The sequence below is a fragment of the Rhinichthys klamathensis genome, unplaced genomic scaffold, assembly GCF_029890125.1.
Source record: "Rhinichthys klamathensis goyatoka isolate OS25496 unplaced genomic scaffold, OSU_Roscu_1.1 h1tg000069l_1, whole genome shotgun sequence".
Taxonomy (NCBI): Eukaryota; Metazoa; Chordata; class Actinopteri; order Cypriniformes; family Leuciscidae; genus Rhinichthys; species Rhinichthys klamathensis.
In genome coordinates, this window is record NW_026606612.1 from 2,250,864 (window position 1) to 2,827,579 (window position 576,716).

General features: G+C 39.9%; 1 protein-coding gene across 1 annotated transcript; it reads left to right on the top strand.

The window, feature by feature from the left end:
• Nucleotides 1-215,665: 215,665 nt before the first annotated feature.
• Nucleotides 215,666-478,896, top strand: ctnna2 (catenin (cadherin-associated protein), alpha 2). The gene is made up of 8 exons (XM_056250514.1): nucleotides 215,666-215,934; nucleotides 254,525-254,633; nucleotides 327,691-327,886; nucleotides 335,251-335,417; nucleotides 336,838-336,957; nucleotides 337,280-337,546; nucleotides 403,495-403,698; nucleotides 478,870-478,896. The coding sequence occupies exons 2-8, from the start codon at nucleotides 254,532-254,534 to the stop codon at nucleotides 478,879-478,881; spliced, it is 1,068 nt and encodes a 355-aa protein (XP_056106489.1). The 5' UTR covers nucleotides 215,666-215,934; nucleotides 254,525-254,531; the 3' UTR covers nucleotides 478,882-478,896.
• The last annotated feature ends 97,820 nt before the right edge of the window (nucleotides 478,897-576,716 follow it).

Below are 576,716 nucleotides of genomic sequence, written 5' to 3' on the forward strand. Positions count from 1 at the left end.
TTCTTGATGATTCACAAATTTATGTCACTGCTAAACCTTTTTGCCACGGTTGTATTAACTGTGTTATATGTTTGTTGAAGCTGTGTTATTAAATTTCCCCTCATGTTGGGGGTCCAACGCTATCTGACATCTGCTTGTCTTAGAGTTGGAGTGTGAGTCTGAGGAGATCTACAAAATAAAGTTTCTGTATATCCTTTTCAGAACATTAAAGAGCCCTACTTTGTGTTTGCTATTGTTTTTGAAGGTCACTTACTATGACAGCGCTCTATAAATCTGACTCATTTTGATATTACTGTGAAAATATCCATTCATTCAGTAGCCGAATCTTCCCAGATCATATATATTAAAAACAACAAACAGAGCATGCAGTGATTCCAGTGATCAAAGCATATGCTTCCCTTCATGTGAAGTTAAGGACGTGCTGTTTGTTTTATTTCCTAATGAGGGATTGTGTGATTTCCTTCGCCATAGAACAGCGATTCTTGTGGTTTGGCGTACTAGATAAATAGTTTCAAACCAACAAACGTAAATGTGGTGTGCTTATTTTGCATGTAAACTGCTGTTTATGTCAGGGAACACACACACTGAAAGACCAGTGAGTTTCAAAATAAACCAAGTACTTTATTTATACACTGAACAAAATTATAAACGCAACACTTTTATTTTTGCCCCCATTTTTCATAAGCTAAACTCAAAGATCGAAGACTTGTTCTATGTACACAAAGGGCCTATTTCTCTCAAATATTGTTCACAAATCTGTCAGGTGTGGTGGCGGTGAAAGGAGCGAGGACTCAAGTGCAGAGTTGATGGGTTTTTAATTAGTGCTGGGCAACGATAAAATTTAATCGCGATTAATCGCATGATTTTCTTGCGATTAATCGCGATTAATCGCATTGTTACGTGCAAAATTGAATAATGAATTATAAAGTAGTGTATTGTGCACTTTTGATTTAAATGTACTGCTACAAAAGTGCAATAACATGTGGTTTGCAAAAACTTTAAACAAATAAGGTGCTTTTATACCAGCAGTATTCCCTTTACACAGTATCAATAAAATATTTCTTGTAAATCTCAACTTAAACATTAACGTAATCAAATCAAATATTTAAACAAAGCTATTTGCCACTGCCAGGGCATTACCTTTTATCTAGCTTGTTAAAACGAGTCCAGTTTTCTTGTTTTCTGAACAGGTATCTTGTATCAGGGAGCAGCAGAAACAGTCTATGTAGTCAAAGGGTCATGATCACTACTACAGATATAAGTCGACCAACATTACTTCTCTGATAGCAGCTTAGGTTTGGTCATGGCATGTCATGGTTTCCCACATAAGATTACATTAAACAGAGGTAAAGCCCAATTTATACTTCTGCATCGAACTCACGCCGTAGCTGTGTTGCGCGCGTACCCTGATGTGCATCTCTCCAAAAATGTAACGTCAATTCTACGCGTACCGCAAGCGCTGTGATTGCTAGAGAACCGCTTCCCAGGTTTCACACTCTCCCTCTACATGTGTAATTGCGCGTCAACGCGGACAACGACGCAGATATAAATGAAAACCAACGCGTAGTCTATAGCGTAGAGGCTTCGGGGTAGGTCCGACGCAGAAGTATAAATCAGCCTAGAGTGAGGTGAAGTGGTCGAGCACAGGTGCAGCGACAAGCGGGTGCGTTCCTGTGAAACTGTTGCGGTCATGCTCGCCTCACGCACGCGCCCGCGCGTTGCTGAAGTTCAATTGTCTAACTTTTTGTACACGACGCGCAGCACAAATCATTGGAAGAGAGACTGATCCTCGGCTCGCTGTTTGTGAGTTTCCAGAATCTAAATAGTTATCAGGACATCAACAGGAGGGAATTCACATGGCAGAGAATCCCCGCTAAACTAAACGCAGGCCTATCAGGTAAAGTTATGTATAATTTTAATTTAAGTTAAAAAGGCTACAGCTGCGTAGCGCACAGAAGCCGTGGCCATGGTTACTATCCATAGAGCGCCTGTCATTCACTCGCGGAGCGCTGTCTCCCTTTCTGTTCACCTGAGAGAACCTGCCAAAGCCTCTCCACTGCTTGTTTGGGTGGGTTATTTGCTGGCTGACCAACATCCCACCCCTCGTGTGATCATGGTTTGACTGCAGGCCTATGTGTATTCAGAGCCAGTGAGCAACGGACTTTCAAAATAATAATAATAAAAATAAAAAACTGCGTTAACGCGCGATAAAAAAATTGTCGGCATTAATTAATAAATGCGTTAACACGATAATAACGCGTGGACCGTGGACCGAGCCATATTCGTCGGAACCTTAGGCACGTAGCCCGGACTCGGGTGCAAAAAGGCTTTAACTCTGCCAGGGGCAAACTCCAAGCAAGCTGGTGTCACTGCCAGGGCTTGGAGATCTCCCACCCTCTTAAGAGAGAATATAGCTAAGAAAAATACCATTTTCAGCGTAAGATCCCTAGGTGAAGCCGACTGCAGAGGTTCAAAGGGAGCCAGGGATAGCCCTTCGAGAACCACCCCCAGGTCCCAGGCCGGAACCCTGGACCTGGTTGTCGGTCTCATCCTCCAAGTACCACGGAGAAAACGTATGACCAACTGGTACCTCCCCAGAGGCCCATCACTTAATGGTGCGTGGAAAGCCGCAATAGCAGCCACGTACACTTTAAGCGTGGAAGGGGAGAGACCCGCAGAGAAACGATCTTGAAGAAATTCCAGAACTGAAGCCACCGGGCAGTTTACTGGATCCAACTCATGTTCTCTACACCAAGTGACAAACACATTCCACTTGAGGCCATATAATCTCCTAGTAGATGGAGCCCTAGAGCTAAGTATGGTTTCAACCACTGCCGCCCATAAACCAGCATTTAGGTACTGAACCCCCTCAGAGGCCAGACCCACAGCTTCCATAGCTCTGGTTGAGGGTGGAAGATTGTGCCCTCCGCCTGAGACAACAGATCCCTCCTCAGAGGAATCTGCCATGGCGGAGCTATCAGGAGTGATATTATGTCTGAAAACCATACTCGGGTCGGCCACATTGGGGCTACCAGAAGTAGACTGATGCCCTCCTGACGGACCCTCTCCAGGACTCCTGGAAGCAGAGCGATCGGGGGAAATGCGTACAGGCGAAGCCTCGGCCAGGCCTGTACCATGGCATCCAACCCCAATGAGGCTGGATGTGAGAGGGAGAACCAAAGTGGACAGTGGGACGTCTCTCGAGACGTAAATAGATCCACTTCCATGGGTCCAAACCTCTCCCATATTAACTTCACCACCTCTGGGTGAAGTCTCCATTCCCCGGGCCTTAGCCCCTGCCTCGACAGGATGTCTGCTCCCTGATTCTGAACCCCCGGAATATACATTGCTCTGATAGACAGTATTTTCCCCTGGGACCAAAGGATAATCTGATGCACCAATCTGCATAGAGGGCGTGATCTGAGTCCCCCTTGCCGGTTCAGATAAGCTACCACTGATGTATTGTCTGATCGTACTAATACATGGTAACCCTTGATGTCTGGAAGGAAGCTCCTCAAAGCCCTGAACACAGCCATCATCTCTAGACAGTTTATGTGCCAAGAATGATGATGGTCCTGCCACAGACCCCTGGCAAAGCGGCCGTCCATGACCGCGCCCCAGCCAGTGAGGGAGGCGTCTGTCGAAATGGTCTTCCGGCGACATGACGCTCCCAACACTGGCCCTTGGGACAGGAACCAAGGTTTCTTCCATATTCATAGAGAACGAAGGCATCTGCGCGTTACTCTGATCATACGAAACTGATTCCCCTTCGGGGAAAACCCCTTGGCTTTTAGCCACCACTGAAGGGGCCTCATATGAAGAAGGCCCATAGGTATAATGTTGGATGCCGCTGCCATGAGGCCCAGCATTCTTTGAAAATGCTTCACAGTGATGGCTTGACCTAGCTTTACTCCTGAAACCATATTTAGGATGGACTGGACACGTGCGGGAGACATGTGTGCCCGCATCGTAACCGAATTCCATACCACACCCAGTAACATTGTCTCCTGAGCTGGTTCCAACACGCTCTTTTTTGTGTTGAGTCTCAACCCCAAATTCTGAATGTGGCCAAGGACGTCATCTCGATGCCGAACCGCCATTTCTCGAGACTGAGCCAGTATAAGCCAGTTGTCTATGTAATTCAGTATACGAATGCCCTGGAGTCTGAGAGGAGCCAGAGCTGCATCCATACACTTCGTGAACGTGCGGGGAGAGAGTGCTAGGCCGAACGGAAGAACCCGATATTGATATGCTTCGCCCCCGAAAGCAAACCTTAGGTACCTCCTGTGACATGGAAGGATGGAGACATGAAAATAGGCGTCTTTTAGGTCTATTGTGACAAACCAGTCCTCGGACCTGATTTGATTCACAATGATGGGAATCGTCAACATCTTGAACCTGAATCTCCTCAGAGACCGATTCAAGTGTCTCATATCCAAAATTGGCATGAGCCCGCCATCCTTCTTTGGAACTATAAAGTATCGGCTGTAAAACCCTGACTCTCTGTCTGGTAGGGGAACACTTTCTATGGCCCCTTTGACCAGAAGAGCCTGTACTTCTTGTTCCATAACCCGCGCCTGTTCTGGAACCACTGTAGTCGGCACCACCGCAAACCTGGGAGGTTGGTGACCGAACTGCAGTCTGTACTCTTTTTCTATTATATTCAGGACCCATATAGAAATATTTGGAAGAAGATGCCACTGTTCCAAAAAATTTACTAAGGGAACCAGCCTCTCGAAGCTGGCCTCAGGTGTTTCTCGAGCATTGTTCTCGACTTTCTGAAGCAGCGAACTGGCAGGAAGCAGACGAGAACGATTTTTTGACCATAGGTGGTGCTCCTTTGCAAGCTCTTGGGACGAACGCCACGGTGTGCGTTCGCTGGAAATTGATGCGACCCGAAGCGTCAATGACGGCGGGACTACATCTTTTTCCAAAGGGCTCCGCTGGGAAAACAACCTCGGTTGCCTCACAGCGGGGGGGACAGCCCTCAGAGGTCCTATTAGTTCGGCTAGGACCTCTTCCCTGAAGCCCTCTTAGCCTGAATGACGGCCCTCAGGTCGCCCTTCTGGCCAGAGGATTTAGAATGGGAACGTTTCCTCTGTTGCCAAGCTCCCGCGGGAGGGGCTCGAGAGGAAACGCTCTCCTTCTGCTCCAGGCGATATGTGGAGCTGGTGGACGGCTGAGACTGGCCACTTGGACCAGCCTTCCCAGATTTAGAATGTCGGGGGAGATATTGCGAAAAAGCTGCTGATTGTTTTTTCGTTTCCTGAAACCTGTCGACGACAGTAGATACTGCATCGCCGAACAGGCCAGAAGGCGAAACTGGGGCATCTAATAAAAAGGAACGGTCTTTATCCTTCATACCCGACAAATTCAACCATAAATGCCTCTCCGTGGCCACCAAAGCTGACATGGAGCGGCCAATTGCACGGGCCGCCTCCTTAGTGGCACGGAGAGACAAATCCTCCACCCGCGGCATCCTGCCATAGCCCGCCTCACTCGCACCCACAACGTTACTATAATCACAAGATGAGCCGTGTGATATACGAGACGAGTGGGGCTTTTCCCAGGATCTCGTTATTTCTCTATGGAGATCTGGGAAAAAAGGCAAACCCCGGCGCTGAGGTTGTGAGCGGTGCTGCAGAAATCTCTCGTCTAGTTTATTCTGACGAGTCTCATCCTGCTTACCTTGTGGCCAACTGATGTTGAGTTTGGCCACCGCACGCGTCACAACCTCCACCAACTCCTCATAAGCGGAAACATGAGCTGGCGAGTGTAACTCATGATCCGCACTCCCGATGCTGAGCACATCCACTTCCTCGGAAGCGGATAGCTCAAGCACCGGGCACTCGTCACGGGCAGAAGAAGCCGCAGCGCGGGCTTCTGCACCGTGAGCGAGCGTTAGAGAATCCGCAGATGATGAACGAGAAAGTGCCTCGGCAGTCTCGTTCTCATCTGCGAGATCCTTTTGCGATCCCCACGATCTAAGCCTCCGCGCCGCCTCAACGGACGCGGGACCTGAACCGCAAGGATCGCGAGCTTGACCATCTTTAGAAAAAATAGCCAAGCGGGAGCGCAGCACTCTTAGTGGGAGTGCTTCACAATGTTCACAGGCAACTCCCTCAAGAGCTGCCTGTGCGTGCTGTGCTCCCAAACAATTTACACACAATGAATGTGTGTCCCCACCCGTAATATATCTGGGGCAGGGGTGCACACATTTAGTAAATTGTTCACTCGCCATAATAACTCTTTCACTCAGGACAAACAACAGTAAATAGGACAGACAGTTTCAACATAGAGCGCTTGCTGAAGAGCGATAGCTGGTATGTGTGTGTGTCAGTGCCACTTTTATACTTCCGGTTATGCCGTCACATGTTACGTCAGGACGCAACGCCAATCAGGATTGGAATAGTTTCATTTTTACTTCAGAGGCGCACGCTAAGGGAGCGTCCCCAAAGTGTCGATTCTAGACGCAGTGTAGAGTTCCCTCGAAAGGGAACTACCCCGAGGGGGAAAACAAGACAGACTTGAACGACTTGATTCGACTGAAGCACACAGCAGGGAAACGCACAGTGTACATACGACGACGAGCAAACACAGGGAGAATAAATAGGTAGAGCAAACAAAGGAGGTAACGAGGGAGGACAGGTGGGGCAAATAATTCAATAATCAGGTAACAAGATGGGAGGGGCTAGACAATCAACAGGAGAGTACACATGGCACAAGGAAACATAACAAGCCATGTGCTCACACCAAACCTGACAAAAAACACAAGCACGTGGCCAGTAAAAAAAAAAATCACAAGCCATGTGCTCTCACAAAACGAGACATTAATACGTAGCCAATGAGAACCCTCATAAGCCACGTGTTCACACAAAACATAACAACATGAACACACAGCAAGTGAAAACACAAGCTGTGCGCTACACAGCACAAGACAAAACATGACATGAAAGTACATGAAACAAGGCACACAGACAAGACAAAACAGGAGTGTTAGGGCTCTGTCACAAAACCAAGAAATAGACTAGACAGAAGTGACGGAACCCTGACAAAATCTGTCTTAGTGTTAGTAAATCTGTGTTAGTGAGCACTTCTCCTTTGCCGAGATAATCCATCCACCTCACAGGTGTGACATATCAAGATGCTGATTAGACTGCATGATTATTGCACAGGTGTGCCTTAGGCTGATCTTTGAGTTCAGCTCATGAAAAATGGGGGTAAAAACAAGTGTTGCGTTTATACTTTTGTTCAGTGTACAAAACAAAAGAGGCAATGCGCGAAAATGCAGGCAGCTGGGATAAGCAGACGATGACAGATGGAGTGGTGAGTTGCCACACACACGTTATGCCTGGCTCACACTACAGGAGTTTTAGGCCGATTTATCCCGATTTTCCTCTCCCGAGAATCGGAGACAAAATCTAGTAGATGACCTCGATCGGTTCCGAAGTTTGGCGCAGATTATCTGTTAATGTGAGGCGTTCATAGATCGAATCTTGCACCTCCCGATCTGCTCTCACACAAATCGGGCATCACCATCAACCATGTTTGATATTTAGGATTTTAAATCGGGATGAGCAAGACTGTGATTACGTCAGTAGGCCTATCAAAATAGCCAAGAAGAAACAAGTAGGGCTGTGGTGAAGGAATTTCCCTTGAGGTAATTTTGAGTGACTCAAGTCAACAGCGCGATATGCATTATTATCTCCATTTATTTATTGCTAAATAAATAAGTGTTACGCTGTGGTCAGCAGGCACAAAGACGAGTACATGTTCAGTAATGAAACCGAAACTAAAAAATGCGTTAAAACGAAGTGGAGTAAACTGAAGATACAATGTCAAAATAAGGGTCGTGTCCACATAATATAATAAACAACATAAATGACAATGAGCTTGTTAGGCTATTGTTATATAACAGTTAGTTCTGATCCTCTAATCTCACTTTACGAGCAGATTCATTTAAAGATAGATGTAATGAAACAAGCTGTTAATTATTTTAATATTTAATTTGAACTTTGAGCTCCACTTTACAAGGCTCAGCTGAGCAGCAATGCGGCGCATGGGCAACGCTGAAGCTGATGCGTCACTTCATGATCAATGGCATTGATTCATTGCATTGACCAGCGCTGACGCCAGTCATTAGAAATATCCTTAAATGTTAAAAGGATGATTTTTGAAATATTTTGCTTTCCTTGGTCATTGCATCTGCTTTTCTGCTTCAGATCTGCATGCGTGATATCACGTGAGGGCGAGGCGCTTCCTCTGACACGACAATCTTAATAACATTTTGTAGTGTGTGATGCGCAGCGATTTTCAAATCTTGTAGTGTGAGCATGTTTAAGATTTGAGGGAAGAAAATCTGCAAAGATTCTCCTTAATGCTGGGTACACACCAAAAGATAATCGGGCTGATTTTGGGCCGATTTCCCCCCTTCCGACAATCCTAGCTATGTCCCGATTATCTTGATGGTTCTACAGATTATCTTATCAGATTCTCCCTTGGTGTGAGATGTGTTAAGAGTGTCCGAACCTGCTCGGAAGAACGTCGGAGGCGCCCCGATCGGAAATCCTGATGTGTGGGGGGAACCCCGAGGACAAACGCGCGCGCGCTCTGGAGATTATCACGTGAAACGAAACAATATCCAATCAGAAAGCGAGATGACGGAAGACGGAAGCATAACAAACGCAGTCATGGCGCAGCACAAAGTGAAATTGATGTGGACAGCAGAGATGGAGGATCAGCTTGTTGATTTGTGGCAACAGCACAAATGTTTGTACAACGTGTGGTGTAAAACCTATAGATTGGACAATGAGAAGAGTTGGTCAGAAATAGCTTCTGTAATATTAGAGAGAGAGAGAGAGACAGAAAATTAACCATGTTTTTATTATAGGCGTATTGAACATTTGTATAACCAAATAAATACTATAGTTAGAATTTTTTTTTGTGCAAAACTATGGTTAATTTGTGGTTATGGTCTGCCTTGATTATTCTGATGTCTCACGAGATTTTGCGAGATTTCCTGTGTTCACAGTCGAGAATCTGGTTGAAAATCTGTTCGTGTGTGGTGTGCTGTCACATCATGGCACACCACACACTATAGGAGCAAAACGGTTAAATTTAGGATTTTTTCTCCTCATGTGTGTGGTCTTTCACATTTTGAAAATCTTGTAAGATGTAAAAAATCTTTTGGTGTGTACCCAGCATAAGTGTGTGCTGCAACCAGATTTTACAATCGGTTAGGATTTTAAAACTCCTGTAGTGTGAGCCAGGCATTAGACAGTCAATGAAAAATTAACGAATAAACTTTCATTTTTTCTTTGTAGGACGAGATCACAGAGATTGGAGGAGGATGAGGAACTGGAGAACGGGAACGAGGAGAGAGACGAAGGAGATAAGTATATCATCAGGTAAGAGGTAAACAAACAGGATGCAGTCCGAGCTCTAGACAAGACAAAATTAGACCGTGTGTGACGATCTGCGGCTGGAGTGCCCGCTTGAGCCTCTGGAGGGCACTCCTTCCTAGTTTATTGTTTCCATTATGTTTCACCCTGGACTGATTATGGTTTATTTGTTGCACCTGTTTTAGATTGAGCGTCCCTGATTTAAGCCTGAGTTTTCCCTTTGTTCAGGGCTCAGTATTGTAAGTGTTTGTATGTGTCTCACTGCATCCTAGCGTTTCCTTGTATTCTAGTGTTTCGGTTCCCTGATTATCTGCCTGTTCCCGGTTTCCCGTTTGCCTTATCCCTGCACGGATTTGATGTTTGTTTGGACTGCTTACCTGGTTTTGACCCCTGCCTGTTTCCTTGTACCTGTCTCTGGATTCTCCTCTTAATAAAGCCTGCGTTTGGATCACCTCTGTCCTTGTTCCACGTGCAGTTCATGACAGAATACTGAGCCAATTCTGATCCAGCGGCTGAGAGGAACACGGACCTCGTTATGGATCCCACAGCGCAGATCGTAAGCCTCCGTCAAGGAGAACGTCCTCTCAAGGTTTTTGTGACAGATTTTTTGAAGCTCGCTCGTCAGTCCTACTTGAATGATTTCTGTTTGATGATGTTCTTTCGGGGAGGACTGTCTGAACCACTCGGCTCTGCTATACCGTTTTTCGAGTTCAAGCTGGACTCTTACTCAATATATTGACCTGGCCTTTTCCATGAGCGGTTCGCTTTTTACTGTGGATTTTTTGGAACTTTTCCTTCACAAAAGATCCGACGATTCGCCATTGTACAAGGTACCCACTGAATCCACGCATCAAGTGTCTCCCGGTGAATCAGCGCTTCACACGTGCTCCGCGGAGTTTGCGCTACATGAAAGCCCAGTTGAACCAGCACTTCGTAAAGGGTCCGCCGTATCCACGCAACATGTGAATCCCGACGTTCTAACACTTCACGTAAGCTCCGTTATATTCCTGCCTCAAGAGTTTTCTACTGAGTCTGAGCGCGTGCCAGTCGAATCAAGTGAGTCTTCCAGTGAGTCAAGTGCATCGTCTTCTGAGTCTTCCAGTGAGTCAAGTGCCGAGTCAAGTGAGTCAACTGCCGAGTCAAGTACCGCCGAATCAAGTGAGTCAAGTGCCGCCGAGTCAAGTGAGTCAAATGCGGCCGAGTCAAGTGAGTCAAGTGCCGCCGAGTCAAGTGAGTCAAGTGCCGCCGAGTCAAGTGAGTCAAGTGCCGCCGAGTCAAGTGAGTCAAGTGCCGCCGAGTCAAGTGAGTCAAGTGCCGCCGAGTCAAGTGAGTCAAGTGCCGCCGAGTCAAGTGAGTCAAGTGCCGCCGAGTCAAGTGAGTCAAGTGCCGCCGAGTCAAGTGAGTCAAGTGCCGCCGAGTCAAGTGAGTCAAGTGCCGCCGAGTCAAGTGAGTCAAGTGCCGCCGAGTCAAGTGAGTCAAGTGCCTCCGAGTCAAGTGAGTCAAGTGCCGCCGAGTCAAGTGAGTCAAGTGAGTCAAGTCCCGAGTCAAGTGAGTCAAGTCCCGAGTCAAGTCCCGAGTCAAGTGAATCAAGTGCCGTGTCAAGTGAATCTAGTGCCGTGTCAAGTGAATCTAGTACCAAGTCGAGTGAATCAAATGAGTCGAGCCAAATGAGTGAATCCAGTCAAGTCAGTGTATCAAGCCCAGTGACTCGCCGTCGCAGGAGGAGAAGGAGGACTCGTTTGGTTCGCCAGGCTCCGGTGGGTGTTCCCAGACTCCTCGCCCTGCCGGCCCCGCCTCCGCGCCTCGCCCCGCCTCCGCGCCTCGCCCTGCCGGCCCCGCCTCCGCGCCTCGCCCTGCCGGCCCCGCCTCTGCGCCTCGCCTTTCCGGTCCCGCCTCTGCGCCTCGCCTTACCTGCGCCTCTCAAGCTTCGGGAGCCTTTTCCAGTAGCTGTTTCCAGCCCGGAGGCTTTAGCTTTAAATTTCCCCAAGAACTTTTTTGGGGGGGGGGCAATAGGTACCCTAAGAGGGCCATGGAGGTGGCATCTACGTGGACCCTTGCACTACCACCTACACCTGAGAGGGTCATGGAGGTGGTGCCTACATGGACCTTTGCACAACCACCTTCGCCTGAGCTTACCATGTCACTGGTCCTGTCCAGCCCTGTGCTCCCCACGTCTTGGTCCCCTGTTAAGTGTACTCTGCCCTGGTCCTGTGTTATGTGTACTCTGTCCTGTTCTCCTGTCACTTATGCTCCAGCCTGTCTTCCTGCCAAGCATGCTCCGCCCTGGCTACTTGCGGAGCGTGCCTCCCCGTGGTCTCTTGCCCTGCTCTGGTCTCCAGGCCCCAGGTCTCTACATGGGCCTGGCCCCCTGCCTCTCCACGGGCCTGGCCCTCCATCCCATCCCCCGTCGACCTCCCTCCGGAGCTCTTAGGAGCGTCTGGAAGCCGCTCCTTAGAGGGGGGGTTATGTGACGATCTGCGGCTGGAGTGCCCGCTTGAGCCTCTGGAGGGCACTCCTTCCTAGTTTATTGTTTCCATTATGTTTCACCCTGGACTGATTATGGTTTATTTGTTGCACCTGTTTTAGATTGAGCGTCCCTGATTTAAGCCTGAGTTTTCCCTTAGTTCAGGGCTCAGTATTGTAAGTGTTTGTATGTGTCTCACTGCATCCTAGCGTTTTCCTAGTTTCCTAGCGTTTCCTTGTATTCTAGTGTTTCGGTTCCCTGATTATCTGCCTGTTCCCGGTTTCCCGTTTGCCTTATCCCTGCACGGATTTGATGTTTGTTTGGACTGCTTACCTGGTTTTGACCCCTGCCTGTTTCCTTGTACCTGTCTCTGGATTCTCCTCTTAATAAAGCCTGCGTTTGGATCACCTCTGTCCTTGTTCCACGTGCAGTTCATGACACCGTGCTTGTGTGTGTGAGGAGTTCTTTTCACTGGTGCTCGGACGGGTGACATCTGGTGATGAATACTGAATACTTGCAGGTGATCGGAAGGAGGGATGCTGGGAAATGTAGTGCACGGTGACTGAACTGGTGACCGTGACAGTTTAGACTATTAATTATCTCAAAAGCAACGAATTAGCTACACAACATTCAAGCGATAGCATATGTAAGCAGATGCATGTAAAATAATTCAATCACCAACATTAAACAGCATATAAATCAAAACTGCCTAATACAGAATGAAATGTCGACCCAGGACGAGCTATAGGACTGTGAAGCTTTGGGGGTGTTGATGGACTCGATCTACTCTATCTATGTTTTGATCATCGTTCTGAATCCGACCCGGGTGAAGTCTTTGAGCAAAATTTCTCAGCTTTTTGCTTTTTTTTTTATGAAACTTACCCACATTCAAGTGTTGATAAAAAAAGGAATGCATGAAGCTAGAATAAAACTGGGTTTTTGTTTAAAAGCAGAGGGTCTGTTCTTTCTTTTGATATATTTCATGTTCAGATATTCATACAAAAAATTATCTGGGGGCCATGAAACTTTTGTGAAAATAATCAAAAATGCTGGCGCTGGCTGGCAACTTTTTTCAAAAACGCTGGCGGGGAAAGAGTTAATTTATAATAAAGAAAAGAGGCTTTGACTGAACTTGAAATTGGCTGTCTCATAAAACAAACAGCAGACAATTATTTGGTTTTAACGGTTAACTCTTTAATTATAGGATTCAATGGTCAACCTCATGTGCACATTATAAATCTCTAACCAGCAAATTATCAATTATCAATTGAATTTATTTCAAATGTTTTTTTTTTTTATAATGACTACAGATAATGATGATTCATAATCTTTATTTTATTTCTGATATTCATTATCAGCCCAAAGATTTTCCCTTTTACTCTTAACTTCACGATCAATCAGGAAAGCTTCAAACAATCAAAAGTGTCTGTATTCCAGACGGAAGAACACCCCCGAGATGAGACAGATTGAATGACTCATGTGTGTAAGGGGGGGGAAAAATAAATAATAAAAACAACATCCAAGAGCAACAGATGCAGCCATCGTCCTGTAAGAAAACACTAGGGACTTTGTGTAAATTTGGCTGGACATATTGTGCCTTTCAAAGTCAAATCACTTTGAACATTGTTTGAGGTGGGAGAAGAAGCTCCCTTACATCCCTAGGATTTTAGAAAACGTACCCTTCCCTCTCTTTTATGCATTTAAAAGTATAAAATACTGTTATTCAAGCTTGTCTGTAGGTGAATAGGTGTGTGACATTTTTTTTTTTTTTTTTGGGTTGCAGGCAAACATCTTGGTAACAATATTTCAATAGTCCACTCGATGCATATGTCAACTATATGTCAACTACCAGCCATTAGATTATTAGTAGACTGTGCTTAATACCATCAAACACTTTATTTTAATGGTCACCGACAGACGTGTAGTTAGTTGACATGCAGTTGCAAATTAATGCGAGTTAGTTTACATGTTGCAAAGTTAGTTATAGTTAGCAGAATGTTTAAAGTGGACTATTGAAAAAGTGAAACCAAAATCTCATTTTGTGTCTCTCTGCATATTTCCTTAATGATCAGCAAAGTCTGTTGACTCCAGATATTTTTCCCTTTTATTAAATAATGCCAAGAGCAGTAATAGAAATGTATCTGTTGTACTCAAGTTAGAAGGGTCAGACTTGTCCCAATCAACCAGAGAGATAAGAATTTCGACCTGAATTCATAATGCATTTTAGAGTGCTAATTTACATTCTGTTCCCATAAGTCTGGAACAAGGATATGTTCTTTGGGACTAATGAGCAATGCTGACCTGGATTCAGTTCTTTATATCAGAAATCTGTTTTTAACACAGTATTTTATTAATCAAACCATGTTTTGCGTAACATAAATATAAGATGCATACGATGCAGGCTTTGCAAAAAGCATAACATTTATTGTTTCATTGCATAATGATAAATCTGTTTTAAATGTTTTTATATGGAACTAATATTTTTTTTTATATCCACATAACCTCTTTTTTATATCAATATTTATATATTTAGCATGTTTATCAAGCAGTTTTCCACAATGCCCTTAAAATGCCTGACTCACAAACACATACCCAAATTCATATATATATATATATATATATATATATATATTCTGCTGAAGTAACCCTAAATCATGCAGAGTTTAATCATTTGCATATCATTTGCATGAGTAATTTTCTGGGTAACTCCAAGTATGTGGGATGTTTTAAATATAAAAGATTCATTAACACATTTTGCATATGCACTTTTTAGATTTATATATTTTTTTTACATATTTACTTTAATATAACACACACAGTAAATATGCAACCATATATAATTGTGTATGTTTTTATTAATTATAAAATATATATTACATAAAATAATATCGTTTGAGCACATTTTAGCCTGATGTAACACAATAAAGACCAATATTTATGGCCTAAACTATTTTCACTTGAAGAGAGTGATACAGGGGGGAAAAAAGATAGATGCAGCACATGCCAGGACTCAGATGGTGTGATATATGAGATGATGCCACAGAAGGGAGTGAGATGGGCTTTTACTGCCGCTGTGCTGCCTAATCCTTTTAACTGTGAGCTGAGGTGTGAAAGCTGAATATGAGCTGCTGGTGATGATACAGACTGCTGCATTCCAGCGTTTATTCACACAGCAGATGGGTGAACACCCTCAGTTAAGCTCTAACTGGCTAGTGAGCATACTACACTAATACATGCTACACCGGACTAAATTCCAGTGGTGCTTTCACACCATTTCACACATTAAAGCTACAATTTGTCTACTGTAAAGAATACTTATTTCTAGTTCTAGGGAAGAAAAGCCTAACATTACTTAAAAAGGTAAAAAAAGGGACAAATTGCTCGACCTAAACCTGAAATGAAAGCACAATCAGACACGCCAGACACCTCTCATGTTGAAATGGAAAACATTAGGTTTGCTATAGTCTGTTTGGTTTCTGTCTGTTCTCAAAGCATGACCCAGTCAGCTAACTTTTATATAATGGCAATCCTTTAGAAATGAGATTTGGATAAGATTACTGTTGTTATTTCAAAGTCAAGTATATTGCATAAAGCCTGGAGAAAAAAATTGGCAGAAACTTTGAGCAATGCAGTTATTTACTTTTTATGGAATGAAATTCAGCTGTCTTGAGAGGCTTTTCCCCTCACAAATATTATATGTGAATGTTTATATCCACTTTAGTTAATCAAGAAATCAAGGCACTAATTATCAGATCTGACCTGACAAATGCATGTGGTCAAATCATGTATCATCAGGCTACAAATTTATATTTAATAACCTGTAGTAGATTTTTATTCAGGGCTCGGACAAATTACATTTAAATGGGCACTGTCAAAATCATCAAATGCGTGCAAAATAGTTTAAAGGTGCCCTAGAATGTTTTTTTTTTTTTTTTTATAATGTTTCCTGGGTTACCCTTATAATGTTAGTATGTTTTTTAGATAAAAAATAATCATAATTTAGAAATAAATGGCATTTTTCCTAGCCTGCTTTTAGCCTCTGATTTGAACACTCTGTTTGAAGGGGCGTGTCTGCTGTGGGATTCAGTGTAACCGCGGCCACTGCTGTGATTGGCTGACATGCTTGCATATGAAATAGCTACGCATTACATGTGAAACTCTCCCCCGAATACTTTTACTACTGCTATTATACGTTTTTACTATAACAGCTATCGAGATTAACGAATCGTGAGATGATGTATTTAGATCTATTCCCATCACATAAAATGTTGCCGTGATGAGCATTGAGCAGATGACAGTCTGTTGATCGCGAGAATGAAGATCTTATCATTGCAAAGCAGTTTCTGCACTCTCTCTGCTTTCACCAATGCAAACACGATGATGTAAATACAGTAAGAGCTTTGTTGTGCAGTAACGTGCGTCATTGATTTCATAACGAGTTTGGCAAGTGTCCAGATAAACTCGCGCTGTGTGGAAAGATTGTTCTTTGATCGCTTTCTGTATATAATTTGTTCACAATTTAAATACGATTATTTTCATCCTACTAAAAGAAACGATGTGAAGCTGATATTTTAGTCACTGGCTTGACTTACTGATGCATAAACAGTATTGAACGATTTTGAGAGAAAGATTACCTGTCTGAACTTGAACAATTACACATCAGAAAGTGTTGCTTGGTAGCTCGATCCGAGGCCAGCTCTGTATTGGCCCAAGTTGAGGAAACACATTCGGTGAAATGTTTGGAAATTTCCAGAGAAAATAAAATTAACCCATTGTTTCTTCAGAGGCTCAGATGAAGGAACTAAAAAATACTTTTGTGTTCATGTGTACATCCACACTGAGCAACTGCCATGCTTCGGCTGCGCAGTTCCGCCTGGCATTGAGGGCTGGCATTATGCAAATATTTGGAGGCGTACATATTAATGATCCCGACTATTGCGTCACAGTCGGTATTGTGTGGAGAACCGACGGTTTTTCAGGGGTGTTTTTCATAAACGTGAATTAAATGAGAACGCGAAAACAGTCCAGTTTGAGATTCACTCTATGTCATGTCCATGCACTGAACTCTTGTTATTTGACTATACCAAGGTAAATTCAATTTTGAATTATAGATCACCTTTAATTAACCTTTTGATATTAATGTGAATGCAGTACATGTCTGCCACTAAAATAATCTTTTGGGAGAGACTTTTCATTAATCCACAGTAAGTTCAGGTGTTTTTCTCACCACTGCATCTATTTCCTATCTACATCCCATATATTTACTGTATCGTTCAATTTCACACTGTCAGTTTCATTCACATCTCGATGTTTCTTTATGCTCCAACACTTTATAAAGTGAAAAATTCACTTTAACAAAATCCCAACAGTTCCAGCTCAATAAGAAATATTTTTAGAAGCATGTGAAATTCGTGCTCTCGCATTTGTTGCTCTCTATTTCGTGTCATTTCACCTTTATATCTTATAAAAACTAAAGTGCTCTTGGGGAAGCGTTCAGAGGGGAATCAAAGCACTTGTTTGTATAAACTCCAGAGACTGTGTCAGTCAGAGAAAGATCTGACTGTGTCAGAAAAAGCACTTTCCTTTCTGCTTTTATTTAAGTTTAGTTCTACATAATGTTGCTTTATGAGTCTTTTTTTTTTTTAAGTTTAGTTAAAAAAGCAAAAAAAGTAAATAAATGGATTTGTTTTTATTATGTAAGCCAATTCAAATTCATTTTCAGAGTGCCTTTTAGAGACATTTTTTTGCATTGTAAATGTACTGAAGCAGGTTTTTAATGTGTATAATGGCCCTTTTGGAGCCTTGTGAAGTATTATCAACACCCTTGACATGATAAAGGGATACTTCACAATCACCCAAAAATGTTTTTACCCTCATGCCGTCCCAGTACATTACTTTTTTTAAATGTACACAAACAAAGATTTTTAGAAACATAATCTATCTCTGAGACAATAGTAGTGTACGTGTATAGGACCTCCAAAGTTGATGCTTCAAAAACCACACAAAGCAAACATGGCGGTAATCCATACGACTTCAGTTGATGAATCAGCTGGCAAAAAGTACCCATATGACCTACTACTTCCGCCGGGATTTTGTGTGCACATCTAAAGGATACTTTATTAGGATTTGTGAATGGCAGTGAAGTGACACAACTGATGCCATAGGTCACATGACAGTGACAACATGGCAGATGTAGTACATCCGAATTTCATTCCTACTGCACACATTCATACTATATAGAATGTACTTTTTTGATGGTCAAGCAAGTTTCAAACCACATTTAGTACCATATACAGCAGGGGTGGCCAATCCTGTTCATGGAGATCTACCCTGCAGAATTCACTTCTAACCTTGATCCAACACAAATGTCTGTAAGTTTGATTAAGGTTGGAGCTGAACTTTGCAGGAAGGTACAGTAGATCTTCAGGAACAGGATTGGCCACCCCTGATATACATTATGTGATTTCAGACACAGCAAATCGCACAAGGTTCAGAATGTGCTTTCGTCAGTATTTCCATTTCACAACATGCTGACGTTTACATCAAGCATGAACTCATAAACCCCTCGTATAACAATTGGCTGGAAGCCATGGTTTATAGTTATAAAACTTTAAGATATTAGTGTTTTTCTCATACACACACCCTGTCATTTCTCCAGGAGACATTAATCAACTGGGGTCGTATGGATTACCGACCTATTCATTTTGCGTGGTTTTTGAAGCGTCAAGTTTGCGGTCTCGTATAATTACATTATATGGACTCATAGAGATGGATTATTTTTCAAAAAAATCTTTGTTTGTGTTTAACTGAAGAGTGTGTGTAAATGAGAAGATTCAAATTTTAATCGGTTGCAGCATTTCTTTAAGCTAAGTGGTAACGATGCTATCATCAAAGGTTTTTGTTGTGAAGAAATACCACATTATACAATGTTATTAGCAATATTAAAAGGTCAACGAGATTGTAGGAAAATAAGGCTCCAATTTGACCACTTAATCAGTGATCAAAGGACGTAATAATTATGTCTTATAATTGGACGAGGTTGTCATACTGGTGTGTCTTGTGGAACAAAATAATTACAGGTTCTGGCCACTTTGAAAACGTTCAGAGTGGGCTTGTGTTTTGGTGAGTGGGTGAGTCATGTCTCCAGTTTTTCGACTCTCAGCTCTTCATTTTCAGGATTTCTCCCTCCTCTCGCTGTTTGAAGGCAGAGATTGTCAGAGTGTTCACTTTATGGTCTTTGCTGCACATCCATTGCCTGTGCTACACATCTCGTAAATCATTTGTACACATGCCTGAGACACAAAGACTGACTCCAGCACCTGATCCAATTCCCTATCGCACACTGAGACGTGCAGATAGCCTCTCTGTAATTGTTGTGTTGAAATGTTTTGCACTTTTGGCTCGGAGATAGATTCAAATGAGTTTCTTTCTCACAAAAAGGTCTTGGACAGCCCCTCACTACTTGTAGTGAATTTCTTTTGTATCACAATTTCCTCCCAGAAGTAGTGATGTCCGCTGAGCGGAATGAGTCATTTAGAAATCTTTCATTCTGGATGAGTGTACACTCAGAATTGAACATTTGAAAGAACTCATTAATGATGATGATCATTCAGACAGTCCCTCTGTGTTTTTACTGTCAAATATGAAGTGTTTCCACTGCCACTTTTCAAAGTGTTTGGATAACAGTCTACAACATCATATGGCAAATATTTTGTAATACATTCTTGGATTTTCTTGGCCGTGACCATGTCTTGAACTTTATTTAAATCCGTATATAATAATAATAATAATAATAATAATATTAAATATAATAATGTTAGATATTGAATAGATAAACAAATATTTATCAAACTTTGACTCCTTTAAAACCTTACATATATCTCCCTTATATATAAAACTCCCTTACATCAGACATCCCCAATTGAATTCCCTTTTACAATAAACCCTAATAATCCAAATATCAAGTCCAGGAATTGTGGCCCTGTGGTGATTGACCTCAAATATTTGTGTACAGGCCAAACATTTATTTATTTATTTATTTATTTTTATAATTGTTGATTTATTACTTTTGGACCACATTGCTGAAATATTCCAGTGTTTACCATCCACATATTTTTTTGAGTCCACACAATGATATCAAGTTGAACTAAAGCTTTCTATTGCATCAAACAGGCTGTAGTCCATTTCAGCATGTTGCACTGATGCCAAATAAAATCTTAAAATTGGACATCACCCACTGACCTTTTCATCACCTTCTTTTATTTTTCTCCACTAAATAAAACTCATGGTTATACCCAGTATTGACTACAGTAACAACAGTATTTATTTTACCTGTAAATGAAACTTTTAGCGTAAGTTCTATCAGGAAGACTCTAATGTCACGTCATTCATTCATACTAATAGGTCTGGCCAATCAACACATTCTCATCCCAAGGCGTCATCTAACTGACACTTTTGACCATGCGTCAACATGCCGACGCACATGGTACCCCTTAAGCGTCAATATGAGACGCTCGTCCTCGGGCGTCATCTAACTGACGCTTTTGACCATGCGTCTAAATCCGACGCACATGGCACCCTTTAGCGTCAGTTAGATGACGCTTCCGTTATGGGTAGGTTTAGGTCTGGGGTAGGGTTAGGGTTAGACCACTAGGAGGCGCGTCTCATATTGACGCTTAAGGGGTACCATGTGCGTTGGCATGCTGAGGCATGGTCAAAAGCGTCAGTTAGATCAGTGATTCCCAAACCTGTCCTCACGGCACCCCAACACTGCACGTTTTCTTTATCTCCCTAATCAAACACACCTGATTCAACTCATCAGCTCATTATTAATTAATGAGCTGATGAGTTGAATCAGGTGTGTTTGATTAGGGAGATAAAGAAAACGTGCAGTGTTGGGGTGCCGTGAGGAAAGGTTTGGGAACCACTGAGTTAGATGACGCCTTGGGATGAGAATGGGCTGGGCCAATCACTGATTGACACCTGGAGTATTTAAGCACTGAACTCTCTGTTTTATGTTCACAGTTGATGACGCTAACGTTCCCCTCCATCCTCCCCACCACCACCAGGGGCCTATACCATGAAGCCGGTTTAGGTGGCTAGCCAGGTATGTTTCAGTTTAGTTTGCACCAACCCTTTAGGCACCATAAAAGTGGTTTGGCTTTTAGCAGTGTTCATCGCCACAGTAACATACGCTCCACGGCTAACCTGGTCCGGGGCAGGTTATGTTCCAGGTAAGAGGTTGCAAACCGAACTTGGACCAATCAGCTGTGAGCAAAGTGACACATGTCTGACGCGATAAAGTCACTCCACCTCTTTCTACTCCAAATTAAAGGTCAATACATAGCAAATGATTTTTAAAGACAAAATCATCTGGCTTTTAGTAATGCTTATTTAGAATAATTAATTTGTATAATTTAGAAATTATTTATGTAATTATTATACACTTAATCGATCACACATGTACAATTTCAGTTCATCAACTATTATTACGCAGATTTTAAATGAATAAATATATAAAGGTAATATAAATACGCTTTAGAATCAATAGATTCTATAGCTATAAAATGACTACATGTGAGCTTAAATGTTCAAATCTCTCTATACCTTTATCAACTGTATAAACTAACTTCACAACTTTTACTTGCACTGATATACAGTAGCGATACTTTTTCTTTTAGTTGTCCTCTTTCATAGACAGCTATTTTCTTCTTGCTGTGTTAATTTGTTTAAATTCTTAATCAGTTCAGTTCAACTTTATTGTCAGGGTCCATTAGAAAACCATACAACATTACAAACACCCAACCATAATATTATATATAATATTTTAATATTTGTATTTAGTAAGTGAATTGCGGTGCTTCTCTCTCGAGAAATGAATTTCAATGAGTTTTGAATGAGTTTCACTCTTTCAGCATGTGATTGGCTGTTCGCTACTGATGTCACACCTAAACTCAGGATCAAAGCCTGAGTTGACAGAGAAAGTTGATGATCAGCATCATGGTACCAACAAAGCCTGGTTGGATTGGTTTGGTGTTGTCAACTCGAAACTAATAATGCAACCCTGAGTTTGTTCAACTACCATCATGGTACAGGCCCCATGTTGGCCCCTGTCCATCCATAGAGGGTAGGCTCCGCCACTCCCTTCGTCTTCAGGCAGGATTAGCCGAATCTGCATCCCCAGGATTCGGACTAAGGACGGCGCCTACGCCAAAGAAATTCTCTATACAACTAAACATGAATCATTGAAGCTCACTACCATCTGTTAATACTTTACGGAATAAATACCATGCAAACGTTCACCTGCCCTCTTTCTGGTCGAATAATGAAACATTAAGACTATTTGAATGAGACCGCAGGTATTAGCCTAAGAAGCAAAGATGACTGGAACCTTTCCACTCCTTCGGGAAATCCTGCTGTATCCTTCCAATAGCGACTCAATTTCAAAAGCTAGTACAATTTTCAATTTTCCTCAATCCCTGCATGATCCTTTAGATGTGTGTCTTGATCCTAATTGACTCAGTTTGTTACACAGGATAAATATACTATCCCATAAATAATGCTATAAAAGAAATCCCACAGTATCAGAAAGAGACTTTGATTTGCTTTTTACATTAACTGCAATAAAAAAGGCGCAGTACATTACAATGATGTGTTTTTGTCATGGAATTTATACATTTATAGAAGGAATGCATGTATATGTGTATAATATCCTTATGTCTCTATTTCTGCTTATCAGCATCTGGAAAAATGCTCCACCGATCCAGAGAAAGTATTCCCACTGTGTAAGTCCAGGTCCTGAACCACTCTGTCTGCATCCTCCGCTCTGGCCAAGAAAAAGGAATGAGCGCTTTTATGAGGAGACATCAAGTCTTAGCCAGTCCTCAGACCATATTTAAGGAAACTCTCTGCACATCTCTTCGAAAGCTATTCATCTAGATTTAGCTGTCTTGCCTTGACTGTTACGTGCAAGACACAGAAATGAATGTGCTAACGCTACTCTAATATGAAATCCTGCTGCTAGTCACCGGTATTCTAATCTATCCTTGCAGATATTTTCCTGTTTCACATGTTTTTATTTATTTATATATTTTAGGCAAAGGAATATTGCTTTTCAAAAGTAATTTTAAAATAAAAAAATATTTTTTCACAAATAAATGTTAGGTCAGTTTTCACATGCTTTACATTTACAATTAATTTTTTATTACAATATCCCCCCCGAAAAATGGATTTGTTTGTTTGTTTATTAATTAATTATTGTATCAATTTATTTTATTGTTTCAAGAATCATGTTTCTGACAAGTAATTTCTGCTGGCAATCTATAAAAAGCTAGATTCTCATATAGTATAACAACATGTTCCTCTATTCGACAAAAAGTTGATGAACTGTATCTTGTTTTGTTTTTGTTTTTTTCTTTCTGTATTAATATTTCATGGAACACGTCATCAGAGCTTGTGCAGCCGCTCTGGAGAAGCTGCGCAGAATGAACGAGCCGGCTGCTTTAGAATCACTTTCACAGTACTTTGCTGCCATACGTCACAGTGACGTGACGTATGGTGACGTTGGCGCTGTCTCAAGTCGGACAAAATTTCTAACCGGCATGAAGTCAAACAAGCCTTATGACAAGACAAACCAATGGAAACATAACACATGAAACAAAGGAACACATGATCAGATCACATGAAGTGAACATAGACTCACATGACACAATAACAGGAAACATGACAATGAGAAACTTCAAACCAAAAGACATGAAAAGATGACCATAATCAAAACCCAGAACAGATGTGACATCTTTTGCAAATTATGTGCCTATTCAGATATTGACCTTCAAAAATGATCCTACCCTGATAATTATTCCCCTATATTCAAATTTAACGTCATGTATGTTCGGGCATGCATAGGTCACAGTTCATTATTGCATTTATTGCATAATACTGTAACTGAGTTCAGTCAGAATGCCCTAGACATTAGTGAACTCATAATAACAGCAAGTATACAAATATTCAAAGATGCAGTTATGAATGTGTTTCATAACATTCATAGGAAACGGTGCTTTTTGTGTGTTGTGAGTGAACTTTAAACCATTGGCACCAGCTGAAAATGCAAACATGTAAAGTCCAGAAAATGTAATTTAAACTTTATTTTAATGGTTCCTTTTGAACATTCTGTTGACTTTGCAACTACATGTCAACTAACTCTAATTAGCATATTACTAGACTGTCTGCGTAATATCTGCTAACTCTTTATTGTGGTGTTCCTCCAACAGACAATCTACTGACTATAAGTAACTTTGCAACTACATGTCAACTTATTCTAACTCTAAACTCTACCAGTCTACTTATAGCCTACTCTACTAACACTCTAATGAGAGTTAGTAGACTGGTAGGTGCAACGTAACTTAGTCAACATAATGTTCAAAAGGGACCATCAAAATAAAGTAACACCGAGTTCTTTAACTAGCACTTGCCATCAAAATTGGGCCTTGACACGTGAACTTTTTCATGCACGGTCTCATAAGAGATTATGTATTTTTCCTCTCTGACAGCCAACGCCATCATTCAAATCCGGAAGAATTCTGCATAATTCTTCGAGATTTTGGCTTTAAAAGAGTAATGTGGAAACTGAAGGGCAAAAGGCAAGACAGGCCACACAAAGACCAGTCTAGAGAGAGATGAGTTAAGGGATGAAGTCACTAGATAGTTTGTCCAGATTTATCTGTGTATTTGTGTATTTATGTGGGAGCGAACAAGCACACGCTAGTGTGTGAACTCGTCTGATGAAACTGCCAGTTTAGACGCAGATTCTTGGTAGTACTGGAGCCCCCCGCAACCCCCTAACCATCCTCAGCTGTGGGAAAATACTTCAGATGTCACTAGTGCACAACCTCCATTTCCCTTCCTTCTCCAGAGAAACCATCGGCCAAGATAATAAACATCCTGAAATTCGGGCCTGCAGAAAACACAACGCCGAACTGGCTTTGGGCTCAACTGCTCAATGATATTGTATAGATGATGAAATCTTGATGAGACCGCTTGGTTCTCTGAGGATCTCCAGACAGACCGAGTTGACAGGGGCATGTTTAATAGTCCTCTCCATATAAGCAATCAATCTTACTGCAATTTCATCTGACCACCTGTGGACATTTTAAATGCATTGCATTTAGTTAGCATTCGGACAGTTTGATGATCTTGATAAATTAGACTTAGTTTTTGTTAGTGGTACGGCCAAAAGAAATACTGTTCATAAATTGAAACGACCTTGCAACTGCTTTTCTGACATTTAGAGAGGGTTGGGATTGTTCAAGAGTTTATATCTTTAAAAAAAAATTATTAAATCAAGCCAGTTAAAGTCCCCCTGTGGTGAAAATCAAGCTTTTAATGTTGTTTATTTGTCTATGTGGCGTTTTTAATATGCTTTAAGACAAACCTTGCTTGGGTTTATGACGTCACAAACTACCTTGTAACCAATCACATCAATGTGTGATCGTCAACGAGTGGATCTCTGAGCTGGTGTGAGTGGAGGCGGGGCTAATTTGCATATTCATAGACCTGCGTATACTAAATGAGGCAAGGGTGCAAAGTTACATTCAAGCTATTTTAAGGCATTAAGAAATTGTTTTCAGGGGGAAAAAAACGGTTTAAATATGTATTTTTGGTGATCAAAGATGAGTTTTAAAGGGATGAAGTTTATGGACAACATGGGGACTTTAAGCAATATAAAACTGATGTAAAGTTTCCACTGACATTTTTGCCAAATAATAGGACAAACATGTTTTATTATTTTGCTTTTGTCAAATTGTATATCAGAAGTGACAGTAAAGACATTTACAATGTTACAAAATATTTCTATTCGTCATGATTTGTCAATTCATCAAAGAATCATAAAAAAAAAATCATGGTTTCCACAAAAAACAACTGTTATTGTAATTGTAATAATATTTCACAATATTACGGTTTTACTGCATTTTGATCAAATGATCAGACTCCTTTCAAGAACATTAAACATTTTAAAAAAATCAAATCGACCTCAAACCTTTAAATGTTAGTTAGTTTGTTTGTTCTTTGCTGATTATGGATTTGTATTATTGTTACTTATTAGTAGTAGTAGTTATATTTACAACAAATAACTTGACTTACTGATTTGAAGGGTCCAACTATTAGGTTTACTGTGGTGTTGATGTAGTTACTTCCCAACCAATACTGTTCTTTTGCCCACATTTTAATCCAAAACAAATGAGTTTAATTAATGCAGTGGTTTTTACCATCAGGTCACAGGAGCTGCCACTGTAATGTATCACATGTCACAACATGCCAAAGCACAGTGTGCAAAGGCAATCCGTCATAATGAACAATGGCCTTCAGCAGAGTCTAGAGCTTAACCAGAAATCCTTTCAGGAGCTTTCTGCATATGTTTAAAGGAAATCCAAGCCATGCCCACGGCCTGATTTAATTAAAGTGGCTTTCTGGCTTGTAAATCCTAGTACAGTGCAGGCGAATCCTCTGAGAATACTATAATTTTACATTCTGATTAAAGAGATAAATGAGATTTTTATGATCCTCTGCTGATGCACTCTATTTACTATTTAGAATATACATGTTTTCTATAAGGTCTTACAGGAGGTCATGTACTGTTTTAGTATTAAGTTCTTTAATGTATAAGTAATTGGCAAGAAGTTACAGGAGTAGTTTAACCAAAAATGAAGATTCTGCCATCACTTACCCTCATGTGGTTCCAAATCCATATGATTAATTTTTTTCAATGAAATACAAAAGGAGCTTGTACTGGTTGCTGTTTTAGCATAATTAGTCCCCAAGGGCACTGAAGCTTTCACATAAAAATAATAATAAAAAAACACCCACAAGAATTATAAAAATCCACCATTTGACTCAGGCTACAGTACATTATTGTAAGAGTAAGTAATTATAATATAAGTTCTCCCCTTCTGTAAGTCAATATCTGTGTCAGAAACCGTGCACTTATAGTGCAATTAGATGAAATAAAATGAGTTTAAGTTTTATTTCAAGTAATGAAAATGTTTTAGTTTAGGTTAGAGCCGATAGCATCAAGGGGACCAATCTAACGTGTAGCGCGATTGTGCTTCGGTTGACCCAAGTTCGAGTGTTGGTGTGGTGCCGAATTCTGTGACCCAATTAGGCGCTGTCATTGCTTACGTTGCACGAGTGCCCACTTAGCACGCCGTTCGTGGTTCGACTGGTCGAGACTGTTTTCCAAGATGGCTCCTGCCTGTATACGCGAAGTGTATTGTCTTTATAAAGTATCTTCTTATTAAACTTTCCGTACACTTACAAAGTTCTCAATGCTTCGATTTGCATGTAGGGACCTTCATTATGCTACCGTGTTAGTGCGGGGCTATTTTGAGGTATTAACTAGCGATTTCTTTTTACTTATTCTATGCCCTATATACTAGCGTTATAAGCTAAACAGTTTTTAGAGATAAAACTCTTCACATTCGATTATCATGAAAACAAATCCCAGAGAACGGTCGACTCGGTACCAATGTGTTATTACACCATAGGTTCATTTTGCGCCGGAGTTGTCCTTTAAGTTTACATATTGAGAAGACTCACTCCCTCTGTCAAAATCGAGCGGTCGAGGGCCTGTTGCTCTCTTGCTCACTTGACAAAGTTGAACGCACTTCAAACTTCCCGGGGGGGAAGTGCTTAGGGAAGTTTGTGAGTGTATGTCTAAAAGTGGAGTTAAACGAAAAAGAAACCAGAAGTGCAATATGGGTTTGAAACAACATGAGGGCACATAATGACTAATAATCAAATAGTCAAAGACAGTGGTTGCCTGGTTAAAACCAGACCATTCTCAGTTGTAACTGAGTTATGGTCTGGCAAAGCGTCATAGACAAATCATTTCCAGAGGGGCGTCACCAACGGACGTCGCGGATAGACCTAAAACCAATCAGAGTGATGAAGGAGATGAAGAGAAACATCTCCGAGTGTTGTTCTTTGCTCGGTTTTTTAACAAAAAGGAAACGTTCAAATCGCTTAAAACAGACGCGATTCGAACGAGTGATGTTCGACGGATGTGGCATCCATCTTTGTAATGTAGGCTACAAAATCTGCTTCAAAATCCCAGCGCTGTCGTCATCGTGTAAAGCCCGCCCCAACGTTTCTGATTGGTGCCTCGATTTCGACGGATTGGAAATGGGCTTGAATGAGCTCTTTGGCAGACTAACTTTCAGAGCAAATCTAAATTTGCCGGAAGTTGTCTGGGTTTTCCCAGGCTAAGACAGTGGTATAACAGTAACATGTTAAGGGGGCTATCCTGAACCAACATACAAATAACAGTGTATATACAATATGTTGTTCTCATTGTGCAGGTTTGGGAAGGATCTGTAATGAGGATGGAAAAGAGGGACCAGGTGGCAATCAATTCTTGATATGACATCCATAAACCTCAACACTTGCCCCAATACACTAGGGAACCCAAACCTGTATTAATGGCAGCACAGACAAGGCAAAATTAGCATCAGGTGTGCCTCCTCATGCACCGCCAGCAACGTTCAGTTTTCATGTCCTGCATCCTGTTATGAGCCTGGGTGATGATGATAAGAGGATTGGTAGATCGTCAGTCACGAAGAGTAATTGTTTGTACACCGGTCTGAGAGGACTGACTTCATATTTATGGTTAAATATTATTAGGAGCAAGTAAAGAGTTGGGGGTTGTTACATTTAATTCACTCTTATAATATTTTGTGATATTTCGGCCTGTGAAATTTCTTGATAAGATGATAAATAATGAGTTTAATTAAGGAGGAAAAGAGAGTGACTAAAATAGAGTGCAAAATGAAAAGGTGGCAGATGGAGATGGTCTCTCAAAGCAGATGGAATGAATCTCAACAGAGGGTAATGATTGAAGAGAGAGACAAAAGGGGATTCACAGAAGCAATTACATAATCTACAATATTTAGTTTTCTTGTTTGTTTGCTATAAAAAAAAAACAGGCAAAATCAGAAAGTACCGAGTTTGTGAACGTTAAAAATCGCAAAATCAATATTTCAGTGTATATACTAAAACATATAGAAGGCATGTCACTGTTTTAGTTATTAACTAAACTAGTGAGTTACCATGATCTTCACTTTAGAGTACTGATTAGTAATTCCTGTAGAATGATGCAGTTAAACTTGATTCATTACTTTCCAAAACCTTACAAAAACCTCAAAGGTTTACAATGACTTCAGTCATTATTAGGTAGTTATCATGCTTTTCACTTGAGAATACTGATCCAAATAATTAGCAATTCATTATAAAGGATTTGGTAATTATTGAGTCATCACTAGTGGGTTACCATGATCTTCACTTTAGACTTAATTATACATTATGCATTATTCACCTTAATTATGAGCCTGTATAGTAGTTCTTAGTAGTCCTCTTGGAGGTATGAAAAAAATTATAGTTACTGATTAGCTAATAGTGAATAGCACTATTGCTTACTAATTTGTTAAGCAGAGTTTATTGTTAGTTAACAGTAGTTACTAGAATGTTAATAGTGTGTTACTCATTTGTCCCTGTGTAGTTACTCATTAATGACGGAACAGTATTCTAAAGTGTTACCCAATTAATTGCTAAATAGATAAAAATAACTTTTTAATTACTTACCTTTTTGAGTTAAAACAAGATATAGATTGAATAGAAGACACTCAGTTTATGTTTAAAAAGGCAGGGTATAAAGCTCAACTATAAATTGCAAGTGAAATCAAAGTGCAAGTGTTTTTCAAAACGTACACTGATTGTATAGACTGAAAGTCATGACGTCCAGAAACACAAAGAGGCTCAAGCCCAACTGAGAAACCCAGAGTACTTGCCAGAAAACAGCTCCTAAAATCAGATCTGGCCTGCAGCTCAATTGTCTAATGGACATATTGCAGGACCTGGCAACAAATGGCTCGTGATTGAAGCAACAATTTGTATCCAATGTGACTCTCCCTCTCCCCTAACCTGGAGTTAAGTGTATTGCTCAATGGTACTGTGCTGGTGATAACCAGGATAACCATCTCAGTGACTCTCCAGGTCAAAGGTCAGCTCCAGTGTGCCCAGAGCCTTGACCACTTAGCTAACAACACCCAATCCCCTGGTTCTGCACCAAGAGATTGCTAAATGAGAAAAAAAGAAGTCTTTCTTGGCCCCTAATGAAATTAGTGACATTGACCAAGTGAAATCCTTCATAAAAAAGGTCAGCCATCCTTTGCTTCTGTTGAACATTATACTGAAATAATGTTCCATGTTTTTCACATTGCTACACATTAAACTTGTTTAATCCATACACTTGTACAATATCTACAGTAAGTTCAACCTATTCAACAGAAAGTTCAACTTATTAGTATGCTGAAGTCTTCAACTTTCCAGAGATAGTTTGAATCTGACAAGAAACGTTCGATTTTAATGTTGCAGAGAAGGGACCACAAGCCCACTAGTGGTGTTGTTCTATTACCTCAGTAGTTACCATGACAACTAGACCTTTTCACAAGCCCAAATACTCAATGACTTGCCCAGAAGCCACTTAATTCTGGAATCAGAACAAATGGCAACAGTACGCCCCATTCTGTGTCTGAAAAGAGCTAGCGCAGGCTTCTTTCCTGTACTTGACCTCTTACGTAGCTGTGGTTTGTGCAGACTCATGTTGTGGCTAGATGAGGCAACAAACATTCAGCTTGAGACTGAGGTATGGTTGGATAACCTGATCTTATATCAACATAAAACATTAGACTAGCTGAGCACTGGCACTGTATAGTGTCATTAAGGGTACGGGAACATGAGGATGAGGCTGCAAATGTAGTTTTGGGGATTAATACACCAACCAGTCATGGTTCTGACATTTGACTGTATAGTAACCCCTCAGGCTGTTTAGTTTCTCTGTGCTGCCCTATTAATTTTTTTTTTTTTTGTTAAGCTACTTGTTTAGGATTTCCAAATTGGCTTGAAACCAGCATGCTGCTACATAATCATGTAATTTAGAGTAATATAGAGGCTTTCATGAAAACAGATGAAATAGGATGTTTTTTTTTGTTTTTTGTTTTTTTCAGTTTTTGTTGTTGTTGCTAATGTTAATACCTGGCATACAATACATGTAAATATTGGGACATGAAATAATTCATCTGAAATAATTTTATATTTGTACCTGTATATTACTTTAAATATGCAGGGGGAAAATAGTCAATTACAATGTACAAAACAATCTGTCTTGCAACAAGATAAACAACAATATACAGTAATATTAATAAGCTATCTGTTCCATACAAAAGCTGCTTGATAGATTTTTTTTTAATTATTATTATTATTTAGAAAGAGGTTTCAAATGCTCACCAAGGATGCATTAATTTGATCAAAATATTGTAAAAACAATATTATTGTGAAAAAATACTATTATTACTGCTTTCTATTTTAATATATTTTAAAATGTAATTTATTCCTGTTGTGGCAAAGCTGAATTTTCAGCATCATTACTCCAGTCTTCAGTGTCACACGATCCTTCAGAAATCATTCTGATATGCTGTTCTGGTAATCAGATTTTATCAAATATTTTTGCTGCTCAATTATTAATAATGTTCTAATGGTTATTATCAATGTTGAGAACAATTTCTGCTACTTAATATTTTTTTGTGGAAACCATTATACATTTAGTCAGGATTCTTTGATGAATAGAAAGTTCAAAAGAACACCATTTATTTGAAATATAAATATTTTGTAACATTATAAATGTCTTTACTGTCACTTTTGATTAATGTAATGTGTCTTTGCTGAATAAAAGCAATAATGTCTTTCATTTTAAACATGTTACTTACCCACACACTTTTGAATGGTAGTCTATCAACTGGAGTAATGGCTTATGCATTGTTTTAATATATTTCATTTTCTGGTTTATCATTAAAATGATTGAACGGAGAATAAATAAATCTAAATAATGTATTCATTCTGCACAGCTGAAAGCTGTATCAAGATATCTGCAGACTTGTCTTGAGCCATCAGTCACCTTAGATCAACATAAGCCAACGCTGTCTGATCAGAATAAAAGTGATGATTTTACCCTTATAATTTCAGCACACAGAAACGTTGATAAATGATGGGTTGGTATAATAATGTGTTGAAAGCCTTGAACTTCTGCCATCACAATCTCCACTTTCATCCCTCCAGTCATTTTACGATGTTTTTCACAGCGTCCTTCTGGATTTCCTTTCATTTCTTAATTTTATGAGCTCAGCATATAAAATATGTTAAATGCTGTGCATAATTTCTGAAGGCCTGTTCTTGACAATCTCCAAAGTTTCAAAAAATGATTACTCCAGCATTTGGGCACCTTTCTATATGGAGTGGTGAATGTTGTCATAATAATGGATAGACCAGTGTATACTATTTCAATAATGAGGTGCCAAAATTTAGATATCCTTTCTTTTCTTTGGCACATAAGGTTGGTGGTGCCATTGGATGTACTTGTACATTGACTGCAAATATTAGATAATATTAGAGTTCTATGCCAAGAATCAATAAGACGCTGAGACCACGACATGATCTAAGCCTCCAGTGTGCCATATTTCCACATGATACCTCCATAATTAAGTATGCTGATGGAAGTCTGGAAAGAGCACAGGGCATCAATTGAAGTGATATTCTGGGATAAATACAACTTTAAACTGAAGTGTTTAATTTCTGGATGTTAAAATATTTTTCTGATCCCATGCAGCTTAATATGCAGAGACAACTGTAAGTAAGCCATTGGGCAGTTAATTTCAGAAATTTATGTAAACATTGTGGCACAGTAAACACTGCTTTGTTTATATGAGCATTTAGACTTGGCCGACAAGCGGACACCGACTGAACCAATGGCGTCGGTTTGAGATGCGACTATTTGTTTGATTGACTAATACCAAATGGAGACCCTTTAAAATCATTATTTTTGTAACTAATGCTATTTGGAACATACATTATAAACCACCTTTAACCCTTGTGTTATGTTGCGGGTCAATTTGACCCGTTTAGATTTTCTAGTTGTTGGAAATACTGGTTAACCTTTGTTTTTTTCTTGATATTTTGTGACTTTTTCTCATTTATCATGATGAACATGCATGCAAAGTTTCAACATGCTGATGTGTTTTGACTTGCATGCATGTTCATGACAAACAAAATTACTATTACTTTCGTGATGTTTGCGGGTCAATTTGATCCTCATAGGCAGCTATCCAAAAGCAACTGTACAGACACAAAATAAAAACATTTATTTTGTGTATGTCAGGGCACTTCAACTCCAGTTCTAAAGTGGAAGTGTATCTAAAAGTGCTCTAACGCCTAACCAAACACACTTGAAATAGCTAAATCACGGTGTTCAGAATTAATTGCAAATTACAGATGAAAATCTTTGTCAGACACAGATTGTAAAATAAGCTCTCTATACTCAAGATATCTGAAATATCTACAGTAGCTTTTAACCAAACCTTTTATGAAAAAAAAATATATGTGCAAAAAGTCAGTATACTGTTTATTTTCAAAATTGGTCAAAACAAAATGGTTTTAAAAAATGTTTTAAAAACATTTTCACCAACCATACAGTATGTTCAGATATATGTTTTATGTAATGTTTGACAAATGTTGATATTAAAAGTTGTCACTTGTTTCATAGTGGGATTTGAGGAATTGTATTGAATCCTATTAGGGTCAATTTGACCCGCTCCATTAAGGGTGTACACAGAAATCAAACAGTGCACTTAAGCTAAGCTCTATAACAAACATCTGTAGCTATGTTTTCATCTACAGTTGCAAATAAAGCCTGGAATATCACATAAAACATTTGCGAATAAAACATTCGCTGCGTCCGAAATAAAATACTTCCCTAGTATGCAAAAAACAGTACATCAACAAAGTATGTTCGAATGCAAAGAATTCGAAAAAGAGTCGGCAAAAGTTCCTGGATGACCTACTTCCACTGTGATTCTGAAGTGCTCATTCGATGGACACTTTACTATCCCATGAGGCCACGGGAGAGGATTTATGAATGGCAGTGAAGTGACGCAACTGACTCCGCTATAGGTCATGTGACAGTAACAACATGGCAGATGTAGTACATCTGAATTTCATTCATACTACCCACATTCATACTTTAAAGAACATAAAAAAACATTCAGTAATAAAATAATAAAAAGTTGAGGTAAAAGTATTTCTATTATAGTTTATGTGCATATTTTCTTACCAAAAAAAAAAACCTGTATCCATCTCAATTGAGCTTATGTTTTGTTTTTGTTTTTTGCGATACCCCAAAATTGGAATCAAAATGTATGACACATAGCTAGTGACATTCTGTCACAGAACATAATTTTTGCTGTGTAAATACCTTGATACTTTGGCAAGATGTCTGTTCAAGCGCTTTAATGCATATTTTTGCCAACCATGCTGTCACTAAAAATGAAAGCATCCTATTTTGGTCATCCAAACAACTTGTGCTCTACCTTTAAATATTCAGAAATATTATTTTTCCGAGGCCAGACTGTAGCTTTGTGTGAAGAACAGAAGGAATTTAAAGTAACTCATATGGAAAAGAGCAGCTTTTCATATGGAAAAGAGCAGTCATTCTGCTATACATTTTGCATTAAATTATTACTTTAAAACCAATTCTTTATTAAAAAGTGATCAAACAAGTTTAAGAATTTTAGTGAAACTACGCAAAGCTTCTAGGTTGTACGTCACACGCATCACACACATGACCAGCGTCGGCCAATAGTGAGCGTACGTGTGACGTGCAACACAGAAGCTTTGCGCAGTTTACTACGTGAAATATCACGCCCCACAGAGAAGGAAATGATTAGTTGAATAAAGTCGTTATTTTTTTTTGGTTTTTTTGCGCACAAAAAGTATTCTCGTCGCTTGATAAACTTAAGATTGAGCCACTGTAGTCACTTGGACTATTTTAACGATGTCTTTCATAACTTTTGGGCCGGTCAGTTTCGATCCCTTAAGAAGCCTATGGAGGAGTGATCCAGCTCTCAGATTTAATAAAACATATCTTAATTTGTGTTCCGAAGATGAACAAAAGTCTTACGGGGTTGGAACAACATTAGGGTGAGTAATTAGAATTTTCATTTTTGGGTGAACTAACCCTTTAAGAATAATAGCATGGACCTTGAAACTAGAAAAAAAACCTAAGGGGTGATATTGAACCAAAAAAACAAAACTACATGAGCAAATTATATCAACCACTTTTTCAGATCTTTGTGATATTTCAACGGCAGGCCTCTAGAGAGTCAAATGCTCAGCCTCCAGGGAGCAAGCAAGTCAAATTACACTGATGGAAAAAAAGAGGGACCGCTTTTGTCGAATAGAATAGAGAACAATCACTAACCAGGAAATGTTAAAGCATGAGTAAACAGACAGGCAGGACAGGCTTTCTTGTCAGAGCTGATTGATATGTTTATTCTTCCAGTCTGTGCACCAATCAATGAATATGACATTCTAGAGAACAGGGTGCACTTTCAGGCATTATACTTGGACGTCCATCAAAAGTGATGGAGCAACATCCCTCACAATGAAACTCATGTATCACTGATGTTTTATGAATATTGAGTAGCAGTTTCAGAGCTCAGGAAATAGACTAATTTTAGCAGCCCAGACTCATTCGAAAAACATTTTTTGTTTTTTGCAAAGCGCAAAATACGTTGCGTCGTGCACGTTTCGCGACAGTTTCGAAGTGAAATGTCCAGTGAGTGCCGCTAAAAGATTGATGCTCAATTACGTTTTAAAATAACGCACACCTACACTATATACCCTGCCCTAAACCTACCCGATAGTGTTAACAAAAGCAAACGCGTCATAAAGACGCAATCGTAACCATGGCATAGCTTGATTTTGAACTTTAAAGGGTTAGTTCACCCAAAAATGAAAATTATGTCATTAATGACTCACCCTCATGTCGTTCCAAGCCCGTAAGACCTCCGTTCATCTTCGGAACACAGTTTAAGATATTTTAGATTTAGTCCGAGAGTTTTCTGTCCCTCCATTGAAAATGTATACACGGTGTCCTTGTCCAGAAAGATTAGAAAAACATCATCAAAGTAGTCCATGTGCCACCAGTGGGTTAGTTAGAATGTTTTGAAGCATCAAAAATACATTTTGGTCCAAAAATAACAAAAACTACGACTTTATTCAGCATTGTATTCTCTTCCGGTTCTGTTGTCAATTCTATTGTCATATATTCCTTTACAAATCATACACTATGGCAAAAAGCGATTTGAGGTCATAACATAATTGTCCAAGGAGCCGCGTGAAAACAAGTCTTTATTAATCCATAATCTTCCACTGTAATCATAATTATGTGTGAAAACGATTAAAAGTGCTTGCTGTTTTACTACCTCTAGTGTTCATTTCTTTTAAATGAAACACGTGTGTTCACAAGAACGTTTTTCCAATGAGCCTGTGTTGAATTTTAGAGAGAGTATTTTTAGTCTGTAAAGTTGGAATGGGGAGGAAGCCTCTAATTGCTCATTTTGCTCAGTAGAAACTGCTGTAACATGATGTTGTTTCACCTATAAGCGAATGCCAAATTGTGTTCAAGCTGTACAAATAACAGTCTTGTGAGCTATAGTCTGCACCGTGTACTTGTTTTTGCTTAATTGCAAAATGTAATTTGGGTGAAAATGTTGCTTGGTGGTCACATATCATATTGTAAATGTAAACGCACTGGTATTGAAGAGAGACATGGTTAAAGAAGGAGGACAAAAATGACATGCACTGAAGAGTTTAGGCCTACTTTTACTAAATTACAAAGACAAATCACACTTTCCTTTCTTCAGAATTAATTTTCATTTAAAATAAAAAAATAAACAAAAAAAAACAAATAATTTATACTATAATCTGTTGTGTTCTAAATAGTTGCATTTTCAGGGCAATTATAAAACTGACTACAAGACTACAAAAACTTCCCATTAATTATTTGAATAGGACACTTTTTTAAAAAGAAATCCATTGATTTTCAATACTGGTCATTTTGACCCCCTTAATGCATTTGTGTAGGTTTTTTGGTTAATTTATTCTAGGATTACATGCAGCGTCAAAGACTCTGTAGTAATGGTACGATAGGAACACTGACATGTGGACAGAATAACTAGGGGCTGTTAGGACCCCATTAAGTTGTATGAATATGGAAGATGGCATGATAAAAAAAAAGTTGGGGTGAATGCCACTTTGATAAGGAACCATGCTTAATCTCCACCTTTGATATTTCCAAGCAGGGACAATTATTCTACAAATTTAGTCGTGGGTAAACATCAAAATGGAAAGGGGTGGTGACAGGTTAATGATTATGGTGGCAGATGCAATGTCAAAAGAGGGCTGAATCCGAGTAGGCGAGATGTAGCAAGTTGAGTAGTTAAGTCCTCCACCCTCCTTTGCCATCCCTATTCTGCTCTAATGAAAGACATTTAACCCACGCTTTTAAGGGAATGGTCACAGTCACAGTATAGAAGGGGAAGGGGGAGGGGGATGCATACTTTAAAAATGTATATAATTTAAAAGTCCTATTTAATACAACTAAGCACATTTCTCATCAAGTTTTCCTCCAATTTTTTTTTTACATTTGTTCTGAAATAATAACTAGAAGAACACATCACATTGCTAGATTTTTTTTTGCAAACACTGCACCCTTATTTCTGGGGTATGATCCAAGAGGACTGATAAGTTACAGTAAGTATAATATTTCTCAACATTTGTTGCATAATCTGCATAACGCACCATAATAAAAGTATATGCATCTGAGTTCTATATTTCTATACAGAATATTTCATTTTGACATGCATATGTTTTTCCTTTACTTTTATATGTAAGTACAGGGGAGTTTCGATTCGAATCATTGCACGATTATTAGAGAGGTTGAAGACAAAAAAAGTGTGGACTAATTAGAATCTACATCCAAAAGAACAAAATAATTGTACCTCCCTCTGTGTAAATGCAGTCATTATCACAGGTAAACCCTTTTTTCAGCCCTACCACCTTTACTGCACCGGTGCAGAAGGAGCAAGCACTCATTCTGTACCCACATCAAGTATAAGTAAGCAAGCAATAAGTATATTGATGATTATCAGGGCCAGTATGTGGAAAAGATGATAACAAAAGCTGTGTCTATGTTTAACTCAACGTCTTCACTGTTGCTTTCCCTGTGCAGCCTGCATGTAAGCAGCTTTCTCTAGCATGAACGAGATTATAGTGTTATTCCCCGATGCTGATGTACAGATCAAACTTGGTAAATTGGTATTCATTATTACAGACTTCTTAACATAATGGATTTTGTTTTTCCAAATAAATTTAAAGAGTATTTTTTCGATTGATCTACATGTTTCAATGTCCAAAACAGAGAGAGTGCTGCGATACGTAAACCTGGAAATGCCCTCAGCCTTAGAAAGCTCAGTACTCTGCTTCTCAAGGTCAAGTCTATCTGCAACCATACATTGAATCTTCTTTGGGCTTTCATTTTAATGGAGTCAGAGTTCAAGGTACATATATTGTCTTGGTTTTTAGTGATAATGGTGCCTAAATATGTAACTTTAGTTTTAACTGGACTGTTAGAGTGGGTGCTGCACAATCTTTGATAGACATTCATTCACATTTACGTATGTTTAGGTTTAGTCCTGAAGCTTTAGAGAACAGTTTATATATAATCAAATGCTAAAGGAATTTGGGAGGCATCTTTTAGAAATAAGGGGGTGTCATCCGCTAATTGACTAACAATAATCTGCAGATCCTCTATACAGATACCCTGAATACAAATGATGTTAGTAACTGCACAGAGAGTAGGAATAAATAGTGAGACATCTAGATAAATTAAACTTTGGTGAAGTGCAATTCTTTAATTGACCAACTGACCAACTTCCATTAGAGGGTTTAAATTACTTTGCAAAACATACAGTATCTCTAAATGTGAATATTTTAATTCTTATGTATGTATATTGTGTGTTGTGTATCGTTTTGTGATTGGCGAGACCAAAGACCAATTTTCAGCCAAGGCTGAACAATAAAGTACGACTAACTAACTAACTAACTAACTAACTAACTAACTAAATGATCAAATGCTTTATAGAAATACAGAGTAAGAAAGATAAGAATGGAGCTGTCCTCATAAATCAATTCCAAATAAACGAATAAACCATGAACCAATCTTATTTTGTTAACAATGTGTATTTTATTCATAAAACCAGATTGTGTCTCTTCTATTTCACCCCCAGTGCAGATTAAAATTTTTAGCAAATATAAGAACTTAGATTTTAAGCAGAGATATAAAACGCCTATTGACCCTTCGCAGGGAGCTTGATTGACAGGTGATCTGGCGGATATACTTCACCATCCGCCATTTAGTAGATATTAGTAGGATTTGAACTTGAAAAACGGAATGTACTGATGCCTTTCTGCGGTTAAAACAACATTCCTTCTTATATTCATTCATGTTTATTTGAAATGAATTAGAAGGAAGAGATGATCGGATCACGGGCAGGTTTAACTGATGCTCTACAGCGATCTTTCACGACACATTAAAGAGCCACAAAACGGTATATATTGTTTAAATTTCTTTTAAACAAATTACCAAATTTGAAAGGTGAGACTTTGTTTAATATGTTTAATATCGAAAGTAACCGAAAAGTAACCTGGTCTGTCCTGTCTGTCAGCGTGTTGTCAGTCCGCGATGTATTTTTCACTGCGTGAGAACATGGTGTGTGTGTGTGAGAGCAGCGTAGCTTGTCGGACATAGCGGCAGTAACTAAGGGGGGCGGGTCTTTGTGAACTGTCAATTGTCAATTAAAAGTAGTTCTTTTTTTGGGGTTTGGGGATTCAAGTAATTTTACCTTAAGTAAGAGTTGAGGGGAAGAGCTTCATTCGGTATGCTTTCTTCAATCACCTTAAGTAAAAAAAGGACACTTTAGAAGACTGTTTGTAGAAATGAAAGCGTAGCGTAAGTTCCGCCAGGAAGACTCAATTGTTACGTCATGTATTACCTTCTCATCTATCCAATCGCGTCTAATACTTACGGTATAAAAGACCGGTACTTACACGTGTTTGAGTTCGCAGATGCTGATGCTTCCATTGATGCTCTCGTTCAGTCGCCAGCCAACATGTTTCAGGACACGCATATTGTTTACAATTATCGACATCCGACGATGTCCCGCCCTACCTCCTGCTGCACGTCGAGGTTCCCGCGTTCAGTCTCACATCTCCCCGTGGGCACAGCGGTCTTCGGAGAGTATTGATTAGCCAAGGCCTTCATGAGAAGTTCTGCTCCTTAGACTGGTGCCATTTATCCCGCAGATCACCGATCCACCGATATAAATGAACAACTATGTAAATCACGAGACTATCTCTCACTGGTTCAAGTTCAAACTCCACTTCCAAGGGTTTCAAGTCCTTTTAAATTTTTGGTAGGCGCTTCCAGCAGCCACTGTTAATGTGTCTCCTCTACAAGATTAAACTTCATTCAGGTAAGTATTTCTCCGTCGCTTCCTACACGGCTGAGTTGAAATTGGCGTCCACGATGACGTGGCATAATCTGATTATTACGGCTGATCTGCACTGCAGACTGCAGAGGGGACTGCAGTCAAGCCAGCCTCCACCTCGAAATGAGCGGTCAAACTAGCCGCCCCTATATTTCTCTATGCGCTTATACACTAGGTATTACGGTAAGACCGTCAACCATTCTGAAACCATTCAGTCAACCATTCTTCCAGCGAAGGCTATTTCATTTAGTCCGTCCGTCCGTCCGTCCGTCCGTCCGTCCGTCCGTCCATCTATCTATCCATCTATCTATCTATCTATCTATCTATCTATCTATCTATCTATCTATCTATCTATCTATCTATCTATCTATCTATCTATCTATCTATCTATCTATCTATCTATCTATCTATCTATCTATCTGATGTTGTTTTACAAAATAAGAGCCCCCAAAACTCATATATTAGGCCTACCTGTTGTCTCCATACATTCAGAAAATCATAAAAATAAAAGTCCTAATTTCCACAGACCAATTCCACCGTCAGATGGAGAGGACACCTTCTCAACGTGTCCCCTGCAAAGTTTCAGGACATTTTGATGTTGTTTTACAAAATAAGAGCCCCCAAAACTCATATATCACCTGTTGTCTGCATACATTCAGAAAATCATAAAAATAAAAGTCCTAATTTCCACAGACCAATTCCACCTCAGATGGAGAGGACACCTTCTCAACGTGTCCCCTGCAAAGTTTCAGGACATTCTGATGTTGTTTTACAAAATAAGAGCCCCCAAAACTCATATATTAGGCCTACCTGTTGTCTCCATACATTCAGAAAATCATAAAAATAAAAGTCCTAATTTCCACAGACCAATTCCACTTCAGATGGAGAGGACACCTTCTCAACGTGTCCCCTGCAAAGTTTCAGGACATTCTGATGTTGTTTTACAAAATAAGAGCCCCCAAAACTCATATATTAGGCCTACCTGTTGTCTCCATACATTCAGAAAATCATAAAAATAAAAGTCCTAATTTGCACAGACCAATTCCACCTCAGATGGAGAGGACACCTTCTCAACGTGTCCCCTGCAAAGTTTCAGGACATTCTGATGTTGTTTTACAAAATAAGAGCCCCCAAAACTCATATATTAGGCCTACCTGTTGTCTCCATACATTCAGAAAATCATAAAAATAAAAGTCCTAATTTGCACAGACCAATTCCACCTCAGATGGAGAGGACACCTTCTCAACGTGTCCCTTGCAAAGTTTCAGGACATTCTGATGTTCTTTTACAAAATAAGAGCCCCCAAAACTCATATATTAGGCCTACCTGTTGTCTCCATACATTCAGAAAATCATAAAAATAAAAGTCCTAATTTCCACAGACCAATTCCACCTCAGATGGAGAGGACACCTTCTCACCGTGCCCCCTGCAAAGTTTCAGGACATTCTGATGTTGTTTTACAAAATAAGAGCCCCCAAAACTCATATATTAGGCCTACCTGTTGTCTCCATACATTCAGAAAATCATAAAAATAAAAGTCCTAATTTGCACAGACCAATTCCACCTCAGATGGAGAGGACACCTTCTCACCGTGCCCCCTGCAAAGTTTCAGGACATTCTGATGTTGTTTTACAAAATAAATGGCCTTTAAATACTTCTTTTTCCTGTCATTGATGATAAAAAAAACATTAATTTGTCTGTTTTTCTTTTTCTGTTACAACAGTGCCTACGCAAGTGCAGATGATGTAAATTACACCGTTGCAGTGTCTTCCATGATCTCAAGTTGAACAATTATATCCTCTCAGTTGTGAACAAGGCCCAGAAGAGACTTTTGTTCATATTCCCTTTGTGCTTGTGTCTATCCATTAAAAATATTAGTTGACACAAATCTCTCAGTGGTGGACATTAATTTCTGCAATATAAATGTCACTGTTTGTCAGTCGAATATTACTTACTTTCCTTACTTTTCCCACTTATGTGGCAAAAATTTCTAAAATCCAAAAGAAGTTCTTACGGATGATTTTTTACTCGTCTAAATATGCTCCTTCAGCACCACTATTTCTTAGATACAAGATTTTACCAATTGAGAATGTCAATGTTTACTTATCATGCTTATTTATTCATAAGTTTATTTACAAGAGAGAAGACTTTCCAACAACTTTACAACACTTTTTCACTTTAATTTCAAATACTCATATCCATCAAACAAGGCATAGTGCAATAAATCTTGTCTTACCGTTTTCTAGAACTTCAGGCTACAGAATAAAACTGACCTCAGCTTTAGAGGTCCTCAATTATGGAGTAAATTAATTTTGTCCCTAAGATCTATGTCTTATTTGTCTGTCTTTAAAAAAAAACAGTTGAAAGACCTTTTGATTTTATTATGACTGCATCTGGTTATAGTTTACTTCACATGTTGCTCTTCCCTTTTGATTTTCTTTTATCATAACTCTTCAACATCAACTTTCAGTTAAAAGGATAATCAGGTTTCTGATAAAATGTTTTTTCCCTTTTTTATTATTCAATTTATCTGTTTGCGGGTCTTTATCTTGTCTTTTTCTTCTTTCTGTAAGTGGAGTGGAGTTACCCATGCCAGAGAGGGTGCACTCTGGCTGGGGAAGTGATTTCAATCTCCACGGTGGTGGAGCTCTCAAAGACATCAAACCTCCAGGAAAAGACGGTCTGATTTTTCTGAAAAGTGCATCCCAGGAAGGGTGCAGGTCTCCTGGGCACAGAAAAAGCCCAATGCCCATGGTGAAATTGACTCTGGGCTTGACTCTGAAGCCTAGATCTCGAAAAATGACAGAGTCCAAAAAGTTGCGGTTGCCTCAAAGCTCCATGCTCTCAGACCTCCCTGGCCAGCCCAGGGAGGGTGTCCCGTCCTGGGCCAGATTCAGATTTGCCCGCCACCCATGGAGGTCCGTCTGGTGCAAAGACGGTCCTAAAACGGACCTTGGGGCTCTTGTAGAGGAGGCGAGAAGCCTTCCCGGGCACAAATAAAGCCCAAAGCCTATGGAGAAATTGACTCTGGGCTTGACTCTGAAGCCAAGCTATAAAAAAATGACAGAGTCCAAAAAGTTGCGGTCGACTCAAAGCTCCATGCCGTCAGACCTCCCTGGCCAGCCCAGGGAAGGTGGCCCGTCCTGGGCCAGAATCAGATTTGCCTTCCACCCATGGAGGTCCGTCTGGAGCGAAGTCGGTCCTAAAACGGCCCTTCGGGGCTGTATGGAAGAGGGGAGTGTGGTGATTGTGGCGGGGGCAAACATACACCTCATCATCAGACCGTCGTGAGTCCCACTCAGAGTCACTCTGGCTGGGTATATAAAATCCAGATTACACCATGCGACGGTGGAGCTCTGGAAGTTTGAAACCTCCAGGAAAAGACGGTATGGTTTTATCTGAAAAGTGCGTCCCAGGCATGGTGCAGCTTTCCTGGGCACGAATCAAGAGCAAGCCCCTTGTGGGGTTGACTCTGGGCTTGGCTCTGGTGTCAAATTTGAAAAATTGACAGAGTCCTAAAATTGGATGTAGGTTCGGAGCTCCATGCTCTCAGACCTCCCTGGCCAGCCCAGGGAGGGTGCCTCGGTCCCGGGCACAGACAGATTGGTTTGCCTACCGGAGCTCCGCCTGGAGCAAAGTCGGTCCTAAAACGGACCTTCGGGGCTGTATGGAAGAGGGGAGTGTGGTGATTGTGGCGGGGGCAAACACACACCTCATCATCAGACCGTCGTGAGTCCCACTCAGGGTCACTCTGGGTGGGTATATAAAATCCAGAATACACCGTGCGACGGTGGAGCTCTGGAAGTTTGAAACCTCCAGGAAAAGACGGTATGATTTTATCTGAAAAGTGCGTCCCAGGCATGGTGCAGCTTTCCTGTGCACGAATCAAGAGCAAGTGCCTTGTGGGGTTGACTCTGGGCTTGGCTCTGGTGTCAAATTTGAAAAATTGACAGAGTCCAAAAATTGGATGTGGGTTCGGAGCTCCATGCTCTCAGACCTCCCTGGCCAGCCCAGGGAGGGTGCCTCGGTCCCGGGTACAGACAGATAGGTTTGCCTACCGGAGCTCCGCCTGGAGCAAAGACGGTCCCAAAACGGACCTTCGGGGCTGTATGGAAGAGGGGAGTGTGGTGGTCAGACCGGGTGGGGAAGCGGCGTGACCCGGCCCAGAAAAAGTGCACTTTGTGCGGGCGCGAGACTTACAGTAAAACGAGGCGCCTCCGGGTTGCCTGGGGCCCGGAGGGGCGCACCCTCTCCTTCGGGCCGTCACTTCGGGGTGCCTGGTCGATTGGAACTTTGGACGCGCCTGGGGATGGCCCCTGCCCGGTCGAAAGACCGCTTTGGGCAGCTTGCTCCTCCCCGCTCTGCGCATCGACTCTAGACACGGCCTGCCTCCGGGGAAAGCAGGCCGCGTCGACCCTCGGGAGACTCAGAAGGCCCGTCTGAAACGGATGTCCGCGAAGCCGGCGGTGTCGGCGGGCGCGTCGGGAGGCTTGGACGGTCGGTGAGGTATGGTGGGTACCCCCTCGTCACGTCTCAGAGCCTAACTTCGCCCTGCGCCTCACTCCGCTTTGAAAGCACCCTTCCCGGTTACGGCCTCGACCCAGAGGCCTCCCACCCCCAGACGGATGGATCCTCGCGCGCCCTATGAGCGGCCGTGCCGTCCTCGAGCCATCCCTCGACCGGGGGCCCGAGCGGAGCGAGACCCGTGTGTAGGAAGCCAGCGCGCCGCGGTTTCGTCTGTCCGGGGCTCTTCGGTTGATCCCGGGGTAAATAAAATCCATATGCTTGTCGAACGGGCCTCGACCCAGAGGCCTCCCAGCCCCAGACGGATGGATCCTCGCGTGCCCCATGAGCGGCCGTGCCGTCCTCGAGCCATCCCTCGACCGGGGGCCCGAGCGGAGCGTGACCCGTGTGTAGGAAGCCAGCGCGCCGCGGTTTCGTCTGTCCGGGCTCCGGGGTAAATAAAAACCATATGCTTGTCGAACGGCCTCGACCCAGAGGCCTCCCAGCCCCAGACGGATGGATCCTCGCGCACCCTATGAGCGGCCGTGCCGTCCTCGAGCCATCCCTCGACCGGGGGCCCGAGCGGAGCGAGACCCATGTGTAGGAAGCTAGCGCTCCGCGGTTTCGTCTGTCCGGGGCTCCTCGGTTGATCCCGGTGTAAAAAATGCTACCATATGCTTGTCGAAGGGTCGGTCTGGGCTTCACTTGGGTATCAAATGGCGAAAAAAATCGACCAAGTCCAAAAATGTGCGATGATTTCAAAGCTCCATGCTGTTAGGCCTCCCTGGGTGGCCCAGGGAGAGTACCTCGGTTCCGGGCACAGATGGATCGGTTTGCCTGACGGAGCTCCGCCTGGAGCTGAGACGGTCCTAGGACGGACCTTTGGGTCTTTGTGGAGGAGGGAGTAACAGCCCTCCGCTCGGACAAGGGAACACGAACCAGAACCAGAGGATCGTGGTGGTCAGACCTGGTGGGGAAGCGGCCTGACCCAGCCCAGATAAAAAGGCACATTGTGCGGGCACGAGACTTACAGTAAACGCGGGTCTGGATTGGACACCCAAGACCCCTAACCGCTGCGCATCCAGGGCGAAGGTTGCAACGCCCCTGGGTGCGTGTGCTCATGGTGAAAGGCCACACTGGAGGGAAATGCCAAGATATGTATATATACACTCAAACAAAGAGCTCCATGCTCTCTCAGACCTTCCTTCTCGTCGCTCCTGCTGGACGACACTCTTCTTGGACAAGGTGACGGTCAACAGGCGCCTCCGGGTTGCCCGGGGCCCGGAGGAGAGCACCCCCTCCTCCGGGCCGTCGCTGCTAGGGGTTGCCTGGTCGATTGGAACTTCGGACGCGCCTGGGGACGGCCCCTGCCCGGTCGAAAGACCGCTTTGGGCAGCTTGCTCCTCCCCGCTCTGCGCGTCGACTCTAGACGCGGCCTCCCTCCGGGGAAAGCAGGCCGCGTCGACCTCGGGAGACTCAGAAGACCCGTCTGAAATGGATGTCCGCAGAGGCAGTGGTGGCGGCGGGCGCGTCGGGAGGCTTGGACGGTCGGGGAGGTAGTAGGGGGCCACCTCTGTCACGTCTTAGAGTCTCACTTCGCCCTGCGGCTCACCCCGCTTTGAAAGCACCCTTCCCGGTTACGGCCTCGACCCAGAGGCCTCCCACCTCCCTCCCCCCCCCAGATGGAGGGTTCCGCACGCGCCCTATGACCGCGCCGTCCTCGAGCCATCCCCCGACCGGGGGCCCGAGCGGAGCGAGACCCGTGTGTAGGAAGCCCGCGCGCTGCGGTTCGCCCCCGTCCGGGGCTCCTCGGTTGATCCCGGGGTAAGTAACATATGCTTGTCACACGCTCAGTTCTGGGTAAACGGCGAAACGACTCCAGGGGCTTGAGACACCCCTGGAGGAGAAGGCAGTGAGAAACAAAAACGGACAGTGTCTGTGAAGTTGCGTACGAACGAGATTCCCATGCTGACTCACCTCCCTGGCTGGCGACCGGGGAGAGTGCATCGGGTTCGGGCACGCGCGAATCCGTCTGCCTGACGGAGCTCCAGATGGAGCAAAGATGGTCCCGAAACGGACCTTCGGGGTTTTGTCGAGGAGGGGACAAGCGCTCCGATCGGACAAGGTTGACGGGCGGGCGGGCGCCCTGGAGGAAGGTGCTCCTCCGAAGCAAATAAAAAACGGACAGAGTCCGGAACGATGCGGTCAAACCAGGTTCCCAAGAACACGCGACTCCCCGGCTGGCGACCGGGGAGAGTGCCTCGGGTTCGGGCACGAGCGAATCCGTCTGCATGACGGAGCACCCGTCGGTGCAAAGACGGTCCTAAAACGGACCTTCGGGGTTTTGTCGAGGAGGGGACAAGCGCCCCGCTCGGACAAGGTGACGGATGAAGCTCGTTCTCGGTCTCGGGTTCCCTACATCCTGGGGAGGATGCGTTATCTGGGGCGGTAAGCGGTGACGAGGGCGCTCTGGAGGAAAAGTCCCCCTCCGAAAAAAGGACAGAGTCCGTAAATGTGCGGTCGAAAAAGTTTCCCAGGACGGCCAGCCTCCACGGCCGGTGACCGAGGAGGGCGCCTCAGACTCGGGCGCGGTCGAATCGGTCGCATCGACGGAGCACCCGCCGGACTTTTATTTTTATGATTTTCTGAATGAATGGAGACAATAGGTAGGCCTAATATATGAGTTTTGGGGGCTCTTATTTTGTAAAACAACATCAGAATGTCCTGAAACTTTGCAGGGGACACGTTGAGAAGGTGTCCTCTCCATCTGAGGTGGAATTGGTCTGTGGAAATTAGGACTTTTATTTTTATGATTTTCTGAATGTATGGAGACAACAGGTAGGCCTAATATATGAGTTTTGGGGGCTCTTATTTTGTAAAACAACATCAGAATGTCCTGAAACTTTGCAGGGGACACGTTGAGAAGGTGTCCTCTCCATCTGAGGTGGAATTGGTCTGTGAAAATTAGGACTTTTATTTTTATGATTTTCTGAATGTATGCAGACAACAGGTGATATATGAGTTTTGGGGGCTCTTATTTCGTAAAACAACATCAGAATGTCCTGAAACTTTGCAGGGGACACGTTGAGAAGGTGTCCTCTCCATCTGAGGTGGAATTGGTCTGTGGAAATTAGGACTTTTATTTTTATGATTTTCTGAATGTATGGAGACAACAGGTAGGCCTAATATATGAGTTTTGGGGGCTCTTATTTTGTAAAACAACATCAGAATGTCCTGAAACTTTGCAGGGGACACGTTGAGAAGGTGTCCTCTCCATCTGAGGTGGAATTGGTCTGTGGAAATTAGGACTTTTATTTTTATGATTTTCTGAATGTATGGAGACAACAGGTAGGCCTAATATATGAGTTTTGGGGGCTCTTATTTTGTAAAACAACATCAGAATGTCCTGAAACTTTGCAGGGGACACGTTGAGAAGGTGTCCTCTCCATCTGAGGTGGAATTGGTCTGTGGAAATTAGGACTTTTATTTTTATGATTTTCTGAATGTATGCAGACAACAGGTGATACATGAGTTTTGGGGGCTCTTATTTTGTAAAACAACATCAGAATGTCCTGAAACTTTGCAGGGGACACGTTGAGAAGGTGTCCTCTCCATCTGAGGTGGAATTGGTCTGTGGAAATTAGGACTTTTATTTTTATGATTTTCTGAATGTATGGAGACAACAGGTAGGCCTAATATATGAGTTTTGGGGGCTCTTATTTTGTAAAACAACATCAGATAGATAGATAGATAGATAGATAGATAGATAGATAGATAGATAGATAGATAGATAGATAGATAGATAGATAGATAGATAGATAGATAGATAGATAGATAGATAGATAGATAGATAGATAGACAGACGGACGGACGGACGGACGGACGGACGGACGGACGGACGGACGGACTAACTAACTGAAATAGCCTTCGCTGGAAGAATGGTTGACTGAATGGTTTCAGAATGGTTGACGGTCTTACCGTAATACCTAGTGTATAAGCGCATAAGAAATATAGGGGCGGCTAGTTTGACCGCTCATTTCGAGGTGGAGGCTGGCTTGACTGCAGTCAGAGGGGCCGGATAGCTTGCCTCATTGCTCGTTGCAAGCATAAGCAAGTTTCGCGTTACCGATATTCCACAGTTCTATGGTTATTTAATTATATCAGCTTGTCAATATTACGCTCAGTTTACAAATACCCACTAACAACTGCATTGATTATAAATCAAATAAGCTTGGAGTGCTTAAGAGCTTTATGCATATGTAATATCACGGGTCGCGCTCTTCATAACATTGCTCACTCACCAGAGTTCGGTTGCGTGTGTATATAAATAAGTAAAAATAAAATAAAGCCCGAGCTAAAGAGCACGTTGTCATTGGCTGTTATGCATACTGCAGTGGACTAGAATGGCAGTAATTTGCATATCACTAGTGTAATAGTAATTTCACAAATAAATATTTCACCTATTAGGCTATTTTAAATTCATAAAGTCACTTTATACTTCAATTTAGATCTATAACATTGGAAATGTGTATAATCGATGTAATACTCAACTTTCTGGTGGCTACTTAATCTACTGATATGTGTTATAGGTGTCATTTATGTGAGGGGTATTTTCACATTAATGTACAGATAAATGCAGACTAAAGGAACAAGGAGTTGTGTGGCGCCGGTCAAAGTTACACATACTTGGCCAAAAACTGCTAACTCAACAGTCATATTAGTATTATATATCAGACTAATCAGGGAAGGAGACTCAAACGACATTGTCTTGCTCAACTGTGTGATTTACATGTCTATGCACCATTTATTCAAGTTCTCAACTGTTGTGGCCAGCGTCTTCCAGCCATGAATGGGGTTATTTCTGCAAAGAGCAACTTGGGAGCCATGGCAGATATTTGCTGCATGCACACCTAAAAAAAAAAAAAAAAAAAAAAAAAATCCACGCTCAAGAGTCAACAGATCAATTATCACTTAGATTCCTATGTCACATCCTGATCATGGCTCGCTGTTCCTTTCTTGTATTCAATCATGAAAATTGAAATTTAATATTCCTTCCATTCATAGTTTGCTATGGCATTCAAATTCAAGTATTTTAATCCTAATTTTTCAAGTCTGTTCCCCGTACCTTCTCTTTGTTTGCTTAAGGCATAATAAACCTCTGGATATGTATGGGTATGCAGGGTTTTGCCCAGAATGCCTCAAAGATAATTGAGTAGTAATGGTCATTTCGAGGGTGAGTAAGCATATTGTTTTGTCTCCACATTTGGATGTGTTAGGGCTGCTGCTTCCGGCACAGGGATCGGAGTTTCAACAGCTCGTTTGCAGCTTTGATTACCTATCACCGACATTTTAACTTTCACTTGTTCAACCGGAATCGCATAAGATGGAGCCTCAAGAAGCGTCGACATAGTCAACATTCCAGATGGTCATTGATGGGTTATGTAGCTCATGCGTAGTTATCTCTAGTCACCGGTTAGGTTATTCTGTTTCGATATTCTATATATCATGTCCATGTCTGGCAGGATCAATTAAATTTAGGCTGTGATGCACTAACCCAGGAGGAATGTCACTAGCTCCTTCCAGCGCTGTTGTATTCTTTAAAAAGCAATTCTCAAATGAATTCTTCCACTGTTTGAACTTTGAGTGTTTAACCTTGCAGATGTTGGTTATGCTTAAAACCGCAGCATTACACTCCAAGTCAGAAAGCAAAATCCACTCAACCCCTTTTGATTACCTCTGTCTGCAGTGGTCTCTTTCTTATTGTTATTCAGATTATAGCTGTCTGTAACAGCGTTCATGGCTCATGCACCCAGAGGATTCACTCCAGGTGCTAAATACTCCCATGGTCTTTTCTAATTACGTTCCTTATCTAATTCCTTCTAAGAATGACTATAAAGGCTTTGCATCACATTATCAATTTATAAATTGGGATTAAAATCTGTCCCTTCTCATCTATGATCAAATTTCTATTTATCATAACTAACGGAGCACTACTCTTTAACCTGGTTCAGGATTCGTCAGTTCTGTCCTCAATAGCTGCAGTCTAACTCCCTCCCAATATACTGGTCATCCCTTCAGGATCTGGGAAGCCACTACAGCAGCTGATCGTGGCTTTCCACTTCAGCTGTTAAGATCCTGGGCAGATTGTCTTCCTCTGCATTAGAGTTTAATAAGATCCGATCTAAAGATCATTCTCGAAGCTCAGCAAGCATTGCAGTAACGATTCAGGTAAATTCCTATGCAATTACTGGTGGTGGTGTATGCTTTATCTATCTGGTGATAGTCTCAGCTTGAATAAATCGCCTTACGCCATCGCCGGCTATACGGTCCTTAGGGGGCCTGCTTTGCGCAGCCTAGTGGCTTGTCTATGCATGTTCAGTTTATGCGCGGCTCTAGCAGCCTAGTGGCTCAGCAAACCTTGTCTATGTGGCTCAGCGTGGCCTCGTTTTATGTAGCTCAGCGTGGCCTCGTCTATGGGGCTCAGCGTGGCCTCATTTTTATGTGGCTCAGTGTGGCCTTGCCTATGTGGCTCAGCGCGGCCTCGTCTCTGTGGTGGGCCTCGTCTCTGTGGGGCTCAGCGCGGCCTCGTCTCTATGTGGCTCAGCGCGGCCTCGTCTCTATGTGGCTCAGCGCGGCCTCGTCTCTGTGGGGCTCAGCGCGGCCTCGTCTCTGTGGGGCTCAGCGCGGCCTCGTCTCTGTGGGGCTCAGCGCGGCCTCGTCTCTGTGGGGCTCAGCGCGGCCTCGTCTCTGTGGGGCTCAGCGCGGCCCCGTCTCGTGACTGTGGGGCTCAGCGCGGCCTCGTCTCTGTGGGGCTCAGCGCGGCCTCGTTTCTGTGGGGCTCAGCGCGGCCTCGTCTCTGTGGGGCTCAGCGTGGCCTCGTCTATGTGGCTCAGCGTGGCCTCGTCTTTATGTGGCTCAGCGCGGCCTTGTCTATGTGGCTCAGCGCGGCCTTGTCTATGTGGCTCAGCACGGCCTCGTCTCTGTGGGGCTCAGCGCGGCCTCATTTCTGTGGGGCTCAGCGCGGCCTCGTGTTTATGTGGCTCAGCGTGGTCTTGTCTATGTGGCTCAGCGTGGCCTCGTTTTTATGTGGCTCAGCGTGGCCTTGTCAATGTGGCTTAGCGTGGCCTCGTCTCTGTGGCTTAGCGTGGCCTCGTTTTTATGTGGCTCATCGTGGCCTTGTCTATGTGGCTCAGTGTGGCCTCGTTTTTATGTGGCTCATCGTGGCCTTGTCTATGTGGCTCAGTGTGGCCTTGTCTATGTGGCTCAGCGTGGCCTCGTCTCTGTGGCTCAGCGTGGCCTCGTTTTTATGTGGCTCATCGTGGCCTTGTCTATGTCGCTCAGTGTGGCCTCATTTGTGTGGCTCAGCGTGGCCTCGTTTTCATGTGGCTCAGCGTGGCCTCGTTTTTATGTGGCTCAGCGTGGCCTTGTCTATGTGGCTCAGCGTGGCCTCGTCTCTGTGGCTCAGCGTGGCCTCGTTTTTATGTGGCTCATCGTGGCCTTGTCTATGTGGCTCAGCGTGGCCTCGTCTGTGTGGCTCAGCGTGGCCTCGTTTTTATGTGGCTCTCGTGGCCTTGTCTATGTGGCTCAGCGTGGCCTCGTTTTTATGTGGCTCAGCGTGGCCTTGTTTTTATGTGGCTCAGCGTGGCCTCGTCTGTCTATGTGGCTCAGCGTGGCCTCGTCTATGTGGCTCAGCGTGGCCTCGTCTCTGTGGCTTAGCGTGGCCTTGTCTATGTGGCTCAGCGTGGCCTTGTCAATATGGCTCAGCGTGGCCTCGTTTTATGTGGCTCAGCGTGGCCTTGTCTCTGTGGCTCAGCGCGGCCTAGTCTATGTGTGGCTCAGCGCGGCCTTGTCTCTCTGGCTCAGCGCGGCCTCGTCTATGTGTGGCTCAGTGTGGCCTTGTCTCTGCGTGGCTCAGCGCAGCCTTGTCTCTGCGTGGCTCATCGCGGCCTCTTCTCAGTGCGGCGCAGCTTTTAAAATAAATCAATAAATAAAGCGTCAGCAAATGCGTAAATGTATCATGTAATTCAGCAGCAGAAAAGTATCTTTCATAGAAAATAAAGCATGCTCCACTTTTAGATTGTAGAGTTACTGTTACCACGACGATATCAATGGAACTCTATAATATCCTACTATCCATGGAATTTGATACATCCATGTCTACCAGCTGTTTGCTAACTCTTTTTCTCTCTTCTATTCTAGGACTACATAATATATGGGTGGTGGGTATACTTTTTCTTTTACGTTCTTTGGGGGTGGGCTTCGTCCAGTGGAATTATCTTCCAACTATTTTTGGGGGTCGGCTGCGCCCCTGCCTTCGTCTTCAGGCAGGAAATGCAGAGTCCGGACCCTCGGATTGCGAGCTATGGACGGGGCCTACGCCAAAGAACTTTATTGCATATATGGCTTGCTGGGCTGTTAATAAAATGCATCATTGCACAGTATCTTATCTCCCGAGTCTTTCTGGTAGAACTCTGCGATAAGGTTCTGGGTGATTTGCCATTTTTTTATGTTCAACAATTGAGTTATTTACCTCTAATAAACTAATTTGGTAACACTTTATATTAACTTACATTAATAAATCACTAACAAACATTATACAGTAATGCTTAACAGATCATTAGTTAATATACATTAGCTATAAATTTGAGATAATGTGCTTGTTAATGTTTACTAATGAACTTATTAAACATTACACAATGATTAACTGCAGAGCCAGAGACTGTTCACGTCACGTCTGCCGAGCCAGAGACTGTTCGCGTCACGTCTGCCGAGCCAGAGACTGTTCACGTCACGTCTGCCGAGCCAGAGACTGTACGCGTCATGCCTGCCGAGCCAGAGACGGTTCGCGTCACGTCTGCCGAGCCTGAGCTTCACGTCAGTCCTGCCGAGCCTGAGCTTCACGTCATGTCTGCAACGCTGGCCATTATGGCCACAGCCATGTGGTGTGTGGGCCGCCGCTGAGCCAGTGTCTCCGGACAAGAGGGCCACCGCCGAGCCAGTGTCTCAGGACAAGATGGCCGCCGCCAAGCCAGTGTCTCCGGACAAGATGGTCGCCACCGAGCCAGTGTCTCCAGACAAGATGGCCGCCGCCGGGCCGGTGTCTGTTACTGAGCCGGTGTCTTTTCCTGGGCCACCTGAGCTGTCTGATCCGCCATGGTCCCCTGAACTGTCTGATCCGTCATGGCCACCTGAACTCTCTGATCCGCCATAGTCCCCTGAAGTATCCGGTCCACCCTGGCCACCTGAACTGTCTGGTCCACCCTGGCCACCTGAACTGTCTGGTCCACCCTGCCCACCTGGACTGTCTGGTCCACCCTGGCCACCTGGACTGTCTGGTCCACCCTGGCCACCTGAACTGTCTGGTCCACCCTGGCCACCTGAACTGTCTGGTCCACCCTGCCCACCTGGACTGTCTGGTCCACCCTGGCCGCCTGCACAGCCTGCTCCGCCCTGGTCGCCAGCACAGCCTGCTCCGCCCTGGTCGCCAGCACAGCCTGCTCCACACTGCACTGCCTGCTCCGCCCTGGTCGTCTGCACAGCCTGCTCTGCACTGGCCTCCTGTCCTGCTGCAGTCTCCAGGCCCTTTTCCTCTCCATGCACCTGGCCCTCCATCCCTCCCCCAAGACCGCCACAGCTCCACCACCCTCCTGGACTGATGTTTACTGAGGAGCGTCTGGAATCCGCTCCTTAAGTGGGGGGCTCTGTTATGATTCCTGCCTTGTGTTCCCCTTGTCTTGTGTGTGGACTTTTATTATTCCCTGCTTTGTGCCATGTTTTTGTAGTCCTTTGTAGTTTTTCCTGTTGATTAGTTCATGATTGTTCCCAGGTGTATCTTGTTTCCTCATTACTTAGTTAAGCTTGTTTGTCCCTGTGTACTTATAGCCCTTGTGTTTCACTTGTTACTTTGTCAGTTGTTGTACGTGTAATGGTTGCCTCTGTGATCCCCCGGTTTTGTTCCTTTGTTCCTCGAGTTCTATGTTATCTGTTTTGTGTTACTTTATTAAATAACCCTGCGTTTAGATCCTCGTCTTCGCCTGCTTTCCTCAGCTCTGTTACAGTAACGCAGTATGTTGTTGTGGGAAGAAAGAGGCGGGAACCGGCTAACTTTCACAAAGTTTAATAAATAAATAAACAAATAGAAAACGAAAGTAAAGAAGGCAGCCCCTCACGGACGACTGCCGCCCAAAATAAAACAGAAACATAAATCCAGGCCTGTCCTCTCTCGTCCTTCGCTGTCGTCACTCCTCCTTTCATGCCTCCGCTCCTCCGTGAGAGATACGAGACCGGTGCGTCTCACAGGTGTCGCTCATCGTCAATCACGCCACCGGCCTCACACCGTTCTCTCATGGCCCTCGGCCTCGTCCTACTCACCACAATGTAATAATCCAGTGAGATTTTTGTATGCACAAGGAGTCTGACAACAGCCGGTATGATCCACACGGAAATCTGATTTTACCATCATCGAGTCCATAGGATTACATGAAGAAACAGAAAAAATCTCAGACAGACTATCTCACTTAAATCACTTTATAGCATTTTTACACAGGTTTCTTCAAGCGTCTTGGACAGTTCTGTCTGGGTATATATATACATTAGGGGTGGAACGGTTCATGTATTCGTATCGAACCGAAACGGTACGGGCGTCACGGTTCGGTGCACGAATTTACACGGAGAATACACGGTATAAAAATAAATAAAACTCGCGTGCAAATTAATTAATGTAATGCGGAACTACTGTTAGATACGCGGGTTCTTTAGGGACACATAATCTGTAGCATCGGCTTAGCTCTGAACGCGCGTTCACTTCAAACGTTGGCTTTATACGCGCGTCCTATTCGCTTTGGACTAGCGTCGAACTAGACGCGAATTTTACGCTCTATTCGCGTTTGGTGTGACCGTGACCGCATAATGAACAGGCTGCGATGTCAAGATTGCAATGCTGGAGAGTGTGTGTGTGTGTGCGAGAGAGAGAGAGAGGCGCGCGGGCGCGATCGAACTGTGTGAGAGAGAGAGAGATCAAATTAATCAAATCAAATCAAACCTACAACTGTCACCCAACCAAAATCACATACACACTGTTTTAAAAGCAAAACATATTTATCCAACTCCATTTCAAAACAGTCTGTCTTTTGGACATTCGTCATATTGCATTGGTTTTCATTTCTTGTCCTCGGAGCACTAATCTTACACATTCAACATTGATTAAAAAAGAAAATCGAATGTGTTTTTAATGGTAGTATTATTTTATACAGAAATCAATTATTTATAATTCAGATGAGAATAATGTTACATTGTCAATTAATAATGTTAATTAAAATTAAGGAAAACAAATATATTGATCTGAAATATAGCAAAATAATTTTAAATTAATTCAGGTACAATTACCAAACATATCGCAAGGTATTTTTGTCTTTTTATTAATTTAATTAATAAACTAATTATATAAAACTATTGTCAGTGCACTACAAATAAACTGGTTCTATGCCTTTATTATCAAAACTTATTTAAAAAATACAATGCCTTCTGCATTTTTGTTTTGCTTTTTCCCTCCATTGTACCGAAATCGTACCGAACCGTGATGTCTGAACCAAGGTATGAACCGAACCGTGACTTCGGTGTACCTTCCACCCCTAATATACATATATACATATATATATATATATATATATATATATGTGTGTGTATATATAGATATGGTGGTTTCAAGGTTGAATGAACAGGAATTCCAGTATTGTCATCACCCTGTCCCTGGCACAAATGACAGCTATAGTTACTATTGCCTGCTCAAAATGAAATGAATATCCTCCAGTCATGGGGCGGAATGCAAGTGTAGCCTGTCTATGAATGTTGTCATTCAATCACATCATCTGTAGAATTTCTGGTGCCATCTTGATTGTTGTTTGTCAGCTGATAAAGTGCCTTAGCCTCCCATGTGAAAGGCCTGCAATTTTAGTTCATTTCCGTCAGCCGCTGAGATTAAATAATGCCAATGCCATTCATGTTCACTGTTGCTGAGGCGTAAGTGGCATTCTGAAACATGTTGAGCCAGATTCAAGAAAACTACAGGCCATCATTTTGATAAATAGAGAAATGCAGCAATTACATAATACAATAATGTTGCACCATCCAACATTAATTGTTGTTTTATAAGTTAGAGAAAACATTTAGGAATTGGGTGTTGTTTTTGAGTGATTAATGAGGTTTTCTCCACTTTGTGAAGCTTGTAAGGTTCAAGACACAGCTCAAATTTAAAGGTTAAGTATGTAATTTCTGCACTTCTAGTACAGTAATTCTTTGATATGTCGCAAGAACTGCTGAACGCATAACTTGAGCCCACTGTTGTAATAATGCTGCAGCTTTGCTGAAATGGGCATTTTGGTCAAGATACAGTAAGTGCTTTAACGACAGCAGTAACTGGAACCTCCTACAAACTGTAATGAGGCTAAAAGCTTTAATGATCTATGCAGCACCTGATATTACTGAGATCATGATGAATAGATCAATAAATGTCTCTCTCTCCAACCATCTCTATGATTAAGTTGCGCTTCAATTACAATCCCACCGCACAAGGTTCTGATGGGGATGATTGCAGCCCATTTGCAGCAAATGACTGTAATTTGAGTCACAAATCATCCTACCTGCTTAAGGCCTTCCTACGATGAACACAAATTGCTCTGATAATGCAGAAGTTCATTTTGAATATGCTCCTCATCTTTACCATGACTGTGTGTGTCGGCTCACTTTGTGTGCTTGTTTATGGTTTTTATATGGACATCATTGTGATTAATAGCTGAAAAATAGCTGAAAAGCCGTCTCTGTGGGCCGTTTTTTTTTTTACTTTAGCACTGCACTGTTTTTATTTTTATTTTTTTTATTGCGTCATTTTGCAGTTACTACTTGCGTTTTTAAATTACAACATTTGAAATCTCCGAAGGTGCATTAGTTGGACATATTGATATGTCGTGATGAGGTTTGTGGCTAACCAGATCTTCTTTGAGGGCTTCCAGATGTTGCAACATGTTCGTCACGTGACACAGGATGTCTAGATCTTTCTCGAATGTAACTCTTCATCTGGTCTCCCAACCAAGGCTGGTTATATGCTGTTGAAACAACCAGCGTCTCTCCGAGTGTCTCCACAAGCCACTGTCTGTGGTAGTGTAATCTCCAGTCATTGCTGTCTACGGTTCATAGCCATCATTCTGGAATTCCCATAATGTTTTGAGCACCACTATGAATGCACTGACTTTTAACTAGTCTTCTCATGCAGTTAATTGGAAACAGCTGGTGTTGAGGTATAGCAACAGCACGACTTGCATGATGCTGCAAAAATGTATTAATCCGCTCTTGGCTCTATGTCACAGTGCATTTATCATAGTTTATTCAGTGACAGTACCGGGAATTACCATTCCAAATGAATTGCTCATTTTGGAGATACTAATCAAAGGTAAAAAGCTTGGGTTTGCCATTGACAAACTAGTGTTCCTTGTTGAGAACAAGTCTAGAGACCCAGTGTTTGAAATCCAATCTAACTACAATTATCTAACTAAAATCAAGGTAAAAAATAAATATTACTAGGTCCCTTTCTGCTCCAGTTCAGGGGCAAACAAATTATTTTGCAAAACCTTTTGTTAATTTCAATTATTTAATTGATGAGTTGGAGCCACTGAGACATTAATCTTGTGACATACAGGTATGAAATATAATTTCATTATAAACATTTCAATAGCTCTCAATCAATGCATGGGTTAAATAAAAATAGCACTTTAAAGGGTTTAAAGACCTAGACCGGTGTTGTTTGATCACTTGAGTGTGAGGTCAAGAATCACACCTTGCTGACTGGAGTGTGCGCCAACTAGTTCACTGCAGCTCAATGAAAAGATTCCTTTAGAAGAGGATTATAAGGTTTTGCAAAGACCACTTCTGTTCACATTACACTCTTTCATGAGCATTGAAATGGAAGTGATTCACAAAAATGTTCTCTCTCTATTATGTCTAACAATTTGGCCAATACACAATAGCAGGTGTTAAGCCCCCAGTTTGACAGTTATGCCCATGGTAGTTTAAAGAGATGTTCTTGTCGAGAGCAGAAAAATGAAGGAGTTGCACAGTTTCCCAGGCTCTATTAATTCCAGAGGCTGACTTGGGGTGTACATTCAAATTCACTGCATTTGAGACTGCAAGTGAAGTATTGACAGGAGCTGGAACAAAGCTCATGATATGACAACACATTCTCATCCCAAGGCGTCATCTAACTGACACTTTTGACCATGCGTCAACATGCCGACGCACATGGTACCCTTTAAGCGTCAATATGAGACGATCATCCTCGGGAGTCATCTAACTGACGCTTTTGACCATGCGTCTAAATCCGACGCACATGGCACCCTTTAGCGTCAGTTAGATGACGCTTCCGTTATGGGTAGGTTTAGGTCTGGGGTAGGGTTAGTGTTAGACCACTAGGAGGCGCGTCTCATATTGACGCTTAAGGGGTGCCATGTGCGTCGGCATGTTGACGCATGGTCAAACATGGTCAAAAGTGTCAGTTAGATGACGCCTTGGGATGCGAACGGGTTGGATATGAGCCAAATTTATTACGAAAACTTGTCTCATCACATATAGTCATTATGCAAATCTGGTAATATAACCAGATGGGGGGGGGGGGGGGGCACACTCAAATTTTTTCGGCACTCAAATTTTTATTTTGTTAACTAATCTTATATTTATTTTCTCTCTAGTTCCCTGCAAGGTTTCTGTCACAGTGTGGTGTGGGTTGAAGAAGACTCAAAGTCCAAAGGCTCCAATACAAACGATTAAATTAATTAATTAATTAATTAATGCAATCGTTAGAAATAAAATAATAATAATAAACTTGGAAGGTCTGCCATTGTTAAATCTTTTTTTTTTTTTTTTAGCAGTCCTACAATAAATACTTTCGGATGGCAATGATAACATTGCAATGTGCCTTTTAACAGGAAGTGATCTTTAAAATGATTCAACCATGCATTTCTTTGTGTGGTCAATGGGCTATATTCATGAAACAGGAGCAGAACGAATTTCTTATGTAAAATGTCACATTCAATAATTCAGTGCAACTATTTACTTTAGAAGGGTTTTTGGCAATGGTTTACACAAATTTGCTCTGCTTGTTGCATAATGAAAGCCTTATATGGCGAGTTGAGCACATTCAGTGGACTGAAGAAAAGAGAAAAGAAAAGATCTGCTTCAGGGTCTTCAGGTGAACCCAGTCCGTTTTGTGCACAAACTTTTTCGAACAATTTAAGGCCCTGATATACTTCAAGCAAAAAAGAAGAACGCAAATGTGGAGTTTGAAACAGCTTGCCTAAGCGAACTTTCCAGAAAAGTTTGCTCTGGCTGGTAAACACCTTCGAACAACCATTGGTGCGTTGCGATAACATAATACGAAGGTGTGCTTTGGGCTCCGCCGCCTTTGACATGGAAATCTTCTCCAGTTAATTTCTTTTGTTCAGTCCATTGAGGTACAAACACTGGAGAGACGCTTTATAGTAGAAACTGAAGTTGTACTTGTAATTGAAAGCGACACTGGCATTTTTTCATTGTTTAAAGTGCTAACTAAATAAACATGACATGACTTGACTTGATCGTAGTGCCGAATTGTATAGCTTGTACAAACACATCCACATAGCTATAATCAGATGCTTTCTTAACTGCTGTTTCCTCACTGTAATCATTTTTCCTCACTGTAATCATTGTAATCAATCGTTTATTTTGTTATTGAGAGGAAACCGTCTGCTCAGGTTCTTCAGTTTTTCATGAGCTTTATGAAAGTGATGAAACATTGTCTCTTGTCTCTTTTCAAATCCCATTATAACGTTTTACAGTGATTTCATGCAAAAAAAAAAATCTTTATCAGTACTCTGCCACTGATTCATTGCAGTACCTGCCTGAAAAATGTCTTTATTTTTATCATTGTTAAACCCCTTAACGCAGACTGTCGCGAATTCGCATCAAACCCCTTCCATTCAGACTGCAGGCGAGACAGCGTGTGTATTCCCCCAATGCCTGTTTGTGCACATTCGATACATACCTAGGAACCTTTTGTATGCACTGGTTTCTCGTAGGACCGTTCGGAGTGGGAACTACATCCGGTTCACGGAAGCTGATATTTTGGTTAGCAAAATCCGCATCTCAAGGCCGCAAATGTTGAGAAATTGCCCAAAAGTTGTGCTAAGATAAAAATATGTACAAGCTTACTGATTGCTTCTATAGCTATGTTATTCAAATAGACTTCACGTGACGAATATTTTTTACGTACTTTGTAGATTTATCTTTTGTAGCGAATTCGCGACATTCTTCCTTAACGGGTGGATTCGGCTATTGGCCTAATGGCTAACTATAATAATGCTGTATTTAGATGGCTTTCAGCACTCACATGCATTTTATTTAGGCAGATTATTTCTATAATCATTACAAAAATAGCATGTTAGGATATAAAATTATGGGTTATGCACTGGAGAAGATATGCATATGCATAAAGAGTTAAACAGAGTGTAACATGGAATGTATAAAAACTACTGTCAATGTTAGGGAGTTGGAGAGTGTTTTGTTTCTTGCTGTTGTCAAGATTCATTAATTTCTCAATTCAAGTTTAGAAGTTCTAAACAATCTCAACTTAATTTAGCATCAGCTTGGAGCCAGAAACACACATAATATTTTTTTTTATATAATTGTAAATAAATTCAGGCGTGAAAGGTCATTGCGTCAGTTGCTCATTGAAGCTGCATTGGAAAGATTGACTGTTTGAATGTGTTCATTTACAATGTGCTTTATTCAAACATATTTTGCTATTGTGAAAACATCACAGGTGTCAAGCGTCTTTGTAAAGCTCTAACTTGATCGCTGCTTCTTTGAGCGGCAATGGTGTCCATTAAAAACAAACACCTCAAGGGCAGGGATGAGTGGGAGGACAGCAATAGTTATTATGATTTCTTGTTCCAGCCTCGAGAGGCCAGAGTCCATTAAGACTAATTGCATTAGGCTCATAATGAAAGGCCCACACCTCAGAAACATAATTGATTCACATCAAATTGTGCTCTTTATTATTGTAATTTTAATAGTTAGTATCTGGGGTCTGGAAAAATTAATCTGTCTTTTACAGAAAGTCATGCCAGTAATACATTTAGACCCAACCTTACGGATAACCCCATTCGATATAATTACATCTCTTAGTCTGCTCTGTCTGTTTAATTGAATGATGCACCTTTTATGCATTCCACATTTTGTAAACGTTAAAGCCTGCAATATTGATTATTCATGCTCAGTCCCAAATATTCTATAACCACAGGGCATCACTTTCAAACATAGATGGGAAATGTTCACCTGCTCTTATCTAAATCAACAGACTGGCTTTGAAAATCCATCTAACCTTGAACAAGTTGTCTGTATAAAAAAATAAAATGCTCTTTGATCTTTTAAGATAAAAGACATTGATGTAATATGAAAACACTCTTTTTTTTCTTTAAAAGTATGATATGAACCCTTTAAATGTGCGACCCATAACAACAAAGACAATAATGGCTTTGAGAATAAAACGTCAAAAACTTAGCACAAAGAACCACAAATGTTTTCAACACTGTTAATAATAAAATGTTTCTTGTTCATCAAATCAACATATTAGAATGATTACATCACAGGCATATATTTAATTTTAAGATATATATATATATATTTATATATATAGTAGAAAATGGTAATTTAAAATATTTCACAATATGTTTTTGCTGCCTTGGTAAGTATAAGAATTCATTAAAAATATTACTGATGCCAAGATTTTGAGTTGTAGTGTAGCTTTTTCCAAACTTAACCTCACTGACTGGCTGTTGAGTCTATAATATGGATGATTCAACATTATAAATGTCAAAGAGATCCTTCAGTCTCATTCTCCTTGCTATCGACTGCCCAGCTTGGATCAATCACAATCTCTTCACATCCTCTTTTCTATTATGTTTAAATGTCGAGGTCACGGCACTCTCACTGGTATGAAAAAGTATGACAGCATAATTCCTCACCATCAATGCAAATCTGTAGAGTTCACATGAATTATTGCTTTAGCCTTCAAAGTGTGTTGAACTCAGTGTGCGTAATAGTTGTGATGCTGTGCGTTTGCCTCTTATTATGTAATCAAACATTTGTTTCAATGTTTCATGTCCCCAATTACAGCTGTTTGTTAATCTTGGCTTTGTGTTATGATTTCATGTTGACCTGTTGAAATTTCAGCATGGCTAATGAGACAGTCCTTAGGAAAGCAGACTTGCTCTTGCTGATTCTGGTGAATTTCTGATACAGTCATAGATGCCAACAATCTGCTGAAACCAAGTCAATATGAAATATTTAGTGTGCCCATGGTCCACCCAACACAATGGGTTTTTTGTTAATGTTTTTGTAGCGCCTCTCTGGCGACTAATGAGAGGTGGCTATCCTGAGTTCTTTAAATATCTATCCAATCAAATAAGTGAGGTTTCACTTATAAACTTATATGTGTGTGTGTGTGTGTGTGTGTGTGTGTGTGTGTGTGTGTGTTTGTTTATGTCCCTTTTGGGTACATTCACCAGGATACACACCAGTAAACTGAGGACCACCTCAAAAATTGAGGACATTTTGTATGTCCTCATTTGTTTGACTATATAATGGCATTCAGCATACTCTAAAATGGTGTCCAGACTTAAAATCTCACTTGTCCCAAAAAATCAGTTTTAAGTGATTTGTGTATGTGAAGTGTGTATGCCCCCCCACTAAAGTGTGTATAACACAGCGCCCTCTAGGAGTACTGCACTTCCGGAAAAGATACACACTTCGGGGATTCTGACCAATCAGAGCGCAGGAAGCCACTATGAGAGCGGGACTTAATGATCTGACCAATCTGAGGCCATCACGTCATCAACAAAAATGGCGGAGCGGAGGCGATATCATTATTATGAATGAATTGACAGATAATCCACATTCAATAATAGATAAATTCGCAATAATTATTATTTAAATAAAAATAGACTAATTTACCCTGAGCAGCAGGAGCTCTCACGATGTATATGGGCATGTTATTAAACTTTAATCCTCGCAGTTTTGCTCTCGCATCGGAGTCTGCTCTGTGTAACGTTATGTGTGTGTGAAGATCGCGCTGCTGCGCGTCACCGAGACTATACAGCTGTACAGTAACTTACATAGGAGTTTATTAATCATGTAGGAACGAGTTTGAAGCGGGGAAGAGACAGAGACATTACGTCATGTGAATTTACAAAGTACATATTTTCTTCCAAAAGCGGAGGAACAGCTGTTTAAATCTGTCAATATGGATGTGATGATTTATTCATCCAAGTTTGTTTAATAAAAACACACAAGCCACCAAAAGATGTGAAAACATGCTAAATCGCTTGCTTTTATGAGTGATTTTATTTGTTTGAAGTGTTTTCTCCTACTTTGCGTTCTGCCGTTTCCTCTCATAATATCAGTGATTTCCCTGAGTGGCCACCGCCCCTCCCCCACCCCCCGCACGAGCAGGACAGGACTCCGTTACCAGTTACCACAGCAACACATTCACTACAGCAAACAAGCTAACTTTTTTCTTTATATATTATATTATATTATATTATATTATATTATATTGAGGAGAGCAGTTACAGCAAACATTATTCTTATTATATTATATTGCATTGTATTATTTTATATTATATAAAGAGGAGAGCAGTTACAGCAAACATTCTCTTTGTAGTATATATTATATTATTTTATATTATATTATATAGAGGAGAGCAGCTGCATGAAACATTCTCATATTATATTATTATATTAATTAAATGTTTACACTAATTACATACGTTTTTTTAAGGCGCTTTGGTGCATTTCTCAAATCACAACTAAAATTCTTGTTCAACCTCCACATCATCTAGTCACTTGTGCACATCATGAAAGCAGTTTATCATTCTTTTGAACAAATTGCAAATGCTTTGGTACATTCATGCAATAAATGTAAGTGTCTGCTGTTTCTTACATTATCAATTGCTTATGTCATGTTGATCAAAATGTATTATACTGGTTCTCTGTTGAATAGTCTTACCCCTCAAAACATATAGGCATTAAATTACTAGTTGTCATAAACTGTCAAACATATTTTCTATACAATTCTATTATACTTTTTTTGTCCTGAATTGCAGATGTGAATTTTGAATTTCACTAATGAAGGGGAATGTAAAGCATTAGATCAATCAATGATCACCAGTTCTCTATAATCGCTCAGAGTGCATCTCATGAAGCTTCCTCTGGAAGCCATATAGACAGAGCACAACACATACACACTCTGAGAATGGAAGAACAACAGGGTAACAGCCGAGAAGAAGAAGAGGAGGAGTAAGGATGTGTGGTGGAAGGATACAGAGGTAAAACAGAGAGATTGTAGGTTTCTGAAGAAATAGGGGCCAATATTGTAGATCATGTTCATGACCTCATGGCCGAGGCGGGTTGAAAGCTGAGCTGAATGTTGGGAGAACAACCGTGTGTGTCCTCAAACATTCAAGTCTTTATAGACAGAACATGCGTGTAATCAGACAGTGTTCACTATACTGTACTGTTCACCATAAGCTGTAGACTTACTGTATTACAGTGGAGTCTACTTGCATTTTACATGAGACAGTAAAAATACGTGATAGAGATCCCTTTCCCACTAATTAGATATCTTAAATGATGTTGTGTGCACTTCTGTATTTGTCTTCATTGTTGTACAGCCTTGATGTTAATATTTTGTTGAAAAATTGTTAAGACCCCAGGAAGAATAGCTGCTGCTTAATGGAGTAGCTAATGGGGATCTAAATAATAAACAATAAACAATAAACTCTACAGATAAAGCGTTGTGAATCTAGTTTCGCGTACCTACCCCGAAGTGATAAAATAAAACAAAATTATGTATCAAATTTATAGACAAGTAATTTGTTCAGGCATGGTTTTCTAGGGAAATACAAACCTACGCACATATATTCAAACGCACATAACTATAGAATCAATTCTTAATGCGCATGTGAACGCCATCAGCGTTAATCACAGGTTCACGTTTAAAGTCTGTTTAGAGACATTCATATACATTTTTACCTTGCAGTTACTGTAAATCCGGCCTCTAGTTCATAAACGCCAGAGGAGAACTGGCCCCCACTGAGCCTGGGTTCTCCCAAGGTTTTTTTCTTCTCCATTGGGTCCCTGATGGAGTTTTAGGACACCATCGGGTCACTTGATGGAGTTTTTCGGTTCCTTGCCACTGTTGCCTTTGGCTTGCTCAGTTGGGGATATTCAAATTAATTAACCAATCATTAATACCATTGATCAGCTCTACCAAACGTGGATGTTTTTCCACTAAGAAACGAACATTGTTATTATGTTTTGATTGATACTGTGAAGCTGCTTTGATGCAATCTATATTGTGAAAAGCGCTATATAAATATACTTGATAGAGACATAATGTAACACACACACATATACAGTATGTGTTTGAATAGTCTGTTCATCGCAATGGCATTGTCATTTTTTAACAGACCAACAGTGTATCTGTGAGTCCAGTCTCATAATGGGTACATGTGTTTATGTGTCATACAGATAATGTGCAGTCTTTTCATTGTCATCAAAATCGTAGCCAGTGTTTACTTCTCAAAATACTGATACAGTTATATTGACAACCATCAAAAGCCTGTAACTTGTTAAAAATCCTTAGTACAATATATATCAATGAACATATCAGTGCCTTGTGTCACAAACAAGAATGTCAAAATGCTGTCATGTAATCCTATTGTGTTCTGCTGTTTGTACGAAATGCACTTTCCTTGTTTGCAAATCTTAAGGATGATTCAAGAAATGTACCAAAGCGACTGATAAGAACTGTTTATAGAGGAGAGCAGTTACAGCATACATTCACTCTCTCTCTCTCTATCTATCTATCTCTCAATATATATATATATAGCCTATATATATATATATATATATATATATATATATATATATATATATATATAAATCGATAGATAGATAGATAGAGAGAGAGAGAGAGAGAGAGAGAGAGAGAGAGAGGGGGGGGGGGGGGGCAGAGCAGTTACATATAGTCATACAAAAGAAAAAAAGTGTTTAAAAGAATCATGAATCAAGCTGACACGTTTAAATGTTTGTTTACATAATTATTTTGTACTTAATTTGATTTTAAAAGCCATTGGATCTGCACTAACCCTAACCCTAACCCTAGCTCTGCCTGTGACTGTCAGTCTGACTGAGATCTGCTCACACTGTGATCAGCCGCCCTTCCCCCACAGCACTGAGACTGATCGCGCGCGCGCCCTTCCCCCACAGCACTGAGAGAGACTGATCGCGCGCGCGCCCTTCCCCCACAGCACTGAGACTGACTGGAGTGACAGAGAGTTGAACTTGTCTCTGGCTGAACTAACAGACTGACAGTTACAGGTAGATAGCTAAGCAGAAGTGCTGCTCAAAAGATCACAAACTGTCGTGGCTATGCGTTTTTAAAGCACTTTTACAAGGTCTATTAGCTTCTCCGCCCTGTAATGTAAAATACCATTAATTTATGAAAGAAATACAAAGAAGATAATGCTGTTAAAGTACTTGTTAAAGTTTAATTTAGAGCCTCGAAATAATCCACACCCATCCCCCATCTTAACTCGAATAAATTGACAACAACACAGACTCCAAAAGTAGAGACATATTATACCAGCTTGAATATCAGCCCTGCTGTGTATTTGCATACATCAGTTTACTATTTTGATTAATAAATGCTATTAGTAGAAAATAAGATGTCTGTTCAAGATATCTAGGTTGCTCATTTTGCATTTTTTGCTCTTTTAAACCTGTGCTTGTTCGGACATGCGCACTGGTTCCTAGTTCGAGTCGGGTGAGTTCGTTTACAAGTGATCATGTGCTCTGTCCACTAGAAAGACTTGATCCACGACAGTTTTTTTTTTTTTGAAGAAGAAGAAGAAACACTACTGCGATTAAAAAAAAAAAGATTCTTGTCATCAGAGAGTTTTCTATTCGGTCAAATAAATAGTCACAATTGCAACGTGAAATCCAAATACGTAACTACGTCATTTACGCACGTCTGCGACAGTGGATGTATTTTCCCGGGAAATGCAGACACGTGACAATGGGACGCGAAACAGTCAGACGACAGCCCTCCACCCTCCACCACGCAGGAAAGGTGAGATGAAGTCTTGTCCTGAAAATGCATGATAACTAAATACATTGTGAAATATGAAAGTTAGTAAGATGTATGTTTATTTTAGTGGTTTAATTATTTTTTGCTTAGGGTTTTATTTACTTCTCGATTGTATTTTATTTGTTTCTCATTTGATAATTTGTTGCAATAAGGAAAAAAGTATATTGCCTACTTGTAGGCATTGACCAGTAAATATAATTTTGTTATTTCTTATATAATAGTACTTTAGATTCTACAAATTAAAAAAAAAACGAGTCAGTGATAGCCTACTATATCATTGTTTTTCTCAAGTGTTGTCAAATTGCAACTGTGATTTAAAATATTAATTATATATTTTTATATCATTATTATTTGATATATTTTTAATTTTATGTAATACAATATTTGCCCAAAAATCTTTTTTTCAGTGGAATGTTTTTTTCTAGATTTATTATTTATCTTTTTTATCTTTTTTTGCCCAATGATGGTACATAGACACTTTATAGTATTTTTATTGTGTGTTTCAATGTCCAAAGCAGACAAAAAGCACATTAGAAATAGTCCATATAAATCTAGCTGGTTATTGACTGAAAATATCCTGTATGCTGTAGCTAATCAATATAGTAGATTCATGTCAATTGTGGTCACAAGACACACAAGAACCAATGTTTTTTGGCATCATTGACATTGCCTTTTTTTAATCTAAATTCCTGTTGTAGACTGGTCACACGTGCTGTCATTGAATAGAGCTCTGTGATATAATATAAATATATACTTAAGTGTTGAACAGAAAAAACACACGTGTTTGGAACAACATGAGGTTCAATTGGAACACTTAACATAATTGTATGTTAATTACGTATGTTTTTGGGTGAACAATTCCAGTAAGATCAACAAGATTTTTTAAATATGCTTGTTTATTTCATTCACATTATATATATATATATATATATATATATATTTTTTTTTTTCCCAGTCATTTCAAGAAAGTAAGTCGCCATGCTGGGAAATAAAAGACGTAAGAAACCTCTGCAGGACGCTGAGCATCACATTACCTGTGAAACCGACAAGCCTGAGCTTCAAGAGCAGTTCATCAGCAAATATAAAGGCAAGTATTTATGAATAAGCAGTAATAACGTTACTCTACAAAACTGATAATTTAATATATAATTTATTTTTATTGTGCAGTCAAGATTTCTGAATAGAGTTCTGCAGGCATTAGCCCGAAAACAAAAACAGTTGCATTTTTGCATTTCTGGTTCCATCAACCCAAAGTCAGTGTTTATTTGCGCATTCTTAGCCCAATTATGCACAATAAGCCCATAGTGCGTGTGGTCATGTAAACGCAGACTAAGGTCATCATAAACGGCATAAGCATAAACCAATCGACACCGCTAGATTTTTGCCCCTTATTCCAGATTTGCCCAGCATGTAAACACATTAACCTGCGTTCTGTGGCTTATTGAAGTGAGCATGTGTGACTGGAAAGTGTCCTTATTGTGGATTTAAGCACATCCAGACAGAGCGAGCGTTTTCTTGACCCAAGAACATCTTAAAAAGTGTTCTCAAAAAGTGTTCTCATCTCATGCAGAAGTGGTACAGTCAAAATCCTACTAAAACTTCTTTGTCATTGTGGAGAGTGCAGTGCATGGTTGCATAGCAACAACAGACGCCACGGGAAAATCAGACTGTTATTTTACTATTAATAATAAAATATAAGCTAATATGCATTAACACTAGGACTCCCAGAATTCTATAACTACTATAATGGCCATAGCAGTCATTCTGACTGCTCATACATTATTTGCATATCATTTCAAAAAGCTATATCAAATCTAAGAATAAATGGATCTGTTATGTTAGGATAGGTAATAATAAACATCAGAACACTACATTTTAATTATGATGTATGTAAAATTGTATTAGTTAACCAACAACCACTCAGCCTCATCAAGGCTCTGAAGCATGGCTAAAGCCTCTGTGGCAGTCATTCTTCTTGCTGACATTGTTCTGATATTCTCTTTTCAATATTTCAATTTGGTTTTAGCTCGAAGCTAAAGCTAGATTTCAGCTTTGCAATAGACTAAACAAACAACAAGAGAAATTGTTGCTAGTCAACGGTGATGCATCTTCAAGAGCAGGAAAAAGGAGCAACCGACACACGGTCTGTAATGCATACGGTCAGTATGACTGTTATGACCATTCAAGGTAGAAATACTCAAAACTCAGTCTTTTGTGTCTTGTAATTTTAATAAAATAACAATGATAGAATAAAATATAGACACATTTAGGAAAAGTCAGGGTCCTATAGTTACATGGGTTTTATTTCAACAAAGTTATTACATTGCAAAATTTTAAAACAGTCAAAATGACTGCCTTGGGAGTTCTAGTGTTAATGTACATGTCAAGTAATTTGTCTTTTTTTACTCGTATATTTCAGCCTTTAAATCATTTTTATAAAAAGAATGAGGTTTATCTTTTTATAAAACCTTTTTTGTCAACTTTATTCGAATTTAATTTTACTATATGTGCCTATAGGGGTGGGCCGGGGATGGCAGGGGTTGGTGGCAATGTAAGTTTCTGGATATTTTCTATAAGAAAATTTGCGGGGCGAGGGCTTCGATTACCTCTCTCTTTTTGGACCATACATGTGTTTGCATCCCTGCATATGCGCGAGGGAGGGAGAGAGAGAGCAAGACAGTTTGAAGGCGCGCGCGCGGCCGGGGCTCTGCTCGTTCTTTCAGTAACATGCGCCCTGTCACACTCATCTACATCACTCACCGATCAAATAAGGCTTTGGCGGCAGGGGCGTGTCTAGAAGGGGGGCACGGGGTGGCACTGGCCCCCCTGGAATATGATTGACCCCCCCCTGGTGCCCCCCCAACATCATTGGGCTAGATTTACTGTCAACCTGACAATGCCCAACGCCATTGGATCAGAGCGCTGTCAATCACTGCTTGATTTGCGATTCGCAAAGCGAAATCACAGGTCCGCGTTTTTAAAACAGTAGGAGAGAGAGAGAGAGATACCTCGACACGTCATTGTAAATATTGCACCGTATGTTAGTCTGATTACTTTCATGTGTGACTGATCAAGCCAGTACCGTTAGATCAGCTAACGTAATTTCGGCAGACTGAATAGAGATTCCGTGGCAGCGCACGACCACATAAATATAAAATAGATAATTTTTATAGATTTTTAATAGATTACTCTATCTGTTGTTTTAAATACTAAAGGCACAATAATCTTTTTCCAAAAAAGTCGTGCCGTGGTGAACATTAAAATGTGAGAATGTTAACTAACACCATAGCTACATGCAACTGTGTAATTTAGATACTTAATGGGTTTTTGTTTATTTATACACCGCAACAGGACATCCAAGATTTCTTTAAGAAATCATTTTAGAGACCGATTTCATGCAGAGAACGTTCACCGACACTCACACACACATTCAATGTTTGTGTTGAGAATAATGCATGTTAGATGACTAATTAATGCCTAGGTGATGTTTTTTTTATTTATAAGAACAAAACTGTGTGGTCCAATCCATGTTAAATACAAAATGATTTTCAGGCTCTTGTTCAGTGCCACATTTAATACCATCTATATTAGGGCACTGGGCATTGCAAAGATTTTTTAATTCGTGTTTAATATTTTCTAAACAAGTATTTATTTCTAGTTGAATTTTCTAGCTGATTTCCCATGGGCCCCCCTGACTGGTCCTTGGTCCACCCTGTGGCCCCCCCATTTATAAAATCCTAGAATCACCCCTGTTTGGCGGGGCAAATAAACTGCATCCAACTGCTTTCCCTGACGCCTGGATCGTTCGGTGGCGTATTCAAACATGTTGTTTGTCCGCAGCCAGGAACAGCACGTCTGCGTGGCATCGCAATCTTCTTGTAAACAGACCCACTCGCTGCATGACAACGCATGCGATGATGCGAAATGAGGCATAGTTGTCTTGTGCTGGAGGCGGTCATATGCAAACGACTGGTACGTCACTTCGTACCGTGACGTCACCTCGTACCATGGATCCACAACGAGCTGTATTTAGAGCTTGATTAAATAAATGCTTCGTTTATAATGGGGGGGGGGGGGGCATCTTAAGCTATTAAACTTGCAGGAAGTTTTAATAATACATAGATCTCTTATATACCAAAAGATCAAGGCAAATTTGGTCTCATGTCATGACCCCTTTAAAAGTATAATGTAAAGTATAAAAAGCAAAGCATACTTTGAGATTAGCCTGGCTATTGACTATTTTCCTACAGTAATTTCCCTTTTACATCATATAATGTACATCATATGGTTAAGAACTTTTAGTAATAATCAAAATAATAGTTGACATTAAAGAAACTGCTGCTAATGAATTTCTCCTCTTCAGGGCGTGGAGTTTTCACCACTGGAGCTTTCTTCAGAGGGGATTTTGTTCTTGAATACAGAGGTGAACTTCTGAGTTCAGAGGAGAGTCTTGCTCGAACTGAACACTACACTGAAGCTGAGAACACGTTCCTGTTTGATTTTCAGTGGCATGGCAGAAATTGGTGGTGAGTAAAGAACTGTTGGATTGATGTAGTAGTGATGATAAAATATCTGGAACTGTAAAATACTCAGGGTGTGTTCATGCCTGTAGTTCTGTTCGCTTGGTTCGTTTGGTCCGGGTCTGCTTAGTGTTCAGATTGGCATTTCTATCGTCAAACCTGTTATGCTTGACCAGTTTGTCCTTTTTAGGGTCACATCTTCCTGTTTTTGGTTCGTTTATATGTCTCTGGTCCATGTTATGCTCATATTTCATTCAAACCGCACCAGAGTTTTTCTCTGTATTCCCTAAAGAGAACAAAATGGTTAAAGGGATAGTTCAGGATTTAGCATTAAGCTTTGTATTAGTAGAAAACCTGTAGTATTTTCGAATTACCATGCTTTCCACCCTCATATCCCCCTGAGACGAGAGATTTATGTATTTTTTGTCTGGAAAAAATCCTCCGATGAAGCAAAATTCGTCATTTTGCGTCATCGGAGGATTTTTTGGCCAGAGGCTAAAGACTACAGCCAGTAGTAGGGGCTGTCCCGCATGTTCTCAACCCGCCCATAGAGGGTGGGATCTCACTCACACAATGTACACATAGTGTCAGACATCTTTTTCTGGAAGCTAAGCTAGCAGGTTCTTGTTCTGTGGCGAAAGCTGAGTAGTAGGGGTTACCATCCTCTTTTTCCCGGACATGTCCGGCCGTCGATGTCCGGGATTCAGCTTTTGCTTTCTGCAGTCGCCATTCATTGTTTACATGCACACCTTTTGTTTCAATCTAACTGAATTCATTCCGATTGGTGAATCTGAATGTAGTGTTTACATGAAAGCTAAACAAGTGATCGGTTGATGTGCATTTTAACATTGCTAAGAAAATTTCGTCTCACAGGTGTCGCTCATCAGTAATCACGCCACCGGCCTCGCGCCGTTCTCCCGCGGCCCTCACTCGTCCTGCTCGCCACAGTAAACATGACTCGTGTCGTTCTCCCGCGGCCCTCACTCGTCCTGCTCGCCACAGTAAACATGACTCGTGTCGTTCTCCCGCGGCCCTCACTCGTCCTGCTCGCCACAGTAAACATGACTCGTGTCGTTCTCCCGCGGCCCTCACTCGTCCTGCTCGCCACAGTAAACATGACTCGTGTCGTTCTCCCGCGGCCCTCACTCGTCCTGCTCGCCACAGTAAACATGACTCGTGTCGTTCTCCCGCGGCCCTCACTCGTCCTGCTCGCCACAGTAAACATGACTCACACCGTTCTCCCGCTGCCCTCACTCGTCCTGCTCGCCACAGTAAACATGACTCGTGTCGTTCTCCCGCGGCCCTCACTCGTCCTGCTCGCCACAGTAAACATGACTCGTGTCGTTCTCCCGCGGCCCTCACTCGTCCTGCTCGCCACAGTAAACATGACTCGAGCCGTTCTCCCTCTGCCCTCACTCGTCCTGCTCGCCACAGTAAACATGACTCGTGCCGTTCTCCCGCGGCCCTCACTTGTCCTGCTCGCCACAGTAAACATGACTCGCGCCGTTCTCCCGCGGCCCTCACTCGTCCTGCTCGCCACATTAAACATGACTCGCGTCGTTCTCCCGCGGCCCTCACTCGTCCTGCTCGCCACAGTAAACATGACTCGCGCCGTTCTCCCGCGGCCCTCACTCGTCCTGATCGCCACAGTAAACATGACTCGTGCCGTTCTCCCGCGGCCCTCACTCGTCCTGCTCGCCACAGTAAACATGACTCGCGCGTTCTCCCGCGGCCCTCACTCGTCCTGCTCGCCACAGTAAACATGACTCGTGCCGTTCTCCCGCGGCCCTCACTCGTCCTGATCGCCACAGTAAACATGACTCGTGCCGTTCTCCCGCGGCCCTCACTCGTCCTGCTCGCCACAGTAAACATGACTCGTGCCGTTCTCCCGCGGCCCTCACTCGTCCTGCTCGCCACAGTAAACATGACTCGCGCCGTTCTCCCGCGGCCCTCACTCGTCCTGCTCGCCACAGTAAACATGACTCGTGCCGTTCTCCCGCGGCCCTCACTCGTCCTGCTCGCCACAGTAAACATGACTCGTGCCGTTCTCCCGCGGCCCTCACTCGTCCTGCTCGCCACAGTAAACATGACTCGAGCCGTTCTCCCTCTGCCCTCACTCGTCCTGCTCGCCACAGTAAACATGACTCGTGCCGTTCTCCCGCGGCCCTCACTTGTCCTGCTCGCCACAGTAAACATGACTCGCGCCGTTCTCCCGCGGCCCTCACTCGTCCTGCTCGCCACATTAAACATGACTCGCGTCGTTCTCCCGCGGCCCTCACTCGTCCTGCTCGCCACAGTAAACATGACTCGCGCCGTTCTCCCGCGGCCCTCACTCGTCCTGATCGCCACAGTAAACATGACTCGTGCCGTTCTCCCGCGGCCCTCACTCGTCCTGCTCGCCACAGTAAACATGACTCGCGCGTTCTCCCGCGGCCCTCACTCGTCCTGCTCGCCACAGTAAACATGACTCGTGCCGTTCTCCCGCGGCCCTCACTCGTCCTGATCGCCACAGTAAACATGACTCGTGCCGTTCTCCCGCGGCCCTCACTCGTCCTGCTCGCCACAGTAAACATGACTCGTGCCGTTCTCCCGCGGCCCTCACTCGTCCTGCTCGCCACAGTAAACATGACTCGCGCCGTTCTCCCGCGGCCCTCACTCGTCCTGCTCGCCACAGTAAACATGACTCGTGCCGTTCTCCCGCGGCCCTCACTCGTCCTGCTCGCCACAGTAAACATGACTCGTGCCGTTCTCCCGCGGCCCTCACTCGTCCTGCTCGCCACAGTAAACATGACTCGTGCGTTCTCCCGCGGCCCTCACTCGTCCTGCTCGCCACAGTAAACATGACTCGTGCCGTTCTCCCGCGGCCCTCACTCGTCCTGCTCGCCACAGTAAACATGACTCGCGCGTTCTCCCGCGGCCCTCACTCGTCCTGCTCGCCACAGTAAACATGACTCGTGTCGTTCTCCCGCGGCCCTCACTCGTCCTGCTCGCCACAGTAAACATGACTCGCGTCGTTCTCCCGCGGCCCTCACTCGTCCTGCTCGCCACAGTAAACATGACTCGTGCCGTTCTCCCGCGGCCCTCACTCGTCCTGCTCGCCACAGTAAACATGACTCGCGCGTTCTCCCGCGGCCCTCACTCGTCCTGCTCGCCACAGTAAACATGACTCGTGTCGTTCTCCCGCGGCCCTCACTCGTCCTGCTCGCCACAGTAAACATGACTCGCGTCGTTCTCCCGCGGCCCTCACTCGTCCTGCTCGCCACAGTAAACATGACTCGCGCCGTTCTCCCGCGGCCCTCACTCGTCCTGCTCGCCACAGTAAACATGACTCGCGTCGTTCTCCCGCGGCTCTCACTCGTCCTGCTCGCCACAGTAAACATGACTCGCGCCGTTCTCCCGCGGCCCTCACTCGTCCTGCTTGCCACAGTAAACATGACTCGCGCCGTTCTCCCGCGGCCCTCACTCGTCCTGATCGCCACAGTAAACATGACTCGTGCCGTTCTCCCGCGGCCCTCACTCGTCCTGCTCGCCACAGTAAACATGACTCGTGCCGTTCTCCCGCGGCCCTCACTCGTCCTGATCGCCACAGTAAACATGACTCGTGCCGTTCTCCCGCGGCCCTCACTCGTCCTGCTCGCCACAGTAAACATGACTCGTGCCGTTCTCCCGCGGCCCTCACTCGTCCTGCTCGCCACAGTAAACATGACTCGTGCCGTTCTCCCGCGGCCCTCACTCGTCCTGCTCGCCACAGTAAACATGACTCGCGCGTTCTCCCGCGGCCCTCACTCGTCCTGCTCGCCACAGTAAACATGACTCGTGTCGTTCTCCCGCGGCCCTCACTCGTCCTGCTCGCCACAGTAAACATGACTCGCGTCGTTCTCCCGCGGCTCTCACTCGTCCTGCTCGCCACAGTAAACATAATGAATGGTGACTGTAGAACGCAAAAGCCGAATCCCGAACATTTTGGGCGATCTCAAAACACATTTTCGAACTCACTAGTAGCCTATACTTGTTGTTTAACTACTGCGCTCTGTTACCGGTAGGCGTGGCCTCCTAGGGCAGCGAAGCAAGTGCATTCTGGGAGTTGTTGTCTTTCATCCACATAAGCCAAAAATACATTTTCTGGCTTTTCTCAGTCTACAGTAGAAAGCTCCAAATTCAAAAATAATTTCACATTTCTTCTACATAAATGACCCATTTTAAATACATATTCATCTTCGCAGAGGTGAAGTATCCCTTTAATTTGAGATGGCTTTATCTGAGAGCTGAGAGGATGTTGCAGTACACTATCATATATATCAGTGGTTTTCAGACCCTCTCTGCAGATTCTGTATGTCTCCTTCACCAGACACACTCAGTTGAGTTCATAGAGCCGTGTTCTGATGATAAACTCCTCATCTGAATCAGCTGGATTAAAACACGAGACATACAGCATATGCAGAGCGGTGGGTTCCCAGGACTGGGGTTCAGAACCACTTATAGAAAATAACTGTACATTTCTATCATGTATACTAAGATTACAAGTATTGAGTGATAATTGGATGTCTTTATAGCATGGATGCATCTAAAGAAGACGGGTTGTCCTTGGGAAGACTTGTAAACGATCAGACCAGAAATCCTACTTGCAAAATGAGAACCGTTGAAGTGAGCAGAAAACCTCACCTGTGTCTCTTTGCTGTACGAGACATTCTACCAGGAGAAGAAATCACTTACAATTATGGAGACTCAGATTGGCCATGGCGAGTCAAGGTACTATCAAGAAAATGCTAAAGAGATTGATCAGTAATTCATGATAATCTTTTACTGTCATTCTGATTAGTTACCATGTGATTGTGGTCTCATATTTCTGAAGCCTTTAAATCAAGCATCAGCAGAATCCACTGATAAAAAGCCAGCCAGCAGTTTGGGCCCGCAGAAATCGGTAGGTCCACTTTAAAACATCTGTATCATTATATTATTGACTATTTCAGCTTAGAGATGTGTGTGAAAGAAATGATAGTTAAAGTGTAGGACAGCTAGAGAAATGAACATAAACAAGTTTTTCTGTCCTTCACAAATATTTCCTGCTTTCTTAGCCCCATTGTGCAGCTTCTCTTCCCTTTCCTGAATTGGACAAGGTGAACAGCAAGGGTCCACATAAGCTGTCAGGCAAAGCAAGAACATCAAGGAATAAAACGGTAACCATCTCATACATGCAGCAGCGATCTACTGATGTTTACTGCCAGCTAGTTAAAAGTGCAGTCAGTGATTTCTGATAAACACTGTTGATATTTAAAATCGACAGCCAAACAAACACACACCTCCCTTCATTGCTCCGCCCCCAAAATAATGAACAACACAGGCAACCAGTTGACTACAGGTGCATATCCACTTCATCCAGCACACGTGTGTAATAGTTGTGGCACGTTCGGATCATTTTACTGACTTGGATCTTTGAATCTCGTTCATCAAAATTAACAAATCTTTTTTCGAAAACCTTTTGTTCATTTCAGTAGAATGTATTTAAAATGGTAGCCAAATTCCCCAAACACATCAAATGTTGATCGCATTTAGAATAAGAAAAAAAGTGCGATGCAAGGAAAAGGCCAAATTATGAGAGACGGAAATGATTCATTAATTTATTTGGGTCTTCAGGCTATGCAGTCTGTTAGTTACCTCACCTCCCGATCTAAGCCGTTCGTTCATCCTGTGACATCCTCATAAACTTAACTTTGCAGTCTGTAGTACCGGATACGTACACGTTTCGAGTCTATCGACTTCGGGTTCAAGTCATTCGTTCATCACGTGGCAGCCCCATTGAGCTATGCAGTCTGTAGTACCGGATACGTACACGTTTCGAGTCTATCGACTTCGGGTTCAAGTCATTCGTTCATCACGTGGCAGCCCCATTGAGCTATGCAGTCAATACTGGATGCAGAATTGATTAGTTCATATTTTGAGTCTTCGAGGACTTGAGAGGTGAACTAATCATTTATCTTTCCAGTACTGACAGCATAGCCTCAATGGGACTGATGGGAAGAACGAAGGACCCAAAGACTCGAGTGATTTAACTAATCATTTCTGTTTCCAGTACAGAACCTATAGGATGTTGTGTGTGCGCAGTCAACACAAAATTAAAGAATCACTCTCTGAGACAACTCAGTAGTCACGAGTCATTAAAGATTGTTCAAAATGTCTATCACACAAACAAGCCCCCCCGTTGGACCCCATTGAAGTCACTATATGGAGAAACACCTGGAGTGTGTTCCTCAAAAACCTTCATTTCTTTTACACTGAAGAAAGAAAGACATGAACATCTTAGATGGTGTGATGATGGCGAGTAAATTATCAGGAAATTTTAATTCTGAAGTGAACTAATCATTTAAGTAGTTATTGGTTCAGAGTTTTAATGTCTGAACCAGTGTAACTATTAATTTGACTATTGTCACAATTTTGTTGTTTTTTATTTTATTAATGATCTTTGCTTTGAAGTGTGCAAAACACGTTTCTTTATTTTTTGTTTACCCCTACAGTGTGTTTGTTTTGTTTTATATGGGTGCCACAGTTTTCAATATTTTTAATGTCATTTTATTCTTGTTTAAGCTAAATATCTCTTTATATATCTGCAGAAGCGGTTTCAATCAAGACTGTTACAGTCATCCTCAGTCGCATCCATATCTGGTGCACCCTCTTCATCAGCACCCTGTGCTGTGTCCACCTCTATAATGGCCTCATCAACCTCATGCCCTCCTGCCCTGTCCTCATCAACATCAACACCTCCCACGTCACCTTCATCATCCTCGCCTGTGCAGCCTTCATCATCCTCGCCTGTGCAGCCTTCATCATCCTCGCCTGTGCAGCCTTCATCATCCTCGCCTGTGCAGCCTTCATCATCCTCGCCTGTGCAGCCTTCATCATCCTCGCCTGGGCAGCCTTCATCAGCCTCGCCTGGGCAGCCTTCATCATCCTCGCCTGTGCAGCCTTCATCAGCCTCGCCTGGGCAGCCTTCATCAGCCTTGCCTGGGCAGCCTTCATCATCCTCGCCTGGGCAGCCTTCATCAGCCTCGCCTGGGCAGCCTTCATCAGCCTCGCCTGGGCAGCCTTCATCATCCTCGCCTGGGCAGCCTTCATCAGCCTCGCCTGGGCAGCCTTCATCAGCCTCGCCTGGGCAGCCTTCATCAGCCTCGCCTGGGCAGCCTTCATCATCCTCGCCTGTGCAGCCTTCATCAGCCTCGCCTGGGCAGCCTTCATCAGCCTGGCCTGGGCAGCCTTCATCATCCTCGCCTGGGCAGCCTTCATCAGCCTCGCCTGTGCAGCCTTCATCATCCTCGCCTGTGCAGCCTTCATCAGCCTCGCCTGGGCAGCCTTCATCATCCTCGCCTGTGAAGCCTTCATCAGCCTCGTCTGTGCAGCCTTCATCAGCCTCGCCTGGGCAGCCTTCATCATCCTCGCCTAGGCAGCCTTCATCAGCCTCGCCTGTGCAGCCTTCATCAGCCTCACCTGGGCAGCCTTCATCAGCCTCGCCTGGGCAGCCTTCATCAGCCTCGCCTGGGCAGCCTTCATCAGCCTCGCCTGGGCAGCCTTCATCATCCTCGCCTGTGCAGCCTTCATCAGCCTCGCCTGGGCAGCCTTCATCAGCCTCGCCTGGGCAGCCTTCATCAGCCTCGCCTGGGCAGCCTTCATCATCCTCGCCTGTGCAGCCTTCATCAGCCTCGCCTGGGCAGCCTTCATCATCCTCGCCTGGGCAGCCTTCATCAGCCTCGTCTGTGCAGCCTTCATCAGCCTCGCCTGGGCAGCCTTCATCAGCCTCGCCTGTGCAGCCTTCATCAGCCTCGCCTGTGCAGCCTTCATCAGCCTCGCCTGGGCAGCCTTCATCATCCTCGCCTGTGCAGCCTTCATCAGCCTCGTCTGTGCAGCCTTCATCAGCCTCGCCTGGGCAGCCTTCATCAGCCTCGCCTGGGCAGCCTTCATCAGCCTCGCCTGGGCAGCCTTCATCAGCCTGGCCTGGGCAGCCTTCATCAGCCTCGCCTGTGCAGCCTTCATCAGCCTCGCCTGTGCAGCCTTCATCAGCCTCGCCTGGGCAGCCTTCATCATCCTCGCCTGGGCAGCCTTCATCAGCCTCGCCTGGGCAGCCTTCATCAGCCTCGTCTGTGCAGCCTTCATCATCCTCGCCTGGGCAGCCTTCATCATCCTCGCCTGGGCAGCCTTCATCATCCTCGCCTGGGCAGCCTTCATCATCCTCGCCTGGGCAGCCTTCATCATCCTCGCCTGTGCAGCCTTCATCAGCCTCGCCTGGGCAGCCTTCATCATCCTCGCCTGGGCAGCCTTCATCAGCCTGGCCTGGGCAGCCTTCATCAGCCTGGCCTGGGCAGCCTTCATCATCCTCGCCTGTGCAGCCTTCATCATCCTCACCTGGGCAGCCTTCATCAGCCTCGCCTGGGCAGCCTTCATCAGCCTCGCCTGGGCAGCCTTCATCAGCCTGGCCTGTGCAGCCTTCATCAGCCTCGCCTGTGCAGCCTTCATCAGCCTCGCCTGTGCAGCCTTCATCAGCCTCGCCTGTGCAGCCTTCATCATCCTCGCCTGTGAAGCCCTCATCGCCTTATGCGCAGCATTCATCATCCTCATCCTCGCCTGCTCCACCCTTATCTTCACCTTGTGCTGTGTCAACACCAGTGGTTCACTCATCACAGGTGTCTGAGACACTCTCATGGGAGGTGGGTAGATTCATTTGCTGAATTATTGGGATGGTCGGGGTGTATTGCACTGGTAGAACTAACAATAGATTATATGAAATTATATATCATTTATATTGGTTTGTATTCATCCTCTTCCAGATATCCTCTTTAAGGCCATCAAGAAAAAGACAGGTATGTGACTTGCCATGTGATACTTTATATGCAATTTTTTTTTGCATAATTATGAATTGGCTTGCATAATAGTATCCGCAATATGATGAAACGTAATGTTACAGCAACCACTGCCTTGAGTAAGTGTTAAATTCTCTCATTCAGTATTCCGGAAGTTCCGTCTGTGACACAGACTACAGCGATGTCACAGACTACAGCGATGTTGACTACATACCAAAAATCAGCTCCGATGAATCGGATGGTAGTTCTTCTGGACATGACATGGTCAAAAGTGCTTTGATACATCCAACATCTCCCAACGAGGCAGGTAGTTCATCTGATCAATTTATGACCGCACCATCACCAAAAAAGATGAAATGCCAATCTAAAGAGACAAACACTTTGTCTGGTGAAAAGACTTTTATTCAGTCAATGCCATCACCAAAGCAGGAACGCAAGGCGTACAACAAGAAGCAGTATTGCCTTTATTGCTCTAAGCCATATTCAAAAATGGCAAGACACCTTGAATTTGTCCAGTGAGGTTTTATCCCGGATGCTTTTGTCAGCTTTTAAAAGTAGGGATTCTTCTGAGCTACACAAAGACATTGCCATCTGTCTGTCTGAGTTTGAGAGGAAGCTGTGTCTGCACTTCACAAGAGTTGAGATCCGGGGTAAACGAGGCAGAAAGGTTCCTGTGCTCCTCAAGCCTTCCATGGTTTCTGCCATGGAGCTGCTCGTTGAAACGCGGGAGCTTTGTGGTGTTCCAGCAGAGAATCCCTTTATGTTTGCCAGATGTGGAGCAATGTCAGCCTACAGAGGTGGAGAGTGCATCAACAAAGCTGCTTGCGAATGTGGCATAAAGAACCCTGAAGCACTGTCATCAACTAGGCTCAGGAAACACATAGCAACCATGTCTAAAATTCTTAACCTTGATGAGAATGAAGCAGACCAACTGGCTGATTTCCTTGGTCACGATATCAGAATCCACAGACAGTATTACCGGTTACCAGAGGGAACACTGCAGCTGGCAAAAATGAGTAAAGTCCTAATGGCCATGGAGAAAGGAACACTGTCTGACTACAAAGGAAAGAAACTTGATGACATTGAAATTGACCCAAATGGTATGAGTATATTTAGTCTGTGTGTATCTGTGCTGTACTTATTTGCAAAACACATCATGTCACAGATACTAAGTATAAGCAATATAGTGTTAATTTTATTGTCATTTAATTATTTAGAGCAACTTGAGGCCCAAGGTGATTCCATGTCAAGTGATGAGGAGGACTACAGTGACCTATCTCAGACAACAGCACCAGCAGAGACTGATCGACCTGTTCAACCTGTTCAATCTGATCAACCTGTTCAACCTGTTCAATCTGATCAATCTGTTTCACAGGTGGATCAATGTAAGAAAAATCTCTAAACTGCACAAACAACAATAATCAAATAAACATGAATTAGCTCCAAGCAGCAATATCCAGCCAAATTCAAATAATCAACACATGAGGACACAATCTTGATTTGGTCTTTACTCACCGATTTAGTTGTAATGAGAATTTACTTTTTAACTATTTCATAGGTTCTTCACACGCTCCAAAAAAGAAATGGGAGGACAGTGAGGTAAAAGCAGTAGAGAGACACATGATGAAGTTCATCAAGACATGCAAAGTTCCTGGTAAGCAAGACTGTGAAAGATGCATTCACGCAGAGCCAGAAGCTTTGAAGCAGCGAACATGGACTGGTGTGAAAAATTATGTGCGGAACAGGATCACGACTCTTAAAAGAAAGGGTGGTTTGTAGGGAGCCATCAACACTTCAACACTTTGCATATTATGCTCTTTTTGTAAGAAATTGAGCTTAATTAAAAGAAATGAGGATAAAGGTGTAGAAATATTCTGAGGATGGAATGAAACAGAATATAAAGTGAAAAGTTAGAGTATAAGAAAGCTAATGAAGAAGTAGAGGATAGTAATATAGTCTAATTTCATTTATTCAGTTTTCTTTGTTCAGTTGCAATGAAGTTGGATGGAATGTCATGTTAAACTTTTTGATATTTCTGTTATAGAGGGAGGAGAGAATGTAAAGATGATAAAGTGAAGAGTGATTAGCTGTGTTGGACATGGGCTGTGGCTGGATGTAACCGATCGGTGAGAGTTGCCGTGTGGAGGCGGGAGGAGCTGAAAACTGAGACGTGAGTTTGACACTTTCTGCTTCCCGTAGTGACGCTTGCGCTGTGTTTGCATACTTTACCACAGCTGAAGTGGAATAAATGCATTATTTGCCAAATACACCGATATTTCAGAGACATTTTGATTCAATACATGTACTGCTTAATACAGCGTCTGTTTGTACAAGAATATAGTTCAACATAAGCCTAAATCCCAATGAAGTGGGGTCTACATTGTATCAGTTTTATTTTGATAACCATGACAATATAACATCGCGACTACATGAAAAGAGCTTTCACTGTTATAAAAAACAGATTTGTGCGGTGGATTCGGCAAATCGTGGATCAGTTGTGTCGTCATCAGAGCTCGTGAGTCGCTCTGGAGAAAGTGCTCTGGCTGAGTCCTGCTCTCGAATCGCTCTCGCCGTACTCTGAGACCATACGTCACAGTCACGGGGCGTCGCTGTCTGAAGCCGTACACAAGCTCTAACCGTCATGCACTGCTCAAGTCAGCCGTCTGTGCAGCGCTGTCCAACAAGTTCAACAAGCATAAAGCTCTCCTCCCTCTTTACATCATCTTTATATTCTCCTCCCTCTTTACATCCCCTTTACATTCTCCTCCCTCTTTACATCTGTAAAGTAAAGGGGATGTAAAGAGAAGGAGTGAATGTAAAGAGGAGAGAATGTAAAGAGGATGTAAAGAGGGAGGAGAGAATGTAAAGAGGATGTAAAGAGGGAGGAGAGAATGTAAAGAGGATGTAAAGAGGGAGGAGAGAATGTAAAGGGGATGTAAAGAGGGAGGAGAGAATGTAAAGGGGGTGTAAAGAGGGAGGAGAGAATGTAAAGAGGAGAGAATGTAAAGAGGATGTAAAGAGGGAGGAGAGAATGTAAAGAGGGAGGAGAGAATGTAAAGGGGATGTAAAGAGGAGGAGTGAATGTAAAGAGAGAATGTAAAGAGGATGTAAAGAGGGAGGAGAGAATGTAAAGAGGATGTAAAGAGGGAGGAGAGAATGTAAAGAGGATGTAAAGAGGGAGGAGAGAATGTAAAGGGGGTGTAAAGAGGAGGAGTGAATGTAAAGAGGAGAGAATGTAAAGAGGATGTAAAGAGGGAGGAGAGAATGTAAAGAGGATGTAAAGAGGGAGGAGAGAATGTAAAGAGGATGTAAAGAGGGAGGAGAGAATGTAAAGGGGATGTAAAGAGGGAGGAGAGAATGTAAAGGGGGTGTAAAGAGGGAGGAGAGAATGTAAAGAGGGAGGAGAGAATGTAAAGGGAATGTAAAGAGGGAGGAGATAATGTAAAGGATGTAAAGAGGGAGGAGAGAATGTAAAGGGAATGTAAAGAGGGAGGAGATAATGTAAAGGATGTAAAGAGGGAGGAGAGAATGTAAAGGGAATGTAAAGAGGGAGGAGATAATGTAAAGGATGTAAAGAGGGAGGAGAGAATGTAAAGGGAATGTAAAGAGGGAGGAGAGAATGTAATGGATGTAAAGAGGGAGGAGAGAATGTAAAGAGGAAGGAGAGAATGTAAAGAGGGAGGAGATAATGTAAAGGATGTAAAGAGGGAGGAGAGAATGTAAAGAGGGAGGAGAGAATGTAAAGAGGGAGGAGATAATGTAAAGGATGTAAAGAGGGAGGAGAGACTGTAAAGAGGGAGGAGAGAATGTAAAGAGCATGTAAAGAGGGAGGAGAGAATGTAAAGGGGATGTAAAGAGGGAGGAGAGAATGTAAAGAGGGAGGAGAGAAGAGAATGTAAAGAGGGAGGAGAGAATGTAAAGGGGATGTAAAGAGGGAGGAGAGAATGTAAAGAGGGAGGAGAGAATGTAAAGGGGATGTAAAGAGGGAGGAGAGAATGTAAAGAGGGAGGAGAGAATGTAAAGGATGTAAAGAGGGAGGAGAGAATGTAAAGGATGTAAAGAGGGAGGAGAGAATGTAAAGGATGTAAAGAGGGAGGAGAGAATGTAAAGGGGATGTAAAGAGGGAGGAGAGAATGTAAAGAGGGAGAAGAGAATGTAAAGAGGGAGGAGAGAATGTAAAGAGGGAGGAGATAATGTAAAGGGGATGTAAAGAGGGAGGAGAGAATGTAAAGGGGATGTAAAGAGGGAGGAGAGAATGTAAAGAGGGAGGAGAGATTGTAAAGAGGGAGGAGAGAATGTAAAGGATGTAAAGAGGGAGGAGAGAATGTAAAGAGGGAGGAGAGAATGTAAAGAGGATGTAAAGAGGGAGGAGAGAATGTAAAGAGGATGTAAAGAGGGAGGAGAGGATGTGAAGAGGGAGGAGAGAATGTAAAGAGGGAGAAGAGAATGTAAAGAGGGAGGAGAGAATGTAAAGGGGATGTAAAGAGGGAGGAGAGAATGTAAAGAGGGAGAAGAGGATGTAAAGAGGGATGAGAATGTAAAGGGGATGTAAAGAGGGAGGAGAGAATGTAAAGAGGGAGGAGAGAATGTAAAGAGGGAGGAGAGAATGTAAAGAGGGAGAAGAGAATGTAAAGCGGGAGGAGAGAATGTAAAGAGGGAGGAGATAATATAAAGAGGATGTAAAGAGGGAGGAGAGAATGTAAAGAGGGAGGAGGGAACGTAAAGAGGGAGGAGAGAATGTAAAGAGGATGTAAAGAGGGAGGAGAGAATGTAAAGAGGATGTAAAGAGGGAGGAGAGAATGTAAAGAGGGAGGAGAGAATGTAAAGAGGGAGAAGAGAATGTAAAGAGGGAGGAGAGAATGTAAAGGGGATGTAAAGAGGGAGGAGAGAATGTAAAGAGGGAGGAGAGAATGTAAAGAGGGAGGAGAGAATGTAAAGAGGGAGGAGAGAATGTAAAGAGGGGGGAGAGAATGTAAAGAGGGAGAAGAGAATGTAAAGAGGGAGGAGAGAATGTAAAGAGGGAGGAGATAATGTAAAGAGGATGTAAAGAGGGAGGAGAGAATGAATGTAAAGAGGGAGGAGAGAATGTAAAGAGGGAGGAGAGAATGTAAAGGGGGATGAGAATGTAAAGGGGATGTAAAGAGGGAGGAGAGAATGTAAAGAGGGAGGAGAGAATGTAAAGAGGGAGGAGAGAATGTAAAGAGGGAGGAGAGAATGTAAAGAGGGAGGAGAGAATGTAAAGAGGGAGAAGAGAATGTAAAGAGGGAGGAGAGAATGTAAAGAGGGAGGAGATAATATAAAGAGAATGTAAAGAGGGAGGAGAGAATGTAAAGAGGGAGGAGAGAATATAAAGAGAATGTAAAGAGGGAGGAGAGGATGTAAAGAGGGAGGAGAGAATGTAAAGGGGATGTAAAGAGGGAGGAGAGAATGTAAAGAGGGAGAAGAGGATGTAAAGAGGGATGAGAATGTAAAGGGGATGTAAAGAGGGAGGAGAGAATGTAAAGAGGGAGGAGAGAATGTAAAGAGGGAGGAGAGAATGTAAAGAGGGAGGAGAGAATGTAAAGAGGGAGAAGAGAATGTAAAGAGGGAGGAGAGAATATAAAGAGGATGTAAAGAGGGAGGAGAGAATGTAAAGAGGGAGGAGAGAATGTAAAGAGGATGTAAAGAGGGAGGAGAGAATGAATGTAAAGAGGGAGGAGAGAATGTAAAGAGGGAGGAGAGAATGTAAAGAGGGAGGAGAGAATGTAAAGAGGGAGGAGAGAATGTAAAGAGGGAGGAGAGAATGTAAAGAGGGAGAAGAGAATGTAAAGAGGGAGGAGAGAATGTAAAGAGGGAGGAGATAATATAAAGAGGATGTAAAGAGGGAGGAGAGAATTTAAAGAGGGAGGAGAGAATGTAAAGAGGATGTAAAGAGGGAGGAGAGAATGTAAAGAGGGGGGAAAGAATGTAAAGAGGGAGGAGAGAATGTAAAGGGGATGTGAAGAGGGAGGAGAGAATGTAAAGGGGATGTAAAGAGGGAGGAGAGAATGTAAAGGGGATGTGAAGAGGGAGGAGAGAATGTAAAGGGGATGTAAAGAGGGAGGAGAGAATGTAAAAGATGTAAAGAGGGAGGAGAATGTAAAGGGGATGTAAAGAGGGAGGAGAATATAAAGATGATGTAAAGAGGGAGGAGAGCTTTATGCTTGTTGAACTTGTTGGACAGCGCTGCACAGACGGCTGACTTGAGCAGTGCATGACGGTTAGAGCTTGTGTACGGCTTCAGACAGCGACGCCCCGTGACTGTGACGTATGGTCTCAGAGTACGGCGAGAGCGATTCGAGAGCAGGACTCAGCCAGAGCAGTTTCTCCAGAGCGACTCACGAGCTCTGATGACGACACAACTGATCCACGATTTGCCGAATCCACCGCACAAATCTGTTTTTTATAACAGTGAAAGCTCTTTTCATGTAGTCGCGATGTTATATTGTCATGGTTATCAAAATAAAACTGATACAATGTAGACCCCACTTCATTGGGATTTAGGCTTATGTTGAACTATATTCTTGTACAAACAGACGCTGTATTAAGCAGTACATGTATTGAATCAAAATGTCTCTGAAATATCGGTGTATTTGGCAAATAATGCATTTATTCCACTTCAGCTGTGGTAAAGTATGCAAACACAGCGCAAGCGTCACTACGGGAAGCAGAAAGAGTCAAACTCACGTCTCAGTTTTCAGCTCCTCCCGCCTCCACACGGCAACTCTCACCGATCGGTTACATCCAGCCACAGCCCATGTCCAACACAGCTAATGTAAAGGATGAAAGAGGGAGGAGTGAAGGTAAAGAGGGAGAAAATGGGGAGGAGTGAAGGTAAAGAGGATGGAAAAGAGGGAGGAGTGAAGGTAAACAGGTTGAAAAGAGGGAGGAGTGAAGGTAAACAGGTTGAAAAGAGGGAGGAGTAAAGGTAAAGAGGATGGAAAAGAGGGAGGATTGAAGGTAAAGAGGGAGAAAATGGGGGAGGAGTGAAGGTAAAGAGGATGGAAAAGAGGGAGGAGTGAAGGTAAAGAGGGAGAAAAGAGGGAGGAGTGAAGGTAAAGAGGATGGAAAAGAGGGAGGAGTGAAGGTAAAGAGGGAGAAAATGGGGGAGGAGTGAAGGTAAAGAGGATGGAAAAGAGGGAGGAGTGAAGGTAAAGAGGGAGAAAAGAGGGAGGAGTGAAGGTAAAGAGGATGGAAAAGAGGGAGGAGTGAAGGTAAAGAGGGAGAAAATGGGGGAGGAGTGAAGGTAAAGAGGATGGAAAAGAGGGAGGAGTGAAGGTAAAGAGGGAGAAAATGGGGAGGAGTGAAGGTAAAGAGGATGGAAAAGAGGGAGGAGTGAAGGTAAAGAGGTTGAAAAGAGGGAGGAGTGAAGGTAAAGAGGGAGGAGTGAAGGTAAAGGAGGAGGTAGAGATTTTGATGGGTGGATGGAGGAAATATCGAGGATGGTTGTGCACTGAGAATCATTCCCACCTCCAAGTTAATTGATTTTTCATTGTTCTTTTTTTTTTTTTTTATGTTTTTGAATTTCTGTCATTAACTGCAATGTGTACTTTCAACACAATGTGTTCAAGACTGTTAATATTAAAGAGTCATTTAATTGGAGTGTGTGTCACTCGAGTCCCCAAAGAGTCATTTAATCGGAGTGTGTGTGTCTCTCAAGTCCCCAAAGAGTCATTTACTTGGAGTGTGTGTCTCTCAAGTCCCGAAAGAGTCATTTAATCGGAGTGTGTGTGTCTCTCAAGTCCCCAAAGAGTCATTTAATCGGAGTGTGTGTGTCTCTCAAGTCCCCAAAGAGTCATTTAATCGGAGTGTGTGTGTGTGTGTGTGTGTCTCTCAAGTCCCCAAAGAGTCATTTAATCGGAGTGTGTGTGTCTCTCAAGTCCCCAAAGAATCATTTAATCAGAGTGTGTGTGTGTGTCTCTCAAGTCCCCAAAGAGTCATTTAATCGGAGTGTGTGTGTGTGTCTCTCAAGTCCCCAAAGAGTCATTTAATCGGAGTGTGTGTGTCTCTCAAGTCCCCAAAGAGTCATTTAATCGGAGTGTGTGTGTGTCTCTCAAGTCCCCAAAGAGTCATTTAATCGGAGTGTGTGTGTCTCTCAAGTCCCCAAAGAGTCATTTAATCGGAGTGTGTGTGTGTCTCTCAAGTCCCCAAAGAATCATTTAATCGGAGTGTGTGTGTCTCTCAAGTCCCCAAAGAGTCATTTAATCGGAGTGTGTGTGTCTCTCAAGTCCCCAAAGAGTCATTTAATCGGAGTGTGTGTGTCTCTCAAGTCCCCAAAGAGTCATTTAATCGGAGTGTGTGTGTGTCTATCAAGTCCCCAAAGAGTCATTTAATTGAAGTGTGTGTTTTTTTTGTTTGTTTTTTGGACAATTACTACACTTTACAGAAGAACATGACTAATGTGTTAAAGCCCCAGTGAGTTAGCCTGGCTCCGCCCTCCTACGCACTTCCGCTCAATTTTATTTTCCTTCAGTACTACGTCTGGGATTGTGCTGTAGACTTTGGTTTCCAGAAATAATTTTTTTACCGGTCCAATCAGCGAACAGAGGGAGTGGCTGAGAACGATGACGTTGATGTAGCGCGTCAGTTTGAGTTGGAGTTCAGTAATGGCAGCGGAGAAAGACGTGAGAAAATCTATTCGGTCCGTTGTTGCAAAACTGCCGAATATCCAGAAGTTAAAGCCGGAGCAAGATCAATGTTTGCTAAGTGTTGTTGGTGGCCATGATGTTGTGGCCCTCCTCCCCAAGGGGTTCGGGAAAAGTTTAATTTTCCAGCTCACTCCGCTAGTGGTGAATGAGTTAGCTAAGGCGAACGATAGGATGCAAAGCCGATAGTTGTTGTCGTCTCCTCTTGTTGCACTAATGGAGGACCAAGTGAGGGAGGCAGAAAGGTTAGGAGTTGGTGCTGGGCAGCTCGGCGTGCACGATGATCACTGTACAGCATTTGCGGCAGATCCGAAACGACCGCAGCGGCGTATTGTTAATGATTACACCCAGCTTCGACAGTTGACTGAATACATCACTGTCCTTAGTGTCAAATAAACATTTAGAATTTAGAATTGTTCCTTGAACTCTTAAATTCGATGAACAAAACATGCAGCTCTCGTTGACAGACATCTTATTCTAAACATAATCCTCTGATCATTCGGACTTGTTTTTTTATTGCTTAAAACAATACACAAGTAATAACAGAAAACATAATACAAAAACAAACAAAAAATAATAATAAAAACAAAACAAAAATAAAACAGTAGGAGGATAATATAAAATAAACATGAACAAGTTAAGAGAATTACATGACACTGAAAAAGGAAAATAATTACAAACAGTTAATGTTTTTAAGGCTTTTTTTGTTCTCAGACAACTTAATTGAAAAGAGGTATTTTTAAAATTCTTTCACAAATATAAGAAAGAGAGGTTTAGCATTTAGATATTTAGATTTATGAATATGGAATTCGGACTTGTTGTTTCCAGCCGGTTACGGCGCATGACATACGTCACGACCACACGTTAGCGATTGGCTATGGCAGATCCTGAGTGACGCTGGGCAGATCCAATAGTTTTGAACTTTATCAGAGAACCCGCCTACAAGGAAGTAAACGTTTCTCAATGGAGCGAGGCCAGACTCTCTGTACAAATGAAATGTACGAGAGTCTGGTAGAACCAGGCTACCAGTGAGTAGCCAAAGACTCAAGATGTTTTTGTGATAATGATTATTTTGCAGTCGATGCTAAATTAACTAGAGGGATGCAGGCCGTGGTCTTAGAAAAACTATTTAGGCTATATATATATATATTAGTTTGCGTGCCGTGTGCTCGGCTGCTTGCTGTGTTGTGATCGTAATTATACGATCACGCGAGAGAGAAAGTAGATGTGTGCAGTTTCAGCCGTCCTCCTCTGATTGTGATGTGATCGAAATAACAAACAAAACAATTTTGTAAAATGATATATGAATCATTTTTATTTTATCATATATCATTTTACAAAACTTTTTTGTGCATGTGCTCCCGCACACACAATTTCAGTCACAACACGCAGTCAGAGGATGCGCTGAAACATCAGCTCGCGATGCTGTTCCCTTCATTCATAACTCGGACTGAGAAGGATAGGCTATATTTGTGTAAATAGTTGTGCAACTGCGCAAACTTTATGAAGTTTAATGTTTGGGTTCCAGGGGAATTTATGACTGTTTCACCTTTTCAACCTCATCAAAGTTTCGTAATTAGTAAGTTCTGTGCTTTTTCTCTTTTTTTTCTTGTGTGCTGACTGATGAGGGGCCGATGTGCCTTGGTGAAACGGTGTTTGTACATGTAGCTTATTTTTTTAATTATCGTGGCAAGCAATCATAAAATACAGCATATTGCACAAAAAAAAAGCAATTTACTGAGAAACGGACCTCGGGTTTGGGTCGGGCTCAGGCTTAAAATATAACCGTAATGTTCGGGTCAGGTTAAATGATTTCGGGTACGGGCCGGGTTTGGGCTTAAGTTTAAAGCCTGTGCTGACCTCTACTTCAGGCACATAACTTGTAAAATTTCAGCAATTATTAAATGACTTCTGTAGAGCTGTTTTACAGTTGAAATAGAATTGAGCTGAATAATGACACTATTGTCTTCAGTTCCATCTTTGGTTCTCTCTGATAGTCAATCAATCAAATACAGTCAAATGAATAATATTTCTGAATGTTAATTGTCATTCCCCAACTGAGCAGTGAAGGACACTTCATCTCAAGCTACAAATCAGACAAAAATGTTGGCTACCCATTTTCTGTGATCTTGACGAAATAAAAATAAAAATAAAAAACTGTTTACTCACTAAATATATACCATCTCAACAAAGTCCTGATATTATACCTTTACCAGAATCTGTGTATCACCATGGTCCTCAAAGTATGACTTAACCAGAGTCTGTGTATCACCATGGTCCTCAAAGTATGACTTGATCAGAGTTTGTGTTTAATGTCCCCAAAATGGACATAAAAAATACTGTCCCTAAAGTGAAGGCAAAATGTCAGGTCTTTAAGGAAGACTTTTATTAATAAAATCAAGTGATAAGTGTGATGACAGCTTCTCCAGAAGTGCAGTCATGTCTTTCTTTTGTCTCTAGACCCTTCAGAAAGGGGTGTCCCTAAAGGTAGGGTTCCCAGTCATACGTCCTCACATTGTGGTTAAGTAGGTATGTGTGTGTGTGTGTGTGTGTGTGTGTGTGTGTGTGTGTGTGTGTGTGTGTGTGTGTGTGTGTGTGTGTGTGTGTGTGTGTGTCATGAATTGCGTGGAAGCAAAGGCGGTAGTCGGATCTAAATGCAGCAGTAGACTTTAATAATGCAGACTAAACTCAGAACAGACAAGACACTCGTGGTACGTAAATACATTCATTCAATAACTGACAAAGACAGGGCAGAAACACAGGGCTTAAATAATCAGAGACAAACGAGCAGACAGGATAACAAGGGGGCGTGGATAACAAGAAACACCTGGGACAACTAATGACAAGACACTAATGACACTAAACATGACAGGACACAAAACCCACATTATGACATAACCCCCCCCCCCCCTTAAGGGCGGCTCCTGACGCCCAACAAAACCCCCCAAAAAAACCAAAAAGTTCAGGAGGGCGGTGAAGCACAGGCGGTCTTGGGGGAGGGATGGAGGGCCAGGCCCGTGCAGGGGAACGGGACCAGGACCAAGGCAAGGCGGGCCTGGGCCGCAGAGCGTGGGCGGACCAGACTGGGCCGGTGACCAGGGCGGAGCCGGACGAGGCGAAGGCCAGGGCGGAGCAGGACGAGGTTGAAGGCCAGGGCGGTGAAGCCCCTGCAGACGACCATGGCGGCGCATCCTTCATGGTCTCTTCACCGGACCCTTGCCCCCCCCCCCAAAAAAATACTTGGGAAAACCTAGGGGGACAACCTCCGGGCTGGCAACGGGCTCTGGGACAGTCTCATGGAGCTTCATAGACATTGGCCGAGCGAAGAGCAGAGACGGGGCCGGCAGGGCGAGGCGCAGAGGCGGGGCCGGCAGGGCGAGGCGTCTGGGAACACCCACCGGAGCCTGGCGAACCAAACGAGTCCTCCTTCTCCTCCTGCGACGGCGAGTCACTGGGCTAGATACTCTCACTTGGCTAGATACAGCACTTGACTCACTTGATTCACTTGACACGGCACTTGATTCACTTGACTCGGCACTCGACTCACTTGATTCGGCACTCGGCTCACTTGATTCGGCGGCACTCGGCTCACTTGACTCGGCACTCGGCTCACTTGACTCGGCACTCGGCTCACTTGACTCGGCACTCGGCTCACTTGACTCGGCACTCGGCTCACTTGACTCGGCACTCGGCTCACTTGACTCGGCACTCGGCTCACTTGACTCGGCACTCGGCTCACTTGACTCGGGACTCGACTCACTTGACTCGGGACTTGACTCACTTGACTCGGGACTTGACTCACTTGACTCGGGACTTGACTCACTTGACTCACTTGACTCGGTGGCACTTGACTCACTTGACTCGGGACTTGACTCACTTGACTCGGGTTCGTCGAGGCAGAAGCGACGTGCGGGTTCGGCTGAGCGGGCGAGAAGCGCGGGTTTGCGGAGCGCGGTCTCGGCAGGGCTGGGGTGAAGCGCGGGTTCGACATGGTGGGACCCTGGAATGATGGTCTTCCTGGCAGCACGCGCAGACCTCATAGGAGGATCAGCCACACTGGAGATCGGTCCCGTACGGCCATAGACCGATCCGGTGGCTGGCTTGATTGCTGGCAAGACGTGGAGCGTGGTCTGAGGGGATACTGCAGGTTCAGGGTGCTTCTCCTCCTCGCCCACGGTAAACGAAGAGCCGCTCCACAACAGGGCCAGGTCGATATACCACTCTAAAGACCCGTGCGGATCAGGTTCGGGCATCTGAGTGGTTCCGATAATCCCCCGCGGAAGAAGATTTTCAAGCCCTGGGTGCTCATTTGCGCGAGATGCGCCAGTTCAATGAAATCCGCGACGTACCGTTCTATGGAGCGATTCTCTTGACGGAGACGGAGAATCTGGACATCAGGACTCCAGGTTGGCATGGCTGCTGGATCACGATGCGGTGAGTTCTTCTCCTAACTGCTAGATCCTGGGAGGTCAGTTATTCTGTCATGAATTGCGTGGAAGCAAAGGCGGTAGTCGGATCTAAATGCAGCAGTAGACTTTAATAATGCAGACTAAACTCAGAACAGACAAGTCACTCGTGGTACGTAAATACATTCATTCAATAACTGACAAAGACAGGGCAGAAACACAGGGCTTAAATAATCAGAGACAAACGAGCAGACAGGATAACAAGGGGGCGTGGATAACAAGAAACACCTGGGACAACTAATGACAAGACACTAATGACACTAAACATGACAGGACACAAGACCCACATTATGACAGTGTGTAATTACTAACTTATTATATGAAATACTTTTCCCCTTTAAATCACTATTTAAGAAGTAATGTTTACACTTTAACAGGAAAAGAAATGTCCTGGAATTAATTTTATCTTATAAACACATTTAAATAAAAAAAATACTATTTTTCTTAATTAACTTAAAATATCAAACGAGTCAGTAACCACAACTGTTTTATAAAAAAAGTTGAACAGATTTACTTAGAAAAAGTAGGTCAGAAATGAAAGATGTCTTGTCAAAATCACTTTTCAGATCACAAATGCATTCAAATTCAAATTCAAAACATAAGGGCTCAAGAAAATAAAATAGCCGGCAAAAACCTAGCTTAATTTGAAATACCCTTCAAATGATGCAGGCCTGGATGTAGCTCGGGTACGTTGTAGCCTTAAAACCAAATGGCTGCTTCACCACACAGGCCAAACAAAAAAAAGGTATCTTTACTCAATGTGAATGTAACCTCACGCGCACATGATCAAAGGCGTCAGCAGCAGAAGACAGGACGAGAGGATTCATGATGAAGAGAAGACGGTTGAAGAAGAGAAGAGTCACATGGTTGACGATCACGGCAAAGGCCACCACTCGGTAACGCTATCCGGCTCCGTCAGGGTCATTGATCATCGTCGGTCTCACAGTTCCACACAGGCTTAACTAATCGAGGTCGCTGGCCACTAGCTTGTTAGCAAAGTCCATGCAAAAACACTAGCCACTAAATCAGCGGCTAACTTAAACGTATGTCTTCGTGTGATGAGTATACCACTCACACAGACAGAACAATCACCATTAACGTTTCGAATAAGAGTCCTTGTTGAACACTTTCACTAAACTGGTGCATTACCGTGTTTCTCTTTCAGCAAACCACACGCGTCTCCCTCTCACTTCTTCGACTCTCCCTTTTTTCCCTTGTCCTTTTCCCTCAACTGTGATTGACTCATACGCAAAACTTTCAGAAATAAAATAAATTCACAAAACATTTGTGTAACAGTAACTCTTCCTTCCCATTCTTACAGGCATCTTTAAAGCATTTTCACATATATTATTACCCAACAAATATTTAACATTTGAAGTGCTGTATTCAGTAAACCATGAACATTACCCAATATGCATTTCTCTCATTGAGCAAAATCATAACTTCATTGCTGGTCAATGAATCTTAACTTTTTAACCTTAAATTATATTTATTAACCCTTTATAGGGCACTCATTGAAATACTTGGAAATTCTAAATTTCAACCATAGAGTGTTATTGGAGGATATTATATGACTTCTAAACATTTGTGAGTTTTAAAAAAATAATATTTTTTTAGGTTGGAAATCAAGGGCAATGAAGTTACCATATATGGTTCCTCGCCAATCTAGGGTAATTTTTTTTTTCCCTTAAAAAGTGTATATATAAAAATATAATAAAAACACAAACTTGTTACAAACATAAAAATATTTATTTAGGAACATTTTAAATTATTATTAGGTACATTTTAAATTAAATTACACCTCTTGGCAGAGGGGCCTATATCACTCTGGCCTGGAGTGTCTAGGTTGTGGGTGGGTGGGAGAAAGTCAGGGTCTGCCACATCATCATCTTCCTCCTCACAGCCCTCATCATCACTGATGCTGGGGTGGGCTGGCACAACTGTCTCCCTCTTTCCGTAAAAGATTTGCGTAGATAGCTGCAAAGAACAGAGAGTACATTTTTGAGTCAATATCAAGCCCAGTTTTAGTTATTTGTTGAGTAACAGTGAAGTGCAGATCTACTGAAATATAAATAATAAGAAAAATAAGTGAGTCACATTGGACTGGTCTGTCATAATATATGTAAATATATAATAAGAAGTGCAAAATATCATTATAAGTATTAAAAATTGTTATAAAGGTCATAAAAACTGACCAAAACCACACATATTTCAATATCTAATATGGCTTGAAAATGTCTATAAATGTGTTTCGTTTCCCACTGGATCACTTTATAATGTTATTCAAACCTGTGATAACATCCAATGCACTAGTAAATACTGTTGTCCTACATAATAATCATAGACTGTGGTTATAATGCATTATTTGTAGAAAAAATACCCTAGTACAGCTTTTCTAAACGCATAGGGCGTATGTCTAAATATGGTCTTCCTATCACTTGCGCTAATCTTACGTGAACAGGGCGTATGATCAAATATGGTCTCACCATTTTTCATGCCACAAATGTCACTACTTTCAAGAAATCTATGCAAACAACACCTATCTCAACATGTTGCACAACTATTCAACCATAGAATGTGTGAGTTTCATCAACTTACCATTTTTTGTTTTGAAGTTATTAGCGCTGATGTGGGAGTAGGTAGTAGCGCATAACCTCACTTTCCAATAACCGGAACGACACTGAAGTTTGAAATGCTCCGCGCAACTTCTGATTGGTCAGATGCCATGGTGTGACTATCAGTGACGTAGCCTGATCTTCGCTGATTGGCTAGGAGAAATATATGCGCTCATACGACAATGCAAACAGGCAGGGGAGAGTCAGTTTGAATGCGCGATTAAGTTACCAAATATGGTTCCTCGCCCGATAAAGGGTTTTAAACTATGAAATTATTTATTCAAACTCGTATATCTTATATTGATGAATATATGTCAACAGGGTTACATTTTGATGGTTGATTGATGGCTAATTTTTTATCACTTTGTACAATCCCATTTGTAAATTCCATAATACCTGCTTACACCCCATTGGCAGTGAGGTTTAGCCTGGGGTGGGGTTAATTTAGGCAACACATTTAAAAAATAAAGTTTATGTAATAATCATGTAATCAAACTTATTTAATAATCAAAAAAACTTGGTACAGAGAGTTCTAAAAATTGCACATATGGCACTAAAGGCAGTTTTTATATCAACATTTCAATTATAGAATACATTTTTTACTCCTATTTGTTGTTGATATATATTTAAATGGTGGCATAATAATTAGTTTTCATACATTTATTCAAACAGTAATTAATAAAGACATCACTAACAGGTTAAGTAAAAATTTAACGAATACGTTGTACAGTTAATTTAGCAAAATGCTCTTCTCTTCTCTTTTAGCTAACTAACGAGCTATTGACATTGAATAGTCGATAACACTTTATAATAACTGCACACTTTTAATCATTAGTTAAGCATTAGTAAACAGTTAATTCATCATTTATAAAGCATTAATAGACATTAGTAAACAGTTCATAAATACAGTAATACATGCTTTATTCTTGCTTTATAAGCATATCTATAATGTGTTTAATAATTGTATTTTCATACTTTATTAATGATCAATTGATCATTTCCAAAAGAAGTATTGCATTATTTACAAACCAGTTATTTAGGAGTTGTCAGTGGTTCATAAGATCACTTAAAAATATAAGTAAATTACTAATAATCTATTTAAATGTACATTCATCTTATTATTCAGACATATGGTAATAGTTACTTAGTGTGTTAATAAATGCTTTATTAACATGTATTTCTACTGTAATTAATGGTTAATTCAGGTAGTTACAAAGCATTTAGTAGTGGTCAGTTAACTATTTTTTGTGAGCTCATCTAAAGTGAGGACTAGTTATGCCTCTTAAAGCATTTACAAAGGAGATTTAAAGGCTCAGTTATCTTCTAAACAGAAAAAGGAAACAAACACAACACAGTGATACAGAACATAGAAATATTTAAGATGTATGAATGTACATTTAAATAGTTTACTAATGCTTAACTAATGATTAGTTATTATAAAGTGTTACCGACTAGTCTTCCTAGACTGGAATAAAAAAAATGTGTAGAACCCAAACCAACTTCACCCAAATATTGCTAATTTTCACAAACAATCACAAAATGAGTAAACCTGAAATTTTGAAGTAGAAAAACTGAAACAGTAATTTGTATTCCAGTAAAATGTACTCCAGTGATCTGTTTTATTTAATTTAAAACATAGAAAAATCTTTTTTAGTGTAGTTTGTCTAGCATTACGTGACATTGTTTATTAACATCTTTTCATGGTTGAAACACTTATGACTAATAGCTAATAGGGAGAGATCGTTTCATGTTGGCTGCAAATTATCGTTTTCTGCGGAAAAAAATTCCAGTTGTCGAACTTTCAGTTTAAAATTGAGGATGTAGTGCATCGTAATGCATCGTGATATCGAATTGAACTGAATCGATGACATGATAATCATAATCGAGCCGAACCGTGAGACCAGTGTAGGTTCACACCCCTAACCCTTATTATACAGTGAAAAACTGTAATAGCTCTCACGGGACATTTCAATGCTATCTCACGACCAATTCGTCCGAATTTGACGAGTGATTAAAAGATGGCTAATTCGTACGAATTCGTACGACCTCACTCGTACGAATTTGTACGATTTGTCTAAACCCACGTGATGGGTATGTTTAGGGGCGGGGTCAGGGGTAGGTCATTCGTACGAATTCATACGAATTGGGCAACTCGTCAAATATGTACGATTTAGCAAAAATCGTACTAATTCGTACGAGTGAGGTCGTACGAATTGTTACGAATTAGCCATCTTTTAATCACTCGTCAAATTCGGACGAATTGGTCGTGAGATCGGGTTGGACATTTCATGTAATTTTACAGTAAACTACGGTAAAATACTGGCAACCACAGCTGCCTTTTTTTTTTTACCGTAAATTTTACCGTAAATTCTGTTTGTTTTTTTACAGTGTGCGAACACTGTTACTTTTTCTCATGACATCGGGCTGGTTTCTCGATCTGGTCAGCTTTGAACTGATTGGCCTGCAATCCATACAGACGAAACCTTCCCCTTTTTGCACAACTACAGATGGAAGCGTCACAGGGTGTTGAGGTGACTTTGAACTGAGGTGACGTGGGTGAAGGCTGGCCGATGACAGGCTGCATGACTTGCGTTGGGTTTAGTGGGTCAGAGTGGGTTAATTGTTATTAGCATTCTGAGCGCAGTAAAGAGACGTAAGTGAGAGTAGAGGCAGTGCTTTATTTTTAGGATTTATGAGCACAAAGAGTATGCAAACAATTACATCTACATGGATTTAAACTTAAGATATGCACTGATGTACATAAAACGATAAGACTTACACAAAAGTGTACATTTTACATAGACATAGACTGTTCGCTCCAAGCCACCCACCCACACATACTTGCAGTGAATTGGCTTCCCGACTGAGCAAGAACAGATGACAGAATCTGAATAATGAGCTCTCTACATGAGCAAATTGCAGTTCGAAATTAACTCGGAGTACCCACAAAATCAGTACCTCTGTGGAGACAGATACCAGAACTAATGTCCATGTTGGCGTGTGGGCTGCTTTATCATCGTTCAGAAGGAGCAACACAGGCTTAAGCACTCTTTGTATGGTGCTCTCTGAAGACATTTACAACTCTTCAGAATGGTCAAATGTAGGATTCGTGTCTGTCTGTCTGTCTTTCTGCCTGCTATCCTTCCATCCGTCCATCAATCCATCCGTCCGTCCATCCATCCATCCACCTGATCAGCACGGAAAACGCATTCAAACACTGTTATACATGTTGCAAGTGAGCTTAAGCACTCTATGGTGCTCTCAGAAGACATGGGCCCATTTACAACTCTTCAAAATGGTCAAATGTAGGATATCTGTCTGTCTGTCTATCTGATCAACACGTAAAACGCATTCAAACACTGTTATACATGTTAGCTAATGGTTGCCAGTGAGGATGTGCTTTTATGAGGTGTGCCAATATTGTTTATAATAAAAACGATGAAGGTTTACCTTCTAAAGTTCAATCTAGCAGTCAGGTTCACAAATCGGACCTGAGATGTTAGTCTCGAGCTAAAAAAAGAACCCTCCATTAACAGCACTTGACAGACAGATGGCATCTGTCCCCATGTGTCATCTTGATCTGCCCTCTCGCTGATTAAAACTCTGATTTACATATGGTTCAGAGCATGAAAAAATCCTCTCATGCTTCATATTCAGCCGAAGGGTTATTTATAAATCATATAGCATGTATAATAGAGTTTTATAGAGAATTTAGGTATGAAGTGGAGTTTTTTGCCTTCCATTAGACAAGACTGGAAGCAGCAGGAATTTTAATAGACAGGCATGGCCGAGTGATGGGAGAATTTTGGGTTGACATCGCAGTAACCCTGGCACACATGCAAGTGATTCGGTAATGTTTGTCAAATTCCCTCTTAACATACTGGAGCTTAACTTGCCTGTCAGGCTGTGAATGAATCATAAAAGCAATCGGGATTGTCATGAATCTTTATAAAATGGCTTCCCTGGCATTTCCTGTCAGTGTAAGGCTGCTTTTAAAAATTCTAACAAATCTAAATGTCTACTATTTGTTCTCATATTAAGTTCTGACATAACCCCTGTCAGTTTTTCTTAACCCATAATGTAAAACAGGTGTACTGTGTTCTGTTCAATCCTAAATCCTGTATTTAACGTCTCGGAAAATACAGTACTAAAATGCTGAGACTGTAAGATAAGGAGTAAACAGGAGGTGTGCTAAATGTTAATTTGTGTATCTTTACAGTGACAACAAGCCTCACTTCTCTGTGCTGTTGTTGACAGACAGATGCCACACATGTGCGTCAGATAAAGACGGTGAAGTGCTACAGGCCAACAGGCACAGCTGTACTGAGCTGATTCAACCCTGCTGAAACACTTCATTCATTTCTATTGCTAAGCTATTCTTATTACATCTCCTTTGTGGCTGGGGACAACAGCACCGTGTTAAAAGACTCAGTGTCCTAATTTGACACATTATTTTTTTTTTTTTGTTCGCCCAGTTAGGAGCGTTCAGCAGCCGCAGTGGTGTGAAATGCATACAAAAAGGAAAATTTATGGAACAAGCAACATTCGTCCAAAATTTAACAATCGCATAAGTAATGAAGGAACAGTAAATAAGGGTAGCAGGTTCTTGAGTCATGACCGGAGGCTTTGTGTTGTTAATGTGAAGGAAATTGTTATGTTAAAGGATTAGTTCCCCCAAGAATGAAAATATACTCACCCTCATATAGCATACTTGTTTAAAAGCTGTACACACACACACACACACACACACAAAGAATATAGCAAACAAGTTATTTGGATCCTTAGTTTTTTTTTATGCTACTTTTCAGTCATTTTTATAGTTTTTTTGCTTGTTTTATTGACCGTTCAGCATGACAGTTGCCATTAAAAACACTGCATTATTTTGCTGTTACAACGAAACATCAGTATAGAGACTAACAATTTAAAATAGACAACATTTTAAAATATACAAATCTGTACATGCAGAGCTCATTGTCTGTCAGGCATATTTTATTGAATTATAATATTTCTTCTACTCTGAGAATTTTTTTTTTTTTTTTTTACATCCAAGTTTAAGTTAATAACAATTTAGTTTTAGAATTTGTAGTAAAAATGTATATAAAATATATATTAATTTCTATTTAAATATTGTATAATATCTTATTTAGTTTCTGTTTTAACCTAACGCTAACGTTTTCGCCATGAAAATAGCCAAAGAAGCTGGCATGGCATTAAAACAAACAAGCAAGCAAATAAAAATGAACCAAAATCTATAATATAGTAATGATTCATCTAAAATCTAATATCCCATATTGCAAGCAAATTTATTAAATCGTTGAAGCTTGAATTGTAATTGCATAGGAAAGAGCTATTCTTCTTGCTAACATTCTTTCAGTTTTTTTGTCATTCAGTATGAAATATATGAAAATCGGTCATGGCAGACTTTCATTTACCAATAGGGTAACACTTTACTTGAAGGGGTGTGCATAAGACTAACATGACACCTTCATAATCATGACATGACACATGTTATGAATATGAAGGAAGTTTTATGCATGTTTGTGACAAGTGTCATTAAGTGTCATTCGCTCAATTGTGAAATTTGTAATGCAAATATGACATTGTTTGAGATGTCTTTGTTATGACACCTTGACATAAACCAATACATCATAACCTGTCAGTGTTTTTGTCATTACAACTTAACATTACTAAGACAACACAACCTGTCATAAACATGACATAGCAGATTAATTATCAAACTTAAGAAACCACTTAGCTTTATTGGTTAACATTACATTAAACTGTCAGGTGGTTGGTTTTGACATTGGCTGTCATGAGGCCATTATAACTTTTTAATGACAAATTCAATTTGTACCACTGTAGTTGAGGTCACGAAAAATATTCATGACACAGTTATAATGGCCTTATGACAGCCAATGTCAAAACCAACCACATGACAGTTTAACTTAATTTAATGTCAAGTTGTCATGACAAAGACACTGACAGGTTATGATGTATTGGTTTATGTCAAGATGTCATAACAAAGACATCTTAAACAATGTCATATTTGCATTCAAAATGTCATTATTAAGCGAAAGACACTTAATGACAGTTGTCATAAACATGCATAAACCCTACTTTATGTTCATGACATATGTCATGTCATGGTTATGAAGGTGTCATGTCAGTCTTATGTACACCCCTTCAAGTAAAGTGTTACCAAAAATAGTTTTACTAACTGTTACTGCATCTTGTAATTCGGCATAATGCATGTCTGGCAGCATAGGTAGATTTAACTTAAATAGAATATCACATGACATGAGCATGTCAAAACAGACTCCCCACTCTATCTGCTTGAATCCTCATTCATGACAATTACTGAAATTGCTTACTCATGGGTATTCTTTGAACTGAATAACTAAATTTAATTCCACCTTTGCACCAGCATGTTTTTTTATTTTTATTTTACACCTCAGAAGATTATAAGTAACAGTCTGGGAATGCTTGAAATCGGATTTCAAGTATACGCAGGAATGTACCTCTTGATGTTTTGTGCCTGTGAAATATCATGTTCTGACCCTGAGATTTTGGTCAAGTCAGCCAGATTGGACATTAGTTTCTCAGGTTCTGAAAAAAAATCTTTAGCTTGATAAACACTCTTCTTCTCTAATTCAATCAATACTGAACACTATTGATTTAAGTGCAATCTATGAACTATTTTACCCAATAGTTTATGTATTTGTAATATTTCTTTTTATGCTTTATTATTTAGATTAGTTGTTAGGGCATTTTGCTATTCCAATTTATCCTTGACAGGATGATCATTATAGCAACATGCTAATAACATTAAAGTTGGATATAGTTGTGAGTCATATTTGTGAGATAGGGAAGAAAAGACGATCACAATTTCAGTTTCTTGTAGACTTTCACTAATGAGACCTTATTTAAAAGTGTAACTAAAATAAGGTGGATAGAAATCACATATTTACCCATCTTTCATATTTAAGCATCTGTTCTTTCAACCAGACTGGAAGTCTTTTTTTAAATCTTCAACAACTTTCCAAAGTTCTGTAATTCATAGTGCTCCAGCTGTCTGCCAACCTCTCACGATGATTTGTCTCCCTATCATAATACTTGTTTGGAATCCATTCTCTCAGATCTTCATGAGTACACAGTCAAGAAGGGTCTCCCAAGCTGGAGGCAAAATGATAAACGACGGCTTGAAACGTCTTGAATATAATCATGAAGGTTTGCCCAAAGTTCTGGTATTTTAGGGACAGGACCATAAAGCATGAACAAAAATATCATTCCTCAAATCTACATTGCCAGTATTCTGCTGAATCTTGTAATTTATTGATTTTACTCTAGAATTTTGTATTGTAGCCATTTTGTCCCTCCGCAAGTTGTAATATACTGAATGCTTTGCGACAGAGTTATTTTTTGAGGCTCATTCTTCAGCACTCAGTGATGGAAATCTCAGCACTGCTTTGCCGAGAGGAGGTGGTGAACAGCGTTGGCTGTATTATTCTGTGCTACAGCGGCGTCTAGCACTGAGACATGTTTAGTTTACAGCTGCCAGGCCTGTTGCCTCGCTTGTCACGATAGGCTTGTTGATTGTGAAGTTTTCGCCTGCTTACATTCACACTGCGCTCATGAACGCCACTTCCTAAAGCCTCTGGGAGCTAAGGTTGGTAGGTTATGTCAAAGTGTGTGGGAACTATGTTGGACAAAGCATTTCCTTCTCCTTCCGATCACACACATTTACTCTCAACTGAGTGTTCTACACTAAGGCCTGTTGATAAAGAGATTAATATTCCTATTATTAGGGTAGATTACTAAGGTACAATGTAACTGATAGGAAAGTTGTTAAAGAAAAATTCAGCCAATGGGATTCTAGGATTCTGGGAAATAACAGCAAACATACTGTAACGTTTAAATGTTTGGGGTGGGGGAGATATACATATTTATTTAATTAATAAATGCTTATATTCAGGAAAGTATATTAGTTTTAATGTACCCCGATAAGGGGTTGGGTATTCTCAGGACTGAGGTGAAAATGTCATGTTATTGATGTTTTGGTGGTTCGGAATAATTGTCACTACAGCTTAGTTTCTTTTATGTGGCTAATTTGATTGACCTTGCAGAGCTGGGATTATACAAATATATGCAGCAGTTCCATCATGCAAAGTGAAATGGGGTTTCCTGCCTACTCTACTTTGATTCAGTAAAACTACACATCATTTTGAAAATGGTGATGAAGACAGAAAATCCAATTAGCAAGAGAAACTCTTATTCAGATCCCATTTCACCTCTTCACCCATCAGCTTTTTTTAATCATTTTAATTACAGCACAACATTAATCGTCTGATTCGTCTCTATTCATTTAGAGATTAAATTTGTTAAGTTTTAAGTTAAGTTTTCATGCAAACTCTTTTTATATCTCTTCAAATGTTCCTTCTAAATGTCTTGGATCATTGTGAAGATTTGAACAACCCAATCACAATTTATATCACATGCAATCAAAAAGCTAAATAATCAAACTACAGACACATTCATGCAAATTTAAAAGTTTCTCACTTAATATCTGTCGTATTGACCATATGTATATTGATTAACAATAATTGTTCTATATTTGCACTCATCAAGTATTCTCCACAGCAGACCATTTTCAATCAGACACAGTTGCGCCCGTAAAGGATTTTTATCCCCTAATCAACAAATCAGCCTGTGCTTGGCAGCTCTTTTTGCCTGAAATTAGATACAAGCTGTAGTGGAAAAGTCTGAGATGCAACATCTGCATGTTTAGATTGAGGAGGAATTAACTATGAACAAATTGCACCTGATGGTATCACAGTTTATTTATCCGAGTTTCAGGGTTGAGAAACAATATTATATGTACAGTATGTGCTATCATTGTTCTACATTACAGAGAAGTACTAAACCATAATAATGAGCCTTTTAAAATAGACATTATACGCTCAAGCACATGCATACAGCTTTCCGAAGCACACCGGCAGAAATAATGATTATGAATGTGTTTTGAGTCAGTGTCAGCTGCAAAGATGAAGTTGATAATATTGACTCGTCATTTCCCCCATATAGTGGATGTGCCTATAGAGAGAAATGGACGTTAAGTTAAATGTCATGCAGTAAACACTGTACTAATTTAGCTTTCACACTCCGCACGAACACTTGGATTATGCGCCTGATAATAGAGCACATTTACCTAGTTTAAAGGGGGCCTATATTATGCAAAATTCCCTTTTACATGGCGTTTGAACATAAAAGTGTATTGGCAGTGTGTGTACACAACCACCCTATAATGGTAAAAATTCCCCCACTTCTCTTTTTTTTTATCCTCATAAATCATAAGCAGTGTCTCAGAATGAGCGTTTGCAGTTTCTATGCAATGTGACGTCACATTGCACAGGCCCCGCCCACGACTGCTGACAGACTCTGCCCTATTGGCATAAACCCCGCCCTGAGTGAGCTGTACACAGTCCGCCATGTTTATCTCCTCGCCAGAGCATTTAACAGCAGCATTCAAGTAAGAAATGTATTCTTATTAAAGATCCTGGTTATTCAATCAAGAGCAGTGAGTGATTTTCTGTTTTTCTTTTGTTGTTTGATTCATATCAACAACATATATAGCAGTTGGTACTGTATATTATGCTGCTTTCAATTTAATACACAGAAATACTATACACTTTTTTTACTTGCGTTACATAACCGACAGTGTGTTAAGTGAGCTTTGTGTGTTTTTGATATAACCTTGTGTGCAGTGTTGTGCCTGAACGCGTTCAATGAACGATAGTTCATGAACTCGTTCACATTTTGGGCGAACGTGAACTGAACGTACTGAATTACTACCTGATGAACGTTACTGTGAACTTGTTCATTCTGGTGTCTGTGAACGCACGCTCTCTCAGTTTAACTTCGTTCAATAGGGTGCCAGATTTCTATAGAGCCTTCCAGGCGAAAACCCGGCTAAAACACACCGTAAACAGGCCTTAATATGTAGCGAAAAAAACACCCAATCTGGCAACACCAGTGTCGCACCGCCGCATGCGTCATCAAAACAAAAAGCAGCAAAGCAGCAAAGCAGCGAGCGAGTAAGGCGTCGTCGTACGATCATTTTAACGAGTTTTATGACAAGGTCGGTGAGGATGGGAAAAATCGTACATTTCTGTGCAAACTTTGCCCGTCGATAAAATAATTTCTGTCTGGTTGTATATGGGCTGTGGCAATAATAAAAAAAAAAAAAGAAGCTCGCAGCAACATATGGACAAAAAGAACTATGAACTAGTTAATTTTTTGAAGTATGAACTATGAACTGAACTAGTTCATTTTAAAATTTGTAAACTGAACTTTGAACTATTCATGTAGAAAATGAACTTTCCCAACACTGCTTGTGTGTATTTGACAGTTTAAGCGCAATAAGACGTGAAAGAGAATTTAATTTAATAATCACGGGACACGCCGTCTGACAGCCAGCTTTCTGTGCATGTGATTCAGGTTTGTGCGTTCAGAAAACCATATATCAGAAGTTCAGACTGATATGGCTTTAAAACGCATGCAGATAATAAACTTTCATGATGAGGAAGAACTGCAATGTAACTTGAGCGTGACCGCGATAGAGATGATTATCAAAACCAAACAAATGTTTTGTTAGTTTTTGGCAGAGTATCAGAGGCACAAGCTTTAGGCTCTGCCCTCTTCTGGAAAGTGTGATGGGGAGCAGCAGCTCATTTGCATTTGACGATATGCACGAAAACAGCATGTTATAACCCAAAAAATGGCTATAATAACTGTGGGGTATTTTAAGCTGAAACTTCACAGACACATTCTGGGGACACCCGAGACTTACAAAATGGGGCATATAGGTCTTTTTTTTTATTTTAGGTTTTATTTTCTGCGACCAACCGACTTATTAAAGTTTGGTCAACCAAGCCTCTTTTCATCGACTAATGTGTAATTGACTAAAATTATTAAAATCAGGTAAATAATTTACAATTTATGGTAGTTAGCAGAGGATGCAGCAGACTACCACAGTCTGCCGTACTTTGACTTTTTGCGCTGAAATACTGAATGTGCGTGCAGCTGTTGGATGAATTTAACCTAATAATCTGTGGAGAATTTTGCAATGTTTAATGTTTTGGAAAACTAAAGCAACTCTGCTTTTTTTTATTAGTTCTTTTTTAGAAAAGCGCATTGAAACTCTCAGTATTGTAATCAGCATCAGCAACACTTTATCAAGTTCTTCGTTGATTTCATTAAGCACTTCATTATGGATGAGCTGTAGATAAGTACTCTTGGCATTAGATAGAATCAATTAGCCTTGTTTTCAGCAAATAAACCATTCTGAGCTTAAAAGCACCAGAGTGTTAGTTCAAATAATGGAATGACTGTGTTGAATCTGTTTGTGAAACACACTTTTAAAAGTTACATTTAATTAGAATTGACTTTAGAGAAGTTCATGCTTTCACTTGAAACTCACAAGGGTTTCTGCTGCTATCGAGTGACATTTTCTTACCTCCTTGACTAGTGGGTTTTTATTTATCAAGGGTATTTTGAAGGACTTTCTTAAAAGCTCTACTTTTGTGCTTATCAAAGAAACGGTCAGCATCTGTTACAGGTTTACTTTTTATTTAGTTTCAACTGTGCAGGAAAAACTTTGCTTTACCTTTGACCTAAAAAAAAGTGATGGCTGTTTGTTTTGTCTTAAAATGGAACTTGGACATTCCACTGGGCATTTTAAATGTACATTTCTGACCAGTAGAAACCTAGTATCACATTTCCTTGAAATGGAAACTTGGAAGTACACTTTTTATAAAAGTGCCTATAAGAACTTTAAACTGAAATTTTATTTACAGGTAAAAAAAATAAAATAATAAGTGCACTCATAGATTGTAATCAGTGCTTAGAATTTAACACTAAACTTCACATTATCCACATGATTACAGTAGACAATCATTTTGCATCCTTGTGCCACAGATGGCATTGCTTTAAACACACCTGGGGTCATCTATCTGATTTTATCAATAATTACAGCCATGTGTTTTACATCTAAATTACATGGAATCAAATTGGTATGGACATTACAAAATAACCGCATTTTCCAAATTATTTGTAAAAGCTTTAACAGGAGAACAGGGTTAGGCGTGGCTGTTAAATATATGAGAAAACGATTCAGAAGGAACCTACCCAGCTAACAGGGAATTTTCTCAGAACTTTGGCTAATATTCTCACAAGGTTCTCTCAAAGTTTTAATCAAGAAGCCTTCCAGTAACATTAATAGAATGTTTGTTCAAAGTTATCTGGTATTTAATAATGTTCTCAAAACGTTATTTCTATAATGATAACTCTCTGAAGATGACAATGTTAATGTATTTGGTCTTGGTGGAATAGATCTGCTGTTTACTACTGTTGCTGTAAAATAATGGCACTGCTGCTGCTGTTGCAGAGTAAGTACAGGAGCTTGCTACTGCCAATACATATGTAGCAAAACGTGGAGTAACGAGGAAAACAACCCAAATAAAAAAGGGACACACAAGTACGTTCCACTTAGAAACAGCAAAAGGCGTGAGTTTCCGTACAAAAATAGTAGGTTTTATTAAAGTAACAAAATTTGGCCAATAGTCATTTAAGACCCGAAATCAGCACCATTGCCAGTGGTTGAATAAAACAACAACAAAACAAATTAACAATAATAATTGCAGAAGACTGAGGCTTCCTATTTGAAGAACCGGCTAGTATGACAGCACCAGGTACACAGAAGAGACACCACGCCAATCAGAATCACACCCACCAGATTCACTGCAAATATGACACAATAATGACAACCTTTGGTGAAGTAAAGCCTGTGCAGCAAAGAACCAGCCTGCTTCAGGAAGCACTCAGCTCCTAGAAAGGAGGAACAAAAAGAAACAGAAAATCAAGAAAAACACAAATTACAATATACAAAGGATAAATATTACAGAACCCTACACATTAAAGACAAAACGTCTCGGTTACGTATGTAACCCTCGTTCCCTGAGTAGGGAACGGAGACATTACGTCGGATGACGACGAATGGGGTTTCGCTTAGAAAGCCTATCAACTTCGAGTATTACAAAACGAGCCAATGGCAAAGAAATGCCATGTGTCTGTGGAATTTGCATGGCGCAACTCCGCCCCACCTCATGGGTATAAAAGGAGGAAGCCGGCAATATGCAGATATGTTTCTTTGCTGAGGAGCCAAGACTGAGCTCAGGCGATCCCCACGGTACAGCGGAAGTGGCAGGCAGACGTAACCGAGACGTTCCCTTTCGTTGTCACTCCGAGTTACGTCGGATGACGACGAATGGGGTTACCAGTCTAATCACGTCACCTTCACAGCTGTCTTCCAAGTGCCCTGCGTAAATCTGAGATCCCTGTCGTGAGACTAGCACGGACGAAGGACTCCTATTTAGCACAGGAATACCAAGGTACACTGGGGAGCATATATCATATCTCAGAGAAATATGCAATTAATGCCAACCCCGGGGGGGGGGGGGGGGGGGGCGGGGGGGGATATGGCTTAGAGAATACACATATGACCCAAAGGAATGCATATGGAGAATACTGGGGTGTCCAGCCGCTGGTGGAATATTTTAACCCCAGGGGTGGCAAGGTGGCTTGCCAAGGGAAAGACACGTGCTCAGAGAGGCTTACAGTGGAAATACACATGTGGGGGTCGCTCAGGGGAGGGACCATGCACACAGGAGGCCCCTAGCCGACACACAGGCAATAGACACTGGCGCCGACGTCAGGAGTGCTGGAGGAACTCAGGGCTTTCGGGGAAGCTCACCTGAGGAGAATATCGCACGTATCCAGTCCGTGGAGTGGAATGGCGAGCAAGCGAAGACACCTGAGCGGGTCCAGTACTAGCTGGTTGAAGCGAGTACATGAGAGGACACAGGCTCCACTCGGAGATTGTAGAATCTGGCGAATGTGTTAGGTGTCGCCCAGCCTGCAGCTCTGCAGATGTCTGTTAGCGAGGCGCCATGCGCTAGAGCCCAAGAGGACGCCACACTCCGGGTGGAGTGGACAGTCACACCAAGGGGGCACGGTCGACCTTGCTGCTGGTATGCCAAAGCAATGGCGTCCACTATCCAGTGAGACAGCCTTTGCTTGGAGAGAGCCTTTCCCTTCAGCTTCCCACCATAACAGACAAAGAGCTGGTCTGAGGTCCTGAAACACTGCGTTCTGTCTACATAGGCGCGGAGGGCACGTACTGGACAGAGCAGTGCCAAGGCTGGGTCTGCCTCCTCCAGGGGCAGCACTTGCAGGTTCACCACCTGGTCCCGGAAGGGAGTGGTGGGAACCTTGGGCACATATCCAGGCCGGGGTCTCAGGATCACGTGAGAGTAAGCCGGCCCAAATTCCAGGCACGCTTCGTCAACGGAGAATGCGTGCAGGTCCCCTACCCTCTTGATGGAGGCCAGTGCAACCAGCAGAGCTGTCTTCATAGACAGGAACTTAATCTCCACTGATTACAGAGGCTCAAAGGGAGCATTCTGCAGGGCAGTTAGAACCACTGAGAGGTCCCAAGAGGGAACAAGAGGAGGACGAGGAGGATTCAGTCTCCTCGCTCCTCTCAGGAACCTGACGATCAGGTCGTGCTTCCCTACGGACTTACCTTCCACTGTATCATGGTGTGCAGCAAAAGCGGCAACGTATACTTTGAGGGTGGAGGGAGACAGCCTTCGCTCCAACCCATCTTGAAGGAAGGAAAGCATGACACCGATCGAACATCACCGGGGGTCTTCTCGGCGAGAAGAGCACCAGCTGACGAAGAGGTTCCACTTTAACGCGTAGGCGTGTCTTGTGGACGACGCTCTAGCGGAAGTGATGGTAGCCACCACCGCTGGTGGTAGGGTACTCAAACCTGCCTCGTCCTGTCCAGGAGCCAGACATGGAGGTTCCAAATATCGGGACGAGGGTGCCATAGGGTGCCCCGTCCCTGAGAAAGGAGGTCCTTCCTTAGAGAAATTGGCCAGGGAGGTGCTTTCGCGAGAAGTACGAGTTCGGAGAACCAGGTCCCGGTGAGCCACTGTGGCGCGACCAAAATGACCTGCTCCTCGTCCTCCCTGACTTTGCGGAGGGTCTGCGCAAGAAGGCTGACTGGGGGAAACGCATATTTGCGGCCCCGCGGCCAGCTGTGCGCCAGTGCATCTGTGCCGAGCGTGCCCTCGGTCAGGGAATAATACAGGTCGCAATGGGTCGAGTCGTGAGAGGCAAACAGATCTATCTGTGCGTCCCCGAACTGGTCCCAAATCAGCTGAACCGACTGGGGATGGAGTCGCCATTCTCCGGGGAGGGGCTGAAGCCGTGAGAGCTCGTCGGTTGCACAGTTCAGGGCTCCGGGAATAAAAATGGCTCGAAGTGACCTCAGATGCTTCTGACTCCATATGAGGAGGTGGCGGGTGAGTTGCGACATACGGCGGGAGCGTAGACCACCTTGATGGTTGATGTACGCTACAGTGGCGGTATTGTCTGATCGGACTAGTACGTGTAGACCCTTGAGCAACGCCCGTAAGCGGTGCAGAGATAGACGTACTGCCAGCAACTCGAGGCAATTGACATGCCATAGGCGCTGGGGTCCTGTCCAGGAGCCCGCGGCAGCATGTCCATTGCACATGACGCCCCAACCCGTGGTGGAGGCATCTGTTGAGACAACAACATGCCGGGAAGCTCGTTCCAGGGGCACTCCCGCCCGTAGAAAACTGAGGTTTGACCACAGGGAGAAGGTCTGACGGCAGGTCGGAGCAACTGGTACTCGGAGGGTGCCGTGTTGCCATGCCCACCTCGGGACTCGGTCGCGAAGCCAAAGCTGAAGCGGTCTCATATGAAGCAATCCGAGTGGCTTTGCCACGGCTGCAGATGCCATATGCCAGGAGCCTCTGAAATAATTTCAGTGGAACCGCACTCTTGCCCTCGAATTGTCTCAGGCAAGTCAGCAGTGACTGCGCATGCGCGCTCGCTCGTAAGCCGCGCGGACATGGCGACCGAGTCGATGTCCACACCAAAAAGAGAGATCCTCGGCACGGGGCAAAGTTTGCCTCTTCTCCCAGTTGACCCGAAAGCCCAGACGGGCTAAGTGCCGGAGCACTAGGTCCCTGTGTTCACAAACCTGGTCTCGAGAGTGAGCTAGTATCAGCTAGTCGTCGAGATAGTTCAGGATGTGAACCCCGTGTTCCCGAAGGTGAAAAAGGGCTGCCTCAATGACCTTCGTGAAGACGCGAGGAGACAGGGCTAGCCCGAAAGTGAGAACCGCGGACTGATATGCCTGCCCCTCGAAAGCAAACCGTAGGAACGGTCTGTGTCGAGGGAGAATGGAGACATGGAACTAGACGTCCTTCAGGTCATTCGCTGCAAACCAATCCTGTGGCCGCACACATTCGAAAATGCGTTTGGCAGTGAGCATCTTGAACGGCATCCTGTGAAGGGAGCGGTTCAGCACGCGCAGGTCCAGGATTGGCCGTAACCCACCGGATTTCTTCGGGACAATTAAGTAGGGGCTGTAGAAGCCGGACCTCATTTCGGCTGGAGGGACAGTCTCGATCGCACCCTTCGCCAGTAGGGTAACAACCTCCGCTCTCATGACAGGGGCATTGCCACCGACCATAGTGAAGCAGACTCCCCTGATGCCCGGCGTTTAGCGGGGGGCGGGGCTGGAGAGGGCTGGGGCGCCTTCTTGCGGCTTCCTCCACGACCGGGCCCGGGTGAAGGCTGCTGCTTGGGCCGGGCGGGAGGGGTGGGAGCCGCAGGATGGGGCAGGATGTGCTTTATGGCCTCAGTCTGCTTCTGAGCAGTCGAGAAATGTTGGGCAAAGTCCTCGACTGCACCGCCGAAAAGGCCGGCCTGGGACATGGGGGTGTCGAGCAGCCGGGACCGCTCGGCATCCTTCATGTCGGCCAGGTTCACCCAGAGATGTCTCTCCTGGACCACGGCTGTGGACATCACCAAACCCAGGGAGCGTGCGGTCACCTTCGTCGCCCGGAGAGCGAGGTCGGTGGCGGCGCGCAGCTCATCAAAGAGCCCTGGGTCTGTCCTACCCTCATGCATGTCTCTGAGCATCTGGGCCTGGTAGACCTGCAGAGTGGCCATAGCATGCAGAGAAGCAGCTGCCTGTTACGCCGCTCTGTAAGACTTCACCACTAACGTAGACGAAAACCTACAGGCTTTGGATGGGTGCTTAGGCTCGCCGCGAGAAGAAGCACTCTGAGGACACAGTTGCATCGCAACAGAGCGTTCAACCGGGGGGAGCCCAGTGAACCCACGGGCAGCTGCCCCATCGAGGGGAGGAAAGGCGGATGAAATCAATGAGCGGTCACGGGAAGACATGGGGGTCTTCCAGGACTTTGATATCTCATCATGCACATCCGGGAAGAAAGGTATTGGGGTTGGTCGCGTACGGGGGTCCACTCTAACCCAATGCTCGCGGCCGCCCGGGAAAGCATGGCAAAGCATGACGACTGCACACCCAAAGGTGGCAGCGCTGCCGAGTCATCACTCGATGAATCCTGCCCACCTTGTGATACAGCGACAGACATTGCATCCTCCTCTGCAGCGCCAAACGAAACCCGTGGGGCATCCGAAGATGTACCCGCGGAAATCCCCTGAACACTAACGGCACCATCACTGGAGGGAGAGGTGCAGGGCACGGACAAATAGTTGGCGCCTTGTTCCACACCGTCACCCTCAGGTCACCCTGGCCACCAGCCGAAGTACTAGCTATAGGTCTAGAGGAAGTAGATCGGGGTGTGGATGAGGGGACTCTCACTCTTGCGAGCTCATTGAGTCTCGACCGTAGTGACGCGATGGTCATGTTCCCACAGAGAGAACATGAGTCATCCACGAGTGCTGCTCTAGCGTGATCAATGCCCAAACACACTAGACAGCGCTCATGCCCATCAGAGTCAGACACGAGTCTGCCGCAACCAGAAGTGCACGGGCGAGGCACCTTTAAAAAGACGTGCCGCGTGCAAGCTCTTTTAAGAGAGGTGTTCAGTGTTGAAGCGCCCAGAGAGAAACACACTCACTGGCAAACCACTGCACAGATAAGCAGGAAGTGTGCACTCGCTGGGAGATCGCCATCACACCAACACTGGAGAATCTCGCTCGTCTTGTAAAGCTGACAGTTCAGAGATGGCTTGTGGAGAGAAGAATAAACTTGGCTCCTCAGCGAAAACATATCTGCATATTGCTGGCTTCCTCCTTTTATACCCACGAGGTGGGGCGGAGTTGCGCCATGCAAATTCCGCAGACCCATGGCATTTCTTTGCCATTGGCTCGTTTTTTAATACTCGAAGTTGATAGGCTTTCTAAGCGAAACCCCATTCGTCGTCATCCGACGTAACTCGGAGTGACAACGAAAGGGAACAAGGACTTATACTGTCACCGAAGTATAGAGATCAAACCAAACTCAGAGGTAACTACAGGTCATAGGTTAGCAAAAACGACTGAAACATCTAAAACCACACGCTGGTAATCGCTAAAATTGATGGAGACTGTTGCTGTAGGAGCCATTTATGGGGTCATGTAATTTTCTTTCACACCACAAGAGGGCACATACTGTATTTATATTGTCAAATCGACACAGAAGTGTGCGCGAAGAAGGTCAAACTAACTTTTTTGATAGACTTGAATGGATTGTTGTTTGATAAGGTGCATGACATTTTTTTTGTTTAATTTTGAAAGAAACGGACAATAAATGGATTGGAATATCCAACTTTATTTCCAAAAGGTATGGACATTGCATCTTACTTTTAATCTGTTCAACAACATACACGTCAAAACCAAGGATCTAAAAATAGGACAAAGCACGCCTACAGTTGCAAAACAGTCATAATCATTAAACAATTCGGTGACAGTAACACAAAAAAAATCTACAAACACACATAACTATCCAAACAAAACCAAAAAAGGAACTTTCAACCCCACTTGGGCATTGGACGAGGAGGTGACTTGACCCCAAAAGCAACAGCGTGGCCCAGAGCAAGGAATAGGAAGAGAGCTACGTTAAGGTGACTGCTCTCAGCCTGCCCTAACGCATGCACAGAGGACCTTAAAAAACACAACAAACATTTATTCAAATCTCAATTTAAAAAGCATACAAGTTTATTTAGCGCACAAACAATTTACCTACCGTGATTTAATGACGTAACCCCTAAAATCCACTGGATCCATCTACGGCGCGGAACGTCAGCGCCACATTTTGATGCGTCCCTAGCTCGGCGTCAAAGTCCACTGAAAGCGTTGCTGACTTCTTCAATCGGAGCGTTGTTTATTTGTCGTTCATTTGTCCTCTTTTGACGCGGCAAGCGGCGAAAATAGACCTGCTACCTATTCTCTGCGGAGCGGAGCGGAGCGGAGAGACGCTTCTGGGACGCTTCTGAGACGCGCTGCGTCCGCAGCTGGTGGACTTAAGAGCATTGACTATAATGGCCGCGATTAGCTCCGGCATCCGCGACGCTGACGTTCCGCGCCGTAGACAGATCCAGTGGATTTTAGGGGTAATACTCACAACGGTACATACAGAGATCATAGAGTAGCTTCTTTAGTGGCTATAACAGCAACAGCGGGTGCTCCGACCTGGCTATGTTACACTGTGGTACCACTCAGATGGGGGCCCTGAAGGCACACCACACTGAGACCTTGGCCTTGGTAGCCCAACGTCACACTACACAAGTAAAATCGCATAATGTCACAAAATAACACAGAGATAAAACAGCTAAGCTACACAGCTAAAAATATATATATCCATAGTACGAAGCCACGAAAGGAAGGGGCGGGCTTTCAAACATGACACACCCCAAGAGGCATAAACAACAGGTACTGTAGCAGAGCGATAGCTCATTTACAGATTGTGATGTTTTACACATCACAAACATCACTACACATACACCAATTTACTGCCGTGGCATGTAAGCAATACTGCTGCTGCACAAATGGCATATAAAATGACCTGTAACAGATCTCTACAGGTGGAGCTGGGGAAGGGGGAAGGTTTGAGAGAAATTCTGAAAGTGCACTGCAAACTGCTGCTGCTTCTTCTTCTTCTTCTTCTTCTTTTAGTTTCTTGACAGATTGCATCGTTCATTTGTTGCATACCGCCACCTACTGTACAGGAGTGTGTAGAGTTTTGCAGTAATCTTTTGGCTATTCAATCAAAAAGGGCCAAACTAAATCTAAAAATTAAAAATAAAATTGTTTTAAATTCTTCTCATTAAATCACTATCTTAAGGAAAATAAGTAAGGCTCTAATTCTGTCGCTTTGAATTCCTTGTTCCCAAAGAATATCCTCAATGTTATTGTCCATTTCTTGCCATCTCTGTCTCTGCTCACTGTATCTCCTACATCTAAATAAAACATGTTTCACATCTTCCTGTGTTTGACATTCTGTGCATAAGCCATTTCCTTTTCCTACCAGCTTCAGTGTTGCATTCAATACTGTATGTCCCATTCTTAATCTTGAGTATACTATTTCTACCTTCCTATTTTTTATATGAATTATTTTTCCTCCAACCTGTTTATGAATATTGCCCAGCTTTAGGCTCTGCTTCCCATTCTTGTTGCTAAAGTATTTTTAGTGCCTTTTTAGCTAAATCATCTGCCTTTTCATTACCTCTAATTCCAATGTATGCTGGAACCAACAGAACCGAACTGTTATTCCCAGGCTTTGCATATTTAACAGTATATTTCTAATCTCTAGTAGCTCATCTCTGACTGAAACTCCACTTTCTAAGCTCTGTAATACAGCCATTGAATCTGAACATATTAGTGATTTTAATGGTTTTATGTCTTCTACCCACCTCAATGCTGTTATTATACCAGTCATTTCAATTGAACATACTGAAAGGTAATCATTTAGTCTATACTTCATACTTTTTTTTTTATTCAGGAATGCAAATTCCTATACCACAATGACCATTTTGGTCTTTTGATCCATCTGTGTAAATGTTAATAAAACCATAAAATGAAGAATACATATCTTTTACTATACCATGCAAAACTGTGATCATCTGAGTGTTCTCTCTTTTCCTTCAATAGTTCTATATTGACTTCTGGAAATGGAAGCATCCAGGATGGAACTTCACTCATAACTATTGAAGGACTAAACTCTAACTCTTTAATGCCATAAATTATGTATGCCCCATCCAAACCCTTTATCCTTTGTTTGATATTCCCAACAATCATTCAGTACTGACACTGCTGGATTATTACTACTTCCTAGCAACCTAACTCTGTTAATGCCAGCTTAATGAATCTTAATGTAAGTGGGGCTTCCTTTTTCTCTACAGTATAGCACTTGTTGGAGTCGTTTTAATAGCACCTATGGCCATTTTCAGTGCTCTAAACTGAATTATATCTATCTTTTTTAAATTTGTTTGGCATGCTGTGCTATATACTATACAACCATAATCTATAACTGACCTGATTAATGCTATATATATATATATATACATTAAAGATTGTTTATCTGCTCCCAGTTATGTCCAGTAATCATTCTCATCATATTTATGACTTTTTTACATTTATTTTCAACGTGATTTATATGATATTTCCATGGAAGTTTTTAATCCATCCAAACTCCTAGATATTTAAATTTCATGACTACCTCTAGTCTAGAGTTTGGTTGTAAATAAACAATTTGTGGTTATCAGCAACTTTCTTTCTTGTAAAGAACATAACATTTGATTTTTGTGTGGAAAATTTAAATCCCCAGTCAATTCCCCATTGTTCTAATGACTTAATTCTCTTTTGCATTATGTATGGAATATTTCTACCTCTTTTCCATATTACAGCATTATCTGCATACAGTAATCCTTCACTTTCTTGTCATAGTTTTACAAATATATCATGAATCATCAAATTAAATTAAATGGGACTGATTACACTTCCTTGAGGAATTCCACTCTCTACTGTAAATTCATCTGAATTTTCTGAGCCTATTCTAACTCTAAAAGTATGCTGTGAAAGGAAGTCCAGTATAAAATTGTACATTTTCCCACCAATTCCCATTCTATCCAGTTTGATCAATATTCCTTCTCTCCACATAGTATCGTATGCTTTTTAACACACCCTCCTTCATAATCAATGTTTTCTGCACTTCATTACACAACTTTACCAAAGCATCTACTGTAGATCTACCTTTTCTGAAACCAGATTGGTAATATTTAAAGAAACTTTTCTTCTCCAAAAAATAATTTAGTATGGCCACTATTATTTTCTCCATTAATTTCCCTAAGTGTGATGTCAGCGCTATAGGCCTGTAGTTCCGTGGATTACTTGGATCTTTTCATGGCTTAGAAAATGGATCTGGCTTTGGCATTTTTCCCTTATTCCATACTTCGTTAAAGGCACACTGTAGAAATTGTGCTTTTGTCAAACAGCGAACCCTATAGTCGCTGTGGAATACTTGCACTGTCGTAAATAGGGCTTGGGCGTCGTGACGTCATTACTTGGCGTGGCCGCCATGTTGGTAGCCTCGCGAATGTAAACATACAGCAAGTCGAACGAGGAGAAGCAGAGTTGGGAGAAAGAAAAAATATGTTAAAATCCCTAAAAGGATGTGGGATTTACCGGGATACGTTACATAGGGAAGCCAGGGAACGGTATGTGGACAAAATCTGCACTATTACGGTTTGGATCCATATGAGAGCAGCTGTCCACCCTCCCGTTCTTTTCCGGGTTTCTCACGTATTTGAGCTCTCGCTGTCTTCCCGTTTTAGTATTGTCCTGTAAAATATCCCGTATTTTAATACTCTAATAACATTAAGGTTAGCCCTTCCATCTGACCTGTCAGTCTCTGTACTGTTGTCCTGTTGCCCTTCCAGCGAAACAGATATGTTTTCAAAGCATGGTTTTGCTTACTACCTTAAGTGTTTTGCTTAAAACAGCTACTTACTACACTTTTGAAACACTATAGTTAAAAGTACATGTGTGAATGGTTGTTAGCACTAACGGTTACTAAACTAGCATCTAGGTGGAGCGCAGCTTAAAGTTACCGTTGTCCGGATTACTGTGTTCCCAACACCTGTTCTTTGTTGGAAATTTCATATGGATCCAAACCGTTAATAGTGCAGATTTTGTCCACATACCGTTGCCTGCTTCCCTATTTAACGTATCCCGGTAAATCCCACATCCTTTTAGGGATTTTAACATCTTTTTTCTTTCTCCCAACTCTGCTTCTCCTCGTTCGACTTGCTGTATGTTTACATTCCCGAGGCTATCAACATGGCCGCCACGTTCCAGAATGCAACGCGGCACCCAAGCCCTATAGCTAGCTAGACATAATGTGGAAATTGTTGGACTGGTCTAATTATCAACAATGGATGAATGAACAGCATCGTAAAAAAATGACATACTACAAGCAAGCGCAACAACATACAACATAGAACGCAAACAAATGTAGAAATAAGACATTTACTAACTAGTCCATCAACAAGATCGCCAGGTCAGCATCACTGTTGCATCCAGTGCTGCTTTTTAGCTTGCGCCAACTAATGAAAGGCCGACCGAGTGGGACTCTTGTCCGGTTCCTCACGCGGTCAGATTCTCTTTTCCTTTTCCTAGTCTCTTCCGACCGCGTTTTCTTTAAATTTTCCATCGTTGAGTATCACGTCTGAAATGCGCGCAGGTGTCTTCGTGCTTCTTATGATGTTGTTCATGTGTGTGACGTCGTTGCCGTAAAGCATGTTGTGATTCTCGCGAGATTTGTCGGGGGCGCTCCTCTCAAACTTGCATTGCTGGTTTTTCCAGCGGCGTCCTCCCCAAGCTTTACTACCAGGATGATTCGCCCTACTATGAGTTTGTTTACCACCGAAATTACTTTAAAGCTGTTATATTAAGGTACAATTCTTGCATAGTGTGCCTTTAAATAATTCTAGAATCGTATCCAATATGCCATCTGGTAATTTCCTAAGCATAGCATAACATTAAATTGTCTATTCCTGGTGAGGTGTATCCAGTGTTATTTAAGGCCATTTTAAGTTCTGACATAGTTAATTCAGCTTCTAGTATTTGTCTCTTGTTTAGTATTTAATATATCTTTATGTTCCTTCAAGGTTTCATCTTTTCTTTGAAAACTTCTTCTAGGTGGTTACCTTTATGAATTTCAGGAAACCTTTCACCTAACATATTTGCCTTATCAGCATCTGATATAGCTTGATTTCTTCCATCTATTAACACTTCCCCATCATCCACATCTTATCCAAAGTTGTTTCTCTTCCAATTGTTGGACAAAATTGTCTCCAAGTTTCTTTCTTGGCTTCTTTAATTACCTTCCTTGCTATAGCTTTTTTCCTTTTGATAATCTACCAGATTATCCATTGTTAATGTTTTGCGTAATTTCTTAAGTGCTTTATTTCGATCTGTTTACTTCTGTGCATGTTTCATTCCACAGTGGAACATTTGTTCTTTTGATTTGGCTTTTACTGATTGGAATACTCTGACTTGCTACATTTAGAATGATGATATTCAAATAATCACTCCTTTTATCTATAGACTCATCCAAACTACAAGATGAGGTATTTTGTCATTACAACATTTCAGATATTTTTCCCAGTTGGCTTTTTGAAAGCACCATTTGTGATGTACATATTTTTGTTGTATACATTTGTCTCTAACTTGCAGTAAATTGGAAATGATCGCTACCAATACTTGTATATTGATCCACTTCCCATTCACATCTATTAGCTATTCTCCTATCCACTAGTGTTAAATCTATACAGGATGTTTCATTTCTATATATATATTTGTGCATGTACCAGTGCCATTGTTTAAACATACCAGCATTCAATCATCCATCATTTCTTCTCCATTTAAATCTGTAACTCTACTTCCCCATAGAGTATTATGGGCATTAAAATCCACACACCATATTTCTTTATGGCCTTTTTTATTAATATTCTTCATTAACTCATTTGATAATGCTTTACATGGGTTATAGTAATTGATCATTATCATATTACCTTTGTCCTCATTATTAAATATCTCAGTCACAGCACATTCATATTCTTCAGCTACCTTGATTGGCTGTATGATATTCCTTCTTTAATAAATGTCATATCCCCCTCCTCTATCTATTTCTCTGTCACATCTTATACTGTTGTATCCATTTAATTTAAAATCTAGTTGTGGCTTTAATCATGTCTCTTGAATGCATATCACATCTGGTTTACTTGATAATTCATATCTTTTGAATTCTTGTCCATTTGCAATTAAACTTTGTGCATTCCACTGAAGAATAAACAACACCATATACCATTTAACTATTTTGTGTTCCTTCATGATTAATATTTAGTATTTCATGCACTTCATCACCCTTTGCAATGATCCCCAAGTAATTTTTAGCTGCTTCTACTACTGACTTTATCCTATCTCTTTTCTTAGCGTGCTGTATTGTGACATTAACTGAACAGACACTGTAAATGCAACAAAATTGTTCTTATTGACCAGCAATGTCTATCCTGATATTTTTTCTTTGTATTCATTTACTTCTGGGATAGTCTTTATGTTTGCCTGTTGTGTTTGTTCCCTGACATGTCTTCTGTCATTCCCTCTACCTTTGTCTGAAATGTCAGCATTATCACTCCTTCCGCCCTGTTCTTGAGGATATAGGCATCTGACTGTTTCTGTCATTATCATTCACTTTCTTAAGCGCCTCTGCATATGCAACGCTATCTCACGACCTCACTCGTACGAATTTGTACGATTTGTCTAAACCCACGTGATGGGTAGGTTTAGGGGCGGGGTCAGGGGCATATGATACTTGATGTGTAATCTTATACTTCTGGACTTTTCTTGCCTCCTTTTGCTTTTCACAACCCCCATAAGCTGCAATATGTTGGCCTCCACAATTACAACATTTTAATTCAATTTTTTTCCCCCACAGTTCCCATACTCATGTTCCCCGCCACATTTAGCACATCTAATCTTGCCTCTGCATTGAGCTGCAATATATCCAAATCTTTGACATTTAAAACATCTTAATGGGGCTGGGATGTATTCTCTCACTGGATAGCTTACATATCCCAGATGAACTTTAGGAGGCATTTCTGTTTTAAAATATAGCAGGATTGATAAACTATCAACTTTCTCTTTTCCTTTAGTCAGTCTTTTTGCATCCATTAACTCACCCCCTTTCAAACTATTCTTGATTTCTTCAATGGAAACCGATATTGGCATTCCTGTTATCACTCCTCTTGCTTTTGCTGTTGTACCTGGTATGTGTGACGTAATCTTGGCCCCATTTAGTGTTTCTTTGTTTAAGACTTGTGCACGTTGTTTTTCTGATTCTGCAAATATAAGTAATCTACCGTTTCCCATGAACCCAGCATGATTGATTTTGCCTATTTTTTTCACTATTGCTTTAGTCACATGTCTGCAAACTGCTATAGGCTAACCAGCTATTTAAATGATGAGCTGCAAGCTTGGCTGCAGATGAAACATGAACCAATCAGCTAGTGGAATGTAGTTAACCACGTGTGGACCCATCAGCCTGTGCCGTCTAGAGTTTCATGACAGAATATAGTATTTATAAATAATTCATGGAACTCTCTATTCTGAAAAGTTTTGAAGTTTTTTTTAATGTTATTACTTGTTTCAGAATGTTCAGAGAACATTCAAAAGTAATGGCCATGTTCCCATAAAGTTTGCATAACTAATATTTTTTTTTCTGTTAGCTATTATATATATATATGTGTGTGTGTGTGCGTGTGTGTGTGTATGTGTTAGCTGGTTAAGCATTTGATGCATATGGTTATCTACAGACTTCATTTTCAGTCAATCTTCATTATTACATCAAATAGCTAATAAAAAGTGATTGTACTTCAAACAGTAACTTTTTGTTTAAAGTTCTTTTTTGACACATCATAGAAGTGATGAACGCGATTGTGCCAGGCTAATTGCATGATGCTAAGTAAAAATGCATGATGTCACAATGTAGTAGCCTTTAAATTAAAGATTTCACCATCAAATGAAATAAAGCAAAATGTCTATCTTTGAATAACAATGTGCATATACGATAATGCGTCTTCTGCCGTCACTCCCCACATGCTTTATGCTTTTGTCTGAAATGAAAATGCCTTGGAAATGAGCACCAGACATTAATTCTTGTCAGCAAAATAGCCTTGTAGAGTAAAAATTTAAATATGTTTTATAATTGTGGTATGTTTGAGAGTTAAGAACATTTAATGAAGTGGACATGGTCTTATCTGTTCATTCGCTGGACAGCACACGAGGCCCACTCAGCTCTATGAACAATATATCTTCACAGACAAGCTTCTCATTACATTTCCAGCTAACGGTTCATGCAAATCAATTTCAATATTTGAGTGTTAGGACCTTCAGATAAGATAGCCTTGCGCTTCGCACATTATGCAGATTATATAGCATAATATAGAGCTCAGCTGAATCACGGCCACAGAAGGCAACCAATGAATCAGTTATTCTATTGTGCAGAAAAAACTGTTTATGTAATAGTACACATAATTAAGCATTTCCCCCCGTCTTATAGTAACCATGTTTTGCAGAATAATTTGTAAGACTATAGGTTGACTTTTAACACTTGACAGCATTCCTTCATTCTTCACTCACCCTTATGTTGTTTTAAACCTGTATTAAATCCAGAGAAATAGAGATGTTCGATTTGTGAACTTATCATTCTTTTGAGCCAGATCTTCACAAGTGAATAAGTTGATAAAAGTAAAAAAAAAAAAAAAACGGTTAGAATATTTGTTCATGAAATAGACTGCTGTGGTCAAGCTTTATAATATGAGTTCAGAATACTTCAATATAGCTCACAAGTTGTAGGGGTGTAACAATCGTAACAATATATCCATATGGACCGATACATCCAGCCCAGGCTCATTAGAAAAACGGACATGTGGCAACATTTTTGCAAAACGCAAAATACGTTGCGTCGTGCACGTTTCGCGGCAGTTTCAAAGTGAAATGTCCAGTAAGCGGCGCTAAAAGCGTGTTTATTTTTTTCCCCCGAACAGATGAACGTGAATATGGCAACGTTTTATTACGTTGGAGTTTCTAAGTATCACCACAGTTCTGAATTTAAATCCGTTGAGTGGCGCTAAAAGCTTATGCTCCATTTTAAAATAACGTACTCCGCACTAAACCCTAAACCTACCCGATAGCAGAGATGGGACCAAGTCACACATGTGCAAGTCTCAAGTAAGTCTCAAGTCTTAACCTTCAAGTCTCAAGTAAGTCCCAAGTATTTTTTTCCTGGGCAAGTCAAGTCAAGTCAAGTCACAGGCTATGTCAAGTCAAGTCAAGTCAAGTCTTGTAGTAGGTCAAGTCAAGTCCAAGTCAAGTCACCTTATTATTGTAATTTTACCTGCAGAGTTTGATCTATGGGCGTCAGTTTGGTTTGAAATGAACAGAGGCGCATTCGGAAGTGCATTTGGGAACAATGACGCATTCATTCACTTTTTTCTTTCACGCAGGTCATGTTTTGAAAGATGGTGTCCTGTAGCTTACTAATTTAAAGAAATAAAAATGTATACAAAAATGTGATGTCCGACTTCTTTTATGAAGAAGAAAGCCTTAAAGGGGTCATATAATGGTACATGCACTTTTACAAGTTGATTGTACTGAAATGTGTGTTGGCAGTGCCTGTACACAACCATCATATAATGATAAAAATCCATACAGTGGTTTTGTTTTAATCTCCTTATATGTTTTCCCCTGCCTCAAATCGAGCCGTTCGAGCCTGTGACGTCACAGGCTCGGAAGCCCCTCCCACGATTGTTGAATGACAGCCGCGTTTCAACACAGACCCGCCCTCGCTCGTGAGAGCGAGCTGTCAATCATAGTCTGCGCGGACCGGCGCGGTCATTGTTGATATGCTGGAGCACTGTCTATGAGCAGAATGGCATCTAAGCGATTGTGGTGTTCTGTTCTTGGGTGTAATAACGAACACAGTCATTTTAATGTTCCTAAATCCGAACCGCTGAAGACGCAGTGGTTGAGTTTGTTTTCGAAGGGAATATTCCCCACGAGCAACGTCAATGCTCTCATGTTTGCGCGAATCATTTCTCACACCAGACTGCTTTATAAACGAGGGTGAGTATAAAGCTGGATTTGCTAAGTAGCTGCTCATGAAAAAAGATCGGTACCAGATATTCGTGTTCCTGCTGAATCTCCAGAAGAACTGAAGTGAGTGTAACGTTTTATTCAACTTTATATTAATATTTATATCTTTGCAAATCGCTAGCTGCACACTTCACAATGAATGCGTCTAAGGTTTACACTCAGGGTACATTACGGCATGTTTTCTATGTATGACGTTATCAATATAATTCATAATTCCACGTTTATACTGAACAACGCGTTATGGTTATTGTGTTATTGTGTTACAAACGGTGTACGCACAGAACAGAGAGGCGGGGTGAGCAAATTATCATTTAAAGTCATATGCACTGAAACGGCGTGCTGAAAACAGAGCTGTTTTTGACCAAGTAAAATAAGTGTTTTCTTACAATACTAATGAGAATTTTTAATTAAAGTATATTACAAACTTTTAATTTAGACCCCAAAGAATCATATTAGCTTGTACAAAAATGACATTATATGCCCCTTTTAAGTTTTCAAAAAGCATTAGACATATGACCCACTATTCTGCTTCGTGTAAGTTATTTATCAATGAATTCAAACGCGTTGGCTGGCGCTGAGCCAGAGACATACGCTCTCAGTGCTGTCATATATCACAACTGTTCAGTGTTTTCAACCACATCATTTTTATTTTAGGTTTCAGACATTTAAATACACATAACTACTAGCAAAAAATATATTTGTAGTTTGTAAAATATACACTGATGTCTATGGAAGCGTCAATAATAATCATTTCCATTATAATAAGACGCACGTTTTATTCATATCAGATACACATTGTGTAAGTAGCTTTACATTTTACCCTATTCTTCTCCCAGTTCACCGGTCACTTACTTTCATGTATTTCGTGAGAAGTTGAGAAATTAACGTGTTGTAAACTAACGTTAACATGGCACTGCCCATTCGCACATACAGCTCAACTAACGCGATCATTATAAAGGTGTTTAAACAACAAAACACATCCACTTACACATATTTGACAATCGGAATATCAGTGTTGCATGTTATAGCTAATACATTTGTGAACATTTTGAATAAAACAGGAAAAATGACATAAAAGCAGATCATCATTCATTCAGCGATGTGTTGTGGTTGCGCTGTGTCACTTGACAAGCAATGACGCGTCACCATGAAACATTAAAGTGAGTGACAGGTTCTAAATAACGGTCGCCTAGAAAAACTCACGCTGGGGGATCAGTTAGAATAGTTTAAACTTACTTGTGAAAGGGTTAATGGCTACTTTAGCTATTACATTAGCTAACTACCAACTAACATTAACAAATTGACAAGCACTTACTGGGCAGAATGGCTCTTCAAATGACGGACGAAATTGGAGGTTGTCGTCTGGCTGTCCGCAATGTTAATGTTGTAGCCTATGTCTTGCAAAGCGCTGTTCGTCTTTTGCCATCGTGTGAATAATTCTTGAAGCCGAAAGCAATGACCCTCGGTACCCCTCCGGCTGACATTTTGATGTGATATCTGATCTAAGTGGGCGTGGTGTGCGTAAGGTACGAGGTATGACTGATGATAGTGTCGTGATCAACTTTAAAACATTTTTTTATATATATTTTATATTCAAACTGAAAACATGATGTGATTAACACTCAAGTCATTCAAGTCATCGTGTCTCAAGTCAAGTCAAGTCCCGAGTCTTTAACTTCCAAGTCCGAGTCAAGTCTCAAGTATTTCATTTTATGTCAAGTCAAGTCACAAGTCATAAAAATAGCGACTCGAGTCGACTCGAGTCCAAGTCACCAAGTCACAAGTCCCCATGTCTGCCCGATAGAGTTAATAAAAGCAAATGTGACTTAAAAATTAAATCGTAACCATGGCATTTTAGCTTGTTTTTGAACTCTTGTCTTCGAGCTCTTTTTTGTCGTGACTTTCGGGATTCGTAGCTCTCCGCATCACAAGTAGCCTACAGTTCTGTATCGAACAAGCTTTATGTCAGTAAAACCGATCATATAAAGCTGGTTAAGAGATGCAAACTCCAAAATATATTCGTTTACAAATCATTCACTATGGTAATTAGTGTTTTGAGGTCATAACATAATTGTGCAAGGAGCCGTGTGAAAACAAGTCTTAATCTATAATCTGCCCTATAATCATAATTGTGTATGAAAACGATTAAAAGAGCTTGCTGGTTTACTGCTTCTAGTGTTCATTAGTACTTGTACCCTACGGTGGCCCAGTAGTGCACAACACAACGAAATTTAAAAAGCAAACATAAGTTCACAACACAACGAAATTAAGCCACAACACAACGAAATTAAGCCACAACACAACGGAAATAAGCCACAACACAACGGAAAATGTACAACACAACGGAAATAAGCCACAACACAACGGAAAATGTACAACACAACGGAAATAAGCCACAACACAACGGAAAATGTACAACACAACGGAAATAAGCCACAACACAACGGAAAATGTACAACACAACGGAAATAAGCCACAACACAACGGAAAATGTACAACACAACGAAATAAAGCCGCAACACAACTGAAATGCTCCCAACCTGACTGGGCTCTCGGAGCGCGATAAAGTTAGTTTTCCTTGCCACTGTTCTAGAGTCAGCACTCAGTCAGCAGTCTAAAAAATATCAACACCACGATTAGTTTTAACAGTATAGGTAAACATTGTAACTACATTTATTAATTCAAAATCACCTACGTGCATTATAGCTGCATATTTACAATCTAACGCCGGTTTCACACTGCACGCGTTAGCAGAGCGTAAGCAGCGCAGGAGCAGTGCGTACGGTGAGCGGAAGCAGGACACGCGCGTTTTGCTTTCATACTGGCAGCGTTTGACGCGCGCGGCGTGTTTACAGACAAAGTACTCTATAATGGGTAAGTTGGCATTGCTTTATTTTGTTTTCAAATACATTTAAGAGAAAAGACTTGTCAAGAAGCTTATTTCATTAATTAATAGGCTATATTATAAAACTTTTGGTTCATATTTGTTTTTGTTGACTTTGTTTTATGTTTAAATTGATGAAGGTCATTTGATTGACTGTTTAAAACATAATAGATATCACCAATGCGCTTTTGGGTCAAACTGCTGTGTTTTTGGCCATGATCGATGCATTGCCACTTTAATTCAGCGTAAGCCGCGCGGCAAAAATAGACAGGACGCCGAAACGATCACGGCACTGCTGCTCCTGCTCTGCTCCTGCTACGCGCTGCCGCGCCGCCTCTGCGTGCGGTGTGAATGCTCTAATCTGTTAACATGGGCGCCGAAAAAAATACGCGCTGCTTACGCTCTGCTAACCCGTGCAGTGTGAAACCGGCGTAACCCCCAATTTCCACCAACTGCGGAACGGCTGCGGATCCGCTCAGGAACGGCGGCGGAGTGAATAGGTTTCCATTAAAGTCAATGTGTGCATTTTCACTGACTGCGGAACGGCTGCGTTCCGACTCCGTCCCAGCTCCGGTGACCGCAGCCCTCCGGAGAAGATACGCAGAGTTTCTATTTTTGCCGGATGCCGGAGAGCGCCGCAGGAAGTCGAGCACAGAAACTAAATAAAACATCCGGTAATTTCCAAAATAAAAATATACTTCTCCTTTTCCAACAAGAACAATAGTTAACTTATTTACACAATTCATTCAAAAAGGAACCCAAAATAAACATTTAGCATTTTATAAGTTGATTATATAATTATAAATATTGTACTAGAATCACAATAATCTCCACAAAAAAAAGGAGATCAGCAGGTCAGCACAGAGTTGTTTCCCCTGTACTCCTCTGGATGGAAACAAACTGTTGCTGGTTTTGTGGTTCCGTTTATAGAAACTAAATCCTGTTATATCGCGCGATCAAACGTAAATTCGCGAGATATCGTATGTCCTCGTGACTTCAGCTGTCAGTCATGGCCGCAGCCGTTCTGCAACAAATCCGGATCTGGTAGGTACTGAAGGACGGCGGAGCACGGATCCGACACGCAGCGGAGCCGATCCGCAGCCCTTCTGCAGTTGGTGGAAATCCGGGGTAATGCTTTGACGCGCTACCACAGCGTAACCCTAAGGGAACATCTGCCAATTCCTTCAAGTTGTTTAAACGTATAATTTGTATTAATTAAAATTACTTTTAACATTCAAAAACATACATGTTCAAAATCCAAAGCTTGATTGTATTGGTAGTAGACTGACTTACTACTGCTGACTGTTTGTCCAATACCTCCCTTCATGTATATAGCCTACAGTAAACAAATATTTTTTTAGGAAATTTCTGTAAAAGTTTTTTTTTCTTTTATCAGGTTTCAAAGGTTGTAGTTCCTATTAACCTTAAAACAGGTGAAATTTTGTCAATAGCTCCCTGCATGCACAGTACACAATTTGTTTTTTATAGAAACATTAGGCCTACTGTAATGTCCCAAAGCTTGTGTTAGGTTCCTAGTGACCTGACTGACTTATTACTGGTGAAATTGTGCCAATGCCTTCCTGTAATTCTGCAATTCACCAAATGTTTTATATTTTTATTCATCAAATTATATTATAATAAATTATACGTTTTAACCACTTGGTGGAATTGCCAGACGTTCTAGGGATCATGCGCTGTGGTAGCGCGTCAAAGCATTCTCTGAGTATAAATACGCTTGTGTAGGTGATTTTGAAGTATATTTTATGTCGATTTACAATGGTTACATACTGTTAAAACTAATCATGGTATTGATATATTAAGACTGCTAACTCTATAACAATGGCAAAGAAAACTAACTTTATCGCGCTCCGAGAGCCCTCTGGTGAGGAGCGTTTCCGTTGTGTTGCGGCTTTATTTCGTTGTGTTGCGGCTTTATTTCGTTGTGTTGTACATTTTCCGTTGTGTTGTGGCTTATTTCCGCTGTGTTGTACATTTTTCGTTGTGTTGTGGCTAATTTCTGTTGTGTTGCGGCTTTATTTCGTTGTGTTGTGGCTAATTTCCGTTGTGTTGCGGCTTTATTTCGTTGTGTTGGACATTTTCCGTTGTGTTGTGACTTATTTCCGTTGTGTTGTGGCTCATTTCCGTTGTGTTGTGGATTCATTTCGTTGTGTTGTGGCTTCATTTCGTTGTGTTGTGAACTTATGTTTGCTTTTTAAATTTCGTTGTGTTGTGCACTACTGGGCCACCGTAGTGATGGCATACTTTACAAATACATATTACACTAAAATGTATAAAAAAAAAAAATTATATAGCACCCTTCTTGACGGAAAGTTTCTTAGCAGCGTAGGCCTACTTCTCCGTAGTCATCCTAACTCCTTATTCTCTATTAACTGATTTGAAATTGCTGCAGATGAAGAAGGTATTGAGGAACACAGAGAAGACTGCAGTTGTTATTTGTTGCTGGGACATAGACTCTATAATATATCTCTCCATTATATAGAAAATACATTTTATATTTAGTGCAGTGAATCCAGCAGCAGCAGACCTTGAACTTAACAGCCATTTTAATTCACACAAAATAGAAACTGAAGACTGTACACTACCAATCATGCTTCAGTAAATTATTCAGGGCATCGCTAAGATATAGCTCTGGAAATAAACAATGTAATGGGGCTTTACCCATCCATGTCTAAAAATGTGAATCATTTGCTGTGGCCTGTTGTTAGTTTCATTATTTTGCTAATAACAAGCATTGCTTTCCCATCCAAATGTACAAGGAAATGAAAATTGTTGATCACCGGGGTGTCATTTCCATGCCTAGTTTGAATAATCAACAGCATATTCAGCTTTGCATATGCAATCGATGTTATATGAGTAACAGTCCTAAAAATAACAACCGTCCCATCAGCATAATATTACAACGGCTTGCATTTAACTGTTGTCTCTCTATGAGTCTTTTAAATGGAGGTAATATGCAATTGTAAATACAATACCAAGTTATCAGTGATCATTTTAATTTAATGGAATTGTTTTTGCCATCATTTCTAACCACTTGATCATGTGGAAATATTCAATTGATTGTTGACCAGCTGTACACAATAACAGCTTTATTCAGTATGGCATTCAGTCAATGAAAAAAGGTAAAGCACATACTACTTTTCCTATCTGGTACAATTTTTCATTATCTGATACAATTTATCTATATTATATGCTATGTTATATTTATCAACTTAAATGATAGACACACTGTACCTGCAATTGCAAAAGTTAATCAATTTCTCTTCACCAACAATGCACTTTTCTCATGGTCCTTTACATCTTTATGCATCCAATATTTTTTAAATTATAAGGGAAGAAAGGTGGCAATTGATGATAAATATACAGGATTAGTTGTGTCAGGGTGGAACTGCAGTCAGTGGTATTTTTCTCAATTCATATCGTTCTGGACCGAGGCCACATTGTTCTTTCTCCAATCACGTACTTCCTCCGTGTAATGAGGTGTGAAGAGACTGTACATATTTGACGGTTGCAAAATGTGCTGTTCAGATGAGAAGATTTCCAATAATATTAATGTAATCAACATAAATATATTCCTGCAGTTATTAAGTACATCTGGTACTTCTTGAATAAATTGGAGGAGTATTTTTTTTTGCATAAACTGCTTCGAAATTAATATAACTTATTTAACTTCATGAAGGCTAAAACAACTTTTAACAGTGACTAGTACCAAGTCATATCCTCACAGATGTTTGAATGTTAGATTCTCTATTGAGATGAATGAAAATGCAAATGGATAGTTTCTCCAGGTAGATTATAGACCTCCTTGATTGCATTTTTGTCATTGAAAAGGCTTGACAAATGCAGACTGAAATGAAATCGGTTTAATTAAATGTGTTAAAATAATATACTTCCTGCAAAACATACAACTAACTCTGTCCAATTTTTGTCCATCTCTTATTTTCAGCTTCTCTTGCCATGAAGGCTTTTACCACAAAAGCATTATAATAGATGCAGCATTTGAGTTAAAGACCCAGTTGTTAAGATCTGAGCGAGAGATATAACCCGTCCGAAATTTAAGTTTTAATTTGACTTGCTGTTCACCAATCCTGCCTGACATCTTTTATTACAAACCTGTCCTTCTGACAAAAAATATATATTTCTTTGACATTATGATTCGAGTAATCTTTTAAAGGCATTTTTAGTCAAGTTTCAAATATGACCAGACTAATTCATACTTATGCTGCAGACTTGCTCACATTGCTGAACATGTGAAAATTAGATGTACTCCACAGCATCATGTGGGTGATTTATCTATTGTGGTCTATGGAGAAGCAATTACAGTGATTTACCACAGACACTGATTAAGCCTAATTGAGCATTATGACACGCTATCAGGGGAGTGTTAATTAGAGGTTGTCATCATGGCATAATGTGAAATCAACCATTGAGCTCTTGTAACTGGTGCAGTGACTAAAACATGCAGAGTTGATTTAAAACCATAACATTTTCAAACTGGGATTCCACATTTTAAATGTGGGTATTTTTGTATATACATTTATGTATTTAAAATGTGCTTACATTTTTTTGTATTGATTGTAACAGGGTTCGTTGTTATGGGAAGAAGGAGGCGGGAACCGGCGAACATTCAACAATATTTAATAACATAAAATAAAACAAATACAATACGAAACGAAAGTAAAAGACAGCAGCCCCTCACGGACGACTGCTGTTACATATAATAAAACAAAACACAACATAAAATCAGGCCTGTTCCTCTCTCGATCTCCACTGTCGTCGCTCCTCCTTTTATGCTTCCGGTCCTCCGTGAGAGATACGAGACCGGTGCGTCGCGCAGGTGTCGCTCATTAGTAATCACGCCACCGGCCTCGTGCCGTCCTCCCACGGCCCTCGACCTCGCCACATAGATTTTTACATTTAAATGTGTATTTTATATTTACAGTAGCTAAGTAAATTGACAGTTTACCACTTTGATTGAAAAAACTAGTTTATGCCCGCACAAATTTTAAAGGGCTGTTCACAACAAGAATGATAAGATAACTATAGCTATAACTGTAATATAGCTGCAAGCAGCAATCACGGGGCCAAGCCCTTCCAAGGGTTCCTTGGAAAAATACTAAGCTAAAAATACTTAGTTACTTTATTTTTTATTTTATTTTATAGTTTTCATAAATGATTTCAGATTTCTGAAAGTCAAAAAGGTCATTACTGATACCCATCCTAAGATGTTGATATCTGTAAATTCTTAAAAATGGGTTTTGAAAAAACATATCTAAAATTATTCCGGTAAAAATGGTTCAGCTGCCAAGGTTCAGTATAGTTCAAGAGTAAATTAACTCAAAATTAACACAAGGTCTGGAACAAAAGCATATTTTTCACCATTTCTTGCCACAGTACCTCTTGCAGTCTGGGCATGTTCTACACAGGACTCAAACCCACGACCTGAAAGGTTCGGGCTTGTTGCTTATACCAGTGTGCCACAGAGGTCACATATTATGCCTTATTATGGAAGAGAGGTTTCAAGGCAAGAATGAGCACACAAATACATCAGTCAGCATGTTAACTGTTTAGCATGCTAAGCCAACTTAACCACTAACGCGGCTCATGGTCACAGAAAGAATTGACAAAATTTGATATAATAGCCAATTAGTATGCTAAGCTAAGTAGCACAAGACATGAAACACATGCACAGTCAACTTTGTAGAGATTTTCCTCGGGAATGGTATATCAAAAATCCGCTCTGTTATTTTTGTGCAGCTCGGTCCAAAGTTCATCTGATCAGATTGAGAAGAAAAAATTGGAAAGAATTTGTAGGAGTAGCGAAAAAATTTGTTTTCATTTACTTCAATTTGGTGGACACCAAGGTCATGATTTTCCAAAAAAACGTTTTGAGCAAAAATAGCCATTTTCAGGTTTCATGACCTGTAGGTGGCACTGTTCCCAAATTTGGCATGGACCCTCAGACTATGTTGTAGATGAAGCCTACCGAGTTTCATTTCAATTCTATTCATTACCATCACTACAAGTGTTCCAATTTTCATAATTTCCCTACTTATGGTCCATAGGGCTGCCATAGTCTCCCATTTAGAGGGAATAATAATAAAGAAAACCAACAATTACAATAGGGGCTATAGCCCCTTCGAGGCTTGTCCACTAATTAAAGTACACACCAGCGGAATATATCTGTCATGATTTCCCAAGTGTCTTGTGTGTTTTGTGTTCAAGGACTTTTATGTCATATTTCTAGTTTAGTTCGTATTTCCTTTCTTTTCTTTTGCTGCATTGTTTGTTCCTATAGTTACCCTTGTTAGTTTCCATACGTACCCTAGTTATTCACCATGCCAACTTATTACTTACACCTGTTCCTTATTCGCCTCTTGTTAGCCTGTATACCCCTGCTTTTCAGTCATCAGCTGGAAAAAAATTGTCCTGAAAGTGATTCCAATTATATATATATTTTCTGTGGCCTGTTATTATTATAGTTGTGGACTCTTTTTTATATTTAGAATGATAAGAACTATTTTTTTATCGTTATAGTTATCATCCTTGAGGCCATTCATAATGATAGTGGAACAGCGTGGTTTGTTAAACTTGTTGACTCTCAATAATGCCATTGTTTTGTGTAATACATACATTATGTAACTTTTTATTATTTGTAATTATATATTTTTTATTTATTTGAACATTTTCTGACACAACTTTTTATTAAATAATTTAAAAGTTTCACATACTTTTTTCTTTTGACAAGAATGGCTTGTTAGCCTATTACTCTCAGTAATGCCATTGTTTCACCATATAAATACATGCTACATTGTATAATGTTTTATGGTTTATTTTATCATATCCAACATGCCCCTTTTGGTTGATTTCTAAACTATTTTTTCAGTGTTCTCTGACATAACTTTTTATTAAAACCTATAAAAGATTTAGATAAAGTCTCTAAACGTTAGTCCAAAAATAATCCTGCTAGGTTCCTACTCAAATATTTTGCACTGAAATGAGAGCTTTGATTAATGATGCATGAGTTTCAAGCAGTACAGCCACCTTCACTGGACCATCATAGGAGAAATCTAATATTGAACACATGGTAACAAACTTAAGGTATTGGGCAGTAAACAATGACTGTGCCTCTAGCACCTCCATATTAGTAAGGAACTGTCAAAATGCACATCAATTATTGATTCATGTTACTTTTTGACATTGCTCCAACTAAAGAAAAGGCTTGTTTGGTAATTTATCACGTTTCTTGATGATTTATTTCTGGGGAGTACATTCTGGTTTGTATGGTCTGTGAGTGGTGAACAGAAGATGCTATTTTGGCAACTGTATCCAACTATGTATAACTGTTTCATTTTGTAGGAGTCCTGTCAATGAGCCATAGAAGATCAACATATGCGTCTTGCAAATTTACAGACATAACAGCAGTAGTTAGTAGCAACAGTGTTGATTCAGATGTTCAAAGCTCTCTGTTGTTTATTCATGCCCTATGAGTCATGTCTCAAAAAAACAAACCTACTTATTTAAATATGATGATTGTGTTTCATCTTTGATCGATTTATAGATGGATGACTGTTCTATGTCCGCATAAAAATGTTGGAACACTCGTTCTTTCGGCTACTGAGAGGACCCTGAAGCACAATGTTGTTACTGGATGGGTCAGGCCATCAGTACGTCAGCTCCTTAAAATAAACTGCAGGTAATGGTGGCTGCACGAACATCACGTACACCTGCTCAGATCAATACCCATGAACCTCTGCAGAGCTACCCATACAGGCTCAATGACTTGGGGTATTTTTTTTGCCTCCATCTAAAAATACATTTTAAAATGATTTTCATACAAAAATAACATACTCTATGATGTTTTCAAATGATGAATTTAAATAAATTTTCATTTTTAATTAATTTTGAATTTGTGGAGATTAAACTCAGAGCTGTATGGTGATGGTACTGTCCAGATATTGTTTAAAGAAACAGCTATCAGCTATAAACTTTTTCTAATTTCAGTAAAAACTTTACTTTTTTTTTTCTTTTTCTTTTTTACTTGGTTATGCTACTTTTATTATTCGGTTATGCTACAGTCATTTAGTCATGTAAATGTTTTTTTTACAAACAAAAATGTAAAAAAAATTCTTCACATATCCTTTTTTTAAAAGGTTTTTGAAAGATTTCTCCACTTTATGATCATATTATTGCAGCGTTGGGGGCAATGCATTACAAGTAATGTAATCAGATTACTTTTTAAAGTAACTAGTACATTTTCTTCTTCTTTTTTATTTCTGAAGATTGTAAGATTGTTGATCTTTCTTCTCATGTGTCTTATTCTTCTGCGGTCCAGAATGGCAGCACAGCTGAAAGGTTTGTTTGAGCTGCGTCCTCTACTGTACATTTCCTTCGGCCTGAGGCTTATTCATTTCACTTTTGGTGTGAAAGGACCTTTACATTTTTGCCAAAAACAGAACTTTTTTATTGTTGTTGTAAAAAACAGACAAACAATAAGCCCAGCCCAGATCTAAAAAGGAACTAAGAAATGCAATTAGCTACTTATTTAGGGAGTAACACAATTGTAATGCATTACTTTTAACAGTAACTTTCCCCAACGCAGCATACTTGAGTATTTTTCATTGACACTTTTAGAGATGCAATGACTAAAAAAAAAATACATTTGTTGTCAGGAATCCATACATTTCCCGTTTAGAAACCCCTACATACACTCCACAAAAGAGCCCAAATAGTTGGTTTTTTTATTTATGAGAGTGTACTACCAGAGCTCTAGTATGATTGAATCTTGTTTGAAATCTTTTCCTCAATGGATTCCACTTGAGCGTGGTAAAACAAGATGCTCATGAAGTGTCTACTCTAGAGTTAAAAATGTATTTTACATTTGTAATTAGCTTTTCGCACATCCTAACCTTCTCTATGAGGGCTTTCCTCACAAATGCATCCTTAAGGTCTATTCAGTAACGTGTCAGAATGCATGGTTGGTGAAGGAGACATATTGTCTTTTTTTTCAGGCATGACTATCATTGAGCTCTGTCTCTATGATTGGTTTATCAATTCTCCTCACTGCATTGTTAGCTCTATGCTAGATCTCATTCAGTAATCTCATGATTTGGCCTCTCAAAGATTATCCTCGTATCACTGTCTGCTCTTCACGCCACTCCTCCATTCACCTCTGCTGAGCCATCTACACATACCATAAATTTAGTCTTAAGTCTGCTCTTTTCATCTCTTCGGTGATGGGTGGACTGTGTTGTGGAATAATTGCGTGCTGGTACTGGTCCAAAGCACACATACTTTTTCATCTTATAAGGATTGGACTGCATTTTCCCTCCTTGTTCGTGACCCTGTAGTGGATGATTGGAAGGCAGTGAACTCCTCTAGAATAACAGCAGCAATCAGGAAGCCCCTGTTAACCCTTGCCCTGGCAACAGAAACCCACTTGATGGATGATAGCCTACCTGCTTTTGAAATGACATGTGAGGGGAGATCCGAAATATCTGAAAAACAAGTTTTGATTGTTTCAAGCTGCGCATTAAGCGGATGCCAAATATTGACTGAAAGCGAAAAGCAAAAAGCCACATACAACATCCATTATTGAGGTAAAATACACTAAGAAACATTGTTGTAGAACTGCCTAAAAGATTAACTTTCAAATAGCTTATATTCGCTGTCGTTTATTACACACTTTTTCACTTAAGACATTTAAGTTATACTTTTTGTCCCCATAATGCACTTTGAATTCCCCAGTCAGCCAGAGAAAAAAAGATAGGCCTACCTAAAGGCGAGCCTGTTTAAACTCCTTAAGCAACCGCCGCTATCAAGCTTTATAACACGCCAACATGATGATGGTATGTAACGTTCCTCGTGATTAATGATTGAACGATTACAAGCACTAATGATTAGCACTTTAATTATTGCTGTGAAATTGTTCCTGCTGATGATGATTTGATGAAGCCTCCCATGTTCTTACAGACAAGAGTGAATTTCACTGTTGGTAAACTTTGCCACATTTTTCCCTCATATTTTTTTCGAGCACAAGTTGTAATTGCTGCCTAACGCATTCGTTGTGTTAGCTTAACTGAATACATGTAGTTAACTAACCACATGTACTATATTATAGCTGTATATTGCTGCCATTTGTTTGATACACTCATCTCTTGCTGATAAGAGAATACTTCCTGAATTGTAACGTTGAAACAAACTTTTTCTGTAAAACTGCTGATCTGATTCTAAATTCCATTGATTTCATCCTGTGTCAAAATAAGGAATAATTGTGGTTTATAAAGGCAAAAACAGACATGGAAATGTCAAATGTCAACTGAAGAGCGAGCCCGTTCTCATCGGCTTCATAAACTGACGCTTTTGACATTTCGTCTAAATCCAACACACATGGCACCCTTTAGCGTCAATATGAGACGCAGATATATATGGGCCAGAAGGCGGCTCCTAGTGGTCTAATCCTAACTCTACCCCAGACCTAAACCTACCCATAACTATATTGACGCTAAAGGGTGCCATGTGCGTTGGATTTAGACGAAATGTCAAAAGCGTCAGTTTATGACGCCTTGGGATGAGAATGCGTTGGAAGAGCATGCTTATGAACTTATACCAGTATTTATACTTCTGAACCAAAAACGGATATTTGTGGCCATTCTGTAGATGGAGTTGATGCTCTTCTTCACATTGCACTTGAATTTAATATTAACTGTGATTTATAAAGTGTGATGCATTTAGATTTTTTTTCTTTTTGTGTAGACACTTTGTTAAACATTCACACTTAGGATCATTCTCTGCACGTCTTTATGAATGAGGCCTCTGGACTGGTCACAGGCTGTCGGTTTGTGTTGTGCAAGGAGTGATGTGTGTATCTTTTTTCCCTTTAGAGGCACTTTAGCACACTACTCTATAAGGGCGTCTCTGTTATTTGCTTTGCATAAAAAGATGTCTGGACAAAATCAATATGTTGGTGTCAATATTTTGTTTCATCCTGTTGTTGTTGCATCACAGTTGATTGCATGCTTTTGTCCACTATATCCTTCTTCATCTCATTTCAAATTAGCCCAGCATTAAAACAATAATTGAGTCCCACACCAGAAGGTCTTCTATTAGTACTGCATCTCATCAAGGAAATGGTAATTTCTTTAAAATAAAAATAACCTAGAAGTTATTATTGTATGTGCTTCTGAAGGTTCATGGAAATGCTGTTGGCTTGAAGATTAATCATAGTATTTGTGTCTGCCGACTAAAATTATCAAAGAAAAACACTCAGAGTGAAAAGAACAACATGAAGTCAGTGCCAAATAAATCCAAGTTCTATTTTGGTGTAGTGTTATCGCACTGAGTGGAATAGAAGGTTACTCAGTTTGAGTATACCTTAATTCTCTTCAGTATTAATGTATAGTATTAACGGGTGACTGATTTAAAAAGGCCTTTGTTGGTTATTTAGAGTGTTAGCTGATGTTTCTTATCCAAGTGATTTACAGAACATTAATTACAGTGACAGTTCCTTTACACCATCCTGGAGTTAAGTGTCTTGTTCAGGAAAGTGATGGCTAATGGCTTCTACAACCTCCAATTAAGAGCTTTGGATTGTTTGGTAATGTCATAGATTAGGATCTTCACACTTTACTTTTCTTCTTGTATCCCTTCTATTCAGTTTGTGTTCTTTCTCTTCTCATCCTTTGCTCTCTTCCAGCAAATGTACTATGTCCTTTCCTCTCGCACTATTTCCATTATTTCCTCTTGGACCCTTTGCTTTTCCTTTCTTCTTACACCATTTCCATTCTGATCTTAATGTTTCTTCTTGTAACATTTCCATTCTTTTTTTTTTTTGGATTTTCTCTTGCACCCTTACCTTTTCCTTTCCTCTTACACCAGGGGTAGGCAAGTTCGGTCCTAGAGAGCCGCTGTCCTGCAGAGTTTAGCTCCAACACTGTAAAAAACCTCTCCTGCCTATAGCCTTAGTAATCCTGAAGACATTGATTAGCTTGTTCAGGTGTGTTTGATTAGGGTTGGAACTAAATTCTGCAGGACAGTGGCTCTCTAGGACCGAACTTGCCTACCCCTGTCTTACACCATTTCCATTCAATTCTGTTCATTTCCTTTCCTCTTGTATACCCTTTCCTTTTCCTCTTGCACCATTTCCATTCTTTTTTTCCTTTTCTATTGCACCCCTTCCTTTTTCTCTCTCTCGCCACATTTCTATTCTTTTTTCTGTAATTTATTTCCTCTCGCACAATTTCCATTTTTTCCTTTCTTTTCTTTTTCCTTTTTATTTCCTCTTGCACCCTTACCTTTTCCTTTCCTCTCGCACCATTTCCATTTAGTTATTTACCTTTCCTCTTGCACGCTTCCCTCTTCTTTTTCATTTCCTCTCACACCATTTCCTTTTCCGTTCCTCTCACACCATTTCTATTCTGTCCTTTTCCTTTCCTCTTTCAGCCTTTGCTTTTCCTTTCCATCTTGCAACATTTCCATTGTTCTATTTTCCCTGTCCTTGTTCGTTGTCCTTTCCATTTTCATTTTCATCGCACATCCTTTTCTTTTCCTCCTACAATATTTTTTCTTTTCTTACTACATCATTTTCTTTCACAGAGGTAGAGTTGAGATTTTCAATTTCTGAGAATCAAAGACTTCTACTGCACTATAGCAATTATATTGATGTGTCAAGGTGTACCAAATTAAGAGGAAGTTCCCATACATTGGTCTGAAGATGCAACAGAATCAAATGTACCACAGGAGTGGTTAAAAGGGATTGTTTGATCCACATAAAGTGGTGAAGCATCCTGTTTATTCCCCTTCCAGAAATCGGAGTGGTGACGTGATATTCTTGGGTCTTGATTGCTCTTCACCATCCCATTATGATGTGCTGTCATCATCGCCTTTCATCACTCAAGATGTTTCAGAGAGATTGATGTTCTTTTATTTTGTTAAAACAAAATACATAAATAACATTGTTTATGTCTGTGTGTCAGTACACTTAGTAACTATATTAAATGTTTGTGCAGGGATGGCACAAAACGTTCCTTTTATGATGGCAATCTACTTTATTGCTATACTTTATTTAACCCCTTAACGTACAGAGATCGCCGATGGCCCCAGATTATCCAGTCATGGCGCTGTGCATGGCGGCACGCACCAGCAGTTGGGTAGCCTACAGTGTCTTAGTTTGTTTGTCGTTTTGTTTTTTGTCATTTATTTGTCTAATAACAATGACTTCTTTTGAGGCTTTTGCCCATTTTTTGAGTGTTTTTTGCAATCTCCATGAACCTCTACAGTATAGCCGCGAGTTTCTCCTACTATACGTAACTTTGGAGATGGCATTGTGGACCCTCTGGCGGCGTTTCCAGCAGAGGTTATCCAGTGACGTGTGTCAGAGGTTGAAGAGGCAAGGCCAGCGTTGTATACCTCTCCCTACAGTTATGTTGGCTAATGTTCAGTCATTCCGTAACCAACTGGATGAGCTTTGGGCAAATGTTAAGTTCCTGAAGGAGTATAATAGACAACGCATTCTCACCCCAAGGCGTCACTAAAATGACAATTTTGACCATGCTTCAATATTCGACGCTTTAGGCACCCTTTAGCGTCAGTTACATGACGCGATCCTAGGGCGTCATCTTACTGACGCTTTACCTAAGCGTCAGTTAGATGACGCGGGTAGGTTTAGGTCTGGGGTAGGGTTAGGATTAGATAGCGTCATCTAACTGACGTTAAAGGTAAAGCGTCAGCAAGATGACGCCCTAGGATCGCGTCATGTAACTGACGCTAAAGGGTGCCTAAAGCGTTGAATATTGAAGCATGGTCAAAATGATTCCCAAGGCGTCAGTTTCATGACGCCTAGGGATGAGAATGGGCTGTAATAGAGCATGTCTTCTTTTTCTTTATGGAAACAAGGCTCAAGGAACAAGACTCTTATTCCGATCTTGACATTTATGGTTTTGGGGAATCCTATCGTTTGGACAGAGATCCAACAGTGACGGGTAAACCACTTGGTGGTGGATTATGTCTTTGTTAACAACAATTGGTGTAATACAGTAGTCGTTAGAGAGACATTATGTACACCTGACATTGAACTTTTATCTGTACTTACCAAGGGAGTTCCCACTAGGGCTGGATATCGTTCAAAATTTTTCGATATTGATACCGATACCTTGACTTCTATACCGGTTCCTGAACGATACTTTTTTCGATACCAATTTTATTAAATCCATTTTAACAAGATTAAATTACATATTACATAAAAAAAAAAACCTTTGGTTTTATTTTTTAACCTTTAAGAACCGGATGTGACGTGGGTGAACACTAATGATCATCGGAAAAGGTTTTTTAAAACGATTATACCTCACTTTCAACCCAGGAACTCCCTAAGGGACATAATAAGGAACATCCAGGTTCAGTCATGTGACAATGTGTGCATTTTTGTTGCCATGGTAACATTTCCAAAATGGTGGCCTGTCTGGTGTGCACATGTTGCAGTGTCAGCACTTTTTAAAGACGCTTATTTTTGTTACTAAAGGTACGTTTCAACCCATGCAACAATTCTAATGTTTTAATAACATATCCTAGATTACACTTGACCTGATTTTAAAACGTTTCTTGTACAAATTGATATAAAACAAGTTTTGAAAATGTTGTTGTGACATATGTGTCACATCGGGCTTTTAACAGTAAAACAGGAGGTGGAATTTTGATGTGACGTATGTGTCACATTAAGAAAAATGCTAATGAGCTGCTCAAATAATTTAGCTGAATCAATTATTTTAGTATTATATATAATCTGCTGCTCAATTCAAAGCATATTTTAAACAAAAAAATGTCAAATTAATAACATTGTTAAAGGGTAACTAAACCCCTGGTCAGAGCCTGACTCCACCCACTGGCAATATTTGAAAAATGCTGGAAAAGTGGGCAGAGGCCAGCGGAGGGGGGGGCGTGCACCTGAGACAGGTCTCTCTGTGGGCAGGGGTGTGGTTAGCTTTTAGCCTGCTTACGTCACAGGGCACCACAAATTGAAAATTGAACTGCAGTAGCCACCGTTCAACCTGAAGAGGGCAGCACTCAGATGTTTTTACACCATATATTGTAGAATTAAAACACTTTATACCCAAATGTCCAAAAAATTACTTGAATCAATGAACAGCAATAATAAAGCCCCAGTCATTAACTAAAGAAAGTTGGTTTAGGGTTTACCCTTTTATGAAATGTATTTTGAAAATATGTTGCATATCTGTAACTAAAACAGCTATGCAACATATGGTACAAAACACCATATTTATTTTTGTTCAGTTTGCACATTTTCGAGTTGTGAAAAAATAATAAAAAAAGGTATTACTGGTTAAACCGTATACCTGAAAAGGTAGAATTTGGCAATGTTATTGCACTACATGCATGTTCAACATGTTGACCTCCAGTGTGAGGTAGTTATTTATTTTTATTCATTTTGCACATTTTCGAGTTGTGAAAAAATAATCAAAAAATGTATTTTTGATTAAACCGTATACCTGAGAAGGTTGACTTTTGATGTTACAAAACAGTTGTTGTAAAATGTAATGGTCACAGTTGTGTGGTTTTGAAATATGTGGCAAAGCAAATAAAATGCAAAAACTATTACATCTGAAAAAGTTTTTTTTTTTTTTTTATCTTCCCAGAAAAGTAATCATTTAGAAAATGTTGTGGAAAAGAAAATAAACAGACAAAAACTGTTATTTAGCAAGAAAACTGACCAAATTAATTTTTTTTTCAAATGCATCATAAAAGCCCAATGTGACATATGTAACATTAAACATGCATCATAAACGCCCAATGTGACATATATGTAACATTACAGATCTTTGACAAGGAGTGGTTGTATTTAAAAAACAACAGCAGAAACATGTTTTAAGTGGTCCATTTAGTCTGTTTTATATGCCCCATAATTTTCCTATAAGGGGAAATTGGTCCGGGTTCTTATGGGTTAAGTTAGTTTACTTTTTTTACAGACTTAATGCCTTGTGCTCAAGTGCACGCATCAAGCTTAGGAGATATTTTAATTGTTTATTATTAAACTAATGTTTTCAGAGTAAATGTTGGCTACATAGATGAAGTTGCCGTTGCTGACTCGTCATCTCCGCAGTATAGTGAACGCGCACACGCCTATAGAGAGATTATATACATAATCAGAACGTATTTGTTTTCGATTAGATTTGGTTAGACATTTTAAGCTTTCTATATGCCTATTTCTCATGTCGGTGAGGCAAGTAGAATATACGCTGAGTTTCGGTTCATTTGTGACGCGCTCCAGTTCATCTTGCAGTCGAAGACGGAGCAACTTTCTGCTCCTAAGTTTATTAGGTGCACTCATAAGTTTGCAACGCCCCCTACCTGTCGTTCTTGACTAAATAGGGAACGCCCCAAAGTCCTCAACTATATGCCTACAGATGTTGTAGTTAGGCCCCTCTATAGTCACTACATGAAAATAGAATAATAATCTATACTTTCATATTATGAAGTTACTCAGAATTAACTCTTGACGTCCCTTCAGAGATGCTCACAAGTCTCTGAGCTAGAGTCCAAGTCAAGTCTCAAGTCTCTGAGCTAGAGTCTAAGTCAAGTCTCAAGTCTCTGAGCTAGAGTCCAAGTCAAGTCTCAAGTCTTTGAGCTAGAGTCCAAGTCAAGTCTCAAGTCTCTGAGCTAGAGTCCAAGTCAAGTCTCAAGTCTCTTGTGGTTATAAGTGTTGCATCACGTACAGCGACCCATCCAGGTTGCTTAGAACACTGCATAGCTTTATATATGGAATTCAAAGCATGTAATATGTTAGGTTACACTTTATTTCGATAGTCCACTTTAGACATTCAACTAACCATGTACATTTTCAACTACATGTCAACTAACTGACTCTCATTAGAGTATTAGTAGACTGTGGTAGACTGTCAGGTTATGATGTGGGTTCGGGTTTGGAGAACAAGTTGACTTGTAGTTGCCAAGTTACTTATAGTCAGTAGAATATCTGTTGGGGAACCAACAAAATTAGAAATTATAATATATAATTAGCAGATATTAAGCCTACTAATACTCTAATGAGATTTAGTTGACATGCAGCTGCAAAGTTACTTATAGTTAGTAGAATGTATAAAGTGGACTATCAAAATAAAGTGGTACGGTATGTTATTATGACTCCTTTATCTATTAGCATACAGTATCAGCTTTGATTTTGGTATATAATCAGTATAAACAGGCTATTGCAACATGACAAAAACACCAAGAATGCTTTACCTTTAGTTAATTTCTTTATTTTGCCTTGTAGCTGGAACATACCAAGACATAAGACCAAATATAGAAAATGATATAACTCACAACACTAAAATTGACACACTCCTATTTAGTGCAAAACATCAGTGTAGCTAAATGCAAATAAACTAACTTCCAAAACATTAAAATGCTCAAAATCTTTAGTGTAAATGTGAAGCAACTGACCAACTTATGGCATGTAACTTGTTAAGAACAAAATGTTTAGAAATAAAAAAAATCCAAAGGGTGAGAACAGACTGGTTAACCTTCTCTTCTCTTAACACACTAGGTATGGGCCACAAAACATTTCTTCTGGCTGCACTGCCTATGCAACTAATCATAGCTTATATACTGTAAGTCAACACATCCCAGACTCTCAAACCAGTGTAACGTTATAACTAAATGAAACTGTAACGTTACATAAACAACAATAATCCTGTAACCTGTTTGTAGACAACGGGCAGCCAGCGGCACGTAAATGATTAACGTTACGTTAATCGACCACCACAAGTTTGGCAATTAAAAAAACGCTCATTCATATTTCATAAGGAAGACAATCGGAGTTAACCTCCCGTAACGTTAGGTAGCTAAAGCAATAAGCAAGCTAACGGTAGATGGTCAATGCTGAGCTAAACATGTTTACTCACCTATCAGGGTGCGTTTTCAGATGCCTGATAAAATTAGATGTAGTTGAGCCAGAATCTTTTATCGTGATACTGCATATTTTGCATTGAGCGCTTCTTGTTTGAAGTTTTTGAACCCAAAGCTAACGATGAATGGCACAGCAGCGGCCGGTGCAGTCGAACTTTTTGTTTGTTTTCCTCTCATGTGTGGTCGCGCGCGCGCTGCCAGCAATAGGCCACGTAGTACGTGGTTACGTAGGCAGGCTGTAACGGAGGGAGGGGGATAACAGCGAGCTCATCAGACATTTCCTAAAAATAAACATTGTTCACGAGTCCCGCAGCTCGAGTCCGAGTCGAGTCTGAAGTCTTTCGAGGACGAGTCTCAAGTCGAGTCTGAAGTCACTGTGTGTGGGACTTAAGTCGCACTCGAGTCCGAGTCTCAAACTCGAGTCCCCATCTCTGCGTCCCTTAACTGATAAAGAAAGAAAAACCCTCCTGAAAAAACCCTAACACTCAGGTAAGAATACAAGAAAAATAAATGGTTTAATGAAAATGAATGATAAATGTTAATTGGCTCAATAAATGAATTTAAACATGTAACTGGTTCACAAGATCACATTCACAGAAAAACAAAACACAGTTTAAGCCCCGAAAGGCAATCTCTCAGATACCAGTACTAATAAAACCAGTTAAATACACGTATGAAATACCTCTCAAATTATAACGAACACACACTGAGCGTAAAAGTTACCTTTTAGTGCACCGAGTAAAGCTGTATGCAACAATATTTACTGCAGTGGGCCCACACACACACACACACCAGTCATTGTTGCCACCTGTCCCGGTTTTACCGGGATTGTCCTTCTTTTTAATAACCTGTCCCGCAGAGCCGGCCGAGCCACTAATGGCGCTTTTCCACTGCATAGGACGGTACGGTTCGGTTCGGTACGGCACGCTTTGGCGCTTTTCCACTGCATAGTACGGTACGGTTCGGTTCGGTACGGCTCACTTGTGGTGCTTTTCCACTGCATGGTACAGTACGGTACGGCTCGCTTCGGCTCGCTTTAAATGGTACCTGGTCTGTTGAGGTTCCAAGCGTACCGTACCGGTACTAAAATGTGACGTAAAAACACTGCAGATCACTGATTGGTTAGACAGAATCGTCACTACCAGCGTCATTGGACACTAAACCCGCTAGATTTAAATAACCAGTAGACAACAGCCAACGCGGTAGCATCTGTTTTTTAAACTTTAAAAAGAAATGCCTGAATCGTGGTCAGTGGACGAGGTGCAGACGTTCCTCTCGTTGGTTGCCGAGGAGCGGATCCAGCGAGAGCTGGATGGGGCAAAACGGAATGAAAAAGTGTTCCAAGAAGTAGCTCAGCTCTTAGCCGCACACGGCTATCACCGGACCTACAAACAGTGTAGGGACAAAATAACGATCAGTCCCACCCACTTTGAAGGGGTACTAACTGCGGTGGAAAAGCAACCGAGCTAAAGCGAACCGAGTCGAGTCGTACCACGCAGTGGAAAAGCGAAGCGAGCCGAACCGTTCCGCGCCGAGTCGAACCGTACCGAGCCGAACCGAGCCGTACCAGCAGTGGAAAAGCGCCATAAGCGACCGTTGCAATTGCAAAGGGCCCCGTGGCCAGCAGAGGGCCCCCTAGAGTCACTGCTAGCTAGTGGGGGGGGGGGGAAATCGCACAACGAAAGTAACATAAAATAAATAAATAAAAAGAAATGGACCTACAGCGCTCTTTATCAGGCATCATGATAAGCACAGAGTTGTTATTTATTTAGTTCTGTATTATGGCAAATCAACCGGGAGCTCCCCGCGAAGGCGCGCGCGCGTCTTGATCCCGACTGCCCCTATGATGATGTCACTCGTTGTCACTTGGTCAGTCAGTTAGCGACTCCGACGAATCGACGATGTCTGACAAGAAACGAAAACATCTTTCTGGCCAAGAAAAACGACAAAAAAGAGCCTGGAAGAAGAGAAGAAGCAAGAAGATAAAGGTACGTAAGCCTGTAGGCTTAATTTTCCGATTTCTGTAATATGGATAATCTGCACTAAAAGTCTTAACATTAGCCTAAATCGTGCTTGTATTAATTTTCTACAGTTTTTTAACTTACATGCTAATAACATGCTGCATAAAATTGGTTTAGTATTAGGCCTATACCATTTGCTGTGGTGTTACTGTTAAAGTAGCCTATTTAACAGAACAATATAAACCCAGTTTGGATTCTACACTAAAGGGGTAACATTAGTTTACTCCTTATGTCCCCTTAGGAGCACTATTAAAGTAACGTTATATGCTGCCATTAAGCAAAGCTCCAGCTGTTGGTGAGTATAAAGGGGCTGTAAAATGATAACCTTCTGCATTTAAAAAATTAAGTCTAACTTTATGTATAATTATTTTCTTTATTTGGATTGCATTTTAATAGTTATATTGAAATGTTACCTTATTCTTAATATTGTTACTATTGATCTTCTTTGTGGTGTTTTAGATATTATTGTTAATTTTGTTTATTTAAAAAATCTATTTATTATTTTATATAATATTATATTTAAATGTTATTCTATTTGCTCTATTTAATTTAAATTATATATATATATATATATATATATATATGTGTGTGTGTGCTGTAGTTTGTGACTCTTAAACTCTGGTGTCAATAAAAATGTATCTTTGTTCAGTGATAATCACTTTATCTGTCTTTTTATTCAGCAAGTTAATCAGTGTGTGTGTGTGTCTTGCACTGCCATTCAGATCAGTGGTATCATAATTTTCCTGTTAGACATCAAACATAGTATAGACAGTATAATATAGTATGGTATAGTTATAAGGTAGTCATTGCGTTTCTTTAGGCCTTAAAACGGTCAAAGGGGCCTCCAACCAAATTTTGCTTAGGGCCCCCAAAGGTCTAGGGCCGGCTCTGCTGTCCCGGGAAATTTATGCACTCTGAAATACCTCTCTATGTCCCGGTTTTCGAAAGGCTACGTGAATGTGTATGTTCAAACTGTGTAGCGCGCGCAACGGCAGAGAGGGAGAGAGCGAGAGACCTTGCGTGTGTGTGCTAGTGTGCGTCTGTGAGTCTGCCAAGAAGCGCATAAGAAGCGCATGTAATCGGAGTGTGGAGCGCGCTTGCTGCACGAGGCGCGGGCGCGAGCACTTCCGTTTTTCTATCAACAGTGGAACAACTTAAAATAGGCCTACTACTCTATCATTTCTGGTCATAGAAAATAAACATCATTCGCAACAATACATCATTCGCAACTACTTTTATTTGTGTAAACTCACAATAACAAGAAAACGTTGTGCTTTTGTAAAATAAAATAAAACAATCAGTCGCGCTCTTTTATGGTCTCCGTGAACTGGATCGCGTCTCAAAATAAACAAGCCCATGTAGGCTAAAGCTTGAAATGTCCACTTTTAAACGAACAAATTCGAATCGAAAGAAAATACAGTCTGATTATGTAATCCATATGAATTTCTTATCTAAAGGCGCATCTGCTTTACAGCGGAGATGGAGATATGTTGCAGCCGATTTAGAAAATACTAGTTTATTAATAAACAATTAAAATGCCTCGTTACTTTTTCAGAAACATTTATAATAGCCTATAAATCATCTATAGCCTTAGAAATATAGTGTTTGGCCTTAGAAAACCATTTTATCCATATAATTTGTGAATATTTTAAATGTTTAATAAAGGGGCAAAAAAATCATGAACAAAAATCTGAAAATACGCGAATATAGGCTATATTTTTGTATTCGGTGTATAGGCCTACAGTTCAAATTTAAATTTTGGTGTTCAACCGTTCATTTTTGGTCTTCAAACACGGGATTCGAGACTCGACTCGGACTTGAACTCCGGTAATGGTGACTCGACTTGGACTCGACTCGGACTTTTTTTTGGTGACTCGGACTTGGACTCGGACTCGAACACTGGGACTCGAGACTCGACTCGGACTCGACAGTTGGTGACTCGACTACAATACTGACTGAACGTGATAGCATTAACGTTCAGAGGCACTGCTATCCACAGTGAATGTTATGTTACACTAAACACAGTCTGTATCCGACCAGACGGCCGATTAACCACACGGTAAACTGACCGTAAAACACTGGCAGCGAACTAAAACAAGCACACAAAAGCGATTACCTCTGTGTCAGTCCTTCACATCAGATCTACATTCGATTTAAAGATATTTTAAACCTGTAAATACGTCAATATAAAAACTCTAATACCGCAAGCGCGTCTCTCTCATCTCCGTCCCTCTCGCGCTTGTCAACAAAAACTCTCATCTCCCGAACAACCACTCACATTACACAAAACACCAGTGAGGGCGGGACTTAATTCACATACACCAATAAAATAATCAAACACCTAACTGGACACCTGTACACCTACATCAAACTTGTATCTCATGCACGCGCGCTCTTAAAGGCACAAATACACGTATAATCACAAACAAAGATGAATGGTTAATTCACATTTTATCTCTTAATTAAACATAAATACAAGCTAATAAATTGAGGTAACTTATTAACAACATAGTTATAACCTACTGGGTTACAAGTTCTTCATCAGATTTGTCATGTTCCCGGTCTTGGCAGCAATGGTCTTGTTGCAAATATTGCATTGTGCGCTGTTGGCATCGAGGCTGGTGAAATGTAGCCACACTTTTGATCTTTTCCACATCTTTTCCATCTATTTGGGTTGGGACGCTTACACTGTCTCACGTGTGAGCCACGACTCTTTGGGTGTAACCGGCAGAAACTAGTGTTTTTTTTCTTGATGCCTCGCCCCAGCCAATCATGCTTCATGCTTATTGGCTCACTGCCGTTGACGAGATTAACCCCTTAGGTATCGAAATTTGGTACTGAACGACAGGAAATTTTTTGATACTCGATAGTATCGAGGCAATTCGATCGTTGCCTAAAAATATTTGAACTCGATACCCAGCCCTATAGTTACTTACCACAGCTATTTGTTAAGCTTTTGAATATTTACCTGAAAGCTAAACAGTGAAAAGGCTTCAATGGATGACGCCATATGCACTGAACTTAGTTTTTGGGTGATTTTAAAGGGTTAGTTCACCCAAAAATGAAAATGATGTCATTAATGACTCACCCTCATGTCGTTCCAAGCCCGTAAGACCTCCGTTCATCTTCGGAACACAGTTTTTTAGATATTTTAGATTTAGTCCGAGAGTTTTCTGTCCCTCCATTGAAAATGTATACACGGTATACTGTCCTTGTCCAGAAAGATTAGAAAAACATCATCAAAGTAGTCCATGTGACATCTGTGGATTAGTTAGAATGTTTTGAAGCATTGAAAAAACATTTTGGTCCAAAAATAACAAAAACTACGACTTTATTCAGCATTGTATTGTTTTCCGGTTCTGTTGTCAATCCGCGTTCAGTGATGCTGGCGACGTAAGACGCTGCTGACGTGTTAACAGTGCGCCCAAGCTTCGTTTACAGTCTGAGGGAGACGCACGCTGTAAACAAAACAATCTTCGCAAACATGTCTAAGGATTTTGACAGAGGAAATCTTGCATTTTTTTGCCCAGCCATATTTATTTGAACCCGAATACACGGACACACCAGATACACGTCAGCAGGGTCTTACGTCATCAGCATCACTGAACGCGGATTGACAACAGAACCGGAAGGGACTTAATTTATTACAATGTTGCATTTTCTTCATGGTTCACTTTCAAGGCAACCTTTCAAAGCGTACTAAAATGTGTTTTTGCAAGTCAAATTCGAGGACAACTGTCCTCTTATTGGTTTCTTCTGCGTCATCCATCAAGATGATTGACAAGTTCGCTCCATGGACTTATTGTGGCTTTATTTGAAACTGTCGAGACACACTGTGTCCCGCTGTTAAATTATATACTACATTCGTATTAATACTACAGCAAATTCAAACACGCTCTCTCTGGATCTCTCAGCAGTGTCAAGACACATGCAAACACTATACAAATGTTATAATCCAGCTAAAGCAGGCAAGGAATCAAGGCTTCATCGGGACAGCATTCTCACGCGGAGAACCGCAATCACACAACAATTTTAAGATGAAGAGGTGTTCTTTTGGTTTTCAACTGTGATAACTAATGTGCTCACTAACAGAATCAGACACTACTGCTATTTATATAGCACATTTCCCGTTATGAATTATAATAACATTCGGTTTGTTGGTCGTTTGGGACGGATTGCTTTTACACTTCAAGTGAACTGCCCCAGAGAGAGTTCATTTGCAATAGGGCCGAGACCACCTCGTTCAGGTGATCCCAGAGCGATTGGGCCCAGTTGCATATTCACTGTCACAAAAAAAAAAAAAAAAAAGGCTGGGGGCATGCACAGTTTGGCAGGAGCTGTGCGCTCTCTTCTAAAACCACCCGACTAATGCAACCATCTGAACGCCTTTTACAAAGCTGGATAATAATATTTTAGATTGTGACACTATCAATTGTGTCTGTCAAGCATTGTTGCCTGCAAGAGAACCAAAACTGCTTGTACACACAAGACAAGAGCCATCACCTTCTATATTCCAAATTCTTCAACAATGAACTTCCTAAAATACCATCTAAGGCGCATGAGAGATCTTCATTGAACAACATTAGTGTGATTTCTACTCAATTGGTGATTGTGCTACTTCTGGCTGGAGACATTTAAGTTAATCCAGGCCCAACACCAGCAGTTAACATCACGGCATGGCACTACAGAAGAAACTAAAGTGCCAACAAATTGTGGCGCTCAATATACCACCCTCCGGTCATTGCCAAATCACCCATTTTAACCCACCTCTGGGGGCCCTGTGGAGTTCCCACGTCTTGTGCTGTGGCCATGTGGGGCTTCCGCATCCTGGGGTTGGGCCTGTGGGGTCTCCGTGTCTTGGGCTGCTGCGTGCTCGTGGCCCGGTTGGCTTGCGCGCAGAGTCTGCACTGCTGTGGTCGGGACCTGTGTCGTGGACGCTGCCGAGTTTTGGTCCTGGCGGCCTGCGTGTGGTAGGTCTGGAGGGGGCTTTGGGGCGTCCCACTGGCTCAGGTGTGTCGGTTCCTGCCAGTGCCTCTTCCTGGTTCGGTGCGGCTGTGTCGATGGCTGGTGGCGAATTATTTAAATTATCGCCCCATCAGCATCCTCCCTGTTGTATCTAAGGTTGCAGAAAAGTGGATGCCCAGCTGCCAAATAAACACCTCAGCCACGGCCATCCTCTTCTGCACCCCATGCAATTTGGGTTTCGCCAGTACCACTCCACAGAGATGGCAAACTGTGTCTTCATAGAAACAGTGAAATCCTTGCTTGATAAAACCACCTGTGTTGGTGCAGTCTTTTTGGATTTAAAGAAGGCGTTCAATACAGTAGAATCGAGCCCTTCTGTCTAAACTGACTCACTTAAATTTAGCTCTAGCTTGGTTTCAATCTTAATTGTCCAATAGAAGACAATCTGTGAGTGTTGGTGGCACTATGTCGTCTTACCTCTATCTTGGTACCAGTATTGTTTTCTGTATATATAAATGATCTGCCAAACGTTTGTCAAAGTCCATTTCCAAATGTATGTTGATGATGCGGTTATTTTTACACCAGCTAAAAGCACAGAGGACGCATCATCCATCCTCACATTAGCACTGGAGAATATACAGTACTCCTTAAATCCTGCCTATTATTGAACAAAAAAAAACTGTTGCTATGATGTTCACAAAAAAAAATCCATAAAACTGGAGTGGTTGTCACGAAGACTGCTGCGTGAGGAAACTTCAGGAGACGAAAAGCAGGTTAACAGTCTTTAATAAAAAACAAGGCAGAGCCGAAACGGCCGATCAACAGAAATGTCTCAAAATATTCGTGAAGAAACAGAGAAGCGCTCGCAGCAGGTCACGTGGACTGGAGAAGGGTGAGCAAAGGAGAACTGGAGAAGCGCAGATCCCTCACACCTCTTCTGGACTCAACACAGGTAACCGCTGATCTGGTAAAGTAGCAGGTGGATAACTGACAACTGGACTAGACAGGACATAACAAATAACAGGAGATCAACTGCGGTAACAAACGTGACGGTCAACAATAATCCGACAAACTAGAGTGGAACACAAGAGACTAGAAATAGAGAGAAGCTAATGATATGATAGAGAACAGGTGCGATAATGAGAAGATGAGAAACAGCTGGGGAAGATAAGTAGATGAAGAGTGAGAGCGAACAAAAGGGAACAGATACAGAGAATGACCAGAAGAGGGAGACAGAGACCAATAAAACAAGAGAAGGGAACCAGGATCATGACAGTACCCCCTCCTCAAAGTGCGCCCCCTGGCGCACTCAAAGAGGAAGACTGACGAGAGCGAAAGAAATCGTCGATGAGCGAGCGGTCCAGGACATCCCGGGCGGGAATCCAGCTTCTCTCCTCAATACCATAACCCTCCCAGTCGACCAAAAACTGATGGCCACGACCACGAGGACGGACATCAAGGATCTTACGGACCCGGTAGACTGGGGAGCCCTCGACACGAACCGGAGGGTTAACAGGGCGGGGGGGTGGGCGAACAACGGGCTTGAGAGAAGAGACATGAAACACGGGGTGAACACGGCGGAGATTGGATGGCAATCTGAGCCTCACAGAGACAGGGCTAAGGACCTGAATTATGCGATAGGGCCCAATAAATTTGGGAGCCAGTTTACGAGACGGATACTGGAGAGGAAGATTGGCGGTGGAAAGCCACACTCTTTGACCAATGACATAACGGGGACTCTTGATACGACGTCTGTTAGCGGACCGACGGGTGATGGAGCGAGACTTTAAAAGAGCGGATCTCACCGTCCTCCAGGTTCGTTTGCAGCGTTGGATAAACGCATTTACAGATGGAACATTAGATTCCGGACTCGAGGAAGGAAAGAGAGAGGGTTGGTACCCTAAACAGCTCTGAAAAGGAGACAGGCCGGTGGCGGACGAGGGAGCGGAATTGAACGCGTACTCTGCCCATGGAAGTTGCTCAGACCAGGAGGCAGGGTTGCGGTACGCGAGGCTTCGCAGAATACGGCCAATGGTCTGATTCGCGCGTTCAGCTTGTCCATTGGTCTGGGGGTGAAAACCCGAGGAAAGGCTGACCGTGGCTCCGATGAGGCGACAGAACTCTTTCCAAAACAGGGAAGCGAACTGTGGCCCTCTATCGGATACGATATTCTCAGGGAGACCGTGGATCTTAAAAATGTGATCGACAACAATTTGGGCGGTCTCCTTGGCGGAGGGAAGCTTTGGAAGAGGGACAAAGCGAGCCGCTTTCGAAAATCGATCGACGACAGTAAGAATTACAGTCTTTCCACCCGAAGGAGGAAGTCCTGTAATAAAATCAAGGCCAATCTGAGCCCACGGACGTGACGGAACAGGCAACGGTCTAAGGAGACCAGCGGGAGGTCTATTACTAACCTTAGTCTGAGCACAGACAGGACATGCCGCAATGAAACGACGGATATCACGTTCCCGAGTGGGCCACCAAAATTTCTGAGACACAGACGCAATAGTACCCCTAACCCCAGGATGAGCGAAAAGCTTGGAGGAGTGGCCCCACTGAAGAACGGCACGACGAGCGGAGGGGGGAACAAATAAAGAACCCTTAGGGCAGCCACGGGGAGTTATTGCGTGAGAAAGCGCGCGCTTGACGGTTCGTTCTATTCCCCAAGTAACAGCCCCTACCACTCGTTCCTGAGGAAGGATAGACTCGATGGGTGACGACTCGGGGGAGGAGAATTGACGAGACAGCGCGTCAGGCTTTAAATTCTTAGAACCAGGGCGGTAGGAGAGGGAGAAATCGAAACGAGCAAAGAATAGAGACCAACGAGCCTGACGAGCGTTGAGTCTCTTAGCGGATCGGATGTACTCAAGATTTCGGTGGTCTGTCCAGACCACGAACGGAAAGGAAGACCCCTCTAGCCAGTGACGCCATTCTCCCAGGGCTAAACGGACGGCGAGAAGTTCGCGATTACCCACGTCATAGTTTCGTTCAGACGGAGAGAGACGATGCGAAAAGAAAGCGCAAGGATGGATCCTCTCGTCAGTAGAAGACTGCTGCGAGAGGATGGCTCCTACTCCTACCTCTGAGGCATCAACCTCGACAATGAAAGGCTTAGAAGTGTCAGGGGTGACGAGAACCGGCGCGGTCGTAAACAATGTCTTAAGATGATCAAAGGCGGTCTGAGCCGCGTTGCTCCAGACAAAACGAGACTTGACAGAAGTTAAAGTGGTTAGTGGAGCGGCCACCTGACTAAAGTTCTTTATAAACTTACGGTAAAAGTTAGCGAACCCTAAAAAACGTTGGAGCGCAATACGAGAGTCGGGTGTTGGCCAATCGGTGACCGCGCGAACTTTAGCTGGGTCCATACTGATGCCCTGTGCCGAGATGACGGAGCCGAGAAATGTAACAGACTGAGCATGAAACGTGCATTTCTCGGCTTTGACGAACAATTTGTTCTCTATAAGTCGTTGGAGGACTCGACGTACATGCTGCACATGAACCTGTAAAGACGGAGAGAAAATCAAAATGTCATCAAGGTAGACGAAGACAAAAACGTTTAGCATGTCTCGCAGAACGTCATTGACCAAAGCTTGAAATACGGCAGGAGCGTTCACCAGGCCGAACGGTAAAACCCGGTACTCAAAGTGGCCCAGTGGGGTATTAAAAGCGGTCTTCCATTCATCACCCTCCTTGATGCGGACTAGGTGATACGCGTTGCGAAGATCCAGTTTTGTGAAGAAGTTAGCTCCCTGCAAGATTTCAAAGGCTGATGACATAAGTGGCAAGGGGTAGCGGTTCTTGATAGTTATGTCATTCAAACCTCTGTAATCGATGCAGGGACGTAACGAGCCGTCCTTTTTCTTCACAAAAAAGAAACCTGCACCAGCCGGAGAGGAAGAGGAAACTATGGTGCCAGCGTCTAAGGATTCAGAGAGATACTTCTCTAACGCCTGACGCTCCGGGACAGAGAGAGAATAAAGCCTTCCCCGAGGAGGAGTAGTTCCAGGAAGAAGCTCAATGCTGCAGTCATACGGGCGATGAGGTGGAAGGGATGCCGCCCGGGATCGACTGAAAACCGCTCGCAAATCGTGATACTCCTCGGGAACTCCTGACAAATCACCTGGCTCCTCCTGAAAAACAGAGACAGAAGACACAGGAAACACAGCAGACACCAAACACTTAGCATGACACGAGAGATTCCATGACAAGATTGTGTTCTTGGACCAGTTAATCTGAGGGTTATGTTCTACCAGCCACGGATGACCCAGCACCACAGGTATATTAGGGGAATGAAACACCAGAAAAGAAATGGTCTCGCGGTGGTTACCGGACACGGTGAGACTCAAGGGGGCAGTAGAGTGGTGAACCCTGGCGAGAACCCGTCTATCCAAGGTGTAAATAGTGGTGGGCTCCTGAAGATCAATGAGGGGAACGCCATGCCTAAGAGCCCAGGCCTCGTCCACAAAATTTCCCTCGGAACCAGAGTCAATAAGAGCCTGACAGTCTATAGAAGAGTCGGACCAGCGGAGATGAACAGAAAAAATAGTCCGAGAAGGAGGCGGAGGGCTTAGAGAAGATGCGCTCACCAGTAACCCTCGCTTTACTGGGGAGCTTTGTCTTTTAAAGGACAGGAGGTGACGAAATGGTTGTTAGCTGCGCAATAAAGACACAGACGGTTCATAATTCGACGCTGGCGTTCTGAAGCAGAGATCCGGATTCCACCCAGCTGCATGGGTTCCTGGTCCGCCGCAGGTGCAGTAGAAGGGAAGCCGATAGACGATGAGAGAGAAGGCGGGGCCGCTGGACGTGCTCGTCGACGCAACTCAAAACGTTCCTCCACACGTAGAGCCAAATCAATGAGGGGGTTGAGGGAAGATGGTATCTCACGATCCCTGATCTCGGCGTTTAACCCTTCGACAAAGCGCGCTACCAGCGCGGGCTCATTCCAGCCACAAGAGGTAGAGAGCGTGCGGAATTCCACCGAGAAGTCGGCGACAGAGCGTCTTCCCTGACGCAGAGTGGATAACTGACGAGAAGCCTCCGGTCCCCGCACCGAACGGTCGAACACTCGTAACATCTCGTCCTTAAAAAGGGAATAACTGTCGAGGCAGATGGCTTCGGAATTCCAGACCGCTGTTCCCCACTCACGAGCCCGTCCCTTGAGAAGTGAGATGATGTAGGCTATGCGAGTCCGTTGTTCAGAATAAGTGTGTGGCTGAAGCGAAAACACAACTTCACATTGGGTTAGAAAAGACATGCACTCGGTAGGCTCACCCGCATAGCAGGGGGGATTATTCACACGTGGCTCGGAAGCGGAGGAATCAGAGGACCGGACCGGATCTGTTCGAAGACGATGAAACTGCCCAGACAAGTCAGACATCTGGGAAGCCAGCGTCTCAACAGCCTGGCGAGCGGCGGCGAGTTCCTCTTCGTGTCTCCCCAGCATGGCTTCCTGGATCTCAAGCACGTTCTGAATGGGTTGCCCATCAGCTGGATTCATGGTGGTCGGATTATTCTGTCACGAAGACTGCTGCGTGAGGAAACTTCAGGAGACGAAAAGCAGGTTAACAGTCTTTAATAAAAAACAAGGCAGAGCCGAAACGGCCGATCAACAGAAATGTCTCAAAATATTCGTGAAGAAACAGAGAAGCGCTCGCAGCAGGTCACGTGGACTGGAGAAGGGTGAGCAAAGGAGAACTGGAGAAGCGCAGATCCCTCACACCTCTTCTGGACTCAACACAGGTAACCGCTGATCTGGTAAAGTAGCAGGTGGATAACTGACAACTGGACTAGACAGGACATAACAAATAACAGGAGATCAACTGCGGTAACAAACGTGACGGTCAACAATAATCCGACAAACTAGAGTGGAACACAAGAGACTAGAAATCGAGAGAAGCTAATGATATGATAGAGAACAGGTGCGATAATGAGAAGATGAGAAACAGCTGGGGAAGATAAGTAGATGAAGAGTGAGAGCGAACAAAAGGGAACAGATACAGAGAATGACCAGAAGAGGGAGACAGAGACCAATAAAACAAGAGAAGGGAACCAGGATCATGACAGTGGTCCAATGTGTGGGGGGCGTGGAACTTGACATTGTAGAAGAGTTCAAGTACCTCGGGGTCACACTGGACCCAACACTCTCATTTAAAAAACACATCAAACTCTCAGCGAACACAATAAAATTCAATCTACATATCTTTAAACAAATCAGACCATCATTGACAATTACTTCTGCTAAAATGTTCCTACATTCAATGATATTTCACACATAGATTACTGCACCTAAACCTGGTCACTCACTGGAGATACAATTTTAAAACCCATAGAAATGTTATTCAAAAAATCTATAAAAATAGTTGATCAAAAGCCACTGTCATTCCATCACTGTAATATTTAGGAAAAATACAATATGCTCAATTTAGAAAATTTTATTCATTTTAAAAATAGCTGTTTAATTTATAAAGTTTTTTTCACGGACTAGCCCCACGTCCACTTTCTACATACATTAAACCAAGGACTGACAGAGGTTTTTGCACAGAGCCTCATTCAGAGGAGACCTAGAGACAGGCCCGGATTAACACAGTGTAGTGCCCTAGGGTGACCACATTTTAAGTGCCCCCCACCCCCACCCCATTCAACTCACATGCTAGTGCAACATGAACATGTCATACTAAATATCTTTATTTCCATAATAAATGGCATGTATGAGGACTACATGCAAAACCTTATGTCAAAAAAAAAATCATATACCAAATAAGCAAGCCCAAGAATCAGCTAAATTCAGCACCACAGAGACGCACAGCAGCAAAACATTTAAATGCAACCAAATCATATTAAATTAGTAATCGGATTGACGGCTCAATAGAACTGAAAAGCTTTTATTCAACCTTTATTGATCCGATTGAGCTCGATCGGAATCAAATTTCGATCGGATTGAAAGGGGTGTTTTTTTTTTTTTCTAATCCGATCGAGAGAACATGTAAACACTTGATCGGATTAAAAACCGAAACTGAAAGGACTGCGTACATGTGCAATGACGTTGAAATAGCGTAATGACATATGACGCTCGGAATGTTCTTCCTGTTGAATAAAGTGTCATATAAATAAGTGTCCCGTCATTTTAAAATTCTCCTTTCACTCAGCGTCTGTGAAGTGGAGCAGGACCAACCAGTCATTTTTCGGAGAGACGACTGGTTTTGGACGCGAGAAGGGAGGGGGACTGAATTCAGTCCGATTGAAAAAAAATTATGCATGTAATAAGCATCTCTAAGCAACCAGCTAAAAGAGAAAACCGTTCCAAATTTCAAATCGACAACAGCGTCACATACAAGGCCTAGCCTATTTGCCCAGAAATAATCGTAAATAAGCCTTACCTTTAGCAGAACAACTTTTTCTAGACTTTGTGTTAGGCTACCGCCTTTGCTCACAACATTAGCAGCTGCTTGAGTATCGGTTGAGGCATTTTTCGCTGCTAGTGGCTGTTGATGCCGATCGATGTCTTCTTCTCTTCTTCGTTTTCTTCATTTCAAAGAAATACGCTACACTGTGACCTGACCCAATCGCAATTCTTTATATGCATATTTTATATTCTCTCTGTATAAATGTTATGATTAATTGTTAATTTTATATCTGCATCTCTTCCAGCAAAATAATATATATATACAAAACATGAAAACTATTTTAAAGGTTTAGTCATTCTCTTAATCATTTGGTGCCCCCCTATTGGCTGGTGCCCTAGGGCACTCGCCCAATCCCGTCTATGGATAATCCGGCCCTGCCTAGAGATCCCACACAGAAAATCAACCTTTGGACAAACTGTTCTGTCTATCAGAGGAAGTCACTTTTAGAACAGCCTCCCAACAAACATTAGAGAATGTCACACTTATTGCACATTTAAAAAGCATCTTAAACAGTTTCTTAAAAGTTCCCAGTTGTCCTCATTTTGACTAATTTTATTGTTGTAATGCAATTCGTGTCATTGTGTTTCTTGACTGATATATTGTCATATTATCCTATTGTGTTGTTGTCTTCCTGCCTCTGGACTACAGATGAAAATTAGCATGTATGCTATAATCTGGCTCATTTACAGTCTCTACACGAGTGTAAGATTGTTCATTAATGTGCACTGTCCTGAATAAATAAATAAATAGTTTAGATGCGGATCCGAGCGCGATTGTCGTGTTCACGTATGCCTAAACAAACCGAACCGAACCAAGGGGTAAAACGCACCAGGTTTCGAAGAAACGCTCAGGAGTGAAAACACTCTAAATGTTAATAAGGATTTGATTTTAAAACTTTTCCAGGGTGTAAGTGAGAGGAAAAGTCCTGGCCCGGATGGTATTGGAGGCCGTATTCGTAAAAATTGTCCGGAACAACTGACAGATATTTTTTGTTTCATTTTTAGAATGTCATTGTGTCTTCATAAGGTTCCTCATCTTTGGAAGGAATCAATTATTGTACCTGTGCCTAAGAATAATGTACCAAAATCTTTAAATGAATACAGACCAGTAGCACTTACCTCTCTGATTATGAAAACATTTGAGAGTATTGTTAAGGATGCGCTTTGGACCATGGTACAGGCAAATCTAGAGCCACTTCAGTTTGCCAACAGGTCAAGCAGGGGTGTTGATGGAGCAATAAGTACTCTATTAAACATCAAGCGTAGTGTCAGTTCTGACAGGTCACGTTAGTCAAGCTCGCATCAGCTGACTCTCAGCTGATCCACGTCTACCTATAGGAATACGACGCCTATCACTATACATATATAAGCTCATTCAGTATTATCAGCAGCTATCACATTTATCAGGAGCTGATTACCCTCCTCCATCCCCAGCTCCTCCTCTCTTCAGTCAGTATTTGGCATTCTGATTCCCCTTGAATCAGAATAAATTCTCGAATTATGTTGTACTTTAAAATCTTGAATTAATGATATCTGCATACATTCATGTTGGTTCTGTTCTGTTTACCCTAAGGGGGGTTATTGCTGCTCTCCCTGCTCTTATCCATGCTATGCTGCATGGATGCGCAGGGAGTTCTTGCCCTGAACAGAACCATACCGCCAATCCAAACTGTACGCTAATTGTCAATTGTATTTGACAATAGTGGTCCTGACATAAATGATTTTAGCACATCTAGATGGGTGCAACGACTTTTGTGTGATTAGTTTTTATTGATTTTTCATCAGCTTTTAATTGTATCCAGCCTCATATCCTAGCAGAAAGGTTAAAGAGGGTTCATAATATTGATTCTGGGTTGATATGTTGGCTTATGGATTTTTTAACTGATAGGTCACACTGTATGAGGGTAAACAGAGTTTTATCTGATGTACTTTTTTCTTACTGGGTCACCGCAAGGATGTGTTCTTTCACCTCTTTTATTTGTGCTATACCAATGAGTGTCAGACGCAACTAGAGAGGTGTCATATCATTAAGTTTACGGATGATTCAGTGATTGTTTCCCTCCTTATAATGCGGACCCTGATCATGGTTCCCGACTGGCAGATTGTATTGAGTATTGATGGGTGTAATTTGTCCTTTTTGGACTTATTTTTGGACAATATTTAAAACTGAAGAGATGATTATAGATTTTAGGAAGAATCCTAGTCATCTCTCCTGCTGTTATTAATGATCATGCTGTTGAGGTTGTACATCAATTTAAATACCTTGGTACTGTAATAGATGAAAAGTTGACTTGTGAGGCTCATGTGGATGCTCTGTGTAAGAAAGCCCTACCGGCGTATGTATTTTTACGGACGTTTTGTAGTTTTAATGTGGACAGTACTTTTATGAAAATGTTTTATTCTTGTTTTATTGAATCTGTCATTTTTCTTTTTTTTTTCTTTTTTGTGCTGGTATGAGTCACTTAATCTTAAAGGGGTCATATAATGCCATTTTTGTACAAGTTAATATGAATGGGGTGGCAGTGGCTCAGTGGTTCGTGTAGAATTGTCTACAAAGCGGAAGGTTGGTGGTTCAATCCCCGGTTCCACCTGACCAAGTGTCGAGGTGTCCATGAGCAAGACACCTAACCCCAGCTGCTCCCGACGAGCTGGATGGCGCTTTGCATGGCTGACACCGCCGTCGGTGTGTGAATGGGTGAATGCGAGGCAATATGTAAAGCGCTTTGGTGGCCATTGCGTCTGTGAAAGCGCTATATAAATGCAGTCCATTTACCATTTATACTTTTATTAAAAATTCTCATTAGTATTTTAATAAAACACTAATTTTACCTGGTCAAAAACAACTCTGTTTTCAGCACGCCATTTCAGTGCATATGCCTTTAAATGATAATGAGCTTCGCTGACTCCGCCTCTCTGTTCTGCGGCATTTAGAAACAACGCACGTGGAGTGTTCCCTTGACAACAGTTGAGGGTATATTCAACGCATTCTCATCCCAAGGCGTCACTAAATGACAATTTTGACCATGCTTCAATATTCGACGCTTTAGGCACCCTTTAGCGTCAGTTACATGACGCGATCCTAGGGCGTCATCTTACTGAGGCTTTACCTTTAGCGTCAGTTAGATGACGCGGGTAGGTTTAGGTCTGGGGTAGGAAGCGTCAGTTACATGACGCTAAAGGTAAAGCGTCTGTAAGATGATGCCCTAGGATCGTGTCATGTAACTGACGCCAAAGGGTGCCTAAAGCGTCGAATATTGAAGCATGGTCAAAATGATTCCCAAGGCGTCAGTTTGATGACGCCTTGGGATGAGAATGGGCTGTTATATTTTGGAGAAAGAATGGCAGCGGGAGTCTCTAAAGACACATCTGTGCAATCGTATCAGTTTGAACCGGAGTCGGACCGGAACAAGATTACGGTCGCAAAGAAGTTCGACAATTAAGGCTCGAACAGGACGTTTCTGAATGGTTGGTTAACGTAGTGTCACTTTGATCTATTTTTGTATGTACTGGCAGGGTAGAGTAGTGAGATACGAACGCTATGTGTTTACTGATGTATACGTTAACGTTAGTTCATTGACAGATTGACGTTACAACTAATGGTCATGAAAAACTTTTTTTCACGATTTGCAAAGATTAATATAAAGGTTAATAAAACTTTACACTTACTTCTTCTGGAGGTGCAGAGGGAACATGAATAGCTGCTACCGATTCTTTTTTCAGGAGCAGCTTCTTAGCAAAACCAGCTTTATACTGATCCTCATTTATAAAGCAGTCTGGTGAGAAAAGATTCGCGCAAACATGAAAGCATTGACGTTGATCGTTGGGAATATTCCCTTCGAAAACAAAACTCAGCCACTGCGTCTTCAGCGGTTCGGATTTAGGAACATCAAAATGACTGCTGTGTTCGTTATTACACCCAAGAACAGAACACCACAATCGCTTAGACGCCATTCTGCTCCAGCGTATCAACAATGACGGACTTTGATGACAGCTCGCTCAGTGCGGGTCTGTGTCGAAACGCGGCTGTCAATCAACAATCACAACCTTTGGCGTCATACATGTGACGCTTTGTACATTTCGTTGAAATCTTACGCACATGGCATCCTTTAGCATCAATATGAGACGCAGAACCCAAGGCGTCATACAAGTGACGCTCGTCTAAATCCAACGCACATGGCATCGTTTAGCGTGAATATGAGACGCAGATCCCAAGGCGTCATAACCGTACCCTACCCCAGACCTAAACCTACCCATAACAGTGCGTGTTATATTGACGCTAAAGGATGCCATGTACGTAAGATTTCGACGAAATGTCATATGGCATCACCTATATGACGCCAAAGGATGAGAATGCGTTAGAATGTGGGGTATTGCTAAAGTGTGTGATAGTTGGCACCACTTTGAATGATTTGAATAGTTTGTATAAAGCCAGGACTCTGAGGAAGGCCAAGTTAATTATGAGAGATCCCAGCCAACCCTTGCAGAATGCTTTTAAGTTGCTTCCTTCTATTCATAGATATTATCTGCCATTTTGTCAGACTAATAGATTTAAAAAACCTTTTGTACCAGCTTCCTTTTTTTTTTTTGAAGTCTTTTTTTTTTCCTTTTTTTTTCTGTGTGTTGGTCTTGTGTGCTTGCAGAGGTGGAAAGAGTAATAAAATATTCTACTCAAGTAAAAGTACTACTACTTCAATTAAATTTTACTTAAGTACAAGTAAAAGTACTGGTCTAAAAATCTACTCAAGTAAAAGTAAAAAGTAGCTCATTTAAAATTTACTCAGAGTAAAAGTTACTGAGTAACTTTTTTAACAGCGGGGGTGGGGGACTCTCCCTTGTAGGCTTGTAATGGTATGAGATTTTCACAGTATGATAACGTCTCAGAAAATATCACGGTTAATCAATGAAAATACAGTATTAATCAATTAATAAATAAATAAACTGTATTATTAAATTATGGGTATTATTATTTATCATCATCAGTTAAAATGACAGTTAAATTAAAGGGTCACTTCAGGATTTAGCATTAAGCTTTGTATCAGTAGAAAACCTGTAGTATTTTCGAATTACCATGCTGATTTCTTCTACATAAATGACCCAGACCCATTTTAAATACACATTCATCTTTCCAGAGGTGAAGTGCCCCTTTAATGAAAACAGGATTTTTTTTTTTGGTTGAACAAATGCTTTTATTATAACAAACTTGAAACCATTTGTTTGTTTTGTTTATTAAAATTTCAATAAAACATGTCTAATCAATTAAATTTGATAATTGATAATGAATTAGATTAACAACTTATTTTTAACATTAATAATTTATGAAAATGTTTAAGAAAAATATTGTCCTATGAAATGTATTTTATTCAGAAAATGAATGTTTCTTTTTATGATTTAATCCAAATATATGATCAAAAACGGTTGTAATCAAATGTAAATTTCAAATTGTGTCTTTTTATTTTTTGGGGAAGCGCTGCAAAAACAGATTTACTAAATTAAACCATGGACAAAAAATATATTCCTTTAAATAATGTTTAAATAAAATGCATTATTATTGTTCATATCCTCAAATTGTTTGTGAGACTCTAAATGTCACGCGTACTTGAGTATGTAGTAGACAAAGCGGCGCAGCTCAGCAGAACAAATAGGGTTATATTTACATGCAGTATTTTTGTGCTAATCTTAAATATTCACAGACCATGTCGGGATTGGATTTATTGCACAGTTCTACTTTCCATGTATTCATCCATCCATTATTTTGCGTGTTTTACGTGACATCTGCGTTATGTAAATTTCATTTTCATGACTGGATTCCGGGGTTCCCTCTGCATCAGGTAAATCGGGACATACCTTTATCTGCAGGAGGGATGGTGTCCTATATCCTCCTTTTGCAGCCACTTTGCGTCCACATTTTTTGCAAATTGGATATCTATCCTCGAGGACTACCACGCTTTTTTTCTACAAAGTATTTTCATACTGGCCATAATTCGCTTGGCACTTTGGTTTCAGCTTCAGCTGCGTCTGCGTCACCTTTTTTGCGCGTTTGTTCTCCCGCCCTTCAATCAATGCTGTAGTTTCCGGAGTGTGGTTTTTTTTTTTTTACTCAGTAACGGATATGATTTCAAATGTAGCGAAGTACAATACTTCAAAGAAAACATACTTAAGTAAAAGTAAAAGTACAGATTTTAAAAACTACTTAAAAAAGTAGAAGTACACAAAAAAACTACTCAATTATGTAACGCGAGTAAATGTAATTCGTTACTTTCCACCTCTGTGTGCTTGTTTTGTTGATTGTATGGTTTGCTGCTGGCTGTGAAACAAATGGCCCCTTTGGGATAATAAAGTTGAACTTCTTTTACCTTACCTTATTGTTGTTCAACATTCACTGCACTTTAAAACATCACACTCTTTCTTGTTCGGGACAAACTAAGTATCATTAGAAAGATTAAAGGCTCCAGCTTTAGCCTGGTTAAAACCAGACCATTCTCAGTTGTAACTGAGTTATGGTCTGGCAAAGCGTCATAGACAAATCATTTCCAGAGGGGCGTCACCAATGGACGTCGCGGATAGACCTAAAAAACAATCAGAGCGATGAAGGAGATGACATATGCAGAGCGGCGGAGAAACATTTCCGAGTGTTGTTCTTTGCTCGGTTTTTAACAAAAAGGAAACGTTCAAATCGCTTAAAACAGACGCGATAGCTGATTCGAACGAGTGATGTTCGATGGTGGCATCCATCTTTGTAATGTAGGCTACAAAATCTGCTTCAAAATCCCAGCGCTGTCGTCATCGTGTAAAGCCCGCCCCAACGTTTCTGATTGGTGCCGCGATTTCGACGGATTGGAAATGAGCTTGAATGAGGTCTTTGCCAGACTAACTTTCAGAGCAAATCTAAATTTGCCGGAAGTTGTCTGGGTTTTCCCAGGCTACTCCAGCTTCGATATTTGACCACATTTCTACAAGTGAAATAAGAAGCTAATAAACACACGGTTATGTTAGTATATGGTTTGTGTGTGATTTTCTTGCGATTCGGGGGATATTCATATAAATACAGAATATTTACAGTATACTGTACATGCTAAGCAAGTGTAGCGATTAGCTGCATATAAAATGGTAAACATAACATATTTCAACATCATTATATGATGTTGAAATAAAATCAACATTAGATCACAATCAGAAGTTAATAAAAACAGTCAATGGTGGTTTGAAATGAGTTTTGAGTAAATGTGTAATATTAATCTTTTAAATTGTGTTACGTAGCTTGATGCTAATTGTAGCTCTAATGCGCCTGCAACGCCAGGAGCTATTCTATTCCATAAGCTAATTTGTTAAAAGAATTCAAGGTTCCAAGAAAATGTTTTTTTTTTTTTTTAGATAATAGGTGGATTGAGTTAAGTCTCACACCAGCAGAGGTGTGAAAGGTTCGTCGAGTGAGACATAAATGGAGCAGTTCACCTCACCTGACATTAGATAGAAGACTGTAAGTAGGTGTTTACAGGACTAAAAACTTACATGACATGGTCTTAGAAAATGCTTAATAAAGTTAATAGTTTTAGAGATATAATCATCAGATTTGAAATGAAGCATGAACAGACTTGTGGCTTTACGTTAATTGTGGTTATAAGTTGTTATACTACATCCACATACTATTTTTATACATTTAAAAAATATATTCTTAATAGTTTTTTAAAGGTTGCCGACCCCTGCTGCTGAGTTGAAAATATTGATTGATGAGATTATTCTCGATTTTAATAAATTTTCATTTTGATTGACCTAAATTGATTCTTAAATGGCAAGAATTTATCTTTTATACTAAACAATATTTGTATTGCCTGCCATCTAGAAATCACACCAAGCTTTGTGCTTTGTTACTTTAGATATGGAGCAAAATCTCAGCTTTCAAATTTAGTAAATTCTTTAGTCCCTTTATAATCACTAAAAAGCTGTCACTCATTTTAGTTCATCACGTTCTTACAAAGTTCCATTATAATCAATGAAGCTACACTTTGTTTGTTATAATGAGAGGATCCGTGGGTCCAAAGAAGTGGGCACGAACAAAAACTCTAGCGTACTAACTTAAACATCTCTGATTGGCCATTGCATTCAAGAAATCAACAGATATGTTTGTGATTTCGCACTACTCTGCTCAACGCTGCAAAAACTCACAGAAAATAGAAACATTTGATGCTCCCCAGAGCGCAAACACAGACATGAACTATTATTACACAGAAAACTGATCCTAGTTCCGCATTTATGAGCAGCATGTCATTCTAAAAGCAATCAGAAGCAGCATCAGACATTGGTTTGAGTGAGAAAATTCAGTGCTATCTCAAATCTATTTCCAGGGGAAAGCTAAGCCTTGCCAAGCCTTACATGCTCCACCAATGGATGTTGATGTTTGTGGTGGTAATTTATTTACTTATATTAGGCATGAATATTAAACGCTGTGCCAGAAATCACTTATTCACAATTTGGTCAGTCTAATGAAGTCGCATGTTCTGCAGGTCATTTTTCCCCCATTGGAAAGTAAAAGAGGTTATTATGAAAATGTCAAAGCTGTTCTATACATTTATGTTTCAGGTTTTTGCTTCATTAAAAAGAAAAAAAATATATATATAATAAGACAGTATCTTGAATGCTAGGTTATTTCTAGACTATAGCACAATTTACACTTTTTTAAAAATAAATTAACCAAATATTTTCAATGGTTATGTCTTGGCCCTCGATGAAAAAAAATAACAAAAATAAAGTAAGTTAAATTAAGTTTCTCGGACTGGTTTGGAGATACCCCTGTGTGCATGTTTTTTTCGTTTTTTTTTTTTCTTCTTCTTGGGTTTCCACAGTAATCAACATGCGTGAGTTGTAGCTATGGTGATAGCCTGAACCGGTCATGTGTGCACTGAAAGAGGTATACTTTAATTTGATGCTCTCAGGTCTCAAGAAGTATTGATTTTCTTGGTTTCTGCATGAATTATTCCACATTGACAATTTTCTCCATTTGAATTCAAGTTGAATAGGTTTTGTTATTTTATCTGCATGCTTTTTTGAATAAATATGAAATATTTCCATCTCACTCATAAGTCAAAGTTTTACTAATGAGGAAAAGCTAATGCTACAGAACACATTTACATAATATCCATTTTGATCTGGGTTTCGAAATCACAGCATTTGCTTTGCAAAATCTGTGTTCAACATTTATTTAGTTAATGCTTCTCCAAGGATTTTGTATGCTGTTATGTTCTGGCTGAACATGTATCATGTTATTCGGTTTTGTTTGATTTAGCTTTATTTCATCATTACATCATTGTTTTTTTGGCAGCATTAGAAACATTTGCATTTCCATTGCTCATCTTGTTATTCTCTTTTTCCCACACTAAAAAGCTTGTCACGTTGCTTTTATATTCCAAACTTTATAACATATTCACTCATATCTCAGGGAGAATACTGTACAACCAGCTGGTCATCATCGCAAAATAAACTCTGACAAGGAGCACATGGGACTTGTATTTCCCCTTAAGGGTTTATTTTGCGATAATGACTAGCTGAATTGTCCTACTTATTATCTGCATTATCCTGACTTCTCACCAAATAAAAAAAAAATGTAGGCATGGAATTAGAACTTGAGTTGAGATTATATTAGAATTTACCTGTATATTATTTTACTTGTATATTAATCAATAGTCCATTACAATATAATGTTGTCTTGCAAAAACATAACATCACTAGTATTAATATTAATGTAATATTACTGCAAAGACCTCTGAGGTTATTTCCCCTATGCAGTCGATAACTGAAAAGAAAGATAGTGCCAGTTTAATTTGTCTGAAATAATAGCCAGAGTCCAAAATGTGATATGAGATACATAAAAGTTTCAGTTAAACAGAAAAGTGGTTTGATATCGTTTTGACATTGACAAAGGTGAAGAAATATCTGACTGTCAGATGGTGCAATTGACCAATCAGAATCAAGTGTTTGCAGGCATTTTTCAGTGTAGTCACTTACAAACAGTATCCATTCATAAACTCTTATATCCATATCCAGTAAACATCTGTAAGATCTCATGAGGCACAGTCATGATATTTTCCTGGCCCCTGTCTTCATCAATATTGCCTCTGCCAGTGGCTAACCTCCATAAAAGTTTCAGGCTGACTCATCACAGCTGCCTTCGCAGTTTTATCACCTCATGAACTCAACTCCTTGATCAATCCCCCGGTGGGCATTGAGACTTCGGACTATACTGAAAATAGTGCAGGGAATAACAAAAACTCCATTTGCTCCCAAAGCCAAACATTTACTCTGTTATCTTACTTTTGTTAGGTGTTTAAAAGTGTGGATGAGTTTTGCCAACCGCCATGAAGCCTCACGCGAAGAGGGACTTACATTTGTGAGTTTGTGAGTGATCTAGAAAATGTAAGCTAATACAACACCTTTTTTGTGTTGATTCCTTTTGATGTTTTAAACAGACGTTTACCTAATTTATCTGAAAACTACATTTGTAATTTTTGTTGGTGTTAAGGACCAAGCATGCTTTGAGATTGTTTTGAATTTAAGTGCTATTTTATATTTTTTGAGCAAGATTAAAAAGGACTTGTAAATTATTAATAATCTGTTGTGTTGGGATTTCCTGAACGTAGATTTTCCATCACAGATGTGCAAATGTATTCCCGCTCCACAAGGTGTTGAGTACACAGTTGAACATAATGTTATGAAAACCCATTTCCTATGTGAGCAATTGAATTAGCCAAAGAATGACATGTTTGCTGTTGTTGAGTGTACTCATTTGTCTGCCAAGTGCCAAAAGGAGACCTATATGCACAAGTGCATCACTGTCCAATTTCTTTGTCACGGTCGATAACAACATCCAGTTACACCTTTAACTGAGGCTGCATATCACACTTCCTGAGCTCTGTTCTTTTAATAGATCAGCATCTCGGGGGGAGATATGATGCTTGATGTGATGCTGTCATCCACCCATCTTCCCGGCTGTCACACAATTTCAACTTGAATCATGATGGTCAGGAGAGTTTTGAGAGTTTTGAAGTGGTGGCATATGTTTTGTTTTGACACTTGATTTTGGGAACAGTGCATTTAGAGTTCAGGCCACCAGCAGAATCACTAGAAACTCCATATTCTCCAGAGAGATGCAACTGAAGCCTTCTGGTGAGGTTTTCTTTTCTTTTTTTGCTGAAGAACCTGGGAATCTCTCACATGAGATCACACCAATAGCAAACGACAACGATTCAATCAAGTCCAACCTACATTTTTTTTCTACAACACCATATTTGAGCATTTGACCATAATTTTGATTCCATTTGCTGTCGGCTCCATTTGTGAAGCGGAAGGATGAAACGATAATTAACTCTTCTTTGTAGCCATTTGTTTGCCTCTTGTATACATGAAACACCAGTAAATTCCTATAAAGATTAGAAAAAAGAAGTTACTAATTCCATACTAGGTTTAGCATGATTAAAAATGATCCTGCTCAATCTGATGTTATAATGCTTAAAAGCACAGGTCAAGCATCAATCCACATGTTTAGATTGAGAAAATGCAGTATTGCATGACATGTTTTACACTTTTGAAGCCACACATCATGAAAAGATGTATTCAGTCAGAGACAGCCTTGATAGAATACCCCATATTTTTAATGCAACTGAGCCAAAATAAAAATACAGATTGAATGAGCATCTCTGGAAGTAGTCTATTTATTTATTTATTTATTTATTTATTTAGCATAAACCTATTAAATATAATGTTTTGAGCCAGCCCGACAGAGACAGAGGCTTGAACTTTATAAAATAGTGTCACCTAGAGGTGTGTTCGTGAAATAGCTCTTGTTCCACACTGAATAATGTCTCCATCTGCTGGTGACTTGTGGTAGTATGATTTCAGGATGTTTGGCCACCTGCTTATATTATATTACATCATATTATATCACATCAAGTGTTTGCATTGACTAAGGCCAAAAACCATTTAGCTGACGTTTAGCTTCTTTAGCATTGGTTGAAGGTAATTTATATAGGCTAGATCATTTACATAATATACAGAAAACATATGTGGGTTTTGTATTGCGAGATATGAACTAACAATTCTTGCAATTGCAACTTAACTCCTTGCAATTTTTACTTGATTTATTGCGACCTAAACTCAGAAGTACGAGATATAAACTTACAATTGCAAGAAAAAAGTCAGAATTGAGAGATATAAACAGCCATCAGTTTTAGTTTTTTATTTCCTGGCTGAAACAAGCTTCCCATCCGTACCTCTCCATGCATGGACCGAAATATTGTAGGTGGGCCTCATCACAGGGCCTGGGACAATATAGTTGCCCATCTGCATGTACTGTCTGACGTCTCCTACTTCAAACGCATGCTTCAAGCCTGATTATAATTATCTGCTGCTTTGCACCTCTGTGCATTAGTGGCTGAGATGCAATCAGATAATTGCACACTTGTAAATGTCAAAATGTCTCATCATGAATTCATGCTATTTTTATATACTATAGTAAACTAAGCCAATACAGCGCGTTGCTTTTACCAGTAAAATTAATATTGCCAACTGAAATAATGTGTAGTTAGAAAAAAACATTTAAAGGGTCACTTCACCCATTTCAACATTAATCTTTATTGAAAGTGGGTCATATATGTAGTCGAAATGTAAAAGAAATTTTGAATTTGATGCCCTCTTGACCGAGAAAAGACAGAAAATAACTTTAGTGCGCATTTGTATGCAAGACGACAACTCCCACAATGCACCACATTGCACAGCTCCGCAAGCCACTCCCACTAATCCAGAACAGCGCAAACATCAGAAAAATCACTTTTCCGTCTACAAGGCTAACGTTAGCTGCCACCAGAGTTAGAAATTCATTTCACACAAAATTTATAGTTAGTTGGCTGTGGCGAGCAGGACGAGGGCGAGGGATGTGATAGGACAGCGCGAGGCCGGTGGCGTGAGTGATAATGAACGACAGCTGTGAGACGCACCGGTCTCTCTCGCGTCTCTCACCGAGGAGCGGACGCATAAAACGAGGAGCGACAGGGCAGATCGAGAGAGGAACAGGCCTGATTTTATGTTGTGTTTTGTTTCTGTTGTGTGTGGCCAGCAGTGAGGGGCTGCTCGCTTATATTTTTGTTTTGTATTTGTTTATTTTACTATTAAAATGTTTAAATGTTTGCCGGTTCCCGCCTCATTCTTCCCACAACAACGAACCCCGTTACATTGGCAAACTCATTAGTGAATTACTCCTCGTTTGTATTTCTTTCTATATGGTGAATTATTGCATGATGATGATAAAGTTACCTGGATGTTCAGTCAGAACATATGCGGTGCGAAACTTGGATGGATCACAACACAAACGTCCGTGTGCTCGTCTGATTCAGAGATTTCGTCCAGGAGATATTGCGATCGTTGAAATTCAAATTCTCTGCAGCAGACGCGGACTCTATCTGTGTCCGTAGCGCACAGCGAGAGCCGAGAGCACGACATGTAGGCACCAGCAGTCCGCCCAGCTCGAGCCAGTCCGGGCTTCTCGTCTGCGCCGGGCTGGTCTCCTGCGGCGGCCGACGCCGCCGCCTCTTGTTCCTCCATCAGCCTCAGCTGCTCTTCGCTATATTGTGGCTCGTATAAATAGCCACGAACATCAGTTTCGAGCAAAAGATTGTCAAAATCCTCGTCTTCCATATCGTGTGTCGTAAATTCAGGCATTATGGTAAATCTAACTCCTTGAGCGCTTGTTAGCTTAGCTTGCTGTCTTCCAAGCAAGATGGCGGATTAATAGTTTAGTTTCTTCAGGTTTAGTCCCACCCACTGATCTGTAATAGGCCGGTGGGGTGAGTGGGTCCCACGCCCTTGAATAATAATGAGCTAAAGGCTGTAGTTTTCTTAATATGCAATGAAATTTATCTTCCGTCCTATCGTGACGCAAAATGACGATATTTACGTCACGATAGGACGGAAGTAAAACACTTAAATCCTTTTTTCTCCCATCTCAGAAAAAAAACAAGCAAAATTCCACCATCATTATAATATATGACTGGGTTTCTAACAATACAAACCTTAATGCAAATGGGTGAAGTGACCCTTTAAACAATTCCAAGCTCTCTAACCACACAACAGATCACATCTAATCAAATAAAGTTTATAGCAGTTCTACCAGAAAGACTCGGGAGATAAAATTATGTAACAAAGCATTCATTTATTGGCAGCCCAGCAAGCAATTATTTGTAAAGTTCTTTGGCGTAGGCCCCGTCCATAAGCAGATTTTTCTTCAGGCCCGAAGGTGCAGTTCTCCAGGTACTGACTCAGCAAGAGCAGATTGGATTATGTCCTGTCACCCACCAACGTCCCCACGGGGCAGTGCTGTGGCTCAGCAAGACTTTCCACCTGTGGTTCACTGGAAAATAGGATAAGTGCTCAGTGATTTCCATACATTCATAGTCAGTAGTCGCCCATGGAAACTGTTTACTGTGCTGGTCTCAAACGATATTGTTTATCTACATGCCAGAGCTTGACTGAAGTCATTAAAGGGAGGTCAGTTGACTCAGTGGCCATATTGGTATCTAATGCTTGGCATTGCCAAGTCGCTCTCTCATTCTTTTATACTGATGTGAAGATGGCAACTTGCTATTTGGAATTGTATTTTCTTCTTGTGTCAATAAACTATAAACTAAATGTTTATAGTTTATTGTCGGGATGTTCACTAACAGTATATCGCTGGTCTTGTATTTCAAACTTATTTTTACTCCTAAGCGAGGAACAAAAAATAACTTTGCTATGAGTATAACGGGCTCTTTAGGCTTTTAAAGGCATAATTCACTCAAAAATAAAAATTCTGTCATCTACTGACCTTCATGTCGGTCCAAACACAAAATATGTTATGCTTTGAGAGAAAAATAATGTTCTCTTACGAGAGGTTCTCTCGTACTGCGTAATATCTTACGCTAGGGGAAAACCTCTTTTCCACGAGATATTGAAGCGAAAAATTATCCTTAATTTTGAATTAATGTAAAACGCGTTGCGGCAGCATACAGACATAGGCAAGACGGCTCTCGTACATATTGGCTGTCCTGCGGCAACTGCAGCAGCCTATCGAGAGAGGCCCTTGGTGACGTCAGATCCAATGGGGGCGCTTCGCGCCCACTACATCACGTCCCGCCGAGACAGGTGTGGCCTGGGCCTATAAATACAGCTCTATAGGCTGATATAATCAGATTTTTCATCTCTTCATGGGAGATGAAAAGATCCGGAGTGAAGAAGCCGCGCCGTCTGAGAAAAGCCTTCTGTGGGACGAGCCTTTGCATCTGAAGCCGCTGGCCTTCATCTCGCTTCCTTCAGTAGCCATACCTGCTACGATTTCCAGCGTATATATCCTTTTAATATCTAAAAGAGCAAGCGTCTTTTTAAAGATGCCTCGTTCCTGTGGCTCGCGCCGAGCCGCACTCAGCGACGGGGACCGCCATGTCATCTGCGTTTCCTGCCTGGGTAAGGATCATGCAGCTCTCGCGCTCGCTGACGGCGGCTGCCATCATTGCGAGCTATTGCCCATGGTGACTCTGAGGACTCGCCTGGCATTTTTCTCAGAGTCTGCACTTCTGCCCGCTATACTGCCCTACAAAGGCAAAGTGCAGTAACTACATAATTGGTCAAAATTGAGTTTAGACTGAAAATGGGCTTCATAACACCTCCTTTGTCTTGGGACAAAAGCTCTTGGTCCAACTGGGTCCCGTTTTAGAGAAATCACTATGTCAAATTTGCAGTAACTACGAAATCCAACCTAATACCGAGGCTAACCGCAGTAAGTGTAGATACTACGTTCTGCCTGTGTTTACCTGGCTTTGACGCAGATACTGCGGTCTGCCTAGTAGCCCCATCCAAAACATTCCATCACACACACCACAAACACGATAGCTGCTAGAAATATATGGTAAAACTGACACAAATATCATGGCACAATCCCGAGGAAAAACCATGGTGGAACTTGCTTTGAAACGCAAGTATCCAAACAACGGTAGGAAGATGGATAACATATGAACAACTAACCAGTCAAATAACATCTAAATCTATTAATTATCATAAGCCGGTTTAATAGCGAGCCGCTAGCATATTAAACCATTTTAGCCTACCTGCTCCCTTGAAGACTGTAACATCTATCCAGTCTGGAAATGCTGTCATAATCCAAATACGATCCCGTCACTGTTCTGTTTCTTGCCTTCATTTCTTCTTAAGCTATTTTCGTTTCAGGCAGCTAGTCCAATTGTTGTGAAGTTAACAAGATTACATTTAGTTAGTCGACTGGAGCAAAGTCACTGTTAGTTTAGCATTCTAGTGCTAGCCGATCTCCTGAGGAGAGCCGTGTAGCACCTGCAGCCGCAAGGACGGTCTTGAATTAAATGTCACTTTATCTTGGTTGTTTACTTCTCATTACACACGCTACATCACATGGTTTAGGTAAAATATCGCGTTGTTTAATTGATAGCCAATGAAGTTCAAGCTGAAAGTCATGGGTTGCGAAATAACCATCGAGATCAGTCGACTTTTTCCGTTCATATCTTCTACTCTCAATGATTACATTGGCAGTCACTTATTTTGACGTTAATAATTAACGGTTAGATCTAGGCTGTTCTGTTTATTGTTCTGTTTATTGTTCTGTTTTGGTATTTAATTAATGAATTTTCTATTAAAATGAAAATCCACAAACCAAAATACCATTGATTGTGTGTAAAATGTTAAGGATGTTTGGAAAAATGACAATGTTGATGACAAAAAATTTTTTAGGACTGCGATGTGACAGGGACATTAGGACAAAAAATTATTATTGAAGGTTACAAGCAATTTCAATACTCTCAACCTATTATAAACATCTATAAGCAAACCACAAAACAGATTAAAAGACATAAGGAATACAAAAATGTGGAAGTCTGAACACATCTAAATTGTAGATACTGCACTTTGCTTTTGTAATAGTGCTCTAGTTGATCAAGGTAATTCAAAGGCAGAGTGCAGTATCTACATTTTTGGGGTCAAAGGTCATATCATTGGTCTTTTTTTATATATATATAATTTTCCTTCCTAAAAAGGTATTAATTGAAAGTATCAACACTATTGGACCTGCTACATGTTGGACTGGCCAGTATGAAAACTTTAGAGGCATTTTTCTCAGTTTCAATGGTGGCGTAGTTACTGCACTTAGCCTTTGTAGGGCAGTATAGTGCCGCGCCGTAAAAAGCGCCGTACTCAGCGGGTCCCCGAGCCTTCTCCAGCTTTCTCCAGCCAGGCATATCAATACACAGTCCTACCGTTCGGCCTGTCCCTAGCACCCTGTACATTTACAATGTGCATGGACGTGGCTCTCGCACCCCTGAAACTTCGGGGCATGCGAGATTTGAACTACTTGGACGATTGGCTGATTCCAGCTCGATCACACTCAGAGCTCATAGAACATAGGACCATATTACTCAAACATCTCGAGAATCTAGGTCTCAAAGTCAATTGGGCGAAGAGTTCGCTGTCTCCCAGTCAGAGAATATCTTTTCTGGGCACAGAACTGAACTCGCTGTCTATGACAGCGCGACTGTCGCCAGAGCGCAGACTGAACATTCAGCGCATCACGAAATCCTTCCACTGCGGCACTATAGTCCCGCTCAAAAGGTTTCAGAAAATGCTGGGTCTCATGGCCTCGGCATCATCAGTACTCCAGTTAGGTCTGCTTCGCATGCGCCCGCTGCAGTTATGCCTAAAAGCGAGAGTACCACCTCGCGCATGGGCCTCCGGTCTGTTTCGCCTCAAGGTCGATCAGAAATGCGTCACAGCTCTGAAACCTTGGAGAGCAATTAACACAGTCTCATCCCAAGAAGTCATATAACTGACGTCTTGGGACGTCTTTTGACCATACGTCAATATCCGCCTTTTTAGGGTACCCTTAAACGTCGGTTTATGACGATCCTGGGACGTCATACAACTGACGCTTTACCTTTAACGTCAGTTAGGTGACGGGGTAGGTTTAGGGGTAGGTTTAGGTCTGGGGTAGAGTTAGGATCCGATAACGTCATCTAACCGACGTTTAAGGGTACCCTAAAAAGGCGGATATTGACGTATGGTCAAAAGACGTCCCAAGACGTCAGTTATATGACGTCTTGGGATGAGACTGCGCTGGAGCAATCGACTGGTACCAGTCAGGTGTAAACCTGGGGACTTCCTCGAGTGTGAGAGTGGTGTCCACGGACGCCTCCACCTCGGGATGGGGAGCGCTGCTCGAGGGCAGACCGTTCTTTGGCCAGTGGTCAGAACGGGAGAAGCTTCTACACATAAACTGGAAATGATGGCAGTCGACAACGCGCTGAGGCGTACTCGGCTGAGGCGTACTCGTACTCGGTTACTAACGTAAGCCTGCTTCTCTCTAGAAGAGGGAACGAGTACTGTGTATCTTTGCCGTGCCTGCAACACGCTCTGGTTCGCTTCGGCGATGAAAAACCAGATTATATCAGCCCATCAAGCTGTATTTATAGGCCCAGGCCACACCTGTCTCGGCGGGACGTGACGTAGTGGGCGCGAAGCGCCCCCATTGGATCTGACGTCACCAAGGGCCTCTCTCGATAGGCTGCTGCAGTTGCCACAGGACAGCCAAAAGGGCACGCGAGCCTTTGAAAATATTGTTGTTTTCGACCCCACTGACTCATTGTATGGGCAAAAAAACAACCTTCAAAATATATTCATTTATGATCCACAGAACAAAGGATGTCATGCAGGTTTGGAACATATAATAGGCTACTACAACAACATGTCAATAAAGTATTAAATGTGTTATTTGATTATGTTGTACTTTGAAATATTAGCAGAATGTAGAGTTGCTTATAGCCACTTGGAGGCATTTGTATACTTTTAAAAATGGAAACAATGAACAGACATTTTGGAGTGCAGGTGTTTGCAAATGCACCGTGTCTCACCTGACTGAGCTCAGAATATAATGTGCCGTCTGCATTGATCTGCCTCCTCTCATGACAGTGTAGCAGGAGCCGCCAGACTCATCCAATTTGCATAATCCTAATGAATATAAGTGAACCTTGTCCTCAAATGCATTTTAAATAGACAACTTTTGTCTTTTTTTTCCCCTGAAAGAGTGAACAGCAACCGCAGTCTGTCCAGATGTCTGATGAGTTGCTTCAGTGGGAATGTCACTGACGTGAGCCTGATTAAACCTGTGATAGTCCCTTTGATCGCCCTGACAAAACTTGCTGAAAGAGTCTCATGTTTGAGGAGATGAAATCTGGCCACGTTAGATAAATGCATTAGTGCGACAATCTCATCTCCAAATATAACGAATATAATGAGAGGCCAAACCGCAGGGAAATATCTGCGTCTTCCCTTCGTGTAAACGGGGCAAAAATGGACATTTTTTTTATGGAATATTACGATAGTTATTATAATGATTTATCTGTGCCCATCATTCTTTTTCTTTTTTTATTCATGCATGCCCTCATAATAAAAATAACTTCCTCTTCCCTCATGAAATGTTGATACAAGGCAGGATGGATCCATGCTTCCATGTTGTTTACGTAAAATTCTGACCCTACCATCTGAATGTCGCAGAAGAAATCGAGATTCATCAGACCATACAATGTTGTTTTTTTTCAAACTTCTATTGTCCAATTTTGATGGGCCCATGCAAAATGCATCCTCAGTTTCCTGTTTTTAGCTGACAGGAGTGGCACCCGGTGTGTTCTTCTGTTGCAAATCTGCTTCAATGTTTGACGTGCTGTGCATTCAGAGATGCTTTTCTGCATATAGTTGTTGTTATTTGAGTTACTGTTGCCTTTCTATCAGCTCAAACCATTCTGGCCATTCTCTGACATCTGGCATCAACAGGCATTTCCCCCCACAGAGCTGCCACTCACTGGATATTTTCTCTTTTTCGGACCATTCTCTGTAAGTCCTAGAGATGGTTGTGCGTGAAAATCCCAGTAGATCAGCAGTTTCTGAAATATTCAGACCAGCCCGTCTGGCACCAACAACCATGCCACATTCAAAGTCACTTAAAAGAACCCGGACCAATTTCCCCTTATAGAAAAATTATGGGGCACATAAAACAGACTAAATGGACCACTTAAAACATGTTTCTGCAGTTTTTTTTTTTAAATACAACCACTCCTTGTCAAAGATCTGTAATGTGACATATATGTCACATTGGGCGTTTATGATACATTTTTAATGTTACATATATGTCACATTGGGCTTTTATTTCTCATTTGTAAACAAAATAAATTGTGTCAGTTTTCTTGCTAAATAACATTTTTTTTCTGTTTATTTTCTTTTCCACAACATTTTCAAAATTATAACTTTTCTGGGAAGATAAATAAAATAAAATAAACTTTTTCAGAAGTAATAGTTTTTGCATTTTATTTGCTTTGCCACATATTTCAAAACCACATAACTGTGACCATAACTGTGACCTTTTCAGGTATACGGTTTAATCAGAAATAATTTTTTAGATTATTTTTTCACAACTCGAAAATGTGCAAACTGAATAAAAATAAATAACTACCTCACACTGGAGGTCAACATGTTGAACATGCATGTAGTGCAATAACATTGCAAAATTCTACCTTTTCAGGTATACGGTTTAACCAGAAATACATTTTTCGATTGTTTTTTCACAACTCGAAATTGTGCAAACTGAATAAAAATAAATATGGTGTTTTATACCATATGTTGCATACTTGTTTTAGTTACAAACAGGTAAATTAGATTACAATTAGGTAAATATTTTCAAAATACATTTCATTAAAGGGTAAACCCTAAACCAACTTTTTTTAGTTAATGATCTGTAAGACTGGGGCTTTATTATTGCTGTTCATTGAATTTTTTGGACATTTGAGTATAAAGTGTTTTAATTCTACATATATGGTGTAAAAACAATATACCATATATGTAGATATGGTATATTGTTTCCTCCCCCCCCCCCCCCCCCCCCCCCACTCCGCCCTCCGCTGGCCTCTGCCCACTTTTACAGCATTTTTCAAATATTGCCAGTGGGTGGAGTCTGGCTCTGACCAGGGGCCCGTTCTTCGTACGTCGCTAACTCAGCTGGATTTGATTGTTGGCGATTTGGCATGATCTTGGATTGTTTGGTTCTTCGAAGCTCATCCTAGACTTGCTGTCATAGCAACAGGTGCGCAAGCTTGAACCTGCTCGGGAGCAGGCTTACTTCATGTAAACAGGATTAGATCGCGGCTTTATAAACGGAGGTGATACGGGAAGTCTTTTAGCGCAGCGGGAATGTGTACTTTTTAATTATATTTAGATATATCATTTTTCTCATGACTCGTGAGGATGTCGTTTACATCATTAATTTGTTGGAAACGCATAAATGTTCGACTCGTCGTAGTCAGGCTTTAATAACAGTGCAGGCATAAGTTACTATTGCGATTCTTAATATTCCAGATTAGTAATATTATATCAAAATTTACAAAAAAGGGCATTACAAAGTGTTGTACTTTCTTTCCCTTTTGATGTAACATTAGAAAAAGTCTTCCTGCACATGCTTCAGCCAACACTTTCTTGGGAACAGGTAAAAGTGATGGTGTATTGTTTAAAACTGCACAAAAGAGGAAAACACAATTTCATTACAATGAAGTACACTGGGGGGAAATGTGATCAATAACTCATGGCAACATATTTTTTTTACATTAACTACATGTAGTTTCACACATGTAGACTTTCACAAGTCAAAGCAATTCATTACTACTCAAGGTTTAACAGTTGATATGACTGGACAGCCATTTGGATTATAGGCCTACTTAATTTAATGCAGCAACAAATTATTTTACAGTGTACTAGGATCATTTAAAGTTGATTTCCCAGCAGTGAAGGTGTTGCTGCTCCTGGCCTCTGGCTGTGTGTCTGAGGAAGAGCTGAACCCAGCGATGCCCTCCACAACGGGTCGGTTCACATTCAACCCATGGCCAGCTCTTCTGCCGGGGTATACTGTGGGGGTGCAGGACCACCACCTGTTTGTTTTTCTTTTCTTTTTTTATCAGCCTTTTTCTTGGTTGCTTTTATAAACAGGCAAACATTTATTAACAGTGCCTTTTTAAAAAAGATTAGTATAAGTAGTACAAATTATCAACCATTATGTAGAATATTCTTGTACTTCACTTTTACTTGTTCCCATGTTCTAGTAGTGGGTGGTGACTCTGACATTACAATGAACAAAGTTATTAATTATTTAGAAATGTTTAAAATCTAAAAATATATATAGTAATAAGTGATAAAAACATCTAACATGGTCACTACAAACTTAATTTGTCTGCTACTTTTTGCCAGCCCTCTCTCCTGGCTTTTGCACACTTTGAGGTGTTCCCTGGTGTTTTAATTATGTTTTCAAATTCTGCATATCCTTCAAGCAATAACTCTTGCTCTGCTGCGGTGAAAAAATGAGCGCGCTCTTTGGCCACGGTGAACAGCCAATAGCAGCGTTGCTGATCAATGTTTCTACTATCGATACATATCCCCTTTTAAACCAGCGCATGAACGCGCAATTATCTCAGATAACTCAATCCAGCGATACTAATCATAAACAACAGGAGTGTTCGAAGAACCCAATTAGCCGGATCATGATTAGCACGATGATATCATCTTGGATGTCTCGTTTGATCTCGGATGTTTTAAGCAACGTACGAAGAACGGGCCCCAGGGGTTTAGTTACCCTTTAACAATGTTATTGATTTGACTTTTTTTTATTTTTTTTTACATATGTTAAAATATGCTTTGAATTGAGCAGCAGAATATATATAACACTAAAATAATTGAATCAGCTAAATTATTTGAGCAGCTCATTACCATTTTTCTTAATGTGACACATACGTCACATCAAAATTCCACCTACTGTTTTAACCCCCATGTGGTGTTCAAAACCCTATAACACCTGTGGTGTTCCCGGTCAAAAATGACCGGGCCATAAAAAAAACCTTATAAATCACTCATTATACCATATTTTCACCCAATCTTGGATTCAATCTTTTTGTCAACATGTTCTCTTTCAATTAGGACTGGTTTTATATTTTGATTTGCATCTGAATAATCATAGGCCTCATTTATTTGAGAGTAGGCATTTCATTTTTTGAGTAATTGTTTTTAAAAATGTGAATAATTTTGGAAATATTAAATAAAATCTGAAGAAAATTGGTATTGTTGATCACACTAGTCAACTTAACATTTTCACCAGGAATTTTGTTTTGATACTTTTGTTTTGTAAAAAATATGGCACATAGTCACACTTGTGGTGTTCCCGGTCAAAAATGACCGGCCTATAAAAAATAGCTTATAAGTCACTCATTATACCATATTTTCCCCCAATCTTGGATTCAATCTTTTTGTCAACTTGTTCTCTTTCAATTAGGACTGGTTTTATATTTCTGTTTGCATCTGATTAATCGGGGGCCTCATTTGTCTGAGAGTAGGCATCTCATTTTTTGAGTAAAAAACAAATAATTTATGAGTAAATTTGGAAATATGAAAAAAAAATATGAAAAAAAATGGCTACTGTTGATCACACTAGTCTACTCTAATGTTTCACCAGGAATTTTGTTTTGAAACTTTTGTTTTGTAAAAAATATGGCTCATAGTCACACTTGTGGTGTTCCCGGTCAAAAATGACCGGCCTATAAAAAATAGCTTATAAATCACTCATTATACCATATGTTCACCCAATCTTGGATTCAATCTTTTTGTCAACTTGTTCTCTTTCAATTAGGACTGGTTTTATACTTCTGTTTGCATCTGATTAATCATGGGCCTCATTTATCTGAGAGTAGGCATGGTCAAAAATGGTCACAATGGCCGACCATTGAAAGTGAATGGGAGAGACTGAAAATAACAGAACAATTTAGTTTTCAGGAGCATGTTCATTATTTTCATGTACACATATGAGCATGTGTGCTTGCAAACATCGAGCCCTTGGACCTGTGCATGTATCGATACATTTATACACACGCTACCCAGACACACACACGTTAAAACACACAAACTTTTTAAAATATTACACACATTCTTTTCCACAGAGAGAAATTTGATCCTACCCTAACCTGCATCTAATATACATTTATCCATCTGACATTACCACACACACACACACAGGCCGTGATCAGATTTTTGACTCAGAAACTAGTGAGGAGGAGGAAATTCAGGATGCATCTTGCAGTAAAGATGTTTCTGAAGAGGAAGGCACCACTGAATCGGCTACGGAGCTTGAAACAACTGATGAGGAGCAGTCTTCCAGTGATGAGGGCCCAGCTGAGGTTACCGTTTCATTCTGGTCAAAAGATGGAACTTTGTCCTGGCCTTCATCCCCACCTATGAGGCAAGGCAGGTTTTCTTCTGAAGCCCTTCCTCTTCAGAAACATCTTCACTGCAAGATGCATCCTGCATTTCCTCCTCCTCACTAGTTTCTGAGTCAAAAATCTGATGAATAACATCATGTGCAGAGCTGTTTTGCCATTGTGCTGCCACAAATGAATGACAAGCAAGGTGCTGTGAGGCATTTTATGTATGCCTGTGCTATCACATGATGTATATTTGTAAATATTGTCTAGTTCTGTGTGAGAACCTCACAGTTCCAAAACAAAATGTCATAATATTTTGTCTGGAAGCTGTGATGAAACAAGACCATGATTCTTTTGAAGCCGGGTCACTGCAGTCACGGCCAGTTTGTGTGTGTGTGTGTGTGTGTGTGTGTGTGCGCGTGCGCGTGTGTGTGTGTGTGTGTGTGTGGTAATGTCAGATGGATAAATGTATATTAGATGCAGGTTAGGGTAGAATCAAATTTCTCTCTGTGGAAAAGAATGTGTGTAATACTCAAAAAAGTTTGTGTGTTTTAACGTGTGTGTGTCTGGGTAGCGTGTGTATAAATGTATCGATACATGCACAGGTCCAAGGGCTCGATGTTTGCAAGCACACATGCTCATATGTGTACATGAAAATAATGAACATGCTCCTGAAAACTAAATTGTTCTGTTATTTTCAGTCTCTCCCATTCACTTTCAATGGTCGGCCATTGTGACCATTTTTGACCATGCCTACTCTCAGATAAATGAGGCCCACAATTAATCAGATGCAAACAGAAATATAAAACCAGTCCTAATTGAAAGAGAACAAGTTGACAAAAAGATTGAATCCAAGATTGGGTGAAAATATGGTATTATAAGTGATTTATAAGCTATTTTTTATAGGCCGGTCATTTTTGACCGGGAACACCTCAAGTGTGACTATGTGCCATATTTTTTACAAAACAAAAGTTTCAAAACAAAATTCCTGGTGAAAAATTAGAGTAGACTAGTGTGATTAACAGTAGCTATTTTTTCATTTTTTTTTTCATATTTCCAAATTTACTCATAAATTATTTGTTTTTTACTAAAAAAATGAGATGCCCACTCTCAGATAAATGAGGCCCACGATTAATCAGATGCAAACAGAAATATAAAACCAGTCCTAATTGAAAGAGAACAAGTTGACAAAAAGATTGAATCCAAGATTGGGTGAAAATATGGTATAATGAGTGACTTATAAGCTATTTTTTATAGGCCGGTCATTTTTGACCGGGAACACCACAAGTGTAACAAGGTAACAAAACTCCCACAAAAAAAAATAAGAAAATTTTCAAAAAAAACCTGAGATTTAGTTAAACCGTTTGGGAACAAAGTCACTAAGTTTCAGTCCAAAGCGATAACATTAACTAGTATTTTCGGGAAAAAGAAAATCTTCTCCGGGTCAAATTGACCCGAACACCACATGAGGGTTAAATCACCTTTCCTTCCTATTCTGATGCTCAGTTTGAACTTCAGCAGATCTTCTTGACCTTGTCTACATGCCTAAATGCATTGAGTTGCTGCTGTGATTGGCTGATTAGATTTGTGTGTTAACGAGCAGTTGAACAGCTGTATCTAATAAAGTGGCCGGTGAGTATGTCACAATCATAGACAGTAAAAGAAATGGACACAGCGACCCCATAGACTTCAACGAAGAAAAGTGAAGTCAATTAGAAGGACTCACTTCCTGATAGCCAAGCGCACTGCGCAGGCTCAAATTAAGCTTGACGATGTAGATGTGACATAAGCAACCTGTCTGACAGTTGTAAGTCTTCTAGTAGCTGTGCCAAGAGGAATCTGAATCATTCCCTTCCGAATCTTGCAGAGCAGGAGAGCGTGAGCGTGAGCGGGCTTGTACCTTGACTTTATGCCTCCACATCCCCCGATCGCCTGCGAGCTTCTCCTCCTGTCTATACGGTAATTTCTCTACTGTGCAACAGAGAGTCGCGTGGTATGACGCAATCGTTAGCCTATTTTTACAAAAACTGCTTCTACGGAGCCATAACGTAAGATACATGGTAATTGAGCCTTTTATACATTGTCGTGTTTCTTTAGAAATAAACAATGGACAAATTGAGTCTTTAAACGCCTCAGATGTAAAGTTATTCGCTGTCAAAGTGATGACAAAATGAATGGGAGTCGATGGAATGCTAACAGCAGGTGAAGGCTTGCTAGCCAATGGCGGCCCCCAGGGAGACTTCAGTTTCCGGCTGGTGGATTACCCCCTTGGTCACAATAGGGAAGAAAAGACTATCGCTTCCATGCCATGCTGACTTTAAGCTTCAAAAAGAATTCAAACACACCATACAATTATTTTAATTGTGGTCTATATGACTGACTATATGCCAAGTCTTTTTAAGTTTAAGTCAAAATAATGATTCATTTAGCAATGTAGTCCACATTTGTGTTTGTGTGTGTTTTTTAAAGCTTGAAAGCTACAGTCCTCATTCATTGTAATTTAATGGAAAAGAGCAAAAAGTGCTTTAGTATTTTTCAGAATTGCTCCTTTTGTGATTCATGGAAAGATGAAAGCCATGCTAGTTTGAGACTAAATGAGGGTGAGTAAATTATGACAGAATTTATTTTTGCAACTATTGCTTCAGCACTATTCCTTTAACATACAGCAGCAGAAGAAAGGAGAAAATCAAAAGTAATAAACATTTCCAGAGAGCATACTTTACTTGTATTGCCCAATTCAGTCTTTTTCCTTTATCATTTTTCTTTCTGATTTTTGCTTTTATTCTCTCAAGCTTTCTTTGTTGTGCTCAAGTGCGTTTGCAGTGAGAGAGAGGACACATGCCGCTCTGCATTGATTGATGTTGTAGTTGCAGACATTGTCCAGTCAACCAGAAATGTCTAGAGGAGAACTTCAAGCTCTCTTCCTTTATCAAAATCAATTCGGCTCTCTTTGTTCTTTTGAATTTTAGCAATTCGCTCCTGTCTCACAAAACTCTCTTGCAAAATTCTTATAAAAACCTTTAAATAGTGTGCTGTTTACACTAATTGATGTAATTCAAGTCGGCATGAAATATAAGTTGTGATATGCTTTTCCTCCTTATTGTGATGTATATCAGAAGCCAAGTTTCCATCCACTTGTCAATCGAATTATCTGAAGTTCGGTAAATAACTCATGCGAATAAAGCTGGTGAAAGTGTGTTTCCATCCAACGGCTTTAAAGCGAATAAAAACCTGTGCGTAATGACGTCACATGCTGTTTTGCGATCAAATTGGTATATCGAATTGATTTGAGACATTTTAAGGTGTTTCCATTCATTTTCGCACTGAATCGCACAACATTCAAGCAAACATTTGCGAACAAAATTTTGCTAGACAAAATGGATCGCGCCATCTACCAACAAATGATCAATATTGCACAAGTTGTAGCCTAATAGTGCTTATGTGCCAGCTGAAAGCAACATGTAAGGGATAATGTATAGCGAGGCGGTTGTTAGCCTGAAGGGGTTGCGTTCGTTCGCTATAACAACCGCCTCGCTATACGTTATTCCGCTTATTACATGGCTACCTACCAAATAAATCAATAATTTGACACAAAATATTGATTTAAAAAGGAGTTTATTGATTTAAAAACGATTGTATTGGTTCCGCTAAAGAAAATAGTCCGTTCCGTCTCTGCACTGTGTCCATGGCAACGCTCTGTTTTTCATGGCAACGGTGTGTTATACTTAGCAGCGTCTGTTATCAAGAAATAACAGACCACATTCTACATTAGAATTCAACCAAGCCATGTAATAACAAGCTATAATAAGAAAACAACGACGCTATCAACACATTGCTATGATGATGCAGATGCACGTAAATGCCCGACGACAACGGAGGCGGCCTGTGGTGTGGGAACGACAGCGCTCCAAACAGTTCTGGGAGATCGTGGTTCAGAGACACTTCACGGAAACCCTTTGGTTGAAGCGTTTTTTTGCTTTGTCCACTTACATCTGTCTTTGTTGACACCCGCCATGTGTGCGCAAACAGAGCGGAAATACTGGGCGGAAATGAACTAAAACTTATTCTTCTATGTTTTGTGGCGTGTTGCAACCATAAAATGACCTAAAACTTAATCGCAATTCATTATTTATTCGGCAAATAACGTTTACATCAGCGTTTATCGCATAAGCCGCATATCGATCAAGATAAAATCCGATGAGACCGAACGTATTTCATTTGAGTCGATTTTTATGAAATTCAATCGAATTTTACTGTTTCCATAAGGCATTTTTCATTCGATATCACTTAATTCGGATAAAAACGTGTGGATGGAAACATAGCTAGAGTGAAATGGAATTTTGAGCAAGAAAAAAATTTAGGGTGGGACATGATTTTGTCCATCAGGAATTGATTAGATGGTTGTGGTTTGCCAATTGCTGTGACCTCATATGAGTGAAAGGTTTGTCCTGCCATCGCGCCAGTAAAAACATCATCACAGAAGAGAAGAAATGTCACCGCAAGAGGGGGGGGGGGGGGGGGGGGGGGGAAGTTACTTTGATTAAATATTATGTGGGCACGTGGATTTAAAAAAAATACGATGAGCACGGATAAATCATTTATAATAAATACTGCGAAATTCCATAAAAAAAATTAAGAATTGTCATTTTGATTTCATGGTGACATAACACAGCCCTATTGTTTTTGACAACTAATGAACACTGGGGTGAGAGAGATATCTCTTGGTGAGAATGAGAAGTACAGAACATAATGACAAAACAGAAGTCAGTGACTCTTCGGCCACAGGGGACCCACACATGGATGACTGTTTTCCATAATCCATCATGAGTGAGTTCAAACCGTGGAGTATCTGTGGATCAGAGGTTGTGAGGCCCCCACAGGATCCCCGTTCTCTGAAGGTCAGACTGTTGCTCGCTCCCCCTCCCATTGCCATACATTAGTGTTCCTGAGGTCAGAGGTTAAGTGAGCTCAAAACAACAGTGGCTCGGCTTCCATGTGAGTCAGCAGATGTCTGGAATTGACTAGATTGTTTTTATAGAGGGGCAGAACAGCTGTGAAAGCTTGATAGAACACCTGCTGCAGTTAGACATTAAACTATTTTCTTGTTTTACCATATATAGAAATATATATATTTATACAACAGTTCTGTCCGGTTCTCGACTCTGATTGGCTGAGAGCCTTTTCCAGTCATGTTTAATTTGACGGTCGCGCAAATCCACCATTTTTGTTAATAATTTTGTTTACAAATACTACTGTTATTGTGTCACGAAATGTAGTTTTAAGAGTTTTTTAGGTGAGAGTGTAGTTATTTAGACCTCAAATATGTGACCCATATATAAACATAGCGCCTGTTTTACAATTTGTTTAAAAACTTTCGCAGATGCGAGCTCCAGGCCATCAGCAGCTGTTCAGCGCTCATGTACCCGCCGAAAACAACTTCATCTCTGCCAGTTCTTTGGGAATGTGCTGTTGCCCTCTAGAGAGTGGTTAAACATGAGATATAATTCATTTGGGGGATATCAAACAGACAATCTACGGCTGAATCACATCCGTGCTGATATACAGCCATATCACACTGTGATATTGCTCATATATGTCTTAAAATACTAATTAGGAACTCTGTGATTAGTGGAAGCTAATGTCCGTCTTTCCTGCTGTGTACAGGAAAAGATTTGGGATCATGTTTTTCGAACAGAACAGCTTTGATTTTACTGTGATATTGCTCATATATGTCTTAAAATAGTAATTGGAAACTCTGTGATTAGTGGAAGCTGATGTCTTTCCTGCTGTGTACAGGAAAAGATATGGGATCATGTTTTTCGAACAGAACAGCTTTGATTTTACTCCTTAAAACTATGTCATTCATTTGATTGCTTTCAGCTAAACCGCTTTAAAATCAGCCGAACCATTCATCGTCTCGCTCTTCAGAACAATTCATTTTGTATGGGTCCGATGAAGGCATGATGAGTTTTTCATGAAACGCTCTCGACTTCCATTATTAGTGCGGTCATGCTGAGCGGAAACTGAGTGATTGAACAGTTGTCTTTATCCGTTCTGAACTCAAATGCAAATAGCCTTGATGGAATATTCAGAAATGTTTTGTAATACGTTTTCCTTTTCTAAAAGATTTTGATTTCTCTTTCTTTAATTCTCAGAGACAAATTACCATAGATGCATTGTCATATATGCATATTTCTTTTTTTGACCACTGTGATGTAATTAATAGATTTTCCACACAAGTAAGAAAAAAAAAAGAATGTGGTTTATAACTAAAAACTGTGAAATACAGTTGAAATACAGTTGAAGTTATAAACATTGTTATATTTAGAAAGTGTATGTATTGTTCTGTAAAGGCCTGTGTTTATGTTGGAGATGTAATTTCTTCTATTTTAATGAAGGACATAATAACTTTGAACTTTGTGTCACAAACTGATAAAAATGACCTAGATAAATTATTGCAGGCATGAGTTGGTCAATATGCACTACAGAATTAGAAACTTTTTAATTTTTCAATTGATTAATTGCTCTAGAATGTAATTGAGCTCACATTCTGTAGATTCTCTCTCACCCATAATAGCATTTCTTTTGAAAATCAATAGTTTTAAAATGGACTTTAATGGACTTGAACTTGTGTTTTGGCCTGCATTTCAATGAACGGAGGACGTGCCAATAGGGCTGCAGATGAAGTTTACCCCTCCAGTTTGAATTAGATTATTGGAATTTACTTAATAAAAATATCATAATTTTGCAAAGGGAGAAAGTCTGCAAAAGGCTTCTAGTTACAATGCAATAAAAGTGTCATGCTTCATGCTTATTGTAATTATCTCTGCAAACTTGGTTTCTCAGTTTAATTAATGTGCTCTTTCACAGTCGCTATTTTTGTAGCATTTCGTAATGTCACTATTCAAACTCTGGGTCAATATGTCTTTGTGCTCTGTCTCTTCTCGATAATTGCATGTGCACTGGACTGAGAGGAACATCAGACTTCACCAGAACGATCTTTCTAAAGATACTGAAGGCAAGTCAGACCTATAGGCTATGTGTGATCAGTATCTGAAATTCCAATCATTCAGAATAGATGTTGCATTGAGTGGATTGATCCAAACAAAAAAATTGATTCTAATATTTTTTACTGTTTACCCATGCCAATTAATTGGCAAAATACCGGAAGTGGCACATTCAATAACGAGAATCAATGAATCACATTATTAGACCATTTCATAAGGCTGCTTGATATATTTAATCCATTTAAAAATCATAATATATTGTTGTGGCGAGCAGGACGAGGTCGAGGGCCGTGAGAGAGCAGCGCGAGGCCGGTGCCGCCATAGATTACTGATGAGCGACACCTGCACGACGCACCGGCCTCGTATCTCTCACGGAGGAGCGGAAGCATAAAAGGAGGAGCGACGGCAGTGGAGAGCGAGAGAGGAACAGGCCTGAACTTATGTTGTGTTTTGTTTCTGTTTTGTGTGGCCAGCAGTCGTCCGCGAGGGGCTGCTGGCTTATACTTTCATTTTTGTATTTGTTTATTTATTATTAAAATGGTTGAATGTTCGCCGGTTCCCGCGCCTCCTTCTTCCCATAACATTTGAACCTCGTTACAATTGTGAAATCACAAAGTCTGTGATTCAATTAAACAACACTGTAGGTTTCAGAGTGAAGCGCAAGAGTGAAGCTCTTTAAAAAGAAACCATGTCAGAGACAGATTTCATGCAGAGAACGTGCGCCGACACACACACACTCACACACACACTCAATGTTTGTGTTGAGAATAAAGCATGTTAAATGACTAATTAATGCCTATGTGATGTTTTTTTATTTATTAGAACAAAACTGTGTGGTCCAATCCATGTAAGATACAAAAGGATTTTCAGGCTCTTGTTTAGTGCCACATTTAATATCATTTATATTAGGGCACTAGGCGTTGCAAAAGATTTTTTAAATCATGCTTAATATTTTCTAAACAAGTATTTATTTCCAGTTGAATTTTCTGATTTTCCATGGGCCCCCCTTGACTGGTTCTTGGTCCCCCCTGTGAAGCCTGTGAATTTCTCCAATTCCCCAGATTTGTTACATAAATCAGTAATAACCCTATGCCAACACAGGAGAGTACATAAATATGTTTCTAAATAAAACGTTGTTCATCGCAATTTCAAAATAAAAGTTTAAACCTTTGAAATGCTTCTGTCTTAAAGAAGTGGTAAAATATTAAGGATTAAGTGGACATTTGATTAAATATTCTTTGGCCAATCCCAACAATGATTGATTATGTTGTAAAGTGTAACAAAAACAGTGGCAGCATTTGTTATACTACGTAATATACATAAGTTGATTGTTTATATTATGCATATACACTATGTATTTGCACTGTTGCTTTTGATACTTTTTTGAACTATTTATTATTGTCTTGTTATATGCATTTTAAGTCATTTTAAACGCTATTGTTTACTTAGTTATTTTTTTGTGGTCATAAAAATAGACCTGATTACTCGATTAATCGTCAAAATAATCATAAGCGGCAGCCCTACTACCATTCAAAGGTTTGGGGTCAGTAGATTTAAATGTTTTTGAAAGAAGTATGCTCATCAAGGCTACTTATATTTGATCAAATACACTAAAAGAGTAATATTGTAAAATAGTATTTAAAATAACAGATTTTTATATAAAATTAATTAGATTGATCTAACTGATTGATTTAATTGATTGACATGATTGATCATGTCAAGAAGGATAAGTAATCTGCAGTTAACACTGAGTTTTAATGTTAAATGGCTATAATTATATATTTTATCTGTAGAAGCAACTTTCCATTTAATAGAAGTAATAAAATGAAGATCAATATGAGCATAGTATTCATGTCTCCACATACTCACATATTATGTTAGGCCATAGTGTGAGTTGTTTTCTGCTCCTTTACCAATTGCACGTACTACTTGAGCTGTATTTTACTGGCATATTTTAAGTTGAATACTGCTGTCATATGTTATATACATGTAGTGTGCTTGGAAAAGCTGCCAACACAACAATAATGTGATTAGCGAAAAATGTGAATGCTATAATTGATGTTTGTATGTGGGTGCGTCACAATTGTTGAGTGTGACATATGGTGTATTGAGTGGAAAGGCCTCCTAGGGAGAAGACTGAGAAAGAAAATAGAGATAGAGAGAGATGGACAAAGAGTGTGGAGGTGGATGAGGGAGGGCATGAATATGTCAATAGTCAGCAGGATATTGTCGGTGAATCAATGAATTATATTTGTTCGTGTAAGATATACTGTATGTCCACACATGTGCTCTGGGGCTTTATATAGCCCAATAGGAAGTGGCGATATGATACATTTTCTGCACCATTTAATCCCAAAGAGAGATAGCACAGGAAACGGCTCCAGCTGAGTGCCTTAAGTTGTATTACAGACACTTTGGACAGTATCACAGGTAGATTACCCTTGTAGCAACCTGGGGTTAAGAGTCTTGCTCAAAGGAATTTGAACTTCGACCTTTTTGTTGACCAGCTCTGAGAAGTACTGAACTAAATCTGTGATGGCAAGAGTTAAATCACAAATGAATTAATTGTACAGACGTATAGAATATCGTGTTCCAGCTTGCTGCCTTTGAGTCGTTTTAATGAGTTTTAATAAAGTATATTTTGACATAGAGAATAGTTTTACTTTAAAGAGCAAAAACCGAATCACTGATAAACAAATCATGGATGAAAACATGACGCAGAAGCTAAAGTGAACATAGACCGATGGAGCACAGTTCTTCTCAGGTCACCCAACAGATTAAATCAAAGACAGGAAAGTATTTCGACGGAATATGACCGTGAGTCATCTAGAAATCATATTTTATTCTAATAACAGGTGCTTGAGAGCTCTAGTGTATTGAAGGTCATCTTGTTTTAGAGACTAAGGCCCCATCCACACTACTGCGTTTTAGTTTAGAAACGGAGAATTAAAACGAATACGATCTCCGTCCACACCAGCGTTTTAGCTGCGTATTATTGAATTGATCTCCTTCCACATTAAAACGACTGAAAACGCGGATCACGTGACCATTCACCAACACTGGGCATGCGCGTGCCGGTGTAAACACAACTTCATTGATAAAATTATCCCACCATGCTCTGGGTTAACCCCAAACCGACGCTCCATGTACGGTCAACGCCGCCGCTGCACACGGGAATTGTCACAAATCGCTCGAATAATAGCTTGACTCCGGCACATGTAGGCAATTATAGCGTTGTAAAATGCAGAATTTACTTGTACAACAGCTGCTAGCAAAGATATACGCCATGACTGATGACACCCAATCATAGAGCCGAGCGTGAGCCTCTACTACGTCATCGTTTCTAAAGTCCTCCGTCTTGACCCGTCTACACTGAAACGCCCGTTTTAGCGTTTCTAAACTTCTCCGTTTTGGGTCTCCGTTTTTGCCGTTTTAGTGTGGACGGGAGGTGCAAACGTTGCAAAAGGTCTCCGTTTTTAAACGAAAACGCAGTAGTGTGGACGGGGCCTAAGAAAGACACAGTCACATATGATGTGTCTTTTCCAGACTCCATACCAACAGAACCCCTGGACACTGCCTGTCTGTCCACCTGACCCAAACATCACTTGCAGAAAATCCTTTCCTGTTATCCATCATTGTTAACTAAAGTTGATTCATATGTCAGCCAAAAATGTAGGCGAAGCTCTCAGACTTTAGATAATTTTCATTTGGCAGAAAGTTTTTCCAGGTAAGGAACAATCTGGGACATTCTTGATTGATTGACTTTGTGCTTTGTTGCACATTGTGTTGGTGCTTTGTTGTGTTTTTGTTGTGGTGGTGTTTTTGTGCTTGTTGTGTTGTGTTTTGTTGTGCATTGTGTTGATGTTTTTACCCCCTTGTTTTGTGTGGTGTTTTGCTTTTTGTTTTGTTGTGATATGTTGTGTGTTGTGCGTTGTTTTTGTGTTGTTGTGCTTTATTGTGTGCTGTTTTACTGATTTGTTTGGGGTTTTTTTTTTCGTTTTGTTTTGTTGTGCGCTGTATTATTGTATTGTTTTGTGGTGGTGTTTCATTGTTTTGTTGTGGTTTGTAATGTTCTTTGGTTTTGTGTTGTTTTTGTTGTTTTGATTTTTGTTTTGTGTCTTGTGCATTGTGTTGTTGTTGTTTTGTTATGTTGTTGTGTTGCTGTGCGTTGTATGTTGACGTTTTGTGTTTGTTTCGTTAGGCATTTGGGGTTTTTTTTGTGTGTGTTTTAGTTTTAAGTTTTTTTGTTTCTAAAAAAATAACCACATGTATTTGAAGCGTCTCTTAATTTTTAACAGAAATACATTTGTTTTGATTGGTTTTCCTTTACATTAAACCATGGCCCCTCAGGCTGACTTTTGCACTAGGGGGCTATGGCTGTTAGAAGGGTCTTGCGCCCTTCTAGCCCATATCTATTTGAACTATGCTCCAGTTGACTCAAAAGGGACGTGTAGCTTATAGTCCCTTCTATTGTCACACTCGGCCTATTCAGTTTGTCATAGTTTTTATTTTTGGAGATCTCATACGAGGACTGACTCGGCTGTCAGTCAACAGTATAAAGTGCACTCGATGCACCCAAGTACATAAGTTGGGATTCAGACTCAGCATTATTCCTTCAGCTTGCTATTACTTATATAGCTCTAATAGGACATCCTGATGCACAATCCTCACCTTTCTGCCATAACATTAAATCACACTGGCAGTTCAGTTCCACACTCCTCTGATCCAGTAGTGCGGAATAGCATGGAGCACATTCTGATTTACCGTCCTTTGATACAGTGTGTCCTGCCGGTAATAGACTGCTGCCTTGAGGTGGGTACGTAATGGAAGTCAGTGCTTTAATGCGTCGGATATAGCAGATTTTAAACTTGTGGTTTTTAGCAGGGTGCATTGCTCTAGCTCTCTAAATGTGGCCAACAACTGAAAAAGGTTACGTTATAATGATTTATTATATTGTCTATGATCACTATTAGTTTTTCAAACAATTGTTGTGATACAAGCTTGAGCTGTAATTGTGTCTCTAAAAACTGAACTTCACCTGTTCAGCTCTCACTAACTGAAGCTGACAGAATGTCAGCCGATTTGCATAACAGTAATCAGAGAAAAGTGAAAAGGAAATGATTTCTTTGGCCCAGGCTATGCATACAGATGTTTCCATATAACAGAGTGATGGAATTGCTGGTCAGCTGAGGTCAGATGATCATTTTCTGTCACTGCACTCTGGAACCTCCATTAGTTCATTGAGTGACAGGCGATAGATAAACTGCTGCAGACCCACAGGGATAATGAATCCTCTGACAACAGGTGCCATTGTCAGAATAGCAGGTAAGAGCATCCAGAGGCAGCGGGAATGTCTCTTGTCATTACACAAAGTGCCTGTGCCCAATCTAGGGGTTTTCAGAGTTTTTTTTTTTTTCAATTGTAACTTCAACACACACACACACAAACAATTATCCGTGCTGTGCGTGCATGTGAGAGAGAGAGAGAGAGAGAGAGAGAGAGAGAGAGAGAGAGAGAGAGAGAGAGAGAGAGAGAGAGAGAGAGAGAGAGAGAGAGAGAGAGAGAGAGAGAGAGAGAGAGAGAGAGAGAGAGAGAGAGAGAGAGAGAGAGAGAGAGAGAGAGAGAGAGAGAGAGAGAGAGAGAGAGAGAGAGAGAGATAGTTTTCAGATATTTCTGGGCATGACATCCAGTTTTTTTATTGTTGTTGTGGTGGCAGATATGGTAGCCATATTATATTTACTGTATCAGACATGTACTAGCTTGGGTACAAAATGCAAAGCTTTCAATCCTATTGTAGAAACACACTATCGACAGTAACCCACACTATAATAAATGTCATAATTTTAATGGTAAAAAAAAAAACTGGTTAATGGTACCTTCCCTTACACTATACAATGAAAAACTGTAAGGAACGTTGAACGTTGAAGTGAAAAGAACAAGTCATATTATAATTTACGGTGAAAAAAACATATACTGACATTAAATCTCTGTGTGACAGCTCATAATCATTGATATAAGTATACTTCTGGTCATTTATGTGCATTTAAGTTTTTTGTTACATTTTATGTTGTTAAATTGAATGTTTATTGCTTTATTTTAGTGTCCTGTGTTATGATGGTGTTTTGTATATGTGTGTATGACACTGTGTATCTTATATGTATAAGTATTTATTTCAGCTTGTGGAAAAAAAAACTACTTGTGATTTCACTTTGTGACTTTAATTCATCACGTGTCTTTCTCTTTACCACCTGTGTTTTTAGGGTGGTTGTCAGTATATTGTAAAGTGAAAACAGATTTGAGTAAATTGGGAAATTATCATTATTTGATTGTTTTTACTGTAAATTTAAGTTTGATCTGTAAAGCTTAAATACAGTCTAAAAAAAATGTTTGCACGGTAAAATGCTGGTAACCAAAGCTGCTGTTTGTTTTTGTTTTTTTGTTGTTGTTTTTTTTGCTGCAAATTTCACAGATATTTCTTTTCACAGCATAATTGGTTTACTTTTTGACCAAACATGTCCAATGATAGAGGTCCATGAGATCCCCATGGGCTGATAAACAGCTTATTAGGACTTGAGTCTTCTTGTGTGAGTGGATATGATTTAAAAAAATCTTCTTCTTTTTTTAAGATGTATATATATTTATATATATATATTATTATTTTTTAAACTCGACTGGAAAAGTGCACATTTTAGGGGTTATTTTAAAGGGAATATGTAACATTCATATGGAAAAGGTTTTAATGTAATGAAAGCTCCCCGTTATATGGTGGACTTCTAGATGTGGGCATTTGAGTCTACAGTATAATGGCTGATTTTATTTCAGCTTTATTTTACAGTACAAAATGACATAAGGAAAATGTAAACGGGTCTCGGAAGATTTTTTTGCCTCACGAAACAAGTTTTTCAAGTTTAGAATCAAGTTTTTCCACCTTTAATATAACTTATTTTGTAGTTGACTGTGTAATACTGTACTGTACATAACATAAAAGTGCAGATTTTTTAAAAGTGGGGCATAAAGCCAAAATATTATATCTGAAGGATGCAGTGAAGTTATACCGTAGAAGGCCAAGTGAGCAAAGATTGACCCTCAGCGTTGCATGAATAAATCACAGCACAAAGCAGACCAAGTGCTGCATTATCTCATCACTGTAACATAACTAATGCACAAACACATAACAGACAAGTCAGATAGGCAGTGATAAATAATGGATGCAGTACTGCAATGCCAAATTAAACTAGCAGCCTTTTGTAAACTCCACCTGAGGGCTCAAGCATTGGCAGGTTAGCGTGGTCCAGTTAGCCAGCGTCAAGGTTAAGAATTCACTAGCAGAGCCACTACCATTGAGTTGAATAGGAAATCCAATGTGTTACAGACCCCAGGCCACAGCAAATCATTTTGAGATGCATCAACATTCTGAGGACTCATTCAGAATGCTCTGAAGACCTAAAAACTTTTGGTTCATTTTTGGATCATTTGCCTAGTTTGTTTTTTGGAGGCTTGTCAGTAACTTAGATGTTAATTTCAGATGCTTTAGGTTAAATAAATCTCATTTAATGATTCGATACACGTCTTGACAAATAAGTCAAGCAAACAATTCACTCCTTTCTGTGAAAGTGGGTCGTTTTCTGTATTATTTTTGAAGTGGCAGACAAAAGTAGAACCGAGAGCGAGTTACTGGCCTGATATTATCAACTTGCAACTATCTTAGAATGTAAACTTTTTACATCAGTGTGCCATAAGACTTTGTGAGAGATCTTTCTCATAAAGATTGTATAAGGTATGCTGTATGTTAAAATGGCAATTTCTTCTGTTTGATGCATTTGTTTGTGTAGGGGATGCAAATATATTAATACAATTCTGAGGTGTTATTTTTGTTATGACATGAAATTGAAACAAGCAGCGAGAACCCACATATAAATGTACAACATTTCAACAAGAAAGGCTCCAGTGATATTACTGTAGAGGAAGGCAGATTTTAATAAAGTGTTTTAATTAATTTTCAGATTTAGTTGAAATTAGAAAATGAGACATTTTGATTAGAAAATTTAATTGGAAACTTATTTTCAGAGTCCAATGCAAAGATTTAACTAAATACTAAAGAGGAATTGGCATGAAGTGCATCAATGCTACATGAACATGCCCCCTGTGTCAGATATCAGTGTAAGGGGAGGGAACCTAGATTTGTATTGCTCTGAATAAGGTATGATGAAATGATGGGAAATAATAAGACAGTTCTTTCAATATTGCTGTGTGAAAAATAAATGATAAGCTTTCGATTCCAGCTGTTATACAATTTTCATGGCAAACATCTGAATACATGGACAACGTAAAACACATGATCATGCATTTTTTGTTAATTATTTAATACATTTTACTTTTAGATATGGTTTGGAATTGGATACTTAAGGTCAGGAATCTGACACTTGTTATAAATAAAAATTTTGATTCCTCATCGATTCCTGTGTGCGCATTTAATGTGGTTTTAAACTATTCAAGCGCAAGAAGACGCGCAAGAGAATTAATTTCTGCACTAGCGCACTGTTTTCTGATCAATCCACAGCGCGCACTCAAAAAGCTAGAGTGCACGAATACTGAATTGAGTTCTCTTTCACGTATTGCGCTTGTACGGACAAATGCAAACAAAATGATGTCAAAATATCCTTGTGAACACAATCGATTATGTCCTAAGTGAACTTAAACAGTTGAGAAAGAAAACACATGTGTAACAGTAAATTGGAAACGTGCATTAGATCTTAAAGTTTGTGACATTACTGTTAATAGAAAAACAAACAAATAAGAAAATCACTCACTTGCGATTAATCTATATTTTATTTATAAAAAGAAAACTATGCAGTATTTTACATTTGATTTAAATTTCTGAACTTTGTTCAGCTGTATTTATTGGTGCTATTTCAAATTTGCAAATGTGTTCTTATTGTATTACTGACTGTATACTTATATTTAATAATGATTGAAATTTGTATTAGTTAGTGTAGTTTATTAGTTAGTTTTTTCTATAGGCTGCTGATTTTTGTTCATGCTATTCAGCGGCAACAAAATGTTTTGCAAAAAGACACAGAATAAATATGTTTGATATATAAATGTTTGTCTTAATTTTTTTTCCCCAGTCAAAACTGGGAATCAATAAGAACCGTAATCGATAATCGGAACCGGAATCGCTAAAATATAAATACCCAACCCTTTTAAATTATTGATAAACTTAAAATAAGTTTGATTTCAATTCATTAGGCATGCTTTTTTGATTGCTAACATTTAATTCAACGATTAAAACAGAATCCAGAAAAACTAGAAAAACAAACAACAACATTTCATAGGGCCCTATAGGCCAAGTTGCAGCGCAGTCTGTAAAATGTAATCTTGTGTAAAACTGCACTTTTCTAGGAAGCCCTCCACACATCAATCAGATGTGCTACAGCTTGTGCCGTTCAGTGAATTTATAGAGAGGAAATGCTACGACAGCATAGTCTCCATCTTTCGCTTGGGAAGGAGCTTAGGGAGAATATCCGTCAAACATCACAAGACGTTTTTTAGAGCACTTTTTTTGTGTGTCACAGGGACTGGGCAGGAAAGGTCCAAATGTGTGATCATGAGCCGTCACTACCAGCCTGTACACCGCTGTATGGTCATAGCTCACTGTGACTCTCCTCTAAATGATTCATTCTTCTCATGTTATTAAATCATGAATGCTGTTTAATTCATGACCCAGGTGCCAGGAGTCCATGGCCAGAATTATGCAGTGCCTTGAGTTTTTACCCTCGGGATGTTCTTGCACTGCACTGAAAATGTGTTATCAAGTCATAGTCCTCTCTCTCTTTCTCTCTCTCTGTGACATCACACACGTCGTTAAAGATGGCAAGCGATGATTGGTTGGGAAGCAATGTGTAGTCTGACATATTTCTTGTCCACGACCACGCATAATCTGACACAGTGAATATCGTAACAGACAAAAATATTGTGTAGTCTGAACCCGGCAGCTATCCAACAGTTCAGTTGCATTTTCAGAGCTTGTTTTAAAGGATTAGTTCACACACAAAAATTCTTTCATTTACAATACACACCCTCATATTGTTGCAAACACGTATGATTGGAACACAGAAGGAGAAATTTTTAATGATATACTGGTCGCATTTTTTCATGCGATTACTAGTCTATACGATCACTATTAGTGTTTTGAGGTCATTCAGAAGCTTTGTGTGATGAACACTGCAAAGACGTTATTCACATTTATGTGAACTGAATCAAATGACTAATTGAAATGCAGGGTAAGCGTTAACTAAAACTAAAACCCATTATCATTTGAAATATAGTAAACATTACCTTAAATAAAATACAATACAAAAATCTCTTAAACTTAAATGAAAATGAGAAATGTTGTTTTGGCAATTAGTTGAAATAAAGTAAGTTGAAGTACTAAAAGAACTAAAACAAAAAAATCTAAAACTTAATAAAATCTATAGAGATATAAAGACAAAAACACAACAAATTAATAAAGCTTTATAGTTAAAAGAAAACCGAAAACAAAAAAGGAATTAAAAATATGAAACTATAATAATATCAAATAAAAAAACAAAGATCTGACTAAAAGAGGAAGTTATTTATGACACTTTCATCACATATTCATCTTTTTATTTATTTTAATATATTTGTGTTGTTTGTTTTGTTAAACATTTTTTTTTTTACTTTTTCAAATTAAGTTTTACATGTCTATTCATTCTTTTGTTTTCTTTCTTTCTTTCTTTCTTTCTTTTTTTCTTTCTTTCTTTCTTTCTTTCTTTCTTTCTTTCTTTCTTTCTTTCTTTCTTTCTCTCTTTAAAGGGACACTATGCAGCTTTTTTAGCTTAACTGAACAGCTTCAGAGTTATTGAAATGTTTATATAACTTCTTTCGGGTTGAATGGTGGGCGTCTCGACCCCCCCTGGTGCCTGTGAGCGAAAAAATCCCACTTGCAACTTCGGTGCGGCGGGCCGCGTCAGGAAGTATCGCGTGATATCAGCTCTCGCGATGTAACATATTCCTTTACGGCAACTGCACACATACACACAGGAACAAGGTATAGATGGATGGAGTTTGTCACACTATCGTCATGGCTGAGCCGGCATATAAGATGCAGAAAGCTAGGAAAGCATTGTCGGAGGAACAGAGAAAGAGGCAACGGCAGACTGACCGAGCGAGGAGTCGGACACGAGCATAGGCATAATTTGCAGGGGTGTTATGTCCCCATTGAAACTTCTCGCGGCACGGATGTAACGTTACCATTACAAACAAATAAAACATCTCCAGGTAACTCTAGTAGAGCATTCATTTCGTCCGTTTGTTAAATAAGAGGCGATCTGAAATGTGTTATTTTTTAAATCAAGTGACCAAAGTGCTCGTTGCCTCTGCGATCAGTGGTGCAGATAAGTTACAGTGTTCTGTTGTGACGCGCGCCTGAATCCGTTGCGGGGACTGAGAGACTCTCTATATTTTGTTATGGTAAAATCACTAAACCTAATGCACAAAAAACATGTCCCTGCTTGAAATACAACCACTAATAAACAATCGGTTTTGATGAGGAAAATAAACTATACTACTAGTACCGACTAGAACCCAGAACCTCTGACACACTTGGCAAAAGTTCTGCCTCTGGACCATTAAAATTGTCGGATCTATGTATTTAATCACGTGAAAATTCTCACCACTAACAACATATATTATATCTCATTAAACGACAAATTAAACACAATGTACTATTGTATACTATCTATGTAACAGGCCATGTCACGCTCTGAGTGAGTGGTATTTACGACAGTAATGTTAAATTCAAGCACTCCACAGTAACTCTAGGGGTCGCTGTTTGACAAAAACGGGATTTCTGCATAATGCCCCTTTAAATCTGAAAGTGCACCGTATATAAAGTTATTGTCTTTCAAAAGTAAGAGTCGACTCTGAGTCGATGAAATGAATCGTTTTTCAAACGAGTCATACGCCGTTTCGTTGTGACGTCAAGACGAAACATTAGCATATTGCCCGCTCACTTATTGCGCTCGCAGAGACCAGGGAAAACTTGAACCTCAAACACTGCAGCTGATTCCTGTGGACACTGGACAGCATCATGTCCAGAAGACGCTGTGCTCTACAATGTGAAGGTAAAGACAATTTTTTTCCACTGCCCAAGGACGAGCTTGGATGTTAATGCTGATAGTGAGGAATTACAGTTGCAACATCTCATAATGTACCTCAAACTGAGTAGTGTTTCACTGAGAAACGTCCTGCTTGAGTCGTCCTTGCGATGGAGGTTCGGGTTGAATGAATAGTTCTATCAATGTTTCATCATCAGACTCGCGCTCGGATTGATGGTAAAATCGACGTCATTGTTCGTTACTGTGTTTAGTTTACGGTGTAGGAAGCCTCAGGACACGCAGAGCTGACGTTGTTATAGCAATGGCCGTTTTTGTTTTCGACATGCGCGCTGTACGCGGTAGACCAATCACAACAGACTGAGCTGTCTGGCCAATCAGAGCAGAGTAGCTCGCGGAAAGGAGGGATTTAGAGAGATTGAGGATTTAGAGTCGTTTGAGAATCATTGAAAATGTGGTGATGTGCAAATGTATATTATGAGAAAATGAAACAGTTATTTGACCTTTGATGCATGTAAAACTGTTGTAGGAGACTCCAAAACAACATTAGGAAACTTTAAAATAGCATAATAGGGGCACTTTAAATCTTTGCCTTCAAGGAGTCTCCATTTGTGAAAATGTTTATCCTGGAATAGCTGTGAAGCAGAAGTGGCTGCTGTAATGTCATCAGCACTTTGATGAGCACTATGGACCTGAGAGCTCTGCTCACGGATGTGGAAGATAACACACAGCTAGTGCTGGCAATGATGAATGCCTGTATGGTGGTGTGCTCTCTTATGAGTTGATATACAGCGAAAGAGCACTTGGTCAGGTGTGATTGAAGTGGAACAATTATCCTGTCATTGCACAAACACACGTCATTGGTTGAGTTTGGTTAGACCACGCAAACAGTATGGATCACACTTAGGGTATGAAAAAGGATTTACTTACTCTACAGGGGGGTGTTCCAGAAAGAATGTTATATGACTTAGCTGTGCAAGTGGAAAACTTCAACTTTACTTTTAGGGTATGTAAGTAGCCATAGCAACTTATTCCCTGAACATAACCTGCTCTGAATTTATTTTATTCCCAACTCACAGATCATAGATCTGAACTCAAAAGGTATATTTTATGTAAACTAAAGTGAATTACAACACAATTATGTGTATACATGTAAAAGCCTGAAAAAAAAATCCTGTTGTCACCGGCACGCAATAACTGCAAAGTTTCCACTCATTCTATCCTTCACAGCCCGTGGAAAGAAGCAAACATTTGTAGGCCACATTCGAATGAGACTGCGAATTGGGAGAGCCTTCGTCACGCCGCTGTGGCGCAGTCGGTCTTCGAATGCGGCCTTCTAAGGATGCAACCTCCGAATTGCGTTATTCCAAAATATATAGGCTCATATAAGATGTCTGGTAATGTTAATTGACATTAGAAAGCTGTTCATCATTAAAAGCTATCCTCATTGATTCAATTAAGCCGATTACTGAGTGATTAAACTGAATGAACTTTTCTTTATGTTTCATATGGGACACATAATGATGGCAGTTGATTGGCCATTACGCCGGTCAAGTTTAGGTCGGAGAGCCTACTGCCAATGTTATTCCTTAGTTTGTTGCTGTGTGCTTTTTTTCTCTCTCTCCATTTTTTGGGGCGGGGAGAGGGTTGCAAATATGCTTTCGTTTGATTTCATACAGCCATGTGAAATAATCAAGGGGTTTGTCACAGCAGGCAGCATCTTCTCCCACACAATAACAATATTCCCTCTTTTTGTATCCACAGGTGTGTGCTGCGACAGAACCAAAACCACACATTGCTGGAAGCCGAAATTACAGTCAACACGCCCAGTATTGCATCACTAGATTCACTATTATTATTATTATTATTTATTGTCATAAATAAATAATAAGCTGCCGCTGCCCCCGCAGTACTGTGCTTCCAACTAAATCAAATTGAATTAATGAATCTATTCATTCTTTTGGAGTCCACCAGAATACTAAAGGTAATTCAACCTAACGTATTGGCAAAGCTCCTTGTTTTAGTTTCAGCAGTACTACGGATTTCCCTATACTGTCTCTCTGTTTTATTTTAAACCTATTATCCCTCTTCTTGATTTGCTATTTGAAAACTGATAAAGACTCAGTAGAAGGCTAGTTGGTAGAGCAGGGTGATGATGCAACAATCTCATAGTATGGCTCCACCGTTTTGGTGTCAAACTGGACGACATGGTGACTTTAAACTTGTGTACTCAACAGATGGGCAGGGTATTGGCACCCCCATGCATGGTCATGTCTGCACACCGTATATTACCTGCATTACAGAAAACAAGTTACACATGATTATTGTCACGGTGTGGGTTTTGGATTTTGTTCCTTGTTGTTGTCTGTCATGTGTTTCCCTGTCTTTTCATGTTCAGCTGTTCCCCGTTAGGTTTATTAGTCTCCCCAGGTGTCTCTTATTAACCACGCCCCCTTGTTATCTTGTTTAGCTTGTTTGTCTGTGTGTATTTAAACCCCTGTGTTTTTTAGTTGTTTGCTGTCGGTTGTTGTTTAATGTTGCTTGAAGTCCGAGTTCCTTGTTCCTAGTTCTGAGTTCTGAGTTTTGAGTTTACCCTGGATTACCTGTTTGTTGGATTATTAAAGTGCTTGCATTTGGATCCACTCTCTGCTTCATTCCTGCCTACATCGTAACAATTATATCCTACTGACTACGTGACTGGAACTATAAAATATAGTTGAAATGGTTCAATTTGTTATGTTAGTGCATGAACATAGTAAGATTTTAACATTTTACTAACATTTTTAGTTTAATCCTAATTTCTACTGTACATACATAACTGTTAAAAAATCTTTGCAAAATGTCTCTTATGCTCAACAAGGCTGCATTGATTTGAAGGAAAAATGCTGTAAAACAGTAATATTGAGAAATATTCATTAATTTTAAAATAACTTTTTTATTTGAATATATTTTACAATGTAATTTATTCCTGTGATGGCAAAGCTTAATTTTCAGCAGCCATCACTCCAGTCTTCAGTGTCACATGATATAAATTATTCTAATTTGCGGATGTTGTGCTCAAGAAATATATTTGTTATTATTATTCTCAATGATGAAAACAGTTGTGCTGGTTAATGTCCTAAAATGGAAAAGTTTTTCAAGTTGTTTATATCCCTATATATGTCGTGTTTTAAATATGGTTTAAAGGTGCATTGCGCAACTTTTCATGTTAAAAATACCTGTTTTTCTTCCTATACATGCTTAAAGAACTGCCTGATGGGCTGAATGAGCCCTTCTGTGCTTACTGAGATTGCCTCTATAATCCTGTACAGTAAAATATATAAGAGGGATTTGGGGCTCGAATTTGAGACTGGGCGTGACGTCATGCGCGTTCACGCTCACCAGGCTGTCTCGCAAGTTTGTGTATTCGCCGGCGCCGCCATTCTCCGCATCAGCGGACAACTCGTGCGTCAGAAGTAGAAGATGGATTCAAAGAGACCGGCTTGTAGTCCATTCCAAACCCCAACGCAAACTCCACGTAAAGTAAAAAAAAGAAACATTTTGTCTAGTGCCACCAAAAGGGCCAAATTGGAGTCAGACAGGCGTCGGAGTAAGACGAGAGTCAACCTCGGGAAATGGAGAGATCTCCGGTCTGCTCTTGGTCTCAAACGGGATCCTCAGTTGTTTTTTTTCTTGATAAAACGGTAAGATATAGCCCAGTCTCTAATGTTTGATACGGCCAATCTATGTATGACAACAAATGACGATGCGTAAAATGTGTAATGCTTTAGCGTAAGCTAGATACATATACAATCAGAATTGATTTTATACCATTGTCAGTGAACAGTTTCATAAATTGTGTTCGGACCAACAAGGAAGAACGCCGTTGCATTGGCTATATTGTCTTTTTCGGTAAAAATAGTAAATTGTAAATCCTTTCACTGCTGTCACTGCTATCCTCAGTGCTTCTCTCCACAGTAGCATCAAATTGGTCAGAGCTCGTATTCTATCAAAACGAGGAAAACGTAAAATATTTTGGTATTGTGGTAAAATACATGTTAATGTGTCAATACAAGTATTGACACATTTCACATTAATGTTTGTCAGTGTGTATTGTCCCTGTCAAAATATCTACTAAATAAATCAGCGCTACATGTAGTTTAGTGATTAGCAAAACAGTTCAAGATTCTTGAGTGTGATAACATGCTGAAAAATATGACCGATAATTAGACACAAATTTTGAGTAAATTCTAACAGAAAAAGGATGTATTGTTATTGGAATATTCTCAGATCAATACAACAGGCTGAACCCCGCAAGTCTTCGGCAGCTTAGCCTGTTTTGGCTTTTATGAAAACGTCATGGTGACATTTGATTGTTTATTACCTTGAGACATTTGAGTGAACGTTGTTGACCAACCGTGTACGGTATGATTATTATTTTGAACTATTGCGAAGTAATCAATTATGTTGTTCATGAACGTGTTTTCATAACAATACAATCATAGGTGGATACAGTAAACACATAAACAAAGTTTTCTACTACCCCCGTTTTCCCCTCACACATAAGAGTAATTTACTCAAATGTCTTTCCTTTCATATATTTGAAATGACTTGCAGATTTATAACTTTATTACCTCTGAAGACATTTTGGCTGTACTGTACACCAAAGATCTGTACAGCAGATGCTCCTTTAGTTATGAACAGCTCGTGCATGCGTGCGTGTGGTCTATGAGCGTGCACAACTCTGGTTGCAGTTTCGCTTGTCGCCAGAGGGGGCGTAGTTCTGCAAAAACTCAGAAACCTGCGTTTTGCACCTTTAAGACAAACCTTGTGCAAATTTATAAGTCAACACCATTGCTGAGTATTTTCTCCTCAAAACTGCAGTGAACCAAAAACAGTCTCAAAAATGTGGTTTGAAATCGCTGGTGTTTCTGACGTCACAAACTGTAACCAATCACGTCAACGTGTGATCGTCAATAAGTGGATCTCTGAGCTGCTGTGAGTGAGTGGAGGCGGGGCTAATTGCATATTCATAGAACCGCATGTACTAAATGAGGCAAGGGTGCAGAGTTACATTCAAGCTATTTTAAGCCATGAAGAAAGGGTGAAAAAATGCTTAAATGTATCATTTTGGTGATCAAAGATACATTTTAAGGGATACAATTATGGACTACAGGGGGACTTTAACTAATGTTAATGGCTCGAATCTTATTGTTTCCCCCCCAGACTGCATGTTAAATGCAAGAAATGTGTATTTTGAGCAAAGAGCTTAAACCAATTACTAACTGCAATTGTAAATGAAAAATTAAACGGAATTATATTATCTTTACATCATGGGCGACTTATATGCAAATGTACATACTGAACAAACAAACACAATCAGGTTTGGCTCTGACCGTTGTCTTCTCAATAGATGATTTGTTCCAGATGAAGAGAGTGGAAAGCAGCAGATGGTGAGGTTTGAGAGGGGTTGGGCAAGACTAAGACTCTCCCTCAGACAGCCATAATCCCCACCAAAACAGCCCTGGATGCTGCCCGCTGACATCCAAACTCTCAGACAGTCTGAGCTGTGCTGCTGTCATACAGACAGCGGTGTGTGACCACATATTTTACCATAGTAAGACAGAAGGCAAAGGGTAATTGTGCAGGATCTTTATATTATTTATTACTGAACCTCCTAACCTCCATCGGTTAATATTCACTGACTTCAGCAACCATGTTTACGTTTATTGCTTCCCAAAGGGTGTATTAAAATCACTCACAACTGACTTAACAATTTTGACTGGAACTCAAGTTCAATCCTGTTTCAAATGCAAGGCACAACCTTAGCTTTTTGTAATTGCCTACTTACTCTGGGCTGTGAGATTTGTCTTCGAATTCAGCAAACGTACAGTGCTCAAGTGGAAGCCTCTGTGGTATTGATGAGCATGTGTCTGTCTGTAAACATAATCATTCTGAAATGTGATGCAACTGACGCAGAACATTACTCATGACCTTCGGAATTTGCGGTGAAGTAGTTACTTAGTCATTTAGAAGGAATTTACAGCATTAATTCTAATAAACAAAACAGGATAGCTGAAAGGCAACTGTTGATTTGCATCTGTCTGCTGTGAACAGATGTTATGTAGTGTTCAGAACTCCATGTGACATTCTGCTAATTGCTATTTGAAAAATGATGTGCACACGTTAGAGTCCATTTTTAATCTGAAATTGGTTAAGTTTTAGGTCAGATGCTCTGGAATGCTTTTAGAACCAAAAAAAGCTGAACAGGGTTTGAAACATCAATTGATTTTATGCATTCAAGAATTAGTTCTACTAAAAATAAAATAAAAAATTGGTCATCATTTATTCAATTCCATATCAGTCAAAACCTGTGTGATGGACTTTTATTCTGTAGAAGAAAAAAAAAGAAGAAAAGAAATTTCCCCTCCAGCGAGATTAACTGAAGAATCGTTTGACGTCGATAACCAAATCTATGGAAGAAACGGAGCCCCTAAAGGGACATGGTGATGAGAAAAATATGAGATGGGAGGAAAATTATATGTATCCCTTAAAACTCACATTTGATCACAAAAATTACATGTTTAAATGCTTTTTCCATGAAAAGAAATTCTTCATGCCTTGTAATAGCTTGAATGTAACTCTACACCCTTGCCTCATTTAGTATACGCAGTTCTATGAATTTGCAAATTAGCCCCGCCTCCACTCACTCAAACCAGCTCAGAGATCCACTCGTTGATGATCACACGTTGACGTGATTGGTTACAGTTTGTGACGTCAGAAACACCAGCGTTTTCAAACCGCATTTTTGAGACTGTCTTTTGTTCACTGCAGTTTTAAGGAGAAAATACTCAGCAATGGTGTTGACTTATGAATGTGCTCATGGTTTGTCTTAAAGCATATTAAAAACACTAGGGGAGAGCGGGGCACAACGGATTTTGGTTTTGGCTCAATTATTAAAAAAATTATTAAGTTAGATTCACCTTTTTTTTTACACAAGCAACATACACATCTCTGCTACAAATGAACACTTAAAGTTTTTTTTCTAGGACCTACCATTTTCGTACTGTTGCACTGAAAGTGACAGAAATGCAAATGTTACAACTTACCCCATTTGCGGGGTTAATTGTAACAGACAGAGGGGTTAGTTGTAACACTTGTGTGTAACACACATAATGCAGTACTATTTTATTTGTATAGTTTGATATTGTTTGTGCATCTGTATAGATAGATATCCATACATCCATCCCTCATCCAATCATCCTTCTATTATGGATCAATATCATGGATAGAGACATAGAAAAGGGCAGCACAGTTTTGCAATAAATAAATAAATAAATAAATAAAATCATCAAATATTGTAATTGCAATTGAATTAGATTTGTGTGTGGCAGTTGCATGTAAAATTATTATTATTACCGTAATACTAATAACAGTAATAATAATACAAATGAGCTTAAAATCTAAATTTAAAGGGTTTATTGCATTAAAAACAGGCCATATTTTTAATAAATAAAGTGATCAATGCATAGTAAACTGAATTTTAAACATTTTAAATTCCAACATTGTTTGTGAAAGTCCAACAAAGTTAAATATATAAATAAATACTCAAACCTGAAAAGTTGTGTGGCTCCCTGTTTTCATTTGTTTATCATTGTACACTTGGCGGCTTAGTTGTAACACTGTGCTACAACTAACCCTGCTGTGTAAAGCATATTTTAAGCTTTAGCAAACAAGACAGTGGTTAAGGCAATATAAAGTTAGATTTGAAAACGTACACACCCAACTCAGAAACCGAAAAAAACCTATGATGAAAAAATTGACTTGCATGGTGTCAAAACACTCTTTGTACAGTATCTTCATGAAATATTATCAAAACTTTCCACAAATTCACGGGAGACCATCTTCTGGCAGCGAGAGAAAAAGAGCGGAAACACAACCTGCTTGATCCTGACTAACTATGTAAAAGGTCCGTGTTACATTTAACCCCGCGTTAGGTTGTGCCCCGCGCTCCCCTACTTAGACATATAAAACACATTAAAAACTTGATTTTCACCACATGGGTACTTTCGCAAAACGCAAAGATTCACGGATTGGAACGCAACAATTTTGCGAAGAATGCAAAGTTTCTCTGGGGAACGCTGTCACAGACTGTCTGTTATTTTTGTCTTAGTGTCATTTTCATGGACTTTCAGATTATATTCTTTAGTTTCCTTTGTTTAGTTTTCCTGCCACTCGTTAGTTGTCATGGCTACTGATATGATTAGTCATTAGTTCAGCTGTGTATCATTAATTTACCTTGTTTGTATAGTAGATAAATTCCGGTGTCGTCAGTATTCAGTGTCCGGTCTTGTCTGTTGCGTTCTAAACTATGCCTTCTGTTTATTTATCCTGTGAAATAGAATTAAAGACTCTGTTGGAACTTTATCTTCATCATCGTGTCTTCATGCAACGAGAGGACGCAAAAGCATTGAAAAATATTTTTTCCTCCCATCCCATTTTTTTTTTCTACCACCATGTCATTTTAGTTTATTTCTCAGAATTTCAATTTAAAAAAGTCAGAATTGTGAGGAATAAGATCACAATTGCTAGCCTGGTTAAAACCAGACCATTCTCAGTTGTAACTGAGTTATGGTCTGGCAAAGCGGCACAAATCATTTCCAGAGGGGCGTCACCAACGGACGTCGCAGATAGACCCAAAACCAATCAGAGCGATGAAGGAGATGACGTATGCAGAGCAGCAGAAACATCTCCGAGTGTTGTTCTTTGCTCGGTTTTTAACAAAAAGGAAACGTTCAAATCGCTTAAAAGAGACACGATAGCTGATTCGAACGAGTGATGTTCGACGGCGGCATCCATCTTTGTAATGTAGGCTACAAAATCTGCTTCAAAATCCCAGCGCTGTCGTCATCGTGTAAAGCCCGCCCCAACGTTTCTGATTGGTGCCTCGATTTCGGCGGATTGGAAATGAGCTTGAATGAGTTCTTTGCCAGACTAACTTTCAGAGCAAATCTAAATTTGCCGGAAGTTGTCTGGGTTTTTCCAGGCTACACAATTGCGAGAAAAATCCCACAGTTGCAAGGTTATTATCCTGATGATGAATTGTGAAATGTGAAATCACGATTGCGAGTTATGAAGTCAGAATTGCAAGATATAAACACAATTATGAAAAAAAAGTCTCACTTACTTAGTCATTTACTTTTTACATTTTGTAATGCCGTGGCGAAAACAAGTTTCCATATACGAATCGATCCGAATCATGAACAAATCATTTAGATGAGTTTTGCAATAGATCAACTAATTCATTGAAAAGATCTGACTTATTAGAGCAATTCATTATTGATCTTGAACAATTTCTTTAATTGATTTTCCAATGTTGCCAAAGCATAGTCCAAAAGTGCATACAGTATATCATGATCATTTAATCATGATTTTTAGAATGGATTTAACCTTCCAAAATGTCTGTCTTTTCCAACAGGCAGAAGGTCTTTCTGCTATACTGGTATACTTGCTACAGCTTTATGAATATGTAAACCTCTCACTTATTCAGCACATGTATTATGCATACTGCCAATCTCTGGCAGAGGTGGAAGTGTGCGTATCAGCAAAAAAAAAAAAAAAAAAAAAAACAGCCTGTTGTTACACTAGAAAGGCTGTATAAAAGGCTTTAGACCATTCACTGTAAAAAAATAATAATTACAAAACCCTATCTGTCCGGTGAAATCACATTTAAGTGGACTAATTGATATAATCAAATTGCAATACTGCTTTTATACTCTATATATAAAAAAATCTGCTTGTCGAGAGCTGGTCAGGATTTGTGTGGAATTGAGTGTATTTGTCCCTGTGATCCTGACAGCCTTCTGATGTAACTGGCACAGCATTGCGAACATACGCCTGAAAGAACAACAATGTTCACAACCCTGGGTTCACTGGGGATAGACAGTGGCCTATTTTTCAAACAATATATAGTTCTCCCAGAAATTAAAATGTAATTTACTTACTCCCATGTTGCTGTAACCTATATGTTTTTTATATTTAACAAAAGTAGATTTTTTGGCAGAATCTTCACTCAGCTCTTTTCTATGCAACTTCAGTTTCTAGAACCATAAAACAACTTTGAGCAACACATCAATCATGTTTTAAAATCTGAACGTGGGGTTTTCAGAGGAAGATTGTTAGTAGTAAAAGACTTTTCTTTGATTTTGAGATCAGCTTTTGCAAAAAAAAATTGGGCAATCAGCCGATTAAGAAAAGTGTTCATTTTGATTAGTCTACGAGTTCCAAAATCAACCAGTGGACATTTTGTGTTTTTGTTGGTATAATTATGAGTGAATAACATTTTGCTCTTTTTGTTGCACTTTTATTTATATGCAATAATAATTCAAAAGAAATATTGATCAATATTATTAATCAAGATTGGCGTTTATAAAATGTGCTTTCCATAAACACAGTAGGCCTGTTTCCCAATAAAACGGAAAAAAAAATACACAATTCCAAACAGTGGTGAACTCCTATTAAGCATACGTTTGTGAGCACGCGCTCCATCCTCCAGCTCAGCATCACTATTTAACAAGGATGCGCAGCACCATCTTCGCCCCGCCTATCCCAGGCTGCGCTCTTTCTCGCCGCGTTCACAGCGCAGGCGCATTGGAGAGCCTCCGCGCGGCTCACTATTTAGCAAGGAGGGAGCGCGCATACTCAGCACCTGTCGTGTTTGTGGCTGGGGATTCAGTGGGAGGGGTCATTATTTGGCAGGGAGCGGCAGAGAGACGAGCATTTCCTAGATACCCACAGCAACGCGTGGATTCATTCTGCTTCCATCACTTCAGAGGCGAGCCGGCGGATTTTTTTTAGGTGTTGTTTCAACTTACTGGCCAGGTTTGGAAAGCCGCCCATTTGGAAATAAATCACACCATCGTATTTTCCTCGGAAGTGTTTTGTTCCTGCACCGGGGCTGTCACCACTGAAGGTAAGATCAATGGAAGCCACTTTGGAACAAGAACCCGTTATTAGATGTGTCAGAAAGGCGAGGCTTGTGCGTTTTAGCCTTATTGTGCTGATTATCAGAAGTCAAAAGGAAAAAAAACTATCAGATTTCAGAGGAAAGATACATAGGTAAATTCCTCAAGCGATTGTCTAATGCATCCCTCCGCTGTATGAATACAGTTATTCCAGCACCGAGGTGATGGCCAGTGCCTCCCATCTGCAGCCTGCTAGCATACCGGCTAACCAGCTCATTTTATGTTAATTAATGGTTTTCTTTTAACAGAATAATAGCAGAATAATGTCCGCGTGATGACGGGCATGGTGTATTGCAATAATATAAAACCATTGGCTCGTCTAACTGCGGTCTGTAGACACCTCTCCTTATTGCCGGAGCGCCTCCCGTCTTATGTCCCGTTATTCTTTGTCTGCTATTACTATTGGGCTCTATTTTACATTTGAATGGTAGGTTGAAGAGGCTTTTAGGATCTGTACGTTTATAAGAAGTAAATAGTAAAGTTGTGTAAAAACATACAACTTTAGGCTTCATGACATTGAGATATTTTGCCGGTTCCAGCTGGATGAAGCCCAGTGTTGGAAAATGAACTTTCTATTTATTATAGAATGATAGCTTCTTGCGTCCTGGAATCGATTTTCAGGGGATTTATTTATTTATTTTTTACCTTTTATGAGGCCCCCTCCTCCCACCATAAAAAACAGTACACAGTGTCATCAATTTATGTTTTGTCAAATAGCCTACTCCAATTGCAGGGTGCGAGTTGTCTGGGTGTTTGAGGGAGTTGTGTCAGACTCCGCTTATTTAGCATCGATCCCCAATAGGTAGTCAAAAAAAGGTAGGGTTTATTTTTCATAAAGTTTAGTTTTAGGTTTCAACATGATATTAATTTTCATTAGTAATGAGAAAAGTAGCCTATATCAAAGAGCATATTTTCACGTTTTGCCAAATAGACTAATGGACAGAGGTTGCGCGTTCGCTAAGTCAACAACAGTTTTAGTCACACTCTTTTCGTTGCGTTTTGGGCGGTTTGTCGATGCAGGACAACTACCATCATAGGGATCACTTTATTATAGGTTTACATATAACCAATATAAACTTTTTTCATTGTTATTTTTTTAAAGTAGGCCTATTTGGTTTTTAGTATTTTTTTATAAGTATTTCAGGTCATTGTTGTTTAGCTAACTGTGCTGGTGGTGTAAATGACAATCAATATAAAGGCTGGTAAGTTACATTTACATTTAAATGAAACCTACAGACATTGAAATGCAATGTTAAAAGACGGCATTTCTTTAAAATAGTCGAATCACTGAAAGTCGTTGAATAATTCACACGATGTTATCACAATTTGCTGACCTGAATCAGTTAGGCCAACTTAAAAATGTAAACCTATGACTACATTTTATAAAATATAACACAAAAAGAGGAATTTGCATTAAACATTTTATCACATATTGGCATTATTTATTTGAGACCTGTTCAATTTCAGACCCTAACCTAACCATAAACTATTTAGCGTATTGTTGCTATCATACAATAATTCCTGTCTTATCTAAGCTATGTGGTGAAACTGTAAAATCAGCCAGGTGCAATAATGTAGTTGTAAATTTGTACACTTTATGTCAGGGTATATATATATATATATATATATATATATACTGTACATATATAGTGATTTTGTATTGCAGTTTATTTATCGGTTTATTTAACATAGAATGTGCAAGCAATGAATGTTCCAAGTTCCTTGTCTATCTATCTATCTATCTATCTATCTATCTATCTATCTATCTATCTATCTATCTATCTATCTATCTATCTATCTATCTATCTATCTATCTATCTATCTACAGTTCAACAGATATACCTGATTGTGTTTGTAACTTGTAAACATAATTTCCCCTCAATTTCCCCAAAGTGTAACAAGAAAACATTTTAAATTTCCTCACAGTCAGTGCCGCATTGTAACACCCTATATTGTTGGCGACGCCACAAACTTGAATGTTCCTATTCTAATCAATGAAGCTGACTACTTCCTTGATCGTGAGGGCAGTTTTTATTTGCTCACTTGCAGTGTAGATGTAAGTTTCCATGCCGTAACAGTAGCCGTAAGCAGAAACCAAATGGGTGTGAAAGGGCAACAGTGAGGCTGCATTTAGAAGTAGAGCATTTGATTGACAGGGAGGTGTGCAACACTATTACAGTCTTCACAATCTTGTCAGGGTTTTTTTCTCAGCTCTGTAAGTCAACCTGTTAGCCAAAGAGTGCTTTTAAAGGGTCACTTGCTCTCTGTTTTCATGAAATATGACACTATGTGAAATAATTTTATACGCACAGTATTTATGATGTTTCATATACAGTAGCCCATTTAAAAGCAATTTCCTGAATCCTGAAAAACAAATACATTCTAAATGGACTGACATTGCACAGAAATAATGCGCTTTATAGTGAGTACCGGGAGAGCTGATTTGCACCCTGTCAGCTCTTTGGGACGCCCTGTGTGCGTGATCTGTGAATCTGGTCGCTATGGTGTCTCCAGGCTGAGGTGAGGGGCTCTGTTTGCAAGACAAACAAGCAGTAATAAAGCACCCAGCTAGACGGTGAGACTTTCCTATGTGAAGGCATGCCTGCTGCACTGACTGGCAGGAAGAATCATAGAATAAATTGTTCAGACTATTGATTTTAATGTTTGCGAACATCTGTACTGATCTTGTCTTCTTGTGAAACCACACTAGACGATTACATGCATGCCTGTACATCTATCCATATATCTGATTCTGCAGTATTTAAATCAGTGGTCCTAAAAAGTATAATTGTGCATTAGATTATTTTGAACAAAGTACAAAACCAATAGTTTTATTGTTAAAGAAATATGGCAGACTTTTCAATCATTTTACACAAACGAAGTTATTTGAAATGAATCAATAGGTTTGTTGTTCAAAATTATTTTTTAAGCATCCCAAATGTTTCTTGAACACATTCAGCATATTAGAATAGTTTCTGAAGGATCATCATTCAGCCTTAGTGAGCATAAGATAATTCTTTCATAAAGATTACAATTCTTACCAACGCCAAACTTTTGAAATAAATACCCCAAATACCTTTTGGGGTTACTTGACAGTATACACTCACCTAAAGGATTATTAGGAACACCTGTTCAATTTCTCATTAATGCAATTATAATCAACCAATCACATGGCAGTTGCTTCAATGCATTTAGGGGTGTGGTCCTGGTCAAGACAATCTCCTGAACTCCAAACTGAATGTCAGAATGGGAAAGAAAGGTGATTTAAGCAATTTTGAGCGTGCCATGGTTGTTGGTGGCAGACGGGCCGGTCTAAGTATTTCACAATCTGCTCAGTTACTGGGATTTTCACGCACAACCATTTCTAGGGTTTACAAAGAATGGTGTGAAAAGGGAAAAACATCCAGCATGCGGCAGTCCTGTGGGCGAAAATGCCTTGTTGATGCTAGAGGTCAGAGGAGAATGGGCCGACTGATTCAAGCTGATAGAAGAGCAATTTTGACTGAAATAACCACTCGTTACAACCGAGGTATGCAGCAAAGCATTTGTGAAGCCACAACACGCACAACCTTGAGGCGGATGGGCTACACCAGCAGAAGACCCCACCGGGTACCAGTCATCTCCACTACAAATAGGAAAAAGAGGCTACAATTTGCAAGAGCTCACCAAAATTGGACAGTTGAAGACTGGAAAAATGTTGCCTGGTCTGATGAGTCTCGATTTCTGTTGAGACATTCAGATGGTAGAGTCAGAAAGTCATTTGGCGTAAACAGAATGAGAACATGGTTCCATCATGCCTTGTTACCACTGTGCAGGCTGGTGGTGGTGGTGTAATGGTGTGGGGGATGTTTTCTTGGCACACTTTAGGCCCCTTAGTGCCAATTGGGCATCGTTTAAATGCCACGGCCTACCTGAGCATTGTTTCTGACCATGTCCATCCCTTTATGGCCACCATGTACCCATTCTCTGATGGCTACTTCCAGCAGGATAATGCACCATGTCACAAAGCTCGAATCATTTCAAATTGGTTTCTTGAACATGACAATGAGTTCACTGTACTAAAATGGCCCCCACAGTCACCAGATCTCAACCCAATAGAGCATCTTTGGGATGTGGTGGAACGGGAGCTTCGTGCCCTGGATGTGCATCCCACAAATCTCCATCAACTGCAAGATGCTATCCTATCAATATGGGCCAACATTTCTAAAGAATGCTTTCAGCACCTTGTTGAATCAATGCCACGTAGAATTAAGGCAGTTCTGAAGCAAAAGGTTGGTCAAACACAGTATTAGTATGGTGTTCCTAATAATCCTTTAGGTGAGTGTATATCCTCCACACATTTTCAGGAGAAAAACCTTTCCAGACCTGTTTTTTTTCTCTCGTTTATTTTAAACAGATTTGAAAGAGTAAACATTTGTTTAGATTTAATCATAAGCATTTCTTTGCAGTTTCAGAATAATTCATTAAGTTAATTGCTTTTCTGTTTGTGAATCTGCTTATAAATGTGCCAATAAAGTGGTTTTCAGACTGAGATAAGCCATTAAATAAAGAGGTATAATTACCTTTGAAACTTTCATTGTCACAGTTAAAAGTGATTTTCCAATGATGCATAAATAAAGACTGAAGGAACAAGTAGCTGTGAAGTTAAATATGTATAAAGTATAATAAAAATAGAAATGAGGCTTGTTTTTTTCATCTAATGCTATGTTTTTATTTAATTAAGAGGAATTTATATTGTATTGGTTTGGGCATACGCCACAGAGCTAATGCAAGTTTCATGAATACTCCCACTTATTCTTTGCTGACATGCTGAACTCATGAGCTTACGCATTGTAATCTGGCTAATGTGAGTAATTTGGTAAGACTTGAAACATCCATTTACATCAATGTTAATGTGCCTAAGTATATTTTGATATGCCTACTGGGATAAAGATGAAGTTCACCATCAGGTCCTGTGTAGAAGTTGTTCTGTGTGCTGATCTTGATTAATTTCTCATTGATTTATAAAAGAGGAAGCATTAAACTGGCGTCAGGTGACTCACGTCCTGATTTTGCAGTTAGACACCTTCCTAGGTCAACCTAAACCTAAACCTAACTCTACCCATAAGTTATCCCTAAAATCAGAGTAGGTGAATAACTGATGTAGAAGCACCTAACCCTGGTTGTTAGCTTAAACTTGACATTAACTGTAAACTTGTCCTTCAAATCTGATTGGTTGATTGGAATATTGTTCCTGTATCAACAAAGATGTTGATCCAGGAACATGTTGCACTTGGTAACATTTAGAGGTCGACCGATATGTTTTTTTTCAGGCCGATGCCAATCTTTTGAAATCCGGGTCGGCCGATGGCCGATTAATGCTGCCGATTTATTTTGGCCGATATTTGGCCGATATGTGCTTGTTTTTAACCTCTATTTGAAAGATAAAATGTAACAGAAATAATAATTACTTAACATAGACAAAATTTCTCAAAAACATTTATTGAACACTTGAACAATGAACAATCTGCACTTGTACACTTAAATTTAAAAATGTATAATGTCAGTGCATTGTAAGTAATACAAGGCTAAAAACATTTCTATCCTCTTCCCAAAAACTGTCCTGAAACATGGGCTGTATTTTTGGTTTGTTTTGTTTGTTGACGGACAAAGCCAAATGAACATAACCTAATTATCACAAAAAGGGGAAAAAAACTTTTAATTATTTAATATTTTTTTATATATATAAGGTTTATTACATTTTATTTTATTTAACTTATAACAATAACGTATTTCACTAGTAAATTACTGTTGAACGACAAAAACAACCACCAGATGGGAAAATGATATTTTACAAAAACTTTGAATGCCCACAACGCACCGTCCGTCTGTTGTTCTTCAGACAACGGCATCCCGCTGTTGGACCTTTTAGTCTACAGTGAAATACAGTCACACTTTACACTGTTTGGCCAGCATTTTAATCATGTTTAATCCAGCTACTAACTAACGGTATGATCAAATTCGCTGCTGACTAGCGTCACGTGCAGCAAAGCGATGTTTCTGTTATTCTAACGTCCGTTTTCTGAGCATCCAAGAGAAGCACTGGCAGTCCCGGCGCCATGGGCGGGCATTGGGGGGCCTGGCCCGCCCTGTGAGTCACTAGTGCCCGCCCTGAGCGAGTCTCTCCCTTCACCAACTCCACTTCAAGTCCCACCAGTCCTTGCTTGTTTGCACAATATATTTTTTATCAATAGGCTACTGTTATCAAAAGTTATCCTTTTGAATATACATAACTCCTGAATAAAAATAAAAATGTGTTTGGTCGGATTTTTTTCTAATTGTAAACGGATTGATTGGTTTGTCGATAGAGAGCGCGGAAATGCATGTGATAGCGGTCTTATTAAGCGAGTCATTCATTCAAACGTTTCGTTCAAACGCCATAGAGAAATGCACATTTCATACGGATTACATGAGCAGGGAGCAGTCTGTAGTCTGTTTTCTTTCGTTTTGAACTGTTCTGTTTAAAAGTAGACATGTCTGTGAGGCGGGCTACCTTAGGCCCCGTCCACACTACTGCGTTTTCGTTTAAAAACGGAGACCTTTTGCTACGTTTGCACCTCCCGTCCACACTAAAACGGAAAAAACGGAGACCCAAAACGGAGAAGTTTAGAAACGCTGCCGACCCGTTTTTCGTTTTGATTCTCCGGAGGGCGTTTTAGTGTAGACGGGTCAAAACGGAGGACTTTAGAAACGATGACGTAGTAGAGGCTCACGCTCGGCTCTATGATTGGGTGTCATCAGTCATGGCGTAGCCTATATCTTTGCTAGCAGCTGTTGTACAAGTAAATTCTGCATTTTACAACGCTATAACTGCCTACATGCGCCGGAGTGAAGCTATTATTCGAGCGATCTGTGACAATTCCCCGTGTGCAGCGGCGGCGTTGACCGTACGGAGCGTCGGTTTGTGGTTAACCCAGAGCATGGTGGGATAATTTTATCAATGAAGTTGTGTTTACACCGGCACGCGCATACGCCTACACGAGTTTCGGTTCAATTGCGACGAACTCCAGTTCACGCGCTGGCACCTCCGGTTCGTCATTATCGTCTGCTATATTTACTTCTTATTTATTAAATCCATCCAGGCAATTGGTTGATGAAATATTGATTAAAATTAAGATACAATTAATACAAAACGAAATTCACTTTAAAGAAAGGTTTTGCTTGCTGTTTGATGTCTCTGTGAAAGTTTTAAATCATCTTTTAGTGCCGCTTTCAGAGCGCTCACGTCCGTAACATTGTTTTTTCCTCATAAATGCGAACACGAAAAATAAAATGAAATGAATATTTTATGCTCTGTGGAGACTACTGTTAGCCTACTCATAATTTGTATTATGAATACGTAATACGTTGTATTACTTTGAATGAGTGTTTATGCTTTCGAGGTTTTTAAATAAGCTTGATATGTGTTTGGGAAGATGTTTATGTTTTGTTGACATGTCGAGTTTTTTCGGTATTATATTTTGGCTAAACAGCACAAGACTTTAATTAAGTAGGCTAACGTTAGCCATTCTGTTTGTGCTGCGTGATTTAAAGAAAAGTGCGCTCTTGCTCACACGATCAGCATGGTGATCTTGTGTTTTCTCCTAAATAAAAGCTCAAAGGTTTATTTCTTACAAGTGAAGAAATTAGGACAAAAGTAGTGTAATTTTCCTATTCTATAGCTTAATATAAAATAGGATGTAATGTAGACTGAGACTATAATTAACAAGATGTTTGAGCCCTCTTTAGGTACAAGTCAATGCTTTTTCTTTGTTCAATGTGCAGTTCATGGGTCGAAGCCGGTTGAAGCTCTTAATTTTGAGCTCTCAATGTGCACCAGATTGATGCATTTAAACTTAAAATGTACAAAATTTTCTTGCGGGGGAGAATGCCCCCGAACCCCCCTAGGGACAGAGGTCCACACAACATGCCCATTTTTTTTTCCAATAATAATTCACAGCACCCACTGATTACCTGAAAACACCTCTCAAACCTACTTAAAAAATTAAATCGAAATTTGCGGAGGCAGTGTGTAAACGTACCTTTAGCGTCAGTAGCCTATTATATAATTATTATGCTCTATCGATCATTGCATAGTATCATAATCGATTCTGTTATGATGCAATGAGGTTGTTTTCATTTGTGCCCCCCTGAAAAAAATGAATGCCCGTCCGTGAATTTGTGTCTGGCGCCGGGTCTGAGCACTGGCATAACAGTAGCACCGAACTGAAGCACAGAAATCCGCGTTGATATTCGGTGCGGTAGATAACGATCGTTAAGGTTCCAGTGCCGTATTAGCACCGGGTCTGTCTGTAGCTACCCGCTAGCAAAGCAAAGCCAGTCTGTCACTAGCCTATAGTGCGTTGGTCTCTTTTTTTTATTAACGTTACTTATTTCTCTGCATTGAGTGACAACCCTCTCAAATATAAGCCACACAAACAGAACAAATAAAAGTCTCAGATTCACTCTGTAATTGCAAAATTATTGCTTACTTATTGTGACATGATCGCAACTCTTCTACTGTGATAATGCAACTTCAACTACGATCCAAAGTAGCCGAATGTCGTGTCGCTTATTCAGGTTTTTTCTCGAAGTTGGCAGTAACATATCAAAAGTTTTTAATTAAATATAAAGGAGTTATAAGAATTGAATCCTTATCGGTTTCTCCAAAGCACTTAGTTACCTCCTGCCTTAGGCACTGTATGAGGTCTGCTCACTCGGCTGGAAAATGACTCAAGCGGCAGCGCACGTCAAACACATGTTCCACGACAACACTAGGCTGCCCACAGATGCGCCTGCCTAATAATCGGCTTGATATACTTGGATATTGGCCGATGCCGATTATGTAAAAAAATGCAAAAAAATCGGTCGACCTCTAGTAACATTGTTCTTGATTTCCACTTTATAACAAGTAATTTTGAGCATTGTCATCCAGCATTGCATTTTGCATCATTTTACATCCTTAAAGGCTATTATTTATATCAGTATTCCAAGTTTAGATTTATTGTTTTTTCTATGTGGTCCAATGCCCACATCTTGATATTTGCAAAAGTTTTAAATGGAAAATGTCAGGTTACTTGGCTTTGCGACACAAATGCATTACATGAGCAGCTCGTGTTGTTGTCAGTTGAGATTAGTCTTCCGAGAGTCATATGGTTAGAGAATTTGAGAAAAGCATGGATCAGTGCAAAAGGGCAGCGTCTACCTGGAGACACAGTTGGTTTTTAAAAGTCTGCATTGCAAGTAGTGATTAGCATTTTCTGGGAGGAAGATTGCAAAAACTGTCTGTATTTTTCTGAGATGCTGAGCAAAAAGCCACATCTGATCTTCTCGTTTGCAAACAGCGGCGCCTTTGAGTTTGGAGACGGTGCGAGACACTGCCTGCAGCGCTCCAGAAGTAACTGAACCAGTGATGCTGCAAGAAATAACTTAAGCAAAACAAACAATTCACAATTTATGAGAGATTGCAAGCAGCACTAGATAACACAAACAAAGTGTTTAAGAACTTTTTATTTGAACTTTTTTGACACTTTTATTTAGCTTATCTTCTTCAGAATTCAGTATGTGAAAAGAGTTATTTCTCCAAGCACTTTACCATTCAAAGAATCTGCTGTTTTTTTTTATCTGTCCAGTTTTGCTGTAGAGTCTCCCTGGAGACTTTTAAAGGGCACTGGTAAACCTTGTCTGATTTTCTTTCTGTATATGCATGACTGTGATAAGTCAGCAGAATCTCTCTGAGACGGCATCAGTTCATCCTCCTCTTTTTTCTTACAACTATTCTTCCTTTTTTCCCCAGTTCCCTTCTTCCTCTAACCCAACATGAGAACAGCATTCCACTATAGGATATGGAGGATTCATTGAAGTCATCTCCTTCCTCACCTTGCAATCTCCCTCTCTTCTCTTCAAAAAGTGTCTGACTTGATGGTTAATTTTTCGGTAACACTTTATTTTAAGGTGCTTGTAATAAGCAGTAATTAACAGTTAATAAGACACTTATAAGACCTTATAAGATGCATATAAGATGCATATAAGCATTAACTAATTATAATAAATAAATTAAATAATAAATTTCTCAAGTATCAATACATTGCACTTTTAGAACAGCCGAACAAACATAAATGGTAACACAAACTCCCAGTCCCTTAAAAATGTACCTTCCCAAGAGGGAGTAGTTTCCCTGATCTCTTCAGGGCCTGGACCTTTAATTAACCCTTATATGAAGTAGTTAATGCTTATATGCATCTTATAAGGTCTTATAAGTGTCTTATTAACTGTTAATTACTGCTTATTACAAGCACCTTAAAATAAAGTGTTACCAATTTTTCTATTCTGCCCCGACTGCAAGTAGAAAATCTTGCCGATCTCAAACGAAGTCAAACACACCTATTTACTAAAGTATTAACTTCAGATCACATGGATAATGGCTTTTTTAGGGACTAGCTGATTAGTTCGGGCACTAGTTAATGTATTTGGAAAACATTGTCGGCACTGAAAAATGAAAAACCAGTGTTGCTTGCTTCCATGTTTTTCTGCTACACTGTGGGCATTCATTTCCTTTCATGATTCCATTCATTTCCATTCATGATTACCAGACTTTTTGCTTCCAGTCAGAAAAAAAAAAAAAAGTCTGGCTACTTAAGATGATGCTAGCCCTAGTTTCCCTTCTCTCTCCCCATTTTTCTTTACCTTACTTTCTCTTCATTTTCTCCCCATGCTTTCAACACCCCTGCGGGAAATTCTACAGCACAAATACTTCCACAGTGTGTGAATGAACACAGTACATTATACTGAGCTGGCCTCCATTGTCTTTTAGATTTGTCCTCTTCCTCCAGATCTCATTTTTCTTCTTCTTCTTCTAATGCTTCCCTGACCTTCTATCTTTGAGATTTCCAACATTAATTAACTTTCTTAATTAACTTTGGTTACCTAAGCCAAAATCTATCAGGGGGTCAATAAATGTTTTAGCTCTACCATTAGCATTTGAAGCGCTCAGGTACAGACCAAGTGAAGTGACCAGTATTCAGGGTGTTTTAGGCAAGCTGTGCCCATTTACCTCCTTTTGAGGTGTCATCAGTCGCAGCATTGGACAGATGGTCACTCCTCCTCCTGTCTGGCTTGAGTTCTATTACTGAGGGAAATCAATAGGACAGAAGTCACCGTGACCTGTAATTTAAAAACATCTATAAAACTGCACGCTTTAAACTTTGCTTAATTATTACAGAGGGTTCCTCTCGGATGGGCAGTTGTCATTTTGACCATAAACACAATTGATTTCCGGCCGTGAAATCAAGTTGTGGCATTCAAACAATATCAGCAACTCCCAAATCAAATTTTTAGACGTGTGCTTTTTATGCTCAGTATGCTGGGAAATTCAGCACTGTGAATGAAATCAACAATCCTATTTCATGTCTGAACATTAATCTTCAAAATAGACCATTTTCTCTTTGGTATTTTCATGCAATATGTCTGTAATCAAAACCAAGGACAGATCTCATTTGCCTGTGTGTTAAAGAGATTCACTGAACAGCACAGGAATATGGCGTCAATATTTTCATCCCAACATATAACAAAATTTAAATTGCGAAAATGTTATACTTTTGCATACTGTAACGTTTACCCTATTTGTCAGTTCTCCTGTCATACAACAGCTTTGTGTAAGGAACAGAGCGATAGTAAAGCCGTTATTCACTGAAGATTTTGACATCTGCCCTAGCTTTTATTGGTGCATTTGAGAGATTTTTGCATATCTGATTCATGACCAATTTGTTCTTTTGAATCGGATCTTTTAAATGAATAATTTCTCCAGTTTACAAAGCCTCTCAGAATAATTTGTTTATGAGTCAGAATCAATTTCTTAATTTAGTTCAATGAGTCAGTGACTCAGAATCAATTCAATGATTCACCGATCTGGTCTCTTTTACTTGAGAGGAGATTACAGTTTTTCTGAATTGCTAAAACACTAAACCCCATTCTCTGAACCAAATTCTCAATAGTCGAAACCAATTTGTCGAATAAATCACTCTTTCCGTAAAACATTCAACAAGTTCAGGTATAAACACTGTTTGCAAATCTCATGCACTATTTTTTCAAAACTCTAAACACATTCTCACTCACTAAAACACATTTTGCACTGTGACTTATGTTTCAAAATGTTAAACACAGGTAGGCGAAAGTTAAACACAACTGCAACACAGTTGTCATCGTTTACACACAACGACTCAAAATCGTTCACACTTATTTCTAATGATGTACATAATACAAGTTAGTTCATATTCCCAAAATTTACTCAAAATGTTGCACTGAATGTTGATTACCAACAATGGATGGAAACAATATAAGAGGGAGAGAAGGAAGAGGATGAGTAAGAGGAGGTGAACAAGCAGGAAGAAGATGAGGACGAGGAAGAGCAAGGTGTGGAGAATGTTGCTAAGGCTGGATCTGCTTTAGGGTTTTTCCCTTTGCCTGCAGAGATGACATTGTCTGAGAAGTGGAGAAACTCCTCTGGCCAGACCAACATGAAGACATGATGCTGAAGCAGAATCAAATCTCTCTGACTGACCTTGATTTTGCAGTTGCACAACTCTGAGTGTACTTTACTGTAACATGCTTTTCATTTAGAGCTTTTACTGTAACCTTTTTGGCTTTTGCAGTTGGGTCACTGTATTTTCACAGTATGCAAGTGGTGAATATATAGACATTCGATAGGCCTACTATTCAATATTCAGTACAATATACTTGCAGTGGATACAGTATACAATTTATTCACCTTACTACTGTAAGTTGTCATTACTATACTTTTTTACGTAATTGCAAAATTTGTTTACTTTGTTACAATATACATTTTTTCTGTAACTGCATGATTTGGATTCTGTGTTCTTCATTTTTTGATGTAGTGTCTAATGAACAGGGCCGTAGCTAGAGGATTCGGGGCCCCCTGAAAAAATATTGATGTGGGCCCCCACCACCCTCCACCAATATCATATACTGTACAATAGATGAACATGGAGGCCCACATAACAGAAGATGGTGATGTTGTTGTAAAACCTTTATTTTAAAAGTTAAATGTTTATATAAAAATTACAACTAATAAAAACTAACAAAAAAGCAAGAAATTGTTAAATAATAATAAAACCAATTTTTAAAAAGTAGCCTAATAATTTTTTTCCCCATCAGTCTGTTATAATTCAGAAATCAAAAAGTAAACATTTAAAAAATTGACAAGAATGCAGTCTAATTAAAAAAATAAAAGCATTCATTGTCTTATTTTTTAATAAAGATAATATGGAACTGGTAATATTATTAAATAAAGCGAATACATTTATTCATCCAAGTGCAGTGTGTTGTATTCATGTTTTCTCGATGTTTTAAATATCATCAGCCGGCAGGTCAGATGCATAATGCAATGCGTCGTGACTCGTGTATTTTTTTTTAAACTCTAGTTACAATACTGTAAAAAGACAGGAATTTAGACCACGTAATCATTCGGTCGATTGGGGCGCGCACCGATAATAAAAAATGACTGTACACGGCAGACTGTAGACGGAAGTTTTCTAATTCCCAGCGAAATAACAATATATAACCGGTCTTTAAGAACGTCTTGATCGACTGGGATACAACCACTCTCCTTGCCTCCCTCTCCGTCTTTTCCTGGCATTTCTGGTTCCCTGATTTGTTTTCTTTTCCCCGACATTTTTCAGTCAGTTCACGAGTTCACACTTACATCAATTAAACAGAGTAAAGATTATGCGTATTTGGCGTGCTGTCCGGGGGGAGGGCTCCGAGCTCGGAATTTTGCCCGAACCCAGAGTACTCCCCCCGTTGTTGTAAGAGTATTAGGACTATAAGTGAGGAGATGGGGTGGTGGAGGGATGCTGTTAAACTGTCAATGAACGGAGGTAAGTTTGCTGTATATATACACAGCGCTTAACTCGTTGATTAAGCACCACTCGTGTCTAATTAGGTTTGATTATCTGAATGTGCTCCACGTGTGTTTAATTAGGTTTAATTATCTGAACGTGCTCCTCCCGAACTTTGTTAATAAAACATCATTTAGTCTCCTGCTCTTCCACCAACTTCATCGTTAACTTCAGTTCAGGCTGCCGCCTCAACTCTGATTGGTTCTGTTCACGAGCTGGGGCGGGACTTACAACTTTATTGGGTCCATCTGATGTTTGTCACTGACTCTGACTGAATAATTAATACATACTTTAGGTCGGACTAAACCATTTTTATGGAGGTAAGAGAAGCAGATATTTGGAAAAATATTTACCCAAATTGCACGTTTTTGTGGTTTTCATTTAAATCTCAGGCATACAACTAATATAAATATTAGAATTATTCATACTACAGGGGCCTAAATAGTATAACTGCTGGATTTTGTGGGGCCCCCTGGGCAGCGGGGGCCCCTATAATTGTCACCACCTTTCACCCCACTAGCGACGGCCCTGCTAATGAATGATCTGTGGTGTTTGTAATTTTGACTCGCTGTGTGTATGATCTGAGAGCATTGTTTGATTTTGAGCACAGATAAAATGGTTTTGAGGCAATTGTTTGATTTTGCCAAAAGAGCCAGAGGTTCTGTGAATGTGGTTTGAAAATGTGTTTTTGTGTTTAAGGTTTTGAGAAAGTGAGTGATGGTTTCAAGAAATGTGTTTTAGCAATTCAGAATAAACTGTATTAGTGAATAATGAAATTGATTCTGAGTCACTGACTCATTGAACTGATTTAAGAAATTGATTCTGAGTCACTGACTCAGAATCAATTCAATGATTCACTGATCTGGTCTACTTGAGAGGAGATTATTAGTGAATAATTAAAAATTTTAGCTTGTTCACTCAAAGCTATCTTATGAGTTCAGAAGACAAGGAATATGGTGCAGTGTTCAATGCTGACCTCTTTTATGGTGCCTTTCAGACCATTTTGAAGTTGAAAGCTCCAGGCCCAATAATAAAAATTATAATATCATAATAATATAATAATAAAAATGAACTATTTCATGGAAAAGAGCTACCAGTACAAAATTCATACTTTCGTGTTTCACTGACGAAAGAAAGTCAATCAGGCTTGGAAGTAAATTAAAGATTTGTCATTTTTGTGTGAACTAATCCTTGAACAGTTTTCCTCACGGATACTGAAATTAGCTGTCAGTGCTCATTTACCTTTCCCACAAATATTTGGCTGAAATGTTATTAGCTTCAGCTCCAAAGGCAATTGCTGCTGAGAGTAATTTGACTCTTGCTGTTTTTGTCAGATTGTTTTGCAATAAAACTCTATAAAAAGTTGAAATTATTGTGCACGTCATTTGTCACCGGAGAGCAAAAAAGCGAGAAATTCCCTCATCCATTTAGCTCAAACCTGTTTGTTATCTCTCTGCCTCCTCAAGACACGACACAATAGCCACTATTTGGAGCGCTAGCTAATAACAGAGATCTAAAATGGAATATGCTTTTCCAGCTCTTTAATAACGAGTCTTAAAGGAATAGTTTACCTAAAGTCTGTGCAGCATAGAACGTACTGGAATGGAACACCGTGAGTGTAAATAATGACAATTTCCATTTGTTGGGGTTCTGTTCTTTTTTAAGATTATTTGCAAGCACATATTTCATAGCTCATTTGAAAGTATGTATGTGTTTGAGGAGTAGTTTTAATTGTCAAATTTCACATGTTTGGAGCTACTTAGCAGTTAGTGCTCATGCTAACATGTTGAAGCCTTGGAGCTCATTTGGGTGACACAAATTTGAGGTTTTTGGACGTTTAAGTAGTTTTCCCTTGTGTTTGGTATGATGTGTGATTTATGAAGTAAAATTGATCACTTTTTGACTATATGACCATATATAGTAAGAACTGAGTGGAAAGCCCAAATATACATAAATGTTGTCATCAGCATAATATGAGTGTAGCCAGATTTTTCCTAATGTATGTTTGAAGTGTGAACTGTCCAAAGCTTGTTAAAACATCAGGTCTGAACTGGCTGATCTTCATTGCCGTAGTCCCATAATGAGGGCTTTTCATATCATTCCATGATCCTGATAATTGGTTATTATGTAAAGCAGAATACTTGATTTGCATACCATAAGGTAAATATCAGTGCTTGCAAGGCAGCAAGAGAATAGCTGACAGTCAAAGCAGATAGGTGAGATCTCCAAAGGCCATTATGACATCATCAGATTGCTCCCATTGTAATTATTGGAGCTGTCTGTCAGGCAAGTGCCTGATTGCATTATGTATTATTAACTTTATTTAATGAATGCCTCACTTCTATTTTTGATGCATTGCACAAATACTTCAGCTACTTTCTGTTACATCAATGCAAGCTTGTGAAGTTTCTGGTTTCTGGTCTATTATTTTAAACATCCATGTATACTGGGTGTGTATGCACATGTAATGTTAAATTTTACATCACTGTATTTCCTTGGAAATTTACCCCATTATACTTTTGCTCAAGCTCACAGAGCACTGGTTCGTGGTTAGATCGTGGTTCTGATGTTGTAGAGCTGAAACTGTTGTAATTGGATGGAAAACAGCGACCTAAAGCAGGGTATGCAGGGTATTTAAATAGGCTTTTTTATGTTTTTGAATTTCTTATAGGGTCATTCCACCCATTTCAACATTAATCTTTATTGAAAGTGGGTTATAGTTGAACGAAATGTAAAATAAATTTTGAATTTGGTGCCCTCTTGAGCGAGAAAAGAAAATAACTCCCACAATGCACCACATTGCACAGCTCCGCAATCCACTCCCACTAATCCAGAACAGCGCAAACAGAGAAATCACTCTTCCGTCTACAAGGCTAGCTGCCAAAAGAGTTTGAAATTCATTTCACACAAAATGTCTAGTTAGTTGGTTGTGGCGAGCAGGACGAGGGGCGTGAGAGGACGGCGCGAGTGATAATGAATGACACCTGTGAGACGCAGCGGTCTCATATCTCTCACGGAGGAGCGGAAGCACAAAAGGAACAGGCTTGATTTTATGTTTTGTTTCTGTTGTGTGTGGCCAGCTGGCTTATACTTTTGTTTTGTATGCGTTTATCTTGCTATTAAAATGTTTAAATGTTCAACGTTTAAATGTTCCCGCCTCCTTCTTCCCACAACAACGAACCCCATTACATTGGCAAACTCATTAGTGAATTACTCCTCGTTTGTATTTCTTTCTATATGGTGAATTATTGCATGATACATGGATGTTCAGTCAGAACATATGCGGTGCGACACTAGGATGGTTTACATCACAACACAAACGTCCGTGTGCTCGTCTGATTCAGAGATTTCGTCCAGGAGAAATTGCTATCGTTGAAATTCTCTGCAGCAGACGGACTCTATCTGTGTCCGTAGCGCACAGCGAGAGCACAGGCATCAGCAGTCCGCCCAGCTCGAGCCAGTCCGGGCTTCTTGTCCGCGAAAGGCAGCCGCCTCCTGTTCCTCCATCAGCCTCAGCTGCTCTTCACTATATTGCGGCTCGTAAAGATAGCCACGAACAGCGGATTCGAGCAGCAGAATTTCAAAATTCTCTACTTCCATATCATGTTTAGTTTCTTCCATATCATGTTTAGTTTCTTCCGTCATTGTCATAACTTCCTATCTCCACAGCGCTTGTTAGCTTAGCTTATAAACAAGATGGCTGATATTAATTTCAGTATCTACAAGTGAAGTCCCACCCACTGATCTGTGATAGCTCTGTCAGCGCATTAGGTCCAACCTCCTATGGGCGGGTTTGAAAGGGTGGGATCTAGTGCTTGTAGTCTTTAGAGAAATCCCCCCCTCTTACATTTCCTCCTACAATGACGTAAAATGACGATTTTTGCATCATTGTAGGAGGAAGTGAAAAAGGTAAATAACGGAATTCTCTCGTCTCAGGGGAAAATGAGAGAGTGTTGCACGACCATTCAATAGTATGACTGGGTTTCTAACAATGGAAAGCTTAATGCAAATGGGTGAAGTGTCCCTTTAAAGTTGATCCAAAAATAAAAAGCACACTGATAATTGAAATTACTTCAAAAGTTAAATGGAATTTTTGTATGTAAATAAGTTTTTTACACTGCTGTTAAAAAGTGTGGGGTCGTTATGTTTTTTTTATTGGTTTTTGATAGAATTTCTTTATTTTCATTGCTCACCAAGACTGGATTAATTTAATAAATAAAAAAAATCAGTAAAACAGCAATATTGCAAAATAATATTATTGCTATTTTCTATTAAAATAAGAGTTAAGATATTTTAAATTGTAATTTATTCCTGTTATGGCAAAGCGTCTCAGGTTACGACTGTAACCATAGTTCCCTGAGAAAGGGAACGAGACGATGCATCATCGACGCTTTGGGAACGCCCCCAGCGTGAATGCGTCTGAGCATCAATGTCAACTAGTCCAATGGAAAGAATGAGCGTCACGGGCGGGTGACGTCATGACCAGGAAGGGATAAAGCACATCCGGTGCAAACCGGCATTAGCTTCAAAAATGTCGAAGCAAGCCGATCACAGGGATGCAGGAAGTATGGCAGGGTGACGCATCGTCTCGTTCCCTTTCTCAGGGAACTATGGTTACAGTCGTAACCTGAGACGTTCCCTTTCGAGGGAACTCGCGATGCGTCATCGACGCTTTGGGAACGAGAAAACCCAAAACGCCAGAATTCCAAGTACCTGAGTGTCAGTCTGTTGAAACTAAGCACTAAGCACCTGAGAACCTGGGGCAGCATCCAGGTCCAAGCTGTAAAACCTCACGAATGTGAGCGGTGAGGACCAGCCTGCCGCATCACAAACGTCTTGAAGAGAAACTCCAAATAGTAAGGCTTCAGAGGCCGCCATACCCCTCGTATAGTGAGCTCTGACTGCCAAAGGACACGGCTGGTCAGAGTACTCGTATGCAAGTGAAATAGCCTCAACTATCCACTTACTAACCGTCTGTTTAAAAGCAGGAAGATCCTTCTTAGGTGATCCAAAGCAAATAAATAGCTGGTCGGACTTCCTCATTGAAGATGTCCGATGAACATAAGTATCCAGTGCTCGCACTGGACACAAGAGGTTCAGCCTTTCCTGGTCTGCAGATGTAAAAGGAGGAGGACAGAAACCTGCAGCACAATAGGCCTCGGAATAATGGTAGGCACCTTTGGAACATATCCATGTTTCGGGTAAGATTGCCTTGGCCATCTTCGGTGCACTCAAGGCAGGTGGGGACCGAAAGGGCCTGAAGGTCTGACTCTAATAGGGACGAAATAGCTAGCAGAAAATAGTCTTAAAAGAAAGGAACTTCTCTGAGACCAAATCTAAGGGCTCGAAGGGAGCCCCAGATAGGCCTTCTAGAACTATTGCAAGGTCCCAAGCCAGCACCCTAGTGCAAGTTGCAGGCCTCAGCCTCAAAGTGCCACGAAGGAAACGAGTGATCAGGGGGTCTCTACCCAAAAATGTACTACCCACCAGGGCGTGGAAAGCCGCAATGGCCGCCACGTATACCTTAAGCATGGAAGGACATAGACCTGATACAAAGCGTTCTTGCAGAAACTCGAATACTGTGTTTACTGAACAGTTAACCGGATCCCACTGACGCTGGTAACACCAAGAAGTGAAAAACTCTCGAAATAGTGAATATAGTTTCCTCGTAGCGGAAGCTCTGGAGCTTAGAATGGTCTCAACAACCTCGGTTGAGAGACCACTCTCTATGAGTTGGGCCCCCTCAGAGGCCAAAACCACAGTTTCCAAATCCCCTGCCGGGGGTGCAATATTGCATCCCCTGCCTGAGACAGAAGGTCTCTCCTGATCGGGACCTCCAAGGGAGGTCCGTCGAGGAGAAAAATGAGGTCCGCAAACCAAATTCAGCTCGGCCAGGGTGGTGCTACTCAATAGGCTTATTCCATCCTGGCGGAATCACTCCAGAGCTCTTGGGAGCTGAGCAACAGGGGGAAATGCGTACAGACGTAGCCTCGGCCACGTCTGCACCATAGCAACCAGCCCCAAGGGGACTGGTTGAGTGAGGGATAACCAGAGTGGACAGTGCGTCATATGCTGAGACGAGAACAAATCCACTTCTGCCTGGCCATAAAACTCCCATATTTGCTCCACCGCCTCGGGGTGGAGTCCCCTGGCCTCAGCCCCTGCCTCGGCAGGGTGTCTGCTCCAATATTCTGGCCCCCCTGGAATATACACTGCCCTCAGACAGCGTAATTTCCTGAGGGACCAAAATAATAGGCCACCAACGTGTTGTTTGTTGGTTAAAGAACCAGAGTTTCCTCCATATAACCAAGGCGCGGGGATACTGCCGCGTGATCTTGATCGTACGGAGTGGGTTTCCCCTCAGGGAGAACCCTCTGGTCCTGAGCCACCACTGTAAAGGTCTCACGTACAGCAGGTCAAAGGGTATCACATTGAACGCTGCTGCCCTGAGGCCTAACAGTCACTGTTTCAGAACAACACATGATGGCCCCTCAGGTCTGGGAGGAGATGTCCCACTGGGGGCGGAGATGAGCCACTGGGGGCGGCAGTGGCTCAGTGGTTCATGTTGGTTGTCTACAAACCGGAAGGTTGGTGGTTCAATCCTCGGTTCCACCTGACCAAGTGTCGAGGTGTCCATGAGCAAGACACCTAACCCCAGCTGCTCCCGACGAGCTGGATGGCGCCTTGCATGGCTGCCGTCGCCCGTCGGTGTATGAATGAGTGAGTGAATGGGTGAATGTGAGGCAAATTGTAAAGCGCTTTGGTGGCCATTGGGTCTGTGAAAGCGCTATATTAAGCAATAAGGTACGAGAGGCTGTGCTGTATCGTGAATAAGTAACGGCTGGAGGGCGTTGTTAGGCACGACGCGAAGCGGAGTGCCTGCAACCCCTTCAGCCGTTACTTATTCACGATACAGCACTTGCCTCGAGTACCTTATTGCTTTTATAAAACGGTTGCCACACAATAAAAATATTAAAGCCGAAAAATATGTATCTATGCAACTTTCATGAACTAAAATCACTAAAAGCCTGCCTTCCGCTGGAAAAAATAGTCCCGGAACGTGAACAGCAACAGAAGTTACATATATTATTTCGCCAATAGATGGCGGCAAAGACTGTCTTTATGAGTGAGTGAGTGAGTGAGTCTGTAGAGAAGGCTTTTGAAAGGACTCGAACTTGTGATCACGGAGAAGACAGACGCAACTGACAGATGACTAACGTTATGCACGGAAAACCCCATGACTGTTAAAAGGACAAAATATGCAGCGGACATTCAAACGCATTTTTTTATTATGAATATAGGACTGACCTGAAGGAAAATGCTACGTCTACTGTAAATGCAGGTACACTCGCTTACTCGATCTCTCACAATGCTCTGCTCTAGCTTTAAATGAACAATATCAATGAGATGAAACATCTGTTTAAGTTGCTAAGAGTGGTTGCTAGGGGTGTTGTGTAGTGATACATAGAACCGTTGGGTGAAGCGGTCATAGCCGTGTTTTATCGTGAATAAAGCACAGCTATTGACCAATCAGAATCAAGGATTGGAACTAACCGTTTTATAAAAATGCAGTCCATTTACCATTTACCATGTCTCAACGCATTGAAGACGACCATCATCTCTAGGCAATTCATGTGCCAAGCGAGATGATGACTCCTCCCAAGCCCTGAGCTGAGCGGCCTTCCAATACCGCTCCCCAGCCGGTGAGGGAAGCATCTGTCGAGATCACAACTCGATGGCAAAGAGCTCCCAACACCGGACCCTGGGCTAAGAACCAGTGTTTCCTCCATATAACCAAGGCGCGGAGACACCGCCGCGTGATCTTGATCATACGAAGTGGGTTTCCCCTCGGGGAGAACCCTCTGGTCCTGAGCCACCACTGTAAAGGTCTCATGTACAGCAGGCCAAAAGGTATCCCGTTGGACGCTGCTGCCACAAGACCCAACAGTCTCTCGAACTGTTTTACAGTGCGTGACTGGCCTAGCCACTCAGCTCTTTTGTGGCTGTTAGGATAGCAGCTACACGAACGGGCGACAGAGTGGCCCGCATCGTCACTGAATCCCATACCACATCAAGGAAAGTGGTTCTCTGTACTGGAGAAAGCACACTCTTCTTGGCATTGAGCCTCAACCCCAACATCTGCATATGAGCGAGAACGACACCTCGGTGCCGAACCGCTAACTGTTCTGATTCCGCTAGAATCAGCCAGTCATCTATGCAATTCAGAATGCGTATACACTGCAGCCTGGCGGGGCCAGAGCTGCGTCTACACACTTTGTGAATGTGCGGGGTGATAGAGCTAGACCGAAAGGAAGTGCCTGATACTGGTGTTCTTTGCCCCAAAGAAAACGTCAGGAACCTCCTGTGCTGAGGGAGGATGGAGATATGGAAGTATACGTCTTTCAGATCTATCGTGACAAACCAGTCCTCGGATCTGATTTGAGTCACGATCTGTTTGAGTGTCAGCATCTTGGACTTGAGTTCCAACACCAAACACTCCAACAGACGAAGATCTAGTATGTGACGCAGCTCTCCATCCTTTTTTGGAACAATGAGATAACGACTGTAAATACCCGACGCAATGTCGGGTGAGTACACCTGCTCTATAGCTTTCTTTGCTAACAGGGGCTTTACCTCTTGCTCCATTACCAGAGAGATTACCATTACCCATAGAGATATATTTGGCAGTAGCTTCCGCGCTGCCAGAAAATCTACCAAGGGAACCAGCCCCTCGAGGCTGGCCTCTGGTGTAATAAAGACAGCCAGTTCGGGGACCTGAAGCATACTGGCAGGAACCACCCGAACTGACTGTTTTCGAACCCCCCTCAGAGGGCGCGAGTCCGACGCAATGTCGAGTTCACGCTGCGCCAGAAGCTCGCTGGAGAACGCTGCACCCCGAAGCACCAAGGGTGGCGGGATTGGCAGAACGGTCCCCTGAGGGCACCGAGATGGAAAGGGCACCGTATAATGATGTGTACACCATTCCACCCCGGTTGGGGCTGCCCTCACCGGTCTGACGCCGGTGGCGCCAGACCTTTTCTTTTGAGCCGCAGCCTTCTCAGCATGAAGAACGGTCCTCGGATCCGGCTTCTGCTTTGAAGGCTTTGGCTGCTGTGTTGTGTATGAGAAACTAGCCGGCTGGAGCTGCTCACGCCCAGCAGCCCCAGGGGGTTGGACATAGCGAGGGAGAGATTATCTTGCTCCATGATTCCCATCAAATTGAGCCAGAGGTGTCTCTCAGTGACCACAAGGGCTGCCATCCCTGAGAGATAAATCTGAGGCCCGACGGAGTTCTCAAACCCCATCGGGCCAAACTCCCTCACTTCTGTCCAAATACCACAGCAGGTCAGCCTGATATGCTTGCAGCACTGCTATAGTGTGCAAGCAGGCTCATGCTAGACCCACTGCCATATATGCTTTTCCCACTAGATTAAAAAATAGTTTTCTTTAATGGTTTAGTGAGAGAAGCCGACGCCTTCAGGGACGATACTGAACCGGGAGACAGATAGCTCGCAAGTGTCTGTTCTACCCAGGGTATTGCCCCATAGCCATACTCTCTTAACCCCCAAATATCTGAATATACATGAATGTGGGGCTAAAAAATGAGTAAGGCTTTTTCCATGATCTAGACAGCTCGCTGTGCAGATCGGAAAAAATGGAAGGCCCCGTGATGGAGGTGGAAAAATAGAGGAAAGGAAACTCGTTCAATTTATTTTAAGGACGAGTGCCCCCTTATTTCTGCTGGCCATTAAATATTTAATTTATCTACAGCCTTAGTTAACACCTCCACCAGCTTATTATTATTTTTTATATATACATTCTTTATATATATATTCACTTTATTTTATATACTGTATAATATATAAACTATCATATATATATATATATATATATATATATATAGGCTATATATATTTCTCATACGCTGGGGAAGAGATGGCAAATCCACTTCCCCCATGATTGTGTCACTTTCAATGCCCAGCACATCTACCTCCTCGGAGGTAGAGCACTGAAGCATTGATTTCTCTCCCCGGGCGGAAGAGACCGCAGCGCGGGCTTCCGAGACCGGAGAGAGAGCACTGGATCCCTCGTGGAAAGGGAGGAGATAAGATCCGCGGACCTGTCTCCAACCCCGTAAAGAGATCCTATTCGCGATCCACAGGAATGCATTCTCCACGCTGCCTCGGCAGACGCGGGTCCTGCACCCTGAGGATCGCGAGCCTGGCCACTTTCCTCGAAAAGCGCAAGGCGAGAGCGGAGCATGCGGAGCGGAAGCATCTCGCAATGCCGCAATCAGCCCCCTCGAAGGCTGACACCGCATGCTCCACTCCTAAACAAACTACACAAAGCTCGTGTGTGTCCCCACCCGTTAAATAACGCGGGCAGGGAGAAGCACAGAGTTTGTAAAGTTGTTTCGCCATAACTCTTCCCAATAATATCGAACAGACAACAATAAATAGACAGAGACAGAGTAACACAGATCGCTTGCTGAGACACAGAAGCTAATGCCGGTTTGCACCGGATGTGCTTTATCCCTTCCTGGTCATGACGTCACCCGCCCGTGACGCTCATTCTTTCCATTGGACTAGTTGACATTGATGCTCAGACGCATTCACGCTGGGGGCGTTCCCAAAGCGTCGATGACGCATCGCGAGTTCCCTTTCTCAGGGAACTACATTTTCAGCATCATTACTCCAGTCTTCGGTGTCACATGATCCTTCAGAAATCTTTGCTGCTCAAGCTACTTTTTATTAAGGTTGTGCATCCTACTAGTTTTTGTGGAAACTGATCAAATAAATTCAGAATTCTTTGCTGAATAGAAAGTTCTAAAGAACAGCATTTATTTAAAAATTGTAATCTTTTAAAACATTATAAATGTCTTTACTGTCCCTTTTGATCAATTTAATGCATTCTTTCAAAATAAAAGTATTAATTTCTGTTAAAAAAATCTTACTGACCCCAAACTTTTAAACAGTAGTGTATTAATGTAACAAAAAAAATGTGTAGGATAAATCAAAGTACCTCAGTTCAAACACTGCAGGACTACTGTAGATTGCTATGTTGAATTTTGGATTGTCCCTAACATGCTTCTTTACCTAACCAGCACCACTTTCCTTGGTCAATCAGCTTCACCGGATAGACCAAGCTGGCCTACTGTACCAGTTAAGCTTGTTTTCCCCCTGTGAAATCAGGAAAGAAGCATTTCTGTCCAGGGCTGTGGTTACACACTTTGTTTCCGAACTGAGACGATCAGAAAGGAATCATTTCTAGATCAGTATAACGACTGTCTTGCGGCAGAGCAAACAAGACCGGTCGAATGGTACCAGTCATTATTCCCTCCAGCATCTCATCTGAAGTTAGACAATGCTCTGTTGATAATAGCGGTGGTTACCTCAGGCATTGGGAGCATCTGTGCGTCTGCTCGGCCTGAAATAAAACAGAGCCCAGAGCTCATTCTCTGTCTGAATGAGGATTAGTGAATCAGATGGACGGTTTTGCTCACAATCCTCTTTTGAAAGGAAATCTGTGCGTTAGTTTGGTCTGTGGGCTTGTTAGTCTGACTGGCCTGCTACATGTTTATCCAGCTGACTTTGGCCTTTATCACATTTAGAGGATTCAGTATGCCCTTTTTCCCATGTATTTATTCATACAATTTAAGTTAAATAGCATACATTTGTATTTTATTTTATTTATTACAAAGCAAATATACATCTTTATCTACACACTGTCAAATGATCAGTCAATCAATAATGCAATTGATTTAAGTTTCAATGACCTTAAAGTATACATATATATATATATTATACATATAAAGTATAACATTCAAAATGGACATTACCTGAATGTAAGGATAATTTACAGTTAATTGAGTCAGATTCAGGATTACTGCGTAATTAAAGCGATTTTACAGTGTAACCTTCGGTAATTGTAGTGTACCTATAACGTACTTACAATATAAGTATAAGGGAACAATATTTTAAGTTTGGGGAATAAAGGGGTAACATAAAAATATTTATACTGTAAGTATTATAGAACTAGGGGTACTTATTCTACTATTATGATATAACAATCTTACATTTGGGAGCAATTTAGCAAGAACATACCTTTTTGAAATAATGGTGAACCAGTACATACTGTATAGGCTTTTTAAAAATGACAGGGTACATATCTATGCATTTATAAAGTAATATTTTTAACAAAAGTGCACTGAAAACGAAAACTATTGCAACTTTTGCTTAAATATTGGGGAAAGATACAATTGTTTCATGTAGTGGTGCTTGTTACCCTCTTGTTCCATGTAGTTACAGGGTAAGTACAATAAAAATGCATACACAATCATATATCACTGACTCGGAAACCTTTATTTATTATACAAGCACCACTTACCCTGTAACCACATGAAACCATATATATTTACCAGTATATCTAAAAAAATTGCAATAGTCTTAGCTTTTCTTGCCTTGAAACATGTTAGCCCAAACTTAAACATCTGCACTTTTTTTTATTATAAATGCATAGATATGTACCCTGTCATTTAAAAAAAAAAGCCTATACAGTATGTATTGCCTTGGTACATAATGATTACAAAAAGGTACGCAGTGTATGTTCTCACTAAATTGCTCCCAAATGTAAGATTGCTGTATCATAATAGTAGAATAAGTACCCCTTAGTTCTATAATACTTACAGTATAAATATTTTTTTATTTCTCCTGGTTGTTTACCCCTTTATTCCCCAAACTTTACATATTGTTCCCTTATACTTACATGTAAGTACTTTATAGGTACACTATAATTACAGAAAGTTACACTTTAAATTCCTCTTAATTACACATTACTTTCCGGACTGTAATCTAAAGCGTTACCGACATTTTCAATCTGGTAACTGCTGATTTTGTGAATCTTTCTGAATGATTCATTAAAGAACTGGTTCGTAAGAGCCATTTATTTGTTCAGTTCAGTTCAGTTTACTAATAAAGACAGAATGACACAGAATTTTGTTTTCCATATTAGTCCGTACTAAAATTTAGAGATAGTGTATCAGTGTGAGAGAGTCTGCTAGCTGTGTTTCTGAATACTAGAAAGACAAATTGCATTTCAAACAATGACCTCATGGTGACATAGTTTTGAAATGTTGCCGTTCCAGTTGGAATTTCGCGAGGGTTTGCTAGAATGTGGGCTGATAAGGAATGTCATTTGTTGTTATGGCGGACTAGTCTGTCTCTGTGGTGACACATTCAAACACAGGTTAGGAATCTCATTGCTAGTTCTAGTGTGAGTAACAGAACAAGAATAGAATGTATTTTCCTTGAATGTCCAGCTTACCTCTTACATGTAAACACACATTCAGCAGTAGAAAGGCAATGCAGTTTTTTTTTTTTTTTTTTTTTTTTTTTTGCTTCTGTGTCGGTAATGACTGTATTGCATGTATGCCAGTTGTTTCTCTGTGGTCAGGACTATTTTAAGAGAGCTGCTCTCAGCAAAAGCAAGCCACCCGTACCATTAATGAGTAATCTCTTCAGTAGAGATCAGCCAAATAGAGATGTATATACTCCATAGGTCTATCGTTCGTAAGATGTAGGGTAACAGTCTGGAGAAACACATTTGGGGTTGTAAATCTGAGAAGAACTGTGAAGTTGCTACCCTTACAGAGTGTGCAAATGTAATGATGGCTAAAAGTTTGAGCTAGTATCGGGTCAGTCCTTTTCACAAATTAATAACTCTGGTTAATTTAAAGGTGCGGTTGATTATGATTTCACTTTTTTAACTTTAGTTAGTGTGTAATGTATTGGTTTGAATAGAAACAACATCTGCAAAATCTCGACGCTCAAAGTTCAAAGTAAAGGGATATATTTTCTTTTACAGAAATCGCTTTTTAAGGACAACAAACGGCTGGTAGGGACTACAATGAGCTTCTTCACGGGTTAGTGACATCACTAACCCTTAAATTTACATAAACCCCGCCCCCGGTCGCGATTTATAGATTATCATTACAGAATATGCTAATCAATGACTTGAAGATAGTTAACTCCACATCAGCTATATAAATTCATCAACTAACCATTCAGAAATGTCATGTTGCATTCTACATGTTGTCACTTCTTCTTGAGTCTCTCCATCTTTGTCTGACTCCGGTTTGAACATAAAAGGCTTAACGGTTTTTGAAATTTTCAGTGCGTGTCTGTGTGAATGCTAACACTCATGAGCACTTGAAGCTCCGCCCTCTGTGCCGGGAGCAGCAGCTCATTTGCATTTAATGGGACACACACAAAAACACCACATTTTTGCTCACCCTCAAAAAGAGACAATTTTAACATGCTATAAAAAATATCTGTGGGGTATTTTGAGCTAAAACTTTACATACACACTCTTGGGCCATGAGACTTATTTTACATCTTGTGAAAAGGGCATTATATGACCCATTTAATAAATCATTCAACGATAATCACAAACACAGTCTGAAGAATACTTCCCTCAACCAGACCACAATAGTGTTGTGGCTATAACTCACTTTCTTTTGAATAAATAAAGGAAAAATAGGGCTTAATTAAAAATATGCATTTTCAACATATTTTTAATTGAGGTAAAAATCAAGCAAAATCTGTATCTTTGAGTGCTGCGTAGCCTTTTGTCCTTGTGGTCATCTCACCATCAGCCACTGACATGTTCCAGAGACTTGTATCCGCCGTATTGTGACTGTCACCCTTTATCTGCTCTGTGTGCTTTCATTATTCTTGGCCATTTCTCTCTCTTTCTCTTATACTTCACCCCCCTCGTCTTCCTATTGCATCCGCTATTCTCCCTTTCTCTTTATTTGTTTCCTCTGCTGCATTTCCTCTTGTCCTCTACTTTGTCATTTTATCCTCCTCACTCTCTCGCTCCATCTTTCTCATTCCCCTCTAACTCTCCTCTGCCCCTGTGGCAAGATGAAAAAAACTGTTTGTGGAGGAAGGAAACAACAAAAAACGAAATGACTGGAGATATTCCTGATGGTTGGAAAGGTAGAAAGAAAAATGTACTGTGAAATGGTACAGTGGGTTTAAGTTGCTTCCTGTCAAACGCAGCTACGCCCTCTTGTCCTCCTCCTCCTCAACATGTAACAAAGTTATTGGGAGAACATTCTTGGTTTGACACCAGTTTCACTGCTACCAGCTACTGCAGTGCAGGCCAGACTTCAGACGGTTTTAGCGTTCTGACAGAGTCCTGTGCTTCAGCTAACAGCCTAACAGTTATCAGACTGTCAGCAGCAAGCTAAAACCCTCTCAGAGAAGTTCTGTCTCTAACTTCATCCTCTTTAATGCTCCGCCAACTAGTTGATTAGTCATTCAGACAACCCACCGGGTAGTCGGTTTTGAAAATATTGGGCTTTGCATATCCCTAATAAAAACCTGCACATCAATGAGTTCTGGAAGTTGCGCAGCTGTGGCAGAATTGGGGATTTCAGCACCTCTAAGAGCCTGATATACTTTAAGCAAAATCCAAGAAAGTACTGGTGTGACACCATTTCAACCAAAATCAGGCCAAAACAAAGTTTATTTTAAGGGAGTTTCGGGAGTCCCACACATGACATATGGGCAAACATGTATTCAATAAGAATTCATGAATATGTATTCATATGAAAACATATGTATTTAACTATTAATTCCCACATCTTGCTATACAGTACGTCTGTGTCACAGTTATCTGGACTTATTCATCTTTAGTTTCAGGCCCCGTTTACACGAGAACGATTCCGGGTGAAAACGTAAAAATATTTTATCGGATGTACCTTTCGTTTACACGGCAACGGCGTTTTGGGGGCTTAAAAACGCAAAAAAAGTGAAACCACCCTCCAGAGTGGAAATCTTAAAAACGCTCCACCGTCGCGTTCCCGCCTAAACGGTAAAAACGCAAATCTGCTCACGGTGGCTCTCGTCGCGTACGCGTTTACATCACATGCATGCGCCAGTACAGGAAAATAACAACCAACATGTCAGATTATTTCCATACGTCGGACCTTCAAGTTGCCCTAGCAGCTCTGAAAAACAATACAAGAGTCTTTTCAGCAGTTGTACAAAATATTCTAAGATATTGGTGTTGTTGTGTGGCAGTGCTTCACATTGCCACCTAGCCGCCTGGAGTGCATACTACATCGAATTTCACACATTTTTGCGTCACCATATGGACGCGGATTTCCCAACCATAACGCTCGTCTAAACGCAGAATAAAAAGTGATAACACAACGCCACTTTTGCGTTTTCTCTTCAGATCGTTTCCGTGTAAACATAGCCTCACTTTCATGGACTTTCAGTTTGTTTTCATTCATCACGTGTTCCTTTGTTTGATTTTCCCGCCACTCATCAGTTATCATGGACACTCAGATTAGATCATCACACCTGTTCGTCGTCTCCTTATTATCACTTTGTATTTAAGCTCCTCACCTTCACTCTGTGTTTGTCGGTTGTTGTTTGTGTGTGCATGTTACACATGCTGTTACTTTCTCTTCGTCGTTGTGGATTACCTGAGTTTGTTTTCGTTAACCAGAACCATTTTGTTTATAGAAACCATTTTGTTTATATTTGAACTCTCCTTCATCTTCATCCTTGTGACAGTCTGCATGATTTTACTAATTCGTTCCCTCGTTTTACTAAATCTTATGCACGGTATAGCTTAATTAATTCCCTCATTTTACTATATCTGGGCCTTGTTTTAAATCAAAATGAGGGAATAAATGAGTACAATGTTTTTCCCCTGCATGTCATGTGTGGGGCTCTGTACAAAACCGCTTGCCAAAGTGAACTTTCCAAAAAAGTTTGCTCTTGCTGGTAAACATCTTTGAACTACCATTGAGTCCCTGGTGATAGGTGTGCTCTGGGGCTCTGCTTTCTTTGACGAGGACATTTTCTCCAGTTCATTTCTTCTGTTTTAAGGAAAGCGTACTGCACACCTCTATGGAGAGAAGGTTACAGTATACCACTGAAAAAACACTTTTTACCCCTAAACGAGGATTAAAAAAGAAGTTTGCTGTGAGTATATTGGGGCCTTAAATGTACCGACAGCACTGCAAGAGCTAGTGGTGCCATTTAGCTGCTGTGTGCGGGACATATTTAGCATTTTAGCAATAAGAACACTCGGCAAGCACCGAATGCGAGTAAAAATTATTATTGGCTAGTATATGAATTTGTCAGTTGTTGCATTTTAATTACGGAAATATATTGTCTGATGTTTTGCGTGTTTCAGATTGAAGCATGCCACTGTGTTACAAGCAAGCAGCCCATGATAATGGGTGTTTTAAGTGACATGGAGCGACTCGTTTGCAGTAAATGCTGCTCAACATCTTCCCAAATTTTAAAATGAGAATCATTTGTAAATCTATTGGCAACAAATGAAAGCTTCTCACTGCAGTTTTCACCAAAATAATAGCTATGGATAGCAAAGAAATTAAGACAACCATAAATATTAGTATTGCAGATTTACTGTTCTGTAAAATAAATGGATGTTAATGTTTTTCTTCTACTTGTAAAATTTCACTATCTAAGAAAAGCTGACCTGAAACTATAGACTGTCTGACAATGAGAACTTCAGTCAATATACTTTGAGTTGTGGGAGAGAAGCTGGCACCAGATCAGTAAAAAAAAAAGGCTAAATTGTATTCTTTTTTCTTCTTTGCATTAGAAATACAGAAGATTTATTTGGGGAGGTTTAATGGCTGGAACACTGGAGGGGTGTGTGTTTGTGGGCAATGGATGTTTTGCTTGTCTGATATTTAGTGTGGGTTAATCTAAGCTTTAATCTTCACCACTCTAGGGCAGGATCTCTGGGAACGGGCTGCAAAGAAGTTTAGGCTCAGGGTTTAAATTTAGGATGCGAGGCAGGAATATGCAAAACAGAATCAGCCTCCCGTTGATATTTTCAGTGATCCAGTGTCCTCGTTTTCTCAAATGCACACAAAGTTGGTAACGTCATAGTTTCATTCAATTTCATATCTTACACATTTCTCAAAAGATATTAGCATCGGCATATTGAGGTCAGCGTAAGGAGTTGGAGTGAATAAAAGAGGTCAAAAATGGCTGTGCTGGCTTTAGTCTGCTATGTGTGTGATGGGGTCACGATGAGCCTGATTGAGCTGTCTCTAATCCTCTCTACTGTTTAAGTGTCACACGGCATCACAGGTTTACATCCCAGACGATTATTACTATTTATGTGAGGGTTGTTAATTTGATCCGTTAATCTAGTGTGATTTAAATTTTTTTTAATAAATGCAAATGCAATTAATCATGCCCCCTAACCCATACGTAAAATCCGCGAAAAGGATATTTTCCGATTCAAGCCATATTGATTTGATTTCTAAACGGATTGCTGTGAACTTATTATAAGTTATTATGTGAAGTTATTATAAATGGCTTATATTTAATGATACAAAAAACACAACAACCAATATATTGGCTTCTTAAGCCTTTTTTTTGTAATGTCTGTGTCTATGTAATATTTTACTCATCTGTCACAATAGAATATCTTTATATGACTTCATTCTTTATTTCTGATAATACAGTTAACACATTTTTTTCTTGAAATAACAACATCAAAAGCATGTGTTGTCACATCAGCGGTAAAGATTTCCTTGTCTTTGTGGCAGTCTCTCAGTTAACACGGCTCTTCCTCCATATGAAAGCTTGCTGACCCGTCCTGACTCCACTGTGTAGAAATTGCATGTGTGAAAGTGTAGCATTTCTGCCATTATGCTCTCCTCGTTATGACTGCTGTTATTATCATCCTGGCAACCAGGCACAAATAGTGTAATTATTCCTGTTACCATTTCCGCAGGATAATTGAAGCATTATTCGGTGATAATGGAACTGAAATAGATCTTGCACAGCTTCCTTCCGGCGTGCTTTTCTGGAGATGGCTGTGTGATATACTGGTCAGCTCACTGTGAAAATAGACCTTTTTCTTTCCTACAAATAAATGTGAAGTCCTTTTCGGTTTTCTTAGAGTGAACTGCTAAACCTGATGGTATAAGAGAAAGTTTATTTTATTTTATTTTATCTAGTTCTAGAAAACCAATCTAGGGCATTAAAGCGGTGATACTTAAGTAGTTTTGTTGTTTACCCACATTTTCCATTGAACATCAGATGGTGACCAAAACAGTACCTGAATTGTTTAACCAAAAACTGAAATCGATTAATATTACCATGAACTGCACAGGACCAACGTTATTTACATAACATGCAGTGTTTTATATTTTACAGTTTTGTTTTTGTTTTTGATTATGTATTACTCAAGTCAATGAAAGTAACATTTTAGTCAGCAAAAATAAAAATCATGTGCAAAATGACCATGTTGTGAAATCATGCTTTAGAGACTTTTTTATGTTTTCGATACTGTTTAGGATATTACATGACGTGTAGTGCATATTTAAAGGGATAGTTCACCCCGTAATGAAAATTATGTCATTAATTACTCACCCTCATGTCGTTCCAAACCCGTGAGAACTTCGTTCATCTTCGGAACACAAGTAAAGACATTTTTGATGAAATCCGAGAGCTTTCTGACCCGTCAGACAGCAAGGCAACAACCACTTTCAAGGCTCAGAAAGGTAGTAAAGACATTGTTAAATTAGTCCATGTGACTACAGTGGTTCAATTGAAGTAATGTTATGAAGCGACGAGAATCATTTTTGTGCCTGAAAAACAAAGAAAAAAATAACACTATTTTTTTTGTTTTTGGTGCACAAAAAGTATTCTCGTCGCTTCATTACATTGAACTACTGGAGTCACATGGACTACTTTAACGATGTCTTTTTTACCTTTCTGGGCCTTGAAAGTTGTTGTCTATGGAGGGGTCTGAAAGCTCTCGGATTTCATAAAAAATATTTTCATTTGTGTTCCGAAGATGAAACACATTCTGAAGATGTCTTATGGGTTTGGAACGACATGAGTAGTGTAACTCGAGATTTCACGTAGTGTAACTGCGCAAAGCTTCTAGGTTGTACGTCACACGCATCACACACATGACCAGCGTCGGCCAATAGTGAGCCTACGTGTGACGTGCAACACAGAAGCTTTGCGCAGTTTCACTACGTGAAATTTCACGGCCCACAGGAAATGAATAGTTGAATAAAGTCGTTATTTTTGTTTGATTCTGCGCACAAAAAGTATTCTCGTCGCTTGATAAACTGTAGGCACTGTAGTCACTTGGACTATTTTAACGATGTCTTTAACTTTTCTGGGCCGGCCAGTTTCAATCCCTTAAGAAGCCTATGGAGGAGTGATCCAGCTCTCAGATTTAATCAAAAATATCTTAATTTGTGTTCTGAAGATGAACAAAAGTCTTACGGGGTTAGAACAACATGAGGGTGCGTAATTACTGACAGAATTTTCATTTTGGGGTGAACTATCCCTTTAAGATGTTTTTTCCCTCATCATTTTGTTCACCAGTGTGCAACACAAAATATGGGAAGTGATTTATCCCTTTAAAAAGCTTCTTTCTTTTTTTTTGCCATTTAGCATAGTTTTCATCTCTACTGTCTGTGACCTTATCAGAACAGACCTGCGATTCATTTTTGGTTCGCAACTCGCCAAAGGACCCAGAAACCAAGTCATCATTATGTCTATAAACATCAAATACTTTTTCATCTCCAAGGAACTGCATAGAACCCTGCATAGTGAAATATGGTTCTTGATAAGAAGAGGGTTTTTGTTGCTGCAAAGACCCACTGACCCACTTTATTTTTAAGTGGTGAAGTGTGAATGGTTACACCAATTTCAAGGTGTAAAATCGGTGTAAAACTGAGCAGGAGAGGTATCAAACGTGTGGTTTAATCGCTGTTAAGTCTGTTGTGTAGGACTCTGGAGTGTGTGTTTGACACTTTAGGGGGTGTTTGACACAGCGACTGAGACTGTCGGGATCCTCTCTTGAGGATTCACTGACAGCTACATCAGAAAAGAGGAAATACGAAACAGTTTGAGCACAAAAGAATGGTGATGCTCACTGACAAGTGAGGAACTGTGACTGGAGCATACAGTGGATGATGGTTTGATCTCATGCTGATTCTTCTCACACCAGACTGTTCAATTGTGTCATTTTTATCCCTTGTGTTCTGTTCGATTTCTGTGTACACCCCTTATGGACCGGGTCAAATTGACCCTAATTGGATTCAATACAATTCCTCAAAAATCACACTATGAAAAACAACAAAGATTTAGATACAAACTGTAAACTTTTAATATCAACATTTGTCAAACATTACAAAAACATTATATCTGAAAATATGATTTATGAAAATGTTTTTAAAACATTTTTTTAAAACAGTTTTGTTTTGACAAAATTGGAAAATAAACAGTATACTGATTTTTTTTGCATATATATTTTTTTACTTTTTTTTTTTTTTTTTTTACATTTTATGCTTTGAACATCGTAACTGAACAAAAAAAAAAAATCTGTATAATGAAATTTTTTCATTTTCCTAAATTAACTTTCCCTAGTTTCCTAAGACCTATTTTCCTAGTTTCATTATTCACTCACCGGGAAGTGAGAAACCAAACATAACAAAAACATAATCAAATAAATGTTTTTTATTTATTTTTTGGCTCTGTGAAGCTGCCTTTGAAAATCCTACATAAAAGTTTTGGTTAAAAGCTGCTAGGTATTTTAGATATTTTGAATATTGAAATGAGAGCTTATTTTACTATCTGTGTCTGACAAAGATTTTCATCTGTAATTTGCAAATAATTCTGAACACTGTAATTTTAGCTTTTTCAAGTGTGTTTGGTTAGGGTTAGAGCACTTTTAGATGCACTTGCACGTTAGAACTGGAGTTGAAGTGTCCTTACATACAGAAGATAAATGTTTTTATTTTGTGTCTGTACAGTTGCTTTTGAATGGCTGTCTATGAGGGTCAAATTGACCCGCGAACATCACGAACGTAACAGTAATTTTGTTTGTATATGTCAAAACACATCAGCATGTTGAAACTTTGCATGCATGTTCATCATGATAAATGAGAAAAAGTCACAAAATATCAAGACAAAAAACAAAGGTTAACCAGTATTTCCAACAACTTGAAAATCGAAACGGGTCAAATTGACCCGCAACATAACACAAGGGTTAATGAAAACAGTTCAAGCCAACTTGCTTGTTGCCAGTATTGGGAAAATAATACATGCTTATCTGTTCTTAATCATGTGACACTATTCTGGCACGTAGTTGAACACAATCTTTATGAAACCCCTAAAGAGAAAAAGGAAAGAAAGAAAAGAATTCCTAAATTGTCCCTTGTTCAGCACATCATTATATCTGTCATATTTTCACTTTAAAGTACTTTTCAAATGACGTAAGGCGATCCTTTTGTGTAATTTCATATCTTGCTTTATCACAATATTTCATGTTCTTCCATCTGAACTGACTCCAGAACTGAAATAAAGCTGAAATAATAGAATAAAATTACATAAAATATTTGAAATGTTGCTTTGGCAACTAACTGGAAAATAAATAAGTTTGTTGAAGTACTAAAATTACATAAACTAAAACTAGAATACATATAAATGAAAGATAAATAGAAATAAAAAACAAACTAATGATATTGCTAACAATTAAAATATTAATAAAAAAAATGTAAATGAAAACTGAAATTCTAAAAATAAAATCTAATTATTAATAATAATAATAATATATAAATATATAACACTGCTCATGCAATGTTCATTCAGTAAGTCATGCATTGAAATGGTCCTTCATAATTGGCATTCGAATGCTGTTTTACGTAAGTATAATTATCTACGAAGCCATGAAAGCAGGACACAATCTTAAAAAAAAGTACACTTACAGAAGTGATCAAGAATTATTCATTCACTCTAAAGATTACTTCAAACATACCGATTTATGAACGTTGGTATGCATTGGTATTCAGAACAATTCTGTAACGGAGGCGAAATGGAACTCTCAAATATAAAGAACATAAAGAACAACTATGTGTAAAAGTTGCTTCTGGGGAAATCGCAAACTGTCTCACACTCTTTCTTCCACATTCCCTCGCAGCTTGAAGGCTTTTTTTCTCTTAAGTTTCCCCTCAGTCAGGTAAACTTTTCTCCCTCCTGCTACACAGGCCTGATCCTGTACCTCAGATGTCTACCTTAATCAGGAACCACCTGCTTACATTACCAGTGTTCAAAGGGCCTGGAGCTGGGCTTCCTACGTGCATATGTTTTTTGTAATGAGTATCTGTTTGCAGGATCTAAAGATGCAGGAGGGAATCTAGGCCAGTGCTCTCATGAATGACAATATGATTGAAAATGCCTACGTTACAGGATCCCCACTACCAAATGAAAGTCAATACTCTCTAACCTAAGATGTCATGGTTGGTGGGATTCTAGTTTTTGAGTAGTGGTTCTCTAAAATCGTTTTTTTTTCAGTAGCTGATTCTAGCAGGGTGGCTGATGGCCACACTTAAATAAGTTATCATGAAGAGTGCAATCTCGCTCTTCACAGAAACACTGTGGCAATCTCAAAATGCCTGTCTTGGCAAGATACTATAAATGTGAACAGTAGCCTATGTAAACGGAACGTTAGCTCTTTTAAATACGTTACCCTTTTCAGTGCTGCAGTATTTTCTGCTCATGTTGCTATATTTCTGTTGTTTTGAAAGTGTAAAGTTTGGTGGGCGACAGCAATTCCTTAAATTAAACATTATTCAATAAAAACGGGATGTGTACATCTTCAAGTATTATACCAAAGGTTATGTAATTTTTTAGTAAACTCAGATACCAAATTAAAGGTAAAGTTTGTGAAGTTTGAGAACTTTGCAACTATATTTTAGGTTCATGATTAATATTTGAGAAATTTAGATCACTTCATGGTTAATATATAATTTGATCACTTTAGTCTCTCTGTGTGTTTTTTCAACACATTCTCATCCCAAGGCGTCATCTAACTGACACTTTTGACCATGCGTCAACATGCCGACGCACATGGTACCCCTTAAGCGTCAATATGAGACGCTCATCCTCGGGCGTCATCTAACTGACGCTTTTGACCATGCGTCTAAATCCGACGCACATGGCACCCTTTAGCGTCAGTTAGATGACGCTTCCGTTATGGGTAGGTTTAGGTCTGGGGTAGGGTTAGGGTTAGACCACTAGGAGGCGCGTCTCACATTGACGCTTAAGGGGTACCATGTGCGTCGGCATGTTGACGCATGGTCAAAAGCGTCAGTTAGATGACGCCTTGGGATGAGAACGGGCTGGTTTTTTCCATTAAAAGTGAGATAATGCAGTCTGACTTGCAAAACAATGTCTGGATCCCACATTAAGACTCATTCTGAAGTCATTAGCCTCTGATATAATGTGTCATCTGAATCTTTTATAGTCTCAATTTTAGCGTGATGGATGTGCAACATTTAAAGTCTTTTCAACGGAGAAGCGTTTCTGTTTTAATAATAGATGTGCGGCAGACTCACCGGCCTTTGATTTTGTTAAGAAAGTCATGAAGCATGAAACTGATAACCGAGTCTGTGATGTCTGCACCTTTTCCTTTTATCGTCCTATTAATCTGTCATTCTCTGTTTTTAACATCTCTTTCATCCTTTCAAAAATTCACTACTCTCTTTTTCTCTAATCTCCTTTCTTTCCACAGTAAACATGACGAGTGCTACGTCCCCAGTCTTGCTAAAATGGGACCCCAAGAGTCTTGAGATTCGCACACTGACTGTGGAGAGGTTGTTGGAGCCACTGGTCACACAGGTAATGTCCTGTTAGATTTACAATGCTGGCCGTTTCTTATTTTCAGGTCCGGTTGATTAACCTACAAATTCTATTGAGAAACTTGGTTATTGTTGATAATGTTAGCCTTAGCTGTGCCATGTCTTTTGGGTTGTGTTAAAGCCTGTTCACACCAAGAATGATAACTATATTGGTGTCCACACCAACACACATTATAGTTCTGTTTATGATAAGCATGCTGCGGTTTTTTCGTCTGCTTTAAATGCTCGAGCTCTTTAAAGCAGGATGGATTCTGATTGGCTGTAAATGTTTTTATTATTCATCAGCTGTAAATACATAATTCTGAGATTCCTACGATATTGTTTCTCTGTGCCATTATCATTATAGTTCTAAACTGGCTTTAAACATTAGTTCCAACTGATATGGAAGTGAGTAAGTGTTAATTGTCCAAGTGGGCATGGTTTTTTGGTTGCTAATCTCAAAACATTAAGCAATTTATTGGTCTGTCACTAGATAGCTTTATAATTGTCAAAATGTCCTGATGAGCCTCATTAAACCAATATTTAGGGCTCTATCTAAGCGCATGGTCTAAAGGGTCTAAAGCGCACGGGGCAAGTGCTCTTATGGCGTGTCCGAATCCACTTTTGCTAGTTTACCGATGGGAAAAATGGTTGGCGGGTGTTCTAAAATGGGCTAAAAGGGTTGTCTTAATGAGTAATGGGTGTGTTTTGGGCGTAATGTGCAATAAACCAATCAGAGTCTCCCATTCCCTTTAAAAGCCAGTTGCGCTCTCGACATGGCGGATTCGCTATTTACATGGTGGAATTTGCAAGCGGAAAAACTGAACGCCTCTCTAGTAAGGAAACGGATCTGCTCGTGCACGAGGTTAAAGCGCACGAGCAGACCATCTACGGGACAAAGTGTACACGCGCAAAATAGCAACGCGCAACAATGTGCCTGAAGACACCTCATTTTCAGACCATGGGCACACAAATGAGGCAAATGCATTTGCTATTTAAACAAGGTGGCGCAGGACGAGAAAATTATAACTGCGCCTGGTACTGCATTGCGCCAGGTGTATGCTAGGGCCCTTAGTATTCAAAATTAACTTACTGTACATCAGTGATGATCATAATGTCATTAATGGCGTGTTTGAAGTCTTCCTTGTATTGGCTGATTGCTGGACAGTGTAGACAACTGTTCTAAGGCTTTGTCAGAGCAGTGAAGGCTGAATATAGGTTGATGATGCTGGATATTACATCGTTCAGTTTCCTGAAGTCCAGAGCTCACACCAGGAATCTCATTTTAGACTTGGTTTTTCTTTGTTTACTCGTGTCTAGGGTATATCTAGGGTTTGTTTGGCTTAAAATACTAAGCAAAGTTTGCAAATGAACAAACAAGCAAACTTCTTGGACTTTCATACCATCAGTCAAATGTTTGAACACAACTTATTTGCCTCATTTAAATAATAGTAAAGTCATTAAAAACACAACTGGAACTATGGGAATTATGCAGTGAGCAAAATGATAAACGAACCAGAGCTATCTCAAATTAGAATCTCTTCAAAGCCGCCTTGTTTTGTCATTGGATATATCATGAGAAACAAATTCAGTCAAGTTTTACTGGTAGCTTAGTCACCATGTACTAAGAAGGTCAACTTAAACAACCGCTCAAAGGTTTTGGACTAGCAATATAGCTATAGGTATAATACATTAATACTTTTATTCAATAAGGAGGCATTCAAGTGATCAAAAGTTACAGTAAGGACTTTTAAATTGTTACAGAACATTTCTGTTTCAAGTAAATGCTTTTCTTTTGAACTTTCTGTTCATCAAAAAATGGTTCTTGAGTATAAAATCAGCCAATCAAAATGATTTCTGATGACACTGAAGACTGGAGTAATGGCTGCTGAAAACTCAGCTTTGCCATCACAGGAATAAATAAAATTTACAATAATAAAAATAGAAATCAGCTATTTAAATTTTAATAATATTTCACAATATTACTGTTTTTACTGCATTTTTAATCTAATGCATTCACCCTTGGTGAGCATAAGAGGCTCAAACAAAACAAAACTATCTTACTAAATAAGTAAGCAAACAAACAGTCAAATTAATTAATAAAACTTATCAACCCCAAACTTTTGAAAGGTGGTGTACAGACTTTTTCCCTTCAAAAAAGCAGAGATTGTTAATGTCTGATGGAAAATTACATTTCCCCTTAAGTAGTATTTGCTATATTCTGAGCAATTATTTGTTTTTAAACCACTGTTTTATGGTTTTTATGTTTTTCTCAGGGAATAAGTTGCCTGAATGAAGTGTTAGATCTCATAAACCAAAATCATGTCTTCCCATAAAAACTTCCCATTAAAAGCAGACCTGGAGCATTTTTCTTTTCGCAGCTTTTATGGCTGAGTGCAGATGCCGGGCATGACCTCTCTATACATTAAATTATAGACAGCTCCCCTTTGCTTATTCTGTGAGAGAAAATGGGGGGTGGGGGAAGGCTCTAGTTCATACACACACTGTAATATTTGGGGATTTACAATCATGTCCTGTACTAAACACCTTGTGACGGTAAACTTGGATGCCAACTTGTTTGGTGTAAAATGATTTAGACCAAATAAATTCAGCCCGATCTCACGGCAATTCGTACGAATTTTACGAGGTGGCTAATTCGTACTAATTCATATGACCTCACTCATACAAATTCGTACGATTTTTGCTAATTCGTACATATTTTACGAGTTACCAAATTCGTATGAATTCGTACGAATGACCGGCTACCCCTGACTCCGCCCCTAAACCTACCCATCACGTGGGTTTAGACAAATCGTACGAATTCGTACGAGTGAGGTCGTATGACTTAGTACGAATTAGCCACCTTTTAATCACTCGTACGAATTGGTCGTGAGATAGCGTTGAATAAATTAGCATCCATAGACGTTGTAATAAAAATCCAGGTATGTCCTTTTTCTCTTCTGCATTCACTCACACATGCTTTGATCTAATGATGTACCTTGACCTCTCACAGAGATGCCATTTACCATGCACAGCTCTGAGGACAGACAGTCCAGTTGTCTGGATCTAAATGCCCCGAAGCTGAATTTTCAAAGCTAGGTTGGAAAAATGTTAGAATATGAGGCCAACAGTCTGTCTGACTATTATGTGAATTGCCTGCTTTGATGTGGAAGGGGGTGATTGCAGAAATACCATTGCCCTGGGGGTTTCTGAACATTCTGTGCTAACTCATAATCATGGTATTAATAGCCAATAATAAGAGGGATCATAAAGGAATAGTCAATTGGTAATAGGTGGAATCATGAAGGTTGACTAACAAGTGCCCTTGTGGTCTGTAAAACGCAGCAAAGTTTAAAAACACAGATTGCAGAACACAGATGTAATATATGGTTAAATGGCCAGAAAAATCCTGTTGCTGTTCACTTCAATCTATTTAAACACAGTTTGTCTAAATAGTTTGCTATTTAGGAATTAAACAGGTAAAAATACATATAAGGTGTGGTAACTCCTTTTACAGAGGGAAGCATTTTATATATACACATTGAGTACCCTTTATCCTAAAGGACTTAATTTGGATTTTGATTATTTGGGATATTTGTTTTTATTACGTTTGTGCCGTTTTAGATTTATTTTTGCTTAATGGATAATTGGCTAGTCAAGATTGTCAGGAAGTGCTGGTGTAATTGGATATCTAGGGCCTCATGAAATCCTTTTATTTTTCCAAAATTATTTTGTAACAACGTTCAAGGCTTAGTGAAGAAGGTGGAAGCGGGGAACGTTTAGCATAACTTTATTCAACTTTAAAACATTAGTATATTTGATCCAAAATTTAAGTTAAACCAAATTATTTTGGTAGGTTTATATTTTATATTTTATTAATTTATTTGACAGGGACAGTGTACATTAATTAGCATTACTGCAAATGTACCAGAGTTAGCCAAAAGGCTATTTTTCATCCATTGTCCCTGGACAGATCTTATTGTCTACCTTAAAAAGAAACAGCAGTTAAAACATTACAAGGAAAAAGGTTTTAGTGAAGACCTTTGCGATTCTGTGTGGTTCATGTTCATACACTACAAGCGTCATGTGTGCTTGAATATGTGTAGTGCACGAAACTGCGCCATTCATTCAGACAGAGACACACATAACATGCAGACTTAAATAGTATTTTTTGTAGTTTAATGTTCACTAGTCGTGATTTTGTTAAGTGTTCACCCCTACTTTTGATTTATTCAGCAAAATTTTGCCAAATTCTGTGACATTCCACGCTATACAATAAATTCAGTTTTTAAGACGAGAATACTCAATTTCATCTGCGTTTTAGACATTGTGGAAATCATAGAGCCCTAGATATCACTCAACTCACTACAATGACAAATATAGGTTGTTCAGTCATTCCTTGCAATATGTTGTACAGGAAGCATGTAATAGCTCAGAACATAAGATGCAGCCGGAGAAAAAAGAGTTTGATTTCAGATAAACAAGCGGATAAAAACATTTGCTCTCTGGGTGAGAGACTGATTGATACTGCCAATTTACAGCTTTTGTGGAATTTAGAGCTCAGCTTTCATCTCCCGACCCTTGCTATACACTCCCTTTCTTTTCCTCGTTGTTTCTCTCTCTCTCTCTCTCTCTCTCTCTCTCTCGCACACTCCTCAGCACAATATGACAACTCCCCAAAGTTGTTTGCCTAAGGCTTTCCCATTGTTCTGTCACATAATGGCATGAGCAATCATGGAAATGCTAATGGATTCTTAACATGGCGTTAATACTTTATTTGGAATTGGCATCCCAGCTAAAAATTAGGCTTCGTTTCTCCACTCACTTACTCTATTAGGATCTCAGGAGGATATCTGTAAATAAACCAGCTACTTAGTCAAGCCAAGTCACCTTCATTTATATAGCGCTTTTTACAATACAGATTGTATCAAAGCAGCTTCACAGTGATAACATGGAAATAATACAACAAAGTTTGTTTCTAGAAGAAAATTGAGTCATCGTCCACCTGAAGTAAGGCAGATCAATAATATTGTTGAATATTAAATGTCCCCAACTAAGCAAGCCAAAAGCCAAGGCAACAGTGGCAAGGAACCAAAACTCCGTCAGGTGACAGAATGGAGAAAGAAACCTTGGAAGAAACCAGGCTCAGTCGGGGGCCAGATCTCCTCTGGCCAACGAAGGAACAGTGTATGATTATGCTTCAGGCAACATTACAGGTCAGAAGTCAGATTGGATCAGAACATTCTCAATATTTATCCAGTTTCATCTGGTTGGAGGTCGGAGTCATCACGCCGGTATGGAGACGAGTTTGTTGAGGTGTCCATGAGGCCTTCACATGGCTTCATCCCAGAGGAAAGAAAATCAAAAATGAGATCTCTTTAACATCTCAAATGTTTCTCCTAGACAAAAATTAGGTTACTTTAACATCAAATGAAGACTTTGGCTAAAGTCTCCTGCTTCTAACACTTGTCTCCTGAGACAAAAACTCTAACACTCTCACAATGGTCTCCTTTAAAGTTTTAGAAGAGATCTCAACAACATCACACACTGTACTCAGGTTTTTCTCCTTAGCTAGAGACTCTGGTGGTCTCATATTTGTCTCATTTTTTGTCGCCCATAAGTTTAGAAGAGATCTTAACAACTTTACAAATCAAATGTCACCGTATGAACACATTTCAACCATACAATATGTATTAATAATCAAATTAGTCAAGGGTTAAGTCTTAAGCCATTTAATGTACCTTTCAGCAAAGAAAGCTCCAGGGTTAAGACTTCTGTAAGTCAGTTTTGATAAATGCATCGGGTACATTACTATTTCAAAGAACAAATGATGTCTCCTATGCACATAAACTGTAGAGCTCTAATCTCTATTGTGTGTCAGTAATATATAATGTTAACCTTCTGCATAACTTCACTCTTAATATAGGCTTAAACTCTGTATGTATGGGTTGTTTTTTTACTGTAGTCCCTTTTAAGTATTTGACCTAAGTTGTTGAGGTTTTTTATATATATATATTTGCAAGTGCTTCTAATGCAAGACTCCTTTATTAACTTTATAAATGGACTTAGGAGACAAAAAAAGCTACTAAAGTGTAGAATTGTCCCATTTAAGGGGCTCATCTTTGTCTGGGATTCAGCAACCCAAATGGAGAAACTCTAGCTGAGTGTGTTCGTGTTCATGAGCTCAGTGTACAAAAACGGTGCCTTGACAGCCTTTTGGTGAATTTTGCACCCTGGTCTCAATGTATTCCACTTTTATTTAAGGAAACTGCTTAGAAGAGGCCAGAGGACTAAGAGGCTTGTTGTAGTACTTGATTTCTGGTGTTTGTGCAGTTTTTTCTGGCTCTTCTTTCCCCTCATTTCACTACAGTATCTCTGTCCTGAGGTAAATGTATCCAGGCATTTTGATTTATGGCTGTCTCTAATTCAAACAATAGTTCAGCATATTCAGCTGAGGTGCCGCTTAAATCATGTTGCAGAAAGCAGAAGCTTAACGTCAGACGATGAGCTCGGGCTGTTGAAATGCTGAATTTTTAAAGTCATTTAAAATGCGACCATTTGGTGTAGACTGGCAACGAGTCAAGGTCGTGACTCCATTGACGGATGAGGAGAAACTGGCCCATCAGGGTGTGGACTGGACTGGACACCAGGGATTTGTGACTCACTGATTGAGCAATGCCCTATGGATTTAAGATTCCAATGTAAGCGCAGTTATACTGCGCCTTCGTGGGATGGCCACATGGATTATAAATGTGCACTAAATCTTTTTATCAAAAAATATGATTTGATTCCGCTAAAGTCAACATATTTATTAATAACGGGGGGCATTCAATGCTTAACAGATAATGCATTTAAGATTCATTTAAGGTTACTAATCTAATGGTAATTTTTCATTTTCAGTTTAAGTACGTTTGATGCAAGAAACCCAAACTAACATTACAGTCTATATAGAATTGGCTCATTTAAGAGATTCATCTTGTTCAACAATGCAAATGGTGAAACATAATAGATTTTTAAAATGTTATCACAGCCTTGTCATGTTTAGTTTCCTTGTCTTCTGTTTAATTTCTTGTCATGGTTTTCTTTGTCAATGTTCTGGTTATTTATTAGTTTACCTTCCTTGTTTTCATATGTTGCAGATTATGTTACACACCTGGTTCTTGTTGAGTTGCTCATTACCGCTTGTATTTAAGCCCTCAATTTGTTCAGTTCTTTGTTCGGTGTTGTCTTACCCTATCCATGTAAGCTGTTGCATTTCTGCTTCTTTTTTCCTTTCTTTCGTTTCCTCGTTTAGATTAGCCTTCTTTGTTTTATTGTGTTAAATTAAATAAGTATCTTTAAGTGGTAAGCTATCTGTTTCCTCACCTCCTTCATCTTCCTTCTCAACTTTACGTGACAGATGTCTTCTAAAAACTTCAATTCTTGTCAATGACTACAATTGACCGTTCGCAGGCCCCTCCCACAAAACGGCCATTGTCCGTCAAACATTGACTCCAAGCAAGATGGTGAAGTGGTGCGCCCACGGCGTTTGTAAATCGGACACTAGATACCCCGAGAGATTGTCTGGAGGAGTTGTGTTCTTTCCGTTTCCAACGCCGAAAACACAACGTGAGCGGTGCCTACAATGGATAAAGACTGGTTGCCCACTGAAGCTAAGCAGGGCTGAGCCTGGTTAGTACCTGGATGGGAGACCTTCTGAGAAAACCAGGTTGCTGCTGGAAGAGGTGTTAGTGAGGCCAGCAGGGGGCGCTCACCCTGTGGTCTGTGTGGGTCCTAAAGCCCCAGTGACGGGGACACTATACTGTCAAAGAGCACCGTCCTTCGGATGAGACGTTAAACCGAGGTCCTGACTCTCTGTGGTCATTAAAAATCCCAGGATGTCTTTCGAAAGAGTAGGGGTGTAACCCCGGCATCCTGGCCAAATTTGCCCAGTGGCCTCTGTCCATCATGGCCTCCTAATCATCCCCATATATATATATACACTGATTGGCTTCATCACTCTGTCTCCTCTCCACCAGTAAGCTGGTGTGTGGTGGGCGTTCTGGCGCACTATGGCTGCCGTCGCATCATCCAGGTGGATGCTGCACATTGGTGGTGGTTGAGGAGATTCCCCCTTCCATGTGAAGCGCTTTGAGTGCCTAGAAAAGCGCTATATAAATGTAATGAATTATTATTATTATTATTATTATAAAACAGTGTGGACGGCCCCACTCCCAGTTAAATGTGTCGAACATGGTTAACTCGCGAGACACTGAGATTAGTCAAAGAAACATGGAGAAAGCAGATCAAGAGGATCCACAAAGGAATTACGTTTTCTAAAGGGTTGTTGTTAACATGATATTCTCGGGGAAAATGAGCAGCAGTCAACAGTGCAGCACCCGTAGCTACAGTTTACAGGAGTGCACGCTCGCAACGGGGAAAGCATGAAGCTTAACGTTACTTGACAACATCAGTTCATATATCAATATCGTAACGAATAGAAATAACCTTAATAATGTATGGTTATCTGCATCTTTCCGTCTCATATGTATAGTTACTTTTTAAACACGAAAATCACATTCAGCATGACATGCAAGCGGTTGCCGTGGTAATGAACAACCTGCTTGTTAAAGTGAATGTATCTGAGGCAAAATTACTAAATATGCAGCGCGAGTTATTTATTTCTAACTCCAAACAATTAGCCACTGAACCAGCTTATAAAATCTTCTTCAAGACTGTGCTGGTTGCATTTGAGGTACAGGTCATGTGGTTTCTCAGATTTCGCTTGAGACCGGTATGTAAGCATTCGCCTCGATAGTAGTCGTGTCTCTTTCATTGTGTATTTTTATATTTTGAATATATCCCTCCACTGCATAATGTAACCCCTTTTGCCTCGATCTGGAGGATATCGCTGAGTATTGCTCCAAAAAAAGGTCACTGACACGCACGGGTATACCTCTTTCCGTCATGGGAATCTTTCGCGCTGGTCGTGTTTGACCATTTGTTTGACGGGCGTAGTAACAATAACTAGGGGGCGTGGCTTTTGCGAACGGTCAATTACACTAGCATATAGATAACCTTAAAAAGCTGAAAGACAATGACCATAAGAAACAAAACTTGATTTCATGGACTCTTTAACAGGCCAGACCAAAAGATCATAGGTTCAACCAACCTGTCACTCATGCCCTCAAACCAAAGTCTTTCCATCAGTGTTTTTCCCTCTTAGAGTTTGTAATTCATCACATTAACTCTGGCTGGCAAAATAGTCTCAGTGCTATAAAAAAAAAAAACTGCAAAAAATCTCTTAATGATTCATGAATCTCTTTTGGTAAGAAATACACAGAAATTGTACTCCAAAATGTTCCTCACACTCATAGATCTGTTCTTTCTATGTAAAATATGTCTACGATCAAGACTAAATTAGGGCCCTGAGCTCAGCTTCACTCTTTTGTGAATTTTGATTGTTTTTTTTTTTAAAATCCTCTAAAGAACCATTAAAAAAGTCACTATTTTTTGATGCCGAGACAGTACTACTCTAGAGCTGTTTGATAGTCTTGCCTTGCTTGATTATACCAGTTAAATGTGTTGTTCAATGAACTAAAAAACTAAAAACTACAATTAAATATATGCTTTAAAGGTGAAGTGTATTAACAGATAGAAGAGAAAAACAATTTTTTTGTTGTTGTTTTTTTTCCAGTTAATTGCGTGTGTAGATGATGTTTGCCTTGTTCATGTTGTTAGTGCAAGTAATTTTCTGAAGCATCTTGGTTTTAATGAGTAGTTCCTCAGAAATGTGATAGAGTTCATTGACCCTGTTCTAAAGAAGGAATGCTTTATTGAAACATCTAGAACTTTATGGTTTGTTAGCAAGTGTCATTCCTTCCCTGCAGTTCAAGGTTTGTTAAATATTACTGCACAAAAAAAAAAACTCTCTCTCTCTCTCTCCATAGATTATGTGAGGAAGTGAACGAACAGAGTGGAAACGAAAGCTTTTTATCTTTCCAAATCCCCTCGTGTGACCGTGTTTGTGGTGAGGGAAGTGGGATTGTTTCTCCAGTTGATTTGGAGGATATTTTTTCTGAGAGGATTGATGATGTCTGTGGAAAAGGGCTTGTGTTGGTCTGTACAGAGAACAGCATTTTTCTTAAACAATGTCAATGCATTTAAACTAAATAAGGCTTATATAACCTTCAAACTGGCAAGAATTTGTCCACAGTCTATGAAGTGCTACCAAAGTAAAAGGAAATGGAAGAAAATCACCAACCAAAACTCTTTTCTAGCTGCACTGTCACTCATTTTTCCTTACATGCTGTAAGTGCTCCCTGACAGGCTTCAAGTGCTTTATTAGAGATGCATATTTCCTACTTGATTCCATTATTTCAGCGTCAACTTAGATGTGGTCAGGCCTCGCTCTCCAGCTCACACTGTATCAAGTGTACAAAGGCAGACGAAAAAATATGCAGTGCAGTTTAGATTCGCATGGCATTGAATTAGGCCTAGTGTCCTGACATTTTTTTTACATCTGAAAGGTTTCCAGCTGGTGATTGTGAAAGTGCATTTTGATTATGTTAAATCGTAAGGAGTTTTGGAGCAGCTGTGCCACAGTTGCGAGTCTGAGCTTTTGCAAGTGTTATTATGTGGTTGACAGTGGAATAGAGCTCACAGCTTCTGATAGAATCACATAAGACAAGTGTGTGCACATGCCGCAGGTACTGCATGTAACACACAGGATATAGTTCATGGAACACATTCATGGTCACACATTCTGGCATTGCTCCAAGCAGAAAGGATCTGTTGAAGTCTCCATTTTGACACAATCTTTATCACCAGTTTTGTTATATTTCACCCGTCTGGCTTTAGACACCCCTTACTTTAGACACTACTCCACTAAATCCTACATGTTATGTGATATGTTCTTGTGTTTTCCTAACAGAACATTCTGTGTGGCATCAAATACATTGTATGCCTTTTACAGTCCTTGATGTTTATTATAGATAATCAGTGTCTGGAACTATTTTATTTTAACAGGTTTGTTTATATAGTATTTGATTAAATCAGTTCACTAAAATGAATTGATCTTGATTGATTATTTATTTACGCTATTTTTGTATTTTTACTTTTTTATTAAAAAAGTAAAAAAAATAATATATATTTTTACTTAATTTTTATTAACTCTCTAAATATTTTATTTTATTTTATTTTATTTTATTTTATTTTATTTTATTTTTATTTTATTTTTATTTTATTTTATTTATTTTAGGTTCATTTTTATTAACTCTCCAATTTAATCATTTTACTAAAACGAATCAGACTTAATTTTGTTCGTCCATAACTGTAATACACAAATAAATTATTATTCAGGTCCAAGGTGAGCTGGTGAATTTTTGTATGGAATCTCAGGGAGTATTTTTTAAGCATGTAATGAATTAGGGAAAACATGATTCATACTACAATATGAGAAGCCCAGAGTTGCTTTTAGGAGAAATCGGCCTTGCCGTTCAAACGCACTTTTGAAATATGATTGACAGTCAATGAGATTCCATATGTGCAGTACCATTTCCAGAAGGTACACCATTTTTTTTTTTTTGGTCACCGGCCTCAAGTGCTTGTTTGATGTTTGCTTGATTGGATTTTCTACGTGAATCCTTTGCATTGAATGATGTTAGCTGTTCTCCAAAGTCCATGATGTAAATTACAGTGAAATTGTGAAAGCAAAGAAATTTTGAATAATGTATTTTTTTTCAAGTCTGAATGCTATTCTGAAGTTAGATCTGAGCATTCCGAGAACAAGCTCTTGATGAAAACTGCAACATGTTTTATGTATTTCATTATATCTCTGCTTGTACATTATTGGGTTTGAGTAACATCGGGTGATATTTTTGCATATCCTTTCTTGTGAAGAGACACATATTGAAAGTCATTGGTGAAAAATCTGGACAGCTTCCCAGGGGAAATGGAATGAGGCAAGCAGGTGGCTTTAAAAGATGAGATGTAGCTCAAAAGCAGTAGCATTATTTAAAACTCACACTTGAAGATATTAATGGCTGTGGATCTTGTTTACATATTAATGCATCAAATTATGTGGATTAATGTGGATACCCAATAGCTCAGATAATTTGACTTGCAAGAATTTGATGAGAAGTGTTTGATATCATACTAGAATCTCTGACTTTAAATTGCTGACTTTGGTATCTTGGCAATTCCGAATGCCATTTGAGATGTTAAGATTATCTCTTTCTCGGACCTTTACCATGACTGTTCCCTGCTGGTGGAATGATCTGCCTAACTCAACCAGAGCTGCTGAGTCCGTAGCCACTTTCAAGAAACGGCTAAAGACGCATCTTTTTCGGCAGCACTTGATCCAGTGATACTAACACTTTCTCTTCTATTCTATTTTTTTATTTAAAAAATGTCAAATTTTTTACATGTACTACGTTAGATTAAACTGAGAGCGGTCATAGCACTTGCATACTGTTGTTCTACTGTTAGTTTAACTGCTTCTATTGTTCTCATTTGTAAATCTCTTTGGATAAAAGCGTCTGCTAAATGAATAAATGTAAATGTAAGATCCACTCTGAAACTCTAGAAGATGAGATGGGATTATTTTTCTTGGGATACAAATCTGAGAAGCACAAATAAAAGTCTCAATTTGCTCTCACATTTATCTCATAGCTGTTTGGGAAACATTTTTGAGACCTGCACAATTAAAGGAATAGCTCACTTCAAAATACAAATTCTGTCATCATTTACTTACCCTCAAGTTGTTCCAAACCTGTGTGAATTTCTTTCTTCTGCTGAACACAAAGGAAGATATTTTGAAGAATGTTGGTAGAAAGTTGGAAGAAAAGAAATTCACTGAACTGTTGATCTTCATTGAACTGTTCCTTGAACCTTAAGCTCAATCATTAGTATAATATATTAGTAAATTTGCTAGTTTAGCTTGGTATCAATTGCCAGTGGGCAATAAATAGCATAGGTTGCACGTTTTACTCCCAACAATACCAGCAACTTTTCTAATTTTCACAGATCCAATTCTAACTGGAGTGGTTTACACCCTCTCAACACCTCCACCCACCAGGCATATTTAAAGCTTATGGAGACAGCCTTCTGTGACAATCCAATTGTAAAACAATACCTTCTTGCTTTGCTGCAGAAAAAAAGTTGTCATCCTGAATTGTAGATATAGGACCTCAACCTCTCTCCAAAGAGACATTCTTTAGCATCAGGCTTTAAAAGTCACAATGAAATCAAAATAGACAAGTATTATTATTTTTTTAATTATATGGCAGTGATTATTTTAAATGATTTATCTGTGCACATTATTAGTTTTTAATTAATGTGCCCTCATAATCATTCATCAAAATACATTTCTTGTTCAAGAAGCCATTTCACTCAAATATATTTCACAGAAGGAAAGAAAAATTAGACCAACTCAATGGAGGAGCGGACACCTGAGTTACTTTCTTGTCATGATCATACAGGAGCGTAGCGTGGCATTGACCTCTACCTCAACGAACTCTAACCCAGGAACTTTTCTTGCACTCTCTCCAAATAACACAGCACACGCTTTGTATCCAGGGAACAGTGGGTGGATGTTTATCCGTTTCGTTCTCCTCCGTTTGACAATCTTTTTGATGAAATGTAAATTCATTCACTTCAGATATGCTGAGCTGATTCCATCGAGCGTTAGATTCCATCAGCGCTAACAGTCTCACTCACGGTTGGTCTTTAATGCGGAAAACTAGCAGCGTGACATGTACATGTATTCGCCGATTGAGAATTGTGTATCTTATTAATCTTATCTTAAGGCTTAGAATTACATTTGTTTAATTGAAGTGTGTTTATCTGCCCTGCTAGTTTCACTCCTCTGTGCTTGCTTTAATGCTCTGTTTATTGACATGGTCGACATTTGTCCCTTAGAACAGGTATTTGATTGGAGTTTGGAGACTCTTTTCTGTGGCCTTTATAACATTGATTGAAACCAAGCAGAGGTGGTTTTAAAGCTACTGTACCTTGTAACCATAGCATTTCTATCGCTCTCTCTCATACATCTTTCATTTTTGATCTGTTTATCCTTATAACTCTCTTTTTATACTTTATACATTCCTCTTCCTCTCTCATAAATTCTTTGCTCTCTTCCAAGCCATCCCTTCCTGTCTATATGATACTTAACTGTTGTTTCTACTTTTCCTTTCGCTTCCAACAGCTGATTTATGATCTCTGTCTTGATAATTTCTCTCTGGAATTGACTGGCAGGGTCTTCTGATTGCTTTTTCCTGGTGATAGCGGAGTTTAACTAAACAATTTGTTGCCGTCCTTCATCGGTTTTTACGGAGATTTGCTTCCTACTGCTAACCTGAAAGCTGCATGCACATTGATCTTGCAGCTGATCCCCCTCTTCAGCTGTGTTGTTGTCAGATAGTTCACTTGGGAAAGGCTGGATATAGATGATGGTGGTTGCGTACGCTCGATATAGGGCTTGTCGACATGAGCGTATATACCAGTGGTATTCAAAATGTTCAGAGGTCCAGTCTTTGTATTTCCCAATCACAAGTTACACTGTTTCAGTAGAATAGGGCTTGATTTAATAGTTGAGTAAGAAGTTAAATGCCATAAGTCTCAACAGAACTTTTGTTTTGTCTAACATACTCTGTAAAAAGCAAAAATGGTATATTTCTGAATAATTCTGTATCTATGTTATTTTCAGCACTCATCCATTGGTATTAAAATTTCATTTGCATTGTCTGTTTTAGAGTAGCAGAATTTTGCACACAATTATTGATGCAGCTGTTGTTTATGATGTAAATGTGACCTGAAATAAGAAGGCAAAAAACATTACAAACTTGATTTGATGTTCTGAATAATTATGATATCAATCCAAAATCTGTCTTGTGATGCAGCCTGGAATCATAAACACATTTTTTTGTTAGTTTCTGTCCCCTGATGGAGTTTGGGTTCCTTGCCACTGTCACATTTGGCTTCCTTAGTTGGGGGACACTTAATATTCAGCAATATTGACTTGAATATAAAACTTGACTGCACTGACACTATTGGATGAGAACTGAACTGAGCTGGATGATGACATCACTGTTTTCTTCAGAGCTGCTTTATAGCTGAATTGATGACCTTTACACAGTTATTGAACTGAACCAACACTGAACTGACTTCAGGTGAACAATGACACTATTGTCATTGATGTCAATAATGTTTTTTTTAGAGCTGCTTTAAAGCAGAACTGAATTCTGTTTGCATCATTCATAATTATTTTCCTGTTCATTATTCTAAAGCTGCTTCTGTATTAAATCTGTAGTGTATAAAGCACTATATAGTATAAATAAAGGTGATTTGACTTGGCATGTAACAAAAGCGATTATAGCAAATACAATCCTTAGCCAATCCAAACATCACATTTATGATGTTTGTAAATTAACAATAATGGGATATTTTTCACGTGACCTCTAATGTAGGCTATAGAATGTGATAGTTTTGATGTGTCAACCAACCATTTAAATTGTAATTGTGACAAAAAAAAGTTGTGAAGTGTCAAGAAATGACTATGACATAAGTTATAGAAAATGTGATATAGAAACCTTTTCAGGGTTTCCAGGGATAATATAAAACAATGTCATATGAAACTTCATATAGTGTTAAGATTTAGTTCCTACCCACCCCTATAGCATAATGATTGTCTGGATCATATTCAGGTAATGAGTTTTCTTCATAGAGTTGCTTGGCAGTCTTTCCTCTTAGTGAAAGAACATGTGGGTTGAACAGAAAGAAAGAAAGAGGCAAAGAAAACCTGATGCTTGATTAGTGAGCATATTCATAGATATGTTTGTTTCGTATTCCATGCAGGATAGCTTTAATCTGTATGCAGGATGCTAACATTAAACGCTCAGGTTACAAAGTCAGAGATGAAGAGAGCAGAGAGCAGATCATGTGTCAGATGAAACATCAAGACCTCACTTTGCTTTGTAGGAATCTCAGATCAAAAGACAAGCGTCCTTTAAATGTCTGCATGAGAGGATGGCATCTCTGTATGGGCAGCATATTAGACGGGTCTAGTGTTCTTACTCTTCTGCCTTCAAAATGTACTATGGCTCTGCTCCAGAAGCTAGCTAACTAGATAGCTGTCTTCTAAGTCTACTTTTATAGGTAGCTACCTTATCTTCATTCTGATAGAAATGAGATACTATAGGTTTTACATGGATCCACTGCATTTTACATGCAAATCTTAACCTGATTATGCTTTAAGATGAAAGTGTAGTCACGTGTACCTTAAAGTGCATTTAAGAGCCTTAAAATGTGTTTCACGAGTTCACACATGAAATCAAATGTAATATTAATGCGTATTTGGCTTGCTGTCCGGGGGAGGGCTCCGAGCCCGGAATTTTGCCCAAACCCAGAGTACTCCCCCTATACTGGGGTAGACCCAGCCGAGTGTGAGGTGATGGGGTGGTGGAGCGATGCTGAGAGACTTGTCGTGAGACAAGAGGTGAGGAAAAGCTTTATTTATACCGGCTTCCTCTTGAGTTGATTGGTTGATTACCTGAACATGCTCCTCCCGAACTTTGTTACATAAAACTTCATTTAATAAAACAGGTTGAAATTATACATGGTTTATTTAAAACCAAATCGACACACTTAGAATGCTGCCCACTTGTATCTCTTTTTGTATGTAACGTCTATATCTCTAACTGATTAGAGGATGGTTTTTTGTCAATCCATGCTAATGAAAAATATTCCTGTGGTGACATTTTTGCTAAAATTATATTACATTGCTTCTTGCTCATTTCCCGGCAGTGACAAAGTTAAATGTCCAGTGAGTGGTGCTAAAAAGCATGTTCAGTTTTCTCCAAAACTAAGAAATGTGACTGTGTTTTATTACATTGGTTCATGCACGTATCATTGCAATTCGGAAATGAAATGTCTGGTAAGTGCTGAAATGTTAATGCTTTATAGTGTTTAAAAATGACATACCCCCTATACTAAACCCAAACTTAAACCCAGTTGATAGTGTTAAAGAATGAAAATGTGAAATAAAGACGCATATGCTGAAGCAACCAGGCCATTTTACCTTCTTTTTACACAGATTTGTGCTCTTTTGTCGAACTGTTTCACAGAATCTATATCCTAACACTATACCAGGTGAGCTACAAAGCAAGTTTACTATTGAAAAAAACCAACATGTAGGCTAATGGAGTTGGATATGAAATGCAAACATTAAAATGTTTTAGTTTATAAATATGTTGTTTTGATTTTTGGAACCGTGTGGAACTGAGCCTTCATTAAAACAATCTTCCCCTGTAATCACATTTTGCATGAAAAGGAATACCAGTTGTTGGTGTTTTACTGCCTCTATAGTGTTCATTTTAGCTGGAATCTATGGGAATTTCATGTATATGTATGGTTTGAGTTGTGGAACAGTGTAGGAATAGAGGCACATTTTTCCAATGAGCCTCTTTTTTTTGCAAAGAAAGGGAGATTGTTAAAATGAAAGATGTCTGATGGAAGTTGCAATTGGAGTGGCAATTGTGATTTTGAATGCATATTTCTTTCCTGCTGTCTTGGATGCTGTTATTTGATTACACATGGCAAGTGGGGGTTTTTTTCTTACTATGTGGGCAATAAATGCTATATTTTTAGACAAAAATGACTTTGTTTATCTGTCCTGCTGTCCATATCTTTCTGTACAGTTTGTTCCCATTATTTGCTGGCACATTTTAGAGAACAATCAGTTTCATTAAATCTAATTCATTTTTTTCAGAGTCTTGCCTAATTGCCATTTTGGTTTGCACTGACTGGACTGATCACCATCTGTACTTTGTTCGGTTTTCGCTCATGCCCTTGACTCTGGAATCCCAATAAGGAAGGAGCTGATTCTCCATGCATTCTCATGGAGTTATCAAGGACAGAGAAGGGATTTTCGCAATCTCTCTCCTTCCTGCCTATAATCCTGCCCTTTAGATGTATTTGAGCCACCGTGATGGGGACGTTGAGGACTTTGACTTCCTCTTCCCACAGTATTGCACACTTTTCTTCACTTTTTGCAGCCATGCACTTAGCTGTAGGATTAAGAGTGTGTGCTCCCTCTTTCAGGCGGGCTATCTGAGTTTTTTTGTATCCATCTTTGAGGTGAAAGAACAGCCTAATACCCTAAACACATGCAGTCACATTGTTCTTGGTCCATCCTTTTTTTTTTTTTTACCTGTATCCTAAATAACTGACTGTAAGAAGGGCTATTATGTGTACATTGTTAAACCTGAATGCACATTGCACTGCCCTTTTCATTTAGCCTATTAGTACCACATGGATGACACTGAACTTTAGGTTGAAAGATGGGAGCTTATTAGCCAGGACAAGGACATTTAGAAGATGTGGCCCTGATAACTGCTTGGAGATCTGATTTTAGCAAATCTGTTTAAAACTAGAATGCATTAACCAAAAAACCTACATTACTGCATAAAGGGGGGCAAAATTACGTGTTTTAGAATTAATGGTTTTCTTCCAAAAAAGGTGTTCTATTAATGTACTAATTAATTTAGTTGATGATACACAAATGTTGTAATATATCAAACATGTGTATTTGTTCACTTTCCTTTTATATAAGCATTACAAAAGAAAACAAATGCTACATTTCCCTGAGTTGCTATATATGAGCTTGGTTTAAACATAGAAATCTAGCAGAACAGGAGTTGTTAGTTTGTTATATGGCACGTCAAGAAAGTGTGCTTGTTAGTACAAGGTAGATTTACAGATTGACTATTTAAATCGTCAAAGTACTATTTCCCTCTTAGGTAAATAAAAGTCTTGTCTTATTTCAGCTTCTACTCAAAAGTCAAACTTTTCCCCTGCTCTGAATTATGCACCTAATTCATTTCATGCAGAACGAATGAACAAATCCACAATGAAACTGCAAATGTTTTAAATCCGAATACAATCTCTTCGAAACGTCACGCGTGCAATTTATACCACAGAGCAGACAACATGTTCTCCTTTTGAACAACCAGCTAGACGTCGAGAAGTTCACCGGAGTGAAAACTAGTGGAGGTCCCTCATAACGGATCTTCAGCGAAGTCATTAATTTAAAGGTATTCGGGTCATAACTTCTAGCCCGCTATTAAGCTCTCTTTTATGGATCTTCACGAAATGAGTTCCGATCGCTGTACCGATCATCCATGAAATGTATTTCTCTTCATAGTTTAAACTTTCATGCGACATTGATGCTCACAATCCATTAAAGCAAGCAAATACTGTTTCCTGTCCCCTAAGGGAGGATGCTGTATTTAAATGCACTTTTGGGGGCATTTTGAAAGCGTAAGCTCAGTGTCCCGTTCTGCCTTTTCCTTCGAGCCAGGTGTACTTTTGAACTGAAGTTGAAGAGCTTTGCAGTTTAATGAAGACAGAAAGGCAAGGAAGAGGGGAAACCTGCACAAAATTTAATACAGATATCTGCTTTGCTCACTATCTTTCATCCTGACCTCAAACGCGGCATGACTCTGAACCGTTTGAAGGATTAATGCAAACACACCCTAGAGACAATCGTATAGAAACAATACTACAAATAAAAGAGAAAGAAGGTGAATAAAGAGTCAGGAATGCGTTTAGGAAGTCCATAAAGGTTCAAAACAAGAGGTCAAGGTTTAGTCACCAAAAAGGCCTATAGTACCTAGAGAAAGTTTTCTGTTAGCATTTCCATTCACATAGCAGTTGCTTGGCTGACACAGGATAACCCGGAAGTTCTGGAGCCAATTTATCACCTGAGATGTGAATGCTGTGTGAAATCGCAAATATATTATAGTGCTTTTTGTTTGTCAGTGACTGATTTCTTTTGGTGTAGAGATTCACTTCAGTGATTCTATCCTGACACGAGTTGATAAATAAACTTCCCTGTTAAAACAATACATAGGATATGAATAACCGCATCTATTTGAGTTCACCTCGGAAAAGTTGGACCTGTGAGTCACACTCTCACCAGTACTTCATTTACGCCTGCATAGATTTTTGCTCATGTCCAGCCGTGAAAGGTCAGTAAGATTCTCTGACACTGAAAAACAGAAAGCAAATTCTTGATACTTGATAGAAATTCCTAAGAACTTTATTCTATACTTTTATGATTGATTGTTTGATTGATTGATTGATTGATTGATTGATTGATTGATTGATTGATGGTGCTTAAATGCAGGCAATAAAATGATACAATATGCTTAGCAGATGCCTGTGGTCAAAGGAATAGTTCACCCCAAAGAAATACAGCTGTGCAAAGATTCTTCAAATACTCTTTGGTGTTCCATGAGGAAATTAACATAAAATGGGTTCAGAATGTCATGAGGGTTAGAGAATAACAGCAGAACTTTCATTTTTCAATAGCATGCAGACTGTCCACAAAAGCTTCTTTTTCTCTTTTTTTTTGTTGCTCTTTTTCCTGGAAAAAAAAACATTGTAATGCAGCTTTTCCATTTAAAAAAGCATGAAGGTAGCAAATGTTTATCTCCATTAAAATGAGGCATTTTTGTTTGAAGAGCACTAAGATATTTCTAATGAAAAGCCACACATGCTTCATAAAGAGTGACTGTGTATACGTAAAGTCTTTTTTTGGAGGGCAAAGATTGGGCAGATTGCTCTCTATTCAGTTGTTTTTATTGCTGTATTTTCCACTATACCCTCCGCCTTCAAATGCTGGATGCAGAAACCAGGGTCAGGGTGTTTCAGAGAACTAAGCAAAGCTCTTAAATTAGCTTCTGTGGGAGTTCAACCCGATTGTGCTTTTGAGCGATTGAAAAGTGGAGATGCATTTTTTTCCAGGGTGGGTTTTTGTAAGGCATTGATTTGGAAAGGAATGGATTGGCACAAATACAAATCAGTGTTAAGAAATTGGCCATTCATCTTTGCATGTCTGATTCTTAGAAGCTGATGCACTTCTACAAGTTTCCTTCATTCAGTGCATAGCTGCTGTCATTGGCTTTTGTTTTCTCTCATGAGCAATGCGATTTCACCAAAAACAAATTTCTTTTTGATCTAAAGTTGACTTATTTAGATGGAATAGTTTGGTGTGACAATGCCCTCGAAGTGTGCAAACCCTCATTTATCTGCAGACAACAGGAACAAGAACAAAAGACAAAGGTGAATTGATCCAAAGCCCCAGCTGTGTGTGGTGGAGATTGCAGGCGCTGTATATGCAGTTCTCTTGGAGATTGTTCAATCTTTCTGGCTGACCTTTCTGCAATTCAAAGCAGTCCCTTTGGTCTCGCGCTGTGAAGAAGGCAGAACGTAGTTCAAGAGCACATACGCAGACTGCCTCTTTGGCTGGCTTGGTCTCAAACTCCCGCTGCATCCTCTTGCGCTCTCTTTTTATTGCTTGTGCTGATGCGACATGTATGTAGATTCCAATGTTTGTACTGCATACAATAGATTCCTTGTGTACTGCATACATAGTGTATAAGGCAATATCCTAAACATCATGGACCTTCGTAAGTAACCATCTCCAGTTTAACATTATAATGTTACTAATATAGATTCTTAGAGGCAAAAAACTACATAGCATGTATTTGATAAATAATACATTTTAATGGCAACTTATTCCTGCAATTCAGCTCCAGTTTTGCGTGACCATGTTAATATAGATTCGTACAAGCATAAACTACTGTACATAGCATATGAAAGTATACAATAATCCATTTCTAGTTAAACCAGACAAATTCAGCTTCAGTTTAAAGGTACACTTTGCAATAATTGTACCTTAATATAACAGCTTCAAAGTCATTTCGGTGGTAAACAAACTCATGGTAGGGCGAATCATCCTGGTAATAAAGCACGTCAGACCCAAGTCTCATTGAGACTTGGGTCTGGGAACTACGTTCATTTTCTCGTATTTGAGGCGTGGTTTACGAATGCCCAGAGCCGTTTATTGGGTGCTACGAATTTCTATCAAATGCGCCTGTACGTAGCTCATAGCCAATCGTTTCAATTATACCAGATGACGTATGTGGAGCGACAGAAATTAGACGAGGAAGAAGTCGATAGGTCAGAGATTTATGTGTACACGATGGCGTGTATCTAACGGCCGTTTCACACCGCATGCGTAAGCGGCGCGTATTTTTTCCGGCGTGCATGTTAATCAATGAGTGCATTCACACCGGGAGCAGGAGCAGCGCGTGAGCGTCGAGCAGGAGCGATGCGTGAGCAGCAGTGAAGCGGGGTTTTGGCGTCAAATCTGTTTTTGCTACACTTCTCCACGCTAAATTAAAGTGAAAGCACACTTTTGATGGACAAAAATAAATATTATTTCACACAAAAAGTGGCCAAAATGCACAGAATAAGCATGTCTAGTAAGTTTTAACAAGAACTTGAGTAGGCAAATAAAAAATAAAGACTCAAAAATATTTATAGAAGATTTAGGCTACCCGGTAAAAACTTGTTTTTAATTATTCAGTTTGGGTGAAAGTTGTGTATTATATAAAAAAAAATAAAGTAAACTAGCCAGAAAATATTATATATAAACGTTCTTTTAGTTTATGTAACACACAGACAGCTACATAGGCTGTCATCTGGGTTGTTTTGTTGTTTAACATTTATATGTGAATGTGTTGTACACCTCCCCATTACAAACTTTCAAGACTATCGATGTTATAATTGACAAACTTCTAAAAACAAATGTATAGTTGTCTTTGTAAAGAATTGCTTGCTTATGTAGCGTTGGAGCCACTGCTGTGACACTGTACAAACGCTTCCAGTGTGAATACTCTCGCGCGTCTGCAGCTGCAGTGACGATGTCGCTCATGCTTGCGGTGTGAAACCTATGTGTGAAACGGCCGTAAGGCTGCATCGAAAGGTAACTTCGCGTCTGCTGCCATGTTGGATCCATAGGTATAAACAAACTGCTTCGGTGTGTCGCATAGACGTCGTCATCGTCTTGCTGCTCCCTCCCCGTTCTGTGATTGGTTCCCTAGATGAGGCGAAAATTTGCAGTAGCACCTCATTGCAGTACACGAGATCCAGGGGGCGGAGTTGGATCCACATCTAAGGGGTGGAGATGGGTAGGATTAGGGGTGGGGTTAGAGATCAGGGGGTGGAGATGGGTAGGATTAGGGTTGGGGTTAGAGATCAGGGGGCGGAGATGGGTAGGTTTAGGTATATGTAAGGTGAGAGGAGTTGGATCTGGATCCAACTCCTCCCCCTGGATTTCGTGTTCTGCAGTGAGGACCATCTCAAAATTTGGTCCATGGTATCCAGACCATAGATATCCATAATAAAGGCTAGATGTCTCGTCCGCGCTGCTGGCCAATGGAGGTCGACGTCTGCACCTAACAAATCCAGTTCCAATTTAGAGTTAGTTTATTGCTAATCTAGATTCTAATCTAGATGTTAAATGAAACAATGCCCGTACTTTTTAAGTTTTGAACAAAATATAAGTTTATTTATTGATAACATTTTCTAGGTTTGTTTGCCATCTTGGGTTTACTTTTATGCTTGTCTGTGGTTGCACTTGTATCAACTGTTGTATTAGTTTAAAAGGGTAATTTTATTTTTATTTTTCAGTGTACTTAAAATGCTAAATGCCCCCAAAATGGTCATTGTAGTTTTACATGACAATAGCTGGTAGATGAGACTAAATTACCTACTATTTTGGAAATAAAGAGAAAAAAAAGTTGCTGCATTTAGCTGGTGTGGATGTTAATTTCCCACCTTTATTGTTAAGACTAAGATTTGCCAGTTTAGTTCCATCTGGGAGTGATCCAGGAACTGGGAGGTTACAGAGATCCCAATTCTGTCTAATCACCATTGTTCCCTTAAGCAAGGCACTTCATCCTGGGCTGTCCCAGAACGACTGACTCTGCAGTTACTGTACTATAAATTGTACTGTAAATTGCTTTAGATAAAAAGTGTCTGCTGAATGGCAAGTAACTGAGTTTAAAGTCTTATAATCGGCAAAGCTCAGAGCCTCGATTGCAAACTTTGGCTCTCCAGTGTTCCTTATCTTATTTGCTCTCTCTTTCTCTATGTCTATTCCTCCTTCCAGTAGTGTTACTCACAGTGCTGTGTTGTTTTGCTATTTTGCGAGGACCAACCATGCTGTTTCTCTTCATAGCTATGCTTTGCTGCAATCTAATCAACTTAAGTCTGACTGAAGATGCTACTTGAAGTGCATGTGCATAAACGTTTAGCCTATCTGTGTTTCAGTGAAATATAGTGTGGTATTAGAATAGATGCATCAGCATAAACTTTAGACACTGATGATGTGTCAATGGGCTACATTTAATTCTAGCTAAGTCTGAAAGTTTTTTTTAAAGCATTCATTTCTGTTGAATGAGGAAGTAAATGCATTTCCTTGTGTTATTGTAAATGAATCCTGAATGTAGAAAAATTAACAGCTAGTGTTGTGCTGATGCCGTAATTAGATTTAGAAATAGATTCTAGGTCCTGACTTTTTTATTAATGACTTAATACTTTTTTTTAATTACTCATTATACTTTTAAATGATGTTGTTATTCAAAATACAATACACTTTTCCCAGTTTCAATCGCCGTGGAGTAACTGGGTTTAACCGTCGTAGATTAGATTTAGATTTATCCATTTGGCAGATGTGTTTATTCAAAGGAATTTTCATTGCATTGAAGGTCTTGCTCAAACATGGTTGGGTGGCATGACCAAAAATTGCCATGATATAAGGTTTCTGCCGCTGTAAATATGATATAGTATTTATTTATTTTTTGCTGGAAAGGTAACCCACATTTTTTTTAAGTACTACACTTTAATCTTTTTCATTCATTAAATTAATTCATGTTAAATGTTTATAAATTACTATTACATGTGGGTATATGTATGTAACACGCCAGAAGTGTCATTGTAAAAAGGGCATATAGCATCAATATTATGTTAAAGCTTCAAGTGAATTTTCCAACATTTTTCTCTCCCCTTTTATCGATTCCTGTAGCTTCAGGGTACTTTTCTGTTTGCTGCCTAATATAATAATAATAATACAAGAGTGAATGTTAAAACTTGGTAGGGAGCGCTCAATGCACAACACCAAATGCTGGCAGCACACAGAAGGAAACAGCATCTGACTCCGTGTCTCAGACTTGAGGGCGATGCGAAGACAACATAATCACAATTTTTGGCAAAGCTGAGTCTGGCTGAATGGGTTTTTGTGCTGTTTGGCTTGGTGTCCCACAAGGCTGTGCCATTCAAGGAAGAGTGCAGAGAATATTGAAAGGCACTGATATTGGCTTCTGTTGTTGGACTCGGGGAATACAGCAGCATTTAAATGCTAATACATAGCTTAAAAGAATAGCTCGCCCTAAAGTCAAAATTCTGTCATCATTTACTCACCCTCATCTGAGTCCAAACCTATATGGAACACAAAATAACCCCTGCATTCTTTTAAATTTGAACTTTTAATGTTCCACAGATAAAACAGTTGCGGTTTTATATGAACTTTTTATCAATCATTCAATGAAAGTTCAGTGTAAATTTATCAAGGATGAGTCAGAGATCTCGTTGAGGTCGTGACTTCCGAAATAATTCTCTGTTCATGTAGTGACATGCCACAAGTCTCACTTCATATTTTTTTGGTAACGCTTCCTTTTACAGTCCTGTTACCCATGTACTTACTATGTACTTATTATAGTAATTATAATTACTGGGTAATAACTAGGTACTAACCCTGAACCTACCCCTAAACCTACCCCTAACCCATGTACTTACCTTATATTAGCCAGTACTTTCTAGGTAAGTACACTGTAAGTACACGTAAGTACTGTACTGTAAAAGGAAGCGTTACCCTTTTTTTCTGTTCTAATTATTGTTTTTCAGGCTTTACTGAGATATATTTCATTCATTTATTTAGTGTAACTCTTATTTGCATTTGCATTTGCATTTGTTTGCAGGAGAGATGATCTATGATTCATGTTTACTGCAGAGAAACTTCCAGATGCAGTGGAAAAGAGTAATTGAGAGGAATTTGAGAAACAGTTGAGCCCTAGTAATAGATTCCAAACACAAGGACTCTATTAATTAAGAACTTTATTAATGACCCGTATGACTACAGTAGGTGCCCAGGTACCACAGAGAATGGCACATTTGAGTGCAGTGAAGAAAGGCAAGATCATTTTGTTACTTGTCTGTTTGTGGTCTCAATCATGCTCTTTCTTGGTAAGTTACTTTCAAGCTTTCTTTCCAAGGCTCTACTGTGTGAGTATTAACATTTTTCACAATCACACACAGTAACTTATGTGGGCGCACAGGTGCATATGATATTTGATAGCAGATCAAAACTCCATTAGGTGAAAAATTAACGCACACTTAGCAATGCAAGCCTATCAGTTCAGTAAGTAACTACTGATTGAATGTAATATAATTTAATCAATATTCATCTAAGCATTCATTCAATTGGACGTATGAAAGCCCGTAACTGCGTTTAAATAAATAATAAAATGGATAATTGTGCAAAATAATAAACAAAGTCACAGTGTGACTTTCATAGTCATAATTATGAGGAATTCAATGAAAATTCTGAAAGTTACAAGTAATTTGCCATTTCATGCTTACGTCCTTGCTAAAGTTTCAAACATCAGCGTAATATCATCTGCACAAATTATTAAGAAGTTATCCTCCAGACTGCAATTATAGGAACCTGCTTGCCCATACTTATGGAAACACTTTTTGTTGGCTGAATTGTGTTAGTTTTGCAATTTTGGTAATGCATGCTGAAAAAAATAAAGCTGTTAATACATGAAAGAGTTTGGGAAAGAAGTATTAAACTTGTCAAAACATGGTCTGTGAATTTAATTTATCTGTCTATTTTCTCAGCTCATACTATCATGGTGCCGTTGCGCTTATGAAAGAATCAGTATAAGACAGTAAAAAAGCCAGTAATTTTTGTTGCACTGCAGGTATGAATTTCTTTGTATGCTACATTGCAATACAGCATTGAATGTGTGTGTGTGTGTGCGCACTCAGACATTAATGTTAAATTGATCCTCTACAATTGTTATGGCTGTACAGTGGTATTTGTAACCTTGATAATAATAGTGCAGTGTCTCTCTTTTTCTCTCTTGGTAGTACCCTATATGTGTAGATCATTAATAAATTGCGTGATTAAGAGGGATTACATCACACACTATGCGCATCGTATTAGACAGCCCTTTGAATATGGTGCTTCATTATAAAATGTCACAATTTGAGAATGTGGATGTTTTCTGTAGGGTGTCTTTGAAAACGCACACTAGACATTCACATGCTTATACAGCACAACACAGAACCAACATGTCCATTTCCCTTCCCCTCAGATGTTATGCCATGTTCCAGTGCTTTCCACCCCAACCCTCCTGCTCCATTATGAGAGCTCATAAATAAAACACACACAAAAGCAGTGCGCGCACAGCATTATCTGCTCATGAACCCCTCCAGACGTCACTCCATCGCCAACACTCATGCTCAGTGCCCACCCTCCAGATTTGAGGTGGATGCATCAATATTTGAGTCACTGAAGAGAGAGGGGGTTACGTCTGTGTAAATATTAAACTTAGGGCTGAGAGACTGAGATCATCATAACCATGTGAAGATGATGAAAGTGATCTTTTGAAAAGGTATCAGAGATTGATTAGCTGAGAGTATATTAGCAGTATCAAACAGACTAATGAGACTGGCCCGGGGCGATACGAACTGTTCTTGTCATTGATTGCTCATTATTGACTTGCCTAGTTCCACCCCAACATTTGGCTTTCTCATAAAAGCAATTAAAGTTCTTAAAGAACTGGTTATAAAGAGAGTATGGCTGGCATTTAGTAGAACTAGGGGCTATGTTGTGGAAATGTAAGTTTTTTTGTTTTTTTGTTTTTTTCTCAAAGTTGTGGGTATTTGATGAAGGATTCTGTTTGTGCACAGACACTTTTTTGTCTTGAGAGACTGGACAGATGTGATAAGACTATATGAAGCTTATCCACAGCTGTTGGGTCAAGCCTTCTGACCAATCATTTTCTATGATTTTCCAAGTTTTATTTTCACAAATATTGGAAAAGTAATTTAATAGAGGTGATCGCTATAACATATATACTATATTAGGGGTGAAACGGTACACAAACATGACGGTTTGTTACAAACCTCGGTATTGAAGTCACGGTTCGGTACAGGTCACTAAATGACTTGCCAGAGGTAAATGTGAGATATTATTCGTGAGATATTATTCTCTCAAGCTGTTTTATTGATGTCTTTATACGTTTGAAATACTGATTGAGAGATTACACATAAACATCTACTCATAGATTGTCTGTTCTGTTGTACTGTGACAGTTCGGTACGAATACACTCCTAATATATAGAGTAGACTTTACAGAGTGCTTGACTCTTGCATTGTCAATACAAGATCTTGACCAAAAATTGATGCACCTCTTTATTGAAATAAAGGTTGTGATGTTATTTCCATTAAGAGGTGCATTTTTGGTCACGATCTTGTATTGGCAATGCAAGAGTCAAGCACTCTGTAAAGTCTCCTCCAGCACAACCCAAAGACTTTTAATGAATTTAATGTCTAAACACAGAGGTGGCAATTCAAATGTGAAAATGATTCTTCAAGCTCCGTCCCAACCGTTCTTTCACAATTTGAGCCTGATGAATCTTGACATAGTCAGCCTGAAATATGGCCATGATGTGTTTTCCTACATGGTTGTTTAAGAAATGAAAAGCTACACACTCCAATACATCAATTAGGGTTAGAAAAACTGTTGCCAAACATAAACAGTAACATGCTAGAAACATAATAATCACTGCACTAATGATCCAGTCATAGACTCTTAAGCATTTGCCTATTTAAATACAAACAGTGACCCCCTTTTTTGGGGGCCGGAGTGTATATATATAAAGACATTGTAGCCCAGAGTAAACTCTTGCACTCTTTTAATTTTAGCTTAATGCACTCATTTATATTTTAGCTTAGCTGATCATGACTAAGCCTAAACCCTGAACCCCAATGTGTCTCATTCTGGTTTATTTTTTCTCTTCGTACTCTCGCCTAGCTTCAAAGCTTTGAAAACTTAACCTTGTGTCTCCTCCCCTTCAGCAAAGAAATGACACAAGACACCACAAAAGATCTTGTCCTTTCCGCTAATGTAGTGTGGCACTTGAGCCACATGCTTCCCAACCCTGTGAGGGTTTTTTCCCCGACCCATTTACTTTGTCAATTCATTTTATTTCCGAATTTTTTAGGTTTTCTCTGGTCTTTTTATTTATTGATACGGTGTATATTGCAAGCTTTAAAATGCTGCCCTGTCCGAGCACTCTTGCTATGCTAATACACCGCCTTTGAGTCAATTTCATACAGATCTACTTGCTTTAGTGTCAGTCAACAACTTACAATCTGCCACTGAACTTTTATTTATATCTATATATAATATTTTTGACAAACTTACACGTTCTCACTTTATCTTATTAGTGTATATCTTATTAGTGTAGATTGCCACAATAGCAATGTTTGGAATAAAGACTCTGGATGACCTACCACATTAGCCAAAATGTGCTGAGCATGCTGCAGCCTGGATGCCAGCCGAACTTAGCCCCGCCCACAACATTTGAGGATGGGAAGTTTGGTCTGGACTTGATCCGTTGTGAAGGCAGAATGCCCGAACCAAAGCTGTTTGGACCAATCAAATTGTCAGGGCGGGCTTTATACGATGATGGACAGATGATCAACAGTAACGCAATCACCCACGTCACCAAAGAGCGCTTGGGTTGAATTCGTTTACAACAAAGAATGGCTGCCGCTGGAGAATTTAGATGTGTAGATTCAGCCATCGAGGCTGTTATAGAAGATGTAGACAGCGTATTCATTTTAAAAGAGGAACAGAGAACCACGATCAAGGCATTTGTCAATCAGAAAAAGATGTTTTTGCCGTCCTTCCTACGGGATTCAGTCTATCCAATTGAGTTCAGAGGCATTTTTTTTCCTGGTTCAGTTGTAACACGCCCCATAATCACAGCCCAATGGAGCAATATCAGACTCACATTCTGACTAGAATCTGACTATGACGACGTCAGGCTAGCACTGCTGTATTCCGAAATGCACTGTCCATTACTTGACCTTCCATTTCCATGGAGGAATCAGCTGAAAGTAAAACCAGCCATGCTTTTTGAAATATCTTCCTGGATGCCACTCACTGAATGGGTCATGTGACAAACATAAAGAGGTCATGTGATGACAATGTGTTGGCATACTGTTTAAAGTGTTTATGTTTCACTTAGGCTACTATTTTTTTAAATAGTAAGTAATATACAGTATTTACTGCGCACTATTCTGTAAGTAGCACGTCAGTATTCTAAACTGAATGTTTCATTCTTCAAGGATATTTGTATGACTTTAATTTATGCAACTGTCATTTGGAATAGTTTATTGCGTTTGTGCTACAATGGCCTTTGTCAGTGTGATATGTTTACTGTTTCATTATTTCAAGAGTATCACTTTACATAACTTTAACACTTGCAAGCTCTTAAAACTTTCTAAAGACAATATGGTGAAGCATGCATGTGTTAATAAAATTAGGTTTATGTTATATAAATGTGACAAAACATACAGTAGATGCTCATTATTTTCTATTTATCACAATGGACACCATCCATTTTACAATAAAACACAAAGCTTTTCTTTTATTATATACTATGTTATATACTGTCTCACTATTAACATAAACTTCTATTTTGGACTTTTTATCTAAGTTTCCCCCATGCATAAATGCAATATGTGATGTTAATACACAGTATACTTCGATGAATGTTTATCAATGTACACTTTACAACATGTAGCGATCTCCACAAATAAACCTGCCAGACCTTTTTTTCTCTTGATCACTGTACATAAAGAGTTAATTTATGCGCTTGTCTGACCATTTGTGTGACTCTTTGATTCCTTGTGTTTCCATATCCATTTTCTGTGCACTTAGTGCATTTACTGGAGCAGCGCGTGGCATGTTAATTTTGGGTTGACAGTGGCGTTAAATTTTCTGAAAGCTTGCGTGTCACACGGCCTTGTAGACACGCCAGTTTCAATAAACAGATTAACTTGAGCCTGTTCATGGTTTTTGTGCTCATCTGAGTTCATTCCACCAGTCGCTGCCTTATGTAAGCATCATTTTAACTCTTCCTGTGGAATTATATGGACAGGAATGTTCTCTCTGATTGTATCCTCTTGCCTTTTGTTCACTCTTCTTTAGAATAGCTTGTTGGCTCATTTGCAGCACAGAAGAGACATGATTTTTATTTAATAGATATGAGTATGACTTTCCCAAGGCAAGGTTGTTTAAACAAACAGATCATCTGTAAAAGGTCATCCATCATTCTGTCTGCTGATGCAAAATATAAGCATGTTGACGTGTGTCTTGCCCTGTCATCGAACCTTGACACACTGAATACGTTCCCTCAGACGCACTGACTGCAGGTGTATTCTGCGTCTGTCTCTCACTGTGTGAGCTTAGACATCTGTTCACATCTGTTCACTTCCTTCAGATAGCTCAATACACCAAACAAAGTTCTCGCTAGCTCAGTGGCTCATCGGGAATGTTTTGTGGGAAGCAACAGCTCATAAATTCATTGTTCTCTATCAAAGATTTCATTGTTTGAAAAATATCCTTGCTGAACTGTATGGAGAATCTGCAGAACATCCTACTGAACTTATGTTTGTGCCAAATTGAAGAACTAGAGCAACTCAGAGAAATCATTTCATTGAAATTACTTGCATAATGTTTTTTTTTTCTCCAGGTGATAAAGTGACAGTCAGCAGCAGGCAACATACTGTAACGGCTTGTAATAAACAGAACGTCTGTCCGTTGGCATTGTTGACGATAATATAGTTATCATTATACTTTTTGGTCTAAATGGGCCGTAGGGTGTGGTCATATTAACATGTTTTAAAATTACATTTTAGAGAGAGTAATTAGTACAGTAATCGTATTACATTGTTGAAGATGTAATTAGTTGCTAGTAATTAATTACTTTTTTTACAGTAACTTACCCAACAATGCTGGATACTACTGCTAGATCTTACTTTGTTTGTAACTTTGTTATATTGCAGTTATCTATGTTTGTAATTTGTGTATTTGTTCTTATTTTATTACTGACTGTTCACTTGTCTTTAATAATGTTTGAATTTCTTTATTAGTTTGGCTGGTAGTTTTTGCTGTGGTATCAAAGTTCTTGAAGTGTTCTTTCAGTAATAAACGAAAAAGCCCCCCAAATAAATGACTAAAATAAATAGAAGAAAATCTATTATTTTTTATTTATTATTTTTGAATTTGTTCCCCTTAATTTTTTTTTTTTCTTAGATTTGTTTGATGATTTAATTAAAAAAATCTTTCACCAGGTTGCAGGTTTGCAGTGTTTTGGGGTTTAACTAGTTTTGCATGCTTAAAGCCTAATGTTAATGCAGGTTTGAGCTTTATCCGTTTTGTTATTGAACTTTTGGTGAACTACTTTATTTATGTTTGGTTAAAAAATGGAACAAAGCTGCTTTTGTTTTTCTGTTGTTTTTCCTTGTCTGCCTGTAGATATCTACAGTAAATGTATTTCCTGCCTTCTCACTCACTGCCCAGTTATATTTGGTATATTTGGAGTTTGGTATATGAAATGCGAACATAATTTTGAGTATCATCACTGCAGCCTCTTAAATGAACATTTCACCTAAAACTAAAAATTGTCATAATTTCAAATCACTTCACATTAAATACAATTATTCATTTGTTTTTAGAAATATTCAATCCAACTGACATGCACACTAAATTACAGCTATACATTCATGTGATAACTTTGTATGAGCAACATATTTAATTTATTGAACTTTAACTTCAACTTTGACCTCATTAGAATTGCTGCATCTGGTTTGATGCTGCTAATGTTTGGCCATGAGATAATATCAATAATCAAGGGAGGCAAGAGAAACTTTATCAGCTGGTGTCACTGTGTGGTACAACACTTTAGGGAGGAAATGTTGTTTACACTCTATTGCATCAGTTTATTGTTGTACTATCAATTATATTTTCATCCATACACTACTTTATTACAAATCTTAATAAAGTTTTTTTTTTAAAGAAGTCTTTTATGCTCACCAAAGACTGCATTTATTTGATAAAAAATCAGTAAAACATTCAAATTGTCAAATATTATTACAATTTAAAGAACCGTTTTCTATTTTAATATATTTTAAAATGTAATTCATTCCTGTGATGACAAAGTGTCACATGATCCTTCAGACATCTTTCTTATTTGGTGCTTAATTGTTGATAATGGTTATACAATTATCATTGTTCTTATTATCATTATATAACATGTCATATAACATTCATCCTAGTTTAATATGTTTCTTATGTCAAAAACATTTTGTATTTCAACATATTTCAGTCGATGTACATGTTTATGTAAAAAAACGAAACAAAAAAAAAACATATTTTCTAATGTAAGTAAAAGTAAATAACTCGTCAGAAATTATATCCTCGGCTGGATCAAGTCACTCCTCAAATTCTTCCAGGATTATTCCTCACCACGTCCCAAACTGATGTAAAGTAAATGGATCTGATGTTTTATCGAGTTGATGTGGGTGTTGTCTCTGCTTGCATGGATCACCTCAGATCATTACCTATGTATTACGCGCGCTGTCTGTAGGTGTGTTCACATTATCTGTAATGGGCTCACACAGGAAGGACTGTACATCTTTCTATTTTCATACAGATTACATAATCAGAGAATATTTGTTTTCATTTTGAATTAGATAATTTATATAGACATATTGCTGGTGTCAAGTATTCGCTGAGTTTTGTTTCATTTTTGTGACATGCTCCAGAAAAACACCAAAATTCATCTTTCATCACAGGAATAAATCATATTTTAAAATATACAAAAATAGAAACACAACATGATTGTGCATATAGTATTTTTGATCAAATAAAAAAAGGCTTCTTTCAAAAACAAAAACAAAAAAATCTTCCGAACTTTTGAATAGTAATGTATATTTATGTGGAAGTGCTGCCTCCATTGCCTCCTCAGAGAAAACACCCTTGATGTAATTAAACTGTTATTTTTACCTTATCCTAATCATTTTGTTCATTTAGATTAAGGCAGACTAATCTGGGTTGAGCAAGTATGTGAAAAGGAGGAGTTGGGCTGTTTGGTTTTCTTTAATCATTTTAGAGCAAATTTATTTAAAGTCCTTTTTTAGAGCAAATCTTGCAGCATGTTGCGTAATCTTGCCTGTTTAACAGTAAATAAATACAATTTGTCTTTTTCCACAATAAAATACTTTTTGCCTCTGATCTCAGCTGTGATAGATCCCGCTCTAATCACAGTTTGCAAAAAAAACAATTCTCAAATCGCTGCACAATCACAGTTACAACAGCTCTGGGTGTTTGGGATGAGAAAAGTGTTGGTGCAATCTTGAAGAACTTCCCTCACCGACTCGCTATAGTGATCAAACTGATCAGGGAAATTAAACGGATCAATGCGTTCTCTCGCTCTGCCACGTGCCCGCCTCTATGTATCAGTTTGCTCTTCGTGTTTTAAAACCGTTGCTTTTGGCTTATTGAATATGAATTAATCAACTCCGGGCCCCTGTCGGCAAACACAGAGTGAGAAAACATGAAGGGGGGAGGACGAGAAAGCAGAAATCTCGCTTCACCATGCCGCAAAACATGAAAGAAGGACAGGCGACAGGGGTAAGAGGCTTCCGAGTGCCTTGCTCTTTTAGAGTCCTTGACTGTGACTAACACAGAATTGGCGTATGGCCACGCCATCGCCGCCTCATAATTCCGTCGAGGCCCGTGTGACAAGCTGAGTCATCTGCCAGCCAGCGCTTCTTATGTAGTCTAAGCTCAAAGCACTCGCTAATACTGCTGCAGTTGCAGAGTCTGTCTGGTCATCTTTACATCAACCAGAAATGCTCAAGGAACCTGTCTGTTTGAGAAAGGCTTTGTCAAAGAATGTGGGCGCAAACACGCAGGATGAAAATGTCATCCGAGGATCGACAAGACCGTCTGGCTACGTCCTCAGTTTCTTTTTTTTCTTTCTTAGATAATCAAAATTGTCTTGCACACTATTCTAAAAAAATACAATGTTTTTCTGCTGATGTAAACAAGGGCACATTGACAAGGCAAAATGAGAACAATATCATAGCGCGCATTTCACTGTCCAATCATGTATAGTCCAAATATACTTAGACCTTTCTGTCAATACGTCAAGTATACTTAGGTGCAATTTCAAGGATAATTCTAAGTACATAAAAAGTAGACTGAAAGTACTGTATACTTTTTTATTTTTTATTTAAAAGGGGTCATATGATGTATTTTTTTATGTATACGATCTGCAAAGTTACAAAGCTCATAGTCTCCCAAAAAGGGGCTTATTCTATCTAATAGAGAAATGGACTGCATTTATATAGCGTTTTCACAGACCCAATGGCCACCAAAGCGCTTTACATTTTGTCTCACATTCACCCATTCACTCACTCATTCATACACCGACGGCGGTGTCAGCCATGCAAGGCGCCATCCAGCTCGTCGGGAGCAGCTGGGGTTAGGTGTCTTGCTCATGGACACCTCGACACTCGGTCAGGTGGAACCATGGATTGAACCACCAACCTTCTGGTTTGTAGACAACCATGAACCACTGAGCCACTGCCGCCCCATGAACACAGAATACTGATGCAGACCTGCCCACCTCGATCCAAGGCTAGATATTACTTCTGCAAACGTCTAGGTCACAATGAGAAATATTAGCATAATGGCCGCACAAAGTGATGCGCAAAGAGAGAAGATCAGTGGTTAACCCTCTGGGGTTCTTCGGACCAAATGGACCCGAAGAATTTAAATAAAAAAATGTGTAAAATCATAGCTTCATCGGAATGGTCCGAAATTTGGTGACTTTGTTGGTACTTGGTATATGAACACCCAAAAAAAATTGGGGACAGGATTTGAATAGTCTAAGTGGTTGTAAAAAAAATGGTCACACTCAGGGTCTTCGGGTCCAAATGGACCCGCCATAGGAAATGAATGGGAAATTGACAAAAATGTGACAATACAGAGTTGTTTTGTGCGTACAATCAACAAATCAGCCACGATCCAGAAAAAAAGCACACAACAGTGAAGGGGTGAATCTATAAAACATCAAGAGTGCAAAACAGACACATCCACACACACTGGTATTAGGTATGTGAACAAACAAAAAATATTGAGGTCATGATCCAAGCATGCTAAGTGGTCGTCACACTTCTGCTCTTTGGTCAAAAATGACCCCCATAGGAAATGAATGGGAAATTGTCAGAGTTTTTTTTTTTGCATACAATCTACAAATCAGCCAGGATGCAGAAAAAAGGACTCAACAGTGAAGGGGTGAATCTCTAAAACATCAAGAGTGCAAAACAGACACACACACATACACACACACACACACACACACACACACTGTATTATATATTTATAATAATCTGTATTATAAAGTAAAACTGGCACTTCAAATTACCATTTAAACCAAACAAACAAACAAAAAACAAGACAAAAATAGTCTTTGAGAATCTGTTATTATATTTTAAAATCAACAACCTGAAAAAAATTGTCAAAGATGTGCAAAACTCACAAGAATTCTGAACCCTTTCTACAGAGAGCTGTAAATCCACTAGTGGTAAAAATGTGCTATTGCGTGATAAAAATGCTCAGTGTGTCCAGCAGATGGCATCCATTTAATTTCAAAAATTGTTTTCATGAGGCCTAGGCTTGACTCTAAAATGAAATACAGCTTTAAAAAAAAAAAAAAAAAAAAATACATATTTATAAAAAAAATTATATTATATTCAATGGGAAAAAATGGGTCATAATTATTGCATAAATATTAATTATAAATCATAACATTTTCTCAAAACACCAAAAAATAAAAGAATTTTTTTTATAAAAAATAAGTAAAAAATATATATGATTTTCTTTTAATAAATATGAATCAAACCCTTCCGGACCATTTGGTCCCGAAGACCCTGAGTGTGACCCTGAAATGAAGGACCCCAGAGGGTTAAGATTTATTTATGATGCTGTCCCAGAACAGTACAACCCAAAGTTTACTTGTGCACATCGCATTTTACTCACATATAGCTTCCTGAACCTGGGAGAGTACAATGCTGGCTATATACAAAGACTACTTACCACTGTGAAAAGTTCTGCTCAAGTTGTGTTTTCAAAGTTGGGTCCGAATCAGCTTGATCGTCCACATTTCCTGGCACAAACTGATATGCACAAACTGATATCATTATTAACTGTGTTTACAATTGCCTTGGGAGCTGATGCTCGCGATTATGGTAAGGGGTGTTACATTTCCGACACACTTGAGGTGTTTGGCCAATCACAACACAGAGTCTACTGAGTCTGCTGGCCACTGCTGGTCAGCTGAGCACTGTGAGCTTTTCGGAAGAAAAGCAGAAAAATAGACTTAAAATACTCTGTTGATTTTGATCGTACATATAAGTGTTATACATCAATCGATCCTGTTAATTGTCTATTATTTTTCTGTATACTCACAATAAAAACAAAGTTTTGTGCTTTTTGTCAAATAAAGAAAAATAAACATGATGCGAGTTTTGCCTTCTCTCTGTCAGTGCAGTCCATTCTGAAACACGTCCGAAAAATTAACTCTAACTCTGCAAATACTTGTCATACAGGCACGAGAGATTTTTCTTTATGAAGCTTGAATTCTCTTCTTTTCAATGAAGTAATTTATATAAAAAACAAATATTCTCAGTTTATGTAATCTGTATGAAAAGAGAGTGCTGTCAGAATTTTTTCCCCCAGCTCATTACACTTCATTACGCGTTAATCTGACACGCCCACGGAGGACGCGCGCTATTCAAACGCAAATGTTGAGGCAAGCCATGACAATGCCCACATCAGCCGTTCCACCGCGGCGGTAAAATGTGGGGTGTATTTTCTGCCTTTTACCGCTAAGAGGCGCTACAATCATAGACTCTGAAAAGTGTTCGTTTATTCTTTCTAATGCGTAATCTGCCGCCGCACCGCGGCTCATTCAGAGCGATTAAAAGCTGGTAGCAGATGAATTCAACAAGTGAAACGTAGTTAAAATAATTCATAATCACAATACTGAAATTAGGCTACTGTAATGAAATTGAATAAATAATGAAAACATAAAATACGCAACACAACACGAGCTTCGAGGAGCTTCAAACGACCCGAGATCGAATCTCAATGTAGCATACATGTTGTTAACCGATGTTGGCCAACAGCGTTTATATTTTACCTTCTTGATGCTTAAATAGCTAACTGTTTATAACTGTTTACTTATTTAAAGTCAAGAGTTTTGTTTAATTATCATAACATAAATTTGCTACATTCCTGTAGAACCGCAGCCGCTGCACAAACGACAAAAACTGATGAAGGAAGATTGTCAGCCGATTGCATCAGAAAATGAAAATGAAGAAGCACGTCTTTAGTCTGCTAAATTATTGTGTAATGTAAAAGAACACTAAAATTACTTAAGTTTGAAACCAAGTTCGAACATTTCAAGGTTTAAATAAAGTGTCGGGACAGTTTTTTTTATTATTTAAAACAGGGTTGCATCGGGTTTAGAGTTTATTTCTTTTGCGATGCAAAATAAGAAACACTATAGGCTAATCTTATTCTTGCGACATTTTAAATTTGTATTGCCAAAGAAATGACAGCTATATTAAAGGTTCTCTAAGCGATCCTGGGTGACGTCACTTCTTGTTGACATTCGAACTATTGTCAAACAAAACGGAGGCTAGCTAGACCCTCCCTCCTCCTCATCCGCACACTAACCCCCCCAAACCACCCCCCCAAACCCTTCTTGTCGGTCATTGGCTGGAACAGTTTGTTATGTTTCGGGGAGCGGGTCGCCGCAGTTTGTTTTTGTTGCCGTTTGTGGAGCCTGGGCTGTCTACAGAGATCGCGTTTCTTTACAGTGTGTTCAGGGGACAGGCAGCCAGCGGATAGTGAGGAGATGTTTGCTGTATGTGACAAAAAATGTTTTGGCCTAAAAAACGCGTGACATCGCTTAGAGCACCTTTAAACAATTAAAACAGTAGGCCTACAAAACGAAAATTGTCCAAAGCAACATAATTAAATTAAAACATGCGTTTTTCTTTGCCTCTCTCGCGCTGAATCTCTTTTTTAACAAGTTTATTTAGTCTCCCTCGCTCTCCATATGAAAGAGGAACATTAACACCTAGGCCTATTGTCCTGCGCGCTGGATACAGCACTGAACTGTCCCTCCAACCCCCCACCGGCTATCGGAGTCTGAGGCTGATTTAACACAAAGAGAAGTCGCAATTTACACTTAAATCGCTATTCTAGACAGTGTTGATAATGAAGGAATTAAATTATTTAAGTTACATGTAGCCTAGTGATATTTCTGTCATAAAAGTTTATTACTAAATATTTCATTATTTCAATAATTGATGAAATAAAACTGGTTTGGGCCAGCTTTTTCCAAGCAAACTAAATATAATCTGAAAAAACGCATGTTAATTTGTTGTCATGAACAAAATGTTCAACTCAATATTAAAGTCTACAGGGATCTTTGGATCCTTTCAACCAGGCATGCAATTTGTGAATTAAGTTTTTATTTTTTGTATTATTCAAATAAATATCGAAACACGGTGCTTCGTGGTAATGCTGCTAAATTAAATAACATGTAGCCTATAGAATAATTATGAACTTAAATGAAACAATATCGCAACATTTCGACAAATACATTATTTGATCTGTTTTTACATTTTAATTCAGGGCGATTTAGCCTGCTACATTTAATTAGAGCGAGATTTTCACCCTTGTCTTGTCATTTTCTCATTGGGAAGCGCTTAGGCTACATGTTTGAGTAGATCCTCTGTACCTCTCGTTTTCATATGGATTACATAATCAGATAACATTTATTAGCCTGAATATTTAGACATTTAAAGGCTTTAGACATAGCCGATTTCTTATAGTGACAGCTGAAGTGGCTTTCGGTTCATTTTTGTGACGCGCAGTTCCTGGAGACAGAGACGACAGATAAACTTTTGTCGTTAGCAAAAGTTCGAATAAAACCCGACTTTAGAAAAATGCATAGGGCCACTCGGCGTGATCTGCCAAAACACTTAATTATAAACTTCAATATTTCATTCAAAATAATCTCAAAACGCTTTGTGAAATTTTGAAAAGCCGTGCATGCATTAAGGCCACTTGAACTAATGAACAACTGAAACGCTGGTTTTGATTTTATTGTTTGTCGTTGTTTAAACGTGCTTGTTGCATATCTCTATTTTATATTTGATATGGTCTATTGGTGAAGTAGCCTATAGCATTGATTACTGTGGAGGGAGGGGTGTGGGGATTCAAATAATTCAGCAGAAGCAGGGATGTTTAGACCAGAAGGAAATCCCCGTCCCCCCTGGCAAATCACACTTTAGGCTACTTAAAACCATGTTTTTTAAAAACTCTAGGTTGTAGGGAATCAAAATAATAATAATAATAATAGGCCTAATAAAAAAAAAATATATATATATATAGGCTATATATATAAAATTACTTTTTTTACAGAACTGCTTTTGAAATTACGATTGGTAGCCTCGTACGATTGGTACAGATGCAACGTCGTTCTGTTGGATACTATTGTTCCTTAGTGTAAAATGGAAATGCATGGTAATTTTATTTTATAAATATAAGCAAAAAACTGTATGGTGTAACAGAGTTTTAGAGCTAGACAAATCTCTCTGCATTAATAAATATAAAATTTTCAGTAGACCATGATTGATCGGGATTTGAACCCGTGTCATCTTGATGAACGAACCGTAAGTTCTACTGCTCGGCTATGAATTTTCTCACTGAGATATGCCCAAACGTTTGTTTCTCAAATGAGCGAGAAAACGTACTCGGTTACTAACGTAACCTCGGTTCTCTCTAGAGAGGGAACGAGTACTGCGTACGCTAGGGGGAAAAACTCTTTTCCGCGAGATATTGAAGCCAAAAATTATCCTTAATTTTGTATTAATGTAAAACGCTTTGCAGCAGCAAGCAGACATAGGCGAAACAGCTCGCGCGCCTATTGGTTGCTCTGCAGCAAATGCAGCAGCCTATCGAGAGAGACTCTGCGTGACGTAATGACCAATGGGGGCAATTCGCGCCCATATCGTCACGTCCCGCCAGAAGGGGCGTGGTCTCACCCTATAAATATGCTCGTTAGGCTGATACAAGCTGGTTTTTATCACTGAAGCGAACCAGAGCGTATTCCAAGCACGGCAAGATACGCAGTACTCGTTCCCTCTCTAGAGAGAACCGAGGTTACGTTAGTAACCGAGTACGTTCTCTTACGAGAGTATCTCTCGTACTGCGTAATAGCTTACGCTAGGGGAACACAATGCAACACGCCGTGCGTACAGGGATCCAACACCAAAGTCCCGGGGGCCGAAGCCCAGGGCTCATGTAGTGCATAATCACCATAAACTCACATAGAGTGGAGGAAGAGAGGCTGGAAGCGTCATTCCCTATAAAAAAGCACCCAGCGGGGCTATTATATGACAATAAAACGCGCAGCCTGGGTGAAAGCTTTCAGCCTGATCTGGGTGGCCATACGTGTGTCAACACTCATGGGGCTGCAGTAAACTCAGCATCTGGGCCGCACAGCGGGGCAGATAGCACTGAATTTTAGACCGCCAAAAGCTTAGCTTGTAAGGCGGGTACCTCCAGGTTATAGTATTTTATAAATGTAGACGGCGAGGCCCAGCCCGCGGCCGTACAGATATCTTGCAGGGAAACCCCGCTCGACCATGCCCACGAAGAGGCCACGCCTCTCGTGGAGTGCGCCCTGACACCCAAGGGGCACTGTAGGCCCTTCGCAGAGTAAGCGAGCGCAATGGCATCCACTATCCATCTGGATAGGCTCTGTTTTGAGGCGGCGAGTCCCTTGGAACGCCCGCCAAACAAAACAAAAAGCTGCTCCGTCTGTCTGAAAACAGACGAGCGTGACACATAAGCTCTCAATGCCCTGACGGGGCAAAGGAGACTCGCATCCTCCTCCTCACTGAGAACCGGAAGGGCGGACAGGGAAATTACCTGGGCCCTGAACGGTGTATTGAGGGATTTCGGGACATACCCGTGCTTTGGTTTGAGAATGACCTTCGAGTCATTAGGCCCAAACTCCATACACGACGCGCTTACTGAAAGCGCCTGTAAGTCCCCTATGCGCTTCACTGAAGCGAGAGCCATGAGAAACACTGTTTTGAACGACAGGTGTTTCATGTCCACCAGCTGGATTGGCTCGAACGGGGCGCCTTTCATGGCCTCCAGGACCGTGGAAAGGTCCCACGTCGGGACTGAAGGGGGCCTGGGAGGGTTCAGCCTCCGAGCTCCCCTAAGGAAACGCACGACTAAGTCGTTTTTCCCCAGCGACTGGCCAGACACCGGTTTTGCAAACGTTGCTATGGCCGCCACATATACTTTGAGCGTGGATGGGGTCCTGCCCTTATCCAGTAGCTCTTGAAGGAAGGAAAGCACTTCCGAAACCCCGCATTCCACAGGTGAAAAGCTCTGGGCTTGACACCATGCAGAGAAAACAGACCATTTCGAGGAGTAGAACCGTCTGGTAGACGGAGCTCTAGCCTGCGCGATCGTGTTTAACACTCCTTCTGGGAGACTAGCGGGTACCCGTTGATGGCCCATGCGTGCAGGGACCACAACTCCGGGCGAGGGTGCCAAATCGAGCCCTCCGCCTGAGAGAGGAGGTCTCTCCTCAATGGTACAGGCCATGGGGCAGTGCTGGTCAGCTGCATCAGGGCAGGGAACCACGTCTGGTTTGTCCAGAGCGGAGCTACGAGCAGCACTGGGCATCCGTTCTCCCTGATTCGTTCCAACACCTGAGGCAGGAGCGAGACAGGAGGAAAAGCATATAGGGGGCAGCGGGGCCAAACATGAGCCAGCGCGTCCTTGCTTTTCGAGAAAAACTCCGGGCAATGAGCGTTTTCGTGGGACGCGAATAGGTCCACCTGTGCTCTGCCGAACGTTTTCCACAGCAGCTGGACCGTCTGCGGGTGCAGCGACCATTCCCCTGCTGGAACATTGTTCCTGGACAGTCTGTCTGGTCCCACATTCAGGTGACCAGGCACGTGCGCTGCTCTCAGTGAGAGCAGGTTGTGCTGAGCCCAGACCAGGAGGCGTTCCGTCAGCCTGTGAAGGTTTCGTGACCTGACGCCGCCCTGGCGATTTATGTATGCCACCACTGACATGTTGTCCGACCGGACCAAGACGTGGTGGCCTGTTACCTGGGGACAAAAACGCCGTAGCGCTTTGTCGACTGCTATCATCTCCAAGCAGTTTATGTGAAGGAGCTTTTCCCGTTCTGACCACAGGCCAGCTAGCGGTCTGCCCTCGAGCAGCGCTCCCCACCCCGAGGTGGAGGCGTCCGTAGACACCACCTTCACACTCGAAGCGGTCCCCAGACTCACACCTGACTGATACCAGTCGGTTATTTTCCAAGGTTCCAGAGCTGAAACACACTGAAGGTCGACCCTGAGGCGAAACAGACCCGCTGTCCATGCCCTGGGTGGAACCCGCGCTTTCAGCCACATCTGCAGTGGGCGCATGCGCAGCAAGCCCAACTGGAGTACAGAGGCCGCTTAGGCCATCAGCCCCAGCATTTTCTGAAACCTTTTGAGCGGAACTATCGCGCCGTGGCGGAAGGATTTCGCGCCGCGCTGAATATTTAGCCCGCGCTCTGGTGACAGGCGTGCTGTCATGGACAGCGAGTCCAACACGGTTCCCAGAAAGGAAATTTTCTGACTGGGAGACAGTGAGCTCTTCGCCCAATTGACTGTGAGGCCCAGCTCCTCGAGGTGCTCGAGTAATGCGGCCCTGTGTTCTATGAGCTCCGATCGTGATCGAGCTAGAATCAGCCAATCGTCCAAGTAGTTCAGGACTCGCATGCCCTGAAGTCTCAGGGGTGCGAGCGCCGCGTCCATGCACTTCGTAAATGTACGAGGTGCTAGGGACAGGCCGAACGGCAGGACTGTGTATTGATATGCCTGGCCCTTGAAAGCGAATCTCAAGAATCGCCTGTGATGGGACGCCATTTGTATTTGGAAATAGGCGTCTTTCAGATCTATTGACATAAACCAGTCCCCGTGGCGCACTTGCGCGAGGATTTTCCTGGTCGTAAGCATTCTGAACTGGCGCTTCACAAGCGCTCTGTTCAGCTGTCGCAGATCTAAAATGGGTCTGAGACCTCCATCTTTTTTCGGTACCAGAAAATATCTGCTGTGTAGGCCCCCTTTGCTCTGAGCTTGAGATAAAGGTTCTATAGCACCTTTGCTCAGTAGTTTCGCTATCTCGGCTCGAAGTAGATGAGATACTTCGTTTTCCACCGTCGTCTCGACGCGCGCCGTATAACGGCGGGGACGTCGAGCGAACTGTAGCGAATAGCCTCTATTTATAGTGTTCAGCACCCATTCTGATACCCCAGGAAGCTGTGCCCACACTTTCGCGTGAATAGCTAGGGGTAGAATGAGATCTGGGCTCTGGCCGAGACATAGTGACGGCAAGAGAGCTCCGGCGTGCTGTAACGCAGACACTGTGTTTTTACAGTGTGTGAGGCGGGGGGCGCGCCGATCGCGGCGGGCAGCCTGGCCGCGCTCAAAACCCTTATAGCAGTTTGCTGAGGGAGAGAGAGCGGGGCGAGCCCCGTGGGGCTTAACATGTCTGTGAGTGAATGTGGGCGCAGGACAGCGGGCACATTTACTGCACTGAAAAACACCGTCGGCCTGAGCTGACTGAATGCGTGTTGGTTTCGTTTTCACAGAACCCGTGGGACATGTGGTGTGTAGTGTTGGTGGGCACTGAGACGTAGGCACATTCACTACATTTAGTGCACAATCGACATGAGGCGATTTTGTTTGTGCGAGCCCTGCATTTTTGCGGGCTGTGTTTGTGTGTAGAAATGAGCCCTGGGTTGTAGGCATTTTCAATACACTCATAACACCATCGGCTGTGGCCGGAATACCAGAAAATACACCATTTATGTGATTTATCTGGGTCGCCGTGGGAACAGCATTTGTGTGCAGGCAAGCGGGCATGGTACTGGCTTGCTTACTGCAAAATACACTGGAACAGTCACATTTTCTGGAACTGAACGAGCGAAAATTTCAGTGGAAGTCTGGCCACGGCGAGACTGAAACACCGTCGATTTCCTAGGAGGCTAGGAAGACTTGTGTTGGTTTCGTTTTACAGAAACCGTGGTAGTGTTTGTGGGCACTGGGTTGTGGGCACATTTACTACATTTAATGCACAATTGACATGCGTCGATTTCATTTGTGCGAGCCCTGTACCGTGGCGGGCTGTGTTTGTGTGTAGAAATGAACACTGGGCTGTGAGCATTTTATTACACTTATAACACCATCGGCTGTGGCCGGAAAACCAGAAATACAATGATTACATGATTTTTCTGGGTCGCCGTGGAAACGGCCTTTATGTGCAGGCAAGCGGGCCGTGGTACCAGCTTGTTTATTGCAAAATACACTGGAACAGTCGCATTTTCTGGAACTGAACGAGCGAAAAGTTTTTGGTGGAAGTCTGGCCGCGGCGAGACTAAATTTTTATCTGCTGCGAGAGCCGGGATCGAACACGGGTCTCTCGCGTGAAAGCTTCGGGTTCCGCCACTGGGCCACAGGGAGAACTACACTAGCGCAAGTAGATAAGAGAGCGTCATCACAGTTTTGTGTGTGTCGGCGTTTGTATGCAGGTGTGCGTGTTATACAACAGGCTCATTGCTGCAATAATGACATTTTCAGCCGCTCAAACTAGGAGCCGAGAAATGTTTAAGAAATGGAGATTAGTCCGGCCTCGGCGGGGACTAAAACACACTCTTTTCTCATTTGCCGGTGACGCACGCCCATGGGGGGCGGGGTAGATTTCTTATAACGTAAAGAAAGCTAGCCGCGGTTTTAGGGCTCTCGGTCTTGATGCTGGCCCGTTTCCTTGACGACTCGCGGACAGAAGGCGGAGGTCCACAGAGCTCGCCTGTTGCGCGGCGGTTGCGCGGGCGCTTCCCAATCGGGGCCGATGCTTTCCACGGCCTGAGAGAGCAGACGCATCAGCTCAGTCTCAATGCCGGCTCTCTTACCAGTGGTCTGGCGGGAAACGCTAGCGGAGGGGAGGTCCACGGAGCTCGCCCAATCCTCGCTATCGGATGCCAGAAGAGAACACGCCTCGGTGGGTTCGTCAAACTCGTGGATGGACGCGGCAGCAGGCGGCGGCCGTTGTCCGTCAGTGAGCGACTCGAGCGAAGCCGGCGGGCGAACCGGCGAGCTTTGGCGGGCTGGAGAAAGCTCGGGAGCGCGCTGGGTGCGGCGCTTCTTGCGGCGCGGCACCACGGCGGGCTGCGGTGAAGGCTCGGAGAATGATGCCAGGCGAGTCCTCAGAGTCACCATGGGCAAAAACTCGCAATGAGGGCATCCGCCGTCAGCGAGCGCGAGAGCCGCGTGATCCTCACCCAGGCAGGAAACACAGATGACGTGCCGGTCTCCATCGCTGAGCGGGGCGCGGCACGAGCCACAGGAAGGCATCTTTAAAAAGACGCAGCTCTTTTTGTGAGAGAAGTGTGAGTCGCGTCAAGTAAGCGAGCAAACACTCTCAACAGAGTAAATACACACAGAGTATGAAAGGATATAGAACGCCGGAAAGCGCAGCAGGTACGGCAGTTGAAGGCGGCGAGGCCAGCGACTCCAGAGCTCGTCCCGCTGAAAGGCTTGCTTCGACGGCGCGGCTTTTCACTCCGGATCCAGCGATGCGTGTGCTTCGCTGAAGAGGTAAAAATCAGCTTGTATCAGCCTAACGAGCATATTTATAGGGTGAGACCACGCCCCTTCTGGCGGGACGTGACGATATGGGCGCGAATTGCCCCCATTGGTCATTACGTCACGCAGAGTCTCTCTCGATAGGCTGCTGCATTTGCTGCAGAGCAACCAATAGGCGCGCGAGCTGTTTCGCCTATGTCTGCTTGCTGCTGCAAAGCGTTTTACATTAATAAAAAATTAAGGATAATTTTTGGCTTCAATATCTCGCGGAAAAGAGTTTTTCCCCCTAGCGTAAGCTATTACGCAGTACGAGAGATACTCTCGTAAGAGAACGTTTTGTCGTTAGCCTGTGAGTGTAGGCCTACTTTAGCCTACATGAAAAAAAGTAGACCTTTTACAGTTTTAAAAGATGATATCTTATCTGTATGACCAACAATTACGCAGTAAGTTCTTTTAGCTGTTATGAGAAAAATAAATCCAAATGAACGCGCCGCCGCGTTTGTCAAACTCTAATTCAACATGCCAGAATAAAGCCAGATTTTAGAATAATGCATAGCCACTCGGCGTGGTGTGCCAAAATACCCTAATTATAAACTTCAATATTTCATTCAAAACCATCTCAAAACGTTTTGTGACATTTTAAAAAGCTGTGAATGTATTAAGGCCACTGGAACCAGGATCGTAATTGAAACGCGCTGCATGTCTCAATACAGGAAGCGCTGGTTCAGATTGTATTGTTTGTTGTTTAAACGTGCATGTTGCATATTTAAAAATATTTGTTTAAAAATAAATGTTTGTTGTAGGCTTATTTGTAAATTACCATAACTTGTAGAATTTCATCCTTACTGTTAATTGACATTAGCCCCACTTACGTTTTGATAAATGTCCCTTTGCGCCACCTGGCGGTCATTTCGCGAGCGACTTTGAAATGCGACTGGTTTATTTTTATTGTATTGGTCTACTTTAAAAAATAATACTTTATAAGACATTTATGGGAAAAGACTATTTTCTTTTCAAGATGTTTCCAACTGTAACTTTGAACCAATTCTGTAGACTGGCCCATATAGCATTTGACCAGGATTTGTTTCCAGGTATGACTAAAAATGTGCTTCTGGCTTTCATTTATATTTTGATTGTTTGTATATATATATATATATGTGTGTGTGTGTATATATATATATATATATATATATATATATATATATATATATATATATATACATGTAGGCTATATATATACAAGAAAGAATGCAATGACAATATATATATATATATATATATATATATATATTGTCCTTACATTCTTTCTTGTGTGACACCCCTGAATGAAAGGCTCATTATTATGCAGGGTCACTGTCTGAGAACCACTTAATTATTCATGATAGGGGTTGGGCCGTTCCGCCCATCCGCATATTGCCTTGGCAAACAAAAAAATGTTTTTCACAATTTAAAACAATCTATTGTTTTATGTGAATGATTAGGAAGGATAATTTTCAGATCATTTTGAAGCAAAAACTCTAGGCGACAACGTACATTAGTCAAAAGTCTTGTGGACTCATATTTAGTATGTTTTTTGTGTCCTTATTTCAAAAACTTTATTTTTTAGTTTTTTCAATAACCACGCATAAACAATATTCTCTCAAAAATACAAACATGTACATACATGTTGCTCACACATTATGGTAGTCCTGTTTATGCTAAATAGAGTGTAATTTCACCTGTGCCATTAATATGTTTATAAGCAACTGAAAAAAGCACAAATGTCAGAGCATGTCAAAACATCTCAAGGACCCCAAAAACACCTTGGTCCCCAGAGGGTTAATATATTAATATAAAGTTTAATAAAACGTTACACTCACTTCCGTTCTTCTGGAGATTCAGCAGGAACACGAATATCTGGTACCGATCCTTTTTTCATGAGCAGCTTCTTAGCAAATCCAGCTTTATACTGATCCTCGTTTATAAAGCAGTCTGGTGTGTGAAATGATTTGCGCAAACATGAGAGCATTGACGTTGCTCGTGGGGAATATTCCCTTCGAAAACAAACACAGCCACTGCGTCTTCAGCGGTTCGAATTTAGGAACATTAAAATGACTGCTGTGTTCGTTATTACACCCAAGAACAGAACACCACAATCGCTTAGACGCCATTCTGCTCATAGACAGTGCTCCAGCATATCAACAATGACCGCGCCGGTCCGCGCAGACTATGATTGACAGCTCCCTCATGAGCGAGGGCGGGTCTGTGTTGAAACGCTCCTGTCAATCAACAATCGTGGGAGGGGCGTGCGAGCTTGTGACGTCACAGGCTCGAACGGCTCGATTTGAGGCAGGGGAAAACATATAAGGAGATTAAAACAAAACCACTGGATGGATTTTTATCATTATATGATGGTTGTGTACAGACACTGCCAACACACATTTCAGTACAATCAACTTGTAAAAGTGCATGTACCATTATATGACCCCTTTAAAAATATTACCATATGACCCCTTTAAAATGTAGTTTATTCCTGTGATTCTATTACTCCAGTGTTCAGTGTCACATGATCCTTCAGAAATCCTTCTAATTAGCTGATTTGGTGCTCTAGAAACATTTCTTATTATTATCATTTTTTTCCCGCAGATTCTTTGATGAATAGAAAGTACATCATTTACCGGTATTTGAAATATAAGTAAAAGTCTTTACTGTCACTTTTGAGCAATTTATCACGTTCATGCTAAGGTATTCATTTCTTTCAAAAAAGTCTTACAAAAAGAACGAAATGCTCTACCCTTCAAAAGTGTACGGTCGGTACACTTTTGAAGGGTAGAGCATTTCGTTCTTTTTGTAAATTGTTTCAATTCTTTGTGTTGGTTTATTCGGAACTTGGACTCTGACAGTGTACTTGAATGTGATTGAAGGAGGTAAAATGTGTGACTCTATATCAGAAGGTTCTCCATGTCTTAATTTGACTGCAGTTTTGGTACATGCATGGCATGAGTGCGCTTTTGCCTGGCATCTGCTTTTTCTGCCTCTCCCTGAAGAGATAACTAAATCTATTCTGACTAAATCCAGTGGGTGAGGAGAAACAAAGGATTTTCTCTCTCTTTTGGCAGGTTACCCGTCTCTCTGTGAGAGCATCTTTGACCTTCACCTCAGGTCAGAGCTTCTCAGGGAGGCCGTATTGTTTTAGCGGTGGTACGCTCGCTCACACTGCTTTTCAATCAGGAATGATATTTATGGTCGTCCACATGCTAGTGATTCAGGCAATGCTATTTTCACTCTCTCTGAATGGAATTCTGGAATGGAAATCTGAATGGATTCTCAACACACAGGAGCAAGGATAAGGTGGAAAGGAGAGGGACCGGTGAGATCCTGCTGATAAGATAATGTATGAAATCTCACTCCTCCCCTTTCACCTGTAAACCTGATGGTCTTTACTTAGAATTGGCGGCTCCCTCATTCATAAGTTGCAGATATCCCAAGGCGTAATATACTGACTCTTTTGCCAAAGCGTCTATATCCCACGCACATGGCACCCTTTAGCGTCTTATGAGACGCAGATATATGGCGCCTCCTACAGGGGCGCCGCTAAGGGGGGAAAAGTTAGGACGATTCTAAGGGCCCACACACTTTTAGGGGCCCCAGAAATCGATTTTATTAATTGAACGGGTGCAGCAGTACCTATTTTTTCATGGGGCCCAAAATCCCTGGCCGCACCCCTGCCTCCTAGTGGTCTAACCCTAACACTACCCCAGACCTAAACCTACCCAAAACCGAAGCGTGTTATATTGACGCTAAAGGGTGCCATATGCGTTGGATATAGACGCTTTGGCAAAAGAGTCAATATATTACGCTTTGGGATGAGAATGCGTTGTATATTCTCACTGTGGGTAACCCAGAGGCCAGTGCGGTATTTGAAGTTGATTTGCTGACACCCAAGACCTGAGTAGTAGGCTTAGAAAACAGCCAGCAGAAATCTGAGCAGTATTGTGTTGTCCTTTGAATTATGTAATTATTTAATTAATGTGGCTGGATTCACTGGTGGGCTCTCTGAGCCAAGTAGATCACTTGTGGAACATTTAGGATTATTGATTACTGATTAAACAGAACTGTAGAGGTCTATGGACCGTGGGGAAAGGACAGCAATGGCAGCTAGTGATGTTTTCGAGATGGTCTGTGACTTTTATTGGACCTCATTTAAAGTTTTCAGGTCACTTACCACACTTGGGCCCTTCAATATGCCATTAACAGTTTTATCACGCTCAGACCCTCAGCCAGCGGTTCTTCGTTCCACTACACTAAGTAGTTGTTTTAAATAAACTGATATTTATTTCTTTGGTTTACTGAAGTGAAATAACTCATAATGTCTCTTGTCTGGCTGTGAGCATGGTTTCGCAGGTTAAAGTGACTAAGCCTGACTAAGCGTTAGATCTCATCGCATGGATAGGTAGGTGCTGTTACACCGAGCTGTCAGTCTATTCTCCAGGCCACCTGCTACATCTCGCCATGATGTGTTCCTTCAAATTGGGCCTCGGGACAGCTCAAGCATACTTGTCCTCATTCTTTCCTTCTGACTTTTCATCCCATAGGGCTTCCCCCTCCCTTTCCTCTGTCAGCATTTTTCCTTTTTCTCCTTTTCACTTTTGGAGAAAGTCCCTGTCATGTATGGCAGGACGTCGCACGTCTATTGAGATCTATAATTAGTAACTGAATTCTCACAATGCTGAAACACTCTGTGGGCAGTTGTCTATTCTGTCAAAGCACAATTCAAATGTGCTAAATATAAGTTTAATCCAGTAAATGAAGTGGAACGCTCACATCTCAAGACAGTGGCTATGATGATGCTGAATACATACATATTGAATGTTTTCTGACTGCTGCATGTTTACTTTATGTTCAGCTAATAATCTCCCTAAATTATGTGATTATTTGAATTTCTATAATAGTGGTCGGCCGACATATCACCAGGGCCGATGTATCGGTCGATATTTGCCATTTTTTAATTATCAGCATCGGCCTGTGAGTTGTTCTCTTTGGCCAATGTGTGGGAATTGGGACTTTTATTTTGACAGCACCTGAGTGTCTTAGCTCTCATTCTCCATCTTCATTAGTGTATTTTCTCTCTTTAATAGTTCTGCCTATTTGAAATACTAGAGAGAACAGTTAAACAAAAAAAAAGTAAACCGTATACGAAAATTTGGTAACACTTTACAATAAGGATCATTCGTTAGCATTAGTTAACTACCTTAGTTAACATGAACTAAGAATGAACAATAATTTTTCAGCATTTATTAATCTTAGTTAATATTGATTTCAACATTTACTAATACATTATTAAAATCAAAGGTTGTATTTGTTAACATTAGTTAATGCACTGTGAACTAACATGAACAAACAATGAAGAGCTGCATTTTTATTAAGTAACGTTAACAAAGATTAATAAATACTGTAACATGCTGTAATTGCTCATTGCTAATTCATGTTAGTTAATACATTAACTAATGTTAACTAATGAACCTTATTGTAAAGTGTTACCGAAAAAGTAGAAAGGTGTTTACTTCTCTGTTATTAGTAATAGTAGCACTTTATTTTACAGTCCTGTTCCCCATGGACATACTATGTAGGCTACTTATTATAGTAATTGCAATAACTGGGTAATAACTAGGTAATAACCCTGAACCTACCCTAAACCTAACCTTAACCCATGTAGTTACCTTATATTACCCAGTATTCTTAGGTAACACTGTAAGTACACATAAGTGCACGTAATGTAAAATAAAGTGCAATAAAGAAAGGCAAACACTATATTACTTGGGTCTAATCACCTACCATCAGCCTTTATATAATTTATTATATTTGGATATCCAATAAACATGGATTTCACAAACTTTGCAAACTTTGGAAAATCCATATCATTCATTGTGTACTGTATATAAAATCAGAGTTACATTTACTTGAGAAAATATGATTTCCAGTTTGCACAGACTTACCAGATTACTGAGTGCACTAGTGTTTACTTCCGTTATATTAATATTTTTCACAAATAAAGAAATAGTTTAAAAAAATACTATAGCAGGATTACAAAATCAAGAACTTGCCATATAAAGTATAAATCTGTTTATTTTACTGATTTATTTTTTATCAAGTTCAAATTATTTTGTTAATATCATTCATTTTCAAAGAATTGTTTTCTAATTTAGTAAATATTACATTCAAATGTAATTTCAGCAATTGTTATGCATGTGTTTTACATAGTATGATATCATATAAATTGGCTTTATATCAGTCATTGGCAACCCATGCTCTCTAATATCGGTCGACTAAGTCTATAACATAGAATAATTGCTATTTGAGACGTATAAATAACAACCACATGACCAGTTACTCTCTCCGGGTCAGCGGCAGTGACACAGAGCATGGAATTGCACAAATGCAGATTTGAATTTAGTAGTTTGATTACATCACACAACTAAATGTTTTAATCACACCAGTTTGATTGTACTTGTCAAATATTTAAGGCCACTTTTAAAGAGACTGTTTCACATGACTTGCTTCAGTGTTGCAGGTCAAACATTGTAATGTGACACTGAGTTCAAACTGTTTCAACTGTGACCGTGTTTGCCGTTGAGCTTTTAAAAGGCAGCCATTAATTACCAAACTGTTTGCATGATTTACGATTATGAGACCTTTTGTGACATTCAAAGAATAATGATCATATGATATTCAGTGTGAATTAATAAATAGTGAAATAGCATAACAGAGAGGCTATCCAACACGTTTCGTGTGAAATTCTAAGAAGCTTTTTGGTGCTTGGCACAGCATTGTACAGGAAAAAATATGTGATGTATAAACACTCCCCATTACCGTTTTATTCTTTCTTCTATCCTGTTATTTTCTTCTTTCACTATAGCTTTTTTGTGTCATTTTCTGTTCTGTTTCAGGAAAATGGACTGACTGAAATGTTATACTTTTCTTTCATTGTTGTCATGCATGAATATTAAGAGCACTTCATCGCCACCAGCACTGTCTTGAAATCAGAAGTAGGTGGAGTGGCTGTGCCGCTTCATTTGTCATTTTAGGTTGACGTTTTCAATTAGGTTTTCCAACTCAAGCAGACTCCCCTTCTTTTAGGCCCCCCCTTGCTATTGCCACCCTCGGTTTTTGTGACACCATGAAAGCATTGTGGGCTGGCTGGTAGAAACGGAGATTTCATTCTAAGTTTCAGCACAGGGGGCTTTCACACTTTTGTCTGTTAGATGGTGTCTTTTCTTCCTCTTGACATCCTCTGCTGTTAGCAACCGTGATCATTTTGGCATGGACACCTGAAACACAGTCCTAGGAATCTTAGTGGGGAAATAATGAGCTTTCCCAGCACTTCCAGCCAAATCATCCATCTTGGTGAAGTTGTCTGTAGTCTGTAGAGAATATCAAAAAATTATGTTGCAGAGGGAATGCTTTTTATTAAGGCTCAAATTATTTGTTCAAAAACAATCTAATAATGTTATTATATTACAATATAATAATTAATGAAATATTATTACATTTTAAAATGTTAAAATTATTCCTGTAGTAGAAACTAAAGTCTTCAGTATCACATGCTCCTTCAGAAATTATTCTAATATGCTGAATTGTGCTGCTTAATATTTTGTGGAAAGTGATGCATATATATATATATATATATATATATATATATAGACATAAGACACAGTTAAACATTTATAAATGTCTTTGCATTTTATACAAGTACACTTTTCGGTCAAAACTTTTCACAAGAAGCTTCTTAATTTTTTTTAGGTGTTTTAGTTTTGGTTTGTTTGTTTGGTCACTGTATAATTCCCACACTCTCAGTTGTTTTATTTCATAGTTTTGTTGACTTTTGCCACATCAGCCATGCAATACAATGTGGCAGTGCAACTTTTATTTTCACCTGGACCTTTTGTTGATGGCTTTGACAGGACTGTGGGCGTCGCCATGGAAACCCAGCCATGGAGTGTGTCTCCAATTAGACCAGAGATGTCAGGTGGACTTGGATGACTTTTCATGAGTTGTGGAGTTGTGGTAACTTTTGGATCAATATGCGAATCTGTCTTTCTGACTCTTAGGGCCTATTTTGTTTTAAGATTCGGTAATAAAATAAATAAAAATAAAATAAAATAAAGGAAACCTTCTCATTAATGATAATAATTTAATTCCTTACAGGCAGCTCATGACAACTTTTTTATTTGACCTCAATCGTTAAAACATTTTTTATCCTGTGATGAGAGAATCGTTTTGATGTCAGATTTAATGAAGTCAAATATCAAGCAAAAATAAATGAAGAAAAAAAGTAATTATCTTCTGTTAGAAGATACAAGCCGGCAAAGCAGTTTTTATGTCATTTTCACTCTATATCCTTTCATGTTGACCCAGCTGGTTCAGATGAAACAGTTAACAGCCTTAGACAGTTTAAATATACGTACAGTAAGGGCTTTTCACATTATGCTTAACACCATGTGTCTCGTTCCCCTTCTCAGGGAACCATGGTTGCATGCATAACTTTCTAATGAGAACTCGCACTGCGTCCTCTCTAGAGCAGTGGTTCCCAACCACATTCCTCCACCCAATTTTTTTTTAAAACAGGTTACATGCTGTGTTTGCCTAATCAATGACACTGGCACCCCTATATGCAAATGATTAAATAATGATGTTAACCCAAGGTTTAGGAATGTGTGTGAAACGTTAATAAATACCCAGGACTTATTGTTATCCCTATAAATAATGAGCAATTTAAAACATGATTATGTTTACCCTGGGTTTAGAATGACCCAGGATTAACTATTTCAAGTGTAAAAAGCCCTCTATAATGTTACTTACATCATACAAGTGATCGGATTTCATGGTCAGGGCTAATCAGATCATGATAATGATGAAAGCCAGCTCAGCAAGCATCTGGAAGGTTAGCCTCTAGCTCTGGATAAATCAATGCTCTGTGCACAGGAGGATAGACTTCATCTCTGTGTGTTACACAGAACAAGGGAGAAGGATGTGTTTGGATCCATTCGTGACTGTCTTTCTATTGCTACCGTTTATTTACACTTTTGTTGTCATAATACTATTGAAAACTTCCCCACAGTTTTATTGTTCCCACATTATTATAGAACAGAGAATTCCAGAACTGGGGTTTATTTATGAATGTTAGTGCTTCATTTGTCTTGCTGATGCTGCTATTGGCACTGACAGTGTTATCCAAGAGAAGGTAAGCCTCAGTTGGGATTGATTGTGTGGTGATGAGTGATAGTAGTGTCAGGGAATTCCCTTCAGGAGCACTGAACTCACAGTGAAACAGGATATTTTAAGTATGTTCTGAATTGGATGTAGTATATTAAAGGGGTTAACCCAATAATAACAACCATGTTACCCTCATATACATCAGCTCCGTACATGTAGGCCTATGACTTTTTTGGTGAATTTTCAAAGAATATTATGACTTCTCTTTTCAATATGATGCACATGAATGATGCATAAGGCTGTCAAGATTTTCTAAAGGGATACAAAATACCATAGAAGCATCATAAAAGTGGTCTAAATGACTTCCGTCATACAATTTGGTTTGTGACTAATATTTAGGTTGTTTTTTTAGCTGTACACTGTAAAAACTAAAGGTGCCTCAAAGCTCTTCCTCCAGTAGGTTTACTGGTGGAGCACTGACAATCTTTGCGGTTCTTGCTGGAACTTATGGGATCCTTTAAAGGAACACGCCGACTTTTTGGGACCGTATCCCCCAGAGTTAGATAAGTCCATACATACCTTTTTCATCTCCGTGCGTGCTGTAACTATCTGACGCACCCACCGCTAGCCTAGCTTAGCACAAAGACTGGATGTAAATGGCTCCAGCTAGCATACTAATCCCAATAAGTGACAAAATAACGCAAACATTTTCCTATTTACATGTTGTGATTTGTATAGTCACAGAGTGTACAAAATAACAAGGTCATATGAGACACAGCCATCTTTTAACCGTATAAATATTGGGAACTATATTCTCAGAAGGTGAAGCACTGCTAATTGGGCGGAGTGATTACCGCAGCACCTGAGACGCACCGTGGTGAGGAGCAGAAAGTTCGTTCAGAGTTGGAGTAATAGAGTCAGCAATTACTAGAACATAAATGCATAGTTTACAATCATGGGTGTTCACTGTATTGTAAAGAGCTGCGACAATAAACAGGGGAGACCAGGTAATACCATGAAGTTTCATAGAATTCCAACCAAAAACGCTGACCTAATGAATCAATGGCAGGAATTTTTGAGGGGTGGCAACATGGCAGACGTATATATACTGAATTTAATCACAGTTAACACAGTTTGATGATAAATCGTATGTATACACACTACAAAAGGGCATTTTTTGTATCTGTTTGGGGGGGGGGGGGTTTCATCTGTTCACAGTGATGAATCCTAAAACAAGCTATAAGCTGCATTGGGATAGCAATACCGGTTTTTCCCATAGGATTTTGGGAAATCTGTGGTGAGTGTCCTACGGGGGTTCCGGGGCATGCTCCCCCGTAAGAAAATTTTGTGCTTTTTAATGTTAAATTCATCAATCTGGTGCACTTTGAGAGTTCAAAATAAAGAGCTCCAACCCATATTCAGTGTGCAAATTGAACAAAGAAAAACTCAAAACTCTTTTTAGTTGTGATATAGTGTCTGTCTACATTACACTACTATATAATAATAGTTATAATATTATGGCCAGTCCAGCCCTGTGTGAGTATAAAGGCAGGGGTGCGTTTAACTTTTGGAGCCAAGGTGTGCTGACCTTTTTTCCCTTTTTTATATATATTATTTTGTTGAGCACCCAACAAGAATCAATTATATAATTTAAATACTACTAAGATCCATATTACTATCACACGAGCCAATGGCAATTAAATGCACGGATGCATAACGTTAGTCAGATTAATGAATGAAATACAACTGTTCACGAACAGAAGATTGTATTGGACTCATGCTGCATACATACGCAATGACAATTATGCCTACTGTAAATATAGAGTTACAACTACGATTAGAGTTGTTAAATAAAATACCCTGTGAACATTCACACGTTTGCTTTATGATAGGCTAAAATTTATCTCCATAAATATTAAATAATATTTTCTTAATTCTGCGCATGTATTTACATCAATTGCTCGATCAATATTATTATCACATATTTTACATTTATATTTTTAACTGTACACAAACAACTTAATATAGCTAAGTTTGTGTATATTTTACACGTAGTGAAATACTGTAGGCTACTGCTTATAAACACCAGACAGATAATGATATATGAAACAGATGTTCTTTACTCATCTCACTTGCACAAAATAAACGCAGTAATATAAAGCATAGAAACGCACAGGTGAAATACACTGAAAATGATATGCATTTAAAAATTTAGTCGGGTTGAAAACTTATCTCTCTGGTAATGGAACTCGGTCGCTGTTGTCTCTTGCTCTCGCTGTCTTCCGCTCTCGCGGTCAGATCACCGGAAGTTTTCGCCGGAAGTATTTGCCCACACAATAAAGTACGAACGTCAACGGTCGTCATATTATGCACGGAGCGAATTCACTGCAGTCGGACATTGGAGATTCGCGTTCGTAAATTGTCAAATTGGCCATAACTTTTAATTCGTTGCTCTGTAATAATAATTCTTTATTCGTGTTCTGTGATATTTATCAATCAGGATGCGTTTTAGGTTGGAATTCTATGAAACTTCATGGTATTACCTGGTCTCCCCTGTTTATTGTTGCAGCTCTTTACAATACAGCGAACACCCATGATTGTAACCTATGCTTTTACTATCTAGTAATTGCTGACTCTATTACTCCAACTCTGAACAAACTATCTGCTCCTCACCACGGTGCGTCTCGGGTGCTGCGGTTATTCCTCCGCCCAAGTAGCAGTGCTTCGCCTTCTGATAATATAGTTCCCAATATTTATACGGTTAAAAGATGGCTGTGTCTCTCATATGACCTTGTTATTTGTACACTCTGTGACTATACAAATCACAACATGTAAATAGGAAAATGTTTGCGTTATTTTGTCACTTATTGGGATTAGTATGCTAGCTGGAGCCATTTACATCCAGTCTTTGTGCTAAAGCTAGCGGTGGGTGCGTCAGATAGAGTTACAGCACGCACGGAGATGAAAAAGGTATGTATGGACTTATACAACTCTGGGGTATACGGTGAATAAGCTAAAGTCCCCAAAAGTCGGCATGTTCCTTTAAGCACTTTGTATTCAGTTCAGAGGTTCTGGAGTCACCCTTTCACTACCATGAGACCTCGAAGTGCTTTGGGGGAAAATAGAGGAACTTGAATGCTATAAGAGGGTTATTGTAAGATCTTTTAACATTTAAGTGGTTCCTGGAAGATCTCTTATGGTAAAGCCAGCATCTGGAGGAACCCAATGGTTCTGTGAGGCCAGAATACGATTATTATTATTATCCTATTATTGTTATAGGCTACTTAAGTTAAAAAACAAAAACAATAAATAGATTTCATAAATTATACTTCTGATTCAGTATACTTACATTTATTTAGTATAGGCCTATTTTATTGATTAATTTAAAACTTAAACAACTACCATAAATAGTAGCCTAATAATAATGATAATATGAAGAAGAAGAAGAAGAAGAAGAAGAAGAAGAAGAAGAAGAAGAAGAAGAAGAAGCAGGAGGAGAAGAAGAAAAAGAAGAAGCAGGAGGAGAAAAGTTTTATTCTGTCACGAAACTGCTGCTATTCCTCTGCTGTCATCGCTTCAGTGAACCTCGCGCGCAACACAGATCAGCTGATCGTCATCGGATTTGAAAGTAACGGCTCCTCTCCTCTCACCAAAGCTTCAGCTGTTTGTTCGGCTCTCCGTTACAAGGTTTGTAAACTCGCTAAATAAATATAAATACAGAGTCTACTCACTATATATTCAAACACAAACTAAATTAAATTAATTTGTATTTATTTATCGTTTTTACAGTGTTTACCACTCGTTTTTTATGGTATGAATGTTTTAGCCGCGATGCTAACTAATCTAATGAACTAACGTTAACGTTAAAGAATAAATGGAAATCATTGACTTATTGTCTTAACTTAGATTGTTTTAGTCATTCACTTCAATGTATTCTGTACAACTGTGTCTTCAAATCGCTGATATAACTAACTTAATTTTAATAGTTGATTCCTGCTGTCGTCATTGGCTTTTGTTATGAATAACACAAGTGGATAGGCCTAGTTAACGTTAGTTTGGTCTGTTTTTGTTTTATTTACTACAGGTGCCCTGATTCTTTCAAATACCATTTTAAAGCCCTTTACTGGCCACTAAATATTATGTTGTGAATGGATATAATCAGCTTTGTTCTTTTGTTTCCCCAGAACAACAACTGCATTTCTAAAATCATCTGAACATTTCAGAGGAGACATTGAATTACAGTAAGTTACCTGCACCACATGCAAGTTCCTTATTACTATGAACTTTTCTGTGTGAATGTTTTGTTTGACAGTGTACTTGTGTTTTTAATCCGTTATTCTCTGAAAATCTTCCTTGATGCTCTCAAATCTCATTCATGTTTCTCAGAAAACTTTTCTGGGACATTTTTGGAGCTTAACAGAATATTTAACCATTTTTACATAAATTGTTGCATTGAATTGAACTAGACAAGTGTACATAAGAATGGTTTCATGAATGATTTACACAATTTTTTTCTGCTTGTCTCATGCAGTGAAATTGAATGATGACTGGGGTTGCATTATGCCCGAGATCTGCTTTTGGGTTCCACCAAGCGTGCAGCACAAGCCCTGAAAAGTGAAGCCAAAACGTCTCGATCGCCCCGGTAGCCGGTCCTAGTATAGGTCATAAACCCCACCTCCCCATGTTATTCAACGGCACGTGAGACCAACTAAACAATTAAATTACACTTCAAATATCGTTTTTACAAATATGGTTTCTGTCATTTACTGTAGTTTTATCACGCTGATGTAATTTCAAGTGTTCGTTTTTAAAATAAGTTAGTTTAGTTATTTAAATTATTTATTTAATGCGGTGGTGGTGACGTCATGATTGACAGCTGTGATTGACTGGTTCTCTGAGCGAAGTAGTCACTGAAGCACCAACAGACTTTTTTTCGGGATCTTCGGAGGACTGAGGAGATTGCAGCTTTAAATTTAATATCTAATTAATTTAAAAAAAGTGCGTGTTCTTGCGATGGGCGGGGCCTTGATTTCGCGGTTTTACTTCCTGCTCACTACTGTGCATGTCTGGTCCTGAAATCGCTTCTGCGCAGACTCAAGTTCCAAGATGTCAGCGCCATATTGGGATACTGGCGGCTTCACTTCTGACCAATGGAAGAGAGCGAAGGGGCGTCGTTCATCTTTTTTCTACAGTCTATGGGTTCCACAGACAGAAAGTCAAACAGGTTAGGAATGTCACAAGGCTAAGGAAATTATTTTAGGTTCACAACTATCACTTTAATAACATTGCTTATAGTAATTTTGGTTCTTTGCAGGGACCTCGGTAAGCTGAAATACAAGTTTGAACAATAATAAAAATCCTCTTGTAGACCTGAAAATCATTGAAGGAAAATTAAGTTGCACCTGCTGCACAGGGATTAAAGTTCTCCGTCGCTACGACGGATTTCCGTTAATTGCAGCGAGTCTATGACGGATATCCGTCAATTGCAGGGTTCCCGTCTGTCCTTATGTCTTAAATTAACTTTTCATAATTTTAAGGCCGTAAATAGGCTTTCATTTCGCAAACAGTGTGATAAATGTCTTAATTTTAGTTTGAATAGGTCTTAAATTAAGGAAAGATGATGCGTATTCACCCTGCTGAGGGGGGATGTGATAAAGCCTGGAGTGGAGCAAAAGCACGTTCCTCTCTCCACTCTAAGCATTCTGTAATCACTTTGCTCATGGTCCACTCCGGTTTTTCAATTCCCGCTCACGGAAAAACTGCTCCCTGGACCCTGTTCACTCAATCTTGTCAGGCGAGGCTACAGCTCGTTTGCTGCGGTCACATGATAGAAAACAGAACGCGGGTCAATATTGGTCGTTTCTCAATACCAAGTACGCAAACTTCGGACTTGCGTCCTTGGTAGTTCGGACTTGCCAAGTTCGACTCAGGAGAACAAACTCCCGAGGACGAGAGGACGCTGCTAACAGCGCGTTCTTGATCGCGTCACTCAGCACGCGGCTACTCCGGTTATCAACTCTGCCTTTTTTCATCAACACCACTGTGCCTCTTTTCTTTTATAAATGAACATAATTATTATCATAAACATATAAATGGCCACACAAATGTGGTTCAGGCAACGCACATTGATTTATCATATAGTTATAACAACACGAAATATAGCTAAAACACAAACCTGCTTCTTTTTGTTTTCATTTTAAAAATATGAAACATTATTTATCATTAAAACTGACATTTAACAAACAGACAGGGTTGTATCGTTTTATTGTATTATGCGTACACATACAGTGAAGAGAATGCATAGTAATATAATATTTTATATATTTTAGAATATATAAAATTACACAACCATGTCTCTTTTTTGTTAAATGTCAGTTTTAATGCTAATATCCCGTTCAAAAGTAGTAGCCTAAAGGCCCGTACACACCGGGACGAATATCGGCGCGCGTTATTCGTCAGCGTTTTTCAACGCGTTTTTTGTGTTCACACCCAAGCGATTTTCGCTGACGATGAGCCGAGTGAACATGCAAATTCATTCCCTGACACTAGATGGCGCGTAATGCAAAACAGAAATACCCCGGTACACAAGGTGGCGCTGCGCAACTTTTACGCTTCTGATACTCGCTTTCACCTCCGATGAAGAGAGCAAGTTTTTACGCGCATGTTTACGCGCTTTTCTAAATCAGACAAAGAAAACATGGAAATTTCAAGCACCAGTAGCTCCAGCTCAAGCTCCAGTGATGAGGAACTTATTATTCTTCTTCTTCCGGCAGTATAGACGGTGGCGTATATCTTCTTCGCCGTTACGTTTGTAACCGTTTTGTGTTTGAGCGCCCCCAAGTTGTGTTTTACTGTAACTTCAGAAGCACCAGACACGTGAGCAAAAGCGCCAGTCTCATTGGTCGGAAAGTTTTTGACGCGGCGCGTCAAACTAAAAAAACGAACCCGAGGCGTTTTTTTTAAAATGACGCTTTTACGCGTGGCGTTTTACGCGTCGGTGTGAACACTCACATTGGCGCCCTTTGTTTAGTCACGAGGCGTTAAACGTCGGCGAATAACGCGCGCGAAATTCGTCCCGGTGTGAACAGGCCTTGATAGGTAGGCTATAATAAGCTATACAATGAGAAATAAAGCAAACAATTCAATTAAACATAAGTCAGCTCTGTAATAGGCTACAAAGTTAAAGTTAAATATAGCCTACATAATAAAGTTATAAAACTTCACTTTGCCCTCAGCCAAAACAATTTGCATTGTTTGGTCTCATAAGATAAATAAAAACATGCACTGAAAAGTTATGTAGATGGTTGATTATTTGTCAAGATAAGTAATTGTTTTTCATAGATTAAAATAGCTTTTAAATTACTCAATATTAGATCGGTTTTAAACATCTTCCCTTAAAACGCTATTGGTCTCGACTATTTAAATAAAGTTACAGGAATATGACTTGGCCTGAAAAAAATTTCAGTCAGAAGAATTTTTTTCACTTTAATCCCTGTGCTGCACCTTTTTACTTTATTTACTCGTTAAGTATTGATTGCATTTTATGTTGCAGCGAGTAAAGGTGCGGTCACATTTGTGAAATTCGCGAAATTACACTGGCAAAAAAGTCCATTGACCATTGTCAGCAGTAGGGGTGGGCGATATGAGCAAAAATTCATATCACGATATTTTTCACTGTCCGGACGATATCGATATTATATCGCGATATGAGAAAAAAAATTGGAATCACATTTTAGTACACCTTAGTTAAATTACAGGCAAAATATGTATTTTTACAGTAGATAACTAGAAACAGGTGAGGCATTTCATTGGACATAGACCTGAAATGTATTTTTTTTTTTTTGTGCCATTTTTTTTCTCAAAAAGTGCAAACGTGCAACATGAGGTAGGCCTGAATGCACTTGTTATGTCTTTCCACTTTTTGCTCGTCTTGTCATAATGAGAACCGGCAGCGAATGAAGACTTTATTGATTTCTGAGTGAGAGCCGTCTTCGGGTGTGCTCTGTCTCCGCCGGGAATATCTGTTATTATAGTTTTGCTTTTTTAAATTAGTTTTTATTTTAATATCGTTTTCAATTTTGCTTTAAATTTCAGTTTAGTTTTAGCTAGTTTCATTAATGGTTTTGTTAGTTTTTATTTAGTTTTATTTTACAAACACATTTCTATATTGTTTTTTTTTATTTAGTTTCAGTTTTAGTAATTATAGTTTAGCTTTAGCAGAGCGAGCAGAACACTTCCAGTGTAGACCAAAGCGAGACGTTTAATTTAAGTTTAATGTTTGCACAGATTACAGTTAACTCTTATGCAGACATCTTAATAATAAAAATAAAATAATGGTTTGAGATTGAACAAAGCACCAAATAAATAGAACTTAAAAGTATACAAGAAAAAAAACAATGAAAATTTTCATACAAACTAATTCATTAGTGTAAGGAGACAGAATAAAGGCCTACAGTTTGTACAGTATAAAACCCATTACGTCTATGGAGAGTCCCCACAAAGATAGTGGACCAGTGTGTGAATGCGCGCGCTTATGTGTGTGTCATGTGTATGAGGGCGCTTGTGTGTGTCGTGTCCTGTTATTCATTAGGGGTGTAACGATACACAAACCTGACGGTTCGGTTCGTCCCACGGTTTTGAGGTCTCGGTTCGGTTCGATTCGGTTCGGTTCATTTCGGTGGGGTGGGGGGGTTTAGAAAGCTAAAATTGCTTTTATTTTTTATTAAACAGTGCTTTAATGAACAAATTGTGTCCTTGTCTTTAAATTAATTCAATTACAAGTAAACGTTTCTCAAGGATAACAAAATTATCTGTTAATGCTGTAAACTACAGCCCTTACTTGCACATTACTATAACATTAAAGCTTAACAATATAGCCTAGACTTTCAGCCTAAATGATATAATAATAATCAACACTCAAATAACAAATTGTATGAAAACATGTAAACTGCACATAAGGCAATTTTTGCATTAACATGTTTTTACTCTAATTTGTTATTGTTATATAATAATTTACACAGTTGCTGTTATTTTCATGACAACTATTTTAAACATACATTAAATAATCAAGATATCATAAACAGGTTAAGTAAAATATAATATATAGGCTAATATATAGCATTTATTTAGTGAAAGAGTTAGCAAACCAGCAAGCTGTGGACACTGAATGACTTGCCTGAGGTAAATATAAAGCTATGTGAAAAACTAAGCGTTTTATTGACGTATTTCCGCTGTTGAAACACTGATTGAGTGTTTACACGAGTTAATGATGCCTTTCAGTAATAGGGGTGGTTAATCTGTCTGATTTCCCGATTCGATTCGATTACGATTATTGAAGTCCCGATTCGATTACAGTCGATTTTCGATTATTAACGATTCTCGGTTAGTGATTATTGATTTTCCATTTCACAACAGTAAATGAAAATACACTACAAAGTGATTGCAGTATTAAAAAAAGTCAGCTGCTGAATTACTTAACTCTTTTATTGAGTAACAACAACTCAAAGCACTTTCTGTGTCATGTATGTAGCTTATGTTCTGTAGAACATGAATACATCACATTGTGTTGTGACCATAGACAGTATAAGAAATGGACAGAGCCATCTCATTGGAACTCAGTTGAGACAGTTGAAGCCCATTTTTAGCGATTTTTGAGCACTTCCGTTCCTGATGCGCAGACTCAAACCGACTCAAACTAAGCTTGATGACGTGAGTAACCTGTCTGACAGACGTTACTCTTCTAGTAGCTGTGCGTGAATATTGCCAACGTTAATCTTGCAGAGACGGGGAACTTGAGCAAAGAGTTCTTTGGCGTGAGTGAGCAGGAGTAAGTATCCCGTTGCTTTTATGGACTCATTATCTATGGGCTTCTCCCTTGACGGGACGTCCCCCCGTTGGCCTGCGAGCTTCTCCTCCTGTCTGTACGGTCATTTCTGTACAGCGCGACAGAGAGTCGAGTGGTTATGACGCAATCGTTAGCCTATTTTTACTAAAACTGTTTCTACGGGGCCATAATGTAACATAGAAGGTAATGGAGCCCTTTATACATTGTCGTGTTTCTTTAGAAATAAATAATGGACAAATGGAGTCTTTTAACGCCTCAGATGTAAAGTTATTCGCTGTCAAAGTGACGCCAAAATGAATGGTAGTCAATGGAAATGCTAACGCAAGTGAAGTTCTGCTACAAGATGGCGGCACCCGGCCGGCTTCAACTTCCGGTCGATGGATTACCCCCTTGGTTGTGACTCATCAAGTTGAACTAAACAATAACAAATAAATGATGGCTTATTTCCTTTAGGAAGTAGATCAGAACCAACATACTGTAGAAATTGGACAATTTTCTTCTAGAAAGACAAGGTGTTGTTCAGGTGGAGGAAGACTGCAGGTTGCAGTCGAAACATGTCAAAGTAAAGAAAACGTTTTTTCTCCACCTGAACACCTTGTCTTTCTAGAAGAAAATTGTCCAATTTAATCATTAAGAAGACAAAATGAACATTTTTGAACAGCTTACTGTAGCTTCAGCTTATATACTGTACTGTAGAACACAGTGACAAAATGCAACACACTAACTAGACAGGCCTTTATAATTGAGTGATATGTTGTTCTTTGAGTGTAGGCCTAGAGTCTCTAATCTCTAAAAATCTCCAAATGCTCGACGTGAAACTGCGGTCTTCCGTCCGACCTTTTACTATCGTGTCAATTGATTTTGATATGCGCGAGGGAGAGAGAGACCAACAAGACAGCGCTCGTGTTGTTTGAAGACGTGAGAGTGCGCGCGCGCGGCCGGGGCTCTCTCTCTCTCTCTCTCTCTGCTCGCGGCTGTCAAGCGCAGCAGTCATTTTTTTCTACATCACTCACCGATCAAAAAAGGCTTTGGCGGGACAAAAATGTGCTTCGGTGGCTATATGAAACGTGTCATATGGCTTCTCATATTTGTCGTGTTTTCCGAAATATTTTAGTTTTATTCCACAAAGCTTACAAATAGTGTGGCTCTTGTCCAGCTCCTTTCCCCCCTTCAATTTCACAGAAGCCAAAATATTTCCACACGTCAACAAAGGGATATCGCGTTTGGATATCGCGCTCAGTCATCGCCATAGACAAGTCATCGCGTCTCTGTTATGTGCACAACACAGACGGTCCGGGCACTGCACTTCCGCGCTTCAGAGTTCCGTCAATACATTACGTTATTATTAGGGCTGTAACGATACGCGATATAAAATCGAAATCGCGATTCTCAGGTTCACGATCCGCGATCACACCCCTTCCAACTCCCAGATTTATCCTTCCTGTCCAGAACCAGGGCTCGAATTTCGGGCGCGGGATTGCGGGTATTGCGCATAATTCTAATCATTCCCGCAGGTCTCCCATTTATAATGCGGGAAATTCCCGCAATCGTAATCCACACAGATAATAAAATCAAATCATTCTTTTAACAACTATCTTCCAGACGCAATTTCACAAACAGCGTGAGTGTTCAGCGGTGCCGCGCGCGTCTTCGATCTCTTCTCATAATGTGTTGTGCAAGGCAGACATCGAGCGCTGCGGCGATAATACACACTCGCGTTTTGGAGTCGGGACCATAGACTGTAAGGTCGGGACATGACGGAATATTCACTTGCACAATCGGGCCAGCAGTGCATCGTGACTGAAGTCTTTTTAAGTCTTACCAGTTTAAACAATCAAGCGATTTTAAACTAATCAGTGCTCGCGCGCTCTCTGAGATTATTTTCTATGCGCACATTCATAGAAAATCCGCCTAAAAAACAGCTGGCCAGTAACTATTTTTCGCGGACTATATTGCTTTTCCTATATTGCAAAATTGTCAATTTCGGTCTTTGTGAGTAGGCTATACTCTAAATATAGTCGGTTTTGTCTTTAATAAGCATAAAACGCATGCAGTATAATGAACACAGGATCCGTGCACTAGCTCTTAAAGTGACGGCAGCCATATGTGTCTGTCATTAATTTTGTTGTCAAAACAACAAAAGATGGCTTTAAGTTAAAGGAATCAGGATTAATAGCCTATGAATTTTTTTTTTCAGGACTAAAATACTACCCAGTGTTATTTTCCATTTGATTACTTTATTCAGTATCTGTATATGAATACTAGTGTTAGACCTATTCAAAAACTTTTCTCTTTAATTGTCTTTATTTGTATCTTTATTCTATTGTATTTATTTGTGCTACTTTTTTCAATTTAATTAAACAATTTAAATCAAGCTTCCTTGTGATGTGTAAATTCTTAACAACAATATTACCCCATTGTAAAAATGCAATGAGCACAAACATTTAGGCAAGATAAATGTAATAATTTTGTTTGGAAAAATTTCAGCATTATGGACGTGAAATTTGCAGCCAAAACTTGAAATATAAATTCTCAGAAAGTGCATTAAATTAATCCTCAATTGACCGGCAACACGTTTAACATGCAGATGCATATCCTACGGCACCATCCCGAAATCAATTTAGTTGGAGTACAGAACACAACCCAAAAGTAGCAGCCTACACTGCCTAGTATAGTTTAATAATTTGCATAGTTATTATTGTTCTTTGGTGTTTAGATTATACAGGTTTTTCCTAATGTTATTTAATAAAAATACCGGTATTTTTTTTCTTCTCTCAAAATCTCTTTTTTTCACCACAAGCCCCGCCCCCTCAAGCCCCGCCCCCGTGATAGAATCGCGATACGAATCGAATCGTGGGTCAAAAATCGTGATACGAATCGAATCGTGGGTTTGGTGTATCGTTACAGCCCTAGTTATTATATATATATATATATATATATATATATATTTTTTTTTTGAAAATCGATTTTTGACATTTGCGAATCGATTCAGAATCGCCCACGTCCGCATCGCGATGCATCTAAGAATCGATTTTTTCCCCCACCCCTATTCAGTAAGTATACTGTATCTTTCAACATACCTTCGGGTGTCCATTCATGTTTATTCTGTAACTGAGGAAGAGATGATCGCGCTCCGCGCATACAGTGATATCTGTCACGCCACATCTAAGAGCGCCAAAACGGCATTTATTGTTTGCATTTCGTGATCAAATAGACATAATTTGAAAGATTACACCTTGCTTATTATCAAAAGTAACAAAACACTGAGCTTATTGCGATTATATGTGGTTAATGGTGGTTAGGCAACAGCCCTGTATTCGTTGTGTACACATAACGCATGAGGTGCAATGAGCCGGGGCTGGGCGGGGCAGCAGGGGGCGGGGCGTGTTCGGTTCGCCATGAGAGTATCGCGATACGTATCGTGGGTGGTGTATCGCGGTTTTTCGGTTCGGTTCAAATATCGTTACACCCCTATTATTCATAGCCTAACGTTACATTGCGGGGAAATGTCTCCACGTGGATAATATTATTAGCAGTAAATGTTTTGTAAAAACAAAGATAATAACAGCAGCTTTCAACCTTCATGAAAACATGAAATCTCAAACATACAGTAGCCTAGAACTTTAACGTTTGTTTGTGCTTGACGAACTTGTTTTGGTGTTGCACCCGCGTCTCGCAAATGAAACGGCATTCTAAAAATGCTGCGCTCCAGTTAAAAGTCAAACTTGCGTCTCATTACCTTGTTATTTCCCATTCCACCGCAAAAGATGCATCCTTTATGAACAGCCGCTTAGCACTAGCGATGTGTTCTACGTTACGGTCCTTCATTGAACGCGTCACAGAACAGCGGTTAATCGCCTCAGCAACTTCACGCATGAAGCGCCAAATCAGCCATTTCCTTAAACAGCGTATTCGATTCTGTATCGTCATTAGTGTTAACAGTTGTAAGGAGTAGGCTACCAAATTGAACAAAACAATATAACTGCAAAATGTGAATTTATGAATACGGTATCCTCGGTATCGCAAAATCTATATCATGGCACAACATAATACCGGTATTCACGTTCATACCGGTATAGCGCCCACCCCTAGTCAGCAGTGTAGCGACGTAATGTATGAAGCACAGCTCACACAGGAGTCACTTTCAAGCAGCTTTCTGTGGGTCAAATCCAGTTAATTCCACTGACCAACTTGGTCCCAGAGTGACATTTTTGACCACGCACAAAATTGCTGATTGTGTGGATTCTTATTGAAATGACTGGAATTCACCAGTGAAAATTCAATGAACAACAGATAATTTTACTGCACCTTAACTATCTATCTTGTTTCTAGTGAGAATACTCAACAACCATTTATTAGTCCTGTTGATTCAAGTCACACATTTAAGCTTTTCAAAAGCCATAGTGTTCATTAGTCTCCAGTCTCACGGCATCCCAGGCTTCAATATTTTATGATTCAAAATAGCTGAATAACTAACCATCTGAGATTTCGGTATAGAGATAAAAGTTAGGATCATCATTTTCAGTAATTTTACAGCACAATGAGTGTATATTAGCACCGTTTGTTGTTTGTTTATGGCATCTGATAGAGCTTTTGGATTTGGAAACAGTGACATCAGACTTAACAAGCTTAACACAACTTAACTTAAATGAAGATGCACTTTTTTTTTTTTTTTACATTGATTTATTACATGAAACATATGTTTCCATGCATTTTGTTGAGATGTCTTTTCTTGTATATCCTATTGTATATACATGGTTGATTTTTCATGTTGCATATGTATTATACTATTTGTTTGTGTATTCTATTCATTGATATTAATTTATTATTAGCTTCTTTTCCCAAGTGCATGGAAGTGTATGTATTAAAATGGATCTAAAATATGTAATAAACAATTCTTATTTGGTTCAGTTTGTTTATTATAATAGAAGTTAATGGTAACCATAGTAACAACATGACATAATAATAAATAAATTAAAATTGGTTCCTGGAGGCACCCAAAACGGTTCCACACAGTGCCTAATATAAGAGTTCCTCAGGAAACCTGTGTGGTTCCTCAGAGAACCGCCCCTTTTTAAAGGGTTCCAAGAGGATCTACATACGGTTCCGCCGGTGTGGCAAAGTGAAGAACCCCAAAAGGTTCCTTCAGGCACCTTTTCTTTTTACAGTGTAGTTTTAGTTGAATTTGAGAATTGATTCACTTAGATTCATGTTTGTGAACTGGACTAACCAATTGATTGTAAAGATCTGACTCAAAATAACTATTCCTCCTTTATAAACTCTGAAATACTTGATTCTGATTGGTCAATAGCAGAATTCTGCAGTCATATATTTTTGTAGTCTGAGGCAACCGATTCCCAGCAGAGCTGTCATAGTTTCATACCTGCATCTTTCATCTTTTCTTCATGCCTTAACCTTGCCGGGGTTTGTTTTTTGACTGTACAATTATCTCTAATGTATGTCTTCTGTAGTTTCTGAACTCTGTTTAGTGGAGAGTGTTAGATTGAAAACCATTTCTCCAATTCCTGTAATGAAGCTTAATGCAACATTTGCTGGCAATATTAACTGATATTCCTTACATAAGCTTTGCCTTGCAAAGTCATTTAAATCTTTTGTCCAAATTTAATGTTTTTTTCATTATCATTAACCCAGTCTAAGCTGGATTTACTTAAGATCACTTGCAATGTTCTCCTTTAAAAGTCAACTATGCTTTGTTTTGATTAAACCTCTCTTAATGTAATCCAGTGTTATTCTGTGCATCGCCTTTGAGAATAACTGCGATTAAATGTCAGACAGAGGGGGTCTTAAGTTTTTATCAGCTGTATAGGCTGAGTTTGCAGGTGTGACTTGGCCTGCAAATCTCACTGGCCAATGTCCATTGGCTCATTTTGTTACCCCTTGAGGTGATTGGGCTCCCAGGTGAGATCCCATGACATCAGTCCGACATAACGTCAAATGTGACTGACTTAAAGGGAACTCAAGTTAGTTCTTTGTTGTACTATGGCAATTGCTTATCGTGGGTGTCCTTGAAAATACATTACCCTGGGAGAACGGTCCCAGCAGAGACCTGCAGCAGAAAGTGAAAAACAGCACTGTTTTATAGGCCCTTTGAGAGCTTAATGGCTGACTATGGAATGAGTCACTATACATCACATAAAATGTGTAGACAAATATGGCAAATTGCCAGAAATGTCTGCAATGCAAATAATCTCTTTTGTCAAAGCAAATACATTTTTTGTTTTTTTTTACCCTGTCCAAATTCATACGTCTGCTTAATATGGGAAATTTGAGGATTTTGATTGCGATGCAGTTGTTAAATCAATAAATCAAGCTCTTTTCACAATTCAGACCTGAGACATTTTGGTACTTCTCTTATTTATTTATTTTTACCTTTTACATTAGTGTTGTTAAATGGTTTATTCAACAACATTGATGTAAAAGGTAAACAAAAAAAACAACTTGTCAATGTTGTACTATGATGGTATTTGATGGTAATAGATTTCTGAATTTATATAAATACCCTGAATGCTGTTTTTTTCAATTGTGTTAATCAAAGAATCATGGAACAATCACTATCATAGTTTCCAAAGCTAAAATAGATTACTAGATGTAAATATAGAAATAAATAATTCACACCAAACTTTTGTTTAAGGTAACAAAACCTTTTTTTTTTCTTAACATATATATTTTTAAAACACACACACACACACACATACACAAACAAAGATTTATTGAAAAAATGTATTATTATATATAATTGGAAATAAACTCAGGTCTTGACACACAGTTATTTAACTAAACTAAAAAAATTATTGAAATGCCTGCATTATTACTATTCAAGGTTTCGAATTGACATTTGACTTCTAATGGTGACATTAACTTATGTTTGAAGGGGACACTTGGGTTCTGTTCACACTGGGCACGTCCTTGCACTTGACTGCGTCTTTTTAATTGTTGGTCTATGCTAGATGTATATCTTTGACTGTTGCGACTGCAAGCGTCCCCTTACTTGTACATAATTCTGAAAGCACACAAATCCAGCAGTTTTTCTGACCCATTGGTTTAGAAATAAACAAACTTATGCTCAATCATCCTTGTGTACATAGCGTTTTACTTTAAATGTGCCATATGGGTTATGTTGCTAGACCTACTTTATGCAGTTCAGTCGAAATGTGAGTCAAAGGAGTCTTTTTACACTACAATCTTTATATGCATCTTCATCTTTGACTCTTCTCGTCCACAGGTGACCACCCTGGTCAACACCAGTAACAAAGGCCCATCCAGTAAGAAAAAGGGCCGCTCTAAGAAGGCGCATGTGTTGGCTGTGTCCGTGGAGCAGGCGACCCAGAACTTTTTAGAAAAGGGCGAGCAGATTGCTAAGGACAGCCAGGACCTAAAGGAGGAGCTTATCGCAGCTGTAGAGGACGTCCGCAAGCAAGGTGAGCAGCCTGTTATCATATGAACGAACTGTCCCAAACAAAATCGTACTAAAAAATATGAATATGCTCTTACAACATTTTGCTTATGTTCCCATTACGTTATGAAAATGCTATTTTTAGGGCTGTCAAGCGATTAAAATTTGTAATCTAATTAATTACACGATGATGTGGTGATTAATCTAATTAATCGCAAATTAATCACGTCAAATTTGGCTGAGAAATTAGCCCCAAACGATAATTTAAAGTCCAAATTTGCCTTGGTCTTTTGGTATATAATAGGTCTTTGTACCATTAAAACTTCTGCAAGTTTCATAGCTTAACCCTTTGACGCGTACGATCACACCGGTGTGATCAGTCTTGGCTGGTCCCTGGAGCGTACGATCACACCGGTGTGATTAGAACGGTCAGTGCATCACGTGATCAACTGCTAAATTCAAACGTGCTTTCGCGCGTTGGCTGGCGCTGAGCCAGAGACAGACGCACTCAGTGCTGTCATATATCACAACTATTGAGTATTTTAAACCACATAATGTTTATTTTAGGTTTCAGACATTTAAATACACATAAGTACTAGCAAAACAGTGATTTTGAATTAGTAAAATAGACACTGATGTCTATGGAAACGGCAACAATAATCATTTCCATTATAATAAGACAAAACGTTTTATTCATATCAGATACACATTGTGTAAGTAGCTTTACATTTTACCCTATTCTTCTCCTAGTTCACCGGCCACTTACTTTCATGTATTTCGTGAGAAACAACAGATCCGATTCTCTGAACTGTGAAACAAACTAACATGGCGCCGCCCATCGTGCATACAGCTCAACTAATGCGATCGTTATAAATATGTTTAAACAACAAAACACATCTACTTGCACATATTTGACAATCGGAATATCAGTGTTTCATGCTGTAGCTAATACATTTGTGAATATTTTGAATAGAAAAGGAAAAAAGACATAAAAGCAGATCATCACTCATTCAGCTCTGTGTTGTGATTGCGCTGTGTCACGTGACAAGAAATGACGCGTCACCATGGAAACATTAAAGTGACAGGTTCTAAATAACGGTCGCCTTGAAAAACTCACGCTGGGGGGTCAGTTAGAATATTTTAAACTTACGTGTGAAAGGGTTAAGACGTCCTCCCCATTATAAACGAACAATTTATTTAATCAAGCTCTAAATACAGCTCGTTGTTCATCCATGGTATGAAGTGACGTCACGGTACGAAGTGACGTACCAGTCGTTTGCATATGACCGCCTCCAGGGCAAGACAACTACGCCTCATTTCGCATCATCGCATCGTTGTCACGCGCACAGGTGTTCAGTCGACGTGCAGCGAGTGGGTCTGTTTACAAGAAGATTGCGATGCCACGCAGATGTGCTGTTCCTGCTGTGGACAAACAACATGTTTGAATACGCTGCCGAAAGATAAATTTATGCATTTTAATATTTGCGGACGTCCCAGTCACGACAGTGTTAATTTAAGTGTGTGTTCTCTGCATTTCAAAGATGACTGTTTTGAGAACAAATCACAGTATGATGCTGGCTTTGCCAGAAAACCTTTTCTTAAAGATCAGGCTGTGCTGACTATTCTGGGCCTAACAACGACGCCGCAAACTGTAAGTAATGTAGAATCTTAAAACTACTTTTTAAAACGTTAATTGCAGTTTCATTCATTGTGAATAATCACAGTGCTTTTACTTAGTTTACTTGCATATTGTCCGTCATGTTCAGGCCCACGTAATAAAAGATGTAGGATGTCAAACTGACCGACCCACTCAGACATCTGTGGGCACACAGCTGTCGTTTCAAACTATAAGATCTAACTAAGTACCGTAGCAAAGGTATTATTTATATAATCATAACTTGTCATCATAATTCTATTCATAAGAATCTTAAAAGCTTATTGCCTAAAAAATGAAGTATTTATAGTCCATATTTTTGTAGTACTGCAATTACAATTGATAGAATACAACTTTACATTGTATTTTCTAACTTTATAGAAACACAAACAGAGCAGTCATCAAATCTTTCAATTGTTGATGTCGCCATACCCTGGACTAATTCACAGCCTTTTACTTCAACAGATTTAAAAGATGCATCTTCAAATATGGCCTGTGCGTGCATTTTGTCCGTGGTAGACCCTAATTTATGCATAAGCACTGACGTTAGCCAATCATAACAGTGGGCGTTAACACTGAACTCTTAAAGGGGAAACACCCCCAAAACAGACTGTTTGAATCAGAGGATGAGAAACATGGTGGGAAAAGGTCATACATTTTTTAAAAACTTTTAAAGTTTTTTGTTACAAAAACTATAGTAATACTATAATTGCACCTAAGGTAACATAATAAAACAAACAAAAAAACATGTCATGACCCCTTTAAACGGCTGATTCATTCAGGAATTAAATAAATGGCTTACTTTATGAATTTGGCCATTGAATCATTGGTTCACCCGATTGATTCGCTCAAAACGCGGATTCATTTAGAAACGAAGCACAGCTGCGTGTTGCTCGGAGACGCACAACAATTCTGCTCTGGCTCTACAGGTAATATTTTTGTTGGCAAAATTGAGCAAAAGCAGACAATACTGTGTATAAAATATAACACAATATTAACTTATTTTTTATTGAACGGTTGTATTAAATCAATAACACATTTGCACTCATGCTATCAGGACAAAAACAGCACTCGTGGGATATTGTATATCATGATATAAATATGAGCCAAAAACTCATACAGGGGCATTTTTGCCCTGATATCTTGAATTTTAGGAGTATTCTAACTACATTCTATAGGCTCCATTACGCAGTGAGTTGTTGCCCTGCATCATATTTGTCACCAAGCAACTATATAAAATGTATCATTATTCTCTGCAGCACCATCTTTAATTTTAGCGGGAATGAAAACGAGGCTGTGAGGGATAGACATACATCTCTTCAGAGGGTCGTGCTGTTATTTAATGTGTTTTTGGATTGTTCTGCTGACGAAACACTGCAAAAAATATCTTTACAAGAAATTTCAGTAAACAAAACACTCCCGACAATAGCTGTGGAAAATTCTGATCTAGGAGCTTATAAAGGTTTTTTTTTTTTTTGGTGTTTTTTTTTTACAGCATAGGCCATTGAAAACTCGGAATAAGGTCTATAACTTTCAATGAAACTTGCCAGAATATAAGCCAAAGTTCTGAGAACATTGCTTGTTTTAGCTTCTTATTTGTTCCAGAATCCCACCAAGCAGCCAGCTCTAAAGGTTTAATAACTGAAGATGGTGTGGCATAGTGGCTAAAATGCTCTCTCTTGACTCGTTGCCTGTCCATTAGTCATTCTGGTTTCCCGAGAGAGTAGAAACGACTTTTAGGGTCATGTGGCAACCATTCACACTCATTATCTGTCATATTATCTCACCATTAAAGTCATTAATGTGGTAATTTGCTGTGGTCTTTAGTGTTTTTTTTTTTTTTTTTTGCCTATGTGTGGCAGTTTGCAGACAGCTAAGGTATAGCTTTTTTCTCCTCCGTCACCTATAAGTTCTGCCTATTATTTACAGCCCTTATCTGGCAGCACATTACACACACACACTGTCTCTTACTAAGTTTTCTCTACGTCCTTTTTTCTTTTATGATTGTTCCCATACACACTGAGTCCCTTACCAAACCTTGCATACTCATTGTTCTGGACTGAAGTTAGTGTTTGCTCAGCCAAATTACCTCTATGAAAATGGCAAACAGTTATTGATGGTGTTTCACAGACCATTCATCATCCCATAAACACAGTCGAAGAGCAATTATGAGGTTGTGGAGAAAAGAAAAAAAGCCAATTTTAAATTCCAAAAGCTAAAATATATTTTCTATCATCTGTTTTCTCTTTTTTCTGGTTTGTTTTAAGGACTGTATGATGAGGTAATGAATTATTAATTTGTTTAGTTTAAATGTCTTGCTAATATACTATTAATGGATTTTGGGGTGATTATTTGTCTATGTTCAGGACTTTAAACATTAACTAATCCGTGAGTAAAACAAAGAATAAAATACAGCTTGGCGAAATATGTATTCAAATGAATACTGTTCAACACAAGAGCACAACTGTTTTCAATATGAAATATATAACAATAAGACATTTTTGAGAAGCAAATCAGCATGATTTCTGAAGGATCATGTGACACTGAAGACTGGAGTAATGATGCTAAAAATTCAGCTTTGCCATCACAGGAATACATTATTTATTTTTTTTATTCATAAATAAATTATCCTTGGTGAGCATAAAAAAGTTCTTTCAAAAATATAAAAAAAATCTTACCAACCCTAAACTTTTTGATGGTAGTGTATATTTTTCCACAAGACCAGAGTCACAGAGTTTGTAATAGTCATTTGTGGTGAACATGCACAAACGTTCTCAGATCTGCAGTGAATTGACTGCTGTACTGACAGATGGAGACTGAGCCAAGCCTGGCTGCAGGGACAGAATGAAGTGTGTTAAAATACTCCGTGTGGACCATTAGCAAGCCGACCTTTAGCTGGGGTGAGGTTAATAAACAGGTTGGGCATAATGGTCCAAGTGACATACCGCTCCCAAGGCTGACCGTCTGTTAGCCTACTCTGTGTGAAACAGGGATCAAAGGACAAAGAAAATACTTAAAAAGAAACGAGAAGCCGTTCTTTTTCGATCTAATTGTTGCTTGTGTCCCATCCCACAGTTATTGATTTATTCACTTACCGACAATGAAAAATGACTTTGTGAAACTTTCAACCAAAAGATAATTAAGCTACTAATCAATTATATAAGACTTAACAAGACAGTGGATAAAAAGACAATGCAGAAGATCCATTGAAAAATTAAAGAGACTTCAGTGGTTTTTCAACAAGGTTTCAGTAATGGGACCTGAGGGTCATCTCAGGGATCGATATGCTATCCAGCTAATGCTAGCCGAAATGCTCTGCACCAAGGTCTGTAATACCTGGATAAATCCGTTACCATCTCAATAGCAGTTGTCCGGCTTTTTTCAGGGCCTCCCTGTAAGTGTGCAACCTCTCATTTCTGGACCTGTGCCATAAATGCAATGGAACCTGTCAGCAGCAGCTAACTAAATTATGCTAACCAGCTAAACCTTAACCTATTGGTTGCAGGAAGTATTAGCAGGGACTATAAATTATACATATTTATATCCGATTTCTGTTTTATGTATTCATTTAGAGGTTCCTACAAAGTCAAATTGATTCCCCATGCTCCCAAGTGTTCCTCAAAGAAATGATTCCTCAAATTCTTCAAATAAATGATTTCATTCAATTCCAAATTTATCTGGGGCGGCAAACGACCTAGTCCTATCTTAATGTTTTCCTGTCACACTTTCCAGATTACAGCCATGTGTATCTTGGAGGAGTATTGAATCTGACCGAGTTCGCCCTAATAGTTTTTAAGACCTAGCCTTTACTGGTATAGGCTCAAGAAGACGTCATCCGAAATTCGGAAGCATTCAACTATAAAAGCTTGGTTTAATGCTGTAGCAAATTAGCTCCAAAGACAATTATGATTAATTAATCATAACTCATTATAATTAATTATAAATATTTGGATCAGTTAATCAAAATATCTTTATGTAGCTGAATAAATATTACCGTCAATTAATCTGTTCGTCCAGCGAACACTCAGTATTGATCGTCTATCATATTTTCGGGACCGAATGAAATGATTTAACGGACATTTTATGGTCATACGCCTTCCACAGATGTTATATATTTATAAAAATACATTTAGACCGCTTAACATAGTGATTGCTATCAGGATGTGAGAAGACTTTCAACCAGTATAAGAAAAAACAAACCTGTAGAGAATCACCTATTGCACATTTAATGATATGCTAAAGCCTGCACGCACTTTGACGTGATTGGCTACAATGTAGTTTGTGACATAAGAAACACCAGCGATTTCAAACCGCTTCTTTTTTCTTTCACCGCTGGTTTAAGGAGAAAAAACTATGGTGTTGACACATGAATTTGCACATGGTTTGTCTTAAAGCATATTAAAAACAACACATAGACATTAAAAAAACAACATTAAAAACTAGATTTTCACCAATTTTTTTTTACTTTTTTTTTTTAAATCAGCATAGATGAATTCACTGCCCTCGATACGATACGTTCCTGGTTCGTAAAAAAAGAATAAATGGTTTCTGACAAAGTGAGGTAAAAGACAATATTGCAAAAATATTGATTGTTTCAAACGGATTGGATGAAAATGAAAGAGCAATATGTCTGTCCTATAATGTCCTATATGCCCAGCTATAATGGAAATTATATAATAACCTCCTCTGGTAATCCATGAAGGTAGAGCTGCCACAAAAATACACAGAGCCAGAGGACAGTGCTGACATTTCAGCAGCAAGACACTGTTAAGAATAGCTGGCATTCTGTCGTTTCAGTTCAGTGTGCGAGAAGAACAGCAGAATGCACACATACGCTAAAGTACAGCCTTATTTATGGTGTACATGCAAGTGTTCACCCACACAGAGCCAGTACGGGGTTAAAAACAAATATTCCCGTTCTCTCTTTCCCTAGACTCTGTGAAGTCACAAGCTTTCATATCTGTATATCATTCTCAGATCCAATGACATTTGCTAATGTCTCAGCCGGGCTTTTTGTAAGCTTTCATTAATCAAGTCTGTCCCACCTGTGGCTCCTGTTCGGATGGAAGGTGGGGGGTCCACTTACTGTAGGGTCATTAATAGATTCTGTCAATGAATCTGAGACAAATTGCTCATTTCGACTTTAGCTACCATGCCACAGTACCGTACTGATGTAGTCTGAATCATTTAGGCACAACAAAATATGTGTACACATAAATAAATGAAAATGCTACCTTTGACAAATGGAGTGCTAAATAAATGTTCAGAAAGTGCATGGTCATCTAATACTGTCAATCAAAATGAAAGGGTATTAAACAGCTGCTTACATAACTGTTATGACAACTTAAAAATGGCTTTCTTTATTTTGGTTTTATTATTCTCGGCATATTGATCTCATCTATTGTGTTTAAAGTTTTGAAATGTTTATTGAAAGTTCGAAAGGCACTGCATTTCATGGACAATATAGTTGGACACAATAATGGCACATTGTGTTCCAGCAAGTTTCTGCATAGTTTATTTATTTTCTGAAGTGTGCCGTTTCTCTAATGAACACTCTTGGAAATCTTGCCTGTGCTCACAGTTTATTTCACTGGTAAACAGATGCACAGCTATTAATAAACCATTGACATGTCCAGGCAGCTTTATTTGGTTCCGAGTTAAAATTCCTAGAAATGCACAAGGGATTTGCTTTGTGGTATAACATTAAACATATGTTGTTTTGTGCCTATGTGCAGGTGAGACGATGCACGTGGCCTCCTCAGAGTTCGCGGATGACCCCTGCTCCTCTGTGAAGCGTGGGACCATGGTCCGTGCCGCCCGCGCCCTCCTGTCTGCTGTCACTCGCCTTCTCATCCTGGCGGACATGGCTGATGTCATGAGGCTCCTGGCTCACCTCAAGATCGTACGTTCTCTTCTCGTTCATCTCTGACTGGTCATTTCTTTCCCCCACAGTTGCAGTTAATTTGTGAAATTAATCACTATTTATTTATCATTAATAATTTATTGTGTTTATAATTTCAAAATCTTTCTTTTAAAAAAAAAAACATAAAACAAAACAAACAAAAAAGTTATACAAATTATTAATTTGTATAACTTTTTTTGTTTGTTTTGTTTTATGGTTTTTTTTTTTTTTTTTTTTTTTTTTTTTTTTTTTTGCTTTGCTTTGCTTTTCGTTTTTTCGTTTCGTTTTTTCGTTTTTTTTGTTTACCAGATTTTTGCTTTTGTTTTGGCATTTGTTTTGTTTTGTGTTTTATTTGTTGTTTGCTTTTTTCTTTTCTTTTTGTTTTTAGTTTTTCAGATCATACAGCCTTACTCTCTACCCTCCTTACACACTTTTACACACATATGTATTAACCTACATTTTGTTGCCAGTGAGAGTCGTCTCCTGGAAAATTCATTGTCATCTTTCTGTTCCTTTTTGGTTCTGACTGAGTGACTGAGTGCGGCTGGTCTTCGCAGCTGGTCACTTTCCACTGGGTCAGAACAAGCCGGACCATCCTCTTAATTGTTTTGATATCCAAGTAAACACATCTGCCTTTATTTCAAGGGCACAGGAGTTATATTTATTGTAGAAAAAAAGAAACTCTTTATTTCCACTCCTGCTCTCTATTTGCATAGCACATACAGTATTGCCAAAGCAACAACCTCATGGCATAACTTTGTAACAGAGAATTTAAAATGCATAAATAACACTCTCAAATACCACTTATCTTGCCTCTGGTCATCAAATAGGCTTCATGTTTTGCATTTGTAATTTTGGTGTAGATAATTATATTTCAGAGCGGCTGAATTTAGGCTTTTTGCTCTTATACCTTAATTTTCATACAGTTTTGCCCTTAATCCTATTTCTTCTAGTTGCATCGTTCTGTTTTCTTTAGAATTTTGGTCCCCACTGGCACGAAGGAAACAGACACAATTCTTCTCACTCTAAACCAACAATTATAGAGTTTAGAGTGTTTTTTTTGTTGTTGTTTTTTTACCCAGTGGCCTCTCTGTTATATAATCAGTAAGCACATTTGAGAACTAAGATCTGTCAAACTCAATGGTTGCGAAAAAAATAACTTTTATAGTGTAGGATATGACTGAGAAACTTTTATATGTCCCTCAAGGGACAAAGCACCTACTTGTTCTTCTGCTAGTCTCATTACGGAGAGTGAAAACTGTCAGAAATCACATTACATGGAGTCCCAGGAGAACCAATAATAAGCACTAGAAAAGTTAACCGTGTGCTTTATGGAACTTTTATTCTACCATTCATTTTATGGATGATGTCTAAACAGCTGGATGTGTGTGTGTGTGTGCGTTGATGCGTGTGTTTCCAGGTGGAAGAAGCTCTAGAAGCTGTCAAGAACGCCACCAACGAGCAGGACTTGGCCAATCGCTTTAAGGAGTTTGGGAAAGAGATGGTCAAACTGAACTATGTTGCTGCTCGTAGACAGCAGGTATTTATTAATATCACTTGTGTTTTGAATTTAAGAATATCATGAATTGTATGTAGTGTATATTTTTAGTTTTTTTTTATAACAAAAGGCTATTCTAATGATTTGTTTTAATTCTTGGAAGTTTTAATTCTATCCATTCTATCACAAATCGTTGTATGCATGAAGGGTCTTTGACTAATTGCGTTTTGTACAATTATAGGATGGATGGCTAGCAGTTAAATTTGAAAATGTATTAATCTTCAAACTTTACTCATTTCATTTGCTGCTTTACAGTGGCTTTCGATAGCTAGCATGTGTGTGTATTTGTGTATGTGTGTTGCAGGAGCTGAAGGACCCTCAGTGCAGGGATGAGATGGCGGCAGCTCGAGGAGCTCTTAAGAAGAACGCCACCATGCTCTACACTGCCTCCCAGGCCTTCCTGCGCCACCCCGACGTGGCTGCTACACGTGCCAACCGTGACTACGTCTTCAAACAGGTCCAAGAGGCCATCGGTGGCATCTCCAGCGCTGCCCAGGCCTCCTCGCCCACCGACGAGAAGCACGGACACGCTGGCATCGGCGAGCTGGCAGCCGCTCTCAATGAGTTTGACGTGAGTAAACAGCATATTTATGCAGTCACACAAACTGTAACATGATGCAGTTTTTTCATTGTTTTTAATGTTTCAAGCTATCACATTTTGAAGATTAATGTGTAAGCTTTTTAAAAATCTTTGTAATCCCCATAAGGTGCTTGGCACTTTGTTTCGATCAATTTGACATATTTTACATATATTTAGTGCTAAGGTGTGTCATTTCCACACCACTAATAGCACCGGCATTGCTTATCTTCCATTGTTTACTCAAACAGGAAGTCCTGGACAAAACTCATGACATTGGCACAAAACAAAACAAAAGCAAATATAATATTCTAACCACCAGAATCTCCAACATTTTTGAAAGTAACCGTATTGTACGAAACATGTGGTCTAAAATAACAAAAGCAATGGGCCCTTCATTTTCTTTCTTTCTTAATTTTTTCTTTAAAACAAGAAGTCAATATGATTCTAATATTGACATTAATGGGAAACCATCACAGAAGTTTTAACTTCCTGTGAGCGACTACTTGGAATATAAGGTCAGGCTGCCATCTAGTGGTCATGAAGGACGTTTAAGGTGATCATAAACACTAATGTTTACAAGTGTTAAAATTAATGTAGTGAATTTTTTTAATGTAGTGCAGGTTGTATTGAGACTATATAAAGCTTGGAATATGATCTGCCCTTTTTTATCTTCACCAAGACTTTTGTCAAAATGATGTCTGCAAAATGATAATGATTGGCATAAGGTTCAAGGCATTTCAGGGGTGTACTTGGCACACAAAATGGTCAAAAGTGTGTGGATAAATGGTACCAAATCGGTTTGAAATTATGTACACTCTAATGAGATAGTTTAGATTAAGATGTTTAGCTGTTTAAGTATGTTGCCTGGAGGCACCAAAAAGTCTTTGCCGCCGTCTAATGGCGAAATAATGTAACTACTGTTGCTGTTCACGGTCAGGGACTATTTTTTCAAGCGGAAGGAAGGCTATTAGTGATTTTACTTCATTAAAAAGTTGCATTGATACATATTTTTTTGGATTTAATATTTGTTTTGTGTTGTAACCGTTTTACAAAAGCAATAAGGTATTCGAGGCTAGTGCTGTATCATGAATAAGTCACGGCTGAAGGGGTTGCAGGCACTCGACTTATTCACGATACAGCACAGCCTCTCGCACCTTATTGCTTATAGTATTTTTTTATATTTTGACTGAGCTTTTATTTTTATATTTTGACTTTTCAATTTTAGTAATCTAAACTCTAACTAAAGACAATTTCAGCTGTGAAGTATCTTGCAGCTACAGGTCAGAAATAATTGTTTTTTAGAATGGATGATTTTAATGGTTAAGACTTTCTTCTATTTTAGTGTAGACAGCTACAGTATACTGCAGCTCTGTCTGAAACCTGCTCTGTTTATGTGGATTAAACATAGAAGTGCATTTTAGTCACTGCAGCAATATGCTAACATCTAAGTCTGTGGAAATCAAGTTGAGAACTTGCAGCCTGGAATATAAAAATTACTGCGTTGGACAAAATGGCTTTTGGATATTTGTATGGGGAGATTAGATTTAGTGTGCAGAGAAAATTACTCATTGGTTGAAAATATGTGACTTCTGGCTGGACCAGTGGCATTTTGTTTGACAAAGGAAGACGGGACAGTGGAAGAAGGTGAAGTGTTTTGGAAGCCGGTTTAATCTTTTTTGTTCGTTTGATCCACAGAATTACGGAATTACTTAGAATTTACACTTTTAACAACTCAGTTTCCTGTCTCTGTCTCCTCTGTGTCTCAACATTTCGTCTATGCGCTTCATTGAGGGCACACTTTCTTGATAGTCAGTGTAAATGGAGGTTTTCTCACACCTGCTGGATAGTATTAAATCGTGTGTGGCAGTGATGCATATGATTTCTGAAAGAGGAATCGCAGCTGGAGGTGCGAGACGTGTGTGAAGTGTGGAGAAGTCCCGTTAATGAGTCTCTTTCTCCCCGACCTCCTGCATTCCTCATGAAGCTCAGACGCACAGCTCACCCAGATTCCACACTCTTATTTATCAGAGTGAATATGCATGCGGGTAGATAGTAATGGCATGACAGAAATTGCACATCTCTTTGAAAATTCTCTGTGAAAATTTGTCATCTACTAGGGAATGTTCTGCTTTGATATTCTATGTTTTGAAGTAAGGTCTGCGTATGAGATTTTGCCTGTGTTATGAGGACAAAATATATGCGGGTCACCAACATTTTGACATGAAATGCCATTTTTAAAACAATTATAATAATATTTAATTTTTCATAATTTGAATCATACTTTATTTCACAGTAATATTGTGAAATATTACAATTTACAATGTATTTATTTATTTTTTAATACTGCAGTTTTCAGTGTCACATGATCGTTCAGAAATCATTCTAATATGCTGATTCGGTGCTCAAGAAACATTTCTTATTATTAGCAATCTTGAAAATAGTTGTGCTGCTAAATATTTTAGAGGAAACCGCGTTTTCCTCCCCCAGAATTCTTTGATGAATAGAAAATTCAAAAGGACAACATTTTGTTGAAATATATTTTTTGTAACATTATGTATGCTTTACTGTCACTTTTGATCAAGTTTATGCATGTTTGCTTTACAAAAATTATGTTACAAATAAATCTTGTTCTTTTGAGCTTTTATATTCATCATTGGATCCGATGTATCATGGTTTCTACGTAAAATATTTAAATATTACTTATTAATATTATTATTGAAAATGATTTTTAAATACTTAAAACATGATATATTATTAAAATTAGCAGTACTTTTCTGGTGTCTTTGCACATATTGTGTTAAAGTTACTGGGTTTACCAGCTTTACATGGACATAACAAGAGTTCTGTATTTCTTTTTACAGCCAAGGTTTTATCAGTGCAGTTCAATGTCAAAACACTGTTATTTTAATGCTTCCTCCCAGTGCAAAGCCTTGTCCCATAAGCTTTCTTTGTGAGTGTATTACTGTTAACACGATTTTTACTTGATTTGACAAACTGAGGGATGAGACCAAATGACTTTCTGTGGTAATCGACGCACCGCTCAGATGCTGTCGATAGAGCTTAACTGGTATTGAACCCAAGACATTGCTTTAAAATCTTACAGAAAACACAAAACAGCTGAGTAAATGGAAGATAAAGAATGCGTAAGCCCTGTTTGTTGATCCAGAGCTCAATATGCTGTGATCTTATTGGGTTTCTAAACGGAGTGATACAAAATTTGTCTTGAAACTCACTAGAGGGCAAGTTGGCAAGGTTTGCAGTTTATACAGCATTTTCCGCTTCTGTGGAAATGACTTTTGGCGTTTTAGGGATGTTTACCGCATCTGTCGTGCGGAAGTTTACAGGGACAACAAGAGATATGTGCCAAAACCTAGTGATTTAGGGCCTTATTGCCACTCCTGATGTGAAGACTGTTCCAAAAAGTAGGCCTCTTAATTATGTTGCCTCTCAAGGTAACTTGTTTTGACCAGATTGTAAGACAGCATTCGATGTATCTTTCAGAGAAGGCAATCCCAGAATGCATTTCAACAAGCTCAGTGAAAACAACAAATCCAAGATTGCAGACAAAGCTAGAGTCATGGTATACTATGGTATTATTATTATTATTATTATATGCATTACTGTTCAAAAGTATTTGTTTTAATGTTTTTGAAAAAAGTCTCTTATGCTCACCAAGGCTGCATTTATTTGACCAGAAATGCAGTAAAAACAGTAATATTGTTAAATATTATTACAATTTAAAGTAACTGTTTTCGATTGGAATATCTTTTAAAATTAAATCTATGTAATAATGAAATGTAATTTTTAGTTAATAATGTAATTGATTCCTGTGATGGCAAAGTTGAATTTTCAGCATAATTACTCCAGTTTTCAGAGTCCTTCAGAAATTATTTTTATATGCTTTTATTAGGTGCTAAAAGTAAAATTATTATAATTTTTCACAACATTTGTTTTGTTTAATATTTCTGTGGAAACATAATCTTTATTTGATGATTGAACAAACATCAAAATAATAGTATTTATTAAAATTAGATTTTTTTAACATCATAAATGTCTTTACTGTAATTTTTGATCAATTGAATGTGTCCTTGCGTGAGGTTAATACAATTATTATTTTTTATTATATTATATTATATTATATTATATTATATTATATTATATTACATTATATTATATTATATTATAGGCAGCTCCCATAGGTTTTGGAACAGAGCAATGCATGATCCCTGCAAAGTGCACACTTAAGGCCAATTTATACTTCTGCGTCGGGTGCGCGCAGTAGGTACGGCGTAGCATACGCACAGGCGCGTACCATACGCCGTACCCTTCGCCGTAACCTGACGCGCACCTCCTCAAAAATGTAACTACACGTCGCGACGACGCGGACCGCAAGATCTGTGATTGGTCGGCTTGGTAGCATCGCGTTTCCTCCTATGCATTTCCGGCGTGTTCTTCTGCACCGCCCGCCATTTTTAAATTCTAAGTACAGCGAAACTGTTAAAAAAACTAAAAATGTACCTTTTCCACCTCGATAAGCTCCAACTCCAACATGATCTGCTCTCTTTCAGTCGCCATTGCTTGTAATAACCTAAACTCAAAACAGCCGCGAGGAATCTTCTTCTTCTTGCCGCGAGGAATCTAAACACAGTGGAACATTAAAACCCTCCGCCGCTAACTAGCGTTTCGGCGCTGTACTGCAGAGCAAGGCAGACCTAAACGCAGAAGTATAAATGCTCATGACGGCGTCGCCTACGTGCGTAGCCTACGCCGTACACTACGGCGTACACTCGACGCAGAAGTATAAATTGGCCTATACTCTCTTACAAACACGATCACACACATATCGTGTCTTCTTAGTGCACATTGGGACTTAACATCAGGATCATGGAGAAACATTGAAAATTTGATTAATGCAGCAGCCTTTGTAGTGTACCACACACACACACACACACATTCATGCCTGTTGTTTTCCTCAGAGTGCTCCTTTTTTTCTGTTTTGACCTGCAGGATGCCGTCTCTGAGCAAATTGAACAGATCATCAAAGAAACTGTTTATACCCCACACAGCCATTTGTTTACCCAGCGTGCTTCACTCTTAAAAACAAATCAGTGTCTTGAGCATGCATGTTCTCTCCACTAAAGTGCCTGTTTTGTTTTCTCATTAGTGCAGAAGATGGACTGCAGTTTTGACTGCTATTGCTGATATTATTTTTTTTTACTTTTAAGATGATTGCAAATTCAATAATTTTCCATTCAAAAGCCTAGTACTATGATGTTATGTCATCATGCTGAGGTTAAGTATTGGAGTATGTTTATTTATAGAGCATTACTGGTTTCGCTGTGTGTCCTGTGGAGTGACGCGGTTGTGTCTGGGCAGCACACACCATTGGTCAGACTGTGCACATCTCAAAGTAAACTGTAGGGGGCAGTGTTGCGCCACACCAGAATCCCCTCTCAGTATGAAAGCAAGCATGATTCATGTCGTTTCTTTCGCATCTTCTCTGGTTTGGTAGTTACAGGCCAGACTTCCTCTTGTCTTTCATCGCACTCAAAGCTCTGTATTGATACTGTATCTCAGTAAGGCTTGGTAGCTTCAGACAGAGTATATAGTGTGTGTGTGTGTGTGTGTGTGTGTGTGTGTGTTTGTGTAGTGACTAGTGGCCATCTTATCTACTGCTATGAAAATAACCATCACCAGCACTCATGTCTTCTGCAATATCCTTCCTTCCTTTCTTGCTTCCTTCCCTCATTTCTTTCCACATTTCCTTCCTTCCCTAATTTTTCCACATTTCCTTCCTTCCTTATTTAATTTTCCCTGTTTCTTCCTATCTTCCTTCATTTCTTACCTTCCTTGATTATTCCCCTCTATTATTTCTTTCCACATTTCTTTCTTTCTTTCTTTCCTTCCTTCCTTCCTTCCTTCCTTCCTTCCTTCCTTCCTTCCTTCCTTCCTAATTTTCTTTAATTCCCTATTTCCTTCCCTGTTTCCTTCCTTCTTTCTTTCCCTTCCAACCTCTCTTTTTTCTTCTTTTGTCATTTCTTTCTTTTCATCTTCTCTTCATGTTTTTCTGTTTCTTTATTCATTTCTTTATTTATATCCCTTACCCTTACCCTTTCCTTTCCTTCTTTCCTTTGTTTCTATGCTTCCTTCCTTCATTTCACCAATTCTGTCTACCTCTTTTCTTTCTTGCTTCATTCTTTTCATTCATTCCTTCCTTTCTTTTTCTGCTCTTGTTTCCTTCATGCATAGTTTTTCTGCTCTTCATAATTCATATGTTCCTTTCTTTACACATATTGCTGTCTTCCCTCCTACTGCCTCACCCTTTTCTTTCATTCTTCTATTCTCTGTTCCTTTCTTTATGTCCTCCACCCCACCCTTCAATCATCCCTTTGTTTTTGTGCTTTCTTCATTTTACCATTCCTTTCCTCGTTTCCTCCGTACCTCACATCCTCATCCTTTCTCAATTCTTTTCTTTACTCATTTTGCTTCCTTGCCTCCTCCTATTTCCTTTTCTTCCTTCATTTTTTCTTTCCTTGCTATTTTGAAAATTCCCCTCTCATACCTGCCCACAATCATTTCAGTTGCTGATGGAAGTGTTCTGGGAAAAGACCCCCCTCTGGCTTAAACACTCATATTACACACACACACACACACACACACACACACACACACACACACACACACACACACACACACACACACACACACACACACACACACACACACACACACACACACACACACACACACACACACACACACACACACACACACACACACACACACACACACACACACACAAACAACGAGCTGTGTCTGTAGCAAATAATCCTGCCATCCTTTATTATTTTTTTACTATGTGTCTCTGCCTCTGTGGATTTTATAATTGTGATTAGGTGTGTACGCATATGTGTGACCTTTCCTCGCACTCTCATATAAGTAGATATTGTAGCTCAGGGCTGCCGGGAAGTAATCTCTTTGTCAGAGTTGTCTCATTCATGACCCCATCATATCCCCTGCTATGTCATTTCCTGTGTCAAAATGATGGAGAATCCAAAAAGGACCCCCTGCTGTTAGATTAATCTGTAGTACAAAAGCACCTGTCAAATTAGTGCTCACACCTGACAGACCACCAATGGGGCATGTCAGATGAGCTTCCTGTGCTCCTTAAATCATTTTATGTCAGCACAGTGACATGGAATAAATAATCTGTTCTTAAAGGCCAGAACACAACACAACTACAAGTCCTAAACACAATCACACACACACTGTAGCTTCAGACATACTCTGAACCAATACCAATCCTTACTGAAAATGGATGTCGGCTGATGAGCATAAAGAGAAAGTAGTGTTTTATATACAGTATGTTTATATGTTTATATAATCTTTGAATGAGTACAAATATTTGGTTCCCAGCTAATAAAAAGTAACTTATAGGGCTGCAGAAAAATGAGAAATTGTACATTGCAAGATGTATTAAATCATGTTTATACATGCTTATGCTTGAGAACCCCAGTGCCATGATATGGCACACACACACATACACACACACAGGCGCACAAGCAGCCCACACAGGCGCACAAGAAGCCCACACAGGCGCACAAGAAGCCCACACAGGCGCACAAGAAGCCGGGAAGGCTAATATATAGATATGTATTCGTTGCAGATGAATAAGGTTCGGCGTAATTGCTATATCAGTCTATTCTCTACATTCCTGGCTGTCTTTGCAGGCACACCCTCCCTTTATCTCACCCAGCCTCTGCTTTTCCTTTCCTTTATTTTTTATTAATTTCTTCTCTTTTTGGATCTTAAGAGAGGATTCATAATGATGACTTAACATCACTAGGGAGCGTTTTTATGGCTTAGACTGAACATAGCTTCATTGCACATTGAAAGTGTCTGGAGTCTGAAATGGATGGACAATACATGGACACCCACACAACACCCACATGTTAAATCAAAATCCCATTTTTTGATCTCTGAAAGTTTCAAATGTATGCCTGTTTTGGGCCTGAGTATGTAGACTTTAGGATTAGAGTGGATTAAACAGCAGTGAGTTTACCAGTGCATGCCTAGTTCCTCAGACCTGGAATTTCGGTCCTCTTATTCCTGCAGAGGAGCCAAACCCCTTCACAGAGGTTACCCAAAATCAATATCGGTCTCTCTTCTGTGTGTTGAACATATTTAGTTATTTATCGGCCAAAGAGCAGCTCCCCTTCATCTCGGCTACATTACGGTTATCCGAATAACATTTTCACTGATGCTGTGGTTTTATAGGTTTTGTTTTGTTTTCGTTTTTTTTCCCCCTAGCCTACTAATACTGAGTGTTTTCATATTATTGAAACATCTCAGCTTCAGACGATATGCCTACAGACCACTCACAGTGCTACAGGTTTTTTTACCTTGAAATATCAGTTTAAAAATCATTCTGATGGTAAACTGGCTTCAAATAAGGCAAAAGGTTTCTGTTTCTTTTCCATGCTGTGACGCTGTGATTGTCTGTATAACCCGCTTGTAACTGCTTGTTTGGTGTTGTATGCACCAGTACACTTGTTGCTTCATTATGTTGTAGGCTATGCAACAATACACTTGTTGCTTCATTATTATGACTCCCTGTGACATATTAGTCTCGCGTCGGCTCGACCGTGTTCAGGGCGGTGGCAGTGCTGAAGGCGGCGGCGCAGTTTTGGCACTCTGCCAGCTAGATGCATGCGTGTTTCAACCAGGTCCGGTACCCGACCTGGGTTAGGCTGGGCGCTAGATCTTTGTTGTATTCACCTGCTACGGCATGAGTAACATTTTTCTGTCAACTCTGCATATCCTTTGCGATCGATATCGCACGTTTGTTGATGGAGCGGGTACAGACCATACTAAATGTTCTGACCACGTTTGTGCAGGACAAAGCTGTCCCTCTGAGGACATTTCAGAGGTTACAGGGACTGATGGCAGCAGTACACAGGCTCAACCGTAATTTAAATGCGGCAAATTTGAATGGACAGTAAAACAAAGGCAGAACACCGTACAATCTGGTAGGTAGCATTATTTGACAGAACACCGGCACAGTAACTTTATATTGATGCACGGCTAAAAAAAGGCAAAGTACCGTAACCCAAGTTGAGCGTTCCAAAACAAAGCCAAAGAGCGGCATCTGGTGTAAAGGTGTTCTGCCTTGGTTTCTCATGGGCTTTTGGAAGTTACTGTTAAGAAAAACCCATTATTTTCTTGAAAAAACAACGAAATTGACTCAAAATTATTATCCACATGATATAGGAGGTCTTGAATGTGCCAAAAATATCAATAACTCATTTTCAAACTCAAAAACGAAGTTACAACCTTTTGCCTTTGCACGGCAGCGTACGTCACACAATACATCAAACCAACAATGCTTTAGCAAAGCAGTATTATCAGTATGGACATCATGGCAAAGGCTTACACCATTCTACTCTGAGTGCGACAAAGCGCCCTTCTGTAAATCCATTTGTTCTTCATGTCAGAAGTAGCGTGAGCACTTGAAGCACATCAAGGCATCTAATGGGGGGGAGGGAACGTACAAATGACTCTCCTGCCAGTGTTATTTATGAAAGATGGCAATGTAGGCTGTAACCTTATTGGTGTCGTCTTAACATCACAGAGTTTGTAGTCACTTTGTAGATAAGCTTTAAAAGTTTGCAGCCTTGCAGATGCATCTCTTATAGCTTGTAAGAGTCTATACTGTCAAATTTATGTGGGCTATTGTGTCGCCAACATTTGATTACACACATACACATTCAGACGTTTAGCACACAATATGGAGTGGTGTAAAGTATTTGAGTAAAGGAGTTACTGTACATAAATAACTGTTTGGCGACTTTGTACTTTGACTGGGTATCAAATATATTAGCAACTTTTACTCTCTACACTGTACAAAAAATCTATGGTCAATAAATTACGACAACATGTGTTTTTACATTGCTTTACAAGATTCAACTCATTTTTAAAGTAATTTTAATGTCATTTAAGTTGAAATTACTTTAACATCCAAATTGGTTGTACTTAAAAATTCAAGGCAGCAACTTTTTTTATAGTGTACTTCATTTTTAAATAAGTATATTTACTCCAATACATTTGCAATGAGTAATGCAATAATTACTTGTTACATTTTGCAAGGTACCAATTATGAGATGAGGAGTAATTTTGTTATTCCTGCTGTATGTTATTATTTTTGTTATGGTTGTAATATGGCTCACCTTATCAGTCGACATGGTTCTTCTTTGCTTTTGAAATCAATTAGCAATTATCTATCCAAATCAGCTATCCACTATATTTATGACAGTGGAATATTTACAACAGTGAATTCCACTCACTAACTGTAGGGGGCTCCAAAATCGCAGAACTACACAAACATTTTTTTTAAAGTTGATTTAATTTGGGAATTAATTTTGGCAAGTTTAGTCTGTAGAAGTGCCTGCACAACTTGGCTGTTGATTTTCCATATATCTCGCGTGAGTATTTTATTTTTGTTTTTAATAAAATTGATATATTTATTCAGCAAGGGTGCATTAATTTGATCAAATGTGACAACACAGTAAATATGTTTACATTGTTACCATTTCAGTAACACTTAAAACCTTTAAAGCCTATATTGAATTTTAAAGGTATTCACAATGTATGATATGAGGCAATATACACTCAACTAAAGGATTATTAGGAACACCTGTTCAATTTCTCATTAATGCAATTATCTAATCAACCAATCACATGGCAGTTGCTTCAATGCATTTAGGGGTGTGGTCCTGGTCAAGACAATCTCCTGAACTCCAAACTGAATGTCAAAATGGGAAAGAAAGGTGATGTAAGCAATTTTGAGCGTGGCATGGTTGTTGGTGCCAGACGGGGCGGTCTGAGTATTTCACAATCTGCTCAGTTACTGGGATTTTCACGCACAACCATTTCTAGGGCTTTCAAAGAATGGTGTGAAAAGGGAAAAACATCCAGTATGCGGCAGTCCTGTGGGCGAAAATGCCTTGTTGATGCTAGAGGTCAGAGGAGAATGGGCCGACTGATTCAAGCTGATAGAAGAGCAACTTAAGACTGAAATAACCACTCGTTACAACCGAGGTATGCAGCAAAGCATTTGTGAAGCCACAACACGCACAACCTTGAGGTGGATGGGCTACAACAGCAGAAGACCCCACCGGGTACCACTCATCTCCACTACAAATAGGAAAAAGAGGCTACAATTTGCAAGAGCTCACCAAAATTGGACAGTTGAAGACTGGAAAAATGTTGCCTGGTCTGATGAGTCTCGATTTCTGTTGAGACATTCAGATGGTAGAGTCAGAATTTGGCGTAAACAGAATGAGAACATGGATCCATCATGCCTTGTTACCACTGTGCAGGCTGATGGTGGTGGTGTAATGGTGTGGGGGATGTTTTCTTGGCACACTTTAGGCCCCTTAGTGCCAATTGGGCATCGTTTAAATGCCACGGCCTACCTGAGCATTGTTTCTGACCATGTCCATCCCTTTATGGCCACCATGTACCCATCCTCTGATGGCTACTTCCAGCAGGATAATGCACCATGTCACAAAGCTTGAATCATTTCAAATAGGTTTCTTGAACATGACAATGAGTTCACTGTACTAAAATGGCCCCCACAGTCACCAGATCTCAACCCAATAGAGCATCTTTGGGATGTGGTGGAACGGGAGCTTCGTGCCCTGGATGTGCATCCCACAAATCTCCATGTACTGTAAGATGCTATCCTATCAATATGGGCCAACATTTCTAAAGAATGCTTTCAGCACCTTGTTGAATCAATGCCACGTATAATTAAGGCAGTTCTGAAGGCGAAATGGGGTCAAACACAGTATTAGTATGGTGTTCCTAATAATCCTTTAGGTGAGTGTATCTGGTCATAATAATTGTAACCAAAGTGAAAATGCAGTATACTATTTGCAGATTCCTTTTTATTCAGCAATTTGTTTTTGTTATGTGTTTTAAAGCATTATACTTTTTAAAGGTGTGTTCAATTAAGTATTACAATTTATTATAACAGTGGTTACAATTATCCAAGAGATCACAAAAGGTGCATTGCAAGAAATAATTAATTTAGTCACACTTAAAAATGGCTGAGGATGAATTTTGGCTGACCTCACAGTGGCTCTTGTGTAAAATCAGCACAACTGGTTCTGTATGTAATTCTTTTCAGAGTGGGCATTGTAACCTTCAGTGAATGGCACACTCATTAGCATTCAATGGATACCTCTACATTCTTAAGGCCTTCATGTGATGGGTTGGCTTTCACATATTCCCCTTCACACTGCTTTGCCTTAAAGTCAAGGTCATTTGTTCAACGATTACAGAAAACCAGTGTACCCACTCATATGTTTCTGGAACAATCATTGAGCTGAGATCAGTACGAGCGTGGAGTCTAAGCCAATGCTAAACCTTCGTGAACCGAGTGAGAAGGAGAGATTGGGCAAGGGATATTGAGCTGACTGCTTGGTTCTTGCCAAATGCAAATGCAGCTTCTTTTCCTGGCAGTGTGTCCAAGGCTTCTTTGTGAAAGTTTTCCATGTCTCTTCACCAACCCTGGTAAAGAAACTTTGTTCGGGAATATGTGCGCAGCCCCCCTGGGATGCTAGACAAAACCTGGAATAGAGATTACGAGCACCGCAGACCAATTTAATCTCCTTTTTGCAAAGCTTTTTTTCTTCAATGACTACAGTAATGCAAAATATCATGCACCCTGCGGTCAGAACGCAAATCTATAAACCTCTAGTTAAGGCTTTTTTATTTAAAATGTATGTTGTGGAATACTTAACAGGGAGATATAGAAGGCAAAGTCTTTTTTGAGTTCCATATTGAACGAAATAAGAAAATGATTTACGCTTTTTAGGAGAAATGGCGGTGGCCTTCTTTATAGTAACAGGAGGACACATATTATTGCATTCTGCAGTAAATATGTCATTGACTACACTTCTTAAGCGTTATATATGACATGTCATGGTGTAGCGTAACATGAAATGACCTCATCTCCTTTTGAATTATTTCAGTTGTATAAATCTGTGGCCTTCCATATCTCTTTTCAGAAGGAACATCAATCACATTTATTGAGGTATGCCCAGCGTGTTGATTGCTATTGATTCCGTTGACATGTTCCAACTGTCTACATGTTTGATATAAGTCCAGGCCATCGGTTGGTTCTAACCCTGAATGAAGATATTCTCGAAGTCTTGTGAGACTGAAGATTCCAGCACTCTTGTTTGTAGTGAAGGTGTGAAACCAATATTCTCCCAGACTATATCTGTCGACCTACCTATCTGTCTGCCTGTGTCTAGGTGACACATTTTAACTTGTAAGTTGTTTTTTTGTGTGTGTGTGTGTCCGAATGTGGGCATTATCTTTGGGCCAACACTAGTTTTATTGCTTTTCCTGCACAATGTCAGCGAGCAAGGCCACATCATCAAGTTGTCATTCCCCAAGCAACACTCATCTCTTGAGTTCACAAACAACACATCCTCCTTTTCCACATTGCTGATAAACTCACCTCAATACACAAAGGAACCCATGTTGGATGCTGTTCTTCTTTCTTCTTATGACACAGATTTTATTTGATTTAATTGACATTTTTAACATTATTAAATCCATCCATCCTTTCTTCCTTTCTTCCTTCCTTTCTTTCAAATTTATGTTCAGTTTCATTTTCATGGACTTTTAGTTTGTTTGTCTTCAGTCACATGTTTCCTTTGTTCTAGTTTCCTGCCACTCATCAGTTTCCAAATGACACTCATCAATTATCACAGCTGTTTGTCATTATGTTCATTACCATTGTGTATTTAAGTTCCTCACCATCTCCCCCTCATTGTCTGGTATTGTTTGTGTTTTTGTTATACACACGTTTCGCTTGTTTGTCTCTTGGATTAATAAAGAACATTTATATTGGAATTACCTCATCTACCATCTTCTTCCCTTCAACAAAGCACTACAGGTTCAGAATCAGAACTTCTTTTTTAAATCCTCAAACTTTATTTCCAATAAACTCTCTATTTTCAGTCTGGTCTCAGACTTCTAGACACCTCTGTGTTTGTCTTGCATTCCATTCATTTTGCACTCTGCATTTAGCATTATGTTCACATAATAGTATTGCTGGCACTTTGCTAAACCCTCAGTGGACTGGTGTATTATCTAAGCAAGTCTAATAAAGCTCTGCTGTGGGTGTTAGCATTTTGTTACTTCTGGCTGTTCTCTCGGGGGTCTCTGCCATAGGTTTCACTCTCTAAACGCTTCTTGGCTCCATTTCTGAGAGTTTTGCAGACTGTTGTTGCCCCAACAGTTCAATTAGAACTTATGGAAATAATCTAGGCAACTGCCAAGACGATTGGCAGGCTTCTGGTCATGTTCCTCAGATGTGTTTTTCCAAAACACGGTGGTGATCTTGAGGGTTAGCGTGAAAACGCCGTTTCGAGATGTTGCTCTCTGGGCTTACGTGTGCCTCAAAGTCTAGGGTTGAGGGGGCGTAAAACTTTCCATAGTGAGTGACCTCTTCACTTTATCTGGAGGACAGAATGTTTTCCTGACCTCAGTGGCTTTGATATTGTAAATACACTCACAGGCTAGACTAGCACTTGGCTACAAATGTGATTTTTATAAAAGCTTGTGCTTTTATTGGGAAAATCTCCTCTTTCTCTCTCTCAAGCACCCACTGGGGTCTATCAGTATATGGCAGAAGTCCATGTGCTGGGTTTTATAGATGTTACATTATTAGAGACCACGTCTATCACCAGCCCAGCCGACAGATGAGTGCCGGTGTGTGATCCAATAGATCTGTTGTGTTTTACTGGCTCGGTCTCTCTTTTCCCCCCAGGCCTTGTGCTGCAGGATCAAAGTCAATATTTAACAGAGAACAGGCTAATGTGGTTCAATACCTTCTGACTGTGGCATCCTTGAGATCAAAGCAGGACTACAGGACTCCGTTGTGTCTCTAGTGGTGAACACTCTGAACGCGTTCTGGTTATGGGAACTATATGCCTTAGGGGAAACAATGTAGTTAAGTTTTACTTAACTTGCCTAATCTTTTACTCACATTTGTATTATGTTAAAAGTAACACATTTGCACATCAAAAAAACTGTACAAAGAAAACCGAGCCATAAAATGATAGACAGCCACAGATTGTTTCTAATAGAAAAGTGCAGGCCACTCTCCTGACAGTTTTTTCCCTAGCATCTAGAACTGTCACAGAGACAGGTGCGATTACACTTGACACCTATTTCAGTGAGACTGTCATGTTCTAGGGACATTTTACGTGCATATACCGTTTGTACCATATGTATATATAATTTTTTTAAATATTTGTTATGTTTTTAAAAATATTTATGTTACCTCAAGTTTTCATTCAAGGAAGAAATAATTAATGGCATTTCAATAACTCGCGAGAGGATGTTTTTGAGTACGAAGAGATTCTGCACTCAGTATTCAGTTCTGTATTCAGGTGCTTTGACAATGAGCAACAGGTGTGGGAGTTGCAATGGACAGCTGCAAATCTGTATTCATTTGTGCTGTCATTGTGCAAATCTGCTGTCGGGTCTTTGAGTGATAGAGATTAAGAGAGGGTTTTATGCCTATTGTTCATGTCCATTGTTGTTCTGTATTGCCTCGGACACAGCAGTCAGTATCAGGGTCGGAGATGGGTAGGTTTTTCACCGGCCCATAGAATGAATAATAAAAAAAAGCTTATTTTTTAAGTCTATTCATATTCAAATTATCTCAGTCTCCCCTGCTGGGTTTTCAATTATTGTGATGAATCTATTATCACATCATCACTCAAGAATGCATTTACTGAACACAGTATCATGGAGTTCAGCCTTTTAGTCACTGAGGGATTGTAGGATGTTCTTGCCTGTGTTTGTCATTTTTCTGATAGTGTGATGGTGTTATTTGTAATTACAACATGTTTTCTATTTTAAAATGTAATGTCTTCCTGTGATGGCAAAGCTGAATTGTCAACAACCATTATTCCAGTCTTCAATGTCACATGATCCTTCAAAATCTTTAGAAGCAATACGTTAGTTTTATTTGAGGAACAGACCAAAGTTTAAGTTGTTAATCTCCCGAAAGCTATCATATTGCTTCAGAAGACTTAGTGTGCAGGTAATATGGACCATCTTTATGAATATTTAAAAGTGCTTTTGCTTCCTTTATGAAGCTTCCAAGTCTCAGTCCCTTTTTAATGTAATTGGACCAACATTATTTGAAATTACTTCTTTTGTATACCTTAGATGTCATGCTTGTTAATAATGAGCAAATTATGACAGAATTTTCATTTTTGGGTGAACTAATCCTTTAAGTGAGACAAATTAGAATCACTGAAGCGACACTGTAATCTAGCTGTATTGCACGCTTTGCATAATTGTATTTTAGTCCATCACTCATGTAGCCTGATGAGACAGGTTTTTTTTTTTTGTTCTTTCTTTTCTCCTCTGATTATTTGTTTTTCTCCTTCTCCAATTTCAACACTAACCTTCACACTATTTTATGTCCCCTGCCCCTTGAACTGTATCTAAACCAGGCATGACAGGGAAATTTTCCAGCGAGAAGAAATGTATAGACTACCGGTCAAAAGTTTGGAGTACTTAAAAAAAAAAAAAAAAAGTTTTTGAAAGAATCTTATGCTCGCCAAGGCTGCATTTATTTGATAAAAAAAAATAAAAAAATTGTAAAATATTATTACAATTTAAAATAACTTATAATTATAAGTCAATTTAAAATGTAATTTATAGTTGTGATGGCTGGATTTTCAACAGCCAATAGTGTCATTATGACATGATCCTTCAGAAATCAATCATCGGACCAATGAGATTTTACAGTGAGCTGCGCTTGCCAGAATAACAAGACACATACTGTATAAAGCAACTGAGTAGATGTTTTGTAAATTGCCACAGGTTTGCAGAAAAAAACCCCAGATCACGATGGAAAAAAAGGCTTTTATAGTCTGATTTGGTCGCTGCACTTTTGTGCTTCTGTAGCTTGTATGCTCTTCACATTTGCATTATGGACCTGCCACAGTCTACTGGTCATTCCTTTGCCATGAGAGACACGTCCTAGAGTCTTACTGCTCTTAATCCTCATTAGGAGCTGAGCAGACACAGCTTGTCAGTTGTCGTACCACTGGGCTCTTAGAGGAAGTTGTTCTGAATTATTAATAAGGCTTCTCTGGCCTCTGCCGTGGAGACATGTATTCGAATGGTAATTGCGTGTTTGTATCCCTGTGATTTCTAATTATATTCTCCCTCTTCTGATGGATAATAAATAAATTCTAATGACCGGGGTGAGCCGGACTGGTAATTACTCCAACTCCCAGCAGGCGAGTTAGACGCTACTGAAAAGTAAACACAGAGAAACACACACTCATCCGTAAATATAAAAGTGTTGATGGGTAGGGGAGATCCGTTTTTCTCCCTGCAGCAGCTGCCGCAGTGGCCACACAGGTGAGCGGGACTCCCGCTGGGCCGCGCCAACACCTGCAGGGCCCCCCCGCGCTTGAGCCCAGAGACTCGTTTGGTTATCTGGCCGGGCGAACGATCATCACATCACTCTGTTGCTGCAGAGAATATGGTGTCATAAGGGGGCATTCGAACTCTTCAGTGACTCCATTAGCTCCTCTGCTCATGTATGAATGCCCTCCGACGCTGCAGATGTGCACAAACCGAGCCAGAATGGTGACTCCGTTTGAGCCAAAATGACAGCCTAATGTCCCACTTATTGTGTTGGAGCTGAGCATGATTTCCCATATCTGCCAGGTCCCCTTCATTTGTCTTTTTCTCACGCTTTGCCCCACGGATGCGTAATTCCAGAGCATTATGGACTGGACATGTGGTTTCAGCTGGTGCTATAGCTCCCACTTGACCTTATCTCCAGCTAACAGACAAAAAAGCAGACCCACCTCTGATGACACTCAAAAACAAAGCTGCGATCGTCCCGGGTAGATGAGATTTTTTTTAATTTTTTTATAAAGGTTTTGTTTAATAGCCACACAGAGGTTAGCAAAAATATATGAACATACTGTAATGATGCAAATTTTTAAATCTATAGCCATTTGATACTTTTACGAATATTTGTTTCATATCTACAGTATACTGTCCTTTTGGCCCAAGGAATTCTATAATACCTGGAGAAAGATCCCTTATCATTCCCATTCATCTCACTGGTGAAGAAAATGGAAGTCCATTTCACACTTTTAAGATGCATCCAAAATTAATTTTGGGAACTGTGAAATTGTCTACTCTAATATAATGAAATGTTTAATGAATACTTATTCATATGCTTTATATACATATATATATATATATATACACTCACCTAAATGATTATTAGGAACACCTGTTCAATTTCTCATTAATGCAATTATCTAATCAACCAATCACATGGCAGTTGCTTCAATGCATTTAGGGGTGTGGTCCTGGTCAAGACAATCTCCTGAACTCTAAACTGAATGTCAAAATGGGAAAGAAAGGTGATATAAGCAATTTTGAGCGTGGCATGGTTGTTGGTGCCAGACGGGGCGGTCTGAGTATTTCAAAATCTGCTCAGTTACTGGGATTTTCACGCACAACTATTTCTAGGGCTTTCAAAGAATGGTGTGAAAAGGAAAAAAAACATCCAGTATGCGGCAGTCCTGTGGGCGAAAATGCCTTGTTGATGCTGACTGAAATAACCACTCGTTACAACCGAGGTATGCAGCAAAGCATTTGTGAAGCCACAACACGCACAACCTTGAGGCGGATGGGCTACATCAGCAGAAGACCCCACCGGGTACCACTCATCTCCAATACAAATAGGAAAAAGAGGCTACAATTTGCAAGAGCTCACCAAAATTGGACAGTTGAAGACTGGAAAAATGTTGCCTGGTCTGATGAGTCTCGATTTCTGTTGAGACATTCAGATGGTAGAGTCAGAATTTGGCGTAAACAGAATGAGAACATGGATCCATCATGCCTTGTTACCACTGTGCAGGCTGGTGGTGGTGGTGTAATGGTGTGGGGGATGTTTTCTTGGCACACTTTAGGCCCCTTAGTGTCAATTGGGCATCGTTTAAATGCCACGGCCTTCCTGAGCATTGTTTCTGACCATGTCCATCCCTTTATGGCCACCATGTACCCATCTTCTGATGGCTACTTCCAGCAGGATAATGCACCATGTCACAAAGCTCGAATCATTTCAAATTGGTTTTGTGAACATGACAATGAGTTCACTGTACTAAAATGGCCCCCACAGTCACCAGATCTCAACCCAATAGAGCATCTTTGGGATGTGGTGGAACGGGAGCTTCGTGCCCTGGATGCATCCCACAAATCTCCATCAACTGCAAGATGCTATCCTATCAATATGGGCCAACATTTCTAAAGAATGCTTTCAGCACCTTGTTGAATCAATGCCACGTAGAATTAAGGAAGTTCTGAAGGCGAAAGGGGGTCAAACACAGTATTAGTATGGTGTTCCTAATAATCCTTTAGGTGAGTGTATATGTGTTATGTGATCTTGGAAAACCCGTCAGATGTCGCGCTGTGGCGTTTTCAGAAAGATAAAAAAATAGTTTGAATGTCAGTTTTTTGTCAATTTTTTTAAAATAAATAATTTTTCTATGACATCTTGTCTCTTATCTCTGAAAATATCTGGGCAAAATTCCCTTGTTCAGTGCAGAAAAATAGCGATTTATAGTGGCAAGCTGAAAATACTCTTTCTCTAATACGACCATTTCTCTAACGCCCGGCTGAGGTGCAAAAAATGGCCCATACCTGTCCGTCTCTTAACACTACAAAGATAGTTTACCTATCAAAATAAACCACATAACATGTACAGTAGGGGTGGAACGGTACATGTATTCGTATTGAACCGAAACGGTACGGGCGTCACGGTTCGGTGCACGAATTTACACGGAGAATACACGGTATAAAAATAAATAAAACTCGCGTGCAAATGAATAAATGTAATGCGGAACTATTGTTAGATACGCGGGTTCTTTAGGGACACATTATCTGTACCATCGGTTTAGCTCTGAACGCGCGTTCACTTCAAACGTTGGCTTAATTTAGACGCGCGTCCTGTATTCGCTTTGGACTAGCGTCGAACTAGATGCGAATTTGACGCTCTATTCGCGTTTGGTGTGACCGCATAATGAACAGGCTGCGATGTCAAGATTGCAATGCTGGAGTGTGTGAGAGAGAGAGAGGCGCGGGCGCGCGATCGAACTGTGTGTGTGTGTGTATGAGTGAGTGAGAGAGAGAGAGAGAGAGGGAGAGGCGCGGGCGCGATCGAACAGTGGAAACATAAAAAAAACATACTCCGTCATTTTGTTCATACAGATCATTAAACCTGCAAAGTGTTTACTTATATTTGTGTACACACTCGCAATAAAACACAACATTGTGCTTTTATCACACTGTAAACTCTTGTCAAACTGTAACCTACAACTGTCACCCAACCAAAATCACACACACACACACACACACACACACACACACACACACACACACACACACACACACACACACACACACACACACACTGTTTTAAAAGCAAAACATATTTATCCAACTCCATTTCAAAACAGTCTGTGGGTCCCATCTTTTGGACATTCATCATATTGCATTGGTTTTCATTTCTTGTCCTCGGAGCACTAATCTTACACATTCTACATTGATTAAAAAAGAAAATCGAATGTGTTTTTAATGGTAGTATTATTTTACAGAACTCAATTATTTATAATTCAGATGAGAATAATGTTACATGGTTAATTAATAATGTTAATTACAATTAAGGAAAAGAAATATATTGATCTGAAATATAGCAAATTAATTTTAAATTAATTCAGGTACAATTACCAAACATATCGCAAGGTCTTTTTGTCTTTTTATTAATTTAATTAATAAACTATGTAATTATATAAAACTATTGTCAGTGCACTACAAATAAACTGGTTCTATGCCTTTATTAATAAAACTTATTTAAAAAATACAATGCCTTCTGCATTTTTGTTTTGCTTTTCCCTCCATTGTACCGAAATCGTACCGAACCGTGATGTCTGAACCGAGGTATGAACCGAACCGTGAGTTCTGTGTACCGTTCCACCCCTAATGTACAGTGAAGGTGTATCAGTGTGCATTTCGCACCAATCCTGTTTAAACTGTAACGATTTATAACGTTATCTCGAGATGGAGGAGAACAAGAGAACAACGGAGTCTGAAATAGCTGCTCACTTATATGATCTTAAAGCTCGCCTCAATCTGCTAATTCCTGGGGATGTCAGTGCCCTTAATGATGTCATAATGGACTCACAGGATGAAATTTGAGTTTGTAAGCTTTCAAATGATATTTAATTTATGATCATTACTAAAATATGTGATATGAAAAAAATGGCAATAAAAAAAAGAGTGGCAAGCGTCCCGTTAGCGGGACGGTGACAGTTAATTAAACCTGTTTTTCTCAAAATTCCATTCCTGAAAATCATAGCGATCAGATAACTTTTGCTACCAACAAGCTATGAAAAAAATAAAAACAGATTTGGAAAGGGCTTGTAATATGTCAAATTTCACCATGTGGTGGGTTTTCCCAGATCGCATCAACATATATATATATATATATATATATATATATATATATATATATATATATATATATATATATATATATATATATATATAAATTCTGAAAAATGCTTTTTGCTTGCAGAAGTTGTATTTACAGCATCCACCAGCAGGGGTTAACAGGAGCAACACAGTGAACCTTTGTTTTGGCCTTTTTAAGTGGGCACCAGACTGAAGGTTCAAGATGTTCTGGTAACTGTCGCCAGGTCACAAAAAACTGGCACCGTGGATGTGGCCATGTCCCCTCGTTCCCACACGTATCCCTTACCTCTGAGTGATTTTTCCAGTATACAGTCATGTAGTCCTGATACCGAGAGAGATAGCCTTCAGCTCTGCTGAGATTTATACCTCCTTAAAGGCAGCTTTATAGGGAACAGAAGACCACTAAACCGAGCCTAGAAGCCTGTTAATAATCTGTCCATGTGCCCGTCTATAGCCTTTTTGCTTTTTTACACCAACAACAGCTTTTGTCACCTTTCTGTATAAATCCACTGTTGTTGGCTCTTTTTGAAGCATTTAAAAAGGGCGCTAAGCAATATAGTAACATATTGACCCCCCCCCCCCCATAGGTAGACTTTTAAGGAAGCAGGGGTCGATTTGGAATGATTGAGCATGAGTTACTGCAGTTTCCTTAGAAGTCTACCTATATATATATATATATATATATATATATATATATAAATATATGCTCCAGGAGATACAACTCTGAGCCGAGACAAATAAATATAGATGTTGAATGTTCCTGGCTTTTCTGAGAATATATAATTTTCTTTCAGAAAACTATTTTTCCCTTCTGTTTTGAACAAAATAGTCCATCCAACATTACAACTATTTTTTTTTTCTATAAGTATTGTGTAACTTTATATTAAATTATATAGGTAAGTGGCCACACACACACAAGCTGCCTTTACAATCATGTAAGATTCCCCTAAGGAACTGCTAAATTAAGCTTACAATTCGGTTCCTCTGGAAAGTACATTGACGTTTCCTTCTGGTAAATAATGGATGGAGTGCTATAATGAGTTACCAGAATGCTATGCTATATTCTCTGCCATTTTTATCCCTACCATAGACTGTATTTCTCGATTCCGTCTTTTTAACCTATCTTTTCCATTCTCTTTTATATATTTTTGAGATCAGACACATGCATGCTTTTCATCAAATTTTTTTTTTTTACCTTATTCTTGTTAACATTTAGGAGTTGCTTCCCATATCCTTCAATGAAAACATTTCATAAAAGTACTTTTCTTAAATGTCAGTCCAGTTATGGGTCAGCATGTGTTCCTCAGTCTGAGCTTAACCCAGTATGGGCCGTGTTGTCGGAAGAAGGGCCTGACTTCCCTTTCTGCCACATTAATTACCCACCATGTTAGTAGTATGTTGACAGATTTGCCGCTACACCTCTCGGAATTCCCTGCGGTGCCCATCTGCCTCCGTGGCCAATGGGTGCCATGCTTTAGCGGCCCTGTGCTCGGAACAGGCTCCCTTGACACCGGGAGGTTGTGGGGTCTGTTCCCTTAACGCTCAGCTCACAAAAAGACATCCAAACAGGCCAGTGCCAGAGAGAGGCCGGGCCGGGCTCCAGCATCGTTAAGAAGCCGCGAGTGCTCTCTGCTGGCCCATTAGAAGAAGCCATGATTAATGAAGCTGCTCCACCAACCTCACAAGAACAAAACATTTCGCCATATGTTCATCAGGCCAAATATGGATATGAGATTGACGCCTCATCGATTTCCAAACTCTGCCAAGAACAGGTCAATGAGATAGTCTATCAATAACGAAGCGCACGGACTCCGTTTCGACGAGCAAAGTTCTTGATGAATGTTTTGTTTGGCTAATTAGCATATTTTTCCACCATCGAGAGATTCTTTATTCCTTTATTATCATGTGTAAGCTGCAGCGCCGCATATTTTATGAGGCTAAAGCTTTCATAATATATTCCATACTGCCGTTTGTCAAGCGAGAACTGTTTTGATAAGATGTGAGATGAGAGGCTTTTTGCTGATTTGTGCGTCCACTGAGGGAGACTAGGTGATTGCATTCCAGTGTTTGAAACGAGGAGACATATTAGGAAGCAGAGGAGGGGCGATGTGGGACATGAAAGTGCCGAAACGCTAGGAGACTCCAGAGTACCGACAAAGCTGATAGCTTATGGAAATAATCGGAGTCATGTAAGCAAATCGGTTAGAATAAGGAAATAAAACCACATTTCGGCAGTGTGGAGAGGATTTTAAAAGAGGCTATTTCCAGGAGGAATTCCCACATTGCAAGATATTTCAACATATTGATGGGCAGACTATTTTGAAGGCGAATCTGAAAGTTATCTGAATGATTTTTTACGGATGATACTTAATACTTAGAAAAAAAAAAATAGTAATAACACAAACCTGGATCGATCTGTTCGATTTTTTATGTACCATTTATAATAGGATTCTCGCCCGCAGCTGCCAGATAAAAAAATAAAAAAATAAATCGAGTCCAACATTTTAGTTTAGTCCACATTTTCTGAACAGACACGGTCACTTTATATAATTAACATATTTAATTTAGGCTTTTATTCACATATAATCAACGCACACATCAGATATGGGGCACACATCAGATATGGTTAACAGAAGCTCAAGCATGCTTGCTTGACGTGCTAGAACCAATGAGGTTCATTCTCATGTGTTACGCAACCAGTGTTGTGCCTGAACGCGTTCATTGAACGATAGTTCATGAACTCGTTCATATTTTGGGCGAACGTGAACTGAACGTACTGTATTACTGCCTGATGAACGTTACTGTGAACTCAATCATTCTGGTGTCTGTGAACGCAGTTTAACTTCGTTCAATAGGGTGCCAGATTTCTATAGAACCTTCCAGGCGAAAACCCGGCTAAAACACACCGTAAACAGGCCTTATATGTTGGAAAAAAACACCCAATCTGGCAACACCAGCCACCAGTGTCGCACCGCCGCATGCGTCATCAAAACAAAAAGCAGCATGTAGCCGACAAAGCATCGAGGAGGCGTCGTATGATCATTTAAACGAGTTTTATGACAAGGTTAGTGAGGATGGGAAAAATCTTACATTTCTGTGCAAACTTGCGATAAAATAATTGCTGTTTGTATATGGGCTGTGGCAATAATAATAATAATCAAAAAAAAAAATAGCTCGCAGCAACATATGGAAAAAAAGAACTATGAACTAGTTCATTTTTAGAACTGTGAACTTAGTTCAAAATTGTGAAGTATGAACTATGAACTGAACTAGTTCATTTTAATATTTGTGAACTGAACTTTGAACTAGTTCATGTAGAAAGCGAACTTTCCCAACAATGTACGCAACACATTTGAGCTTCTACAAGAACCATTGAGGTTCATTCTCATGTGTTACACAGCACATTTGAGCTTCTGCAAGAACCACTGAGGTTTGTACTCACGTGTCAAGCAAGTACAGTTAAGCTATTCCGAAGATGAACAAAAGTCTTATGGGTTTGGAATGACATGAGGGTGAGTAATTGATGACATGATTATTAATCTTTTTTTCATTTTTGGGTGAACTATCCCTTTAATGTTTTTGAAACCATAGGGAAACACAAATGCTGTTGAACACAGTATTTATCAAAACTGTTTATCTAAATGTAATAAATTAAACACAAAGATTAAATCGAGACCTAAACTGTATAAAAGCAAATATTTCTTCAAGTTTATTAGGATTTTATAAAAAAAATAGTAAACAGAAATATTACAAGCAATATAACACAAAAAATAACAGACCAGAAATAAAAATTATGTAAACAATGTTTGAAATAAATCTGCTTAAGTAATTGATACAGGCCTGTTTTCACAGACAGGGCTTAGATTAAGCCAGGATTAGGCCTTAATTCAATTAGGACATTTAAGTAGCTTTTATAAACATGTCCTGAAAAAAAAAAAATACTGGTCTGCATATTAAGACAAGTGCAAGTTGCTTTCAGTTAAAACAGCTCAAACATGTATTTTAGTCTGGGACTAGGTTAAGCCATATCTGGGAAACATAGTCTTCATTGAATTATATTTACATTAATCCACTTTCGATGATGTCTGAGTTTGCTGAGAAGGTTAAATGTGCCGTTATACTTACATTTCATGTTTGATTGTTGTTTTTAAGACATATCTGTCTGCATTTATTTTTCTTTGTCCCCCTCCATTTTAGTGTTGACTTTGTATCAAAGCATTGGTAGTTGTGACATACCTAGTTTTCAGAATTTCAGTCATTAGTGAGTATGGGTGGCCATATTGCCCTGTGTTGACTGCTCAAAGGCACAAAGCTGTGCTGAGCTTTCCCCCAAACCCACACACAAACAAACTCCTGTGTTCTCTAAAGGATTGATTGAATTCTGTTCCGTTACACTGAATCAAGCACGCGTGTTCTCACGGCGTTGAGTGTTTGTTGTTAATTACCTGATGATTTACGGATTCCAAATTCTGATTCAAACGCCTTGTTCTCAGTATGAGTCGGCAGAGGAAAAACGCTTCAGAAAACAGCGAGGACGTAAAAAAGTCCATCGATCTTTTGTTCGAAGAAGTAACTACTGTCCGGAGGCAGCAGGAAAACCTCTTGGCCCTAGTGGAGGAGGTGAAAATGCTACGGCTCCAAATAGAAGTCAAAGACAAACGGATTGTGGATTTGGAGTGGAGGGTGAACGAGCTCGAGCAGGACTCCCGGATGAACGACCTGGTCATCACTGGTCTACCGATCAAACCACGCTCGTATGCACGCGCTGTGGTTGGGGACAATAGGGATGAGCCAGAGCTGGAGTCGCGCTCGGTGGAGCAACAGGTGGAAAGCTTTCTCCAGAGTAAAGGAGTGGAGCTAAACCTGGATCACATCGAAGCATGCCACCCTCTACCCAGGAAGAGCAACAGCAAGCCCGTTGTCATCGTTCGATTTGTCAATAGGAAGAATAAGATAGCATTGTTGAAGCAAGGACGCAAACTCAAAGGAACAAATGTTTACTTGAACGAACACTTGACAAAGAAGAATGCCGAAATAGCCTGGAAAGCAAGAGACCTCAAGAAACATCATAAAATCCAACATACATGGGTTACCAATTGCAAAATCTTTATTAAGTTGAATGGCTCAGCAGAGGAAGCCAAGATCCTCACCGTGAGACATTTGGAGGAATTGGACAAGTATCAGTGAATGCAAAGAGTCAACGCTTATGCCGACGTGAATACATCAAGGTAATTTTTGACGTACAGTTGAACTATGATAACTATACAGTATGTCCAATCCAAAAGACATTAATACTGAACTATTGAGGAGAATCCATGAACTCCAACTGTTGGACCTGAATATGTTTAGTTATACAGATTTCAATAATCATGACACCGAAACAGACATTGACCCAGACAATAATTTTTTTTCTTCTGCTAATATTAATTGTAAGTATTATACTAATGCACAGTATAACACTAACTTGATTACAAAGGGTAAATTGTCTATTATCCATTTCAACAGTCGAAGTATGTACTCCAATTACAGTGAAATACCTGATTACTTAGAGTCATTTATTCATCCTTTTAGTGTCATAGCAATATCTGAAACTTGGTTTAAAGATGACAAAGGAATCAACTTTGAAATAAATGACTATGCCCTCAACTACATCAACAGACAAAACAAGACGGGAGGTGGCGTTGCACTGTATGTCCATAAAACAATACATTTTTCAATAGTAAATAGCCTGTCAATAGCACTTGATAATGTCCTGGAGTGTGTAACTATTGAACTAAAAAATGAAAAGCAAAAGAATATTATTATAAGCTGTGTCTATAGGTCTCCTGGATCAAGTGTAGACTTATTCAATGAATGGATGGTGAAATTGTTTTCTGAAGTTATAAATAAGCCCTTATTTGTATGTGGGGACTTCAATATTGACCTTCTGAACTCAAACAACCACAAACCTACCTGTGAATTTGTTGATAGGATGTATAGTATGTCCTTATTTCCATCCATCACAAAGCCTAGTAGGATTACCTCTCACAGTGCAACTTTAATTGATAACATCTTTACTAACAACCTTTTAAACAAAACAGTTAATGGTCTATTGATTTGTGATATCACTGACCACTTACCAGTCTTTACTATATATGACTGTAATGTTTCTAAACATATTAAAACTTGCAATGTGAACTATAGACGAGTACGAACTGAGGAAGCTATTAATTTATTTAATGATGAATTAAGGTTACAAGATTGGAATACTATTTATGGAGAGATGCAGACTGATGTGGCTTACAATAATTTTATAGAAATATTTACTTCCCTGTACAACAAGCACTGTCCCATCAGAATATTTAGTAAACCGAAAAATAATCTAAAATGCCCTTGGATTTCAAAAGGCCTGCAGAATGCATGTAAGAAAAAAAATAACCTTTATAAATTGTTTGTTAAATCGAAAACCAAAGAAGCTGAGGACAGATACAAGCTGTACAAAAATAAATTGACAACTATAATGAGAATGGCGAAAAAACATTATTATGAAAAACTATTAATTACTAATAAACCTAACATAAAAAGAACCTGGGCAGTATTAAATAGTGTTATTAAGCAAGGATCGAATATAACGGATTATCCAGAATATTTTGTTGACTCTAATGGAGAAAACATTGATATGAATAAATTAGTAAATGATTTCAATAATTTCTTTGTAAATGTTGGTCCTGATTTAGCAGCTAAAATTCCTAACCAAGAATTGAAGTTGAACACTGAAAGAAATGACTGTACTATTTTCCTCTCTCCTGTCAGTGAGTGTGAAATAATGAATATTGTTCAAAAATCCAAAAACAAGTTATCTAAAGACTGTCACTCCATCGATATGGTACTAATAAAAAAGACAATTAATAGTATCATAAAGCCTCTAACACATATCTGTAACATGTCGCTTAAAAACGGCTGTGTGCCAAGAAAAATGAAAATTGCTAAGGTTATACCATTGTTCAAAAATGGAAATAGGAATCACTTTACTAATTACAGACCCATTTCTCTCCTTCCCCAGTTTTCAAAAAACCTTTGAAAAGGTTTTTGACAAACGGTTGGAAATTTTTACATATAAGCATAAGCTAATTAATGAAGGACAATATGGGTTCAGACCCAACAGATCTACTTCGATGGCCATAATTGACGCCACAGAAGAAATATCGAAGGCTCTAACAAACAAAAAACATGCAATAGGAATTTTTATAGATTTCAAAAAAGCTTTTGATACCATTAATCATGATATATTACTTAAGAAATTAGAACGATATGGAATACGGGGAGTTGCTGGGAAATGGGTGAAAAGTTATCTGAGCGACAGAGTACAGTTTGTTCAAATGGGTGAGTTTTCTTCTGGATGTCTTGACATTGCTTGTGGTGTCCCGCAGGGGTCAGTATTGGGCCCCAAATTATTTAATTTATATATTGATGATATTTTCAATGTTTCTCAATTGGTTAAATGTGTATTGTACGCTGATGATACAAATATTTTCTATAGTAACGATAGTTTGGAGCGACTGATTAGCGTTATAAACAAAGAACTAAGTAAATTTAAAAAATGGATGGAAAGTAATAAATTATCATTAAACCTAGATAAATCCAAAGTGATGTTTTTTGGAAAGTATCAAGCTGATTCGCAGAAAATGGTTGAGATAGATGGAGTACACATTGAAAATGTTCAGGAATTTAAATTTTTAGGTGTAACGATAGACAACAAGCTAAGTTGGAACGCCCACATCAGACATATAACAACTAAAGTCTCCAAAAGCCTTGCCATAATAAGTAGAGTTAAGCATATCCTTGATTATAATGCACTCCATACCCTGTATTGTGCTTTAATACAGCCATATCTAACCTACTGTGTAGAGGTATGGGGCAATAATTACAAAAATGTAATACAGTCACTTTTTTTGCTACAGAAAAGAGCGATACGAATTATACACAAGGCCGCCTATTTCGAACACACAAATCCTCTCTTTCTCAAATCTAAGCTATTAAAAATGAAGGATCTTGTAAAATTATATAATGCACAGTTCATGTTCAAAGCGTATCACTATTTATTACCTGTGAACATTCAAAATATGTTTTCTCATAAGGAGCAGTCGTACAGTTTGAGAGGATTTGGAAACTTTGTGGTCCCAATGGCGGGTTCCACCAGGAGGAGTTTTTCTATGTCTGTTTGTGGGGTTACTTTGTGGAATAATCTGGGGCTTGAATTAAAGCAGTGTCAAGGCATTCACAATTTCAAACGTCTTTACAAACGAAAGGTCTGGTTCCATTACAATGACAATGAGGTTTGATTGTTTCATGTTGTGTGGATTGTTGGATTAGTTGTTATTTATTTACCCTTGTGGTATTCCGTCTACCATTGTTGGTAGCTGTTTATGTCATTATGTACTCTTGTAGTATTCCATCTACCATTGTTGGTATTTGATAATCATTGTTATGTACCCTTGTGTATTTCGTCTACCATTGTTGGTATTTGATAATCTTTGTTACCTGTGGATAATCATTGTTACATGTGGAAATATCTGTATATTATTAATATGTATGGTATGAATGTATGGTTTTGACCCGTTCAACCACTGTTTCTAAATGAGGTATTATTATTACTATTATTATTATTCTTTTTTATTTTTATTATATTATTTTCTCTTTGAGATTATTGCTGAAGGAAGCAGCCTTTATTTGTTTGTATAAATTCTTTTATAGATTGGGGTGGGGTTTAATAAGTTTTACTTCTTCCCACTCCATTTTCAAGCATACGTGTATAATTTGTTATTATTGTGTATCTTTTCTGTTGTCACACTATTTTGCTTGAAATAAATAAAACAAATAAATAAAAATGTTTACTGAATTCTTGTCCCCAGTCAGCCACTGCCTTTGTACCAGCATTTCCAAGTATCTCTCATTGACATAATCAACACAAGTTTCTTGTCTTATTTGAATACAGTTTTTCTGTGAGATACCAAATGTCCTTGTTACTGTGCTGTTTTTGTTTTGAATGCTCGGTTTGATGCGAGAAGCACAATTCTTCTTCTCAAGGAGAGGCAAAACCTGAGGAAGGGAATAATTTAGCATTGTCCTACTGAGTGCACATCCTTTAATGCATGTACCTCAACATTATTCTCTTTCTGAAGCATGAAGGATAAAGCTGTGAGGTGACGAATAAGCACTCCACAGTGCAGCTAAAAAGCGATGCTTGTTAGTTACCTGTACTCTCAAAAAAAAAACATGTGTCTTAATGTGTTTGTTCATTTTACTGGAGAGAGACTGAGAGGGAGAGTGGTCAGCTATTAAATATCAATATGTGGTGAGTTTTATCATTACTCACACACTAAACTTGAAAGAGGTTTTATTAGCTTGTGCCGTTTATCATCACTTGTTTTATTTATTTGGTTTTCCTTCCACCAGTACAGATGTCTGAAAATGATACATTTCTTATAAAGCATGGGAGATGCATTATTTACAGATAGCTTACAGATACCTCTAAAAATGTTTTGTCTTCTGTTTAATCTTTCATTTAATGCATGTTCAGCCTAACGTACAGTGTCAGTATCTATGAGGTTGCAACAGCTGATTGAAATATTTCAAGTGTACGTCACACGCCTCATGTTCTTTTAATATCTATCTATCTATCTATCTATCTATCTATCTATCTATCTATCTATCTATCTATCTATCTATCTATCTATCTTACTCTATCTATCTATCTATCTATCTATCTATCTATCTATCTATCTATCTATCTATCTATCTATCTATCTATCTATCTATCTATCTATCTATCTATCTATCTATCTATCTATCTATCTATCTATCTATCTATCTATCTATCTATCTATCTCTACTCTACTCTACTCTACTCTACTCTACTCTACTCTACCTAGAGCATGAGCGAGACCTGACAGCAATGAACTGAAACAGAGGAACTTAAGTACACATGCAAACAAGGATAATTAATGACACATCTGAACTGAATGACAAATTAAACGAATAACCACGACAACAACCTCACCAAGGGAAAAGTGCAGGCAGAAAACTATATTTTTGTTTATTGTTTTTATTTAGCAATTTTTTTTATTAATCAGTTTTTATATTATTCATTAGCTTCCTATGATAAAAAGTCCTTAAACTAATAATTCAGCCTGGTCTTGGTAGATGGACTGTGTGCAGTTCAGAACATAACATTTAAAATTCAATAATTCCAATAAAAAATGAATGCAATGCTATATAAGCTTATAATATAATATAATATAATATAATATCATAAAATATAATAGCCTGAAATCATCAATTGAAAACTACAGGTCCTTCTAAAAAAATTAGCATATTGTGATAAAGTTCATTATTTTCCATAATGTAATGATAAAAATTAAACTTTCATATATTTTAGATTCATTGCACACCAACTGAAATATTTCAGGTCTTTTATTGTTTTAATACTGATGATTTTGGCATAAAGCTCATGAAAACCCAAAATTCCTGTCTCAAAAAATTAGCATATCACGAAAAGGGTCTCTAAACGAGCTATTAACCTAATCATCTGAATCAACTAATTAACTCTAAACACCTGCAAAAGATTCCTGAGGCTTTTAAAACCTCCCAGCCTGTTTCATTACTCAAAACCGCAATCATGGGTAAGACTGCTGACCTGACTGCTGTCCAGAAGGCCATCATTGACACCCTCAAGCAAGAGGGTAAGACAGAAAGAAATTTCTGAACAAATAGGCTGTTCCCAGAGTGCTGTATCAAGGCACCTCAGTGGGAAGTCTGTGGGAAGGAAAAAGTGTGGCAAAAAACGCTGCACAACGAGAAGAGGTGACCGGACCCTGAGGAAGATTGTGGAGAAGGACCGATTCCAGACCTTGGGGGACCTGCGGAAGCAGTGGACTGAGTCTGGAGTAGAAACATCCAGAGCCACCGTGCACAGGCGTGTGCAGGAAATGGGCTACAGGTGCCGCATTCCCCAGGTCAAGCCACTTTTGAACCAGAAACAGCGGCAGAAGTGCCTGACCTGGGCTACAGAGAAGCAGCACTGGACTGTTGCTCAGTTTTGCATGTCATTCGGAAATCAAGGTGCCAGAGTCTAGAGGAAGACTGGGGAGAAGGAAATGCCAAAATGCCTGAAGTCCAGTGTCAAGTACCCACAGTCAGTGATGGTCTGGGGTGCCATGTCAGCTGCTGGTGTTGGTGCACTGTGTTTTATCAAGGGCAGGGTCAATGCAGCTAGCTATCAGGAGATTTTGGAGCACTTCATGCTTCCATCTGCTGAAAAGCTTTATGGAGATGAAGATTTCATTTTTCAGCACGACCTGGCACCTGCTCACAGTGCCAAAACCACTGGTAAATGGTTTACTGACCATGGTATTACTGTGCTCAATTGGCCTGCCAACTCTCCTGACCTGAACCCCATAGAGAATCTGTGGGATATTGTGAAGAGAAAGTTGAGAGACGCAAGACCCAACACTCTGGATGAGCTTAAGGCCGCTATCGAAGCATCCTGGGCCTCCATAACACCTCAGCAGTGCCACAGGCTGATTGCCTCCATGCCACGTCGCATTGAAGCAGTCATTTCTGCAAAAGGATTCCCGACCAAGTATTGACTATTGAGTGCATAACTGAACATAATTATTTGAAGGTTGACTTTTTTTTTTTGTATTAAAGCTGCTGTCCGTAACTTTTTTGGGTTAAAAATTACCCAAAATAATAATAATAAAAAAAAACATAACCAGCCAGTGTTCAAAAATATCTGCTTGCTTTTGCCCGATTCAAAACGGTTAGCTTGTAATAATGATTTTAATTCCAGTGGTACTGGTGGATTTCCGCGGGAAATTCGAGCATGTCTTTGCGTCATTACGTCACATCTGTACACATAAAGAAGGCGTCCCGGCTAGTCGGCTATACTGCGTGAGGATGTTGGAGGTGGACATTTTTAGCCTTTTCTCACAGCATTAAATAATTAAACTTATGGCGGATCCAGAAAGGTTCAAACGACAATCACCAGTGACAACTGGACATTCACCACTTGCAAAACCCCAAATAATTCGGACTTCGGAGTGGGTAACGTTAGAGAAAAAAAGAGACTGCAACTGGCCCACGCGAAAACAAGGATAAACATCGGTTCAAAACGGACGCAGAGACGGCTTTTTTTCTTTTAGGACAGGTAAGACATTTCAATAGTTCAATCGTGTAACAGTAGCACACTTGTTCGCTTATTCACACAGTTACGGAGTTTCCTGTCTTTATTCGTTTATGTGCTAGCTATGAGAGGGAGCAATTCACCTCTACTCCAAGCAAACCAAACCGGCCTCCTCCGAAATTATATATAGTTTTAAATATGCATCGGATTACAGATACGTGTTTTTTTTTCTTTTCTTTTTTCTCAAAGAAAACCAGTAAAGAAACATTAATTTATTGGTATGACAATTAGAAATTAGACTGCACAGAAATAGAAACTGAACTACAGGGTAATCATAATACACATTAAATGTAGTCACAATGCTGATGTTGATAATTTGAGAACAAAGTATAATTTGAAAGGTTTGACGCGATCGTTATATTTAATCAGCACGATTTACTGCAAGGCTTTCCCCCCTTAGTTGATGTGGATGTTACTTACTTGTTCAGATGACATTTTCCGATGAAAATTCGTATGTTGTCATGGTCATACTGTAGGCCTACTTCCAAAAGTAGAATGTGTGATTCTGAATGCCAGTTTCCACATCGGCGCGGTGACTGACTGACTCGCAGTCTCAAAACATTGTGTTCATCCGCGCTGTTTCATGCCGATGTGCAACTCACGCAAAGTTAATAATTCCGCGAACAACTGCAATTACAGATTTCAAACAGAGATGGCGACAAAGAGGAAAAATGCCGGACTGCAGCTTTAAAAACACTTCTTTTATTGGTCGGATGAAATATGCTAATTTTTTTAGACAGGAATTTTGGGTTTTCATGAGCTGTATGCCAAAGTCATCAGTATTAAAACAATAAAAGACCTGAAATATTTCAGTTGGTGTGCAATGAATCTAAAATATATGAAAGTTTAATTTTTATCATTACATTATGGAAAATAATTAACTTTATCACAATATGCTAATTTTTTGAGAAGGACCTGTACACTGACAGCATTTACATGAATTTATTTTCCTTTTATTTTAACTTTAACTTCAATATGACGTTTTGCATATTTTTTGCTACAGCAATTCAAATTTAGACACTTTAATAAGCATTCTCAATTACATACGTAGAATGGTGCACAACCCTTCTTTGCGGTGACCTCAGTGTTGGGTCAGAACAAGTGACCCCCCTTTGACACTTCTTCATCTCATTCTTGATTCTTTATCCTTCACACTAATACAATATGATGCAAAAGCCTCTAAGTCCGTCTAAAGTTTTTGTTTAATATTAACATTTTTATCAGGCTCCTATGTATAGGTTTCTAAGTATACCGGCATTTCTGAATGGGCTGAGGCTGGCATTTAGTGAGTTTGAAGTGAAAGTATTTGATGAACATATACTATGTGCGGTGAGCATTCACTCAATATTATAATCTCATTTTTGACATAGGTTGCTTTTAGAGGCTATTTTTAGAGGTCTTCTTATATAACAGTGTCCACAGCATTACCTCACAGTGCCTGGGGAAGCCCCCTTTGAAATATTTACACAGCCCACAGGTGGCCTGGAATTACCGGCCTGCAAATTTGATGCAACGCTCCAGTCAGCTCTCTCTATCTGTTGTACTGCCTAATGAAAAGTGACAGCCAAGAAATAAGTTGCTCTCACGTGGGACCCCCGGCCACCTTCTCACTCGGTTTGGCTCCACATCTGTGATTTTAACCTCAAACGTTTTACAGTATAGTTTGTTGGATCCATAAATTGCAGTGCATGTGTCCCTTATTAATTAAATACCGCAGAGACTTCTTTCATTACTTTATCAAGTCACCTATGTTTATGTAAGCCATAAGTCTAGACTCTACACAGTATGGCTGTTCTTGGAGTTTCAAACAGTCACTTTCTCCAATTAGCCTGTGATTTGTCTTTACATATTACATTTGATATTTTGTCTGTTTATGCTTGGAAAGTAAAACATTTGCGATGTTTTTGCGAATTCTTTTTTCATTTAACCAAGCCACCAAGGAAGGTAACATTATCTAGCTAGCTAACATAGTTTTGATCAAAACTAGGGATGCACCGATATGAACATTTTGGCCGATACCGATAACCGATAATTCTTTACATTTGAAAGCCGATAACCGATATATTGGCCGATAAATCTCAATTAAAATTTTGATATATACTTTGATAGCCTGTATACATAAACAAAAGGCTCACCATTAAAAGCCTTGTCTCAAACACTTTTAACATAAATCAAACATATACAATACAGTATAGCCTAGTTTGAAGCAGTGTAAGATTCCTTAACTTTTAAAATTAATTTTACACTGGGCAACTTCCTTTATTAAAAAATGGTAACACTTTATAATAAGGTTTAATTTTGTTAGCAGCCATTAGTTAGCATGAACTTATAAGACATTTTTAATAAAGTTGTATCCGTTAACATTAGTCAATGCACTGTGAACTAACATGAACACATATTTTATTGTAACAATAACAAAAGCTATTGCCTCTCTGTTAGTTAATGCATTAACAAATTAGACCTTATTGTAGTGTTATCAAAAAATCTATTGCCTAACAAAAAATAAAATACCTAAATAATGCAAACAAGTCATTGGATAACATTGGGCTGCTGCATAAAAAGAAACAAAATGCATGTGCCATGGATCAATAAAATGGAATCGCCTCCGCACGGACAATAAGGAAATTATTTTAATCAAACCATATCGTTGATGATAATAAAACGAGAAGAAAATAATGTTAGTTATTAATTATAACGCAATGTTTTTGAAAAAAATTTAATATTTTTAATATTACAGTGATAGTAAACATCTTTAATAGCTTAGTTACTGTTTCAAATGACATTGCTGTGTGAGCGCGCGCGCTGAAGCTGAAGAGAACGAAACTGAATCGCTTTGCTAGAAGGTTAATCAACTCAATGGTTGCTGAATTTACAAATTTATTACAATAGTGGATACAATTATAATTATATGACAGTCCCAATCATAGCTTTTAATGTTTTGCATTGTTGTTTAATCTGCGCGCGCTGAAGCTGAAGAGAACGAGCACCGGGAAATTGAAGAACTTTTCTAGCAGGTTGTTTAAACGAAACGCATCATATGTGAGGTAAGGTTAATCAGATATTTATATTACATCAACTTTATATTACGATTTATCTGCACAAAATGACGTGAATGCACAATCGAACTTGTGCAGGATCATAATGTGTCAGCTAATCCCTGTTCTGGACGCGCTATTCCCACAACAACGCGCTGAAACGGCAACTAAACCCAGAGAATTCACAACGTTTTATTACAATAGTGTTCTCATTATAATGGCATGTATATGACAGTCCTATAATGTAGTTATAAATGTGCATTGCTGTTTGAGCTGCGCACGCTAAAGATAAAGATGATCACCGGTAGGCCTACAATGAAGCGCTATGCATCGTTCATTAACTCAACCAAACGCATCCTATATTAGATTAATCAGAAATATATATATATATAAATACACAAAATAAACATATTACAACTTACAATGGCACAGAATGCTGCGAATGCTCAAGAGAACTTGACTGTGCTTGTCATGAAGGCTTAACTCCACAGACGCGCTCTTTCCGCCACAACGCGCTTGTCGCGCTGAAACACTGGCGAACAAGAATTCACAACATTCTTTTGCAGGCTGCTCTTATTATAATGTTATGAAGCCTATGTGACAGATTTGTGCTGCACATGTTGCACTGAACTGTATCTTCCTTTTCGAAGTGATTCCAATCATTCAAAACCGTCATGGCGAACCGCGCGCATCTCTCAACTGAAGTAAATAATCTATTATTTATCGGCTTTGACATATCGGCCCAATTTTCTTTTCGGACCGATAACGATAACATCAAAAAAGACCATTTATCGGCCGATATCGATATGTGGTCGATGTATCGTGCATCCCTAATCAAAACTGTGAGAATGACTTTGAAACACCAGTAAGTGTGGGCAGAAAATTATAAAAAAACAAAACAAAAAAACAATCAGGAATGTTTTGCACCATGTTCCAGAACAAAATGTGGATTTGACAGTTTAATATACATTTGTAGTTGTATAATTATCAGCTATTTGCGCAAATTAAAAACCTATTATTAATTATTATTATAATTTATTTTTGTTAAGATACATTTGTATTTATTTTTATTTAAAAATGATTTGCGGACCACATGCAATGTCTCTGTGGGCCCCTAGGGGTCGTGGGGGCCCCTGTTAAAGACCCCTGCTGTAAGGCACTGTTATGCAGTTTTATAGGTCACTGTAAGAGACTCCGAATAAGTGTCCCAGTAAAGCATAGACTTGCGGGGAGTGAGATGACGACACGGGAGGATGGGACGTACAGAAGAGGCCCGAAACTGTGCCGTGAGTGCTGACTCACTGTCTGTTTTGCATAGAGCCTTAATATGTTATGACTGAATGGTGGTGAGTAACCCGGCTTCCTCTTCATCTGACTCCAGGCAAGAGAATCACAATAGCAAGCGTGCCCGTTGGAGACATACTCATACGTACACACATATATGAGCATACATGAGTGGATGGCTGTACCCAAGGCCTAGCCCTTTGTGATGTCATGGACGTCAGCAGGCAGACCTGGCTTCCTCATTGTTTTTCCTACATCACCCATCAAAGCAGGCCCCTGGTCTCGACTTCATTGTTTGATCATGCCTGATAATAACTCAATTTATCCGCTCGCTCAACTGGTCTCAACCCAGCCGCTAGCTACTTGGAGCAGAGGATGGTCTTGTCTCTGTAGAGTTTAGCCTGTGGTTTGCTCAAAGAGGTTTTTTAGAGGAAATTATGGCCTGCATGGCATTTGTGTTGTGATGTCCACTTTAAGAATGCAAAATGTAAGTTTTGTAACTATGACTGTTTGTTTATACTATGTTATTTATGCTATGTTACTATCGTCCATGATACAGTTTGACTGTCCCTTGTGTATGTATAGTAATTATATAGTAATTAAAATAAAAAAAATTAAATAAAAACTTCTTTATCTCTATCATCATCCTTTACACTGGTCAAATACATGGCAGAGTTAACATCATTACTCACTCTACCTTGCAAGTTAAAAGTATACTGACTGAAAATCTTTATATTTAAATTTTTCTTCTTTAAATTCAAAGTTTTGCCCTGTTTTTACTGCCTCAAATGCAATTCAAATGTAGACACTTGAATTCTCAATTAAATTTGGAATGGTGCACAACCCTTCTTGGCAGTGACATCAGTGTAGGGTTAGATCAAGTGGCCTCCTCCCAGAGATGCTCACAAGTCTCTGAGCTAGAGTCCAAGTCAAGTCTCAAGTCTCTGAGCTAGAGTCCAAGTCAAGTCTCAAGTCTTTGAGCTAGAGTCCAAGTCAAGTCTCAAGTCTCTGAGCTAGAGTCCAAGTCAAGTCTCAAGTCTCTTGTGGTTATAAGTGTTGCATCACGTACAGCGACCCATCCAGGTTGCTTAGAACACTGCATAGCTTTATATAAGGAATTCAAAGCTTGTAATATGTTAGGTTACACTTTATTTCGATAGTTTACTTTAGACATTCTACTAACCATGTACATTTTCAACTACATGTCAACTAACTCTCATTAGAGTATTAGTAGACTGTAGTAGACTGTCAGGTTATGATGTGGGTTCGGGTTTGGAGAACAAGTTGACTTGTAGTTGCCAAGTTACTTATAGTCAGTAGAATATCTGTTGGGGAACCAACAAAATAAGATATTATAATATATAATTAGCAGATATTAAGCAGACAGCCTACTAATACTCTCATTAGAGTTAGTTGACATATAGCTGCAAAGTTACTTATAGTTAGTAGAATGTATAAAGTGGACTATCAAAATAAAGTGGTACCATATGTTATAATGACTCCTTTATCTATTAGCATACAGTATCAGCTTTGATTTTGGTATATAATCAGTGTAAACAGGCTATTGCAACATGACAAAAACACCAAGAATGCTTTACTTTTAGTTAATTTTTTTATTTTGCCTTGTAGCTTGAACATACCAAGACATAAGACCAAATATAGAAAATGATATAACTCGCAACACTAAAATTGACACACTCCTATTTAGTGCAAAACATCAGTGTAGCTAAATGCCAATAAACTATTGCATCCAAATGAAATTTTTAACACTACAGTGCACTTCCAAAACATTAAAATGCTCAAAATCTTTAGTGTAAATGTGAAGCAACTGACCAACTTATGGCATGTAACTTGTTAAGAACAAAATGTTTAGAAATAAAAAAATCAAAAGGGTGAGATCAGACTGGTTAACCTTCTCTTCTCTCAACACACTAGGTATGGGCCACAAAACATTTCTGGCTTCTTCTGGCTGCACTGCCTATGCAACTAATCATAGCTTATATACTGTGTCTGTAAGTCAACACATCCCAGACTCTCAAACCAGTGTAACGTTATAACTAAATGAAACAGTAACGTTACATGATCAACAATAAACCTGTTTGTAGACAACGGGCAGCCAGCGGCACGTAAATGATTAACGTTACGTTAATCGACCACCACAAGTTTGGCAATTAAAGAAACGCTCATTCATATTTCATAAGGAAGACAGTCGGAGTTAACCTCTCGTAACGTTAGGTAGCTAAAGCAATAAGCAAGCTAACGGTAGATGGTCAATGCTGAGCTAAACATGTTTACTCACCTATCAGGGTGCGTTTTCAGATGCCTGATAAAATTAGATGTGGTTGAGCCAGAATCTTTTATCGTGATACTGCATATTTTGCATTGAGCGCTTCTTTTGAGCGCGTCTTGTTTGAAGTTTTTGAACCCAAAGCTAACGATGAATGGCACAGCAACGGCCGGTGCTGTCAAACTTTTTGTTTGTTATCCTCTCATGTGCGGTCGCGCGTGCGCTGCCAGCAATAGGCCACGTAGTACGTGGTTACGTAGGCAGGTTACAGGTAACGGAGGGAGGGGGATAACAGCGAGCTCATCAGACGTTTCCTAAAAATAAACATTGTTCACGAGTCCCGCAGCTCGAGTCCGAGTCGAGTCTGAAGTCTTTCGAGGACGAGTCTCAAGTCGAGTCTGAAGTCACTGTGTGTGGGACTTAAGTCGCACTCGAGTCCGAGTCTCAAACTCGAGTCCCCATCTCTGCCTCCTCCTAACACTTCTTCATCTCTATTTGCATCCTTCACACAGAGACCATACATGGCAGTGACCACAGTATTACCTCACACTACCTTTCTGTAACTGTGACCATTTGTTTGTAAACAGTATGCCGTCTATTTAAATCAGCGATTAGATATAACAGTCGTTGGAATTCTATAGAGTCTTTTGGAAAATGTAAAACCCAGATACTCAAATGGAGGGATATAAGAGATGTAGAATCCAGGTTTTACAGTGTTGCCCGGATCTAGCCGTTCTCTTGGGCCGTTGGAGTGATGAATGGGGCACTTAGTGTGTGAGCACATGTGACTTAGATATCTGTGCTGCTGAAGGGTATTCACAATCTCAATTCTGCCTGTGGAGGTTAGGAACATTACCAGAAACCAGCTGCTGCTCTGCGAGTTTGGGAAACAACATGTGTCTCTTCTACCTTAGCAGGGTCATATTTAACTGGATTTGGCTATTTTTGAGTATGTACAAGTGGCCTAAAACATATTTGGACACTTATTTGCAGCTGCACGAGGTAAATTACCTTCAAAGCTTTTTTAATGGTCCATGGTCTTTAATTCATATAACTGAATAAATCAATATTATGAAGACTTAATACTGGTTTTGAAATGTGGCCTTTTTGCACAAAAGCATCCCCGAAGATGATGATGGAGATGTGACAGTTTGAAGCTGGCAAGGTGTTTGCTGCGGTTACCGCTACAAAGGGAGAGGGAGAGAGATTGGTCAGTATATAGTTTGTTTTTTGCTGGCAGGAGGATTACAGGTGTGGCTAACAGTGAGGAATTGATCGAGGAAGCAGTCAGATGGAAGACTGTGTTTCATTCAGTCTATCACAGAGGAGCACAGACACAAAATTGAAAATGAGAACAGGAGTTGAGTCGAGTGCCAGAACCACCTTTTGAATTTAAAGGCATAGTTCAACCAGCAATATCATTATTTACTCGTAATTCTAAATTTGTATGACTTTAATTTGTAAAACAAAAATAGACATTTTGAAGCATCTTCAAATTTCCATTTGTTTCAGTTCATGACATTTATAGTGACAATAGCTTTTAACATCCAACAAACTAACTAAACAAAACAAAGAAACATGCAAATAAACTAGAGGTGGGCATAGATTAATTTTTTTAATCTAGATTAATCTAGATTAATATTGAAATTAATCTAGATTAATCTAGATTAAAATGGCTCATTTGAATTCTCTCGAAGGCATTCAGAATATGTGTGCTACCCAAATAATGACTAAAAGTAAGTCTTCGAGAATAGTTTGCCTCGCGTAGGGATGTGCATTTCTGCCAAAAATGCCATTCGACAATCGAGGAGCAAAAGTCGAATATCAAAAAAAAAAAAAAAAATTGACAGAAAGGGAGGCCAATGTCATCTTTAGCGATTTGTCATCAAACAAACTGTTTATTAATTGGAACAAGTAACATGTTTTCGTTCTTTTTTTTTAACATAGTAGGCTAATTGGAAGAAAAAAACCAATACGCACAACAGTCTGTTTTTGCATCGCCAATGCTCGTTAGATCAAAAAATAATGTCATCATATGTCATAAGAATTTTATGCGAACCTGCCTTGTTACTGCAATAGCCTCATTTTTAAACAAATTAGTTTCAATCAATGTAAACTATTTGTGTGATTATGCCACTGCGCAATACACGTGCAATACACACACAATGTATTACCTGAATGAAATGAAATCGAATGTATCGTCCTGTGGAATCATTAATTCACAGACAGCTTACGAAGATGTTCAACTAATAAAGATCTTCATCGCTGGCAAAAATATGATGCATTTGCAGATTTGCATTCACTAGACTAGACTGTAGATCGGCCACTTCATCCAACGCTCTTGATGCTCTTAAATCTTCCTGTTTCGACTCCGAGTGTGAATTGAAAGCGCTTCAGACGACTCAGTGCGCGAGGAACTGAACAGATCAACTGATTCGCGAACCGATTTAGACAGATCATCTGACAACTTGTTTGATGAAGTCTTTGAACAGAATCGACTCAAAAGAGTGATTCATTTGTAAATGAGCATCGCTCATGCCCATACAAAGGACACAGCGCGCTTGGAATAAACTCATTTAACAACGTATTGCATTAAAATAAAGTAACGAGAGGAACGTCGCCCAACGTAACAAAGTAAAAGTACACCTTGTGTCCCTGACAGGAAAATACCCTACTGCGCGATCTGTGACAGTAGGCGCGGCGTCATACTACACATTAGAATTGCGCGAAAATATAACGATATTCGAAAAAGCTATTTATGATCCCAACCCAACTTTGATTAACGGCGATATTTTTTTTATCGCCCGATAAGAGTCTCACGTTAACGCAGCACGTTAACGCCGATAACGGCCCAGCACTAAAATAAACATAAACGTAGTACGAGCACTTCTAGAAACTCTTATGAGTAAAATATCTCTGAAGTACTTTCCATTTTTATTTACATGTTTTAGCACGCCAAGGTGACTAGGAACATGTCCTGCCATGACTTACTAAAATTTCCTACATTTCCAAATTTCATTCATCACAATGGGTAAAGCCAAAGAATATAGTTCTGATCTGCAGCAAAAGATTGTTGTGCTTCACAAAATACAAAATGGCTGTAAGAAAAAAGCTGAAGCATTGGAAATTCCCATTTCCACCATCAGGGCAATAATTAAGTCCCAATCAACTAAAAATGTTGAAAATAGAATCTGCCTTGAAGAGGATGAACAAACGAACAAACAGCACCTACATCACCACAAGTTGTTTGGGAAGGTTTGAAGAGAAAAACAAATCATCTGCTCTTATCCAAAAACAAAACTCCAGCGTATTCAGTTGTCAGACACTACTGGAACCTCAAACGGGACCGGGTTCTAGAGTCGGATGAAACTACCTTCAATGAGCTTTTAATTTGAAAACCACTCCAGTCAAATCAACCATTTCATTGAAAAGAATTAGCAACAAGCAGGCAAGCAAATATTATCTGATTTATTATTTTTTTTGTTTGTTTGTGTGTTTTGTTTGTTTTTTGGATGAGCTATTTCTAGGTGTTTTTTTCCCCCTTCCATTTCATTGTATCAAAATCGTTACATCTGGGGCCAGTTGCATAAACATAGCCATTATGTTAAGACAGTGTCTTAAGAACTACTATGACCAACTAGCAGTTAGTTAAGGGTAATCAGTCTTACTGTTTGGTATCAAATTAGACCAATGTACATTTTTATGTAACTAACTTTAAAAAGTTATGAACAGTCTTGAAGAAAAAAAATGGATGACTAACTTGTAAGACTAGTCTTAGCAGTTTTTGCAACTCGCCCCTGTTCTTTTTATTGACTTGGAGCACAACTAGTGCACATGATCCATATGCTGACCCTTATTGGCAATGGTGCCTGCAGTCATCTCCCTAACCACAATCTGTCACAGAAATCCCTGTTTTTCAATGTCAGCTATTCGTGTTCCTGCGGCACCTCCAGAAGAACTGAAGTGAGTGTAACGTGTTATTAACCTTTATATTAATATTTATATTAATCTTTGCAAATCGCTAGCTGCACGCTTCACAATGAATGCGTCTAAGGTTTACACTCAGGGTACATTACGGCATGTTTTCTATGTACGACGTTCTCAATATAATTCATAATCCCACGTCTATAATGAACAACGCGTTATGGTTATTGTGTTATTGTGTTACAAACGGTGTACGCATAGAACAGAGAGGCGGGGTGAGCAAAGCTCATTATCATTTAAAGGCATATGCACTGAAACGGCGTGCTGAAAACAGAGCTGTTTTTGACCAGGTAAAATAAGTGTGTTCTTACAATACTAATGAGAATTTGTAATTAAAGTATATTACAAACTTTTAATTTAGACCCTAAAGAATCATATTAGCTTGTACAAAAATTGCATTATATGACCCCTTTAAACTAATATCCAGATCAGCTCTTATAGCTAGTAACTTTGTGAGGCGAAGCTCAGCTGTCAACCTCAGTCTCGTGGAGGGATCCCACTATAGTCAGGCCTGACCTAAACATCATACTTGCTTCCAAGATACAACCTCATTGCTGAATGTTAATACATACGGAAGACAGGCTAATGCTGTGAGCGATGAAGACATACTGTATCAGTCTTTTGTGTACAAGAAAAATCCTCAAAGCTCCCATTTTGTCTTCTAACAATGCAGCCCAAAGACACACTTGAAAAACATGTGTGCAGATGACCTTTAAGGACACCACGTGTGCTGCTGTTCTTGAGAATGTCCATCTTGGCAGCACTTATTTAAAGGCACACTATGCAATAATTGTACCTTAATATAACAGCTTCAAAGTCATTTCAGTGGTAAACAAACTCATAGTAGGGTGAATCATCCAGGTAGTAAAGCTTGGGGGGGGGGGCTTGGGATGCCGCTGGAAAAACCAGCAATGCAAGTTTTAGAGGAGCACCCCCGACAAATCTTGCGAGAATCACAACATGCTTTACGGCAACGACGTCACACACATCAACAACAACATATGAAGCACGAAGACACTTGCGCGCATTTCAGACGTGATACTCGACGATGGAAAAAGCAAAGAAAACGCGGTCCATGACACTGATAGCAGCGGACACGAGCGCTCAGCTTGAGTTCAAAAACACATTTTAGCGCTAGATCTCTTATTTAATGCAAAAAAAGCACACTATGCAAGATTTGTACCTTAATATAACAGCTTTAAAGGGGTATCAGGCCGTGAGTGCAGAGACCAGTCTATGGCAGAGACGCTCTGCGTGAGTGGTATTTACGACAGGAACGTTAAATACAAGTACTCCACGGCGACTCTAGGGGTCGCTGTTTGACAAAAACGGAATTCCTGCATAGTGTGCCTTTAAACCTTATTTTGTTCCTGATAATAACAGCTAAAATGCAACGTCCACCCCAGGTGTTAGACTGTAAACCAGTTCTCTTTCGAAAGGGAACTCACACTGCGTCGATGACGCTTTGGGGAACGCCTCCGCGTGAACCGGTGTCTGAAATCTAATCACGGCAATCCTATTGGCCGGCGACAGCCTTTGACATCACTACTAGTGCGACCCGGAAGTATATAAGGGGAGCCTGGAGAACATGTCAACATCTTTTCGTCTTCAGGGACTGTTTTGTTTGTACGCTTCAACCTGAAAACTCCAAAAGGTAATCATGGCTTGTGAAAAACGCTTCAGGAAGTGTGTGCATCCGTGTCTAAGATATTTGATACTTGATGACACACAACTTGTGTGTTTATTGTTTGGGCTCAGAGCATGCAGGATGAGTTCCTGAGGGATCTGCTTGTGCCACTGTGAGTTTTTTCCCTTGAGAAACTTGAAGTCTTTTCCCACTCTCGTCTGCCCTCTTCTCGAGGGAAGAGGAACAGACATCTGTACCAGACGGTTTGGGTCCCGCTCGCGGAGCCGGGCAGAGAGGAGACTGGAATCGTGGGGTTTTTCAGAGGGAGTTCGCTGAGGAGGATGAGAGATTTGTTAATCTCTCACGCCCCTCGGAGACACGCGAGAGTGAGCTACAGGATGACGATGTGTTGTCACTAAAATCCTCTGATCCAGTAGTAAATGCTCTGCTGGATATAAAAACAACCAGCCCAAGAGAGCAGGAGATGGCTGATGAGGGTGTAGAGGATATACAACCCGAACCCTCACAGGCATCCTGCCCCGCGTATGTTAAGCTGTTGAGTGTTATGGCACTCGCTTCAGCGAGGCTCCTGCTGTCGTTGGAGCGCGTGAGGGAAGAGACCGCTCATGGCAGACGTAACGAACAGTTTACAGTCATAAAGCTCCAGCTCTCGTGAGCCTTCCGTTCCTGCCCGATCTACACAATGAGATCTAAAAAGCATGGAAGAATCCGTATTCAGCTCGCATTCATCTCCATCAGCAACACTGATGTTGAGGGGATGTGCAAACACGGGTATGTGTCAATACCCCAAAAAGTCTCAACTTTCAAATTTGGTCATTTTTAAAAGAAATTTAAACAATAAATACCATTTTGTGGCTCTTTAATGTGACGTGAAAAATCGCTGTAGAGCCTCTTAAAGGGACACTCCACCCATTTGCATTAAGCTTTCCATTGTTAGAAACCCAGTCATACTATTGAATGGTCGTGCAACACTCTCTCATTTTCCCCTGAGACGAGAGAAATCTGCTATTTACCTTTTTCACTTCCTCCTACAATGACGCAAAAATCGTCATTTTACGCCATTGTAGGAGGAAGTGTAAGAGGGGGGGATTTCTGTAAAGACTACAAGCACTAGTTACCACCCTTTCAAACCCGCCCATAGGGGGTTAGACCTAATGCGCTAACAGAGCTATCACAGATCAGTGGGTGGGACTTCACTTGTAGATACTGAAATCAATATCAGCCATCTTGTTTATAAGCTAAGCTAACAAGCGCTGTGGAGATAGGAAGTTACGACAATGACGGAAGAAACTAAACATGATATGGAAGTAGAGGATTTTGAAATTCTGCTGCTCGAATCCGCTGTTCGTGGCTATCTTTACGAGCCGCAATATAGTGAAGAGCAGCTGAGGCTGATGGAGGAACAGGAGGCGGCCGCCTGTCGTGGACGAGGAGCCCGGACTGGCTCGAGCTGGGCGGACTGCTGGTGCCTGTGCTCTCGCTGTGCGCTACGGACACAGATAGAGTCCGTCTGCTGCAGAGAATTTCAACGATAGCAATTTCTCCTGGACGAAATCTCTGAATCAGACGAGCACACGGACGTTTGTGTTGTGATGTGAACCATCCTAGTGTAGCAACGCATATGTTCTGACGGAACATCCAGGTATCATGCAATAATTCACCATATAGAAAGAAATACAAACGAGGAGTAATTCGCTAATGAGTTTGCCAATGTAACGGGGTTCGTTGTTGTGGGAAGAAGGAGGCGGGAACCGGCGCACATTTAAACATTTTAATAGTAAAATAAACAAATACAAAACAAAAGTATAAGCCAGCTGGCCACACACAACAGAAACAAAACATAAAATCAGGCCTGTTCCTTTTGTGCTTCCGCTCCTCCGTGAGAGATATGAGACCGCTGCGTCTCACAGGTGTCATTCATTATCACTCGCGCCGTCCTCTCACGTCCCTCGCCCTCGTCCTGCTCGCCACAGCCAACTAACTAGACATTTTGTGTGAAATGAATTTAAAAACTCTTTTGGCAGCTAGCCTTGTAGACGGATTTCTAGTTTCGGATTTTCAAACAGAGAGTGATTTCTCTGTTTGCGCTGTTCTGGATTAGTGGGAGTGGCTTGCGGAGCTGTGCAATGTGGTGCATTGTGGGAGTTGTTGTCTTACATACAAATGTGCCCTAAAGTTATTTTGTGTCTTTTCTCGGTCAAGAGGGCACCAAATTCAAAATTTCTTTTACATTTCGACTACATATATAACCCACTTTCAATAAAGATTAATGTTGAAATGGGTGGAGTGACCCTTTAAAGCTGCTCGTGAACCGATCATCTTTTCTTTCTAGTTAATTTATAGCATCAAATAAATATGAAAGAACATAAGAAGGAATGTTTTAACTGCGGAAAGACATCAGTACACTCCGTTTTTCAAGTTCAAATCCTCAAACGTTAGTCTACTAACTCTCCTGACTGCTTTGTCGGACAAAAATGGCGGATTCGGCGGAATCCGCCATTATGATTGCGGATTATGATTGCTCAGACCGCCTGTCAATCAAACTCTCTGCGAAGGGTCAATTGACGAGATGTTCGCAAACTATCTCACGGCTGGAGAGGCATCGACACTAAGTGCTCCGGCACTGCCTTTAAAGCCACTAAAATATGACAGAACGCTGAAATGGCAGGGCTTACGCTGCGGCGGGTCTGGCTGGTGATGCCTTGCACACAATGCAGATTTGCAAACATACCAGACTGATCTGCTGACAGATTTGAAGCATTTAAATCTCTCACCCCAAGCGCATCTTGCATCAGCCCTGAGGCTGGACCTATTATGAGTTATTCCTTCAATATGGAACCCTTCTGTAGGTCTGGCATCGGGTTTGGAAATAAGTGCGCTCTTTCACGCTCTTATGGTGATAGGCCTCCATTTTATGAATGTTGTTTAGGCCATCACTCTATGGACAGCAGGTTGAGCTCTGTAGGTCTTCTCCCTTTACGAGAGTTTTTTTTTTAGTAAGATTTGAGTACTAGACCACGGTTCCCTGTTAGAAAATATTAAGGGGGTGTTAAATAGGGTTTTCATAGGATGGTGAAATTAGGGCCCTGAAGTTCTCATATATAGGTAGGCTATGCATACCCTTCCCATAGGCCTCCTCTTATGTTAGAGTTGTCAGGCTTATATAACGGTTAGTGCCAATCTGTAGTAGTGAACAGGTTGGCTGTATGGAAAATTCTCTAGTGAGGCCACCGTTCATCCGAGCATCTAATAGACATGTTTTATGTGAGATGGCTTCCTCACTATCGGGAGTTATTCTACTGAGGCCACCACTCTGTCAAGCTCCAGATAGAACTACAAAGTCAAGCACTGGCCCTCTTCGGGCCACCTTGATAGCCACCTTATACTAAAGCAAAAGTTCTCCTCTCACTTTAGAGAGTCGTTGAGATTATAACTCTGAACTTCAGTCACTTATATTCGTGAGGGCCGCCTTGATTTCTGGCTTAGGCTTAGTAACTAGGAAATTGGTGGCGGTTTGCTAAGCATTCTCGACTCGAGCCTCTCAGTATCTGAGTGTAGGCTCCTCAGAGCTAGAGCCCATCAGAATAATTTATTCCTGTTAATCTAGTTGTTCCTAGTACTGGCCTCCTTTTACTACAAGAGTCGTCTAGCCAAGGCCCTTCTTTTGCACTAGGTGTAAAAATGCTAGTGGTGTTACAGGGTAGATAGCAGCATAGGTAGCAGGTTATCTTCAAAAAGCTTCCCATGCAGATATCTCATGGGCGTTTTCAGGCGTTTTCTCTCTAGAAAGTAAGAAGCAGTATGCTCAGGCCTCCACCCTTTAGAATATTGTAGCTAGTTTTTCCAGCTAGGCCTTAAAATTGAAAACTGATTTTTTTTTCCCGCTGAGCTCCTTGAATAAAACAATTCAAGTCATAAGGTTGAATGTCGTTGGCCGCTTATTGTGGCCTCCATTTCCTTGGGTTTAGTAGAGAATGTAAAATCTGTCTTGTAAAAAATACAAGATAATAGGCCTCGACCCTGATACATTCCTCGGGGGTCATGCTGATAGTTCTCCCCTTGTTAGGATCTTTATTTAGAGTACTTTGCTACCCATAGCTCGTATGATATCACCCTTCACCACCCAGGCTCAGGTAGAGACAGATTCGTTACTCCCTCCCACTTGGGGTGGTTGTGTATGCTTCCTTAGAGCCGAAGCACTCCCTGGGGACTCTCAAGAGGCCACCCTGTTAGATCAGCCCTAGAGCTGGAGGTGCTCCCCAATTAGGGTCCCTTTCAGAGTGCCCAGCCTCCACATGGCTCTGAAGCACTGTGTAGATCCAGGATTGGGTAGAGTTACTCCTCTCGTTCGCAAGGGTTAGAAAGCACTATGCTGAGTTCTACTCTCCAGGATGCCCGTCTCTATGATCCGGCCTGTGAGCGATCACTGTCACTATCTGCAGTCGTCCCTATCGGATGCCTCCACAAGTGAGGCAAACTATGTTAGAGACTCTGTTTAGGATACAGACAGGTTGTTGGCAAGACTAGGTCATTAAATTAGACCAGGTCAGCCACACTGGTGGCATGTGGGGTTGACTTCATGTCCCCCTCAGAAAGTGACTGGACGGGACTCCTTTGGACTCCTTGGCCATATTCCCTTAAAGGAACCCCTTCCATGAAAGTTGTTGGTTCCAAAGTCTTTGAGCAGCCTTGGTAGGCCTTCATTGTATCGGAGGCCTCTTTGAGGGTTATAGCTTGGGCAGTGGCCGGCCGTAAGGAATACTGTCACTGACAGCCTGTATGTGACCCGAAGGGGGAGTGTTTTGGCATTTCAGTGAAACTGCCATCTTTGACGTATTTGTCACAGCCATAATTTGGCATGCACTCCCCTCAGCATGGTGGCGTTGGTATATCGTTCCCCAAAGCGTCATCGAAACGCTTTCGAAAGGGAACGTTTAGGTTTTGACACTGCGTCTTTTCGCCATGCCTCGGGGATGCTTGCTGAACAGTCCCTTCAGACGATAAGTTGTTGACATGTTCTCCAGGCTCCCCCTACTTCCGGGTCACACTAGTAGAGATGTCATAGGCTGTCGCCGGCCAATAGGATTGCCATGATTAGATGAGCATTTCAGACACCGGTTCACTCGGAGGCGTTCCCTAAAGCATCATCAATGCAGTGCCTCGTTCTCTGTTCTCAGGGAACAGAGGTTACAGTCGTAACCTAGACATTTCCAGTATGTCCTTACGAAACCTGTGATTACTCAATTTAGGTGCTTTTGTCCAGATGGTTCGACCTCACGGAACTGTCAGCTGAAGTTGTTTTCCTATGCACTATGCGCGCAGCAAGGATACAAGCCCATTCAAAGTTTGGGATAGTCAAGTCAAGTCACCTTTATTTATATAGCACTTTTTACAATACAGATTTTATCAAAGCGGCTTCACAGTGATAACATGAAAATATGTTATAACATGCTTCACAGTGATAACATGAAAATAATACATGACATTCATATATCTACTCACAGAAATAGTCACATTATGTGAAATTTGTTCTTTTTCTTTTTTCAACAAGTAGTCACTTGTTTGTGGCCTAGTCTCAAGTGGCTGGACCCAAACAAAATTATGTGGCCTAGTCCAAAGTGGCTGGACCCAGACACAATTAGTCTGTCTGACACAAAATGTATATATATATATATATATATATATATATATTTTTTAAATTAATTAATCAATATATATATATATATATATATATATATTTAATTTAATTAATTAATTTATTTTATTTTATGTATTAATTTTTGCTTCATGCTTTTTAAGTGCAAAATATGTAGTGGTGCAGTTTTTTTTAATCCACACTATACATACTGAATTTGACAGCACATATTATTATACATTTTTCTATTTTTGAATCCCGTTTCAATGTACATCCTTTTTTCTCACTACTGCGTCTAACCCTTGTCACAGCAATCAGTGCACATTTTGTATTCTTTCACTTATACTTAAGAATGAGTAATCAACTTGGTTTCCTAAGATGGAGATTCTAGTTTAAGTGCAATTATTCAGCACATGTGCATTCAAAAATGTATGCAAATCTACTTTTTCATGATATACATAAATTATATCTCAGATGCATCTTCTTGGCCTCCCCAAAGCACACAAGTAAAATGTGAAATGACTATTTGCTAGTTCTATACTACTTCTCTTCATTTTTAAGTCGCTTTGGATAAAAGCACCATTGCTGAATGTGTAAATTTATTTATTTCACCCAGAGCAATAAGGGTGGGCTTCCAAATCTTAAGCCCCAAATATTCTTTTTTTTAGTGAAGCACAACATGTTTTTATTTTAACATAGTGGCAAAAATTTTATGCATGTCAATTTTTATCACCATTAAATCCATTTAGAACAGCAATTATGTTCTAATTTAGGCTTAAATTAAAGTATCATTATTACAGTATTGGCATATTGTAGCTTATTTTGCGAGTGAAGTGAATGCATGCGTAAATAGCATAAATTTTTAAACAATTTTAGAACTTAAAAAAACATACACAGCGTTAATAGAGCATTTTTAACATTTTACATTTATATTAATGTGGGCCTTAAAACATTTTGATTTTATTTATTATGCTTAAAATCTTAGTTGGATTTTTTGCTAGACTTGTTTATTTGAAATATGTGCATTTCTTTTATTATTTATCCTGTATTTTATCCCTCTTTAGTTTAGTTTTAGTTTTCAGCACTTTGCATTATGAATTGTGTAAAATATAAGCTATAAATACGAATAGCACTGTGACAATGTGATAATCTGACATAGCCAGACACTGTCTATAAGCTAGTTTTTGCTTCGACACACGTATCGTCTTATTTGGTTTTATTAGGGTTTTTTCACACTTGGTTTGATCGCCTGGTCCGAACCAGAGTCCGATTGCTCCCCCCTCCCCCTTCCCCTGCTGGACTGTGTTCACATTACATTATTTGAGTCCAAACCTTAGTGCATTTTCATCATCAAAGCAGCAGCCGTTTACCCCTGTTGCTTCAATGATGCAGGAGAAGGTGGCAAAATGCAAATGTATATTTTGGTGTGTGAACCTTTGGTTTTGTTTTCAAAGCGTCGGCACAAAACGACAGTTGCATATCTGCTGTGAATGCACTACAAATGTTCTAAAGAGCGCGGGAGTCCATTTCTGCTGAAGGCAAGGAGAAATGAGATATACATTCTCTCTGCCTGCAGTGTGTCAGTCACACTTGTCTGGAAAGTGAGAACACACAAAAACAGCAGTTCAGTAGCCAACCATGCCAGAGTTCACATGAACCGTATCCTAGACCACCCTTTTAATGTGGACTCATATAATGTTGCGAGGTTCACATCATCTAAATGAACCGAACTCTGAGGTCAATCGGACCCGGGTGCGCACCAAAAGTACTAGTGTGAAAGCTCCCTTACAAATTTGTTCTTGGTTCAGTAAGTCGGTGAGTTGTTGACTCATGAACAATTCATGAACTTATTGTTCAGTTTTGCAAACCGGTTCAATCGAGTCATTAAAAAGATTCGTCTCGAATGAACGATTTGTTCATCAATCAGTATCTGCTCCTTCACGGGCAAGTTGGACTCAGTCCTTCTATCTTTTCTTCACCGTCGTTTCAGATTGTCACTCAGACCCTGTGCCTGCAATAAGCACCAAATGGAATAACAATAGGGGCTATTCCCCAGGCACTCTTTCCTCTGTGTTTTCTGTCTTGTATTCAAACAAGCTGTTTTCCAGAGGCTCCCATGGCTCTTTGTGCCCTTCCAAACCCGCTTTTAAAGTCTCTGTCTCATTGTCTCTGTCTCTGTGATTGGAGGTTGCATTTTTTCCCTGTTTCATCCTCTACCCATTTCAAATGACACACGTTGATTAAAATCAGCCTGCCATTTGGAGTGAAAGTTAATGAAATGTATTATGAATGCAGAATTATAGCTTTTTCCTTCTGTGCTGACCACTGACTCTATGTATGGGTTCTTTTAGAAATAAATTATGTATTATATTATATAATTAATTTATATATTACTACCAGTAAATTATAAATTATGATATATATAACAGTATATTTAACTTCCCATCAGACAATTTTTTTTACTTCTCAGTGTTACTTGTGTTGACTTTCCAGCAAACTTCTATCGCTTCTTAGGACAAAGACAAAGCAACGATTCATGAACCACAGTGGAACTGATTAACGAACGACTCTTTTTGTCTCTGAATCACTGATGCAGTGGTGATCTTTGTACGGTCATTCCTTATTCTTACAACACCAAATTAATCTAAAACAGTTTTAGCTCTGTACTTATATTCATTGTCATTTCTGGCTTTTATTTGCCTGCATGTTATGAATCCAACCAATTTCTTTATTTTTTGGTTATAATAATAATCATAAGTGCTGTCAAATCCATTAATTGTGATTAATCACATCACATCATACAAACATAAAAGTTTGTAAATATAATCTAACTAATTATTTTGTAAATATAATTTTTCCAATAAACCTGATTTGGAATGGGGGGTTGAATCATTTTGATTACAACTGTACACAAGCATATATTATATATTTCCTAGGGGTGGGGAAAAAAAATAGATATTGCAATATATTGTTGTGCTCTCTGTCGCAATAAATAATCGATACACTAACGCCCAATATCGATATTTTATTACAACACAAAATGATTAATTTACCCGTTGTCAGTGTCACTGTCACTACCCAATATCTACCATTCTGTTTGCGGGGGGCGCTGTTCGAGTAAATAGGGGTAAAGTGGCGCAAACAGCGGCCGGTGAAGAACACAAGTTAACTAACAACAACAGAGAATTGCAGAAAAAAAAGAGAAGCAAGAAGAATTCGGAAAACAATAAAAAACTAATCAAAGACCCACCCGCTAGTTTCCACTCTAAAGTGTGGAGACACTTCGGGTTTTACGAGACAGTCGACGGAAAGGCACTGGATAAAGACTGCAATCTGCAAGAACTGCTTTGCAAAGATAAAATATAACAGCAACACTACGAATCTGCAAATGCACCTCGTTCGCTATCACGGTGAACTACTCTCAGGTGATAATGAGGGCAAACCAAGTCAGCCGACAATCACTACTGCGTTCAAAAGCAAAGCTCCCCTTTGGGTCGCCGAGGGCACAGAGTATCACTAAGTCCATCGCCGAATTTATTTGCAAGGACCTTCGCCCTTACAGCGTGGTCGAGAATGATGGATTTTGCAGAATGTTGACAACACTGGAACCGAGATATGAGATACCGAGTCGTCTGCACTTTACAGACAAAGTCATCCCTGCATTGTATGCAGATACCAGAGCCAAAGTGGAGGGTGCGCTCCGGTCTGCTAAATGTTCATGCACTTTTATCTGTCTAGATGTACAGTGTTTACATTTAAGTCCAGGAGGCAGTGAGTTATTATGCAAATGCATATTTCTTTGCACAATGTTGGAAATGTTGGAATTAATAAATGCATAACATTTCCTTATTTCCTTATTCCTTCTTTTTCTTTTCAGTCACATATATCGTGATATATCGTTGATGAAATTTCTTGCAATATATTGAATATCGTAGATATCGCGAATCGTGATATCATATCGTGGACCACATATCGCCACAGAATTGAATCGTGAGGTACCTGTATCGTCCCACCCCTAATGTTTACAAACGTTTTTGTTAGATGTGATTAATCGCGATTAATCGATTTCACAGCCCTAATAATAATAATTTAAGCCAAGGGCTTATTTTTTTCTTGTGTGTTTGGAGATGCATTTATGTATTTTATTGTTTTGAGGTTTTTAAACATATCCTTGAACCTCAGGTTTTGGTAGTTTTGAGAGAAAAAAGCTGGAAATTTGTACTCTCAGATGATTGACAGCAGGGACGGACCAATCAGCACGTCACCTGCAAAAGTGAAAGTATAAATGGAGAACGGAGAGAAAAAAAAGCAAAGAACACCCAAACCACACATCCAAACGTCACATAATGGCAATTGTAAATTATTTTAAAACCAACAACAACATAATATTATAAATGCAAATAAGAAAAACAAAAGTGACATGACCTCTTTAAGGGGCAGATTGTTAACTTTTTTTTGGCCATTGTGTGATATATGAGATTTCCTTGACAAGTCATAAAACCATTTTAACACATGATTTGTCATTCTTCCTTTGCATCTGTCACCAAAATGTGTTTACTAAGGCTTTCTCAGTTTCAGAACTCTTTTACCCTACAGACTGTGAGAACTCAGAATTACAGTTGGTGTATGTAAACCATTGTGGACAGAAGGCTCGCCAACACACAACAGAAACACATGAGACAGACTTCTGATGTGGGCAGTCGCTTTACAGTGATGGCAGAAACTTTTTAATAGTGTATCAAAGGGTGAAGTGTTGGTGGCACTGCGATGGAGCAGGTGGTGTTTGTATGACTCAATCAGATGGAGCACCAGCCCTCTTAACCTTGCTGTACAGTATGTCCACACACACACACACACACACACATTGAATGTAGGACAACAGTTTGCTGGATTTCGTCCAAAATTAGAGACACCCCACATAGACAGTAGTCATTAATAACCTGCACAGACTAGTCACCAGGCTAGCCAACTTTGTTGTTCGTCACACACTTTCTGTCCTTTTCGCTCTTTCTCTCACCCATGTTTTCCACTTTTCCGTCCTCTCACTCCAAAGCTCTTTAGTCACTGTGTAAAAGTAGGTTACGTTCAATGCACCGCTCTCCTGTACGCTCTCTCATTATATCGTCCTTGACGAACAACCTGTCACATTCTGTGAGTGGAGTAAGTGGCAATCCCACCCACTTCTAAAACATACACGCTCATGCATACAGTATGCTACATAACTGATTGCGTCTGGCCCATCATGATCCATTTTTACAGATGAGTTTGTGTACTCCTCAGCAATCAATCTGGACTAATTATGTTTGTTCTGACAAATTGATGGCACCCTTTCAGAATGGTGTTTTACATTTCACTTCATATGTCTTTTTAGTGCATATTGCATTTATGTGTCTTTTCTTTAGGTATGTGTGGTCTTACAGATTTTATGTATTAGATATTCTTATTGAATATAGACTTTATCTCCAGAGAAACTTTGTGAGATATTTATTTTTCTATATAATTGTATTATTCTCAGTTATATACTACCGTTCAAATGTTTGGGGTTGGTAAATTGTTTTAAATATTTTTCTGCAATGATTATTTGAAAAACAAAATCAGTAATATTGTGATTTTTTATTTTATTTTAAAGAACTGTTTTCTATTTATATATTATAAGATGCAATTTATTTCAGTGATGGCAATGCTGAATTTTCAGGCTAATTACTCTATCCTACAGTGTCACATAAGCCTTCAGAAATAATTCTAAAATACTGATTATTTTAATATGTAATATATATTTTTGTAACTTTTGTTCCCCCCCCAACCTAGATATTAACCATATACAGTATACATGTCATATATAAGATTTTTCTCTTGATAAAATAGCACATCACACACATGAACAGCCGACCCCCCCCCCCCCCCAAATCATAATTGGAATATGTAGTCAGCATATGAGTCACACAAGATCTAAGTAATCTGTACAAATTGTTTCACAATGGCTTTTCTCCAGCCTGCCAGCATCTGAATGTCCTGCCTGTCGCTTTCCAATCAGACATTTCACATGAGTCTTTGTTTTAGTCCCTCATTCAGACAAAAGCGGGTGGACCGGAATAGACCTGAAAACTTGACGCAGACAGATTTCAAACAAACCAATAAATGTCCACATACTTATCATCGAGTCATTGAGATGGCCAAGACTGCTGTTACAGCTTTTACTTAAGAGTTGATCACCATGGCAACATGCTATAATGGAAAAGCTTTCTCTCTCTCTCCAATTGTGCTGTTGTTAGTTTGCATTACTGCCACTGGATTAGCACATGCGGAAGACGCAAACCTCATTCCCTGCCTGTGGACATGCCAAATAACAGGAAGTGCATGCTGAGATATAAATGATGAAAGACCTGTGAAAGATCTAACTTATTATTAACCGCTTGGTGAAGTGCCTTTCTGAATATTAGTCTCAAAAGTAAAGGGCACTAGCCACTTCTGGTTCCTCTAAATGCCACCTACACCTCATCTGCACTGGCAAAGTCCACAAAATGCAAACTGCTGCCGAAGCCGTATTCATATATAGCCGTAAAACATAATATCGCCACTATCAATATGGTAATTTCCCCAGCCCAGCCCTAGAGATCATAAAACCTGTATTTGGTAGCAACTTTTCAATAATAAAAAGGGAGGGTGTTCTTGAGTCTGCATCCTGTGTTTAAAAGCCCCATTAAATCACAATGTGGTTGTAACCGAGGCCCTGGATCTCGTCTTGAAGGTCACCTTATAAAACCCTCTGGATATAGGCTCCAACAGAATGTCTTCAGTGGATCGCTAATGGAAACTATCACAAACATCTCACAGGGCTTGTTATCCTTCTATCTGCTACACAAAACCTCTACCATCTGGGGGATATATATAGTACAGTACATCAATAGTTCATGACTGACTATAGGGTTTAAATATTTTATCCAGCATAGTATGATTGGGAAGTTTGTGTGTGAAACAGCCAGGTGTTACTATGGCACTTAAGATTATGGGCCAGATTTACTAAATAGGACAAATTAGCGTGAGAGCACAATTCCATAAAAGGGCTGATGGGAGTGGAAAGTTCTGCATTTGATCTACTGACGACGTGCAAAATAAAGAACACAGACACAGACGGATCATTTCCATAATGACCAATGCAATCTACCAAGAATAGCACAAATTAACGTAGGGTCGCAAACAAGCAGAGCCGTTGTTAATCTGGTGCGATTGATCTACTAACAACACAGGCGCAAAATGGTTTAATACATGCTTTTTTTGGGCGTTAAATAATGGTGCAAATACCAGTAAATTGACTAGTGCAAACCTTAGTAAATCACATTTCATGATTCAATAAATACTCTGCTCCCATAAATTTTGCGTCTCAAAGGGAAACTCCTACAAATGCATATGCAATAAGGTCAGCCGCAAAAATAACGGTGTGCCCAAACCTTTTCAGTGCTATTTTATCACTGTGTTTCTTTAGTAAATCCCGACAGTATGTTAGTAAATAATCCTTATATCTCTAATTCAGTCATGAAACTCTAGATGGCGCAGGATGATATGTTCTTTACATGCAATATGTAAACAATCCTATCATTACTAATTGGCACAAGCTGATTAAGCTCTTCTTATTCTGCAGCCAATGAGATTGCTTGCACAACATTTAACCCTCTGGGGACCAAGTTTTTTTTCAGGCCCTTGGGATGTTTTGACATGCACTGACATTTGTGCTTTTTTCAGTTATTTAAAAACATGTTAATGGCAACGGTGTAAATTCACTCTATATAGCACAAACGGGGCTACCATAATCTGTGAGCAACATGTATATACATGTTTGTATTTTTGAGAGAATATTATTTATGCATGGTTATTGAAAAACTTAAAAATAAAAGTTTCTGAAATAAGGCCACAAAACACATATTGATTATTTCTTCACAAGACTTTTGAAAATTGTATCACATAGCCTAGAATATTTGCTCCAAAACTATGTGAGAATCATCCTGACTACTCATTCAGATAAGTCAATAAATTATTTTAGAATGTGTATGACGTGTTTAGTGTGAGAAAGCTTTATGCGAGGAGGCATGCTCTCTCATTAATATGTATGGCATTTCACACCTGAGAAAGACAAAGACCCTTCCATAATGGCCCTATTAGGTGCTATCAGGCCCCATTATGAGGAGCCTTGCACAAAGAATGAGGAGATTTAAAAAAGAATGGCTTTTAGATTGTTTGGATTTATTTACAAAACAACATAATCCAAAGATACACAACAAAGGACTGGTTTCTGGTTAAAATTGCTTTTTAATTATATATATATATACACACACACTGCTTAGAATGAGTGAAAACACCCATGCTAAAGTTGACTAAAAAGAGGAATAAAAAATCTTAATGCCTTAATTTAAAAAATGAGGAAAACTCCAACCTTTAGGGAAATGAATAATGTCCCTGAATTCTTTGTGAATGAATAATGTATCACAAATAATTAAATGTTCTTCTTTAAAATACAGGGTGCATACGTCTGGACACTTCTATCACACACCCTTCACCATATAGACATGGTTTTATTTCAGTTCAAAGTTAGAGTTGGAAACATCTTGAAAAGAAAATAGTCTTTTTCCATAAATGTCTTAGTTTGATCATACATATTTCAAAGTTGAGGATTCATTATTTTGAAATAGCTTGCATTGGAACAAACATCTTAGTTGATTAGTTTATTGACAAAACATAAGCTTATTTGATGTCTTTATTTTGAAGCTTATTTGAAGCTTATTTGATGCTTATTTGATTTGAAAAACTGTATCCAAAACTATAAAGAAATGTTCTTTTTTTCCGTCTGTAACTGTATCTGTGCGTTCATTCATTCATTCATTCACACACACACACACACACACACACACACACACACACACACACACACACACACACACACACACACACACACACACACGCACACACACACACACACACACACACACACACACACACACACACACACACACACACACACACACACACACACACACACACACACACACACACACACACAGAGAAACATGATTCACATTTAAACAGTATGCTATTTTTCCGTTTACAGACACTAACGTTATTCTATCTCGCCATTAGAACAAAGCACAAGCATAAAACACTTACAGTTCTCAGCTGAATCTGTCGCTCCTCCTCGAAGTGAAAATAAACCAGCACTTCTGTGGTAAATGTCCCAGGATTATTCCTCATAGCCGCACAAGACGAATCTTAATCTAACTAAAAAATATTGTGTGTTTACAGCATTTGCCTGGGGGCGTTTATCTATTTTGCAAATGGCCTCAACACATTATCTTATGAATAGCGCGCTCTGCGAGTGGGTGTGAACAAATTAACGATAATGAGCTGAGACAGGAGAAACTGTACTTTGCAGGAGAATATTTGTTTTAAATGTGAATTGTTTTATTTAAAAGTAGAAATTTAAAGCGTTCTTTAGACGTATGTTTCATGTTTGTGTGATAAGTATTAGCGGAGTTTCCGTTCATTTTCCAGACATGTTTCAGAAAGATTTTTTGCGGAGACAGAGTGAGAAGAAAGCGCACCCTGTTTATTTTATTTATTTAAAAAAAAACACAAGGTTTTGATGTTAATGTGAGTGTACACAAAAAAAGAAGACCCTCTATAGTTTATAATCATGTATTGATTTTATTTATATGACCATAAATGACGGAGTATTTTAAGTCTATGTTGCTGCTATGTGAAAAAAAACAGGCTAGGTTTTCAACGTGCTATTATAGTTCCCTCTCAGTTCGGTCACGTTCGACGTAGTCGGACGTACCGTACTGATTGGGATCACGCTTAGGGAGCCTTTCATCTTCGAGTATTGAAAAAACGAACCAATGCACATTGGCGTGCGAGATTTGCATCTCGTTCTCTGCCCCGCAGCGCGGGTATAAACACGGAAGCGGATGCATTCACCACTTGTCTTTCGCTTCGGAGCCGATCGGATGTCAATGTCTCTGAAGAGTGTTGGAGTGTTTTTCAACGAGCGTGTGTGTCGGTGCTTCTTCTGGAAGTCTCTCCTGGTGCTGGTGTGTTACAGCACGAGTTCAGCTGTGATCGCGAGCCCTCTGAGCTCTCAACTGCTGTTTTAACAGCATTTTTTTTGTTTGTTTGTTCTGACGGTTGGTTAGAGGGAGAAGAGGGTGAGTGCTTCACTGGTACAGGCTGCACCATCTCCTGTCAGTGTTGCCGCAGTCATTCTCTTTGTGCTCCGGCATTGGTTGAGAGCACTATTTCCTAAAAAGAGCAACACGAGTGTGTCTGCGTCTTTTTCAAGATGCCATTCCACCCGTGCGTTTCTGGATGTGGTCGTTCCCTGTCCCCAGCTGACGGTCACAATAGATGCATCAAATGTTTGGGCTTACAGCACACTGAAGCAGCTTTTGTGGATGGTTCATGTTCCCATTGCGGAAACATGACTATCTCGGTGTTGAGATCGAGACTTGCCTTCATTCGTTAAGGTGGAGTCCCCATTCCCATTCCCCGCCCTAGCGTCCCGTCTGGCCAATCCCAGAGAAGAACTACTGCGCCGTGTGGGATGGGGGATCTGAGGATCACAGTGAGGGCTTCCCCACCCGGTAACCAGTCCCCGTGGGCCCCTCACTCCTCTATCACACCGCAGCTGGTGTAGCTCCCTGTGGAACGTGCTGGTCCCTCTGTAGTGGACCAAACATTCGTTTCATTCGGGGCTCCTCCTGAGGACAGGATGTCGATCGCTGCATCGGATGGGGAGCTGGACTCTAGAGATAAGGATTCGGCTGCGCTGCCTCCTTCTGGGAGAGCAGCGTTGCCCGAGTTGGATTCAGAAATGTCAGCTATGCTGAAACGGGCCGCCGAGATGGTCGGGCTCGTGTGGAACCCTCCACTGTGTCCCGAACCGTCTCGGTTGTATGATTGGTTTCTCAGGGCGGGCCAGGCTGGTCCTCAGCCCACCACCCAAGTGCCATTCTTTCCCGAAGTGCATGAGGAGGTTACTAGGTCGTGGACGGCACCTTTTTCTGCCAGAAACCGGGTTAGTACCTCCTCCCCCCTCACTACCCTTGACGGAGGAACAGTGAAGGGTTACGAGCCTATCTCTCCAGTGGAGCGGTCTGTCACGATGCAGCTGTGTCCGGCGACCCTCTCGGGCCTGTAAGTTCTCGTCCGTTTTCACGGGCAAGGCTTACAAAGCCTCTGGGAAAGCCACTTCCTCCCTGCATGCCATGGCGTTGCCAGTCATTCGAGTGTTCGGGTCAACTGGGAAAAGAGCAAACTCGCCTCCATGCAGAGGATCTCTTTTCTCGGTATGAAGCTGGACTCGGTCCACCAGACGGCACGCCTCACAGAGGATCATATCCGGTCGGTGCTGAACTGCTTGAATACTGTCAAGAGAAGAACAGTGGTCCCACTGAAACTTTTTCAGAGGCTCCTGGGGCATATGGCATCCTCAGCCGCAGTAACGCCGCTCGGACTGCTTCATATGAGACCGCTTCAGCACTGGCTTCATGGCCGAGTCCCGAGATGGGTGTGGCAGAGCGGCACGCTCCGTGTGACAATCACCCTGGCCTGCCGCCAAACCCTCAGCTCGTGGTCAGACCCTTCTTTTCTTCAGGTCAGAGTGCCCCAAGAACAAGTGTCCAGGTATGCTGTGGTCTCCACAGATGCCTCCAACACCGGCTGGGGGGCCACGTACAAAGGACACACAGTAGCGGGTGTCTCAACTGCATTGACACATCAACTGCCTCGAGTTGCTAGCAGTACACCTTGCTCTGCGACACCTCAAAACGGCGCTGCTCGACAAGCATGTACTGGTCCTTATGGACAACACTGCGATCGTTGCGTACATCAACCATCAAGGTGGTCTACACTCCCATCGCATGTCGCAACTCGCCCGCTATCTTCTCCTATGGATTCAGAAGCATCTGAGGTCGCTTCGTGCCACTTATATCCCCGGCCTGCTCAATCGTGCCGCCAAACAAACTCTCACGACAGCCTGTGGCCCAGGGAGAGTGGAGACTCCATCCCCAGGCGGTCCAGCTGATTTGGGACCACTTCGGGGCCGCACAGATAGATCTGTTTGCCTCTCCGGACTCGTCCCATTTCCAGTTGTTTTACTCCCTGACCAATGGGACCCTCTGCTCGGATGCACTGGCACTGGGTTCTCCACAGGGCCAGCTCTATGTGTAGTATGTGTTTCCCCCAGTGAGCCTTCTTGCATAGACACTGTGCAAAGTCAGGGAGGAAGAGGAGAAGGTCTTGCCCCTTATTGGCCCAACCGGACCTGGTTCCCCAAACTGATGCTCCTCTCGACAGCCCCTCCCTGGCCCATTCCTCTGAGGGAGGATCTTCTCTCTCAGGGATGGGGCACCGTATGGCACACTCATCCCTGGACGGGACGCGGAGGTTCTAGGTGATCTATCGCAAGCTGCCGAGTCTCACGTAATCCTGAGACCCCGGCCTGGATATGTGCCCAAGGTTCCTACCACTACCTTTTGGGTCCAGATGGTGAACTTTCAAGCGCTGTCCCCGGAGGAGGCAGCCGTCCGCGCTCTGCGCCTGTACTTGGACAGAACGCAAAGCCTCAGGACCTCAGACCAGCTCTTCGTCTGTTACGAAGGCCAGCAGAAGGGAAAGGCTGTCTCCAAGCAGAGGTTGGCTCACTGGATAGTGGATGCCATCGTCTTGGCGTATCAATCCCAAGACGCACCATGCCCCTTTGGTTGCGAGCCCACTCCACATGGAGTGTAGCTTCTTCCTGGGCGTTGGCACAGGGTGCCTCCCTGACAGATTTTTGTAGAGCTGCGGGCTGGGCGACACCAAACACGTTCGCTAGATTCTATAGCCTACGTGTCGAGCTGGTAGCTTCCCGTGTGCTCTCTTTGCATAGAAGCCAGTCAACACCGTAAGCCCCACTCAAAGTGTCGGCTTGCTGCGCCATTCCCCTCCTATGGACTGGATACGTGCGCCATTCTTACTTCAGTAGAGTTCCTCATTAGCCAAACCCTGTTGAGTTCCTCCACATCCCTCGGCAACGGACATGGCGGAGCGTCCGATGCCAAGCCTAACTCTCGTATGCATTGGTGGAACCTGTGCTAGGCTGGGTCCCATATGTTGTGATCCCTACGGCGATCCCATATGTGTATTCTTCCACGGTACGGCTCCCTATGGCTAGCCTGTGGCTTTCCCTTGGCAGAGCCAGTTCTGCTGTCTCTGACCGGTGTTGTCTCCCCCCTGCTATACGCCAGAGCCTCCTAAGTGACAATCCATATGTTGTACTGCCCGGAAACGCCCAGTCCATATGTGTAACATCCACATTATACCTCCCTACGGGCATGATGTGTCTTCCGCAGCGTCTCCCTTTCCACCGAAAGGGCACGCTTTCCCAGTGTTATCCAAGTCTGTCTGAGTGGGTCATGCGGAACAGCAGTGAACTTCCCACCCTGTCCTATCTCCACCTCAATTAATGCGGGGGGATCAGGAGGCTTTCCGCTAGGCACTGGAATGTGGCAATACTAGGTGGCGTTTTAATTGGGATCCTAATCAATACGGCAACTGAAAGGGAACGTCTCGGTTACGTATGTAACCCTTGTTCCCTGAAGAAGGGAACGGAGACGTAGTCCCCTCGCCACTAGTGCTGGATCACCGCTGACCCCTTGCTCCGCTCGGCCCCTTAGCGAAAAACAAGTAGATGTAAATATTGCAAGCCAATGTGCATTGGCTCGTTTTTTAAATACTCGAAGATGACAGGCTCCCTAAGCGTGATCCCAATCAGTATGGTACGTCCGACCACGCCTCCGTTCCCTCCTTCAGGGAACGAGGGTTACATACGTAACCGAGACATTCCTCTGAAACCCTAACACCTCCCCCAGCTCCACCTGTCTATAACTGTGTGCCTATTCATGTATAGCAGTATATCTTACATGCTCACAGCAGCATGCCTGTGTATCTATTGACAGTAGCAATCCACACTTGCTCTGCAAAAACATGCATAGCAGATCTTGTCCGCCAAGACCAAATACATAAAAAAAAAAAAAAAAGACAAAACAAATGCAATTGATGATATGACTCGCAATGCTCATACTAACAATTCTGGAAAGCAACCTATTAGTTACTTACTTATAGTTACTCTTAAAGGTGTTTATGGATTTTAGTGTTTTCAACAGAAACTTTCATAACCCTGTCCCTGGCCATCTTTTCTTCTGTTTCAGAATAAGATTATTCTGGATCCGCTAACATTTAGTGAGGCTCGCTTCAGGCCATCACTGGAGGAACGTCTGGAGAGCATCATTAGTGGCGCCGCCCTCATGGCTGACTCCTCCTGCACACGCGACGATCGCCGTGAACGCATCGTAGCCGAGTGCAACGCCGTGCGCCAAGCCCTGCAAGACCTGCTGAGCGAGTACATGAACAATGTAAGTCCTGAACATCCTTTTCCACTATGTAGGTAGCTTGATTATTAGTTTTTCAAGTGACCTTTTTTTGAACACTTTGTTAGTTTGGTTTAGGTTTTCTGATTTTTTTCCTTTTCTTTTTTTAATATTTTTGTATTGTCCTTAGGTTTAGTGACTCACAGCAAGGCTTACTTGATGTTTGAATACTTTTTGTGGCTAATTGTGGCATGGTACTTTTCCTTAATTCACACACATCCTGCATTGATTGTGATTCATACCTAAGGCTGTATGGCTAGAAAACATTTTCCTCAAACAACCATGGTTATAGTAGTCATACTTTTCAGGGAATTGACACATACCATATACATACACATAATATGTCTTAGTGAGTATTTATGTAATTATCAGTGCTGACATGGAACATGAAGAGCTTTCTGCATAGACAGCCTCAGCATCATCACATATAGTGCACTATCTTAAGCTGTTTGAGGCTATTTCAGGTTAAGTACATTTCTGAAGTTTTAAGTGGTTAAAAACATGTTCAATTTCATATGTCCTTGAAAATTAAATTATTAATTTCTTTAAATAGTTATGGTACTGGTACAGTGGTGTGTATGTTCAAGCAATACTATATATATATATATATATATATCCCCTTTCCATCAGTCCCTATTGGATAGATACTGACTGTTCATCTGGGAAAGTTCACCAGTTAAAAGGGTCTTAATATTCTTTGATAAATCAATACTCTGACCTTTAGTCTTTCACAAACCCTTCTTTTATGTGTCTCTCTGTGTTTGTTATCCTTTGCTTAAATGAAAGACTTTAAGGCATATAATCCTATAGAATTATCATGATGGTGTGTATGCATGTGCCTATGTGTCTTTCTTGTTGTGTGTATCTGTCAATTACGTTGAAACAGGTGTCACAAAGCCATTGGCAAGTGTTCTGTAATATTGATCGCTATGGTATCAATGGGCCTGTCTGGCTCTGACGCTATGCAGTAATCAATGGCTTCTACCCAGCTATAATCTAATGCATTTTTCCTAGTGCTGGTGTGCTCAAGCACCATACGGGAACAGAGGGATATTAAATACAACCTCTCATTCGATTAGCGATGCCCCTTTAGTCAAAACACAACGCCAGTGGAGATGAATATCACATCATCACTCAAATTACAAGCTCCTGCTCTGGGAGGAAATGTGTTTGTGTTGCTAGGACGCTTGTTTTATATGAGTTTTAGTCTCTCAACGGATTCATTTTGTTATGCTTTTTTTTCTTATGTTTGCATATGCATCTTTGTATGGGTTTGTTCATGTGAATATTTTCATTAGCACAAATACGTTTTCCTCGTGCACTTGTTATATATATATATATATATAACATACAAACCCGATTCCAAAAAAGTTGGTACACTGTACAAATTGTGAATAAAAACAGAATGCAATGATGTGGAAGTTTCAAATTTCAATATTTTATTTAGAATACAACATAGATGACATATCAAATGTTTAAACTGAGAAAACGCATAATTTTAAGGGAAAAATAATTTGATTTTAAATTTCATGGCATCAACACATCTCAAAAAAGTTGGGACAAGGCCATTTTTACCACTGTGTGGCATCCCCTCTTCTTTTTATAACAGTCTGCAAACATCTGGGGACTGAGGAGACAAGTTGCTCAAGTTTAGGAATAGGAATGTTGTCCCATTCTTGTCTAATACAGGCTTCTAACTGCTCAACTGTCTTAGGTCTTCTTTGTTGCATCTTCCTCTTTATGATGCGCCAAATGTTTTCTATGGGTGAAAGATCTGGACTGCAGGCTGGCCATTTCAGTACCCGGATCCTTCTTCTACGCAGCCATGATGTTGTAATTGATGCAGTATGTGGTTTGGCATTGTCTTGTTGGAAAATGCAAGGTCTTCCCTGAAAGAGACGACGTCTGGATGTGAGCATATGTTGTTCTAGAACTTGGATATACCTTTCAGCATTGATGGTGCCTTTCCAGATGTGTAAGCTGCCCATGCCACACGCACTCATGCAACCCCATACCATCAGAGATGCAGGCTTCTGAACTGAGCGCTGATAACAACTTGGGTTGTCCTTGTCCTCTTTAGTCCGGATGACATGGCGTCCCAGTTTTCCAAAAAGAACTTCAAATTTTGATTCGTCTGACCACAGAACAGTTTTCCACTTTGCCACAGTCCATTTTAAATTAGCCTTGGCCCAGAGAAAACGCCTGCGCTTCTGGTACCCGTTTAGATATGGCTTCTTTTTTGACCTATAGAGTTTTAGCCGGCAACGGCGAATGGCACGGTGGATTGTGTTCACTGACAATGTTTTCTGGAAGTATTCTTGAGCCCACGTTGTGATTTCCATTACAGTAGCATTCCTGTATGTGATGCAATGCCGTCTAAGGGCCCGAAGATCACGGGCATTCAGTATGGTTTTCCGGCCTTGACCCTTACGCACAGAGATTGTTCCAGATTCTCTGAATCTTTGTATGATATTATGCACTGTAGATGATGATAACTTCAAACTCTTTGCAATTTTTCTCTGAGAAACTCCTTTCTGATATTGCTCCACTATTTTTTCGCCGCAGCATTGGGGGAATTGGTGATCCTCTGCCCATCTTGACTTCTGAGAGACAGTGCCACTCTGAGAGGCTCTTTTTATACCCAATCATGTTGCCAATTGACCTAATAAGTTGCAAATTGGTCCTCCAGCTGTTCCTTATATGTACATTTAACTTTTCTGTCCTCTTATTGCTACCTGTCCCAACTTTTTTGGAATTTGTAGCTCTCATGAAATCCAAAAGGAGCCAATATTTGGCATGACTTTTCAAAATATCTCACTTTCAACATTTGATATGTCATCTATATTCTATTGTGAATAAAATATACGTTTATGAGATTTCTAAATTATTCCATTCCTTTTTTACTCACAATTTGTACAGTGTCCCAACTTTTTTGGAATCAGGTTTGTATATTAATGTATTTTGCATCCGAATAGTCTCTGGATATTCTTTAGCTGCGTTTACAGACTGATGCTGTACAAAACATTTTTGTCTCAACAGACCAATGATCTGTTTTACAGGTAGTACAGGATACCGCAAGTTTACAAGTCAGCATTGTTGACTTCTAGCTTCTGGGAATTAAGGGTACAGTAGGTATCTAGAAGGGGTGTCTGATTTTTCCATTGCTTCAGTTTTCCTCTAACACCTCTTCAACTTCTGCCACCTTCTTTCCACCTTTTGCTCTAATTGTTCTTCAAGCTCAAGCCTGAACGACTTGTGGAACGGCATGAGCTTGATCAATGTGCTGGTTTGCAATAAATTAAGTTCAAGTGACAAGAGATGTCTATACTTGTCCTGGCCGGTGGTGATCGTTGATTGGTGACACCCGCCCAGGCTCCCAAGACTGCTGAATCATCAGAATTGGCTGATTTAGTTACGGCAGCCTGGACAGGCCAATCTATCAATTGATCGGTTGGAGTAATGCATTGCTGACCTGGGTCAAGGGAGCTCGGTTTGTGGCTAGAGGTTGATAGGGTCCAGGGTTTTGTGGGTGTGGTGGTTCACCTCGCTAGCCTGGCCTGCAGTGCACTAAAGAGGATTTAGGGAGTTGGTTAGTAGAGCTTAATCTTACACTTAGCGGGACGTGGCACTCTGGCGGTCACACTGCGTTTAAAGAAGATGGATGCCTGTTCTTTGGGCCTCCAGGGGGCTACACAGAAAGGCTTGATCAAGAGGAAGGTTCTTCAAACACTCCATCAGCCTAACAGTGTTGCAACCAGCCGCATAAGCACAGAGCCTGTGCGACCCAGAAGATTACTTTAGAAGAACAGCAGATCATCGAGTTATAGAGAAATAAATAGAAACAATGGGATGTATAGATCAAAAGAACATGAGATCTGGTGTTACCACATACTCCATACTGCAGTTCTAGGGTAGGATTCTGTTTTGTGACTTAATATTAAAAGTTGGGTCACCAGCACTTTATGTGCATCTAACACCCCAATTAGTTGTTCGGCTAGGGCATTTTCATTCCTAGGTTGAAGCATTTCCATTTGAAATGTATTGTATTACTATTATGACCAATTTGCTTTAGTGTTATATCAGCCATTAACCATCATTTGTTACTTACAAGTCAGTTGCATGTGGTGGAAGGCCATTCTAAGAGACCATTTGATTGGACAAAAATGGGTTGTAAAATATTGTAACCCATAATCCTAGAAGAAATTATTATATACACATAGTAGTAGTTCAAATTCAGCTAGCTTTCAAATTCAGTCCAAGTGACTTGTTTCGTTCCTGAATGAATCGGCATTTTGAAATGAATAATTTGAGTGAGTGATTCAGTGACTCAGTGACTCACTCAAAAGAAAGAATCACTGGGAAATATCTAAGAGTAATGCACCTGTTGTATTATATTATATGATATCATATATTATATTATATTATATTATTACATTTTTGCATTATTGGAACGTTTAGTAGAGGAATAAGGAATACAAACACTGGATAACACTTCAAAATAGACTTTACTGGAGCCGCAGAAGTAGAACTGGACATTACACGAAACAATAACTGACAAAAAAATTTACAGAACAGGGAGTATATACATATAGTAAATGAGGGAACTAAACAGGAACAGCTGGACAAAGATTAACTAATCAGTAACCATAGAAACTAACGAGAACTCATACAGACATGACATTAACAACTAAACAAAATATACCGTATTGTTCCGAATATAAGAATATACGTTTTTTTTTCTTGGAAATACATCTGAAGAAATGGGGTCGTCTTACATTCGGGGTCTAAACTTTTACATGTCAATAATACACCCGCAACAAAGGGGAGCGCCAAATATGTGTAAAATGTATGTGTTTACCAGGACTGAGTCATCAAACAACTCTCATTAAGCAGCCAAGAAATACGGTGTGTAATGTTAAAAGATGGCGAGCCCAAAAAGAAGATGGCGAGCAGTCAAATAAAAGCTTACTGCTGTCCTAAAAGTGTCCACTTCGAAGAAACTGACAGGCCAGTATGTCAGTACGTAGCCGGAAATAGAAATGTGGGGTTGCCCATAACCAGAGCCGTCATCCAGCTGAAGGCATTGGAATTCGCCCAAAAGATTAACTTACCCACCATTAAGGCCCATTTCTTATTTCGGCTACGTACTGACGCACTTGCCTGTCAATATCCTCGAAGCACGCCTCTTGACCTTCGACTTCAGGGAGAAACTGCTGTCTTTTCAGCGCTATGTGAATCACCCTAAGGAAAAAAACATTCATATCCCCTGGATCAGATAGATAAAGGTGAGAAATCAGTCATTGTGAAATCTACTAAATGAGAACTTAAGGTTATTTTTATGGTAGCAAAAATGTATTTATTTATAAAATATTTTCCTTAAAAGACTAAATTTACATCTACAAAAGGTAGGGGGGCGCTTGTCTGAAGTATAAAATCATTGGTTACCCGTAAGCCAATCACATAACGCAATCACCTCTCTCTCCAACTTAAACATCACCTCCATTCAAATTTTTTAACAAACACTCTTCTTGTTCGGGCTTCAGTTTGCAAATGCCGGGAATATTCTCCACAACAGAGCGAATTGCATCCCGTATCTCCATATCCACGGTCGTTTTCGATTTCCCTAACCTAAAATACAATCTTAAACTCGGCACTTAGCGTCTACGTCACGGCTCTCAGCCCGCCCTCTGTTCGTTGATTGGCCGGCTGTTTTCAGGCCGGAGGAAAACTGAGAGATAGGTCGCTATCTCAGACTGAGTACAGAAGCAAACTGAAATTGAGCGGAAGTACGAAGTCTGACGTAGTCAGGCTATTATTTTATTACATTACATTACATTAAATTACATTACATTACATTACATCAATCTGATTTGTTTTGGGCTCTTAAAAATAGAAAGTTGATATTTTAGCTCATTGTAGGTCTATTGAATCCATAGTTCAGAATGTTCTAGAACTTGGAGTTTTTTTTTTCTTTTAATAAAAGGTCTGAGTTCTAGAAAAAGTTACAGAATGTTGTGACTTTCTGCCCATCTCCCTAGGATAGCTAATAACAAGCTGTCGTGACATGACACAGTAATGTCATGTGACTGCTGGTACCTCTGCACAGTGTCCTCCCAGCCGCACAAGCGCTTTGATGCCTCGATTTGGCAAGTGCTAGACACCGTCTCACTGGACAAGACCAGTCATTTCAGAGAAAATAACCCACAGCATGCACAAGAAAAAGGCCTTTCTTTCGCTCTCACCATCCATCTCACTCCGTCTGCATTGGTCCAAAACATGCCCCCAAAGACACAAACAAAAATACACATGCATATCACACATTTCCCTTCAAGCTTTTAAGCAAAGTCTCCTGCAAACATCTCCTGTGATTTGCTCTCTCTCTCTCTCTCTCTCTCTCTCTCTCTCTCTCTCTCTCTCTCTCTCTCTCTCTCTCTCTCTCTCTCTCTCTCTCTCTCTCTCTCTCTCTCTCTCTCTCTCTCTCTCTCTCTCTCTCTCTCTCTCTCTCTCTCTCTCTCTCTCTACTTTTATCTTCTGCTAGCACAAATTTAGCTATTCTATGAACCTGGCTACAAGGATGTTGAGTCCTCTTAGTTCTCAAGTAGCCTGGCTGAAGATTGAGGACTCTTTTATAGCTGTTGGCTACAACTGGTATTTGTTACATTTTGAAGTACACTGAACAAAATTAACGCAGCACTTTAGTTTTTGCCCCCATTTTTCATGAGCTGAACTCAAAGATCTAAGACTTTTTCTAAGTACACAAAAGGCCTATTTCTCTCAAATATTGTTCACAATTCTGTCTAAATTTGTGTTAGTGAGCACTTCTCCTTTGTCAAGATAATCCATCCACCTCACAGGTGTGGCATATCAAGATGCTGATTAGACAGCATGATTATTGTTAGGGTTAGGTGTTATACTGTAGGTTCGGGTTAGTAGAAAAAGTTGAGGGACCATCAAAATAAAGTGTTGGCTGATATTAAGCAGACTGTCTACTTATACTCTAATGACAATTAGTTGACATGTAGTTGCAAAGTTACTTAGAGTTAGTAGAATGTCTAAAGTGGATCATCAAAATAAAATGTTACCTAATGTTTGAAAAAGTATTAACAAGTATTCAAACCCCTTAATTTGTTTCACATTTTGTTATGTTGCAGCCTTATGTTAAACTACTTCAAATTACTTTTTTTCACATCAATCTACACTCCATACACCATAATGATAAAGCAACAACAACAAAAGTATTTTTGCATAAGTATTCAAACCCTTAACACAGTGCTTTGTTAAAGCACCTGAACAGCCTTAAGTCTTTTTGGGTATGATGCGACAAGCTTTGCAGATCTGCATTTGGCGATTTTTGCTGCATTGAGAATTCCTTCTACTCTGACAAGTCCCCCAGTTCCTGTCATTTTGAGCAGTGTTGAGCGGATTCTGACTGACTTAAACACATCTGATTGGTCATTGCATTCACACGCAGATATGTCTGTGATTGACCACAAAGCTCAACGCAGAAAAAACACAAATAAAAACATTTCCCAAATCCCAAAATTAATATCCACTCTTTTATACTGCACTTTATAATATTGTCATGCCTAAATTCACTTGTAGCGATAGATTTTTTTATTTATTTTTAATTCTATATTTATTTATTATACATATATTTAGTTTTTAGTGTTGTATATATATATATATATATATATATATATATATATATATATATATATATATATAAATGATAAGCTATTGGTATCAGGCAGAAATTTAATATCCTTACTTTCTTACTCAAAAGTGCTGTGACTGGGGACAAAAGGAACTTTTGACTTTTGTAGATCCTCTGCACCTTCACAAAGGCATCTGAAACTGTAATGAGAAAAAGTAGGAGGACGCATAGTTGCAAACTCTCAAGGAGGGACCTTTTATCTTCCAATTTCCTTTACAAGGACTCCTGCCTGCTTGCTGGCCCTTGGCCTTGCTCCGGTAACACAAGGAGAGAAGCATTTCTTTTGAATTATCTTCTCCCTCACGTTCCCCCCTCCCCCAAAGCTCTGGCTCTATTGGTGTTAATCTGGACTTGCACTGCGACTCCTGTCCCACCCTCCAAAAAAAAAGGTTTTCAGGTTATAAAACAAAATTAGTCCCCATATATATTTAAAGGGCTTAATTTGGCAACGCTATGCAAGTTAATTCAGGCAAGGTAGGAGCAAAGTGGAGTTTATAATTCCCCAACATTTTCATTAATTTGCTCCTCATGTTTTCTGCCTGCAGTAATCGGGGAATGAAATAGGACTCAGAATGATGATAAATCACTCGGTCACTGTGTTTTCTGCGGTGCTGCTTCATTACTGAACGCTGATGAGAGTGAAAGTAGTTTTTGCATTGCTTTGTGAGTCAGGGAAGGGTGGAATGTGTGTGTGTGTGTGGGGGGGATATGTGTCATTTTCTACCCTCTTACCAGCTGGCATTTTCTATGTTTTTTAATTTTTTTATGTCTGTGTGTTTTGGTCAAATATGTACTAATGCCTACTTAAAATGTGTGAGTTTAACTCTTTGCATTGAAAATGTTTTTTTGTGTGGGTGAGTATGTGAAGGGCTTCACATTATGTCTCTTTTGTTGCATCTTTTTTTCTGTTATATTTGTTTGCTCCAGGCTAGCGAGCACCTCACTCATTTCATTTCGGGGGGTTTGTGTCTGGTTGTAAATCAGTCTTGGGGTTAGCAGGGTTTAAAGGGCTGAATGTGATCCAAACAGGCCGAAATCAATCTTGCTGTGGTGATTTTCTTTCGCTCTTTTCTTCCTCTGAATGTCTTGCTGGTCATTCAGCTGTATTGTTGGTGCAAGTATCAGTATGCTGAGAATGTGATGTCTGTATGCCTTGAATTCCTGCATGTCAAGAACTGAAGATTATAATTTCCTGTAAAACCATGTTGAAAATATAGCTGTAGTATAAGAAACAGCTATTGAATTCCCTCAGAACTAAAAACACAAAGTCACTTTCTGACTTTGTTTGAAGTTTGTACCTGTGGTGTGGAAAGTTTATTTTGTGTGGTCAGTTTTGTTTTTAAAGGGATAGTTCACCCAAAATGTCATTAATTGCTCACTTTCAAATTGTTCAAACCTGTATGTTGTGTTTCCTTTCGTTGTCACTACGAGTTCCGTCGTGACGACGAATGGGATTTCCCTTAGAAAGCCTATCGACTTCGAGTATACAAAACGAGCCAATGGCAAAGAAATGCCATGGGTCTGCGGAATTTGCATGGCGCAACGCCGCCCCACCTCGTGGGTATAAAAGGAGGACGCCGGCAATATGCAGGTATGTTTTCGCTTCGGAGCCAAGAGTTTTTCTTCACTCCACAAGCCATTTCTGATCGACTGTCAGCTACGAGACGAGCGACTCTCCGGTGTTGGTGTGATGGGGTTCTCCAGCGAGTGCAAACTACCTGCTGATCTGTGCAGTGGTCTGCCAGTGAGTGTGTTTCTCCCTGGGCACTTCAACATCCGCGGAGTTTTCCTCTCACAAAAGAGCTTTGCACGCAGCACGTCTTTTTAAAGATGCCTCACCCGTGCACTTCTGGTAGACTCATTTCTGACTCTGATGGGTACGATCGCTGTTCTGCGTGTTTGGGCATTGATCACGCTAGAGCAGCGCTCGTGGATGACTCATGTTCTCTCTGTGGGAACATGACCATCGTGTCATTACGGTCGATACTCAATGATCTCGCAAGAGTGAGAGTCCCCTCATCCACATCCCGATCTACTTCCTTCTCGAGCTAGTACTTCGGCTTGTGGCCAGGGTGACTAGAGGGTGATGGTGTGGAACAAGGCGCCGACTATTAAACCGTGCCCCGCACCCTCCCCTCCTGTGATGCTACCCGTTAGTGCTCAAGGGATTCCCGCGGGTCCATCTTTGGATGCCCCGCGAGTTTCCTTTGGCGCTACAGAGGAAGATCAGATGCCAATCACAGCATCACAAGGTGGGCAGGATTCTTCAGGAAGTGAAGACTCGGCAGCGCTGCCACCTTCGGGTGTGCATACGGCGTTTGCCGAGCCGGATCCTGAGATGACGGCCATGCTTTCCCGGGCAGCCGCGAGCATCGGTTTAGAGTGGAACCCTTAGAGTGGGTTTTTGGGTGTGGCCGCCGATCCCCGTCGGCGTCCAACCACAATACCTTTCTTCCGTGTGCATGGTCCCCCCTCTGGGCTTCTCCACGGACTCCAGCTCTAACTGCACCGAATGCAGCTCAAATGTGTCCTCACCTGCACTCAGAGGTAATGTTAGACACACATCCGATATATTCGCCATTATAACAGATGAACAGTAAATTAGTAGTGATACTACATATATCACTATTAATTTAGGACTGAAATCCTGGATAGAACCCGTATCCTTTCAGTGATATGGGTGTAAATAAGACGATCGATAGGCGAGAGGCCACGCGTGCAATGCTAGCGGGCTTAAGGCTAGTAGCGGAAATTCGGAAAGTTGGAAATAAGTAGCGATATCAAAGCAATCTGATTGTTTTTTATAAGGAATAGTATCGAAGATATGTTCACATACTGTAAAAATAGAAAATGCTTGTTTATAAATTAGTGTAAAAAAGAAAATCAAGGATTATGAATCAATTCAACGGAGCTCCAAAACACAAACCGCCTAAATTAAATGCGATTCAATTGTCGTGATGTGGGTTTTGTGTCTTGTCTTGTCTTTTCATGTTCAGTGGTTCCCTGACCTGTCTATTAGTTATCCCAGGTGTTTCTTATTATCCACGCCCCCTTGTTATCCTGTTAGCTCGTTTGTCTATGATTATTTAAGCCCTGTGTTTTTGCCCTGTCCTTGTGAGTTGTTGAATGTTTGATGTCGACATTGGTCGCTTCTGATTCTGAGTCCCACAAGAGTTAGAGGACCCACCGGCCTCTTTAAGATCGCAAGTTTGGGAAAACTTTGGTTTCCCAGTCAGTTACGCGTGCGTGCTCTCTCTCTCTTTCTCTGGTTAATTCATAAAAAAATTATTACAGCGCTACTTTATTTCACTTCAGAATTCTAGATCTGAGCTGTAGATAAACGGGAGGAGAACAAATCAGAACTATATATATTTTCCTTTTGACCAGCAAAACATTCATGAGTCATGATGACAGCTGTTATATATTTATCCAACCCATTAAAAACATTCTGTGGGTGCCATCTTGTGGACATTCATCATATTGCATTGGTTTTCATTTCGTGTCCTCAAACAGAGCACTAATCTGTTTATTTTTAAGTTACACATTCTACATTGATTAAAAAAATAAAATCAAATGTGTTTTTTAATGGTAGTATTATTGTAGACAGAAATAAATTATTTATAATTTAAATTATAAATAAATTATTATAAAGTTAGTGTTAATTAAAATTTTAAGGAAAAAAAAAATATTGATCTGAAATATAGCAAATTAATTTTAAATTCATTCAGGTACAATTTACCAAACATATCTCAAGGTATTTTTGTCTTTTTATTAATTTAATTAATAAACTAATTATATAAAAATATTGCCAATGCATTGAACTGGTTCTATGCCTTTACTTTATTAATAAAACTTATTTAAAAAATACAAGGTTTAAGACATTTATTTTCCTTTAATCCAGCCCCCCACACCCACACAGAGAGAGAGAGAGAGAGAGAGAGAGAGAGAGAGAGAGAGAGAGAGAGAGAGAGAGAGAGAGAGAGAGAGAGAGAGAGAGAGAGAGAGAGAGAGAGAGAGAGAGAGAGAGAGAGAGAGAGAGAGAAAAAGCTCCAATAGTAATACGTTAATTACATGAATTACTCAAATGTAGTTATACACTAGGTCAGGGGTCTCAAACTCAACTTAACTGGGGGCCGCTGGAGGTAGAGTCGGAGTCAGGCTGGGCCGCATCAAGTATTCCAAAAAAGGAGCACAACTGATCCAATCTTCTCAATATTTATTATTAACGTTTCTTCTGAACTGTTCCTCTGAATTTGAACATTCCTTTCTGTACATGATTGGTTCTTCATGAGCTGTCCTTCTGACAGTTGAAGTTCATTTTACAAACTTTCTTTGTCTATAACACATATTTGTGATATTTATATTTGCTTATGTCCTTTTTATTTTCTTTATACAACACATTAATGATATTGAATGTTTTTTTTTGGAAGGCACATTTCCTTTTATTATACTTAGAAAAACAATTATTGCTTTCGAAATACAAATATTTGCAGTCATGTCTGCCCGTCTTATTGAATTCTTTCTACACATGTATAGTGTCTCAAATTACTGACTACACAAATCAAAGCAAACCTTCTTATCAACCTGTTGGACACATATTACAAGCTCAAAGTGATTATTCTCACATTGTTTTAGAGCAGGGTCTCTCTCCAACACGTCGCTCGCGAGCTACCAGTAGCTCGTGGTCTGATTGGTGGTAGCTCGCCAAGGGGCCGTTCACATATCGCGCTCACATATTTTGCGCGCTCAAGTTCGTTATTTCAAATGTAGGCGCGCGGTAAGCGCGCTCATAATTGAAGCGACGCGCTCATTTTTTCCAGGCGCAGTATGTTTGTACTTCGCAGTTGTCTATGACAACTATTGACAACAAACCCACCGTAAGCTGTCACGAGACTATCTATGGTAGCTCATAAGGGATAAAAAAAAAAAAAAAAAAAACGCGGCACACGCAACGACGGGCCGCACTAACATAAAAATTTAATGTCAAGTAGGGGGCCACAAAATCGGCCCGCGGGCCGCGAGTTTGAGACCACTGCACTAGGTGGTACAGCCTGAGACATGCATAATAAAAAAAATAAAAAAAATTGCCTTCTGCATTTTTTTTTTGCTTTTGCCTCCATTGTACCAAACTCGTACCGAACCGTGATGTCTGAACCGAGGTATGAACCAAATCGTGACCTCTGTGTACAGTTTCACCCCTAATATATATATATATATATATATATATATATATATATATATATATATATTAGTGTTGTCAAAATTACTTTTTGTTAAACTTAAAGGGGGGGTGAAATGCTATTTCATGCATAGTGAGTTTTTTACACTGTTAAAGAGTTGGATTCCCATGCTAAACATGGACAAAGTTTCAAAAATTAAGTTGTACGTTTGATTGAGTATTTCTGTTCTCAAAATACTCCTTCCTGGTTGTCACAAGTTTCGGAAAGTTTTTTTGCAAGTATGGGCGCGTATGACGTCAGATGCGCCGGAATTTCCTTATACGGTCCTAAGGGCACTTCTCTCGGAAGGGCGCGCGCGCAGCTGTAGAGCGATAGCCGTAACCTATGCCCATCAAAGCGTTGTGCATCGGCTGCGCTGCAATATTTCACCAAAGAAGTGTGTTTTCGGTTGCCAAGGTAAGACAACACTGCACAGATTCCCAAAGAATCAAGCGTTAAGGGACCAGTGGATGGAGTTTGTTTTTCCAGAACATCAACACAGTTGTGCAAGTGTTCTTGTTTGTTCCATGCATTTCGAGGATGATTTTTTTATAAACAAGGCCCAGTTCGAAGCCGGATTTGCTAATCGTTTAGTTCTCAAGGATGGAGCAGTCCCAACACTAAAGGTTAACGGTCTTGCATTGGAACCGCAGGTGGTGAGTAGAACTGCTTCAAATATCTGTGTGTTTATCGGCGTGTAACTTAAGCACAGCAAGTAGGCTAAACAACATGATCACGAATAGTTAATGTATCTATGGAGCATGCGATGTATGTTGTGTGTTTGTTTAAATACATTTGTTTAGGTGGCTACTGTAGGTGTCTGTTTGTTTATTGTAAAACCAAATCATGTCTTCATAAACCACGAGTAGACACACACAAATGTTCTAAAACTTTACGCGCTCGTGATTGTTTAGCTCTGCCCACACTGCACGCCTCCACCCGCTCGGCTTTTTCTGGAAAGACTCGGTACAGCCTATCTTTCTTTTATAAATATAATAAAACTAAAGACTTTTTGGAGATATGATGGATGCAATATTACTCTATAGGTACTCAAGATTAACATGAGATTGACTGAAACTGAGTGTTTCACCCCCCCTTTAATGCAATTAACGCAGCATCTGTTTTTTTCCTGTCATCCTTTGGCTAGCGCTACATTATATGACCACGATCGTATTCATTCAAATGCTTTTAAACCATTCAAGCGCAATAAGACACAAAAGAGAACGCAGTGCGCTATTGGCACGCATCTATGAATCTCCTGTCTATGTGACACAAACACGACTCGTGAGCACAGAAAGCCGCTTCAGACAGTGCTTGAATGGACAAAAAGACAAAAATATGAAAAAAGGCCTGTTTTGTAGAGTATCCTCGCAAGCACAGTTAAATTAGTTAAATGAAGTCTTAAATTAACATACAGAGTTGTGAGAAAATGTGTTAGTTCCGCGGCATGTGCGACAGGCTAAAGTGCCAGAAGCCTAATAAACCCTGTTATATTGTCTGTCATTAAGGATAATTAAAGAACAAAAGAAAAGAGAAAATCACTCACTGCTCTTGACTGAATAATATTTGCAGCTTTGATTCATCTATATTTAATTTATAATGTACGCTGTGAAGGATGTGAAGTGTTCCTTTATCAGAAAAGTTGGATCAGAAAAGTTCATCAAAGTTGTCCTACGACAAGAACGGGTATCGTTCAAAATATGACTTTGATCCACTTCAAATGTTGACTACTGTATATTGTGTAGCCAAACATAATGTGGCAGATGGAATAGGGAATACGTTTAGAGAGCGGATGCAATGTTTCAGTAAAAAAAACAACAACAAAAAAAACTTAATGCAATATTACAAAACTGTTTCTTTAAGTAGTTTTTATATAAATATGCTGAGTGACATATTATATAAAGTCTAAATCCTTCAGAACTTTCAAAAAGTTTTTTTTTTTTTTTTTTTTTTTTTTTGATATGTTTACTTTTCAGAATTTGACTGTTTGTCAGATCGGTCGTTATGCCTCTGCCATTTTAACAGGTAGTTCCGCAGATGATGCATGACAGGCCAACGTGTCTGGTTCACTCTTAGTCATGCACATGTTGCTCTTCCAAATAATCACTTGGGTGAAAAACATCAGCCTCTCCAGAAAAGTCTCCGGGTCCATCTGGTGAATTAGCTTTCTGCTCTGGCTTGACGTCAACATTCCCTCTGCATCCTCATTGCATGCTTTCTTTAATAAAGTCAGGAAACTGCTGTCTGCCAACAGTCATGCTCGCTTTCAATTAAGGACGTTTCGGAGGCATCGTGCCGTGAATCGGAACACCCGCCGTGCAAGCGAGGCCTGAGATGCTGACGCCAATGCATGCGAATGGGCGTCCGTGCCGCAAGGCCACGCCATTCTCCGCCGAGGTGATGCAGGCAACCGAGATTTAATTGTGTTTTTAGGCTATCTCATATTAAGGGGATGAGATGGAATTAACTAGAAACAAATTAATGTAATAAAATCTCTCAGAGCTACATGCCCACTTCTCCACTCCCCCCTATTGAGTTTCAACTTGACCACACCCCCTCCCCCCACCACTTGAGAGCGGCTAACGCGATTGACATTGATAGGTGGATGGAGCTGTGGAATCGAGTGTAATTGCGTTAATCGGGCAGACATGGATCTGAGGAGCAGGGCTCTAACTGTGTTAGCGCGCTACATATGTTAGCGTTATGAATGCAGGGGGTGAACTTGGTTGGGTGATGGAGCATGCAGTTCATCCCGCAGCCCGAGCGGAAGGGGGCGGGTGGAGAAATGCATGCTGGGCTGTAGGGGTAAACCATGTGGAACCGTTCAATCAGAAATCGGAGGCAAAGAACGAGAGAGATATGTGGAGAGTGAATGCTGGAGGATAAAGGAAATGCTTAGAAGAACGCTGTATTATGGGCCTGCTCTTTGCCTTTAAACAAGAATCAAATCGTTTGGTTTTATTGCTGATGTTATTGTTCTCCTTGTTGTTGGTTTGTTGTTTTTTCCCCCCTTAATAGGTTAGTAATGATAATGCACTCATATTCTGAGTTGACATGTCATTTGACTTAATTACAGTCACTTATATGCTTTTACTCGCCCACATGTGTGCTTTTGTATTGTCAAACTAAGATCAGTTGTCTATCAGTAATTGCCAATCTGGGGTTTGTGTTCCACTGGGGTGACATATAGACATTCAGACATTTCTAATTAAAATATCTCAATATTTTATTTCTTATTAGGTAATATTTAATTATATGTTTTATTCAATATTTAATTAAAATGATATACACAATAGGGATCGACCGATATGGATTTTTTAGTGCCGATACCGATTTTTTTCCCATCAGCCTTAGCCGATGACCGATACGGGCTGCCGATTTTCTTGAGCCGATATTTGGAGCCGATACATTTTGTTCCCTCAATTTACATCATAAAAATGACATGATGTTAACAAATGTTACAGGTCTCAATTTAATTAAAGTAACATTTATTTAACGTAAAAAAATCAATATTTAACAAATAGTAAAAACATGTGAGGTAGAACAAGAACAAGTAGATAAACAATATTTAACAAATATTAAAAACATGAGGTAGAACAAAAAAAAGTTCACTGCTGAAAATAAATATTTAAGCATAAATAAAATAATTACACTATTGCACACAGTAGCAACCAGCATAATAAAGTGCACAGTGCACACTGTACTTCATTTTAAAAGTAACGAACTATTTACTGCCATGGTTTAAATTTTTCTACATAAAATAAAATGAGCATGTCTAGTCTCTAATATCACTGCGATGGCGAGGGAGACACACACCACACGCGTCCAAACCTCAGCCAGGTGGTCGCTGAATAAATCTCCCACAAAAAGCACGGAACAACGTTGGTATTACTTAATCCTATGACCAGTGTTCGTAACAGCTACCGTACGCATACTAGGGCTGTCAAAATTGCTCAAATGGCGTTTGTATATTCCCTCTAAAAAACATATTTGAACACATCGTCGTGCATTTGGTCAATGACGCGCATTACGTCAATAACAGGACAAATTAATACAAAGAGACATAACTACTAGTATTAAGTAGCTTATTTGAGTTTAAACATATTTGACAACGTATTACAAAAAAAAAAAAAAAAAGTAAATCAACTAATGGCCAAGACCGCAGAGCTCACTCTGGCTCGCCCGGACTCGCAGGCGCACTCTGTCTCTCTCTCTCTCGCACTCACCCTCACGCTCTCCGCGCAAACCGGTTTAAATGAACAACAACAAACAAATGTTGAGTGCTGATCAAGAGTTTTGTGCAAGCAATTTAAGGTATATAGCAGGCTTCATTCAGTGATTGAAACAAATACATTAATTGAAGTTTCACAGTACATAGAACCGACACTGAGCGCTCCGAGCGAGCTGTGCTGTGGTAACGTTAGTCTGCTACCGCGGGCGTGTTTTTCCACATTCGAATATTAATTTTCACCTTCAAAATTCAGTTTTTTAAAACTATTCGAATATATATTCGTATTTAGAATATTCATTGACAGCCCTAATGCATACTGAACGGATAGCCTACAGCTATTTGCAGCTCCCTAAATACAATGGCAAGCAAGCAGTTTTATAGACGAGTCATTCGCGTTTTCCATTTGGACCCACAAACTTGCTTAGCTATATAGTTGCAACCACATAACAGTTATAGAGCAACGTTTCCATTTTCAAAGTGTTTGACAATATTTCAGCAGTCAAACAGTTAAAAGATGCTTTGAAAGTTTAAAAGTTACCGTTATCTTGAAGCGCAGGTTGCACTCTGCTAGTGGGGGAGGGACAGTGCAGGGTCTGCACGTGAACTGCACTGCAGCGTCTCCAGCAGCACAGAGCTGCCTGTGGACGCCTGTCTATAAATAATGCCGGGAAAAAACTATCGGCGAACGCAGCAGCCGCGTATCGGCCGATTCCGATACACGTAAAAACCGCAAATATCGGCCCGATATATCGGCTGGCCGATATATCGGTCGATCACTAATACACAATATATTTTATTATTTTATAAATGACTATTTTATCTATTAAATCATCCATTTATTTATTTTCCTCAGTTTTCTTTTCTTTTTTTTCCTTTTTCTTTTACAAAATTCAGCAGTTTGTGTGGATAATACTCCTATTTTCATCACTTCAAATCTTTCAGCCAATCAAACCATTTTCAAACTAAATGAACTTAAAAATAAAAGCTTCTATATTTCTCAAACAGCTTCATTTTGAATGAAAGCTATTTGGTGAGTCTGTTATTTTTTTGACAGTATTGATTGTTTTTATTTTTATTTTATATTTTTGTGGGGGGGGGGGGTATAGAAGTGAGTCATTGTACTGATGACAATTTTAATTATATTAAAGAGACAGCTAAGTGATATCTAGTATAATAAACAATAAAATAAACATATTTCTTGTTTGGAGTTGATATTTCCTTTATTGATCTTGACTTGCATATTTATTACAGTGGCACCTGCAGCTGTATGGCTCTACGCACTGTGCGTACCATGAGCACTCCGACTGACCTAACAAACATTTTCCATGGGAATATTTTAGCAGTTATTATGTCCTGTATTTCTGTCGACTGAACCAGTGATTCCAATCATTCTTGAGTTAATCATTCTTTTGAGTCGATTCTTTCTTTTCGGCGAATTGGCCAAACACGTTTGCAAAAACGGTCTTAATCGATTCGGATTCATTTGGACCGCTCTCCCAATGAACCATCTGATGCGATTTCTCAGGCAGTAAAACAGACAGACAGCATCAAGAGAACAAACAGCACTGTTTTTCAGTTTTCATATGTGAACATGCTCTGCCATTGTTGGGTCCTTTCTCATTCCCCCACGCATGACACATGAGAATCTTTCACCAGTCTTTGTTAGCATTTCTCTGCAAGTCTTTATCTCATGAGCAGCGCCAAATGTGACGTTTTAATCGCTTTTCTGCTTGGAGCTCAGAGCTCCATAAATATGTTCTGTCAACATGCAAACATTTATAAATAAGTCATACCGCCCCAATGTTTCAGCCTGGTTGCTTGCACACCCTTTCTATGAGTGAAAACGAATGTCTGTCTCACCCCAGTTTATTGTGCCTCCTTGTTTACTACATGAAAACATGAAATATAAATGCAGGTGTGAAGACAAAGGCATTAAGGTCATGTATGATGCATGAGCTTATCCACCCTGATTCCACTTTTTTTGCACTTTATATTTCACACAGTACATACAGATGTGAGGGTGGAGTGACTCAACTGTCAGTCTCAACTGTTTTTTTTATGATTTTTATTATCATCACGGACTGTGTGTTGGTGTCTCTGAGACCGAAGCAGTATGTTTAACACAGTCGCATACTGTGTGATTCAGTAAACAAGGGATTTGATTTGCTATATGACATTCACAATTACAAAACATAGCAAGAATCCTGCATGAGTTTCTATGAACTTAGACAGTGTCTTCTTAGGTAAGCAGTGCACATTTTTTGCCATTTTGTAAAAAAAAAAAAAAAAAAAAAAAAAAAAAATTCTCTATTTATTTACACAAAAACATTTTATAAGCATCACATTCAAATTAAATGACTTAATACTTCCTGTCTGTAAGCCCACTTTGTAGTAAGAGTTACATAAAACTAGATTTTATTCTTGTCTGTCTGGAATTATGTTAACATGACCTCCATTAAACACACAATTTCAACAAATGGCAAGTGCTTAAGTCCATTCTTCAGTTATGCAATTAAATCTGTATAATTCAAATACCTTGGAAGTATTTGAAGAATAAATGTGTAATTTCAGAAATTATAAAATTGCAAAAACAAACTAAAAAACTTCATCTTCTAAATTCATAGATCTTTATTTATTTATTTGTTGTTGAATTTATTGGATGGGTGGATGGATGAATGAAGACTCACCCTTAGTAAAAATTCACCAGGACATTCTTCAAATATTCACATTTTGTGGATGGATGGATTGATGGATGGGGATTCACTCTTAGTAAAAATTCACCAGACATTCTTAAAATATTCACATTGTGTGAATTTATATTTTAGGATGCTCTTAAGTAAACCTCAGCAAGACCAGACCAGATCAGTCACCTCTGCACTTACTGGAGAAATCAAGCCGACAGAAGACATAGATGTGTGGCCAGATTATGGTCAGGGTGGTTGTAAATCTGATCAGTGTTGTTTCTAACCTGCAATGGTGCCACAAATGGCATTAATTGTCCTTATCGGACCCATAAGACCCTCCTCTCCTCCTCAACCCACAGACCAGAGTGACCACTCATCAATTTATCTGATACGAGCTGTTGCTATTAGTCTGACTGGGTTTTATGTTCCTATCCTGTAAACACGGGGGTAACTGGGGTCGCTGAGTCCAATTTATAGAAGCTTGACAGGCTATTTACAAAAGCCAGACAGAAAAATGGTTCTGATAGTAGATCTTGTGATTAGAAGAGCAGAACTCATGTGAGGTGGTATATAGTTGGATGCATTTTAACCTGGACAATTGTGAAACTTCTTTGCTGATGGTTACTATTAAAACAATAATATAGGCAGAGGAGGTCACTAGAGGTTTTATTGAAAATAAAAACAAAGTACACAGTTTTAACATACCCCCCCCCCACACCTCGTCCCTGTTTCCAGTCTCCAGTCTTTTCGTGAGCATCCTACAAGAGAAAAGGAAAGTTTTTTGACATCTCTCTCTCTGTGACTGTTCAAAGTGTGTGTTTGTGTGTGTTGTGTGCTACTCACCATTCGTCATTCATTATCATCATTTTCACTGCTGTGCTGCTTCACTCAGTTTCCTGTTTCCTCATTTATGAAAATAAAGTGTTTTGGATATTATTTTGAATACTTACCGGTCAGTCCAGTGTGCGTTTCCTGACAGCCTAATATGTGTGTATTATGATTTTTTGTTTGTTTTTAGTTTATTCGTACTATTACACAAATCTTGCCTATTTTATGTATGACTGACAAATGAATTGTGTAGGCTACTTGGACGGAAATTTTAAATGCAATTCAAATACACAATCTTAAATTTGGCCTATATATATATAATATCTCTCTCTCTCTATATATTTTTTTTGATTGCCATATTTATTAGTTTTTTTTACTAATAGCAGTAGCGCACTTTGCAGCCCAAGAAATCGACTTCTCTCCTTCTCCTCCGCTGCTTCTCTCCTCCTACGCTATCAGATAGGTGAGGCTTTGACCTTAATTCTTCACGGTCTGTCAGCCGCTCCCGGGCTGGCACAGCGGGTCATCAATAATGTCTGGCCCAGCATTGCCCACTGTTGGCACGGCGAACCCGCGGCTGCACTGCACCCTGCCAAGCCCTGGGAGAGTTTATTAATGAGAATAGCTTGAGTGTGGCAGGCATAGGTGAGAAAGTGTGTGTGTGTGTGTATGAGAAGAAGGCCTTATTTTCTGTCTTGCTGCTGGGGTTCCAAACTGTAGTTCTAGGGTCTGTCTCCAAGACACCCATTTATTAGAGGAACCGTTTCTCCAGCCATCTCTAAAACACTGGTAAGAGTGAGGAAATGCCCTCCGGGTCAGTTCTCCATTGAACAACATTCGATCACCTTCACACTCTTTCATAGGAAATGTGAACTTCTAGCTGTGTCTCATTGCACTCCTTAGGTGCACTGTCCACTAAAAGTAATTGTTAGTGGAATTGTAAAGAAGAATTGGAACCACATTTGTTATTTTTGCATGATTCTCAACCCTGTTCCCTGCACAGTGTACTTAGTACTAAACAAGGGAGCATATTGAGACAGTATTCCAAAACCAACTAGTGTGCCGTTTATAAAAAAATAAAAAATAAATAAAAATCCTTTTACTTTAGGTTCCTGTTTTAGTGCACAGCACAATCTGGAGTGCCATGCATCATTTCAGCAGGGTTCAGTAGCCTTGCTTTCTCTGTGTCGCTGTGGTTTTCACTAAAGAAGCAGTGTCATCTCATCTTCCCACTTCTATCCACCTCCACTCCTGTAATTACCTGAAAGCATTTGAATACGGTGCTCATAATGGTGGCTTTCGAGTGTCTAAATGAGCTGGGCTGTTACATGAAGACTGCTGTTGTGTTTGCTTGAGTGAAAGTTTGTTGGTATGCTTTTACTCTTGACATCTGACATATCAGACTTTTTAAGTAAACATTTGAGTCACAACAATTGATTATATACTTCCTCCACAAACTTTCCCGTATATTTGTTTAAAATTATTATTAAATAACTGTATTTTTGGTAGAACAAATATACAGTATTTACTCTGCTCTTCATGACCTGTGCTTTTATTTTATTAAAAGTAAATTGTTTAAATATTTAACTGCTCAATGAAATGGATCTCTCTGTAGGTATTTGGAAAGTTATGGCACACTTTAGCTACTCACTTTTGTCTGTACACATGATCAATTATTTATTTATTGTCTTTTCTGTCATTATCATTTGCCACAGATGTGTCCTTTAATGAGATGTCCATACCTGGTGAATGGACATATTCTAGATTTTTCAGCATGCTAATATGTGTACTATTTTAATGACCTGAATTATTTAAATATATTTGAATAGTTTGATTTTAGCATGTTGACAATGCTAATGGCATGATGGTTACATAGCACACATGAATAATAAATAATATAATTATTATTAATATTATTGTTGGGTTAACAACATTTATTTATTTGCTTTTTTAATAGGGTGTTCAATATTGACTGCATTAATAATTAGCAATCAACGGTAATCACATTTTATTTTTAATCCCAACTGAGCTGGTTGCTGTGCATTCTGGAATATCCTTATCTCTGAATGATACATGAATGATGCAATGATTTTGGCCAAAAAGAAGGTATCTAAGAATGTGAACATTAAAAGGACTTAAGTATGTCCGGAAGTGCTTCGGAAGTGTGCCTTGAAATCCTGTCTAGGTAGGGAGCCCGTTACATTTCCACTGAACTTCTATCTTTATTATTATTATTAGCAGACTGACATCACTGTCTTCTAAGGGGACCAGGGAGTGTGTGTGTAAGAGTATGTGTGTGTGTGTGTTTTGCTTTAGCATCAGCAGAGGGCCTTTTTGTGTGTGCACAGCAGGATGGCACAGCCATAATTAAGACAATTAATTCAAACGGGGAAGAGCGTTGCACATTAGCCAAAACATTTGCACACTGCTGATTTCAGCCGCTGGCTTTAAGAAATGTCATTGGCATCAGGGCTAATCTGATTAAGTGTTTGTTGTCTGTTAATGCACAATTAAAGGAATGGGGGGGGGGTGGGGGGTGGGGAAGATACTCACATCTCACACTCTTCCCTCCCTCTTTCTTTTTTCCATTTTCCTGCAGGGAAAAATATAGCTAAGATTATCAAACCCCTATGGGGTATTACACTTGTCTCCCAATCAGGCCAAGCTTGGGATTGTTTGGTATTTACCTGGGTTAAGATGGTCTAGCTGGTCTCCTTGCCTGACAAAGCTAGTTGTTCACTGGTTAGGCTGATCGGCCTAAAAAAATATCCCAGTATAACCAAATTTACCAGTTTTTTTGAGACATATAAATGAATTCACATTAGAGACAATTCAGCTAAATTTTTTTGTGTAAAAGGTCCATTATCCATTGTCAATAGCGTAGAGTTGTATGAAGCACAGCTCACACAGATGTTACTTTAAAACCAAGCAGCTTTCTGTTGTTCAGCGTGGAAAATCACGACTAACTTGATCATGAGCGAGATAGGCATGGTGAACTTTTTCACCCTCACGCAAAACTCCCGATTACGAAGATTCCCATTGGAATCACCGAATTTCGCTTGCAAAATTCCACTGAGCAATGGTAAATATGACCACACCTTTAGGTACAAGTAGTGAACATAACACAATGGCTATCTCATTTGTAATGTTGACATCAATAGCTAAATGGCATGACCTTGGAGACCGTCAGCCTATCAGAACACCCTCTTCCCTTTCAAATCTCAAGAAAATTGGTGTATCTCTCCGTCTCGCTGTCTTTCTTTCAATTTGTGTCTCTTTGTCTACCTTTCTCTCGCTCTCTGACCTTGGCCTTATCATATCAAAGCTCCTCTATTTCCTGTAAGAGCTGCTCAATGGCTTTGTCTCCAGATTGGGCTGTTAGAGAAGAGTTCACCAGGTGCCTATCGGGCACATTTATCCCAGACTGTTCCAGAAATGAGTCAAGCAAATAAGCAGGGGAGGAGGCGCTTGCCGTGCAGATGGCTGTCTCTGACACAGAGAACAAATTATTCACCCCGCAGAGGCTAATGTACATTAGTGAGGCGACGTCTGCTGCCGGGAGGAGACGACAGGGACAGGTATCCCCACAACTCTTCTGCTGGAAGCCTCACAACTTGCTTTACAAAATGCTCATTAATCCACCGCCAATCGTTTGGTTTCGCTACAGTCGTATGCCAGGGGAGCTGGAAGAACAGGTAGAAGAATAGAGCTGGAGTTGACTTATAATGCCAAGAGATAAAGAAAGAGAGTCAACAACAGATAGTGGAGCAGGGAAATAATAATTATTGACTCATTCAGAGAGACTAGTTTAAAAAAGTTTCAAACTCAGATAACCTTGGGGCTGCTAGCCAAATTGTTTTTAGATTTTTTTTTCAGCTGTACTGTATGTATTTTTTTTTTCAAAAACAATAATTATCCATGCGCTGTTAGTGTTCACTGATATACAAGATTTCATATAAATTTATTTGATTTAATATATGAAACAAAATAACAAATGTCATAGATTTCTATGATATAGTGATCGCCCAGAAAATTGTAAAAAAAAAAATAAAGAAAAGGATTACAAATTGATATTGGTGCATGGACAAACTGTTGAGGGACTCATCTCACCTATAATTCTGCTCAGTTTTTTGGACTAATGATGCCTGAGATTGTTTTACTTGAGGACTGCATTTTCTCCTAGCATGACAGGCAGTCAACAGTCCCATTAATAGAGCATCATAATCTGCTTTTGATGGTATGGTAATAAGTAATTTAAGTATAGAAGGACTAAAGCACAAAGCAGTCAATTAATACGAATAATTTTTGATTTTTATTCATAAAATCATTTTATTTCTGACAAACAAGCAACATAATCCATGTAAAACTTTGAGGGGTCGTGTGTAACTACCAAATGCCACTAGTTTGAGACGGCTGATTTAAAGATGGTTCAAGTGTCAAGCCATTTTAGGAAAGTGCTTGTTCTGCTCTGACAATCCTAAACACTCTTCAAAACCACCAGACCCCCTGCCTACGCAATACTACTTACAATACTAGCTTTTATCCCTCTGTCTCTATCCCTGCTGAGCAACTGTTCACCTCTTTCCTCCCCCCTCGCTGATTTTCACGAATTGCACATTTTATGTACAGCTCAGGGTTATGTATAATTGTCTAAATCACAGATTCTACTATAGGCTCGAAAAATTTGTTTGTTTCTTTCAAAAGTGAGTTGCCTAATGCACACATAAGCTGAGAGCTTTGCTTTCATCCACTTCATTAGGGGCCAAGCACTGAACGTGCTTAAAATCGTTGGCGTTCTTATTATTCTTCTTCTTCCATTCCCTTTCAGTCGCTCACGTTCGACGCAACGTGGACGTGACAACAAAATTGGGATCACTTCAGGGAGCCCTATCATCTTTGAGTGTCTACAGAACGAGCGAATGAACTTTGGTGTGCGTGCGCCCGCTTCCTGTTTATACCCGTGCTGCGGGATTCACGCACACCAAAGGAAGCGGGCGCACGCACACATTGTCTTTCACTTCAGAGCCGAGCTTCTGTTTGACTTCACGAGTGCTGCAGGAAGAGACTTTGGTGTGCGTGAATCAAGAGAAGAACTCGGTCTTGTGTTGGTGTGACGGCGCAATCAGCGGTAGCCGCGAGCATTACAGCTCACAAACTGCTGTTTTTACAGCATTACACTTCTCGTGTGTGTGTGTGTGTCGGTTTCAGTGGGCGTTTCCCCTGAGTGTGTATACATTACACCGCGGCTATCCCTGGGTGCCTCAGCATGGAAAGAGTTTTTTATTTTCTCTTTTAAAAAAAAAAAAATTCTGACTAAAAAAGCAACACAAGCGTGACCCTGCGTCCTTTTTTAGGATGTCATTCCGCTCGTGCGTTTCAAGATGCGGTCGTTCCCTGGTGCCAGCAGATGGTCACAATAGCTTCCTCTCGTGTTTGGGCATTCAGCACGCTGAGGCAGCCTTTGTGAATAGTTCATGTTCCTATTGCGGGAATATGACTATGGCAGCGTTAAGATCGAGACTTGATCGAGGTGCAGTCCCCTCGCCTATGCCCCGAAATAGCGTCTATTCTGGACCTCAGAATAGACCTACTTCTGTGCATGGCCAGGGGGATCTGAGGATCACCGTGAGGGCTTCCCCGCCGAGACAATCTCCGTGGGTCCCTCACGCCTCACAAGCGCTGCCGCAGTTGGATCCTTCAAAGGAGCGTGCTGGTCCTTCTCATGGAAGACCAGCCGTCTCCTTTGGGGCTCCGCCTGACGATCAGATGTCGATCGCAGAATCGGAGGGGGAGCTTCAGTCCTCTGGAGATGAGGATTCGACTGCGTTACCCCCTTCGGGGAGTGTAGCATTGCCCGAGTCCGATCCAGAATGGGCGGCTATGTTTTCCCGGGCCGCCGAGAAGGTCGGGCTTGTGTGGAACCCTCCACCACGTCCCGAAGCTTCCCGGTTGGATGATTGGTTTCTTGGGGCAGTCCGTGCTGGTTCTCAGCGCACAGCCCCGGTACCATTCTTTCCGAAAGTGCATGTGGAGCTCACTAGGATGTGGGCGTCACAGTATAGTGCCAGAAGTCGTCCTGGCAGCTGGCCTCAGCTTGGAGTAAGCCACAGGAAGTCGACCACGCCCATCCAGGCCGCTGCCAGACCAGGAGGCAAGCGGAGGTGCAAACTACCCTGAGACGGGCGACCCAGAGGTGGATCAAGTTGCCCCGGTGGAGGGCCGGGCGGAAAATCTTTTGTTTCCTTTTGTTTTTGTACCGCCACTGGCCCCCGTTCCCAAGAGGGTGCGCTTGGCACTCAACGACGCTATGCCTTGTCACCCTCAAGCCCCTCTTTCATCGCCAGCGAGCAGCAGTGGCTGTGTCCCGGATGCACTGATGCCTCCGCACACTCACTCTGCCCTTAAACGGAAGCAGGTACATGTTGCACCACACACTCAGACACCACTCCGGGCCGCTATGCCAACGTTCATTGGCTCGTTCTGTAGACACTTGAAGATGATAGGGCTCCCTGAAGTAATCCCAATTACTACGTCATGTCGACGTTACGTCTCCCGTTCCCTCCTTCAGGGAACGAGGGTTACATTAGTAACCGAGATGTTTCTTCTTCTTCTTCTTCCCATAGAACCGCTTGCGGGAAAGTTATGAAATTTGGCACACTGATAGAGGACAGTCGAAACAGTCACCACAGAAAATTTGGAGTCTCTAACTCAATCCCTCTAGCGCCACCAACTGTCCAAATTTGCACTTGTGTTTATGCTAATAACTTTTGAACCTTAACGGCTAGAAACAAAATTATGTTTCCCTCTGATTCCTTAGCTCAAGCCTATCCGATTGCACCATATGACGTCATTTTCCGTCATGTAGATCTTTCCGCCATTTTGCATTTTTTTAAAGTAAAAGGATAAAAACCTTTTTTGTTTTAAGTAGGATAAAACCAATTTTTTTCATTTATTTGCTAGTTTGTTTGATATGATTTGCAATATTATAGTTTGAAAATCTGATATTTGTAGAACATTTATTGGCTCTTTTAATCTTTGCAGTAAATTGCATTTCTGAGTTGGAAACTCATTTCGAAGGTTTGCCATCTGAGTGCCATCTGTGTCGGCTCTTGCGGTTATAACTTTAGCTTAAATCTGATGTATCTTTGAAAGCCAATATGGAAGCTGACATCTGTTGAATCTTTCTAAATGCTTCTTGCCATCTTATCTGTAGTAGACCTTTCGGATTGGTATGTGGTCAATCTCTGCGGTGGACAACAACCTGCTGTGGCAGCAACAGCAATTATGTGTATGATTTGCTTTTACATGCTGATTCAATGTGAGCTTATCCAAGCAGCAGATATTTTGATCATAATAGCTCTCTCTAAGCAAACACATTGATGTTTTTGTATCTACATAGCCTTTTTATTGAGTTAGGCAAATTCTTTCTCTCTCTAATAACCATCCACGTGGTAAAACCATAAACGTTTGGTAATAAAGACAATATTTCTGCTGGAAATAGGGCTTAACACTGTTTATCACAAAGATGACAATGTGTGGAACTGAAAAACATGCCTTATGGGTGGATAAGTCTTTTAGAAAAATAGAGAGACATTTAGCTATATGTCACCTGAATGTAGCTAATTAGACAATGACCTTTTCCAGAAATATATTGCATTTAGTCAAACTACAATGACCCATGCCAAGTAATGATTTATGGATTGAGCTCCACCTCTTATGATTAAAACAAACAAACAAACAAACAAATAAAAAAGTAAGTAAGTTGGTATGTTCTGGAGTTAATACCTGCACACAAATCTTTTTTTCTCACCTCTAGCATGTCACTTTTTTTCTTTTGTTTCTCCCCCGTTTCCAATAAATAGACTGTCTGTGCCATTTTGAGCTCACTTGTGGAAGTACTGCCAGGCCATGGAAGGGTCAGATCGAAATTGTTATTGATTGTTGAGTTACAGAAGTGAACCCACGCATAAACAACATCTTGAAGGTGCTGTAAACAATTCCAGTCATTCTAACTTCCAACATTTTGTTAGCTTGTATGGCCACTCAACAAAACCTCATCCACTGCAAATTCAGGATGTCAGGAAACCCAAATGTGCAAAATTATTTACAGTCAGAGAGTTTCTGATTGGTACAAAAAAGAAGAAAAAAAAGACCTTTCAAAATATATATTTTTTCCTCTCACCTAGGTTTGATACCTCTGTTGGACAAAAAAAAACCCTTCTAACTGTAGAATCTTAATTAATATATTTGCTGTCAGATTTGATTTGGAGTTGCAGAGCCTACAGCAGCTGTCTAATTGTGGTAATAGTGGACATGTTTGTGCTATCGTGCTGGTACATAATGTTCATGATGTTGTCTTGTTCATGTTACCATGCTTTTCAGGACAGTTTAGCCTGATTTGAATTCCCCTTCTCTATTTTTCATAACCTTTAATATATTAGAACAGAGGGCCAGATGTACTAATGCTTTTGCGCCCACTTCAGGCGTATTTGTTTCGCAAAGTGCACATAAAACCATGGCGAGGTATGTACGAACGGGACGCACGAGATGCAATCGCAGACTGCCTGTCGCGGGAACTGAAAATGGCAAAATGCGCTATTCGTGTCATGCATATGCATTCATGGGATGGTCAAGGGGAAAGTGGGAGTGTCACATAAAGAGATGGGAGGGGAAACGTAAACTAGGCCTAATTATGTATTGCGTGTTATATACAGAAAAAGCCGGTGAAAGCGAGCCTCTATTTTACCCATTCAATTGCGCGTTTAAATACGCGCAATTTACGGTATAGTGGGTGGGGACAGGCGCTGATTACCTGATGAACTACAGGTTTGGTACATAACACGCACACTGCGGTTTCACATCAATCGCTTTCTGCGTCTTGGCCATGGCGCTATTAACGCTGCGTTCAACAAGTTTATCAAGTATATTATTCATATACTCGGCACATGGACCACTCGCTTAGTCCGTTGATTCTCACTGTGTGAATACGCTACTAGTACTGCTTATACTAAATGGTGCAGAATAGTGAAGAAATATACAAAATGTGTCTTCTTGTTTTCCAGTTTAGACTGTTTGAAAAAATCCAACTACAAACGGGTAGTTTCTTAAAAGCGTATAGCTTGAGAAAACAAAACTATTCTACTTAAGCTTAACACCCAAAGGACTTTCTCCGTTATTAGCCAAAATGTCGACGCCATGGACCCAGAAATGCAATGACAATGTTAATTTGGTTATGTCTGAATTATTCTATCTCCTGCTGCCAGATGGGACAATCTGTAATTAGCCCAGTGAAGGAATCGCTTTTCCGTTTTGGCAAGACTTAATGAATATGAGTCTCTTTCAATATGAGATTCAAAAGCCCACGTGGGTTTTGCTAAGGCACCTGGGCCAGTCTCTCTAGCGCTAATGAAATCCTACTGGAAACAAACTGGCTGGTGTAGAAAGTCTTCAATAAAGCAACAGATTCTACCATTTATCCTTCTTGATTGTGCCAGAAATTAGACCTTGCGGTTTTTAATATCCTTTCTCTACCGCTTCATCTTATTCTCATCCTCTCCGAGTCCCTGGCCTTGCCCTGGCACATCTGTTTTGACAGATGTTTGACTAAAGAGATTTGGCTGGCTGTTCTCTCATTAGTAACTTAAGTTTTCCCGATCCCTGTTTGATATTGTTCCACTAGAAGACAGTTACAGAGAACACCTGCTAATGTTAACTCGACTTACCGCTTCCCACTTGGAGAGTCATTCAGGTTCACTGCGTGTTCCGCATCTCTGTTCTCGCATGCAACCTAGCAGGTACCAGCTGCTCATCGAGACTCAATTATCATCAGGGATCATTGAGGGGGACGATTTGTGGTATTTTAGCGAACTTATTTAATTGTACAGAGCTTGATTAGCCGTTTCAGTGAGTGGTCCCTGTGTATCTTAATGGGACTAAAGAGTGACTAAAGACTTGATTTTGAACAGTGCAGTTTGTCTCACTGTGTTTTGTGCGCATTAGCTGTCTATGAACTCCAGCAGGCTTGCTTCAGGGAAATTGCGTTTTATGCTATAGGTAAAAGACACTGTGTCAACTATGATGAAATGTACTATAAGATTATACGTATGTAGAGACCAGTTTATTTTTAAGGACATTCATTCATTCATAAAAAAAAATAGTGTCATATATCTGTTTAATTGTTTAGTTAAGTATATCCTTAACTCTTTCTCCGCCAAACACATACTTTTCCGTTATTTGTGAGAAAACGCTTCCCCGCCAAACACAGAATTTTCTGGCTTTCCGTTTTTTTCACACTGTTATACTGTAGGGGGCGCTATGACACATTTTCTGAAAGAGTACTGAATCTCTGGATCAAAACACAGGCGAAGAAGAAGCAGAATTAAGCGATAGCATATGTAATCACATGCATATGTAAAATAATGCGATAATCAACATTAAACAGCAAATAAATCCAAACCTGCCTTATGTTACTAAATGAAATGTTGACCCAATACAAGCTATAGGACTGTGCAAGCTTTGGGGGTGTTGATGGACTCAATTTACTCTATCTATGTTTTGATTATCGTTCTGAATCCGATCCGGATGTAGTCTTTGACAAAAACATGATTTTCTCAGCATTTTGCTCAAAATGTTGCTTTTTTTATTAAACTTACCCACATTCAAGTGTTGATAAAAATAAAACAATAAAAAAATGCTTGAAGCTAGAATAAAGCTGTTTTTATTTTATTTTTTAAGCAGAGGGTCTGTTCTTTCTTTTGATATATTATTGCATGTTCAGATATTCATACATCAAAATATTCTGGGGGCCATGACATTTTTGTGAAAATTATAAGAAATGTGGGCGGTGGCTGGCAACTTTGAAAAAAGAAAAAAAAAAAACACTGCGGGAAAGAGTTAATATGAATGTTTATTAATTTATTTATTTGTATATATAATTCATTAATTCAGTAATTTATCTATTTATTCCATTCATTCATATGAATGTTCATTCATTCATTCATTCATTCATTCATTCATTCATTCATTCATTCATTCATTCATTCATTCAAATAAATGTTCACTCACTCACTCACTTACTCACTCTTTCATAAGTCCATTCATCCATTCATTCATAAAAAAATATAGTGTCAAATGTCTATGGCTTTTTATAAATTTAGTTAAATATATTCTTAACATGAATGTTTGTTCATTCATTCATTCATTCATTCATTCATTCATTTATGAATGAACGGACAAACATACAAACGAATGAACAAGTGTCAAGACTGAAGTGTGCACCGATTTTTTTCTGATCATGGAATTTTTTTTCCACAGACCTTTTGTCCATACCTTTTTTTTTTTTTAGCTATAGGACATGGTTGCAGTGACCCAAACATTAAACTACAGAGAGGGACAGAGACCACAAGGTTTTATAATACACACCTGTTGCTCCATTTCCATTAGACGCCTAATTGTAATGTCTACATTTTTCATTGCTGGTGGCCTACATTATAAGTGTATACAGTGGCTGCTACAATTACAGTATTTGTCATTTAAAAATAAATAACAGAAAAGATGCAATGAATTGACCAGGTTTCCATTATGTAATCCACTTAAATTAAATTTCAAAGTCTGTCTGCCTCTGTCTATCTATCATTCCGTCCATCTTGTGCATATTTAATTGATTTAATGACCACAGTAATCCAACACTAATAGTCCCTGTGTGTGATAAAGTAATTGCCCCCCAGTTAGAGAAGAATAATTAAAGGGGTTATTAGAATCAGGCGACTGCACACAGCCAAGCCTTATTTCAGTCACACAGCACAGTCAGTACAATTCTCTTCTTTAGATGTTCTAGCACTAAACAACTTGAAAATTGTGTCGTGATCACTGCAACTATCTGATACATTAATGGAATCTTTGGTTTGTCTTCTATAGATTTAAAAACATCTTAAGCTGAAAATAGCATTAAGGAAATCAAGAATGCTCTTATGGAGCTTTGTCCACCTGTTAATATGCTTCTTTTCTATCTCGGGTTGTGTGGAGTTACACTTACAGTATTCTTCCACATGTCGGCTCTGAACCGAATCCTCACACACATTGACCTGTAAAAAGCCATCGTCATAGCAACAGACCATCATTCTTTCTACGACCATCACTCACACCTTTATATCTCCCAGGATTTTCATTTGTTTTGCTCTATCCCTCTCTCAACATACATTTTCAGTAAGTGACATCTGGAATTGAACGTCATCTGTTTTAATGAGTAATCTAAGTTCATCTCAGAAAATCTATTAAAAACATGTTAGTTGCCTGTGCACATTTCAGCTTGAGCAAATATCTCAGATTTAGAACAAGTTAAAGAACAAGTTAAATTGACTGAAATCCTTGAGTTTCAACCTAGCTATCCTTAGCGAGTTTAAGAGCATTTATCAGAGAAGAAGCAACATCTGATTTGTGAATGAATCATTCCTGTGAGTTGCAGTCTTTTGAATAAATTGGTAGATTTGGTTCCCAAAATAAAATATGTATGATCATTAAATCAGACTGACTTGATTCTCAATTTCAACTCATTGACTCTGTTGCAGCAGTTAAAAGCTCACTGGAGGGAATGATTATCAATAAATGACTTACATTTTGGTATGTTCAAAAACAAAACAAAAAAATGCTGTTGTATGAATTCAGGTTTGTGTAGACCAGTTTTATGGTTTTCTTTTTCGAAGTTTAAAATCTCCAGTTTCTGTCCACTGTATTGGTATTAAATTTTTTTTTTAAAAAAGACAAAAAGTGGAACATATGTATTGAAATAAAATCAAACAAATATTAATGAAAAACTTAAATTTTAAAACAAAATTTTATTAGAAATGTTATCTTGGCAACTAACTGAAATAAAATAGTACTAGTACTTAAATTATTAAAACTAAAACGAATAATAAAATTAAATAACAATAAAATGAAATAATACAATATATATATATATATATATTAAATAAAATAAATTAAAGCGTAATGGAAATGTACACAAATAATAAAAATGACAAAAGGTTTTTAACAAAATTACTAAACCTAAAAGTAAACTGAAAATAGGATCAAATATAAATAAATGCAATAATAATTTATAAATTATACTAAAATGCATTCTAAAAAATAAAGGTTCCAAAATGTGTGTTTTTCTCCTCGGCAATGTCATTAAGGAATCCTTCTAGTTTCCCCAAAGAGCCTTTCTTGGAACAATTCTTAAAATAACCTCTTTTTTTTCTTAGTGTGAATAACTTTTTAATAATCTTAAGTGCCTTTTCTTTACTATGATTAACCTATTTGTGGAATTGAAAGGTTCCACGGATGTTTAAGGTTCTTCATTGGACTATATATGTTAATGAATAACATTTATTTATAGGAGTGTACCACTGTTTTGGAATGACACAAGTGTAAATAACCAAATTTTCCTTTTTAGACAAACTAGTCCGTAAAAGTGAATACAGTCTCCATCCGACCATCTCACACATAAATAAGAATTTCACTGTAACTATGACGCCCGGCTCACAAAGTGCTCCACTTTCTCTACTACACATTTTCTTACTTTTCTCTCTGTACATGATTAATGGCGTAATCAAGCATCCCTGCACGTAAGACTAGGGGGGATGTGAGAATAAGCATTTTTCATGCTCGGCTAGATAAGATTATAGCTTATAGGATCAGATAAAATGTCTCTCTCTCCCTTTGCTGTATTTTTGAAAGTGGCCTAGTTTTAAAAAAGTTCAACACATAGCGGGGCGGCATCAGAGAGCCGAGTGTGTGATGTGAGGGACGGAGAAAGAGAAGGCTAGTGTGAAGCCAGAGGATGCTGCAAGGTGTGTGGACGTGGCGGTTTCATTTTTGAAAGAGCAATGCAACAAATAATAATAAAAAAAAACTTTGTGAACTCTGTGGTATTGTACTCCCAGAAGCTCTGTGCACATTGTGGTGGATAAAAAAAGTGTAGCGACACATAGTCTGTGAGTATGGGAAAAAAAGTTCAAAGCAAAAAAAAAAAGAAAAGCGATGACTCATATTTTATCTTCTCTTTCTTTTGAAAGAAGACGTCCCTCAGGCTTGAGGGCCAGAGTGGTGTTTAATGGCAAAGTTTTATTTGTGTGTGTGTCTGTTTGTGTGTCTGTACAGGAAGTCAAGCAGGCACAGACAAATAGTGCCATCACCGTGTGTGACATTGACTGATGAAACACATTTCATGTAGCACACACACACACACACACACACACACACACACACACACACACACACACACACACACACACACACACACGCACACACACACACACACACACACACGCACGCACACAAGCACGCAAGCGTACACACACACACATACACACACTATGAAGCTGCATCATTCCATGACAACACTACAGCGTGTCTCACTCACACTGTGCATGTTGAATTTAAAGTCATCTGGAATTCCTATGGGTCAAACAAACCTACGTTCCATGCTCCCAAATTATAAATTATTCAATTATTTTAAATATAGCCCATTTGGAGTAGGGTTCTTCAGGCCATGTTGAATTACACAGTGTTTCATGAACACAGTTGACACAGTGTGTGGGGTCGGATGATATGTTAAATATATATATATATATATATTATATGATTTTATAATATATTGTGTGATATATTACTATATTGACAGTGAGTGTGCTTCAGGCCTGCTTTCACAGTACAGCGGGTTTTGTTGGATTTTGTACGCAGAGTTAGAGCTGGAGCCGAGCCTGTTTTGCTGGCAATATAAAATTAAGGAACATTGTGATTGATGTTAATGTGCTTTTTATTTGGCCATTACATTTCCTAAAGAGCATGCCATTAGACTGTTTCCACCATTAGACTAGAAAATGCTCATTAGACCAGTTTCGCAATTCCTCTTTGTCTTGTGACATGATTATGAGAGCGTTAGGACAGAAATGTTGTTTCAGCATCTCTGATTTAAAATTAAGCAAGTAGGGGTGTGCCGGTTTCAGAATTGGTGATGACCGTTATGACGTGAGTCAAATGTGACGGTTCATAACATAACCGTCGTGGGGGGGGGGTTGAATAACTGTTCGTCTGTTATAGGACAACTTAGTTTGAATAAACAAGCAGACACTGATTAGCTACTGGCTCTACGTTTATTTAACATGAACAGCAAGACAACTAGAAGTGAATGTGCTTTCCATTAAATGTATCACACAGTAAACAAATCCTTAACTAACAAAACAAACAAACGTTGCAATGAACGTGCTTTTTTTTTTAATAAGTCACACACAGTAACAAAACCTTAACGAAAAAACTTTGGAATGAACTTTGCCATTTAGACGCGCAAACTGCGTGCCGGTGCGGTGAGACGTGCATGCTCGGCAGATTCGGCTTGAAGTCTATGATTCGGACGCGGCGCCGCGCGCGCTGTTACAAAAAAAAGCCGTGCACACAGCCCATAGATATAAACACACAGCCAAGCCAAATGGGGTCTTGCCGGTCTTGCGCACCGAACGCGTCATTTTTGCCGCGCACCTTCGCGATCGTGCGGACGCATCGAGTATAAACAAGGCTTTACTCCGTGTCAGCGCGCGCTCTGATCGGTAAAGGTGCACAGACCTCTCCCGAATCATCTCCAGCAGTAGCAGCCTCCATTTCCCTCTTAAGCTGATATTAGTATTTAAACATTCTCTATGATAAAATTTTTTTTGTAAAAAATATTTTAATAGCACGGTTTTGGCGGTTATAGAGTTCTAATGACGGTGTTCAACTATAACCGTCGGTCTCACGGTTATATAATAACCGTCACACCCCTATAAGCAAGAAAATGTTTGAGTTTATAACTCTGATTAATGTGTAAGTGCATATATAGAGGGGTTTCACCAACGTCACGTTCTGGGCGGTAACCCGGATGCGCGGCCATTATGGAGGCACTCGGATGTAAACAACAGCATGGATTGCACTGTTTATGTACTACTGAACACATTGTTACACTAATAAACCACGGAAAAAACACGTGGTAGGTGCGAAATCATATAGAGAAGGACTTGGGAAGCAGGAGAGAGCGCAACATTTTGACAAACTAAAGTTAATATGTGGTAAAGATCCGAACGAGTTAGCTTCTCTAGCACGTAACATTACTGCAATTCTTCCATCTATTTATTATCCCGACATAGGATACGTTCAGATTGTCAGTCCAAAAAAGCACATAAAATCCGTTTCAAGTTACATCCATATGTGGTTTGAAATCCTATTCAAATCACATATCAGGACATCAGCCTCAGTCTGAACGATCGGATTTCGCGTGGTATGTCTTAAAATGCAAACGTCATTTATAGGAAACATGCTGAAAGTCACTGCCGAAACAATGCTGTGTTGTTGCAAATTGCCGGACGAGCAGAAAAGTATTATTTCTGAAACCGGCGCAGACGAGCGTGGGGAAAAAGCAGTAGGCTACATACCAGCCTCCAGTAGTCCAGCGCGCCGGCTACACATTTCCATGTTGTAACATTTAAATAAGACAACATCTAACATTATATTGCAAATGCAACCCCCTCCATCAACGCAAAGTCATTGCCATATTACCAAATAACATGCATGGACACACACACGTCGGATCTGAACAGTTGCGATACACAGTGTGGACATCATTTTAGATCAGATTTCAATTTGATACAAAGATCATCGGATTTGGTCTGACAGTGTGAATGTAGCCATAGTTAATACGTCAACATTTTAGCCATAGTCAACGCTTCATTTACACATGTAGCTGATGCTGTACCTCTCTCAACCACAAACGCCTTCTTTCATCAGTTTTTGCACTCTTTTCTTTAACTTTTGACTGTCTATAGCACTCAACATGTTTTTTCCCGATGTGACTGATTGGTACAGACCAAAACTCGACCATTTTTAGCAGCAATAATCAGCCAAATTTGCGAGTCCATTCAGTTCAGTGGCATTATTTACATTCTGTGCCTCCAAAATGGCCGACTTCCGGATTGATGACGCGTCGTGAAACCCCTCTATATGACCGCTCTGAAGCAGAAGAATTTACTTTTTAGATTTGTACTGTCAATTTAACACATTCCTTTTAGCATAAATAATTGCACTATAGCGTTCAAAGGTTTTGGGTAAGTAAGATATTTTTTTTTTGTTTTTGAATCAAAAATACAGTAAAAAATTTAATATTGTGAAATATTATTACAATTTAAAATAGCTATTCTCTATTTTAATATACTTTAATGTATTCCTTCACATGATCCTTCAGAAACATTTAGGGAAAAAAAACTGGATTCTTTAAAGAATAGAAAGTAAAACAAATAAACAATATTTTAACATTCATACTGTCGCTTTTGATCAATTTAATGTATTTAATGTGTCTTTATGGAATATTAGTTTATTTATTATTGAAAAAAATATATCTTACTGACCCCCAAACAATTTTATTTTTACAAATGCAATTGAAATCATAAAAAACAATTCAAATATAAATACATGAGTTAATTTACATAATCACACAATGATGTCGCATATACACAATTCTATTGTTAAATAAACCAATAATGATGTGAAACACGGATGTTGTACATGTCTAAAGCATATAAAATGAATAAACTAGTGTTAATAAACTCACCTTTTTACCATGAGAAACCATCAAAAATCTTGCAAAAATTTCACATCCTCATTAATCAGTATTGAATATTGCACACATGTATTTGTTTGTTCGTTTGCTTGTAAAAGTATCAGCCTTGGAGCAAATTCACTTCAGATCTCTACAAGGGATTGAGAAAAATCCTTGACCACAACAACCTCTAATAGCAGGGTTTCCGCGGGGTCTTAAAAAGTCTTAAAAAGTCTAAAATTCTGGACTTTAAATTTAAGGCCTTAAAAAGTCTTAAAAACGGCCAGAGTTTCATCCTAGGCCTTAAATTTCATTTAGTCAGGTCTAAAAAAGTGTTTACCCTCGTTCATTTCCATAAACGCTGGCTGCAGAAAGTTATTACAAAGTAGCAAATAAGCATCGAGTTGTAGCCGACAAAGCGGAGCCCTAGAGCAGGGGTCTCCAACACGTCGCTCGCGTGCTCCAGTAGCTCGTGGCTTGATATGAGCTAGCTCGCCAGAGGGCGTTCACATATCGCGACTGTTACGCGCTTAAGTTTGTTCAAATGTAGTCGCACGGCAAGCGCGCACATAAATGAAGTGACGCGTTCATTTTTTTACCAGGCGCAACGAGATGACAAAAATCGAAAGTTTTCAGAATGCCGCAAAAGCACCGCAGGTCATGTGACAGGAACCAACCAATCACCCCTTTCCATAACAACATTGAAAGCTCCGTCAACATGAAGGATGGGGGGTGCCCCCAAACACTACTAATAAACATAAGCTAATTTGTAAATGTCAGTAATTTGATCTTTTTTGACTCATTCTTTTTATAAAAATATTTAAAGGCTGAAATATGAGGTTCCCTTTCGAGGGAACTCTACACTGCGTCGAGAATCGACACTTTGGGGACGCTCCCTAAGCGTGCGCCTCTGAAGTATGAATGAAACTAATCCAATCCTGATTGGTGTTGCGTCGTGACGTAACATGTGACGGCATACCCGGAAGTATAAAAGTGACACTGTCACAACACACACTAGCTTTCGTTCTTCAGCAAGCGCTCTGTGTTGAAACTGTCTGTCTTATTTGGTGTTGTTTGTCAATCAGTTGATCAGAATGGCCAGCGAACAATTTAAAAGATGTGTGCATCCTTGCCCTCGTTTTATTACGGGTGGGGACACACATGCTTTGTGTGTGAATTGTTTGGGAGCACAGCATGCACAAGCAGCTCTTGAGGGAGCTGTTTGTGCAGACTGTGAAGCACTTCCTATTAGAGTGCTGCGCTCCCGGCTGGCGTGCTTTGATGAGCACGGTCAGGCTCGCGTTCCCCACGGTTCTGGTCCCGCGTCCGTTGAGGCGGCGCGACGATTGAGATCGCGGGGTTCGCAGCGGGATCTTACAGATGAGAATGAGACTGCTGCGGCACTTTCTCATTCTTCGTCTGAGGATCCCGTAGCCCCTGAGAGTGGTACAGGAGCCCGCATCGCGGCTTCTCCTGCCCACGATCAGGTCCCAATGCTTGAGCTCTCTGCTTCCGAGGAAGTGGATGTGCTCAGTATTGATGCGGATGACCGTGATTTGAGCGCGCCAGTTCACGGCCAAAGCTATGAGGAGCTGGTAGAGGTTGTGACTCGTGCTGTGGCCAGACTTAACATTAGCTGGCCACATGATGAGCAAGGAACGCAAGTGAAAGCAAGCTTGATGATTCCTGCAGCACAGGTCACAACCTCAGTGCCGGGCTAACTGTTTTTCCCCAATCTTACAAATAAAGAGATAAGAACTCTCCGGGAAAAAAACAAACAAACAAACAAAAAACACTCTTTTTCACCTGTACTCTAAGACGATTTTACAGGCGTATAATGGCACTAAACGTACCATAGCTTATTGTAGCAGTTATGATGGTTGAGAGACATCAGTGGCTTAATTTGTCTGGTATAAAAAAGGGAAGACAAATATTTTCTGCTGAACGCTCCGCTATCACATTCTGGCCTGTTCTCCGACGCTGTAACTTCTATCGTCGACAGGTTTATGAATAAATAAATAAAATAAATATATATATATATATATATAAATAAATATATATATATATAAAACTATATATGTTGTCCCGCCGTTTTTGAACGTTTCGGGCTACATCGATTTCCAGCGAACGCACACCGTGGCGTTCACCCCAAGAGCTTGCAACCGGGCACCGACTATGATCACAAAATTTTTCTAGACTTTTTCCTGCCGGTCATCTGCTTCAGGAAGTCGAGAATAGTGCTCGAGAAACACCCGAGGCCGGTCCCAAGGGGCTGGTTCCCTTAGTAGATTTTGTAGAATGGCAACGCCTTCCAATTATCTCTATGGGTCCTGAATATTTTTAAATATGGGTACGGACTGCAGTTCGGTTACCGACCTCCCAGCTTTGTTGGGGTCGTACCGACCGCAGGGGTTCCAGAACAGGCTCGGGTTATGGAACAAGAGGTACAGACTCTACTGGAGTTAAGGGGCCATAGAGAGTGTTCCCCTACCAGATAGAAAGTCCAGGTGTTACAGCCGGTACTTTTTAGTTCCAAAGGAGGATGTTGGACTGAGGCCAATTTTAGATCTAGGGCTATTGACTTGTTCTTTGAGGAGATCCAGGTTCAAAAGGCTTACAATTTCCATTATCGGAAACCAAATCAGATCCGAGGACTGGTTTGGCATGGTAGATCTAAATGTTGGGGCTGTCCACTCAGTTGCAGGGCAACCGATGTTGTTCTTGCAGCGGGGCCCGGAAACGATGCGTATTGCCCGCCGTCTATGACGCTTTGGGCCGCATCATTTTCCAGGGAACGCACTCTGCGTCGTCTGTCCTCGAAAAATAAAAGACGAGCATCAGTTATGGTCACGAAAACCGTATCGACTACAGCCTGCCGGTCTTCCGCTTCAGGCAGTCGAGAAGGGTGCTCGGAAACCACCAGAGACCAGTCTCGAGAGGCTGGATCGGATGTGGTTCTTGCAGCGGGGCCCGGAAACGATGTGTACTGCCCGCCGTCTATGACGCTTCGGGCCGCATCATTTTCCAGCGAATGCACTATGCGTCGTTTTTCCTCAAAAAAAAAAAAAAAACGAGCATCAGTTATGGTTACGAAAACCGCATCGACTACAGCCTGCCGGTCTTCCGCTTCAGGCAGTTGAGAAGGGTGCTCGGAAACCACCAGAGACCAGTCTGGAGAGGCTGGATCGGATGTGGTTCTTGCAGCGTGGCCCGGAAACGATGTGTACTGCCCGCCGTCTATGACGCTTCGGGCCGCATCATTTTCCAGCGAACGCACTATGCGTCGTTTTTCCTAAAAAAAAAAAAAAAAAAAAAACGAGCATCAGTTATGGTTACGAAAACCGTATCGACTACAGCCTGCCGGTCTTCCGCTTCAGGCAGTCGAGAAGGGTGCTCGGAAACCACCAGAGGCCAGTCTCGAGAGGCTGGTTCTCTTAGATCGGGTTCTTCCGTTCGGCCTAGCACTCTCTCCCCGCATGTTCATGTGTAGGTTTATGGATGCGACTCTGGCTCCACTGAGGCTTCAGGGCATCCGTACACTGAATTACTTCGACGACTGGCTCTTATTGGCCCAGTCTCGAGGAATGGCAGTTCGGCATTGAGATGTCGTCCTTGGTCAAGATTAGAATCGGGGGTTGAGACTCAACACTATGTGTTGGAACCAGCTCAGAAGACTGCTCTTCTGGGCATGAAATGGAATTCGGTTACAATGCAGGCACGTATGTCTCCTGCTCGTATCGAATCCATCCTGGCCATGGTGTCCGGGATAAAGCTAGGCCAGGCCATCACTGTAAAGCAGTTTCAAAACTGCTGGGCCTCATGATAGCGGCATCCAACATTATACATTTGGGCCTTCTACACATGAGGCCCCTTCAGTGGTGGCTGAGAGCCAAGGGTTTTTTCCCTCAAGGGGAATCTGTTCCGGATAGTCAGAGTTACGCGCAGATGCCTTCGTTCTCTGGTAATTTGGAAGAAACCTTGGTTCCTATCCCACAGGCCAGTGCTGGGAGCGTCATGTCGCCGGAAAACCGTTTCGACAGTCGCCTCCCTCACTGGTTGGGGCGCGGTCATGGACGGCCGCTTTGGCCAGGGGTCTGTGGCAGGACCATCATCATTCTTGGCACATAAACTGTCTAGAGATGATGGCTGTGTTCAGGGCTTTGAGGAGCTTCCTCCCAGACATTAATGGTTACCATGTCTTAGTACGATCAGACAATACGTCTGTGGTAGCTTATCTGAACCAACAAGGGGGACTCAGATCGCGCCCTCTGTGCAGACTGGCGCATCAGATCATTCTTTGGTCCCAGGGGAAAATACTCTCTATCAGAGCAATGTATATTCCGGGGGTTCAGAATCAGGGAGCAGACATCCTGTCGAGGCAGGGGCTGAGGCCCGGGGAATTTAGACTTCATCCAGATGTGGTGAAGTCAGTATGGGAGAGGTTTGGACCATTGGAAGTGGATCTGTTTGCGTCTCGAGAGACGTCCCACTGTCCACTTTGGTTCTCCCTCACACATCCAACCCCACTGGGGTTGGATGCCATGGTACAGGCCTGGCCGAGGCTTCGCCTGTACGCATTTCCCCCGATCGCTCTGCTCCCGGGAGTCCTGGAGAGGGTCCGTCAAGAGGGCATCAGTCTACATTCTGGTTGCCCCGAGGTGGCCGACCCGAGTATGGTTTTCAGACATAATATCACTCCTGATAGCTTCGCCATGGCAGATTCCTCTGAGGAGGGATCTGTTGTCTCAGGCAGAGGGCACAGTCTTCCACCCTCACCCAGAGCTGTGGAAGCTGTGGGTCTGGCCTCTGAGGGGGTTCAGTACCTAAATGCTGGTCTATCAGCTGGAGTAGTTGAAACCATACTTAGCTCTAGGGCTCCATCTACTAGGAGATTATATGGCCTCAAGTGGAATGTGTTTTCACTTGGTGTAGAGAACATGAGTTGGACCCAGTTAACTGCCCGGTGGCTTCAGTTCTGGAGTTTCTTCAAGATCGTTTCTCTGCGGGTCTCTCCCCTTCCACGCTTAAGGTGTACGTGGCTGCCATTGCGGTTTTCCACTCACCTTTAAGTGATGGGCCTCTGGGGAGGCACCAGTTGGTCATTTGTTTTCTCCGTGGTACTTGGAGGATGAGACTGGCAACCAGGTCCAGGGTTCCTGCCTGGGACCTGGCAATAGTTCTGGAAGGGTTGTCCATGGCCCCCTTCGAACCTCTACAGTCGGCTTCGCCTAAGGACTTAACGCTGAAAATGGTTTTTCTCTTAGCTATTACCTCACTTAAGAGGGTGGGAGATCTCCAAGCCCTGGTACACCAGCTTGCTTGGAGTTTGCCCCTGGCAGAGTAAAGCTTTTTTGCACCCGAGTCCGGGCTACGTGCCTAAAGTATCGAATACGGCTCGGTCTACAGTTCTTCAGGCATTCCATCCTCCACCTCATGTGTCGGCAGAAGAAGAGAAGCTTAATTTGCTCTGCCCCGTCAGAGCTTTAAGGGTGTACCTTGAGAGGTCCTCTTCTTGGAGAAGGTCGGACCAATTATTAGTATGTTTTGGGTCACCTAAGAAGGGGCTCCCGGCATCCAAGCAAACTATTAGTTTTTGGATTGTTCAGGCTATTACTGAGGCTTATAAGGTGCGCGATTTGCCTTCACCTTTAGCCGTGCGGGCTCACTCAACTAGAAGCATGGCTTCTTCTAGGGCCCTTCTTTCGGGAGTTCCTCTACAGGAGATCTGTGAGGCAGCCGGTTGGGCTACTCCACATACTTTTATTAGGTTCCACCTTCCTAGTACGCCTGGCACACACGTGCTCAGTCCTTGCTGAGTGCCTAAACAGTTTCACTCCGGGACAGGCCTATTCGGTGCGTGGCCTAGTGGGCACTCGTTCCCCAAAGTGTCGATTCTCGACGCAGTGTAGAGTTCCCTCGAAAGGGAACGTCTCGGGTTATGACTATAACCCTTGTTCCCTGAGAAGGGAACGAGACACTGCGTCGTTCTGCCACGCCCCTTGAGGCCTTGGAGCGTCTTGCTTCATCGCGAGGCTAGTGTGTGTTGTGACAGTGTCACTTTTATACTTCCGGGTATGCCGTCACATGTTACGTCACGACGCAACACCAATCAGGATTGGATTAGTTTCATTCATACTTCAGAGGCGCACGCTTAGGGAGCGTCCCCAAAGTGTCGATTCTCGACGCAGTGTCTCGTTCCCTTCTCAGGGAACAAGGGTTATAGTCATAACCCGAGACGTTTTTCTTTGTATAAAACCTTTTTTGTCAAAACTTAATTTGAACTTGTACATGTTAGTAGATAACATGTTGCAAGACACTCTTTTAAAATCTGGCCATCATTTTTAAAAAGTGCATATTGATGCTAATCAATTTGTTATTTGCTGTTTTTCGACATACAACTTGTTGAATTGACTTCATTCTGTAGTATTAGTACTTTTTGAACAGGATTCTGTGATAACCGTCATAATTTTGGTCACTTTAATCATCTCATAATTTCCTCTCTAGTTATGATCAACTATGATCAACTAAAATCAACAATAATTGTGTTTTTACAGTATAATATGCAAAAGTACAATTTTCTAATAAAACAATATCAACCTCTCCCTCTCTCTCTCTCACACACACACACACACACATCAGATAATCCTAGATAGATAGATAGATAGATAGATAGATAGATAGATAGAGATAGATAGATAGATAGATAGATAGATAGATAGATAGATAGATAGATAGATAGATAGATAGATGATTCCGAGGTAACCATCTATCTAACTTGGATAATGCGTCGTGTAGGTCTTAAATTTCAATCTTAATGGTTTTAAAATGTCTTAAAAAGGTCTTAAATTTGACTTACTGAAACCTGCAGAAACCCTGTAATAGGAAGAAGAGAGAGAGAGAGAGAGAGAGAGAGAGAGAGAGAGAGAGAGAGAGAGAGAGAGAGAGAGAGAGAGAGAATGCATGAATAACAAATATGATTGTTATCTGGCAGGAGGAAATAGGAGTATGAAAACAGAGGAGTGAGGTAGACGGTCGTAATGCTGGACATGTGTTTGAGGGGACGTTTTGATGGGCTCTTCATCTGCTGTGCAAATCAAGTCGTTTGAACAGAGTGGGACGTTTTAGGTGTCTCAAAGGACAAACATTTTTTTTGCTTTAATTTCACACATACACATACAAATGGATCCTGTTATCAGCCACTTAAACCTGTGAAAACTAGATAGGCTCAAGGCTAAATCGCTACACATTGTTCTCTAGAGAACTGACCTTAACCGACCTAATTATTCCGCAGCTTGTGAGATCTATTAAATCGTCTTTAGCCTCAAGAAAGCCCTGTTAGTGTCCCTTTCTTTCTTTCTTTCTTTCTTTCTTTCTTTCTTTCTTTCTTTCTTTCTTTCTTTCTTTCTTTCTTTCTTTCTTTCTTTCTTTCTTTCTTTCTTTCTTTCTCAGCCTCCCCACTCTGAGCCCTAGTGGCACTTTTCACATCACCCCTTTGATTGATCTCATTAATTGTTTGTTAGATGTGTAATTAAACAGTAGAGATGGAAACATCTTGGTGGCAGCTGGGGTCTTTATGTGCTTTTTGGACTCCAGTCTTAGTTAAGCTACAGTGAGAAATTAGGAAGCCGTCGCTAAGCCCAGTGGGAACATCTGCGGGAGACTGGAGCCCCAGTTTGGGAGCTTTTAATAGCTGATTGTGTAAACGGCTTCATTAGACTGTATTCGGTGATACGCTGGAATAATATGTTTAATGCCAGGCTAATGGGCGTCTTTCACATACTGTCAGCAGAGGATTTTATAGCATAGGAGTCTAAGCATTAAGACATGAGAATAAGATGTTTAACTAATGACAGACACATCCAAACTTTAGACTGTAGATATATCTATTACAAATATGTACACTACAATTCAATTCAATTCCATTCAAATGTATTTTTATAGCGCTTTTCACAATACATATTGTTTCAAAGCAGCTTTACAGAAAGTGCATTTCAGAAATGTACTTAGAAAAATACAGTTAGTTAATCATGTATTAATTTAGGGTATAACATATCGCCGGCGCTGACTCGTCTCTTCACAGGCGTCGAGTCGTCTCTTCACAGGCGTTTAGTCATCTCATCGCAGGTGTTGGGGCATCTGAAGTCTCCGTGAGAGGCTGGATACAAACTGGAGCTGACGAACGCTATAGATAACAGCAGAAAAGCAGATGGGAAATAATTAGCATAGCTGCTGTTCATAATATTAATGCATTCGATCTTCACTAACTGTAGCTTGTTTATTGAGGATGCAGGACAACCAGCTAATAAAGCATTACAGTAATCTAGTCTCGAGGTCATGAATGCATGAACTAACTTTTCCGCATCAGAAACAGATAGCATGTTACGTAGCTTAGCAGTGTTTCTAAGGTGGAAAAAGGCTGTGTTCTTGTAACATATGAAATATGATTTTCGAAAGACAAGTTGCGGTCTAGTATAACACCCAGGTCTTTTACTGTAGTGGATAAAGTAACAGGACATCCTTCTAAATTAAAGTTGTATTGTAAGAGGTTTTGTGGGTAGTTTTTTGGACCAATAAGTAATACCTCAGTACACTACAGTTATAGTCAGTGTTCCATGTTGTTAATAATAAGAAATGTTTCTTGAGAACTAAATCAGCATATACGAATGATTTCTGAAGGATCATGTAACATTGAAGAGTTGAAATTTAGCTTTGCATCACATGAATAAATTACATAAAAAAAAAAAATATATATATATATAGGCTATATAATTTATTTTAAATTGTAATAATATAACACAATTCGGCTGTTTTTACTTTATTTTTGAACACATAAATGTTGCTTTGGTGAGCATAGAAGACATTCAGAAATATATTTGAAAAACTCATCGACCCTAAACTTTTGAACAGTATTGTATGAATATTTTAAAGGCTTCACACACGCCGTGAAGGGTTGTGGAGGTGTGTGACGGGCTGAACTAGGAAGGTATGGTAATTGTGTCAATTGGTGGACTGCATTTTATTATTATCCTACTGACTGCGGCAAATTACTTTTCTGCACTGTTCAACTAGCCTGCCTGTTTGACAAACTACATCAATACTGGCAACTGCCATGCAGAATACAATTTATATCTCTTCTCTTCCCTTCTCCGTTCTTCCTTCTCCCTGTGTTTGCCATTTGTTTATGGGGAGCATGACTGTCTCTCGGTTCTTTTAATTGATCACATGGTTTTTTATGTGGTTTCTTTTGCGTGTTCAATGAATTTTTGATCATCACAGAAAGAGCAACTGCCTTGTGAAATAATCTGTGTTGTGAGCATTGTAAATGTAAAACAAGTAAAAGCTGATGTATGGAACACACACACACACACACACACACACACACACACACACACACACACACACACACACACACACACACACACACACACACACACACACACACACACACACACACACATGAACTGTATGAAATTGTAATTATAACTGTATTTAACCCTTGTTAAAAATTTAAAAAACACTACAGTTCATATTTTTGTTATTCAGCCAGTGTTTGTGGGTCTGGTGGACCCGCTGCATTTTTGGGGTTTTAAATTCAACACAATCAAACTTTTATGTTAAAATACTCAACAGATGTTTACTTCATCCAAATTACAAGCAATATAAACCACATATATGGTTAATATTTTATCTTTACCTTTGTTAGATCACATTTAAGAATTAAAGTGCTACTCATTTTTTGTTTGTTTTTTAATAAAATATAATTAAAAAAAAGATCAAGATATGAGTCTAAAAATTCAACAAATTTACAAATGAAGCAAGGTTTTTCATGACTATGTATTTATTATTTATTTGAACTCCATTAGAAATTTAACCCATTCAGGTTAGTTTACACAACACAAGCTGAACACATACAGTAATCTAGATTCTAGACGACACATCAGCCCTGTTGAACACATTCCCTTTACATACCAGCCTGTACAACACATGTGGGGCAGAGTTTTACTGTGTGTATGTTGCATACAGTATCTACTTCTTGCACTTGATCCATGTATATTGTGTTTTACTGTCCATCTTGGGTCCACACACTTCGCAGCACTTCATTTTGTTGCTGCTGGCCGCAACCTAGAATATTGAAAAGATCAGGAATTTTACTAACACCCTCTCTCTCTCTTGCAAGGCATGAGTGTCAGACATATGCTGTAACAGCATAACACACTTACTTCAGGCTCTGCAGATGGTGGTTCTGTAGGTCGGGTGGATGTGGGACCAGCATCCTCCTCCTGAATCCTCCTCATGATGGCTGCATCATCATTCCTCTATTCTTCTACATCATCAAAATATTCTCTCTCTTCCTAAATCAATTGCAAGGCCCTCTAAGCAGCGAATCTTTTGGCCATCTTGATCAGTTGTGATAAGCAACCACACTGTCAAAGCTAAATTTATTGTGTCCTGCCCCCAATTTAGAGAAAATAAATATTGGTTCCCACAAGACAGAGGGTAAAATGTGCTGGAATGTGAGAGCAGACGGTACAGTGTTCTGATATATGTTCTTTACAGAAAATGAGCCAAGGCCAATGAGTCTGAGTTTGAAAAAATAATTAATCATATCATTTTCTTTTGATAAAAAAATGAAAATGGGTCCTACAGACCCGAACTCCATACAAGGGTTAAGTATATAATACTACTAATAATAATTATTAAAGGATATCAGTAGTAGTAGTAGTAGTATACACTAAAGACAGTACCATATTAATGTATGTGCATACTTTATAATGCCTGCATTGAAATGCATTTTGTATACTTGAAAAAGACCTGTGTTTGCTCCCCTGCACAACAGGATTAAAAAAAAAAAGAAAAAAAAGGGAATATGTAAAGGAGGGTATTAGTTCACTATCTTGTTTTCTTCCAGCCACCAGATTCCGAACCTTTCGGTTCAGTACAGCAGTAAGTAACTGATATTAATGCCTCTGAAAGAAAGAAAGACGGAAGTGGGAGCTTGATAATGGCATTAAGCGGGGAAAATGGATTTTAAAAGTACGGTAAATCCTCCTTGGTCTTTGGTTTCTATAAATATTAATGTTATCCCCAGCTGTTCAACAGGTATGCACGGAATAAAAAGCTAGTGATAAGTTTCACTCGCTCTGCGTGTGCTGCATTCTCCCCCCTCTCGTTCGATTGTTCACCCGCAGAAGTTAAAACGCCTTGAAAAATGAATAGATCCCCATCCACTCATCCCCTTCTGCCTAATTCTTTAGCTTTTTTTACGCCCTAATACCCACTGTAAACAGCGCGGCAGCCCGTCTCGTTGTGTTTTTCCACTTGAAATCACGCTCATCTTTGAGCCAGTGGAGCAAAAGGCAGAATGCCTTTCGGAAGCAAAGTACTTCTGTTAAGTTCTCTCTCAGATGAGTCGCCGCCTTCCTTGCGCTTGTGAATCATTACACTTAGCAAAACATGAACTTGAAGTGCAATGTCTCAATGTAAAAGTGCTAAAAGCAGGGCATTATGGGTCATATAACTCAGTACTCCATGGGAATTGTCGAAGTCTTCGTGAGTGGAACAGAATTGGGTCCCAAGATGCATTTATTTATTTATGAATGAATGAATTAAAACTGTTATGATAATCGTGAGATATATTATAATAATGTCACCAAAAGAGGCGTTGTGTACAGAGCTGAAATATATTTACAACATTTTGAATTGAATCTGTATGTTGAGTGGTTTGGGCTGAATTAATTGTAAGCATGGTCATGTCATTAAAGCACCCGGAGTCTTGGTTCCCAGACTCAGTTCATGAACATAAAGGGATCATGACCGTTTACTGTGGCCCTAATCTCTGCCATAGAAGGGCCACTGCAGGGGTAATTGTCTTTTAAGAAGCACTAATGAATCCAAGAAGCTTCTACAGTGACCGATCGATGGCCTCCTGCTGTGTTGTTTAATTGTCTGTGCTTTATGGCAGCGTTCACTGTGTGTGACAGTGCAGGGGGCTTAAGTGCATATGCGTTATCTAAATAGAAAGAGGCCTTTGCTGCTTTTTGCACCATTACACTCAACCTGGCAACCGCAATGTGCATATTTCTTTTCTGAGAAGCTCTTTGAGGAGTGAACTGAGATGAAGAATAGAAAGAGATCATGAGGAATGAGAGTGAGAAAGACAGACATGGTTTTAGTTTTCAAATAATATTAATGGTCAGGTAGGACACATTAAGGAGAAGTCCAACATTCAGACAATGAATATAGCCTAATCAAACACAACAAAAAATTGTCCCTATAGTCTAATTCTGCATACACACATAAATACTAGGGGTGGGGGAAAAAATCAATTCTTAGATGCATCGCGATGCGGACGTGGACGATTCTGAATCGATTCGCAAATGTCAAAAATCGATTTTCAAAAAAAAAAAAAAAAAAAAAAAAAAAATATATATATATATATATATATATATATATATATATATATATATATATATATATATATATATATTTATAATAACGTAATATATTGACGGAACTCTGAAGCGCGGAAGTGCAGTGCCCGGACCGTCTGTGTTGTGCACATAACAGACGCGATGACTGAGCGCGATATCCAAACACCCCCCTCGTTAAAAGCTGACGTGTGGAAATATTTTGGTTTCTGTGAAGTTGAAGGGGGAAAATTAGCTGGACAAGAGCCACACTATTTGTAAGCTTTGTGGAATAAAACTAAAATATTTCGGAAAACACGACAAATATGAGAAGCCATATGACACGTTTCATATAGCCACCGAAGCACATTTTTGTCCCGCCAAAGCCTTTTTTGATCGGTGAGTGATGTAGAAAAAAATGACTGCTGCGCTTGACAGCCGCGAGCAGAGAGAGAGAGAGAGAGAGCCCCGGCCGCGCGCGCGCACTCTCACGTCTTCAAACAACACGAGCGCTGTCTTGGTCTCTCCCTCCCTCGCGCATATCAAAATCAATTGACACGATAGTAAAAGGTCGGACGGAAGACCGCAGTTTCACGTCGAGCATTTGGAGATTTTTAGAGATTAGAGACTCTAGGCCTACACTCAAAGAACAACATATCACTAAATTATAAAGGCCTGTCTAGTTAGTGTGTTGCATTTTGTCACTGTGTTCTACAGTACAGTATATAAGCTGAAGCTACAGTAAGCTGTTCAAAAATGTTCATTTTGTCTTCTTAATGATTCAATTGGACAATTTTCTTCTAGAAAGACAAGGTGTTCAGGTAGAGAAAACTTTTTCTTTACCTTGACATGTTTCGACTGCAACCTGCAGTCTTCCTCCACCTGAACAACACCTTGTCTTTCTAGAAGAAAATTGTCCAATTTCTACAGTATGTTGGTTCTGATCTACTTCCTAAAGGAAATAAGCCTTTCATTTATTTGTTATTGTTTAGTTCAACTTGATGAGTCACAACACAATGTGATGTATTCATGTTCTACAGAACATAAGCTACATACACAACACAGAAAGTGCTTTGAGTTGTTGTTACTCAATAAAAGAGTTAAGTAATTCAGCAGCTGACTTTTTTTAATACTGCAATCACTTTGTAGTGTATTTTCATTTACTGTTGTGAAATGGAAAATCAATAATCATTAACCGAGCATCGTTAATAATCGAAAATCGACTGTAATCGAATCGGGACTTCAATAATCGTAATCGAATCGAATCGGGAAATCAGACAGATTAACCACCCCTAATAAATACCCGTATGGTCAGAGAAAAGTAATATACTCACTTAGAATGTCTAATGTGGACTAAATAAAGTGTAACCAAAATAGTATCATCCATCCATCATTCCATCCATCCATCCATCCATCCATCCTTTAACGCTTGCGAGTTACTCATCCTGCTCTAAGCAAGATGGCTGAATTTTTGTATATTTAGGGCTGTCAAACGATTAATCACGATTAATCGCATCCAAAATAAAAGTTTGTGTTTACATGATATATGTGTGTTTACTGTGTATAATTATTTTGTATATAAATGCACACATGTATATATTTAAGAAAAATATGTTATTTATATATAAAATGTTTATATTTATATAAAATATACATTATATATAGGCTACATTCAGTCTATATACATGCAAATATTTCTTAAATACACATGCATGTGTGGGTATTTATGTATTAAAATAATTATACACAGTACACACACATATATTATGTAAACACAAACTTTTATTTTGGATGCGATTAATCGCGATTAATCGTTTGACAGCCCTAATATATATATATATATATTTTTTTTTGGTATTTTTTTTTGTACATGGCCTATTTTGGGGCGAGTTCTACGTACTTCCTAAATGTTAAGATAACTTTGTTTTCAGTTCAAGTCAATTGGACAAATCAATTGGATAAACAGAGCAAATTAAGTACTAAAATCATTGTGATTATTAATTAGTTATTAGATATTAAGTAAACCTAATCCTAATGAATAAAATTAATCTTAACGGTCCCGCCAGTGCTTGGAGTAAAAAGTGTAAGAGCAATGATTTGGCAGACACCTGGTGCTGTGTCATGGGATCTTCAGCTATCCTCAGCTAACCAATTTCAGAGGCCCTAACCTGCAATATCACTCCATATCCTCCCTGTACAACTCTGTCTGTCTCATCTGGACTTGTTGATGCAAGAATAAGACAAGTAAGTAAAATAACCCCCATTATGTGCTATTGTTCTGAGAGTGGCAGGGAGGGGCAACCTAACGCCCCTGTGGTTGATTGCCTTAATTAGCACTGTAGCTTCAATAGTGCTATTACGCAATAATCCCAGGCAACTGGGAAATGAAGCATGTCTTTTCTCCTCTTCATTTTTTTAAATTAAATTATTTATTTTCTCAAAATTAATCACAGAATTCTGCCATCTTGCTTAGAGCAGGATGAGTAACTCGCACGCTTTAAAGCACACAGCGTTTAATGATAATCTATTATTAAATGTGACCTTTAATCATACACAACCACATCAGCCCATTTCATTTCAAACATTTCATTTTTGAGCTGTCCTCTTAAGTTGTTTTTGTTGGAGGGGGTGTGGTACATCTGGGACTAATGGCCTTGTGTTTTGTTGATGAACCATTGAGGGTCAAGTACAGAATTAGTGGAACTACTTTCTAAAAATGAGCAGATACTGTCATTTGTCTTCACATCTACCTCTGAAAGCTCACTGGCAGAGTTTAGCAAACAAATATGACACTAATAGTGGTTTGAATACACCGCCAAACAAGGGCATGAGGGAATTTATTAAAGTTTTTTTCTTCCCACCCTCCACGGGCCTTGCGGCAGCCAATTTGCAATCTCAGTGTCTGATTGTTAAATCATTGAGACAGGATTGAGTGAGAGAAGATGGGGAAAGAATGTTTTTGTTTGAGGGAGTTCAAGGTGATGAAATTCAAGCTAAATGTGGGGAGCAGATAGCAAGGATGGATGCTCATTACTGGAAAATAAATCACGCCCCGATCTCCCTCGTTAGCAATTACTAGCGCACATTAGCGTGTAGCACCTCAGGCTCTTTGTCATTCGCCGTCAGAAGGCAGGCGGCGCGGGTTTCGGCACGTTGTACATCATCTCCCAGGATGCATCAGTGCCGCCAGCTAACATCCTGACAGAAACGTTACGGTATCTGCTCCTATCATCAAGGTGAAATGTGTGCTTGCTTAGGTCATAAGAAGATAAAACATGCTTTCTGATCCACATTAGTGGTGTGTGGGAGGTTATGTTTATTTATGTGGGAGTGTGTGCACGTGAGATGAGTGTTTTGTTATGTTAATAGGGAGTGGACATTTTTACATGCACAAATTCTGTTTGCAAAAACAGCATGAGAATGAAAGACTGACGGAATCAGTCTGGGTGAATCTCAGGGCTCGAATTTCGGCGCGGGATTGCGGGTATTGCGCATAATTCTAAGCATTCCCGCAGGTCTCCCATTTATAATGCGGGAAATTCCCGCAATCGTAATCCACACAGATAATCAAATCAAATCATTATTTTAACAACAATCTTCCAGACGCTATTTCACAAACAGCGTGAGTGTTCAGCGGTGCCGCGCGCGTCTTCTATCTCTTCTCTCATAATGTGTTGTGCAAGGCAAGCATCAAGCGCTGCGGCGATAATACACACTCGCGTTTTGGAGTCGGGACCATAGACTGTAAGGTCGGGACATGACGGAATATTCACTTGCACAATCGGGCCAGCAGTGCATCGTGACTGAAGTCTTTTTAAGTCTTACCAGTTTGAACATTCAAGCGATTTTAAACTAATCAGTGCTCGCGCGCTCTCTGAGAGATTATTATTTACAAAAACAGCTGGCCAGTAACTATTTTTCGCGGATTATATTGCTTTAACGCGCAAAATTGTCAATTTTGTATTTGTGAGTAGGCTATAGGCCTACTCTAAACATAGTCGGTTTTGTCTTTAATAGGCCTAAGCATAAAACATAAAACATATTATACAACGCAAGTATAATAAACACAGGATCCGTGCACTAGCTCTTAAAGTCACGGCAGCCATATGTGTCTGTCATTAATTTTGTTGTCAAAACAACAAAAGATAGCTTTAAATGAAAGGAATCAGGATTAATAGCCTATGCATTTAATTTATTCAGGACTAAAATACTACCCAGTGTTATTTTCCATTTGATAACTTTATTCAGTTTCTGTATATGAATACTAGCCTAGTGTTAGACCCATTGAAAAACTTTTCTCTTTAATTATCTTTATTTGTATCTTTATTCTATTGTATTTATTTGTGCTACTTAAACATTTCTGCAAGATAAATGTAATAATTTTATTTGGAAATAATGCCCCGCCCCCCCCCCCCCCCTTCTCCCCCTCAAAAAAAAAAATCCCCCCCATGAGAATCATCTATGGGGGGATTTCCCCCCCATTTTCCAAAACGAAATTCAGGCCCTGGAATCTTATGAAAGCTGTCAAGAACATTCCCTGGTCATGTTTCACACTTAAATCTAAAGGAAGTAATTATATATATATTTTTTGCTTGAAGACAGTGAAGCCCTTTCTGGACAATGACATTCTTTGCATTTTGACTTTTATTTTCTTGAAAATTAATCAATATTGCACTAAGAAAGAAAGATAGAAAGAAAGTATACATAAATTCATAAATACATACATTTAAAATAGTATCTAGTTTGTATATACATATATATAGTATAGTAAAATAACAATAAAATAAAATATAACAATAATAATAATGAATAATAATGGTGATTAATTTTTATATATTTAGAGTATATATTCAGAGTCGTTTCACTCAAAATGTGCTTAAATGTTGTGAAAATGTATCCATCCATCCATCCGTCCGTCCATCCATCCATCCATCCATCCATCCATCCATCCATCCATCCATCCATCCATCCATAATCTACATAAACTTACATAAGCACACTTATTTTCCTCTTGTTTTGATCTAAAAGTCATTCGGAATCGGCCTGTCCTTCAAAATGCATATTATAGAGAGAGAAGATAGAAAATGTGGGCATTGGCATGGCGAAATGTATAAAGCAATTTATGATTATGGCAAACAGCTGGCTAGATCTTGGTCTGAAATATCTTATAAACATTATGCTCCTTTTGACAGTATTGCTAAAACACTCTTTAGAAACAGCTGCTGGAAGGAGCGCTATATGACATTATCCATTAAACACGGACGTGTAATAAAAGGTGGTACATAAAATTGTGCTGCGAAGAAATTGGAGATGGCTATAGCTGAGGAATGCTTTGAGGTGCTAAGTACTTCTCAGAATTTGCAGTCTTATGCTGGAACCTCTTCCTTGTTTTTCATGCTCTGCTCACTCACATTCACATGACTTGAACCGAATGGATTCTGCTTTTGTTTGCTGCAGGCGTCTCAGGAAAGGCCAGTAATAGGTTTCTCAGGGACAAGCGGATAAGACACGAAACCAAGGGGATAGAGAAAGTGTAAATGGGGGGAATTGCATTCAACACACTTAGTGCCGTCTTCTAAATATAGCTAAACATAGTCTTGTGCCTGCAAAGGTATTCAAGCCTAAAGCTTTTTTTTTTTTTCTCCTCTGGTTGTTTAGCACTGCATTTTGCCACAAACATTGACCTGAAGTTTCCCTTTCGGATAACTTAGTTATTGATAACCTTGCGGTCTACTTCTGTTGCTGATTAGGTTTTCATTCCAATTTAGAATTAATTTGCAAAATTAGAATGAGGCTTATTAGTTGTATTATGTTATCTTGATAATTGTATTGAATCTGAGGTTGACGCAAATTCAATTTGGCTGGGATGCCCAGTTGTCAAATAAATTTAACCAATTAGTAACTCATTTTGGGGGATTAGATTTGCTATGGCACAACTAATTATTTTAAAACATTTATCATCTTAACTCCAATCAAAGAGAAGAGAATAAAATAAAATCCCCCCCCCCCCCCAATGCAATTAATATAATATAATATAATACAATAATAGCTTTGTTCAGATATTTAGTTTAGCCGTTTCATCAGTTTTGTTATAGGATATTCAGATGAAAGGGATCTCAGTGAGCAGCACCGGTCATCCATCCGTCAAAAGAATCTATGATAAGGGAAAGAATGCTGAGGTTTCACGATGTCAGCAGGTCATGTCAAATGTGTTCAGAGGTCAGGTTATGTTATTAACCTCCAGTCAACACAAGTAATTGGTCAAGAGTAAATAATCGCCGGTAGTGCGTACCGTATGTCATCTGACCTCAGGTTGTGCTGACTCCATTGAAAACTGAAGGTTTTGAAAGTACAGACACATGCATAATATGAAAGATGTAGTTGAGAAGTGCGAACAGGGGTGTGATTCAGAGATGTGGAGTGCTGCACATGTCTCATGAGACGTTTGTGGCAGTCACTTGTTTTCTATTACCACTGTCAGCTCTCTGTGGTCTGTCAGCCTCTGATGCAATTGTTTATACACAAACACAAATATCTCTGAATAACTCACATCTCTGAATATGGTAATATAACCAGATAGACAGACAGACAGACAGACAGATAGATAGATAGATAGATAGATAGATAGATAGATAGATAGATAGATAGATAGATAGATAGATAGATAGATAGATAGATAGATAGATAGATAGATAATAGATAGATAGATAGATAATAGATAGATAGATAGATACAGAGATAGATAGTTTACAGTAAGATAGATAGATATTTTACAGAATAGTAAATGTCAAAGTTAACAATAACTAACATTAATATTTGTTATCTTATATGATTAACTGTTAACACATTTTTTTTAAATTATTTTATTATGTTATGTTATTTTTTATTATTATTGTTTTATTATTATATATATATATTCATTTTTTATCATATTTTATTTCATTATTATTATTATTGTTTTTATATATATATATATTTTTTTATTGGTATTATTATTGTATATTTCATTTTACTTGATTTAGACTCTACATTGGACATGTGAGCATGTCTGCTGTGTTATACAGCCCCAAAATTACAAATACAATACAGTGACAACACAAATCACCTTTGCATTTCCACAGCCACTAATGTCCATTTTCTGTTATTTATTTTTTTTAACTTTATTTTTTATTTTTTTTCATGAGCAAACAGGCATCAGTTGTCAAGTTTAGCAGTCCATTAGAACACAGGGCGCACTAATCAAACATCACACTTTGTGCCAGTGGATATAAGCGGAACTGATGTCATCCAACTGTGTTGGTGCCACTGGTCTTTATGTCCTCTGAATAGGATCAGTCATTTAGAAGCTGAGAGCTCTATGAGCTTGTTGGCTGCAGCGAGTGGTCATTATCCAGTGTGGTCTTGTTTGAAGCTCTAACTGGCATGGTTGTGTAAATCCTGTTGCTCAGGGTGTTGATTTAAACAATTAATCCTGTGGTACAGGATTATTATAACATTTTAATGACAAATTCAATTTGTACCACTGTAGTTGAGGTCAAGAAAAATATTCATGACACAGTTATAATGGCCTCATGACAGCCAATGTCAAAACCAACCACATGACAGTTTAATGTAATGTTAACCCATAAAGCTAAGTGGTTTCTTAAGTTTGATAATTAATCTGCTATGTCAAGTTTATGACATATTTATGACAGGTTGTGTTGTCTTAGTAATGTCAAGTTGTCATGACAAAGACACTGACAGGTTATGATGTATTGGTTTCTGTCAAGTTGTCATAACAAAGACACTGACAGGTTATGATGTATTGGTTTCTGTCAAGTTGTCATAACAAAGACACTGTCAGGTTATGATTTATTGGTTTATGTCAAGGTGTCATAAGAAAGACATCTCAAACAATGTCATATTTGCATTAAAAATGTCATAATTGAGCAAATGACACTTAATGTCAGTTGTCATAAACATGCATACAACCTCCTTCATATTCATGACACGTGTCATGTCATGATTATGAAGGTGTCATGTCAGTCTTATTCACACCCCTTCAAGTAAAGTGTTACCGTTTAAAAAAAAACCTGCAACTGTCCATGGTGCTGAAATACTGTTTTGTTTTATATGACTTTATTTCACTTTTCAACTATGGCAATGTTGGCTTTTATTGATTGTACTTGTTTTTATGTTCAAGTCTTGTATTTTTTAGGGCTGTCAGTTAAACGCGTTATTAACGGCGTTAACGCAAACCCATTTTAACGGCGTTATTTTTTTATCGCGCGATTAACGGTCTTTTTGGCCTAGCAAACTTTGTCGTTTTTTTCACATGCTTTTGCAACAGGACGCGGCATGCACTATGAAACCCATTCATTTCAATGGCTTGCGCCGCGCGAGGACGTTCTGTTGCTTCGTCGCACGACGCACACACTCGTTTGGGCTTGCGAGCCGGCCAAATAGTAGGTTAACGTTACGTTTTGAGTGGATGACGAGCGCAAGACGCCGAAATGGATGCCAATAAGATTCTGAATGGAAAGTTTACTTTTAAAAAGTTGCCAAATGGTCCCATTGACAAGACCAAAGTGATCTGTGTGTTTTGTCGTTGTGAACTGAGCTATCGTTATCGCAGCACGTCCAGTCTGAAATACCACTTCAGCTCACACACACACACACACACACACACACAGCTGATGCGAATTCTCCGCCCCCTCGTCAATATCAGGACCTGTCAGTATTTCTTTCACCCTTTTATTGATGGACAGTGTTACATTGTGTGAGAGATTATTTGCTCCAAGTGAGAATGTTAGTGTGAAATTGAACACAGTATATGCCACTGTTGTTTTCAATAAAAAACATTTGCACAAAGCAAGCCGATCCACTTTTCCATGTTGATAAGAGCATTAAAATGAATAAAAATAATGGGACAAAAAGAAATCAAGAGACATTTAGAATAGATAAAAATGTGCGATTAATCGCGAGTTAACTATGACATTAATGCGATTAATCGCGATTAAATATTTTAATCGTTTGACAGCACTAGTATTTTTCCCTTCAGCCTTCAGATACTACAGCATATTTATTCTTCTGCTAAACATTTTTTTGATATTATCATTACATAATGCCCCTATACTTCCCAAAGCTGTATAGTTTGCACCTATTTAAAGTGATGGTGATATGGCCCAGGTATTTGTCTGTTTATTTTTTACTGAAACACATACACATTTGAATTGCCAGCACAGTACATCCTTTCAGTGCACAGTATAAGTGAACTGGGACTTCCTCCAAAGCATTATAAACACCCCTCAAGGTATGTAAGATGTTGTTTACTTATGGTTGAAAGGTTATTCCATTGATTTGAATGGAATAACCTTTCAAACATTACTTATATGTACTAATATACTTATGTATATATACATATACACTACCGTTCAAAAGTTTGGGGTCAGTGAGAATTTTATTTTTATTTTTTGGAGGAAAGAAATCAATACTTTTATTTATCAAGGACAGTAAAGACATTTATAATGTTACAAAAGATTCTATTTCAAACAAATGCTGTTCTTTTGAACTTCCTATTCATCAAAGAATCCAAAAAAAAACAAAAAACTGTACAACTGACAGACCAACAACTGTTTCAACATTGATAATAATAATAAATGTTTCTTGAGCATCAAATCCTCATATTATACTGATTTGTGAAGGATCATTTGACACTGAAGACACTGACACTGGTGATGCTGAAAATTCAGCTTTGATCACAGGAATAAATTACACTTTACTATATATTCACACAGAAAACAGCTGATTTACACTGGAATAATATTTAAAACTATAACTGATTTTTGTTGTATTTTTAATCAAATAAGCGCAGCCATGGTTAGCAGAAGAGAATTCTTTTAAAAGTATTTAAAATCGTACCGACCCCAAACTTTTGAACGGTAGTGTATATATATATATATATTTATATATATAAGATATGACCATGCCACAGCTGATCGCTCTTGCAGTGGTAAACCACATGCAACCATATAGACCCCTTGACATGTTTAAGAACTTGCAAGTGTCTTGGTGGAAGAGTGGAGTGACATCTCACAGCAAGAACTGGCAAATCATATGCAGTCCATGATGAGATGCACTGTAGTACTTAAAGCAGCTGGTGCCACACCACATACTGACTGCTACTTTTGACCTTTTCTGTTCATCAAATGTCTGTGAAATTTGTTATCTGTATGCGCACACAAATATTTACAGGTTTTAATCATTTGCTGGATAAAAAGCAGTTAAAAGTGAAAGGATGTTTCTCATTAAAAGTTCAAATAAAATTCATTAAAAGTCATTAAACCCACCCTTATACCCACCCAAGGACCACAAATGTTTTGGTCAACAAGTCCAACCAGACACTAGCAGGGTTCTCTTCATCCCCCCCCCCCCCCCCCCCCAAAAAAAAAATGAAAGAAGAAAATAATAATAATAATAATACTGCAGTCCAATAGTAAGTGAGGTCCGAGTATCCTGGAGATAGGGAATAGTGGGCTTACCAAGACTCCCTCACCACATGACAACATGGTCCAAACATATATATATAAACAAACAAAAACAAGCCAACAGTAGTTTTGATTGGGAGCTACTCACACAGCAAGACTTATCGATTCACCCAATATAACCTTCAGGGCTAGGCTACAATGATGGATTTGTAGAGGGTGGAGAGAGGTATGTGTGTTGTTGTTGTTGTTGTTTGTGTGTGTGTGTGTGTGTGTGTGTGTGTATGGTGTGTGTTTTGATTTTGGGCGGTGAGAGAATTACAGACAATGCCATGTTTTGTTGAAACCCGATTGATTGATTGACTTAAAGCTTCTGTGTTCAGAATATCTTACTATCACTTGTGTTTATCTAGTGTGCAGTATGTATAACATGCACTTTATGCAAATGCTCTGCATGCATATAATCCCTAGATGACCTGCTGTATTTTTCAGAATGTGTGTTATACAGCAGACCTTGCATATAACATGCAACATAATCAGGACAAGTCCCTTTCCCTATAGTCTTCCTACAGCCTTTCCTTCATGAAATTTTAATGTTGATTTTTTTGTAAATAATGGAAAATGGAATAGTCATGTATTCTTATGTAGCACTGTGCTTTATCACTGTGACAACACTACTGTTTGTTTATTGATTTATTTTATTTATTACAAGCAGGTCAGAGTGTGTGAGTGTGATATTTCTCCAAACTCCACTTTGGACAATCGCTTGGGTAACAGACCTGCTTGCAGATTGCATTGGGTCCAATTGAAACAACCACACAAGCTGCCCTCAAAAAAAAGCCTCCATTCACACAGAATGGCACACACAAACATGTTGCATGGTGAATTGGGTGTTTGCTGCACAAATTGGCATTCTGACTGACATGTGTCCCATGTTACATTAAAAGACAGTATTTAATGGTGCCTACTGTTTTCCATATTAAGTAAAACAGTTAGTGGTATACAATGAGTATGCCAAAGTGGTATTCCACGCATTTCCTCATGTTGGTCATGGGAAAGAAAAGCTCTGCAGCATTCTCAATCTGCTGTAAAATCGGAAGAGCTGCATGCAGCACAGTTCACACCGCAGTCGTTCCCGCTCTGCTAGCTCCACACAGCTTGACTCAGTTGATTAGCTCCCTCGTGTCAGACGTGGTGCACAGTTGAATTCATTTGCTCTCACGGTAACTTTCAAAAACCAAACACGTTGGAAACCCAAGCTGTATGTGTATACCTTACCAACACTGGCTGCATTTTTCTGAACCGTTGTCATGGTAATGGCCTGTGGCTCCGCTGCGATACACCAGACATGAAGCGAAAAATGCTAATGTGCGCATTACTCAACAGAGAGAAAAACAAATACAGACAACTACATCGAATCTGAGCTTGGCGGTCTATCACATCTTACACCGCATTGGTGTCACGTGTTCTTCGTTCCCTTGTTCATAGACAAATATATATTACACTTGGCAGACAGGTGAAGCAAACAAATCACCTGACCGAACGACAGTCAGTTAAGTCATACTGAATCGGTTGAGATAATTTGCACATACAATTTTCTGAAAACCTCTTGTTTAATGAAATTTACACTCTTGTTTGGAGTTTTTTGGGGGTTTTTTTTCACCTGCATGCGACTTTGCCAGCATGGCAGGATCACGTTGAAACAGCAGTGTCTGTCTGGTAAAAGTTTATTAACCTTGAAATGAAACCCAGGCCGTGGAGGCCACGGCCCCAGACACGTCATGTGTAGCAGAAAATGAAAAAGCACTTGATATACAGTCCGGGGGTAATAGACTCCTCTGGCCCTGACTGATAAGTCATTACAAGTCTTTACCTATTTATAAATCAGTTTTTGTACTGGTTTTTCATGAAATACTTATAACTGATTAAGTTGTAGTCAATGTATGTTTTTTTTTTTCTGTGATTTTTGGAATGCTGGACGATACACCTTATATATTTCTCATTAGGGTCTAAGTGTATGTCCATTGGTATGTCCATTAATGTTCCTCTTTTTGCATCTACTATACACATTTTATTTACTTTTAGTTCAGATGAGCGGAAGTTATATTTAATCGTAATCAAACATGGACGTCTTTATTCATGACTGCCTACCTTACATTTCCTATAAACTCATTTAAACTTAGCTAGAACTTGTGTTTTCAGGAAATGCATTCACATGCCAGGAACAAGTTGTTCAGAAGTCTTGGAATCTGATTTTGGGCCAAATTTACTTGGATGCTAGAAATATATGCCATTAAATGATATTTTATTTAGGAACATGTTCAAATGATCTATCCAATCAGCATGAGAGGAGGCTTGCATATATAAACCTACCTCCAAAGCTACAATACTGTGAAAAGTTTTAGGCACTGTGTAAAAATGCTGTAAATTGAGGATGCTTTTCAAAAATAATATCATAAATAGATTGTATTCATCAAATAACTTTAAAACAGCTTTTGTCCTAGGTACAGTTGCAGGTAGCTTTGCAGGTCGGTTTCTTCAAGCGTCTTGGAGACGTTGCCGCAGTTTTTCTGGATTTCGTCTGTCTCCGTTTTTTTTCTGTTTCTTCATCTAATCCTATGGATTCGATGATGGTGAGATCAGATTTCCATGTGGATCATACCGCCTGTTGTCAGACTCCTTGTGCATAAAAAAATCTCACTGTATTATTACAATTAATGGCAAAATGAATGTTTGGAGTTGTGAACTGATATTTCCTACTGACAGACTACTGCAAAAGATATAAATATCTGGCTTAAAACCATTGTTATTTTTGTGTGTGAAAAAACTAACATGCCTAGGACTTTTGCACAGTACTGTACATAGCCAACTCCCCTGTTACTCAACAGTATTCTACATCTCTCCATCACCTCGACTCCTCCGTCTCGGCTGGATACTATCCCAGCCAGAGGGGGGGGGGGGGGTACTCTTGGTTCGGGTCAAAATCCGAGATCAGAGCCCTCCCCTTGGACAACATGCCAAATAAGCATACTCTTTACTCTATATGATTATTTGTAAGTGTGAACTCATGAAAACTATATTAAAAGCCACATTTATAGTGCATATATCTTATTAGTGTCTGATGTGCTTTCTTGGATATACAGCAACCTAAAGCGCAGTTAGAGATTGTATAGTACCTCCCCCCGGTTGCACATTTTATTTAATGCAGGGGACATTCACATATACTAATGTAGCTTATATGTCAAAATAATTCTTGCTTTGATTTAATTATTCATACTACCCAAAACATTATATCATATATTCATACACTATTCATCATAGCTCGTTATAAATTATTCAGCCATTTTATTTATCACCATATATTGTGGTGTGAAACACACCACCTGCAGGTGATGTTGAACGCAGTTCATTTCAGTTTTTGATATTCAGTGTTGATTAAAAGGCTTGAAATTAATACTGTCTTTTAGTGTAACATGGGACACATAATAGTGGTCAGTCCGAATGTCAGTATCTGCAGCAAACACCCAATTCAGTGTACAACGTGTTTGTGTGTGCCATTCTGTCAAGGTTTTCGAGAGCTGCTAGTGTGGTTGTTACATTTGGACCAAATGCAATCTGCAGGCAGGTGTGTGCTGTACTGAATGAATTTTACCCAAGTGATTGTCCAAAGTGGAATTTGGAGAAATATCACACTCGCACACTCTGACCTGCTTGTAATGACCTCATAAGGGAGCCCAACAGCTTTGAGTTGGTCTGACCTTTATTAGGAGCTGATGTGGGTTCCAAGAGAGCTCAAAGAGACTCAACCCATCTTCCCAAATGGACATGGTGTGTTAAAGTAGGCCACAGTAATGCCTGTACCAAGTATCACTCCAAATAAGACTTTATTTCCGGTCTGGTACTTCAGGGCAGCACAAGTCATTTCTTCCACAATACAGGGAGACAGGAGGACCACAGGGAGGGAAGGAAAGAAAGAAAGAAAGAAAGAAAGAAAGAAAGAAAGAAAGAAAGAAAGAAAGAAAGAAAGAAAGAATGGAAGAAAGTGAGAATGAAAGAAAGAAAGAATGAAAGAAAGTGAGAATTAAAGAAAGTGAGAATGAAAGAAAGAGAGTAACGAAAGAAAGAGTGTATGACAACAAAAGAAAGAGAACAGAAAAATGAAATACAACTAACTAAATAAAAAAATGAACAATCCAACACGAGGAGTATAGAACAAGAACAAAAACAAAGCAAAGAAAGACCGCAAATAAATGACAAACAATATAGAACTAAAAAACAAAAACAAAAAGAGACAAAATAACTACAAATGAGAGAGAACAAACTAATTAAAATTTGAACAAAAGCAGACAAATTAACAGAAGAAAAGAACAAACAGAACAAAAGAAAGTATACACAGAAAAAAATAACATGGAACAAAGAAACAAATTAATAAACAAGCTAATTCAATTCAATTCACATTTATTTGTATAGAGTCCACATTACAATTTAGAGTGATCTGTTCTCAGATATAACTGTCTAAGTTATGTATTTCAGAAATGTACACATACAAAATCACAGTTAGCTAAAAATGTATTAATTTAAACAGTGTAATAATTTAAGGATGAAACATTGAGCTCATTGAAGTAATGAATACTTGAATGAATACATAATGAATAAATACATAAAAAAAAGAAAAACAGAGAAGTGACAACAAGGAATGAAAGAGAACAAATAAAAAAAAATGAAACAAATAAAATGACAGTCAAACCAAACAGGAACAAAAATGAAGGGAGAGAGAGAGGGGGAGAGTCAAAGAAAGCAGATTCCCAGGTCTGGCTGATATCATTTCCTCTTGTATTAGCCCTCTGGCTGAGTGGCATCTCCTGAGATTGGCAGGGTCTGATAGGGAGCAGTTCACACTTGTCACAGGCTCAATAACACCAAAACAAAAGCAAGTGCAGTGGAGAGCAATGCGGCCGTATGCCCCTCTTATTCTCCTGTCTTTCTCATTCTCTCACCCTCTCATCCCCTCTAAGATTTAAACTTCATTTTAAGACACAGGGAGATTGCAGCTGCGGCCCGTCTCTGTCTGCGTGCGCCGAGGAAAAGAATCACCACCTTGACCTTTCCCGACGTTCTCTGAAATTCACAGCGGCCTGTCAACATGCGCTGCCGATTTCTGTTTGACACATCTTTAATGACGCCTTCTTTAACAAGCCCGAGCCGCAAAGTTCAAAAGCAACATCTTGCTTTTGTTTATGTAAATAGCACGGTTGCTCGCGGAAAGTCATTTGACGCACTGCTTATCCTAATTAGCAGGACGACCCGTGCGACCGCTTTTCTGTTTGAGTCAGCTCCCGCACGACAACACTGGCATTTACAAGGACGACTTTCAAGAGCGCTTCTGCTTTTTTGGCAAAATAAATCCATGGTGCATCGTCGTATTTTGCGAGGTGGAGAGTCAAGGAGAATTGTGTAGCATTCATCACACGCTCTGAACTAGATCTTCAAAGCCACATCTGAATATCCTTGTAGTGCTAGTATATATATCAGAATTAAAAGATTTCTAAAACTACATTTGGTTTCAATCATGTCAGTCTGGAGTGCATGTACACGGCTGCTTGTATAGTCTTGCCAACATTGCAAAATTCCTCATTCATTTTTAAGAGGGACCATGAGCTTCTTCTAAAAGAAATTCTACTTTGGGGCCATTGTTGCTTTTTTGTTGATATGGAATCCGCTTAAATATGTGTGTATAATACCAGATGATAGTGAGTAGACCGCAAGGGAGTCCATGCTGTTTGTTTGCCGACGGTGCCTTGCGACTCCCTCCGTGTGTGTTTTAGGTGGCTGGCAGCCTGTGGGTGGATCTTATCATATGTAAATAAGCATCCCCTCAGGCTCCGCCTTTTCATTTGAGAGCATGAGGGAAACCCAAACGTTTGCTGCTTTTCAAGTCTCAATGAATTCAATAATAGTATTTGGTATTATTTCCGCTGAAAGTAAAAATGTAACACCCTCGGCTAATTTTTTTTTTTTTTTATGTTCAATTTTTGTCCTCCCAAAATCACTGGAGAAAATTCTCTCCTCCCCAAATTTTACATTCCATCTAGGTTTGGTTATATCATGAATCATGCACATATTCACTATTTATATGTTTCCATTCCCATTTTGTCTTCAATGCTAGATGGCTCTCCAATGGGACAAGTATTGGTCTTGCTTTGTTCTCTGCAAGTATTTGCTTTGTTCAGCGAAGAGTTGATAATGTTAGACCAAGACTTCCTGTGTCAGGGGAAAGTTTGGGGTCTGTTCTTTTTTCTGGGGTCTGTTATTTTTTTTCTGGAGGTTACGGTTGGCTCCTCTCACTTTTCAGTTCTCGGTGCACACACTTACACCTGAGCCAGTTTGACCTGGGGCCAGTCAATTCCAACCTCAAACTCTGGATAGATGACAGAGCAGGGTCTTTGTCTACGCTCCTATGCTCTTTTTAAAGCAGCCGCCTGTAACCTCTGACCCATGACTCTGCCAGTTGCTGATGTGCTCTCCTTTTTCCCCAAGTGTGTCTTCAAGATAAGGAAAGGGATTAGGTTAGATATTCGGCTCATGCAGGGAGAGACTAGAAGCACTTACACACACACACACACTTTGTAACTTTTAATTCCTGTCTGCAGACCTTCGGAATCGGCAAAGTAAGTTCATAATGTTCTTTAGGCCATATTAGCCAGCCTTGACTTTTAACTCGCACCTCAGGATAGGTTCAGAAAGATAAGAAACCATAGAAACTCAAAATTGCCAAAAACACCTAATAGAGGCAATGAGAAATACAGGATGACGGATTCAAACAACCTCAGATGCGTGACTTATAAAAGAGACCTGTGTGCTGAGGTAATTAGCCTCCTGATGGCAAACATCCCCTCTTATCCCTGCTTCATTAGGGCTGTAAACTCTCTCTCTCTCTCTCTCTCTCTCTCTCTCTCTCTCTCTCTCTCTCTCTCTCTCTCTCTCTCTCTCTCTCTCTCTCTCTCTCTCTCTCTCTCTCTCTCTCTCTCTCTCTCTCTCTCTCTCTCTCTCTCTCTCTCTCTCTCTCTCTCTCTCTCTCTCTGAGTAACCACAACCTTAATTGGCATTGTATACTAAGGTTTATGACCCGAAGCAAATCTGCCTAGACTCTGCATTCATTTGGCCAGTAAGATTGTCAGTGAGCTTGTGTGTGCACTACCTTGTTAAGCATCTCCCGCATAATTTGTGGACGAAGGCCATGGAAGTAAAGGTATCAGATTTGAAGCAGCTTGTAATCTAATGAAGATTTCAGTAATGCATGGAGAAAGACATTGGGTTTCCTGGACCCATTTCCTGTGCAATTTAGTATCTCTTACCGTAGCGAAACATGAAAGCAAGTAAAGGCAAAAACATGGAGATAGAATGAAAATGTTCCCTTGTTGGATAAATCGGTGAGAAGTAGGGATGGGAACCGAGTGAACCAATTCCTTGGAACCGTTAACATGCCTGCTTAACGATTCGCTTATCGGTTCCGCTTGTTGCAAATGTGTCATGACGTCACACACGCGCTGCGTTGTTTTAGTTCAGAACGCAGCAAACAACGGCATCGAGGCAGAAGCGCTCTACAGTTTGGTTATATTTCATGCGAAAAGACGACAATATATGAGGCGCCGTCTAGGGCTTAAATCAAACTTCATTCACGCACACATATATAAAACACTTGCATACACATATACTAAGTAGTCAAAACATACATGTATACTGCTGAATGCTTAAACAAATAAATATGAAATGCACAACGACACACCTAATGTCGCTCACGCACATCCATGCAAACTCTACACACACAAGATGTGCGGAATTCTCCAGGCACATACTCATATGAAACGCGCACGCTCACACATAAACTCTCCATGCGCATGCTCATATGAGACGCGAGCACACACACAAACTCGCGCAAATACTCAATGAGAAACGTCACCCGAATCCGCAGCCAAAAACAAATCATCCACTTGCCCTAATAATGTTCTCTGATTTAAGTATCCGCACCCGATGGTCAAATTACAATTGTTCTGTGTTGTTACGCGTGATATAAATGGATGATCGTCACCTTCAACTGCGGACTCGGCGACGGTTGATGCGGGCATCTCTAGGTTAACATTATACTCTGATGAATGAGCGCTGCTTTTAAATGAACATTTCTTTAAAACAAAATTGATTTGACAGAATTTAATTTTCTTAATGGCATAAACAGACTTTAGTCTCATGAAACTTAAACTGGAATGTCACTGTTTTTGTCACTGTGACTTCCCGAACAGGCGAACACGCACACACGCGCGCAAGCACACATCACTTTTAAAGTAAAAGTGAAAATTGAGGATGCAGTGCATCGTAATGCATCGAGATATCGAATTGAACTGAATCGATGACATAATCGTAATCGAACCGTGAAACCAGTGTAAGTTCACACCCCTAATACCCTTATAACACCCCTGTACTTATTCCCTCACCCAATGAGAATCGATAAGGAATCGAATCGATAAGCAATATCGATAATGGAATCGGAATCGTTAAATTCTTATCAATTCCCATCCCTAGTGAGAAGTCAAATTTCTATGTGTATTTGGACATTTAAACCGTTAAAATGGAGATCAAAGAGTTAGTTCATTTTGATTAGGTCCAAGAGTGTCGCTCAGGTAAAGTGGCTCAGATGTGACTGTTTGTGGTGCAGTGCTGAGACCATACAAAGTAGCTTACTAATGCATCACCACTGCATAAAAGGACAAACTTTAGATTTGCCACAGTACAATAAATGGTAGTACTTTACATGTAAGTGCCCTGGTACATTTCTATTTAACCATATTTTGGAGACAAATTTGTATGCAGGAGTGGAATAAACCTGACAAAACCTCTCAAAACCAAATTTTTGTCACGGTTATGGTCTCTTATTTTGATAATCTTTAGTTCCTGTTTCCCTGCTCTGTTTAGTTTCAGTTTCCTAGGTTTCTGATTATGTCCCTGTTTGTTTCTGTGATTAATTATCATCAGCTATTGAGAATGAGAATGTGACGTCACGCGCTTCACTCCGCGTTGCATTGTGGGAACGCGTCGCCATCTTGGAAGGATACGCTATCCGTTGTCATTGTAAGACTGGAAAACTGGTTATAGGGAACGACCACTTCTTGAGAAGACAAAGAACCCACTGCATAGTAGCATTTGGGCTCACTCTTGTGAAGCCCCCATCCTAGACTAGAGGTCTCACCTCTGAATCATCCTAATCTACATTTCTTTCCCTCATCCCCCACTCCTTCCCCTTCATTCAGATCACCTGAAACTCACATAAGAATATATGTATGGTTTGATGTGAATGATTATCATTGAGTATTATGTTTGGTATCATTTGAAATGTCTCAAGAATGAGTGGTACAAATGTCTCATTCCCAAAGTATAAAACAAAAGGAAATAAGGTTTTTAAGAGTTTAGGAATAACTGGCACACAAAGGAATGTGGTCTCTAGGCACTCCCAAAGGTGTATGAATTTACTAATTTCCACTGTTCTTCGCAGATGGTCAAACTTCTACCCCCAGTAATGGTGGGGGAATACAGTAAATTTCCACTAAACTCTAGTTTTACATATCAAATAAGGTTTGGCTATATAAGGAAAATGCAACGAGAGCTCAGGGCTCTTTCTGTATCTCAGATCAGCCCGTGAGGTTAGCTCATGTAGTTCTTAAATGTTGGGTTTGCATCTATTTCTCTTATCCTAAAGCATTTGATGTTTTGTATTGATGATCTTTGAACTGATTATGAAATTGGCATAATACTTTTACCTGACATAATAAATTGTTATATTTGATTATTCTAACAGACTTTGACCTAATTTCCATTGGAGTTAAAAGGAATAGTCAAACATTAACGTATATTTAATGATGCACAGATATCATTGAAAAACTTTTTCATTTTATGGAGTCAGATGAAACGAGTTAATACATAAGATAAAATGTATTGTATTTAATTAAAAATCTCTTTACCATGATGGGAAAAGACGGAACACGCGTTGAGACCTTCACCGCTAATTTGAATGCCGCCATTGGATCAAATTAGACGGACTTACATCATGGTTACTTCAACAGTGAGACCGAGAGAAATAGCGACAGAGAGAGAGAGCAGCTTGATATTTGTTTGCATTTTTGCGATAAGGCACAGTTTTTTGGGAATAAATGAAGAAGGGGGAAGCAAAATGAAGGGGCTCTATCGGGAGAGACTACCAAGCAGCAACACCAAGCAGCGTTATTTAGAGAAACTACTTGACATCAACATGGACCCGTACAACCTGCTACAGAATGGACGAAAGACCCAAAGCACTACCATCTTTCACATACCCTGACATAGTCAATTACCTGGTTTATGGTATCAGTGCCTAACGTTACTGCCTACACAATGCAAGAGTTCAGAAGCTTTAAGTCATTAGAAGCTTATGAACAATTCTGCTGCGGCTGGGTGCAAGACTTAGAAACCCCCAAACCTGTAACGTTAAATTGCGAGAGTTCAGTCATACTTGATGTTTCAGTTCTCATTCATATGTGGAAATAAATCTGATATGAATAAGCGGACAGATCGGACAATCCCCTGTCATTGCGAGTCCTATGTCATTAAAAAAAGTGTCTTTTTAAAACATTTTGCGGTACAGATATATCTATAACAAATTAAACAACTCTAGTTGAATAACAGATTATTTATTTCGTTCGTTTGTGTTAAATAAAAGGCGAACTGTGCTGAAATGTGTTGCTTTTGAAATCATGCTTTGCTCGCTGTTGCTGCTGTCAGTTTATTGACAAGCAGTTTCTCTAAATAAAGCTGGCTAGCATTGTTATTTAGTCTCTCCCGATAGAACCCCTTTCATTTCTCTTCCTTCTCCATATCTTCCAAAGAAACTGTGGCGTATAGCTAAAATGTAAACAAATACTAAGCTGCGCTGTCTCTCTTTCGCTAATTCTGGAATATTTAGTCGCGCCTCTTTGAAGTTCTGAAGGCGTTGCCCTCTGGCAACCGATAGCGTCTCCTACCATCATGGCCGACCGGCTCAGACCCCGCCCAAATCGACACGTGACTCCTCATTCTCAATAACTTATTTAGTTCCTGATTATCCCCTGCATACTTCCTGTTCAGGGGTGTGTTTCTAGTACAACGACGCAACTCGCTGCTTAACTACCATAGTAAGATGCATCGTTGAATAAATTAACTAGCTAGCTGTATTGTCGCAAATTGGTCGTTCAACCACATTGGTTAATGATGCCACGTACGTGGTGGAGTAATAACTTATTTTAATGAATCTGTTTGAGATCGAAATAATGCTAGATGTTTTTCTATAAATTACGGACATGGCATTTGAGGACTATTTCAAATTTTCTCAGTTATTACAAAAACTGTGCTTTAAATCTCTTGACAAACTAAAAGACGTAAATAACATTTGTATATAATATAAATAAAAGATACAGATTGTACTGGATGTCAGCTTGCTTATTTTGCTCAAGACAAAGTTTTATTAAGTCCACATGTCATGCAAACTAGAAACTATGCTTCTAACCACAGATCGAGAGCTGTCGTTCCAACCACACCACTTTGCGATGGTGTTTGCGAATGTTCGTTAGAACGATGGTTTCGGGAAACTTGCTTAACTACGCTAATAACGACGGAACTATGTAATGTGGTTATTACTCCCGTGTTCAGCATTAACCCTTGTGTTATGTTGCGGGTCAATTTGACCCGTTTCGATTTTCAAGTTGTTGGAAATACTGGTTAACTTTTTTTTTTTTTTTTGATATTTCGTGACTTTTTCTCATTTATCATGATGAACATGCATGCAAAGTTTCAACATGCTGATGTGTTTTGACATATACAAACAAAATCACTGTTACGTTCGTGATGTTCACGGGTCAGTTTGACCCTCATAGACAGCCATTCAAAAGCAACTGTACAGACACAAAATAAAAACATTTATTTTCTGTATGTCAGGGCACTTCAACTCCAGTTCTAACGTGCAAGTGCATCTAAAAGTGCTCTAACCCTAACCAAACACACTTGAAAAAGCTAAAATTACAGTGTTCAGAATTATTTGCAAATTACAGATGAAAATCTTTGTCCGACACAGATAGTAAAATAAACTCTCATTTCAATATTCAAAATATCTAAAATACCTAGCTTTTAACCAAAACTTTTATGTAGGATTTTCAAAGGCAGCTTCACAGAGCCAAAAAATAAATAAAAAACATTTATTTGATGTATGTTTTTGTTATGTTTGGTTTCTCACTTCCCAGTGAGTGAATAATGAAACTAGGAAAATAGGTCTTAGGAAACTAGGGAAAGTTAACTTAGGAAAATGAAAAAAAATCATTATACAGCATTTTTTTTTTGTTCAGTTACGATGTTCAAAGCATAAAATGTAAAAAAAAAAAAGTTTTTTTTTTTTTTTAAATATATGCAAAAAAAATCAGTATACTGTTTATTTTCCAATTTTGTCAAAATAAAACTGTTTTAAAAAATGTTTTAAAAACATTTTCATAAATCATATTTTCAGATATAATGTTTTTGTAATGTTTGACAAATGTTGATATTAAATGTTTACAGTTTGTATCTAAATCTTTGTTGTTTTTCATAGTGTGATTTTTGAGGAATTGTATTGAATCCAATTAGGGTCAATTTGACCCGGTCCATAAGGGGTGTACACAGAAATCGAACAGAACACAAGGGTTAAAGTCTGTTCAATGAGAATTATTAGTATGTATTGCCTACTACCCCAGAGTGTTATAATTTTAAGGGATGACCTCATTTACAGTATAAAATGGAATAAAAACGATTAATTATTTCTTTAACTTAGAAACACTTTACAGACTGAATTGGGTATAAGTCTCACATTTTTACAGCAACTCAGCAGGCCCTTGTGACCTTCAATTTTGTGTGTTTCAAAAAGGGCATACCTCATTTTGTTCCAGCTTTAAAGTATGAATGCAAAAAGAAAGAAAACCAGGTGCAAATGAAGGGGACTGGGGTTAGGTGTGTGGGAAGCAGAAAAAAGAAAGACAAACAGCAAAGAATAAAAGCAACCTGGACCCACACATGTTACCCACTCAAGGTGAACAGCTCGCTTCTGCCCAGAAACAATGGCCATTACTCACCATGCAGCAGACACACAAAATTAGACGGTGGAGGGAAAATTAAGTTGAGGAAGGGAGGAGAACGAGAGAGCGTTTCGTAGGTGATATATTTCAAGCTCAGCTGCTTATGCTAAGCAGGAACAAAATGGCTAAAAGCAGTGGTTAAATATTAATGTGGAATGAGGGCCCTCTAGGAACCTATAAACACTCATTGCTCAAGCTGTGGATTAAAACGTCCATTAGCGAGGAGGCCATGGGTTCATCATTCACAGCTTACAGGAAGCCAACACATGCGCTAATCATGTTACTACTGTATGCCCACCAGTTGTCTTGGGAGTTTGGCATGGTATGTTTAATGGTGGCCGTCACACAATGTTGCACATGTAAATACAAGAGAGAGTGCGATGGCTCCTTCTTAACTTAAAGTCAAGCACAGGTGATAATTGAACAGGTGACCAATTCTTGCAGTATACTCACAGGTTTTGTCATTCGAAACCTTACAAACAGGCCAATTGGCTTTCAGTTCAGAGAAAAGCGGCTCACACTTCACTGTGTGCTGAATCCAGACAAGTTTGGGCAGATGATTATATCGATTTGTCTGCATGAAGTCGCCACAGTGATTTCTAAGTTCTCATATGATTGGTCAAGGATACACACACTGCTCTCGCAGAGTGTGTAATGGATGTATGAGTGTGTTTACCCATAAGAGCTGTTATTGTCTTTTGTATTGATTGGCACTGATGCACAGTTGTCTTGCTATGAAGGTGATGCTTTCTTCACTTAGGTTGTTGGTGTTCTGTGAAATCTGTTGCCATCAATTGTAATATATTTTTCTCTCTCTCTGTTTTTTTCCCCTTCCTGCAATCACAAACCAGGTAAGTGCCTAAATATGTCATTATTTATTCATTAATGTATTTCCTTATCTACCATTCTACCCATTTGTTATCATCATATATTTAAGCCATATCACCTGTAGGCATGTAGCAATTTAGTATTGTATCCTTTTTTTTCTTTCTGCCAACAAAAGTAGTTCCAAAATAACTACTTCTGTGACTTCACAATTTGTGTTAACTTGCCAAACAGTCAACTCTATGCTAATGGATTTATTGCATGAGGGATTAATTCTTTATTCGTATAACTAAAGATGCACAATACACATAATATTTTTTTTAGTTTAAAGTGAACAAAATTGGGAAGGAAACAGCCATGCCACATACAGAATTTAATTAAGAATACATTTTAAATTGAAACTAATTTTAATTTGAATTGAGGTAGCAAAGAGAATGTAGCTCTACATTTAGAATTTGAATGTAATGATGTAGAATTATAATTCATTTAAATTCCAAGCAATTTTATCGAAGCAAAATTTATCAAAACAAACTTTGAATCAATGCCTGCTTGACTGCCTTTTTTAAATAATAAAAGATAAAGAGTATAAAGTAATACAAAAGAGTATAAAAGTGTGATGATATACATATAGATAGATAGATAGATAGATAGATAGATAGATAGATAAGATAGATAGATAGATAGATAGATAGATAGATAGATAGATAGATAGATAGATAGATAGATAGATAGATAGATAGATAGATAGATAGATAGATAGATAGATAGATAGATAGATAGACAGATAGATAGATAGATAGATACATATTATATAAAAATCTTCTAAATGTGGGTATAATGAGGCTATTTGAATGAAGGTGTTTTTTTGTAAGCCACATTCCCTTTTGTTGCTTACCAAAAGTCAATTGAGCTGTCACCTACCCACAGCGCTTATTTAAAAAAAACATAAAAGACATAAAAGGTCTTCCGTCAAGTCCTGTGCCTTTTCTTTTTCTGTTATCCCAGTCTAAAGGTCAGAACTGCTGTTTTTTTGTTTTGTTTTTTTTGTTTTTTAGATGAAATTGCAGTCATGGTTGCAGGTGTTTACACTTGGCACATTCTACACCTCATTACTGTCCTTTTTTATTTTTGTTGTAGAACATAAATTAGGCTCATTATAAAACTGTTGACATTTCATGAGTTAGGATAATTAATTTGGCCTCAACAGGTGGCCTGTAACACAGAGAAGCAGGTTGTGTGAGAGAAACTTTCCCAACTTGAGATCACCTCTCTTAGCATCTGTATTTTTTTTATGCCAGAGGGTGTTAGATATATACAATATGTGAGTACATACTCTAAGCCATTAACCCTCTGGGGACCAGAGTGTTTTTGGGGCCCTTGGGATGTTTTGACATGCACTGACATTTGTGCTTTTTTCAGTTATTTATAAACATGTTAATGGCAAAGGTGTAAATTCACTCTATATAGCACAGACGGGACTACCATGATAAGTGAGCAACATGTATGTACATGTTTGTATTTTTAAGAGAATAATGTTTATGCGTGGTTATTGAAAAAAAAATAAAACTGAAAGTTGCTGAAATAAGACCACAAAACACATATTGATTATTTCTTCACAATACTTTTGAAAATTGTATCACATAGTCTAGAATATTTGCTCCAAAACTATGTGAGAATCATCCAGACTACTCATTCAGATAAGTCAATAAAGTATTTTACATTTTTAATGACGTGTTTTGTTTGAGAAAGCTTTATGCAGGAGGCGTGATCTCTCATTAATATGTGTGGCATTTCACACCTGAGAAAGACAAAGACCCTCCCCATAATGGCCCTATTAGGTGCTATCAGGCCATATCATTACAGGAGCCTTGCACAAAGAATGAGGAGATTTAAAAAAAAGAATGGCTTTTAGATTGTTTGGATTTATATAAGGAAAATACAGGGTGCATACGTCTGGACACTTCTATCACACACCCTTCACCATATAGACATGGTTTTATTTCAGTTCAAAGTTCAAAGTTAGAGTTGGAAACATCTTGAAAAGAAAATAGTCTTTTTCCATAAATGTCTTAGTTTGATCATACATATTTCAAAGTTGAGGATTCATTATTTTGATATAGCTTGAACAAACACTATAACATCTTAGTTGATTAGTTTATTGACAAAACATACTATATATTTAACATATGAGCAGAAACTCCTAACAAAAGCTTATTTGATGTCTATTTTAGAGTAAAAACTGTATCCAAAACTAGTCGAAATGTTGTCTTTTATTTAGTCTGTAACAGTACGTATCTGTGCGTTCATTCATTCATTCATTCATTCACACACACACACAAACATGATTCACAAAAACAGTATGCTATTTTTCCGTTTACAGACACTAACGTTATTCTATATCGCGATTAGAACAAAGCACTTGCATAAAACACTTACTTCTCAGCTGAATCTGTTGCTCCTCCTCGAAGTGAAAATAAACCAGCACTTGTTCTGTGGTAAATTGTCCCAGGATTGTTCCTCATATAGCCGCGCAAGACGACAGTAGATTAATCTGACTAAAAAATAATGTGTGTTTTCAGAGTTTATGGGCGTTAACGCGTTTCAATGTGTTGCTTCACATATTTGCGTTTGAATAGCGCGTGCTCTCCGTGGGCGTGTCACATTACCAGAGATAATCAGCTGAGAGAACGATAATGAGACGGGCTGACACGTCTCTCTTTTTATATAGATGACATAAACGGAGAATATTAATTTTAGTTTTGAATCGGATCATTTAAAAGTACAAACTCAAATGATTTAAAAGATATTTTGCTTATGGCTGGGTGAATAGTATTAGCTGAGTTGTGTTGAAGATTAGAGACGTGCTCCAGAAAAAAAGTTCACGGTGACCGAGAGGCAGAACGCACACCCTGTTTATTTTCTTTATTTTACAAAAGCACAATATTTTATTTCGATTGTATGTGGGCACATAAAAAAGTAGACATTTAACAGATTATTTTCTCATATTTCTTAACTCTATATGAACAGAAATGATGGTAGTACTTTAAGTCTATTTTTCTGCTATGTGAAAAAAAACGAGCAAAACACGCCGACGCGTTTCTGGTCCCCAGAGGGTTAAAGATGAATTATCAGTTGTAATAAAAATCTTTCTTGAAATTTGTTGGGTGCCACATCTTGAGTGGTAGCCCCAGGGCTCGACATAAGCAATGGCCCGATGGCCCGGGGCCAGTAAAAGAGTATGTCGGGCTAGTTGGTTGGCCAGTCACTGGCCCGCGCGGGCCAGTGAATGGCCATCAGCAAAACAAACAGCAAACGTCATGATACACAGTGGCGCGAAGAGTGTCAATGTTACTTCAGGTTATTTATAACGTGTTAAAATGTCGAAGAACTACGAGGCTGATACGAGAAAGAGGACATTCCTAGTAGGGCTGGGCAGTAGGCCATATATCGAGTTTGTACAATATATCGATTTTTTTAAACGATATGGAATGAGGCAATACCGTTTATCGATACAGTAGTTTGATACGAGCACATCTGAAAAATATAGCGGAGGGCAGTGTGAGCTCCTGCAGTGAAAGAACATAGATAGTACAATTGTCCTAAACATGACACAAGCTAGTATTAAGCGCTTCAAAATAACTAGTAAGATATAGTTAACAAGTTTAAAGCAGCCCTGTCAGATGCTCTGACAGATACTGTTGCTGACTGACAGATAAATACTTGGGCTGTTTAATGCGTTTGAGATGTGGTGCTTTCCTCAGTGCTTAACTTACATTTCACGGGTATATTCTCCATCTGTAAATGTTAGAAAGTCAAACAAATATGTCCATTTCACTGTCAGGAGAGGACGAGCTTCTGCAAGTGAATCTCCGCTAAAATTCAAGCTTCCGTTAATGAGCGCCGCCGCGAGCACGCGCGCCTCTAACAGACGAGCACAATAAAGAGTAGCGCAAAAAATTCTGACTAAAATATACATGTTGCTAAAATATTTGTTGTTGGAGACAATAAATGTGCCATATGTGGAATTTTAAACCTACAAGTATATTCTTTATGAAAGTGACCATTATAATGGGGTAATCAAATGCAGGCTAAAATAATTAGTGTTTGCTTTTGTTTTTAGTTTAGCCTTTAGTCATTTTAAAAACAAAGTTTTTAGATTGTAATGTTACAATTTTAGAATGTAATGTGATTTGAACCACCTTTTTGCACATAATATAGCCTATTGCATAGCCTACATTACATTCCCTATATTTGTTTCCATATCCTTCAATTTCAACATTGTTTTGTTCTTCTTTTTTTCCATTGACAGCTTTTTTTAGGTCATAAATGTTAAACGAATGACAAAAATAATCAGGCAAACTAATATACTTTTGTTTAATTTCACCATTTTGAAGTGAAAATAGGCCTATGTAACGTTACTCATCACTCATGTAATGTAATAATTAGTTTACTGTCATTGTGAGGGGACAAGAAAAATTAATTCTAATGTATACAATAAATACAGTTTAATGGAAAAGTGCTTTTCCTTATATTTCTTTCAGGGCCAGTAAAAATAAAGAAGGGGCCAGCAAAACTCTGATCTACTGGCCCTGGGGGCCAGTGGAGATTTTTTTTTATGTTGAGCCCTGGGTAGCCCATTACATATTTGATGTATGTAATATTTTGAAATCAATACTGCAGCAAACTCTTCCCAGTTCAAACACAGTTTGAGACGAGTGTCTTGCTGAGATGGTCTGGAGAACCAATTTACAACTCCAATTTTGTTAGACCAAGGGAACATACAGCACAAATAGATCAAACATTACACAAATGCTGGAAGCACTCTGTCTTGTTTAGAAATCAACTCAGGTTAGGCATAAATCCAATCTGGGCTACATTTTTAAAATTGTTCTGTGTCTTTGTGCACACTATAAAGAGAGAGTTTGATATGCCTAAATATGACATTCTTTACACAAAATCAAGTAATGACTCGTATTGCATTTGAGGATTAGAGCTTTGCAAAAAAATAAAAAAGAGTCCTCTATGTGTGGTTACTTTGTTGGCATAGATACAGACCTTTTGGACGGTCATCAGGCAAGTAGACTGAGTTGTGCTGCTGTAATGTTGGTTCATGGCCTAGGTGTTGTTAATGCATTGTATGGCCTGTGTTAATGGAGGCAGAGTGAAGGCCTGGCTGCACCTTCTATTGTCACTTAATAAGATTGCTCTTGACCCCTGACTGCCAAACACAAAGCTACAGAGCTCAAAATAGCCTGAGTTTCTTTTCTTTTCTTTTCTTTTCTTTTCTTTTCTTTTCTTTTCTTTTCTTTTCTTTTCTTTTCTTTTCTTTTCTTTTCTTTTCACACCCCATCCCACCATTAATCCACAATGCATGCACCATTTTGGCTGTCATTATACACCAATACATTTTTCCAGGGGTTCAAATGTTCTTTTTTTTATCCTTCCCTCTCTCCCTCTACTTTCCTGTCTTGCCTTACTTTCCAGTTCATTAAAGGCATAGAAAAGCACACAGCATTCAGACACATGCAGACATGCTCCTTTGGTGGCTTAATAACTCTGTGTTTAACATGCATTATGTAAAGATTAGTTAGACTCTGAAAGACTTCAGTACATTTTATCTAGTTCCAGGAGTCTAGTGAATAAGAACACTTTAGCATTATAATGATTATGGCCTCTCTCGTTTTACCCATGTCTTGGTGTTCGCATGCACTTTTAATACTGCAACAGCAAGGCTCTTTTGTAAAAGGTAATCTCCTTAATCTGGGGACAATTAACCAGCTTTCCTCCAACCTGATATTAAAGTACTTTTCCTTTACTTTTTAAGGTTATTTTTTCTTCTTCTTCAAATTAAGCCCTGTCGGGACCCCCTGTTTTCGATTCTAAAAAAAAAAAAAAATCAGTGCTCTGAAGAATTTCCTGCACTCTCTGTAACAGGATTTCAGAGCATAAAATGGAATGACACTAGTTGCACACACATTCTGGATTTGGTGCAGCTTCTCCACATGTGCCAGTGGAAGGGGGTCTTCTCAGAAACAAACATTTTCACTTTTGGCTAATGGCAGTAAATAGCTGCGAATCTGTGATTTTCCTCCCTGTTGGTTTTTACTGAGTCTCATTAATAGCAGCATTAAGCTGAGTCTATAGATCCCTGGCTGTGAACGAAAGACAAAAGGGAATGCTTCATTGTTACACACGACCATAATGTCTGCATTAACAAGTATTAGGTTAAGCTGCTATATTATACCTGGAAAATAAGCCTCATATTTAGTCGTGCTCAACAGGGGCATTTGCCCATACCTTTCTCGATGTGAATGGACTGCTGATTTGTAGAGAGGACTGACACACTTGTCCTTTACATAAAAAATAAATAAAAAAAGTTCAGAAAAAACAAAACAAAATTATCATTTCCACAATGCCATGTCATTCCAAACCTGCATGGACTCAAAAAGAGACCTACTGAAAAATGCTGTGTACGTAAATGGTAAATGGACTGCATTTATATAGCGCTTTCACAGACCCAATGGCTACCAAAGCGCTTTACAATTACGTAGTGAAAGGGGCCTGAAGCCTTCATATATCAATGGGTAATGGGAGAAAATCAACCTCAAAGTATCATGGTTTATGATTTCTTAATTTAAATGATAGCTTTGTGTCCAGTTTACCAAAAACCTCTAGCTAGCACTCATTGATGTTCATGGGAGTTGAGTAGTAATGTCTTGTTGTCTAATATTATGTTGAAGACTGGCAAATGGAGTATCACTTGGGAGCCCCAATCACCTCTGAGTTGTAGAAAAACAGCCAATGGAATTGGCAAGTGGAATTTGTCTTCCAAGCCACTCTCCCGTACATATGGGTATATAAGATATGTACGGCACGCATACACTCATTCAGGTTTATGCTGAGGAGCCGAGACAGGGCGAATTTAGCAGGGTGGTTCAGGGTTGTGGCAGGAGGAACATAACGTCTCCATTTCCTCCATCAGGGAAGGGTGACATCAGTAGGGCTGTAATCTCCCAGTCGACTAGTCGGTTTATTGGTCGATACGTTCTGGCTCCACCAAAATTCTGTTTGGTCGATTTTTTGCCGTGTTAATTTCATCAGGTGGAAAGCACTAATTGCTAATGGGGGTGTTTTCAGAGCACCCCTGTTTCACAGGTAACAGTCTGTGTTCAGAACACCCCCCTTGTTTTCACTTTTTTTGGATTAGCCCAACCCAATGTCTAAACCTAATGCGCAATTGCGCTGTGCCCACTGTTTGTATTTGTTTTGAGCCTATGCTTTATATTTCAGTTATGCACTTTATTTCGTTTCTGCTCTCGTCTTGATCTGGTTTGTTTAATAAATATATTTGTTTTATTAAAGTGGACGTGCCTTTTGTGTTTAAGAGTAAAAGCTTTAAGTTAGTAGTCTTTTTTGTCTCTCAGCCGCCAAGCTGAGCTCCTGAAATGATAGTGTCTGTCAGTTATTATAACATATGACAAAAACAATTGTCTAAATTATATTGCATATTCCTCAACAGTTCTTGTGCTGATATCAATAGTTGACATAGTACTATTTTTGGAAATCATAGGCTATGATATTGCGGCGTTTCACGTGATGCAACGCTGTCAGAGACAGACTCGAGTGTGTCATTTCAGTGCAAAATAATTAGGTCAAAACCGATTTAATATACTGCAAATATAGCCTACTAGATTTTGTGTTTATTTATAATTCATTTAGGCGGACAAGGCTACCAAGTACTGCGCAGCTAATTAATCTAACGTTTTTTTAATTCAATTTCTAGTGAAATTTCAGGACTTCAGTCGACCAAGATTTTCTTTGGTTGATTACTGCCCTAGACATCAGTAACCAAGACATTCCATATCTGTCAGTCACGTTCGACATTATGTCGAAGACTGACAAATCGGGTCCCTATAGAAAGCGCCACAGCCACTGAACTGTGTTACAAGTGTTGGAGACGCATATGCTGGCAAGCTGTTACGTGCCCTTTTGGGAACTGCCTTCATAAAGTTATAACCTTTCCAATGCCCCATGTAAGCCCCCAAAATAATAGTCCTCCATGTCAACGGGATGGAAGGGACAAGCCTTAAAATGGAGACGGTCGTTGCTGCTGTTCCTTTTGTATGTTATTTCACGGGAAGAGTGATTTGGTGGTTTGGTTTTATTTCACGGGAAGAGTGACTTTTCTCTTTTTTTTTTGTCATCCATGACCTGTGTTGTTACCGCCGGGGAAGCATACCTAGTCCAAAGGAGAGGGACGCTACAGAGGCCACATCCTACCTGTAGAGAGGACCATGTGAAAATACTCAAATGGACTGACCCGTGGGGCAGTGCTATATATGGAACATCTCTGCGGTAGGTCCTTCCTAGACAGAGATGGGACCACTACAGACACAGCGACGGGGCAGAGCGGAATCTGGCCAGGGAAAGACACAGGTTTACCGAGAGGTAAACCGTACTGTGGAAAAATACACACATGAGATTACCAAGAGGGAATGACAACATATGGGGCATCTAGCCCAGTACATGAGCTGACCAAATGGGCTTGAGTATTGGGCCTGGCATCGGACGTCTCCACAGCATCTGACTGCCGATGGATTTTCGGAGGAAACTCAATCCAGGGTTCGGCAAGTGGGGACCTCACCTGAAGAAAAAAAAAAGGCACTCGTATCCTCCCTTAGAAGGGAATGGCGCTTCAAACTAGACACCGAGGAGATGGAGTCTTCATTCTCTCAGAAGCGTGAGCTGTCGTGAAAGCGTGTCGGCCGTACGATTGAGTTTGTCCGGAATGTGAATGGCGCTCTGGGCAATTGGTATGCCACTGCAGCCGAGGTCCCTTCCAGGAGCCCCCAAAGCTGCATGCCAGTTGCACACAGTGCCCCAACCCATTCTATAGTCATCTGTTTTAACAAGGACACTTGTTCTAAGGGCAATCCGGCCTGTAGAAAGGCAAGGTCTGACCAAGGGCTGAATGTTCGGCGCTAAATCTGTGCGATGGTCTCATGGAGTGTGTCGCGGCGCCATGCCCATCTTGGGACTCGGCCATGTGTAGCGTGACTCTTACCTGGTTTTGTGGTTCCCGCGAGGAACTAGCTAAGGAGGCGTGAGGAAGCAGCGCATCCTCAAAACACAAACTCCTGGCTTGTGGCTCTCACTGTCAAACCAACCCCGGTATGGCGCAGAGGCTGAGGAAACTGTTCTTTTATTTAAATAAGTGGGAACCGCTGGCAGAAATAAACTTTTTCAAATGAAACTGAAGATTCTTCACTTGGCCCTCCTGCAGTGAATGGTGCGATCACCACCTCCTGGTTCAGAGAAGCTCCCTCCATCTCTGGACCACCCGTATCAAGGCCACTTTGATGGATGCTTAGAGGGTTTAGCAGCGGCCTGAGGGACGTGTCGCCTTCCTGAGGGGGCTCAACGGGGCGGCCGGGTTGATGTCTCTGCTCATGCCAGACCAGGTGTAGACGCCGCAGGGGGACACCCTACACACTATTCGCTTGTGACTGTTCTCTACAGCTGATATGCAGGGTGCAATCTTGATCTAACAATGAATGTAGCTATCTAAAATATTTATACTCTTTTAATGGGGTTTCATTTCTTTTTCAGCAACAAGACGAAATAACACTTATACAAACTCCCTCTGTTATTACCCTGCAGGCTCTGACCATTAAAAACACTAATTCTAGTCTATTAGACACAAAACAAGTACAATAGATGGTGATATTCCTTGCTATTAGTAGGGCAGGTTTCTCTGTTTTGCAAATGGGTTTGCGTGCTAGTCTATTGAGGCAACAGTTCATATATTGATCAGATGGGGATTCTGTTTAATAGATTTTCATACAGTAGTCATTGTGCCATGCACTATGTACTTATGTTATCAATTGGTAGATTATTCATCAGTATTGTTCCGACAACAAAACTTGTACATGGATGGATGGATTTAATTTATATACACTTTATTCATTGACATCATTCTTCATTGTGTTCCTCACAGTACATCTGCTACAACCTTCACTGAAGGCTATTTTTGTAAAATTGTAATGCCTAATTCCCTCTCTCTGCTGTACACATGTTCTCTACACACTGTTATATTACCAAAGCTTCCAACATTCTGTCCTTGTTTGAGCTTCTAATCAACCAGCACGTCTTGCACTAATGCAAAGGGGAGTAAACACATTAATAAACATTACGCCCTAATCACACATTCAAAAGGTGCTTATTGCTCTGAGGTGCTTGTTAATTAAAGGCACTTTTGCGCAAGTGTTTTAGCATGCAGCACTCTAGCACCAGCCGACCACCTCCCCAAAATTTTCCCTGATCAATCGACAGGAGTCCCTCGTCTCACAGGTTTTATTTGTTTGGCTCTCTTATTAATTTATTGTCTGTGTATTGATGTACAGTGGGTGAGTAATGGATTTGCTGCACAGGAGAAGGGTGGGTTGGAGTCTCAGAGGGCCCTTTGCCCATCAAGCAGTGCTGAACGCTGCAGTACTCCAATAGCAAGTCAATTTGCACCCTTAAATTGGTTGATTATGCTGAATGGGGGTGGCTGAATGGAGGCTCATAACTCAAATAGATTTCATATTATGTAGAATGGCCAACGCTATGCTAATCTCATCTGCTCATTGATGGAGGGAAACAAAGCAAAGCAGCATGGGAGACTTTTGGTAGTAGGAATGAACTGAGGGGACTGAGCAGAAAGTGTAGGGCAAAGTGTTTAGACATTTCTCTTTCTTTGCAATTCTTCCTCACTCTCTATCTTTTTCATTTCATATCATTTATCTCCAGGGCTCAACAATAAGATGTTTTTTTTTTTGTTTTTTTTTGCTGTCTCAGTTGGCCCAGAAGTTCAGTTTAGTACATACAAATACAAAAATATGGATTTTATTTTTATAAAAAAGATATTAGGTGTCAGAAGGAAATATTTTTGACATTTTTCATAGTTTTCTAGACTAAATGTTTCATAGTTTTCTTGACCAAAAAAAAAAAAAAAGTTACGACTATGCATGTTTTGAAAATTGCAAAAGGGTAATAAAAGGAAATTGTGCAACTTTAATGCAACTCAGTGATAGCTATACATGTACAGTACACTTATGCGTACATTGATGTATTAAGACTAGAGACCAGTTCACTATAAAGATAACTATAACGATAACCATATTAGCATCCACACCAGCAGACGGTATTGTTCTGTTTATTCTAAGCAGGTGCTGCAATGTTGATTTCTGCCGCTATAAATACTTGAACTCTTTAGAGCGGAATGGGTTGATTGGCTGTCAATGTTTTTATCATTCATCATCTGGATTTTAATGATATCGTTTATCTGTGCTGTTATCTTTATAGTTGTGGTGTGGACTCTGCAATTCTTTTATATTTAGAACGATTTCTAGAACTATATCTTTATCATTTTAGTTATCGTTCTTGGTATGAACGAAACAGCTAAGTTAATGTGACCATTTTTTTTTACTTTGCAGCATAACAAATCATACAAAGCTAAACATATACTGTATAATAGCTAGCAACTCCAGATAATCGCTTCTACTTTTAATACATATGATTCATGTATTGTGCAAGAATAGTAAAATTCTTCTGTCTGTCTTGTAATACAATAGATGGATTTGCATTTCAATGCATTCAATAGTATAAATAAATGTATATTATATATTTTTGTACATAGTCTAAGTGACATCTTTTGTATATTTTATTTATTTATATATTTTATTGCATTTTTATTTGTAATGCAACTAAGTGACATATATAAATGTATATGCTGGAAAAATGACATACAGTGGTATATCATAACAGCTAGATAAGTTTTGGTAACTAACTAACTAACTAACTAACTAACTAACTAACTAACTAACTAACTAACTAACTAACTTATTTATTTTAGCTATTAATTACATCACACAAAATGCATGTTACAAATGTAACAAAACATAAAACACAGCTTGCACAGAAGTATCTCTCACTGTCCCGATGTCTTCGGGCTATTCTTATGGTTGAGCCCTTTTATCTCTATGTCCTTATCTTTATTCAGCTCTCTTTCATGGGAACACACACACACATACACACACATTAGCACATTCAAAGTATGAATCATAAACCCTGTTCTTAGACTGTAACTCAGCTCAGAGATAAAACAGAGGCCTCCTCCCCCCTCCATCTTTACAAGTGAAGGCCACAGCTGTAAATTTGGGCTGTTCTGAGTCAGCGAGAAGTCAAAGCTGTGACACAAAATTAGAGTGTTCTCCTCCACCAAAGTGCTCCTCCTAAAGATCTTTAAAGTGCTCAAAGATTTTCCCTCCATCAGATGTCTGTAATAGGCCCAATCAAATAATAAATGAACAACATAAATTCCAGTCATGGCTGGAAGGGGGAACTTTCAGAAAATCTAGATCAAACTAAAAGAGTTTTGTGCTTGCATTGCCAGTCTTGGCTGGTGTCCCCACAATAAACTTGAGCTATTTTTTTTTCTCAGTGGAAATTTTATTTAGTTTTTGTCTTTTCCTAAGTTGCAAAACTTCCCAAGGACTGAGATCTCTTTATTGTCCCAAACCAGCATTATAACAGTAGTCTTGTTGACGTACATTTCAGTTGAACCGCCGTGCTCTTCATGACCTTTCACTCGCATCTCTCTCTATTACATTGTATGAGACAGAGAAGTAATTGCTTTTGACAAGGTCTGAGCCATGGGGTGACCTTTAGTCTGCTGATGGTCAGATCATCCATGTGAACTGCTTCTAGGGCCTCAAATAATCTAAAAAAAAGTATGGCTAACTCAGGACTGCTCAGTGTCTCTACCTAGAAAATTCCACTATGGGCTGCTCTGCAAGGGAACCCAAATCACTGAAAACAACTCTAGCATTAACTTGTGTCCTCATTTGATCTGGTTGCTATATTCAAACTGAAGGTTCAGAAAGGCTAGATACAAATAATAGTAATGATATTTCTTCACAGATTAATCTTTCTGTGCTCATCTCTACATTGTGCCACAATTGTATTGAGCATTCAGTAATCATTCTACTCTACGTATTGTATGTTGTCTGAGGTCTAGGTCTCCCAATGCTTTTGTTTTATGTGATTTATTAGGCTGTAATGAAAAATACATTTGATTTTATTAAAGAGACTTTTTATTATTTTAAAAAACCCAAATGAATTATTACTAATATATAAATATTACCTTAGCTCTGTGATGGACTGCCCATCCATCCAGGGTATTTCCCCTGCCTTTGGGCCTACATAGGACAAACGGTTTGGAGAATGATTGGATGGGAATATTATCATCATTTTCATAAAATTATGGCTGGCTTTATGGTGCATATTAGAAACAAACTCAAAAACACACTGATGAAGACATTGATTACATCACTGAAGTACTAGGCAGACAGTTTAGTTTAGTTTTGCTTTGGTTTATGTTGTTCTGCTTTATTTTGTTTTGCTTTGTTTTTATTTGTTTCACTTCATTTTGTTTTATTTTTGTTTGGTCATTTTGGATAATTTTGTTGTTTATTTTTTCACCATTTTGTTTTGCTTTGTCTTTTGTATTAATTCATTAATTCATTCATATATATATATATATATATATATATATGATACGAAATTATCATTACTGTTGAGATGCCTTCTTGTTATTTGGTATAGACCTTATTCGCAAACACCGGATGTAGCTAACCACGGCCATATTGTTGACATGACATCTGTCCTGCTGCCCCTAGCCGTGCACAGATTTGAGTTGAGGGGAGCAGTAGCCTGGCTTCATCTCGTCGGTATCAAGAGAATATAAGCTTGATTGGTGTGGACTCACATCAAATAGACCCAATAGCATTAAGTAAAGATCCGTCCTTATTGCCAGCCGTAACTTATCCGGATATCACGTTCATACAGTATCCGTATACAAACTACAATTTACCTCAACAAGGCAACATAATGAACGACATTCGTCTCATTCGTGGCGGTGGAAAAACAAGTTATTTGTGACATGCAAGATTTGTTGTATTAAAATATAAATGCAAAAGAAAAGGCATGAGAGTCGGTTGTTTTTGTCAATTTTAAGTTTTCATTTAAAATGTTTGCGATTTTAATATAAGTACATGGTTACATATTTGACCACTTGCTTGAGCAACTTAATATATAGAAGTAATGCATGGAATAATTGGCTTACGTTGTTAAAATAGTGAGTATGTGTTAAAATAAAAATAGTGAGTACCGGGGGTGTTTGTGGTACAGCCGCGGATCAGTTACGCACTGCAAACGCAGCATATAAAAGCACTATCGCGCGCCCTGCTTCTGTACCGTATACGCACCGCACACGCATTGCACACGGATTATGTGTGAAACCTGTGGTAAAATGATGGGAGCAGACTTTTCTGTGGGGAGTTGGCTGAAAGTTTATCCTAGCTAGCCTCTCCTGCGCTGGCTTAACTCTGTCTCCTTCCCTTCGCGTTTTCTGACAGTCGGTAACTTATCGCAATCATAAAAACAAACTCCGGGGTTCTTATTGCTGTTGTTAGAACAGCCGTGTATTACACAACACACCATCACGCTGTTTAAAAAAAAAATACAGTGATAATACCATGGATAATACAGACGCTGCCTCGCTTGTCAATTGACAGACTGACAGTTGCCGTGGATTCTATGTCAACAATATGGCCGCCGCAAACATTGATGATGCAGATCGAAATTTAGCATAGAGCAACAAGGCAATCATGTCTGGAGGAAAGTCTCATCAGTTAGGGTAAACAATCCTCCTTGTCGGAATTTGGTCTTACAGAACCCATGGGAGTCTATAGGATAATCTAGCATTTGACATAGGCATGGGTACTGGGTGATAACTGTGGTTACATGTACTGTAGATGTGTTCCGGTTTGAGGACCTGCGGGTTGGTGTTGTAAGGCTGTGTATGTGTGTTGCCGCCTGCATTTGTGCAGTTTTTTGTGCTGGTGAAAAAGTGTCTCCCATCGCTTTCCGTAAATGACACCATTCGTCTCAGACTGCTGATTCAAGACCTCTAGTGCTAGCACTCTGTCTCAAACCTTCTCGTCAGCACCTGACCTTCCGCCTTGAACCTCTCACCTCCATGATGATTGCAAGTTATTGCACCTCATTTCATACAGCAAACTTTCAAATCCACTCGGCCCTTATGGATTGCACTACACTTACTCTTACTCTTGCTTAAATCCCCCTGAACTGCATGTCTTTGGATTGTGATGGGGTTCGGATTTTTCTTCTTCTTCTGATCTACACCCTGTTAGACAGAATAAGGAATACATGACTTATTCATCTAGCTCAAAGTTTAACATGGCAGATCATCAGATCAGAAGGCCCAACACTGCACTCTCCTCATAACAAAGCATTGCCTGCGGGGCCAGCACAAGTATCAGCCAAACTAGAAACAGTTTTTGTACACATTTTGAACACATTGTGCCATGTTTGAGTCTACTCCACACATTTTCCCATGGCATTAGCAGAGAAAATGTGAGTTTCACCCATTGAGTCATACCTGATCTCTAATGAAACATTTAAACATTGTCATATTGTCAGAGTAGTGGTAGTGGTAGCGCACATCCTCGTGATGCATAGAGGCTCTTCCCGGCCTGCGACATAAAGGGAACCTTTAATGAAATACTATGTTCCTGTCTCTGTAATGAAGCTGCATGAATGAATAGGTGCAGTGGCTATAGATGACAGTCGCCCTGTTTTATTAAATTAGGGACCTTTCCACCAAGCCATACCACTGCAGTTTCTTTCTGATATTTCTCTCTCTCTCTCTCTCTCTCTCTCTCTCTGGTATTTATTAGTTCACCCGCTTCATACTATGAATAACAGCGCACAGTGCATTTGCTGACACCGGGCTTTTATTTGCCCCTCCTTCTGGTCCGCAGCTGTTTATATATTGGATTGAGCCTGCTGTCAGTGTCAGAATATCGTTAAAGGGCCCCCCCTCTATTGTGATTGATATTATTAGTGTGCAACCGGGCATTTGAGAACGAGAGATCTGTTGAGAAGACAGCACATGATAAAAATGTAGTGAAGCCTTAGATCACAAAAATGTGTAGTTCATTTAATTTGTAGGACTGTCAACTTATTCATATGTTGAATCAAGTTAATAACATAATATCCCAAATTTACCTACAATTTCATTTTAAACAGACATTTTGGTTTCACAGACAGGGCTTAGATTAAGCCAGGATTAGGCCTTAGTTCATTTAGGACATTTAAGTAGCTTTTATAAATATGCCATAGAAAAAAAAAAAAACTTTACTGGTGGGCATCTTAAAACAAAACAATAGCATATTTCAGTGCAAGTTGCTTTCAAAACTGCTCAAACATGCATTTTAGTCTGGGACTAAACTTGAGCCTTGTCTGTGAAACCAGGGAAATAATTCCTTTTATACATACACTAGGATTCAAAAGTTTTGGGTCTGTAAGATTTTATAATTTTTTTGAAACTATTATACAATTATTTGATGAGGGAATATTCTAAAAACATTAATATTGTGAAATAACTGTAACTTTATAAATACATGTTTTCTGTTGTAAATATTCCTGTAATGGCAAAGCTGAATTTTCAGCAGCCATTACTCCAGTCTTCAGTGTATATATATGAACACTAAACATGTTAATTTGACAGCCGTAGCCATTTGCAAACTCAGAAGTTTGAAACATTACATGTTTTAATATTAAATTGCAGCGAGGCTGGCTGTGAGAGTAGGCGGGCTGCTCGCACCCTGCTGTTTCTCGGTGGAAAGAGACCCTGCCGAGAGAACAGTCCATCCAGATAGACCGTGGCATAAAGAGAGAACACAACTCGCATAACAGAGGTTCTCTCCTAATTGTACCCACAGTAGACACTTCTAGCTGAGCTCTCATTCTTTATTTCCTGACTTTTTTTTAGTTCATCATACAGGAGGCCACTGCTCGCTTAGCCTGCTCTCTCTCTCTCTCTCTCTCTCTCTCTCTCTCTCTCTCTCTCTCTCTCTCTCTCTCTCTCTCTCTCTCTCTCTCTCTCTCCTATAATTTCTACTCATTTATCTGCAGTTACAGCCTGTTTGCCAAACGTTGGACAAAGTGTACCTTGAATCTGTAATCTCTCAGTCTTCATAATTCATAAGCCTGTGCTCAGCACCTCATGAATTACTTGGCACAGCTTGTTGAGGTATACAGCCTGAGATAATATATCATGCATAGAAATTACGCATTCTGTCACAAGAATGAATATCGAATGTGAGGAGCATGGCTGAAAGATGGTGGGGTAGGGGAAGAAAGAGAGAGAATTTAGGAAAAACTTTCAATCAATTGACTACGTGTTGTGCTTAAAATGAAGGCCACGGTTTTAGTAATGCACCTCTCACTTCTCAGCGATGTCCCTGCTGCAGTCATCAATTCACTCAAATCTATAATTAAAATACATTAAGTCTCCAAGTGTAAAGCAAACACCCACAGGCAATGTTAAGTTCACTTCTGCATTTTAAGTCAACACTTGTTTTTGTGTTTTATTTTTGTTCTCTTCTTTCCATGATTATTGAATTATTTTCGGTGAATTCGTTTTGCCATGGCTTGAAGGCAGGGGAAGTAAAATAAATAAATAAATAGGGCTGCAAATATAACTTAAATATTAAATAATTATTTTTATATTTAATAAAAAATTATTTAAAATAAATAAATGAATAATTAAATAGTCATTATTAAATACATATTTAATAAAATATTGATAGAGGTAATTTGATAAATGAATCACCATATCATGTAATTAATATTATCAATTGTGCGAACTTGGAAGAAGCTTTTTTGAGGAATGAAATGTCCTAGAATGGGGAAGGTTTAAGCGGAGTGTCATCCTGAAAGACACTCACTTCCTTTTTTATCTTTTAAATCTAACCCTAGCATTCTCTTGCTTAGACCTCTTTGAAATAATCCGTGTCCTTTGGACTCTTTCTCCACTTTCTTTCTCCATCTACTATACCATCTACCTGATCCTCTCTCTTTTATCTCTGTCTTCTAACATGAATGTTTTCTCTGTCAGAGTCCTTGGCAAAGAAATGAAATGAGAGAAACTGCAGAAAGGAAGATAGCAGAATTGATTGGTCTGTACTGTAGGGGAGATTGTTAGACATTTTCAAGGGCCCATTTGGCAAATTGAGGCACAGTGAGGTGATGGGGTCCCATTATGGTTCACGCTCATCCTTTGTGCATTGTGCTGCCTGCTTGCTGTGCTTGATTGCTTTAAATGCTGTTTAGGCATTGGGAATGGTGAGAGAATAATCGCTGGAGGGGTCAGCAGGGGCCAGAGGAGACCCTCCTAATAAGATCAACAATAGGAGGAAATAATGGTTGTTTGTACACTGCAACATTAAAGCTGATCCCGGGTAGTCTTTCTTACCAAAACATTAACACGATTTCCAAAGAGTGCAAAAAGCGTACAGGTTTTGTTGGTCAATTTAAAATTTTAAACGGAATTCTCAACAGGTATTTTCGAAAGTAACCATTGAAACATGAATTATTGAACATTGAACGTAGAATGGAGAAGCAAGTCTGAACATCTTAACACTGTTTAGACAATGTTGCAGGAAAAAGATTTATGAAGATTTTTTGGAAGTTGTAAATAAAACTAAGATTATTGGTGTACATTTTTAAAATAGGCCTACTATTTCTGTTTTCTACTTTTAAAACATTGCATGTTTAATTCAATGTGTTACTTGCTGTTTCTTTGTAAATGTTTGTGAAATTTACTAGACATTTACGAGTGAAAATTGTTTCTACACCATTTTTTTTTCCAGTCAAGCTGTTAAAATAACCAGAAATGTAAATCGGAATATGATCCGAGCCAATCTTAAAATCTCAGATTGGGATCTCCAGATTAAATTTGAGACTGATTTTAAGACCATAGCCACATTCTATTATAGGGATTTGAGATGAAGCAGTTGAGATGATGTGAGCTCTTCTTGCTGTTACATTCTGAAACAGCACAGGTGGAATGTTGATCTTCTAGCTTAACTGTTCTCATGTGGCGAGAAAGAAGACAAACAGAAAAAAATGCTGGTAGCGCTGCCGTAAAACTCAAATTCAGGAGTCCACAGGGCACAGGGATTTTTATGTGTTTGCTGGGATTATATGTGACAGTGCCTTCTATGTCTACCTTGGGAGAAAGTGAGTCAGTCTTGTCAGGGCTGTTTAGCTTTGCAGCTATAACAAGTAGTTATTGTGAGAAGCGATCTGATAGTACAAGAATATACACATTTAAAATGCCCCATTGTCAAATGGATATTGACAGTGATCTAATGTAGTGTGTACTACACCATTTCCTCATTGGATTTGTTTTCAAGCAGTCCAATAGGCATTTCATCAAAGCCTCTGTTGGTTTAGTACGTTTCAGACCATTGACCATTGACCTTAATAGCACAATACCTGAACAGTTCTACAGAGAAACAAAGCTCAATTATTCTGCATAATAAAGGGGTGTTTGCTTATTCACATCTGCTTGACCTCAACTTGGGAGAGAAAAAAAACAGACCCAGAGATGTTTATAGTTCTCTATCAGAAGATTAGTGGAACAATCTTCTGATTAGTGGAGCAATCCCTGTCTGTCTGGGTTTTGCAAATATTTAACCAATAAAACGTATTAAAGAAGTGTTTGTTTGAATAAGTACACAGTTTTCTTTACTCAAGATCGTATTTTGATGTTAGAGGGTTCAGTTGAGGGGATTCAGGGCTTACATGCAATGAGGCATGGAGTCCTGGAGGAGGCTTTACCATATTATACACAGGCCAATCAATCACAAGAGTAGGTTTAACACAACCATAAGCCTACTATAGGATTCAACAGCAGTGTGTGGGAAGATTGCCAATTGTAAGATACGTCGGTATGGATCTTGACCAGGGTTAAGGATGCTTACTGAGAGGACTTAAGTGAAGACCTGTACATATCTCAGTCACGTCATTCAAAGAAATATACATGGTAAAATGGCTGTCTACCCAAATACAATGCCCATATTATCCATTCAAAATAATTGGATATTTCAAAAATGTAATCTTATTAAGGGTTCGCATCAATGAATCGACAGATCAAAGCTCAAAAGGGTCTAAATGTATAGTTCACCTCATTTCTTTGTTCTGTGGAACAAACACAAAGATATTTTGACAAATGTCCAATGTTTTTCTCCATACAATCAAGGTCAATGGGGTCCAGTGATATTTGGACTAGAGATGCGCGGATGGGCTATTATTTCATCCGCAACCGCATCACAAAACTCATCATCCGTCCGCCATCCATCCGCACCAACGTTTTTGACCAATTTTCAAAACCGCACCCGCCCGCCATCCGCTGATTAGGCGATACAAGGCGCTGCTGATGACAGCCGCGAGACTAGAAAGCTCTCAGAATATCAGCAGTAAACTCCGTCTCCGATCGGCGCGCAGGGACAAAAATAAATAAATTGCCTAAATTAAACGCACTTCGGCAAACCTGACCTTATCTGATGGGCTACTGTACAATATTTTCATTGTAGCCTAATAGAAAACGCATTTAGGCACATTATTTCAACATGCTGCTATTGTATGGGGCGTGACAGTTCTCCATTACGTACGCGAACACTCAGAAAGCGGCACTAAAAGACTTTCAAACTTTCACAATAAAGCACAAAGCCTTTCTTTAAAGCGAATTTCGTTTTGTATTAATTGTATCTTCATTTTAATCCATGTTTCATTAACCAATTTCCTGGATTTAATAAATAGGCTAAAAAGTAAATAGTCTATCTTGATTAGGCTATTTTTCATTATAAAATATTAGGCTGTGTATACCGACATGGATCAATTATTAATATTAGATTTCATCTGTCTTTTGTAGGCATAGCTGATGGCGCACCAACGAAAAAGCCTAGGAGTGACTTCGGCATTTCTTTAATATCGAGGCTCTATAGTTTATTATATGATGGTTAGGCCTGTTGATGGTATAAAATGAATTGCACTGTGCCTGAAAAAGACGCGGTCTCCGCTCTCTTCCCGTGCATTCAAAATTAACGGGAGTCTTCAGAACAGGCTCGTCCAGCGTCAATATTTCAAAGTGTGCTCGATTTTTATTTTTTTTGGATGTAGGTATATAGTCATATAACAATATTTAACAATGTATATTTTTTCATTTGATTGGTTCAACCGCCCGCCACCCGCCCGAATTTAATTAAAATTTTTTTTTTCGTCCCGTCATCCCCCCGATCCGCGGTTTATCCGCGGAGTCCGCGGCTGTAACCGCCAACCGCGCATCTCTAATTTGGACCCCTACATTCTTCATATGAAGAATATTATGTATTATGCATATATCGTCGCTGTAAGTTTGAACCGGTTTCCAGGTTATAAAGTTTACTGTGGGCGCTCAGATTTTTCTGTAGTTGTCTGCGTTGTAAATGATGAAGTGCAACACACAGGTTATTTAACACAGTATTGGCTATGAATTGACAACAAATGCTAGACTTTAGACGTTTTTTTATGCCCCTCAAATACATGTTGTACCGGGGCCACAGTAAGAGTCTCCACACACACTGCTCCTGCCCCAACGGGCGTTATTATACAGCATGTGTATCAGTCTGTGTGTGATTGTGTGAGTGGCCTTGAGCATGACTACCAGTTTCACAAACTATCGATTCTTCCTCCACCAGGCTTCATCTTCCACCGGCTTCCCATTTTCTATTAGCATGAATTATCTGATGTTGTAATTGTAGAAGCATTAGCTCAGCACAAAGTGGTCAACCATTAAGGGAGGGTATGCCGTCATTCTTTTTTAGGGCCGCCAACACGGTCGTATTTGTTTATGAGATGATATTCCATCAGGGTGCGATTTAAGAGCTCACATATTTGAAATAAAATGCCATCAGTCAATTTTTTGGAGAGAAGAAAGCAATTACATGGATATCACCAGATGCTTGTCGTGACTATTAATGATGACTATCATGACGATTTGAAACACTGAATCAACAAAAAACTAAATACTCATGTTTTTGGCTAAAATGTGTAACAATATCCATCCATCCAAAAGACTGGTATTAGTAAGATTTGTTTTTAGTAAGACGTTTTTGAAAGAAGTCTTTTGCTTACAAAGGCTGCATTTATTTGATCAAACATAATTGTATAATATATAATTTTATAAAATAATTTTATTTTATATATTTTTATTTTATAAAATGTATAGTTTTTTTTTTTTAAATAATGTTATTAACTCTATTTTAATATATTTTACAACATTTTTTTTTTTTTTTGATGGCAAAGCTGAATTTTCTCCAGCCTTCAGTGTCACATGATCTCTCAGAAACATTTCTAATTGTTGAAAACAGTTGTGCTGCTTAATATTTTTGTTGAAACCATGATACTATTTTACAGGATTATTTTTTTTTTTGGATGAATAGAAAGTTCAAAATAACAGCATTTATTAAAAAATAGATATATCTTTTGTAACATTCTAAATGTTTTTACTGTTAAATTTGCATACTTTCTGAGGTATTCATTTCATTTAATGTTCATTTACATAATACACTTTTAGATATGTTGTATTATTTGTTTAGATTTTGACTTTTGGAAATGAAAATGATATCAAGTGATATATAAATGAAAAATAATGATATGTATATAAAACATTGATTTGGTTAATACGTAGATTCTTTATATGCATGGTAAATCTCTATCTATCTATCTATCTATCTATCTATCTATCTATCTATCTATCTATCTATCTATCTATCTATCTATCTATCTATCTATCTATCTATCTATCTATCTATCTATCTATCTATCTATCTATCTATCTATCTATCTATCTATCGTTTTAGTGGTTCTGTGTTTTTTCTTTCTTTCTTATATTCTAGTTGAAAAGTGTATTTAAGGATAGTCGTTTCTCTCTGACGACCACAATCCAACAATGCTGTGCCTCCTCCTCCTTTCCTCACAGCGAGCTCAAACTGCCCTTTTCATGGTACCTCTGCGGTAGCCTTTGAGGACCCACATACTGAATGCTAACTAAAGCTGAGCCCAGAAAAGCTAAAAGAGAGTTTTCACAGTCTGAAAAGTATCTACTGTGTCTGCACGCACACAGAGATCAACTTCCTGTGAATAATGGGGAGGCTACAGTCATCCATACAGAGACATGTCATTACTGACGCAGAGACACTGTCAGACATACCTCAGCCAGAGCTTGCTCTTTTCATTCTCCCTCATTTACTCCTCCTCTTGCTCTATCTTCCATGGGCGGCTGCTATTAAATACAATGCGTCCTATCCCATCATGCTGCATTTAATTGAGTTAGCTTTCATTGCCACTTTTCGGCTTTAGAGGCTGTTAACATTTATTTTCCTGTCTAATGTATTAGCCCCGGGTGCCTTAATGAAGTGTCCCTTGAGGGAGGCTCTCGCTCACTTGCTCTCTCTCTCTCTCTCTCTCTCTCTCTCTCTCTCTCTCTCTCTCTCTCTCTCTCTCTCTCTCTCTCTCTCTCTCTCTCTCTCTCTCTCTTGGACTCGGTTTCTCTTTTTCCTTTTTTTCCTTTGTTGCTGAAGACAACTAGTTCAGGCCATATGCTTTTCTTTCATACACATAACAAACAAAATGTGTTGAGCAGGTTGGATATTCTTCCATGAATAACTCATTTTTGGTTCTATAGAAGAATTAATACAGGTTTTGAAAGACGGTTAGTACATAATAGTTTTGTTCATGTTTAACAGAATTAATGTTTTTGAAGAGGATTATTTCTTTGAGAGAATTAGCCTATACTTTTTTAGCATGGAATATATAAAAAATGTAAGTGAAAAGCTGCTATGTAAATTAAAATGAATTCATTTCCCCCCATGTTCTCATATTGATTAGTCAACAATTTGCTTATTAGTGACTTGCTTATTTTATTGTATTGACTTAATCTGGCATATTTAATGTTTTTTTTTATGTCAACCATTTTCTTTGAAAATAATTAACTTTATTTCCATTTTCAAGAAAGAAAATTTTTTTTAGGTCCCCACTGTTATTTTTTTTTATGTTAATGAAACAAGTTCCTTATTCTCACCAACGTTGCATTTATTTGACCAAAAATACAGTAAAAACAGTATTGTAAAATATAATTACAATATAAAATAAGTACTTTCTATTTTAGTCCATTTTAAAATTTATATTTATAAATATTATATTATAAATATATGTTTTATAATATTTTAAAATGTTGTTGTCATAGCTGAATTTTCTGTAGCCAATTACCAATACTGTAAATAATTATAGTGGAGTAATTTTTATCAATATAAAAACAGTTGAGTTGCTTACATTTTTTCATAGATCTGTGATGAATAGAAAGTGCATTTAAATAAAAAAGAAATTATGTCTACCATCACTTTCTTGAATTCTTGCTGACTAAAAATATTAATTTCTTAAAAAAAAAAATTACAATAAAACTTGGAATGGTAGTATTAATATAAAGGGTTCATAGATAAGGCTGTGGTGTCATAAGATAGTGTGTGTGGGTGTGGCAGTGAGTCTTGTCTTAAGATCAGGAAGGCCTCCAGAGCTTGCTGAGCATCTGTTCCTGTTCTGTCTTCACGCGGCGCTCTGTGACCCATGTGATGCAGTCTGCTGGAATTGTCTTTTAATGATGTAGAGCACGAGTCTTTTACCTCACACACACACAAACTACGAAGCACCACAGCGCCGCAGGAGTCCCCCCACCCACCTGCTTACCACACTGTTCTTCTCGCCCTCAATAAGGAGTATTTGTGTGTGTTTTCGCGTATTCATCCAATAACAAACATCGCTTGCAGAAGTTTCCCCGTTCCGCTAAGAGTTCCACACTTGAAATGTAGGCTGCGATCAGGCCCGCGGCACAGCTTGATCTTTCCCATTAATCTCAAAATTCCCCTAAAATCACAGAGCGACGGTGCGCATTACTCCACTTCAGGAGCCACGCAGATGAGGAGCCAAACAGGCCGCGGCGCCCGAGTTTGTCACAAAGCAGGCAGCAGCTTCCATTGAAACGATGATTAAAGCGAGAACAGCCGGGGCTTGTGTTCATCTCACAGGCCAAAAATACATCCTGGAGCAAAGGAAGTGTGTGTGGGGCTGAAAAAAGAGAGAGAAAACGGCTGCTGCTTTTGTCTCTCATCTGATCCCTGGGTTGTACGCTCACACGTGGCAGCTGGGAGCACGGCGATAGAGGCTTCTCTGCGTTTGCGTTTTGGTGGCACCGTGCAAAGATAGCAACATGCTACACTTGAGCTCCTGCTAATCTAAAGCACAATACACACACTGCACTCTTGCTTTATTCCTTTACTTAATACCCATTAAATCCAACCTGAAGCGTGTGAATGTTTTACACTGATACTCTCATGCCTTATCTTAATTATGTGGTTTTTCTGCAGATTAACAGTATTATGACTTTTAAATTAAAATGCAAGATTTTTTATAATAATTTTTACTATTAATTCCGTAAAGCCTGTCAAATAGTATTCAGATTTATTCAGTTGAATAGTTTATTGAACCTTTAGACAAAATAATAATAATAAAAAAAAATCCAAACTGAGAAAAATATTAACTTTGGTGCAGTTATATGGCCAAAAGGTAAGATGAAATTCTGGTAGCTTGCAAGGTAAAATCAATGAGATCTTCTAACAATATAGCAGACTACTTACATAAAATGCATATAAATATCAGTTGTCACTCAATCTCCCAATAATGTCTTAGTAAGACTGTATTGAAATGCTTAGTTTTATGATCAAAGCTCTATAGTTGTTGTATTGTAAAGTGCAAAACATAAAGTGCAATGCAATACAATGATGATTGAGAGATGTATAAATACACATTACTCAAAAGCCTGATGCATCATATTTGATACTCACATGTTTTTTTTTGTCACATGGTTAATGTTTTTTATAAAACATGATTTATAATCAAGTAGACCTGCTAGGTGTCCAGTAGGTCTTTATCTTGAAATATTACTTAATTTATTGTTACGTTTATTATAGAAAAGTCAGTAAAGATTTTACAGCAAAAAGACATGTGTACCATGACCTTAAGGTGGGTTTCTATTTTTAGAAATATACTAAAATGCCTTTAACTTGCTTAAAAAGGTGTGACAGTCAGTCAGACTTCAGTCAGACTTCAGAAGGCATGTAGGAGATTGTTCTTTAAAGGGTTAATTATGTGGTTGGTTTAAATTGGATTTAGTCTTGTTTCTCTATTTTCTTGTATTGTTTGCTTTATTCTCAGTTGCCTAGACGTTTAAAAAAAAAAAAGTGATTGTTCATGCAAATAAATGCACATTTTCAATTGTGCCGTGATCATGTAAATCCTCTGAGAATTAATGAAGCATCAATCAGAAAAGGGCAAAAAATATCCTCCTGTCTGTCTTTTTTTTGCACTCATTGAAGTTTTTAAAAGCATATACTCGTAAGTTCCCATCAGGTTTGGCCATTCGACTCTGTCCTTGTAAGTTTTATGCCTCTGTTTATGCATCCTTGCAGCATTAATTGCATGCATTAGCATCTTTCCTCCAGGAGCTAGATGAGTTTGTGAGTGATTTCTGCCCTGCACTAAAGCTACACTCATTTAGACTGTTCACTTAAAACAATCACCCTAACCATTGTGGAGGACAACATTGTTTTTGCCTTTGTTACTTTCAGTGGAGAGTAGAAAGCACAATGGATGATGTGGAAAAGAAAGAAAGAGGAACTCATGTCATCTGCATATGAGCGGCACAGATGCGATCGGATTAAGATACAATTCTTCTAAATCAAGCATAGCGTCAGTTCTGGCACGTCACGTTAGTCAAGCTCGCATCAGCTGACACTCAGCTGATCCACGTAGGAATATGACGCCTATCACTGTATACATACAGTATATAAGGTCCTTCAGTATTATCAGCAGCTATCGTGTTTCTCAGGAGCTAATTACCCTCCTCCATCCCCAGCTCCTCCTCTCTTCAGTCAGGATTTGGCCTTCTGAGTGCCCCTTGAGTCAGAATTTATTCTTGAATTACGTTGTACTTTAAAATCTTGAATTAATGATATATGCATACATTCATGTTGGTTTTGTTCTGTTCACCCTAAGGGGGGTTATTGCTGCTCTCCCTGCTGGAGTTCTCACCCAGAACAGAACCATACCGCCAATCCAAACTGTATGGTAATTGTCAATCGTATTTGACGATAGTGGCCCTGACAGAAATGAGCACTATGGCTCAATATGTTGCACATACACTGACCACTAGACCACAGATCAGACATTTTGTCATTTTAAATAAATGGTAACCCAGACAGCAACATAGTGTCGGCCCAGATCCGGCCCACATCTGGTATGGGGGAGATCTTTCGCCCCTTGAGCTTTTTATGCGAATTACTTTTGAAATGACTGGATTTTGCCTGCAAAAATTCACAGAACAACAGTAAATGTGACCCCACCTTAATTCGAAGTTTAGTTCCCATCCCACCTGTGAGTTGAAAGATGACATGGTATAATAATTTTGTGATTTATAATCCAAGTCTTTGCATAATGAGCACAGTCAGTATATACGATTGACATCCCGGAAAACCATGTGTACAGGAAAGTGACAATCTTTTCTTGACAATTTGGTATATTTGACAGTGAATGGCTTACTTCATTCCGCCCACTGCTCATAGTCACAGAACAGATGAATCCAAACGCTTGACATTTAACTCAGCTGGTAGAACACTGCGCTAGCAATGCCAAGGCCATGGGTTCATTCACCGGGATCACACAGGCGGATAATATATATTTGTTGAATACACAATAAGTTGTTTTGCATAAAAGTGCCTGTGAAATGCATAAATTCATTAAAAAAAATATCAGCTGTGATGTTACAGTTTGTTAGGTCTTCCTGCAAAGGTGAGATTAAATAATTTCACAATCTAAGGCTTTGAGCCTTTCCAGTGCAACTTCAAACTCAGATTCCCTCAGCTAAACTGCCCTCTTTGACATTAAGGAAATATTAGATGTCATAACAGATGCCATGTCCAATTTGTTAGCCCCCATGTTCATGACGAAAGCTCATTTGATCTGTCTCCTATTCTAAAACGATATTGCATTCTTATTTTCTGGCTCTAAGTGAGTTTCAGTTTCCTTTGGAGGCCAGGGTCAAGAAACAAGACAACAGACAAAAGCATCTCCAAATACCTTCTGACAAGCTTAGTTTGTAAGATCCAGTTTTCACATCCAGTGCTCTGGATAGGCTTTGTTCATAAACAGCTGTTAAATCTTTGGCTCACAGAAGCGGTTGAAATCTCTGTTAGCATTCTGCACACTTGATTTACAGTAAGCTTAAATCAAGTGCAACTTCACAAAGCTTTCATCATTCTTCAAGGCTTAGTCATTGGAATCTTAGTGATGACCCTTCTCAGTTGGAGCCCTAGGCAACAGAGCAATCTTCCCGTCCTGGGTGCCAAAGGTCTTTGGATGATGTGTTTTCAGAAACCCCAAGCACACTAATAATAGATGACGGTTAATTCCATTAATAGGTCTGACAGAGAAAATTAGGCCTGCGGAGACTGACTGCATGAAGGATGTAAGCTTAAATCCTAAGAGAGAAAGTTCCAGCTCAGATTGACTTTGCAGCTTTTCTGATGGTTGAATTATGGAACATCGTTTCATGCAGCTACCAACCTCCTCACCAAAAAAAAAAAAAAAGAAAGTTGCTGTGCTGTTGATCAAAATAGAATATTTCCAAAGCCCCCTGTGGTGGTAGTGTCGCTCTTTCTGTCACTAATTCTGAAATCTCCCATTGGTAAGCTAGCTCTTTTAGGGATGTTTGCGTCTCCCAAACGCCATTAAGAACGAGCCTTGGTTTGATGGGCATGCGACGTTGACTCATGCTAATCCATGTGGGACTCGCCGCCACGCGCATGTATATCGTTGTATCTGTTTGTTTATCACTTGCACTGTTATGAGCTGAACAAAACCAAGACAATGAAATTATAAACTGACAACAAAACAAAAGGAAGCATAGAGTGGCAATAGTGTCAGTTTCCACATGAAGTTTTTGTTGTGCACCGGGGAGCTGCTCTAGTTTTGGGAGGCAATTGCCTTAGTTAAGCATGAAGCCGTTGAATAGCTCAGTAAAAAGAGGAACAAATCACTGACTTCCAAATGCATTTGTATGTGTGCGTGCATGTATATTGCAAGGGCAAAGCATTAACAACATTTTTTAGCAGAGTTGTCACTCTTTCTTGTTTGGCAACGATTGCTAACTGGAATCTCTTATGCAGAAGGTCAGAAAACCTTGATCTACCATTTAACCCAATAATCTTTTCAGCAACCCGTTGTCCACCGTGATGCTAGTGGCACAGAAATTGCCGCACCTTTAAGCAGCTTGATGAAGAGGTTGCTGGCAGTACAGTAGTTTGTGCATATTATATGAGTAAGACAGGAGACAACATTTAGCCCATAGGGGCACCTGTGTTAATGACTAGGGGGGCTTGCCAGACCATCTGCTGCTTCTCTGTTAGGATGTCAGCGATTTGAGAGCTGGTGTGAGAGGGGGTGATGACTTCAGCTATAGTTTATGGATATGTTCCTGTATGATAGTGTTGACAGCCAAGATGATTCACAACCATATGCAGAATATACACTCTCAGTATAATTGAAACATGTTTGTACAGGGACTAAACATTAACGTTTGTATGCATATGGTTTCACTTTATTGTGAAATGTCACTTTAACACATTCTGTTGACTAAAAATAATGTTGCACCTTCATGTCTACTAACTCTCATTAGAGTGGTAGTAGAGAATGAATAGACTGGTAGGGTTAGAATAAGTTGACATGTAGTTGCAAAGTTACTTATAGTCAGTAGATTATCTGTTGGAGGACCATCACAATAAAGAGTCAGCAGATATTAAGCAGACAGTCTACTATACGCTAATGAGAGTTAGTTGACATGTAGTTGTAAAGTTACTTATAGTCAACAGAATGTTCAAAAGGGACCATCAATATAAAGTGTTACCAGAAATATTTATACATTTGTTAAGACTAGTAAACTGACTTAGTTGCCGGACCATTGGAAGCTGTGGTAAGAAGCTACATTTGTTCCCTGTTTGTATTAGTATTGTGATTCCTAATTCCAAAGGTTCTTTAAGGTCTCTGATCTTCACAGTTACTTTTGGCTGTGCAATAAGTTTTGCTGCCGCGATGCAAAATTGCTAACCATGATATGTCCATCATTGATGAATTGTCTAACCTTCAAGGCCTGTTTGAATAGCACTCTCCCTTAATTGACTTTATTTTTACCTGCACTACATTAGTTTTATATAAGCTAACGATCATTGGCACCCTGGGGTTAATTACCGGGCATGAAAAGTTGGCCTCTTTTACCTGCTGTGCATCTCTCACCTCAAACAGAATTGCTCTGCTGTGGAAAGGGAGAGAGTTACAATGCATCGCTGACTGGAGAAGCAAGGTTCCGTGTTGATCTGCATCAGCAAATTCTTTTACGAATTCACACGACCTGCTCACCGCTCCCTGCAATTTGTTAACTCCCTTTTGACTTTGTGAAGTGTCTGTGTGAAGTGAACTACTCATCTATGGAGCATTTGTCGAGCGTGTAGGCACACTAGTACATGGTGCAATGGTGCATTAACCTTCTCGCTGTTGGGCTGTAAGTGGGAAAAATATGTTTAAAAAAATGAAATGGTGTTACAAAAAAGTGGAGATATAGAGATATATAAGTTCAAATGGAGAGGGACCGTCTCCTATCTCCCCTCACCTTCACAGTCAGACTTAAAAAGTGTAGTCCAATGCTCCAGCGAAGCAGGCAATAAATTAAAGCTAGGGAAAAGTTAGGAGCAGACCGATTCGCTATTCGCTATTCTCTTCTGTTTCATCTATAACCTTTGAAAATCACCATTTATTTGCCAAGGCCAGGGGAGCCTGTCATTGTGTGAAATAAGAAACATGGGATTTAAATCCATTCTCCATTGTGGTAGGCGCAGAATAAACATAGAGGACCATGCAGGGACAAAAACATATCTCCAGCAGATTCACCCTGCCAATGACTTTATGAACAAAACTAGTTTTCAGTTGAGGAAGGTTTTTTTTTTTTTTTTTTTTTTAGAAAGACTAGGAATGGAGATATAAAAATGCATGATGTGTAAGGATGGACCAAATATGAGAATAACATCCTGAACGTCAAGCGTCTGACAATCTGCATCATACAGACAGTGATGATTTTTCTCCACTAAAGCTAAGAGCCTCTTTTATCAGTGGTCCTGAGTGCTCAGGATTTTGGGAAGATTGGTTTAAAGTGCCGGACTCGGATTCATGCTCCACAAACTGAAGTAGCTATGCTATTATACAAGACGGCATTTATGTCCTCTGTGCTTATCATAGACTGTGGATGAATATATGTGTGGCTAGCTGTGCATTGTCAAAGAGGATCAGGAAATCAATTCAGCTGTTGCCTGTTTTTGAGAGTAACCTGAGGTCTTGTATGACTGAACCAGCAAACGGGGAGAATTTGTTCCACCCTTTGCTCGTCCACAGGTGTTGGAATGAAGATAAGACCCTTTCCAATGGCCCCACTTCCTCACGGCACCATGATCCATGGGCAGCCCTCCTTGGCCTATTAGAAACACTTTTAGATATGGGTTTGGATCTCAGTTTTGTTCTTTCCCCTCAGTCCAGTCTTTCTTTCTGACCTTCTGTATTCTGGAACAAATGTGTTTGTGAAAGAGGAATAGAGAACTGCTTTCTTGGATGAAACTAGTCTTGGGAACCAGATACCCAGTTATTATACTGGAAATTACTGTTTTTCCTGGAATACTATTTACTGAATATACAGAACAGAACATACAGTGAACAGCATAGTCTGATTTCTGAACAAATTGACTAAAAATGACTCACGAACAAGCCATAACATTTACTGACTTACGTGCTTGATGATAACCTTGTCTGAACGAAGTTACTGTATTCTTGGGGTTTGTGAGACTTAAATCAGTGTAGTTTCTCACTGTTTTTATGACACTATGCAACATTATTGTGAAATCAAACTTATTTTTTTATTGGCAGTTTGATTTTTCCTCTTCACTTTACAAATTATAAACTGTCAGCCTGAGATCCTTTCCATCTAAACTGGTTATATCTCTTAAGCCCGGAATTGCATGTTTTATGAGCTTTAGGATAATATTTCTCTCTTTTTTTCTTTTTCTTTTTTTTTTGTTATGAGAAAGAACCATATTCATCCGTACAGTCACGCACAGTCACAGTTGTTTTTTAACCGCTAGAGGGACAAAAGTTACATAGTGTACCTAAGCAAAGAATACTTTTATTAGGCAAGGATGGATTACGTTGTTTAAAAGTGACAGTAAATAAATATATGATGTTACATTTTACAAAAAAAAAAATCTTCTCAAATAAATAGCCTACTGTTCTTTTGAACTTTCTATTCATCAAAGTATCCTGAAAAAAAACATATCATAGTTTCCACAAAATTGAGCAGCACAACTGTTAATCGTTAGAAATACTTTGTGCTCAAAATATTTCTGTTTTTCTTTTTAATCAAATAAATGCAGCCTCAGTGAGCATACTAGACTTCTTATATAACTGTTTTGTTAAAATATTAAATTATCATTTGCATCGCTGAGGGCAGTAAATGCAAGAAGAATTATAAGAAATACATCTTTCTCAGCAGTACTAAAAGAATCATTAAAGACATCATTAAAAAACTGATAGCAGAATTGTAAAATTCCTTACGATTTCAATCCATATAGTTGAAACTAAGACTTTATTATTTTATTAATCCATTTCCCCCCATCTTTTCGCATTTCTTTATCTTTTCGACTGGCATTTTATCCCTCTGCACTCTGTTACTCATTTGTTACTTTCATTAGTGTAGCACACGTCCCAAGGCTGAGCCAATGTATCTGCCCCATTTTTTTGCAAACCCATGAGAAAATCATGCACATTGAATACACATACAAACAAGCACATGCTAGCAATGACTAATGCTCGCTCTCTATATTTAGATCTACCTCTCTTGCTGTCCATTTAATCAGTTCATATGAGGTCTTGGGCGAACCATTTATATTCTCTTAGCAACAGAAACAAAATCATGCCACGTGTATATAAACGTTAACCTGAGATTCCTCCACACAGATGGCAGAAGGGCAACTGATGCATCAGTATGTGCGTTTGACAGAACAGAATCGCAGCTGATTCAGAGGTCAGGTTGGGACCACACTAATCATCATCTCAAACTCCAGAGGAAAGAAACAAAAAAAGGATAAAACATACAAAAATGACAAGGACAGAGAAATGACAGCTAATTGATAGAGGCTAATGGTTTGCTGGCGGCCCATAACTAAAGACAAAAACATGTAATTAATAGATTCTGCAGAAATAACATGAATGGCGTTCTGAGAGCCCTGTGGTCAGAGTTTAGAAATCCTTGTACACCCTGAGGCCAAAACTCTCCACCCTTCCTCCTTTACGCCCCCTCTACTTCACTGTCTATGTCCTTTTCAGTCTATTTCTCTCTAACTCATATCAGAAACCCCCGGGCTGTATGGTCAGATACTGTCTAGATCAGTAAAGATTTGCTTTTTGCTTTGGGTCAGTGAACTCTGTTTGTTATTTTGTAAAATAGCTTTTGCTCATTTTAATCAAACAAATTTGCTTTGAGTTAAACATTGGATCTTTAATTCTGCTGCTTTTGTGCAAATTAAATTGAAATAAAAAATAAACAATTTAAAGGTGCCCTAGAATGTTTTTTATTATTATTTTATAATGTTTCCTGGGTTACCCTTATAATGTTAGTATGTTTTTATGGAGGACTTTTCCCTCCACAGACACACGGTTAACTAAGAAATACACTTGCGCTTCCCGGGGCGGTTCAGCGCAAAGAGGAGGCGTGTTCTGGCGCAAACTTTCCCTCATGCTATTTTGCTGTTCTATAAAACAATTGCGCCACTGACCAGAAAAAACCTAGTCTAAAGTCAGTGGCGCGTTGCGCGTTGTTCATTATGCTATTTTAAGCGCGCATGCTTGGCCATAATCAATGTAGCGTGTGCACAACGCGCATACACGTTGCTTCTCTCATCTAAGCAGCAGTTTTCATTTTTGCAAATCATACATTATTACGATAGATAGATAGATAGATAGAGAGAGAGAGAGATAGATAGATAGATAGATAGATAGATAGATAGATAGATAGATAGAGAGAGAGAGAGAGATAGATAGATAGATAGATAGATAGATAGATAGATAGATAGATAGATAGATAGATAGATAGATAGATAGATAGATAGATAGATAGATAGATAGACAATTTATTATAAAAGCATACATGTAGCTTACACATTTACCCAAATTATCATACGCCTGTTTAACAGAAGTTAATTTGTGTGGGTTTCTCCATCCCCAATGTCACTTCTCTGTGTTTTACGGCCCTGACGAGAACGTTGCTCTCCTCGGCTGTGAACCGCTCCTGGCGCGCGCCTGGCAAATCCGCCGTTATAATAGGAATCCGCTTTAGAACAAGCGCGCCTGCTCTTAAAGGGAATGTGAGATGACGCTCTGATTGGTTTATTTCACGTTACGTCCAAACCACACCTATGAATAATGAAGCTACTTCAGACCAACCCCTTTTAAATTTGCGCCAGGCGCAAGAAGCATTTATCCCGCCGGGAAAATAGCAACAGCGCCGGGATCCGCCCACAAAGTTACTTGCGCTTTGCGCTTTGACACTTGCGTTTCAGATCGTTAAAATAGGGCCCAGTGTGTTGATCGCGAGAATGAAGATCTTATCATTGCAAAGCAGTTTCTGCACTCTCTCTAAGGCTTTCACCAATGCAAACACGATGATGTAAATACAGTAAGAGCTTTGTTGTGCAGTAACGTGCGTCATTGATTTCATAACGAGTTTGGCAAGTGTCCAGATAAACTCGCGCTGTGTGGAAAGATTGTTCTTTGATCGCTTTCTGTATATAATTTGTTCACAATTTAAATACGATTATTTTCATCCTACTAAAAGAAACGATGTGAAGCTGATATTTTAGTCACTGGCTTGACTTACTGATGCATAAACAGTATTGAACGATTTTGAGAGAAAGATTACCTGTCTGAACTTGAACAATTACACATCAGAAAGTGTTGCTTGGTAGCTCGATCCGAGGCCAGCTCTGTATTGGCCCAAGTTGAGGAAACAGTCGGTGAAATGTTTGAAAATTTCCAGAGAAAATAAAATTAACCCATTGTTTTTTCAGAGGCTCAGATGAAGGAACTAAAAAATACTTTTGTGTTCATGTGTACATTCACACTGAGCAACTGCCATGCTTCGGCTGCGCAGTTCCGCCTGGCATTGAGGGCTGGCATTATGCAAATATTTGGAGGCGTACATATTAATGATCCCGACTATTGCGTCACAGTCGGTATTGTGTGGAGAACCGACCGTTTTTCAGGGGTGTTTTTCATAAACGTGAATTAAATGAGAACGCGAAAACAGTCCAGTTTAAGATTCACTCTATGTCATGTCCATGCACTGAATTCTTGTTATTTGACTATACCAAGGTAAATTCAATTTTGAATTATAGGTCACCTTTAATATGACATATTTATTACAAAATTAGTACATCTTTATTACATATTTACTATATCTATCTTCTACAAAAATATATTTATTCCTGATGCCAAAGCAGAATTTTCAGCGGTCATTATTTCAGTATTCACCGTAACATAATCTTTCCGAAATAATTCTTATGCTGAATTAGTGCTCAATAAACATTTCTTGTTGTCATTACTTTGTTGTTGAAAACAGTTGTGCTGTTTAATATTTTTGTGGAAACTGTGATGCATTTTTTCATTTTTTTTTTTTTTTTTAAAATTATTCTGATCAAATAAACAGGATTTATTTGAAATAGAATTCTTTTGTAACATTGTTTTACGATCAATTTGTATCTATTTGCATCCTTTCCGAAGAAAAGTATTAAATACATACATGCATACATACATATTACTGAACCCATATTTTTTAACTGTAGTGTAGTTTGTTATGGAATACCCAAATTACCTATTTTTATGTCAAAATGTGCAGTATACAACAGCACTCCGTATTCGGTACTGTATCCGACAATGCAATGTGCTTGACTGGCCCTTCCATTTCAAGAGTGATGAAGCTATTTTAAAAACTTCTTTTTAATTCATTATTTGAAATTGTCAGGAGACATTTTTACTTGGATTGAAATGCCGACAAAAGAACCATATTTATAGCTGTTAAATGAATAAATGTAAATGAGGTGATAACTGGACTCCACTTGCTATATTAAACATGCAATGTGATGACAATGTTGTATACCACTATGTGAAATATGTATTATTGCACATTACATATGCAGCAAGTTTTCTTTTCTTTTTTTCTTTTCTTATTTTGAACATATGAAATTAGTATCTGTAACCTGCAGTAAATTGCCACACACCCACAGAAAAAAAACAATACAGCAATTTATGCATCACCCCTTGCACAGTTTAAACCAGCAATATTTCAGTCAGCAACTACATTTTTAACAGTTAGGCTAATATATACTCATGATCGTTATAATTAATTCGTATTTGTGGTACTAGTTGTTGCTGTGTTAATTACATGCAGCTAATGTCAATGTATCTGCCAGTGTTAAGCTCATGTAATCACCTGCTCTCTGTCACCAACACTTCATATCCCTATTTTCTCTGTGTTATCCCCCTGTCCCCTCTTCCTTTTCTCAAGCACAGAGTTTCATCTATCTGTGAGATCAAAGCACGCTCGTATGATGCCGTATTCGGCAGATATCAAAGTTGTCTCACTGTTAGCATGTCACCCTTGAAGGCAGGGCCGATAACAGCATCCGTCTCATCACAGAGGCCATTTTATTAGCGCCCCACTCATTTACAACAAACACATTTCATCTGAAGCCCGCTGAGCTGGGAAATCATCCAGGAGATAGCTCTTAGAAATCAGGAAGCAACAGTGTTCATACTTTTTGATGAGGATGTTGCAAAATGAGCCTGTGGGGTTTCCTTAATCTCTCCATTCTGATTCCACTCCGGGGTTTTCACTTACTCCACTCTTCTCATGCCTCCCATTTGCTTTTCATAGAAACTTCAGCTTGTTCTGCGAAAAAATGTGCACATTTTCATTAAAAAAAGAAAAAAAATTGATGATGATGATAATAATAATAAATACATATTAATAAAATATATATCTCCAATAATAAGTTATTATTTTACAGAATACATTATTATGATGATTATTATTATGATTATTATTGTTATTATTATTATTAGTAGTAGTAGTATTAACAATAATAATGAAAGCGATAGTCTGTACTTCCACACATGTGCAGTTGGGCACAGGCGGGCCACAATGGCCTCCTTGACGGCGATTTAGTGTATCCCAATCGGTCGGCTCGGTCACAGAAGAGAGTAGATGAGTTTCTGCTGCTTGGGCTCGCGCCGAATAGGGGAATCGTGAAGCCCGCGAGATTTCCTCGTGGACCTCGGGGAAAAATGGAGTGAGTATCTGAGGGATTGGCGGCTTGGTGACCCTCCTGCAGAAACCACATGTCCATTTTGTTCCTCGCTGGCTGTTCTGGTGGTGACCTGTCGACGCCCAGGTCCTTAACAGCCTCTGAAAGGATGCTTAATAGCTCTTCATCCATCGCAGCCGGAGGCTCGGTCAACTCAATGTGGGGAGCCTCGGACTCCTGACAGGACCAATCACCCGAGTCAGAGGTCGCAGTTCAGGACGGTTGAAACCCTGGCACAGAGGGTCCTGACTGTCATTTCCTTGCAGAAAAGACAATCAGGCCTATCCAACACGGCCTCTGCATAGGCTTGGCCCAAGCAAAAAACGCATGCATCATGCGTGTCGAGGAGCTCTGTGGGTCCACCACACACATGACATTTCTTGATGGATATCTTCTTCTTCCTGCCGGAAAGCAGAAGGGGAGCGGCGAGAGAAAGTTTCATCCTCTTAATGGCAAAATCAACGGCGAGAAGAAATCCAATGCTCTCTTTGTGAAGGAGAAAGACTGAGGCAATGACTCTCAGTCGCCATTGGCCAGTAATTTTTACTGGCCCAATGCAATCAGGCTTCAGTATTCGAGGAAGGAGTGGGATACCCCAAAGCATTTGCAAGCAATGTCAAGAGGCTGACTCGAAAAGAAAAAGGAAATGTAACTTAGCCACATGTGGCATCCTTTTTTTCGGTCTGTACCTCTTATTCAGTGGATTAACCTGCAAGCAGCGCAGGGTATGGCTGCCAGTTGTCATTATTATCTCCATCCGTAACAATCACTCACTCACTCACTCTCTCACACACACACACACACACACACACACACACACACACACACACACACACACACACACACACACACACACGCACACACAAACACGCACGCACACGCACACACACACACACACACACACACACACAGCATGAAACCATCATTACAGTCCTTAACCTCAGATGCCTGTGTTTGTCTTAGTTACCCTAATCATTTTTTTCGCCTTATTGAGATAAATTAGTGTAATGTTGTGGTGTCAATGTTCCTTGAATAGAAATGTCCTATGTCTGATATAATCCTGTTCTGCATCGGAGCATGCAATACATATGAAATACGACACCAGAAACACATTTACCATCTTCAACAAGTATTGATACATATAATACCAATACCTGTACACAAAAAAAAAAAAAAAAGAAACAAGGGACTGTTAAAAGATGGACTTATGAAGCAGAGCAGTATTTACATGCCTGCTTTGAGTGCCCTGATTGGAGTGTTTTTGAAGTTGCTGCCACCAATCTGGATGTGCATACTGATGCTGTAACATCATGTATCAGTTTCTGTGAGGGTGTGTGCATTCATATAATGACTTATTTAATTTACAACAATGTGGTTTACTGCAAAACTCAGACAGCTTTGTCAGGCCAAAGAAGATGCCTACAGGAATGGAGTGGTCTTGTATAAATAGGCCAAACACATTGACAAATGAGATCAGAGAGGCTTAGAGGAACTATTCTGAAGTTTTTTTTTCAGCCAACGACCCTGCACCATTGTGGAAAGGCCTGAAAGACATCACCAATTACAAGACACCATCCCCCAGCACTTTGTCGAATCAACAACTTGCCGGCGATTTGAATGAGTTTTATTGCAGGTTTGAAAAACCCTGTCTCACACCCCACACCCATTCTGACCTTCTCTTCATGTATCCATTAACACCTTCAGCAACACCCCATCCCCCCTACTGCCCTTTGAGTCTGTGAAGAGGACGTGTGTCGGGTCTACCGGAAACAGAAGACAAGGAAAGCACCAGGCTCAGATGGGGTTTCACCAGCCTATCTAAAAAAACTGAGCTGACCAGATGCCCCCTATCTTCACACAGATCTTTAATAGATCACTGGAGCTATGCAAAGTACCTTCCTGCTTCAAATGCTCCACCATCATCCCCATCCCAAAGAAACCCTAAAGCATAGGACCGAATGACTACATACCTATTACCTTAAAGGGTTAGTTCACCCAAAAATGAAAATTCTGTCAGTATTTACTCACCTTCATGTTGTTCCAACCCCGTAAGACCTTCGTTCATCTTCGGTACACGAATTAAGATATTTTTGATGAAATCTGAGAGCTGGATCACTCCTCCATACTAGTCCATAGGCTTCTTCAGGGATTGAACTTGCCGGCCTCGAAAAGTTATTAAAGACATCGTTAAAATAGTCCAAGTGACTACAGTGGCTCAATCTTAAGTTTATCAAGCGACGAGAATACTTTTTGTGCGCAAAAACAAACAAAAATAACGACTTTATTTCAACTATTCATGTCCTTCTCTTTGTGTCCTTCTCTTTGGGCCTCTAGTCAGTCAACGTAGTGTGATTCCGTAGAGCTACGTCACACATAGGCTCACTATTGGCCGACGCTGGTCATGTGCGTGATGCGTGTGACGTACAACAACAGAAGCTTACGCTATTACACTAGTGAACTGACTCGAGGCTCACAGAGAAGGAAATGAATAGTTGAAATAAAGTCGTTATTTTTGTTTCTTTGTGCACAAAAAGTATTCTCGTCGCTTGATAAACTTAAGATTGAGCCACTGTAGTCACTTGGACTATTTTAACAATGTCTTTAATAACTTTTCGAGGCCGGCAAGTTCAATCCCTGAAGAAGCCTATGGACTAGTATGGAGGAGTGATCCAGCTCTCAGATTTCATCAAAAATATCTTAATTCGTGTTCCGAGGATGAACAAAGGTCTTACGGGGTTGGAACAACATGAGGGTGAGTAATTACTGACAGAATTTTCATTATTGGGTGAACTAACCCTTTAAAGTCTGTGGTCATGAAGTCATTTGAAATACTTCTTGGCCTACCTGAAGGACATTACTAGACGCTTGCTGGACACCCTGCAGTTTGCTTATCGAGCAAAGAGGTATGTGGATGATGCGGTCAACATGGGACTGTGTTACATCCTGCAACATCTGGACAAACCAGGGATCCTGTTTGTGGACGTCAGCTCGGCCTTCAACTCCATCATTTCAAATCTCCTCCTGCCCAAATTAACCCAGCTTTCTCTACCCACCTCCATCTGTCAGTGGATCACCAACTTCCTGACAGACAGGTACCGTCTATAGTGAGGCTGGGAAAATTCTCATCCACCACCCACACAATATGCACTGGCGCGAGTCTCCCCACTGCTCTTCTCCCTCTACACAAATGACTGCACTTCAGAAGACCCCTCTGTCAAGCTCCTGAAGATTGCAGATGACAGCACACTCTTCAGCCTCATCCATGATGGTGACGAGTCTGATTACAGACAGGAGGTTAAACAACTGGCTATCTGGTGCAGTCACAACAACCTGGAGCTGAACACGCTCAAAACAGTGGAGATGATAGTGGACTTCAGGAGACACTCCCCTTATTCACCATAATGAACAACACTGTGGAAGCAGTGGAGTCGTTTAGGTTCCTGAGCAACACGAATTCTCAGGACCTGTAGTGGGACAATCACATTAGCCGCTTTTTCACTGTCGGGCCAGTTCGAGCCAGGGCTAACAACGTGCCGTGCGGGGCCAATAGCCTCGGGCCTCAAGCCCTGAGCCCAAAATCAAATTTCATTTCCACTGTCAGGCCAGTAGCTCCGCCCTTAAAACGTCTCCATAGAACGATGTCACACACATTTCACCAGCTGAGCTGACTGAAAACTACCTAGATCACATAATGAGCATGACAGAAGCAAATGTTTGGTCTTTACTTGAAGATTAAAGATTCCAGCATCGATATTTGGCCAATGTTTTACAATTAAAAAATTTACAGTGACAAAAATGTATTAATTTGTGTCTGGATTGCACATCAATCATGCTAAATCAAACTGGTATTTACCATTTCACATAACACATAGCTATTCAGTTGTTCCTGCTTCCATTTATTTACCTTCACAGGAATGCATAAAACCACTGTATTAAGGCGAGACACTACAGGTGAATTGGGTAAAATTTTAAAATAATAGATATCACCATGAAACTTCATCAGTTGATTACTTACACAAGTTTATAAAAAAAATGTATTACAAGTTTTTGAAATGTGTATGTTTAATTATGCAAATTAGGCATTATCTCATTAAATATGCACGATTTTGTATATATTTTCGGTAGATAGATCTGAACATATGATAAAGTCAGGTACAACATTTTTTCTTTCTTTTTTTTTTACACACAAGATGAAAAAAAAATGTTTAGAGGGATTTCAGGATATATGCTTTCATTACCTAGGAATTCAAAATATACTGTCCATAGCCTTAAAAAATGACATAAATCAGGCCAGGAATGATTTATTAACAAATCCCTCTGAAAATATCTTCAGAATACTGTTAAGTGTATAACTGGAAATTTTGGTGTACATAGGTGCTACATAGGCTGAGATGTTTGTACTGGATAATGACAAACTCATTTTGAGAAAAAGGCATAGATTTAAGTAGGGAAATTAATACATTTCTATTGGAAAATATTGCTCAAAATCAGAATAAATGCTCAGACCCTTAGTAATAATAATATATAATATTTCAAGCTCATGAAAACTGATTATTTAATAACATGGCAGGCATGTAATGCCTACAACTGCAGTAACTCAATGAATTGACATTGGCCGAGTACACGTTAGCGAATCACGTTAGCAGAAACCAGCAGTAGCCAATGAGATTTCGTCATTAGCTTTAAATCACCCTTTGGACATTCACGATTGGTTACTTATAGAAAGGAAATGCCCATATTTGGGTTAGATAGCGTTGTGCAGGAGACTCAGAGCTTTACAACGATACCGGTCATGACAGACTTCAGTAAACAGACGGAACTCGGCATGACGCGTTAGAATGCTAACTTCTTGGTAAATTTGGGAGAAACTTACTGCCGCAAGTAAACAAAATGTAATAAAATAAACATCTGAATGTACACTCACCTAAAGGATTATTAGGAACACCTGTTCAATTTCTCATTAATGCAATTATCTAATCAACCAATCACATGGCAGTTGCTTCAATGCATTTAGGGGTGTGGTCCTGGTCAAGACAATCTCCTGAACTCCAAACTGAATGTCAGAATGGGAAAGAAAGGTGATTTAAGCCATTTTGAGCGTGGCATGGTTGTTGGTGCCAGACGGGTCGGTCTGAGTATTTCACAATCTGCTCAGTTACTGTGATTTTCATGCACAACCATTTCTAGGGTTTACAAAGAATGGTGTGAAAAGGGAAAAACATCCAGTATGTGCCAATCCTGTGGGCGAAAATGCCTTGTTAATGCTAGAGGTCAGAGGAGAATGGGCCGACTGATTCAAGCTGATAGAAGAGCAACTTTGACTGAAATAACCACTCGTTACAACCGAGGTATGCAGCAAAGCATTTGTGAAGCCACAACACGCACAACCTTGAGGCGGATGGGCTACAACAGCAGAAGACCCCACCGGGTACCACTCATCTCCACTACAAATAGGAAAAAGAGGCTACAATTTGCAAGAGCTCACCAAAATTGGACAGTTGAAGACTGGAAAAATGTTGCCTGGTCTGATGAGTCTCGATTTCTGTTGAGACATTCAGATGCTAGAGTCAGAATTTGTCGTAAACAGAATGAGAACATGGATCCATCATGCCTTGTTACCACTGTGCAGGCTGGTGGTGGTGGTGTAATGGTGTGGGGGATGTTTTCTTGGCACACTTTAGGCCCCTTAGTGCCAATTGGGCATCGTTTAAATGCCACGGCCTACCTGAGCATTGTTTCTGTCCATGTCCATCCCTTTATGGCCACCATGTACCCATCCTCTGATGACTTCCAGCAGGATATTCCACCATCTCACAACGCTCGAATCATTTCAAATTGGTTTCTTGAACATGACAATGAGTTCACTGTACTAAAATGGCCCCCACAGTCACCAGATCTCAACCCAATAGAGCATCTTTGAGATGTGTTGGAACGGGAGCTTCGTGCCCTGGATGTGCATCCCACAAATCTGTCAGGTCTGTGAGTTCTAGTATTTTGGCAGGATCATGACACCATCAACTGCAAGATGCTATCCTATCAATATGGGCCAACATGTCTAAAGAATGCTTTCAGCACCTTGTTAAATCAATGCCACATAGAATTAAGGCAGTTCTGAAGGCAAAAGGTAAAAACACAGTATTAGTATGGTGTTCCTAATAATCCTTTAGGTGAGTGTATATTTTCAAACAGTTGAACAGTTAAATCCCCCAACTGGGCAAACAACATGTGCAATACAAACACAATTTATAACGTATATTTATTTATAAGTATACCTCTTATTTAATCACACCATTATTTACATTCCCTTACATTTGTATATAACATACCTTTATGTTGTCTATTTTGTATATTTGTTTTGTCGCTGTCATTCTGTCTGTGCTGTGGAAGCTTCCAAGACAAATTCCTCATATGTGTAAACATACTTGGCATTCTGATCCTGATATGTTCCAGTCTCAGCTCGAGCCCTAAAGACTGGGTATACCTGAGCGGTAAACGCATGAAAACAGTTTTGCAAATACAAAATGACATAGCTGTTGGTTGCTTGAAGTTGTTTTCAGAGTCAATCATTAATCATATTAGGCTATCAGCAGGTGACCAGCCGTACTGTGAATACTACTGTGTACACAGTGGATACTATGAGAAAGAATTACCATGAGCTCAGCGGGAGAACAAACAACATGTTTGGTAGCGGTAAATATTGCCTCTTTTACTGAAATGACAGGGACATTGGAGCTCTTTCTTTAAAAGAGTAGCAGACAGTTTTGTCATTAATTATTTTATTTCTTCTAGTGAACACACACACACACACACACACACACACACACACACACACACACACACAATACGTTTTAAAGAATCGAATTGGTTGCTCTTTGCAAGGGAAAAAAAATAGACTTTTAAGCTTTGCAAAGATGAAAAATAATAATAAAAGTATCATAAAATATGGTCCATACAACTTCTGAATTCCAAGACTTCTGAAGTCACACAATAGATTTGTTTGAGGTACAGACAACTTTATTTATTCATTAATATATTACCCACTGTCAGTTGTTAACCACTGAAACCAATAATTTATCTTGGAGAATAAGGCATTTAGTTTTGCACTACTGTTCAGAAGTTAGTGGTCTGATTAAAAAAATAAATGTTTTTAAAATAAGTTACACTCACCTTGGCTGGATTTATTTGATAAAAAATACAGTAAAAACAGTGATATTACTAATTATTATTACAAATTATATTCATTTCTATTTCAATTATGTTTTTATACAAATATTTCTGTGGAAGCCTTTCTATTTTGATGAATATAATGTTAAAAATAACAGCATTTAATCTGTCACTTCTGGTAAATTTAATGTGTCCTTGCTGAATAAAATTATTCATTTCTTTCAACAAAAAAAGAAAATATATATTACTGACCTAACTTTGAACAGAAGTGTTTAAATTTGACTCGTCACAAAAAAACAATTCTAATATTATTTTTGTGAATACATTGCAGGAATTTAGACCTTGGACATGTCAACAACAAATGAACACTATGTTCTTTACCCCTTCACAATCATTTACCATCGTGTGTGCGTGTGTGCTCGTGTGTGAATGTTTATGGACATGCAGGGTCCTGGAACAGGATTTACCTCTAGGTTATCCTCCACTTGATTTATTCAGCAAATACAGTCTCATCAACATGACTAATACGATTTTGCAGCACTGCGGGCGATACCGAGGGCACAGGATTAGGTAAACAGGGGCTTTAATCAAAGGCTCACATTAAAGGCTCATCACAATTAGCAGACCTTTTTGGTTTTTTTATTAGTGTTATGGCACAGGAGCTCTCAGGAGCACCGCTCTCCTCCGTGAGAGGCTGTCTCCGGGTTGATGCGGAGGTGAGTGGAAGGGAGTCGAGGATGAGGGTGTCCTCTAAAGGGGAGTTAGCTGTAACTGAGTGCAGGTAAAGACCAAATGATGGTGTTCCATCACAGATAAGTAAATCACATGGGGCAGTGTGTATTCCTCAGTGGAGGGATTGTTATAGTAATTCTTCTCCCAGTATTTTATTTTCTAGAACAAGTTTCTTCATTACTGTTTACCCTCTGCCTCTACAAATAATGGTATAGAGGATCAGATGGGTGAGTTAAGTAATGAATCTTAATTATCTATCAATAAAAAATATCAATCAACACTTAGCGGAAACAATACTTTAAAAAGAGTGAAGAAACATGTTTTTGGACAAGGGACGTTGATATGTTTCCGCTCCTCTGTTTTCGATCAGATCATTTTAAACCTTAAACTCTTGTAAAGTTTTCATTCCAAGGATCCAGTAAGCAAATGCATTCCAACTGTCAGCCCAAAACAGCCCTAATGCAGAGAAAACCTGGCCGAATTCATCAGAGATGGTGGAGAGAATAGTGTATACCAGTGTAGTGCTAGTAAAGTTTTGATGAATGACGACTGTAATCTTTCAAGGTAAAGGCAATTTACAGTGACATAGAGGAGTCGTACATTAGGCACACAAGACAAGATATTTTATTATTGATGCGCAAACAAACTGTGTGTGTGGCACTCTTGGCACACTCTGATCGCTATTGAAAATTAGTAAAACTTAGGGGATGGGGAGGCACCATTGTGTATGTGGTGTCGAGGAAGGCTTGACTTTGGTCTATGGGCATTTTTAGCTTTTTGATCGTCTGTTACGAAGACAATCAAAGAGCTTACTGCAAGAAAGAACATGTTTTAGTACTTATGTTTGTTCTCTTTTTGTTTTAATAACAAATTGTAGTAACAAACATTAGCAATATATTGTAGACTCTCCTGAGATCAATAGCAAACCACAACCATCCAATCAATTCCAAATGTACAAAATCAAGTCCCGTCCTACATTTTTTTTCTTGCTCAAGAAGCTGTTTCACTAATATATACATCACAATAGGGAAGAAAAGTCTATAGAAACTGTGTAAGACCAAACTTTCACTTGTTTTAGAACAACAGATATTTTTGAATGACCCAATGTTTCCTTTGCTTCTGCACCACATTGTGTAGTTTATTTCCCTGCAGAAGCGTCCTGGGTGATGTTGTGAGATGACATCTCAATGCAGTCCTCCAACTGACAAGAAAAAACAGACGAAAGAGACAGGACATAAACAAAGCTGAGCTACAAAAGAGTCCCCGCAAGGTGCACATACACGCGCACAAACACACGTGTCCCAGCAGAGTTGTGTTGATGGAGAGTCAGTTTGTTGCAGATCGGCCTCACGCTGCGTTTCCTCCCACGCGGTCTAGCCAAGCCATGCTCCAAACCAGCAGTTTACTGATCTGTTCTTTGTTTCCCTGTCTCTTTCTTTCACTCTATGCTTAGATATTTTTATGTTCCTCGCAAAGTCTTACTTTCGTTATTCCTTGTAAGCCTCTTATTCGTTTTTTTTTATTTTTTTTTATAATTTTGATAGGGAAACTTTTTTTTTTAAAGAAATGTTGCAATCTTACAGATTCCATTTTTTTGTATTTATTTTTTATATAGAAATACAAAGAAAAACACAGTATAAAAAATATATATATATATATATATATATATATATAAAAAGTGCAAACCATCCCTCACCAGACTTATTTACATTGAATTGAAAAGGTAATGTGAAATCATGTCATTGTTTTGACAAAAGGTAGTTGTGCTCCATTTGTTTTTATTTTCTCTTAATCTGATTGGTTGAATTTACACAATTGAGTTTTCCCTATAGTTATGTATATATATACTCACCGCCCACTTTATTAGGTACACCTGTCCAACTGCTCGTTAACACTTAATTTCTAAGCAGCCAATCACATGGCGGCAACTCAGTGCATTTAGGCATGTAGACATGGTCAAGACAATCTCCTGCAGTTCAAACCGAGCATCAGTATGGGGAAGAAAGGTGATTTGAGTGACTTTGAACGTGGCATGATTGTTGGTGCCAGAAGGGCTGGTCTGAGTATTTCAGAAACTGCTAATCTACTGGGATTTTCACGCACAACCATCTCTAGGGTTTACAGAGAATGGTCCGAAAAAGAAAAAACATCCAGTGAGCGGCAGTTCTGTGGGCGGAAATGCCTTGTTGATGCCAGAGGTCAGAGGAGAATGGCCAGACTGGTTCGAGCTGATAGAAGGGCAACAGTGACTGAAATAACCACTCGTTACAACCGAGGTATGCAGCAAAGCATTTGTGAAGCCACAACACGCACAACCTTGAGGCGGATGGGCTACAACAGCAGAAGACTCCACCGGGTACCACTCATCTCCACTACAAATAGGAAAAAGAGGCTACAATTTGCAAGAGCTCACCAAAATTGAACAGTTGAAGACTGGAAAAATGTTGCCTGGTCTGATGAGTCTCGATTTCTGTTGAGACATTCAGATGTTAGAGTCAGAATTTGGCGTAAACAGAATGAAAACATGGAACCATCATGCCTTGTTACCACTGTGCAGGCTGGTGGTGGTGGTGTAATGGTGTGGGGGATGTTTTCCTGGCACACTTTAGGCCCCTTAGTGCCAATTGGGCATCGTTTAAATGCCACGGCCTACCTGAGCATTGTTTCTGACCATGTCCATCCCTTTATGGCCACCATGTACCCATCCTCTGATGGCTACTTCCACCATGTCACAAAGCTCTAATCATTTCAAATTGGTTTCTTGAACATGACAATGAGTTCACTGTACTAAAATGGCCTCCACAGTCACCAGATCTCAACCCAATAGAGCATCTTTGGGATGTGGTGGAATGGGAGATTCGCATCATGGATGTGCAGCCGACAAATCTGCGGCAACTGTGTGATGCCATCATGTCAATATGGACCAAACTCCCTGAGGAATGCTTCCAGCACCTTGTTGAATCTATGCCACGAAGAATTGAGGCAGTTCTGAAGGCAAAAGGGGGTCCAACCCGTTACTAGCATGGGGTACCTAATAAAGTGGCCTGTGAGTGTATATATATATATATATATATATATTCCCTATATATTTTTTTTACATGTTAAATCTTCTGCTTGATCATTTTGAGTTATTAAAACTGGATCTTATTGTTTTTATCTATTATTTGTAAATTATTATTCTTTTTTTTAACGAATGTTATTATATTTAATGGATACTTTAAGATTTATGATGTTCTAGGAACTTGATTAATGCTAGTAAGAAAATAAAAAAGCTTTCTTTATATGTGGTTAGAGTCTATGTTTAATATTAATTGCATCAACTACAATTAATAAATTATAGAGAAATAAGTAGGATCAATAGCTCCTGGTGTAAATGAATTTTGCTCAGTTATTTAATTTAATTTAAAAGTACAAACTTTATTATTATAATATATATGAATTCCCTCCACTCTTCTATCAGTTTATTACTTTAAGTTTTTCCTATACATCCCAATGAGATAAGCTGTCAGAAAGAGCGTTTTCTGACTGTTTAGCATTCACCCATATATTTATTGTTCGTTTATAGTTGCAGGGCTTAGCAATTAGTGTCACGCCTCTATCTGCACTTCTCTCCTTGGCTTCATGCTTGCATTCACCGCAATTAAGAACAAACTGCTCATGTGGATAGATGTGGCCTTCCATTTTTAATTAGCAAAGCTAGTGTACATAGCCTAGACTGTTTGGCCTGCATGTTGATGAGTTTGTTTGCTGACTTACAAGACCATAAAGGATATTTTGCTGTAATGCAAACATTTCAAATGCAACAAATTATTATGATTGGCAAAACAGTGATGAAGGTGCACCAGTTTTGGTCAAGGTTTTGTGTGTGTGTGTGTGTGTGTGTGTGTGTTACTTAATGCCACATTTTGACTAATAGCAATATTCATGTAGTTCAGATAAACTATGGTGTTGTGAATCACATCAGTCCCTTGACTGGCAATCTAGGCAGGACGAAAATTAACTTGCATAAGTTAATATGCTGGTTTTGCTGACCAATTCAAACACATCAATAAATAATATAGTTTGGGATACGAGGTAATGTAGTCTTCAACATTTTTGTATGTCTTGGATAATTTAAAACGGCCCTGGTTACATTATTAATGGCTACCATGCTCAATGTTGAGCGTTTAATCCAGTGTTTCTGAGTCTGCTCTTTAAGGGTGCTTCAAGAAATCAACTTTGAAGAGCAACTTTGAGCATGGACTGAAATTACAGTGTGCAATCCGCAAACCCGCAACACCTCACAGCCTGTTCCTTTAGTAATAGTGTGGGTTTTGCATTAGAGTCTACAGAAAACTGTAAGCGAATCATAAATAATAATATATATATATATATATATATATATATATATATATATATATATATATATATATATATATATATATATATATATTAGGGGTGTGCAAAGCAGCCAGTATTTGAAACGTTTATTTATTTGTATTCGAGTAAAATTCAAAATAGGCGTAAAAATCCAGTTTTTTTGCGTTAAGGGGCTTTCACACAGGACGCGGAATGCGCTGCGCTGGCCGCTGGGTTCAGCGTTGCCCTTCAGATACAACGTGATTTGCGCTGCGCTATGCCAGAGCAAAGTAGGCGGAGTTTTCAAAAACTTTAAGCGGGAGTTCTACACGTCAGTATAGTAACGTTAGTTATTTTGATTTTTGTTCCTCCTTTCGGTCAGCAGTAAACTATTTATCTGTCCCGTGCACAGTGCTAGCCGTTCATCCATTTTGATTTCCGTGTTTGTTTGGATGTCCCTTTTCTATTGGCCGCGCTGGTAATCGTCACAGAGCGCAGCGGCAAAAGTTGAACTATTTGGAACTTTGACCGCGGCATGCGCGCGAGCTGCGCACCGCTGCGCTTGCGCTTTGGTCGACGCAGCAACAAAACGTCTTCGCGCGGCGCAAGCCATTGAAATGAATGGGTTTCATAGCGCAGCGCTTTCCGCGTCCTGTGTGAAAGGCCCATTACACTTTTAATTTACGTTATAGTGTAAGTATTCTTTAATTATATCCATTATAATAATTATGGATATGCAATATTGGCAGTGGCGGTTCTACATTGAATTACACCCTGGGCGAGACCCCCTTCGAGCGCCCGCCCCCCCCCCCCCCCCCCCCACACAGTAAGAAACAGTAAGAAAATCCAGTTATTTTTCTATATTAATCTAACTTTCAGGGAGGAACCATTAGCTCATTGGTTACTGCCTCGAATTCTATGCATGGCACACTTTTAGTTATGACTTGTTAAACTATACTTTGTCACGAAATAGAGTTTTTAAAAGTGAAAGTGGCCGAGAGATACTTATGTAGTAACACAATACTTATCTCTTAAATAATTTCTAATAACTCTATTAACAACTATCCAAACTGTTTTAGACCTAAAATAGCTTAGGCCTTAAATGTCAGAGAAAAGGACAGAATCAGAGATTATTTTTTAATAGAAAATTGTACTTTGCATATTATAGGCTACTGTAAAAACACATAATTATAGTTGATTTTAGTTGATCATTATGAAAATTATTTTCATTTCATGAATATAGTGACCAAAATGATCACGGTTAAACACAGAATCTTGTTCAAAAAGTAGGCCTAATACACAATGAAATCTATTCACCAAGTTAATAACATTAAAGATGATGGCCAAATTTTAAAGGAGTGTGTTTTATGTTATCTAATAACATGTACACGTTCAAATAAACTTTTGACAAAAAAAGGTTTTATAAAAAGATAAACCTCACATATTTCAGCCTTTAAATCATCTTTATAAAAAGAATGGGTCAATAAAGATAAATTCCTGACATTTATAATGCACAGTAGCTTATTTTTTATTATTAATAGTAAAATTCGGTCCGATTTTCCCATGGCTGTCGTTGCTATACAAACATGCACTGCGCTCTCCACAACGACAAAGAAGTTTTAGTAGCTAATGGATTTCCACCACAGAAAAACGCTTGCTGTAGCTCTGCTAAAAGATTTATTTACGGAGAAGAGAAAAACACCCACGTGTTTGGGTGCACCCCCATACTGAAAAGATTAAAAATGTTCATCTCGCTGCTCCTGGAAAAAATGAGCGCGTCGCTTCAATTATGAGCGCGCTTCCCGTGCGCCTACATTTGAAATAACGACCTCGAGCGCGCAAAAGACGCGATATGTGAACGGCCCCTTGGTGAGCTACCTCCAATCTGGAGACCCCCTTGACATAGCTTCTGTGCACGGCACCTTCTCAGCAAGCAGGGGCGCCATTGCCAATAATTGAATTGAAATGATAGAAAATAGAAAACCTTCGCGGCGCAGAGGATTTTTTTTAACTGCTCGTGCCGCCCCCCATGTGACATGAAAAAATGCCGCCCCGGGCGACTGCCCGGTTCGCCCGTGCCTAAAACCGCTACTGAATATTGGTTGACGTTTTTCTATAAATCCAGCAATGAACATGTACGAAGGAACGTCATTGAAAAGAAAATAACATAACAGCCATTACCTCATCCATGGTTAAACCAACAACTAATAAAATACCATTGTGAACATTATGAACCCCACCACCACCCGTCCTTGTTGGAGGACGCTGAACAGACAGAATAAGTAAGGGGTAATGTATAGCGAGGCGGTTGATTATGAGCCTGATGCGAAGTCGCGGCGTCGCGTGTAGTTAGGACACGGTGTGAAGGGTTTGTATTCGCTATAACAACCGCCTCGCTATACATTATCCCGCTTACTACATGGCTACCTACCAAATAAATCAATAATTTGACTCAAAATATTGATTTAAAAAGGAGTTTATTAATTTAAAAACTATTGTATTGCTTCCGCTAAAAAAAATTGTCCGTTCCGTCTCTACGTTTAGAATCCATGGCAACGCTCTGTTTTTCGTGGCAACTGTGTGTTATAATGTTACTTAGCAGCGGTCTGTTATTAAGAAATAACAGACCGCATTCTACATTAGAATTCAACCAAGCCATGTAATAAAAACAAATAATTACCGAGCTAACAGAGCTACATAAACAGAGCGAACATGAGCTTCACACATCAAACTCCGCTTCCCGAAAGTTATAGACTGCCTCCGAAAACCAGTTAAGGTACACAAATCTATTCAACAAAAATAGTAATGCAGTTAAGTGTTTTTTCGCTCAGCCGAGCCCTCTCTGTTGCTGTGTGGAGCAGCCTGTGTCAGTCACCTCTTCCTGAACGTCACTCACTCGCGCACTGCGGTCTAGTGAGGAAACACAGCTTTTTGATATAACGTTTTTCTTGTTCCCGAATACAAATATTTTTTAAAGTATTTGTTCGAAATAAGTATTCGTAAAAAACACATTATTTGTGCCTTTCCGAATACCGTATTCGGGTTCGGCTCCACCCCTAATATATATATATATATATATATATATATATATACACTCACCTAAAGGATTATTAGGAACACCATACTAATACTGTGTTTGACCCCCTTTCGCCTTCAGAACTGCCTTAATTCTATGTGGCATTGATTCAACAAGGTGATGAATGCATTCTTTAGAAATGTTGGGCCATATTGATAGAATAGCATCTTGCAGTTGATGGAGATTTGTGGGATGCACATCCAGGGCACGAAGCTCCCGTTCCACCACATCCCAAAGATGCTCTATTGGGTTGAGATCTGGTGAGTGTGGGGGCCATTTTAGTACAGTGAACTCATTGTCATGTTCAAGAAACCAATTTGAAATGATTCGAGCTTTGTGACATGGTGCATTATCCTGCTGGAAGTAGCCATCAGAGGTTGGGTACATGGTGGCCATAAAGGGATGGGCATGGTCAGAAACAATGCTCAGGTAGGCCGTGGCATTTAAACGATGCCCAACTGGCACTAAGGGGCCTAAAGTGTGCCAATAAAACATCCCCCACACCATTACACCACCACCACCAGCCTGCACAGTGGTAACAAGGCATGATGGATCCATGTTCTCATTCTGTTTACGCCAAATTCTGACTCTACCATCTGAATGTCTCAACAGAAATCGAGACTCATTAGACCAGGCAACATTTTTCCAGTCTTCAACTGTCCAATTTTGGTGAGCTCTTGCAAATTGTTGCCTCTTTTTCCTATTTGTAGTGGAGATGAGTGGTACCCGGTGGGGTCTTCTGCTGTTGTAGCCCATCCGCCTTGAGGTTGTGCGTGTTGTGGCTTCACAAATGCTTTGCTGCACACCTCGGTTGTAACGAGTGGTTATTTAAGTCAAAGTTGCTCTTCTATCAGCTTGAATCAGTCGGCCCATTCTCCTCTGACCTCTAGTGTAGAACTTTCCATCAGGTATAACTAGTGTTTACATATATAATATATATTAGTAATGGATGTTATTATTATGTTCTGGGGTATTTGAGAAAATAAATATTATTATTCCAAATGAAGGCATATTTATGTGATATGTTATATTCTTACTAGGTTATAGGTTTGTTTATTATTATTCCTGGTTTACAGACTATTTGTCTGCGTATGCTTAATTAGTTACAGTGCACAGGCGCCTTTGCCTTTAGGTTTCATTTTCATTTAGTTGATGTTCAGGATTGGTACGCCTTGCCGGTGAGTGACTATAAACTAGCATTGCTAGTAATTCAGATAAAAAATTTATATCACATGATTGTGTAAATTTATTAGTTAGTTCTGGTATTTGTATTTTCATTGCAGGTTTACAACCTAACCAACGCTATCTGTCACTAATATACAGCTGACAGACTAGCGTATAGCATTCAGGCTACCTTTGTGGATGAGGATTGTGTAACTCATGTGTGCGCAATAAAAGCTCATAAAGTGACTCGAGTTGTATCCGCCGTACTTTTCCTGAAACCCTTCCAGTGGGGAGTTTATTGAGCTATAGCAGGTAGCTTAATAGAGGACTAGACAGTTGTAAACCGTCGTCGGAGCCGTGAAAGAGAGTACGCAGACCCCGAGCGGAAGAAAGCCATTGTTGATGACCGGCGCCGTGATCGGATTCAGATTCTGAAGCGACCGTCAACAACACCACTACAACGGAAGAGCCGAAGTCGAGGACTAACGGGGCCGTTAAAAGGCTGAATAACTTCCACAACCGTGAGTAGGACTGTGTGGATTATGATGACAGCCGCGGGGCTAATATAGTGACTTTGTAACGCCGCTATAAGCCATAACAGCTGGCGAAGACGTCTGTGTTGTTCGCGAATGAACGATTCTTTTGAATGATTCTTTTAACGATTCTTTTGAATGAGTCATTTTTCTAAAAGGTGATTTTAGAGATTCTGTTCACTAGAAAAACAGAAAAAGAAGAAGTAAGAAGATAAATAAAATAAAGAAAAGGTCAAAATGGCAGATGACAAGCCAGATCTAGAGAGCTTAAAGCGAAAACGCTCAAATGCGCAACGAAACTTTACAACACGAATAAACCGCCTTAACGTTAGTGCTTGCCGTTTACGTAAAGTTGAGTTGTCTGAAGAGTTAGCAAGATTGAAGGATGATTATGACAAACTTCTCGATGTCAGTAATGAATATGTTGACGCACAGAGCCAGATAGACCCTACGGGTGAAGACAGTGAGTTGAGGGATGCCCTGGCGAAGAGAGATGCAAGTGAGCAAAGGTTCCTTGAAACTGAGAGCAAGATCATGGAAATGCTGTGGTCTAAGTATGCAGCGCCGGACATAGACGTTCTTGTAACACAGTTCAAGTCTGCTCTTGGTCGGTCTGAGGCGCTCGGGAAAGGTGAGATAGTGCCATGGACGCAGCAAGGGGTCGAGAGTGGTAAGCTGGATAGGAAACTCCATGAACTCAGGGAGGCTGTGTACACTTGGAGAGACTATCGGCCACATGGAAAGGAGAAATGGATGCTCTTTTTATCATTAAGAGAGGACAAGAAACAACTGATGGATGAGTGGACATGCCGACGTGATAATGAGGTCATGAAGAGGAACAGTACAGAACTAAAAGACGATGTAGACGGAGGTGAGGAGGAAGAGGATGAAGATGTGGGAGCCAATGATGCGGTTGGTGGGCCTGTCACAACAGCTATCGACAGCCTTACAGCTGCAGATAACATCATCTGTACCCAACCAGTAAGCCTTGCTATTTCTACTCCACCTGTTAACACCCGGCATGCTTTCATCAATCCGCCCACTGACGAGCAGGGAACTATATATGTTACGAGCTCACCTTCATTCATGTTCTCTGATAGAGCAAGCATCTCTACATGTGCTGCTCAAGTTGCTACTGTCACTAGTCGACCTCAGAGCAGGTATGTAGCATCTACCACAAACAATACCCCCCCAAGAGACGTTACAGCCCAACCTGCAGTCAAGACGGTCTGATAGTGGACTTGGTGTCGGTTTCGCTCAACCTCCGACCCATGCCAGCACGCCACTATTGATGAGTGTTCGTACCGCTCCGCCCGTTAATCTCAGCATGGGACAAGGTAGTAGTATGCCGCATAGCAGCCCTGGTTTGTACGCTGGTGGGGATAACAGCTCTCAATGGGCCCGACCAAAAATAAGGCTCACTCCCATAAGTTTGCCTAAGTTCTCCGGGGACAGGAGGGATTATTGGCGCTGGAAGACTGAATGGGAGAGTATCCAGGTGCAGGCGGAACCTACGGGGTCAAAGGAATGCAAGAAACTTCACTTGCTAGACAGTATAGGAGAGTCTGTGAAAAGTGAACTCAAACTGTTACGCTGCAGAGATGCAAACGATATCTTCAGGGAATTAGAGAACCGTTATGGTGACTAAGCACAAACGGCAGAAGAAATTGTGTTGGAGCTTCAATCACGACCTGCTGTAAAGAACCACCAGCCACGAGAGACGTTAGAGTTGATCCTAGCGGTGGAGAGGGCAGCATTGGACCTCACGGACCTGGGGTGCGCAGACGCTGTACAGAATCAGCTGGTGATACGGTCTTTGGAGAGCAAACTCCCTGATGTCATGAAAAGAGAGTGGCTCATGTGTGTGAGAAACCCTGTTAACGACGTCCACCCAGGAAACCGTTTCGACAGGCTCTTGCTGTTCCTGGAAGACCAAAAGGCGTTGCTCGTGAGGTTGGAGCAGTTGCTGCCCAGCAAGCCATAGCCTGCTAATGCTCCTGAGCGACCAAGCTACCGGGAGAAACCAGGTGACCGATGGAGAGAAAAGAAGTCATTCACTAAGACTATGGCAAGTGAAGTCAAAAGAGACTCCAAGCAGTTACCATGTGCTGTGTGTGGTGATGAAGAACATGGAGGTAAACTGTTTCGCTGTAAAACTTTCAGGAAGGCCAGTCTGTCGGAGAAGAAATCTCAGGTGAAAAAGGCAAAAGCATGTACAAAGTGCCTGGATGTTCACGGGGTGGACAGTGGCTGCACTCCTAAGTTCCTATGTCGTAAGGAGGAGTGTAAGAAAGGCGACACTCCAGTGGACCACCACTATTTTCTCTGCCCTAAGGCATCAATTAAGAAAGATGCTACTAAGAGGGAAAACAAAGCAGGGGAAAAGAGGGGACCTCGTGGTCCGACAGAGGAGCAAGAGGCTGTGTTCGCTGAGTTGGGACTGACTCCCCACCAGTTGGAGGCTGTCCGCCAATGTTGTTTTCGTCAACGATGACGATAACGAAATTATTTCGTTGACGCACTTTTTTTTTTATGACGATAACGCGACGATGACTAGCTAAAAATAGCCCTAAGGTGACTAAAACATGACGAGACGTTTTCGAGTTTTCGTTGACAAGACGAGACGGAACGAAAATGACTATAAGTCTGACGTTCGCAATGCAGGTCATTTCTGCCTATTTTGCGTGAAATCTGTCTGTTTTGAGCTAAAAAAGTATCAGCAATGCTGCCGCTTCCTATCATTGTTTTGGGTACCCATGCCGCGCGCACCAGATTCCACACAACAACACACCTGCGGCTGCGGCTAGTCACTCACCACACATCTTCGAAGGACCATGGCGGCGAAGCCAATAAACGGGCTTGGTGGTCGGAAACGACGAGATGATTTATGGACATACTTTCAGTTTCAGTATAATCGAGCGGTTCTCAAGGTGTGGGGCGCGCCCCACTGGCGTGACAGGTCTCCTCCAAACGGGAGGAAATTTTCCGTTTTATGCCTTTTTATCTTTATTCGTTCATGCCGAGTCCGCATCGTCAAATTCATCTTTGCAGCGAAACCCGAAACCACCAGTTTATTAATAAACAATTAAATGTCTCCTTGCTATTTTTTTACACATTCATAATCATTACTTTTGCCGGTTCTTTGTGACAAGCTTTATGCGTGCGGCCGTGCGGCTATATAACGCTCAATATCCCGTATAGCTTATTTAAGTAATTAAATTAATATAAAAGGGCGATTTGTCCACTATGGCTTAAATGAACAACTACTAATCGACTAGAATAAAAACTTTAGTCGGAGGCAGCTCTTATTCCACATATTCTCGAACCAGCAGGCCATTCTGTGTTGAGCGCGCGACCCTGAGCTGAATGAGCGAGCGGAGGAATATTCAGAAATGCGCTCTTCGCTCACATGCTCTGATCGGAACAACGGAATATTAAAGTAATTAATCATTAGTTTATTTCTTACACACTGCCCATACACTACCCATCATTTAATCCCATATCAACACAGTATGTTATGTCTATTTTATCTAGGCTATTTAAAAAAAATAAAAAAAATAATATATATATATATATATATATATATATATATATATATATATATGTGTGTATATATATATATCATGTTTTTAAGTAGGCTAAAGGCAGAGAGCTGTGTGCATTCTTCTTCCCTTTGCCACATCATATCTCTGTGAGATGGGCTTTTCAGCTGTTTCAGTTTCACTGAAAACAAACTACACATTTCAGCTGAACATTGAGCTTGACTTTTGAGAAATTGTGCAATTCAAAACAGGCTCAATGCAGCCAGTAATGCAGGGATAAATAGACCTGTCTTGCCAAATGGATTTCTATTCTTTTCTTTTTTTTAACAGATTGCAAAGTGGCACTTTTATTTCTTTTCTATTTTTGAACTTCGATACCAATTTTGACACAGCCGCATTTTATTTTCTCTATTTTTTAAAGACTTTTTTTTTTACTTAACTTGATTAAAACCTTTTTGCGTTTTCGGCGACTAAAACTTGACTAAAACCTTTTTTTGTTTTCGTCGACTTAAACTTGACTAAAACTATTACGTTTTTAAGTGACTAAAATGTGACTAAAACTAAAAAGCATTTTCGTCCAAAAGACTAAGACTAAGACTAAAACTAAAAGGGCTGCCAAAAACAACACTGCTGTCAGCAAAGCCTGTACTAACAAGGCAATGTCGACAGTGTGTTCTGGCGAGGGTTTGATAGAACAGAGTGGCTTGAAAGAACATCCAGTCCTCATGATGCTCGTTCCTGTCACAACGAAGAGAGGAGACAGTCTTGGAGCCTTGGTTGATCTCGCGTCTGACACAAATTACATTACGCACCAAGCTGCGGAAAGGCTCGGACTGACGGGTGAACCAATCTCCCTTGTCGTGTATGGTGTCGGCACGATGAAGGTGAAGGTTGATACAAAAAGGTATCTCGTGACAATAAAAGTGTGGACCTCAAGAGGAACCCTGAAGTTTCACGAGATGATCTGCTACGGGATGGAAGACATCGCCAAAGTGGATCGAGTGGTGAGATCAGAGCGACTAGAGCAGTTCTTCCCTGAAGCTAAGCCGGGAGAACTGGCCCGCCCAGAGAAGATCGATCTATTGATCAGTACTCAAGAAGGTCGATTAGCTCCACAAAGGCTGCAAAGGGTCGGCGACCTGGTGTTGTGGGATGGTCCTCTGGGTAAGATCGTGAGTGGTGTGCATCCAGACCTCTTCGAAGAAGTGGAGGTGACAACATGGCAGTCAGAGACGCACTTTGCTCACTCAATGAGGTCGGTAGCCGTCAAAGTTGAAGAACACTTCGTGGGAAGGCCAGGATGCCATTTGGAGCAAGAAAACAGTGTAGAAGTTCGAACGACAGCAGTGTGCAATAAAGAGATCCTTGAGTGGCTAAAATGGGATAGCATCGGTGCTGCCTGTGACCCTACCTGTGGAGGGTGTCGCTGTGGAAAGTGTCCACCAGGAGGAAAGGAGATGTCCCTGGCTGATGAGAAAGAGCTGGAGATAATAAAGGCAGGTCTAACCTTCAGGGAGAGAGACGCCCACAGCGACCAGCCACACTGGGATGCGAAGTACCCCTGGAAGGAAAACCCAGCCTCTCTTCCCAATAACCGAAAAGCTGTGAAAGCAACGTTCCTGAGGGCTGAGAAGCGGCTTGAGAAAGACCCCCTGTGGAAAGAGGCTTACATGAGGCAAGTCCACGAGATGGTGGGAAGAGGAGCTGCTGTTAAGCTCACTAAAGACATGATGGACAGCTGGGAAGGTGCTGTGTGGTGGGTGAGCCACTTAACCGCTCCAAATCCCCACTCAGTGACTACGCCGGTGCGCCTCGTCTGGAACAGCAGCCAGGAGTTTGCCATGCGCGAGACCACAAAGTTGCCCCAGTTCTCTGAAATGAAGGAGGAAAGAAGAGTCATCGAGGAAGACTCCTACGTCGATGACCTCCTTACGTCCCACAATGACCCGCACTGTCTAGACAAGATCCAAGAGGGAGTAGAGAAAATACTGAAAGCTGGAGGCTTCTACCTCAAACCTTGGGTCCGGTCCGGTCAAAGTGGGAGGCGGGACGGGACAGAGTCCAAGCCAATGACTCTGACGTTGCCCAACCAGCTAAGGGAGGAAGATAACAAAGCCCTGGGGGTTGGTTACCTCGTGCAAGAGGACAAACTCTTTGTGATGGTCTCCATCAACTTCTCCAGAAGGAAGAAGAAGATGAGGACTGAGATTGACCTCACTGAAGGAGAAGTGGAAGTAAAGACACCGAACCCACTGACTCGTCGTGTCCTACTGAGCCAGATCGCCGGGCTGTATGACCCGATCGGTCTAGTCACACCAGTGAAGCAGAAAGGAGTGATCCTTGTGAGAAGAGCCTTCCAGGAAGCTGGCAAGCTTACTAAAGACACCTGGGATGAACCTCTGTCTGACGAGCTCAGAGGAAAGGTGATTGAACTGTTCAAGGAGTATGCTCGTTTGAATAGCATTAAGTTCCACAGAAGCCTCACACCCTCTGACTGGAGGGGTAAACCCTGGGGAATCACGTTTTCTGACGGGAGCTGTGAGTCCTATGGCGCTGTACTGTACTTGCGATGGGAGACGTCAAATGGTGTGGTCACCCGGCTGGTAGAGTCAAAGGCCAAGTTAACTCCCCTCAACCAAAAAGGTGACGCAGTCAAGGCTGAGGTATGCGGGGCTGTCTTTGCCACACGTCTAAAGGGATACGTATTGAAGTATGGAAGGTTAGATGTGGAGAAGTGGTACCACTTCATTGACAGTCAGACAGTGCTGGGAGCTATCCAGAGAGAGAGCTACGGATTCCAGACATTCTTTGCGAACCGAGTCGGAGAGATTCAGAAGGCTGGACCCGTAACTGACTGGTGGTGGATACCAGGCGAGGTCAACATCGCTGATCTAGTCACGAGGGGGTGCTCTCCTGAATTGCTAGGTGAGAACTCTGTGTGGCAGGAAGGTCCTGAGTTCCTGTCTAGTCCAGTCGAGGATTGGCCCATGAAGTCCGCTTCAGAAGTGGCAGCTGATGCTAGGGAGGTGGTGAGTAAACTCCAGAGAAAGGCCTTTTCGGCAGTCTTCACCAGAGCTCAAGCCAAGAAGCAGTTGAACCCTGACAGTCCTGGGGGTGAAGATCCAATAGCCATAGTTGGAGTTAGCGGGGTTTCAGCGTCCTCAGAAAATGGGATGAAATTGACCTTAGCTGAGGCCAAAGAAACGGAGACACTGTGGGGAGCCATGCTCATAGACCAAGTGGAACCAACAAGGTGCAGTTCTCTAGTTAAGCTTTGTGGAGTAGTTGGTTATGTCCGCAGAGCTGTGAAGAAGTGGTTGGCCCGTGTAGGCAGGGCCTCTATACCAGCTCCCGAGGGTTTAAGTATCCAACTTACCCTGTTGTGCGGCTGAGAGCAATCCAGATCGAGGTTGACAAGTTCTGGAAGCGGTGGAGCCAGTTGGCAGGTCCGGGCCTCTACATCCGTCAGAAGTGGCACGCGCCTGCTAGAAATGTTGCAGCGGGGGACCTGGTGTGGTTAGCTGACCAGAACGCGCTGAGGGGCCAGTTCAGGCTGGGTCGAGTCGTGGAGGTGTGTCCTGATGTGAAGGGCGTAGTACGAGATGTAAGGGTGAGAACATGTCGAAGCTGTCCAGTTTCCGGCGGACAGTTCAAGAAAAACCAAGGTGTGGAGAACTATCCCTCCACCATCCTCCACAGGGACGTTAGGAGGTTGGTGGTTCTGCTTCCAGTGGAGGAGCAGTAAAGAATCCCCACCATGGTGTGTTTCGGTTGGTAAAGGATCCCCACCATGGTGTGTTTCGGTGAAGGATCAAGACTCTCCCCACTACCATCCTCCCGAAGTCTGGTGGTGTTTTTCGGTAAAGGAGGTTGTAATGTCAGCAAGGACAATATGTGTTGTTCGTGGACATTAAAACTAACTTGAAGAGATAGTTATTCATGTTGTAACATAGTACGTTAATATCCAAGTATGCAATGTTATTTGCATGGTCATGGGGAGAATTTCATATCTAGAAGTTTAACTGTTTTGGTTATGGTGGCCTACTTAGATTCTAGAATCAGTAGACCAAGTGGGAGGTGTAGAACTTTCCATCAGGTATAACTAGTGTTTACATATATAATATATATTAGTGATGGATGTTATTATTATGTTCTGGGGTATTTGAGAAAATAATTATTATTATTATTCCAAATGAAGGCATATTTATGTGATATGTTATATTCTTACTAGGTTATAGGTTTGTTTATTATTATTCCTGGTCTCCAGACTATTTGTCTGCGTATGCTTAATTAGTTACAGTGCGCAGGCGCCGTTGCCTTTAGGTTTCATTTTCATTTAGTTGATGTTCAGGATTGGTACGCCTTGCCGGTGAGTGACTATAAACTAGCATTGCTAGTAATTCAGATAAAAAAATAATAATATCACATGATTGTGTAAATTTATTAGTTAGTTCTGGTATTTGTATTTTCATTGCAGGTTTACCACCTAACCAACGCTAACTGTCACTAATATACAGCTGACAGACTAGCGTATAGCATTCAGGCTACCTTTGTGGATGAGGATTGTGTAACTCATGTGTGCGCAATAAAAGCTCATAAAGTGACTCGAGTTGTATCCGCCGTACTTTTCCCGAAACCCTTCCAGTGGGGAGTTTATTGAGCTATAGCAGGTAGCTTAATAGAGGACTGGACATCTAGCATCAACAAGGCATTTTCGCCCACAGGACTGCTGCATACTGGATGTTTTTCCCTTTTCACACCATTCTTTGTAAACCCTAGAAATGGTTGTGCGTGAAAATCCCAGTAACTGAGCAGATTGTGAAATACTCAGACCGGCCCGTCTGGCACCAACAACCATGCCACGCTCAAAATTGCTTAAATCACCTTTCTTTCCCATTCTGACATTCAGTTTGGAGTTCAGGAGATTGTCTTGACCAGGACCACACCCCTAAATGCATTGAAGCAACTGTCATGTGATTGGTTGATTAGATAATTGCATTAATGAGAAATTGAACAGGTGTTCCTAATAATCCTTTAGGTGAGTGTATATATTAGGGGTGTAACGATACACATATTTGTATTGAACCATTCGGTACGAGGCTTTCGGTTCGGTACGCAATACGCATTACAAACCGAACGATTCGTTGGACCATTTTTCCTGCCGACCAAAAACCACCACAACGTTGCGCAGGATCAAATGGTAAACGTAATGAAAGCGGAACAAAACTCATTATTTTGTGCTTCACGGACATAGAAGTAAAAGAAATGGACACAACGACCCCATAGACTTCAACGGAGAAAAGTGAAGTCAATTAGAAGCACTCACTTCCTGATAGCCAAGCGCACTGCGCAGGCTCAAATTGAGCTTGACGACGTAGATGTGACGTGAGCAACCTGTCTGACAGTTGTAAGTCTTCTAGTAGCTGTGCCAAGAGGAATCTGAATCATTCCCTTCTGAATCTTGCAGAGCCGGAGAGCGTGAGTATTAGCTGTCTATGAACTAGCAGCAGGATCAACTTTATGACTCTCTATGGGCTTGTACCTTGACTTTATGCCTCCACATCCCCCCAATTGCCTGTGAGCTTCTCCTCCTGTATATACGGTAATTTCCAAAGGTGAAGGCTGTCCGGCCGCTTCGTAAGCAAGTGTAATAGCCTCAACTACCCACTTGCTCATAACCTGCTTGGAGGCAGGGCAACCTCTCAACCCCCCGAAACAGACAAATAACTGATCTGATTTACGCCACAGGGCAGCTCTGTGGACATAAGCATCCAAAGCCCGAACAGGGCACAGCAGATTAAGCTTTTCCTGATCAGGAGAGTGAAAAGGTGGAGGACAAAAGGCCTGCAGAACTATAGGACCCGAAACATTAGTGGGTACTTTAGGAATATAACCCGGCCTAGGGTGAAGAAAAGCTTTAACCATGCCGGGAGCAAATTCCAGGCACGAAGGAGCAACCGAAAGGGCTTGTAAATCACCTATTCTCTTAATAGAGGAAATGGAAATGAGAAACAAAGTTTTTAATGTAAGGAACTTTTCTGAAACCTCTTCAATAGGCTCAAAGGGAGCCAAAGCCAAGCCTTCCAGTACCACGGCCAAATCCCAAGCCGGTGCTCTAGTGCGCTGTGCAGGCCTAAGCTTCAGAGTGCCACAGAGAAACCGAACAATGAGAGGATCTCTCCCCAAGGATGTACCACCCAAAGGAGAGTGGTAAGCAGAAATAGCCGCCACATACACCTTCAAAGTGGATGGGGATAATCCAGCAGAAAACCATTCTTGCAAAAAATCAAGTACTGAACCAATCGGGCAGCTAACAGGATTACAATTGCGTTCTACACACCAAGTAGAGAACAGTTTCCATTTCAAAGCATACAGTCTTTTCGTGGAGGGAGCTCTAGATTGGAGTATGGTCTCCACGACCTCAGTCGAGAGACCTGACTCTATGAGCTCGGCCCCCTCAGGGGCCAAGCCCACAGTCTCCATAACTCCGGGCGAGGGTGATAAATTGTGCCCCCTGCTTGGGACAGCAGGTCCCTCCTGATCGGAATCTCCCATGGAGATCCGTCTAGAAGAGACACTAGGTCCGAGAACCAGACTCGGGCCGGCCAGTACGGGGCTACTAACAATAGACTGGCCCCTTCCCGGCGAACCCTCTCCAGAACTCCCGGAATCAGAGATATCGGGGGAAATGCGTACAGGTGCAGCCTCGGCCTCACCTGACCCATCGCATCCAGTCCGAGAGGAGCTGGGTGCGTGAGAGAAAACCACATTCGACAATGAGTTGAATCTGATGATGCGAAAAGGTCTACTTGAGCACGACCAAATTTCTCCCACAGGAGCTCCACCACCTCGGGGTGAAGTCTCCACTCACCGGCCTCGGCCCCTGCCTTGACAGGATATCTGCTCCCTGATTCAGATGCCCTGGAATATAGACTGCCCTGAGAGACAGCAATTTCCCTTGGGCCCATAGGAGGATCTGATGAGCCAGTTTGCAGAGGTGACGTGACCTCAGACCCCCCTGATGGTTGATATACGAGATCACCGATGTGTTGTCCGTGCGGACAAGCACATGGTGGCCTCTCAGGTCTGACAGGAAGTGCTTGAGAGCTCGAAACACCGCCATCATTTCCAGACGATTTATGTGCCAGGAAACATGATGGTCCTGCCAGAGACCCCTCGCCGAGCGACCACTCATGATCGCCCCCCACCCTGTGAGGGAAGCATCCGTCGAAAGCGAAACGCGTCAACAAGAAGCCCCCAACACTGGACCCTGGGCGAGGAACCAAGGTTTGCTCCACGTGACTAAGGCACGAAGGCAACGCCGCGTGACCTTGATCAAGCGAAACGGATTTCCCCTCGGGGAAAACCCCTTGGTCCTCAGCCACCACTGCAGGGGTCTCATGTACAGAAGGCCAAAAGTGATAACGTTGGACGCAGCTGCCATGAGACCCAACAGTCTTTGAAACTGTTTCACAGTGAGTGACCGGCCTAGTTTCACCCCTTTCACGGCTGAGAGAATCGATGAAATACGAGCTGGAGACAACTGTGCCCGCATCGTTGTCGAATCCCACACCACACCCAGAAAAGTCGTCCTCTGAGAAGGGAGGAGAACACTCTTCTTGGCGTTGAGCCTCAGCCCTAGCCGTTTCAAATGGGACAGAACGACATCTCAATGCCGAACTGCCACCTGCTCTGAGTGAGCTAAAATCAGCCAATCGTCGATGTAATTTAACACACGGATGCCCTGGAGTCTGAGAGGAGCCAGAGCCGCATCCATGCATTTCGTGAAAGTGCGGGGTGATAACCCTAGGCCGAACGGAAGAACCCGATATTGGTACGCTTCGCCCCCGAAAGCGAACCTCACAAACTTCCTGTGATGAGGATGGATGGAAATATGAAAATAAGCATCCTTCAAGTCTATCGTCACAAACCAGTCCTCGGACTGAATTTGCGACACTATCTGTTTGAGTGTAAGCATCTTGAACTTGAGTTTCTGAACCTTGCGGTTTAAGAGACGCAGGTCTAGAATAGGACGAAGCCCCCCATCCTTCTTCGGAACAATAAAGTAGCGGCTGTAAAACCCTGACTCTCTGCTGGGAGGAGGAACCCTCTCTATAGCTCCTTTTTGCAGAAGTGTCAGTACTTCCTGCTCCATAACCAGAGCCTGCTCGGGGTCCACCACAGTGGGAAGGACCCCTATAAATCTGGGCGGACGAAAACCGAACTGAATTCTGTAACCCGAATTTATAATCTGCAGGACCCAACGAGATACATTTGGCAGAAGTTTCCACGCTGCCAGAAAATCTACTAAGGGTACCAGTCTCTCGAGACTGGCCTCTGGATTTGACCGAACAGCCACTTCGGTGCCCTGAAATGGATAACCGGCAGGGAACAACCGACTTGACTGTTCTACAAACTTCCTCGGAGGATCGTTTGGGGACGCCGACACCTCGGTGCCCTGAAACGGATAACCGGCAGAGAACAACCGAACTGACGGCGCTGCGACTCCCCTCAGAGTGTCGCCCCCCAGAGGGCGCCGAGGAGAAGCGATTCCTCGAAACCGTTTCTCCCCGGAGGGGACCACCCTCAGAAGCCTGACAGCCTCGGCGTCAGGACTTCTTCTTAGCCGAAGCTTTCTTAGAGACAATGACAGTCCTCAGATCTGGCCTGTCTCTAATAGGCTTCGACTGCGACATGGTATGCAAGCATGCCGCAGCCTGACCCGCCGCCGAATACGCTTTACCCACCGGCGCTGAAGTTGATTTTAGTGGCTTGGTGGGTAACGCCGGGGCTTTAAGAGATGACGCTGACTCAGGAGAGAGATAGCTCGCAAGCATCTCTTCAGCCTGAGGCATTGTCATATAACCCGCACCCTTCATCCCCATAACATTGCTGTAATTATGTGTTTGGTGATTAAAGACACGAAAAGACACCGGTTTATTCCACGACCTCGACACCTCAGTGTGGAGATCGGGAAAAAACGGGAGTCCCCGGCGTGGAGGCTGAACTCTAGATGGCAAAAATCTCTCATCTAATAAACTCTTTTTATTTTTGCTAACATCCTGATCTTCTGTTTCTGCCCACTCAATATTTAATTTAGAAACAGCACGAGTTAAAACCTCCATTAGCTCCTCATCTACAAGTGTTTTATGATATGGCATGTATTCATGTTCACTTGCATCAATACTAACGACATCCAATTCCTCAAAACTGGATAGCCGCAGTATTGGTGCCTCATCTCGGGGAGAAGAAACAGCAGCGCGTGCTTCTCCCTGAGATAAGGCACTAGATCCAACAGGTAAGGGCAGAGAAAGGGCGGAGCCCGTCTCAAACCCCGCTGTTAGATCCATTTGCGATCCCCAAGACGAGCGTCGACGCTGTGCCTCGGCAGCAGCGGGACCCGCGCCTCGGGGAGCGCGCACCGAACCGTCCTCCTCAAAGAACGCCCGGCGGGAGCGGAGCGTCTTCACAGACAGCTTCTCGCAATGCTCACAGTCAGCTCCCTCGAGAACTGACTAGGCATGCTCCACTCCTAAACAAGCAACACAAAGCTGATGTGTGTCCCCACCCGTGATGAAACGAGGGCAGGGAACAACACAACGCTTGTACTCTTGTTTTGCCATATATATATATATATATATATATTGTGCAAGACAGACAACAATAAATCAGACAGGGACAGTATACAGAGAGCGCTTGCTGAAGGCAACAGAAGCTGATGCGGTCTGTTTTCTGGGGTGCTTTATAGTTTCCTGGTAATGACGTCACCCGCCTATGACGTCTCATTCTACCATTGGACTGATTATACACGTGCTTCACGACGCAATCACGCAGGGCGTTCCCACCGCGTCTCAAACGCAGTTCGAGTTCCCTTGAAAGGGAACTGTAACCATGGAAGTTTGGGTGATGTAGTAAAATGCTTTCAAGTATACCACACATCTTTTTCCAGCACTTCAAAACTCAAATATTATGTTTTAACAAATTTTAAACATTATTTGCTCATCCTTCAAAGATTACCCCCATTTATAAAAATAAAAGTTTCAACATTGTAGCGTTTATACGCACGTTTAAATATGACTAATTATTATACATAACGGATTATGATCAATAATTAATACTTTAATTATTTTCAGAATTTACTGTAGCAGAATCAATGCTGTGAATAGCCTGTCCTTAAATGAACTCGAAGCTCTGATTTCAAACTAATAGTGAGTGAAGAGTTTTCTCTTCTTGTTGTGAGCAGGGTCTCTCTTGTGTGGACAAGGTGGATGACAATAAGTTTGTTGTAGGCGGAAAAGTCAAAGTTTGCTGGTTCTCACTCAGACATTGTGTTGCTCAATCATTATTAGACTTCCATGCACTGATTTTAAATTCTTTGCATTTCCTGCTGGCAAATGAATAATCAGATTCATCTCCTAACTTGTTTCAAATAATTTTTTTGCAAATGTTGTATTGTTATCCGCCTCCGATCTTCTTCCTCTGTGTTTTCGGATTTAAATTATAAGGACTTCTCACTCCTACATTCGATTTTATTAACTAATAATAAGGTATCGTTCTCCAAATAATAACTAACTAACATACATGCATACATACAATGTTAGGATTCACTAGTTTAATTTAAAACCTATATACTCTTACATAAAGTAAAAAACAAAATAATAACTTAAATAATGTGCATGCTCTTTTTTCATATTTAGACCACTTTTATTGCATTTTTATGGTGTTTTATTGTACTTTTTGGAGCTTTACATCTGTCATTGTATGGAAGAATGTGTACATTGTATTTTATTTTACATAATATATAATGGTATATGAGATTGTAAGGTAGTTTAGTAAATAATGACTTTGTCCATATCTTTGTATACTTATTAGGGATGCCAATTTACATAAATTCATATAATCGATCATTGTTAAAATTAACGATCAATTAATCGATACATCGCTAACCTCAATCTCTTAAATCTTAAGTGGGGGCGCTAATAAGTAATGTTACTTAACAACCACTTGCTTAACCAACACAAAAAAGAGTTGTTTTAAAGTGCCCCTATTATGGATTTTTTAAAATCACCTCCTGCAAAGTTTTAAATCTGAAAGTTCACCGTATAAAATTATTGTCTTTCAAAAGTAAGAGTCGACTCTGAGTCAATGAAAAGAATTGTTTTTCAAACTAGTCATAAGCCGTTTCGGTGTGACTTCAAGACCAAACATTAGCATATTGCCCGCCCATTTATTGCGCTCGTAGACACCAGGGGAAACATAAATCTCAAACACTGCAGCTGATTCCTGTGGACACTGGATAGCATCATGTCGAGAAGACACTGTGCTCTACAATGTGAAGGTAAAGACAGTTTTTTCCACTGCCCAAGGATGAGCATGTGAAGAATCAGTGGTTAAAATTCATCTTTACTATGATACCACAGCAGTGTAATCCTAAACTTTTGCTGTGTTCCCTTTATTTTACTGACGACTGCTTCTCAAATCTCGGAGTTCAATGCAGGATTCGCAAACCACTTGCTTTTTAAAGATGGTGTTCAAAATACTTTGTTTTGAGTTTTGTATTGTGTAGGTCTCCTGCTAACTGGCTTACTGAAATGCTTCTGCTGATGCCACTACTACTTAAAACTCTGTCTATTAACGCAGATTGTCTGTCGTTCTCACTACTTTGAGGAAAGATTAAGCATGGAGCAAATTTTTTTTTTTACCAACGTTTATGTTACATCAGTCATTCACGGTAGAGCTCGGCTAATGTATGCACTGTTATTGATACATTTTGCACATGTTCACCCGAAATAAATTAGCAAAATTTCTCTCTAAATAAATACATATAAGTAAAATAATCGGTTTGTTGATGGACATGCACTTGTTAATGCTGATGGTGAGGAATTACAGTTGCAACATCTTATAATGTACCTCAAACTGAGTGTATCACTGAGAAACGTCCTGCTCGAGTCGTCCTTGCGATGAATAGTTCTATCAATGTTTCATCATCGGACTCGTGCTTGGATTGATATGGTAAAATCGTAGGCATTGTTCGTTACTGTGTTTAGTTTACGGTGTAGGAAGCCTCAGGACACGCAGAGCTGACGTTGTTATGGCAATGGGCGTTTTTGTTTTCGACATGCGCGCTGCACGCGGTAGACCAATCACAACAGACTAAGCTGTCATGCCAATCAGAGCAGAGTAGCTCGCGGAAAGGAGGGATTTAGAGAGATTTGAGAATCATTGAAAACGTGGTGATGTGCAAATGTATATTATGAGAAAATTAAACAGTTTTTTGACCTTTTATGCATGTTAACCTGTTGTAGGAGACTCCAAAACAACATTAGGAAACGTTAAAATAGTATAATAGGGGCACTTTAAAGCTTAGACGCTTGGCTTTACAGTGAATCGGGAATATGACCATCACTTTAAAAAAGTGCTTTTAATTTTGCTGACATGTCAGAAGTGCTCTATTTTCATAGCATGAATAAAATAGCTTCTTTACATGGAAACTTTATCTGTAAAATCATAGTACATGACAGATAAAATTGTGTCATATATCATTGAAAGGTCTCAACTAGCAGAATACAAGTATGTTTGTTTCAGTTAGAGACCAAACTATACCAAGTATGTAAAAGCACCACAGACGCACATGTAAACAGTATACACAAGGCTATATACAAACTGAGAGTTTTTAAAATCATGTTTTGCAGCATTCTCAGTTCTCCGTTCTCATTTGTGTTAAGTGGTTGTTCTGCTCCGGCGTGTGGATAAGTGTGTTATTTTGCTTTATTGTTTATTAAAGTTTTACTGCTGCATCAGTCTGAAGATTTCAGCACTGGTTCTGTGGTGATTGTTCGTTGGCTTAAGGAGCAATTGAACACACGAGAACTGATTTACTCCCTTTCCTTTAATCCCTCAGGTGATACACGCTCCAAAGCACCATTTATTTGACTGATTTGATCTAATCCAATTGGATTGGATTTGATTTTCTTCGTTAGCCCTTCCCGCCAATTGGACCAAATCTTGTATGGCGAGGTGGTGATGGGATGGAGGGGGGAGGGGACCAACTCTAGTTTTTGAATCGAAGAACAAGCTCATATGAAATGACATTACGGTTTGCTTTGCTAAGTTAATGCGCACTAGTGTCTGATCAGACATCACCGTATGCCTGTCAGCGAGGCCTCGTTGGACTGCCGGATGCCAACAGGCATTTGCTAAGCTCCTTGAACACACCTCCAAAACATATATATGTCACAATGGGTCAAGGAGGAATTAGATTACTTACGCCTGCAGTGCCGCCCACTCCCGTCCTGAATAACCATGTTGTGATACATATAGTTTGTAGCAATAAATAGTATGACTGGGCCTGCTAAATGCCCTGGAGATCGCACATGCCATTACGATTAAACCTCTCTTTTTCTCTCTCTCTTTCTCTGTCCATGACTGTTGCTTTTGAAGTGCTTCTGAGAAATTCATGGGGGCTGCTCCAAGCTTCTGATAACACCCACATCAAATCTGTACGGCACAGCAGAAACACTAGAGTGCATATGCAAGTCACTTAACTAATTGATGGAATTGGACTAATATGCTTTTACTTGAAGTTCCAGAATCCCCGGGGACTCACTCGCACACAACCATATATCCAGCACACTTTTTTTTTTTTTTGTCCTCGCTCAATCTATACATAGCTATAAATGTACTTTGACTCTATGGTAAGATAATTTTCTAATGATCTCATTTGTTTATGCTTGGTTATCTAAATTTACGGAAAACACAAGAATTTGGAAGTTTCATAATGAGGTTTATCCTTGCACGCACTGTATTCTTCAGAAAGTAGAAGCTCAATCTGTTCTCTTTTCCACTAAGAATCTTCTGTAGTCAGCAACAACAGTGGTAATGATAGCAGCCATTTGAAGTAGTATTGTTTATCGACAATTTGTGGCACTTCATTCGTGGCTGTTTTAGTGGCTGTATCTCTCCTGTCGGTTCTTCTTTCACATGTATCTTTAGTGTGACAATAATGTCTGCCGGTGGTCTTCATCTCATGACAGATTGAGACTGTGTTTTTTACTAACCTGTTCACTGCAAAGTAAAACTGTAGTCAGGCTTTTGGGTTAGGGTTATTCACGGCAGGATTACTGTATTATCTGAATTTCATGCTGGTTGTGCTGTGAGTTGAATTTAACGGCGTTTGTGTGTGTGGGGGGTCTGTGGGGGGGGGGGGGGGGGGGGGGGGGTGTTGGTTTTTAATGCTCAAACAAAATAAAGAAAGTAGAAAATGTAAAAAAAAAAAACACCAAAAAAAACAAACATAAAAGGTCATCTTTAAATGGTTAAAAGAGCTTAAACAAAAAAAAAGTTTGGTTGTTAGTTTTCCTAACAGCGCACACACATTACCAAGTAATTTGCAGTATGTTACTAAAACATTCTATTTGTGTTCAAATGGCATCAAGCAGATGTTTTTGCAACATTTATCATTGAATGTAGTTGAAACTTCTTTTTTAAAAGATGTGGTAACACTTTACAATAACAGTACATGCATAATCATGTACTAATACCTGAATTAAAAATTACTTTACAATTAAATAATGATGACTTAAGACATGTACTAATGAAGAACTAACCTTAACTAAGACATGAGTCATGAATTCCTGCATGAATATATCATCTTAACTACACGTTAGTACATGCTTGTTAATAAATGTATTAATTAACACTTTGGGGTAAACTAAATCAAACATGCTCTAGATTAGAAAAAAAGATGTATTAAAAGGGCACAATGTAAAATTGTTCATACATTTGCCACCAGCAACTGTCACAAACATCATTGAATGACACTGGATATCTTGCAATATTTACATTTAACCTTACTCATTGAACCCACAATGATGCATTCATCATTAAAAACAATTTAATCTCATTCCGTTTTAAGTGATTCCACTGCTGCCATCAAGAGTGAAATACCTACACTAACATATCCATTAAACAGATGCAATTTTCAAAATTAAAATCAGTGTTAGCACAGATGATGGTTATGCCTGTGGTTATTTTGTGGATTGGTGTAGTCTTGTTTTCTTGCTCTTCTTTGGGCCCACTATTGCTCCTTCAAAATGTGTCCACTTTCCTCCTACCGTTCAGTTCCTTCTCCATCCAAGTTGTGACGCCACGTTGCGACATTCGTCTGTTATAGGACAACTGACGCTGATTAGCTACTTGCTCTACGTTTATTTTAAATTAACAGCAAGACAACTAGCAGTTAATGTGCTTTCTATTAAATGAATCACACACAGTAAACAAATCCTTAAAAAAAATAAAAAAAACAGGCCTTTCTTTGTCAGTGTCGGCTGCAAAGATGCGATGTTGACTCGCGATCTTCGCAGTAGTCAACGCGCCAGAGAGAAATGCACATTTCATACGGATTACATAAGCAGAGAGCAGTCTGTAGTCTGTTTTCTTTCAGTTTGAATTGTTCTGTTTAAAAGTAGACATGTCTGTGAGGCAAGTAGGCTACCAAGAAGGCTACCCAAGTAGGCTACTGAGTTTCGGTTCATTTAATGAGACGAGCTCCAGTTCACGCGCCGGCGCCTCCGTTTCGTGATTATCTATCGTCTGCTATATTTACTTCTTATTTATTAAATCCAGGCAATTGGTTTTTGAAACATTGATTAAAATTAAGATACAATTAATACAAAACGAAATTCACTTTAAAGAAAGGTTTTGTGCTTTCTGTTTGATGTCTCTGTGAACGTTTTACTCTGTGAGATGTGATTAAATGTCACGTCTTTTAGTGACGCTTTCAGACCGGTCACATCCGTAACATTGTTTTTTCCTCATAAATGCGAACACTAAACATAAAATAAAATTAATGAAATGAAATGAGACTACTGTTACTCATAATTTGTATTCTGAATACGTAACGCCGGTACATGTATTCCGTTACTCCCCAACACTGATATTAGTATAACCTTATCTGCAAGATATTTTAATAACACGGTTTTGGCGGTTTTAGAGTTCTAATGATGGTGTTCAACTATAACCGTCGGTCTCACGGTTATATAATAACCATCACACCCCTAGTTACTTTATAAGTAATTAATGATGAGTTAGTAATAATGTGCCCCCTCAAGTAAAGTCATGACACAGTCATGCATTAACAAGCCATTAGTTGATATTAGTGTATGGCTAGTTAATAATGAATTAATTAGGATGTGCTTCCTCAAGTAAAGTCATGACACAATGATGCACTTACAAATCATTAACTAAAATATGAATAAACATATACAATAAGAGTGCCATCCTTATTCCTTTACACCCATGGTATAAAAAACAAAACAAAGATAAAAAGTATGTGTAGTTCTTTTATTTTTATTTAAACAATTACATAACTGTAAAGAAACACATACGACACGTTTACATGTGAAATAGGGAATAAGCTATAAGCTAATGCTAATTGAACCATATATATATATATATAAACAACACAAATACAGTTAATTATTGTATATAACCTCCCGAAACCTCCCAAACACAACATACATGCAAACATGTCTTTAATTATTAATTATGTTTACCAAAGAAGTCAACATTTATGAGATTAAAATGTTAGCATTACCATGGGAATACAACCAACATGCCGAGCGAGCACCGAGTGCGCCACTAATGAGTGTCCCACCAGAAACAAAACCTACATACTGTAGTTCCAGGAAGAAAAGTAGCTATTAGGCCTAAATAAACTATAAAAATCAGAAAACGGTTTAGATCAAATTTAATTAATTAGTGCTAGATATTAGTCTATTTTCCACATTTGATTAGACGGATCTGTGTAATTAATGGCTAAAAAAAATCATGTGCCATTCCAATTATTTGTCACAAAGCTGCAGATAGCAGATTATGATATTACAGTTTAAATTATGTCAGTATTAAATTATATGTTTAATTCAAATTTAGATTATTTCTTATGTATTCTTACGGAGACTGATTGATTTTCCGTAAAACTTCAAATAGTAGCCCGGGCTTTTATTTTCCCAAATCGTCAAACTGCACCGGCTTGTATTTGAGACAGGCGTCTATATGAGACAGGCCTTTATAATTTTGTGTTGAGATGTTGTTCATTGAGTGTATAGGCCTGTCTCTAATCTCTAAAAATCTCCAAATGCTCCACGTGAAACTACGGTCTTCCGACCTTTTACTATCGCGTCAATTGATTTTGATTAATATGCGCGAGGGAGAGAGCAAGACAGCGCTCGTGTTGTTTGAAGACGTGAGAGTGCGCACGCGCGGCCGGGGCGCTCTCTCTCTCTCTGCTCGTAACGCGCCCTGTCAAGCGCAGCAGTCATTCTATTCTACATCACTCACCGATCAAAAAAGGCTTTGGAGGGACAAAAATTTGCTTTGGCGGCCGCGAAAAAGCGGACGATCTGACGGGTTTAGAGCATTAAATACGACCCGAAACTAAAAAACAGACCCGCCATCTATTTGAGACCGGCCTTTATTTACCCAAACCTGCAGCCACACCACGCGTGTAAAAGAGACAGGGGTCTATTTGGGACTCGGCTATTATTTGAAGTTTTACGGTAGTTCACACCTAAACGTTGATTAATGCATTAAAGGGCATATTGCAGGTTAGAGGACCCAACGAGTAAATGTATAGAAAAACAATGTAGTAATTAGATTTTCTTTAAAATATACTTATAAATACGTTACATTGGCTTCTGGAGTCGTTTTTGTGAGAGAATTTTACTTCAGCATCTGAAAATGGGCGTGACGGGCGTGACGTAACGGGCGGGAGAGCGGTCGATTCAAACCATTCAAACAACAGGAAAACAATGGATCGCAATGACATTTCGGACTTACTCGTATGACAGACCACGGACGACAGCCTTACATTTATGAGCCTGCTATGCTGCCGAGAGAGCAGGGACAGGCCAGGATTAAATGTTAGACAGAACAACGGTCAGAGGAGACACACATTATTGCAAAAGTATTATTATAAAAAAAACTTGTGTGGAGTGAGTGTGCGCAGCCGCAGTTTATTGCATCACTTAATCGCGCGTATTTTTGATTAGCCTAGCTGTCAGATACTGAGTAAACATTAAAAGAACAGGCCTATTCAAAAGACTGCTTGTCTACAGGACGTCTCTAAAACATTCCCTGTCGGATGTCAGAATGACATTCAACAGATGTTTTTGCAGTGAACATGTTTATCAAACAAAACGCTTTGTACAAAAAAGTGCTTAAAATGAACACAATGCTTTCCAGATTTTTTTTTCCCCACCAGCTTATTTAGTGTTTGATTTGTAGTGAATCTTTTAGAATTCCCTGACAGTAAGGGTGGCCTTTCTTTTTGAATATTAAAAGTGAGATGCTTTGCATTCTACTCAGAGCATTAGAAACCTTGATAAGCACAAAATTCATAGATGTCTCTCTTTCCCACAGCTCTCAGGCATATAAAGAGAAAGGAACTCGTTTTATCTGCAATGCAGCAGCAAAGCAAGCTTCTTAAAATCATGGAAATATTCATGAATCACAACAGCATCACAAACACTCCTTCGAACTCCCCTCGGCTCATTCTGCTGTGCAGGGTAATGAACAAAGCTGAATGGGTGACCGGTTCCCACACACAAACTCACCCTTCATATCATAAATAAAGATGCATAAGTTGTAAAGCACTATGAGAGCTGAAAAGAGTTGAGAGGAAAGTGTTACCCCCCTTGCTTCTTTCCACAAGGCCGCCTTGAAAGGCCTTTTTTTCTCATTGTCTGTCTCTGATCCGCCTCGTCTGGCTGCTCAAAGGCCAGAAACTTAGCCCTCCATTGATTCCTTCCAGATATATAAAAAGCAGTTAGAAGCTTAGAGACCAACTTGGAATTAGACAATCTAAAACTGTAATGACCCATCGCAAACCTTGGGATCACTTTCAGGCCTCCATGCAGCCAGAGGCAACAAGTGTAATGTTACTTCCCCAAAGACAAATCTGGCCTTCTCAAATGCATTTTAAAGGGGTCTCCCTGAATTAAACACCACCCCTCTGCTTAAATGCCTTAAGAATACGTACTCATGTCCCAGAACAATTAACCTAAACATATTGTGCTTCAGTTCAGCTGCAAGTACATTGCAGAAACGTAAAATGAGCAGTGCATGCCGAGTCGAGGGTTGGGACTTATATTAATCGAGCATTAATACTGCTGTAGGCTGATAATGATGATGTATGTGAGGGATTGTGGCCCATGAGGGCTGGCCGATACATTAAAGTATGTGCCATTGTCAAAGGAAAAGAAAACTGCTACTTCTTCTCTATATGGGTGCTGTTTGTGTGGCTGAAAAGTAGAGCCCGACCGATATATCGCCTGGCCGATATTATTGGCCGATTTTAGGCATTTTCCTAACTATCGGTATCGGCATTTATAATGGCCGATAAATGAATATTTTAAAAAATGCGTGTGCGGTGATTCATGTAAGGGTGGCGCTGCCAATAAAGCACCTAAAAGCTGTCACAAGAACTGGCAAAAGTAATGATTATGAATACAACAAATATAGCAAGGAGACATTTTAATTGTTTATTAATAAACAAGTGTTTTCAGTCAGTGTCAGCCAAAGATGAAGTTGACGATGCTGACTCGCGATCTTCAGTGAGCGCGCGCCAGAGAGAAATGCACATTTCATACGATTACATGAGTCTGTCTGTCTTTCGTTTTGAATTGTTCTGTTTAAAAGTAGACATTTCAATATAAATATATTTCAATTCTCAGGTCTATACGCTGAGTTTCGGTTCATGAGACGAGCTCCAGTTCACCCGCAGGCGCCTCCGTGTCGAGATTATCTATCGTCTGCTAAATTTACTTCTTATAAATTAAATCCAGGCAAATGGCTGATGAAACATTGATTAAAATTAAGATACAATTAATACAAAACGAAATTCACTTTGAAACGAAAGGTTTTGTGCTTTCTGTTTGATGTCTATGTGAAAGTTTCAAAGCATTAGTGCCGCTTTCAGAGCGCTTACGTCCGTAGTGCTGAACTGTCGCGTCTGTAACATTGTTTTTTCCTCATTAATGCGAACACGAAAAATAAAATAAAATAAAATGAATATTTTATGTAGCCTGTGGAGACTGAGAGCCAACCCTTCTTCATCCGGTGGGTAGCAGCCTACTTGTGATTTGCGCAGTGTAATTCACAGAATTGATTTCTCTGCTACAAGCCTCTGTCACGTATTGTGTGAGCGTGTGACTATTGCAAGCGCGCAGCTGAGAAGTCCTGATTATATTGTCTGCTATATTTAGGCCTACTTCTTATTTATTAAGGCAATTGGTTGATGATACATTGATTAAAATGCGTGGCGCGAGCGATCTCCGACAGTAAACTGATTCTGCTTTGTCTCGGGTAAACAGCTGTTGCGACGCGAGCAGTAACGGACGCGTCCGGTGTAGACACCGTGTTAAAGCTCATTCTGCCTGATAACGCTACGTTACAACATCAAGCAATATTCCAAAAATGTATATAATTATAACACTTTATAGGGCCATTTTGCATTAAGAGTAGCCTAGTTTCACGTTTAGTACATTTTGCTTACTAATTATTTAAAATAGTATAAAAGTACTGTACATATGTAATTAAAAACGTTTTCATTATGATATTATTAATTTTACTTTAGTAAAAAGATCTGAGTTCTTCCTCCACTGGTAGAGATTAGATGAATTAAGAGTAAAAATAGAAGATAAGGTTTTGTCAGTGACACTTTTTATATATTTATTGATACAAGTTATGACTAAATTAAAAGACAAAGTCGTCGTTAGTGAAGATTATGCAACATTATTTATAATATAATATAATATAATATAACATGCAATGCAAACTAGTTTGGTTACAGCTCAGCTGTATAATTCTCATTCTATCATTCCCCCTGCCTCCATTACATATCTGTGTCACACAAGTGTTTGATTACCACATTTGAGTGATCATTGCAAAACGTGTTTATAAAATATATTTATTCTGTTTATAGCTACTGTGTAAAGTACCCATCAAAAGTTTGTACACACCAATAGGAAAGTGTCCAAACTTTTGACTGGTATACTGTACTATAGTACACATAAATAATATTGCTACTGTATTATAATATAGGCTACACATAAATAATATCGGCCGATATATCGGTATCAGGCTTTTTTTACTCCCTAATATCGGTATCGGCATCGGCCCCCAAAAATCCATATCGGTCGGGCTCTACTGAAAAGCATTTGTTGTTTTAGTATAGTCTCAAATAAGTTTCTTTTTGCCTCAGATTAAAAAATAAACCTGGCAACTATGAGATAAAGAGTAAAATAAGAAATTGTCACATTATGAAATATAAAGTGACACTCTCATTGTTAGATATCAGTTTTTTCTCTCTAGGATTTTTTCCAGCCTTGGTGGCAGGCCCATTTCGCCAGGGGGAGAGGGCGTCGCCCATGAGTGATATTGACCACGCCCCCTTACCCCAGGTGTTTAAACCTCCCCTAAGCATTATAACATGAAAGGCGCCAATAAGAGCGGCAAAGCGATTATGCGCATCCCGTGCGCAGAGTGATGCACTTGAAGCAACGCGAAGTCACAGCGTGCAGCGCTTCGCATTGAGAAGTTCAAAGCACAAAGCGAAGAGATTATATACATCTATGCTTAATGTATTATATCTATGCAACAGTTTATAGAGCCTTTTCTTTTAACAGTTTTAAATTTCAGTTACAGTGCGCATGAAGAACACTTCACAGCGCTCTCTACTCCAGTGCTGTAATCTAACAGACACCCGGGAGAAAGGAATATGATTTAGAAAGCGCTATAAACTCCAGCAAGATAAAGTCATTTTATGCAAACTATAGACCTTTATCTACAAATAAAGTATAAAAATGGGAACATTGATCTTAAAGAGAGTGTCGTCGTGTTACTGTCATAACCGAACGCGACGCGCTGTTTAAATGCTGAATAACTGAGGAGAGATGAGTTTCCATTAACTTTAACTTAACGACTTAAATATTCATTTTTACCTCACATTATGCTATTGAATGACTTTAGAAGTCTTGGAATATAGTGCGAAAACTTTATGGTGCTTTACAATGTTTTGTATGCCTTTAGTGGGGCTTAACAATAACACAATAGTATGCACAATATCGGACCTCACTGAGAAGCTGCAGCCGTGGCGGGATGATTTTAGGTGTGGCGGCGCGCCACAGCAGAATGACTGTAGTGGAAACACTGGATATAAAGTCACTATTCATAGAAATAATGTTGCAATCACAAGAATTAAAGTCACAAATGTATTTTTTATTTAATTTTTGCCTCAACCAAAACGATGGAAAGGATCTTGCATGTAGAGTGTTGTCAGCATGTTAATTAAAAATATATAAGAATTTTCTGTTACTAATCAAACTGTAGGCTGAATGTGAATGTCCATTTTGGTTTGCTATTTTGTTATCAAATGCAATTACATTTACAAATTGTTTTGTGGGACTTAAGTGTCCAGAACTGTCCAAATTCATTTTGGGGCCACTGCAGATATGGCAATAAATGCGTTAAATTTTAAATTATTACATATTCAAGGTGTGAATGGTTCTATCCATACATCCATCCATATTACTGTCCATCCATCCATATCTATTTATCCATCAATTTACCCATCCATCCATCCATTTTTTCCAATAATTAGTTTACTGTAATGAACCACTTTTCACATTTCTGGTGTTCTCAGAAGAAGTCCTCATAGTTGGGTAAACTTCTAGAGTGGTGAACGAGAGACAACAGCAAATTTAATTTCAGTATTCCCGTTTGCTACACATGCAAAAGAAAAAAACAATCATGATAGCATTTTTAAGACTCTTCAAAAGAGGGGAAGAAAATATAGATACAATTATGTGAAATTTGCTGTCACTCCCTCAGCAGATGTATTAGAAACACCCTTGCAGTAGTTTTTATTTATTTTTACACCCTCGCATTTTTATTTATTATTAATATTTTTTGTTGTTGTTATAACTAACTGCCAATGTAAAAAAACTTTACTGGATTTGCAATTTTGATAACTGTTTAAACACATCATCACAGTCTGTGAAAAGGGTCCAAACACAAAAAAAGTGTACAAAAACGTACTTTCTTCTTTTAGTATCATGTACCAGATATTAAAGCTGCAGTCCGCAGTTTTTCCTCTTTGTCGCCATCTCTGTTCGAAATCTGCAATTGCAGTTATTCGCGGAATTATCAACTTTACGTGTGTTGTACTTCGACACGACGTGGATGAATACAATGTTTGTGCAGCTGTCAGTCACCGCGCCGGTGTGGATACTGTCATTCAGAATCACAGATTATTCTTTTTGGAAGTATGACCAACATAATAATTTTCACCGGAAAATGTCATCTGAACAAGTAAGTACTGTAACATCCACTTTTGTTCTGGTTCTGACATTGCAGTAAATCGCGCTGATTAAATCTAAAAATCGCTTATCATATCACGCAAAACCGTGCAAATTATACTTTGTTCTCAAATTGTTAATGTCAACAACATCAGCATTGCGTGACTACATGTAATGTCCTTCCGATATTTATCCTTGTTTTCGTATGGGTCCGGTTGCAGTCTCTTTTTTTCTGTAGCCACTCCGAAGTCCGAACGAAGTCTTTTGCATTTTACAGCTGGTGAATCTGTTGTCACTGGTGATTGTCGTTTGAACGATACGTTCGAATTGATAAGTTTAATTATATCAAGTGTTGTGAGAAAAGGCTATAAATCTCCACTTCTAGCATCCTCTCACGCAATATAGCTTATACTAGCCGAGACACTTCTTTATGTGTACAGATGTGACGTAATGACGCAAAGACATGCACGAATATCTCGCGGAAATCCACCAGTATCACTGGAATTAAAAACATTATTACAAGCTTACCGCTTTGAGTCGAGCTAAGGCAAGCAGATTTGAACACTGGCTGGTTACAGTACTTACTCAAATATGTATTTTGGATAATTTTTAACCCTAAAAAAGCTACGGACTGCAGCTTTAAATGAGCTTCCCAATTCTGTGACTGATTTATTATTTATTTATTCTTTGGTCACACTTTATTTTAGGTGGCTTTAACAAATACTGCCTGTTTTTACTGCAAAAAATGTTTCATGAGTACTACAAGTAATGTGTGTATTTTTCTTCCTCACATGCTGCTCTGCCTGGATGATCAAAACAGGTAAGTGCGACTGTCTTTCTCTCACCCCTGAGCTTTATAATAACTGTCATTGAAGCACTATTATAGCGTGATGTATATGACTCGAGGTAAAAGTCTTTGAAATCTGTGCTTGCATGTATTTGACAGTCTTGTGCAAATACGGATGGTTACTTAGCAACAACACTCAAAACATCAGTTTTTTTTTTTTTTTTCTATAGTCTTTTTTTAAACCCTTCTGGGGCATTGAAGGATTTGCCTTTACCATTATACCATTTAGTTCTGATATTCACTCATTGAAAAGAAACAAACAAGAACACAATATAAAACAAAACCACCCATCTTCTCCCTCAGTTTCATTTGATCAAATACCTTTCAGCATTGCTCTGCCGGACTGAAGTTTGCATTTACTTCTCTGTCGCTCGTATTTAGGCCTTTGCCGCCCAATGGTAGATTGAAAGCGGCATTTCTCGTGCTGCCAAATTGTAGTCTCCTCCTGTGCTTTTAGTTCCCTCCTGGTCTTTCTTGCCTCTCTCTCTCTATCTCACTCTCACTCTCTCTCTCTCTCTCTCTCTCTCTGTGTGTACTTTCTGCGCAAAACAGGTTTGATGTAGGCTGGATGCTCGCAATTGATCTAAAGCGCTTTTATAGAATAGGAAACTTTCTCCTCTCGTTTGATTTGGCCATGTGCAGCAGAGGGAAGAGCAGATAAACACCCCTGTCTCTTTTGATTCTCTCAGATGCCGCGTGAGACCCACAGACCACCAAGCGTGGCCGCGAATGCATGCATTGTACTTCTTAAAGCATGTGTGTGTGCACAGATTTTGTGCGTTTCCTTGGTCTCTGCAGTTATTTGCTAGCTCATTAGGCTTTCCAGCTAGCTTAAGCAGCAGAGCACCCTTAAAGACCAGCCTCAGCACTGGCTCTAATGATACACATCAGCAGATGTGTGTTTGTGTGAGTTTGTCAACGTGGGGGTGTGTGAAGATGCCATTCAATAGTGGAGTCGTTGTGGTACTGCATTGCACTCCACAACCAAGTATCTTAAAGAGGTCATGGATTTGTTATTTTATTTTATATTTTGAATATGTTTTGAATATGTTCCCTGAATTTCACTTAAAGGGCCCTATTTTAACAATCTAAGCACATGGTATAAAGTACAAGGCGCAAGTGCACTTAGGGCGAGTCCAAATCCATTTTTGCTAGTTTAGGGACGAGAAAAATGGTCTGTGCACCCAGCAGATGGTCTAAAATGGTTGTCCCTATTCTCTCAATGAGTAACGGGTGTGTTTTGGGCGTAACATGCAATAAACCAATCATAGTCTCATCTCCCATTTCCCTAAAAAGCCAGTTGTGCTTGCGCTGTGGCGGATACGCTATTTACATGGTGGAATTTGCAAGCGGAAAGACTGAATGGTTCTCTAGCGAGGAAACGGATGTGCTCGTGCGCGAGGTTAAAGCGTGCAAGCAGACCATCTATGGGACAAGCCGGATTCCACCATATCTTTGTGTACACAAGATTAATATTTTACATTGTAATCCTTTTATTTTTAATATTTGGCATGTTTGTGAGCTGCTGCGCATCCCTGTCTGTGTCATAAGAAGAGTGTCAAAATATAGGCCTATAGGCGTGTGGGGCACCCGCTTATAGGCGGACATTACTAAGGTGCTCTTTAAATAACAAAATAATATACTACGCCATTGACTTTAGACCAGGTTTCAGTTGGTCAATGGGGCAGTCTATTTCAGTTACCTCAAAATAGCAACGTGCCAATAATCCGCCTAAACACACCTCGTTTTCAGACCAGCACGCCCATGGGCGATTTAAACAACGTGACGCAGGACGTGAAAATGATAACTGGGTCGGGCTGAAACTATAGCAAAAAACACTTGCATAGTGCCTGGTGCCGCATTGCGCCGGTTGTATGATAGGGCCGATAACGCTAATGTATATAAAACATTTGTGATGTCATCAAGGAGGAAAAGTTGTTAAAATAAAATAATTAAATTGGTTATTGCGTTTTGGTGAAGATTATTATTTGTGACGAGTGGGGAAAATGCATTTGTGATATCAAAGACAACTGTAGGGCACAGAAGAATGACCAGACTGTACTTTCTGGCTCGGCGTTGGGATCAGAGAGAAGATTGCATCGGCAGGACTCACGGTGCGACGCATCAGCTTTCAGCTCCATTCCATCAGGCTGACATGCCGAGATCAATTTCTGAGAGGGGCAAAACTACGTTCAGCCTGCTGTGCCCACTGAAGCCGGTTCTGACCCGGATTACTGAGCACAGGCTCTGGGTACCAACCAACAAACTACCAGTGGCTGCAGCCGTTCTCTTCTAAGAACTTATGTCACATATCTTCACGTGAACTCTTGACTTGGCTAAAGCCTCACAGTGAAATTTATTGCCCTTTTGTGGTTTGTCATTTTTGTTGCACTGTTGTTCTGTTTTGTTTTCAGGAAATCTGTTGTGGAAAGATTAGCCTTTCAGACATTTACCATGGTAACCATAGTAACTGCTAAAATAACCTGCAGTGGCTCCCAAACATATCTGATTTAGCATTTTCAAGATGTGAATGGTTCCATCCATATATATATATATATATATATATATATATATATATATATATATATATATATATATATATATATATATTAGGGCTGTCAGTTAAATGCGGTATTAACGGCGTTAACGCAAACCCCTTTTAACGGCGTCAATTTTTTTATCGCGCGATTAACGGTCTTTTTGCCCTAGCAAACTTTGTAGTTTTTTTCACATGCTTTTGCGACAGGACGTGGCATGCGCGGCGCTGCGCTATGAAACCCATTCATTTCAATGGCTTGCACCGCGCGAGGACGTTTTGCTGCTTCGTCGACCAAAGCGCAAGCGGATCTAGCTAGACCGGAAACAAAAGAACAGCCACGAGCCGCACACACTTGTTTGGGCTTAAGAGCCGCTACGTTTTGAGGGGATGATGAGCGCGAGACGCCGAAATGGATGCCAATAAGAATCTGAATGGAAAGTTTACTTTTAAAAAGTTCCCAAATGGTTCCATTGACAACACCAAAGTGAACTGTGTGTTTTGTCGTTGTGAACTGAGCTATCATCGCAGCACGTCCAGTCTGAAATATCACTTGAAATACCACTCCGCCCCCTCGTCAATATCAGGGCCTCGTCAGTATTTCTTTTCACCCTTTTATTGATGGACAGTGTTACATTGTGTGAGAGATTATTTGCTCCAAGTCAGAATGTTAGTGTGAAATTGAACACAGTATAGACTTTATGTAGCCCCGCCCCTTTTCAGCGCTGCGTTTGTTGTCTTTTGACTTCCGGTCTGTATTTACACAGCGATCTTGCATAGGTATGAATGAACGGCTTGTAAAAAAATTCCCGGTCGACATTTGTTAAGACATATGCTTTACAATGCTTATGATAAACATTACAATGCTCATGATAACTTTCGTTAACTCTACAATAAGTAAATCCACTTCACTAGCTAATTACTCCTGGACAGCGATGCCATAGAAATATACAGAGTGACCGCAAAAACGGAAGTTCAAAGACAATATTTTTCGCTTGTTTCTCTGGTGCATAAGTGTAACGAAGAGGCAGAGTCGTGCGGATCCATTCGCAGTAACTTTAATAAACAGAAAAAGCACACAGAGAGAAAACAGGGAACAAGGAAAACCAGGGATACTTGGAAATGTCTGCAGGGCAAAACAAGACTTCGCAATGGACACAGGGATAACTCAGGCTTAAGACAGGTGCGCTAAACAAGATAATAAAACACAGGTGCATAAAATCAACCATAATCAGTTCAGGGTAAACATAATGGAACATAATAAACTAGGAAGGAGTGCCCTCCAGAGGCTCAATCGGGTACTCCAGCCGCAGATCATCACATAGCCCCCCCTCAAAGGAGCGGCTTCCAGATGCTCCTAAGAGCTCCGGGGGGGAGGTCAACGGGGGCTGGGATGGAGGGCCAGGCCCGTGCAGGGGAACAGGACCAGGAAGTAGCCCAGGCGGGCCTGGGCCGCAGAGCTTGGGCGGACCAGACTCGGCCGGTGACCAGGGCGGAGCAGGATGAGACGAAGGCCAGGGCGGAGCAGGACGAGACGAAGGCCAGGGCGGAGCCCCCTCAGGCTTCCCTGGGTGTGAAGACCTCTCGGGCCGCCATGGCAGAGAAGACCCCTCGGGAGACCATAGCAGCACGACATTCATGGTCCCCTCGTGGAGCCTACTGCCCCCCCCCCAAAAAAATACTTGGAGGAACCTACGGAGACATGGGCTGGAACAAGAACCGGCTCTGGGACAGACAAGGGCTCTGGGACAGACAAGGGCTCTGGGACAGACAAGGGCTCTGGGACTGTATGTTCGTGAAGAACAAGATCGTCAAGGCTGTCGTGAAACTCTGGCTTGTCGTGGCTGACGTGAAGCTCTGGGACAGGCTCATGGAGCTTGAGAGACGGGGCCGACAGGGCGAGGCGCAGAGGTGGGGCCGGCAGGGCGCGTCACAGGGCTTGATTCACTCGATGCACTTGATTCGGCACTCGATGCACTGGACGATGCACTTGATTCACTGGAAGATGCACTTGATTCACTGGAAGATGCACTTGAGTCACTGGAAGATGCACTTGAGTCACTGGAAGATGCACTTGAGTCACTGGAAGATGCACTTGAGGCACTGGAAGATGCACTTGAGTCACTGGAAGATGCACTTGATTCGGCGCTTGGCACGCTCGACTCGGGATTCGGTTCACTTGACTCGGGATTCGGTTCACTTGACTCGGGATTCGGTTCACTTGACTCGGGATTCGGTTCACTTGACTCGGGATTCGGTTCACTTGACTCGGGATTCGGTTCACTTGACTCGGCGGCACTTGACTCACTCGACTCGGCGGCACTTGACTCACTCGACTCGGCTGGCACGCGCTCAGACTCAGTAGAAAACTCTTGAGGCAGGAATATAACGGAGCTTACGTGAAGTGTTTGAACGTCGGGATTCACATGTTGCGTGGATACGGCGGACCCTTTACGAAGCGCTGGTTCAACTGGGCTTTCATGTAGCGCAAACTCGGCGGAGCACGTGTGATGCGCTGGTTCACCGGGAGACAATTGATGCGTGGATTCAGTGGGTACCTTGTAAAGTGGCGAATCGTCGGGTCCCTTGTGAAGCAAAGGTTTCAAAAAATCCACAGTAAAAGGCGAACCGCTCATGGAAAGGGCCAGGTCAATATATTGGGTCAAAGTGCAGTCAGGTTCAGGGTAGGGCATCCTTGAGCGAAGCGGTTCGGACAACCCTCCGCGGAAAAAGATCTTTAAACATACGGTGGTCATTCTCGTGAAACGTGCGAGTTCAACAAACTCCTCGACATACCACTCAATCGAACGACCCTCCTGACGTAAACACATGATCTCAGCTCCAGTATCCGTGTCGTACTTCACTGGGCGAACTTGACGTGGAACCCGGATCGGTTCAGGACTGACAACAGTGGAGACGGGTTGAGTGCGCGATGGTACCGGTGTGAAGAAATGAAGACCGCGAACCATCTTAGCCGACCTCTCCAACGACGAGGTGAGTTGATTCAGTTGAACCTGCTGTACAGCGCTCTGATCTGCATTGGCTGACTGGGAGGCATACAAGGCTGCTGGATCCTGTTGTGGCGAAGTCTTCTGTAACGAAGAGGCAGAGTCGTGCGGATCCATTCGCAGTAACTTTAATAAACAGAAAAAGCACACAGAGAGAAAACAGGGAACAAGGAAAACCAGGGATACTTGGAAATGTCTGCAGGGCAAAACAAGACTTCGCAATTGACACAGGGATAACTCAGGCTTAAGACAGGTGCGCTAAACAAGATAATAAAACACAGGTGCATAAAATCAACCATAATGAGTTCAGGGTGAACATAATGGAAAATAATAAACTAGGAAGGAGTGCCCTCCAGAGGCTCAAGCGGGCACTCCAGCCGCAGATCATCACAATAAGGTCTATATGCCAATGTTGTTTTCAATAAAAAAACATTTGCACAAAGCAAGCCGATCCACTTTTCCATGTTGATAAGAGCATTAAAATGAGAAAAAATGATGGGACAAAATGAAATCAAGAGACATTTAGAATAGATACAAATGTGCGATTTAATTGCGTTTAATGGGGAGTTAACTATGACATTAATGCGATTAATCGCGATTAAATATTTGAATCGTTTGATAGCACTAATATATATATATATATATATATATATATATACAGTATATATATATATATATATATATATATATATATATAGTGCTGGGCAACGATAAAAAAAAAATTCACGATTAATCGCATGAATTTATTGTGATTAATCGTGATTAATGGCATTGTTACGCCCAAGAGTGAATAATGAATTCTAAAGTAGTGTATTGGGCACTTTTGATTTAAATGTACTGCTATATACACAAAAGTGCAATAACATGTGGTTTGTAAAAACGTTAAACAAATAAGGTGCTTTATACCAGCAGTATTCCCTTTACACAGTAGCAATAGAATATTTATTGTAAATCTCAACTTAAACATTAATGTAATCAAATCAAATATTAAAACAAAGCTATGCCACTGCCAGGGCATTACCTTTTATCTAGCTTGTTAAAACGAGTCCAGTTTTCTTGTTTTTTTTTTCTCAACAGGTATCTTTTATCAGGGAGCAGCAGAAACAGTCTATGTTGTCAGAGGTCATGACCACTACAACAGATATAAGTCGACCAACGTTACTTCTCTGATCTTAGGTTTGGTCATGACATGGTTTCCCACGTACACTAGATTACATTAAACAGATGTAAAGCCCAATTTATACTTCTGCGTCGAACTCACGCCGTAGCTACGTACATGCTGTGTGTAGCGCGCGTAACCTGACGTGCACCTCTCCAAAAATGTAACAATGCGTCAATTCTACGCGTACCGCAAGCGCTGTGATTGCTAGAACCGCTCCCTGTGTTTCACATGCATGCTCCCTCTGCATGTTTAATTGCGCGTCAAGGGGGACAACGACGCAGAAGTATAAATAAAAACCAACGCGTAGTCTATAGCGTAGAGGCTCCGGCGTAGGTCCGACGCAGAATTATAAATCAGCCTAGAGTGAGGTGAAGTGGTCGAGCATAGGTGCAACGACAAGCGGGTGCGTTCCTGTGAAACTTGCGGTCATGCTCGCCTCACGCACGCGCCCGCACCCTCCCGTTGCCGAATTTTAATTGTCTATAGTAGGGCTGGGCGGTATGACGGTATATATCGTTACCGCGGTAGAAAATGTCAACCGTAACAGATTTTTTTATTCCGTGTATACCGCGAAATGCAAATAAGTGGGCGTGGTTAACTCGCATGCAACGTGCGTAAGACTGAAACACTAAGAATTGTAAAAAGAAACATGGAGAAAGCAGATTAAGAGGACCCACAAAGGAATTACATTTTCTAAAGGGTTGTTGTTGTTGTTGTTAACGTGATATTTTCGGGGGGGAAAGGCGCAGCAGTTAACTAGAGCAGTGCAGCACCCAGGCGACAGATTAGTGCACGCTCGCAACGGGGAAAGCTGGACAACAACAGTTATCAATAGCGTAACGAATAGAAATAACCTTAAATAATGTATAGTTATCTGCATCTTTCCGTCTCTTATGTATAGTTTTTAAACACGCAAACAGCTTGCCGCCCGTGGTAATGAACAACCTGCTTGTTAAAGTGAATGTATAATCCTGTAGCCTATCTGAGGCAAAGTGACTAAATATGCATCGCGAGTTATATATTTCTAACTCCAAACAATTGGCCACCGAACCAGCTGATAAAATCTTCCTTTGATTCGATACGTGATTACAACTTGACACTCAAATTAACCGATCGCATTTTACTGATGCAGAAGGCGCGCGCGTGCACACGCACTGAGGGAGCGCGGTGTTCACCGGGCTATGGTCAAATAATGACGCAGTTACAAGGTGTGTATAATTTAAACTAGGCTACTTAGTCAACACTAACAGTAGCTGCTGTTCGGTTTTCAAACTGCTGCTCTCCTGCTAGTCACTTCTGAACTTCTATTGATTAAAGCGCAGGGTGACGGGTTGCCAGATATCACAAAAAGAGCAAAACAAGACCCTTAAAAACGCAGTGTAGCCTAAGCAGACATGGCAAAAATGTACCGGGGAACACATTTAAACAACTAGTATTACTATCCTACTAAATTAAAAGGAAATAACTAATTTATCATGAATAGAATAGTTCAATATAAAATATTCAGATATTATAAACTGATTGATGAAGTAAAGCATAACATGAGATTGAAAAATGATTCAGAAACACTTTATTTAAAGTTTAATTGCACCTATGAGTTGTATTTAATATCAATCAGTTGGGGGCAGTTTATCTAAAAGTTGATGAGTGTGTTTTGTTTATATTTAGCTATCTAAATAGTTTACCAAATAAATAATTTACCAAATAAGAGAAAAAGAAAACAATGTGAAGTACTTTTCATTTCTAAAGTATTTGGGTTTATTTATTATACAAAGCCCTTTTTGTCGATTTTTCGAGAATAATTACATATATAAATATCTATATCGTGAAATATATCGTTACCGTGAAATAAAATGAGTCATACCGTGAAATAGAATTTTGGTCATACCGCCCACCCCTAGTCTATAGCCTAACTTTTTGTAGCTACACGACGCGCAGCACAAATCATTGGAAGAGACTGGACCTCGGCTCGCTGTTTGTGAGTTTCCACAATCTAAATAGTTATCAGGACGTCATCAACAGAAGGGAATTCACATGGCAGAGCATCTCCGCTAAACTAAATGCAGGCCTATCAGGTAATGTTATGTATAATTTTAATTTAAGTTACAAAGGCTACAGCTGCGTAGCGCACAGAAGCCGTTGCAATAGAGCGCCTGTCATTCACTCGCGGAGCGCTGTCTCCCTTTCTGTTCACCTGAGAGAACCTGCCAAAGCCCCTCCACTGCTTGTTTGGGTGGGTTATTTGCTGGCTGACCAACATCCCACCCCTCCTGTGATCCATGGTTTGACTGTAGGCCTATGTGTATTCAGAGCCAGTGAGCAACGGACTTTCAAAATAAAAAAAATAAAAAAACTGCATTAACGTGCGATAAAAAAATTGTCGGCATTAATAGGGGTGTAATGATACACGTTACACCCCTATATAGGGGTGTAACGATACACGTATTCGTATTGAAGCGTTCGGTACGAGGCTTTCAGTTCGGTACGCATTACAAACCGAACGATACGGTGGCCGAGAGGTGCAAAACAAATCACAATAATAAAAACACAATAACAAATCCAAAAACAAAACTACAAATTATAAGACAATGGCAAGTCAAAAAACAAATGAACAAGTAGAAAGATTCGTTGGACCATTTTTCCTGCCGATGCGACCAACATTTTGTTAGTAGTCGCACTGGCCCAACATCAAACGGCAAACGCAATGAAAGCGAAACGAAACTGCAATTCATTTGTGCTTCATGGACTGTTTATCATTTAGGACGCGAGCCGATCTTGATCAAGCGACACTGTTACTACACTGTGCTAAGAGATCCAGTAAAGAAAGCAATTCGCCACAGAAGTAATAACATCACTGCGAGATCTAGTGAGAAACATTCAAATTTATCTGTTATTAACCGTAGATCTCTATTCGATCAAACAACGCTGACATGGAAACTAGGAGAAACATCGTGCCATGAATTTATAGGCTTTAACTCCACAAATCAGAAACATTCACCATGGATTTAATGTAGTAACACTAACTGTAACCATGGAAGTTTGGCAGGAATAGCAAAATGCTTTCAAGTACATCACATCTTTTTCCAGCACTTCAAAACTCAAATATGGCCAAAACATTATTTGTTCATCCTTCAAAGATTACCCTCATTTATAAAGCTAAAAGTTTCAAGATGTAAGTATTATTTAAAAATACAAAAGACATTAAATTACCATTGTAACCAGTAGGTGGCTGCCATTTCCACTCCCAAATATTTATTTTTTTAATCATTTTGCTTTTGAATTTGCTGTAGACAATACAAATTATGAATAAAAATGAGCTGTTTTTGTTTTATATGCTGCTAAGAAGACACCCCAGAAGATGGGTCAAGTATAGCTCCATCATTGTTCAAAGTAAAAAAAAAGCATACTTTATGATGTTAGTTTTAATACATAATAATAAAAATAAAAAAATCAAGGAAATTTCTCTGACATTTTTTTCCCTGTATCAGAAACGTACTGAACCGTGACACCACTGTGTCGTATCGAACCGAACTGTGAATATTATACCGTTACAATATATATATTTATATCCGTCCATCCATCCATCCATCCATCCATCCACCAATCCATCCATATTTTTTTCCACAATTTTCTTTCATTCGTTCGTTCATTCTGGCCTAAACTCCTTCAATGAATATTAAAAAAATATATACGTAGCCTCTCAATTAACTGCATGTACAGTATATAATTACTGCAAAATTAAGAAAGGTGCATTGTCATATCACAGGGCATTGCTGACACTGCTTGGCGTGTCATGTCACCTTTTTAAACTATTTTTATTTGTTTATTTATTTAGTTACATTTACATCTTACAATGCTTTTATTCATTGCATTCAAGGCACACATTTACATTTGATCAGTTCTTGCTCTCCCTGGGAATCAAACCCATGACCTGGATTTGCTAACGTCACGCTATATATTTGAGCTACAGGAAAACTCAACAGGGTTTAATTCTAAATCAGATCACATAGAAAGGTAAATAGCTAATAAATAGCTAATCTTAGCTGGTGTGTTGACTGGTTTTAGCAGGGTTTTATCAGGGGCCCTTGTCAACTTATCAGGCTTGTGCTGGCTTAAAGATTGTTCCTTTATTATACTATTTCCCATAAGCTTCTGTAGTAAATGGTATTTTTGGCAGAAACTCTGGTTACCATGGTGATCATGGATATTTGTAAGTTTAGTGCTGTTTTTTACGTAGTGTAAAAGTTAGTTTACAGCACGTGTATTTTTTATTTATTTTCTGTTCATGTTGGCTCAGTCATCACTCTTATTCTACACTGCCAATGAAATGCCCCTCCTCTCAATATGTCCACCGAGAGACACACTGGCCACAGTCAGGGGAAAATGTCCTTATATTCTTCTGTTCTTATGACCACAATCCTCTTTTTACTAATTTCTCTCCGTCTCAGACAGTTCTTAACTTAATGTGTCACATCCCCATTTCTTCCATCATTTGCTGTTCCTGTCAAGCCTGAGAACACATTGATACGATGCAGAAACCCATCGGATACACTATAGCTTAGCTACACAGAAAATAACTTAACAGGAGTTGTTTTAATGAAATCCTTTCCCTCTCTGACTGTTCTTCTGCTGCTTCTGTGTACCCTTGTTATTAACTCATAAAGTTAACATTTAATAATGCGTGCACGCACGCACGCACACACACACACACACACACGCACACACACACACACACGCATTTCTGTGTCCTTCCTGTTATGCCTCTGGGGGTGTGTGGGTGAAGCGAGCCCCCAGTGATGCACATTAAAAATGAAATATGCCATACGCAATTAATTATTAACCACACAAACATGTTTTATCTTTTTATCTTTTATTTTTTCTCTTTTTCATCTCTTGTAGAGATAAGATCCGGCTTGAATTTAGCCACTGAATATGGAGAGAGGCTTATCCTCCTGTTCAACATCTCTCTCTCTCTCTCTCTCTCTCTCTCTCTCTCTCTCTCTCTCTCTCTCTCTCTCTCTCTCTCTCTCTCTCTCTCTCTCTCTCTCTCTCTCTCTCTCTCTCTCTCTCTTGTTCTATTCTGAGGCCCTGTTTACTCTAGTGCATTTTCGTTTTAAAACGCATAACGTCTCAGTTACGAATGTATCCCTCGTTCCCTGAAGGAGGGAACGAAGACGTAGTCGGACGTACCGTACTGATTGGGATCATTTTGAGAGACCAATCTACTTTGAGTGTAATAAAACGAGCCAATGCACATTGGCATGCGATAATTGCATCAGCTGCTCTGCCTCGCAGCGCGAGCATATAGTGAGCAGCAGGTGTGTCGCTTCTTTGTTTTTCCGCTGAGGAGCCGAGCGGAGCACCGGAGTCAGCGGTGGTCCAGCAATAGTGGCGACGGGACTATGTCTCCGTTCCCTTTCAGTTCGGTCACGTTCGACATAGTCGGACGTACCGTACTGATTGGGATCCCAATTAACACGCCACCTAGTGCTGCCACCTTCCAGTGCCTAGCGAAAGCCTCCTGATCCCCCCGCATTTGAGGCGGAGATGGGACAGGGCTTACACCGGTCAGAGACGACAGTGCGGGCTCTGCCAAGGGAAAGACACGGGCTCGCCGCAGGGAGCCGTACAGTGGAAAAAAAACCCATATAGGATTGACGTAGGTATCACAACATATGGGACCCAGCCTAGCACAGGTTCCACCAATGCATATGAGTGTTAGGCCTGGCACCTGTTGCCGAGGGGTGTGGAGGAACTCAACAGGGTTCGGCTAATGAGGAACTCTACTGGAGCAAGAATGGTGCACGTATCCAGTCCATAGGAGGGGAATGGCGCAGCAAGCCGACACTTTGAGCGGGGCTTACGGTGTTGACAGGCTTCTATGCGAAGATAGCACACAGGAAGCTACCGGATTGACACGTAGGCTATATAATCTAGCGAACGTGTTTGGTGTCGCCCAGCCCGCAGCTTTACGCTCATTTCCAGAGCGTAACAGCCCTCTCTCCGATTCAGCGATCGATACCCTGGAGCCCCGAATGAAATGCTAGGTCCCTCATGAGAAGGACCCTCAATCCCATCCTGAAGCTGCCAGGCATGAGAGACAGTGAACGTGACCATCAAACTCGACGGCACTTATGAGAAAGGCTAGACAAACAACATGCCGATGTGGTCATGCTCTCATGAGAGAACATGAACCACCTACGAACACAGTCTCTCAGCATGTTTGCGATGCGATAGAGGAGTGAGGGGCCCACAGGGATTGGTTACCGGGTGGGGAAACCCTCACTGTAATCCTTAGGTCACCCTGTCTATTCTGCAAAGTAGCACTTTTCTGGTGTACCAGGAGAGGAACTAGATCGGGGCATAAGCGAGGGAACTCCACCTCGTTTGAGGCACTTGAGTCTAGACAGCGCATCGAGACTCAAGTGCACACGGCACGCTGAGCAGCTCAATTCTTTACGAGAAAGGTGAGACGAACAACATGCCGACGTGGTCATGCTCTCATGAGGGAACATGAACCACCCACGAACACAGTCTCAACACGCTTAAGCCCAGGCATGTGAAACAGTGATCGTGGCCGTCAAATGAGGATAGGAAACGACCACATCCAGAAACACACGGTTTGAATGACATCTTGAAAAAGACGCAGTGTCAAAGCATGTATGCTCTTTCAGGAAACTGCTCTCTCTGGTGCCTAGCGTACAGGGTCATGGTCGCGGCTACACAAACAGGACGATAGTGCAAGCCTGATGTGAGCACTCAAATTCTCATTAAAGGCACAACGTTCGAGCTGTGAAAACCGCTGTTTTGCTCTATGTGAGATCGCGGCCAGCGCTGTCTTTCGCTGTTTAATCCAACACCAGCTTTTAAGAGACGTTCTCCCGAAGAAACAGTCACTGTCAAACTTTGACTATGTCGAACGTGACCGAACTGAAAGGGAACTTTTGCTACTACTACTTCGACCCTCGCTACACACACTGCCCACACTACACTACCGGAACACAACAATAACACACCAAAGTCGTCTCTCTCAATGGCTTTGTAATAGACAAAGCCTCGACGACAGAGTAAACAAAAACATGGAGACGGAACTGCAAGCTTTGCTGACTTTGCGGTCCTTTTTAGCAGCCATTGTGGAGTTAAACTCTGCATTTTATAATACTGCAGCTGCCTACGTGTTCAAGAGGCAAGCTATTATTAGAGCAATCGGCACCTGTTTACCTTACGCGCATATGACATACGTTTTCGGTCGTGTAGTATGTAAGATGATTGTTTTCATTTTAAAACGTTATGGTAAAACGAAAACACACTCGTTTAAACAGGGCCGAAAGCTGCATACTAACTGATATGGAACTGATATGAAGTGACTGTCTTTGGTACACTACATAGGCATAAACGTGTGCATCATAAAAGCTAGCTCAGTATTTGACATGCTTGCCGTTGCATTATTCTCAGATTAGAATATAGCGAATACTTTTGAATGCTAGTGTTTTTACATACATCTTTCTTACACTTTGTTTCCACTTAGCTTGTCGCAATGTATGGGATTGCCTTCTAAAGTGAATAAGTAGTGCTACATTAGATTTTCAGAAAATACTGGTATCTTAGAGGGCAGGAAAAAATATTTTAACCACAATAATAGCAGCTCGATTGAGTTTAAAACAGCTTCTTTATCATGTATGTCCTTCTTGTATGCAGTCACAGTCATTCCTTGTACATAAATGAGACCTTAAGCTTGTGAGTGTGTGTGTGTGTGTGTGTTACATGTATGAGGTCTGTAATTTCAATGTAGCTGTAGAGAGTAAAATCTCAGCACTAAAATATACATGAGGATGTCAGCGCTCGCAATGCAGGCCAAATCCTTACCAGGTCCTGTCCTTAACGAAACCTACCTGTTCATTCTTGCGATTCACTTTTACAAACAAAGTAAAACTAGGATCTTACCTCACCCAAAACCTCAGTAGATAGTTAAACTGCAAGTCTTTAATTAGCCTTAACCTCCGCGTTTTAAACGTTCCTAAATGAGTCTGTGTTACTGGCTTAACTGATAAAGAAAGATCAATGCAATAAAGGGTGTGAGAGAACAAAATGAACCCCACACTCTCCATGTGAACCGATATGTCTATCATCATAATGAGAGGGCCACTTAATAAAATATGTTGTTTTTTCTCAATGCTTTCATATCAGGAGTGGTTCGTTGGGCAGTTTGGGCTCTTTTTAAAGCCCTTAATTGAAAGACTAATTATATATTTGCTTCAATAAGTGTCCTTGAAATACTTATGAACACATTGATTAAGACAGAGTAGGGTCTAGACTAGGAAAAGCCAAAAGGAGGAGGAATGAGAGAGAAAGGGAGGATGACTGAGTGAAACATTGTAAGAAAGCGCTGTGTGGGTGTCAAACTCTGTTTTTCTATTTATGTATGCCATCATTTATTTACAACGGGTTATGGTGTACATTTTCTGCTCATTGACTCATCTGCCACCTCGTCTTTTTGACACTTTGTCTCAACTATAGTGCCACACCATTTGCTTTATCCAATCAGAGATGTGGAGACAGGTGTGCTTTAAAGGCAATGCTGAACACAACAGACCAACAGTGATTCTAAAGCAGATTCTAGCCTGCCTTTCTATCTATCCATCAATCCATCAATTTTTTGTGCTGTTTGTTACTCCTGCAATGAATATTTATAAATGCATTGCCACTTATTAATTATTATAATATGGAAGCTTATGTGTAGCAATATTCAATTTGAAATGTAATATGCAAAATGATAATGCAATATGTAAAATGACAATGCAATATGTAAAATGGCAATGCATTTCTGTATTTAAATTTACATTTTCCATTACATTTGTGCAACGTTTGGTGCAAAATGAAAATGATAATTCAATTATATA

Excerpts from the sequence above, each read along its gene's own strand:
- ctnna2 (XM_056250514.1), top strand. The coding sequence starts at position 254,532 with ATGACGAGTGCTACGTCCCCAGTCTTGCTAAAATGGGACCCCAAGAGT. Across the intron at positions 254,634-327,690 it reads TGGAGCCACTGGTCACACAG|GTGACCACCCTGGTCAACAC; the intron begins GTAATGTCCTGT and ends TCTCGTCCACAG. Across the intron at positions 327,887-335,250 it reads AGAGGACGTCCGCAAGCAAG|GTGAGACGATGCACGTGGCC; the intron begins GTGAGCAGCCTG and ends GCCTATGTGCAG.